This window comes from Astatotilapia calliptera, chromosome 11 (assembly GCF_900246225.1).
Source record: "Astatotilapia calliptera chromosome 11, fAstCal1.2, whole genome shotgun sequence".
NCBI lineage: Eukaryota > Metazoa > Chordata > Actinopteri > Cichliformes > Cichlidae > Astatotilapia > Astatotilapia calliptera.
In genome coordinates, this window is record NC_039312.1 from 31,156,365 (window position 1) to 31,674,767 (window position 518,403).

A 518,403-nucleotide genomic window follows, 5' to 3' on the forward strand; every position below is an offset into this window, starting at 1 on the left:
CAAGTTTATCCCCGTGTTAATAATAAGGCTTGTGAGAATCAATTTGCTGTCTCCGTGTCTGTTCTGCACTTGGGTCCACATCCAAGTACTGCCCTACAGGCCCCCTGGACAAACCCAAGAGAGCTGTTTAGGAAAATCAGTGGATCAGCAGTTTCCGAAACTCAGACCATCTGGCACCAACAACAACAATGCCCCAATCAAAGTCACTTATATCACCTGTGATTGTGATGTTCAGTTTGAATTTCAACAGGTCCTCTTGATTGTGTCTGTATGTGTTATGCATCAAGTGGCTAAGTGTTGCATCTCATTAGATACTTGCATTAACAAGCACTCGAACAGATGTGTTCTATTAATGAAGAATTCACTTCAACAAATAAATAGTCAAACATTTTCCAGCAAGATAAAAATGTTATTTTAAATAAATCAACACCCCTGAGTCATTCTTACTGCCAACCTTAAAGCACAGGGTGAGGAGGAGTGGTAGCAGTTTTTCACCAGCTTTTTTTTAAATTTATTTTTTTAAAGTAATAAACCAAGGATCTAGATAGTCATAGCCAAGCCTGCACACCCTAACTCTCTCTCAAAAAACAGTTGTTCAGTTTAATTCGGCACCAAATTAGCAATCACCTCAAGTCACTTTATATTATAAGGAAGAGATCCTACAAGAATACATGTTGTTTTTATCTGTCATCCTTACTCAGAGTTTGTCTTCTCTTTTTATCTGATTCATTACTCAGTTCCGATGAAATAATTACAGTGGGTGATTTTAACATTCACATAGATGTTGAAAATAACAGCCTTAACACTGTAATCAATTCATTATTAGATTCAATTGGCTTTTCTCAAGATGTAAATGAGCCCACCCACCACTTTTCCCCCAGAAAACCGTCTTTTGTCTGAACATTTCTTAATAACATTTAATTTTAAAATAATAGATTACATAGCAGTGGGGAAAAAGATGCTTTTCTGAATAGAAGAATAGAATAGAATCATCCTTTAATTGTCCCACAAGGGGAAATTTGGGTGTAACAGCAGCAAGAAAGACACATATACAAACAAACTACACAATTTTTACATATTTATTTTATTTATTTATTTATTTTTACATATGAAAGGGCTGTAACAAAATTTACAGAAGCGCTAACCACATAATATGAATACCTCTGTTAACACTGTTAGAAATCTTGAAGTCATTTTTGACCAGGATGTGTCCTTCAAAGTGCATATTAAACAAAAATGTCAGACTGCTTTCATCTGTTCAGTGGCTCTGAAATGATAAACATCCTGACTTAGAGTGATGCTGCTAGTTATAGGCTGGACTGTTGAAATTCAAACTACCAGTTGGTCAACCAGAGTACTAACAGGGATGATAAAGAGAGACCATATTTCTCCCATAATAGCTTCTCTTCATTGTCTCACTGAATTGAATTTCAAATCCTTCTCCTCACATGTCTTACACAATTAAGCCCATCAAATCTTTAAGACCTCATATTATCCCAACAGAGCACTTCATTCTCAGACTGTGGTAATCAGAGAGGCTGGGTTTTGTATAAACATTTATTATTGTGGATGTGCAAATGTTGAAATTGCATTTTATAGTATTAAGTGGCTGAAGTTAAGAGCATTTTACAAACTTATTATTTCAGTAGCGCCTCATTTGAAGTCTATTAAGGTAACAGTATTTGTTAGGCAGAATGACATCTTTCCCGTCCATCCTAAAGTAATAGTATCTATTACTAGAAATCTAAAATTTAAAAAATAAAACATCCACTGCATATAATGAACCAAAATGTCAGAAGAGTAAAACTAAGGCAGAAAAATTATGTTTTTATTTAATATAAAAACATAATTTTTTATATATATTTTTTATGATAATAATATTTTTATTTCAGATGTATTAAAGTTGATTAGGCAAACTTTAAAAGGGAAAACAAATTTCACAGTAATATTACTGCAACACAATCTATGCTCTCCATAGGAACAAGTAGTACTATTAGATACTTTAAGTTTAAGTATAAAAAAATAAGGGCATTTTTAAAAAATATAATGTAAAGAAAATTATGTTACGGAAGACACATCTGAATCCTTTCACTTATGCTACTGCCAAGCTGTAAATATAGTATGCTGCAAGTGAAAGTCCTGTTCCTGCAATATTACATAATTAAATGTATATGTATGAAATTGTTTGAATAGTATTCCATACAGAATAGTGAACTTTGAGTTTAAGTAACATTGTTGTCGGCTAGAGAAACTGTTGCTTCCCCCGTCACATTTTTGCACTCATGCAAGTGCATCACTGTGATCAAATGTCTGCTGTCGGCCACAGCTGATGTTTGATGTCTTTCATCTTAAGTGCAGATGTCACATTAATCACTGTTCCTATTGAAACAGTGGCACGCTGAGCAGTCTTTGTGACTGAAGCTTTTGTGATAAAACATTGAGCCCTCTTTCAAAGCTCTTTAGATCTTTTCCTCTTGCCATCTTGACTCAAAATCAGAATCAACTGGGTCTGTTCAGCATTTTTATAGATGCCATAGAGCATGATTGCAGAATTATAATGTAAGGCATCTCTGTGCCACTATTGATTGTGTTTCTAACCTTATTTAGTTTAGTATTTTTTTTCCTTTGATTGTTTTCATCTTTTTGAATGTTTTGTCTTACAGCATGAAAATGTTATGTATTGTTGACATAGAATGAAGAAAGTATGAATTTGAGATGCTTCTAAGTGCAGCACTACAGTAAATGTATTTAATCCCAGTAATCACTAATGTGTGTGTGTGTGTGTGTGTATATGTATATAAATAAATGTAAAAATCTATAATACGTAGACTTTGCTTTGAATAATTTTCATTTTACAAACCAGGCAGAATTATTTTTTACATTAATGCATAACCTGTTTAAACACTATGCAGTCCAAATTTAGCACAAGTGGTCTGAGGAAAAGCCATCCCAGAACCCTTTTTCCAAACACAGTGACTCAGATGATGTGGATCGAGTTCCTGGAAAATGTAAATGAGGTTCTGTGAGAAATTTTTCCCTCAAGAGTCAAGACTGTCACTCTTAATGAGCAAGAACTGACCTCAGTGGTTCATCTGAAAATGGTCATATAGAAGAACTGGAATGAAAATGAGTGAAAAAGCAGCCAACATCTACAGATAAACTGAAATGGTTTTGTACTCTGCTGTAGGTGAAAAGATTGTTTTTAACCATCAGCCACTAAAGGCTAAAGGGGTACTGTCGTCACCCTACTGGGCAGGCAGGCAGATGGCGTGCACACCTACGTTTGTGAATGCAGTAACTCGAGAACATGAAAAACATCTTCTTTTAACCATAAAGGTTTTGATTGTAAGTAGCGTGCAGTGCTGTTAACTACAGGAGAACATCTTTTGCTCCACCCGGGTTCACTGGTGTCTTTATCGTGGTGCCACCTCTTTGCTGGCTGCTGTGTACCAGAGAGGAGAGGCAGCAGCTCCACCATGAACAACACCCCTGATGACAGTGTCGTCTTCACTGCTGTGTTGTGAACATTTTTACTAAACAAAAATAGAAGTGTCTTGAGCTGATTGTTAGAACCCCGTGTTCCTAAATTTTACATTTTACAGTCTGCATGAAAAGTATTTTTTAGCTGAGCCCTCCACCCCCATGAACATCCTCCTCCAGTGTTAAATTCTTTATTCTAAAATTACTGACTGCAAGACAGAAAAAAATCCACTTGTTAGCCAAGGTGTTCTTCAATGGGGAGCTTGATTGATGGAGAAGGCTGTCAGTGGCCCAAATACTTAAAAAAAATCCCCTCTTGGTTATTCTGATCCCTGCAGCCTCATTCCAAATACATAAAAACCAATTACCTGAAATAATGGTCTCAGTGGAAACTTGAAATATAACTCTGCTGGACATCAAAGAACAAATGATGAAACGTCTCCTGTATCCAGACTCTAAACTCGCCTCGTGAACCACATTCAGTGATTTTACAGCACTTCTGTCAACCAGATGATGGCACTGTGCTGCCACGTGTGAATGTATGATTCAGCAATAGTGAGGCTGGTGAATCCTCTCGTCAACAACATGGTTATTAATGCCAGAGAGCAAACATCAAATTATAGTGATAACAGATTTTATTTCATCTGTTTAATCTCCATGAGTTCAGAGCATCCACTCTGAATAACACATAACCTGGTAAAGTGAGGGAGATTTCAGAAATGTGCAGTAAAAATGAATGCTTTTGCACCAGTTGTGCTGCAAACTGACTTGGGTCAAGGTTCCAAATGCCAGTCAGTCTTTGTTTTGAATACCAGCTGGATCTGGGTTACTGATTTTAGGACAATACAGATTTTCCACATATTGTTTCCGTGCTTGTACTGCACACTTTTCTCTGATTGTTTAACTGAGTGACACTTATGAGTCATTGTACAGTGCCGTGTGCTGCAACCATCTGCTAGTCACATTCAAAATGTGCTAAAAATAAGCAGCAAATACTGTTTGACACAGGTTGGCTTTAACAACGACCTACTTGGCATCATCAGCAAGTTTACCATAATGCCAGCGCTAAATGACAGAAATCAGCATCAACAGTGGCCCTGAATATCCGCCTAAATACGGATTTGCTGTTTTAGAGAAAATATGTTTTTAATGACATGCATTCATGTCTATTTTCTAAATGTTCTATGAGCCATCTAGGCTGTGAATCCCCCTGATTTCCACAATAATTATGCAGCCAATGTACAGCAAGAGACAACGTTAACTTAATGCTGAGGACTGGAATAAATGTCCTCAAGAAATTGGAGTGCAGATCTCCTGCTGTTGCTGATACAAGAGTTTGGAATCAGAATACTTCCTCTTCTATTATTAACTGGGTTAGAAATTACCACCAGCTACTCTCTGTGCCAGTAGATGGTGGTGGGTTTGTCAACTCACTCGGCACTTTGGCAGGAAATCAGCCATTGTTCCGAGCTCCAGTTGCATCGAAATGAGGCCATCACTGCATTTTTATTTTGTCTCTGATCCGATCCACTGCGGAATAGTTTTCTAGGTTTGTTAATCTTTCATCTCACCAGGTTAGACATGTTTAAATTTTGATTTTCACTAGCTCATGTTGAAGCTTGGCATAATGAAAAGCACTCCTATCTCCTCTGGTGTTCATTCCACTTACAAATGATAGTGGAACATGCCACAAATTGAGCATAACTGCACGCTGTGTTACTCTGTGGTTTAATTTTTATTGTACTCTGCGTTCCAAGCGTGGGTAACTCCTGGTTATTAGATGTCAGTCTTCCTCTGCTTGTGTGGCATGATTGTTTCTTGCAGATAGCTTGCGTCACTTTCTGATTAACAAACCAAACCAGGCATGATTGTAAAAAAATGTGATACCATCACATACCCAACAATCTAAGCTAATAAGAAGATGTGCTGTCAACATTCTTATTATCAGTTTGATGCCTGCTAATGGGCAAACAGGTCAACATCCTGCCCTGTCTATTGATGCAGAAGTCTGTCTACCCTAATCTTAGAGTCCTCTCCTGTAGCTGCAACTCACAGTACCAATACAGTCGTGTAGTACACAGAGAGGACTAATTCATTCAGAATCACCGTGAGGAATATGAAAACACCGCTGTGCTAGTCTGAGGAAGCAGGTTAAAAGTGGCAGTGCTGGTCCAGGCTGCTGTGTGAGGAAGCTGCCTGTGTGTCCCCGATAAGGGGGAGCGAGTGGTGAGGACACGTCAGCCTACTTCAGGTGTCAGCACTTCAAACTAGAAGCATGGCTTCACAGGGAATGTGTAAAACTCCATCTTGCAGAGGTGAAGTAGAGGATATTCTGAGTTTGTAGTATTTGATGTCCAGTGTCAACTTGTTCTTAACCTAAAAAAGGAAAAAGAAAAATGAATCCTTGAGTTACTCTTTGGATTTCTGCTCTTGAAAGCTTCCTGTGTCTTTTCATCCAGCATGTCAAAACATACACTCTGTTGGCTGACAGCACCCTACAACAATAGGCCACTTTAGTTATTTGACATGATTGAACATATGATGCCAGTCTGTTCTACAGATAATGGGATAAATTCCTGAAATCTTACAGCTTACACGATTACAGTTATGAGCTGCTGTAAGGGTGAAACACTGAACAGTGACAGCAGAAATAAACAACAAACACTGAAATGTTAAATCTCATTTAATTTCTGAGGAACACCAAGTGGCATCCCAGAGGACTCCAAGAATAAACTACTGGGAGAAACAACTATCACAATAAAATCTTATTTCCTAAAACATAAAACATTATCCATTATTAGTTATGCATTTAATATAATCTGACAAAAACAACAGAATTGTTCATTGTTATTTTAGGAAACTTGCTAGTAATTCAAATGGTGTAAAACAGGAAAATATGTATATACTTTTCTTGCATACAAACTGAAATGCCCAGAGCAATTCACATTTGCATTCATGTAGCATCCTTTGATTCTAGGATCATTTAACTTTCAATCATTTAAAATGTTATCTGTCGTATGTTTAAATGCTGATATCAACTGGGGGTTTATCGTAAGGAGAAAGACAAACTGAAAGTGACTATAATTTTTACATTTTATTTATCTTTCACTTCAAAAGTAAATAGTTTGGTCTCAGTATGACCCCCTCCCCAAATAAAGCCTACATGAATACAGTAAATGCCACTTTTTGATAAGGTTATATAGACTGTCATGACAAAAATACATGAATTAAGAGTATAACATGCATCGATATATCATGCCTGAATGCATGAACGTCCTTCTAAATGTCTGAGACACCCCTCCTGAAAGTGTGTAATGCTAACCTTCTAGGACCTGGCGTCCACATACACTCAACAAAAATATAAACGCAACACCTTTGTTACTGCTCCCATTCCCCATGGGATGGACGTAGAGACCTAAAATTCATTCCAGATACACAATATAACCATCCCTCCCAAACAGTGGTCACAAATCAGTCCAAATGTGTGGTAGTGGGCACATCTGCTATATTGAGATAATCCATCCCACCTCACAGGTGTGCCACATCAAGATGCTGATCTGACATCATGAGTAGTGCACAGGTGTACCTCAGACTGCCCACAACAAAAGGCCACCCTGGAATGTGCAGTTTTGTCTCACAGCAAAATGCCACAGATGCCACAAGCAATGAGGGAGCGTGCAACTGGCATGCTGACAGCAGGAATGTCAACCAGATCTGTCGCCCGTGCATTGAATGTTCATTTCTCAACCATAAGCCGTCTCCACAGGCGTTTCAGAGAATATGGCAGCACATCCAACCGGCCTCACAACCGCAGACCTCGTGTAACCACACCAGCCCAGGACCTCCACATCCAGCAGGTTCACCTCCAAGATCATCTGAGACCAGCCACCCAGACAGCTGCTGGAACAATTGGTTTGCACAACCAAACAATTTCTGCACAAACTGTCAGAAACCGTCTCAGGGACGCTCAACTGCATGCCCGTCGTCCTCATCGGGGTCTTGACCTGACTCCAGCTCGTCGCCGTAACAGACTTGTGTGGGCAAATGCTCACATTCGATGGCGTCTGGCACGTTGGAGAGGTGTGCGCTTCACGGATGAATCGTGGTTCACATTGTTCAGGGCAGATGGCAGCTGAGAATGTCCCAGTTCTTGCATGGCCATCATACTCACCGGACATGTCACCCATTGAGCATGTTCGGGATGTGCTTGACCGGCGTATACGACAGCGTGTACCAGTTCCCACGAATATCCAACAACCTCGCACAGCCATTGAAGTGGAGTGGACCAACATTCCACAGGCCACAATTGACAATCTGATAGACTCCATGCGACGATGTGTTGCACTGCATGAGGCAAATGGTGGTCACACCAGATACTGACCGGTTCTGGGTCCCCAGACCCCCAATAGCGCAAAAAACTGCACATTCCAGGGTGGCCTTTTGTTGTGGGCAGTCTGAGGTACACCTGTGCACTACTCATGATGTCAGATCAGCATCCTGATGTGGCACACCTGTGAGGTGGGATGGATTATCTCAATATAGCAGATGTGCCCACTACCACACATTTGGACTGATTTGTGACCACTGTTTGGGAGGGATGGTTATATTGTGTATCTGGAATGAATTTTAGGTCTCTACGTCCATCCCATGGGGAATGGGAGCAGTAACAAAGGTGTTGCGTTTATATTTTTGTTGAGTGTATGTGGACATCACATTTTTGGTTGTCTAGACAAAATAGTACATTTTTCTCTACAAGGGCCTGATATCCACTTACGAGGACATTATGCTGCCACTGTTCTATTGAAATTTAAAACAAATGTCCTCTTATGTGGATCTCATTTTTCTCAGAAACAAAAATAAGGTAATTCTTTCTTTTTACATTCATCAGGTCCCAATCAGCCCAAATAGCAAAGAGAAATTAAAAATGCATGCCATGAAAGAGTTCGGGTCTTAGGAGGCTAAATTAGTTCCACTGTGACCTCAGTAAATAGTTCAATCCATTAAAAACTGGATAAATAACATCTGCCCCTGAAAGTTTCTGTTCCCTCGGACTCCAATATATGTGTACCTTTAAAAAGTATCGATTTTGTTTTAAAGCAGATTCAATAATAATAAAAATTGTTTAGGGACAAACTTCAGAAGTCAGCAACATTGTAATGATGTGATGAAACATCTGTGGACAATAACAAAACAGATGCAAAGAAAATAAATGCCTCCAAACAGCTTCGAAATAAAATTAGCAAGTTTTCCCACTTTACTTAAATTGTTACTTAACCATTTATATAGTTTTACTGTGAGTTGACAAGTTTTGGAGATCAGCTATACAGATGTCTAACATCTCTAGAATATGATGGAACAACACTTTTATTGCAATGCTTGAAGCATCAAAAAGTAGCTTTTAAAAAATCAGCAGCAATGTATCTGTCCATAAAACATAACCTGCTTACTCAACAAAATCCAAAAACATTGTTATGAAAGGTTCGCGCATTGAGTACTTTCTTTCTGCTGTCTGCATTCACCACCCGAAGGCAGCATGCAGCTAGCTAACATTACAGCTGAGCTGCAGGGGGTACCATTAATGTCTACATCCTGTCACACTGTCACAAGCATGAACCTCTTGTCATGGGTAAATGGAGGTTTTTTCCACATATACAGTTCCTGCATGAAACTACTCAAAACAAGGCTATGGGGGATTTTTATTTATTTATTTATTTATTCGAATAACCATGTCTTGATTGCTGAGTTAAAAAAAACACTTCCTGGCTCAGAATGGGTATTTGTATTTAAGTACACACATACAGTAGTTAAGACAAGGAGTTGTGGTACCTTATTCAAAAGGATTCTGTGCATTACCATTGTTGCTGTCATTTTGTTAGCTATATCTGTTCAGCTGCTGGTTAACAGCCAATCAGCCAATCACATAGCAGCATCTCAATTCCTTTAGGCATGCGGACATTGTCAAAGTAACCCATTGACGTTGAAAAAGTGATTTAAATTATTTTTAACATGGCTTGGTTGTTGGTGCCAGATAGGCTGATCTGAGTATTTAACAAACTGCTGATCTACTGGGGATCTCCCTGAACAAGAATCTCTGGGGTTTAAAAAGAACCGTCTAAAAAAGAAAAACTGTCCAGTGAGCAGATGTTCTCTGGATGAAAATGCTTCGTTAATCTCAGAGATTAGAGGAGAATAGCCAGACTGCTTTGAGCTGATCGGAAGGCATCAGTTGGTATGCGGTTTCCAAAGTATGCTGAAGAGCATATCTGAATGCAAAACACATTGAACCTTCAAGCCAATGGGCCACAGCAGAAGACCACACTGGGTACCTCTCCTGTGAGCTAAGAGCAGGAAATTGAGGTTACAGTTGACTGTGGCTCGTGAAAGTTGAACAACACAAGGTTGGAAAAATATTGACTGGTCTCTTGACTCTGGATTTCAGATAAAGAAGGTAGGGTTAGAGTTTGGCTTAAACAACATAAAACATGGATTCATTTTGCCTTTTAACAGTTGAGGCTGCTGCATTATAAAGCTTGAATCATCTCAAACTGGTTTCTTTAACATGTCAGTGTGTTGATTGATTGATCATACTTTATTCATCCCGAGGGAAATTGGGTTAAGGCTGCCAGCTGTGCCAGCACCATCTTACCCTTCCGACCATACATACATTACACAAACATCACACGGGGAAGACAGGTCAGAGAGGTACAACAATGGAAAATACACAACATGAGGAAAGATGAGGAGAAAAAAAGAACTCCCCCCAGACTGAGTTCACTGTAATCAAATGCCTTTCACAGTCACCAGATCTGAGTCCAATAGAGCACCTTCAGGATGTGGTGGAGCAGGAGATTCCCATCATTGATTTGGAGTCAACAAATCTGCAGCAACTGTGTGATGCTATCATGTCAATATGGACCCAAATCTCTAAGGAATGTTCCCTGCACCATGTTGAATGAATGCCATGAAGAAATAAGGCAGTTCTTAAGGCAAAAGGGGGTCCAACCTGGTACTAGCAAGTTGTAACTAATGGAGTGACTGGTGTATACAGCCTGAGGTGACACATTTCAATAATTACCATAAAGTGGGATTACTCAACACAAAATCATGCTGTTTTGAAATGGATTCTTGGTAGGGATGCTAATTATGCAGTAACCACATAGAAATAAACTGAAGCATAGGCCCTGCATCTGTGCACAATGTTTGATTCAGCTACACACTGTGTGTGCAATTTCATTCACCATGAATGGAATTAGTAGGAATTTTGGAATAAAAATGGTTCCTGTTTTTTCTTCTGACATGGGATGTAATACAGATGCTGTCCATCAGGAAACAGATGCATCCTATTTCCAAACTCTCCACTCCCACCTAAGCACAGAAATACAAGAGGTCAGATAAAATAATAACGCAAAGAAGAATCAAAGAAAAAGGTTCACACAAGAAATCAATATCAGTGTAGTGTCAGGTTATTGTTTTGGGAAGGTTCTTGTTCTTGAGGACAATCTATTTCTTGCTACATTGTAAAATGGGAAATCTTTTACATGGCAAATTTGAAGCAAAATGTTTTTACGAGGCTACATTTAACAAACATTTGTTGCCTCTAGTTTCCAGCAGAGCTTTCTTGATATCTTTGCCATTGTTGTTTGAAAATTTAATAAGATGTAAAAACATCCGTTGTGCAAACAAACAAACACACACGTTCATAACAGTTCAGTTAACAAAAACTTGGATACTTTTTTATGCAATTTATATTTTTTTCATATCTGAGAACAAGGGACTCCTGCCTTCTTTATCAGAATAATTTCTTTATTATGAACCCAGGGGAAGATTGATTGAATAATAGGCTCCAACTGGGCTACTGCATGCTTCCAGGCGCTTAACCAACTCTCATCAGTGCCAGTGTTGTGACACCTCGGAGGCCAGCTACACCCCAGCAGGGAGTCTGTCAAATAATTCGAAGGCAATCTAGTCGGGCAATTTATACCATCATTTTGATGCTGTTGTCTTGCGCAGCTGACCTCTGATTCAACTCTGGCCAGCTCAGCCAGCAGTGGTCACATCTGTCCCACTCTGGCAAAAAAAACATCCTTCTTACACCCACTGAAGGGACCAGTCCTGCCGTGTTGCAGTTGGCACTAATATTTCATGAGCATGAAGTGCATAACTTCATCCTCCTACCACTAATGCATTATCAAGCTGACTGTCCTGATTTTTAGAATCAGGAATGGTATCATATAATGGTTGGGTGCCTGCCAAAGTGGCTGATTGATTTGTGTACCAGCTTCTGTCAGAATTTGCCGGAATTTCGTCTGGAGGCTGGAGACTGATGGTTATTTTCCATCTCACTTATAGAGCATGACATCTTTGAGCTGCATGCAGCATTTCTGATTAACTGGTGTTGGAGTCCAATCTGATGGTTTAGTTTATAAAACAGAAAACATCTTGGCAAGAATACAGCTAAAAATATTTCCATATCAGAAAGATATTTTTATGAGGGTTAGGTGATAGATGGGGGGGAAAGAAGAAATTTAGCACATACTCTCATCTCTGCTGGACAAGGCTTTAGTCAGAATGTAAATATGGGTCTAAATTGCAGTATGTTTGCAGGTTATTCTTGATCAGCCACAGAATTAACAACTGAAAGGTGTAGTCACTAACACTGATAATCATTTTCATGCAATACTGGGGAATCTTGATTACTGGTATTCATGTCTACATCTACCAAAAACCTTTTTGTAGAACATGCACACTTAACACATTTTTTTTCTCTTCAGACTTTACACAGGGTTTCTTTTGGGGAGAGAAGCAATGCTGGGCATTTAGAGATAAAATCTTTATTTGATAGACTTACAAAGTTGATGTAAGGAGGTTGGAAGAGTGGCAGACTACTGTTTGTGTCCTGTTCAGGTCACTTTTATCCACTGCACCACAAACTAAAAGCTACTTGGTTAGATTTAGCAAAAGACAGCTGTCTTGGGAGCTCTCACTCCCAATGGCGAGTTGGGAGTGCGAGCCATAACCGCATATGTCAAGCACCATGGTCAAAGGAAAGCTTCTGTGTCCTGATAATTTTTACAATGCAGCCTTTCTTCCACACCTGGAAAACAGCTCGCTTCCAAATCTTTAGTCTCTAAAAATCGCCACAACCCAATCCAGTGGTTCATATTCCATTAGGCCCTTTTTGTTGCACTTGCATCACTTCTTTCTCTTTTTTGCCTCGTTATTAGTTTAATTGTCATTTTCATTCAGGTTCATAGACTTAAAGCTGCTTAGTTAAATTTGGAGATAGATCATTTCCCCTTTCACACCAGTAGCCATTCTCATTTAAACCTGACAAACTTTAAGTACTGCCACCTTCGGCATCACAACCACTGTCAAATGATAATTGTTTGTTGGCCAGCTTCTAAACTTCCCAGAGCCCAGTCTGGTTCAACACATATTTGTGACACAGTGCAGTAAACCCTGTCTACTGTCTACTATGGCCATTACCTGACACCACCAGATACCTTATGTCCAAGACCCAGGGGGGTTAGAAGTGCCATTCTTTTGTTTGTTTTTGGTTTTTGGTGCCACGCTACAGACTTACCAACTCTAAACTGGGAGGTTTTGATGTTTGTCTGGATTGTGTGTACTGTATTAAGAACTAGAAATTACCTGATCAAAGGGGGAAATGGTCCAGTAATATCATTTCCTGTCTTAAGCTGTTTTTCAGTGCTCTAGGGAGCAATCACAAGTGCAGAGTAGTCTAATTAGGTTCCTACACAGGTTAAGGTCAATTACCCAGCCAATCATCCAGTCTGCACTGCATTACTCTTGCTGTGGAACATTGAAAGCTACACAACTGCTGCTAGAATAACACAGAGAAAGCTCCAGACTTTTGACTGCACTGCAAATTGTGGTCAAGGAGAAATTCATAATAAGCACACAAAGTTTGCACCAACTTACAAAACTCTGAGCTGACTATATTACTTAAAATAAATTTCATTTTCAGTTGCCTGAAAAAGTACCCAGAGTGGAGCTAGACACTGACTTCATCATCCACCGCTGGTGTCCCAATCAGGGGAGGGAAAAAGAAAGTTATTATAAAATTAAGTACAGGTAACACAAAAAGTATTTCATTGATAAAGTTTTCTTTGTATTTATATGTATTTTAAAAAAAAAATTGGGTACAAATTGAATCCTGTTGGTTTTGGTGGAGATCTGAAATCTTGAAGATTTCTGTATTAAGACTGTGGGGAAAAAATACTGCTTTCATTTTACAAGTGTGCTCCTGCATGTCACACTGTAATAATTAAGTGTGACATATTTTCTTTATAGTATAGATTTACTGTAAAACATAAGAGAGAAGATAGCTTAAAGATCAAGAAGTAGAATACTGTTTCTACATCAGCTGGTTTAGTAACATTCAATAAAAGGCTCTTTATTCTGTCTGTGGGGCTATTTTGGTGTTAGTTTTGCAAATGGGATGTGACAGTCTGTAGTTACTCTAATCCCCTTGATCACCTTTTAATTTACCAAATTGCAGCTCGATCTGGGAACAGGAGAGGGGGAGGCGAAACAGAACACAGCACTGCTGCAAAGCAGGTTGGGTAACTGTCGGTCATGTTTGGGTTTTTGTGCACAGAGTTGTCTTGTTCTGTAACCTACAGCCAATTCAAATGCATTTATGTAATCTTGTTATTGTCATGTCTCTCCTGTAACCACAATTTTTATTTTATTTTTTAAAAAATATCCTGTAAAGTAAAGATCCACCATCCTTAATAGGGATCAGGGATTACACAGGCACAGAGAATGAAGCGAGAATTTTGTCTTGATACCTGATTTCTTGGCAAATCTAAATGCTTAACAAGGTTTTCACAGCAGTTTTTAGAAGATCTCATGTAAAATTCAGATGGAAGAAGTATTGCTTTGGCAGCAGTTTGTTGGGAGAAAAAAAGAAAATAAGATCCCTATCTGTAGTAATGGGTAAAAAAAAGTCTAAAACCAAAAGTGAAATGCACTATGCGTCCACTCTGCTTCATCCACTGATTCACACTTATTCGTGGGAGTAATCTTTTATTTGTTTCACAGCATTTGCTCTGTTAATGTAGCATGCAGTTTTACAAGAACAAGTAATATTGGATATATTAGAAAATGGGGAATTTACAGAGGAGAAATTATGGCATTTCTTGTAATTGTGGACATTGTGAGTGTGTATCGCATCAACTTTAGATTTGCTCTATAAAGATTAGAGGAATGCAACTACAGGAAAACAGTGTTTACCCGGGTAAGCAGCCATGGCCTCTAAAATCTTTTTACTGAAATTATTTTGCTTGTCTCTCAGAAAGTAATTTAGTCCCCTGGATTAGCAAATGTATACTGCTGTAGCTGCATGGGGATCTATGTCTGGGGGAAGGGATTGCTTCATGAGGGTGGTTCAAAAGAGGTGCGAGTGCAGGCTTAGTGTCATGCACTGTCAAAAGGGTCACTTTCATGAAGCAAACGCCCTGCTTGAGAAATACAGGAGTCTCGCTTTTATTTGTTTGGCAGGCAGTAAATAAACTGGTTCTAAGTGGTTGTTTATGGCAACTAAAGTAACAAAATGTAGATAAATATAACACAGGACCAAAGTATATTGTAACACTGCCTATGGGCAATTGGTATGCTCTCCATTAATCAGAGCTTAAAAATAATAAGTCCACAGTTGGAGTGGGGGTAATTATTGATCAACAGCACTATCAGATCACTGGGGATACATTTGGGTCATTTTGTGCTGAAGCACTGGTTTCCATACTGTATAATTTTAAAACATGAACAAAAAAACTTCAGAAAATTGCAGCGATTGAGACTTAAGTGCAGCATATTCACAAACACTAACCTCGTGGGTGAGTGCTAGGACTAAGGGCTGTCTCCGCTCTCATTTTTGCTTAAGTCTCAGCTAAGAAGCATAGCAACGGCACATTGAGGAGTTAATGAGCTTTACATACAAACACAGGCATGCATGCACACTGAAACACACAGAGAACATGCACACACAGGAAAGTATGTACTCTCAATAATAAAAAAAAAAAGGCCTCCCACACACATGCACACACATGCACACACACACATTCTTGCCTGTCAAATCATATTAGCATCAGGTCAGGCTGCTTTTTTTTAGCTAGTTGCTATGGCAGCAGCGAGAGGGTCTCTGGGTCGCTCCTACAGGCGTTTCAAACAACAGGGCTGCAGCAGCAAGATTGGTGTAACTACCAGAGATTGCTCCCCGCTGCTGTAGTGTAGGAAATGTAAGAGTGTGACTCAAAACTACATGAATAACTGAAGTGCTGTTGGTATATGTGAAATTACTTCAATTTGGTATCATAAAAAGGGCTCAAAACCTTTTAGGCTTCCACATTTATGCAGTAAAAAGTTAAGTTCACTTTCTTAATATTTCTCACTGGGGTTACCAGGGTGAGCTCGTAAAGCAATTTGGAAAATTGAAGCCTAACATATTTGTCTCATTTCAGTTTTCTTTGTTAAAATATTACTGCTCGGAAGTTTTGGTCTCTTTGAGATGGGCTTGTTATTTGAAGAACATTGATTTTTGTTTCATCTGATATAACATGAAATTGGCCAAAATTCTCTAAATGCCAATAACAATGAAAAAATCATTCATAGTTTTTAATGGAATATCTAGCAGAGACATGGAGGTCAGCACTGTGTTCCAGCGGTCCACTGTACTACCCGATACCTTAGAAAACCCTTTTTCCAGTTATGCTATGAAACTGTTCAGACCACGGTTTTTTTCTGAACCTTGTTAGAGTAGTTGTGTTCTAAGAAATGTTTTTCCATGTGGGGGAATAAGAAATCTCACTTAAATCGCTGTCCTGTGCACACAGAGCAACACAAAGTGTCTAACAAGAACAGGAAGTCAATTTTAAAATTGAGCTTCATTAACGTGAGACTCATATCAGACAGATACAAGTGCAAGCTGATGAAAGGAGCAGTACTTTTGCTTGAAAACTTCAGTTTCTGTTGAAACTTTCTCAGAGAAAGTATACTAGTTTTTAAACTTCAAACCCTCAACTCCTTCAGAAACCAGACTAGCGAAATTTAATGATCCTTTTATTCAGCAGCTGTCAGCTTTTTAAAAAAAATCAGTTTGTTATTTAACATTATACATTTGCATTCAGTGAGTCCGTGAAACCCAGGAATGATGGTTGCTAATAACGAACCCATATAGATATTCAGTATATAAAAATCGCAATGTTTTTCAATTAATGGTCTAATTCAATATTAATTTTCATCTACTACTTGCATCATTTACTAGATGCATCTACTTTTCTGCTGAATTGAACATTTCCTGCAATGGCATGTACTGCTCCCTTCACAGAACAGCCCAAACTTTTACATGATACATGATTTCAAAGTGATTTAATGTAAAATCCAATATATCAGCTGATATTTAGTTTTTTGTTTCAGATACACAAAACATAAACAGATTCTTTTTTTATATGTATATTTAATCATTTATTTACTAGTTTATGCTTTTCAAGCCTCTGCTCATCATCGTGTTTGGGGAGTTTGACCGTTCCCAACATCATCAGGTGCGTTGCAGAGTTCCCGGTGGTGGTAAAAAATATTGAGCATTAACATTCATAATGTGATTGAAGAGTGTTTCTCATGTCTCTTCTTTACTTTTTAAATTTTTCATTAAATTAGCAAATAGTTAACAACATCAGACCCCAAGAACTGGGCTTTAATAGAGACAAGGAGAGAGCTTTGAGAAGAATGGGCTAATTTGCAGGACTTTAAATTCTGAAAATACCTTCCTGTGAGTTATTGGTTGGACTTTGGCACTGTGTAAAAGGCTTTGGCTTTTTGGTTTGTGTGACTGTACCGCAAGTCTTTTTTGTTTAAATTTATCTGTGTAGATAGCTTTAAAAATTAGTAATTATTTAGTTATTTATTTAAGATAAAACGTGATCTTTTTTCAAAACAGGGATATTTTGAAGAGACCCCATGCCAGTTGTCTTGAATGATAAGCTATTAAGAAATTTACAGCAAATTTCTTGTTTGCTCCAGTTAATTATGAATTGAGTGTTAGCTTTCTAAAGTCACACATATGGTCCTCTTAATACATTATACCCTCTGGATTCCTCCAGTCTAATTACATTAGTATCATCAGTATCTGTCTAGGTCAAATTTTTCCAATAATGTTATAGACAACGTGCGGTTGCCAAGTTTTTCTCTCTGCTCTGATGTCAACTGCAATGTGCCAAGTCTTTCTGCCACACCCCGAAAGCAAGAGTTGTTTACCACAAAGTGAGTGTGAGTGGAGTTGAAAATTATAAAACCCTCAGTCTGGTGTAGCTCATAAGAGGAATTGTATTTCACCCTGCACTGCCTGTTAACATAAAACGTCATAAATTCCAGGCAGCTGTAAAGCCCTAGTCCTACATTTTTAGTATATAATTGATAATAGGTGCAGTTTTGCTGTGTTGTAGAAGCTCTTCTATCAGCAGCCAGGAACCTATGTTGGTTTGACGCAGAGGCAGAGATTGGGCATGTGGGTCGATTTTTAGTTATTTATTTACTCTTTCCTCTATTTTGAGTAGCTTGACAGAGTGGCCACCAAAAAAGCAGTCCTATCTGACCCCGTTCTGCTTCAGCCCCCTTTTTTTGGTTGCTTCTGATAACGACACTGACCCATATTTGCTGTGACTCCTCATATAGGAGTTTGTTTGGAGTGCTAATAGAAAGGTTGCCACTGGAAATCAAATACAGTAAGACTTCCAGTGCATACCTCAAAGAAGTACCTACATTTCAAGCTTGATAAAAATTAATGAAACACTGATGAACTTTTTTTTTTAGTAATTATAAATCAGCATTTGAACTGGCAGAATTAATGATTGATGATTGATGTTTCCCCCATTTTTGTACACACTTTGATTCACTATAGCATGTTCTTTTAAATAGCTTATTTGGCTAAAAAATCTGAAAAGTGAGATATTAAAAATTTTAAAAATCTTACAGCCTGTACCAGAAAGTTCATCTGGATGTAGTGTTTTCAAAAAGTTGATTCTCCAGATGAACAGAATCAGCTTGCTGGGATTTTCTTACTTGGATGATTATGCTTGTATGAAGAGGAAGAGGCTGTAGCTTCACAGGGTAGGCAGCTGTTAGATTAGACAATTAGATGTGCTTCGTGAATGTGAGACAGTCGTGTTTAGGGTTGCTGTTTGAACTGGCTTATTTTACACCCACATGAATGAATTAAGTTTTGGAAAATCTTGTTTGTAAATCAGACCCACTTTATTGACACACCAGAATGAGATATCTTTAATTCTAATCAAATTAATTACAGAAAAATTCTGCTCGTGCTCAATATTTAATTCATATGCCCTTTTCAGAGAAGCTTGAACTGTGTCTCCAGCTGCACATGCTGGTTTTGCCAAATCATTTACTGCAGAAAAAGTTCTCTAAAAGAGCAGGGTACATTCAACAGAGAACTTTTTCATGCACACAGACACTAACTAATGCAGTGGTGTCAAACTTGCTTTAGTTAATGGGCAATATATAATGCAATCTGATTTCAAGTAGGCATGATTGCATGTGTTCTTTTTTTCTTTTAAATGGTAAAAAGTACATGTAAAAGTAAATGTTTACATTTAATGAACAATCTATTTATAAAAGATGATAAACAACCCAGGATAGCTTAAAAAAGAAGTGCTATTTCAACATATGTCTCGTTAGACATGTCTTACAGATCACAGTGGATCTACAAAAGCAGGAAACTTTCACAAATACATGATTTTAATCTTTATCATTTTTATAATTTGTCTGGATCTGGAAATAATTAAAATTTTCTCTACGCATTTTTATGCCTGTGCAATAATGCTGATACCTCACAAGAAAAGCAAATGCACTTTTCTGAAAAACATGGACTTCTTCACACGTTTGATAGACCTGAGTGTATTCAGCACATCATAGCGATTGTGTTCTTTAAATTTTTCCTTTTCATTTCGTTGCTTTTATCATGTTGTCTTAATGTTACATTTTTGTTCAACTGACATAGAATGAAAAAAAAAAAGGATTTGTTTGTAGCAAACCTCAAACTAAAATAGTATGCAAGTGTTTTGAGTGTGTCCAAAACCTCAATAAGTATTCTATCATATGGCTTCTACATACTATAAGCCTGTGCAACCATTTTACACTGCACAAGCAGAAATATCCCACTGTGCAAATCTCTTTGTTTTAAGTGATTCTGATGTAAGTAGTGCAAGTGAAAAAATACATATTACTGAGAAATGTGTTTCTAGATAGTATACACGTTGAGTCCAGAGAATGCGGTTTCAGGCGTGTTTCAGACACCGCTTTTGGCGTCTGGTTTGCATGTCTTTTTTGTGAACTATTTACTTTATTAGAGATACTTTATGTCATATTTGGAGAGTCTAAGTTTGCTAGAATTGTTAGCGCAGATAAACATCTTATGTATGAATGTATGAATGCATGGCTTGTATGCTAAAGTGCTCCTAGGGGGAGTAAGCTTAGGGGAACGCTATATAAATGCTAGTTCATTCTCTGTCTCAAATGTTAAATATGCTTTAACACCCACTTTTAGTTGAGTTTAACTTAACTGTAATGACCTTGGTCTAGAAAGTAAGCAGATTATTAAATGTCCCGGACAACCCAGAAGACAAGAAGACGGATGATTACAATAAAATTATAGAACAAGAGCTGTGAGGCTGATTGGCAGGAAGAGAGTAGTGATGTTTAATTTTCAGATGAGGTGATTTTGACAGTGAGGGAAAATGGAAATTGATTAAAAGAGACCAGCGAGCAAAGCCTATATCACCAGGAGACCACAGAGACTGAAAACAAGGGACAGGTCTTCCTTACTGATCTTAAACACGAGCATCATGTTTTTAATTTAGAAGCTTAGATGTATTTTTACTTTCAGCTTACAAAAAAGCTGCTTCCTTTGAACTTCACTCACAGTTACATGGACTCTGATTTGAGTAATTCATATTGTAATGTTTCACAGATTATACATATACAGGGTTTCTACTAGTGTTGTCTTGCCCGTGTTTTTGTTTTAGTAACTTCTAACAAATTAACAGCCCTTATTTATAAAGAAGAGTCTTAAATAAATGTCTCTAAATGAGTGATTGCATTAATATGCCGGCTTTTCTGCTGAGGCTTTATTGCGCATCAGGGAGTTCATCAATTGATTAAATTGTTGTGTCTCGTATAGGAAGGTGAAAGTCAAGTCTGAGTGGAACACTGCACCTAATCAATGGCAAGCTAAATAAAGTATCAGCCTTTTACACAGTGACAACCCTGTGATGGAAATTCTTCGTCTTCCTGTGTGTCATCAGACTAATTGGCTTTGACCGGTAACCGCTTGATGAGGTCAACAGCAACTGATCGCCTGGAATGAGTAAAACCTTCATCTTAAAGATTTCTTGCTTCTACATATCTTGTCCCATGTCCCGGTTTTAGACCAGCCAGGACTATTACACATGTGTAGACAGATGAATCCTCATCCACTGCTACTGTATAAGGAATTTGTTTACTTTAAAAATGTCAGCCTACTTTGAATTCTTTATTTCCTCAGTTGTTTTAAGATTTTTTTTCCTAACCATAACTATCTACTTCATTCCTGTTTAGGTTGTATTCTGGGTCCAAAGAGTCTATCAACATTTCACACAAAAGTCTTGAGGTTTTAATGCACTCATATAGAAATATACTCTCTGGTGTGTATTTGGAGCTTCAGATGGTTGTAACACATGCTGACATTTCCTGATTGCTGAAGAAAGGGGGGCTGGGAATGAAACCCCTCACCTTTTCAAGAAACCAAAGGGGGGGGAAAATGAATTTATTTACCTAATTTATGCACATTTTCATTTTAGCACAGTGTACGAGTCTCTACTGCAGTTTGCGCTCATTTGTGGTCATATTAGTTTTCTCTTCTTTGCCTACACTGCAGTGAGCTCAGAGAGAGAGTTCATTCTGAAGAGGAAGCTTTCAATTTGCCTCACCTGTGGTCACAAGGTCTGGGTAGAGGCTGAAAAAATGGGGTTTGGGGTAATAGGGGTCAAAGTTGGTTTCCTCCATAGGATATCTGGGCTCAGCTTTAGGTTAGGGTGAGGACTTTAGAGTCAAACCTCTGTTGCTTCATCTGATCAGGATGCCTCCTGGATGCCTTACTTTAAGGGTTCATATGACCAACTGGGAGGTGACCCTGGAGTGGATGCAGCACTCACTGGAGAGATTATATATCTGGATATATATATATCTATATATCTGCTTGGGAAATGGACCTCGGGCATATTCTCCTTAGGATACTGTCAATTCAACTGGAGATAGATGGATGTGTTTGAGTGGGAAGAGATGGAGTGGTGCATGTAACACAGTAGCAGAGTATAGATGGGCAGAAGAACATGTTAGCTTACTGTAAGTGAAACAAGAGCTTCCTGGCAGCAAATGTTAATTTGTCTAAAACCAGAGATGGAACGATATTGACCAAACCTAAATGTCTTTAAGTCTGAGGGCAGGGAAGCCCTTACTGGCTGTCTGGAACATAAACAGCTAGCTGCTAACATTGTAGCACAAACAAACACCGGGTTTAACTCTCACTTTCAAAACTTGGGAAGGAGATGCAATTATTAATTGCCCTATCATCTATCCAGGTTCAAAGCAGTTAACCAAACTAAACAGTAACATGTTACCTGTTCCTGCCACCTACACATTTAAGTTTAAAAGGACGCTTCCATTATTAAAATGGAAATTAATGCATTTGAAGGTCTGGTCTGTGTCGTATTATTATTATACAGCATTATGAGAAATGTGGAAACTGGTTTCAGTATATACAGAGTTAGTATCCTAGTAATGTATTGAAGTCAGCTTCTCAGTTGGCTGGTCCGTCAGCCATCCAGTAACTGAGTTTACTGACATTAATGGACATTATTTGTCCCTAAAGGTTGGAGCAATGAGTTTTTAGTGACCTTAAATTTGCTCAAAGAGTAACAATTACGCTGATTCAAACTCATCTGTAGTAATTTGGATCCTGTGTCAGTCTGTTGTGGTTAAAAGAGAGAGCTGAGAGTGAAAACGAAGCTGTTGAATACTCTTTCACATCGAAAGTGGATGGATTATGTAATTAAAATAGAAAATGAAAGCTAAAGCAGTGTATGCTAGAGCAGTTTCTTGATCCATACGTCATTCATCAAATCCAGTTCCACAATACCAAGATGGCCTTCACCAATAATGGCTATCATTATACCCTTAAACCAGGTAGCAAGACAATTAGTTAAATCTCTAAACAACAGTTGGATGGAGTATACTTAAATGTAAGATATGCTTTCAGATTTTTCAGTATTTTTTTTTGTTTATTTGATTTTTGTTCAACATCATAGACTGTTTCTTTACTTTGGAGCTATCTGTTGACTTAGTTATGTTGTGCTTGCATCTTTCTGAGTCTCTTGACTCTTTGGAAGTAGTACTTTGTAATACTGCTCCCTTTTAATCAAAACAATTTCAAATAGGTAAACGTTCACATAGCAAAGATTCACCCTTTCTCCTCTCACACTATGACATTACTGTTGTCTGTTATGTTGCTGCACTGAGCAACAATGTGTGTGTGGGCACACTCCCTGCTCCTCTTAGATGTCTTAAACTTAATTTTTTTTTAATTTGACCACATAACTAACATGTGAGCCATGGATATGGTGGAACTTCCTTTCTGTAAATGTCACATTAGCTTAAACAAAGTAACTTTTTGGTATCACTTTAAATATAGAATAAGTCTGAAGCAAATGGAAATAGATTATTGTGAACGCTGCAGGTGAAAACCTACAGTCTGTAGGTAAAAACCCCAGAAAGAGTCTACGTCTAGCAACACCCTCAGACATTCATACAATGAATTTCTATCTCAATCTTCAGCTCTTGTGCATAAACTCACTTTTCAACAAAATAAAAATTATGGAAATAATTTTGGAAAATAAGTGGGAAGATGTGCATGCTGTGATGTGGGGTGGCGGGGCCGGGGGGTGGGGAGCAGATTTTGCTGTCAAAAACAACAAATGATAACATGTGTACCAATCTCACTGATAGAAGTAGCAAACAGCTTCCTTTATTGTCATGATGATCACTTGTAACATTGTAAAGGCAGTGCTAAAATCATCAGTGAAACTGCCTGAGGGAGGATGTGAACTTGGAGTTAGGGGACTCTGCCATTTTAAAGAAATCATAACCACATTACCTGATTTCAATTTAACCAATCTAACCTTCAGGGTGGTGCTGCTGCTGTTTCAAGAGACTACCAGTTGCAACAGCTGTTTGGCTACTGGAGCATGCTTATTCTATTAACGAAATTTCTATTCTCTGTATGTCCTGTACATGTGGCAGAATTGACAAATAAAGTTGACTTTGACTTTGACTTTGATTCTATTATCTAACATTTATTTGGTGGCACACCTCGAGTCTTAACATAGGATTCTACTGTAACATCCTGAAAAACATGCAATAGAAACTAGATGAACTGCACTTCATGCCAGCTTTCCATCATGCTGTGCATGAAATTGAAAGTTCTCTCGCCAAACATATAAAATGTTCCATTACCATCCACCCTTCTCACCAGATTTGTCATCCTGTTCCTTTCCTGAAATTATTAAAAATAATAATGATAATAAATAATTAAGAGCTGTTTAACATATCAGAGGAAATCCAGCACTTATTACAGACTCAAAAGTGCATGGTGATAGAACAGGACTTGAACAGGACTAAAATTAGCCCAGATGTGATGACCTTAAAGAAACGATCAAATTCAAATCAGTTAAGGTTTCTGATTGTTATAGTTGGAGTCCTGGTACTTCATGACATCACCTCATACAAGCAGGGTTTTTACTGCATAGAAAAATTGGTTTGCATAGTATGGTTTGAGCCAGGAAAACCAGTCTAAGTCACTGTGACAGTGAGGTGTGGTTTCCTGGCTTTGCTGTAGATGTGGAGGTGTGTGGTTTGGGAGCAGTGCCAGCTGAGAAGGGTGTCTTTTCAGCTAATATTGCTCTCTTCTTATATAGTAGGTACAGAGATGGAGGCAGAGACACAACTGAGGGCTGCGTGCATTCACGAACAGTCAATGCTCCATGGCCGGGCATATTAAGTGGAGTAAGGATAAACTGTGTATAGAAAATTTTGATAATAAAGAATTAAGTGTGCAAATAACAAACTCACGCTCATCCTTACTGAGGTGAACCCATAATGGAGGGAGCCACTACGACAGCCACCATCATCTTATAACATTTCCCTCTATGCCTAAGAGCTGCTGGTGCTAAATATCACGCTAGCATAGCTTTCTGTAAACGTGCTGTCATGTCTTACTGTAGCTCTAAAAAGGCACATCTGTGAATGACACAAAAGTAATTGCTTGACCATTTTGGCACTGTTACATAATCAATATCTGCAAAGGTTTGGGGTGTATATGAGGAAAGAAAAGTATGTGTAAGAGATGCCAAAGCATGCACACAATTTGTAGCCAGAGAGGAAGAAAAATTAGTGTCGATATCATCTAGCTTGCTGTGCATGTTTATCACAACAGATGCTCTTTTTTTTTATTTTTATGAAATTGAACCCAAAGATTTATCTTGCCATATGGCTGTTAGTCAAATGTTTAGACATATCTGCTGCTCTTTTCCCTGCTGGCATGTCCCCCTCTGTGATCCACCTAGGAAAAAAAAAACCTTTAAAATCCTAGGAAGTGCTCTGACCTCAGGATTCATCTTATTAAGCCATTAACTAAGACATTCTTTAGGATGGATTACAGGTCAACTAATCAGAGACCGATTTATTTTGATGAGACTTATAGAGATAGTTTGTCTAAATATCTCAGATGTCAGCTTAAGAAATATGGATGAACCTGCTAAATTGAGATATAGTACATTCATCCATTCTTTCTTAGCTGTTTGAAATAAATACCATGCAGTGGTCAGGTAGAAACAGTAAGCATGTGCAAAGAAGGCCAAATCGTGGGGCTTAACTACATTAAATACAATTCACTAGCAGGGACTACATCGTTGATTAGATTGAAAGAGAAAGACGGAATAAAAACAGATCTGGGACTGAGACGGCAAAAATGACAACAACCAGTCTGCACTGCAGGAAGGCATATGTAGGCATAAAACCAGAAGGAAAATGTATGAGGTGTGGTCCCGCTTCTGAAATTCAGATAAATTACCTCCAATTCTATAAAAGCGCTTTGCAGATCTGCACATTTTAACTACACCTTAACTTTTTGGGCATTTAAAGAACAACTTTATACTATGAAAATCAGGGAACTGTTATTATCATAATGTTAGATTTTCCCTTTCTGGCATTTCTGCCCTTCAATTTCCTGAGTAGCAAATTCTTCTTTGGTCTTATCATTAGCTGAGCTCTGCTGCTTAAAGTCACTGATAGAAAAAAAAAAAACTTCACTGTGTCAATGTTAATGTTGGATACCTCAGTGTGACACTCTCCTTGGTGATTCTGGTGCTTCCTTCTGCCCCAGGCAATGAGTACAGGAGCTTTGTCTGAGGGGCAAAAATGCACAGGCATCATTTCACAGAATGCATTTAATCAATTTCATAAAGTTGAGATCATTAAATCAAACACAGCCCCCCCCCCCCCAGCTGCAGAGGATTGCAGTATTACATCCATTTGGTAGGTCACTGGTGTGTATAACTTAAATCTGTCTGGCTCAGTTTAATCTTTTGTTACTCAAGGGCTCGTTGTATCTCTGTATACTGTAACTGTAAACGAGCCATTTAGTCTTTGTGTTTAATGTAGGATGTGGGTATTTGTGCGTTATGACAGATGCTGAGCTGAAATTTTAAGTACAATTTAATTTTATGCTTTGTGGGCTCAAGTAAATTCAGAAGAGAAGTTTGAATGAGATCTGTTTCTCTGCAACCACCTGTCCATGTGCATGCTGCTCATTGGGGTCAGCATCATGTTAACAACACAACTATTGCTACTCCTACTAACCATGACTGGGTCACTTCCAACAAACCTGAAATCAAGTCATGACAGGACTAATCTACTGAGCTAAGATAGGTTTTTGTTTTTCAAGCTGCATGTTTTCATTTTTAATTTTTAATACTTTTTTTGGACAAGAACAGAACAGAATTTCAATTGTAAAAACATCTTTTCGAATCCTTGGGAACGACCTTGATTTCTCCATTGATAGATAGAAATTGTGTTCTAGTCTTTGCCTAAACCACAATTAAAACAACAGATTCTGATTAAAGTGAGAACCCAAACAGTTGTACTTTTGATTTCTTTATTACCGGTAATCTTATTTCTTTTAATGCTTTTCATCACTGTGACGGCTTCTCTCACTGTGCTTGTTCCTTCCCAGTGGTGATGTAGGATCTGATGGGTCTAAACAAGGCACCCATTCAACTAGCATTCATCACCATTATGTTAAAAATATTCTGACACCCCAAGAACAAAAGTCCTATAAAATGAGAAGTAAAACATTTTTGTGACCACACCAGAGACGACTATGGTTATTTTAACAATCCCCAAGAAAAAGTATTGTGAAGTGTTAATGCTAATAAAACTAATGTCTACATTGTTTCAACCTGGCAATTATACTGCAGAGATGACTGCTTATGTCCCAACTCTGAGTCTTGACCACTTGCATTTAACTGGGTCTTGTGACGGGTCATGTGACAGCCATGTAACTTAACTAATTTAGGCTGCTCTGCAGGCTAAATTAACTAATGTTTAATGTTAGAGGAAAGCAAAAGAATGATGCGATGCTTTTTGAAATATCCTTGAAATATTTCTCCCCCACATTTTAAGCTAAATTAGATGCATTTAGTTATTTAGCAATATATTTATTTGCTATTATTTGCTTCCTTCATATCTAGGGATGGGTACCGGTATCCGGTGCCATTATGGCACCGGTTCTGACATAAACAGTAGTAACTAGACCGAAAAGCAGCGCACATTTCGGTGCTTTTTTTTCCTGAGCTGTGATACACTTTAGATTCTAGCCAATCATTTTACGTTTCCGAGGATAGTAGGCGGGGCCAGGTACGTACGTTCTTTTAGAGCAGAGCTACAGATTAAAAATGCCCAAGGCAAAGCGGTCAAAATTCTGGCTGTACTTCACAGCAAAATATGCAAACTCAGCAGCCTGCAACAAGTGCTTTAAGCTGATACTGTGATACTGTCAAAGGAGGTAACACCTCAAATTCGATGAAACACCTGGCGACGCATAGCGTTTTTTTTTAAAGCCGAGAAATGCGCCGTATTTGATAGCTTGCTGCGAGACCTCACACCGTGCACATCTACTCCGGGTGGGTTGCCTGTTATCGGACCCGGAGTTAGCAACATCCCCCAAAAACACGAAGAGGAGAGTCCTGGCCCCTAGCCCTGCCAGTGTAGCAGAAATGATGACGGATGATGATGGCAGCAGCAGCCGTTCATCTCTGCGTGAGTAGCTTAATGTAGGGCTGCTCAATTAATCGAATTTTAATCACGATTACGATCTGGGCTTTCAACGATCATTAAAAATGACTGAGCCGATTATTAGCCCCTCCCTCATTTATCCGCGACACCTTAAAGGCCGTCTGTGAAAATATTGTCGGGCATAAACCAGTCCGTGGCGCAAAAAAGGGTGGAGACCGCTGATTAAGAGGACCCGAGGGAAGCTCGGAAAGCTAAGCAGAAGTTATTTGGAGAGTGACTGGTTGAAAAGAAAGTTTAAAAAAAAAAAAAACTTCAGTGGTGTTGCACACCATTTTATATTATTTTTTTAAAGTTATTGTTAACCCTTTAAAGCCGGTCAGAGCAGCACGCTCCGTTTTGCGTAACTATTTTTAAATCCCTGTAGAATCTGAACCGTGTAAGCTAGCGCAATAATTTGTTTTGCATATGAAACCGGAGGAGTTGTACTTACATCTGATGCCATCAGCTTGTCCTAGGTCACGGTTTCGTTCCACATATAGCTTTGCAAAAATTGCATAAAAAGCGCTTGCAGGAACAAAAACATAATATTCCAGAAACACGCTTTGCTGTTCCTATCAGCTGTTCGTAACACTTCCCACAGTGAAATGATGCACCTGCTGTTTTCTTTGCAAATTTGCATCATAGGATTGTTTTTTGTTTTTCCTGCAGTATATAAAAATTGCTGTATCTCCAAAATAAAACTATGAAGACACTCAAAATAAATTTCCTGTGGTGGGAAACTATTTTTTTGCAACTTTATTGTATTTAACTACAATTTTTTTTGTAGTTTATTGCACTTTTTTGCAATTTATGTAATTACTATGGACTTAATGCATACATATTATTAAAATATGGGCTATAACAGTTGTATTGATGTATAGCAACTTGAAATGCTCCCACAACTGGCACTACAACATGTAAAAAAAAAAATATATAAGCTCTGGTGGACTTGGTTCTATGGTAGGTCTTAAAGGGTTAAATAAATATCGTCAAATAATCGTGATCTTAATTTCAGTGAAAATAATCGTGATTATCATTTTTGCCATAATCGAGCAGCCCTAGCTTAATGTTGTTCGTGTGTAATTTACGTTGAGTAGGCTAACCACGTTATTAAATTAATGCATGCAAGGTTGTTACGAACTTGTATGTCCGTGTGTTTGTTTGTGCAAGTGCTGTGTTTTTGTCTATGTTAATTTAGCTGTGCCAGGTCCCTGTTCCGATTGGTGCGTGGACTTACTGCCCCGGTGTGATTGGATCCAGCTGGAGGACCCGCCCATTAAAAGGAGGCTGGAGTGCTACAGCGGGAGAGGCCCTCGCGTTTCTCCTCATCACCCAGCAGTAGTCCTGTGGTACCCGCTGGCTGCAGTATACGCTTGAAAGTTGTGGAAGTGGAGTGGGTAGGGGTGAGCTGCCATTTCTTTTGATCACCCGTTTTCTCCTGTTTTGAGTTAGTTAAGGAGGTCAGACTCTGTCTTTATTTTGACTTTATTTCGGCGAGGTCAGGGGTGCGGGATTTGTGTAGGTTTGTTTTGTTTATTGTTTTGGCCTTGGCTCACCCTGAAGTGTTGACACTCCCGTTTTGGTTCTCTTTATTCACCTTGTAAATAAATCACTTCACATCTAACGGATTTGTTGCGTGTGACTGCTTGGGTCTTGGGGAGGGAAGCGAGTGCCTCATTCATGTTATGGCCTGGCCCTAGACGGGTCGTAACATGAATTGGGGGCTCGTCCTCTGCCTTTTTCTGTGGGTTTTTGCGTGTGTTTGGTCTGTCGGCGGTTTTCTTGGGTGTGGGGGTGGTAGGTGTGTGGAATTATGGTGTTTTCTTTGGATGATTTTGTTACTTCGCCTTCGTGGGATAGAATTGTGAAGTGCAGGAAAGCGGATTTGCTTATCATTGCTAGTTGTTATGATATTCAAGTGTCCTATGGTGCCCGCAGAGCGGAGGTTAGGGACGCTTTGTGTGCAGAGCTGGTGGAGCGAGGCGTTCTTCCTGCCCCGCAGGCAGCTGTAGAGCAGCCTGATGGCGGGGGTGTGAAGGTGGCTCCGGAGGCTGAGCCTGGGTCGGATCCCAAAGGGCCTGTTAACGTGCTACCAGCCGAGGCGGACTCTGATGCGGCTGAGGCGGGCTCTGACACAGCCGAGGCGGACTCTGATGCTGCTGGGGCGAAGCCTGAAGCAGCTGAGTCTGGTACGGCCGGGGAACCCCTGGCGGGGCGGTCTACGGAAGATCTCCGTTTGACCCTCCGTATTAGGGAGGTGGAAGCCCGTGCTAAAGAGCTTGAGGTACAAGCAATGCACCTCCGTGTCAGAGCTTTGGAGCTGGAGCGAAAGCCCTCCACATCTGCCTCTAGTCATCCTAGTACGTCCACCGCGGTCCCGACAGGTTTTGACATCACCAAACACGTTAAACTGGTTCCCCCGTTTCGTGAGGCCGAAGTGGATTCCTATTTTAACGCTTTTGAGCGTATAGCGGCCGCGTTAAGTTGGCCGAAGGAATTTTGGCCGCTGCTGTTACAATGCAAATTGGTTGGCAAAGCCCAGGAGGTGTGTACCAGTTTATCGATTGAAGATAGCCTGGATTATGACGTCATGAAGAAGACTGTGTTGCAGGCATATGAGCTCGTCCCAGAAGCCTACCGTCAAAAATTTAGGAAGTGTGAAAAAACCGCCAATCAGACATTTGTGGAGTTTGCCCGTGAGAAAAGTCGCTTGTTTGAACGATGGTTGCAGGCCAGTAAAGCACAGGATTTCGAGGGGCTGAAAGAGCTTCTTTTGTTAGAGGAATTCAAAAAATGTTTGCCGGACCAAGCAGTTATTTATCTGAATGAGCAAAAGGTGCCCTCACTTGCTAAAGCGGCAGTGATGGCTGATGAGTTTACTCTCACCCACAAAACTATATTTTCAGCCGCTGTCTCACAGAATATCAGGGTGGGACAGGAAAGGAAGATAAAGTCACCAAAGATAGGACTGAAAGATAGACAGGAGGATGGTGTTAATCGCGACTGTTTTTATTGTCGCGAACCCGGACATCTAATCGCTGTCTGTCCTGCGCTCCGGAGGAAAGAGCAGCGCAAAGGCTCTAAAAATCCAGCGGGCGTAGGTCTCATCAAAGTTGTCCCTTTGCCTAAATCGCATTCCACTCTCACCCGTGATTTGCACCATGTGGATGCAGAAATAGAGCCACGTTTTAAACCGTTCATCACGAAAGGCTTTGTTTCTGTGACGGGAGAAGAGAGGGACAAAGTGCCTGTTACTATTCTTCGGGACACAGGTGCGCATCAGTCGTTTATGTTGGATAGTGTACTACCATTGTCAGATAAAACTGCTTGTGATTCGGATGTGTTGGTTTGGGGAATTAAGATGAGCGTTCTTCGGGCGCCGTTACACAAAGTCCATTTACATTCGCCCGTGAAAACGGGGCATGTCAAAGTTGCGGTGAGTTCCCAGTTGCCGATTAAAGGGGTTTCGTTTATTTTAGGAAATGACTTGGCTGGGGGAACAGTTTTCCCACCGCCTGAAGTGGTGGAAACGCCTATTTCTTCTGTCACCGAGGTTGCCGCCCCTTTGTTAAATGTGTTTCCTGTGTGTGCAATCACTCGTGCGCAGTCACGCAAATTTGATGACGTTATGGATGTTGCTGACACGTTTATGGCGACGCTAGACGAAAGAATATCTCCCAGCCGTGAGAGTGACAGAACAAAAAGCGATGTGATGAAACTGATGCCAGAGCTGGATGAGAAATTGAATAGGGATGCATTGATAACCGCTCAGCAGAATGACTCATCACTGGCTCCCTGTTTTCTATCTGCAGCTAAGAATGCAGGAAGTGAATCACCCACTTCTTATTTTTTGCAAGATGGAGTTCTTATGAGGAGGTGGTCCTCTGACCGGTGTGGTTTGCCTGGTGCTACGCAGGTGGTGGTGCCGAAGCCACATCGAGGGCAGGTGCTTAGCTTAGCGCATGATGCCAGCATGGCTGGACATCTTGGGGTGAACAAAACTTATCATCGGGTGTTGCGCAACTTCTTTTGGCCAGGGTTGAAAGCTGATGTGATGGCATATTGCCGTACCTGTACCACATGTCAGATGGCGGGGAAACCTAACAGACCCATTCCACCTGCTCCGTTACATCCTATTCCAGTAATAGGTGAGCCGTTTGAAAAAGTAATATTGGATTGTGTGGGTCCCCTGCCAAAAACCAAATCCGGACACCAATACATACTTACAATAATGTGTTCAGCAACAAGGTACCCAGAGGCAATTCCACTACGCACGCTGAAAGCAAAACCGGTGATAAAGGCACTACTTAAGTTTTTCTCTACTTTCGGGCTTCCAAAGGTTGTTCAAACAGACCAAGGAACGAATTTCACCTCAAAAATGTTTGCACAGGTCGTGGAGGAGTTGCACATAAAACATGTAAAATCCAGTCCATACCACCCGGAAAGTCAAGGTGCTCTGGAAAGATTCCATCAAACCCTCAAAGCTATGCTGCGCAAGTTCTGCGCAGAGTCGGATAGAGAATGGGATGAGGGTCTGCCGTTATTGTTGTTTGCAGTCAGAGAAGTCACTCAGGAATCCTTGGGATTCAGTCCGATGGATCTGGTGTTTGGACACGTGGTCCGCGGTCCCCTCCGCCTTCTGAAGGAGAAGTGGTTGTCAGAAACTTCTGAAACTCAGCATAATGTTCTGGATTATGTTAGCGGACTTCGGGAAAAGCTTCACCTTGCATGTCAGTTAGCTCGAGAGAATCTGTCACATACGCAAGCTAAAATGAAAACTCGCTATGATAAAAAAGCTGTTTGCAGAAGTTTTCAGCCGGGAGAGAAAGTGTTGGTGTTGTTGCCTGTGGTAGGGTCCAGCTTATCAGCTCAGTTCGCTGGCCCATATGTGGTGGAACAAAAACTCAGTGACAACAACTATGTGATCCAGACCCCAGACCGCCGGAGAAAGTCTAGGGTTTGTCATATTAATCTGTTAAAATCGTTTCACTCGAGGAGTCCTTCGGGTGCGCCGTCTCCAGTGTGCGCCGCTAGTACTGTTTCTCCCTATGAACCCTCTGACGACGGGCTACTCCAGAAAAGTGAAGCGCTGGGTAGCGGCCGGTTGAAAAATTCGGAGATCTTAAATGATTTAGACACATATTTAGTCCACCTGTCTGAACCCGCTCGAGCTGACATCACTGATCTGATAGAAAACAACTTATCACTTTTTCTGATCACCCTCGTCAAACTGCGGTCCTGTGCCACGATATTGATGTGGAAGGACATAAACCGATTAAGCAACATGCTTACCGAGTGAACCCAGTGAAAAGGGCGATAATGCAGAAGGAAGTTGACTATCTCTTAGAACACGGTTTAGCCTTTCCGAGCGCCAGCGCATGGAGTTCGCCGTGTGTGCTAGTACCAAAATCCGACAACACTCCTCGGTTTTGTAATGATTACAGGAAAGTTAACGCTGTTACCAAACCTGATTCATTTCCTCTTCCTAGAATGGAGGATTGTATTGATAGAGTGGGATCGGCATCGTTTGTAACCAAACTTGATTTGTTAAAAGGTTACTGGCAAGTACCTTTAACTCCCCGAGCCTCTGAAATATCTGCTTTTGTTACACCGGACCATTTTCTCCAGTATACGGTTATGCCGTTTGGGTTGCGTAATGCACCCGCTACTTTCCAGCGCCTTATGGCCAAAGTACTGGCGGGCGTGAATAACTGCGATGCCTACCTGGACGATGTTGTCATTTATTCATCCACCTGGTCTGACCACTTACAAACACTCTCTCTTGTTTTCAGCCGTTTTCAGGAGGCCTCGCTTACGTTGAACCTAGCCAAATGTGAATTTGGCAGAGCCACCATCACATATCTGGGAAAACAGGTGGGTCAGGGACAGATACTGCCTGTGACCGCGAAAATACAGGCGATCGTTGAGTTTCCAGTCCCACAAACGAGAAGGGCGCTGCGCCGATTTCTAGGAATGTGTGGTTATTATAGAGGGTTTTGTAAGAACTTTGCCACTGTCGTCGTTCCTCTCACCGATTTGATCAGTCCGATGAAGCCTTTTGTGTGGACGCCTGTTTGTCAGACTGCTTTCGAGTCTGCGAAAGCATTACTGTGCAGTTCCCCTGTTCTTACGGCCCCGAATTTCATGTCCCCTTTCAAGCTCGAGGTTGACGCTGGTGCGGTTGGTGCAGGAGCTGTCCTTGTGCAGGAAGACCATTGCGGCGTGGATCGCCCAATTTGTTACTTTTCAAAAAAATTCAACAAACATCAGATGAACTACAGTACCATTGAAAAGGAAGCCCTTGCCTTGTTGTTAGCCCTACAGCATTTCGAGGTGTATATCGGATCCAGCTCTATCCCTGTTCAAGTGTTCACTGACCATAACCCATTGGTTTTTCTCTCCCAGATGCAAAACTCAAATCAGAGACTTATGCGTTGGTCCCTTCTTTTGCAAGACTTCAACCTGCAGATCAAGCATAAGAAAGGGACGGAAAATGTCATCGCGGACGCCCTGTCGAGAGCAATTTTGTAGTTTAGGAATTAAACAATAGGAGGATTGTTTAAATCTTATGGAAGGGGGTGTTACGAACTTGTATGTCCGTGTGTTTGTTTGTGCAAGTGCTGTGTTTTTGTCTATGTTAATTTAGCTGTGCCAGGTCCCTGTTCCGATTGGTGCGTGGACTTACTGCCCCGGTGTGATTGGATCCAGCTGGAGGACCCGCCCATTAAAAGGAGGCTGGAGTGCTACAGCGGGAGAGGCCCTCGCGTTTCTCCTCATCACCCAGCAGTAGTCCTGTGGTACCCGCTGGCTGCAGTATACGCTTGAAAGTTGTGGAAGTGGAGTGGGTAGGGGTGAGCTGCCATTTCTTTTGATCACCCGTTTTCTCCTGTTTTGAGTTAGTTAAGGAGGTCAGACTCTGTCTTTATTTTGACTTTATTTCGGCGAGGTCAGGGGTGCGGGATTTGTGTAGGTTTGTTTTGTTTATTGTTTTGGCCTTGGCTCACCCTGAAGTGTTGACACTCCCGTTTTGGTTCTCTTTATTCACCTTGTAAATAAATCACTTCACATCTAACGGATTTGTTGCGTGTGACTGCTTGGGTCTTGGGGAGGGAAGCGAGTGCCTCATTCATGTTATGGCCTGGCCCTAGACGGGTCGTAAGCTAGCGCAATAATTTGTTTTGCATATGAAACCGGAGGAGTTGTACTTACATCTGATGCCATCAGCTTGTCCTAGGTCACGGTTTCGTTCCACATATAGCTTTGCAAAAATTGCATAAAAAGCGCTTGCAGGAACAAAAACATAATATTCCAGAAACACGCTTTGCTGTTCCTATCAGCTGTTCGTAACACTTCCCACAGTGAAATGATGCACCTGCTGTTTTCTTTGCAAATTTGCATCATAGGATTGTTTTTTGTTTTTCCTGCAGTATATAAAAATTGCTGTATCTCCAAAATAAAACTATGAAGACACTCAAAATAAATTTCCTGTGGTGGGAAACTATTTTTTTGCAACTTTATTGTATTTAACTACAATTTTTTTTGTAGTTTATTGCACTTTTTTGCAATTTATGTAATTACTATGGACTTAATGCATACATATTATTAAAATATGGGCTATAACAGTTGTATTGATGTATAGCAACTTGAAATGCTCCCACAACTGGCACTACAACATGTAAAAAAAAAAATATATAAGCTCTGGTGGACTTGGTTCTATGGTAGGTCTTAAAGGGTTAAATAAATATCGTCAAATAATCGTGATCTTAATTTCAGTGAAAATAATCGTGATTATCATTTTTGCCATAATCGAGCAGCCCTAGCTTAATGTTGTTCGTGTGTAATTTACGTTGAGTAGGCTAACCACGTTATTAAATTAATGCATGCAAGGTGAACTAGCAAACACCGTAGTAGTTACATGCGGCTGTCTTCTTGTTTGATGGCAGATACTCCCTTCACCCTGGCCAAAAAGGTTAAAATGACCAAAGAAAAAGTGGAAAACAGCTAAACATGAGAGGTTTTTGGACAAAGTTTGTGTTTTTCCATTGTTTAAGCACTGCTTCCAGCCAAGAGTGATACCATATATGCCCCATAGCTGCAGAAAAGGCTAACATTGTTATCATTTTACAAAAAAACAGCTGAACATGAGAGGTTTTTGGACCAATTTTGTGTTCTCCATTCTTTAAGCACCGGTTTGAGCACCGTTTATGCACCGGCACCGTTTCAAAAGTACCGGTTTGGCACCGGTATCGGATAAAACTTAAACGATACCCATCCCTACTCATATCTGTATTCCTTTTCTTTTATCCTCTCTCTCATTTTTTTCTCACGTTTTTTCCTCCCAGAAGAATAACTCCACGTCATTTCCATTGTGTGGCTTTCTTTGTTGCCGTTATGTTTGTTTTTAACTAAATCATCCTTGTCACTTGCAACAGAAGAGCATAGAGTCAAGTTGGGCCCCCTTAGGGCGGTCAGCTCTCTCCTCCTGTTATTTCAGCCCTCCGGGCCCCCTTGCTGGCCTGGTTCCCTAAGCAGATGGCTGGCCAGCAAGTGGTACCTCTGCCGAAGCCTCACCAGAAATCTCAGTGGAAGGTTGACTGTCAAGAAGCCATTCTTAAGGAAAAGAAACATGAAGTATGCCAATTTGAACAGGCCCTGGACTGAAAATCAGTGGCAGCAGCTCTTATTGAGAATACAAATTTGAAATGTATGTTTCAAATCCTCATCATTTAAATACAAAGGAGGTCAGTAGAGAGTGACATCACTGAGTGTCTATAGCCATCTGTAAAACATGGTGGAGGCTATGCCATGATTTGATGCTGCCTTTCAGCGAGTGGTCACGGGGATCTGGAATTTTGATCCACCTTGCAATACTATTTGGAAAACATCTGATTGTCAGCCACTTATCTCTTAAACATGACGATGATCCCAAACACACTGCCAACGCAGCAAAAGCATCCCTGGATAGAAAAAACACACAGTGGAACACTGTCAGTCATGGACTGACCTCCTCAGAGCACAGACCTCAGCTTTTTTGAAGTACTGTGTGATCATCTTGAGAGAGATTAGAACAAAGACCAGCCAAAATCCAAAGAAAAGCTTGAATGTCCTTCAGGAAGCCCAAAGAACAATTCCTGGAGTCTGCTTAAAGGCTTAATCACATCAGAGTCCAGGCCTAAAAGAGTTCCGGTTGTGTTAGAGAAGGTCGTCATATCAAATATTTCAAGCTTGTTACAATTGTACCAAGTCTGTTTTTGCCTTTATATAGTGTATATCTGTGTATGTTTGCATATGTTTCAATAAATTGCTTCACTTAGTTCCTATTTTCATAGCTCTTTCTCAAAGAACTGAGGGGTCTCTCAAGACTTCTGCAGTGGCGCTTGTATTGTATACCTTAGCAGCATATATATATATATATATATATATATATATATATATATATATATATATATATATATATATATATATATATATATATATATATATGTGTGTGTGTGTATATGTGTGTATATGTGTGTATATGTATGTGTAGATAGAGATATTTTGTTTGTTTTCTTTTTTTTTCTCACAGTAGTCACATAAACATTGATTTTAGCAAGTTGTTGCTTTGACCCTTTGCTCTTATTCAGGACTGCGTGATCTGTACATGAGTAGGAGGAGGCCTGAATTTCTTCCTGCAGACAGTTTGTCTTATTCTAGATCATTGACCACTGAGGTCTTTGGAGGAAAGTTGTCATGACCCAGGCATGGTTAACTAAAGAAGAGAAGGCTTTGCCACTGGAAAGGACACCTCTTCAAGCCGGTTAGGTCTCCTTAATTAGAACACATGATCTAGCTTTTGGAGAAGCACAAATGTAATTCTGGTCACAATCAATGAAGTTTCATATCTTATCTTCACAACAATGACATGGCTTTAAGTAGTGTCAGCTCTAGCTGATTTGCTGAACAGATGTCTTACTGAGCATATTGTATTGGAAAGTTTGCTTAAAAGGTCACACAGATGGGTGAATATCTACCGAAGGAAGCAAAGGCCAGGAAACCAACAAAGGAAATACAATAAACCAACTGAAACTCTGAATCTAACTTTACGTAGAACGATGTCTTTATCTACAGTGCTGAACGTGTCCTTTTGTGGTGCTGAAGCAAAAATTAGATGTAATATTAGCAGTCACTTGCTGCTACTTATTGTTATTGTGGCTGCTGCTTATATAGGATTGCAGCTGACGGGTAGGAGTCTCAGCTCACCCACAGGGAATTATTATTCTCCCAGTCTGTTTTTATCCCTGGTGGGAGTGACAATATCAAAACACAAGTGCCAAAGCAGCTATGTAGACATTACTCATTAACATAAACCATTCAAAATGTTCATAATATCAGGCACAAAGACATAAATGGAGCTTAGTGTTTGTTCAGGCAGTCAACAAATCCCAGCAGATCAGGCGATCACAATGCCAGCCTCATCAGCTGATGGCTCAGCTGTCTATACATCCAATTGATTAATCTCATCTAAGGTGCTCTTTTTAAGCTTCTTTGGCCTGTCCACATCAGCTGCACATTTTCTTTGCGTCCCGCCTCACCTCAACTAAATTAAGAGGAGTCCCAGGCTTCTACCTTTCTACCTTTAAAACCCACCACCAGCCAAATGGCTGGTAGGCTTTTAGCTAGGCTTTAGCTTCAGCCAAGTGGAAGCTAAATTGGCCAGTCATTCATATGTAAATTAGGTTGTTAGCTGGGAATTCTGGAGGGAGGGGAGTGGGGGTGTGTGGATGAGGGGGTGGGGGAGCTGCTAAAAGCTGTGCACTTCCTTTTGTGTTTCATCTTGATGCATTCTCAATCATCCAGGGAAATAAATCTCCAAAAGTCACCAACTTGGAGTGTTTCAGTTTGCCATCTTAGGGAGAAATCAACACACATGGGTGTAGGTCCTTTGTTGCTGAGATTTATTGATAAAAACAGTACAAAAAAACCAACCATTTGTACACATATTTACAAATAATAATAAAAAGTGAGTGAGTACATTTCAACATTTTCAGCAATCACTCACAATCCTGGCACTGCCATGGTATCTGTAGTCTGCATTTACCACATGTGTATCTGTAGCAGTGAACACATCGCACAGTGGCATGATTGTTCTTGCATTTGTGTTTGACCTGACACATGGCTCTTTTTCCAGGACTAGGTGTGGAGGGTTGTGTCCGAAGCAACTGTTCTTTTCTTGCCTTCTTCTCAGCTACATGAGAGTGAGCCAACTCTCTTGCAAGCTCCACCACATTTACATATGAATGACTAGCCAATCCACTAGTGGATTGAGGAATTTCCCTGCGAAACTTGTTGACTGTGCCGAGGATGGTGGTTTTCAGTCTAAGAAGTTTTTGCGCAAGTGAAAGCGATGTGAAAAAATTGTCCGTGGTAACATTTCTGCCCTTGTCTAGGAATGGTTCCATCAGCCTCATTACTACATTTTCAGAAAGTCTCTCCCCAGTGGGACGATTGGGGTCCTTGCCAAGATATGGGAAGACATTGCAAATGTACTTGGATTTTAGGTCGCAAGCCACCCAAAACTTGATCCCAAACTTGTCAGGTTTACTTGCAATATACTGCAGGAAACAGCACCGAGTCTTTGATGGGAAAAGCTGTTCATCAACGGTGATATGTAGACCAGGGTTGTAGCACGTGATGCAGTTGGTGACCAATGATCCCCACACACTGGAAATTGCAGCGAACTTATCAGTCTTTGCTCGATTTGCTCCATTGTGGTATCAATCAGACCACTGGTATAATGTTGAAATGTACTCACTCACTTTTTATTATTATTTGTAAATATGTGTACAAATGGTTGGTTTTTTTGTACTGTTTTTATCAATAAATCTCAGCAACAAAGGACCTACACCCATGTGTGTTGATTTCTCCCTAAGATGGCAAACTGAAACACTCCAAGTTGGTGACTTTTGGAGATTTATTTCCCTGGATGATTGAGAATGCATCAAGATGAAACACAAAAGGAAGTTCACAGCTTTTAGCAGCTCCCCCACCCCCTCATCCACACACCCCCACTCCCCTCCCTCCAGAATTCCCAGCTAACAACCTAATATACATATGAATGACTAGCCAATTTAGCTTCCACTTGGCTGAAGCTAAAGCTTAGCTAAAAGCCATTTGGCTGCTCTCCGGGTTTTAAAGGTAGAAAAAGCCAAATGGCAGTCCGTGGTGATGTAAGTGTTAAAAGGTCTGTTGCCACTGATGCCTGTTGCTGCCAAATATAAACTTTTATAAAAATGAATACCAGATTTGACTGAATTAATTTTCTACCAAACAAAACAGAAACAAAAATTCTTGCTTTTCCAATAAAATAATCAGCACAATTAGTTAGTTTCAATTACTTTAAATTTGAAAAGAGATATAAGTGTATTCAGCTTCTAATGCTGGCAATAGACTGTGGTGCAGCTTACTGAGCTGGTTTGCAATAATAACTTCACTGAAAGACTTTTTGTTATTGTGTTTCATTATTGCGTTTCCACTCAGAGCTGCTAAAACAAAGCTGAGAGTATTCAAGTTCACATCCCAGAGCTCGTTTCTGTCTTTCAGTCGGTGATGTAAACTGATCTCATTGTGTCACAAGTGGTGCACTCATGCCTTGTGCCACATACTGCATCATGGTTATGAATTTCAGAGTTAACCGTATTCTGACAATTCAAAGTGTTCTTACATTGTGTCCCGTCTCCGCTTCCTGAGTCATCCTCTCCAGGCCCAGCTTTAAGGGAGCCCTAGCCTTGCTGCAGCGTTTGACATAAGCCTTGATGTCACTGTCACTGTCCTCTGCTTTGTGAGTCATGCTATCACCCACACAAAATCTACCCTGGACTGGAGTAGATAATAATAAAAATAATGAGATGAATCTTTGTGTAGTTTCTTAAATCGGTATACGTGATTGTCAGTTGTTCTTGTGAGATGAACTTTGGTGTAACAAACCACAGAGTTTGTGTCTTTGTCTGACATCAGTTGCTATTTTGGGCATTGCTGTCTTTTTTTCTTTTTTCTATACTTGACGTAATCATGTTTGGACAAGAGGGTGAAATTGGGAAGTTATCAGCTAACGCTAGCTCGATAAGCCAGGTGAATTGGTAATTTGCAGTGGTAATTCAATGGTAATACAAAATTTAATTTGAATTAACACCAATAATTAAAACAAAATGTAAATATCCAGTTCTTATAAACCACAGTGAGTACTTGAGCAACATTAGGTGAAAGGCACAAAATGATAAAATTGAGTTCATATTAACATATTGCGGTGTAGAGATCCCGCGGGCACGTCACTGCAACCCGCTCTGGCTCCGTGGCTGCTGGATGACCTCTCGTTTGGGGCTCTCCTTCAGCTCTTCCCAGTAGGGTGGCACGGTTGCCCCCCTGGTGGTCCTCCTTGGGTCCTTGTATTCTGGGGCCTCTGGATGTCTGGGGCCTGGATCTCCTCCATACCTGCTTCATTCCCTGGGGAATGGGGCTATGGCTCCCCACACTCCCTAGCTGATCGTTACATGGAGAAACCTTTTGAATACAAGCATGCTGATGCACAACTGTGTGCACACAGGTGTACACACGGGTGTTCACAGACACAAACTTCACCTTTCTTGGCTGCTACCTCAAAGCACATTGTGCGCTGTCGATCTTGCATACTGCACAATAACATGTAATACTTAGTATCTACTGTTATCTACTGTTAGCTAGTTTATTGTGATTGTGTTGTATTTATTTGTTGCTCTTTTTTATTTGTTTTCTGTTCTGTTTTTTCTTATCCCCATACAGGTGATCCAGGTTTTTTTTTTCTTTTTTTGGGGGGGGGGGGGTTGGGGGGGGGGGGGGGTTGCTTTATTTTTTCCCCCTTTCTCACCATCTCTTCTCCCCTCTTTTTCTTTCTTTTCCTCTCTTTCTTTAATTCTTTCTCACTGTCCGATCCCCCAGTCCTGTCTGTCCCGAAAATAAAATAAAATAAATACATAATTATAATGAAGGTCAATCAAATGGACCAATATGGCAAGGCCATGATGATCCAATTGGTAAAGTAAATCCGCTTGGCACCTTTCTTGGCCTTCAGACAACAATTCTGATGGCTATAGATCCAAACGGGACAAAAAAAACGAAACGAAACAAAAAAAACAACAAAAAAAACATATAGCAGTGCAGTATTTTTGGCAAGAGCTCATATGTTTTAAAAAAACCAAACAAAATACCATACCTAAATATATATATATATATATATATATATATATATAAATAAATCACAGGCATCTATAGCCCACATTTATTACACTAATAGTCCGTCATACTTGAGCCTCTTGTTATTTATTTATATTTTGCTAGGAAAATCTAGTAAAATTAAAAAAAATGTGCAAAAAAACATGACAACATACTATATAAGACAAAAACAGAGTTTGTTCATTTTGAAAAAGTTTGAAAAACAATATTTGGTATGGCCACCTTTATTCTCTAACACAGCGTGAACTTGGACTTTCAGGCTGTGTAGGAGGCACACTTTCTTGTAATTTTTAAGCAGGCTTCAGGAATAGCTCCCCAGACTTCTTGAAGGACATTCAAAGCTCTTCTTCTTAAGAATTTGGCTGCTTTTTATTCCGTTCTCTGTCAAGATGATTCCACACTCATTCAATAATGTTGAGACTTGTGTTTTGGGGAGGTAAATCCATGGTAGGTATGTGCAGATATGCAATGAACTTTGATGTATGCCAAAGTGTTTGGGTAATGGCTCTTTGGGAATCATCTTGTTGATCAAACTGTGTTGTCTGTGCAAATAACAAATTGCATGCTTTGCGTCAGGCTGTAATAAAGTGTCTAAAGATACAAATACGTTCATACCCTGGTTCATCCAGTGTGCATCCAGTCATAGGTCTGTGTTAAGTGATTTTAAAAAAATACTGGAAAGACTGGGCTGAAAATGAATGAAAAAGCAGCCAATGTTCAAAAAAAAAACAAAGACAAAGCCTGGAAAACTATTGCTCTACACCATTTTAAAACATTACAAAAGTGTCTGGCTCCTTGGAAGCAAAACATGCTGGGTGGATCTTTTTTTTGGTGGTAGTTTTTTTTTTTTTTTTTATGTTTCTTTGTGTGGGCTTTAACGTTATGCACTTCCCTTAACTTTGAAATCCCTGCCTGGTAGTGTTTTTTAGTTCAACTAAATGCTTAATAATGCATTGAGTAGCCTTAAGTAAATTTAAATGGGTGAGTTACATAAAAATTAACTGTTCTGACTCAAATACAACTCAGATAAGAAGATTAAATGGCTGACCAGCTCTGAATACTTGCTTAGCACAGCATTATAGGCATGTTTCAGTGTCAGCGAAAACACAGAGATTAGCACTAATAACTATACTTATAGAAAGTCCATTTTCTCTGCCCTTCGGTTTGTACTCAGTTGGAGGCTGTTTTCCCAACTCTGCAAGATGTTGACTGAGAGGATGAAACCCCATTGATAGACAGGACAATTCTGTAATGCAGGAATACTTATTTGCATAACCTAGATAATTTTTTGTTGGCATATAAATGTATTCTGTTTGTGGATGTAAACAAACCCAAATTCACCATAATAATGCTCTAATTTCACGCTACACAGCTGAGGTGTATTAAAACCAGTAACCTTTAAGCACTAAAACGCTTACTTATTTTAGAAAAATGTCACTAGGTGATATTAATATCTTTAATATTACCTCATGGCATTTTGGATATTAAATATCTCCAAGACAACGAAGACTCAGATGTATTACCTTTTATCTTCTGAGAAGTGGGCGGAGGGGGGGGGCTTTTTTTTGTAATTTATAAAAATAGTTATAAAATAGTTATAAAATAGTGTTTTTTGAAATTTACAAATGAAGTAATCAACCTATTTTAAAACAAACACATATTCAAGCTTCAGCTTTTAAATCTATTGCCTTTGTTTTTCATTTTTATCATTCATTAAAATGTTAACAGTTAGAACTGATGGTCTGATCAAAGCCACCTTTGTACTGTTAGATTTTTCCAAATATTGGATTGTAGCACCCAGTAATGTTATTATTTCTTGAAAAATGTAATTAAATCTGTGCATAATTTGATTAAAATCTATGCACAGCTAAAATTTAATATCTTGATCAATAATTAAATGAAACTATGTTGATTGATATCCTAATAAGATTTTCTGGTATTAAAATTTTGCACCAGCTCATGGCAACAGCTGAATTCAGTCTATTCCTCCGTTACTGTGTTTTTTAAAATCTGCGTTATTGCCTCAGTAAGTGCTTAGTGGCTACCAGTTACACTCAGCGCCCTCTCTATTTGGTTACCTGTTTAACTCCTCGTTAATGCAACCATCTAATCAGCCAGTCAAATCAACGCATTAAGGTATTTAAACATTGTATCAATGACCTGCTGAAGTTAATATCAGAATGATAAGTGACTCTGAATTGGACATGGTTGGAACCAGAATGGATGATCTGAGTATTAGAGAAACCTCTGATCTACTGGTTTCCACACAAAGATCTTTATTTTATATAGAGAAAGATCAGAAAAAAATATCCAGAGGGAAGCGAATCTCTGGGTGAAAAATCGCTTTGTTCATGCCAAAGGAGAATGGGCCGATTGCTTTGCGGTGATAGGAAGGCAGCAGTAACTCAAATAACCCCTTGTTACCACCAAGGTATCTGGAAGAGCATCTCTGAGCACACAACCAGTTGAACACCACACCAGGTGCCACTCTCATCATCTAAGAACTGGAAACTGACAGTACAGAGGCTTCATACAGAATCACCTAAACTGAATAAGAGAAAACTGAAAAACTTTTGCCTGATCTACTGAGTCTAGATTTTTTCAGATGGTAGGGTCCAAATTTGGAGTAAACAAGGTGAAAGCATGGATCCTTTCTGCCTGTTATGGCCTCTATTTGTATAACGCTTTGTCTTATGAACACAACATCAGGCTGCTGGTCGTGTAATGGTCTAGAGTAGCGGTCCCCAACCTTTTTTGCGCCACCGACAGCTTTAATGTCAGACAATATTTTCACGGACCAGCCTTTAAGGTGTCGCAGATAAATACAACAAAATAAAATGATACGACCAAGACAAAAACTGTGGTATTTTGTAAATGCAAATTCACTGTGTAATTGTGTAACTTTATTAGCAGCGTCCTCCTAAAATACGGCAACAACATTGAGAGTAACATCATGCTCTCTGGTCGCTATGGTAGCGTGAAAATATTTCTTTCAAAATAAGACACACAACTACAACACGGGAAAAGACCCAGGGAAACAGAGTTAACGATAAAAACCCTGAAAACCATACATTTCACACCCGAGCCTCAACTCTCGTGGCCCGGTACCAAACGACTCACGGACTGGTACCGGTCGGTTGGGGACCTAACAAAAAAGTTTAAAAAGTACTGCTTTAATTTATAATCCCAAATAGTAATTGATTTTCATTTCTAAATCAGTTATTTTCCAGTTAATTTTCACTTTTATTTTGTTTATAATTGACTTTAATGTCAGCTTGTGATCTGAGTTTAATCTTTACTTTTGGAAAGTTTCACTTTAGTTTCAGCATCATTTTTAGTCTGTTTGATTGAAGCTATTTTAATGAAGCTCTGACAGCTTAATTTTCCATTTAATATAAGGTACTTTAAAGGTTTTAGTGAAATTGGACTGTAGTGTCTCACAATTTTGAACTACTCTGTAGACATGTATGCACACATTCCTGTATGATATATCTGATTACTGAAGAAAGGAAAAAAAAAGTCTGATCCTCAAAACAAGCTGGCGAGGGTCCATCAAGCATTTGTACTGACGGGGGTCTGTAACCTGATGATGTCATACTGTTATGAAAATCCTCATCTTGTACTTCACCCTGATTCCCAAATAACCTGCTGCATGGACTCCTCGAGTAATGATTTTTCACTACCAGAAGTGCAACAATATTTTTTTGGTGCATTGTTTTTGATAAATCAATTTTAATAGTTGTAATCTCTTGCTGAGAGATTTTATTTTCTCTGCCATTATCTCAATCATCTCCTCTCTTCTCCACGTATACCTGCTGCTTGTCAAATTGCAGCAAGGGGCAGGCTGAGTTTCCACAATTAAAAAACATATTTATCTCCTCACAGAATAAATTATACCTGCAATTAAATCATAAAAGAAAACACCTATAAAGAAATGTGTTACACGTGTTTTTTTTTTCCAAATTTATATCGCATGCAGTAAGCCTTATATTGCAAATAAATATAATCACCCACCCGCACACGTGGCCTCAGTACTGATGCTTTCTTTTCAGTGCTTTCTCTTGAGGAAAACCCCAAATCCTGATAAGGAAACGGTGTTGAGACAAATACTGTAGGAATAATTAAACATAACTTTAAGAAACACTGAGTTAATGGTGAATTAACAGCAGATTGAACAATACAGCTTGAATAAGGTAGTCTGTTGTAGAAAAGTATTGTGTGATCTGAGAGTAATGCACATTTTGCCAAATTATTTCCATATGTGGATTAGAAGTAATTATTTTATGGATTTATATCAATTATTATAATTATAATTTATATACATTGATATAAATAAATGTTAACTTATAAATACATTTAATATTGAGTTTAAGATAAAAGAACCACTATATAAAAAAAAAATGGAGTGTGCACCTGTCACGTCAGGAGCACCTCATGCAAAAATCTGCCACATTAAGCCTACGGATGGCCATAAACATGCACACAAGTGATTTTTGTATGTGGGTGTACATTATATAAATATACCGTGTCAATATATTTAATTTCAGATGCAGGCACAGTAACATGTGTACAGAATAAGCTGCTTTATATGGGAACCAAATATGCTCATTTCTAATTCCATATATTTATTTTTGGACTCTTCAAGATTAGATTATATGGTTCCCCTTTTTTGAAAAATCTTTATTTATCTCACACTGGACCCTCAGCACCTCAGTTCATCTTCTGACTAAAACAAGCATGTTTAGTGCCTCTCTCTTTAAACCAACATTATCCTGATTGGCTCATGGTGATTACTTACATTTTAAGCTTTGGTTTAATGTGAATGTCCACCATATATTATTATACATATGTCAGAAAATAAGGAAAATTATTATAGGTCTCCTTTGATTCCATGTGCCCTTCTTATCTAGAAAAACAGGTTTATGCAGAACAAATTGTCTATTATTATTTTGATTATCTAAGTTATTTCAATTATTTTACAGTTATAAGAACCGGATGGTGCAATTTGTCCATAATACCTGACAAGATGATAGGAATAAAAAAGGCTTCATCAAAAAATTACTCAAACAGTGGTTAGTTCTTTAGATGACACTAGAACATATGATAACAGCCTTGAGTGAAGAAATTATGACAAAAATACCTCATCTAACTGAAAGGTGAATTATTGTGAATGCTGGATTTATTCATAATGGCTTCAGTCTCTTACTCATGCAGTTCTGTTATTGCTTCTCATTTTGCCTTCTCATTTTGCTTTGGAAGAACATTAAAGTACACCATGTGCGCTCTGTTTTTGTTTTAAAGGGACATTCTGTCAAAAATGTATCTTTTTGGTATTGAAAACTCAGTATGTTTAGAAAAAAGCAACGTTTTATGCTCTTTGTTTTTTTTTTTTTTTTTAAAAGATATATTTTGGGTCAGTTTCAAAATTTATATGTCAAAACAAATAATTACAAATGTCTCATAATAAACGTGCCTCAAACAGCATAATTCCCCCAGGGATCAATAAAGTATTCTGATTCTGATTCTGATTCCTCACTGTTCATCTGTCTTTTCATTATTTCCAAAAACTAATTGTTCAGTCAGATCTGCCCATTCCCATTCCTGGGGTGTCCAATGCTGTTTTATCAAAGCAGGTGGTGTGTCTCAGTTACATGAAAGGGTACTGCCATCAAAGGTACATGATGCACCACATTAATAGCATCTGTGAGACAGCGCTGTCACTGCCAACATTTTCAGTACAGGGTTACTGATGTAAATGAGGCATGCTTTAACCTAAACCACCTTCTTTCCATTAATCTAACAAGGTAGTTTTTAGAAAACAAACCTAATCAGGTGGTCTTCAGTGTCTAGTCTAACAAAGAACCTCTTAGTTTCAGAACCTAATCAGTTAAGGTCCAGTGCTAAAGAGGAAGCAAACGAAGTGAAAATCAAATTAATCCGTGACTGCTTAAAAAACAAACAAAAAGCTTAAATAATTCTATATTTATAAATGTATAATGTAAGTCAGGGGTGGGCAATTCCAGGCCCCGAGGGCCAGTGTTCTGCAGGTTTTAGATCTCACCTTGGGTCAACACACCTGAATCACATGATTAGTTCATTACCAGGCCTCTGGAGAACTTCAGGACATGTTGAGGAGCTAATTTAGCCATTTAAATCAGATGTGTTGGTTCAAGGACACATCTAAAACCTGCAGGGACACCGGCCCTTAGGGCCTGGAATTGCCCACCCCTGATGTAAGTCAATGTGAGATTGTTTTTTACCTATATTATCATTTGTAATGGATAATATATATATAAAACATCATGTCTTGATGCAAGATAGATCATCCAGGAAGGTTGAGTTCCAGATTTGGTGAGTATTGTATTTGCTAACCAAGCTAACTAGCATTAGCTGATAAATCCACTCTCGTATTGAAACTTTGGCCCAAAAAACTACTATGGCAGCTGTCAAAACATTCCAACATGTTACCTACATGTTGGAATGTTTTGGCAGCTGCCATATTGCTGAATAATTACTACTGTGTACTTGCACATTACTACTTTTGACCCCAATACTGATCACAACAAAGAGGGGAAATACCTCCATGCACAAACATTTGACCACACAGCATGCAATTAATTTGCAGAAATGTAATGTCTTTGATATGCTGCAAAGTCTTTGTGATGACTCGTAAAGGGGAGCCAATGAGAATTGATAAAAGAATCGAATTCTCATGCCTACCCACATCTGACCAAGAGCTCTGAACGAACTTAACCCCAAACCCACCAGCATCATAAAGAATCATTTGTATTCAGAGAGAACTACATAGATGCCTGCTATTGTTTTCTCATGACAGCAGAGCCTTGACCAAATAGACCTATAGAAAAATGAAGTAAGGACACACCGTGCATTATTTTAATGTCAGTCATTGAAAAGAAGTCTCAAATAAGGACAGCCATTATTGATGAATGGAGGGGGGAATCCAGCGTCTTTTAAAGGCACGCCTCGATTGAAGTTGGCAGCTAGATAATGGTCTGACAAGCCATTCAAATTTCAGTCAGCGTCTGTCCTTGGCAAGTTACTGAAGCTAAGTGTTGATTGTGTTGTGATACGATGTGTTGAGCCATGTGTTGTCAGACTGCTGGGCTGCTGTTTTCCTGTGATTACTTTCTGCAGGCTGTTTTTTTTTTTTTTGTGAGGGTGGATTGGAGATAAAGGTTGCTACTTTCACTACTCTGTCTACTTTACAAATGAGATTTTTTGATGGAAGGATGGCCCGTCAGTAATTAGATAAATGACAGATCTGATTTGTAGAGTAGATGCATTTGTCATTTACTGATGAAGATTAGTCTGGCAGCCTTTAGGTGGTGGCTGGTGGTGAATTTTCAGCCTGCCAGTTTCACACACATCTGCCCCATCTTATCTGTTTTTCTCCATCTGGCTGACTGATTCCACTGCGCAGCTCACAGCTGACATTTAATGGCAATAGCAGTGACAGGGGCTACGTCATAGCTGACACTTTGAACGCTACTGTTATGCTGTCAACTTATTTTAAACACCTAAAAGTCTACTCTATGTAACTTGAGTACAATAAAAGTCATTGCACTGTCCCCTAAAGTTCCCTGTCATGTGTCCCACTATCTGCTAAGATTTGACATTTATCATGCACTGAAAAAAATGTCTTTAACTCAAGCAGACGGAGAAAAAGAAACATACTGTAGACCATAATGTGGAAAATCATTGTATTTAGTTAATTCCTGGTTGAAATGTTGCATTTTTGTGGCTCTTATCTGGCAAACAGGAGCAGACAGCTCAAGTGTCATTATTCCTTGTGGTAAATAGACTAGACTAGGTTTTACTTCTTCTTCTTAAACCAGGTAACAATTGTTGTGCTATATATGTTTACATGCATCCTATACTCAAATAAGTGATATGATAGTGTTGGGCAACAACTAGTTCTATTTATATACTAGTCTCAAGTATAAACTCAATTTAATTGTAATTAGTTGGAATAACTGTGAAATGTATTTAATAAATTTCAGTTGCTAATTTAAATGCTGATTACAGTGTTGTTACATCCAGATATTATTTGTGAGAAAAACCTATACATAGGATGCAACATTTAGTCTGTGACTATGCAGAAAGGTTTTCTTTTGACATGTTTCAAGATAACACAGGGCTTACGGGGCAGGATGCCTTACAAAGACCTGTCTGTGCATCTATACAAGCTCTATTTATTGATTTTCTCACCACCTCTTGGTTGTCAGTCAGACTGATGTGCATTCCTCTAAGGCCTGCTACCAGCTGACCATAGACTGTATATAAAAGATGGACATAACCATGAACTTATACATCAGCCACGGGTTTCTGGACTTTTTGGAACACCATGTTACCATATTTGAGTGAGAGGGTGGAGTGCTGAGTTGTTGGCTGATCGGAGCAGGCCTGGTTTGCAGACTCCAATTGCTGAATTACTCCAAAATGACAGATTGCTAAAATGGACTCTCTCTACCTTATAGCTTGTTATGTTATTGCTCAGATAATATAGATAAAAAATATTCAAAGCAAAGCAAAGACCTCGAGTAGCCATGGTGGAACTACAGTGTATGCCATGGCTTCATTTTTAGCCACAGTTTGCCACTTTGAGCTGACAATACCATGGTGGCAAGCCATATCCATCAGTTACACCTGCGTATTTAATCACATTTTAAACTTGATCACGATTTTAGCCTACCAAGATTTTAAAATTGCATGCTATGCTAATAGACATTTTTTTAACCTTTATTTAACAAGGAAAAATAAAAATCTCTTTTCACAAGAGTGTCCTGGCAAAGAAGGACAGAAGTACATAAGTTCATCATAAGTTGCATAAATTAATAGCACATACACATACAAATCCATACGCTCGTTAACTACAGTCAAAGAGCAAAAACACAAAGCACAGAAACAACCAAGAAGTATGACCTTCAGTGTCAATAAAGAATGAAAACCTTTGTAGAAGCAATTGTCTAATGCCAGAAACAAAGGCAAAATATTTGCAGCTTAAAATAACTGCATTCAAGTAATTTAAAATTGTGAAACAAAAGAAAAATCGAGTGCCCCCTAAACCACTGACCACAGGTCTAAAAACACATTGTGTGTGTGTGTGTGTGTGTGTGTGTGCGTGCGCATAAATGGCACCACCTATGCTGTATGTAAAACGTTGCAGGCGAAAAAAATCAGTGAATAATGGATGAGAATAACTGTGATAATTATTTTGGCCATAATCGTGTATCCCTCTTGTCTGATATCGGAAAGAGGTTTTAACACAGATTTTGATCGTTTTATTAGTTATTTACTGTATTAGTCAGTATCATCAGTTATGGTATCTTCTAATATATTTTCCCATTCAAACATTGTCACAAAGAATAGATAATTTTGATTGCTTTGCATCATTTTCACATAACTGTACTACACGTTGAAATCTCATTACTGTTCTGTGCAACTTCAGCAAAGAGAGTTGGCACACAAGTGTTATGTCCTCAGGATAAGCAGGTTAGCCTAAATATCCTTCTGCTTCATGCTTTAGATCTTCCTTGGTAATTTCAATAAGTGCCTGCTAAGTGAGGTTAGATATTTTTTCCCTCCAGCATGTTCTGGGTCCCTAAACCAGGTGGATGTGCCCCAGATGACCGTACAGAGAGATATCAGTCTAGATTGGACATCCCTCCAAATCACTGAACCATCTCAGCGTGGTTCCTGGGACCTGATAGACCAATCTTTGTATTCTGACCTCCTTTGGATATCTGGGGACTTAACCTTACCTACCCTTAAAAGCAGAGTGGGACATCAATTCGCAAAATGCCACTCAAGTGGTTCTTTACCATGATACTGACGTACATAGTCATAGTCTTGGATTTTGCTGAATTTGTTTTTGCTTCTTTTTTAATGTGTTTAATGACTTTTCTAGTGCTTGAAGTTGTTAATTTTTGTCTTCGTCTTGATGCATGCTCAATCATCCAGGTAAATAAATCTCCAAAAGTTGATTCTGTTCATCTGGACGTAGCGTTTTGTGGGAGAAACGTTTCGTCACTCATCCAAGTGACTTCTTCAGTCTCAGCTGACTGTAGGTTTCCCCAATCTTATAAACAGTACATTGGCATAATGACTGAAACCAGCCCACTGAAGGAACAATGGGCTGGGAGGTCAGTTCCTTAATCATAATTATGCAAATTCTCATGACCATTGATCAACAACCACTGACCAAAACCCACTGATCAAAGCCCACTGATCAATGGCCATGAGTACCATTCACAGAGAGTTGGGGAATGGCTGCAATCACAGCATTGTAAGATGGCGAAAGATGTACCAGGGAGGATATGAAAAGTAGCAGGTTCTTAGACTGTGAGATTTCCATCAGTAATGGGGGACATCTAAAAGCTGACGTGTACTGTAAACCTACGCATACGAATCAGTATTTAAGGTTTGACTCTCATCATCCACTGGAGCACAAACTGGGTCTCATTAGGACGCTACAACACAGAGCGAACACCATCCCCACGCCATCTCTTGGTTCTGCAATGTTTATGTTTTATGTTCTATGTGAGGTGGAGCAAATATGAACAACCTACAAATACTGCCTGCTACCACGGATGGACAGAGAGTTAAATTAGCTCTCTTAAACGCAAGATCTGTATCAAATAAAACTCACGTTCTTCGGAACTTTTTTGGTACTCATAAGCTGGATGTCATGCTCCTAACTGAGACATGGCTACGCGCTGGTGAAGTGGCACCCTTGCTGGAACTTTGCCCCTCCGATGCCAGCTTCTTCAGCTCCCCCAGGTTGTCTGGGAGGGGAGGCAGGGTAGCCTCTATCATCAAAGACTGCTTTAAATGCAAACTAATACAAAGTCCTGGTGTTTTTACCTCATTTGAGCCCCAACTCCTGACTTTAGGCTGTCCCGTGGTTCTAATTATAGTCATCTATTGTCCACCTAAATATAATGACTTGTTTATTTCCGACTTCTTGACATGTTTTATCACTCACTATGAAAGGATTCTTATAGTGGGGGACTTTAATATTCATCTGTGTTGTGAGGATAAAGCCCTGGTCAAAGATTTCTTAAATGTAATTGATTCCTTAAACTTCACACAATTTGTGTCTAGGCAAACACGTAAGGGCCACACCCTAGACCTTGTCTTGGGCTACGGGCTGAATGTATCAATGACTGAAAATTGTGTTTTACCTATTCTAGACCACTCAGCAATTTTATTTGATATTTTAATCCCTAAATCTCCAGCTTCTGAGAGGGGTTATATTAGCCCTGAAGCATTGCTTGGAGTTAAATTACATCTACCTGATGTGTTGAACCCTATTTTTACCCAGGAGTTACGTGTGGACACCTTGACTGCGAATCTTAATAATACACTTCTTGAACTACTGGACCCTGTTGCTCCCGTAAGGAAGTTGAAATGTCAAAAAAAAAACAAAAAACGAACCCTATGCCTTGGTTAAATGAGGAGCTCTTGAACCTGAGAAGAAATTGTAGAAAAGCAGAGCGTCACTGGAGATCTTCCAGACTAGAAATATTTCTCCAGGCTTGGAAACCGAATCACTCCACAGAAACAACTTTAGTCAAAGTGGTAAATGATCTGCTGGTAAATGCAGACAATGATCGCACTTCAGTTTTATTACTGCTGGATCTAAGTGCTGCGTTTGACACTGTGGATCACTGCATTTTACTGGATAGGCTTGAACATTTTATTGGAATTACAGGAAATGTTTTATCATGGCTGAGATCTTACCTGTTTGGGAGGTCTCAGACTGTTAGTTTTAAAAATGATTTTTCCGAGACTTGTGCAGTGAGGCATGGGGTCCCTCAGGGCTCCGTACTTGGACCATTGCTGTTTTCTATGTACCTGCTGCCTCTTGGTGTTCCTTTACGTTCTTTTAATGTAACCTTTCATTGTTACGCTGATGACCTGCAGCTTTATGTTGCTTTAACCATTGGAAATTGTGTTGAAGTCTCTAAACTAGAATGTTGTTTATCTGCAATTAAGGGCTGGTTATCGGATAATTTCTTGGTCATTGGGCCACACAAATTTCAGCACTTGTCCCAAAATTTCATCTTGAAAATTGATGACAGTGTCATAAATTGCAGGAACAAGGTAAAAAACTTGGGTGTGTGGTTCAACATGGTGCTCTCCTTTGAATCTCATGTAAAAGAGATAACAAAGACCGCCTTTCATCATTTGAGGAACATAGCCAGAATCAGACAAGTTTTGTCAAGCGACACTGCAGAGGTTCTTGTCCATGCATTTGTGTCTTCCCGTATTGAATATTGCAATGCTCTTTTTTCTGGCCTACCAAAGAAAAGTTTTAGAGGTCTACAGATGGTGCAAGATGCAGCTGCTCGCATTTTAACAAAAACTGGGAAATTTGAGCATAGGCTACCTTGTCAGGTTCGAGCAGATTTTAAGGTCCTGCTGCTCACCTACAAGGCTTTAAACGGATTGGCACCTACATACCTCTCCGACCTTTTACACCTTTATGTTTCATCTCGTGCTCTACGATCTTAGGACTCCGGCCTTCTAAAAGTTCCTAGAGCCAGAAAAAAGACAATTGGAGAGCGTGCTTTTTCTTTCGTGCCCCATTTCTGTGGAACAACCTCCCTCAAGATATTCGGCAGGCAAAAAGAAAATCTGGTAATTCTTTGTTTTTACATTCATCAGGTCCCATTCAGCCCAAATATCAAAGAGAGATTAAAAATGCATGCCGTGGAAGAGTTCGGGTCTTAGGAGGTTTATGATCATTCTACTAATGTTTAGCTTCAGTTATTATGGACTTATTTGGCTTGTAGTTTATATTAATTTGTTGTTGTTGTTTTTTTAGCTCCCTACTTCAATTGATTTGCTGTTTTGGTGTTTTAAGTTTCTGATTCCTGGTTTCATTGAGTTTCAATTAAGATTTTGTTTTGCTGCATAATCACAGCTGTGAGGTTTTTGGACTGATTTTCTGTTTTTAGTTTTCTCCAAATGTGGAGCTGTGTATTATAGTCAAACCTCTCTACTTTGGTATTGTCTGTTCAAAGAACATTGTTCCAAATGTCTTGTGGTTTATTCAGATGCAACTCTCTAAACCTAAGTAGTGCTACCATGTTCTTTTTATAGAGAAGAGGCTTTCTCCTGGCTTATTCTTATTGTACTGTTATGAACCTTAATACTTAACATGCTGAGTCCTGCAGCATCTGGGGTATAGCTGAGGTGATGACATGAGCTGGGTTTTAAAAAATCTTTTTATTTTTATTATTATTATTATTTGTTCCCGTCTCTCTGGGCATTGCACAGTCTGACCACAGGGCGAATTTCCTGGGACAGCCATTCCTAGGAAGACTGTGGGATTGGGTTAACACTCACCTGAAAGCTCAAGACCACCTGCCAAAACCTCTGCTTTTATAGAGGTGCTTATGCTTGCAGATGATTAATTTATCAAGTGCATTTGATTAGGAGCACTTGGCTGTTACATACCTTCTTAATTCACGTGGACGCCATTAGGTTGTACATAGTTTTAAGATGCAGTCTTGTGAAAGTTTTCTTTTTCCCATATGTGTCACTCTTGTCATTAGCACAAAGCTCTTTGTCTCACATGACCATAAAACGTTTCTCCTGACAGTATTTGGCTTGTCCATGTGGGCAGCTGTGTATTTCAGTCAAACACGCTCTTAGAAACTACCAGTTGTTGTCGAGCATGACAATTAATGAGAAGTTAAAAGGCTTTTGCCTTATCAAGTAAAACGACATAGCAGAACCTTCAAAATCACTTGGTAAAATATTTAAGTGTGTATGCATATATTTGAACCTGTATGTATACTTGACCCTGTGTGGAAAAATAAATAATTAAATAACAAAATAATGAAATAAATGAAACCCTTGTTTGTTAAAGTCATTAAAGATGTATGCTACAACCATTCAAGCCCCCTTCAAAAAAAAACCAAGTCTTTAAAAGCCCAAAATTACCATGAAATTCATGGTCACGATGAGTGGTTATGAACTTCTCACCACAGTCTGTTTATGTTCCACTGTGTGCTGCCCTGTTAAATCGCTCAATAGTTTCGTATTTGGGCATCGTCAGAAATGAAAGCTTGCTTTTTATTGAATTAATATGCGTTTGGTTTATCTAGTAAATAAAACAAAACCATCATGTTAGTTTGTCCTGTTCCATACTTTATATCTTTTATCTATACTTTAATGGAGAGAACAGAATTGTCCAATCAGCCTTCATTAGCTGTGTCCCATAGATTACAACTGGTGACATCCTTGACAATACATAGGTTTCAGAATACCTAGAAACTCTCCATGAAATGTCTGTGTGAGAGGTGGATCGCTGTTCCATAACCAGAAAAATCTGCAGTACTCCTCCCTCAAAAGTTACTTGTTTGGTGCCTCCTTACATGGTCTAGTAAAGACGAGCTAAAACTAGGATGACAGGTTGGCCGTCCTCAGGTCAAAGCCTGTCAGTCAGGTGTCCTGACACAGTCTCAGCCAGGTCAGACTGTCAGAGGTTGAGACAGTAGATGACGGATGAATTCTGCCTCTTCATTTTTGCCACTAGACTTCCTCTTCCTCCACTGTAATCCCTGTTCTTGTTTAATGCATTAGACAGAAAGGTACACAGATATTTACTTTTCTACTTTGACAGCATGTAAAGAGAAAATGAGTTATGAATAATTATCTGTGTAAACTGAGATGGAGCAGCTTACTCTTCTTGACTTAGATGATCTTTTTGTTTGAAGACAAAATTAAAAACACAAATTTGGTACATTAATGTAATGTTTGGTTTGTACATGCAGGCTGCTGTTGTTTTTTGTCTTGTTCTTTCTGGCTCAAATTTTTAGAGCTCAGTTGTGCTCAAGGTGTGTGTTATGCTGATATATACAATGATACAACCAGTGTTGGGGTCATTGCTTTTCTTACAAGTAATGCGGTGAAAGTAATTTGTTACATCGCTTCCTCGTTACTGCATAAAATGACCTGAAATGCAATGTCTTATAATCACCAGATAACATTATAAACCTTAAGCTACAGTGTCACACAGCAACACCAACACCAACGCAAAGCACAAAGACTTCAAAGCAATCGCTGCAGTGATTCTACTGTAGAAACATGAACAGGTAGAAATGGAGGCTGCAGCCTGACTGCTCATTGGGGCCTTTGTTACCTGATAAAGATCCAGCTCTGGCTGCTGGGCTGGGGTCTGCATGTGCTCAGCTTTAACATCACTCTGGGTTCTTGGTTAGCTTCAGCTTGGACTTTACTATTGTGCTCTTATGCAATAAAAATACAAGTAATGTCCGCTCCTCAAAAGCTGCTTCACCGCTTTCCTTCTGCCACAGTTATTTCTGTATAACGGAAGAACCTTTGTAATGTGACAAATGGCATAATTGTAACTGTAATAAGTATTGAATTCATGGCAGTACAGTAATGTACTAAAAAAATTACAACCAACTCTGGGTACAGTGGGTACTGGGTACTCGTATTAAACAGGGCCAAAGTTCACAGTAATGAGGTCAGTGTTATGTAAATGTAGTCTCTGTAAGTCAAACGCTCAGGTTTCAGACTGCTCTACATGCTCGATTAAAGACAGCTTTTTTTTAGTCTTGGCTCTGTTTGATCTTGGGCAGAGAGGATATCTTTAATACAGCTCTGGCTTTGGGCACAGAGGCCCCACCAACCTGCTGTTGAAACCTGATTTTTGTCAGTGACAGCCAATCAGATGAGATTTGGATTAAAACAGAGGGTGGCCCTAAAGATACGTTAAAACAGCTTATTCTGTAGAGAGGACAAAGTAAGAGGTTGCACCAAGATACTGTACGATAAACGGATTATTTTGAACAGTGAAAAAAGTGAATGGATCTGGAAATGAACACTACCGCCTCTCTGTAAAGGTAAAACCTCACCACATTGTATGTGAGACTTGTCTTTATGAACCAGGAGGTTAGCGACTTATAATTGCAGCCTTAACTTCCACTGACATAGCAGAGGATGGTGCCTTTAAAATGAATCAAACAGTATCTTCAGGTGATGTTTCCTGGATTTTTTTTTTGCTGATGAAATTCCTCATGGTGGTGCTCTTTTCTTTGTCTATTCAGCCATGGCTGATAAAACTGCTCATTGTAAATACCCACTTACATGTCCCATCTTCAGAAAACAAATAAATAAAACTTCATATCCTGGCCGCTACATGAATTTGAAAAAGGAAATAATAATTGCTCCTCTTGCTCGAAACATTTTTAACATTGAGTATATTTAAAAAAGCCAATATGTTTATATATCCAGTAATTTCCATTAATTTTTGTTGACAAAATGGGTAATAAAAGTCTGTAATTCCACTTATCTGTTCTATAATTTCACTTTCACAGCCCTTTCACACGGCCACAGTTATCACCTCGCCCTCATCTTTCACGCGCTCGCTTCCACTCTCCTTTAGTGTTTTGCTCCTCCTTGCTCCCCCCCCCCCCCCTTCCACTTACTCTTGCTCTGCATTAAACCCAGCTTGTCTCTCTGATCCCGGGAGGACTGCTTATGGGAGCTCCTCGGACCAGTGTGAGCCCTGCTGGTTTCCAGTCGCCTCGCAGCACTGCACGTGGAAGAGGAGGTGGAGGAGGGAGTATTTGTCCTTGTGCCCTAGGCAGGAGAAAGAAAATAAGGGGAGAAAAAGGAGAAACTGAGGCAGAGAAAACAAGGAATGAGCTTGTTAGAGATGCAGAATGTAAAAATAAAGGGAAAGTAATGCAGCGAGATGAGAAAAGATGAGGGCAGGGGAGAAAAATAGGAAAAAGCCAGAAGTAGAAAAGGAGAGAGCGAGCGCAGGGTGGCGGAGGGAGAAGAGCAAATGAGTGAGCGAATAGGAGTGGAAGAGAGAGAGTGAGCGAGAGCAAGTGAGAGGGAGGGAGGCGTACAACACTGCAGACACTCGCCCACTGTCACTGCTCCACAGCCAGAGGACAGAGGCAGCAGCGGCAGCAGAGGAAGCGGATACGATGGAGGAGGACGACTGTACCATCCATCTGCAGCTCAGTCCCCGTCACTGACAGCCTCCCTCTGGGACCATCCTGCCAAGTTGGGAACAAAACTACACTCCTGTCCTTCACAACACCAAGTACTGGACCCTCAACTCCTGCAGGAACACTGTGCACAAGATCATCATTATTTTTCCCGCTCTTGCACTCCCGCACACTTACTCACACACCTTCTCTCAAACTGAAGCACACTTCACTCTGCCTATTGGACTAGCGAGTTTTTTGTTGTTTTCCATCATCGCTGCCTTCCGAGCTGAGTGGATTTACTTTTATCCTGTGGAGGACCATGGGGCTGGGGTGGAGGGGTACAGGAGGGGCCATCCAAAAAAGGACAGAGGAGAGCTGGTACCATTTGGTGGCATTGCTGCTGTTGTGTGGTTTCTGGGAGGCTCACACACAGACAGATGATGGGAAGTCTGTCTACTTCTGGGAAACAGGTACTGCTAAACCACTAATTAGAGATTAAATGTGATCCTTTGCTTTACATATGGAGTGTTTATGATAGCTGCTGATGTATTAGTGTGTTGCTTCTGAGTGTGGGAGGTCACATACCGTAGCTGCGCCAACAGCACAATCAGTCAGATCTTATCGTAAATGTTTTCTAACTCATTATATGTGGATAATGTGGCATGAACAGGGTGATAACCGTTTTATGGCACGTTTTAAATCTATGCATGCATCGGTGGAAATAAAAGCTTCTTAGATCTAGTGCAGAAATGTTCTCATGACTTATTGGGTTTCAGAGATCTAAAAGGCTTCCAGATGACACACTTTGGCTGTCTCAATTTTTTTTTTTCGTTGAGGTTTACGCGCTGAACTTCAAAGATGCATACACTTGAAAAATGACCCAGAAATCTACAGTAGAATCTCGCTTCTGCGTACTGAATCGCATGTGGCACGCAGGACAACTATGATCCATTTTTCAATAGATTAGTTTCATCTCCCTGAGTCTCAGGTGATGCACTGTTATTGAAATGTTGCTGTTGTGTTTTACAGCATGCAGGTGATTGATAGGCACTGCATCACTATTGCGGTTGGCAACGGGTTTGATGCTGCTGATACAAAATCAGCTCTGAATATGAGGGTGTTGTGTGTTTTTGAGGCTCACGCGTGTAGAAGATTGTAGATTGAGTGGGTACAGTAGTTCTTATCTTTACACGTGCTTGTTCTCTACACTGAATCTAGCTGCACTGAAATGTCTATCAGAGACACATCTAAATATTGAGTGCTGTGGTGAATTAGATCCCCATACTTGATGCTGAGCACTACTCTAAGGTTTTAGAGTACATATCGTGCACTAGGTTCAGATTAACACCGATAACTACTAACAGATGCAAAAATTAACCTTTGCAGTCATTTTTAAAAACATCTAGGACGTCCTTTAAGGCACAAATTAAATAACGATCGCTTCATTTCCCAGTTTGATGCTCAGGAGATTTAAGGTGTGCTCTTCTCATTCAACGTTTGGAAAAGTTTTTATTTTCTCAATGCCGGTACAACTTTGTCATCTCTCTCAAACTCAAACGGCGCCACTCTGCATGTCCTGCCCCGCCTTGCTCAGCACCAGTCCCCAGTTGACGTATCCCACGTCTCTCCCGTGGTTCTGCATCTTTAAAGAGGATGTAGCTGAGTAAGGAGATTAAAGGAGCAGGGATTTAACAACCCAGGAAAGACAGCCCAGGGAAGAGACTTGAGAAAGAGAAAGGCAGAGTGAGCACTGCAGGCAGAGAGAGGGACTAACTTAACCTACATCTACCCTACTGTAGGTCATAATGATTATGCCTCTCTCCCACGCTACAGCACCTTTCTCCCACACTATACAAGCTCCTCAACTGGAAAGCTCTAGGCTCTGCGCTTTGAAATGTAATCCAGTGTTGGGAGTTTGTTCACTTCTTCCCAAATAAAAGGTAGTGCATTGATTTCAGCCCTGGAGTGTTCTTTCTTCTGAGTCTCTTTGGTTTGACAATTGCCTGCAGAGTATTAAAATCACATAGGGCAATTTACCGCTTTGGATCCTGGTGCTTTTCATCAAAATGTGATTATGTTTGTGCAAGATTTGCATACTTTTTCTTTCCAATGGAAGTTGTTTTTCCCGTTATTTATTTATTTTTTTTAAGAAAAGAAACGCAAAATACGATGATGTTTGTGCACACTTGCAGAGTGTGCAGTGGAGGGAATATTCTTGTGGCAAGCAATGCTCTGATGTTTTGCATATTGATGAGTCTAGCTGAAATACAGCCCCTGTCTTCAAAACTGTGGGGAATTGGGCCTGCATTGCTTTTATTGCCTTCTGTGGAAATATGATGTATCTCTTTTGGAAGGTGAGACAGTTCATTGGTGATTTTTTTTTTCTTTTTTCATGGAGAATACTATTCAAATGAAGCAGATGGAGACAACAGGATCCTCCAGCAATTGAAAGTGATATTTCTGCAGGTGGCGTTAGGATAGCTGAAGGAAAAAAGAAAATGATTATAGCCACCATGAGGATGATGGTAGTGATGATGGTGATGGTGATAATGGCATACCACAGATTTTCTGGGGCCTCTGAGTGTTTGCTGGGAGTTTGCCTTCGTCTCAGATCCTGTTTTCACGCCATTTTCTCCCTGTCACTTTCTCACAACTGTGCACTCCTTCTACACTTCTTCCTCTGCATCTTTATCACTTTGTTTCCCTGTCTAGCACTCAGACCATATTTTGCATTGCTTTTTTAAGAGCCACAGCCCAAACAATAAAACAATGAAATATGATGAAATCTCAGAGAAACTTATTGTCACGAGGCAACACCAGGATGTCAATCTATCTATTATAAACCCCCCCCAACCCATCCTTGCCTCCACAAACACGCACCGCAGCAGGTGCATCTTCCCGATTCAGTTACAGTGTGTGTCCTTCATTATACTCAGTTGTTGAAGCAACAAGGTTGCCAGGTTTGTACTGTCAAGACCTCCCATGTTTGCCTGAGGACAAGGCAATTACAGGTGGTGGAGTATTATGTACTGTAGTATTTCGATATCTTGAGCATCTGCCTCACTGTAAGTGCTCCTTAAACAGGGCTTTGAGGTTTGATACTGATGCATGTTAATGTTCCAGTGGATCCTTAAATGCATCAATTATCCACAACATTAAAACCACCTGCCTAATATTGTGTGATCTGTCTCAACCCGGCAAACAGCTCTGATGCATCAGTGTATGGATATGGGACATCTGGGGTGTCCTGTGGTGCTTGGCATGGTGAATTTTTGGATCTTGTAGGTTTTGATGTGGGGCCCCCAGGGATTGGGATTATTCTGGCGTATCCCACAGATGCTCAATTGAATTGAGCTGTTTGAAAGATGGGATAATGCTTTTGTGGCTCATTGTCATGTTTCTTGAGCTGTTCCTGAGCAGTTTTGTGGCATGGCTGGATGCCGCCATCAGAGAAGCAGTTGGTCGACAAAAGTGTTTGCAAAAGCGGTCGCAAAAGAAATCCACTTGTATGGACGTCAACAGGAAAATAAACCTCAGTACAACATGATCCCCATTTTGTAAATTATGGCAAAAAAGATGATAAAGCAAAGTGTAAGATGAGGAAAGGTGGGAATTCACACACCAATGGGTGCTGACCAGTTACAAGTAACGTGCTACTGTAATCCAATTACTTTTTTCAAGTAACGAGTAAAGTAAGGTATTACTATTGCAGAAAAGGTAATTAGATGACTGTTACTCTCCCGTAAGCACGCCGCTTTACTGCGTTACTAAAACCGTGATTTTTTTTCTTTTTGCGAGAGTCTCTCATGACAATGACGTAAGCGAGTGTGATGTTCGTGGCAACAGCTGTGTGCAGATCAACAATGGATAATATAACAAGTGCGGCAGAGAGTATGACCGTGCAGCGTTTAAAGCGTGGAAGTACTGACCTTACTTTGAGTTTGAATCTGTAAAAAGTGACAAAAACATTAGTGTCCGCTGTTCACTGCGTGGGAAGAAAACTTCTTTTTACAACGAAAAAAACCCCTAAACTTCTGAGCAAGCACCGACAGTACGCTGCCACGGGAATGTGAAACTCCCAGATCCTTCCACTGACCACTACGACACATGTGCACCAGGGCAAACCTCCGCCTGCCCCACTCCTGCTATACAGGTGAAAATAGAGCAACAGGACCGCTGAGTCTTTGATTTTATTTATTTTCTGCTGTGATTTACATGCATTTATTTGAAAGAGTGACTGTAAACACAAAAAACTATTTCATTTTCTGTGCTGGAATGTGCAGAAAATAGGTTTAATCAAATTTCTTCCAGTCAGAGAATGTTGCATATAATTTAATGTTTGCTTCATGCGTAAAGTTAAAAGATTAAAACTAATAAAACTAGTTTCAAAAAGAGACTTTTTCATTTGATTACGCAGAAAAAAATAGAATTGGGCTGAAAGATCTATTGCTTTATTACCTATTCAGGTTGTAAATCATTTTTTAAAAAGTAACTAAGTAACTAAGTAACTAATTACTTTTGAAGAAAAGTAATCAGTAAAGTAACGGGATTACTTTTGGGGGGAAGTAATCAGTAATTAGTTACTGATTACTTTTTTCAAGTAACTTGACCAACACTGGTGCTGACACTGTAGCTACAGCAGTCGTTTATATAGAGGTCTATGAGTCCCATGGATGCTCAGTTTGATTAGGATCTGGAATGTTTGGAGTCAATGCTTTTGGGATCTTTATGTATTCCTAAGTGGTGTTAGCTGTAGCAGGGTGCATTGTCCTGTTTGGAGAGGTAGCCATGGTCAGAGTATCTTTGCCCTTAGTGGTTTGGTGTGGTACATCTCATAATGTAATGTCCATACGAATGCTACAGTAGGACCCAAAGTTTAGCAGAAGGACATCACATTGTAACAAGATAATCATGACTTGTTAGTGCTTTTAATGCTTCGGTTTCATAAAAAGCACAAAAAAAGAAGTGAAGCTTACCTTTAAAATGTACACCAGCAGGTGTTAATTCATTTATCAGTCTGATCTGACAGCCTGATCTTATCACTCTTGATCAACCTTCTACCTTTCCTGATTGGCCGCTCGTAATCTTTCCCGGAATCCAGATTACGTCACCTCTGGATCCTGATCAAGCCAATCCGCAATTACCTGCCGTCTTACCTCATCAAGTTAAGTCACACTTCACAGCATGTGCCTCTCAGTCACAGGCCTGTTAACTCAACTGAGACATGCACAAGCTCTCAACTAGCTGCTCTTATATGTTGTTTGCCATTTGTGTTTGTGAATACAGTCAATCAGAAAATGAAAAATCTTGTTCAAATTTGCATTTTAAGCAACAGATCGCTTCTTTTGAGACCTTATACCTGGACAAAGTTTATACACATAAAAGCGCAGCAGTAGGTCTTCTTCAGGATACTGATTTGGCACCTGTTACTCTACATGCTCCTCAAAGAGCATCAACAGTTAAAAAGTTTCCTGAGCTGTTAACTAACCACCCTCATAAAACAGATGCTTGAAAGACAAGGATTTTGATAGTGATACCATAGGGGTGTCTACTTGGAGGCTGGGTGGACACCACTGGCCAGATCCAGTATTTTTATATCAACCACGCCAGTTAACACAACTGTCATCTCTTTGCTTTCCCCTTCACTCATTTACAATTTCCCTTCAAAGTGGGGGGGGGGGGGGGGGGGGGGGGATAGGTCTGCATCCCCATCTATTGACCATTGACCTGGTAACACCTTTGAACTCTTCGTACATAATAAAACAACTACATGTCCATCTTGATGCATTGTTTGTGCAGGGGGGGGAACTAGTAGATTTAATGACATTTAACAAAGTTAAAAACAAAGTGGGTGTTGTAAATGTTCATTACTAAAAACTGATAATATAGCACATTTCTAAGTGGTTGCTAGACATGTATAATTCAGCTTTTGCAAATATAAATAAGATGTTATTGTGGAATTAAAATGACACAGTACTTTTATGAGGTATTGTGGGTGCTACAAATTGCTAACACTAGGCCGTTTTAGCCCATTGTTAGGTGTGATTGCATCATATACAATTCAGTATTTTGTGGATCTAAAGTAAATGTTAAATGTGGTTAAAAAGAAATGCTATGATGCCTTTTATAAGGTGTTATACATATAAAATATGCATAAATCTCTTGGGCACTAGCTACTTGCGAGCTGTTTGCTAGGCAACATGATGTTGTAATGTCAGGTAAGAACCTTCAGGGGCCTAAGATGTACCTGTGTGCCAAGTTTGGATGCTCATTCCCTGATGGTCTAGGAGGAATTTGTAGAAAGAAACACAGACAGATTATCGATTATCTTTTCTAAAGTCAAGTTGTTCTTTTTTATTTCTCTTACACAAAGTGCCTTTTAATACATGGATATTAATTTCGCTTTTTACTTTAGTTACTTGATACAAGGTACCTTTCTTGAGAATGCTAGCATCTATCGGCCTGTACATTTGTTGGACCTGCTTCTCTAATGACCTGTCAGTTTCCAGAACCAATGCAGGTTTAGTCCTACAAGGTATCATCCAATAGGGATTATTCTGGTTTTCTGCTCTGTGACGTGCTGCAGTGTGTCAACACATCTCGCCCATGTCACTGTTCAGGACACAGGTGCAGGGCAACTATTGCTGACAGGCCATTGTTAGCTGAATACATTCCTCCTTTTACAGAGCCGCCAGCAGTGAAGGATGTCATCCTCGCTCAGGGTTGTTACTGGCTCTCCCACAATCACCTGCTATTATGGTGGACCCACTGAAGAGGCCATCCAGGAAATTGAGGGAGAGCGGGTGTGACAGGTTCTCAAGTTCACTACAGCATGTCAAGGGCGTTACATGGAGAACAAAAAAAAATCCTTTAGCCAAACTGATAGTGGTAACCAAAGACAAGAGAAGATTAGTTTAAGGGGAACCCCTTGAGATAAATGGAAACAAAAGAACAGTGATCTTTTTCAGGCTGTTTGCACTAAAAAAGCAGACAGTTCCCCTCTAGCCTTATCGTCTGTTAAAGCAACACATCTGACATCTTAGGAAGGTTATATTTATATTCATGTGCAATGGATTTGGCTACATTTTCCCATTTTAAACTTCTTATTCTGTTTTACTGGCATACTTGATTGATTCATGTCCTCAAATCACCTCAGCATCAACCCCACAACCTTTCCAACATCTAAATTAGAGCCTGTTGTGTCTGTACTGCCATGGAAATCCTTTGCCTCAAATAGCTATGTGCTAATACCTGTGTACCTGTATGATATCTACCAGTTTTCTTTTCATTAAGCCGGAAACAAACAAATGTCTGAGTAAATAGCTGTAGCTGTGATAGCAGCAGGAAAGTGACTGGCATCATCCCAAATGAGAATATCCCTTGGAGACTCCCACCTCATTTTAGCGAGTGCATTACAACGTGACCCTCAATGACCCTAATTAGCATAGCACCTGACGGCAGACAAGGATCTGGTCCATAATTGGCCAGCCAGTGTTAAAATTCCTTAGCAACAGGCAACAAATTTAGGCCACGCATATAAATTAAGATAATTTCCTTGGGAATTTCATTTTTCATTACAGAATGTGCCAGTGGGGTTTATTTTAATTCAGTATGCCCCTGTTTTTGTTTTCCTTTTCAGTTGGGTGAGAGTGAAAATGGAGGGTAATTGTGTCTGTTGTGCATCTCGCCCTGCAACCATCAGAAAATGAGCACTCAGCAGCTTGTGGAAACAACAACAGCCATGTGGCCTCAGCATCTTTATGCCTGAAAGAGGATGGAAGCTATTTTTCAAAGTTACGTTTAGTCTCAGTGGAAAAAGACTGAACACAGCTCGGGCTCAAATGATCGGCACTTTACTGTCATTGAAATGACACAGAGCTCAGCAACAGCACTCCATGACATTGTACCTGATTTTTTTTTTTTCAAAGCATTTGCAGCAAAATGTGTCACGTTTGACCCACATTGATCTGTTTTGTGGCTTTAGAGATATTACCCTACTACTCTCCGCTCCAGACTGCTGTGCTTTTAGAAATTGCCAATCCATCCAGTGGAGAAAGATGCCAAAGAGATGCCAGAGTTTGTTTAATCTAAATGGCAGAGCTTATACTAAGAACTGGCTTGGCTATTACTGATATAGGAGGCACGGCAGGATTAGAGATTACACTTCATCCAAAAAACTTTATTTAGAGTAAGATAAGAGGATTCCCACTGCTTTATTCCACCCTATTGAAATGGCTCGCAGCATATTTTAGATGCAGTGCTTTGTCATTCAACCACCAGAGTACTTTTTGCATGGTCCTGAGTAAGCAGATCAGTGATAGATTTATGTTGCGTAGGACTGTTATCTTTCTGATTATCTGCCTTGACCTGGTATATCAAAGTGGTACGTGCTGCTATGAAAAGATTAGAAAGTGAGATAAAAAAATGAAGACCTTTTTTAAAAAATTGGTACATTTTCTTGTGTGCATTCTCAGTTTTTGCAGTGAAATTATTAACTATTATGTCCTCACTGTTGCAAAGTAAATATAACATATTACAGTATCCATCAATAAACACTCATTCTAGTCCCAGTTCATATGCAGGAACAACCAGTGATGTACTGACTTTTGGAAGGAATGTGATGGGGAGCGACAGGATCAAAGGCTAGAGGTCGAAGGCGTTTGGATATTAGTTCAGTCTCTGAAAAAATGTGGTTTCCCTGTATACTCATGTGAGGCGCTAATAGCTCAGTCACACTAGAGTTTGAGTATGCAACGCCCTCAACCTGTGGATACATGGTGGGATTGACAAATGTTTGCAAATAGTTACCGACTAATTTATTCATGCAGACAGATTTAACACGCTGCACTCAATCAGAGTCAGTCTGCAGTGATCAGTGCAGTGCATCTCATTGCAGTTGAGAATGCAACCAACTCAAGTTGCTGCATTCTAGTTATATTTCGATATAAAAGCAAGATTGCCAAACAGTTTGTGGTAAAACTGCAGAGACAACATCACTGTTTACAGAGCCTGGACTTCGTATGATTCAGTTAATGTGAATTTCTGTGTATTTTACAGCAACAGATTTGAAACAGATGGCAATTACAATTTTCTTTATCACTATTAATTGCTGTATTGTCACAAAATATTGCATGTAATTGTCAAGTTGACCCCCTTCAATCACAAACAGACTAATAGAAGACTGACTCCATCCTATCTTGCAATCAGTTGCTGTCTTCAAAGCTGGTGCCTGACAGCAGCCACCAATTGCAAATGGTGGCAGAAAATTGGTCTCCGTCTTCAAGGCATCCATTTGAAAAACAAGAATATTACAAGTTCCTTGCAAAAAGTTGTAATAATTTTGGTTGTACCATGGTAGTATCATAACCAGAAATCATAGAAAACCAAAATCATAGTTCCAGTTTTGTAATATCCTCAGATAAACCACTTGATCCAAACGTCAGGAAAAAGGTGACAATGTCACATTTTATTCTGAGCATGTCAACAAACATGCTAACATCCTGGCTCTGTGGTCTCTGATTGTTTGCACATCTTTTTGGCAGGTGATTCACTCAAAGTCCCATGTCAGACTGCTCAGAGGAAATATTTTAAGCTAAAATCATGTTGGCAATTTCATTCGTTCACATAATCCAATCAAACCCCCCCATATTATAAAGAAGTAACAAAATGTTCTCTATAAATTGAACATAGTCTTGGCAGATGAGCTGACCCCAGAACAGGCTGACAGTGCAGGCTTAGCTGATGCACTTGCACGCATCCTACTGGCAAATCTCACTCAGGGCATTTAAGCTGCACACTGATTCACAACCCATCTCCACCCCTGCTCCTCCCTCTCATGCTGTGTCGGACTTAATCACTGTTAATGTCTGATCTTGCTGATGCTTGCTCCGGTCAGTACAGGGGTCGTTCTGCTCTTGTCCCCACCCAATCATATACCCAGCACGTTTTTTTTTTTTTTTTTTTTGCTTGACATTCTTCTCTCGATTGGAAATGATTTGCTTGTAATCAATCGTCAACACAAACCTTTTCTATCTCAAAAGTCTAATAAGAGTGTGCAGCCCAGATGAGTTAAGAAGTATGCCGAGCCAACATCGAAATCATATCTATAATTCAACCATAACTAGTTTGTTTCTTTGATTATAATGATTCTGAGTGAAATACAGGTAAACTTAAACAGAGCAGCAAAGCAGAAACATATTCCCTTCTTTTTCCGTCCCACTTGTTTTTCTCCTGAGTTTGTGGGTTTGTGTTTTTCTCGTACAATGGGGTCGTGTCCCTTTGGTGTCTCTTCCCAAACAAGGACTTAAATCTCCACTCAGCCACAAGTTGAAACACAAACAAATAACCGGACCCATATTGAGGAAACCAAGCACTCTCGTGGTCAGAGAGTGGCATTCAAAACAGGCCCTTGACTTCCCAAGAGGCAACGAGGCAGCTTCAGTGGGCTGAGAGGAATTGCGGTATCATCGAAGAAAGCAGTGACATTTACCTGAAAGGAGCCTGTGCTGCCTCCCCCGATGCTATTCTAATAAAGCTGAAGATATGTAGGTGGCTTGGAAGTAAATATCCTCCTGTCTATCCAGCAGCTCTGTCATTAATCCTTCATCTCCCCCACTGGCCATCCATTTTTATTGTTTTTTATTTATTTATTTTTTGCTCAGCCATGAGGTAGTCATGTCCCCATATTTTTTTGAAGATAAAAGCTTTCTTTTCCATGGCGGTTTGGGTGTTTTGCTCCCCAGTGGAAAAAGCTGATATCTAACTGTCATAGATGGTCTGAGAAGCACTCACTGTTGCACCGCAGAAAGATTATAATTCATCTGTAGATCACGTAATGAACTGTACACAGACTGCTTTAATATGCAGTGCAGTTTAGAGTCATATATCAAAGCTACTAAATCGGAATATAATGAGAACATTACATTAGTGTATTGAGCTTCTGTTGTTGGTTTGAAAACCATACTGCATTTGAACGCCATGCTGTACTTGTGCAGTTTTGACCACATTTATGAATGCTTTGCCATTTGTTTCTGGACCATGTGTTCTTGGTTTATCGAGTAAAAATGGTGCAGTAATTCCTCAGAGTGCATTAAGCAACAGCGACAGAAAAATGGCTTCAGGTAATTGTTTGTGAGGGTGTTCTTCAGTCCCGCTTTTGATGTTGTTTGTCTGTTGAAATCTGGAAATCCTGCGTTCTCGTCTGTTTTAGTTTGTTTTCATTTAGTGTGATAAGCTGAAGGAGTAATCAGTCAGCCACAACATTAAAACTGCCTCCCAAATATTGTGTAAAGTTCGTCGTGCTGCTGAAACAGCTCTTAGTCATGTACAGTACATATATTGGACATGTAGAAATATTCTGTGGTCGCCAGCACAGGGCAGATGTTTGAATTTGGAGTTGTTTTTTTTTTAGGTTTTTAGTTTGGGGAAAGAGTTTTCCCATGTTGTTGCTTAAAGTATTACAAAATTTGAAGTTTACTTTGTAAATCCTGGTCCAAAACAGCAATAAAGCAGGCCTGTCATATGACTGACAGGTTGCTGCCATATGCATGTGCAGTCCCTCAATTGGATTTGCCACTTGCTCATCAGATCTGGACTTACTACACTGACATAGAAGCAAAAATTCTCAGCTCGTGAAATTAAGACAGATTCACCAACCAACATGCAACATACTGAAGACATAGGAGCCCATGGATGCTTAACTGAATTAGGGTCAGGGCTATTTGATGGCTTGTTCAAAACCTTTGGGCTCTTTGTCATGTTTCTTGAGCCATTCTTCTTTAGTTGGAGGCTTCTGTTGGGGTTTTGTTTGGTCTTTGTGTTTAGGTGGATCTCAAGTAAGATCCGCGTGACTATCAGGACAAGGGGTCTTGGCAGAACGTTCTATTGTAATGAGATGATCAGCGCTGTTCACTACACCTTCCAGCTGGTTTAATGTTGTGGCTGAGGGGTGATTAAACCATGATTAAACCATATTAATTAACGCAAGAGCAGTCCATGTTAGCAGCTCTGTGAGGATGTAATTAGGCACAGCAGTGCTTGGATATAAAATGCGTTCACAGTAACAAAACTAGTGCAGATGATGAGCAGGTATAATGTACCATAGCTTTTCAATAGCATGCTCACATTAAAGCACTAACTGTGTTCACAGCAGAGGGAGATGATGGTTTTTTTTTAGATGTTTGTAGATAAATGAGACTCTCCAGCCTGCAAATAACCAGAGTAACTTTAATTAACTGAAAGGGTGTTAAAGAAAAAGAATTGCACAATACTGATGGGATAAAAAAAAAATCTAACAAAATCCTAAAAGAAAAGCACAAGAAATTCTAGTAAGGAGTGCAAGGGACAAACAAAAGAGCGCAAAAATGTGATAAAGAGAGAGACAAGATTATATTTAGACTCTGTGCTGATAAATAAGAGAAACTAGTGGAAGCAATTAAGAAATTATGGAGAACCAGACAAAGACGGTAAGTAAAACAACACAACACGAGCAATTACTGGAAAAAAGAGAATTTACAAGCAATGGGAGAAACAGCAGAAGTAGAGAAACACTTATGTGCCATGAAATAAATAGAAACCAAAACCTCCAAAAAATAACTCTTCTGGATTTTTTTCTCCAGAAATTTACAACACATATTCACCAGAAGGCTGTATTTCATAATAAGGTACTAAAAGTTTTTAAAATTGAGACACAAATTTTGTCACCAGCTTATTAGAAACATTTCAGTGTTTCCAACATTTCAACTGAAAGAAAAAGCATGTTTGCGTTCAGTAAATAAAAATGACTGAATCACATCTATTAAGATAACGTAAGATAATTCTTTGTTGTTATTGCACAGTCATACATAGTGCAATAGTACAATGACACTACGTATTGAGTAGATGATGATATATTTCATTAAATTTGTTAAAATTAATTTCATTATGAATGTCTTTTTGAAAGTTTAAAAAGGACCCTGCTGCATCTCTCACTGATGCTCATCAGGAAAAGCCAATGTTGCTTAGAAAACACCTAAGGAGACCCTTCACCATCTGAGCACAGAGATCTGATCTGGTATTGGTGTATTTTAGAAAAAATTGATCAAATGTATTAATGGTGGCGTAATTATAAATATTGGTGTCTTAATTTATCACCTATCATTTTTTTTGTAGTACAGGCTGTCTAGGAACTATTATAGATAGGAAATTCCCATATTTGGCTGGCTCTCTTGCTTCATGGTACAGCCTGAGGAGTTGTGAAAGTCATGTTGAATGCGTGTACAAAATATTATTGCTACAAAATCCAACTTTACACCAGTGGTAGATAAAAAGTTTACCAAAGTTATTACAAATTATCTTGAGGGGGATATCACTTTTTATTCCACTCAATCAAACAGTTAATTTTTTTCCCAGCAGAGAGCCCTGGTTGACCGGCTGACATTACCACCCATGGAGACGTGTTACAAGCTTGGCTTTAAAGCATCGGAATGAAATAAAATACTAATTTGACAATGTAAACTCAAGGGGACAATGATAGTGAAGGTTTACTTTAAACTGCATCATGTTTAATAAACCTGTCCTTTTCACTTTGCATTCCTATTGATTACTGCTCTTTACACCTTCAGTAGGCAGGTCTCATTAGTCTCACATGCACAGTTCAAGAACAAATTCAGCTAGATATTAAAAGTCAAGATGGAAGTAAACCTGTCAATACATTTGATTGATTGTATTGATCTCGTTTGCCTTTTTCTCTCTTGAAACTGCTCCTAATTGATCTCCATTTACAGCCCTTTAATGCCAGGGAATACGTAGTGCTGACAAAAGTGTACATGTAGAGAGAAATTGGAAAAGGTGGTTAAAATGCATAAGGAGAAAATAGAGTAAGAGATCACTTAAGCACATTTAAACCCTAACATCAGCATTATAGGCCTGGCATTTGTAATGAAGGAGCAAGAGGGAGAGGCTGACAGGAAGTGTAGAGGATTTGTAGGCATCAAATATCCATAGAAAGGAATTTAGCTGGAGAGAGCACACCTAACCGTGCTTTAACATTAGTATCAACACAATAAGCCAGAAATGTATAATGGTAAAGGGGCAGAGAGAGTGATAGAGTGGCCGGCTAATCACCAGTGACAAGCCCCTGGATTAGAGGGAGGGGAGCAGATGGCCTGAGGCAGGGCAAGGCCGAGCACATATGAATATCCCAGGAGGCTGAACGGGCTCTCTACCTCCTCGTGCCTTGAGCAGACATACATTGTGTACACAGAATATTTGTCACTGTGTTGGTGGTGGTGGTCACTACCAACCCCCCCACCCACTTAGACATGTACAGTGTGTACAGAGAAGATCTGCCGCATAGCAAATCTGAGAAAAGCAACATCTTTCTATATTAGGTAGCCTTAATGTATGGTGACATAGATGTCACATGTTTTACCATTCAGGGCACCAAAGGATAATTATTTATGTTTTGCAATTAAACTAGCTAAATTAAAAGAGATAAACTAAGTCTAAAGTACAGAATTAAATAGCACCACCTTTTGGGTTTAAAAAGTAAATGCCATAAAACGACATGCTTACAGCCTGATGCACTAAATAGTTTTGCTCTCCATAGCCAATTATTAGCCTATTAAAATTAATAAGGTTTTTAAATATACTATGAACCAAAAAAATTGTTTGATTTTCAGTTGGATAAGTGGAAGAGAATGGATCGATGTTTGATCCTTAAAAAGAGACTTTCACACATCAAAGTTGACAGTTTTTGGAAGCATTACTGCACTGTAAAAAAAAAAAAATGTTGTGAAGGAATTGTGTGATAAATCGCCTCAAGTGACGTCACTCCAGCTGTCAACAAATAATGCTGATGCCTGCAAATGTAAAAATTGGGAAAAAGGGACTTCACTGGACCTCTGTGGCTTATTTCTTATTTGTGCTCGAGGCTACCTGCTGCTACCCGCATAATACACCCAAATCACCATCCCAGGTGTCAGCTATGTTGCATTGTGGCCAATAAAACCACACGTGTAGCAACCACAAAGGGCAGCACAACATCTCATCTGCTACTTTCCCCAAAGTGCACCAGAAGCGTTACTGGTCGTTCGGACGAGTTGAGGAGATACTGTATATTCAGCAAACATCATTAAGCACCAGTGGATTTATTCAGCAGCTGTATAGCCACTTTAAATAAGAACTTTTATTTATTTTGTGTTTTTTTTTTTTGTGTTGTTATTTAAATGGAACCAATTATGCTGCTGTCGCACTAGAGTTTAAAAATTCATATTGAACAGAAATTCTCATTAACTACTTGCATTCGGAGTCAAGACTGAACCTCATAAATCTGAAACTGATACAATTGCTGCTAGATGACGATATAACTGCAAAATGACATAGCTGCTTGGCAGCCTTGCTTTTATATGGGAAATAACTAGAATACAACCAGTTAGCAACCAGCTGAGTCCCCATTATAACTAGGTGCTGATCAGAGCAGGCTGATTCTGTTTGATTGCACAGCCATCATGGCAATATGTCTGCATTTTAAATTAGATGGCAATCAGACTGTGATTATTTGGAGAAAGGTTTCCCATCACCAGGCAACCTGTGCATTTGCCTTGTGATCAAATGTGATTGCTCAGAGGTTGGGAGAGTTGCACACTCAAACCAATAGATCGCCAAATGGGAAAAATTTCAGTGCAGTCACATCTTACAAGTAGGTTACAGTCCTACAGTCCTACTTTAACTCTAGAGTGACCTTGGTGCCCTGCTAAGTTTGATAAGGCAAATGTTTATCTTAAAGTTTATCTCGCATGTGTCTTCTAAAACTTCTTTAATATCATTATTTTCTCAAAGTTAGCTTATGCCTGTATGTACAGATACACTAAAAAACTCAATGAACTAGGTTATCTGCTTTTAAAGGGTTGCATAACTAAAACTACACCCTTGAACATCACCCAGCTCTTCATCCGTGTATTGATTTAAATCTCTAGTCATCTGTTTGTCCATTAGCTTTTTCCTCTCATTGTGTGGTGGGTGTATAGCGTGGGCCTGCACTCATGGGTGTCACTTCAAGCACTAGATCTCTGGCAGACACTTAAAGCATTACACACACATGCACAGTAATGCCACACTTGTAATCCACAGAGACAAAGTTGGCATTTCTCTTTAGCACAATGCGGAACGAGGCAGCTTTTTACGAGTTTTAGCAGTTGCACTTGGGAACAGAATTCTTTAGTGGTCACACCTCCAGTTATATGTAGCTCGGAGCGAACATATGACAGATTGTGAGAGAGGCTGTCTCCCTTCAGTTTTTATCCCGTGTCCTACGTGTGTGGAAGTTAGTCAAGTTAGTCACTTGGTGAATAATTGAGAGTACGTTTAGAGAAACTTTCCCTGCATCAACTCAAACTAAAAGCTGCACTGGGCAATATTTTATCTGCAGACAGTGACCACCTGTCTTAAAAGGCTAGAGCAATGAATAACATCTGGAGTCTTAGAGTCTAAATGTTGTCAATGGGGATTGGTTATTTTTCTGTTTAATTTACATTGTTGTTTTTTTTTTTAACTGATTAGCAATAAAACACAATTTCCGTCATCAATAACTGCTTATGGACATTGACACTACCAGTAATCAAAGATTGTTTCTTTGTGTGAGCAGATATTGCCAGGTTCAGTTGCACTTCTTGCATTGCTAATTCCCACATGCTACACAGACATCAGTTTACATCAATTCACATAAACAGTCTTTGCTACATGAAGGTGCTTTACATTGGTTAGCTTTCCTTAAATAAATAGAGGGTCATAATTATGAAAACTCAAAAGATATGTGCTGTATATTAAAGAATTTTCTATGGATAAAACCCAAAATGTAAAGTGTCGTATTGCTAAAACAATCATGTCCATAATGAGCGGTGTTTGGTGTAACGTGTTCCAAATTAACACATTACTGCAATCAAATTCACTAGTGACATTATAGTTACTAATGTTGCTGCTTGCACTGTGTAAGTTTCTCAGTTATTTGCACTCATGTGATATCTATTATATGCATACTTGACAACAATCCTTTAATATGAGTTCCTGCAGGAGCTTGAATAAAAATGTCACAATGACTTTTGAGAAGTGGGGATAAGAATGTGATGATGGTAAAGAAAAAAACTGTAGAAACAACAAACCACCTCTTCTAACATGACATCAGTGACACATCACCTCCAAACCAAAAAGCCTGACACTACAAAAAGTAGCCATGAGAATGATATTGTTGCAGATTGTATGTTGGGCATCAATCAAAAAAACAGGAAACATTTCTGCCCATGCTTAGTTGTTATTTTCTGTGAATGGGCTGTTTTTCACAGCCTTTGCTGTCAGCTTTGTGATAATACTTATAATCTAATAGGGATAATTTCAAGACGATATTTCTTTTAGTAGTCTTTATAAGGATCTGAGCAAATACGTTGGTGTGTGAAATGTTTGCTAACTGATTATTGCAATGGTGACATTTTAGATGAATGCAATCACCGATGTAATGTAATGTGGTGTAATGTGTTTCTTTCAAATAAAAAAAAGTAAAGAGCGATGTGCAGTGCGTTACTCTTTTTGAGCAACAGAGACTACAAGTGTAGGTAAACTGTCAACTAGAACTGGTGCACATAAATCACACAGTATTTATTTGCAACAATGTGCATTAAATGGACCCCAAACTGACCTTTAATTTGAAATATAGACAACAGATAGTGTGCAGCGAGGTGTCCGTTTTTGTTACCATGAGCCAACCTGCAGTTTCTGTAGTATTTATCATGGTCAGGTTGGTGGGTAGTGGGTGGATGATGTGCACGCTATTCTGAATTATTTTGCATGAATTCCTTAAATATTTATGAAAGTTAATGCAACTTGGACAGGTATATTCTGCAACTATATCTAACTGTTGTGAATCCAATCGGATATTTGCAGAGACACTTGCAGTCCAATATTGCATTGGTGGGGAGTCTCTGTTTGGGCTGCGCATTATAAGCCATCAGTATGCTACAAATATGGCCCAGAAACGGATAAAGAGGAGTGAAGTATTCACATGCTGTTTGTAGAGTACTTGAGTGTGAATTTTAATAGTCAAGTCTCATTTTCATACTAAAGTAATGCAGTCTTTGATAATGCTTGTAATCCGTATCTGTCATTCTCCACTCTTAAGTGCTCTGATCAAATTAGAGTGCAACCATAAAATATGCAAATTAGCATTTGTCATTTTAAGATTAGGCGAGCTGTACTCGATTATGGGAGCGCACAATTAGATCCGAAACCCGCAGCAGGCTACAGAGGCACTGCAAAGAGCAGATGAGAATTGATGTAGCGTTGATGTGTCCTTTTGTGCTGTACTCCCCGAAGAGGAGTCATTAATGAACAAGCAGCCAAGACAACCTCGGTTGCTGTAATTCATCATGGCACGTGTGACCTCTCTCCTCAGTGCCACTGGCTGTTCTTCACGGTGCCCTTCATCATCCTCCGTAGATACACAAAATGCTCCTGATTGCTTAAATGTTGACCATGTTTTTAATGTGTAAACTGGTTATTTCCCCACCTTCTTCATTTTGGTTTTTCCAGCAATACAAATAAAAATATTAAATAAATAATACAAACATTTTGCTCCTTGAATGCATCATATATGACTCATGGCTTGCAGCCAAACAGCTATTGCAATAACGACACAGTTGTAAGACTTTAGAGACTCCTGTGATCCGACAAGGCACATGTTCACTTCGACCTCTGACTTTACTGCAGGCTTATACGTCTCTTAGGAGCATCCCGCAGTGTTTGCATGTCACAGCTTTTTATGTGCTCTCTGACATTTTCTAAGCAGAAGTATTTCATCCCTAATCCGCTTGCTTACATCTCATAAGTAAAGCTTATTTTGCAAATTACAACTTGAAAGATTCCATGTTGGCTTTAAGCTGAATCATTACCAGTAACTTACTATGCTAATTTCCAACTGCACATTTTTACTTTTGGTCTCCACTAGAGTAGCTTTGTATGAGTACCCTTTTAAACTAATCCTTATTTATTTTACATTAAGCCTCGGTGTAGCTCCTCAGTTGTTTTAGCTTCCATTCTGCTGTCTTTTAGCCAGCTTTACTCCTTATTGGCTACTCCTTATAAACAGAGCCCTGATCCTGTTAGGGCTAACTGCTCTCAGTGACATCATGAAGGGCAAAGAGTGGAAAAAAACAAAAATCTTATAATTGTCTTGGCCACTAGCAGATTTCTGTGGTTGCTAGTGGGTTACATGGAAGACACCAAATTATCTGTTAACACTCGCCAGATGATCAGCGAGTGGAGTGAATCAGTAAAAGCAAAAACTTCAAAGTAACAGCTGTGCTTTGCTGCATGAAGGCAAACATTCACTTTTTACAGTTTTACTACCGCTTGGCGAGCAGTTGGCAGGTTCCTGCAGACAATTAGGCATCTGCTATGCAAACTACAGGGCAACCAACTCAATCACAAAGAGGACCGTTATTCTCCTCCTTGTATTTCCTCTCTTGTATTCCAGATACCACTCACCAACCAATACAACCAAAATCCAAAATATGGTTGATAGTTGCAGCAATTGCAAGCATCTCCGGTCACTGGTGACACATCTGTGCTTAGGCTTGGGTAGTATTCACTGCTTTGTATGGCTTTTTCACTTAACTAAAACTATTAACAGAAAAATGTAATATTTAAAATCAGTGTATTGGACTTCTTTTGAAGGGCAACATTCTTTAGTTTCTGAAAATTAGACTTTTTTAGTTAGCCTGTGTGGCTAAATCAAAGATGACCCTATGACTAGACAGGTTGATGGTAACCTGGTAGAAGTTAAGAAGTTAATTAAACCTTTTCTTTGTTTGTTTTTGGCACTCAAAGGGAAGAATGGAAGTTACACAAATCATTTTTGAAAAATCTTTTCTTACCTGTGTATTGCTGAACAAAAACCAATCCCAAAAGTCCACAGATGGCAATCTTTGTGATGTCATCAAAGGAAAAAATGTGCCTGGAAGTAGTTCAAGGGCCTTGGAGCACTTGAACCTCAACTAATTGCAAGACAAATCTACAGAAAATGTCATCCATCACCTTTGTGTTTACATTCTCCCACTTCATTTTTCCGAACAGGCTCTTATTGAAAACCCAGACTAAGGGGAAGAATAGGGTCGCTTCCTCCTGGAAGTAGTGAAAAATTGCCAGTTTGCTACAGGCGTTCACTCACTTTTAGGTATGCTCTCTGGGTGAGAGCTAAAAAATGTCAAAATTACAGCCACGCCAGAAGGTTTTGTAGGGCACACAGGCTACCTTACTGTTAAATGAAAAAACCAACCTTTGATGATCTCACTCTTAGGTATCATCAATCAGTGGAGTTTTTATTTTTTCAGTTTTGTGAGTGAGCATTGTAATATATTTTTTCTGGGTTACCTGCTTTCCTTCTGCTTAACTTGAATGACTTTCAGCAAGCCCAGGAGAACGAGGATCTTTGTGCTGCAAATGAGCTGGTGGTGAAAGAGAGAAAAACACAACATTAAGTTTTATAGTTGACAAAAGCCAAGCTGTCACACAGCTGAATTTTTTTAGTGATTTTACTCAGTTGATAAATTGGTGTCATTGCCTCTTTGATGTTTTTCTCCCTGTATAACTGCTGCACATGAGTAGCAGCTGTGGAAGTACAACTTCTGTTTGAATGACATTGCTAATTCATTAGCAGCCCTGTCAGTATGCATTTCATTTGAGTCTCCAGGAGTTCTTTATTCTTGCAGTTTGGAGCTGTTATTGAAAGTTATGAGATAAACACGTTGCTATCACTTTACCAGATGGATTTCTTTTCCCATTAACCTGCAGAAAAGAGAAAGATGAAGCTAGCAGTGATGGAGCAATAAAGAGTAGTGTGGCTAAACATTCCCTCTGGGACTGTTAGAGCATATATCTTATCTCCCCGGTGTATTAAGCACAGTCTCCGTCTCTTCGTTAGCCAGTTAGAATTTAGTGGCTCCCATGCAGTTTAGTGGACCATACATCAAGCAGTTATCAGGCTTCTGTCTTATGCTTGGGCAGCAAGAGAAATATGAATAAAGAAATAACACAGTCCGTATGCACAAGGACCTTCAGCTCTCTGGCACAGTGTGTCATTAGAAGTTCTCGTCAGCTGTCAGCGACCGCCGAGCAAACACAGCAACCCAGCCCTCCTTCACCTGCCTCACTGAATATTGTGTGTGTGTGTGGTTCTCGCTCTGAAAGCACGACCTAGAGGATTATTTAGCTGTCACAGCTGTCAGTCAGGTCTTGAGCTGCCCCCTCCAACACTACACACACACACACACACTCACACACATGCACAAATACAGACCTCCCCTACCCCCAATTCTGAGCTGCTGACAGTTGTAGTCATAGCAACAGAGATAATATGATGAGTATGTGTATATGTCAAAGCCTCTGCCCTGCTACCTGTGACCATACCTGTCTTGACATCTCTTTATTGGGAAAATGTTAAACTGTCACACAGTTAATTATGTGGTTATTTTGCAGTTATTTGATGTGGGAGAGATTTTTAGAATGTGTGTGTATGGGAATAACAACATTTTCATTCAAATCTAAATTGTTTTATATGGCAGATAGAAAAACAGAGTTTTCGGCATTGATGGCAGACTAAATTATATTTTTGGTTTACGTGAAAGCGGCTATACCGAATAAAAACAAAGAAATAAAAAGCCCCAAAAAACAAAGGAATCTCTTAGGAGCATCCTGCAGCGTTTACGTGTCACTGTCTTTTATGTGCACTGACATTTTCTAAGAAGAAGTAACAGTATTTCATCCTTCATGTGCTTTCTGACGTCTCATAAGCAAAGCTTATTTCAGAAATTTAGAACTTGAAAGACTCCATTTTGGCTTTTAGCTGACTCTTTAAAGGAACCTTTATGCTCTATTATAACTCCAGATTTATTGAACTCTGCTAAAGTACCTTTGCTTGATTAAAAGTTGAAAAATAATCGTCTTCTTAGTATATACTGGCCCTCAGTGTAGTCAAAGATATTCATCTCGCCTTTCATGTCCCTGTAAGCTATCTTCCTTCTGATTGGCTGCCCTTCGTACATAGGAGGTTGGTGAGGTGTGATCCTGAGATGACCATATTAGGAAAACTCCTCTTGTTGACATCATCCAAAACCACGGGTGAAAAAAAAAGGTCTCAAAAAGAGTGTAACCAAGAGCAAACAAAAAAAGCACAAAGTCGCATTTAAAACAAATGTTTTTATGATTTAAATCATTCTATTTTTTAAGTTCCTGTAATAACTTATCAAAATCAGTGGTTAAACCATATTGGCTGTAGTTTGGGTAGACATAACATTTAAAATTATTTTTAAAACAAAAGAATATTTAAAACGTTGTGATGACTGTGATCTCCATCATTAATGTCAGTTTGGTACAGCCTTCCATGACCTTCTAGAAAGAAGAATCTTTTTTACCCTTGCCATTGTTTAGTATCCTTTTATCCTTCTTTGTTGTCACTTGCAAATTTTCAAAAATGAAAAAAAAATGCACAGATAGTTTGTAACACTTTATGCATATATTTTAGCATATTTTGAGTCAGCACTGCTGCTGTAAATGCTTCTGGTAAAATCCTGTAAAGCTTGTTCATCCCTGACTTGGAATGCTCTCAAAAACTGCAGAAACTCCAGTGTTGGTTATGTCTGTTAAAGCTACAGTGACTTGTTGTTTGTGCAAAATATCCAATCTTGTTTTAAAAATGAAATTATATTGTACAGTTTTAACATGGGAAACATTTTGGATATATACAGTTTACTGTGAAAAAACAATGCCTTTATCTCATATTGAACCCATAGAGTAAATAATTGCAGCTACCAAATCAGATAAAAGGGTGAAATGTTTACCATAAAATATAGACAAATTCAAGGAAAAACCATACCTCACGATGGCCTTTATCATAGTATCTCACTAAGCCTGCCATCGCTGTTACAATATACACAGCAGTGTCCTGGTTTTGGTTTAAATTGTGTGTCTGAACCTGTCTTCACTTTGCTGTTAAGTGTGTGGAAGTGGGTATCCCAGAGTTTCCCATTAAATTGGTGAAATTGCTCTCTCTGCCCTGAAGAGTTGACACACCTGAACAAATTTCTGGGTTTCACTTGGAATTTTTAGTGTCCTCTGTTGATCCAGATGTTGTTTCAGAGCCTTTTCCACTCCACACAAAAATGTAGCAGAAACACTGGCAATTGTGTGTGTGTGTGTGTGTGTGTGTGTGTGTGTGTGTGTGTTTCTCTGTGCCTCCCAGTGTGTCTGTGTGTGAGTGAAATGTAGGTCAGTCCTGCTGTTGTAGCCCGCTGGTGAACCCTCCAGTCAGACTGTGGACAATCTAAACTGGCATGCGTGCTCTCGTAAATGGGCACGCGGTTTTCCGGTGGAACCGCCCCTCCATTGATCCTCCACATCTGCTTCTTTTATTTTTCACAAAACCTTCTGTCACAAAAAAAACAACAACACTGTAGCCCACCAGTGAGACATCTAAATCACAGTAGGAAGTGCCAGCGTGGGAGCGGTGTAAGTATCACTGGCAGCAATGGGTCTTCACGCTTCATGAGCACCATTTAAAAGAGGCTCATTTCTGATGAAATCTTCCCTCAGTCCACTGTTAATTTACGGAGGATTAATATCTTTAAAGCCTGCCCGTCCATGCTGCACGGCCTTTCTCATTGACTGCCTGGTCCCCAGTGAGTAAAACTGTAGCCGGAAGACCCTGCAGCACTTTGCTGTTTACACGATTTGAGACTGCAGATGAGGAGCAAACGAAGGAGGAGAGAGACGGTGAGGGAGGAGAGGTAGTGTTGGTTTGATTCACGGATGAATTAAATTGAGCGAAGCAGTGGGAGAGAAGGAAGATTACTTTTTCTCCTCAGTTTTTCACAGATTGTCTGCAGTTATCAAATATGTACCATTATAGACGTCCAGCTCGCTAAACGGCTGCTGCTGCACTTTGACTCTCAGAAAAATTCTTCAGCTTCTCTTTTTCTGTGATACCGGCTGCTGGCAAGAGCAGCCTTATTGTCTGCAATTCTCATCCTATCCTGCACAATGTAAATTTGCTGCAGTGGAAATTCAAGAAATGCATAATGTCACCAGTGGTAATTTTTTCCCATCTTGAAGGGACAGGTCACCCCAAAATCAAACTTGAGAATTGTCCTGTGATTTATCAGGAAAAATTCTTCTTGTTGGCGTTTACAGAACTCAAAAAAGGGTTAAGATTGATCAACTTAAAAGTGTGACATTTGGAGGGCTTGGGTACATCACAGGGAGACAGACATCACTCAAATACACGCCTATGGCGAATTTAGAATCACCAGTTATTCAAAGACATGCATGCTTGCATCAAGGTTAATGGGTTATTTTTGAGGAATGGTTTTTGGACAGTTATTGCTGCTGTGGTTTTCTTTTGTCTTGCTTTGTTTTTATTTATTTGTTTGTTTACTTGCTTCTGGCTTTCAGTACCACGAGGCAAGTGCAGTCTACTACCATTATATTTAATTGACTCTACAACAAGAAACTCACTTCAAAACAATTTAGATGGAGAAATGGCACCAATGAAATTTTGGGGTAAACTGTCCCTTTATAGGTTAAACCTCCTTGGTTTTTGTTAGCGGGATTTCAGTCTTTGAGGAGTTTTGTGGACGTTTCCTGGCACTTAGCATTTTTACGCATATAACACTATGTGTTTTAAAAAAAGCTAAATAATTTCCTGGCCATGGTAGGTTTTGGCAAATGCTCAAACAATAGTAAAGAGAGTATTTGTTAGTTATGTCTGTGAAGGTTCTCAGTCATCCAGGTCATCGTAGTCAAAGGAGCTTGCAAAGAAAAGCGTCTGGACTTCTTTAAGTTGCTTGAAGACATTTCACCTCTCATCCAAGAAGCTTCTTCAGTTCTAAGGTCAAATGGTGGGGAGTCCCAGATATAAACCTAGTGGGAGTATCCCCCCAAAGAGGGACAAAAGGACCCCCTGATGAAACTGGTTCACCCGAAAGACAAAACTCCTAAACACAAACTTAACAATGTGGTGTATGCTGTACAGTGTAGCGAGGAATGCCCAGACCTCTACATTGGAGAGACCAAACAGCCACTTCACAAGTGCATGGCACAACTTAGAAGAGCCACCTCCACAGGACAAGACTCAGCAGTCCATCTGCATCTTAAGGATAAAGGACACTCTTTCGAGGATGGCAATGTTCACATTTTGGACAGAGAGGACAGATGGTTTGAAAGAGGAGTGAAAGAAGCCATCTATGTGCACTGTGAACGCCTTAACGCCCACTCACATCCTGGGCCATCTGACCTCAGGAATTCGCATGATAAGGTGGGGCCAGGTTTCACAATGAACTCACCCGAAACCCTGGCTGATTGGGACCCACACCCAGTTTCACACCTTGGCTCAGGCAATTAGAGGATCATCAGGGGGTCCTTTTGTCCCTCTTTGGGGGGAAACTCCCACTAGGTTTAAATCTGGGACTCTCCACCATTTGACCTTAGAACTGAAGAAGCTTCTCGGATGAGAGGTGAAACGTCTTCAAGCAACTTAAAGAAGTCCAGACGCTTTTCTTTGCAAGCTCCTTTGACTATTTGTTAGTTACTATTTTTTGCTCTAGTTTTGACAGCAGGACTGCAATGTAAAAGATGCAGGGCCATATTTCATCATAATGGAGAAATCTGTCATCCAGTGCAACAGTGTGGCTCATAGATACGTTTTTATTAGTGGTTAGAAAACAACTGAGCAATATGACACAGACAGAAGATATTACCAGAGTTTGGATTGGCACAAAATGTGTTCTTGTGGTGTTGCTATTTTGTATGCATTACAAGCGTTGGTCACTTTAATTCCACCGATCCATATTGAGCATAAAGTCATCACAAGAGCAACTATAAAAGATGGGCTACACACTCAAAGCTTTTATGGGGATTTGGGGGTCTGAATTAGCTAAATGAAGTGAGCGTTTTCCACACTTTCAATAATTTATCACAAATTAGGAATACAAGCTATTGTGTTGCTCCTCACAATTGAAGAAGGAAGCAGTCTGAGAGACAGTGCTCATACTGGCTTTTATATTTACAGATAAAAGAAGACTGAATTTTTTGGACTGGTTTGTTGAAATTAGGAGAAGCTGATGATGATGCTAATTTATAATCATCTAAGGTTTGTGCTACCAGTGACAGGACACAAACCAGGCCTGCCAGACTCAAAGACAAAATCACCATCTCCAGTCCATCACCACGCCTCCACTCTTTATGTTTCACGGAGCTCCATGAATATGTCACACTTTTTCTTGCATTGACAGTGAAGGTTGTGTGAGGTTTCTAGGCTGTCTTCTCCTGATGAAAGAGAGTTTAATGTTGAAAGAATTTTACAGCTCAGAATAATGTTGGAGAGAAAGCTGTCAGCAGCACTAACTCAGGCAAGATATGAGCAGATGTGTTCCGTTATGACTGTAGAATATGCTGTAGCAGAGGGCGATGAAGATGCCAACACTCATGTAAACATGTTTGTTTGTTAAAACGAGCATATTTATGCATGAGTAATTGGAGTTTCAGTTCATAATATAATTTATGTACTTAAATGTATGTTCTACAACTCTTTTATGGTTACTGTATATGTTCAGTTGAATCACATCGTTATCTTGTTTTCAAACTGGTTTACTTAGATTAGGTAAATTTACTATTAATGTGACAGTTTGTTACTTTTGATAATACTACATCTAAGTCTTATATTCAGCTTTAAAACACAGTGTATTTTTAAGCCTCTACAGTCTTTTATTAGGAGTATTAATTTACAGCACGCCGTTACTGAGGCTGAAAGCTCATCATATCCTCGACACCAATATTCAAGTGCTTTAGAAAAGTTGAATCAGAGCCAAAGCCAATTAACATTTCACGACCTGATGGCACCTTTTTCAAACCCTGCATGCAGCATATTCATTTGTAAGGCACTGGTCACACAGGCCTAGAGACTAGTCATTGACCTTGTGGCAGTCATACGTTGCTAGGGGAAACTGTGTATTCACCATATTGTTGGCGAGTGGTTGGTGGCAGTTGCTAGTTGAAATTAGTCACTGCAATTGTGATTGCTGCCATGGTCACCAAGGTCCTGCAAACTTGTCTGCAAACACTCGCCAACTATTTAGAGAGTGGTAGTTAAACTACGGTGACACGAACAAGAAACAGAGACCACTGGCCTTCGAAGTAAAAGTTTAGACTTTTGAAATGTGCTGATTGTAATAAATGTTCTCTGGTTTCTGGTTTGTGTTGCACTTTTTCACGTTTCAGTACAAAGTCATGCAAACTAACAAAAATTGCAGCAACCTGCTAACAACCAAAGCAATTACACGGATATTTTTGGTTCAGCGCCTTCTTTGCGAATGTTTTTACCAAGTACCCAGCAGCCTTCAGCAATCACTCAGCAGTTGGTTGGGAAATACACATTTTTCCAAGTCACTAGAGGTTGCCAAGGGATTGCTGACTGGTCTCTCGCATGCATCCTTGTAGCCTATCTTGTGTTGTAGATGCTGTCCCTTCAGTCATCGAGAGCAGTTTGGTTATTTATTTTTGCTACTATTATATTTTTTCCCACATAGTGACACCTATCTCTGCTGATCAGACGGTGGAGGTGATGTACGTTAGGGATGCTCAGGACTTTTCTGAATACAGTTTTACCTTTGGGCTAAGATACCACAAGGGTACCTGGCAACAGGGTGGCATATTAAAGTCAACTAGTTCAACTTCACTAACCCACCAACCCTCCTCATGCATGGTTAGCATCTCATTTTTTTAAGCCCAAAGTTATGGCATTGCTCTATAACTTTTGTTTGTGCAAAAGTATCTCAGCCAGAAAGTGGGATGTTCTCTTAAGATGTCAGCTAGTTAGTTTACTGCTGATGTCTAACTCATAAACATCTTTTCACTGATGTCTGAATGTGTGATTTAAGCACTTGGAGAACAGTCATTCTCATCAGCTTCTTTGTAAAAGGTTTTGGACTGTTTTAGCTATTAGTGGTATCTCAATGTATTTCCTCTTTGGAGAAGAAAGATTATGTGGACCTGGAAATCATGTCAAACGGGACATTCTGACTGCAGCTCTTTAACTTTGCCCTTTACACTTCTGTTGTAGAGATTCATAGAAACAGGTGCAGTCTCTTTTCAAAAAGACATGCTTTTTACATGACTCATTTTAAACATTTCTTTTCAACTCTGACTGAGAGTAAACACACAAATTAGCCGAGTGGAAAAGCCATTTCGCTAAAAGCATTACAGATCTCCATCCTTTCTTCGACTGTCTAACCTAATTACTCCTCAAATTTATCTGCTCATGCCAGTTTGTTTACATGCATGAAACTGATTTTCTGCAAACTCTACAACTTAATGTTTTGGTGGATTACGGTGTGGACAGCCATGAAGACAATCGCTAACCTTCCTGTGCTCAGCAAGTGCACCCTGACCTTAATATTTTATATTGTTTCCAACAAAATCCAGAGAAAATGGTTTTATTAGTTTGTGTGTATTTTCATTATCCAAAAAGTATAGAATAGCATGCTTCTGTCTCTGCTGGTACAGGACTGACTCTGGGTGACTTGAATTAATAATGATAAGATCAAATTATAAATACTATGGAAGTCCAGTTGTTAGGGAAAGAAAAGAGAAAATAACAAAAGGACAGCCTTGTCATCTCTGACAACTCAATTTACACTTTAAAAAAAAAATCTGAACATGCTAATTTGTGCTCTCTGTATTCCAGCTTGTACCTCATACCTCAAAAGAACCCACAGATGTTCAGTTTGGCTGATGTGGTGGTTATACTCCTGTTAGTATTGCAACACAGGGGCATTTCTTGATTTTCTGATATATTCATATATTTATAGTCTTTAATTAGGTGTTCTTGATGTCCTGTGCCATAACGCTATAGCTTTAGTCTTCTGTACATGTGGCAATTGTGTCTGTCAGACCCTGATGAAGATTAAGTTGATTTGTGGTGTGTTGTTTTTTAAAAAAATAATAAACTTAAAAGACACTATATGGAACGATCAGGAGTTTTAGACCAAACTTCTAAATCTTTGAATACAAGCGTTTTCAATCCCATTTCTACAGGTGTATGAAATCATCCATCTAGCCACACAGTCTGCCTTTACAAACATTTCTGGAAGAATGGGTTTCTAAGGAGCTTACTTAATTGGAGTGTGGCGCTGTAATGGGATGTCACAACTGAAACAAGATGGTTTGTGAAATTTTTTCACTTCTATATTTTCCACAATAAACTGTTAGTGTGTTTAGGAGCCACAGCATTGTCAGACCACATAAAGTTACAGAGCAGGGTGCCGTTGCCAACACCCTGATGACCTTGAAACTGCAAAGTTCCAATCCTCCTTTGACATTAACATCAGCACAAAAACTGTGCACCAGGGACTTCGTTGCACAGGTTTCCATGGCTGAACAGCTCCTGTAGGTGTAATGTGTAGGTGGTCAGTCCTTTTGACCATGTGGTGTATGCCTTCAGAGCCATGCAGCTCTTCCAACCTCCTCTGTCTACTTCTCCTTCATTTTAATTCTGAACTAAAGAAGAAACCATGATAGGTTAAGACTTGGTTGGCTAGTGGTATGTTGATTGGCTGGTACTTGAATCTGACTGATAGGTGAGCTTGTTGAAGCCTGAAACGTGTCCATGTGACTCCTGCAGTAATCTTCAGTGGCCATGGCCACGCCTTGGCTCTCCCTCAGCATTAAAGAAGCATCTATCATCGGTTGCTATCCCTGAAATTTCTTCAGGGATAGCAACATTAGCATTTCTTCTTCTCCCACCTGTTAAAGGATTTTTTTTTCCCATTTGGATATAGGGTCTATGGAAGGAAGGTGTTAAGAACCAAGGAGCTGACAATGTGTGAGGATGGGAAGGACAAAGATTCAGACTAGCCATGCCTCTCCTGCTGCCATCTCCTTCTCTAAACTGCATGATCATCCCTCTAAAATTAAACAGGTTTTAGTCTACAGCAAGGAAATTTACAGTATTAACCTTTAGTGGTGCTTGACACTATAATGCTCACTTGACAGAATGGATCCCTAAGGCCTCTCACATATGAGCTGACCTCTTCTGGGATGCTGTTGTTTATGAAGGGGAAGGAGGGAAATATGATAGGGCAAGAGTGAGAAAAAATGCCTGAGAGAATAGCAATGATGGAATGGGTGTGAAAGAGGAAGAGAGCAGCACAGACTAAAGAGACCCACTGCGAAAATGAATGCAGCCTCTCAGGATGGAGCAGCAAGGGAGAAAAGTAATAAGCCCTCCCTTGGTGTGCCGTGCTGCCAAATGCTATGATTGATCAAGTCAGAGCGCCGCTCTTTATTAACACTGATCATATATTGCCACGAGCAGCATTTTCCTACCCGGCTTTAGGGATAAGAGGGAAGAGCACTTTTCAATTTCATCTGAAATGTATTTCCATCTGTCGGGTTCGATTTAGCCCCGATATTGCCCGATATGTCTGTCAAAGTCTGTTCGTCAAAAGGACGGGCTGACTTTTAAGCTGCCACCATCAAACATCTTTAAAAAGACGCCATGTTGCCCTTTGAGGCAAAACAGTTTCATGCAAGTTTGATCGTTTCACTGTCACTTCAGTTTAGATTGTCTAGGATTTTATTTCCACTGTAGATATCAAGAAAAGTAAATACAGCAACATCAACCAAAGAGTACAAGCAACGGCAGTTCAAAGGGTTATTTCCCTCTCATCTTGACAAAAAAATAGTTTCACTTTATGTTTTCTCCAAATCCTATATCAAAGCGGACCCTCACATTCCCCAGTCATTCCTTCAAATTTCTCTTCTCGGTCTTGTTGCTGAGTATGGAGAAAGTATTGCAGAGCAGTTTTTGATTCTCCAAAAAAAACCAAAAAAACATGTTGTTTAAGATGGTGGTCCAGGGCAGCTATTGAGCTGCTTTGATCCTCCACCTACTGGGGTGTCTTTGAAAGTGACTCTTTGGAGTGAAGAACATTCTGTCAAGGGTCTCATCTACAAAACACAACTCTGCCGAGCACACTGCTTGAAGCATAACACACTGGTGGCCAAACGAGGATAGTCTACGCCAAAGCCAACAGAAACCAATATGGAAACCTCTCAGATATGGAAAATTTCATACGAGTTGGCTTCTATACCCGAAGACACATTTCAAATGAAGTAGGTTTCTTGACAGTTAAACTTGCCAACTGAAAAACAGGTCAGCTATAGATTTAAAGTTACGGATGAAGTATGAGTGTTAAAGGCGACTTGTGCTGCTCATTTCCAACTCGATATTATTCTTTTAGAGTGGCTTTGGATTATTTACTGTTCAAAATACTCCAGATTTATCTTGCAGTGTGCTATGGTGCCGCATTTTTGCTCATCCACTGACTGAAACAAGCCATTTTAGCACGCTTTCTCTTTAAGCCAGCTTTCATCAGAGCCACAGCTTTATGTCTGAGACGGCCATATTAAGGATATCTTTGACAACCTACTGAGCCAAGAGTAGGAAAAAAACTTAATTTAAAAGAGAACATTTAGAGCAGTTTGAAGCCTGAGTTTCTGGACTGCAGTAATCCCCTGTAAATAAGCCAAGTGCATTAATAATACATATATAGGAAACTTCAAATTAAAAAAGCATAATAGGTTCTCTTTACTATAATTCCACTTTTTCATTATGCTGTTGATTTTTGGCATTTGTATACTTGTAGGATTCGTTCTGGCAAGACTTTGGTCATCCACCCGTGTGTTCACAATCCTCATAAATAGCTCCTCATTCTAGAATCAGATTGTAGTGAAAAGTACACACAGTGGTCTCCTTCATTCAAGCTGTCTATTTTCACATGACTCACTACTCCTCTGGTCAGATTCTAGAGAAACAAAAAAAAAAATTGCCTTGCATTGTTTGCGAGCCTTTTTGACTTCTCATTTCTTTTTTCAAATCGACCATGTAATGACAGCAAAACCTAATTTTCTTCTTTCTGTGCTTCACGCGTTAGAGTAACCTGTGGATCGTGATGGATCATGAGCCGTAACAGCTCCTGCCTCACTGACACTCTGCTTTTCATGATGTCACACTAAAAATGCATTGGTTGAAAATCATATTTTTATTGATGAAAAACAGGCCCTGCTGTAAAGGCTAAAACATGTATAAAGAGTGGTGGGAACCGGTGAAACTATTTGAACATGTAAATATGACGACAGTTACAGTAAACCCCCTGACATACAACAATATGGTTTGACTAGTGATACAGCACATGCAGTTTCATGCCCCATTAACCACTGGAACTGTGTTTATCCATGTTCCCATTTATTTAAATGGGAGCTTCAAAATAACTACCTAGAGGTGTTGCCAGTATGACTATAGAGCAGCAAAGCTTACATGTGGACCAGTGTTCATTTTTTGAAAGAAAACTATGACGATAAATATTTATAGATAACCTATTTGTCACGTAGAATTAAATGTAACATTTGAAAAGGGGTTAATATGACAAAGTGTTGCTACGTATTTTGTCAGTAGATCTGGATCTGTCTGCTTTGGCGTGCTGCTCTACGTGGATGTGCAGTTAATTATTATCAATCTGAGACTTAGTATCTGAAATAAATGATTAATTGAAGTGTCAATAATTTGTCTGATTTGTTTTCAAGCTAAACATTCTGCATCAGAGAAAAGAACCAAAGCCTCATAATAAAAAAGCCACAAGTTCTACTGAACTAATGATTTATTATCAAAACGCATTCCTATTAATTTTCGGTCAATTTGGTAATTGTTTCAGCTGTAATTAAAACAATTTTTCATTTTCTTAACACACACCAAAGCAGCTTCTTTGTTTGTTTTCACCACAGACTTATTTATATCCTGGATGGATTTCATTGGGAAAAGTCCTGTAGTATTTCCATCCATTACTATCCTGAAGCATCCCGAAATCCAAATCAATTTCTTGGTAACTTCATGTAAATCTATTCATAGATTTTCACATCTTCTGCAAACTATGAATGTGATGTAATTCAGTCTTAAAAGTCAGCCAACTGACCCCCAATTTCAGACTCATCTGAACACTCAGTAGTCCTGTGTTATCACTCGTAGGCATTACACAATGAGCTCCTTGTGTAAAAACACGCAGCCATTCGCTTTCCAGCAGCATCTGCACAGTGTCCAACATGTGAGTGAGACACATCTGGTCTGCAGCATCATTAACCTACATTTATTCACAGATTGCAAAGTGTCGTCGCAGTGGATGCCCTCCGTGGGCTACATGTACAGGCAGACACAAACAAACAAATCCCAGACACCCACTCTTTCCTGGTGCTGTGGGCGCTCAGATGCTGCATTCATTCGCATGTGCCTATGTGCCTGCTCCTTTGCTCTCTTGTTTGCTGTCGAACAGATGGAGCAATAAGTTAGCATATAGCTAGCTCACTGCTAATACTGAGCCTGCATGATGAGGCACTGCTGCCACACCCATGTTCTCTCTCTCTGTTTCCCCTCTTGTGTTTCATGTCACACCGGTTCACCCACCTGGCAGTACTCCCATGCCCTTCTGCCCTCCTGTCCCACTCTCCTGCGATTACCACTCTAATCCATATTTAATGGATTCAGCGCACTCTCTCCTCCTGTCCCGATGCTTGGCCCCTGATTAAACCTCCACTGTGTTATGATCCAGATGTTACAACTGGGTTGCAGTAGAGCAAAAGGTGTGTACACTAGATGAGTCGAAGCGCAGACTTTTCCGGTTCGAGTTGAGAAAATCGATTGGCTCCCCAGGCAGCTTGTTCGCTCACAGTTACAGAGAAGCTATTATCTGTGTATGTGTTTAATACGATTGTGTTGTCTTCGCTTACACAGAAAACTGTTTGATCGCTCCTCCAAGGACAAACAGGGACCAGGAAAAAACATTTTTTTGTGTTTATTAATGATGATTATATGTCAAGCTGCAAATAGAAGAGAAGTTCAAGTGTTCTTCCTTGATTGTTTTCTCTGGATTTTGATCCATGTTAGGAAAAGAAATATCAGAGGCTCACACAAAACAATTCATCTTCAGATGGATGTTGGAGGTGTGCGTACATTTGTGTGTGAAACAAAGTATGTGCACGCATGTGGAAATTATGCAAGCGAAAGCTCTCTCTCTCTCTCTCCCTTCTGTTCTTGTTTTGCGAGTGTGTATGGGCACAATTTATTGTGTGTTTGTGTGCAATCACATGCTCAGTGGCCCCATCTCCTCTCACTCTCCTCTGATGTTTACCTGGAGCAGTGCAGCAGTGAAATCAAAGGGCAGAAACGGAGAGTTGTGTGCTCATTTATCTCAGCGCCTTCAGATGGAGGGTGGCAGTTTTTACAGCTCACACCCCCTGATGCGTTCACAGCAGTCGGCGTGTGTGCAGTGTATGTGTACGTCTGTGTGTGTGTGTTCTCCCTCACCTTGGACCTCCTGCTCTACCTGATCTTTCCGACAGTGATATTCTTTTCGCAGCTTACTGTGAGCCATCCATTAGCTCCTCTCGCACTGCAGTAAAAAGGAAGGATTTTAATATCTTCTTGCTGTTCTTTGAAAGCTTTGTTCTCTTTTCTCTGCTAATTTATGGAGGAAACTGAGGCCGTGGGTGGCTCATTTATACATAATGATATTCCTTGTGATGTCACTTCTTGTTATTTCACAGACTGAGCAGACAGGGTATTAGCAAGAAAAATCAAATGAGCTACATGATGAATGCATGCACTGTACAGGTAGCTTTTCCCAGAGAAAATCTGCTTCTCAAGAGTGACCTTGTTGGACCAAAACATACCAAACAGTTAAGCTTCATATATTTTTCTGTAGACATGCTACTCAAAACACTGTTGGGTATTTGCAACATAAAGTGCCTTTAAACAGCTGTACATGTAAACTGGTGCTATATAATTAAAACTAAATTAATTAGCACCTTACTGTTTCATTTTTATCTTTCCTAATTTGTTCCCAAACCCTCTGTTCATGTTGTGGTCCTGAATAATGAATGATGAAGCCAACAGGGAAGTGCCATAAAGTTCCAGTTTCTCCTGACCAGCTAAGGATGGTTCAAAAAGCGAGTCAAGTGCCATGAAATGGATGGATACAAAGTAGCTTTAGTCCCTCTAGCTAATTTCAAATTTTGGAGGGCATATTTCTTTTTATTATTTCACCTATTTAGATAATTTTGAGGCCTAGAGTTAGGGGTGTTAACTGCCTTGATTGGTGTGCACATGTAGGTTATTATAGCCAATAGCATAATTTTTTGCCTAATCTTTGTAAATTTACATCACTGAACTGCACTTCTCAGCCATTTATTGGGGGATTTTTAAACCAGACAGTGCAGATGTAACAATCAATATGCCGTGCTAAGTTCTAGTTACTTTCTAATTGACTGGTACTGAAATGCACTCTGAATTTGTCGATCACATTTGAAAAGAGCACCAAAAACTGTGCCTGTGGCCTTGTTATTATATGTTGTTCCCGTTTAGTTGTTAGCTGCAGTGGATTACTAATATTTGTGGTTTTGGAGCATTATGGTTGGTTACTTCCTGTTTTATTTACAGTGATGCTTTTCAGTTGCTGTTAGCTTTACTGCCTTTGCTAATTTTTCTGTGCTTGCTAATTCATTCTGATTAATTTCACCTGTGTTGTCTTTCACACCTGTTCTCTATCCCAAACTACAATCAGTTAGTCATTTGATAAGTCATTCCCCCATTATTTAGTATGTAATCTTCCCTTTATAGTTTGTAGATTGCCTTGTTTATGTAGTTCATTTGTTTTACCAGTGGTTTTCTAGCATTTCCTGTATGTCTTGTGTATCCTGTTCTTTTGATCATTTGTATATGATTGTTTTGTATTGTTTTATGGACCTTACCTATTTCGTGGTCCTTGTCGGCATAGTTTTCCTTACTGCTTCCCTTTTCATGAATGACTGCTGCCAGATGGGCTTTGAGTTGACCTGCAGTTTTTTTTCTAGTTTAAAAGCAGAATTATTCCAAGTAGAGTCCTTTTTCCTCAGTGAGCTCTTTTATTGATCGCATAGGCTGATGGCAATGCCTTTGCTCCCCCCCCCCACTGTGAATACAGGGAGTGCAGAATTATTAGGCAAGTTGTATTTTTGAGGAATAATTTTATTATTGAACAACAACCATGTTCTCAATGAACCCAAAAAACCCATTAACATCAAAGCTGAATGTTTTTGGAAGTAGTTTTTAAGTTTGTTTTTAGTTTTAGCTATTTTAGGGGGATATCTGTGTGTGCAGGTGACTATTACTGTGCATAATTATTAGGCAACTTAACAAAAAACAAATATATACCCATTTCAGTTATTTATTTTTACCAGTGAAACCAATATAACATCTCCACATTCACAAATATACATTTCTGACATTCAAAAACAAAACAAAAACAAATCAGCGACCAATATAGCCACCTTTCTTTGCAAGGACACTCAAAAGCCTGCCATCCATGGATTCTGTCAGTCTTTTGATCTGTTCACCATCAACATTGCGTGCAGCAGCAACCACAGCCTCCCAGACACTGTTCAGAGAGGTGTACTGTTTTCCCTCCTTGTAAATCTCACATTTGATGATGGACCACAGGTTCTCAATGGGGTTCAGATCAGGTGAACAAGGTGGCCATGTCATTAGTTTTTCTTCTTTTATACCCTTTCTTGCCAGCCACGCTGTGGAGTACTTGGACGCGTGTGATGGAGCATTGTCCTGCATGGAAATCATGTTTTCTTGAAGGATGCAGACTTCTTCCTGTGCCACTGCTTGAAGAAGGTGTCTTCCAGAAACTGGCAGTAGGACTGGGAGTTGAGCTTGACTCCATCCTCAACCCGAAAAGGCCCCATAAGCTCATCTTTGATGATACCAGCCCAAACCAATACTCCACCTCCACCTTGCTGGCGTCTGAGTCGGACTGGAGCTCTCTGCCCTTTACCAATCCAGCCATGGGCCCATCCATCTGGCCCATCAAGACTCACTCTCATTTCATCAGTCCATAAAAACTTAGAAAAATCAGTCTTGAGATATTTCTTGGCCCAGTCTTGACGTTTCAGCTTGTGTGTCTTGTTCAGTGGTGGTCGTCTTTCAGCCTTTCTTACCTTGGCCATGTCTCTGAGTATTGCACACCTTGTGCTTTTGGGCACTCCAGTGATGGTGCAGCTCTGAAATATGGCAAACTGGTGGCAAGTGGCATCTTGGCGGCTGCACGCTTGACTTTTCTCAGTTCATGGGCAGTTATTTTGCGCCTTGGTTTTTCCACACGCTTCTTGCGACCCTGTTGACTATTTTGAATGAAACGCTTGATTGTTCGATGATCACGCTTCAGAAGCTTTGCAATTTTGAGACTGCTGCATCCCTCTGCAAGATATCTCACTATTTTTGACTTTCCTGAGCCTGTCAAGTCCTTCTTTTGACCCATTTTGCCAAAGGAAAGGACGTTGCCTAATAATTGTGCACACCTGATATATGGTGTTGATGTCATTAGACCACACCCCTTCTCATTACAGAGATGCACATCACCTAATATGCTTAATTGGTAGTAGGCTTTTGAGCCTATACAGCTTGGAGTAAGACAACATGCATGAAGAGGATGATGTGGACAAAATACTCATTTGCCTAATAATTCTGCACTCCCTGTATGTCTGTAATGAATCACTGATTGTTGGACTAATGGTGATGGGTCAGATTTTGCTCATCCCTAGCATCAGCTTATGTTTAAGATACACTTGTTGAATTTTTGCATGAGGTTTGTTTTTCAGAACAGACCTTCCTCTCGTAGAATTTCTGTACAGTGTGTATCTTATCTTTTTTTGCTCAGTATCCTGAGGGGTTACATCCGTTTTCAACTATTCTACGCCAATGTTCAGTGCCAATACAGGAAGCAATGTCCCCTTTGTGCAGTGATACAGAAAATTAAGATTTGGAGGTCACTTCCGTTGATGGGGGTTGATGGGCATGTAAATCAGACAGAGGCTGTTGCCTTTGACTTTTCATTAACCTGCAACTTCAACCTTTTTTAATTAGTTGCTTAACCATCTATGCAGCTGAACTAGTTTAAGCTGTTTTAGTTAGTTTTGTTTTGTTTTTCAGTTATTTACCATAACTTCTATGCCCGCCATGCTTCTATAAACCATACTTTCAGGCATTTGTTAAATATGGAAATAAACCATGCATTTGCTTTTTTTTTAATGCTTCGTGGCATTAATTTAACATGTACTATTTTTAATAAAACAGCTAACTCACTCTCAACAAAAAGCACATTGTCCTTTTCTATTGCGTTCTAATGGATTCTAAGACACTTCAAAGGGAGCAGATGACGGTGTGACAAGTCCTCAGAGATTAAAAAAAACACGTTCTCATCTGCATGACCTGTTTTTCAGTATTAACACTGGTAAAATGTAAAGCTCTTCTGACCTTATTAATAGCATGCAATTTAAAGAAACAGTATATATAAATGGGTCATCATAGCGCAGAGAAACAGAATATGTCAAAATATTATCATTGAAAGGCTAAAATACATATTTCTCTGTTGATGTGCGTGTTTGAGAATGAAACGTCTCTCAGTGCTGGAAGCGCGTTCATGGCGCCGTCCTCCAGCACGGAATTGTTGACAGTTTGAGCAGGAAAAATGTTTAAAAGTGACTCAAAAGTCCCAATATTTCATGAAAAGTTCTTGCTGGAAAGTGAGTTTTGAAAGGCAGAAATCTCAGTACTTGCCACAGTACATGTCACGCTGCAACCTGAGTATATACAGTACAGTAGAGTATATTACAGTTTGTCAGCTTAGGCGACAGCAAAATCATAAATATTGCACCATTTATCCACAGTGGGGATGTGTCTCTCAGTATCAACAGATTTAAAGTTGCGTAAATGGAAAACTTAAAGGTTCATAACTGCAGAAATTAAACACACAGATTCATGATGCAACAACATAATACTCGAGGATGGGTTTTAGTCTTAAATTACGTTGCCTTTTTTTGCAAAGTGTCTACTCATTTCCTGAGCTCCCCTTTATTGCTGCATTGACCTTTTTTACATTGGCAGTGTTTGTTATTTTCTTTCACACTGACAGTAAACATTAATGATTAGAGCATGTTTGCAGCCAATCCATTTCACCATGGCTTACAGTAAGCATATGTGTCCAAGCACATGGCTGGAGCTGCCATATGGAAGTGATGGCAGCTTCCCCATTATTCATGCAGCTGAGTAACTCTGAAAGCACACTAAATCCCGCTACTGAGTAACACCGCATTGGCACCTTATGTTGTTGGACAGAAATTTATGCTTCTGCTCAAGTGTACAAACAGTCTCTTGCTGTTATTGATTTGCCCCCTGGTCAATCCGTTACCTCCAGTAAATTATGTCTTCGGGGAGCTTTTTAGAAGATCTGCTCTTTAAAGTAATATGATAATTCCCAGTTTTCCACAAGCCACAGCCTGATGTTTTTAAAAGGTTAATTATGGCCATCGATTTTTTTAAAACATTAAAAAACAATGTTGAGTTAATTATGGTTTTAAATGCTCATGCATCTCTTCTTATATTTAACTTTTCTGTGAACACAATGTGAAAAATGTGACTTTTGTGGAATCTCTAAGTTGTCTGAAAGCCTGTTTACTGATTTTTATGTGATCTTCTGTGAAAATCCAAAGGATGTGATGGTTACGCTGGAGTGTTGTGTCCCATTGCCTGTTTGTGTTGCTAGAATAAAAGTTGAGCCCACTCTTCACTAATATCAACAAAAGACATCGATTTCAACACAGGATAGCAAAACCAAGCTGGAGCAAGATGACATTAGGTATCTGGCAGCTACAATAGATTTCATGTCATTTTTGTGTGGTAGCAGGAAAGCTGATGTCAGTGAATGTTTAAAAAAGACAGTTTCTTTAGACCAAACAAAAATGTGACCATCAGGAGAAAACTGCAAATGAACACCAGAGGATTTGAGTCATGTAGACTCAAAGCTTCTTCAGTTCTTCTTCAGTTCTAAGGTCAAATGGTGGAGAGTCCCAGATATAACCTAGTGGGAGTAACCCCCCACCATTTGACCTTAGAACTGAAGAAGCTTCTTGGATGAGAGGTGAAACGTCTTCAAGCAACTTAAAGAAGTCCAGACGCTTTTCTTTGCAAGCTCCTTTGACTACGATGACCTGGATGACTGAGAACCTTCACAGACTCATGTAGAGATCTTTATTTGGCTTTAGAGATGAAATCCAATTCAAAACTGTCATAAGTGTTAGAAATTTATACCAATAAAATCACCAACCAATTTATTAAGTACACCTTAATTTTTTTTGTTGGTTAGATTTAACAAGATGCTGGAAACATTCCTCAGAGATTTTGTTCCACATTGAAAAAATAGCATCACACAGTTAATACACATCTATGATGTTACTCTCCACATCCACAAAGGTGTTTTGAATTCAGATCTGGAGAACTTTGAGTACAGAGATGTCACTGTAATGTTTAAGAAAATGGTTTGTGACCAGCTTTGTGACATGCTGTATTGTCCTGCTGGCATAAAGTATGAACATGGTCACTAACAATACTCAGTCGGGCTGTGGGGGTTTAAGAAGCCAAAAGTAGTTAACAACAAATACTGACATGCAGTTATTTATGCAGTTACTCAGCTGCATGAATAATGATGCATTAGACCAGATAACTTTCAAACCTTCTAATCTCCAATTTTGGTGAATTGTAGCTTTGCTTTCCTGTGCTTAGCTGACAGGAGCAGCACCCGATAGTGTCTTCTACTGCTGTAGCCTATCTGCTTCAGAGTTTGATGTGTTGTGTGTCTTTCTTACACCTTACTTGTAAAAAGTGGCCGTTTGTGTTACTATGGAATCTTGTCATTCTTCTTTGACCTCTAATGTCAATGCTCACTGGATATTCTCTCTTTGTTGGACCATTTTCTGTTAACCCTATCAATAACTGCAGTTTGCCTACTGGTGGTGGTCAGAGGGCCTGGTGGCACCAGTGTCCGGCAGCCTCGCCTCTGTCAGTACGCCCCAGGGCAGCTGTGGCTACAATGTAGCTTGCCATCACCAGTGTGTGTGTGAATGGGTGAATGACTGAATGTAGTGTTAAGCGCTATACAAATACAGGTCATTTACCATTTAACTGTGTGAAAACATTTCAGTAGATCGTCAGTTGCTTAAATACACCAACAGCGATGACACATTCAAAGTCACCTAAATCACTTTCTTACTCATTTTGAGTGCACAGTTTAAACTGTGTCTACATGCCTAAATGCAGTGGGTTTCTGCCATGTGATTGGCTAATGAGGTATTTCGTAAGGCAACAATAAATAAGATGATGGTACTTTCTACAATAATAGCCAACAAAAGACAGTTCATAGCCAGCTACCCAACTGGCATGGCATTATACTTTCAAAGATAACTTTCTTGGCTATTTGCTGAGGTGTGCTCAGGTGTGCAGTATATTTGCAAACTCATTGTGACTTATAAACACACATTTTATAATGCATCACAACATGGTGAGCGTCAGTTTAACAATTTTAAGCTGCTGGCAGGAAAATAAGAGAAATCATTAATGTTTTCCAGAAAATTGAATGTGGAGACCTTTATACAAAGAGGTGAGAAATAACCAGAACCATGACTATCCTGTGGCTGCCATCAATATCCTAGCAACCGCCTCTCAGAGGCTCTATAATCTCCCCCATCTAGCCTCTACAAGTGGGAAGGATGTGAGGGAGGGGGGTCAGAGGAGCGGATAGTTGGTATCCAGGCGCTGTTCTCCGGATGGAAAAGCTTGTGATCACAGCTTCATCACTTCCAGTCATCACTCTGGATATTTCAGCAGAGCCCAGGTGGCATCTTCCTGTTCATTTCTGCCTCTTGATTTGATTAGGTATAATGCCACTTGTCATGCTGGTGTCATGTGAAATGGAGCTCTGGCCTGCTGCCTGCTGTTAAGCTGTTTCAGTCTTAGATTCAAAAACAGAAATAGCCTCTCTGGAAAGGTTAACCACTACATCCACTTGTGATGTAGTGAGCAAGGGCACAGCTTGATTTTCTTTAAATGAGGTAAATCGAGTTGACTGAGAGAGGGCTTCCTGCTGATCACTAATGCTCCCAGTAGGATTGCTGGATCCACCTTCATCTGGCAAAATTGTTCAGGTGCTGCTGCATCAAATTCATCCCATCTTTGAGAAGGCCTTCATGTGCATCCACAGTTTGACAGTTATTCACCTCTTCTGTGAAAGGCAGACAATACCGTCTATACGCTATACTCTGTGCTCCTTTTATCTTGCAGAGATGCCATGATGTGGGTATCACTCCGGTTCCTTGGCACACTAAATGCATGCAGCAGTTCTTATGAATTATTCAAAGGTTTTGTTCTTATAGTTGCATACTTGACATTGAGCTGTTTGTGTGCCATTTCTTTATCTACGGGATCCCACACAGAAAATCCATTCCGTAAGATAGCGGGACCACATCTCATACTGATTTCCTATAGGTAAAAATGAGTATCAGAACAAGGACATCTATACCGTTAGCGTTCTCAAACACATGCTGCATAGTAAACATAACACTGAATAGGTATACCAGAAACCTATTCTTTTCACTCAATCAGGACAGACTGATTCTGACAAGTGTGCCCAAACCTCTCTGGTATTATATGCTCACACCTCCACATGCGTAGGCATGGGCACAAATTAGCACAAGCAAGAGGCTGGTGTCCTATGGGAAAGGCAGCTGTCAGTCTTTAGATCTATTCTTGGCTCTGGGAGTCTTCACTCAGCTGGGGGAGTGAAGGAGCCTTGACAGGTTTTATAGTAATCAATCATTTGTCCCATGGCTGTTCCACAATTTAATATCAGCATCAACAAAGAGAGATAAAGGGAACATGTTATTCACTGGTATCAAGGGCAAGCTGTGTTGTCTTTTCCAAATGAGTAAAAGAAATAAATGCACATGACATGGCAACATATGAATAGTCAAATGGTCAGCCATTCACAGGAGATACTACAGGTATTGGCAATTGAGCCTCATGATGCTAATATGTATGCCTTCTGCCCTTGCTCTTTATGTGCCCCCTCCCCCGGCCAACATATCTTGCAATTATAGCTCAACATCCTAACAAGAACTCCCAGTGGACCACCAGTCAGTGATGCTGTCAATTTGGTAGCTGAGATGGCTGGAAATGTCTCATTACTTTGCTGAGCAGAAGCACCAGCTTTAACTCTTTGTGAACTTCCCCCAGAAAGTCATTATAAAAGAATAACCCCAGAAATCAGCAGCTACCTGCGCCTAACGGTAGGCCACACAATGAATAAATCATACTGTGTTTTAGAAGGAAGAAAAAGGTGATGAGAGTCAGCGAAGGTCAAGTCCTCTCCAGAAGTAGCCAAGTACTTTGTTACTGTACTTAGCTAGATTTTTTTTTCTTCGGATGTTTTACTTTTACTGCCTACATTTGAGAAACATTTTTTGTACTTTCTACTCGAGCTCATTACTTTAGCTTCAATGGTATCATTTTTAAATTCATGAAATGGTAACAGACAGTATATTGCATATTGCTGAGATGCTCTTGTGTAGCTAGTGTTACGTAATCAGTTTTAGCCCGGTTCTTTTTATTCCTCGAGCATCCAGAGATGACACCGGACTCAGTAGTCATTTTCACAAAACTTTATTCATCTTTACTCATCTTCACTCATCTTCATTTATCTTTACTCTTCTTCATTTATCCTCATGCGTCTTCTAGAAGGGAAGACTTGCCAGGCCGGTGCCCCTCTGCAAAATCTACACTCCTTTGTCCATGAAACACAGTTTTGTAGGGGCGACCCTATCATAAAACCCCCCACGGTGTGCTGCAAACTCTGTCTGTGTCTATGTGCACGAGCACATGAATGCCTACATGTGCGCATTCCCGCGTGTCTATGTGAGTGCTTGTGAGTGACTGTGTATGCATACCTGTGTGTATGTGTGTGCACATGAGTGTGTGTGCACATGAGTGAGTATGCGTGTGGATGTGTGTGCGTGACAGTTAAAACACTGTGGGTGTAGGTGACTCCCTAGAGGTCATAAAACCCATCTCCCTTCCAGACCACAGTTCTCCAGTTACAAATGTTTTTAAAAAACAAAACAAAAACAAATGTTGAGACCCCCACCTAGGTATCCTCTGGGGAATTTCCATTCAACATTAACTCCTCTTTGTCTTACTTTCATAGTTCAAGTGGGGGAGGGTCTCCTACAATCTACTCCTAAGTTCACGACACAGTCAGGCCTTTATTACATTAAGGGCAGTGTCAGTGTCTCTACAATAATTCTACATTCTATGTTAACACATTTCTAAACTCTAAAATAAGCTAAACATTCCTACACTAGCTAGATTCTCAACAAACACCAAACTGTTTGCATGTGCATTTTGTGGCACAAGGGTTTGCTAGCCAAAGGTTCAGCTACTAAGAATGACGTTAGCTTCAGTCAGAGGTGGAGAGAGATGTAAGAAAGACAGGACAGGTTATATTTAAAGGTAAGGACTGCTCAGTGACACTTTCCATTATAGGACGTGTTCAAGATAATGCATTTTCATATTGTTGAACATTCTACAAAACACAATAAGTATACAAACTTCAACATTTAAAAAAAAATGTTGCATCAAAATAGATTTTTGACAGGAAAAAACAGGTTAGCTTGCAGTCCTGTGGTAAAGCACTCTGCTGGACTGTTGAACAGTGGTTGTGGTGCTTGTGGTCAGTGTTAGGGTACATAAAGTACAGTAGATTCATTTGCATTTAAGATAATGATGCTTAGATTAAGTTGCTGAATTTAAATCTCATTTGTATTCTTATATACTAATATTATTTTATTATCATATCAATATAGCACAAGGTGCAGTTACCTTTGCATAAAAATAGATGTTTGAATCGTCTTTCAAGGAGCTTCTTTTTTACTTTCTTACATTAAGTACATTTAAGAACCTGTGAAGTTCAGTGTTTAGTGATTCAGCTTTTATTGGAGTATGTTTTAACACAAGTATCTATACTCTTACTTAACTAAAGAAATTCTGTACTTTTGCCACCTCCGGTCCAGTCATTGCACTTCCTTTCTGCAGACAGAAGACATCTGTCCACTGGCTTGATTTAATAAAAAATCTAGAGGTATGCATGGTGTGTAAGATTACAGAGCTGTCTTTTAATATCTAAAGCAGCTGTCAGCTACATGTGACCTATTTTACCCATGTGAGGGATTCAAGCCATTGCATTCGGAGTTAGTTGGGCTGGAAGGTTTTTGCAAAGTAAATGAAAAATAAAGATAATCAAAAGCAACCGAGATGAAACAAAGTGAAATGTTTCTGATTGCAAATTGGAGGCATGATTAAGAAATTCAAAGGTTTCAGCCTGATTTCACCTTCTTATTCTGTATTTTCATCATACACTCCAGTGTGACATGAAATAAAGGCAAGCATGAAAAGAGCTAACAGAAGGCGGTGGGTCGATGTGGTGGTACAATCACAGCCTGTCTGCTTTGGCCTGCTGTGTGCTTGTGTTTGTGCATGCATGCGTGTGTTTGTTTGAATGTCAGAGTGTGCGCATGTGTGCATATGTGTGCATGTCTTGAACGGAGCTTGGCTTCAATATCTACGTTCTCCGTCCAACACCTCCCACCTCCCCACTGCTGCTCAATCCGAGTCCAAGAAGGATCTCCCGTAGGCCCCAGAAAGTGGGCCTGCACCTCAATAAGTTTTTCAGCAACTGGGCTAGAAGTGTTACTTTCTTAAATCGAGTATGTTTAGGTGATTCGTAAAACACGAAGCCCCACTGTTCACTTGAATTAGCAAACTGACAAGCGGTAATTTTCCATCTATGTTGCATCACCAGGGCTTTGATTAGCAGAAACAAAAGCATGTAGCTGAGTTCATTTTCTGAATTTTAATAAATTACAAAATTTCAAAGCCTTTCTCTCACTGACAGCGCTGCATTTTTTCTTAATTCTGTCTAAATTCAGCCTCAAACATGTTTTTGTCGCCTTCCCACTCCTAAGCCCACACAATTTTGAAAAAAACAATAGACTACAAATAAGTCTTGTGTAGAATATTCACATAATAGCATGAACATTTTCTAAGCCCTAATATCCCCTTTAGTACGTTAAATATGGACATTTTCTCTCTTTAGTATCTTTAATGAATAAACACATCGTCAGATTCCTTGACTGGCTAAAAGAAAGCTCAGTATTCTGCGTTGAACCAACTCTAAAATTCACTGGATGCATATTCTGCAACAATGAACTGTTTTTCAAAACTCAACAGTTTGTTTATGCTCATGCAAGTATGTGCTGTGCAAGTAAAACACTGTCTGCTTGAATCACAACATCACTCATGCACAGAAATAAACCAATGTGTTACTGCTGTGAGGAACATCTGGACTGGTGTTTCACAGGCTGGAGGATGATCTACTTTTAACTGGCTTTGAAAACTGGCTCTGTAGATGATTTCAAATGTGGCTGAGAGCTGATTGTGCTGCCATTGTGTTGTTGGTCAAAATGCATACAGGTTCACAGATGGAGCACCTTGTTTTTTCCCGTATAGTTCCAGTGGCCTAGTTCTAGTTCTTTGTTCTGAACTTCTAAAATGTATCTGATGACTCCTGTGATAGATAGTGTTTCTTCATTTTTTTTTAAAATAAGCTCTTTTTTGGACTTTTTGAAAAGGGTGTGCATTTGGATAGAAATGGCAAGACAACCGAAAGTCAGTTTGGAAGGTGAGAGTTTTTAGAGGCGGTAGAGCCACTTCAGGTGGAAGATGTGAGGGAAAATATGGAGGAAAACTCGCTTCACTGAATGTGATTCATGTTGGTAACAAGCTGGCTGATGCTATTATGCTTAACTTCACTAAAATTCAACATACAGTTACTTATCTGATCGATGTTTTTTGTTTTTTCCAGTTTAGCTTTCCATTTTTAACTGAAGCGTCGGCATTGTTTTAAACAGGTTTTGTATAATGAAATCCTCATTTTTCTTTATAGTTTTTTAATTTTCCCCCGCCAGTACAATGCAGGTGTTCGTGCATAATATAGAGCCAGGCCAGACAGTTCCACTATAAAAATATTGGTCTCAAAATGGCAATCACAGCCCCATATAAGTTGAACCACCAAATAATTCAACAATTTTTTTTAGATGCAGCCCACTGATTCAGTTTGCTATTTTCCTTCTGCTGAAATTACCCTTACTTCCACTACATAATAATGCAAAATGTTTGCTACTCTGTATTGCCTAAATGTGAGCTGGTTCTCAAAAGCCACCAAATCCAAACTGGCTCTGCACCAGTACTGACGCTGCCTCAGTGGAATATTGGTTACCTGCAGATTTTCTCCTTATGTAAGGAGTCGAGCTGAACCGCTGACACTGAAACAATGAAACAGGTGCAGCTTCTCTCAGATCACTAGCACAGACATCTAGCACATTTGATTTTAAGCATGATAGATGTTTAGATTCTTTTCCATAACACAGTACCATCGGAGAAGCATCTGATAGGTCCCAGATTGATTTTGCAATATGACAGTAACCCCAATCATGCAGCCAGAAACATAAAGTACTATCATCAGAGGCAAGACGATCAAGGAGCCCTGCAAAGATAGTGTGGCCCCTAGAGAGTTTTGATCTCCACATGGAGTCAGTCTGGGATTACATGAAGAGAAAGAAGGCATTGAGACAGCATAAATCCACAGTAGAACTATGGCAAACTCTCCAAGGTGCTCAGAGCAACGTTCCTGCCAAGTACCTCAAAAAAAAAAAAAATGTGCAAGTGAAAGAACTGGTGCCATTTTAAAAGCAAAGTAGATGGATCTTTATGACTATACTGCACAGGAAAATCGAGACACCTTAGCTCATGGCTTTACTTGAGCAATAAGAAATAAAATATCTATATTACCAATAGATATTTTACCTTTATTATTGATAAACCACAGTAAGTTTCTATTCTCTTATTCTGGGTTATGTTATTTATACGGAGCTCTCTGCTTTGGACTCTAACAGTCTTTCATAGTACTATAGGTGGTTGAAATGGGATTATGGGATGACTGTAATTGTATTGTTCAGTAATTCCAAGCTTTGTTGAAGCAGAAAAATGAAAATGTTCCAGTCCCAACACATGGCTTGATATGAACTGCTTGTCTGGGAATACTTGAATCGCATTGTAGTTTAGCATAGCACTGAAATAATGGAATTGCCGGTATACTTAAAGCAGCTTGTGTTAGCTTTTCATTCATAATATCAGTCTTGAGTGAACAGTAATAATTACCACTGGTGTCATGTTCCACCGCATATCCCATGTGAGCTTATTCTTATTGTCATGATTCATTATTTTCTCATCATGTGCTTTACACGCTACCTTACCCGTCTGACAGAACAGTTTTTCTCTGTTATTAGCAGGGATGCGATGAAATCTAAATCAAAGCATAAAGCATAGAACAACTGTCTGTAACGCCTTTATTTGCCTTGCTGTTTACTAGCATTTAAGTTCACAAATGCCACTAATTTCACAGTGATGTATCGTTGAAGAGCACACTACATGCAGTGTTTTTAAATTAGGTGATACCTAACAGTGTTATCTCAAAGATTCTCATTGTTGTGATTCAGTGCACATCCCTCTAGCTAATTTTAATCCCCTTGTTTAAAGAGGCAGGGCTACAGAGTAGCCCCCCTCTAGCATCACTCTTCTATTGGATTGTGATGTAAAGTGTGATGCATTGTGGGAGGTGGTAATCTAATCCCCAATGCTGGCACTCCTGAGGGCGAGAGATCTCGCCATGTGATTGAACAATTTGTCTTAATAAAGTGACAGCAACGTCACAAAGCCACCACTCCTCTGAGCACCTGCTCAGAACAAACGCATGCACAGAGCCAGTGCAGTGCACAGATACACTGAAAGACACACCTCTGACCTCCTAACAGGTGCACTGCACGCTCTTAATACCCAACCACAAAGCCTCGTTCCACGTTGCTTGCACTTTACCCTCGAGTAAATTCATTCACAGATTCATTCTCTTCTTTTGCATCACCATCAAGAAAATCCACACAGCACGAGCTTAATCCACAAAAATACAAAAGATTATTCAACTACTACAAGCTCAGGGCTGGATATTTTTGTCAAAAGCGGATTTGGGCTACCAGATGAAAAAATGTAGATACATGTTCCGGGGAGTCTTAAATACTGCAGATTGACACACTAAGATCAACACCTGCATGAGTATAATTCAGTAATCCTGCAGCTTTCTGTGGTACCTCTGTTATTTAAATTAATGTTATTGTTGAAAGGTCAGTTTACCTTACACATAGAATTTCTTGCTTGTCTCGAATGGGCTTTGCATAACCTTACCTTCTGTATAAAAGATTTGATTTCCCCTTTCCAGTAGTGAAGAATTATAAATTAAACTCCCAACAGCATCACTTTGCAATAACAGTGCCACAGTTTCTCCGTCAGCAGTTTTTCCACTAAGAATCTGTTGGGAGTGAGGTCTGTGGATAATCCAGAGAAACAGGAACATTGTGCCTGGAAAGACAGATTTCTGTTGAATTTTTTAAATGTAATATTTCAGAGCTTGAGATGAAAGCAAACCTCTCATATTCCAATGTACCAAAAATATTATATATATTTTATTATAGGATACATACCACTAGTTGTTAATGCATACATGCCTGAGGATTCTGGCACAAAAAAGAGATTCTTGACGACTATCTAGATTATTTCTTCACCCATAGCCAAAACGTGTGCAAAGGAGGTGCATAGGCCATTGTAAATTAGTTTATAAGTAATACTGATTATGCGTTTATGCTCTGCAAATAACAAATAGCAATTTTACAAATGTATTACTGAGCAATATAATCAACTACTTCTATAATTAATCTCTTGTTCAGGAGATACAAAACAACTCCACCACTGTGGACTGCAGCTGCTAGTCCTTGTTCTGCTCTGCATCATCAGTGAGCTTGGTGCCAGCAAAATGTTCCTAGCTTAGTGGGTTGGTTTGCAGGATAGTTTGTTAACTCTAAAACACTAGAAGGGAAATTTTCCATGCTTGTATTTTGTGTTATTGTTAAAGATATGTTATATCTTAATCTTTCTCAATGCTTGACTTTATACCAATGTTGGGCCCAGCACTGATGCTACTCTGCTACATGTGCTGCAGACGGTGCTACAGCTGTCAAAAACACTGAGGCCACGGTGGAAATAGTTTGGGTCACTCTTCTGGACAAAAGGTGCAAAAGTACTCCACGCATCTTTTCTATTATTAAAAAAAAAAAAATCAAAATTTATTTATATTCAGTCATATGGGACAAAGTATACATCAATACCAATTTCTCCATGATAGGCCATTCAGTTAAAGCTCTATTCCTTATAGATGACAGGTGTTGGAACCAACTCCATACACTGTAATCCAATCTTGACTCACTCCATGAATTATGGATGCACCTGCTTCTCCTTCTCCACCTCGACAAAAATCGAACATTACAAGATTTGCACAGAGGTTTTTTCCAGGGTTTTTGTTTTTGATCCCATTAAAGGGTTCAGGTGTTTATGATGCTGTGTCCACTCCCTGCACACCAGGGTTGGGCAAACTACAGTAAAATGGTCATCGGATTGGGAGCGAGCTTGGTTTAGGGAGGGTGTCTGGCTGACAGCTAGTTTGGGCTCAGTGGTACAAACTTGTCATCATGCTTTTGTTGTTGTGGGTGTCCTTGAATAGCTGCAAACAGTCACATACATATTGCATGTTTGTGGGGTTGAGAAGGGGATGAAATACCACACCCTGGCAAGAAGAATACCATGCACTGGGAAAACAAGCACCCCTGCTGTGTGTACTCATCGTTCTTTCTCTGGCTTTCTTGCTCTTAGTTAAATGCCTTGAACAGTGTGTGTCACTGCTGCTCTTGTAAAACCCGCCAGTGTAGCATCTCACACACCAGAGGCTTAAATCCATGGGCCACATTCGCTGAGCCTCTGACACTCCTGGTGCAGCACTGAAACTTCCTTCACCCCCCCTAACCTGTACCCTTTGCCAAACCATCACACCCCTTTAGGGGAGACATTCGTGGGCCTGTCAGCTCATATTTGAGTCAACGAGTAAACAAGAGCAGACCTGGGATGCTGCTCAGTGCCAGTGGTAGGGACTAAAGTTGTAGTCGACGTCTGTTTGTTGTAAAAGTATTTGTAAAATTTGTATCACCTCAGTACAGACCAAGAGGATTCATTTGGTAAGTAAAGATAAAACACTGCGCCGCAGTGAACGCCTTATTTACTGTTACCACTGCTAGTGACAGTACTATGACCATTGTTGTTTATTTTTGTTTTCCCTTCAGTGTGTCTGCTTAAAATGCAGGGTGTGTTCTTTCACCTGCCACAACCTTTAAGAATATTCTGGGGACTTTATTGTTACTGCTTGTGTGTCTCTATTTTCCTTTTTTGGCATTCAGCTGCTGCTTATAAAAAGATGTACGCAAGGAAGATCAGCTCAGAGCTCTATGGATATCTAAGTATCTGAAGTATTAATAGCGATACAAATATACACAATAAAAGGAACAGGAAGACACATGCCAGTGAGGCTGCTGTCATAATAGCATCAGTAATCTCCTGTATAGTAAAAGACTTTTTAAAAAGAAAAACTACTCCCTCATTAGTGAGACTCATTACTGTACACTGTGACAGACCTCAGCTCTGTTGAGGTTGAGGTTGGTTTGACATCATTTTCTTTAAACAAAGTTTGCATACTTACAACAGACGCACAGCATGAGATGCTACCCATGTCTGAATATTTACTAAAGACCACTGCGTTATTTCCATCCACCATTAGATTCAGCATTAGCAGTGACTAATTTTGCTCCCATACACACAGTACACAGTTTTGTCCATTGATATCTTACAAAGCAACAGTAAAATGTGAATTAAAAAAAGAAACAAAATGATCAAATTAAAAATGAAATGGCCGAGTCAACACAAAGGAAGAAGCAGCAGCTTCAAAACATGCCAAATAAATGGAAACAAACTGAAAACTATTTTTTAAAGCTAAATCATGACACACCCCTGCTGTCATCATCCAGTCTATTTTTCTACATTTATGCTCATATTGAGTGGTTCCTCGCCTCATCATTCACAGTCATTGTTCAGTGCTGAGTCGATCCTTTAGCAGGTGGGAAATAACTATGTCTGTGTGTGAAGGTTAAGTTGGTGGGGTTTTTTTTAATTTGTGAGGCATTTCTGAAAATAGGCAATCAAAATACTCCTGAAAAGACAGGGAAAGTGGCAAGATTCAATGAAAGAAAAAGGAGCATGGATAAAAACTACTGCTGTAACTAATGCTGTATGAGAATTTCCAGATGAAAATGATATAAGGTTGTATATAAAAGCCCTGCAATACAAATGTTGCAAAGAGCAGCTTAACCCTCTGGGGTCTCGGTCAGTTTTCTTTTGACTGTATAAAAATCTGATTTAGACACTGCTACAAAACACAACCAAGTACAGAATTTTTAAAACAACCTGAGCTATTTGAATATCCGTGATGTTGTAGTGCTAAGGACTTCAGACTATGTTTGATAAGTAATCTGGGTCCAAGCCATGAAGTGCTTTAAATGTGATGAGTAGGCTCTTAAAATCAATTCTAAACCAATTTGCAGCCAGTAGAAGGACTTTAAAAGTGATCTCTTTTCTTGGCCGGTGTTAAATATCTTACAATGTGAAGTTTAGGTAATGATTTCTGATTAACCCTCTCAAGGCAACAGTTAAAAACGAACAACCTGATTACCCCACATACATATTTTATGAGTTTTTTTCACTCAGAAGTACCACTGCAGGACTTGGTTGTGCATTAGCAACAAAAAGTTTAATTTGAGCCTGAGAGCGTTAAGATGGTCAAGAGGCTATTGCAGTAAATCGAGTTGAGTGGAAGCAAAAGCATGTGTGATGGAGTCTGTATAAGTGAACATGAACATTTAACAAAGTTTCTCAGATGGAAGATGGATGACTTTGCATGTATGGATTTAAAAATAGTTGATCATTACACGAGAGGCTTTTACAGAGACGTCTAACAGAGACATTTAAAAATACACTTATACACTTAGTATGAGTAGTTATTAAATTTGATTACCTTTGTCTTTTCCGAGAACCTTCCCAGTTCAAACCCTTTATCTGTGAACTCCCTCTGTCTATGTGTGGGTTTCCTCCAGGTGTCCGTCTTGCTCCCACACTTATGGCCTGTCTAGGGGTGGCCAGACCATGACCATGACCCCAAGCAGCACATCACACAATTAACACTGTTTGACGGTGATTTATTTACAATGAGTGGATTTAAAACAAAGGAAAGGAGCGGACTATAAGTTCGGGGTGGACCTAATGCCAAAATAACAAACAAAAGGAGCCTATCTCAAGCATAAATAAGCATACCTACTCAAAAGACTTCAACCAAACGACAGCAACTTAACTCCCTAACTAACAAAAACATGAGAAAACTGTAATCAAACAAAAAGGCAGTCCACCCCGACATGCTCCTGTATCACACAAATATGGCTAGAGAGGGATTGCAAAGTCTGCCGGTTGGGATGGGCCGAGGATGAATGACTGGCCGTCCATGGTGGTGTCATCTTATACGTTGCCTCCAGGTCATTAGCCAATCCGTAAGGTCCGTCCCCTGGATCCACCAATCACGGAGAGGTACCTGCACACTCGACAATAGTCATAACAGCAGAAATGTTAGGTTTATTGGTTATTCTAAATTGGACATGGATGTGAGGTAGGCAAGGTGCTTAAACTTTTAAATGTGACTTGTTTTTTAAAATCCCTTCGAGTGATGAGTGAGACTAGGAAAGTCTTGATGCATGCTCAGTCATCCAGGTAAGTAAATCTCCAAAAGTTGATTCTGTTCATTCGGACGTAACGTTTTCAGTGGGAGAAACGTTTCGTCACTCATCCAAGTGACTTCTTCAGTCTCAGCTGACTGCAGGTTTCCCCAACCTTATAAACAGTACATTTGCATAATGACTGAAACTAACACCACTGAAGGACCAATGGTAATTAGATTTTCAGTCTGTAGAATATCAGCAAACCATCTACAAAAAAAGAATTGTAAAAGGGAATGCCGAATTTTAATAACACTGTGGAGAAACATTTGTGTGGTATCCTCCAAAAGGCCAGCATCATGTTGCTGGATGCTGTTTAGTGATCAAATTTTAAAAATGAAAAAAAAAAAAAAAGAGTAAAGAAAAATAATAAAAACCAAAACTCTCCAGTGCAGCCATTGTGCTGCACTGGAGAGTTTTGGTTTTTATTGACACTCCGCTTCACTTAACTTAAAATAATTTCTTTATATGTTACGACTAAGCTTATTGAACAATAAGTGTCACAGTGATCCACGACCCATGGCCAGTGGGTAAGATCATAATATTGTGCCACAACATTAAAATGTGCTTCACCAGACACTGAGTGAGTCTAAAAGTGCCTCAGTATTGAAAAGATGCAGAGATAAATAGGGAAGTGAGGAAAATAGAAATCTCAAAAATAAACTCCATGAAATCTTGATAAAGGCATTACATGGAGAAAAAGAAAACAGTCAAGGCACCTAGTCTTCATGCAATGATTTATTCTTTTTAGCATCTTCGAGTGAGGCATTTGTGTCACAAAACAAGCACACATGTGTCTTTTGCTCCAACGGACTTTATCTCTAGTATGATTGTGAAACACTAAAACTGATCTGTCTGAAGTATTCATTCATTTTCTTGACCATTTATTTAATTCAGGTGTAACTAAACCTAATACAAAGGGACATATAACCACTCGAGCCCACATTCACACTTACAGCAAATTAAAGAATCACCAATTAATCTAACAAACATGTCTTTTGAACTGTGGGAGTAAACCAGAGTACCTGGAGGAACACCAGGAAGAAGCCAGCAGGAGCGAATCCAGGGCCATCTCTGAGGGACAGCAGTGCTAGCCACTGTACCTCAGCTGAAAATTTTCAAAATTACAATTAACAATTAACTCCAGTGTCATACAAGGAACAAATGGTGGAAAGCATGTGATTATTCAGTACTGAGAAAATTAGGTGTATGAGGGTCTCTCATTTTCTCCTGGTAAGTGGTGCCTAGTCGCAGAAAGTCAGAGAACCCTGCGAAATGGTTCAAAACCCCCAAACAGTACACATTACTTTAATATAACCCAGGAAAAAGCAAGTTTGAAAAGCTAGCGCCAGTTTGTTTTTGGTATTTTTGCTTTGGAAATGATTAATCAACTCATAAAAGCAAATTAAATTTAAAAAGCTTAGTCAGTCATTGCATTTTTTTCAATCAGTTTTTAATTAGCATGCTTTTAATGTTTTGAGATTGCCTTGTGTAAAGATTTAATTAGAACAAAATTATGTTGCGCATGCTTTTTTTTTTTCACTTGATTTTCCTTACATCGGCCGTATTGCCATCAAAGCAAAAGTAATTCTTTTTATCTCACCCTACTTGTCTTGAAAATGCAAGTATTTTGTTGATGTTGGTTCCTGAATAAGAAAGTGTGTAATAATGGCAAGTCATGGAGTTAATTTTAGTTTGGCTTCTGACAGTGTTGACATTTTCTCTGACAGATTCATACACAGACCATTGCCTTAGAGCTGTGGGAAACTGTTTGTGTAACACACTGACAGTCTAAATCATGAAGCAAGAAAGGCTCATTTGAAGTCAGACACTTTCTTGTCGCTGTTGTTGTGGTGACAAACGGTGGTACAGTGTTACAAGCTGCAGGTGTTTCACTCTGGCTCTGTGCCCGGCCCTGACCCTTTGACTCAAAGAATTCGGAGAATTTCTTTGTTGTTGCCAGTAGCGTTATCGTCACCACCAAGCATGTGGGTGTTTTTAGGATTGGAGCGTGTTCTCTCTAATTTATCTTGTCACTCTTCCATCCTCTGAGGGTGTTTATGAGCTAACAGGAAAACACAAACTCTCTGTAAACAACAGAACATAGTCATCCAGTTCTCAGTTTTGGCTGCTTATGCTGTTTGTCATGTCTTTTTTTTTTTTGCTGCGGCTAAACTCCAGATGTTTAGAAACATGATTATGCTCTTTGCTGGCATGAATGTAAATGTTGCAATTAAAAAGATACTTGATTTGCCTGCTGAAACTTGTATTTGAGTGAATCTGGAAATTATTTGGCTGTTGTTCTCGTCCTACATATTTTACTATAAATTAAAAACAACATAAAGATCATTAATTTTTTTTTAATGAAAAAATATTGAGAACCAGGCTACATTTACATTGCTGTCATGTAAAGGCACAACAACAAAGATGTGTGTTAAGCAAAGAACTCAGTAAAAGAAAAGAATATATAGGATGTGGGATTTAGAGGTAAATCGCTTAAAAAGAAGTGCAGACAAAAGCTAAATGGCTTGTGATCATAAATTTAAACTGATCAAACATTGCCAGAGAGTTTATTTTTAATGTGCATTGTGGGGTGCAACAATTCCAGGTGGTTGGAGCATAAAAACTCAAAGCAGTTCTTCTAAACCTGCAAGACGTGCAGGCAGCCAGGAGTTAGTTATGGCCCCGAGCGCCACTCCAGGTAGCAGTGATGTAAAATGGCAGCCTGGCAATGAGAGACTTATAGATAAACAGTAACTTATGCTTACCACATCTTTGAGTGAACAAAAGCCCTTTTCACCTATAAGATGCAGTGATAATAAGAACTAAACAACTGATAATTAACGATTGTTATCATGAAGCATTTAACTGGACCGAGTAAAAACCATGAATTATTACTGAATTACACAAAAGGCTGTAAATGTTATATAAGATGGCGCCGGTGAGGTCGGCTGCCGTCACGACTGCTCCGACCACTTTTTCTTTGTCTTTGCTTTTTAAGTTAGTTTTCAGCGTTTCTAAATCGGCAAAATCATCACCATTGGGTACATTAGGTATGACAGTGACACTCTTGTTTCTATTGGTATACAATGTACTCACAATTCGAAGTTTTTAACTCCGGATCCGAGCTGGCCGAGTGAGATCTCGAGGGAGAACAAAGGGAAGCGGCGGCGGCCTAGAGGGAAGCGAGCCGGCGTCAGGAACAGGCTGAGAGCTCGTGCACACCGCACACCTCTGCCTAGCATCCTGCTCGCCAACGTCCAGTCACTGGAGAACAAGCTTGACGACCTCAGGGCCAGGATAAAGTTCCAGAGAGACATTCGGGACTGCAATCTCCTCTGCTTCACTGAGACATGGCTGAACCCAGCGGTGCCGGACCACGCCATCCAGCCGGCCGAGTTCTTCTCGGTTCACCGCATGGACAGGACACGGGACTCGGGGAAGTCAAGGGGAGGCGGCGTGTGTTTAATGGTGAACAACAACTGGTGCAACAGTGCGAACGTTGTTCCTCTCACACGCTCCTGCACACCAAATCTGGAACTACTGTCCATCATGTGTCATCCTTTTTATCTACCTCGGGAATTTACATCGGTCATTGTAAGTGCCGTTTATATTCCACCACAAGCGGACACGGTCACCGCCTTATGCGAGCTGCATGAGGCACTCACACAGCACCAGACACAACACCGGGACGCTGCGCTTATTGTGACGGGGGACTTTAATAGCGCCAACCTCAAACGCGCAGCGCCGAACTTTTATCAACACATCACCTGCCCCACCAGGGGTGAAAGGACACTGGACCACTGCTACACTACGGTCAAGGACGGCTACAAGGCACAATCCCGCCCCCCGTTTGGCAAATCTGATCACGCCGCCATCTTCCTCATGCCAAAATACAAACAAAGGCTGAAACAGGAAGTTCCGGTTCAGAGGAAGGTCGCGCGCTGGACGGATCAATCGGTGGCCGCGTTACAGGACGCACTCGATGACGCAGACTGGGGCATGTTCAGAAACAGCTCCGACGATGACGTCAACGTGTTTACGGAAGCGGTTGTGGGATTCATCGGGAAACTAGCGGATGATACCGTGGAGACAAAGACTATCACAACGTTTCCCAACCAGAAGCCGTGGGTGGATAAAACCATCCGCGACGCTCTGAGATCCCGCACCGCTGCCTACAACACGGGACTCATGACGGGGGACATGGACCCGTACAAAGCCGCGTCATATAACGTGCGGAGGGCGGTGAAAGAGGCGAAGCAGCGCTACGGGAGGAAACTAGAGTCACAACTCCAACAGAGTGACTCTAGGAGCCTGTGGCGGGGACTAAGGACAATAACGGACTATAAAGCACCAACAACCGGTATGACGAACGCGGCCGTGACTCTGGCAGACGAGCTGAACACTTTCTATGCTCGCTTCGAGGCTGCAGCTAAGGTCTCCAACAATGCTAGTGTTAGCGGCGCTAACGGCTGCAGACAGGAAGATACTACCAGCACCGGAAACGTGCTCGTCATCTCCGAGCATGAAGTAAGGAGAGCCTTCAAGAGAGTGAACACCAGGAAAGCAGTAGGACCAGACGGCATCCCAGGTCGTATCCTCAGAGACTGCGCATACCAGCTAGCTCCTGTGTTCACTGAGATATTCAACATCTCTTTATCTCAGTCGGTGATCCCCACATGCTTCAAAGAGTCCATCATTGTTCCTGTCCCGAAGAAACCCCACCCTGCTTCTCTCAATGACTATCGCCCTGTAGCCCTCACCTCAGTAGTGATGAAGTGCTTTGAACGCCTGGTCAGAGACTTCATCATTTCTTCACTACCAGACACACTGGACCCACTACAGTTCGCTTACCGTCCAAATCGTTCCACAGACGATGCCATCTCTCATCTCCTCCACACATCACTCACTCACTTGGACACTAGAAGGGGGAATTATGTTAAAATGCTCTTCATAGACTACAGCTCTGCATTTAACACCATAATTCCCTCCACACTCACCACCAAGCTGGAGCATCTGGGACTCAGCTCATCTATGTGTCAGTGGATCTCCAACTTCCTAACTGGCAGACCACAGGCAGTAAGGATGGGCGGACATGTCTCAGCCTCCACCACTCTCAGCACTGGAGCCCCCCAGGGGTGTGTTCTGAGCCCCCTGCTGTACTCTTTGTACACATATGACTGTGTGGCCACTACCAGCTCCACCACCATCATCAAGTTTGCTGACGACACCGTCGTGGTGGGCCTGATCTCTGATAACAACGAGACGGCCTACCTGAAGGAGATTAGGAATCTGGAGAACTGGTGCCAGAGGAACAACCTCCTTCTAAACGTCAGTAAGACAAAGGAGCTGATAGTGGACTTCAGCACTAAGCAGGAGAGGAACTACCAGACCCCCGTCATCAACGAGTGCCCAGTGGAGAGAGTGGACAGCTTCAAATACCTCGGAGTTCACATCACGCAGGACCTGTCATGGTCCTGTCACATCAACACTGTGGTGAAAAAGGCCCGACAGCGTCTCTACCACCTCAGACGCTTGAGAGACTTCCAACTGCCCTCCAAGGTGCTCAGGAACTTTTACTCGTGCACCATAGAGAGCATCCTGGCGGGAAACATCTTAACCTGGTTCGGGAACAGCACCATGCAGGACAGACGAGCTCTAGAGAGGGTTGTGCGGTCAGCTGAGCGCACCATCCGCTCCGAGCTCCCTGACCTGCACTCAATCTACAGCAGGCGGTGCTGGACCAAGGCCAGGAAGATCGTGAAGGACCTCAGCCATCCCAACAACAGACTGTTCTCTCTGCTGAGGTCAGGAAAGCGCTCCCTGAAGACCAACACAGAGAGACTGAGGAGGAGCTTCTTCCCGCAGGCGATACGGTCTCTCAATCACACCACCACACAGTACTGACCCACACATATGGTTCTTACACACACACTGGACTTTCTGGACTTTGGTTTTGCACAACACTGGTCACTATATTCTTCATTTCCGGTTAATACTTGTACAGCTGCTGTTATTGTGTATATATTTATTTATATTTAGATTTCTTCATACATTCTTATATAGTTCTATATTGTGTATTTTGTTGTACAGTTATTTTATTTTCAACTTTAATTTATATATTTTATCTTATTCTTCCCAGTTAAATTTACCCTTCATTCTAATTTGTGTTGTACAGTTATTTCATTTTTAACCTTAATTTATATTTTATTCCTTCCTAGTTAAATTTACCCTTTTTAATTTTTCATATTTATTTCCTATCTTATTCATAGCCTTTTCCTTTTTTGTTTTCTTTAGGTCACGAGCAGTTGTCCAAGCATTTCACTACATATCGTACTGTGTATGACTGTGTACGTGACAAATAAAAATTTGAATTTGAATTTGAAAATTTGTTTATTTATTGAGCCCTAGCTTTGTACTCACTCATATATGGACACATCCTGTGCCCTAAAAAACAAATTGCATTCATCTGTGCAATATCCAGATGATAGAATTTACAGCATAAACAATTATTAAAGTGAACTGCCTGAAATCAGGGGCGTCTCCAGAAGTTTTTAATATGGGTGGCAATCCGGGGGCCACTAAAAAATATCAGGGTGGCACACCAAAAACAGAATTTCTAGTTTTATTATTCTGTTTTTAAATATAGGTTACTTAAAAAAAAAATATGGAAAAAAAGAGAAAGAAAATAATTATATGCCTCGTTATTTTTCTGCTGATGCAATTGATACTTAAAGGAGATGCATATAAAGATCAAATAAGTTTTTAAAATCAATAATAATCTGTCTTAAATAACAAGTTAATGTTTCAACTGAAGGGTGTCTTCCTCCCTCTTGCTGAAATTATTACCAACATGAGAAAGTCTTGCCGAGGGGGGTCAGCAATTTTTTTTAAATTTATTTTGTTATTTTTACTTTCTTTGGGGGGGGGTTGGTTGGTTGGTTGGTTGGTTGGTTGGTCAGTGCCTCCCAGGCACAAAGCCTTCCCATCTACAGTATTTCCGAACTAAGCAACAAAATCATTTTGCTTTTGTTGAGATAAAGAAGTTCTTTCCTATACTGTCCATTTTCTATGTAGGTACTGCTCGCGATAAACAGACGGGTGGATAATCTCCTCTTGTGTGGCGCACACCACAACTAACTGCTGTAGTGGGTGGCTGTTGCTCAGGAGATAGAGCAAGTCATCTATTAACTGGAACGTTGTTGGTTTCATCCATTGCTCCTTCAGTCTGAATGCCAAATTATTACTGGGCAAGATACCGAACCCCAAGTTGCTCTCCAAGGTGTGAATGTGTGTGAACGTTAGACAGAAAGCACCTAGGTGTGGAAAATGTGCTTGTATGAATGAGTATGATTTGGTGAATGAGGCATGTTCTATAAAGGGCTTTGAGTGCTCAGGTAGAAAAGAAGAAGAATAAAAGTGTGACATAAGACCATATATCATTTAATGAAAAGGGCTCACCACCTAAAGAAGAGCAGCAATACACAGTACACAGTTTCTGCAGCACTATATACATGTGGACATTATTTAAAACGTTGGAATCAAGTTAAATGCTAGTGGAGTGGTGACACTTTTGCACAAGTAATAAAGTAATAAAAAAGGAGGAGTCATTGTAGGTCCAGATTCCACACATTGGCTGTCAAAAGTGCCTCAGTCTGACTATGCAGTCCTAAAGAAACTGCCGACATATCATAGTAGCATGACATAATAGCTGTTCTACACAAATGCAGTAATGCACTGAAGTTTTTGCCATTTGACAGAAAATGTTGGAATATCAGTACCTTGGATGTCCATCAAGCCATTTATCTAATTTATCTATGTCTGTTTGGCAGAACTGATGATGGTGAATATGAAGTAAAATTAAGATAAATATAATGGCTGAGTGTTAGGATAAAAATAAATTAGCATGATTCTTAAGCTTCAATTCAAAACACCAATGAAAATGAATATACACATTAAATGACTGTAGCACCCTGTTGCTCTTATTAAGCTGTAATATGGAGTATGCAGATACTGCATGCAGAAAGGAGCCCAGATAAAAATTGAGAGGACTTATTTCATATTGTGTGACTTGTTGAAACGTCTGCGTCTGTTGGACGCAATGAATAAAAGAGTCAGAGGAGCTCCTTCAAGCCGTGCAAGCACAATCATGGTATTACAGTTAATGAAATTTAGATCAAGTGTGAGCAGAGAGCTTTAGTCAATGTGGCTTAACGCTGCACAGCCCTGGGCACCAATCACACTGAAGGCAGGCTACGGTTAACAATCATCCATGAATGCTAAGCTGCTCAAAGTATTCCTTCAGATGTTGAGGGCTAGCCTTTGGTTCTCTTCTTTTCTCCTTTAACTTTTGCTCTTTTCCACAATAACCTTTCAGGCACATTGTTGCCCATTTGGACCTAAAGGGCTGGTATCCATCTGGTGCTAAATAATGACTTTGTGACCATGCCCAACAAGAAATGGCAGTATTTATAGCTGGCTGTGCTCTTTAAACACAATAACAATGCACAGTTGGCCTTTGCCTTGTGCAGATTTGTTCTGTAGCTCTCGGCAAACAAATGCAGTGCAGAGCCTAATGTGACTCAACATGGCAAGTCCAATGTGGTAATGCTTAGTTCTTCCAAAGGCTATGCAAACATGCAATTATCCCATTGTAGTTCATACGGTTAATTCTGTCTAAACTGTGATGCTACATGGAGAGCTGAACTCTTAGAAAGGAGCTTTTCAGCTACTCAAACAACAGTAGTTTCATGTACAGCGTTGGAGCTTTGAATAAAAAATTGAGCTTACATAATCAAACTGACATCTCGCAGTACTGCTGTGGAACTGATGAATCAATTTCCGAGGATGAAACTTAAAACACCATCTCTTCATCGTGAAAAAAGCACTTTGCTTCCACGCTTTAACAAACCTTAGAATATTATGAAAATGCTAAAAGAAGGGTTATTTATGACCTGCCATATAATAAATATAGTCATCCATAAAATCAGACCTGTGTGAAATCATATTTCTGAGATTTGATTTAATCTGACAATTTGACTGAATTCATTCTCTTTCACTGAAATTGTGTGGGAGAGCCAGCCCTTAGATACATAACCTCACTTTTACTCTTCAGACTGTTGTTTCTTATTACTCTACAACATACTGACACTTTCCTGCTGCTGTAGGAGTCTGACATTGTTCAGCTGTGGCTAAATTTCCACATATATAACACTGCACTGACCCTGAATGTCTCAAGAACACCAAATTTTTGCTGATTGTGGCAAAGCAACTCGTATTTTATTTGACCTTTTTTATATAGTTGGACATGACAGCAGAACTGACAGCTCTGAAGTCAAGACACATCCACTGGCTGTAACATCGCAGTGAAGCGGCAGCCAGTCAGCGGCGATGATCCTGAGATGAACCTCGACCCTGGCCGAGAGAAAGGTCCTGTCTTTGAGTGCTGGACCCAGTTGTGGATTTGAGAAATAACAAACAAACACAAGCAGCGAGAAAGAGAGCGAGTGTTACAGTGACCCATTCATTAGTGAAGCTAACCCTGCAGGGACAAAGAAGCTGTTCATTAAATAGACACTCGAGGCCCAGTCAGAGATCAGACTCTCACCCCAACAGTGAGGATATTACACTTCACATATAGTGCTCGGAGGAGAGATCCCATTATGAGGCCCGAGGACTCCCGGGGGACCTGCTGGGGCCCTGAGTATTACAGGAAATAGATAATTTCATTATGATTGAAGCTAGGTAAAAGTGCCTTTAGATCATTTCCCTTCTTTTTGGTGACTTTCAGATTTTTTTTTTTCATCTTCAAAGTACCTGATTTCTCTGCATATTAATGTGCTCTTGGCTTCTGCGTTGCTCTGAAAAGAAGTAATTTAATTTCTATGGTCAATTCAGTCATGAATTATGAAAAAAGAAGCAGAAGCGGAAACGAGAGTAATTCAACCTATGACGTGCTATAATGCAGTCAGTTAGATAACACCTGTGTCGTCTTATTACTTACCAGGTGTAGCTTTACACACCAGCTGTTACAATATTAATTGTCACTGTTTAGAGTCCTACAGTGCCTGTAATAAATGGTTATAGCAGGGTTGCAGTGGATTAAATCACAGGTGTGTTAAACTCTGGTTTGCATTTTGTGTTTTGTATGTTTCTTTTTGTTTTTTGTTCTTCTGCTCAGTCTTAAAAAATAAAAACTTCTTGGTTAGGCTTATGGAACGATTTTGGTTTGAGGTAAAATACCCCCTTCACAACAGTAACTGCACACTGAAAAATGATGAGTAGCATGTGACAATGCAATAACCATAGGCATCAAAATCTGCTTACAAAGGACACCTTTTCCATAAAAGATCCATTCCAGCAGCTCTGATAAAACAACATTAAGTGATGTCCCAGGAATGAGAATGGGCTTAAATGTAATAACACATAAACAGGCATACCATAAAGACAATACCACAATAGAGCAGACTCTGATTTGCCTTCCCACGCATTGAATCATCAGTATTGGTTCGTTTTGGAAGGTGATTCGGTTGGTGGCCTCCAGCTTGCACTAAAATGTTCACAGCCGAGTGTGAAGTGGTGGGAATGAGAATCAGCGCCTCCAAATCTGAGGCCATGGTTCACAACTAGAAAACTATCTCAGCATCCTGTTTATCAGTATAGAAAAAGTGAAGTGGGAGATTGACAGATGTGCTACCACTATTGGTTGTTTTACTTCCCATCTTTGTCTTTTTGCGTACCCTGTGTCCATTTGTTCCCTTCCAATATTTGTAAGTCTGTCTTTCCTGGCTGTGTCCACCTCAAGTTCATCTTCAGATTTATTAAAGGTATTCACACCCCTACTGTGTGTTTGTTTTGGACTTTTTAACCTCAGTGCAAAAATTCGTGTTTCTGGGATTCCTGTAAGTATTTATTAGCTTAAACTCGTCCTTTATTTTTGTTAGCTTCCACTTTTCCTGTTTAGTCTGCCTTTGGGTCCTTTTTTAATGGGCTCGCAGCATCAGCACATTTACCTCATAGAGCATTCCTATGATGCTTAAATTAATTTTCCTGTGTTATACTGTATTATGCTCTTACCGCACTTCCCCTCATACATTAATCTTGCAGGTCATCTGAAAAACCCTTCTGTCAACATTCATACCTTCTCAAAGTGTTGGTCATGTCTTACTATGGAGTGGTGACAGCCAATGTAGTTCAAACACTAGTGCTCTGACAGAGGTCACTACCCCAAACATGCATTCATTTTTAATTTGCTTTCTGAAGCAAATATTATAAATGAGGGATGGGTGGTTAAGCCTATATAAATATCCAACAACTACCAACAAGTGTCAAAATTATGCATTAGTAGCTGTTCCAGTAGTTTATTGCATGTGGCAAATGTATCTCACAATTTTCAGTGGTAAAATTGTTTGATGTATCACAAGTCAAAATATCACATTAATGACATGAGCACTTAAAGTTGAATAATTTTACATGATGAGGTTATCAATAACATTACTATTATCTACAATAATGTGCAGCCAAAAGAATATTTGGCTAAAACTGGGACTTCTGTACATGCACTTTTATAACATAGTCGTCTGTTAAGTTTCATCAATATGTGGGCTTGTGTTTGTGTATTTGTCTTCTGATATCAAGTAAAATCCAGAAGAAAATTAATATAAATGTAACACAATTGAATGACTTGCCCAAATGTGGGTTGTATTTTTCTGTATGACACCTGTTTTTTTGTGTCAAAAGATTACTAATCAGACATGTGTCAAATGTGTGATGTGCAGCCGAGTGACAGTAATGGATAATTCTTTGAATACTTTGTGATAAATGGAGGCGAGACACACTTTGTTTTCAGAATGTTAAATGAACCTGTCAGACTGCAGCAATATTGAAAGGTTAGCTGTAAGCTACACGACTTTCACATTGATTTACATTTGGAGAAAAGGCCTTGCTCCAGCTTTGTGTCTGAACAGAGCGACATAACATGGAAGCAACTGTAAAGATCAGACATAGCAAACTTTCTCTTCTGAGAAGATACATAAGACTACAGGCTGCCACTGTTCTACTTAGATCATGTTGAATAGGGCCAAGCATTTTGACCTTTAACCACTCTTTAACTCCACATTACTAAGCCCGAGGAGTGCTGAAGGGCAGTGCCAGAGAGCAGTCTTAGAGGAGATAACTTCTGTCTGGGATAGATTAGATATGAGTGGGATGTGTCTGATTCTGCTGCATTTTTGGTTTTGGATACATTTTATTTCTTCTGCTTGGAACTGAATATCAGCTCTCAAGATAATATTCTCTGTCTTTGTCAGTTTGTATTGTGAAGACAAAAACCTCTAGTACACATTTTTCAATTATTGGATTCGATTAAAAATGTACATCACGTCAAAATTCAACCACTCAAATAGGCCTGGGGTGCTGGGGGATTCCCATAATGCACTGCTTCTTTTGTGTTTATGCACCACTCTGCATTTCATCATTAGTTATTATTGTTTTCTCGCTCTCCTCCCATCAACCCCAACCAGTCACACCAGTTGGCTGCTGCTCCCTGGGCCTGATTCTGCCGAAGCTTTCTTCCTGTTAAAGGGGAGTTTTTCCTTCCCACTGTCACCAAATGCTTGTCCATTTTTTTTTCCTGTATATTGTATGGTCTTTATCATGTATTACCGTGTAAAGCACCTTGATGCAACAGTTGTAATTTGGTGCTATATAAATTGAATTAAATTGAACTGAGAATTCATCACTGGGCATCCTAAATATATTTCACTTCTTCTTCTCAAATCCACAAGTTCTACAAATGAGTTGTGAGCTGAGTCTGTAGATTCCCAGTAGGCAGAGATCACTTGATCAAATGGCGTGTTGATACAATGTGAGGTAAACCAGCCATTTCAAATATGCTTAGAGGCTCCTGTGTATGCTTCATCACGATGACTCCTGTCTGGCACATTGGCTGCTGACACTGAAGACCAGACTACAAGGCAGCTTCATGATAGGCTTCCATTTTTGGAACTGTGCTCCTGATTGCTTGCCAGGATTTTTATCTGGATCTGGGTCAGCAAGAGGTGCCCTTACCTTTACCGCCCGTCTCCTGCAAAGAGTCCAGCTCCGGGCTCAGCTCCGGATAGTAATCAATTAGCTGAGAGGTTAATGTGGGATTGAACTGAAGTTTCCCAATTAGTGTGATTTCTTTTCCTTTGTAGTATCAATAGCCTTTGGATAACACAGTCAGAGTGCAGCCACCCTGTGTTGATGAGTGTTCTGCAGCCTCCTTGGTGTGCCGGCTGAGTTGGGCTGACAGGGTTAAGACGGTTTTAGTAATGTCAGCTTTTTTTGTGGTGAAACATAAATTAGACCCTGTGTTCTTTATTCAGTTTTTTTTCAAGTTGTAGTTAAATGTATACTTTCCCTTATTTTCTGTCATATTTATACTACAGGGTGGGCCATTTATATGGATACACCGTAATAAAATGGGAGTGGTTGGTGATATTAAAGTCCTGTTTGTGGCACATTAGTATATGTGAGGGGGCAAACTCCTCAAGATGGGTGGTGACCATGGTGGCCATTTAGAAGTCGGCCATCTTGGATAGAACTTTTATTTTTTCAATAGGAAGAGGGCCATGTGACACATCAAACTTATTGGTATTGTCACAAGAAAAACAATGGTGTGCTTGGTTTCAACGTAACTTTATTCTTTTATGAGTTATTTACAAGTTTCTGACCACTTATAAAATGTGTTCAATGTGCTACCCATTGTGTTGGATTGTCAATGCAACCCTCTCCTCCCACTCTTCACACACTGATAGCAACACTGCAGAGAAATGCCAGCACAGGCATCCAGTATCCGTAGTTTCAGGTGCTGCACATCTCGTATCTTCACACCATAGATAATTGCCTTCATATGACCCTAAAGATAAAAGTCTAAGGGGGTCAGATCGGGAGACCTTGGGGGCCATTCAACTGGCCAACGATGACCAATCCACTTTCCAGGAAACTGTTCATCTAGGAAGGCTCGGACCTGGCACCCATAATGTGGTGGTGCACCATCTTGCTGGAAAAACTCAGGGAACATGCCAGCTTCAGTGCATAAAGAGGGAAACACATCATCATGTAGCAATTTCAAATATCCAGTGGCCTTGAGGTTTCCATTGATGAAGAATGGACCCACTATCGTTGTACCCCATATACCACACCAAACCATCACTTTTGATGTTCCAACAGTCTTGGAGGGATCCATCCAATGTGGGTTAGTGTCAGACCAATAGCGGTGGTTTTCTTTGTTAACTTCACCATTCACATAAAAGTTTGCCTCATCACTGAACAAATAATAATGGATTGGATTTATATAGCACTTTTCAAGGCACCCAAAGCGCTTTACAATTCCACTATTCATTCACTCTCACATTCACACACTGGTGGAGGCAAGCTACAGTTGTAGCCACAGCTGCCCTGGGGCAGACTGACAGAGGCGAGGCTGCCATGTCGCGCCATCGGCCCCTCTGGCTAACACCAGTAGGCGGTAGGGTAAAGTGTCTTGCCCAAGGACACAACGACCAGGACAGAGAGCCCAGGGATCGAAGCGGCGACCTTCCGGTTACAGATGCGATTCCCAACCCCCTGAGCCACAGTTGCCCCAAAATCTTCTGCGTGAACTGAGGGTCCTGTTCCAATTTTTGTTTTGCTCATTCTGCAAATTCTGTGCGCCGATCTGGGTCATCCTTGTTGAGATGCTGCAGTAGCTGGAGTTTGTAAGGGTGCCATTTAGCTAATATCTGCCGAAGGGATGTTCGACTAATGCCACTCTCCAGTGACATGCGGCGAGTGCTATGCTGTGGGCTCTTGCTGAGTGAAGCTAGGACAGCCACTGATGTTTCTTCATTAGTGACAGTTTTCTTGCGTCCACATTTTGGCAAATCGACACTGAACCAGTTTCACGAAACTTAGCAAGCAGTTTGCTAACTGTAGCATGGGAGATGGGTGGTCTCGTAGGGTGTCTTGCATTGAAATCTGCTGCAATGACCCGGTTACTGCGTTCACCAGACATCAACACAATTTCGATCCACTCCTCTCATGTTAATCTCTTTGACATGTCAATCAATGGCTGTGAACTAACTCATGAAAAAATAAAGTTACGTTGAAACCAAGCACACCATTGTTTTTCTTGTGACATTACCAATAAGTTTGATGTGTCACATGGCCCTCTTCCTATTGAAAAAACAAAAGTTGTATCCAAGATGGCCGACTTCTAAATGGCCACCATGGTCACCACCCATCTTGAGGAGTTTGCCCCCTCACATATACTAATGTGCCACAAACAGGACTTTAATATCACCAACCATTCCCATGTTATTACGGTGTATCCATATAAATGGCCCACCCTGTATTACAATAGTGCATGCTTGTATTTAATTTAAACATGGCAAAGGTTGAAATAATGAGTTTAGGCCATGAGACAAAAGCTCAGCCTTCAAACTGCTTTAAATACTCCGTTTCAGGCATATTCAGAGGGCATATTCCTAATATGATCATCTCAGACAGAGATACCCACCCGCACATGCTGTTCCTAAACAGTTTAATTTAGTAGAGTCCAGGAAATCCATTTTATGAAGCCCCTTTAAGGTCTCTATTGTTATACAAGACAAACAAAGATCTTAGGTAAAGTCTTACTACAATAAAATGGTGTGTCATCAACCATATCATTAATCCACTTACTATAAGTGCAGCCGGATTCTCTGAGCACGTCATTTCACTACTTTACCTAAGTCCCTATAAATTGTCCTTCAGTTGTCCTTTACCTTTCCATCTCATCACGATGTTTTCCATTAAGGTCAAAAGTACTTAGGATCAGACAAAGGATGCGATTAAACTATCCATAAGTAGAAAGGGGCTGATTGCTAAAACTTAAAATGCTCAAAGGTTTTAGCAACACCTTTGAAACAGAAATAAATAGTGCTTTTGTTGGAGACTGTTTTAAGCAGCACATTACTAGACCTTCGGTATGCTGACGGATACTTCTGCTCCTTGTGGATTTGAAGCATTACACTAACAGATGCTCTGCAAAGGAATCAGCAGTATCAATTTAACCTCTAAGCATGCAGATTAAAATGTGCTGAATCCAGATATGACAATTAAAATACCAAGGTGTTTCAATTTCAATTTGACTAAATTGTCAAACTTGTGTCTATTTATGGTTACCAACAAGTTTTTTAAATCGCAACATCTTAAAAATTGGGAAACAGTCGGTATAGAACAGACTTAATATGAAACATCACATTAGAAAATAAAGCATTATTTTATATCAGTTAAAATAAATAACAGCTGCTCCGAATTTAATTAGAGCTGTCCAAGCCAGGTCAGGGTGTTGAGCCTAGGTGGGATGTTGTGGCATTGCAAAATGTCAGTTTCATCAATTATCTATTCAATTCAATTCAATTCAATTTTATTTATATAGCGCCAAATCACAACATAAGTCGCCTCAAGGCGCTTCATAGATACAGAGAAAAACCCAACAATCATATGACCCCCTATGAGCAAGCACTTTGGCAACAGTGGGAAGGAAAAACTCCCTTTTAACAGGAAGAAACCTCCGGCAGAACCAGGCTCAGGGAGGGGCGGCCATCTGCTGCGACCGGTTGGGGTGAAAGAAGGAAGACAGGATAAAAGACATTCTGTAGAAGAGAGACAGAGATTAATAACAGATATGATTCAATGCAGAGAGGTCTATTAATACATAGTGAGTGAGAAAGGTGACTGGAAAGGAAAAACTCAATGCATCATGGGAATCCTCCGGCAGCCTATGTCTATTGCAGCATAACTAAGGGAGGATTCAGGGTCACCTGGTCCAGCCCTAGCTTTAGCAAAAAGGAAAGCTTTAAGCCTAATCTTGAAAGTAGAGATAGTGTCTGTCTCCTGAATCCAAACTGGAAGCTGGTTCCACAGAAGAGGGGCCTGAAAACTGAAGGCTCTCCCTCCCATTCTACTTTTAAATACTCTAGAAACAACAAGTAGGCCTGCAGAGCGAGAGCGAAGTGCTCTAATAGGGTGATATGGTACTACAAGGTCATTAAGATAAGATGGGGCCTGATTATTTAAGACCTTGTATGTGAGGAGCAGGATTTTGAATTCAATTCTGGATTTAACAGGAAGCCAATGAAGGGAAGCCAAAACAGGAGATATCTGCTCTCTCTTTCTAGTCCCTGTCAGTATTCTTGCTGCAGCATTTTGGATTAGATTGGATCTAGAATCCAAAAAATGTTGGTTTCATCACTAACAATCACAAGAGAACAGTACATTGCGATATAAAATGGAAAATTGAATGCATATTATAGGACGAATGGTCACCTGAAAATCAACACATATCCCCATTTGGGCCTTTTTTTCTCCAACATTCAACAGTCAAAATGTATTTAAGTCATTTTTTGGTTTTGATTGATAACTTTTGATCTTTAAACTAAGAGAATAGCATATAATGACTGAAAATTTTAAGCATCATTTTCAGTTGCTGTAACACTAAATTAGTAATGTCTGACTACATTTATATCAAAAGCAGTTTGACTGTAGGCCAGTGTTATTCACCACATGCCAGCAAACCACTTAGCGATAAGGTCCGGTTGTATTGTAGCCACATGCTTAAGAAAAAATGCTTATTTTCAGAAAACTAGAAGTAACTGTAGCTGCCAAATAAAGACTTTTACATATTTTGTCATAATGGCTTTTCTTTGTAAAAGATACCTTTGAGCAGCCAAGCGTGTTATGTTAACTTTAAAGAGGGGTCTGATGAATGGTAGGAGGCTAATCTAAACAGGCTGCAACAAATCATTTAACAAGATCATGTCATGATTTTGACATTGTAATTGAACTTTCAGACAATAAGAAAAATATAGAACATCTTTTTATTTGAGGTTACATGTCGGTATTCCTGAGTCAGTACCAGCAGTATATTTAATTATTAAACCACATATACAGCAACCTCTCCCCTCCTCTAGTCCTGTTATGTACTGTCTGTTCAGTCTGTGCTGTCATTAACGCTCTCAGGCTCAAATTAAACTTTTTGTTGCTAATGCACAACCAAGTCCTGCAGTGGTACTTCTGAGTAAAAAGAACCTCATAAAGGTTGTTAGTTTTTAACTGTTGCAAATCGGCAACGCTTGCCTTGAGAGGGTTAAGTAAATGGGGACAAGGGAAGACTTTGCCAAACTCTTGTGTACCAAGAAATATACGTTTATTGATGTTTGTGGCAATTTCTGCTGGTTGCCAATAGACTTTGATAAACGCCACAGATAACTCATTGCCCCTGTAAATTAACTTTCAGACACTTGCATTTGATCACCTATAATCTCTACTGTTGCACATTGTGTTTGCATTGCCTAATCATCCCTCCCCGCCTCAATGGCAGCCACCCAGTTTTTACCATGCAGAAAGAATCACTGTGTCTGACCGAAGTGTCGTGCAAAAACAAGGCGGCGGATTATTTTTATTTAATATGACACATTTTTGCACTCACTTCAGCTGCTGACAGCTTTTCAGCACATTTACATCAAGGGCCATATTAAAGGAGTCTGTGAATTTACTGTGTCATCCTTGAAGATGTATTATGTGCCTTTTTCTTAGCTGAGAAAAAGAAAATGAAATAGTCTTGGTTTAGAATTAGGTTTCAAGCATTTGATTAACTGATGCTTCCATATGGATTTCTGTTTTAAAGGTACACATGAAGTGGCATTAGTGCCTTCCATTCATCATTATTAGGATAAATATGGCTTATTTGTTTATTCTACACTTTCAATCGAGTCCAGCCTGTGGCATTATGCTGTTTTGTTTCACTTCCTCCAATCTGACTAGCATCTTTTATTCCTGCTAATATAATTTCCTGCTTCTTCAAAGCCGTATTGTGATGTGTTGTGTTTAGAATTTCCTTACAAGTTTTCTTACAATGCTCCTGAGTGCTTTTCTTGTCATTTAAAGCTGAAAGGATTATTGTTTTATGTTTCTTCATTGTGATTTGAGGTTGTTCATTTGTTTCCCAGGTCCATGGGGAAGATGTATGGGCAGCGACTGCGGCCTGGGTGGCAGCCAAAGCCGGGCAGTCTGGTGTGCCCATGTGGATGGCTGGACAACACTTCACACCAACTGTGACCAGGCACAGCGTCCCTCAAACCAGAGAAACTGTTTCCGTGTGTGCGACTGGCACAAGGACCTTTATGACTGGAAACTGGGTGCCTGGAATGAGTGCGTGCCAGTATCAGCAAGGACCTTTGGGGCCCCACGGCAGTTCACGTGCAGTGGAGGCGAAGAGGGCATTCAGGTCCGGGAGGTGGGCTGCATACTCAAGTCAGACGAATCTCCAGCAGAGGATGCCATCTGTGAGTACTTTGAACCCAAGCCTCGTCTAGAGCAGGCATGTTTGATCCCTTGCCCTCAGGATTGTGTGGTTTCTGAGTACTCGCCATGGACATCCTGCTCCAAAACGTGTGGAACAGGCCTCAGGAACAGAGTGCGCAGTGTCCTAGTCCCTCCGCTTTTTGGAGGCGCTGCCTGTCCCAACCTGACTGAGTTCCAGTCTTGCAAACCAGGGCCTTGCACAGGTCCAGAGGGCATGTACAGTCTCAGGGTTGGACCGTGGAACTCTTGTGCCCTCCCGCAGACTCGGACAGCTCGCCAAGTTAAACGCAGGAAAGGCAAAGGGCAAGGGCTCCGGGAGAGGGCAGGAGTAAAAGATCCCGAGACTAGGGAGCTTATCCAGAAGAAGCGTACCAGGAACCGCCTCAACCGGCAAGAGAGTCCCTTCTGGGACATTCAGGTGGGCTACCAGAATCGGGAGGTGACTTGCATCCATAGGAATGGGAGCACTGTGGGACGCAAGTGAGTGGCAATATTTTTGTAGTAATGTGCATGTTGTTGGTTTTTTGTTTGTATGTGTGCTTTTATTCCCCCTCAGCATAAATTTAAGCTTCCTTTCATAGGTATTACTGCAAATGCTTTTGCTGAATTTTTAAACTAAAGCATGTTTCCCCTGCCTTTCAGGCTTTTTGCCTAATGTAATCAATATCTCTGTTTTCATATTTTCTTTGTGTTGCTGACTATTGATTACTCTAGGTATTTGTATGTTTGTCCATTTATTGTTGTCAGAAGGTTCATCTGGTGAATTTCTGAACATGAAGCCAAATTTGTCCTCCTGAAAGTTTTTCTTCACCCTGTCATGAAGTGACATGCAGGGGAGGATGTTTATCCGCTGTGTCTTTGTCACTGCTGTGCTGTCAGAGCAATGAGGCACAACTCCCCGTACATTGTATTTCATGTCAACTTCTGAGGATGGAAGTGGAAAAGAAAAACTCCTTTTGTGACATGAGATCAATCTGAACTATGAATCTGTGTGGTACTTCGAAATATGGCAATTTTCAGTGTTTTGCCCTGTGGTTTCGAATCAGATGTTTTAAGAAAAATTGAACAAATCAAGCGTTGCTCAAAATGCCACCAAAAGGATGTTTTTCTTGCAAAAAAAAAACGAAGGAACAAGGTTATGGTAACCAAGGATATAGGTTAAAGGCACAGTTTACACAAACAATTCATTAATTGCAGTGCAGCCTCAGTCATCTATATCCTTACAGGCCCCTATGGGTGTGGATGAGCCTATACTGGACAAACAAAGAGAGCTCTCTGACAGTGCCTTTCAGAGCATAAAGCAGGGAATGCAGTGTATATCATAGCCAAACACTATCATGAGGCCAAACATGGCTCCCCTGCCACTCTGCATTTCATTGGACTTTAATGTGTAGCTCTTCCTGCCAGAGGGTGCAATCTATCAAAGATGCCTTCTCAGAGAGAGATGTATTGGATCCCTATATTCAATATATGACACATGGTGAACTGAAAGATGATTTTTAGTTTAAAATCTTCAATCTAAACAAGTTTATATGCAATACAAAAAAACAGAATACTCAGTACAGAACTTGTTACCTCCGTACATTTTACTTTCCAGCTCAGGACTGTGCAGGGGCTAGAGTCTATTCCATAGTTACTGGGTGATGAGTGGGGTACACAGAGAGAGCCCACGCAGACGCAAGGAGAACAAGCAAACTCCACACAGTAAGGCCCGGTCAGGCTGGTGGAGCACCTTCTTGCTGTGAGACGACGATGCTAACTACTACTACTTTGTTTTAAATTCATGTCATACTATCCAAAAATGTACATAGGATATAGGATCAGGAATATAAATGACAGGACCTCCATTTTCTCCCACATTCTGATGAATGCTACAGATCCAAAGTGTTAGCAGGTCTGTTGACATGGCCAAAATAAATCAGGAAAATATAGATTTCTCAGCTTCTTCCTGATGTGTTGTGTTGCTTGTTTTCCACTCAGCTCGGCCTCATTAGAAAACATGAAATAGTCACAAAAAAGTAATCTAATTCATGTGTGTGTGTGTGTTCATGGATACAAATCATCAGTATGGATATATAGTTAAAGTATTTCAATAGGAAGTATATTTTGTGTATGAAACACATATTTTGCCCAGAGATAGATGGGAGGCATAACCACGCCAATGAAGAAAACAAAGCTTTAAAAGAGGTGAAAAATATTGCATTATAACCGAAAACATAATTTTCTGGAAATAAAAACCGAATTGTTTTTAATTCCATTTTAATATATTTTAGTTCAGACAATCCAGGCTCAGGTACGGTTATTATAAAGACACTCTATTTAAGCTGCTTTAGCCTGCTGCATGCTCCAAGCTGCTTTGCAACCCACCTTCATTCCAGGTCCTCCTTTTTGTGCTGTTTCATAACGTTCCATCATCAGTGTCAAATCTGCTGTCATGCATGCTCCTGCTCTGTTCTGTTCTTGTCTCTTGTTGCTGCTCCTCTCCCCATGTCCAGGTTTCCAATTATGCACATAGTAGGGGTCGGGGCAATTACTGCAAATGGAAATCTTTTTATGCTTAAGAGTGAACTGCAGAACAACACGGCATGTTCACATAACAGACAAGTGGATAATCTAGTGTCATTATGTGTGATTTAACCCTCTCAGGCTCAAATTAAACTTTTTGTTGCTAATGCACAACCAAGTCCTGCAGTGGTACTTCTGAGTAAAAAAAACTCATAAAATATGTATGTGGGGTAATCAGGTTGTTAGTTTTTAACTGTTGCAAATCTGCAACGCCTGCCTTGAGAGGGTTAAGAGTGAAGTTACTAAAAGAAACCTCTAAAGACATAGATAAAGAAATTGGTTTGAGAGACATCAATTGTGAGTGGGAGATAAAATAAGTCAGTAATTGTAAAGCAATATCATAAAGTGAAAAATGGAACCACATCAAACAAATCACTATTCAAATAGGTCACTAAATTACACCTTCAGTGGGTACTTTTACCCAAAATACACGGTTTAACTGTACGAGTGCTTATACTGCTAAGCCGATGGGGAATCTAATCTTTTGCCCTGACATTATAGCTGTGAGCTACACTGTCTGACTCAAAATAAGATAGATCAAATAGCTCTCAGCTCCATCTCACTCACTCTAGTTCCTGCCTGAAATGCCCATCAAACATTTACTCTCCTCTCTGCTAGAGATCACCGTATTTGATAGAAGGGCATTGCTAACAGAAACCTTTCACTGTATCTTTTTTATTAACATGATTAATTACAACAGAGATACTCTAGCAGTATACTGTTCTCAAAACTTATATTCATTAAGTAAACATCAGACTTATTGTTCCCTAGTAAATTTTAGTCGGTGCTAAAGTCTAATGTCCCTCCCACAGACTCTGTTGTGGAGAAACTATTTTTTCTGACTGGCTAATTGATATTATGAATCATTATCTCTAATGAGCTCATATACAGTTGCATTGCTGTACCAAAATGAAAAAGCCAAGCTGGGCGACTGTGGCTAGTCACTGCAAGGTGTCTGGCTGATCTGCTTCACAAGTGTCCTTGGGCAAAATACTGAACCCCAAAATTAGTCCGATGCCTCCATCAGTCTAGTTTTGTGTCCTGGATAAGACAAGAGTTGTATGCTAGGTGTGGTTTGCTGGTTTTTCCCATCTGGTCTACGCATCTTTTCCAATGCTTACTTATTTTTATCCTGAGTGGGGACATACTTTACCTATACTTCAAAGTGCTTAACACTACTTTGACAGCTATATGATATAGTTGGTTTTCCACTGCAAGTTGAAACAGTTTATACTGCAAGCCAAGATTACAATAATGGTATGAAAGAAAGTAAAAAAACTAAAAAGAGAAGGTACATTTTCTGTCTGTTCTATACGGAAGAGGATTAGGGCCACTGGAAAAAAAAGTGGGCACGTCTTTTTTTTCTCTTCTTTTCCTGAATTCTGAGAAAAAAGTCAGAATTCTGACTTTTTTCTCAGAATTCTGAAAAAAAAATAATTTTGATGAAAAGTCAGAATTCTGACTTTTTTCTCAGATTTTTTTTCCAGTCAGGACATGAATAAAAAATATTTAGTCTTTACCGGGATGTAAAATTAGGTAAATACAACCACAGATAAATAACATCACATGACATATTACATTGTTTCAAAATGTATTTAACTATTAAACCGAAATACAGAAGCAGTGTCTGAATCTAAGTGCACCTAATGACTCACTTTTAGCTGCTATAACTTAAAGTACATAGCGTTGCTGCAGTTCATTGAGGATTGCAGGCATTTATTTATGTACAATGCTATTATGGTTTATCCAAATCATTTCAATCAGGTTGCAGTCTGAACTTTGATTGGGCCATTGCAACACCTTGATTCTATTCTTTTTTGTGATTTTGCTTGTGTGCTTGAGATCATTTTCCTGTTTCTGCCACACTTTAGCTGTGAGAGACAGTTTACATAGAGGTATTCATAGTAAACATAAGAGTATAAAGAGTATGCAGTTGACTCAATGACTGCAAAGTAATTGAAGTCATTGAGTTGGTGTGGGCTTCTTTTATAGCCTAAATCAGCGGTCCCCAACCTCCGGGCCTCGGACCAGTACTGGTCCGTGAGTCGTTTGGTACCGGGCCGCGAGAGTTGAGGCTCAGGTGTGAAATGTATGGTTTTCAGGGTTTTTATCGGTTTTCAGCGTTATTTTGTTATCGTTTTTATCATTAACTCGGTTTTCCTGGGTATTTTCACGTGTTTTATGAATAAATAAAAACCGGTACTAGTTTTATTTTGTTGTATTTATCCACGACACCTTAAAGGCCGGTCCGTGAAAATATTGTCGGGCATAAACCGGTCCGTGGCGTAAAAAAGGTTGGAGACCGCTGGCCTAAATCATTACCCGTCCACCACAGTGTTTGACAGTTGGTGTGAGGTGGTTGCGCTAATATGCAGTGTTTAGTTTTCAAGGTTCAAGGTTCTTTATTTGTCACAAGCATAGTTATACAAGTATAACACACAGTGAAATGTAAAAAAAAAAAGGTAAATGGCCTGTATTTATATAGCTCTTTACACTACATTCAGTCATCCACCCATTCACACACTGGTGATGACAAGCTACATTGTAGCCACAGCTGCCCTGGGGCGCACTGACAGAGGCGAGGCTGTCGGACACTGGCGCCACCGGGCCCTCTGACCACCACCAGTAGGCAATGGGTGAAGTGTCTTGTGTCGTGTCTTGCCCAAGGACACAACGACCAAGACTGTCCAAGCCGGGGCTCGAACCGGCAACCTTCCGATTACAAGGCAAACTCCCAACTCTTGAGCCACGATGTAACCTGAAATGCTCCTCGACATGTGCAAAAATGGGGGGGGGGGTAGAAGAAGAACATTATATAAATAGTATATACATTAGGTGAATGTGCAGTAGTAGCAGCAAGCAGGTGAATTCTGTGAATTTTCTTCACACATGGTACTCTGCATTATGGCCAAACATGTCCACATTGGTCTGATCAGTCCAAAGACATTGTTGGCAAAGTCTTGTGGTTGGTTCAGATGCAATTTTACAAATCTAAGCCAGGCTGCCATGTTATTTTTAGAGAGATGAGGTTTTCTCCTGGCAACTCTTCCAAATAAGACACACACCTTTCTCGAGATAGTTGCACTATCATGAATAACATGCTATGTGAGGTCTGAGATGTGGCTCTTGGGTTTTCCGCTATTTCTCTTAGCATTGCTACTCCGACCTTGGGTTAAATTTTCCTAGGTCATCCAATCCAGCCAAAATTGGAAACAGCCTTTAATTTTTTGAATTTATGAATAATCTTTCTCATTGAAGACTGAGAAATGGTTTTATAATCCTTGCCAGATGGATGGGCAGCAACAAAATCATTGCTGAAGATCATTCACAATCATTGGCGATGTCTTTCCTTCGTGGCATGGTGTTATGATTCAGACTGCCAAAACTTATATTGTTATTATATTTCAATACTTTCAATATACTTTTACACTGCTTCTGCCTGTTGGCTCGATTTTTGGTGAATAAATAATGACATGGAGTAATATGTTGTTATCTGTGGTTGAATTTGTTAAGGCCCGTTAAGAATCTGATTATTTCTATTATGTTCTGATATCTAAAACCTTACTGCTTTCTTTTTACCATGGCTATAGATCTACAATCATCCATGGATAGCTTTCAATATGCTACCAAGCACAATGGGCTATTTTAGTGAGAACTGCAGCTAGCTAAGTAAGAGAAAAAGGAAATGGATTCAGCAGATTATCATATTATGAAGCACCCTCACAAAAGAAAAAAAATCCTGGAAATAGTGGTAAAAAGAAGACTATCATCAAAGCAGACTGGAATATACTATATTATGTTTTTCAGTTAATTTAGTTGCATTTGGAGGTTATTTTATATTAGATATTGAAGGACTAAATGTTGCTAGAGTATGTGGGGCGATCGTGGCTCAAGAGTTGGGAGTTCGCCTTGTAATCGGAAGGTTGCCGGTTCGAGCCCCGGCTTGGACAGTCTCGGTCGTTGTGTCCTTGGGCAAGACACTTCACCCGTTGCCTACTGGTGGTGGTCAGAGGGCCCGGTGGCGCCAGTGTCATGGCAGCCTCGCCTCTGTCAGTGCGCCCCAGGGCAGCTGTGGCTACAACGTAGCTTGCCATCACCAGTGTGTGAATGGGTGGATGACTGGATATGTAAAGCGCTTTGGGGTCCTTAGGGACTAGTAAAGCGCTATATAAATACAGGCCATTTTACCATTTATGTGAAAGGGTAAGTTATTTCTGGCATGTTATAATAGCATTATTGTCATTTTCTTGCATCCCATGTGGGATAGAATAATAGGAAATTATTATTAAAAAGGTAAATTACTTAGATTGTTACACAATTTTGTTTTATGATTTTTCCAATCTAACAGTTAAGTTCAAGTTCCAAACTTTAACTTCTAGTTAAAAAAATGTAATTACTCTGGAAACTTTAGATTGACAGCAGCAATGACTAACAACACACTAGTAGCCTTCATAGTCTACATGTTCTACTGAGGCTCCTGATCTTTTTCACAAATTGCAGACTGGTTGTTTGTATAGTATGAAAAGTGCTGCATAAATGTATGTGTGAATGGATGCAAAGTAAAGTACAGCCCATAACCACAGCCCATTCACCGAATGTAAATACCACAAAGAGGCTATTGAAAGCCTGCTGTCTGACTGTGGTCGTAATGCCTTCCTACCTTTGAATACTTTTCATCTTTCCACGACATTTTTTAAACGTATAAGAACGCGTGGAAATAGTAACACACAGTTTTACTTTTCTCTTATGAAATAACATTTTTTCTCTATGCCTAAGCACTTTGAACCTAACATTTGCCGCTCACACTCCAATGGGGGCAGCTGTGGATTTAGTATCTTGCCCAAGGATAATTTGACATGAAGAGTAGAGGATCGAACCACCTTCAAATTGGTACTCAACCAACCTCTACCTTCTTCCTAGCCGCCCATGGTGAAAACATACAAAAAAAAACAGAGTGTAAAAGGAACAACCCTTTCACCACAGCTGCCATTATTTGCCCGAATGTTTCTTGCTGAAATAGCTGCTGACAATATTCAAGTGCTTGACCATCACTATTTGCATAGCCAAGACGAAAATATACAGACTAACTTAATACAGATGACAAAAAACAACTTTACTGTCATTATCAGCCACACAAAAATTACATATAGAAGTTGTTCAGCGTAAGGTCAGCATGAAAGCAAAAACCAAAGTTTCATTGCTCGTGTACTAACTTTGGTATTTTATAAACAGGGTATATTTTATTGACTCTTCAAAGGTTATGCTCACTAAGATCTTACAGATCCGAGGATGTGGTGCATGCAGTCTGGACAGTTTAGTTTAAATTGCAAATTACACCTGTGAGACTTGTAAAACGCCAAACAGGTGTCAATAAGTCTCTGTAACATGTATTGGTGTAAACCTTTGATGTCTTTACTAAGTGAATGTAAAGTAATCAACTATTCTTTTAAAGAGCTGCTTCTTTGGATCCATCCTCTCACTTTCTGTTCCTTGACTGACATTAAGTTAAAATGTCGTCTCTGCTCCCTTCAAACTTGTGCTTTTGCGACGGCTCTGATCTCTTAGAAGGATTTGGTGACAGTGCCAATAGAGCACGCCTCTATTCATATCACATTTCAGTCACACACCACTTGTACTCTAAGATTTAATCAATTATGTACTAAATCTATTCATTAATGCTTTGTTTGCGCCAAGCTCTCAGCACTAACTGGGATCAAATATTTCAAAGGAGCCGTGAAAACAACTCACATGCCCTTAGGAACATAAATATTAATCCTTGACTTGTTTATTTCTTGTTCTAAAATATTCATAGTTGTTTTTGCCACTTGCGGAAAAAAAAGGAAAAAAAAAGTGGAACAAACTTCCCAGTGCAGCAAAAAAAGAAAAAACAGTCATCTGCGGACCGGGTGCTCTCCAAACATCTTGCTCACTTCATTTCCAATTTCGTTTGATGAACATCTGTCAGTGAGTCGCTTCTTACTCTGTTGCCGACAACTCATCCTAAACAGGCCAGTTTCCTTATAACTTGAGCTGCTGTCCTGTTGATTGGGCTTGTTTCTTACTTAATTTGATGCAGACCCATATGGAAAAGATATATATAAATCTTATAAAGTTTCTATCTGTCTTGTGTGAAACTTGTATGAAAAGCATACAAGAGTGAAAAAAGATATAAGATCCCTTGAAAAATTATATAAATTAAACTTGTATGTTTTGGATACTTACTAAAACAATATATGAGAGTAACGAGGAAGTGGCCACTTTCATGAGTAAATCATATAAGTCTTATATGATTCACTATGTGAAGTAGGCCACATCTTATGCAAGTCTTTAATAAGTTTTTTCTATTTCTTTTCCATATGGGGAAGGTCGTACAGGGATCGACTAATTTTATTTTTTGAGACCACATCTATCCCTCAGATATTTTTCTTTTATTAAAAAAAGGCTGCTTTAATCATTTTGACCCACATCAATTTCGTTTTTTGGTCATTTGACATTCAAGTAACAAGTGTGTACAGGTGTTGAATTACAGTATGCAGACTTTCTGGCTGTCTGCATCTTGTCTGTTGGAGTCCATTGCTGAAAGTATATGTATTAAACCTACATGCTTAAGAATGAGCACTTTTCAGATGTCATCTACTTATTTAAATAGAATCTGATTGTGTCCTCATTCTGTCTGAATGACTGAGATGAAGAAATAATGACTTCTTTTCGCAACTTTGAAATCTCCACAAAAATGCTTGGGCATGCACACAACAAACGGCAACGACTCAAAGGATCCAGCTGCTGAGAAAATGGGTCACTGGCTGCATTAGGGGGCTTTTTAAAAACACAAGAAGTTCCATCTGAGACAGGAAATCGAGCCATCACCCTCTGTGCGCCACATTCACTGTTTAAATTCCTCATTGTTTTCCTCCCAAGCAAGATGAGCCGGCACACCAAGCATGTTTGGCAGAAAAACAGAACTAAGATTTTTCACAGTGTCGCTCCAGTAGCACTTCAAAGACTGCAGAGGTGTTTTAATCTGTGAAGACACAGGAGTTAAAAGAAAAAAAGACAGCACAACTGAGCTCATACATTTCCTGATTTATACCAAAAGTCTGAGTTGCTGGAGGTGAAGTGTGGTGGCAACGTCTAAATGAGAGGTTTCTAAATGAAGCAGAGCTGTAATTAGCACTAATAGCTCGTCAGCTGCTTTGCCTCAAGGGGAGAGACATCGAGAACGAGTACCAGAAAGCAGTCGGCTTTAGTTAGAGCAAATTTCTAATGATTCGGAAGGGACCCATAGAGGACGGGTTATTCATTACGTCTAAATACTGTTTAGATGATCAAAAGATGTTTGTGAGCGATTGATCATAAGTTGTTTTGGCTGTCTTAACACATGACACACACCGTGCCATACCATTCCTTTTTTACTCTTAATGTGAAACTGATTATGCAGTGTGTATGCTAATGAGAAGCTAACGACAGTTAAGGGCGAAGGGTTCAAAGCTTCATGTGTGGTATCACACATGTTGATGCAAAGTCTTACGCCAATAGGCAACTTAGCACATTGACATTAAAATAGAATTGAGAGCTTGCTGAAAACTTCAGTGCCATTGTAATGAGGCATCAGCAAGCTGTACACCGCATGACTTGGATGAAGAAGTAGAATAGTGAAAGGTTAAGTGGATTCATTAAGTCAATGAATCTACAGGCAGTTTTCAACAATGCTGATATCTGGTATTTTTTATTAAGAAAAACATTTTAACACATTATATTCTGACTAATATATGTAACTGCAGAGCTCCTTCAGTGACAGACTGCTGCATCCTCGATGCATGAAGGAGCGTTTCCGCAGGTCCTCCTCCCTGCAGCTGTCAGACTGTACAATCAAAACTGCTCCCAACAAACATAGATGTTTACATCAGCGCTGTAATTTGCACTATTTTATCAACCGATTCACACTATAACCAGGGTTTGCCTCTTAACTTCATTTAATTTTATTTAATCTAGTAACGGTACAGTAGTCTGTTTTTGGTAACCATTGTCCTTGATGTAAATATGTAAAAATTGTGTATGTTTCTGTTCTGTCTCTTGTGTACTGTTTGTTTGTATATGTGTCTTTCTTGCTGGTGTTACACCCAGATTTCCCCTTGTGGGTTAAGGGATTATTTTATTCTATTCTAGCGGCTTTCTTACCACGAATGCTGTATCTGTATGCTAAATGTCGGCCTATATCCAAAAACTGATTACCCTGCTCTTGACTTATAATATCCATTCATAATTCTTATAATTTTCCTTTTTCTTTCTTTTTCTGAAAAAAAAAACAACTTAAGTTGGATCTTCCATACTCATTTTCAGTTCCGTCTATTTTCCTTTGACTCTTCTAGCGTAGCTTTGCACAATTCAAAGTAATCATTCTCGATCTTATACTTCCTACATCCTCTCAGTTCAACCTCTCTCTGAAACAAGCTGTTGCCCCTTGCAAAAAAAAGGCTTGAATAGCAGGTGGGTGGGCTTCTTCACGCACAGTCAGAGATTAAGGTTATCGTCTCTCATTAGCATCACACAGAGCCAAAAGTAGGGGAAAAAAACTGTCTCAAACTGAGCATTTAGAGCAGTCAGTGGCCTGAGCATTTGGTTGCATGTGCTCACGTGTTCATGGCCATTTGACCAGCAACCACATTTATATGCAGAGGTTCCAAATGTTTTCAGATTTAAACATTTGGATCACATGCTATTTTACTTAAAGTATTACATGAATTTAACTATTTTTTCTTTTAAGTGATAAAAAGAAAAATATCTGGAAGTCTTTGTTCTGAAAATTCAGTTATTATTTAATTTAACGTCATTTTTTTGTAATGCTATCACTTTAGACAGTTACAATTTTATAACCTCTGTCTGTGGTAATCACTGACAGTTATGGACACAGTAACCCTCTGCACTCATGGTGTCACAGCATCAGCAAACTAACAAAAAGATAAACAAAACACAACCTGAGCAACTGATCTAAACTGAACAACCCTGTAGGCCAGAACACATTTGAGATGAGTTTATTTGCTATTTCAGTTCCATGATTTTCATGTCGTGAAAGAAATAATGGGAATAATAGTGTAAACTATAGATAGACATTGTATACTTTTGGACCTTTGACTAGTTCAGGTTATTAAAACTATTGAGTTACAATTCTGAAATAAAAACATGAATTTATGTTACTTAGATTACTAATTTTTGTAGTTATTTTGAACATTTGGATTAAGAGTCTGGGTGATAGCTTACCCTGTCATTCATCCTATGAAAGCATAATTGGATCAGGGGTCGGTTGGTTGGCTGGTTGACTGGGGCTCAAGGGCTCAATTACAAGTGTAGCATATTCTCTATTTTATTTGTAGTTTTGTTAGAGCTATAAATATTTTCTTTTCTTTTCAACCAACAGTCCAAATTTATATTGCATTAATGTTCTTATGATATCACTAAGATTTCATGTCATTCCTTTTTATCTTTTCCCAGCATGTGCTTAACAAGGGACCTTCCACTGACCATCCAGTCATGCGTTCTCCCCACGGACTGCAAGCTTACCGACTGGACCATTTGGAGCCCCTGCACCAAAACCTGCATGAACCCTGAATCTCCCAGAGGCAATCGGACTCGGACCAGACAGGTGCTCCAGTTCCCCGTGGGCGAGGGGGCGGAGTGCCCACTCCTGGAGGAGTTTGAATCTTGTGAACCTCAGGGTGAATCCATACCACCCTGTGCCACGTGAGTCACTCCTGATGATAGGGAAGAGATGCAGGGAGCACAGGTGGGAGTGAGCAGGGACTTAAAAAAACATTGAGTAAAGTGTAGATGTGGAATTCATAGCATGGTACACAACAGGAGCTCATGTTTCACAGGGATAGAACTGCATGTGATGTTGTGATGATACCCACCTCTTATTTCATGGTTAAGAAAGATTGCAGGGATTCATATAAGGCTCAGGCACAAATACAGCGAACCCAAAGTGTTTGGTATTCAACCTGACTGAGACAACACACGCTTCCTGCTGAGTTCCCTTTACACACACCACCCAGCTAATTTGCTCTTCTGGGTGGCCTGTGTGTTTATTTGCGTATATGTGTGTAAGTGAGACAGCATATTGAGATAGATTAGTTTAAGTGCTTGGGCTGGTGCCAGACACAAAGTAAAGACAAATGGATGGAGACTGTAAGGATATTATAATTCCAGAAAATTACACACACCCATACATTAAAACATTAAAAGCATTCTCACAGATGGTTCAGCATATATCAACTTATAATTGTGTGTGATCCTAATCCCATCCTGAATGTTTCTGTTGGGGATATGTACAACTAGCGGACTAGACAATTAAATGGTGGCTTCATCTGCGAGTTGACCCCAGATACAGTGGTCAGCTAGACAAACTTTTTATTCCTTATTAATTTACAAATATACATGCCTGTTAACTCTTGTTTTAAAGAGGACTGCAGAGGACAACACTCTTTTCTTTCTCTGACAAGTTGTAAACAAGCAGGCTTTATCAAACAGGCTGTATCAAAGTTTAATCTCTTGACTTGATCAATACAGGACCACAAGAAAGAAAGCTGCTAGTGCAAGCAATGTTTGTGTTAGCCACATTCAAAAAATGTATTTACATTATTTCAACAGTTTATTAAGCAACTTATCGTTGTCCAACACTGATGTGTCTGAAAATCTAGTAGGTTTTCAGAGACACAGCTATAAAATGATGCTTCACATCCTTGTAAAGGCTGCATAGTAAACTGAGGAGTGTAGACAACATTGGTTATAAACATCAAGTGCATATTTATGTTGTAAAGTGATGTCTGCAAGATTGTAAATATGCTTATCTTGCATTACATTACATGCATTACTCGCATGGTTGGTTCTCTCACTGTTGCCCATCGTTCCATGTTCTATGTTCACGTTGTAGTTACACCTGGAGAACCACAGAGTGGAGCGACTGTCGGGTTGACACATTGCTGAGCCAACAAGACCGTCGACGTAGCAACCTGACAGGGCTTTGTGGAGGAGGCTTACAGACGAGAGAAGTGTACTGTGTTCAAGCCAACGCTGAGCTTCTAAAATACCTCAACGACCTTCGAGAAAAGGACAAAGGTAAAGTTAAGAGTGTTCCTAAAGACCCTGTTGTGTATGTATATTAACTTTTGAGTTAGTACCTGATATCAAGATGTCATATACTGTATGATTTAGAAATTTTAAAATGTGTAATCTAATTTGATGGCTGATGGTTGCATCCTTCAGTACCTGATTCCGGGCCCGATTTGTATCATTGCTAGCCTAGAGTTAATTGTAATTGATCAGGTACTGGCCATTTAGAAAATGATTGCTGGAAGTGAAATTAGTCATAATTTCACCCAGTTACTTGCCATAGTTGCTAGCAGATTACTGTGCTTGCCCATAGTTTGCGTGAAAGATCCCAATTTTCAGTAAAATTATGAAGAATTTCTGTTCTTTGTTATGTTCATTCAGTCACAGTGGGCTACTGACAGTTTTTTGAGATGTTAATGTTCCCTTACCTCAGTGGCTCTCGAAATGTGGGGTATAAGAGATGGGCTTGGTCACTGTGACCTCACACACTGATTACTGAAGTCCCAGCGTGAAGCCTTGAGCTGAGCCTTACCGTCCTTTGGGACCACGTCTTACGAAATTGTCCTCATAGTGCATTCAAAAAGACTCATCCTAGTGACGGAGACCATGATTGTTGCCATTAAAAGTTACAGTTACAGTTAAAGTTAAAGTGTTACCACTTGTGCTTGTTGGTTATATTTTATAGTTTGTGTAGTCTGCTTCATCCACTTCAGAATGTGTTATGTTCTCTTATAACTTAACTGGTAAGTAACAACGCCTTCTTTAGTCGTAGGAATTTACTTTAATAACCAGTCTAAGGAAAACAAGGCGCAGGCATATCAATGCGCGCATACACCACACTAGGGCTGGGCGATATATCGAGTTTTTTTTAAAATATCGATATATTTTCATACGAGATATAAGATGTGACAATATCGTTTATATCGATATAGCCTATGTTATGTTATAATTATACTTGTGGGGCCGCAGGTTTGCCTCTCTTTCGTCCACTTTTGTCTCTACGCAACATTACTCGGCCTCGCCTCTCCTTCACTGAACACAACTCCCCCTCCCCCATAGCTTCACCTGCAGGCAATGACAAGATGAAAGCGGAAAATCTCCGTTAGCGAGTTACCGCGGATCGTCCCGTGCGTGGGGCTGGACGGCGTCAACGTGTTAGCGAGCTAACCACGCTAACGAGCTAACCGCGCTAACGACATGCAGCCCGGAGGAGCTGCACGGCCTAAAATCCTTTCATTTTCTCAAAACTCGACAGTGCGCCTTATGTATGAATTCTGGTTGTGCTTACTGACCGCGAACCGATTTTATGTGGTACACAGCGCTCAGCAATCTGTCAAAAAATGTTTTAATATGACTTTGCTACGGAGCTGCACTGCTTGATGGGTTGTCGGAGGATTACGGCTACCGGGGAGGAGCCTCGCGGAGTGATACGTACTGTGCTTCAACGTAATATTACCGTACTGTGTGTGTATAAGGACCACAAATGGCACCTGTTCAGAGACGTGGTGCAGCTGTGAAATCTGTCTCTTTGTTATTATGCTCAGCGTCTATTAGTTTACATTTTGACTGCACAATTGTGAGCTTTTTGTTATGCACAAAAACAACATTGTTTTCTTTTATTTATGGACCATGATTATTTAATAAATGCTGATAATTTATTTTTAAGTAATTTCTTCATGTACATCTACGCTGTATGTAAATAAAAGTGCCCGTGTGACATCTGGGACACAGTGTGACTAAGAACTCTCTTTTTGTTCTTAACTTATGGCTTTTTAAAAAAAAAATCGAGATATATATCTTATATCGCCATCCAGCTAAAAAATATCGAGATATGAATTTTGGGTCATATCGCCCAGCCCTACACCACACTTTGTGTTCTACACTCAATAACAGAAAGTAGTGCCACAAACTATAAACTGATTTTACTAAATACATAACAGTTCCTCCCATCCAACCTTGATGAACACAATAGGTACCAAACAATCAAAATATTTCAGATAATGTTGTAAACCAATAATTTAACTTGAACTGAAATATGACACCTACTCAGTAATTTACAACATGTAGGTAGGTTGTTTCCTCTTAAACATTTGAACTGCTTTCTTACAGAATTAACGTGAAACCTATAAGTTCAGTCTCTGAGGTGCTCTGCGATTTCTCTCAGGGTACCGTCTGCCTATTTGGTCAGACTCCATAGTGCTCTGTGTGGTAAGTTCAGGTGTGTGAGCATCGGTAGCTTCACGTAAATCCTGAACCTCAGGTGGTGGAGCGAGGGCAAACTCTTCTGAATCTTGGTGTGTAGATGTGCTCTCAGGTGGCTGTGGAACCATGTGGCTTTCCGCATCTACAATCTGATCAACATGTCTACGCCAGACTAAGTTGGCTCCAACATCTACAGTATATGTCAGTGGTCCGGTCCGTGACAGGATCGTGCCAGGCTGCCATTTCTGACTTGGGTCTCTGTAGTCCCTGGCGAGAACTTTTTGTCCGGCATTGAAGAATCTAGTTTTGTTTCTTGTTGCGTCCACCATGGAAGACTGTTTGTCTTGGACATTCTTGCGAATGTCTGGTTTCAGCAAATCTAGACGTGATCTCAGATTTCGTCCCATGAAGAGCATTGCAGGTGTGTGTCCAGTTGTTGCATGGGTGGCGTTCCTGTAAGCCAGTAAGAAATTGTCTATTTTCTGTTGTAGCGGCTTCCCCTCTGTGCGACTGGCTTTCATTGACCGCTTGAAGGACTGAATGAACCGTTCGGCTTGTCCATTTGTTGCAGGATGATGGGGAGCTGAAGTGATATGTCGTATGCCGTTACTCCGAAGGAAACACTGGAACTCCTCTCCAGTAAACTGACGACCATTGTCACTTACGAGCTGTTGTGGCAGACCTGTGCGTGCAAACAGTGACCGAAGGCTATTGATCGTGCTGGCAGCTGTTGCTTGCTTTACGGGGAAGATTTCTGGCCATTTTGAGTGAGCATCAACCACAACTAGGAACATTTGGTCCATAAATGGGCCAGCATAGTCTATATGGATGCGTTGCCATGGAGCGGATGGCCACTCCCACGCGTGTACAGGTGCTGTTTGAGGTTGACGCAGCGTCTGCTGACAACCAGTGCAGGATTTTGCCATGTTCTCTATTTCACAGTCAAGGCCTGGCCACCAAACATAGCTTCTAGCAAGAGATTTCATCTTAACCACACCTAAATGTCCAATGTGCAGTGAGTCCAGTACCGTTGTACGTAGTTTGGGTGGCAGGATGACACGAGTTCCCCACATAACACATCCTTGGCAAACGGATAGTTGGTCTTTGCGGGTGGAGTACGCAGAGAACTGAGTGTCAGTGCAGGACGGCCAACCATTCACAGTAAAATCGTATACTTTGGACAAGATTGTGTCTCGGCTCGTTTCCCTTTTCACCTGAGCACTTGTGACAGGTAGGGGTTCCATTTGTGTAACGTGAAACACAGTAGCTGGATCAGTCAGTTCTTCAGTGGGTTGCATGTGTGGAAGACGTGAAAGTCCATCTGCATTTCCATGTAACTTTGTCCCTTTGAACTCAATGGTGTAGGTGTGTGCACCTAGGAACAAGGCCCATCGCTGCAAGCGTGCCGCAGCCATGGTTGGAATACCTTTCTGAGGGTTAAAGATGGACACCAGCGGTCGGTGGTCTGTGATCAGGGTGAAGTGTCGCCCATATAAATACTGATTAAACTTCTTCACGCCCCACACTAGACTGAGTGCTTCTCTGTCTATCTGCGCATAGTTGCGTTCGGCTGCATTTAGGGACCTTGAAGCAAAGGCAACTGGGCGTTCCGATCCATCAGGCATTTTGTGAGATAGCACAGCACCAATGCCATATGGTGAGGCATCACAGGCGAGGCGAAGTGGTAGATTGGAGTCAAAGTGTGTCAGAACCTCCTCTGATGTAATGAGCTGCTTAGCGCCATTAAATGCCTCTTCACAGTTTTTTGTCCATTTCCATTTGACATTTTGTTGCAGCAGAGAGTTCAGCGGGTGCAGAACTGTTGAAAGGTTTGGTAGAAACTTGTGGTAATAATTAATTAAGCCCAAGAAAGAGCGCAGCTGACTCACATTTTTAGGTTCTGGTGCCTTCAGGACTGCTTCAACTTTGTCCTTGGTTTTGTGGAGCCCATGTCTGTCGATCTTGTGTCCACAATACTCAATGGCATCCTTAAAGAACTCACATTTGTTTTTGTTTGCCCTCAGTCCATATTTTTCTAGCCTGGCCAGGACTGCTGTTAGGTTAGCCAGATGAGTCTCCTCATCAACACCAGTGACGATTATGTCATCCAGAAAACACTGTGTTCCTGGAATGTCTTGTAGGACCTGATCCATGGCACGTTGCCATACTGCTGGGGCACTGGCAATACCAAATACCAGTCTGTTGTACTGATATAGGCCTTTGTGAGTGTTTATTACCAGATATTTTCTGGATGTCTCTTCTACTTCCATCTGGAGATAAGCCTGGGCAAGGTCAATTTTTGAAAAGTGTTTGCCACCTGCTACTGCTGTGAATATGTCTTCTATCCGTGGAAGTGGGTATTGATCTATGCGGAGAACTGGGTTCACTGAAACCTTAAAATCACCACAGATCCTCACACTGTCACTTGCTTTCTTGCTTACTGATACTATTGGTGTAGCCCAATCTGACCATTCCACCTTGGTGAGTATTCCTTGCTCTTCCAAGCGTTGAAGCTCTGCTTCAACTTTAGGGCGTAGAGCATAAGGTACAGGGCGTGCCTTGTGGAATCTTGGTTTTGCATTGTCCTCTAGTATGATCTGTGCTTTAATATTTTTCAGGGTGCCGATTCCATCTTTGAACACCTGGGCATGGTTATTAAGGATCTGTTTCAGTCTTTCATCTACAGAATTTGCACTCCGGCCTCGTTCCAGTCTCATTGACTTTATTTCTTTCCAGTTGAGGCGGATGTGTTTCAACCAGTCACGCCCAAATAATGGCACACCTCCATTTTTCAGAACATAAAGTTCCAGGTTGCATTTCTTTTTCTCATATTCCACTTTCACTTTTAGTTTTCCCAGAGGAGTTATTCTTTCACCTGTGTACGTTTTCAGTTTCACCGAGGTGTGCTTCAGTTTCAGATTGGGGAATTTGCTTCTATAATCTTCATATGAAATCAGTGAGAGAGCAGACCCGGTGTCCAGTTCCATCTGTAACTCAATCCCTTGTATTTTAGGTGTGAGCCATATTGCATCGTTATCTTTCTCTTGCATTGTGTACAGTTCCAGGCATGCCAAATCCTCCTCAGAATCAGTTGGCTCTGACTCGTTTACTTCATGCAGCTTTCTGTCTCTTTTCCACATTTTGTTTTTCTTTTTATCATACTGCTTTGATTTACACATTTTCTGTATATGCCCCTTTTTGTTACATTGCAGGCATTCTTTCTCTTTAAACCAGCAATTAGCAGCGTCATGTGACTTCTTGCCGCATCTGAAGCACATCGGTAATTTGTTATTGCGCTGCGGATATATTTTGTTTACAGAACACGGCTCCGTGCCTTTTCCCTGAAGCTCTCCGGCATCTTTTGCTGCTGTCTCCATCGATATCGCTATCTCTAATGCACGGTGCAAAGTGAGGTTATCCTCTGTGAGAAGTCGTTTCTGTGTGCCTTCATTGTTCATGCCGCAGACGAAACGGTCTCTCAGCGCATCTGACAGCCCCTCCCCGAACTGACAGTGTTCCGACAGCCGCCGGAGTTCCGCGATGTACTCCGATGTGGACTCATTCTTTAGTTGATTTCGTTTATGAAATCGGAAACGTTCGGCTATAACCAGTGGCTTCGGTTGGAAATGTTTTTGGAGCACTTCTGTGATCTCCTTGAAACTTTTGTCAGCTGGTTTGATCGGTGTGATGAGGCTGCGCAACAAGTTGTATGTTTTCGCTCCCATCACACTCAGTAACACAGCAACTTTCCTCTCGTCCTCTACTTTATTAGCTCGACAATACTGTTCAACTCTCTCTACGTATGTTGTCCAATCCTCTGTGCCATTATCGAAAACGTCCATTTGTCCAACGCCTCCTGACATTTTTCGGTATTTTTATAAGCGTCCTTCACTTAAAATAATTGATGTTACTCACGTCCTCTCTTTAGCCAGGCAGGTGAGCTAGCATCCACACGGAGGGTTAGTTGTTTTGGCCCTAACCGTTTTTCGTGTCTTTTTGGCCACTTTCACAAGGATTTCCCCCTCTCTGTCGTCCAATGCACATCGGGGATCCGTTTTAATCCTCGTCGCCAGTCTGTTATGTTCTCTTATAACTTAACTGGTAAGTAACAACGCCTTCTTTAGTCGTAGGAATTTACTTTAATAACCAGTCTAAGGAAAACAAGGCGCAGGCATATCAATGCGCGCATACACCACACTTTGTGTTCTACACTCAATAACAGAAAGTAGTGCCACAAACTATAAACTGATTTTACTAAATACATAACAGAATGTAACAGGGAAAGGGGGGCACAAAGAAATACTTTCTTATTTTCATTTAAAATGTCTGGCTGTTATTAAATAATTATCTGAATCTTACAACCAAAGCTGTCATCTAAACGTATAGAAATCATACATTTACCAACAAGACTGTACATCACTGTCACAACAGCGTTTGTTTTCATTCAAAGGCTTTATGGCTTTAATACCTGGGGGGCCGGTCTTTAGTCAAAATGCCCGGGCTGTTTTCTTTTGTCCCAGTCCAGCCCTGGGCACGACACGCGGTGAATTAATTTGAGAAGGTGCATCAAAAAATAAATGGCCGCGCCAGCGGTGCACATCGCAAATCAGCTCACATAGACACATTAGTTGTGCCTCTTCTTAATGACAGTATCTTAGCTAACAACCCCAACTACCAGATTCAACTTGTAATTGGCTAAAAATAACTTAGCCTACTGGTGAGAGGGACGTTGTTAGCTTTCCACATTCCGACACTTCAAAAGCTTCAGGAGCTGTCCGCTCAGCACAGCATCAGCACCACGGAAATACACGGATACATCCGTAGACTTGAGACACAATGCGTTTTCGGGACTTTCAGGTGTGTGGAACAATGTTTTATTTTCTGATCAAACCAGAAATCTTTAATGAGCAGCTAGATTTGTCTTAATTCCAGTTAATGCGACATCAAAGCAGCTGGAATCCACAGCTGTGCGTGTTCACGGAGCTGCATGTTCACCTGCTGGACATCACTACCTGACAAGTTTAACTGTCTTCAGAACATTGCAGAGGCCTTATTGACAGTATTTGGCTCTACATGTCTGCGTGAGCAGATTTTCTCTCACATGAGTGTCCTCGGGTAGCCGTCTGAATGTTGGACGCTCGGAGACCTGTGTCTCTGAGTGGGAGACTAGAGATCACATTAACATGTGTATCTCTGTATTAACAAACATGCCATATTGGCTTAGTTTATTTTTCTTATCATTGTTGTGAGGAGACCATAAATAGCATTTGTATTTTCTGTTGTACAGCTCATTTGCTGTTATGGATAAAAAGTGTCTTTTTTTGTTTCAAAATAGCTGATAACTATTCGCTGATAGCTGCCAACATCTGCAAACAAATATAATTCTATAAAGTGGTTCTATATAGTGTGTAACTGTTCATATAGAGTGTTATTAAATTTATTGCTAATACAATCATATGGCACACTGACTTTGAGGAAATTTTAAATGGCACTCGCCATCAGAAAGGTTGCCTACCCCTGATGTAGTGACTTTACCTCATTTCACAGCTTGTTAATACTGGTAACCTTTTCTTCACATACAACCAGCAACAAGCATTTTAGCATGTCTCTCAGCACAGCTTTTTTTTAAGCTGAAATAAAAGTTGGAGCTGTAGCACTTCTATGATTCTCCACCTTAATGGGCCACCAGTGTTGCAGACCTTCTCACCTAACAAGTGCTTCTTAAAATATGAAGTAGATCTCTTTACAAGTGTCAGATACTTACTATCATCCAGCTACAACATGATTTGACTGTGATGTTGTTCATGTCCTCTTCACCCACAAATTCAAAATTGTGCACACCTCCACAGACTAAAAGCTTTCTTCTCTGCAATCCTGCCAGCTGAGCTGCACTTGATGCTAGTATGTAGCGACTCATAAACGACAGAATGCAAAACAAATATGGAGGAGATTTTTTTCACAACAAATACAGTAAAATGTAACAGTAACTGAAAAGGGGTAAATAACGCAAATCTAAGTATACGAACCTGAATGCACTAAGGAGTTACTCTGGAATGTGTTAACCTCAAGACTCTTACTGATTTACTGAATAATGTGGGATGTGATGGATTGACTGTTTTGGGCTCTGAAGGGGGACGTGCCCCTATATTACTTAAAGACAGTCCCAGTGACTTTCAAAGAGTGAGCTTTTGGATTTAGAAAAAGAAGACATCACTAACATTGGATTAGGACTCTCGGAACTGCAGAGAAAAAGTCAAATTGTTAATAAAATATGCTCTTTATCATATTTTATGTTCTTGTCAAAGTCCAGTTTTTGTATTAATGTGTAAGGTTTCCTCTTTGAGGCCAGTGAGTCATTCAGTTTTCAACCTTTTTTTTGTCTGTTGTCTGAATCAACCGAACGGACATATACTGGAATCAGCAACCCATGACGGTGCACAGAGTTTGTCTGTGTCACGGCTCAGCCTCTGACTCATCTGACAGAGCAGCAACTCAATTTTTCTCCATTTTTCTCTGTCACTTTCACACAGAATGGGAGGTAAAAAATATATATCTTTCTTGCTGCATCTCTGTATGTTTATTAATAGAATCAGGTCCTCTTTTCTTCAAGATTCTGTAGGTTTTATCTTGTGAATTTGGACCTTCACTTCATTTTCATGCTCTTAAAAGCATTTTTTAAAAATCTACATTGACGTGATGTGTAGTCATAGCAAGTAACATAGCTTTTCTCTGCATACTGTTAAAATGTTGCAAACATGACTTCAGAACTTGTTATTCTACATTAATTATGGGAATACAAAATATACAACATCTTAAACAGTACTGTAATTTATTGTTATTTGTGAATACAGCAGAATGCTAAAAATGCTGTATTTTTGTGTAGTGTTACGAGCTTATGCAAAGGTGTGATGTCCATCATCCTTCATTCCCTCAAAAAATCCAAAGAATTGCGATTACTCAAACACAGCACTCTAGCACTGGTCAAATGTTAGTGAAATATGCATACAACATTAACCTCATGGGTCTTCACCAAACTGTCCTCAGGGTCAAGGTCATATTTGTCATTTTAATAGGGACTTTTCCTTCTAGAAGACCGGCCAGATTTGAATGAAACAGCATTAATTCCCCTGGATAAAACGGAGCCTTCTCAGTGGATTTTAATTCTCATTAGTTTAACAAATGACAGCAAAGCATAACTTACTTTCTGTGCTTCAAACATTACAAGAATCTGTGAATTGTGATGGACCATGAGGTGGGTGAGTTATTACATCACTGATGTTCTAATTTTCTTTTTCATTTCAGTTAAAGCTCCGTTTCATTTTGTAGCTTGAGTCCTTCCATAACTCATCTCAGCAAAATCATGTTGCTTGAAGTCCTAACATTTCATTGAAGCTTGAAGAGGTTGTTTTTATAGATAAAGTCTACAGTACTTTAGTGTAATATGAGTATAGTTCATAGTACAATTTAAGTCTAAGGATACTACAAGAGGAATACTGAAACAGCAGCGTAATGCCTTGCACCACCACACAGTGGTTGGCACTGTAAGCAAGAAGGTTCAGGCTGGAATTTACATGTTTTCCGTGTGCCTGGTGAGATTTCATCCCACAGTTCAAGAACATCCTTTTTAATTAATGGCTGTTTTCAAATTGGCTGTAGTTGTGGGTGTTGGATCAATAAAGTGCTTAGAGTGTATAGCATAAAGCACTATGTGAAGGTAAATGTGTCCTGTTGTGTAAAGCACTTTGAGTGATAAGTGGGATGAGAGAAGTGCTACTGTATGTAAATTACTCTCAATTTCCATGAAAAGTATGATGTTGTAAAGCTTGTACTCTATGCCACACAGTATCATGACAGTTCTGTTGTGGTATCTGATCACTGGATGAGAACATAAGTACACTCTGCATATACTGTGGCTGTCATGCAGAAACTTCCAACTTGTTGCTCAGTTTCAAAATCCAGATTTTCTGCAGGTTTTTGAATGATTTGTAAAGGCTGCCAGGCTTTTAAGTTTATCTACTTGAAACCAGTTAGAAAAATTGATCATTAGAAACATGCTCACTCTTTTATGCACCAAGCTGAGGTGTAGACTTGGTGTACATTTGCAAGTTTTATTACACTGCATGTTTAATCTGTGTGCATTAAAGTTAAATTAACTCTTTAGCAATAACCCACTACTCTGTCTCTCGCTACCTTTTTCAAGTGTTTTTATTTTGTTGTGTTGTTTTTGTGGCCTGCTCTTCAATTATACAAACCTTATATAGTTAATTTGTCAAAGAAATCTAATTTTGTCAAGAGCGCATATTGATCTCGGGAGGCTGTCGACCATCTTTCCTCTATAGCGTAGCCACAGCTGCATACATCAGATACTACACCATCACACAGCCTGAAACAAATCAGTCTCAAGGGTAACTCAAATAGATTTGATCAAGCACTGTTACGTGACACTCTTGCATCCTCCAATCCCCACACACAGTGTATAAGAGCTGCAGGCCCTTGGTGGGTTGGTAGCAGATAATTGCATATCATGTGCTTGCAGCAGCCAACATGTTGATTCGGTTCACGTCCAATATTATGCCACAATGTTTTATTTTTATTAATACCTGTTGTAGTATTTTCTTTTCATCAGCTCGTCACGTAAACATTTTATACAGCCTTTTACTGGCTGCCTCTCCCTTTATATCAGGGATTTGTCTGGTCCTGTGACCTGCTTTGACTTGTCAGTGGACACAAGTGTAAAGGCCTCGATTTCTGACACTCGTCAAGCCAGCTTAGAGTCAAAGCTGCCCTCTTAAGGAAGGTGTTAAAGACATTAGTTGAAACTAAGCTTATGGAGCTCAACCATACTGATCACATGAGAGCAAGTGACAAAGTTTAGGAGGAAGTGAGGTGCTCAATTGCAACTGGTGTCAAAAAGGGAGAGATGATCTTCTCTTGCAACCAGCTGGAGGAAGTTAAGAGGAAATAATATGAGCATTACTCGTATCTCTCAAACTACTGGCTCACATGGAAGAGAAGCAGTGATGAAAAGAAAAATGGAAAGATTATGATTTAAAAAATGGGATGAAACAACCAAGTCTAGGCACTGTTTTTCAGGTGCTAGTACTGACCGCTTTTAATTGTGGTAGTATTTTGGTAGTATCACAGGACTGCATAGCCCTGTGAAACAGCTGAGTATACCCCAGATGCTAGCCTAAAACACTTGATTCACTAAGTTCCTGAGGAAGTGAGTAGGAGTGATTTATACATTTTCTATTAGATTTATACCCCAATAAACTAAAAGAGGTCGTACCACAAATACTATTTTTAAATAGACCTAGTTTGTTATTGGAGAACTGTATCATTAGCATGTTGTTACTAGCCCAATAGCAAGCCAACTAAAGTTAGATATATATAGTCAGTCCATTTTTATCAATTTGATTGGAATATATAATAATAAATGAAATAAGCTGTATTAAAAACTCAAAGAAAAACTGTTATGTTGAAATTTCAGAATAATTTATGAGCCCATTCCTGTTTTCAGACCTGCAGCTGGAAAGCTTTAAAAAACTATTCTGAACCAAATCATTGTTCTGTTTCATTTGTCAGTGATAGATTGTGCTAACACTGATGTATGCTTTGCAATATTTCATTATGGTTCCAATATTAGTCAAATTTATTTTAGGTAATGCTAAATTAAGTAAAGGGAAATTACTTGTAAAGGAAGCGATAGCAGCACAGATGCTTTAGCACTTTTTATTTTTCAGTGGTCGAATTGATCGGTGGTCCTTTGGCTCTCTGTGTGTCAGCTGTAATTAAAGAATAATGAGTCAGGTAGCCAAGATTAAATCCATCGACAGAAACTGTTCAAAATATAACCTGTGATGACAGAAATAATGTATAACCTTCCAGATGAAGTTCTGTTAGGTCTATTGAGAGGCTGTGAGGTACACGATGATACATCTGAGGTGTTCATAAACTCTGTTAAAGATTACGCTGCACAAGCATGTTGAGAGTGCTGCGAGAGAGACGTGCGTGACTTGTATGTGAGAAAGTGTGAACACAGACAAACATGTACAAAGTTCTTATCTTCTTGGTGCAGGATTTCTTCTCCCTCTTTTGGGGGGTAACCTCACAGCACACCACTGAGACAGAGAGGCAGACAGCAGCTCAGCGATGTTTGCTACAACCAGAGCTTGTCACGGGGCCGAGTGGCCTGTACTGAACAGGACTCAGGTGCAGAAACCCATAGCAGAGACAGCAGATGATGTAACAATTTATTAGGTTTAAGTGCAAAAAAGAAAACGTAGCAAAGACAAAAAAACCAATAAGACGTGGAGTTTGACGAGGCCTGGCCTGGGGAACGTGGCTAGGGCGAGGGAATGAGGCCTGAGATGCGGAGTGGAGCTGAGCAGGGAACAGTCACACTGAAGAGAGAAGATAGAGGAGTTAGGGAGGTAGTGGAGGCAGCTCTGAAGTGGCCAGTTGTAAGAGTAGCAATTCTTACTTGCAGTAGGGGACATGGAGTGTTGAGAGGGGGGTGATGAGAATCCAGGGGAGGCTGAGTGGCGTGGAAAGGCTGGCCTGAGATCTGGGGCTTCAGATGGAGTGTGATGGCAGGAGGGCAGGCAGGTGAGGCACAGAGAGATTTTCAGAATGATTGCTTGGTATCCTGAGTCCGGAGATGGAGCGTGAGCCAAGGTGAATACAGCAAATGTGTTGATGACAAACTGGCAGTGAATGAACATCAACGTGTGGTTTAAATCCCTCTGGCTTGATTGCCTGCAATAGGCTCCAGGTGTGCAGGAGCTGGAGTTGGCCCTGCCCAGGGGCGGATCCCAGGTCAGTTCAGGAGCCTTATGGAAATTCCAGCCACCCACCGCAGACCATGACAGAGCTCTCTTTCTCTACCGTCTCATGCATAAATATCACTGTGCTAAAGGGCTGAAGATGCCCTCAAGCCCTGATCTGAAATGAGCTTACTACCTCCTAAATCTTAACAGTAATCTTTATGGGGGAGAAGCATCGATCTGACCCCAGATCAGTATCTGGGGTCAGAAGTAAGTAATATCAGCTGAGCATGAGTAACTCTGGGTGTTGGTATGCTGAAGCATATACAAGGGTATGATGAAAAGACAGTTATTTTACAGTGTGCCTACAGTAATCTACAGTAGAAGTTTTTTACATTGAGAATACAATTATAATTCTAAGGGCTATAAATCATAAACATTACAGTGTTTCTACTATATGCTGTTTAAATCATTTACAACTGTATATATAAATACATTATATACATGTACTTGCACTTAATCACTCTAATCAGCCACTCAAATGGACAGTAAAGCAAATGCAATAATTAAGTGACTCTGAATATGGCATGGTTGTTGGCGCCAGATGGCCTGGTCCGAGTATTTCAGACACTGCTGATCTACTGGGATTTCCCACTATAGCCATCTTTAGAGTTTAAAGACAATGGTGACAATGGTCTGAAAAAGAGAAAATATCCAGGGAGCCACAGCTGTGTGGAAGAAAATGCCTTGTTGATGTCAGAGGCCAGGGTAGTCATTACAGACGAGGTCTTCCAAAGCAACATAAACATCTCTAAATGCACAACACATTGAACCTTGAAGCAGCAGAAGACCACACTGGATGCCACACCTGTCAACGAAGAACAAGAAAGGTCAGAACCTGGCACACTTTGGGCCCCTTAGTATCAACTGAGCATCTTTTAAACAGTCAAGATTACCTGGGTATTGTTGCTGACCTTAATCATCCTTTTATGACCACAGTGTATCCATTTTGTGATGGCTGCTTCCACCAGGATAACACATCATGTCACAAAACTCAAGTCATCTCAAACTGGTTTCTTTAATGTAAAGGCTAATTGTACTCAAGAATGTGCTTTACAGGAACCTGATCTCAGTCTAATAGAGCACCTTTGGGATGTTGTGAATGGAAGTTTGATTGTAGATTTGTTGGCTGCATAACAAATCTATAGCAACTGCACAATGCCATCATGTCAGAATGGATTAAAATCTCTGAGAATGTTTCCAGCACCTCGTTGAATCTGTGCCAAAAAGACATTTTTCCAGAATCGTGTTGCAGTACACAAATGTCTTTTTTTATTCACAATATAAGAATGTAAAAACAGAATTTTGTAAATTTATAGAGACTTGCATGTTAAATTGATTTGTTCTTCTTTTTACTGAACAAGTATTTAGGCCAAAATAAGTGACAGAAATGATCAATCTGAATCCCAAGAAAGTGATGAATATACACGACTTCTGCCACGCAATTTCTCATAAAAAGTGCAGAGAGGAGAAAAGGAAAGCTGCTGAAAATATTTCTAGACAAACACCATTTTATGCATTCACAGAGCAATTCTGTGCAGCATTTTCAGTTATAGCGTGGGCTGGCAGATGCAGTCAGCAACCTGCGGTGATCGTATCAAACGACAGGTTTTGGGTTTGGTCTGTATACAGACAGTGTAGCGTCAGAAACTGGCAACCCTGCTGTGACGACAAGACTCTCGGAAGCTGGGCAGAGTCACTGCATCTGGCTGAGTTTCTCAAACGCATAACTGCTGTTCAGTTTGTGCTAAAGGGACTAATTTCTGTTTTGTACACAATAAACAATGTGTTGTTTATATTTATGTGTCAGGTTGAAATACCTTAGCATGCATGTATATAAGATCATTAAGTGCCTGCTTATAGGGGATTTGATCACTAAGCTCTTTCTAGAATGTTGTTCTTTACCTTTCAATATAAAGTGCCTTGAAAGAACTATTGTTGTGATCTTTTGCTCATAAATTAAGCTTAAATGAACTTTTTTCCTGTCTGCAGTGAGCAAACAGGCATCAATTAGCTCTGTAGCTCGTGAAATCGATCTGCTGCTGTTTTCAAATACAGCCAAGAGCATTTCAGCAATTGCTTAACCGCTCCTTTAAATACACAGACAGGCTAAAAAGTCGCAGTGCATAATCACAGCTAATGTTTATTTTCACTTTCATTACCTAGTCTGCTGCCGTTAAGTTTGAAAAAAAGAAAAGTGTTTAAAAAAGTAATTTCTTTTCATGTGTCAACTTTCTTATCTAAGCTGATAAAATGGCATGCTCCTAGGGTCCACGTGGCTTTCCCTCTGATTTGGCCTTGTCGGAAGAAATGAACCATGCACAGCAATTATTTTATGCTTTCCACTCAAACCAAAGATTTGATCTGCATTTAATTGAACATGTTTGGGTTATGAGGCTCAGGTCTGCTGTTGTTGTTGCATTAGTTTCTGCCTGTCTCTGTTGTGCCGTTTCCCTCCCTCTGTTTCTTTGATAGTGCCTCTGTCTCCCCTGTGTGTGCGTAGCTAATAGCGCTATCTCCCTTGTAATTGCAGCGGGTCAGACCCAAAAACAGCAGAAGCCTAGTGTCCCCCCTCTTCTCTCCATCACCTTCCAGATTACAGGTAGGTGTTTTTAGTCATGCTGTCACAAAGCCCGTCTCCCCGATTTATGCGTCCCCCGCCTGCCTCACCCCTCCCTCCCTTCTGTCTTCTCCCCTCCTCCAATTGCTTTCATCCTTTTCATCTTTCCTTTTGGTTGTTTTTTCCATTTCCATTTCCTTTTGCCATGTTTCCTTTGCTTTTCCTCATGCATTTCCTGTCCTAACCTCTTGGTTAGTTTGTAACTTCTCCTCCATTCCTCTCCCTTCTCATTGCACCAACTCTTCTTGTCTTCTTTCTTGTCAATCTTTTGTTTCTTCTCTTTTTGCACTTGTTTCCTTTCCCATCATCCTACCCTCATCTACCTTCACTCCTCACCTCCTTTATTTGCCTTTTTTTGTTGTTTCATTTGGTTTTTATTCTTTCTCTGGCTCTTCTTTTTTCTGTTTCCTTTTCCGCTTTTCTTCTTCCTTGTTCTTTTTACAGTAGACTTTGCCCCAGCTGCTGTAATGCTTTAGATAATTTAGATAATCATAATCACGTTCAGTATACACGAGCCAGTTGTGCAGTTACAATCCCAAACTTTTGCTCTCTTGCCAGTTCTTAGTGTTGTTTTCAAGTAAAACAAAGGATGACTAGTTTTACACCAAAGTTCTGTTTTCTATTGGATAGAAGAATTAAAGCTTTGAAGGAACTGTAAGACAAACTTTGTTCCACTACAAACGGAATACGGATAGCAAGACGTTTTCCACCGCTGCAGACAGTAAGCCGCACTTGCAAGAGGGATTTTTTTTCTACCGTTGTCATTTTTGCACAATAGAGAAATGAACTCATTGGAGAGTACACCACAAAATGGACTAACAGAGAGTCAGGATATTCTCCAGGATATTTTCTCCCTTTTATAGAGAGGCTGATACACTGTCAGCCCCCAATTTAGTATTCACAAATGGACTGATGTTAAAAGATTGAAGAGAGTGTAGTTCTCCAATAAGATGTGGATTAACAGTGGCTCAGCAAACTCAGTATTTGACTTTCAGTGTATTTGTAAAAGGAATTAGACATTTTGCATTTCAAAAGGCCCTTCTGCCTTTCCCTGTACAGTTCTGAGGGATTTATGATTTGGCTGTCCTGCCTATGAGAGACTTTAAGCTTTAGATGTCTTGTAGGAACAGTTGGGATACAGGAAATAAAGTGCTTCAGGTTGAACATGAAGAAGAGGGTTTTTTTTGTTGTATGAATCGTTAAATATCTTCTTTTAAAAAACACACTCCAGTATTAATTACAATATTTCAAAAGTAGAGATCAATCCATACTCAGACTTTGTAGAGAAAAAGCTTCTGATATGTATTTTTCATCATCTTGTTTTCAACCAAGAATCAGTTTTCACAGAGAGCGGATTTTCTTATAGGGGCAAAATCTACTATAGCTGTACTTCCTATTACGACAGATGGTGCCAATTTATTCTCCTACAGCTTCACATTAAAACCAGACAAAGTCCGCCCACATTGTTACAGTTAATTTAAGTTCATGTATAATCATTTATATTTATGATATTGTATTGTGTATAACAACATGTAGTTAAACAGGGTTTTTATAGTTTCGTCTGTTGTATCCCCACAGTTCACCTCAAAACATTTAATTGCAATAAGTAGGAAATCTTAAATCAGACCCGGTCAACTTTTAGCTCATATTTTCATATTTATGTTTTAACCATTCATAATGGTCGCCTCACTATTTTAAACATTCATTCAGTACCTTTAGCTACTATTCAAATATCTCCCCCTGTATAGGCCACGTTTCAATTATTAAATTAAACAAAAATAACTGTAATAGTTAATCTTTCCAAGTAGTGAAGAAGTACCTTCTACAGTACTTGTCATTATTCCTGGGAATCAGTGTTTTATAGTTATCTTTATTAAAGCTATATAGCTCAAAAAATGGTGAAGTCAGAATTTTGCGCAGAATGAAATCTGATTTACAGGCTCAGCTTTGCAGGTTTTCTGAGTGTAGCTGCAGGAAGAGAGGTTCAGAAGTGTCCGTCAATGTGGGGAGCTTCAGGCAGAGGGTTGGACTCGTCTGCTCAGTGAGCCAGACTTCTTCTAATCAGGAAAACCTGGAAGCATGAAGCTGGTGTGCTGCTGGCTTCATGCTTTAAAGGGATGATTTAAAATTGTAGGCAACACACTTATTTTCTTTCTTTAAAAGTTACATGAAAAGATGAAGGCCAATCTCATATCTGTCTGGTAAATATGAAACTACAGGCAGCAGCTGGTTGGAGACGGGGAAAAACAGCTAGCCTGCTTCTCTCCATTACCTCCAAAGCTTATGTCTCATGTCATCAAGACAAATTGCCATTTTAACACTTGATTGGTTCAGCAAACCAACAATCAATCAGTCAACAAGGTGTAACGGGTTAATTAGCAAACTTAAAATGTTCTGTTACGGAGCCAAGCAGTTTGTTTACCTCTGGTTTCAGGCTTCATGCTAAGATAAGTTAACTGCAACATGAGTCAGGGCTTTAGTAGGATCACCTTTGATCTCTATTTTCTGTTTTGATTACATAGTTGTTCCATAAACAAAGTAGATATCAGTGTAGTGACTATCTGTCTTTCAAACATACAACACCTGTATGCTTTGCCATTTGACATGTCAGGAATGAACTATTGTTTTGGTTGTGCAGTCAACTGAAGGCTCTGTTGACAGCACATTTGCAGCTGGCATGCCACCTGCAAGCATCTTTTTTTATTTTCCACAGTCCAGTGAATGGTGTCTCAACTTACATGCAACATTCTTTTAAATTTTCTCTCAGAGAAGGGACTTTGGGTTCCCAAGTGCCTCTTCAGCTTGTTTGGCACCACGTAAGCATCAGTCAATTCTCCCAACACAGTGTGAGGGCTGTTGACACCCCTGTTCCGACTGAGGTCATTTGCAATAGTTTCTATGGACACAGAAAAAAAAGGGATCCATTTTTCGCACCATCTTCTCTGTTCTTCTTCACGTAATGTAGTTACTCCGGTTTGTCCACAGGCAAAAAAAGTGATTTTTTTTTCTCCCAGTTTTGCCAGTTTGCTTTTATTTTCTGAGGGAGCGGGAGTTGTAAAGATAAAAGCAGACCTTAAAGGCAACCAATCTAAATGCTGATGGTGTCATTGTTTGGAAAATACAGTCAGCAGTTGGTTTCACTTTCCTGGAAAAAAAACCTCTCCATTCCCTTTTTGCATCAGATTAAATGTATTACTTTCTGCTAAAACTGTGTAAACAATACAAATAGAAAATATGCAATTAAGCTGAAAAACCTTAAATTCTGCGTGTGGTCAGGCTTGTATCAAAAGTCCCCTTTCTCCTAGTCTCTTTGTTCATTTCCTGTCAGCCTCTAGTCTCACGAGGCTCAAAAGGGTGAAGGGAAAAAAAGAAAAATGTCTCTGAAAGCAGAAACATCCACTTTGAAATGACACTTGCACGATTTTGTGCATGAATAAATGCATTAACTTTGTATCTTCAGGAACTCCACACATCAGATTTATTTATCATGATGCAGATGTGTAGAAATGTATTCTGCACAGTTGTCACAGAGCTGTTTCTTGCACGGTGATAGCATCTCCTCTTTTCTTCCCCCCAGAGTTCAGACTGGCATGCATTTACCAGTGGTTTCGTGGAAAGAGCTTTTTTAGAATCCAGCATGGCATGACTAGGAGAAGTAGATGCCAAATTACACCTCATGGAATAAACATGAGCCAAGATATTGTCCGTGTTCTCTTACACCTTTAGTGTTGTATTGTTGCCTCCTCTTCCTATGTCTCCGTTGAGAGTCCGTGGGCAGGGCTCCATAATGTTTTATGCTGCTAGCAAGGCGTTGTACGAGATAATCATTGCTAATTTATCATTCTGACATGCTAACAGGGAGACGATAAACAAAACAAAGGGATAATAGTGTCTACTTCACAGGCATGTTTTGTTTTTTCACTGTGGCTCTCATCTACCCTCTGCAGGGATTTTATGCCAGGAATAAAAGCAAATAAGCATTTTTGCGTCCCTTGTTCCTGCTCCTTTCAATGCTGCTAAAGAAGAAAAATTCCTCAGAATTAGGCTCATTTTATCTGCTGCTTATTGTGTGTTTCCCTTTTGTTTATCTGCACAGCCTCCCGCCCAGTGGAAAACAAGCTGTGCGAAGGTCCAATCCCCAACAGATCCCAGCTGTGCCAAATCCCCTGTCCCATCGACTGTGAGGTATCACCATGGGGTGCCTGGGGGCCCTGCACCTTTGAAAACTGTGATGATCAGGCTGGAAAGAAAGGTACCTGAATGGTTGAAATATGTAATTCAGTCCAAACTATTATAGTCAAAAGGTGATTGCTATTTCTAACTGCACTCTATTACGTTTGGCACTGTGGCTCTGTTTTGCACCTCTCAATTGCTCTACGTTTGTGGATCTGCATACATGTAATGCATAAGCTGGGGGAGTAGCAGCAAGACTCCATGGCGTGCACAGAACAGATCGGCACTATGACATTCAATTCAGTTCCATTTATAGAGTGCCAAATCAAAACAACAGTTGCCTCAATGCCTTATATTGTAAGGTAAAGACCCAACATTAATACAAGTAAAACAGAGGAAAAACCCCAACAATTATATGAGCATCTATGAGCAAGCGCTTTGATAGTGGGATTTCAATCACCCTGCAGCCTAGACCCATTTCAGAGTAACTGAGTGAGGACTTAGGATCACCCGATCCAACCTTAACTATGTGCTTTATCAAAAAGGACAGTTTTAAGCCTAATCTTAAAAATAGAGATAGTCGCTGTCTCTCGATTCCATACTGCAAATGGAAGAAAGCAGTCCTACATATTTGTTTAATATGTGCATTGAAGGACATGTCCTGGTCAAAAATGACTCCTCACAGTGTTATTGGAGGGCAAGATAATGACTCCAGTCAGTTAATTTAGTCAGGAGTTGGGATGGAGGTGGGTTTCAAAGCAGGTTGCAGATTCGCCAGTCACATTTTTCCCTGGTGACCAACAGTTGCCAGGGAGTCTCCGAGCGGTCTCTAAGCCTGCGTGACTGAGGCCTCAAATAGGGTATCAGCTGAGCCTTCAGCTAATATGAGCTGCCATTATCAACTAAACTGTCTCTGTCTGCTCTAAGTACTATACTCAGTGTGTCACGTTTTAAGCATTATTATGCTTTATCGAAGCTGTTGTATTACACTGGTTTAAAATAATTACAGACACTATCTAAGACCGGCTGTTCAGTGTTTTTTCCTAAATACTCCCCCTTCTCGCCTCCATGTAGTCTTCATTATAGGAGATAAACAAGCCGAAAATAATTTGTCAGTCATCTGTCACCCTCTTGTGCTCCTGGCACCGAGATAAATTCTCACCCGATTCAATATTTTGTGCTGAAAATACAAGAACCTCTTAAATTATTCCTTGTTATTGTTTCTAATAATTATTGCTCAAAAACAATGAAAAAAGTGGCTGCTGTGTATTAAATGCTGCTTGTACACCATCCATCACGTTTGTTATCTTTTTGTACGAGGCCGTTATAATTAGAATGCTGTAGAATAATATGATTGAGCCTGAATGTGCTTAATGAATATGCAGTCTTTATATCGTTTTACATTAAAAAATATTCTTATATTGGTTTTCACCTTACCACATAGCTTCAGAGAATATTGCTGAATTTTTAATGACTGATTGTCTCCAGTAGTAGCAGGTCATCTTGTTACAGAATAGGTAAAAAGCATACAATTTCTAAGGAAACTACAGCAGCCTAATTACATTTTCAGTCTAAAATGTCCCTTTGTTGCATCAGAATATGGCAGTCTTTGTTCATAGTGTGAGTGAATAACAATGTTTATGCAAATATTGCACATAAGTATAAACTTAAGCAATGAAGTGAAATCATAAAGGTTTCTTATTGATGAGCCATATCAAGAAACGAACCATCAAACAAACATTTAAGTGCTCAGACTTTAGTAAAGTAAAATGTAATGTAAGATCTCACTATTTGTAAAATCCTACATTAATAATATTAAATTAATTAATAGCATAAATCATTTTATTTTTGCACTATTTTCAAGTGGCTTTATTTATTTTTAAGTGGATTAATGGTTCAAAAAGATGCTTACTTATGTTATACTGGAACTTGGTGCACACTCTCAGACTCCAGTGAACAGAAGGTTTTAACAGTATTTGGTTGGGAGTCAGAGATGACCATATAAGTAATATCTTGTCTCACTGATGTAGGAAGAAGACTGAGTGCTCAAAGAACTCTGAAACCTGACCTTTTGGCTTACAGGGATTACTTGCATATGCACAAATGTAATTTATTCAACTGTTCACCATGTTTTGTTAGAATATCCATCACTGTAACAGTTTTTATGAGACAGAAAGTAAGGAAAAACATGAAAGGCCCAGTTTAAACAGAGAAGTAGTTGGTCTACAGAGAAATACTTGCTGTATATATGATTGTTTTAGGGGTGTAGCTGGTCAGCGTGGAGCCTATTTAATTCATTTGTCTCCAACCTAAAAGGAGGCTTATTTATGCAAGGATTTAAAGATAAATCTGAGCGGTTGTGATATTATTTATAGTGTAGTTTAAAAAAGATAGAGAAAACCTCTAGAGGGGAAATTACATACATGTATTGCATGTGCTAACCAACTGCTATCAAACCCACCTGTGACAGATGAAACTAGACAATTTTTTAAAAAATATACAATGTGTATGATTAGAAAAAATTATCACATGATATAAATAAATACAATGCAATAAAATATAACTTTTAACATGTAGTGGAGTAAGATGAGGACTATTTTCCCCTTATGTATGTGGTTGTGTGAAAAAACTAAAGCCTGCTACACACACAAAAGTTTGTCAGTTGTGATAACTGTCTTTGCACTGCAGGTTTCAAACTGAGGAAACGACAGATTACAAACGAGCCAACGGGAGGTCCTGGAAACTGTCCACACCTTGTGGAGGCGGTGCCATGTGACGAGCCCACTTGTTACGACTGGCAGCTGATCAGTCTGAGTCCGTGCATTCCTGATGATGGGAAGCAGTGTGGCTCCGGCACCCAGATTGTGCAGGTCCAATGTGTCAACAGCAACGGTGAGCGAGGAATGTTTAATCCTAATGTGCCCCACATTTTCAAAATGAGCTGAGTCATTTGTTAAAAACTAACCATACTCTTGCTTACAGACAGTGTTTGTTGGCTGACATTGATGCTTGCTCCCTGCGCATCCTTGCATTTTGCTGCGTTTTCGACCCACCTTGATTTGCAATAAAAAGAAATTGCTGGTCTGACCTTGCATGAAAAATCCTATATTTTCAAGGTCACCTGTCCACCGACCCTGCAACTCTTGCAGCACAGCGCTGTACGTGAGGAGATTTCCACAACATGACTCCCAGTTGCCATTCGTCTTTGTGAGGAATGCTCTCCCTTGGCTCCCCTTCCCCCCTCTCCCTGTTAAAGCTCCTCTACTTCTCTACTTTAACGCTTCCTCGGTTCAGCGTTGCTACCTCTCTCCTGCCGTCTATCTCATTACAGTTTCCTCTCTGCACGCACAATTAAACCTTACTCGCTTTAAATCAAATCAATCCTCGAGCCCCAAGTCTTAGAGTATCTCGTGCCCTTTGCTACTCCCTGATTTTTACTGCTTCTCTTTATTACTGTAAATCTTTAATATTAAGGGTGACCGAGCAGAGATACTTTGTTGAGTTCCTCTTGCCTTCAGTATGACAAAATAAGTCACAACACACTATTGAGTTGGGGGGGTTGAGCTGCTGTGAGCTGTGCATCAAATGACATGGCATGTTTATTTAATCAGCACGTAAAGTTATACTGTGATGTTGTTCTGGGAATCTCATTCAGTTGCAAATCTACTCAGTAAATCTTGAATTTATGATGCAGTGCAGTGACTTTGTTCATGTTTTCCACACTAGAGAAGTTGATTTGTCCTTCTAACGTCTCCCACAAATCTCACTTCATGCATCAGCTGCAGGTGCTCAGTGAAGCTGGGCTGCTGGAAACTCTCCCCTGTACGGCCGGAGTACAGCAGAAACTCTGCACTGTTCTTTCACACCATGACTTTGGTTGATTGATCCCCGCTCACATTCACTCCCTCATCTGATGAAAATTGATTTGTTCTGTTTGGATTTTTTGCTCTGCTTTTCGCCTCAGAGATTTTTCACTGCAATGCTGGCTGTATTTTTTCTCGGAGTGTGTCCCAGCCATAAAAGAAAAGGCCACACAGCCAGGCCCCAGACAACAGACGAAGGTCGATACAAATGTTATTGAAACTGGCTATTGATATTCCCCATGCTGACTGCCTGCCCACTTAGACAGGGAGCTGTTTCTTCTCTGCATACTGAGCATGGAGGTGTTCCTCTCATAGTGGGTGTTCTGTTCATTCATGTTTCCTCTGTGCGAGTCTGAAAACTGCTGGGGTCCCTTGTCACTTCTTATTTTCATGCCTTCTTAGTTCAGTCATGATTGGTTCACTGCGTATCTGTCAAAGTGACATCTTAATGCAGAGTCAGGCCCAGTCTGACTTGTGAAGCCTCTCTTTTGCTTGAATTTTCAATTCACTCATTGAAAGGTTTACATTTGCTTGTGTGTGTGTGCTGCCGAAAGAGGAAAATATTCTCCGCCTGGTTCATGGCAACACATGAAGCGAACCAGACAAATGTGTGGGTTATTTTAATCCACTTAAGCGTGATACCAGCAGCTCATCAATAAACCATGAATAGTTGTGTAAAAATGTGGGAATTCCATGTGAATTTGCAGTTTCCATGTTCAGTGCCACTTTGTTTGGAGACGAGCCACAGTCAAGAGTGCATCAGTATGAATATTTTACAGCTAATCAATTTAAAAGAGTCATAATCATCTGTCATGTCAGTATAAGGAACATTAGTTTAGTTATAATCCACTGCCACATTAGGGAAATTCTCTGCAGAAAGAAGATATGCTGATGTGACACATCTGCATTTAAAATGTTGTTGTTACTATTAGTGTCATTATTATAAGAATTGCTATAACAACCATTTTAGCACATTTCCCCCTCCCTCTCTTTGGGTCATCTGTCTTCTAATAAGCAGCCCCTCGTTAATAGAAGGTTTGAACAGCATACACCCCGATGACTCTCATGTTACACAGCATTTAAATTAGTTTGCCATTGTTTTAAAATGTTTTTAATTTTTGGTGAGGGAAATTTTTGGACTTATGGATTGCACCCGTACACTACAGATTCAAGCTTACTAGAATTTGCTTCTAACTTCACCCTCTTGTACGAACATGATTACTTCTGGCTCCATTTATACCGGTTACCAAAGTGATAACATTGTAGCTTCAAGCTTAGTCCATCTGTTATATGCAGTCTGTTTGGTGGTTTAGACTTCTGCAGTGTAACTTTATGCAACTATATTTATTGCTCAACTTTTTTGAGGTCTTTATACATTTTCCATCATTCATGTTGATAGCTTCAACAATCTCCCTACAGGAATTTGTTGGCATTTGTGAGTTTTTATATTGATATTGTGACTATTATTCCCGATAATGAGTCGATGAGATGATGTGATGCTTCTCTCACTGATAAATTCAAAAACTGAGTATAAACATTGGCCTTGAACAAGTCGATCACAGTAGTTGCAGATGCGTCCATTTATTATTTGACCTTTGGCTAAGTTTAATTTAAGAATCCACATTAGTAATATTTTATCCATTAGATGAAACAGTGAAAAGAATAATAGTCCCTCTTTAACTGTTGCAACCTGTGTGCTTTTTATCAGATATGACAGATTTATTGCCATTAGTTCACAGGACTTTAGAAAAAAAAAGTTTAATTTCAGTTCTCAAGCAGCACAGTCATATTAATAATTTGTGCACGCCCAACCATTATAAACTAATGTTTCATAACCATAATCATAACACCCAAAGCAAAGCTGTGGCTGCAGCCACAGTGATCGCTATGTCACCGCATGGCTGCAATCATAATCTCAGCTACTGCCTGTCTCAATCAGCCTCAGCAGCATTCAGTGAGAGAGCTGGGAGAGCTCCTCTATTTATCTTTCTAACTGCAGTAGTACAGAGTGTGTCCACAACCAGCGCAGTCTAATACTTAACATAGTTTTACAATACAAAGTTGTCTTTTTGCATAGGTTAGATTGCAAGATTAGATTATTATGAGGTAAAACAAAAGTAAAATTTTACACAGTTATCCCTCTGAAGGCTGACATTGGGCCCCAAAAACGACAGACCTTATATGTGGGACAAGCCACAAATTTTTGAAACCAAAAATGTGATTGTTAATAATACATTGTGTTTAATAAGCATATCTTATTTGGGGCTCAGTAGAATTTACTGTATGTATGAATAGACATACAGCAAAATAGATCATGCATAAGACTTGAATGTATGAGTAAAGTACAGTAACTGTGACATTTTAAGCTACTTATGTACAGTATTTGATTCAATCTGCTCTCCGGGCTTTTCCTGTTTAAAATCTTTTGTCTTTTCTTGTCTTCGCATTACACAAAAACAATTAAACAAAACCAAGTTTATGCTGCCACTTGAGAGAACAAGCGTGACTCAAAAATCTAAAGTGGGCCGTGTGCTTGACATTGTGCCATCAATTAAGACACATCTGTTCACTTTCTCAGCACTTCCCTCCGCCTCTGTGCTGAAATGTGACGGGTAACAATGAAATTCTTGCAATGAATGTTTTCTGATTTTTTTCAACAATGATAATCAGACTTTTAGAGCAAAATCAGAAAATTACTTGTGTTTGTGTTTCAGGTCTTTATCTGGTTTATATTTCTCTATTTAAACTTTAATCAGTTTTTAATGTTCTTGTTTTGAGTCACTTTATATATTCACTTTTAGACATTTTCTTTGATAAAATGGCCAACACAAGTGTTTAATTACTGCATATACTGCAAAGCAACAGGATTTAATTGGGATGTTGATGGTAAGATAAACTGGGAATGCTTGCCCTTTATTACCTCAAGCAGGACGGTCATATGTGCTGCTTGAGAACTGAAATTAAACATAGGTAATACTAATGGGGCTATAGCTGTAATGTTATAGTTTCATGTGTAATATGGAGGTGAAATAATGAGTGAACAACTGTTTGCACGCAGAACCTGTTGAAATTTTCAGATGGTAGATTCTGAGTATTCCACTATACTGAGAAAGACATATCGAATAAACTGAACCACCTGTTGCACCTTTCAGCAGACAACTTTTGTTGAAATGAATACTGTTACGGCCCTAGCAGGGCCTCCTCCTGAAGTTGCCTGTGTGGGCATGTCCTACCAGCTGTCCTGCCTTAGGTAACCACCTTTTTCTTTTGTACAGCTGACTCACATCAGCAATTAAAGGTATTTAAGGGCAGAGAAAGGTGAGCTCTGGGCCAGTGCCATGTGAATGGTTGCAGCTACTGAGCTGTGTGTGTTCGGCTCCTACTTGGTGGAGAGGAGTGTGTTTGGCAATTTATCCTTCTCTGGCTTACTTCTCAGTTTAATTGACCAACGTTTGAGTTTTGTTTCTTTAAATGGTGATAGCGGCTTGTCCGTCTCTTTTAGTTAGTACTAATAGAAACTTTAATAAAACTCTTTAATTTAACCATCTTGCCTCTGTCTCCTTTTTCTGACCCGGACACATTTTGTTACTTCCCCCTCATCGCCTAGACCCCTTTTAGGGGAACGTTACAAGTGGGGGCTCGTCCGGGATTTGAACCCGGGACCTCTCGCAATACAAAATGACCATTGGGACTTAGAAACACACAAATGGGAGTTTTGAATGTATTGTAATTGCCAATAACATCTGGAATTTATTTAAAGCACTTGTTCAGCTGGTTTCTGTATGATCAAATAGATCAAATCATAGATCAGATCTGGCAAATAGAAATGTCTTGTGATTCTTATTACAGAATACCCCTACTAGGTGCAATCAAGGTGACTCAGCCTGTGTGTATAGTTAGATAGATACCCACTGCAGAAGTGCATATACTCTGAATTGACCTGTAACGCTGAAAGTGGTCCAGATGTGCACAAGCAAAAAGCCTTGAAGGAAAGATCAGCCAAGTATAACTCTGTAACTTTATAAGAAGAGTTGCGTAATTTTATGATCAGTGATTATCATAAGCAGATTAAAACACTATTATCCTATTTTTTGGGATTACCAAGTGATCACCCCAGCCTCTCGACAAGCGGCCATTTATGGGCTTTTGACCATGTTGTATGTTCTCTTTTGCTTCAGGAGAGAAGGTGGAAAGAAATCTCTGCACGTCTAACCCAACTCCAGAACCTGTGCCCTGTGAGGTGCCTTGCTCAAGAGACTGTGTGCTCAGTGACTGGACGTCCTGGTCCACTTGCTCTCAGACATGCTCAAGCAAGACCATTGAGGGCAAGCAAATGAGGACCCGCTCTATTCTGGCCTACAATGCTGGGGAAGGTGAGTCTGGACCCGCCAACAATCGACTGTTCATGGTATATGGAAATATATGGAGATGAGGCCTGAATATTGGCTTAGTCACAGCCTTTCAAGTCGTCCTTTGCTGTCACTCTTCGAATGTCTGGATTTCACAGTTCTTTGCATGTGCATTTGTCCTTATCTCAAACAGTCTGCTTATCTGTCCTGGTGATTATTTCTGTTGGTCTGTCTCCTCGCCTGACACTCACTTTTTTATCTCGCTCTAAGATCATTTCTCTGCATATGCTTATTCTCTCTCTGGTTTTAAATTTCTAAGAGCGTCCTCCGTGTTTGTTTGTCGTCCTTTTTGTCACGTCTCTGAATGTTTTATCTGGGTGTGTGTTTTCCTCACAGTCACTGCAATGGTTGTGGCGTGGATCACTGTGATGGAGGGTAACATTTGAAAACACATTTTGATGGTAGCTCTTGTATCCCTCTAGCTATGTGTCTACATGCAGAAAAATTAAAATTGTTAGTTTGTTTTGAGCTTTAAAAAATGTGTACATTACCATAACAGCTTTAGGGTAGCTTATAATTGATTTTGAATTTATTCAGCCAGTTGTAATTCAGTCAAGCCTTGTTAGTGTTAGCCATGTGTGAAATGGGTGAACTCTGTTAGCAGTTTTCAGTTGTTCTGCTGTAGTATTAGCTCATCTAGTGCAGACCTCACCTGCCACATTAACATTTCTGACGTCTGTATTTATCAAAGGTCTTTCACAGGTGCCGAAGTTTCCAGAACTTTATGGTAAATATTTGACTCTAGGCAGACTGGATAAACTGTAGTTGTAGAGTTGTAGTTTAGATTAGCTTTAAACCCCTACTGTACTGTGACACAGTTTTATGAACACACAACAATACCAGAAATCTGGACGCTTTCTCTCCATCACAAGTTTCCCCCCCGGAGCAGATTATCTGATTAGAATTTGCTCCTTGGCAGATTTTTTTTCTTAACCCATGTGTTACATATTAATGAAATATTGAGGGAAAAAATGGTTGGAACTAAAGAACTGCTCAAACCTTAGGACACAGGGCTCTAATAATATGCATCCACCAATGTTTGCATAGAATTCTGTGCTAATTTTAATAAGCTTAATTAATGACCTATTTAGCATAACTGCTTACATTTAATTCTGTGGTGATTATGGTGGGACTGTGGAAAGCCCAAGTGGCTCTTACTGTTTTATAGTCATCAGTTGAATCACATTCAAGGTGCATGCTAAGTGGCAGTTTCTCCAGCAAATTATAGTTTGTCTTGCAAACATGAGTGCATTTAAATAACTGATGGAAAGGTGTCAGAAAATACGCAAAAAATGATGAAAAAACAACATTTGACTCTACCTGTCTAATAAATACCCAGTAACGACATGTCCCACATTCAGTTAGGTTCATAAATCTTTGGGAAAAGACATGATTTTGCCTCTCTACACCACAATACTGGATTTTAAATTAATCAATATGTGATTAAATCACAAGTATTACATGGATTACAGACATTGTTCTACATAGTCTGATTGTACATATGTGGTGATTCTGTAAACAATTAACAGCAATGTTTTTGCTAAATCCCTTGAATTAAAGCTAAAAGACTGCACTTAAATCACATATTACTTGAATTATAAACCGCTGTGTTGGTGTGCAGAGCCAAAACTTTGTCTTTGTCTAGCAATTTATGGACCAAACTGTATATGCACCATTATTTGTCACTGCATCATGTGAGATGTGTTTCCTTTAAACTGCCTCACATTTCCCCCGTTGTCCAGCAAAACAACATTTTCTAGGTCACTGTTCAGCCACAGCTGAGGCTCATTTGCAATACCATGTCAGGCCAGTGTCGAGTTTAGCATTGCCCCATTGTTAGTCAGCTAAGGTGGCATGGCGCAGTCAGCAGAAAGGAAGTCATGCTCAGGGGCTATTAGGCTGGGATTTGTCAGAGTTGGCAGTCTGTGATTCAGACCCGACTGTGTGTACACCGCTACTCATTTAGGAGCTGGCTTTCTTTCAACTCCGGCAGAGAAATACAGGTGTGAAGAATTCGCAGTGCTGCAATGCCCCTCAATCTTTCCTGAAAGCCCTAAGTGTCTGCAATTACTCTGAAACAGAGATGGCTCTCTCAGCCCATCGATCCAACAACTGACTGACTGCTGCCTTACAAGAGAAAGGAAAGGGACATGGGCAAAGAGGGGGCATAGCGATGGCAATAGTTAAAGGTATTAAACACTAAAGTAGTGGACTAAGGAGCTTGGAAAGAAAAGCATCTGGACTTTGAGTTGCTTGAAGACGTTTCACCTCTCATCCAAGAAGCTTCTTCAGTTCTAAGGTCAATTGGTAGGGAGTCCCAGATTTAAGCCTAGTGGGAGTTTCACCCCAAAGGGGGACAAAGGACCCCCTGATGATCATCTACCTAATCACATGAGCCAAGGTGTGAAAGTGGGTGTGGGTCCCAATCAGCCAGGGTTTCGGGTGAGTTCATTGTGAAACCTGGCCCCACCTTATCATGCAAATTCCTGAGGTCAGATGACCCAGAATGTGAGTGGGCGTTAAGACGTCTGGGAAGGGATCTCAGAACTGGATTATAGATGGCAGACAGTTGGTGTCGTAAACCACCGCTTCTGTTTAAAGATGGTCGCTCACAGTGGCTTCTTTCACTCCTTTTTCAAACCATCTGTCATCTCTGTCCAAAATGTGAACGTTGGCATCCTCGAAAGAGTGACCTTTGTCCTTTAGATACAGATGAACTGCTGAGTCTTGTCCCGTGGAGGTGGCTCTTAAGTAGTGCATTAAAGCTGGACTTATGTCTTGCAGTAGTATACACAAACATCTAAACTCCTCTTGTAGACATAATAAATTGCCAAAGGTTAAAACCTAAATCCTGAATAAGCCCTGATAAAGCCAGACCAAAACAGCATTTGTAACATTAACATTCAACAGGGTAGGACCTGCAAGTATTTTTTTTGGTAAATAATGGTTGTTTTTAACATTGGCAACCCAAGATATGTAGTAGTAATTTAAAGACTCTCCACCATTTGACCTTAGAACTGAAGAAGCTTCTCGGATGAGAGGTGAAACGTCTTCAAGCAACTTAAAGAAGTCCAGACGTTTTTCTTTGCAAGCTCCTTTGACTACGATGACCTGGATGACTGAGAACCTTCACAGACATAATTTAAAGACATGTTTTTTTTTAAAAATCACTATTTTTCCACGACATGCCAGCAAACATGGTAACTTTTCAGCCTTGTAGCTTTCACCAAAGCACGTTTTGTAAGATGTTGCTCATAACTAAACAGATGTTTTTAAGGACTATTATTCATTTCTGGTCAGCTACATAAAAATCACACACGTCTCATTCAAACATTAGAGATTTTCCAGGGCTATCTTTGGAGGCTTTTTGGAAAAAGTAAAATCAAAATAAAAAGTTTAGGCTCCCTCTTTAAAGGAAACCCCTGATACCCAAAGGCAGCAAGAGAAGAGAACTGATCATGCTGTCAGTAAAAACAAAATGCCAGATACATCTATATTATGCATTATTCTGTTTTAATGAAAATTGGGTGGAAAAGCAAGCAAAAAAAAAGATGCAGTGATATTTTGAGCCATAAGTGCAGTGCCTGAAATAAGACAGATGCATATAAATCAACCAACATAAGCCTCAGCGTTTAGCCTCGGGGGAAACAAATTCTTGCACCTTTCTTGAGACTTGAAACTGGCTCATTTACAGTTTCTCTTCTAGCTTTTTATTCAGCAATTCTCACCTCCGAGGTGCAAGAAAAAGATTTTTGATTATTAGGTTGTCACAAGGTATTAGAGGCTGTTTAGATATCTAGATATCTAAATATTAAACTGACATTGAATGAGAGACTGGGTTAGAAGTTTTATATTGTTTGGTCCCACAAGAATAAAACTTTCCTTCACTAACAAAACCTTTTTTTTTTTTACTGTCAGCGGTTACATGTGAGGTGTAAAGTGTTTTGTAACAGGCTTAAAAAAGAACTTTTCACCTTTCATTTTTTAACCAAACTGATCCTTTTTTTTTTTTTTACTCCATCATCACCCGACCAGATTTATCCTAGAAAATACCTACAGAGAGGAAACAGCTCCATGACTGTCTCATGCTTGAGAGTGTATGCAAATAACGATCTGAGGCTGGTAATTCTAATTTTAAACATTGTCAGTCTGCTATTTGGTGCTTTGCAGCCTAATCCGTGTAAAGTAGTTTTACCTGAACTTTTACACTGAAAACAGTGACTATAGTAGTGCTGGGTGATTCTCTTAATTAGCATTACATGATGTGTTTTAATCAGCTGTGAAAACAGAGTACAGGAATGACTACTCCTGTTTTACCTCCTCACATGAGAACACTTTTAGAATTGCTGTCCTCACTGTGTTTTGGTATTCTCAGGTGGCGCCCTCTGCCCGAACAGCAGCGCCCTTCAGGAGGTTCGGAACTGTAACGAACACCCCTGCACAGTTTATCACTGGCAGACGGGGCCCTGGGGCCCTTGCACTGAAGACCCCTCCACCTCCTCCTTCAACACTTCTGTGGGGGTCCCGCCCAACAGTGACGGCGAGGTTCCCTGCTCCATGGGAATGCAGACTCGCAAGGTCATCTGTGTCCGAGTGAATGTGGGCCAGGTGCCACCCAAGAAGTAAGCTATGTTTCTGCTTTCTTTGAACACTTGTTTATGTTGGCTTTTAACCAGCGTATAGCCATTTAAATCCTGCTACAGAACACTGATTGCTTATTTCCTGCCTCTCTGATTTGTAGCTGTATATAACTGTGAAATCAACTCCTGGAGTGCTGTGTTGTGATGAAAATTGCTAAGTTCTCAGACCTAAAATCCACTTGCTTTGAACAGTATTTCACAATCATGTGCTATCGAAGATAGAAGAGGAGGTGTGTGTTTCCATTTCAAACGGATCTGTATGGCAGCTGATTTGACTGATTTGGACACTTTTCACATTCAAAAGGAAGAAACTAATCAGTGAAATCTGTAGCAGCTTTGAGGAAAAGACGACAGCGAGAGCTCTGCTTGTCTTTTGATGAGTGAAATGATGTGTTAAAGAACCCCTTGTGTTTTGGGTTGTTGCTTAATGAACACAGAAATACAGTGAAAATGAAATTTTAAAAAGCCCATCTTACATGCTCGGTCAAACAGTGATGTACGAGCATTTGTTTTGGTGTGTAATGGAGTATCCAGGACATTGAGTAAATTATTTGTATCTGTTTATTTTAAAGGACGTCAACGGTTAACTGTACATTTCAAAACAGAGACTGAAAGTCGATGACATTAAAAACACAAAGGAGAAGTCAGAAAGCAAGAGATGAACGAGAGAGACAGCAGTGGGTGGGGAGCAAAGTGAAATAACGAGACGCTGAGCAGACTCTACGTGAAGTTAACTCCCAATTCCTATCTCCCCTTTGCAGGCATCCACAGATAAATAAATAATCTCTGTCCCTGAAAGTCTAATTAACCCTGCCGTTTTGGGCGCTGGTAATTTCTCATTGATGATAATGACAGTAATTAAATGGGATTGATACTTTAAGGCAATTTAATCATGGGGGAGATGAGAGACAAGATGTTTGTGGTTAGCTCTGAAGACCACACCACATGAGGCGAATTCAAAACACAGAAGCGTTTACTTTAACATCCGCCAAAAAGTTCATCTCTAGTCTGGTGTCAGTTGTGCTTGGCTGATTCACATGACAACAAAAGATAAAGGAGTTGATCTGCGTTTGTTGCGTTTTGCAGAAAATAAATCCAAGGCAAATTGATTTCGGCCCTGCAAAAATAAAAACAAAAGGTCTCCTAATGTGTGTTCTCTTATGTTAAATTAGTTCCTTTTGTTTCTCGCTATAATTCAGGACCAGAAAATCCCCAAGCGTAGTTATCACTGAGGAGAGGATGGCAACATCAATTATTTAAAGGGTCGGCGCGTGTTGAGCATGTTACAAGGGAAATGTGATTCATGGAGAACAACACAGGATGAAATGAAGATTAATGTCCAGTTCAGCGGTGGCTGCTGGAGCAGCTGACCCAGTCAGTGAAGCTGCAGAACAGGGGTCAAGATCCTGGAAGTCTTTTATCGTGTGTAGTTTAAATCTACACTCCTGGCAAAGCTGGAGCAACAGATAAACACAGGCTCAGTGGCTTGGAGAGTGGGAGGTGCAAATGTGTCAAGGGTAATGGCTCTGAGTCTCTGACAGAAAGAGGTTTCAGTCAATTTGTTTCCATTATCTTTGTTTTTACTGCTCAATAACTTTGTATAATCAACTGTAATTTGCAACAAGGGCAAAAGAGCAGCATGTAATAGTGTCACTAGCAGAAACTGAAAAGAAGATATTGAAAGGGGACTCCTACTGTCCCTCTTAGAAGGAGGTTATTGCTGCTAACCTCAGCTGAGCCTGTTTGAGGTTTTGAATAATGAAAGTCACACAGGCACCTTAAATAGGTCCAAAGAGTTGTTTGACATTTTCAACCTTCAATGGAGATTGGTTTTTCTGTGACTTAGTAATTGAATTATTTTGGTGATGCTGAGTTCTGTGTGGTAACAAGCTTTAAAACAAGAGTCGCCCTTCAGGTAGTAAAGCACATCCACACCCATGTAACAGGAGGTCTGTCATGCTCATAGTCTTTATATACTCAAAGGATTATTGTTGCTGTAATTCCTTTTTTATTTCATTTTATTTTATTATGGAGAACAATGACAAGACATTTCAACTGTTTATAAAGCAGCTGGGATGAAAATGAGTACTCATCAAGTTTGAGGCCATGATTCTCAGTTGGATCAGGGGTGGAGTGCCTAATCTCAGCTGGAGAGGAGTTGCTACATCAAGTGGTGGAACTCAAGTAGCCTATATCGGGGTCTTTTCTATTTTTGAGTGGGAGATTGAGAGACCGATTCAGGTAGCACCTGTCGAGAGGTGGAAGCTGTACCATCTGTTGTGGTGAGAACAGGTCTATAAAAATCAGAAATCTTTACTTGATTCAACCTGATCTCAAGTTCAGTGTCGTCTCACAGGGCTTCCAGAATACTTGTTTTACTTGTTTTTGACTTCCTGGAAGTCCACGTCAGACCATTTGAACTTGACAGTGAGCAAAAATGAAAGTTTCTTTCAAACTGTTCTGAATTTTATGTGGAGGATCATCACTGGTAATGAATTGGAACTCCAGCTACAGCAGCATGCTTCTTTTCAACAGTTTCAAGTTGAAGAGTACATGTTTTTCAAGCCGTACAGCAGCATGGCAGGTGAGGAGCGAGGCTGGGAGAATTCTCACTGTTTCTTTGTTTTGCTTTGGGGTTTTTTTGGCTGTACAAACCTGAGGTTTCTGGAAATGCAGGAAGATCTTTTTGGGTACTAAAGAACAGCCTTTGATACACTGGCGTTGTTCCAGTAACTATTTCAGAGGCCAAAGTAAAAAGGAATACTGTAATGGGACCAGACTGAGAAATCTGAAAATATCAGCTGTGCCAAAAACAATGCAGGAGAAAAATACGTTGAATGTTAAATCAAGTAAGCAGCGACCTGATTGACAGGCGTCTCTTACAGAATGAGGGTGGTTAATGTTTGTCAGACATAAACCATTTATGTAAAAAGAAATTACAAAACCAGAATAAGAGTGTGGACAAAACAGAAATATTGTATTTTCCAAGGGTTTTTTTCATTTTTGTTTGTCTTTTCTTGAAGAGCATTTTTATGATTAATTTGATGAAATACATTCAAACTGAAAAGGAAAGGCGGGAACTGGAATATGTATAGCAGCCAGCTGTCCCTATTCTTCTCAGACCAGCCAGTTAGGGAAAGAGAAAATATGGTGGGTATAAAAATTTTTTACTTCTGTACCCGACCTACTTCAGGCTAATGTCTGGTTGCAAGAAAATCAGATGGATGAAATGAGTGTCAGGATTACTCAGCAGTGAGAAATCTCAGACTGTGCAGAACTTTTTGTAAATGACTGAAGATGAAAATAATCATATTTTGACCATAGTGGATCTGATCGAAATGTATTCGCAGCTGACAAAACACAGCCCCTGCTGCAGAACAGAGGCTGTGTTTTGTCAACATAACAAACAACACTAAAAAGGAGACCTGAAATCTAGAGCCAGAATAAACATTTGTAAATGGCCTGTACTGTGTGGACTTAAAAGTGCATACAAACACAATTGTTGTTGTCTTTGTTGTTGTTGTTTTTAATTTATCAGAAAGACCAGATTTTCCATTAGATAATGGGATTATTGGATGAAACTTTTCTGGCATCCATCTCCAACTCACAGCCTCTTAAAAGGGATGTGACTTGCAGTTGTGTTTAATGGGTTGTACCTCGGAAAAAGTGTGTGCATCATCACTGCTTGAGTTTCTGTCTGCCTGGGGGCAAAAACAGAGTGACAGATACTGAGAGTGCTGTCAAACAGAAGTCTCTCCACAGATTGTGAGACGGCTTTTCACGGTTATGGAAGAAGTTAGCCTTCAGGGCTGGCAGAAACCTTTCCTGCTAGAAAGCATTCTTGGAAAACGTCTTCTTGGTTCGTACTAGAAACACAGGAAACGCACATGCGTAAGCCTTGGTGACTTTTGTTAACCTTACAAATGTGTGGCAGGATATTTGGTGGAAAATAAGTGAAAATAATTCAATTAATAATACACATAACATGAACCCCAGTCCCGTGTATAAATCTTTCCACATACTAGCTCTGAAAAGTCGTTGTGCCTTTCCCATTTTCCCCGCTAGCTGTTTCCACCTCTCATCATTGAAGTGTCATGCTGTCCATGGTGCTGAAGACATTTTCTGATCTCCTGTATATATGTGTGATGCAAAGTAGCTCCCCTGAATTTGACCACATTTTTGTTTTATTCTCTCTCGTTTTTGGTGCATTGGTGCAGTTTTAATACTGAAAAAATAATATTAAGTATATCAAATGTTATTGATCCTCAAAGTTAGGTATAGAAAAATGGTTCTGAGCCAAAATGCTTATTTGATTTGAGCTTTTAAGAGTCTGTATATATGTTTTTCTATTTCTCTGTGCCAAATTTAGACCCACTCCTATGTATGTCAAGGACTTGCAACTCAGAGAGTTTTCATAGTGAAGATAGAATTTTACATGAGGTAAATAAATACACTCAAGTTATTGCACAAAAAAATCAACAAATTCTAAAAGACGCTCATCGAAAAACGTTCATGATTAGTTTTGACAGAAATACACTGATGGCAGAGTAAATGCATGGATTGGATTAAGTTTAGCAGACCTTAAGATGATCTCTGCCCTTGGTATTCTCAGGGCAGCCAGTCAGATCAGCCAAAGCAAAGATTACGTCAAGCAGTGCAATAAAAAGAGAAAAGCTTGACCTAAGGCTATTCCTCTACCCAACTTCCTGCCAGCTCACGTCTAGGAAAATAAAATGAAATAAGTCTCAGGTGTGCTTAGCAATAGGATACAAGAGATTTTTGCGCCCACATCTTCACAGAGACTGAGCTTCATCACAACAGCCTGGATCAAGCTTTTGTACTCGATGGGCGAGGAGGCAAAGCAGACACTGGAGAGAGATCTCAACACCAGCAACACCGAGGATACGTGGCAGGCGATTCAGAGCATCACAGGCTACAAAAGCAGGAGCGCCCCCACCATATGTGAGCCCACGTTGCCAGATGGGCTGCATATTACCCTCGCTTTGATCTCCTCAACAAAGAGTCAGCTGTAAAGTCGACTCTACCTCCAGAGGACCTGCCACTATCAGTATCCACAGAGGCTGTGAGAAGAATCCTCCTGTGGATGAATATGAGTAAAGCTGTTTGGCCTGATAACCTGGCCATACACTAAAACACGCTATTACTAACATTTTTAGCATATCATTTTGTCACTGTTTCAAGACAGGCACAATTATCCAAAGGTGCGTAGTGTGTAGTCTGAATGCCCTCCAGCACTGATCCCCATTCTGAAGTAGTGCTTTGAGAGGGTAGTTCTTCTGTGCCAGCCTCGCCCCTCACTAGATTACATTCAGAACCAACAGAACCACAGAAGGTGCTGTGTCCACTTGTCTTCAAAAACCTTGAAAATGAAAACACCTACATAACAATTCTGTTTGTCAATTTCAGCTCAGTATTCAATACTCCCCCATGAAGCTGACTGGCAAACTCTGCACTCCAGGATTCGACACCGTGCTTTGCAACTGGATATTGAACTTCCTCCCAAACAGAATCCAGACAGTTTGAATTGGCAGTCACACCTCCTCCACTCTATTCCTTAACAGTGTGCTCAGTTCCTTCCAGTTCATGCTGTACAGTCATGACTGCACTTGCAGGCATGAAGAGAACTTTAAGGTGAAATAACACCAGCATCGTCCACCATATTACAAACAATAATGTGAGTTAAAATCAGGAAGTTGAATCAAAACTAGTGCACAGTCATGAACTACGGAGCACCGCAGGGGACATGGGAGAAAAAAAAAATTAAGACGGACTTTTGCGAGATCTCGCAAAAGTTGAATTCCAACAATGGCGGCAGCTACTTAGTTGTAATATTACTCTTTCTGGGTCACTTACAAATACACTTTTAAGATATTTTGAGGTGTGAATGTAGTTGTGTAAACGTCAGATACCTGCTCGGTTTACAAGACATCACATATTTGCAAAAGTGCTCCGACGTTTTTGGAGATCTGACACCCACTAGCTCGAAGCTAACGGGAGGTCGAGACCTACTACAGCCGGGAGGAACACCGCTTTCCCGGCACATCGTGCCTCGACCTCCCGGTCGGCTTCGAGCTGCGAAGAATGCAGCTAAAACTTTTGCGAGATCCTGAGTTTGTTTTGCGAGATCTCGCAAAAGTCCGTCTTAATTTTTTTTTTCTCCCATGTCCCCTGCGGGGCTCCGTAATGAACAGAGCAGAGTCATGTTAAAAAAAACAAAACAGTTGTTTCGTTTAGTAAAGAGGATGCAAAGACAACTAAAAAGCCATACTCCTCACAGATTTCCACTCTGGTGAAGAAAGCTTCAATGGAAGAGAACTACTCCAGGAAATTTAGGAAGTAGTTTTTGTCAACTTTTACAGAGGAACAGTAGAACGCATCCTAACTGGAACCATCACAGACACAAAGAATGGGATACGGATGGCCCAGTATATGAAGGATTTGCAACGGGTGATTAAAATCATTCAGCCACATCAGTGATATCTGCGAGGTGCGGTTTCTCTGCAGAGCCCAAAGGATACAAGAAGACAATACCCACCACAGCCACGCAGTCTGTTCACTCAGCTGCCATCTGGCAAGCAATGCAGATGTGTTCAGTGCTCTAGCACCAGACTTCAGAGCAGTTTCTTTTATTGGGCTATGAAATTATTAAATTCATCCTCCACACTCCCCCACAAAAATAGTTTTACGACTTGGTTATTTATTCATTCAATTATAATTTTTTTGTGAGTAACATAATGAGATTTCATCTGTAATTTCATTGTACATTTTTTGTTACATTATAATAATTAAACCGGTATCTTGTTCAAAGTCTTGAGTTTGATTTATCTCATGCCACAGTCACTGGAAGGGGTCCAAGCTTTATTGCACTGCAGAAAAAGGCTCTCTGACTGCACAACTTTGCCCTTTTTCTTAGCCTTGAACACTTAAAAGTTTTGGATGCTGCCCTCAACTTTCACTCTTCACTCGGAAATTACTTTGACTTTGCACTTTACTGCGGCAAACACTGCCACCGAGATGGCTTCTTCTAATGCAATTGCCAATTAACATATACCAACCAGCACATTCTCTGCCATAAAGACTGGCAATCAACACTTTAACTGAAGCAAGTTTCTAAAGAAGCACAAGAAAATTAACAGGGTGGAAAGGCATCAGGAGTTTTTGGTCAAAACAGAAAGAAGAGGCAAAGCATATGAAACTTTTTCAATATTTCAGGAAGAGCACAGATATAATAGGAACTTCCACTGATCACATATCACAGTTACAATCACAAAGGTGATCAGTAGCACAAATAAGGAAGTTAAGAAATTTGGTGACATTAGTGCCTGAATCCAGGTTAAACCAGGTTGAGCAGCAGCTTAATGCTAACGTAATGCATTAGACTTTCTTTCTTCCAACCCCATACATGTGATATACAGTAATGGATTGTCTTATTCTCTGGGTCATCACTAATTAGCTTTGCTAAGGACAGATTTAGGCAGGAGACGTTCGTTAAGATCTTATCAGAAATCATGTGTTTAGTAATCAGCTTCCGTGCCTTTCATGGTTCCTTGTTGTATTGTTTTTCAGAGACTATCTCTTTATGTGGGGTGTTGTTATCATCCAGTATGAACTTAGAAACAATCAAATGCTTCTCCAAAAGTGTTACACTCAGACTTGTACACTGCAGATTTGAAGAGAAACTGTATGAAGAGTGACAAGTACCTAACAAAGACAATCAGAGTCAGCTGGAACGAGCACTAGTCAGACGTCAGCAGTAATCAAAAAGGATATGACACATACAGCATAGAGAGATGATGAGAGATGAAGTTTCACTGGTTTTCATTTATTTATTTGCAATGTATTTTACTGAAAACGACTTACAGTACACACAGAGAAATGCCCCCACCCTCCACCACCATCACCACCACCTTTTTTTCTGTTAATGTTCTGGAGACTGTTTTTTCTCAGTCAAACCTTATAGGACCCTGCTCCTAATCCAAACATCAAATGTGCTCCGACAAACATGAAAAATGAAACAAAGATAAAATAACTTAATTGATCTTTTATAATGGTTCCACACTTTATGTAATATTTACCACCCTGAGATAACAACAGGAAAAGACTAAAGTGAGACAGCTTGTTACTAGAGTTGAGAAAGTTAGATTCATTCATTAGTGTGTGGACTGAAAATCGAGCAGTTGCTGTTCTGTTAGTTGGACAATCCTTTAATCCATTACTGTGGGGGGGGGGTGCAGAAAATAAGCCTAGTGTCAGTTCAGACAGGCCAAAAAGTCAAGCGCAGCTACAATCCTGGCTAAAGTACTTTAGTGCATCCGAATATCAAATGCTGATATACTGCTGGATGCATTATTTAAGCTGCTTTAGCCTGCTCGCAGCTACTTTGCTTCTGCCACTTGGCAACCCGCAACCCACCTCAGTTCTTTATTCTATCAGTATAGTATCTATTGTCACGAGTTCCTTCTTTCTTGTTCCCAGTTGTTTCAAATTATGGTTTTCTAATATGCTGATTCTTTCTTGGACTTGTACAAGCACCTTACAGCCTCCCATTCACTGCTTAAAGAATTCTGACCTTTTTGTTCTATAAATCAAGCGATTAGTTCAGCGAGAGAAGATTCATCAGGTCTACTTTTAGTAAAACACATATTAGTAGCAGTGTGTGATTTACCCACCACATGGACTGAGAAAAAGCTTCAGTGACGCTTGTTATAGATTCTACAACTCAAAATAACGGCAATACCAGAGCCGTACTTACAAATTTAAGTAACTGCAGGTGGAAATAACAATCTTCTTTTGACTTTGAAAATAATTAATTTATCTGATTTAATCCCCTCTGATAGGGAGGTGACACCATTTTCTCTCCCATATAATCATAGATACAAACCAAGCCACAACTCTATTTCCCTTCACATATAAGTGATAGTGTGTCCTGCAATAACTGATGAATCATGAGACGCGCAATAGCAGTGTGTACAGTGGGAATTTACTCACTACAAGGCCTACAAGGTGACCCTTTATAGAGCCTACACGCCAGTCAAACAGTTGGAGAGAATGCCTGATTTACAATGGTGGAAATTCTGTTTAATAATTAAAAATATTTGCTCCATCATTTTCCCTTATATGTTCATTTATGTTGTGATTAGGGATGGGTATCGTTTAGGTTTTATCCAATGCCAGTACCAAACCGGTACTTTTGAAACGGTGCCGGTGCATAAACGGTGCTCGAACCGGTGCTTAAAGAATGGAGAACACAAAATTGGTCCAAAAACCTCTCATGTTCAGCTGTTTTTTTGTGAAAAGATAACAATGTTAGCCTTTTCTGCAGCTATAGGGGATTTATGGTATCACTCTTGGCTGGAAGCAGTGCTTAATCAATGGAAAAAACACAAACTTTATCCAAAAACCTCTCATGTTTAACTGTTTTCCACTTTTTCTTTGGTCATTTTAACCTTTTTGGCCAGGGTGAAGGGAGTATCTGCCATTAAACAAGAAGACAGCTGCATGTAACTACGACGGTGTTTGCTAGTTCACCTTACATGCATTAATGTAATAACGTGGTTAGCCTACTCAACGTAAATTACACACGAACAACATTAAGCTACTCACGCAGAGAAGAACGGCTGCTGCTGCTGCCATCATCATCCGTCATCATTTCTGCTACACTGGCAGGGCTAGGGGCCAGGACTCTACTCTTCGGGTTTTTGGGGGGATGTTGCTAACTCCGGGTCCGATAACAGGCACCACACCCACAGTAGATGTGCTCGGTGTGAAGTCTCGCAGCAAGCTATCAAATACGGCGCATTTCTCGGCTTTTAACAAAATGCTATATGTCGCCAGGTGTTTCATCAGATTCGAGGTGTTACCTCCTTTGCACAGTATCACAGTATCACCTTAAAGCACTTGTTGCAGGCTGCTGAGTTTGCATCTTTTGCTGTGAAGTACAGCCAGAATTTGACCGCTTCACCTTGGGCATTTTTAATCAGTAGCTCTGCTCTAAAGGAACGTACGTACCTGGGCCCGCCTACTATCCTCGGAAAGGTAAAATGATTGGCTAGAATCCAAAGTGTATGACATCTCAGGAAAAAAACGCACCGAAATAAAGCACCGAAAGGTGCGCTGCTTTTCGGTCTGGTTACTACAGTTTATGTCAGAACGATACCGGTACCCATCCCTAGTTGTGATGTGATGAAATTTCAAAGATCATAAGATTTTTTTTATCCCTCATGCCTTTAGCCATTTGCATTCCTTTTTTTTCCAATTATTTATCCAATTTTTCCCTTAACTTGTCACGTGGTTGTAGTCTGCCCTTGTTATTGTATAATAACCCCTCGAGATTAAATTTTCTGTTTTATAAAAGCACGTTATTTTACACCACTTTTTCCTTGTCCAGAATGTTGTGACGGCTCTGGTTTCCAGGCCTTGTTTTCATCACTGGCATTTTTTCCTAGGAGTGAGTAGACACAGATGTTTGTTTGTTTTTTTTGTTGTTGTTTGTGTTTTTTCCTGCTCTACATGTCTTCATCTGGCACAATCTAACTGGCAGGTACTCTTGATCAGTGCACCCGTGGGATCCCAGCAAAACAAACAAACATGGCCGCCCGAACCCTCCATATGCAGATGTGCCCCGTCTCATTCACAGATAGATCTGTGCTGTCTTCCTCCCACAGTCTCAGGCAGTGAACCTCACAGAGTGCATGTCACCCTCGTACACACAGTCGCACATGCGCAAGCAACCCATACACAAACACTGACTGTCAAAGCCCAAAGACACAACAGAGACAAATATGTCAGTGCCTCGGGCTTGGGCTGCGATCATCCCTATTGAGAAAGCTGTTGTGGTGTGAGGGGGAAAAAAACAATAACATCTGCTTATTGATTCTGACAGTGTGTGCTGACACACACCGACTGTGCGTTTGTATAATCACATTGATGCTGTGGAATTTGTGAAAATGAATGATTCATGATTATGATGTTGGACAGTAGCTGTATTAAGCCCAGTCAATCATCTTCCTGCCATGTTTTCTAACGGAGGTTGTGTTTACTCTGGTTTTGACTATGATAGATAGCTAAAAGCCCTTGAGATGGAGGGCCATAAGATGCTAGTGAAAGGGTCCTTGAAGAACTGCAATACTTTTATGCTAAATTAAACTAATGATGTTCTTGTTTTGTTGTCCATCGTTTTGATAATGAAATTAATTAGGCCTTATCTTTTCCCACCAGACCATGTTTTTGTGTGCGTACACTTAAAACTACTGACATTTCTTTGCTTCGAATCTTCATCCTGTTCAACCATCTGCTCGTTTTTCGAAAACAGCCTCTCGCTGAACAGATTACTCATCGCGTTAATAGCAGCAAGCAAAACATGAGCATTAGCCTGGCTGCTCATCTTGATGTCGTGCTTTGGGACAAGCTCCCAGTGCCATGTCTTCGGCTCACTACAAATCATTACGTTTAAACATCATAATGAGTTTGTGACACTGACTGGAACCAGCAAGTCAGTTTAAACCAGATGCTATTATTGGATTCATTTCAGTGAAGAGCATTTCCCCAGTGATATACGCAAGTGAAGACACAGAAAAAGGAAAGACTTGAATAGGAAATTGTGCGGCTGGGATATTATACCCCAAGCACCTAGTAAATAAGAATTTTATTCCTCGAACAAACAATAAAATCAACGTGACAAGCAAGGATAAATAAATTGAATATTAAAGACAACAATGACACCAGGAGAAAAAAGAAAGAAAACACACTGGAATGATAAAATGTATACATGATAGAAAAATGCATAAATAACAATATTATAGCTTGATTTCACACCCACACAGAGTGAATCTCCCAGACAGGCATAGTGCTGTAAGTATTCTGGCTGGTGTTGCGCTTTGCCAACAAACATTGCCCGTTCTTTCTTTCTGGAAACTGGATTTTAATTGAATTTTAATTGTCTAAATTTGGATAATATCCGCCATTAGCGAGGCTACAATATAATTAGACATAAGTGAGGGGATTGGGAGTGGGTGGCACACAGGTTTGTTTTCTCTGCAGACAGAGACATGCTATGAGTCCACTCATTGCCCTATATGTAGAGCAAATGTTACTGTGTTCTCCCAGTCATTCTAAATTCACAAATTGAAATCTCAAACATGGAGGCTATCAGAAGTGACCTTTCACTGACATTTGTTTCCACCTATTCTTATTAAGATTCTCCAAACACCTAAACACAGTCCCACTTTTATACCAGTCTAGGAGTTCACCTTGCATCACAGTGAGGCCACTTGTGATTACTACATTGATAAACTGAATTGAAAAATAATAGAGCTCAACATTTTATTCACAGATGGAAAGCAAACCAGTTCTGTTTGCTGACAAGAGCTCACAAAAATGCATGTAATGTAAACTAGAGAGTCAAGGAATCTACAATATTAGAGAGAAAACCACAACAATCACACAGTCCACTAGGAGCAAGCGTTAGGTGAAAAAACTTGCTTTCAATAGAAGGAAACATCTGGCAGAACCAGATGAACTAAATTCAAACTTAAATCCCATTCCCTGAATTCATTTATATACACATCCTCTCTCTATCTTAAGGATGAATCCTTATTTATGCAAATGCAATGCCGAGTGGACCTACCTTACCTTAAGATTAAGACTTAAGAAGACAAGATTGTGTAATACCTTGTAAGTAACTACAGTTAGAGCCTAAATCTCCTGAACTAACTTCAACCTGGAGTTGGGTACTATTGTAAAGGTTAAGTGTAACTGCAGGATAAAAGTCCGTCCTATATGTTCCAATGTGCCTTTTGTAGCCACCTAATGGTCTAAAAATGTGTCCCACAATATTCATATATACGCCTTTACACGATTAAAGTAACATTTACTGATTTGTCCTATAAATTGAGCTGGTACTCTATGCGAGTGTTGTATTTGCAGTGCTGTCCAAGTTTTGACAAGAAGCAGTGATTGCTTGTTTAGGTTTTGTTTGCTGGGGGAAGCAGAGCATCTTTGTTATAGTTTAGAAAAGATCATAGTTTTGGTTGGAAAAAGCCTTCAGTGTTGACTCAAAATGTGATGTGAACGCACGTTTTTTTAATCACAGACTCCACCTGCTTCTGAGAAACAACAGCCATAGTTCATTCTTACAGGAAAATGTAAACACGAGTTGTTTGAGGCATTTGAAACACCAATCAAGATTGTTGTTCCGGTAAAGACCGCCTTCACCAGAACATACGCTCGCTTGTTTGTGTGTTCAGACCCAAAGGGAACACTGAAAAGGTGAAATCGAAAAGGCAAGCAGTCTGCAATTCAGAAAGGAGTTGTTTCGTCCTCTAAGGTCTCTCTTAGTATTCACAGTGTGTTTCTCCTCGATCGAAGGCAAAACTGAAGTTGTATTTAAGTTGTAGTATTTAACCTAAACAGAACTATCATGGCTTTTTCAGATTTCACAATCCCAAAAGGGTTAAACTATAATTCATGCTCTGACTTTTACCATTTTTGAGTATGAGAAGAATTTAACAAGGTCAGAGGTTTAATCTCGTCTGTTTAAGACTCGTTTGTGTCACAGTATTAAAGAAATCCCAAATGAGAAAGAGAAAGGGTTGTCTTTGACACATATTCAAGGAATCAATAAGTAAACAGAAGAAGTCCAATGATTCATGCATACTGTTGAGCTGCATACACACTGGAAGTGGTACACTCATCATCCATTGCTTAGAAAAAGACGGGTGGTTGCTTGCAAACATCCCTGGCCCCAGTTGCCTAGGTGACCCTGTAATGTAGTTACTCCCAGGTCACATATCAATCAACAGTATTCTTCTCTCTAATTGGTAATCACTTTAGCCACTCGCCTGGAAATTGAGAAAAATATTTTCTTGCTCCCCCCCCCCCCCCCCCCCCCCCCTTCCCATTGCCAGTGGTTATTTTTCCCATAGTCGCTTGAACTCATAAAATATCATTGCTGTTCTATGGTCTCTGGTCACTATGTTTCTGCAAATTGCGTCTAGTTTGAACATAGCTTGAATTCAGGAAGGCCACAAAAGTCAAGCTAACCAATAGCTGATCAACTGATCAGTTCCATAACCTTTCTATTGGCAAATTTCATAATGAGGATTGCTACTTAAGACTGCAGTCACACAAGCCCAAATAACGACCCTCTACCTCTGGTAAGGAATAATGTTTCCCTAGCAGTTAGTTGGGAAATGGTTGCAGGAAGTTTTTGGGCTACCTCCTTGAAATTGCTTTGGTAATTAGCAAAAACTTGCCACAGCTTCTCACACTTTGAATGGAAGACATCCACTTATCTGTCTGTACTCACCATGCAGTACAGAAACTGTAAAAAGTACAACACAAACCAGAAATGGGGACTGTTTCTAGAGTAATTCTAGAGTAAAAGTTGCACCTTTTGAACAGTGTTTGCAGACAAGTCAGCATCTTTCATGCAAACTATGACCATCCACAACAAAGTGCTAGCTGCCAAATCAACTGCAAGGAGGATGTTGGTGCAACTTCCATAGCACCTCTTTGCAGCCCTCTTCCTTCCCAGCTCCTCATCCTGTTTCTTTTTGAGAAATGTTTCCACACCTTCACATTAAGTACTTGTTTAATGGTGTCATAATCAGCACTTTATTTTGGTGAGTTCCTCCTAACCAAATAAGAAGTACTTATTTTATTGATTAATTTGGGTTGGTACATGTTTGAGATCTAGTACTTGGTTATTAAGCTGGTGTTGGTTTCTATATACACTTTGCATTTTATTTAGATCTTGAAGATATCTTTATGCTGTCTGTCTTCTCTGTGCCAGGTCTCCCTTGATGGAGAACGTGTTGATCCCTACAGGCTCTTGAGAAAATGATAAAAACCCTTTTTCATGCTGGGGTCGAGTGTGGAGATTGTTTTGCGGTAGCAGGTTCACTAGTTCTTAACAGCTTCCCATCGTGTTGAAGTGTTCTCAAGAGAGACACCTGTTTATTCCCTTCTTTATGGACCCAGCCATCAGTTAAAAGCAGAAGACATAAATGTATCCTCCCCACAGCTGTTTTTTTCCTGGGGACCATTCACTTTTATGAAGACAACCGAGGATTTGTTCCGCTCAAGAGGGATTTAGCTCTGTCTATTGGTATTAAAAATAAATCTCTCCTTGTGTTGCTGTTGCAATATTACATTTTGCCAGGGAGGCTCCCTATCATTTCTCTGATAACACCATGCTAACGAGTATGAAACACCCAGTGGAGAACACTAATTCAAAAGAGCGTTAAACCTGACCCAGATGATCAGAAGTCAGCAGTGGGATGAGGAAACATAGTCGTAACGTCCAACTGCAAGAGCAGCGAGGGATCAGATAAGATGTCTTCCAGCAGGTTTGTCGTGACCTATTTATCTTTGTCTCGTTTATGCACAGGGGACCTGAAGATTAAACATAACCTCTGTTTTGAAAAACCTCGGCTTGACCACGAGGATTATTACTCACTGATAGCTGAATCCATTTAAACTGGAAATTTTATCCTCAGGCCTGTTGGCTGACTTTAGCTCAGTGAGTTAAAGTTTCCTCACAGAGATATATTACTGTAAAACAAACACAGTGCTTTTAGACATTTCCTGTGATGCTAACAATGCTCTGGTGGGTTACACAACCATCCCTTTCCTATGTGTCATCCAGATGGCATACATCAGTCATAAAGTGAAAGTAATTACAGAGGTTTTTATTGCCCTAGATTGAGGCGAGAATAATTACATTGTGTATTCAAGCACTACCCAGATGGTTGCTGCATCAAGCCTCTCAGTTGATATTTATTAAAGCGTGAGTGCATGGTTTATATTTTTAACTGTCATGGTTAAGTGTCAGCTTGGTCTTTTTAGGTACAAATGCCAAAATCTATAGGGGGTGGGTTTAAGTTGGGGGGAAAAATACAGCTAAATCTACACACTATATTTTTTTGGTTATAGGGCTGCAAATATGTTAAATTCAATTCCAGAAATTACAAAAACACATGTTTGGCAACTCCTTTGATATCTGTAAAATGCTTCGCCAAAAGATTAAAAGAGCCATGAAGATCTAAATGTTACTCAGTTCAATTTTTCCCTCATTACAAGTTCTGATATCTTAAATAAACCATCATGTTTTGCAGCAGTGATCACGCACGCAGTCAATAAAAATATATTTTAAAGATCTTTTATTTTGAAAAGAAACCTTATTAGAAAGCGAAATGAAACACTGGACAAAAGTATGATGTTTATATCAGTGCTAATGAAATATTCTTTTTTTTATTTTTATGGGACCATCGTGTGATGACTTCATCAACATTCGTATATTGTTTTATCTTCATCCTGCGGTTCTCTTTATGTCTACAGTAGGCATACTCAATTATCTGTAGCCAATGACTTTTTGCAGGGGATCCAATTTTCCAGAGATCTCTCAAAATTATAAATATTATTTCTGATACAATTTTTAATGCAAGATACCACAGAAACTATTGATATTCTGAAGTTTTTCATTCTAAATACAATGAGACACATTAATGTGATTTGTGTAAGCAGAGTTTCTGTTGGCTCAAAGATAACGTGGGTGGGAGTAAAGGACACAGTATGCTTGTTTTGGTATAAATTGCTCCCATCTGTAGATTTGCACCTGTCATCTGTCTTGTGTTTTTTCTCTACTATGATCAAAGAGCAAACTAAAAATACAATTCCACTTGAAGACAGAGTGCCTTAGTTGTTTGTCTTGGGTTATGCTGACACTTGAGACATTTAGCAATATTTCCTGGATTTAGCTTTTTGAACACTAAAATTTGCCTCACTGAAGAGTGCTTCCTTTATTCTTTGTGACCCTTTTTAAATAATAGAGTACAATTTTATAATTTATAGCTAAATGATTTTTATGGACCTTGTGGCTGTTGTCTCCCAGAAGCTTCCAGACCCTTCTTTGAGAACCACTGCTCTGCTATGCTTACTGCAAATGAATTCTTTTCTTTTATTCACAGGGATTCACATTAAGTGAATTTAAAGGATTCCTCTGCTATAAAATGTTGTGATTTTTGATAATAATGAAAAACAATGGTTTAAAATGATAAAAAAAATTCTGCCCTTGATTATACTCTTTGTGTCTGTGAGTGTGCTTAGGTTTGAGTGATATAAATTTCATTGAATGGTGAGCATGAGGGTCCACATGGACATCTGCTTCTCTGCCCGTTTGGTACAGAGCTGTGGCAACGTAGCACAACCAGTGCAGAGAAAGAGCCCATAAGAAGTGTTCTTGCTCAGCACCCACAGATTAAAGATTTAGTCAGATACATTGGCTTTATCAAAATTACTATTTTCTTAGGAGTAAATCTTTTTAGGTTTAGACTTCATGCTCTTGTGTTTTGATGAATGTATAAAGAGATTTTGTTTTTGCTTAGGTGTCCAGACGGTCCTCGCCCAAGCACAATGAGACCATGCCAGCTGCCCTGCAAGAAGGACTGTATCATGACCCCATTCAGTGACTGGGCAACGTGTCCAATTACATGTGATGCAGGTATGAAGGAAAAAACAACGATTCATGCTCATAGATAACTGTTGTTGCTGCTGTTAAAAAATTCAAGAGTATTGAAGAAACAAAGTTTCCAGCACAACTTCCCCTGCTTCTTTGCACACACAGAAGAACATAAAGTCTAAATAAGTAAAGTCCTCTCCGACAACTTTCCCATTAAACCAGCTTATTTATGGTATTGTATTTTCATCATGCATCTTTAATTTCATTCTCATGTTTTTATCTCTTATTTTTTATTTTCTTAGCTTGTACTTTTAAATAATAAGCATCTACATACATGTTACTTTTCTTCATTCTATTTTTTGTTTTTGTGTCACTTGTACTGGTTGTATATGACATTGATGGGGAAAACTTAAAACACTGCCCTTCATTTAGATTTGTCCTGTTTAAATGCTAAACAGGGTGTGTACCAGGTTTTATTTTTTATAGTGGACACTCTCCAAGACTGGCTTTATACCACATGACCACATGGCCTAGCCTCCTTGCTGGTGTCTGGTTGGTGGATGAGCACATTGAACATATGTGATTGGTTGTTTAATTTTTTTGCTTTTTAAAATGTGGCCTGTAACATGTTTTGCCCTGATAAAGGCTGCAAGCCGAAATAAACTGGTCAAATCATTAAATTGTTCTTTATACTGAAAATGTTGCTGGGCCTCTTTAGACTTTCTTGGAATTGGGTGAAGTTGTGCCAAACTCCTCTATGTTGTAAAAAGTACTTTATTCAGTCAGTCAGGCCTTGGTGGTTTCAGGATAGTCACAATATTTCCAATCATAGTTGACAGAGGTGACAATAATATGCTGGTAATAACATAATAATAAAAGATAACAAAATGGAAAACACAGAAGCTAATTTTAATTGACTAAGTGCAACAACTCTAGAGTTGGGTTGGCCTACACCAGTGGTTCTTAACCTTGTTGGAGGTACCGAACCCCACCAGCTTCATATGCGCATTCACTGAACCCCTCTTTAGTGAAAAATAAAATGTGATTTTTTTACTGGTGCACAAAATGAGCCATGCATGTCATGGCGAAGGCTCTGCCGAACCCCTGAGACCGACTCACCGAACCCCTAGGGTTCGATCGAACCCAGGTTAAGAACCACTGGCCTACACTGAGCTGAAGACAATGACTGTCACATAAACACATGCTCTCATGCCTCGTTACAGATCATTAATTTGATAGACTGGCATGTAGGACAACATTTGGGCTGACCTCCGTTAGTGGGCCTGGCAAGTCTGCTTGCTCCGGCCAGCAAGTGGTCGGTGTTGTTGTTTTCAAGCGGTGAAAGGAAGACGTTTTCAGATGAGGTCACCTTCGTCAGGCGGCCATTGCCCAAGCTGTTGAGTGGTGGCAAAAACATTAAGTTGATTTACGAGTGAAAATCATTATCATCCGTATTTTGATGACCTCCTCCTGTGACACGGTGGCATAAATCTCTTCGGTCTAAGCATGCTTTACTGGTGGTAGTGCATTTTAATTTGATGCTGTTGATATCTTAACCTTGTGCAGAGAATTACACACCACCCACGTAGAAAGGTTTGAAGCAGAGTATAGGGCTATCCAGAGGCTTGTTTCAACTTAATGAACTACTCGAGGGCATCGCCACACATGTAAATACCATAAATTTAATCTGAGTCAGTTCCAAGGTCTAATGGGATTTTTCCGCATCATCGTTGTTGGCTTGATATCCCCAGTAATCACAAGTGTGCGCTTTTGACGCTGGCTGTCCAATTAGAATTGGCAGTTGCAGTCTCCAAGTCCATTCTTCAAGGATTATTAACAGAGTAGTCAGCTTATCATTTTGACATTTTTCTCATCACTTTTCCATCATATTTCTTAATTTAATTCATTAATTGTCTGCGTCCCTTCAGCTGGTATTGCTGTGAAGAAAAAGCAATCAAGGAAACGTCTTATCATCCAGATGCCATCCAACGGAGGGCAGGAATGTCCAGAGGTGCTCGAAGAAGAGAGGGACTGTGAGGTCCCCAAAATCTGTCCCGGTTTCAGGTAAGCGCACGACAGCCGCCTTCAGGTGTCGACAAACACTGTTGTTGCTGTTTGAATGTTTTGTCACATGGACAATGTACCCGTGGGTTTTAAAATGTTTAAACCTTGAGGCTCATTGCACAGATTTTTGTTGTTGTTGTTTTTTGTTCTATGCTCTACTTTTGTGTTTAAATGGTTTTCACTTGCAGCCCTAAAAAGCCAAAATACAAACCAACAGCATATCCCAAACAGCCAAGTTTTAATTTAATAATTTATTAGAATATTTAACAAACATCAAAAGATTCAACTATGATATAAAGATACAGATTTTCTCTACACCTGCAAACTCTGTCAGTCTGACCTTCTGTTCCCACCTCTCAAAATACCAGCTGCATGTGTTTATTTATAGGTGCACACTTTCTTGTTAACTCCTTGTTTGCCACCATGAGAGACAAAATAGATGTAAGTTATGGACTAACTAATGAGATAAAGTAAAAATAATGTCAGCGTTTTGTCTTATTGGATATCTATGCCAGTCTCATCAGTCTCTTTGGCTTTAATTTGTGTTCAAATCAAAGCCTTTGGTCAGAAATGAATAGTTTAGTGATGAAAACTGGAAACGAGGTTGTTTTATCAGGAAAAATTACGGGGGGAAATCCAATAATCCAGTTTATTAATTTCAGACTGTGACATTTCCGTGGTGTCGAGAGTTTATCTTAGAATATAAATTGAAATCTTTTTTCCACCGCAATTTAACTTTTTTCCTTTACTTTTTTCTAATAAATGTTATTCAAAAAAGTGTGAAAATAAAGGTGAAAGTCTACACAGTTTGATTAAATATGACAAAAAAGCAATAAGTGGTAGCGGGGTTTTACTCTGTGATAAAGAAACCTGGATATTCTGGTTATATAAACCAAGCTGTGCCATGTAGCTGTGCTATCCTTTCTTATGGTGACAAGGTGCTGCAACCAACTTGATTCTATCTTTGTGGTGAGCAGGTATCTTCCTGGTGACTCGTTGATTAAACCACAGAAAAAAACGTTTCTAAACTGAGCACACTGTAATGGATGACTGTAAATACTGGCCAAACAAATAGTGTGTAGTTTAAGAGCTTTTAAAAAGCTAAAAAAAACCAAAAAAAACCAAACTATAACACATGTTCTGTGTTTAATAAGTCATCAGTCAAATCATGTTTAAAATGCCATTGAAATATGTAGCACTTTGCATCATGTATAACATAAATGTTAAAATGAGAATAATTCATTTAACTGAAGAGGGACTATGATGCTTGACTAGACATGTAACTGCTCTAGCTATGACAACCTGATGTTTTATTTCACGATGATGTAACTTTTATATGATTTAATATGCAGCTCTTGAAAACTCCCAAGTGTTAGTTTGCTTACAGGTCCAACCTGAACTTCACCTGTTTAGAGACTTAGAGAGCTTTTTATTGTCATTGTGCAGTTTCTTGCACAGCGAAATTGGGTAGCTGAACCACAAAGGTGCTAAAGTAAGAAGAAGAGAAACCAATATACAACGAAGGCGAAAAATAAATAAATAATTAAATAAAGAGAATAAAATAAAAAACAGTGTATATGTATACATATGTGAGTGGAACTATATACGTGGTGTATGTGTAGGAAACATTGAAACAGACTGGGACCAAAATAATTGCACATGAGCCAAAAATATTGCCCAGAACATGGAAAGACTGAGATATTGCACATAGATGATCAACAGCAGTGTCAGGGTGGATGTGTTGGGGAAGTCTTTACACACTCTTAGTTTGCATTAAGAGTTCTGACAGCCCACGGGAAGAAGCTGTTCTTTAGTCTGTTGGTTTTGCACCTGATGGATCTGAGCCTTTTTCCAGAGGGCAGGATGTTGAAGAGGTGGTGGTTAGGATGGAGGTGGTCCTTTATAATTGCCCTGGCTCTGGAGAGACATCTTGAGCTGGCAATTAAGTCCAGGTAGGGGAGTGGACAGCCGATCACCTTCTCTGCAGTTCTGATGACCCTCTGTAGTCTCTTCTTGTCAGCTGTTGTGCAACCACAAATGTTTGTTTATCCACAAATGTTAGTTTTTCATGTTTTTACTGTAATCAAAGGACAGTTTGTGAACTTTCTTTTTTTTTTTTTTTACTTGATTTTTGCATTTTTATTTTTTTTGTTTGTTTCTCATTATACCCCCATATCTGGAACATAAATTATTTTATTTACTTTTTTTTTTATCATTTATTGATTTATTTAACCCATAATTGATTTTTACTGGCTTGAGTACAGTCAATGAATATACATCGACTGTATCAAGGTGTTTGGATCAGATGGTAAAGTCGTTGATTAGACTTCATTCCCACTTCATTTTAATGTTTTAAGCCCTAAAAACAAACAAACCTTCAGATTTTTATGGCTTTTAAGTTGTTCATCTTTTTAGCTTGTAAAGCTAATGTTAGCACTATTAGCCAACATCATTAACATTATAATAATATATTATTATAAAGACTTTTATGGGCATATCTATAAAAAACATGGGCTGACATGAGCAACATTGTGCTTACTCAGGATGTGAGTGTGACATAACAAATGGCTTAGATGCACCTGACAGCTCATGCTGAACATTTTTGTGGAATGTGCTGGAAATAGAAGTTAAAAAAACAAATTGTATGTTTTAGATTCTAAAAAATAAATAGTTGGAGAGAAGCGAGTACATTGTAATCTTGGATCAATGGAGCTGTCATATACTGATTAGAAGTAAAAATATGTTGTCTTAAGGCTGGATGAGCACATGACATTTAAAGAAAGTGTCAGTTTTCTAGTCCAATCACTGGTTAGAGCATTGGGCTCTGCAGTGAATAAAGGCAAGTGTGTGCAAAGGGAAGCGTAGAATGCTTCAGAGCAGAATTAGCCAGATCAGAGACTTACTTAGAAGATAACGGGACATTGCACATTGACATCTCTGGGGTCATGAGTTAAAATTGTTATTTTATTCAAGCAGCTTGTCATTCATTCTCCAGAACAGATTACTTTGTGATACTGAGGAGATTAGAAGCAATTTATCACCTGCATATAGATATAAAGAAAAATTGTGAAGCAAAAAGAAGACTTTCATTATAGAACCTCATCCATTTGAATTCTTCTGGTTATCCACATCAAGGTCACGGGGGGGAGCCTATCTCAGCTGTCACAGATTGAAAATGTCATGTCAAGTGCAATTTTAACAAAACACAAAGATCCCTGTGTGCAAACGTATGTTCAGGAACCATTAGCCCAAAAGACACACAATATCAGAGGAGGAGAGGCATTTTTTATTTGTTGCGTGTACTAAGTAAAATTGAAACGGACAGTAATTTTTGGATTGCTGTGTCTGAGGACAAAAGGGGTGCACTTTTTAGAAAAATGTCCTCCATCTGTGCTGCCCAAAAATTTCTAATTTTGCAAAATAAATGTTTGATCACTACCAAACTTTTAAAGTCTTACAAAGAAAGTAGGTTTGGGCACTCCTGTGTATTGGCCTGCACAATATGCGGAAAAGCTGACACTTGTGATAACATAGTCGAGTATAACAGGACCTATACAGAGCCCAAACACTGAAAAATGCAAAATACAATAACATATTTTAAGCTTGTTCATATTTAATAGCAATGTGCTTTTTTGTTTTGCATGTTCATATTACAGTGATGATGAAGCATTATTTCATGGTCAATACAAGAATGTATTACACAAAAAAGACAAAAAACAAAGGCAGGATTAAAAGTAGTTCAAAAGTGCTGCTGCAAGTAGCTGTTATTGATGAATAAACATCATATAAAGACAAAAAAGACCCCAAAAGATCAGCATCTATCCTTTTTCCTTTGAAGCAGCACCACAGGTCTTCTGTGGGTTTAGACTGTCTTTGTCTTCTTTCTAATTCCAGATTAACTCTCTGATGGTGACATCATGGTTAGGTGGTGGCAGCAGACATACCTGTTGCAAGACTCTGGATGTATGTGCATGGTTGTTTAATGAGACCCTTCCCTGATACTGTGTGAAGAATACAAATTCAAACAACAGCACAGACCCCTTTATACTTTACTCTTTATTTAGACTTTCTCTTTTCATACGGCACAGTCAGCAACACCAGTGTTTATTTTACTGCCAATTGCTATCCAGCAATCCTATGTTATTCTAAGTTGGTTATTCTGCAGCCACTCTGCATCCGTCTATGAATTTCACTTTTATTTGTGCAGGCACACTGTGTGTAAGGCTTTCAGTTCAGATTCATTTATATGGTGCCAATATAAGTGCCAAAATGTTGCCTCAAGGCCCACATTCGGATGTAATGGTTATTTTCGACCAAAACGGATTATTTTCAATACATTTAAATGTTCAGATTTAAAAAGTAAATAAATAAAAATCGGTTATGTACATTTTCCTTGTTTGAAATAGTGACCAGATAACATTTAATGATGTGTGCACTATATCTGAAAAGTTGGAAATGGCATATTTTTCTAAAATCACTCAGCCTCATTGTGCTCAGACTTGATTAGATTTGTACCTGTAAAACAGCTGCTGTGGCTGTGTGAGTCATAATCGTGCCTTTTCATTACTGTAATTGTTTTTTCAGCACAAATCACTGTTACCTGTCTGGTCATGCAGACCTTTTCTCTTATTTTCACAACACAGTGCATTTTTCCTAAATTTCCTAGATGTGCAAATTTTTCTTTTCAGTGCTGAGAGACACGACAAGTGATGTTTCCAGATCAGTCCTGTGTGCTTTCACAGTGTGCTAATCATTAAGAAGTAGGTTTTAATCCAGGAAAATTATGTAAACCAACCAAAGCAGTGCGTATCATAAAGGCTGTTTTGCTTTTCACAGTTCTGCCTAGCTACACTGCATCGCTTCAGTTGTATTTTATCATGTTTACGCCTGTACAACGAGACAGCTGGTGCAGCACTTATTGCTCCTTTTGGTCAACCTCAGAGAAACGATAGAACATCCGTGGAAGACTTAAAAATCATCTAGCATGCTTGTCTTTCTGTTGGAAAGTCATGAGGTTTTCCAGATGCAGAGTTGGTTTTCATTCATGGTGACATGTCATGCAGGACAAAACCGTTAGCTGTCAAGTGGGACATGCTTTCTATTTCCAATGTAATACCTCATCCAGATGTGGCCTTAACTGGGCTGATACTGTGTGGGCAGAACACAGCATTACTGTGCTGTAAATGAGTTTATTCTATTCAGACTCTGACCTGGTGCTTTGCAAGATGTTGCTGTGTTAATGAATATTATTGTAGCAATTATATGTATGTACTTATTTTATTTATTCTAGGTGGAAAACCCACAAATGGAGGAAGTGCCAGCTGGTCACCTGGTTTCTCAGACAGGACACTCCGGGTGCACAAGAGACCTGTGGACCAGGGATTCAAACACGAGGTATAGAAACAAATCTCTCCGTCCCCTGTTTCCCCCTGCACCGTCCCTGAGCCATTCCTAATCACCCTAAATTTAATTTTTGCTCATTGCGGAGCATCTGGAGCCCAGCCATGAAGCAGCAGATGGATGTGCCAAGGTTTGGAGAATAGGCCAATTTAGTTAGAGTACGCATCAAATCCTCCCACTCACACAACGTGGCCCAAACTGAAGATGACACTCCTATAAACATCAGCAGTAAAAGATATTTTTCTTCCTTTTACTTTTTTCCTCCAGTTGTTTTTATTTTATTTTTTTATTTATTTGTAATCCTCTAGAGTTTGGGAAGGAAATGTGCTCACACCTTATCATCCTCCTCTTGAGACTTGTTTGACAGCTTGGCTTGTTTCACTGCTGGCTTTTTTTTTCCACCTCGGGCTCTTGTCATGCAATTTTAATCGAATATCTCTTGCTCAAATTTAGAAGAAGATGCTTCACCGTGCCTATAGCACACAACAGCCCAGACCCCTGTTCATATCGACTTCACGCACAAGTGACAAGTACTTTAAGAGTTGTGGCTCTCTCTCTTTAAAAGCATATTTCCTCTCGCCATTTTATAGAGAATGGGTACACTATAGAGTCCTAGGAGGCTTTCATAAAAATCCAATTTCAGGGGGGTCACGCAGAATGATCAATTTCATTTCCAGCTCCTATGGAAAGCCATTATTAGTGCTTATTTTTCTGTCTCGCCTTTGCTAGCTTGCATTAATGGACAGAAGAATCGGTTTATGAAAATGCTTTAAGGTCCATTATAGACCTTATTTTTCCAGATTCTGTGCAGCTTCTCTGTGACTTGATGCCATGTGACACTTGAAGTTCAGACTCTCCTGCACTGGTTTTCACACTTCTGTCACTTCCAAATGGCAGAAATCATTTTGTCATCGACTCAGACCAAATGAGACACGCTGTCCTTTCTGGTCCGTGTTTCCTGACAGCGTATTGTGTTGTTTACCTGGAAAGAGGCTTTCCTTAGAGGGTGGAAAAACCCTATAGTGGCATTATTAAACACACAGAACAGAGGGCTTGTGCTGTTCTCTTTCTCTTTCTTGAACACAGCCACTCTGTCACACACATACACACACACAACAATATAAGACCTGACCTAACACACCAGCCGACGGAGGCTTTCCAAACCAATAGCGGTGCCCACGGGGGTTCAGCAAAATGTGCTTAGAGATTGATTTCTCTATGAAGGTACAGCCCTGCAGAATGTCTGCATCACAAGAAAATGAAATATTGCAGCAACACAAGTACTACCCTTTATTGAAAGAACAAAGGAAAGGATGATGCAGTCAAAGACAAATTGACTTCTGGGCTTTAAACCAATTGAGGGAGAGATGCTTTTGTGTCTGCTCTTTTCTTAATTGTTATTAAACCCCCCTGAGAGCTAATCTGAATCGTAAAGTTCTGATCTATTTTTCATCCGCTCCCTTTAAATCTATATTTCAAGTCATCGTGCTCACGAGTGGGTTAAGAACTCCTAATTAAAGGGGCACTTCAGTGATTTCACATATCAAAGTCATTTCACTTGTCACAAGAACTACTTGGCCTGTCAGAGGTTGTAGGATGTGTTGTGTAGTTCTGAAAGAGCTTTATCTATAGCAATAGACATTTTGGCTTCTATATGTTATTTTTATACTTGTATTCATATTCTTTTTTTCCCCTTTATTTTTTCTTACTAAGAAAAATTTTGTCTGTGTTCTGCTGCTGGACACTAAATTTTCCGGAGGAACCTACCCGTGGGATTAATAAAGATCTATCAATCGATCGATCTATCTATCTAGCCAATTGACAATGTTAGTGCACTAGCAATAATATCTGATTTAATTAGGTGATCATTTTTACAGATTTTATATTGACATGATGAAAAAAAATTTATAATGCAGAAAAAATAAATTGGGTATAGCTCTATAGTAGCTCTGACTCTGACAGCACATGTAGCAGAGTAGCATCATAGCTGAACAGAAGTTAATTATTGGTCTTCCTGGCCCTTATTGAGCAAAGGATTGGGACTGAGGAGTGAACAGCTCTCCAGTCCCCTCAGTTCCTTTCTTCTTTGTGTGTTTGTGTGTGTGTGGGGGGGGGTTATTTAGCTTATTTCATTTACTATTAAATTAGTTTAGAGGGGAAAGTCCTGGCTCCTATAGTATATTGTGTACCGGGCCAAGACCCAAATGGTTTATTTATCTTTGTTTATAAGTAACATCATTTGTTGGTTAAGCGAATCTTCAATGTGGCATCTTCTTTATGAATTGTAACCTTAGAGTAATGTTAAGTTTCATTTTGTTTTCTGGTTGTGGCCATAAATAGAAACCAAGCAGTGCCCGTGTTACTAGCATGCTCTTGTGACTTACATAACTGAAAGGTTATTCAGGTGATTTAATGAACCCAATAGTGTTTACATATATAGAGAGAGTTTATAAATACATATAAAGATATGTATTTATAAATCTATATAAATCCTATTAGCATAGTTAGTGTTATCTGAAGTTTTCACTCCCTTAAATTTTTCTTGGCTGACAAAAATCTTTTATTAGTCAAGCTTTACCTCTATTAAATGACTTCTGCAAGTGCTAAATGTATAATATACTATATTGCTTTTTTAAAACACAGCAATATCATGAGGCAAAAATATCACTTTTGCTGTCTAGTTTTTATCTGTGCAGTAAAAATATAACATCAAACTACAGACAGCAGATATTTCTTTCCATAGGAAACCAAATGTGCCTATAAGCCCGTCTGCAACTCAACTCACCTTAACTTTATATATTGTGTGCATAATGCACAAATAACTGGAACACTGGTTGTTAAATTATTGAACTATTAGAGTCAAGCTTTCTGACCTAAATACTGAGCAGGTCTGAGACTGGGAGGAGATACAAACCCAGCCTCAGGAAGTCACAAGCTAGTGTACTCCGAGTGTTGGTCCCAAGCCTCAATAAATGGGAGGAATGTGTCAGGAAAGGCGTAAAATCTGTACCAAATCAAAGATGCAGATCCGTGTGCCGTGGTAGGCTCTTGGGAAATAAGGGATTAGCTGAGAGTACCTTGCTGAACTTTTCCTTCCTGTAAAATTTAGACATTTAACGTAAGTGAGATTTCCATGCTTCATTGCAGGGAAATCTACTGTGGTTGAACTGGAAGCAACCACCCTATATGAAATATGAATGACCCTTGCGTTTATATTTTTATTGTGCACAAATACAACATATAAGTTTGTTTCTCATTTTGGAATTGCTGAATGTAGAGCTAAATACTTTATATTTTACTACTTTTTAGGACATTTTGTTTTGTCTACAAAATCAAAATATGCTGTGATGAAGTAAGATTCAGAGGAAGTCCTGCAAATGGAAAATGCATCAAAAAAGTAAAGTAAACTGTAACAGTAACAGTCGTGAAAAATGGTATTTAGTCATCTCAACTTGAATGTTGTTTTTTTACACTAGTGTTCCTATAAACATTCAACTTTTGATTACCTTTCAACAATGTCTTTAACTTTCCATTCATGTTACGACTTCCAATCAATCTGTTGAAACAATCAGTCATTAAATCACAATGTTTAATGGGGTCTTCTGACCCGACTTCCTCTCATTCTTCCAGCCGTGTCCTGCCGCCAGCTGGACGGGACGCAGGCCGATATCAGTGAGTGTCTGAAATTTGCCAAGGCCATGCCTGCCATCACTCAGCGCTGTCAGCTCCCCTGCCAGGATGACTGCCAGCTGACCAACTGGTCCAAGTTCTCGTCTTGCACAGCTGACTGTGTGGGGGTCCGCACCAGAAAGAGGTCATTGATAGGTGAGGACAGAGCGGCATAGCACAAACAATGCACTGCTGTGAACCGTTTTCAGGCAGACTTATTTGCATTGGAGTTTAACATTTGAGGAGTGCAAGAAGATTTGAGCAGCGCTCCAACAGAGGAGTTTTAAAATGAAACACAAGGTAAAAAATCTCTGCGTTTAGTTTTTGACAGCTAAATGTTCTGGTGGAATTAAAGCAACAAGTCTAGGAGAAGACGTCTGCCTTTGTGATCAGTGTCAGTGTCACCAGGGGGTACGTCGTGCATTGCAGTCATGTGTAATAGTGTAAAGAATTAAGGTACCTCCACAACTGTGCACAGAGGTTACAAAGTCAACCCGAAACTGTGAGAAAGTGGATTTGAAAAGCTTTTGTTATCCAGTGATGTGAATTTTAAGTACCTTTTGACCCAACCACCTATGTGTAAGAGAGCAGACGGATCATTAGTAAGTCATAAGTCAGGTAATTACTCTTTTAGAGACATGCTTTCATTGTTTTTAGTTTTTTAGGAAGGGGAAAGTGTGGATTTTGTGGTTTAGCCACTATCCTGTGGTTCAAAAGCATTTTTATTAATACCATGACTGCCCACTACCTCCTAGTTCATTTCTTTTTAGCCTTAGTAAGTTTTTCTTTTTACCAAATCTAAAATAATTGTGGTTGGTGTAACATTTGGATCCCAGGGTGGAAGAAGCATTCATTTCTTCTGCCTGTTGGTCACTGTGATGTTTGTGGACAGTATCAACAACACAAAGCTGTGCGCCTGTCACAAGACAAATTTGAGAATCCACAGTTCAAAAATTTGATGGCAAAAAACTGCAGGTAAAGCCTCGGATCATCAGAGGGACAGTCATCCACACATCATCTCCTTATTTACATTGGAAACAGCTACTAATGAGAGCTGCTGTAAGGAAAAGAGTATTTCTTTGCACAGTGATCTGTGATTAACGATGCTTGGCATGTGTGAGGATAAAAAATATCAAGCTGTTTCAGTAAGAGCCCACTCTGCTGGAAACTATTTGGCAAGCCTAATCTATCATCATGTATCCCACATGCATAGGGGCACAGCAGCTCCTGTGTTGTCTAGTCTTTTTTTTTAGCGGGTAAACAAGACCTTGAAAGCAGCCTCAGTATCATGCTGAAATCCGTCAATGCCAGCAGACACATAGGTCTCTGGATTCTCTTAATCTATATCCTGCTCCACTCCGCAGGGAGAAGCAAGAAGAAAGACAAGTGCAAGAACACACAAATGTACCCTCTGAGTGAGACGCAGTACTGCCCCTGTGATAAGTACAACGCACAGCCAGTGGGGAACTGGTCAGACTGCATCCTGCCTGAGGGAGGCAGAGTGGAGAGCATCCTAGGAATGAAGGTGCAAGGAGACATCAAGGAATGTGGACAGGGCTACCGCTACCAGGCCATGGTGTGCTACGATCAGGACAACAGGCTGGTGGAGACGTCACGCTGCAACAGTCATGGTGGGTATGCTTGCATGTGCGTTTGTCAGGAGTGTAGTCCCAGAGCTTGTTCCTTTTGTAAAGGAAAACCTCGAAAAATGTGCGGTACAGATTACATAAATAATAGTTTGTTGGCACATATCCTCATTAGCTGCTGGACAGTGTGTTACACACTCACCAGGCAGACCTAAGAATTGGAGGATGTTAATTTTACATGTATCTCAGTATGTTTTTAGACATAAGCTACAACCCTTTCAAAATATTTGGATGAGTCCCAAATTTCACTTGGATCACATATCATATATGAGTATATGAATATCAGCTGAACTACCGAGGGTAAAACTGGCTCTGTAGTTGAACTGACAATTTTTAGGATGTCTTTATATATTTAAAAGTAGTTAGCAGTAGCACTAGGCTGATAAACTGCTTTTTTATGGTTGTAGCACCTTTGGGCAATGTTCATAAACTCAACCATATACTTTCATTTTACCACGTTGTTCATTTTCAGGTGTTTATTTTGTGAGTTTTGTCCTAAATCTCCTTTAAATAGGTATTTTTTTAAAAGTCTGAACATTTGTATACTGTACCTGTAGCAGCGATGTGTGGCTGCACTGAAGACCTTTCTGTTTATTCCACAGAGTGTGCATTATAGTGGGTGGAAGTGCAGCATTAAATGGTTGTGTTCTACATGGCTTTAGTTATCTAATTTGCTTTAAAACCAGGGTAGAACTCATAAATTGGGGGTTTTGGCTCAATGTATCTCTAACAGTAATGGTGACAAGCTGTGGGTGATGCTATGCCAGACGGAGCCACGGCATCTACTCCCTCAACTGTGGTTAATTTCAGATGTGTGCACACAGGCCATGTCTCATAATTCCTGAAGATTTCCTCTGGCTAGTTTTATTGAAACTAATTTATAACGAAGACACTGTTTTCTGTGGGTTATCCAGCCATGCAGAGATGCTGTTTGCCAAAAGTGGTGCTGCTGTAGAATTAGACAAGTTGACCACAACTACCATTTATGTCTACACAATGCAACAGAAACCTTTCTGGGATATTTTGTAGTTTTTTTTTAGGAGTTAAGTTCAGTTTACTACCATTTAAAATTTGGTGGCAGCTCTCAGAAATCTGGATTTCAGTCTTGAGTTGGAGCACAATGTGTAGAAAATCAGACTTTTCTCCCCTTTCTTGTACTTTACTTCTTGGTTTCAGGTGAGAAGTTTACTGTAGTGCACTGGAATGTAGCAGATGCAGGAATAACTTTGTTCTGTTAAATATTCATCTGAAGCAAAAGATTTTGTTTGTGCACATATGAAAACCCCTCCCATGGCTGCTAAAGACTCATTCTGAATACTGAATTTCACATAAGGAGGCCTTTTTCTGGCACACTCCTGTCAGAATCAGTTGTCCCCTCATTGTAAGGTCTTATCTTAGATCCAAAATACTTCAAGCAAAGAATCCCAGCTCAGAAACTCGTTGTGAAATTGCTGTGGAATCGAATGCAGGAGATGTTCAAATGAATACATCAGTGTTGTGCATATATAAACATGGTTTTATTCTCCTTGTGTGAGTCACAGATTCAGATATGCGTCGGTTAATCTGAGTGTGGGTGTGACGAGCGCATCGTAAGGCTGGGGCTCTGTGTGTTTGTGTGCTTTTGTCAGATTCTGTGTATTTTTACACCTATGTGAATGTTTGTGAGTGCATACGTGTGCACCCATGCATTCATCTTTAAGCGTTGTTGAGCTAAGAAAAAAGGAATATTCCTTGAGGTGCACAGAAAAACAACAACACATTCATGAAGCTTGGCATTAGTGCATGTGAAGCTCAAAGAGATCATTAAATCTCTTTTATTCCCCTCATTCAGCCGTCTTCCTCTGTTCTCCTTGCAACTCCCTCTCCCAATTTCTCAGCCATTCTCTCCATCTTTACCATCATCACTTTTAATCTTGATGGAGGAGGAGACATGGTCCTTCCACGACTCCGCAGCTGACACAATGCCCCTGGCTATGATGTCGATCAGGCAAACTGTGCTCCCTTTATCTTTTTATTACACAGACATCACCAGAAAAAAGGGGGTTATCATTAAATGTGGACGTTATTTCAAGCTTTGTGGTTCTGCACACTTTTCAGATTGTCTTATTCCTCTGTGAAAATAATTTTGCATAAGAGAAGATAACACTCACTCTGCTTTAGCACCACTTGTTTTCAATAAGCTGTTATTCTGAGGTTTTGACACAGGCACAGCAAGCAACCCTATAAGGATTATATATATATTATATCTTATTATATAGGCTTATTTTTTTAGCCAATTAAAAAGTCAACCTTGACAGCAGGGATGGAGCAATCAGCAGCAAAAGAAACATCCAAATGAAAGATTCATGATTCTCGTAGTGTTCAGCAATAATCCAGTCAACCACAAAAGGAGTTCTCTAATAAAAAGAGGACACAATTGGCAAGTGAATTGTTGGGAATCTCGGAAATACAGTATTCATCCTTTGGCTTGTTTCATTGCATCGGTGTTTCCCGTCGACTGACTGCTTTGATCCTCTCTTTGGAGGTCGGAGATTCATCTTTTATCTGAGGGGGTCAAAAGTTAAACCACTCACTCTGCTTATTTGTTCTGTTGGAAACTTTTCATCTTTTCAAATGCTGTAGGCATTTGTGTTTTCTTGCATTCTTTTCAACAACCGTTCATCTGATCTTCGCCATACCTGGCAGGTATATTGTTGATGACCTGAATAAATGAAGCTTCAAGTCGTTTAAATGACCAATTCTCACACCTGAAGCACACATGTGATGAAAGAGGGAAAAATGAATAACACAGCCATAAATAACAGCAAAAGTCAGTGAGAGTGAACACTATATTAAGGCCTCAGTCACGCAGACTTAGCGACCAGTTGGCACCACCTGGAAACAACAGGTTGTTAGGGTAAAATGTTGGCGAGTGTTTGCTTAATGTTTCTAGGTGAAATATATCACAAAGGGGATGCTGCACCGAAATCCTGACCGCTTTGGTTGCTATGAGATTTTGATATTTCAGGTGGCACTTGTGCCTTACCACCACAACCAACACAGAAAAGACACACTTTTCACTGCAGCTCACCAAGCAGTTGATGAATATTGGCAGACAAGTTGACATCTTCCAGGCAAACTACACACGACCACAGCAATCTGCTAGGAAAGAGTAATTGCATGGAGCATTCTGGTGCAGCTCCATACGCTTCTTTGCAAGCAACTGCCAGCAACCTCTAGCAGCCACTCACCAACCAGTTGGGGAATGCAGACCTGTGATTTTTAAGGGGCTCGCTGACTGAACTTTAGGCCTAGATCTTTAGGCCTGGCTTTTCTCATGCACCAACATAACTTACTGGTTTTGGCGAGTCTACCCCAGGCCATTTCCTGCACGTCCTTTCAAATTCAAATTCAAATTCAAATTCAAATTTTATTTGTCACGTACACAGTCATACACAGTACGATATGTAGTGAAATGCTTGGACAACTGCTCGTGACCTAAAGAAAACAAAAAAAGGAAAGGCTATGAATAAGATAGGAAATAAATATGAAAAATTAAAAAGGGTAAATTTAACTAGGAAGGAATAAAATATAAATTAAGGTTAAAAATGAAATAACTGTACAACACAAATTAGAATGAAGGGTACATTTAACTGGGAAGAATAAGATAAAATATATAAATTAAAGTTGAAAATAAAATAACTGTACAACAAAATACACAATACACAATATTGTGTATTGTGTATTTTCCTCATCTCTCCTGTCCACTCTTATGTCCTGTCAAGAAATCGACCATTCCTGTTTTAGAATTTCAGCCACCACTCATGTTTTTAAACTCTTCACTTTGATGGAAAATTATTGCAAACTGTGTTTGTGTGTATGAATTTCTCATTTTCTCAACAGCAGATCATCTGTTTGGTGTAACTTAAACAAAACAAAACAAAAAAGCAACAGCCTTCTCAAACCATACACACAAAGCTGTGTAGGTAAGTAACATTAAACTATGCCAAAGATGATGATACAGAAGGGGAAAATCTCTCATCTCTGATGTGCTCGGCGTTAGTCTTATTTCTTATCTCTGCTGCTATCAACAACCCATGATGCTTTGACCTTCACTGTGACTTAATATTACAGGGTGGCTCAGGGAGCCTTAACCTCATAATATTACGGGATGGCTCATGGGGCCTTGGCCTCATCATATTACAGGATGGCTCAGCACTGTAGCACTGTGGTAAAGGGGGAGGGGATGCAATCATTGGGGGAAGTCATAAAGGCAAAACCTTCTCCTGAAGGTTTGAGGACAAAGGTCAATGTTTAATCATTTTAGTTAAAAACATCAGCGAGTCCTTCTGGCCTAATGGCCACTGCTGTTGTTCCCCTCTGAGCCCCAACCTGAGCCTAAAGGGTATACAGTTGTTTTTCAGAGCATCTAGGGATTAGGCTGTCTCTATTACCTTGAGGAGGATTGTGGAGCAGAGGGGCATAACAGGCAGTAATGTTGGGTGGTCCCTAGAGCCAAAACGGGCATCTAAAGTCTCGCAGGACAGCCATCAGGGAGATGAAATTTGCTTTCAAATGCCTAGCTGATGAATAACCTGGACTTTATTCCCGACCAGATGGACAAAATAAGTGTTGCAAACAGAAAATCATCTTATGATAAAGTCTCGTTATTATCCGTTGTGTTCACTTTAGCCCAGCAGTATTTAACTTAATGTATCTTTCTATCTGTGCTATATTTACAATAGAACAGTTTCCTCTTTTTGTTGTTTTCATTGCAATTGATTATTATAATATTTGTCAAAACAACCAAAAAAATTGTTAAATTTACAAAAAAGTTTCATTAACTTTGCAGTTGTTAGCACACCCTGGGAGGGTGTGCACTGGTGCAAAGGCTACTGCTGTGACTCATTAAAAAGGCACAGTAAAAATTTAGCAAAGGAAACATGTGGACTCTGTTACTCTTGTGGCTGTCCTCATTGCATATGTATGTGCCGCAGTTTTCCTTTCACACTGCAGAATTTGGAGAGGAGAATGTTGTAAATGTTTTAATGAATCTTTTACTTACACAATGAGAAGAAAACCAATATCCTACCTCGTCCACACTTACAACGAATGTGATAGCTGTTATTAGAATAAGCTTGGGGGACAGTTCACAGCCGTGAGCTGGGTGCTAAAGCATTCCCGTCCAAAATCATAACACAACAGGGTGGAGTTTAACCTAGAGCAATGCAGGTGGGGTTTATAAAATGCATGACAACTATGGATGTATGTGTCACCTGTCACTTATTCAGGATTTTGCAGAAGCTTTAAATTTATCGACTGTCCTTCTTGTTGTCACAGCTGGCTGTTTGTCAGATTCTTCCCTTTGACTGTAGTAAATGCTTTCAGCATCACACTACATGCTGGAAAAGTAAGATCAATGTGCATATTTGCCCACATGGCACAGCTGCGTTAACTTTATTAACATATAAAAGCTATGCTTATACTATATTATCTTTTTTAGGTTAAATATAACACACTATGCACGTGTGAAGTATTCCCACCCACGTCACTTCTGCTCATTTGTGCTGTTCTTGGTTGATTGTGTTGGCAATTATCGAAACAAAGACTGCATCTGTTTAAAAGAACAAGTGTGTTGCTGTTAAACCACTTTCCACTCACATCTGCACCTTTTTATAATTGTGTCAACACTCTAATTGGCCCTTTCAGTAAATCTAGACATATATGGTTGTCTTCTAATTGAGCCGCTACATATACTTTTTAATTTAGCATTTGTCATTTGTCACAGACCAATGTGAAAACAACTTTAGTGGGATTCTGAAGCTTTAAGAATAGAATAGAATAGAATGCCTTTATTGTCACTATATACATGTACAATGGGATACAGAGCATCGCTATATACACTATATACATATGAACAGTATTCAAAAATATAAAATGTACAAAAAGACAAATCAGAAAAATAAATAAATAGTGTTATATATTTACAGTGTGGGTTATTGCATGTAAATTAAGTATTGCACAGTGATGATAGTAGTTGTGCATAGAGGGAAGTCATTGGATTGGGGGGGTGGAGCTGTGTTGTCAGTTCCATTCTGCGCATCAGTAATTTGCAAACATCCACCTACCTATCCAGATAAGTTAAAAAAAAAAAACAGTCAGGTGGTTATATATGCAAAATGCCACTAGACTCAGGACCAGATGAAGACACTAATCTCAGAAGGCATTGTGAAATTTGAGACCTTACAAAATAACGAGACATGCTCTCAGCAAAATAATCTCTTGAACTGGCAAAGTACAGTTTAATGTCATTTTAATTTAATTGCTACATTCTTGCAGGCTACAAAATATTTTTTTATCTTTCTACAAAGCTTGACTAATCTTTTAGATAGTTTGGTGCATATACAAATTATTATAAGGAGATTTAAGCATATGATTAGTAAGACCGTATCATTTGGTTTTTACCAGCTAAGGAAGCTTTCTACAGCTCCGGCTGCTTTGGAGACTGCAGTGAGAGCATGTGTCTGGCTGTACCTAAGTTGACTTGCAAAGGCAGCAGGAGTGATCTCCTTCCTGGCCTCAGCCCAAAGGCTTCACAGAGGAGACGAGACACCTAACAAGTTTATATCAGTTGAATTACAAGTGAACTGCAGGCACAGGTGCTGTGGCTTTTATACAGGGTGAACCTCCAAGTGATAGTGTGAGTGATTTTCGAATGACCTGACTAGACTGAAGTGGAGGTCGAAGGTAATGGAGCTGTTTTAGAGGCCAGGCTTTACTCAGCAAGGTGTGGATGTAGAGATGCTGATCTGGGCTCAGAGACACCAAAGGGAAAGGAGGCCTGTGTCTGTGTGCGTGCGTGCGTGCGTGTGTGTGTGTGTGTGTGTGTGTGTGTGTGTGTGCGTGCGTGCGTGCGTGCGTGCGTGCGTGCGTGCGTGCGTGTGTGTGTGTGCAGGTATTACTCATGTTGTGGGGACCTAAATCTGTTTGCACAGTCGCATATGGAGACTAAAAGCAGGTTCCTGTTACATAAATCATTTAATTTTTAGGAAAGATTGGCGTTAGTGTTTGGGTAAGGCTAAGTGCAGATTATGCAAGTAATAGTTATGGTTACGTTTAGAAATGAATGAGCTTTATTAAACGAATGCAGCTCCATGGAGACACGACTGTGTGTATGTGTATGGACGAGATCACTGTGTATTTACCGTAGTTGTTGCCAGAGTGCTGCCAGAACTCTAGCTCTGACTGGATTAAAAAGACTTTTATTTTCTAATCTTATTAGCTTTAAGAAAACGTACTGCTCTGTTCTGGTCCAGCAGACTGGGTGGCACGATCACCCTTCAACTGTCCTCTCCAGTTGAGCCAAGTTTAAAACCCCATGATTAAAGTCTAACAATCCATTTGGCTACTGGTCTGGATGTTCCTTAGCTGTTTTAAGCAATACTAAGTCTGTATTTATGCCAGCATTTGCATCGCATCAAAAACCAAATAATGCCATACCCAGATTTCTCCCGTCCACACAAGCTTTGTTTCAGGTCCATTTTTAGCACTTGCAGCTAATTATTTAATAACATTTTTCTAGCATGCACCACTGGAAATATAACCTCATAAATCCTACAATATTTATCAATCAACAAAAATCATATTAATTCAACTTTTATTCCAGATTGTTCTCCTGGTGCTACTAGTGAGACCCACCCAACCATTCAAGAGCTTTCAATACATATTATTATACTATAATCAATATCATATATTTATAACGATGCATTTAAGAGGACAAAACTGTTTTCCCTGAAAAAAGGGCATCTGTTCCCTTTTGTTCCCTCTGTAATTTCTGCCCATGGTTTCACTGATATCACAGCAGTCTTTGAGGGTGTAGGCCAGTCAAATTTCAGAGGTGATGGTTGTGATTGTCCTTTTAACTATGGCTCTGCCCATCAGAGATAAACTTAAATATAAACCTCTGCAGTGTTTTGGTGCCCTAAACATATAAATGTATTACTCAGACTAGGCTCAGTCTTCTTACCAGCACATGGTCACACCACCAGACCGCTCTGCCTGAGCTGAGCTGTGTTAGCCTAAACTTTAGCTTGAGCTTTGAGACTGAGACATTGTTTGCTCAGTTGTTGGACCAATACAGAAAATCTGACAGAATGGAGAATTACTAACAGCACAGAGATCCCACAGAGCTCAGTGGTCAGGTGTTGTTGTACCCGGCAGCTCAGTATGTCAGTGTGAAGCGCGAAGGGAACAGCAAGACTTTTCCCAGGTTAGAAAAAGTGAGAAAACGACTCCACTTGACAACATTGATTTGTGAGGAGTGACTGGCCTGTGTGGGATTCCTCTTGAATCGTGGGAAGTGTGTTCTCAGCAAGCCCATCATCAGCGTAGCACCACATGTCTCACTGAAAATAAAAGCAGCCTGGAGAAGCTCACATTAGAAACAGGAAGGGCTTAAGCAGCTGGTGAGACAGTCCACTTTACCAGCTCATTCACCTCATTGATTTTCTTAATCAAAGGGTAAACTGATTTGCAGACCAGTGCTGTTGCATAAGCCTACAAAATGTACTTGATGCACTAAACAGACTGTTTCTGATCAAGGAAAAGAAATCTGTAGAGAAAGTTTCAATACACAAAGCCAGGAGTGTGGAAATATTTCATCATATTTGACTGAAACTTGACCTCTGTGTAGAGGTCAAGACAGAGGAGATCACAACTGAGATGTAGAAAAATCCAAAAAAGCACCACCCTGCTGATGGTGTCAAGACTCTGTGAGCTGTGGGAAGATGGACTGAAATAACGAAGCGTCCCGCCAGGCCCTACTGTACCTCTGCTTTGGGAGATATTTTTTCCACTTGTCAGTAATAGAGCAAAAAATGAGGCCTTTGAATATGGACCCTGTTTTTATTCCACTTGGCTGAAAATCAATAAATGCATTTAGATTAGTTTGTAAAGTATTGGTTAATAGTTTACAGGGCTTTTACACCTTTTAAATAAAATTGAAATGTTAGACAGAAAAAAAATGGAACTGCACTAGATGAAGAAAACAACGGGTTCAACAACCAGGACGCTGGGTATTTTTCTCTAAAGCAGTCATTTCCAACCTGTGAGGCTTAGATCCTGCTGGTGGGAGGCAGAAAGAACAAAGGTTTTTATTTCAAAGCAAATTTCTTGTGAATCAATTTTCTGGTGAATGCTTTTTCCTCATGAAATAATTAGTAAGAGATGATACTGTGCGCTCCAATAATTTATTGAAAATGCATGAAAAAGCAGCACAGCAGTGTTTTGGATTTTCTTCTGATGTCTGTAGCTAACTCTTAGGTCACAGTGTTCATCCATTTAAGTTTACAGGTCACAAACCTTAGAGTAGAATCTGCGCTATAAAAAATACAACAAAAACGCCTGTTTTTCACCACCTTTCAGGTTATATTGAAGAGGCGTGCATCATCCCCTGCCCTTCAGACTGTAAACTCAGTGAATGGTCCAACTGGTCACGCTGCAGCAAGTCCTGTGGGAGCGGAGTCAAAGTTCGCTCCAAATGGCTTCGGGAGAAGCCTTACAACGGAGGTCGGCCGTGTCCTAAACTGGACCACATCAACCAGGTACTGACAGCCAAACTAATCTACGTGCTAAGACATGCGAGCTGGTGGCTGAGCAGGAGATTAAAGTCAAAACTGAAGCTCTTTTCAGCTCACCATTGTTTAATATTTATGAGCTGAGCTACAATATGTCTGTAGTTATTACAAGTATGCTGCACATTATACATATCCAGCACTAGAGAGAAAGAAATAAATTAATTATTTATGACAATAAACTTGAGTCTGCAGAGCTTTCTCTTACCTTCCACTCATTATTGCTGCAGTCATTTTTTTCTGAGCAGCGACACTGCAAAAAGCAACGGGTGCTATAAATGGATCCCATCCACTGAATTAATGCCCCCAAATGTGCCAGTTGATTCCTTAAGGTTCTCTGATTTGCTCAAATGAAATGCTTTCCAGGCCTTAGAGTATCAGCAAGTACGCCTGGCAGTGTGTGTGAATCTGCTAAGTTCACACAGGTGTTTATGCCACAGGCTTTTCTGATTATGAACTCTTGAATGTTGCATTAATCATAGGTTTTGCACTGTATGAACAGTTGGCATCTGCTCATTAATCCATCTGTCTCCTTTTAATCCAACCCGATGCTCGCTGGATGTGACTCATTGCTACAGGCCCAGGTAAGAGTTGCTCTCCTCAGATAATTGCAATGTACTCACAGTGTCACCAGTGTCAGTAGGTCACTGACAGATAAATGTACACACTCACAATGTCATGAATGTAGCTAAACAAGGTCCTATAGGAGACTTGAGTTTTATTTATGCAGACATTTCTCAGTGGCAAAGCTTCTCTGGGGGCAGAAATAATCTCGTTGGCTGAGTTAAACCTCAGAGAGCTGAGCTAAAGAATCACAGTGTATTAGGCAAACCTTAACTGACAAACTTGCATGGCTAAGATGAAATATTAAAAAATAAATATATTTGTAGAGGCGACTTTTTTCATTTTGACCACGAGGATCATATTTGTTAGCTAAGCAAGCCTCTGAGACTTTGCCTGCAGCAAAAAAGTTTAGAAAAGAAACTGCAATCTGCTACATTTGATTTGCTGCTCTATCAACTTCAGAGTGTTTGTTATTTTTCTCAGGTGTATGAGGTGGTGCCGTGTCAAAGTGACTGCAAACAGTACGTGTGGGTGGCCGAGCCGTGGAGTGTGTGGAAAGTCAGCAACGTGGATTTGAAAGAAAACTGTGGAGAAGGTGTCCAGACCAGAAGAGTCAGGTATTTGTCAGATTGCCTGCCATTGTGGCTTTGCTTATTTGTTTTCAGTGTTTACCAAAAAATTTTTATTGTAATTGAGCATGGCATTTATTCAGGCAGGCCACAAAGTTAAGCTCAGCCTCAATCCTGGCAGATCAGCAGATATCAGCTGCAGCCAGCATTAACTGATGACTCAGCTGTTTGTGCTTCACAGTAAATCTCATACAGGGTTTTTTATTTAAGCCACACTTGGGTGGCTACAGTTGCTATGCAAGCCACTTTGCAGCCCACAAACTTTCCAGCTCCTCCTTTCATTCTATGCCTGACTTATTCAGTGTGTTATATGTTGTCACTGATGCTCTGTTCCATATGAGGCTCTCATTACTTATGCAAAGCTTAATGCAGGGGTGTCCAACTCCAGTCCTCGAGAGCTACTGTCCTGCAGCTTTTAGATGCATCCTTACTCCAATATAGCTGAATCAAATGGTTGGATTACCTCTTCAGCATGCCATCAAGTTTGACAAAGGCCTGATAATAAGCCATTCATTTGATTCAAGTGTGTCGGAACAAAGATGCATCCAAAAGCTGCAGGACGGTAGCTCTCGAGGACTGGAGTTGGACATAATGATAGCATAGAGGCCCCACACAACCATAACACCTGTTAAAATCATTGCAGATTTAAATAATCTTATTTTTACTGACTGAATTTTATTTGGTGTCTTTTAGAGTTGAAATAATTACAACCCCACTACAGTTTTAAAATGTGACAAATTGATTCTGCTCTTCTTAATTCAGTTATTCAATAATTGGTGTTCCTATGGCACATCATTAAAGTACACAAACATATGCACATTTTCTGTTTTTGGAAAATCATTATCTGGTACTGATCAGCTGATGAAGTAGATTGAATTACTCAAAACAAAAACATCTTAAAAACAGTGGATTGAAACACACATACATGGGAGCAACTCTGCTTGAAAAGATATCAACATATACAGTCCTGATAATAACCAACCTGGCATCTTAGCATGATTGTTGGTGGTCCATTAAGCTGCTAGAGCGGCTAATGTACAGTCAGAGTGAGTAAAAATGCTAATGACCTCAGCTGAGTTGTCCCTCCTTAGAGCAGGGGAAATTAATACTGTAAATGGCCGACTGGGGTGTAACGAGCTGCAATTTAAATAAAATATTCTGACTGAGGTCGTTGAGGAAATCCAGGTTCTGGTTTAATTGAAAAAAACAATTTACTTTTTACTTATTGTAAAAAATGTTTTTGTTAAAACTTACAATAAAAGTTAAAATAAAGGTGAAACTAGACTTTTTTTATAGACCTGACCTCACCTACTCTGGGGGATCCACCCTGCCGTGTGAGAAGCACATAGGTTGTCAGGTACTTCATGTACCTGTCAGCTCCCTGTCCAGTTAAAACACACTGTCTGACTATTTCTTTCTTTGCACCACAACAGCAGAATTGCTAAAACAAGGTCAAACTCTGGGTGTTTCTTGCCCGATCCCACAGGTGCATGCTCAACACAATTGACGGCCCATCTGAGCCCGTCGAGGACTACCTGTGCGACCCGGAGGAGATGCCCTTGGGGGCCAGGGAAAGCCGGCTGCCCTGCCCTGAGGACTGTGTCCTCAGCGACTGGGGACCCTGGAGTCGCTGCACCCTGGTGAGAGCTGAACCCACATCAGAAAGCAGCAGCTCAGCTGTCTGGCACAGAGCAGATATGGCAGGGTCAGATTTCTGTAAAAGTCCACTGATATGATTTTCTTGTTGGAAAAAATTTTCTGAGGTTCAGGAATTCAAAGCGTGGCTGTACTGTATCATTGTGAGCAGTGTGTGAATCTTTGTCAACAGGTTATTTCTCATCCACCAAGGAGGAATAAAAGAGATATATGAACTGGGAAGAAGGAGAAAAATGGCTTATATATCACCTATATTACACTGTACTCACTGTGCATTCAGCAGGGAGGGAACATGATTTATGATAAAGATTCAGGAGCATGTAGAGCCACACACACACACACACACACCTGGATATATTTCAGCAGTAATGTAGCAGCAAACATAAAAGCTGAGGCTAAAAATATTGCAGCTAATTTGTGAACATGATTTGGCAGACAACCAAAAATAGTCTTACACAAGACCACAAATTCAGTTTGTAAAAAATTACTTCACTGTAAAAAAGTTATGGTAAATTAAATATAACTGATATTGGTCTACAGCTGAGACAGTTTCCTATTCCATGGTGACTTCATATTTGTAAAAAGACAGCAGCCCCTGCAATCAGCACACACCTACAGGCTGCAGCACACACGCAATGTTCATTCTTTTTGCAAAAACTTCCAAAGGTGTCAGAACATCCTGTTCAACTCCTCCGCCCGACACCTCCGTTTGATGGTAAAAAGCCGCTTTAACTGCTCTGGTTTCACCCGCTGTTCTCACAGCAGCACCCTGGCCATTGTTAATCACACCCCATTCTCTCCCAAAGTGCTTGACGCACCATCTTCCCACAATTCCAGTCTCGACGTGGAGTCTGCAGTGGCACCAGCAGGGCCTCTCACATGTTTTATTCATCATGCCAGCAATGGAGTTATTCAAAAGGCTGTCATTTTCTCCCCCAACTCTCTTCTCTGCGAGCAATGACCGTGTAGAGTCTGGTGATTTACCATTCCAGTAGAATATCTGTTTCAGCCCTCCTGTCAACTCCTGCTGGAACAAAAACATCGAATTCCACATTTTGGGAAAGAAAGAGTCTTATTTAAAGGCATTCCTCCAGGCGTAGGAAAGCCATCGGAGAACATCTTGACATTAACATTTTAAATGAATCGCGGCCCAATAACTTCATAAATAATTCTAACACATTTAGTGCCTTCAATCATCAAAACACATGGACACCATGGCTGCAGGAACGCTATGACTTTGTTCCGGGTCAAGGATATGCCTCCATTCACTTCTTATCACTCACTACAATATGGCCTGTTTAATCATTTATGCATTCTAATGGCTCAGGTTTTTAATGGGAAGTCTCTGTTTCAGCCCTGTACCAGAAGTAACTATCGAGTGCGGACAGCATACACCATTCGACCCCCCAGCGTAGGAAGAGAGTGTCCAGACACGACCGAAAAGGAGCCCTGCAGCCTTAACCTCAACTGTTTCAACTACTTCTACAACATCACAGGTAAAAGGAAATGTTGAAGAAGCCCAGGTTTATAGCCTAACCCACACTCATTGGTTGGTTTAAAATGGCACACTGAATCTCCCCAAAAAGGATGTACTGATATAAAAGTCAAAGGGCTTTTTTGCTGGTTATTAATAGAGAAACAATCATCAGCTAATAGCAGCTGTTTTTTTTAACAATAATCAGGTGGAGAAAGAAAAGAGTCTTACAGACAGTTCATGGCAGGAAAGGCACAGACTCTTGGGACTATTAATGGTCTGTTGTAGTTACTGCAGTCATGTTGTGTTTGCTCCTTGAGTATTGTGATTGTACAATATGTTTTTATGGCTCAGAACAGCAGGACGCTCCACACATTGTCTTGGAGAAGGTCCTGGCTCACTTGAGCCTTCCAGACTATAAAAGCTAGCCCAGACAAACTGCTAATAGCTGTTTTTTTTTCGTATCTTTTATTTAGACTCCTTCCAAGCCACATACAAAGAGCAGGTTTGTGAATTCCTGTGTCTTCCTCCCCTCACGCAGATGGCTGCCCCTCCCTGAGCCTGATGTTCTTTTTTCCCACTGTTGCCAAAACATTTGCTCATAGGGGATCATCTGATTGTTGGGGTTTACCCTGTTTTCTTAGTATTATTTTAGCGCCTTTACCTTAGAATATAAAGCGCTGAGAGGCAACTGTTGTTGTCATTTGGCGCTGTATAAATAAAATTCATGTTCATGCATGTTCAGGATTTTGGCCTGGGTGTCTCACACCAGAAGTTGCTGTGGCGATGATACATCTAACCAGTGTTAATGTTCAGTTAATATGTGAATGTTTAACAACGCCATGGTGATGTAACTGCGTGGTGGCATGGTGACGCAGGAGTTCCTTAAAATAGTAGAGATGTGCTATTAATCATCAAGTCCTTACTGTGAGAAGTAAAAAGAAGTATTCTGGACTTTTTAGGTTTGTCTGTGTTATTTCACTACATTTCCGAGTGGATGAGGATGATTAACACGGGGATTGTGGCCCCCTGGCAGTCTGCATCATCACGTATTTCCTGAAAATGGCAGCATTGCTGCTGCTTGTGTGATTTCTGGGCTGCTGTCAGTGATGTGAACCAAATTTGAACCAAATCAGTGACATGAAAATCAGCCCCTTAAATGTAAGCCTTAAAATGCAGCATCCATTTCAGATTGAGCCCCTCACGGGATGAGCGATCAATAAACAGCTCATCTATTTTCTTTTTTTCATTATCCTTATCGCTTTTGTTTCATTCTAGTAGGATAATTGCAGACCATGCGGGGTGTTATCAAAACCTTGTATAATGGCAATGTAACGTTAATAGGACTGTTTTGAGTCCAGCTCACAGCTGGTCTTCACAATGCTCGTCTCTAAAAGCCGGCTATTTATTGGTTGGTTGTTTATCTCTTTAGCGCCGGTTTGCACAGGGAGGTTGAATAGGCACACATTAAGTTTGATTTCTCTGCAGCTACAACCATTAAAGCCTGGAAGAGTACAAGTAAACCAGTTGGCTGCAGGCCACTGTGGTTAAATGCCTTGCTCAGTGGCACCTCTGTGTGTGACTGCTTAGAACAGAAAACATTTCTGATTAACTGTAAACAGAAAGATTTCCAAAATAGATTTGAGCTGGCAGCCTACCCGAGCCTCCCCCTCGAATCCTCGGGACATCACAGCTCCACCTCACATGTCACTGAGGTTATGCATTAATGTTTCATTTTGGAAACTGTAAGAAACAATTTCAATAGAAGCGAATAAAAGCAGAGTTTGGCACTCACTTAGTTTGGAAGCCCACCCTCCTGCTCCCTCTGCTCTTTGGAAGAGGTGACACATTATCCCAACTGCTGAGTTCACAGTGGCATGCAGGTATCCTGGGGTATATGTACTTAATATATGAGCAGAAATTATTATTGGGTATTCTTTTTCCATTGTTGATGCAGAGATCATCCAAGCTGCTCCTTCCTGCAACGTTTCTCTCCTTTCCTTGCTGCCTTTCTCTCTGTCTCTTACTGTCAGTCTTTCTTGTTGCGATCTCCCTATTTCCAGTCCCCAGAGTGCCACAAAGCTCCTCAGCAGAAGGAGACACAATTTCCCGAGTTGAGCTTGCAAACGAGCTCACTGCAGCTAAAAACAGCCGCTCATCGCACGGCGCTCTTCGTGAGTGATACCTCAGCCTCCCCGTTGTTGCAAGTTTTTTTCTTTTACTTCTTCTTTTTTTTAAGCAGCACTGTGGTTGTTTAAAGGCAGTGAAACCCCAAGTCTGGAATAAAATGCTGCTTTTTCCCTTCACAGAAATAATTTTCTCAGGGTGCCAAGTTCTGCTTCCTAAATCTTTGGATTTTTCTGTTCATATTCAGCTTTTAAATTCTGCTTATTTTTCAAAGGAGGCGACTCAAATCAGACCAAATGGCCACACAACGCAATTCCGCCATAAAAAGACACTAATGGCAGCCAGATTTAATAATAATGGATTGGATTTATACAGCGCTTTTCAAGGCACCCAAAGCGCTTTACAATGCCACTATTCAGTCACTCTCACATTCACACACTGGTGGAGGCAGCTACAGTTGTAGCCACAGCTGCCCTGGGGCAGACTGACAGAAGCGAGGCTGCCATATCGCGCCATCGGCCCCTCTGGCCAACACCAGTAGGCAAGTAGGGTAAAGTGTCTTGCCCAAGGACAGAACGACCAGGACAGAGAGCCCAGGGATCGAACCGGCGACCTTCTGGTTACAGATGCGATTCCCAACCCCCTGAGCCACGGTTGCCCAGGGGGTCCATATTTATTGGATATAAGTGAGATGTTAGAAATCTTAAATGACCTCTTTGCAGGCATCTGTTTTTAAAAGTCATCTTCAACAGCCAGAAGCTATAAAGACTCCAGAAATACAACAAAGCCACACTGATTATTTTTAAAGAGGTGGCAGAAGGAGACGAAGAATGTAATGCCACAAAGGTAATGAGCTGAAGTCAAAGTTACAGTGTGGCAAGTACAAGGCATGCGCACTGCTCTGCTGAGTCATCTGGCAGCTTAAAATGGTTCATTTATATGCTTGGCATGTGTATCCTAAAAGGTCTATGTAGTTTCTGCTCTCTGATGGCTGGGAAATTTTAGTGTGTCAGCAGTGGAGTTAGTAATTAACTTGATCGTGTCGCATTGTGTCAATACGTCATATCAAAAACTCTACCAATTAATTGATGTTTTATATAAAAATCATTGTTCTTGTCCTTGCTGGGAGACTCTGTGTATGAGCGTACTGTATAAAAGCTTAAGGTAAGCAACTTTCAGAGAGGAATGAGACAACATAAAGCGACAATGCATTTTTGTGTGCTCCCCCATAAAAAGCCGAAGACAGACTACGGTTGTTTCTCACTGTTTGGGATTTATTCTCTCTGAAGTGTAAAGACTTTGTGACAGCTGAGGCATTCGAACACTTCTAAACAGCGTCTCCTTATGTTTTGTCCCCTCCACATCATCCCGCTTGAACTGAAAATACATCCAAGTACAGAGGCAGAACACTTGTGAAAGGCTGGTTTCTTGTGACTTCAATGCTTCCTCCTCTTCTTTTCGCTTCTTGCTCTCATCTAAATCATGACACCCTCTCACCTGCCTTCCAGCTCTGCTCGCACTCAGGGTGGTAAAATCAACAGCTGCAACCTGCTGAACGCTGGCAAATATTTGATATGTGGTAAAGTTATGTGCTCTCAAAGCAGGCAGATAACAGTTGTATTGTAAGGGTCATTTAATGCTGTAAAACACAGTGCACTTGATGCCAGGATTACCTTTTACGTGATAGCTTATTAGTGAACGCTGCTATTTAATAACTATATTAATTAAGTAAGTAAAGTAAGTAAAATTTTATTTGTATAGCACCTTTCAAGACAGAAATCACAAAGTGCTTCACAGAAAAGGTAAAACATAAAAACAGAAATCAACCAAAAGCAAGTTTAAAAAGATAGTGGTTTCATTTAAAAAACAGCTAAAAACCTGAGTCCACAGATCTCAGGCTTAAAGGAAGGGAGTTCCAGAGTCTGGGGGCCACAGTTACAAACGCCCTATCACCTTTCGTTTTCAGCCCGTATGCTAGACGACCAGCAAGCCCTGATCACATGACCTCAGGGACCTGCTGGGGATGTAATGATGTAAAAGATCTCTGATATAGGTTGGTGCTTGTCCATGCAGAGCCCTGAATGTCAAAGTCAAAATCTTGAAGTTGGTTCTGAATTTTATGGGGAGCCAGTGCAACTGGATCAGCAGGGGTGTAACGTGGGAGTATTTAGAAGATTTGGTCAGAAGCTTTGCGGCAGCGTTCTAAACAACTTGCAAATGATCTACAGAGGCTTTACTTAAACAAGTGAACAAAGAATTGCAATAATCCAAATGAGATGAGACAAATGCATGGATGACCATTTCTAGTTCTGAGTGTGAAACAATGGGACTCAGCTTAGCAATATTTTTTAAAGGATAAAAACAGGAGCGAACCAATAAATTAGCATGAGTGTCCAAAGTCAGAGCTGAGTCAAAAGTTACACCAAGGTTCCTGATAGAAGGTTTGGCAAATGTCAACCAGTCCAAAGCAGACCCTGACATACCCAATCAATGTCTCAGCCTATCTAGCAAAATGTGATGGTCAACAGTATCAAAGGCAGGCGTCAAGTCCAACATCAGCAAGGCAGAGCATTCTCCTGCATAATTCATCAGGATGTCACTGGAGAGACTCTAATAAGTGCCGTTTCAGTAGAGTGTGCTCTACGAAAACCAGACTGGAATTTATCCAGAATGCTGTGTTCATCTAGAACAGATAGAATTAACTATATTAAATAATCATTAATCAAGTAAGCGCTGTGTTCTGTCACAAACCCGCAGATCCTTATCACCCAGCTTAGCAGTTCCTCTCAGTTATTCGGAGCATTTAGCATCTTTCAGCTCATTATTTTGGTATCCAGCATCCAACTGTGTTTGTGCACTCAGAGAACTCACATCAAGGTTTTGTTTGCAGACTGAGCAGCTGTTTTTGGTGCCAAAAAAGCCTTTGAAAAGCTGCAGAACCACAGAGCTAGCACCTAGCAGGCAAATGTACCAAAGCTGTATAGTAACTAAACAGCCAGAATTTTCTTTAAGTCATTTGTAAAATGAAACTGTGCTGAAATGATTTGTAGAAATTGTGGTTTTGTCAACAAATATAACTCCAAATAAATGCTACTGTTGATTCGCAGCATCTGTGATCGTTTCTGCCTCCAAGTTGCGAAAATTACAAATTGAGGACTTGTCTTAAATGAAGACTTTCTCAAGAATTCATTTGAGAATCAAAGAAGAACTATTCAAGTTGATGTGGTACGCTATAATAAAAGTAATCAACTTTAGAAAGAATTTGCATAATGGAATAATCCAACTTTGACACATTTGGGAGAACACAGTCTCAGTTCAATTAAATAGCACATTTAATGCTTTCAGTGCAAATCATATCTATTCAGATCATATTTCAGAACTTATTTACAGTTTCCTTAAAGATCTGGATGCCATGCTTGATTTGTTTGTTGAAGCTTTAGAACAGCTCTTTGTTTTACTGCCAGTGCTGTTGGTAAGCCTTTTGTAGAGTTGCACTCATAAAGTTCAGGGCAACGTTGCAGTGCTGTCTTTGTGCTGGATTATTCAACAGTGTTTATTTTCAGTTATTTGCAGAAAACAAACTGAAATTAGTTATTTAAACCACAGCAGATGCCAAGTCTTTGCATATTTATTCAACTTATTATCTGGTGTTATTTATATTTTCTGTGAGAGAGCCATTGTTGCTCCGAAAGCTTGACATTTTCCATTTTGTGAGTGTGATAAAGAAAAAGGAACAAAGCGAGATTGTTTCTCTATACGACCTTTCCGATTATGTTTCAGGCTACATGTACTGTGTAAAAATAAATCCTCGTAGTATTAAAAAAAACATCGTGCTGGGCATCACTACAAAGTACAAGAAGTTCCCAGGCTGTTGCTGCAGCACAGAAAAAAATGTGCCTGGAGTCAGCATTGAAAATGAAGTTGTACAAACAAACATCAGGACCTGTGTTAGAATCACTACCATCCTTAGAATCTGCATTGTGTCGAATACTCCAAGCATGCTATTCAGCTGGCCCAAATGTAACCGTTCACCATGAACAAACCATCAACAGCCATCAGATCAGGAGTATCCTGTAGCACTTCTGCATTCTCACTGTTGCACATACAAATTTCTCTTCCAGGACTAGACTGTCATTTTCGAGCTTCACTCCTAACACCCTGAACTGTCTAAAGAGGACCCTTTGGAGCCAACTTCTTGACATGAACCAACATGGCAGCTCACAGCTTGTCTTTACAAGAAAGTTTTTTGGCTTTTGGCTTCTTCTCGCCTGCCTTTCTTGGCAGATTTAACTTCTGAATTTCAAGTTGAAGATCCTCCTTTTGACAATGCAAAAAAATCCAGCTTACGTTGCAGGTGGTATTTATATAACAGGACTGCCACTGGGCATTCCAAACACTAGGAAGAGGTATGCCACTGGGTATAAGGTGACTTCTTCAAAGGGGGTCATGGCAAATTGCTGTTCGTAGGCACAAACAGCAGTGCCGTCTTTAGCGGTGATTCTCAATATTTGTGTTAATAATTTTAATGTTAAAACTAGTAAAATTGTGAATATGTTTTGTTTCTCTTCAGACTGGAGTACGTGTCAGCTGAGTCCAAACGCTGTCTGTGGCGGCGGCATCAAAACCCGGATGCTTGACTGCGTTCGCAGCGATGGCAAATCGGTGGATATAAAATTCTGTGAAGAGGTGAGACTGGAAAATCCTTCAGGTGTTTACTTTTGGACCTTCCCTTTTTGTTTCTTGGAAGAATCCAATTTTACTTTCTTTGTTTGACACTCTAATTTCTTTTCTTAATGACGTGATCACATAACTCATTAAAATATATTATCGCACCGTTCCAGTACTATTCAGCCCGAAGCAACATGAAATATTTAAGAATATTCCCATGCAGAGATTGTTGTCGTTGCTTCTGGCTGGGCGTTTTATTCATTCATAATGTGTCAACTCCATGTAATTGTTGCCGGCGGGCTGTGGCAGAGCCTTCCCCACAGCTATTTAACCCTTGGCCCACTTCATCATCTGGCTCATTCACAAAAACACACTGTGTCGGGATGGTTTTCACAGCAGCCTTTATAATCCAATTCAGCTGGCCGGAAACCTGCCCTTTGCCAGAACAGAGACTTCTGGGAGTTGCAGTACTGAGAGGTCAAGTCAGTGTCTGACCATAACAGATTGAGTTTGCAACGTAATGATTGGTTGTCTGTTATGTGAATGATTTGATGATGTGCTGTTTGAAACATGTGCTGCAGATGAATTTGGAGAAGAAGTGGCAGATGAACATCTCCTGTGTGGTCGAGTGTCCTGTCAACTGTCAGCTGTTGGAGTGGTCGGCCTGGTCAGAGTGTTCACAGACCTGCGGTCTAGAAGGTGAGAATTTCACACACACGTTTTTGTCCCGAGCAGCTTCCAGTGCCATCAAAATCCAGGAGTATGAAATCGGTAACCTTTCACGAACAAGACAACTTTTCTAAACACTGCGCCTCCTTTTCATCATTAATTGCACATTAATCTTACTGATTTACTTCCATTGCTCTTTTCAAGTGCAATAATGAGATTACACTGGAGTAAAGGCAAATGCCAACATAAACAAGTAAACGAGATAAATAAGTTCAGGCAAAATAATGAAGCACATATACGTTTAAGATGGTCTATAAATGTTTTAAGACGTGTTATAAAAGAGGATGCCAGATTGTAAAGTTGCACTTCAGTCTTAATGGCAAATGGCCAAACATAGATTCTTGAATTTGCAGCAGACGACTAAAGCTAAAACAGGTGAAACACAGGCTCCTGACGCACACTTGTAATTCACCTGGTAGAGCAGGTGGCCCAGGTACCATGTATCCCATTTGCTGTCTGTCACTCATGCTCTCTCCCCTCACTTTTCTGTCTGTGCTACACTGTCCTATCAAATAAAAAATAATGACCATTTCCAACCACCTTACATTCCTGTTGCTTTATCTATATTTACCATTTATCTGTTGAAAAAACAAGATCCAACTGTGATAACAGAGCTATTATTGTTTTTACCTCCTTAGTCCGTCTTTACTGTAGCAAGAACTGCCAAACAAGCAGTTTTTAGTACTTAGTACTATGTCTACCCATCCATCTGTGTGTCTGTCTGTGCAGGATGCAGTTTTATGTAAACTCTTGGCAGCTTTACCAAACTTTACAGGTGTGCATTTGAAATCAAAACGTGGGCCAAGTTTATTGATAGGTGTAGTCTAAAAACTCATTGTTCCCACAGCTGGTGTGACCACATATTGGAGTGTGGTCAATTGTGTACATGTGTGTGGTGCATTTAAAAAAATGTAACTGTAGGAGAGGATTTTTTTTTCTTGCAGAGTTTGAGATATTCCTTATTTATCTGATACTAGGCCCTCACACGTCATCTGAAACAAGCCATTTAAGCTTCTCCTCCTCCCTTTCTTATGATTTACTGGCTCCCACAAACAGAAGAGAAGAAGTGTTTATGAGATGACCATGTGAAGGAAATGTATGCTCACTGATGTACAGAGTCAGGAGGAATAAACTGTCTGAAACAGGGAATTACTTGTAGAAACACTGACCTTTGAAACTGGCCATGTTTAATGTCCCCAAGTGTAACTATATGTAACCAGTGTGTAACAAAAATACTAGAGGATGCCAAACTGCAAAAGGAGGATGGGTAACCACAATGAAGACACATCTGCAGAAATGATGGAACAATGTTCTGGTTGTATTAAAATGTTGTGCTTTGTATCACAACCAACAACAATAATCAAAATGATGTGCATGCACAGAGACCAAGAAAGTAAAATAAAGTCAGACCAGGGTCTTTTAAATGTCAGTGCTATCCAGTTCACGCCTGCTGGCTTATCTGGGCAGTTTATTAGTGTGAAATTAGCCAAACAAAGGATGGATGTTTTGCACAGTCTGTCCTACCACAATTTAGGGAATTAGATTGAGTTCCATATGAGCTGTGGCTCGACACCCATTGTAATAAAAGATCAGCGTACTTCTATGGATTTCCAGAAGGTCTGTGGACTCTCAGTTTGTTTAATTTGGGGTTTTTTTTTTAATCTCCAACTACAAAAGAAACCTGACCTAGGAGCAAGGTCAGAGTTATTTCACATGCATGCTGATGTGGGACTAAGCAGCCTTACCAGTGTAACCAAAATGGGAACAGTTAAAGGCGGGACAAAAAATTCTATTGATTAAAAATTAAATTATCCATCCAGGTCAGAAACTAACGATAAATAAATAACAAAAACCAAATTACTAATTCCTACAAAAAGTTTCTACTTCTGTTTCTTACTGTGGGCTACATACATGTTATGTACACATGGTACCAAAGCGTGTATTTGGGAGACACGCATCTCAGACATTTCCAAATGTAGCTAGCTAGAAAAACTCCCACAAACAAAGCAGAGGGAGTCTTTATTTAAGTCAAAGTTACTGTGTTATAGTCTTTCCAAATGACCATAGAAAATTTGTCGTCCTGTTGCCTAGTTGTTGTTCCAGGAGTTCACACAATTGATTCTGTCCCATTAAATGTTCCTGCTCCTCAGGGCCGAGGGAGCCCTTTGAAGAAAGGGCGCTACAGCAATAGTTGGTAAATCAAAAGGAATAAGATAAAAAAAGTTTTTTTTTTACAAAAAATAAAAAAGGGCAAAGGCGGGGACCTTATTTGATGTGCGTTTTTTCTGTGTATGTGTGGGGGAAGTTTTTTTTTTTTATTGGAGTGGGATATGAAATTGTACAGTTTGCGTGTCAATGTGTGGGAACGCTGGTTGTTTTATGTGTTGAAAGCCAATGTAGGTTGGTAAAGGTGGATTTTGAGGTGAGCACTTTGCTGGATTGTCAGTGTGAAAATGTAAGTAGAATATGCAACAAATGGAGGGCTGTGAGAGTTGAGAGTGGGCAGTTTAAAGCAGGTAGACAGGAAGGTTGCTTTTAGAAACGTGTGTGAAGGGCTTCTATGTCGAGTCTTTCAGTTAATTCATAGCATCAATTCTGCACTTAAATCAAATGGTCTCCGGGGTTCTGCGATGAATTGGATTTATTTAAAGAGGTTTTTCTGATTGATGTGGAATAAAAGCCTTTTTACTCAAGTTGACCAAGAACCAATCAAGATGGTAAAGGGAAAAAAGGTGCAGTATTTCATGCCATTTAGAAACTCCTGCTCTGTTAAGTGAAGTGCTATTGTGCGCCGTAGGATTAATTTAATACATTCAAAACAAACGCATACACATGAATTTAAATGAGCTGTTTATAGAAGGAATGGATGACTGCTGTGTGGCACACCACAATGGTCACTGCATGTGTTTCTGTGTTTAGCTTATTGTTCAGGGGGGAAAAAGTCTCTTTGAACTTTGCATTAATTGTATTATTTTATCAAGAAACCAAGAGCTCCAGAGGCTTTGAAGAAAAAAAAAAAACCCTCCTGATATTAATTTTCTCTCATGCTGGTAAAACAAAATGCTCAGATTTCAGTGCTGGGGTGGAGAGTTTTCAACACAGGAACCTGTTGTTCTACTTCAGTTCTACTTAAACAAGTAAAAGTGACTTTCTTTGCTTCAACTTCTCATATGAAGTAAATCTTTACTTCACAATGTAGCGTCTTTATACTATTGACATTGTTAAACTTTGGATTGGTTCCCTATAAGCCTCACTTTCCCTATACTGTCTGCTGCTGAAAACATTTCAAGGGGGAAACAATGTCAAGCAAAACAGTAAAGGGACAGGAACTTTGTTTTTCCCAGAAGGAAAGGGTCCAGTGGATGTCCTGCCCCAATCAGGCTGACTGCCACCCCAACCCCAGTTAGCCCACCACTGCAGCATGTGTAGTAGGCCCTGGGCTGCTTAGAGAAATAGGAGAATGTGACAGCAGTGTTTGCAATGTGCACCATTAGTGGACGCACGGTCAAACATACCTGCCTTCAGTGATGCAAACCAGAACACAAACATTGGTTCATGACAGTTGTAAAACTGAGAAGATTATGCTACTGCACTGACTTTGTCAAGTCTTCCAAAAATCAAGAGTGAATAGTTTTCTGCGCTAAAGGAACGACAACAGCACAAACACAAGCAAGAGTAACCCACATGAAAGGTGGTTCCATATAATTTTGGGACTGCCCCCTGGTGACAGTACACAGCAGCAACATTTAGACAATGGTCTGCAAAACTCTGCATAACGTCAGCGCACAACATTAACACCAAATGGCTGGAACAATATCGTTACTCCTGGTGATTTAAGCTCATTACTTGGACATCTTTAGAAGGAAAAACTGCACTGTATGCCGTAGGGGTTTCATTTTCCATTCAGGATAACAATGATAATCTCGGCTGTGAAGGTTCTCAGTCATCCAGGTCATCGTAGTCAAAGGAGCTTGCAAAGAAAAGCGTCTGGACTTCTTTAAGTTGCTAATGATAATCTTGTTTCCTTTCACAGTAGGGAACACATTTTGAAGTGGAGAAAGTCTTAAAAAAATCATGAATTGAACGTGCTTATGGGTGTGGAGATGCTCTAGGAAAAAATGACGGAACAAAAAGACAGACATTCACTCAATAAAGACAGTTCTGCGACACTAACCTATTTCCACTAGATCAACAAGTAACAAAATCCTGCTTATATAAAAGTCTAATGAGAGATCCACAGAAAACCAAAAAATTTTTTTCTTTTTTACTCTCCAGGTAAGATGTGGCGACAGCGGTCGGTGGTTCAGGCTTCTCAGGGCGATGGCCGACCGTGCCCTTCTCAGATGGAGCAGTGGAAACCCTGTCCTGTCCGACCCTGCTACCGTTGGCAGTACAGCCCCTGGTCTGAGTGTCGGGTAGAGGTATGTCAATACATATAAAAGTTATACCATAATCCAGGTACATTAAACATTAATAATTGTATCGACCTCTGTCAGCTACAAGAAATGGAGCTCAGGCACAGCTGAGATCAATACTCTAAAACAGTTTGAGCCAGAAGGTGGATTTCAGGAGGGTGAAGTCTAAGAACCTGATAAAAAATAATGGAGTCTTTAGTATTGATGAACAAGCTCATCATTTCCCCACTCATACGGTTATTTTGAGAGATGGACAGTAAAAAAAAAATCAATCTAATGCATCTTTAATGCTGATGCATTACTGTAAACCAATACCTTTGCCAAGAAATTTGGCAGCCTGTACACTCAATTTTGCATCGTGTGGCACCGGGTCAGATTATTAAAAGCATCCAGTGCAATACTTTATGACATAAAGCAAAACTTTTCAAGAGTAAATGTGGTTTTATGGGGACACACAGAGACAGGTAATGTCATCTGTTGCTAACATCCTTTGCTGCCCCTCACTTAAGTTGATCAAAAAGGAAGTGCTTATAACCTCTGCCTTCCTCGGCTGTGTGAGAGTGAGAGGCAGAGACAGTCGACATTTTATTAAATGCACTCTGCATTCACTTCAGAAAAAGGCAAACCATCCTGTGGGTGGTAACCTCTTATCAAACTCCAATCAGGACCCAGCCTGGAGGACTCCCAAATGATATTACCTAACTAAGCAAATGCAAATATTAGCAGAAAATGTATCAGATAGAATGATCCTGTGAGATATTTTGTTCTTTCATGAACAAATATAAAGGACAATTTAACTCCCACACGGGAAAGAGACTGAAAATATATGGGGAAGCTTATCTTCCTTATACTTTTATCTATTAAAATACATTTTAATAGATCTCTACTCATAAAACAAAACAGGACAATAACAATTCTTCATTTAATCCACCAGGATTTTTTCTCCATCCCTTCCACTCTTTAGTGTCCCAATAACGTCAAAACAAGAACAGCAGACACTCTGTACTGCCCGCCTGCCAATAGAAGGTTATTTCCAATACTGCTTTTGTGTTTTCAACGCCCTACCAGTCTTACCCACATAATAAAATCCACAAGGGCACTTTAACAAGTGGTCTACATGTGCAGTCCTGCATGAGATGCTATCCCTGACCTTAATTTTCTGCCTTTATCCGAGTGTGGAAAATGGTCCCCTTTAATCATTTGTTACAGTTCACACAATTTCCAGACGAATGACAGCTTAAAAAGTAGAGGTTTAACTCATCCATGTTTGTATTTGTGCTCTTTTGTTTCTGTAAAAATACAAACCGCTGTACATATTGCAAATATATAGAACATATTCTGTTCTAAGCAACAATACATTTCCAGGTCAGGTATGCTGCCTTGCTGAGAAGCTGGAGGTGTGCAGCTTAATGCCTGCAGCTTTTCATCCTACAGCTCAGCTCAGCGATGCTTTTTACTCTTCTCTTAAAATGTTTGAGACGCATAAACACTTTTTGTATTTGTTTGACTTTAGTTGATCTTTCCATCAATTCAAATGGCAGAAGTTGAATTTACTAGGATTATTAAACTGCCATCAGATTGCTGCAGGTTTGTGTGACACCCCCTTCCCTCACTGTGTTAACTCATCACCTTCTGTCTTCTTCTGTGGTGTTTATGTCCTGTCAGAATGTGGTTTGTGGACACGGCATGCGCTTCAGGAACCTGTCCTGCTTCGTGTCGGACGGCTCCAGCGATGGCGAGGGCAGCCTGGTGGACGAGGAGCTGTGCAGCAGCCTGGAGGTGGCTGTCGATGGAGACAAGCAGATCAGACTGAAAGAGAGCTGTGTCCTCCCATGTCCAGGTAATAATGCTGACTTCAAGGTTTCAGTGGTAATTATTTGTTGTTTGGGCTGCATGAGCAACCTTGGAAAGTCCAAACACTGAATAGAAGCAATTAGAAGCACAGTCCACTGTTATTAAAAAAAAGTTCTCTAATGAAAAAAATTTAATCAATTATGACTTTACTCTTACTTTACTTTACTTTAATTTTCTTTAATATTCTGTGACTGAAATAGCTCCTCCAAATCAGCTTTTTGCCACACAAAGTAATAGTAAGCTATGGCAGCAATATGCTGGATACTATTAACCTCAGTCTCTGTCAGTAAAACTGATCAGGCATGAAGTACCCACAAGGAGTCTATAGACTTTATGTAAAAGAGCCCCTTGATTTTTGGGTTTATTTTTTATTAGCATTTAGATTGTTGCTAGGTTGTTCTTTTGGATCCAGGAGTAATCAACTTTAAACCAGACGGTTATCAGTGCTAATTAGTGCTGGAAGGGCTATAACGCACAGCAATCTGCAATATTTTTCAGATAGTTTCATTAAAATAACTCCCAAAAGCACTAACACTGCAAACAGGAGGTCCAGTTCAATGACTGGAATTAGTCTAGCTGTGAGACCGAGCAGACAGCAATAACACATCTGTCAGTTAGAGGCCAAACTTTACCTGGACAGTTGATATGAAGGGGTGTGCTGTGCTGTGAACATGTTAATTTCATATCTGTGAAATTGGGCATTTTGACATAGGAGCCTACGGGGACTCTACACTTTTGGCGTCAGCCTCAAGTGGCCACCAGAGGAGCTGCAGTTTTCAGCACTTCAACCCCAGATGCTGCTAGCAGGAGACAAAGTTAGAAATAGCAATAGTTGCTAACATCAACATCACTTGAGTACTTGGATCGGTTGTCATGCGCTGAAGATGCTGATACAGATGTGTCAGTTAATCTAGCGTTCAGGTAAATACATGCTCATACATCATCATATCTGTAGAAGGTGTTTGAGACTAGTGTTTACTAATTATCTGTCTTCATTACCTGTCTATTAAAGCAGTGATTTAAGGCTTTAATCCACAGAGCAGTTTTCTATGCAAATCCTATGAAGCTCAATGTGATCAATGCTTATTGCTCCGAGTGTAAAAACACCCTCATCGTTCAGCTTTTACAATTTATGTAACGTCACTTCTTCCTCACAAACCAATCAGAGTCAAGAAGGGGTGGGAATTATGACATCAGCATTTTAAAATGGCAGAGGAGCTGTGCTTGTAAGACGGTGCACAGAGTGTTTAAAAGTGGCGCATGTGGACACTGAAACTGTTTTGTGTCGCTGCTCTCAGCTTCAACAAGTCACTCTCCATACACAGCACAGTCGACACTTCTCAGCAGTCTGATGTATACTACAGGGAAGCCATTATGAGCATTTAAATACACATTAAAACAAGCATTGTTGTAACATTTAAAAGCCAAGTGAATTGAAATGCCTAAATGTGTTTGGCAGTTGTTATTTGAGGTGCTGAAAGTTGGTCTTTTGCGTGTGGGTTTGGTCTCAGCATTACCTCGAAACTCTAACAGAGCTCACTATCTATCATGACCTCTAAAATGAGAAGCAGCAGCATAGCTCAAGTCAGAATAAATGGACTACATTATGACCAAAGCTTTGTCTAACTGTGTTTTTTTATGGGAGTTTCATTTACTTTTGGGTTCTCTACTTCATCGCCTGCATCAGCTTAGAGAGCACTCTTGTCTTCTCTGCTTTTTCAAATCATGACAGCTGTACTCTGCATATGTGTGGGTTTTCGATTCACTTCATAGTTTCTATCATTTTCTCCAATTTCACAAGGTATCTATCTCCAGCTGTAAGTCACAGCTGCTTCTTTTCACCTCTCGCAGCACACGAGAAGAGTAAAACACGCTGAGGTTATCGTTAGAACAACAGTCAAAGGGCGATCGCTCACAGTCCTCCCCAGAGCAAAGCCCTGCTAGTATGTTGAAGTGTCCGGCCAAGCCAGAGGCACAGCCGTCAGGAACTGGTTCATGTGGAACGCACAAAATATTTGGACCACCTGCTCTTCCAGTGAAATAGACAGAGAGGAGAATCTAAATGAAAGCTGTGACCCCTACAATTCAATTGATTCCATTTGTACAGCAAAGAAACCTAGAAGTAAAAATTATTTGAACACACTCACACATACAGTGAGAGAGATAAAATAATAGTAAAAAAAAAAAAAAAAAAAGGTGCAATCAATAATCTGTGTGGGCGAGATAACAAAAGATCCTCAGGGCTTGAAATAAAAAGACAAAATGGCAAGCCAAGATACGACTGCACAATCTGCTGTACGGAGACGTGTAGATTTTATTCATTTATTCACCTCACGTATGAATGGAGATGCTGATTAAGAGGAGAATAGATTGAAGATGTATTTGTGTTTTGATTGTAAGAAAGGCTTGGGTGAAACGTGGCGCAGCAGCAGAGGCATGAGCCAGCTAAAATGGTGCATCTCATACACAAAGGCTGCTCGAATTGATTTATGTACGCCGTTTAAAATTGTTAAATAAGTCCAGACAATAAAAGGTCAGGAAAATTCAACCCATGAGTAAAAAGAGAGAAACAAATAAGGCCTTTATTGAGGCATTAAGGGCAACACGAGCTTCACTAGTGGGCTCAAATCTCCTCCTCCAACTGACAAAAGTGGCTTTGTACACACTTAAATACACACTAGATACAGGGTGGGGCATTGTGAGAGAACAGATCTGAGGCAAAAAGCATCCTCTTGATAAAGACGAATGCTTTCTTAGGCAGCCTGTTCATTAGCCTACAAAAATGGAAAGATCAAGTTTAACGGGAAATAGCTGGAAATCCGCAATTACTCTTGGTGGTTAAAGCGGGTGCCTGGAAACGCTTAACGATCGAACTGCCCTTTTGGTCTTAAATTTCATTTAAAGTGGCATTAAAAAGTCTTACATTGCTTGCTTATACCTGTAGACACCCTGATTACTTGAAGGCAGCACTCTGGGATGATAAATAAATGAGTTTGCCAAGTGTATTGTTATCCCTGATTATGTTGGTTGGAGCTGTAAACTTAGCCAAATCCAATAAAGAGCAGGAGAGAGGAACTAATCATACCATGACCTCGATTGCATCCAGGACCAACAGGCCTTTTTTTAATATAACCTCTGATCTCACAATGGACTTAGCTGAATAATGATTTGGAAGTGACAAGTGGCTCCTATTTAAGGCTGTAAGCTAATTAGATGTACACGGCAAAGAGTTCGAAGTGCAGTACTGTTTATTCTTACTCCTTATTCTGTTAAGGTTTTAGTTCAGGAAAGAATTCAAAATGGCAAACCCCACTAAATCCTTCCAATGTAACTCGAGCATGTGAAAGAGTCCAAAGCTTTGCTGGTCACAGCTGTTTTCAAAGATGGCTTACAGTTTAGCTTATAAACATTAGACCAAACTGACATTACCTGCTGATCTGTCCGCCACTGACTGATGTCCCTCTGGTCCCAGCATCTATATTTGTTCCACTTTTAACAGTAATACACAAAACTCTGTTTAGTCTGGTCTTTACCCCTGATGTGAACTCGGATCCAGTAACTCCAAAAACATTAATAACCTCCGACCCCTTCAAAAATGTCAACATCCATTGAACTCTACTGTCAAAAATCCACCAGTCTCAATCAGTATGGCACTTTTAAATATCCGCTCTCTGTTGAACAAGTCTTTTATTATTAATGATTTAATTTTAGATAATAAACTTGATTGTTTATTTTTAACTGAAACATGGCTGGGTTCAGATGCACAAGTTGTTCTCACTAAGGCCTCCCACCAAATTTTAATTTCTCTTTTTCTATTAGAAGTGGTAAGAGAGGTGGTGGGACTGCATCTTTAACCAACAACACACTCACCACCAAACAAATTTTATTTGACCATTTTACCACTTTCGCTATCTAACCTCTGAAGTGGCTGCAAATTTTACCAAGGTTTTAGACGAATGCCCCCCTGTGATTTTACCTGCACCCTATGATTTAATTTTTAATCATTTTAACAGCCAACTGAAGAAAAGCCTTGACTCTGTTGCTCAATTCACCACTAAAAAGATTAACGTAAAACATGCATCACCCTGGAGAAACAAAGGAGTCAAAAAACTCAAAAGAAATTGCAGGGCCGCAGAAAGGAGATTGAGGAAAAATAAAAATGCAATCAACCATGAAATACTTTGCGAGCAACAATGTACAATAATACATTAAGGAATTCAAGAAATTCATACTTCGCCAAAATAATCAGTAATAACAAAAATAATCCCAAGGTCCTCTTTTCCACCATATATCGTTTATTTAACCCTGATTTTAACAGCTCCCAAAGAACCCCCACAGACTCGCTCTGTGAGCAGTTTGCAGACCACTTCAGGGGAAAGATCAGCGCCATCAGATCTGATATTTTATCTTCTCGCGATATGATTTTAAACACATCTGAGGGCTCAATTGTACCTGAGGAGACACTGGACAGCTTTGTCCTGGTTAATGCTGAGAACCTTAACCCTTGTATGGTGTTCGGGTCTGTGAGACCCGTGTTCAGTTTTTTTCAAAAGAAAAATTAAACAATTAATTATTTTTTCACGTGTAAATGTGTTGTGTCTTTCCACTCACTCCACTTGATTATAACTGATTTATTTATAACATTTTATATAAAAGAAAAACAAGAAGCACATTAATTCATAAATGTGATCTAACAAAGGTAAAGGGAAAAAATTAACCATGTTTGCTGTTCATATGTCTTGTAATTGGGATGAAGTAAACATCTGTTGAGTAATTTAACATAAAATTGTTTGATAGTGTTAATTTGGAAAGCCAAAACTCTAGCGGGTCCACCAGACCCATGAACACTGGCTGAGTAACAAAAATACGAACACCACACAAGGGTTAAGAAAGTTTTCTCCACAGTGAGACCCACCACATGTCTTTTAGATCCAATCCCCTCTTCACTTTTTAAAACACTTTATGGATATGATACATGATGAATTGCTCTCTTCGTTGGGTGTCTTCCCTGCTGCCTTTAAAACGGCGGTGGTGAGGCCCCTTCTGAAGAAGAGCAATTTGGATTGTAATGATTTTAATAACTACAGACCTGTATCCAACTTACCATTTTTAAGTAAAATTTTAGAAAAACTTTTTTTTTTTTTTTACTCAGATTAATGTTTTTTTTTAAATGATAGACAGATCCTGGAGATATTTCAGTCTGGATTTAGGGTGAACCACAGCACAGAGACTGCTCTCCTAAAGGTTCTAAATGATCTTAGATGTAACTGGGACTCCCAAAAGCTCTCAGTCCTGGTGCTACTGGATCTAAGCGCAGTCTTTGATACAGTAGACCACGCTATTCTTTTAAACAGACTGAAACACATGGTAGGCCTCTCTGGTGCTGTACATAACTGGTTCACTTCCTATCTCTCAGACAGAACTTTTATGGTGAGTATGGATACATGCTCCTCTAAGATCCATAAAATGACATGTGGTGTGCCCCAAGGGTCAGTTTTAGGCCCTGTACTTTTTAATTTGTATATGCTCCCTCTCGGCAGTGTCATCAGGAGGCATGGAGTGAACTTCCACAGTTACGCTGATGACACGCAGCTGTACATCTCCGTGTCTCCTGATGACACCAGACCAATGGATGTCCTTTTTAACTGTATTTTAGATATAAGATCTTGGATACCATACATACCACCTTTATTTATAAAGCACTTTAACATAAAACCAGAGTTCACAAAGTGCTGTACATGCTAATAGCATAAGTAAAGAAAATTAAAATGAGGATAAGATAAGATAAAATAAATAACTAAAAAACTAAAATAAATTGAAACATGTTAAAACAAATTGAGTCAACCCCTCTAATCAATGCCAAAGGCTTCAGCGAATAAATATGTTTTAAGAAGACTTTTAAATTCAGAAAGAGAAGAGGCCTGCCTAACATGCAAGGGTAGATCATTCCACAACCTATAAGATCTTGGATGGCAGAAAACTTTTTACAGCTTAACCAGGACAAGACTGAAGTTTTAATCATCGGTCCTGAGGCTCAGAGAGAGAAACTCTTGTCTAAATTAGAGGCATTTTCACTATGTCCTTTGCTACAAGTGAAAAACCTGGGTGTTATTTTTGACTCTGAGCTTGGTTTTATCCCACATGTTAAACATGTAACCAAAATTGGATTTTATGTTTTTGGCCATGATAATTATGTAATGAAAATGTGATATTGCGACAGCCATACCTAACATAATAGTTATCAAGCAGAGCGAGACCAAGTGTACCAAAAATAAGACCGAGGCTCTGAAGCTTTGGAGGATGCTTACACACTACGCTCGTTAGTGTGCCATGTGCACATGCATTTTCAGCATGGGTAGCCTCAGCGAGTAACAACCCCACAAATCTGGCAGTGTCAGCCCACAGTCGACCCGCACAGGATGACTTGTTTAATTTCGGTGACTGATTAGGTCTCTGCACAGTCTTTATGCTGTGCTGGACATCTGTTGTGATTTATGTGATATATGACCAAACAAAGCAAAACCTGTGAAATGTTAAACTATACACAGATGCAAGGTTTTGTATAATTACTATAGGACCTTGAATGTTTTATTCCTGTCTGGTTAGTGCACAGAGTCCAGCAGTCAGGGTGTGATTTAGCCACCTTTAAAAAAAAAAAAAAAAGACTCAGCCCAACCAGCTTTAAAGTCACAATCCATAGCATAGTCATTAAAATTGATTTTTCTGCGGTGTTTGCCTAATTAAAGTGACAAAACAATGGTTTTTCATAGTTATAATGCTTTATTTCCTTTAGCTGAAGAAGGAACTGGGAATATACACTTACCGGCCACTTCATTGGGTACACGTTCTGCTCCTTTTTGCCTTTAGAGCTGCCTTAATTCTTTATGACATATATTCAGCAAGCATCACACAGTTGCTGCAGAGTACAGTGCCCTTTGTAACACTGGACATAATCCTTCATAAAGGGTTGGACATGGTTAACAACAACTCTCTGCTGCTGTAGCTGACCTGCTTCAAGCTTCGGCGTGTTGTTTGTTCAGAGATGTTCTTCTTCATACCTTGGTTTTGACAAGTGTTTGAGTTACTGTTGCCCTTCTGTGTGTTTAGTCTGGTCTTTACCCCTGATGTGAACAAGCCATTCACACCCAGAGAACTGAAGCTCGCTAGTTAATTTCTTTTTTTTTTATTGAGTCTGTTTTATCCTGTTGTTTGGTGGCATGGTTTGGTCAGACCTCTGTCACAGAGAAAAACTCTCTAAATCAGATAGTGAGATGGTCCAGCCGTCTGATAGGTGAGCCACAGTCTTGTTTAGCGTCCCTGTACTCTAAGCTGGTACAGAGGATGGCTTTATCAATCCTTAAAAATGGTTCCCATCCTCTAAAGGGTGAATTTCAGCTTCTTCCCTCACGACGGAGGTTTCTATTTCCGAGATGCAGGACAAAGCGTTATAAAAATAGATTTGTCCCCGTTGCTGTCACTGAATTAAATAAGAACTGTTTTTGATTCGAAATATTAAAATTACTATATATGTGCCACAGTGAGGTTTATATCTTTACTAGGTATGTGTGTTTTTAAAGGGATGCCAAATGCTGTCATTTTTTCTGTAAAGCAAATTTACCTTGCCTATGGGTATAAATAAAGTTACCTTGACCTACCTTGACCTTTTCAGACCATTTTCCAGTGGTTGTGCAGCAATACCCCAGCAGATCAACAGTTTCTCAGATACACCATACCACATTCAAAGTCACTTCAAATTGATGTTCAGTTTTAACTTCAGCAAGTCGTCTTAGCCACATCTACAAGCCCAAATGCACTGAGCTTCTGCCATGTGACTAGTAGATTAAACATTTGTGTTAATGAGCAGCTGAACACGTGTACCTAACAAAGTGGCCAGTGAATGTATATTTAGTATATTTTCCTGTTGATTTGATCATTTTAATAAATAGTTGATGATTGTTGCTGCTAATGTAGAGCTCAGCTTTTAAAGGTTTCCTTGTAACAATAGAGCCATGCCCTATCACGCTGACACTTTTATTTATATCATAAAACACTGATTAAGTATTTATAGCCTGATGCATTTTGCCCTTTTTTGTTCACTGTGACTGTCAATGAACTTTAGTACTTTTTGGACAGATGTTCTCATAAATGTTTCCCAGCTGTTGAAAGGGCACGGTCTGCCATTTCCTCTCTTGGATGGCTTTTAAAATGAAATATCTGCAGAAGTCGTAGAGCTTAGCAGCAATCAAAAACTGGGGGAGAATTTTGTTTATTCTTACTGTATGTGTACAGTACCGGTTAATTTAAAATCCCTTTGTTTACATTTGATTTAAATTAGGTCCAGTGCCAAAGTTGTTCTTATAGAGCACAGAAAAGACACACTGGGTATTTTGAAGTTGAGTAGCTTGCTTTCCCTTCCCTCTCCTTTATAACTTATACACCACTCTGCATGTTTAAAGTATTTTATCATTGGGCTTAAATACCCATAAACTAGGAGCTTTGCTGTTGTGACACACTTGTCACAATAAACTATCCATAAAAGGGAAAAGTTGCCCATGTCTCTTAATAGAGGTCAACCTTTATTAACATTTAGGTGTGTTGGTGTTAATGGTTACATTATTAATCAGCAATAAATCCAGTCTCGTACACATTTTGCTATGTTAGGAAACAAAACTTTGTCCCAAATATGTGATCTAATTTTTGCAGTATGGAAATAAACTGATAAATTCTAAACACGTGGGCCGCCTAATAGCCTTGCGAGCAGTCTGAGAACACAGCTGTAGGATGTATACAGCTCATAAACACTTCTGCAGAGTGTTGTTTTAAAAGCCAAGATTGGGTATCCCAGGCCTCACCAGTGGTGGGTCCTTTCCTGCTGCACTAGAAGCACTTTTCCTGGAAGTAAATAGAAGTGGGTATTTAACATAAGCAGCAGTAACCATTTGTCTACAAAAGGAGTCATCAAAACAAAGTATAAGACAACAGACAAATAGTTTCTGGCAAAACTTCACTTACTTCCAAGGTGCAGGAACTAAATAAAAGTCTGAAGAGGTATTTTTTTCTACTACAGAAACTAGAAAAATGCAGACAAAACCACAACAACAAAGCGAAGGTGCTGGGTTGAAAACAATAGGGGGGGAAATCAACAGCTCACACACTGCAGGGCACAAGCTTATTTATTGCACCATAAATAAAAGTGTAATATTTCGAGTATACCTATCGGTATGTCCTCCATTTCTCGCTTTGCATTTTAAAGCAACGGCAAGTAAATGTAATGTGTGAGCCGGCTGCTTCGGCTGCCTTTTGTGCTTCTGCTGTAATTTACAATGTCAGCAGCCACACCATAGCAATGTCACGAAAACTTAAATTTAGTGCTACTATTTATTACATTTACACAAAGAACTGAATGTTAGAAAGTTTGATCACATCGCTCAACATCTTAAATAAACGAGGAACTCCCCCCCCTTTGACGTGATTTGCACATTTCAGTTTTGTGGCACTTCTGTTTCATGCGTCACAGGTGAAAGCACAGCAACAAAAGAAAAAAAACACCTGGTTATAGCTCCTCCGGCAAGCCCCCCTGTCTCCTCAGTCTTCTCACTGAGACTGAGATAGATTTCCAGGTCAGGGCAGAAGGACGGAGGAGATGAGGAGGCACAAAAGGAAAAAAAACACCAACTCAGATGAAATGCTAATCCTTTCTAGTCACATGGTTATTGTTTCTAATTTGAGCACGAGGATTGAGATGTAACCCAATCTGTCTCTACATCTTCAAACAGTTATGTCTGTCATTACAGTTAAAAAAAAAATTCTGTATACCAATAAAATTTTAAAAAGGGGGCGGGTTTCTTATAGTTTTTCTACCTTTTAAATAGTCTTCTGTAATATTTTTGTGAAGGTTACGAGCTGAAACTTATTTTTTGATCAATAAAACCGTTCTATATAAAGCGCGTGTTGCTGGATATTTTGACCTCTGAGGAGAAAAGCCTTCACAGGAGCCTGTTGACCACTCTTTGACTGACAGCTGATGTCTCGGCACCGCAGCGCAAAAACAGCAGAATGTCAGCTTAGGGCCAAAGATGTCACCCCTCACTGTAGCAAAAAAAATCTCACAGATGGGATTATCACTTCAAAAGCTTGCGTCTGATGAGTTGTTTTCAGGTTTGGTGATGGAGGCTTGTCAGATGCTGGGTTTGATGTAGCTTTGCAACGTGGAGCATAGCAGACAGGTGTGCTCTGCCCAGCAGCTGCTGGACTCCATCTGTCCATCAGGTCTGCAGGTTCAACAGTTTACTGTCCCTCCCACGTCCACAGCAGTGCTCTTCATTTTGTGAAGCGGAAGTCTTCATATTGTGCTGCACACAGAAGTGAACAGGAGCATTTCTTTTGGTTAAATAGGGCAAATCTACAACATTTCAATAAGAAGAGATGAGAAACCGAAGCCCCAATTTACGATTGAGCCAGATAACAGGAGTGTATTCTCACATGGTGCAGCTTAAACATAAATCTGTTATTTTCAGTGTCAGCAGTCCCTGAAGGGGGGATTATTGTTCCTCATGTCTGCCAAGAGACAAAATACAAATGTGGAGTTCATTTCCAAAGTGCTGTGTGTCTATTTTGGCTCGTCGTTGATCATTCATCATTCAATATCTCTACAATACAGTGGAAGAAACATGCAGCCCTTGTTTCAACCCACGACTAATTTTAAAGTATCTCAGTTTGAATTAATTTTATACTCTAAGTGTGGTGTGTGTTTCTCGCTAGTGGGATTTTTTTTCCGTTTGGGAAGGGAAAAAAAGCGCTCATCAGATGGCTGCTGGTCCCTGAGATGGAAAACACTGAGAAACGGTGCCCTAGATAAAAAGTCAGTCCAGCCTCTTTTGCCAAACTGCAGGAGCACTGAAGTATCAAACAGCAATCAAAAGCACAGCCTGTTTTCTGTTCAGGGAGGTACTGTAGTGTGATTTGGGAGGAAATTCAAGGAGTTGCTTGTGCAAGACCCAGACTGGCATGGGAATCTAAGCAGGTTGCATCTCCACAGTCACAAATACACACACTTTCATGCACTGCAACCTTTGACCCACGTTCTGTTTCCCCCCACTGTTTGATAAGCTGCAGTTGTCAACTATGATCAAAACCAAGCCACCCTGCATCTCAAACTCGCGCCTTCCTTCTCACTAAACTCTTCAAAGCATCTTGACTATGATATATTTAAATATACATACATATTCTATATGCATCTCTGCAGCACACATCTCACCCAGATCATCCAGAGATAAACAGGTAAAGCGTCACTTCTGTGCTGCCAAAGAGAAAGATCAGATTTCTGCTGCAGACACCCACACTTAAGCTGCAATGCAGATATTTTTCTATAGCTTTTACAGTCAAAATGAGTCGAGGTTCAATAAGAGAGTGAAAATAAAACTAAAGTAATAGTAAACATTTAATGAAAGACAAAACACTGGAGTGAGGAGTGAAGTCTGGAGCTGAAGTTTGAGATATTACTGATCCTGTCCGCCTCAGCCTGAGGCAGGTCGAGGGCCCAGATAGCAAAAACATAGTAACCTTTTAGTCTCTTCACTCAAAATATACCAAAAGGGCCATCTGCCTGAGGATGTGATCCTGCACGTGGCCTTACAGGAAAAAAAAACAATTCGAGATTTGGCTCAAGGTCATAACTTGCAATACTGCACAGGTCATTTGGCAGTTACTTTAAAAAAATCCACATAACAGAGATGAGCTGCCAGATGGAAGTAGTTTCTCTGCACTGGTTTAATTTTTTGGACTGTGCATAAAGGATGGGGATGGTTTCCAGATCAAAGAAGTGCATCCAGCATTAAACCAGCATTACCTTTAATGGCCAGCAGGGGGCGCCTCTTGTGGTCGCGAAAAGTTCAATTTATCATAAAAGCACAAAAAAAATCTACTTTCTTGCCAAAAACGAATGATGTCATAGACTGTGACATCATTTACATTTGGTTAGACACTGAGATGGTAAAGGTAGCCCCAGGTCGTTCTCCAGAGTCATAAAATGCCATGGATGCAAATTACCACTTGACTGGTCAGCAGTAAATAAATGTAACCGTGTAATTCAGATTTTTATCTGTTAATCTGAATTTATTTTCACAGATGAAGAATGATGTAATGATGATATTACTCTGTGTGTTTAGGTAGTTTTCTAACTCTAAAATGTGCCAGAAATGTACATCAGAGAATAAAAACATAAGCAGTACAAGTTCATTGTTTTTTAAGGGAAGTGGGAATTATTTTTATTTTTGATGAATCATTGCTTGTTTTAATAATCTGTTAATTAAATGGAGTCTAAGGTGAATTCCTTTTAAAGTGAAGCAGTCACAGGAAAGCGACACGTGTTGTCTGTTCTTTGCTGCAGGTGAATGCTACCTGATGGAGTGGTCAGACTGGAGCTCGTGCGTCAACATCTGCGCCAAAGAGGCCGGCGTCGACTTTGCCTCGGTTCAGGTCCGCTCACGAGCCGTGCTCGCCCAGGAGCCTGAAAACCTGCTGCTCTGTCCTGACCAGGAGTGGGAGTCTCAGCCCTGCACAGGTGGAGAACACTTTGAAAAACATGACGGCTTCAACCTCTCCTGGCCAGAAAGTTTGACAAATTAACAGAAGCAAAGTCTATTTGAACAGTGAACTTTCTATGAATACAAATTAGCTTGCTGCAGCCCAGCAGCTCCAAACTTTGATGCATTTATTCCTTCTATTTATCCGCATATTCGTAATATTTACGGCGAGGGTAAACTGAAGTCAGTCTCGGGGTGTGAAAGGTTGAAGGCAGTGGAGAGCACGTCAGTGCATCAGAGGGTTAACGCAAAAAGACACTTACTTTCAGAGTCATACCCGCAGGCTGTTTAGGCCTCTATCTCTCTGCATTTGGACTGTCAGAGGAAAGAAACCTACTGAACAACAACATGCTGACATTGTGGGAAAGACAGATCTGACACAGGAGTCGCATAGATTTTCCTCCCTGGGAGGCATCAGTGCTAACCAGTGGGCTGCTTCCCTATCATGCCCGATACACAATCGAGAAGAAAAAGATACTAACTGCTACTGTTGGTCTTTCCCGTTATGCCGGGTCAATTGGTGCTCTCCCAGATGGGATTTCTCGAGTCAGATTTTCAAACGTTTGAAACCCAGATGCTCGTTTACAGTAGTGATCTCTGCGATTCCCTCTGCTGCATTAATCACCCATTAGATGCAGCATTGTGAATCACTACGACAAAACTCAACACACAGTGTACTGTAATTCCCCCTTACCTCCCTTGTTACTGTACACAGCCCACAGCAGTCTTCGCTAGCATGACCTGGTTTCACAGCTTCACTCAAGGCATGGGGGGAGGAGTGGCCCAGCCAAGACTAGTGGAGGCGGAGGAGGATGAGAGAGTGGAGGCAGGGAAGGAGAAGGCGGTGATGGAGAAAGAGAGGCTGGGGATGGAGGGACGGGAAGGTTTGATGTGAGGCTCCAGGCTTGAGAAAAACAAAAACAACACTGTTGTTCTGCTGTTAAAGTCGTTCTGTTTTACAGTATAGTGATTCTTACTGTGCTTTGTGTCTCCAGTATACGCAGATTGACAGAATGGCCAGCACTTTTACTTCAATGCAATAATCACAATAATTTGAAGAACAAAAACAACAAAGCTGCTCACTGCTTTTCAGCAGCTCCAGAGACGTAAAAGCAAAACCTTAATGAAACACTAGTCCCTCCATTTGTAGGCATTTAAATTTGAAATTTGCAACTTGAATCTGAATTTATAACAAGGTAAAAATCAGAGTTGGAGTTACATTTATTCTCCAGGAAACCAGAAACATGTGAGACTCATCGACACGTTCATTATGTTCAAAACTATTAGAAGGATTTTCTTCAGAAGATTTATTGATCACTCATCAAAGGTCATTCTCATCTCGCAAAATTCACTTTTGGCTGTAGCTCAAGAATTCATCATCTCATTAAGCTGGTAAAATTTTGCAATAAAGAGATCGTTTGTTCATTTTGGGCATGTTAGTTTAATAGGTGATTCTAAATTGGCTGCAATGCCAATGCCTGGCTTTATATCTCTGGTATTCTTAGTGTACCAGAGATAGAAAGTATCCGTATCCACGCTGGACCAGCGACCTGTCCAGAGTGCAACCTTCTTCCAAAGTCGCAGGGATGGACTCAGGCTCACTGTGATCCTAGCTGGATAAGTGGTTATGGATGGATAAATAGGCAACAATAATGTTGGGTGCTCACTGTGCACACTGTGGTGATATAGATTTGTTTTGTGCTGCCTGATTGAACACATATATAAGGGATTTTGTGGCCATTGCAGCTTATTTACAGAAACATCCATATTTGCAACATTTTTCTGCTTAAGCATTCAAACATAAACATTTTTTATGTTTGTTAAATCCCACAAAGTCCTCATTACAAATTTAACTTTGGACAAGTTTAAAATCTCAGTAAGTAACTAGAGTACATAATGGGTTTAAGACACGTTAGACTTTATTTCAGTGCTATAGTGCTCTATCACCACCAGCTGATTGGTTCAGTTTGTACATCAAAAACTGCTCAGGTCCATTAAGGGAACATTTGGGTTCAAATATCCTCACATGTGCCAAAGTTAATCCTGCACACCTAAATGTTATCTCATTATAAAATGTGTTATTTGCAAAGCTATAATTATATCACTAAAGATAAAAAAAAGTAACAAATTCTACCATTAGCAATAATTAGTGTAAAATATTCATCCATTTTTTTTTGTTCTGCTTGTCCAATTCAGGGTAGCAGAGGTGTGCAGGAGCCTATCATTTCATTATTAGAAGTAAAAAAAAAAAAAAAAGGTTTTATGAACACGAAAATCCATTTATTAAAAATGAATGGTGGTTTAAAAGTGTTACTAGATTTTATACGGCCCACAACCAGCAAGCTTGAAAGATGGTTTTGTGGTTAAGACATTTGCACTGCACACCAAAGAGCCTGATTCAAGAGTGGGAGGAGACTACAAACCCAGTTTCAGGATGTCACAAGAAGGTACTCCAAGTGATGTCCCCAACCCTGAATAAGTGGGAGGGTGTAAATCTGTGCCAAATCAAATATGCGGATCTATCTGCTTTAGTGACCTGCTGGGAATTAAGGGAGCAGCCGAAAGCACGCCCCAGCAAACCTGAATGACATTAACTTCCCCTCTTATTAGTGACCATGGTGCCGTGATTTTGCCAGGTACAGACAGCACCTCGCTTAGCGGCTTAGCAGCCACTGTAGAGTGAATGTGTGCAATTGGCACAGTTTGATATGAAAGTGATTGAAAATGCAGTCAGTTTAAAAAGCTTGAATATAATTACTCTTCTTTTCAGTTAATATGGCTGAAAATCATCCATCGCCTTTCTCAGTTCTTACAGATATTCTCATATCTGGGACTACTACTGACATTATTTCTGCCTCCAGAAAAAAAGGAGAAAAAAAAAACTTCTGCACTTCTCCTGAGAAATGTTTCTGTGGTAGTACAACTCCAGTCTGCTCATAAAAGATGGTGGGAAGTGCCAGCCGAAGTGAGTGATTCAATGATAACTTAACACGTTTGAAAAATGACTTCAGCTCTAGCGGAGCAAGGAAGAAAGAGAGAAATGAGAAGAGTAAAGTACATAAAAGGTGAAGTCCTCTCAGCCGCAGAGGATTCATCCCGTACGGCGGCAGATAGAGGCGTACCACTGACGGGAGCAGCGATACTGTACCCACGTCTGTGGAGAATAGCTCTGTCTTTTGTTCAAGGTTAAATTGTTCATTTACTCTGGCTGAATTGACTGGACTGATGATTGGTTACACAGGACTCCGCAGGGAAATACAGTCATTTACTGCACTGATGGAGATATTGATAAAGTCATAATAGCACTGATAAAAAGTCATTAAGCAAAAGCTCTTACTGAAGATTAAAACATTGAACTGGACCCTTTTGAGACGACACGGTCATATTATGTGTCAGCAGCCTATTATACAACCACAACTTAGCAGCTGCTTTATTAATCTGGTGTCTCTCATATGATTAATGGTCACCACTGCCTGACTCAGTACAGCCTTCACAGTTGTTGACTGTTTTTGTGTTTTGCTTTCAGGAGGTGAATGTTTCGAGTACAAATGGTTCAGCAGCATTGGCCCAAATTCCACTCGGCCTTTGATCTGGTGTCAGCGCTCAGATGGACTCAATGTCACTGGTAAGGAACTCCAAAAAAGCTGCTCCAAACATTTGTTTCACACAGTTGCTTCTGCTGTCTGTGAGCACAGCAGCAATGACCCCCACCCGCTGTTTGAACCCCATTTTTTAAAGAGGGCAGACAATCAGAAGAAAGCTGACTGAGGGAGAGGAGCGAAAACAGCTTGTTTTAGAAATAACTTAAAAAGTAAAAAGAAAATAACAAACCGCACAGATTAGCTGAGCTGGTGGGCTTTGGAGGACTGTTTAGGAGTTGCAACCTCAAAAGTGTGCTCACCTTTGGATTAAATGAGAACATTAAAGGTTTGATTTTTGCTTAAGATCAAAGAAAAAAAAAAGAGCGAATGCAAAATTCAAATGGCCAAAATAATACAAAGGTTTGTTTTGTTTTAGCAGAAGATTTGACATTTCTGATGAGCAGACCGATCACATGATTGACCTCATTCAACAAGCTCAGTTATGCTAGGACTGAGGTGGAGGAATTTTGAAACATTAGTAAATATTAGTATTTTTTTATTAAGTACGAGCATCAAATCGTTCACTGAGGTAGACGAGGCTGCTGAGGTTGTTAGTCTCAACAGAGAAGCACATCTGTGTATCATCAGCGTAGCAGTGACAAGTAGATGGCTTTGAAGCTCTTTGAAGCAGTATGGGAGAAATAAGCATTATTATGACCATTATACAGACAGTCTTGTAAAAAAAAAATGTTCTAGTATAAAATAAAAATATGGATGGATGGGGGGGGGAAAGCATAATTGCTCTACTTTGAGTCTGGAGGTCTGCAGCAGAGTTGCTGAAGGTTCAATTGCTTCTTTTTTTTTTTGTCAATTTTTTTAACCATTTGACTTTAGTTTTTGGAGTCTCTGCAACTAATGATCACATTTATAATTATTTGTTCTGATGATTTTATTATCAAGTGTTTTTTTTATCCCAAAAAACCTAAAAAATAAAATAAAATAAAAAAAACTAACTGCAACTTCTCAATGCCCATGTTGTTATATTTACATTTTTTGATTATAACTTCCTGGATGTGTTCTTATTAAATGACACAACTGATTAGAATTGTTTCAACTTCACATCTATAAATAAAATGAAAAAAAACAAAAAAAACATTAAAATTACATTATGTTTGAGCTTAAGAAATCAAACTGTTGTCAAGGACTTGCAAGTACGCTTTAGTCGTCTTTAAAGGGGTCTCGAGCTAGAAGAGATCAGAAAACACTGTCCTACAGTAGTGTGCATAATAAATAGAGCAGCTGAATTTTTCTTTAAAGTGAGAAACTGGAGGTTGCAGCCGCTCTTAAGCTCAACTGTAAGCCTAAACCATTGGTGGCAATTTTATGTAGGAGGTAAAATTTACACAAAATGTCAGAAATATAACTGAAGAAAAAAAAAAAACTAGGCGCTTATTTCTATATTGATCTAAGGTGGTGGGCGATGGCAAGCCGGTACAGCTTTTCATCTCCGTTTAACACATCAACACATAAAATTGTTTTTAAAATAAACCTGGAAACATTGGATTTACTGAGTTATTATTGCAGATGAAAGTACATGCTGTGAAATAACCCCAAGTGTTACGTTTTAAACGTGGAGACGAACCGATTGTGCTCGTGTGATCGTATTAAAATGTACTCAATCTGATGCTGTTGTCTCTTTCACAGGAGGTTGTCCTCCAATGAACCCTCCAGAGGACAACAGCTCCTGTGACCCGCCCTGCCTCATGCCAAAGTCTTTCTGCAGCGAGGTGAGTGGATTTTGTCCTCATATCACAATAAACTCAAAAATAAAAGAGCAATTTTCCTAAACCCTAAAGCACAGCTTTCCTGGATGAATGTCTGTGCAAACACTGACACACTGAATTGAATTTGAATGCAGCAGGGAATAAAATGATAGCAGCAGGAAGATGTAAAACCCATTGCTCCACAGTGTCATTCAACTGCACTTCATCAAAATCATGTAAATAAGTTTTTGTCTCACAGACACGGCAGCTGGCAAACCACAGAGTGATCTATTTTCCAGGCTTGAATAGCTTTTAGAAACAACTCTTGACCTAGCAATGAAGGCAGGTTACCAGCTGTAGTAGCTCGTACAGCCAGCCGCCTTACGTAACCGCTGAATAATCGGGTCAAAACGATCGGATGAGAAGCAGGGTCAGGACTTCTGAGGTCACCCATTCAATCCCCAGACGAGGATGAAAAAACTGCACTCACACAGTTTATTAGGTACACTCAGCTAAAACCTAATGCAGTGTAAGACAACAGTCGTACAGTAAATCCTCTCTTCATCGTGGTAGTAATGTTCAGTTTTGCAGACAGGTGTTTATGGTCACTCTGAAGGTTTGTTGTGCTGTGGGATTGGATTACATAACACTGATGGGTGTTTCATATATTTTTGTAACCCTGTTAATATGAGTGAGGGCATACTAAATACCAAAAACACCTCTGTGTGTGGAGAAGGCAGTTCAGTGGTGTCACAAACTGCAGCGTCCAAGACGACGATGAAATTACACCTCGACAAAATATCTGACTAGCCAAGTGAAAGACTGTGTTCACACTAGGCTTGGTTGCATTGCACCCCGTCCCCACTTTCCTGCTGGCCTGCGCTCACACTGTGCTTAACGATCCGAGTCCTGAGTACACTTCAGTCTGTCTAAGCATCTCAAACTTTGATTTTTATGTGGCCACACTGGAGCTGCTCTGGAATTGGTGAGAAACTGTCCTCTCACATACATTATTACTTAAGGCGAATTTCACAGAGCCAGCAGTTGTTGAGAAATCATCGGACTTCCACACTTGGCTGACCGCACTAGGTGTGCAAGTGTCTGACCTCACTGTGACCTGGCCCACCTCTTCAAATCGGCTAGGCTAAAGTACCGTACGCACCAGTTACGGGGGCGACCGTGGTCCAGGGGGTTGAAGCTCGGTTACAGGTTGCCGGTTCGATCCCCAGCTCTCTCTGTCCTGGTCGTTGTGTCCTTGGGCAAGACACTTTACCCTACCGCCTGTTGGCCAGAGGGGCCGATGGCACGACATGGCAGCCTCGCTTCTATCAGTCTGCACCAGGGCAGCTGTGGCTACAACTGTAGCTTCCCTCCACCAGTGTGTGAATGCGAGAGTGAATGAATAACGGAATTGTAAAGTGCTTTGGGTGCCTAGAAAAGCGCTATATAAATGCAATCCATTATTAGTTACACCAGTCAAATAAACTGGACTTTGAGGGTCAAACATAGTCAAGCGTTACCCAGTTTGGCACCATAAATATCAGAAAACAGTCCAGTTTAAGCAAAATCTAATGGCAGTTAAACTTTGTCTGTACACAAATCACATGTATATTTAAGAAGAATTAATCACAGCTTATTTCAAATGCCACTGTGCATAACACTGCACATGCATGACGTTAGCTACTCCTGGCAACGTAACCTAACATTAGCAGTGACGACAGCAGCCTTCTTTCCTTCCGCACATCTATGCACAATGCATCTATGCATTGCCAGTTTAGTCAGCACAGCTCATATACAAATGCTCATTTTTGACATTATAATACCATAAAGCTCTGCAGGTATTCTCTTTCTCTACTTTGTGTGCATTAATAAAAAACACGAATAATTACAGTAGATTAACAGAGTAGTATTTCTGTTGCTGACAAGTGAGGGCAGCAACATTTAATTGTCTAGTTGGCGAATCATCCACATCCACAGTACAAGTTTAAATCTTGTTAATAAGTTGGTGACAGCTGGAGAAATCAGTTAGGAGCCCTCGCTATTTACCACATTTAAAATACCTTTGAGCAAGGCATTAAAATAGGTTTTATTGAACCTTCTGACATTTTGAATTAAATATTAATTTGCATATGAGATTCTTAATTGTTGTCATATTTGCTACATCTGGCTTTTTATAAATTATTGCTTAAAAATGAATTGTGCAATTTATTGAGGTTTTTCAGGGGAGGGGGATTAGCACTGATGATGTAGAAGTTCTCAAAAAGTAATGCATCAAATATGACACACTTTGATTTAAGGGGTTAATGCCCAACCTGGGGTCATACTTGTGACTGTAACTGTTTCGGTGAACATACAGCAGGTGACTCTGGGTGCAAAGCAATGCTTAAATGGCCCTCCATCTGCAGCACAGACTATTATTGTTCCTGCTGAACTGGAAACAGGCATTAGCAGAAAATACGGTATATGGGAATGAGGCTACAGCAGGTCACAAACAGCTCTGAAATGGTTCGATTTGTCTGGAAGCTTGTGCTTTTATCTTGATTGACTGTAAATGAATGAGAAATGTCAACACGTGGTGGCCTCAGTGCAGCAGTTAAACCTGTCTTCGAACAGTAACAGGTCGGCCATGCTGCCATACCAGCCAGGACTCTTCTGAACACTCCTCATGAATTAATTCACTTTGAGATTAGCTTGTTTAACATCCCTCCAAGCACTGTACTGTCGCTCCAGCTTAAATCATATATGAATCTGCGCTGCCCCCTGCAGGCTGGTATTTGCATGTGCGAGGAAGGCTTCACAGAAGTGCTGTCATCCACTGGGCAGCTGGACCAGTGTGCCCCCATCCCCATCCTGGAGATCCCCACAGCAGGGGACAAGAAAGGGGATGTGAAGACCAGTCGTGCCATTAACCCCACACTGCCCACCACCATCCAGCCCGGACGCAACGGGCGAACTTGGTACCTGCAGCCCTATGGACCAGGTCAGACCATCACACACTCATCACACCTTATGCAGATTCATAGCACTGTTTACCAAACTACAGGTTATCGTCAGTGTTAACAAACATCACAAATGCAAGGAGAATACAATTGTTTTGCTGCTGTCAAGTGAAAACCTTTAAAAGACCTCTCCAATGCTCATTTGCACCTCTATACTGTATTTCTTGGACTCTACTAGAGTAATTTTGTATGTTTCACAGGTCAAAATGATCCGTATTTATCTTATACATGGCCTCTGTCTAGCCCCTCAGTTCATCCGCCATCTTAAAACAACCTTTTTGGTTCCTGTTTTTAGGCCACCTGCACTTTCAGCCAGTTTTCCTCTGATTTGACGGCTTCTCACAAACAGCAGATGTATGAGGCTGCTGTGCTAACAGCCAGAGCTGGTTTTAAAAATAAAAACTCCCCCCATCTTTGACATGCAGTGATATGACAGAAAATAAGAAAAACCATAACAGCACCCCCATTTAATCTTTAAAATGCCATGCGTTGGGGAACTACTTAAAGTGCTGCTTTACAAGCTTTTCTTTCTATAGAAAAATGAATGTAGGCACAACTATTGCATCCTTTCCAAAGCAAGCCTTTGCTTACAGTGATGGTAAACATGTATCTGTAAAGTAAAGAATGTGCAGAGAATAATAAAAACTCCTCCATTTCAAGTTTCTGTTAGTGTGGCTGAAGGGAAAAGATTTCCGAGTCCAGCGTCTGACTTTTTCCAACCTACAGAGCTCCACATAATCCTTGAAGTGAAGTTAAGACATAAAGCTGAGAGGTTTTCACATGACAACAGCAGGACGTGCTTTACTTTCAGTGTGTTTGGGCGGATTTAGTGTTGACAGTGCTGAATTAATGTTAGCTTGTACTTGCAGCTCTGTATGAAATAAAACCAACATGTAATATCACACGAGTCCTTTTGGATGCACTGATGAAGCTTTCCTACCTGCTCTTGACTTCCGCTACATTAACGTTTGAGAGCGGCGTCTGCACGGAGCGTTGTGACTGATGATGCATGCGAGAACCATTTAGAATGCGAGAGCACAGAACAGATTGAGTTAAAGTGTCTCAGGAGCAAACACTTCCACATCCACAAACCATCACTTACAGTAACCTTTGCATTGTTTATCTTCCATATGCTTGCTTGTTTTGCAATACAATGCTTGCTGTTATACTTCACTACAGTAAGATATAAATAAAGATGCAACTAGATTATATAGCTTGTGATTTGCACTGTGATCAGGTCAACTTTGGGAACAAGAGAAAAGCAATTGGGCATGTTTAAGAAATCGACACTTCAATATTTTTTTGCAAGTGCCGCATACTTACTGAGTACACACAGAGTACTTACAGGGTACTAATTGCATAAACATTGCATAAACACGACTGTAAGCTGGAAAAAGAAAAAAAGATGATGGGTGCGTGTTTGACAGTTATAATGCCCCACTGCGTCACTGATTTGTCCTGTATGTGCCAGCTTCGGTTTTCTGGTCTGACGTCAGAGTTGTGCTCGTCTAAGGAGCTTGGAAAGAAAACGACTGGGGTTCTTTAAGTTTTAACAAAACGTAATCTGACAAAATATCTATTATTCTAAATTAAATGACTAAATTGGCTAAAAATATTTTCTTACAGTGCTGAGATTTATTTTGGCTCCAGCTCTGTTTGAGACATGGTCTCTATAAAGGAAAAATTCAGATTTCATTTAATATTTCAGTCTATTTGAGTCTATTTCTACCCCCTGCAGAGTTAATAAATTATCACTCCATTATTTCTGACACATTCTACTAATTATAAAAAAAATAAGAGACAACATGTTTACATGACTGCGAGTGACAGTAGTTTGGGAAATGGACACTAGTACACTTTGCAGTCTGTAAGCAATGATCACAGATCACTTGTGTGAAGTCAGCCCCTGGCCCATTTAACCGTCAGGCTCTGGCTCCTCGCTGCCCATCTGACAAAAGCTGCTGCACCCTGAGAAAATACACAGAGCACCATTTATGGATAACAACATGCTCCGCTGGTTTCTCATTCCCGGTATTTTTTGCCTTGTTTTCTTCCACTATGCCCCCAGATAAGTACCTGACTCTCAGGATATTACACTGTAAACCACAAGCTATGTGATTTATTTATTTATTGATATTAGAGGGATGCACTGATCCAATACTTGAATCGGATGTTATATCAGTCCAATCCTAATTCACAAAGCAGGATCAGGTATTGTTGACAGTGGGTCAGTCTGTTCAATAATTCTATGTTTGTCTGCGATTACTACACCACACATCAGCAGCTGTTAACAGGAGAGCTACAACAGTAACAGCAAAGCATCACCAGTTTAGACATATTTCACCTCAAACTGTGGTTGAGTGATTTGACACGACTGAAAAGCTCCAACATCGACAGTGCTTTCTGTATTACCTTCTCATTGGCAGCCTTTTATTATTAATAAAATAATCTAACACAGTGTGGTAAAGCAGATTATTATTATTTCACTTGTTAAGGAGGAAAGGCTGAGAAGGTTTGGACATGTGCAGAGGAGGGATAGTTGATATACTGGACAAAAGATTTTGAAGATAGAGCTGCCAGGCAGGAGGAGAAAAGGAAGAACATAGAGAAGATTCATGGATGTAGTGTGAGAGGAGACGCAGGGCTGCTGTGACAGAAAAGGATGCGAAGGAGAGGGTGAGATGGAGACAGATGATCCGCTGTGGAGACCTCTAAAGGAAACAGCAAAAAGAAGTAGTAGTTGTCAGCTTTACTCCACTCAGGATGCTCATGTTTGTATGAGAGGTGATGCACTCACATCAGAGCTGGAAAGCAGAAGCTGGTGCAGCTGTAAATCACAGCAATATACAGTAATGACTCTCACAGTGAGCTGAAGGGAGACTAGTGCATGATGAATAAAAATATATTATTATTTTATTTAGGCTATTAAATGTAATTAAATTTCCTTACGCATAAAAGAATGAGTCCAAGTCTCTTCCTTAGAGTGAGGAATATAGCTTATTAATTTGTCACAGGATCAATACAGTTTTGGCAGATACTCTGAGCCAGTGTCTCTCTATCATATTGGAACTGGAAAAAGTTGGATCAGTGTGTCCCTAACTGTTATAAAGTACTGCAGAAATCTTCACAGAGTCCTTTTAATGGCTTCTGGTTCCATGTCAAAGTGTAAACAGACAAACTGACGAGCTTCCTCCTCCACAGATGGGAAGCTGAAGATGTGGGTGTATGGTGTAGCAGCTGGAGCCTTTGTGCTCCTCATATTCATAGTGTCTATGATATACCTAGCTTGGTGAGTTGATGAGTTTAATCTCCCCTATAATCATCCTCCTCATCCTCATTCATGAAACTATTAACATTTTTTACCCCCCACCCACTCTGAGTTCAAGCGTCCCCTCCCTCACATCATTCCTGTTTTTGGTTTTGGATTTTTTTTTGTCTTTACTTATTTTGCTTGCTTCATGCCCTTCCCATGTGAGAGCAGCAGCTACTGTGCTAAGGTGCATCGCTCACTTAAGGCCCAAGAGTCTGATGCCAATGGGACGGCAGTGTGGATGGGCCAAAATGCACACGAGATGACTTACACCTGCCCTGATTGCCAAGACCTAGCTCAAAGCAGCAGCAGCTAAAGAGGATGTGGAGGGTTCACCCCCACCCCGACACACCCTTCAGTATAAGTACCTGCAAGTCCCTGAGCTTTCCCTGTGACCTTTGTCAAGTTGTCACATGTCCTGCCTGACTGGCTCAGTGAAGGTGCTGGTCCAGGTGAGGGCAAACCACCCAGAATATGTTTCTCTCAGTTCTCGTAGAGATCTTTTAGCGCTCTTAGACACACTGATGTTAAGTCACCCTGACCTTTTCTCTACCCACTGCCTTATTTTAATTATAATCACGCACTCCAAGTAAATCTACACACATCACAAAGCCAATTTATAATTACAGCTGATTGCAAACCATAGTGTTTCTCTAAAAGATATATGACAGAGCCCCCGTGATGTCAACCATTTGTTTAGGACAAGAAAGAGTCCACGAAACATTGGTGTTTAAAGACAGGTTACCCTGTTGTATGCTGTAAAGTAAGCTTACTATCGCTATATGACATCACTTTTTTAGTAAGAAAGAATGTAACATCTGTAACAACATGATGACTTCCTGTTAAATGATGACGTTTATACTTATCAGGTCCAGCTAATCACAAATAGCGAGGAGATATTAAACATGAATCCCAGAAGACAGCTCGAGAGTAAAGAGGTTGAATAAGAACTTGAAACCACTTCTGTGTCTGTACACTCAACAAAAAGTAAGAGCCAGGAGGCGGTCAGCTTACACTGAAAAACTGCAGAGAAAAGGTCAGCTCTGGCCAAAGTTCAAAAGTACAGCTACCACCCACAGACTTGGTGTAGACGGACGTAGCTTGTAGGTCAAAAGAGTGAAGTGATGGTGTAAGTGCCTTAAGCCTGCGTTCTTTTTTAACAGCTAGCAGGAGGCGACTCCTCTGATTGTACAAAGAGACAAACTGAAACTTTCTGGGAGAAAAACCTTTCGCTCTGTTCTTATATGACCTTGGAAAACACTCGTTTTTTGTTCTAAGGCTCCAGATTCAAGTCTTAGTGAATACAATACGATGCTTATTTTGGAAAGTCAAAAATAAAGTTTTAAAACATTAAAAACACTCAGCTCAACTGTTCCCATCAGGATTTCAATAAAGAAGAAAGGTACAGCGGCTACATTCACACAACGTAAGCCACGATTGTTACAATCACCATTGTTACAAAACTAAACTGAAAGTAGTCATGAAAAACATTTTACTCAGCTTAAATAAATAATAACATCTGCATTAATGCTATTTTTATGAGACTGGGATGTCCATATGGCTGTATTGTGCTTTTCTGAACTCCTTTTAAATCTGACCCAGACAATAAAGTTACATTATATACCCATGCATTATAGCTCATATTTTAAAAAACCAAAATAAGGGCTCAAAAAGTAAAAAAAAAAACAAAACCCAACTTCAAATAAAGACATGGACAAAAATAATGATAATTTTCTTAATACACAGTTAGGTTTAAATCAATAACTGTTTCATAAGCTTGTTACATGTTTGTATGAAAAACTGAACAGTTCAACTAGTAAAAATATTTGATTCCTCACAGAAATACAGGAAATTAGAAATGCTAGAGTCTCTGCACTGCTGAATAAATGCAGTTATTTTACAGCTTATTTGTTTTAGGTTATCAAACAAAGTTATCCATGAATATCATAAACTCAACTTAGAGAGATTGTGTTAATCACAAAACTGTGATGTATTAAAAAAAAAAAACCTTTTTATGTGTGAATACTTGTTAGCAGAGCGGAAAAAAGGTAAAAAGAAAAAAGTTACACTTCAAATGTTTAAAAAATGACATTAAAAATAACATTGCTACAGTGGACATGTTCTTCACCATCATATACTTTCATCATACTTCTCAGAGCTCGTGTAAAATTATTTTTCTCTCATTTAATTTTTTTTAAACGAGGGTTAATACTAATGTGTGGGAATAATCGTCTTGTTTAAACTCCAAGCAGAATATGAGCAGACTGAGATGACATTAAAGAGACATTTAAGTATTAACTCCAGGCAAGGTTTAAATCAGGTTTAGATCTCCACGAGGATGAAGTGCTTTAATAAAACGATGTCACGCTGCCCTCTTGTGGACAAAGATGGAACCATAGCAACACATGCCCTTTATTTCCTTCCCAATCAATATTGTTACAAGATAAACACTCTTTGTTCCTCTGTGTTCCTTTACTTTAAAAGACCATAATCTATAAAGTAGGATAAGAAGATAAGAAGTTCAAATAGCAATCAGTATTTTGTTAAATAAATTTAATATCAACCTTTGGTGCTTTTCTTTGGCTTATATACTCTGCTTCGATTTGGCCTAAAACACGCTCTGTGTCACTTTTAACATCAGGAAATTTTAATGACCATTTTTTTAACCTTATTTAATTTCTTCTTTTATTTTAAATAATCGTTTAACTGAAAAAGATTCTTTGTTATTAAGAACAAACACAGCTACAGCTGTAGTGTGATCACGCATCACTACAGATGAGGTGTTTGATGAACACGTTTTTGCTGCTTGCTTGAACGTTTGCTGTCGTTTACTCTGCAGCGATTTTATCAGCTCTTCATCAGAAAAACTATTCACAGGAAATTCCCTAGAGTGTTCCTCTGATTGTGCTCACCAAATCCAGTGCTTCAAAAAGCATTTCGGTACATTTCTCGTACTCTGGCTGTGGGAGGAAATATTAATTAGACTTTTTTTTTCTAGTTAAAACTAGATAAAAAAAAAAAATCTTAACAATAGAAGTTAAATGATAGAATACACAGCAGAACTAAATATTGGCTTTAATGATTTCAAAAGCCGTTCTCTATGGGATATCAGATGCTTCTGAAAATGTCTAATATTACACACCTCATTACTTTGACACACCCTGATGTTTAAGCAGCACTGAGAGCTCAGAGAAAAGCTTTGTGTCTTTGCTTCATCTAGAAGATTTTTTCCTCTCTGGTAGAAGAGGTCGGGCATGTGATCGTCTCTCTGCATATTAACTCACTAATAGCTCTTCATCCTTTTAAACTGAGATGTATGAGTCTCATTTCTCACAAAAACAAACAAACAAAAAAAAAACTGTTTGTTTAAAACCTGTTAACCAGTACAGTGACTGTAGTCTGGGCTCTACAGCTTTTTAGTTTTTAAGGTAACCTGATTTGTAGTTTTTTTATTTTGTTAGGAGGTTTTTTGTAGCTGTCAGATTTTGAATCCCATGAAATTTCAGAACCAATGATGACATGGTTGAAATACAGAAGCCTAAAATAAGGTGCAATCAAATACTGAGTGAGTAGAACCATATTATATAAATAAAACCATACCTGATTTAAACTCTGGACCATTTTTAAATCATCATCGGCCAGTCCTGTTTTGACAACTTAAATTGCTCTTCTGCGATTTCTCACTAGCTTTTTTCAAACTGACCTAAATTTCATTTCAAGGATCATCAGTAGTAATCTGATCCTGGTATCCAGACATGACCCAGAGTGTCACATTATTACCCCCCCCCAAAAAAAAAGCATGAAAGCATTCAAGCAAACCACCTGAGCCGTGATACATGCTATCCTGGGCCAGCATACTGAGTATTTTAGCCACAAACATTCACCAACTGCTTTAATCTTATGATTTGGCTCCCGGCCACTCAGTGCTCTTTCTCCAAAAATTAAGGAAATCACAACACTAGCAGAGGTAGCTCAGCAGGTTGAACGGCTCATCTGCCAGATGAGCTGTTCTACCAAAAAGATCAGGCTACTCCATTGGGTGAATGAGGCTTGTAGTAAAATGTGATTTGAGTGCCCAGTTTAATGGTCAGAGTGGGACATCCAGGGAGTCATCAAAACAAGGCATGGCCGTTCCCAAGGAAATTGTCTATATGGGTAAATTAGCCACATTTAATCAGGTATGGGTCTTTTTTTCTTTATTGATTGTGTTGCAGAACTTTTGTCATTACTTATGCCAGATGTCACCATGATTGTCTAAAAAAAAAAAAAAAAAAAAAAAAGCACACACACAGTTTATGATGTGATGTAATATCTGCATCCTTTTTTAAGGTCAAAAACAGAAGTGAAGAACTACTTTTGAACAATTGCTAATGTTTTTATTAAGACTTAAATAATAATTTAATGGTTTTTAGGAAGTCTCGTTGGTTTTGTCATTTTCATGGGATTCAGAACAAAAGAGATCAAGGCTATCGTTACATTAAGTATTGATAATTTATTTGTGGACTAGAGATACTTGAGAAGGTTCACTATCAGCTTAAAACTGGGAACAGGTATTTTTTAGATTATCAAAAAAAACCCTGAAACTACAAATCAAAATTAGGAAGCAAAACACAATTCATATGGACATCTTTGCATTTTTCAAAACACTTTCCCTCCCCTGTTTGTGACATCGCCTCACCTGCATTGTGTGTCTCATAACTGCCATCGCATTTACCCAAACACTTCATGATTAGAGTGAAAGCAGAGTTGTGTTTGGAGAATCTTTCAAGTGCCACTCTGACCCCGTTTTCATCTTTCCATACAGCAAAAAGCCAAAGAGACCTCAGAGACAGAGACAGCAGAATAACCGACTAAAACCTCTGACTCTCGCCTACGACGGGGACACGGACATGTAGTCCTCCACGAGCTGCTTCACCCAGCACTTCACCTGTCACAGAGACCCACTTCATCACGCCATTACAGTGAGCGACATGGATGTTTGCAGCGTGAATGGACACGTCACGGAGCGCAGAAATGACGGGAAATCCTCTTAGCAGAGACACTGGTGGGGTTTAACCATTTCAAGTAGAGCTTCATTCACTCCTCTTTTGTTTTCTCGACTATTTTCTTTTTGCAGAGCTTTTATGACCTCCAGCGTGTTCAAGGAAATGCCTTTTTTTTTTGCCCCCTACACACCAGTATTTCTATATTGAAAGACTTGTTTGAGACACTGGAAATGCTGGGCGCAGAAGACAGAACCAGCCCTCCTGCTGTCTTTGAACATGGTAGCGCAGGCTCCAGCTCTTCCCCCGCGCTTTTTCTGCTTGTCCCTAAAAATGCTGAGTAGCTGGGGGCTTAGGATGCTCTGACGCTTCGCACGTTGCCAAAAGTCACCGCAGGGAAGAGGAGGAGGGAGAGGAAAATCTCCATAAAAAGGTTTGGATTCCTTTTTCTCAATCCTCAACTGGGTTTTGACTCAAATCTCTTTTACGGTCTTGAACAAAAGGGAGGCATTACTTCTCCCTCTCTTTTTTTTTCGGCTTGATTCAGAGGCACACAGGCCTGTGTTTGTGGGATAAACCGATCTGTATGATGCTGATGGAGGAGTAGCCTGCAATCAGTTGTTCATGGAAACTACTGCCTGCCTGCCTGCTTGCCTCCACCCTTGCTTTGTTTCAGGCACTACATTGCACTATATTAGTGCAGCATGATATGCACATGTGACTTCTACTTTCTATTGCCATAAAACACTGCCTCTTCCACAGACAAAAAAACAAAAACATAAAGCAGAGGAACAGCTTCAGTCAACACGAGAACATTACAAGGGAAGCAACAGCGACAGGAAGGGACGTTTAGACGTGTCACGTTCGATAAAACAGGTGTGAATCTCAAGTAAATATATGTATAGATTTTATTTCTCACAAACATCGGACTTTTTGGTTGTAGTAAAGTCGCTTTTGTGGTTTGTAGATTTCGTCTGGTGTCATCACTTTATTTCTGCCCAGATGCAACTACGATATCAGCAGGTATTAACTGATCGCCTGCTTTACAAGTTCTTTTTTAAATACTTTTTTTTAACTCTTTACATACAACAGATCATGTGCAAACACTCAAATTTTGCAGTAAGTAATAAAAAAATGGACACTGCAAAATTTTAATCATTCATGTCATGCAAATGTCGTTTCTGCCTTACTGACGATAACTGAATACTAACAGTCCTCTAATACAGTTTAATACTTGAATGGGGCAAACGTCGACACTACAGTATGTTTAGACAAGACAAAAAAAAAACAACGAAATTTTCTTTCGAGGTTAGGTAGATGGATCGAACCAGTTTTTAAACTTTTTCATGTAGTAAGTATTTTAGGTGCTCTATTGTTTTCAGTCACACGAAACGAAGATGAAATATTAAAAAGAAAACAATCTGTACAAACAAGTATACAATATGTTAATAATAAGAGAACACGCTTCTGAGTTCAACGTAAAAGCAAAACTGGTGTGGAGAATGTTTACTTCTTTTTGTTGGATTTGTAAATAACAGCAATTTTTTTATTTTTTGGAGAAAAAAACATCAAAGTATGTGTACATTTATTTTGTATTGCACAGAAAACGTTTAGTTTGAATATTACAAAGTGGGTGTATGATATTGCTGATTGTTGTTACCATGATGCAAGTTGTATGTTGTGACAAACAAAAAAGGAAAGCAAAAAGAAGCGGAAAAAGATGAAGAGTCGGCCATTTTGTACAGGTTGTTTATATGTATGGGAAGAAATACTAAAAATAAATGCGGACACGGTTGTAAACACACAAAGAGAAAAGTTATGGAGTCTTTTTTTTATTACTTTCTTTATATGTTCATTAAGGAAGAAAACCTTCAAATAAAAATACTTAAAACTGGCGTTAAAGGAGTTGGAGGCTGGATTTTGTATTAGAGAGCCATCATCATAGCCATCCCCTGTTTGCTAGCACTCTAATGGCAATAACACACTTCAGTGCATAAACTGTACAAAAGAGATGGATGTAGCCACCTTAAACTTACTCACTGGTTTCAACAGCTGTTATAGACTCTAGTTTCAGTCGGGCATAGCTTCTAGATCTGAAAACTCCACAAGTACCTCAAACCAGCATTCTTTTTAATGGCCACTGGGGGGCAATACCCGTTTTGCAAAATGCCTTCAGGTCCAATAGAAATCTATAGGAAAACACTCAGATTTGATCTCTGTCGCTGTGTTAGGGCTCACCACAGTGGGTCATCTCACCCTATCCCCTTTCCTCTGCTCCTCTTTGTGTGCGTAAAAGATGAATGTATGTTTATGTTTATACTTATTTAAGAGGGATAATGCATATTAATTAACAAAACTTCTTAAATTCATGTGTCAGATTTAGCCATACAGGCTAATTTCCCTACAGTCCCTGGATGTTTCAGAGTCTGGAAGGTGAAGCCTACGCATTAGGGCCTTAAACACAGATATCTGTAGTCATACTGACCAAAACATGACGCCCGTATAAATCTTATCCAGGGACTTCACAAACCTTCATGGCAGAGACTTCATGGCAACTACATTGACCTTTTAGATTACCTGTGGTTTTATTGAACATGACCTCAAATGAGTGACTGAGACAATAAACCCATCAGGGAATTGTTAACTGGGGTCTGAGCCATTTTCCTATAGGACCAATGTCTTTATTCCGCCCCCTGGTGGCTAGAATGTAGGTTGCAGGAACATAAATGTAACAAAACAGAGAACAGAGGAGAGCAGAGAGACCACAACAGACCTTTACACTGAGCTGAAAGGAAACGGGGGCACATAAAGTAGGTAAATATTTTACCCTCTCAAGACATTAAAACACTCAGTAATCTGTTTTTGACAGTCGGATTACAATACACTTAGAGGAGGTATGACTCTCTGTACTCCATCAGATCTTATATAACAAATAGTTGTGTATATGCAGAGCGGCCGAACTACACATAACTAGCTCACTGGGATTGTGTCCATTAAAAGCAATAAGTATTTTGTATTATTTGACAAATAGCTACATTTTACTGTTTTTCTTGACAATTTCATGATCAAAAGTGATGCTTGAGTAAACCAAGATAATAGATAGATAATAACAATGGTATATAGTGCATTGTGTTCAGACTGTAAAAACTGTAGAAAAAAAGGACGAAACTGAGGCTTGAACAAGAAACAAAATATGTTTGTGCGTTTTAGTTAAATTCTTAGCAGTCAGTCTAATTAGTTTGTAATTTTTGGATTCTGACAAGATTAATATTAAACTGAGCATTTTTTTTGATAGAAGTGCACACTTTCTAAATTACAGTGTTTTTCTGCAGCATGAACACTTACAGAAATTTCTCAAACACAAGCTTAGGTCTGTCAGAACCCAGAAATAAAAAAAGTAAATAAAGAGTTTTACAATTTCAAATCTATTACTTTGTTCCTAAGACTTTTATTTAAATTAAAATGTGCATTCAGTGTGTTATGTTTTCATGGAGATAAGTAATTATGGAAATTACGCTTGTAAATTTAATAGCCGTCCTCTTTCATTTCCCATGGTTCTCTGAGAAACTACATTATATTAGTTACGAAGCATTAAATGGAGAAAATGTGCAATCAGGCAGAAAACTGGTCCAAATCAACAACTGCAGAGACGGGTTAAATCAAGTTTCCTGTTTCTCCGCTGCAGTCAGATGAGACTGAGCCCTGTTCATACTCAGTGACGACATAAATCTGAAATAACAGGTGACACATAAATGATTTGTTAGTGTAAAACTCTCAGTAACTCTCTTTAACAGCTGGATGTTAAGCTAATTGCAAACATTAATCAAGTGGGAGTAAATTGGGCTTTTCTTTGCGTATTAATACATTTTTGGTGCAATACAGAGTGTCCTGCATTTGCTCAAAATATTAAAGGAAAACGTTACCCATCATTTTAACAGTTTTGAATAACAACAGTGCTGTATTTGCTGTTTTCTTTACACGTATTAATTCCAACAAATGACACCATCACAAGCCACAAGTGCAGTCTTTATAAAAGTAGCTTAAATTATTGAAACAGCTGTTTTTTTATTTTGTTTTTTTATAATTGCTAAATTAACTGAAAGATTTTGACCACGAGATGGCAGATTTTTCCTCCTATTTACATCTGAATTATTTCTTTATTTAACTTAGTTACGAATTACTTCCAACTATTCTAGTATTTCGATGTGTATTTGCTCATTTTATTTTTAACTTACCAGTTTCTGATCATCTTCTAGGTATAATAGTGACGGGAATTCTGTACAAATGTTGAGCTAATGCAGTGTATGTCTCAGACTGGGAGCTACCCTGACTAGTTATGCTTTAGTCTCTGACTCACTGCACCATCTTGAGGTCAAACGTGGTATTACTCAAAAGTACAGCCAAGCCTCAAACTTCAGCTGATACCTCTTTGACACAATACAGACAGCTTGGCCATCATGTAAATTCAAATATAGCTCTGTGTGCTCTTACAGTAAGTTTTCAGGTGCCCATGTGAACAGAGGGAAAGGTTTCACTTCATCTTAATGTAAGTAACAGGGGACAGAATTTGGTTAGGTTTAACAAGAAGCTTTTAATTAAATAAAGTTTTAGCATTATTGTATGAAATTCCCTTTGTATTCCTATCTGCCCTCTGCAGCACTCTGTAAATATCTGCATGACTTTGGTTTAAGTCTGCCGACTGAAGCCTCTTGCCGACTTCAGAATGAGCACTGTGGGTTTGTTTCACTCCACTTCCAGTGGAAACATTTCCAATCCAAGCATGTTAATGTTTAAATGTAACTTGTGTAGTAGGAATAACTATAAGGTTTCAGTGTGGGTCCAAACAGATGTCATCTGTGGCTGCAAGAAAGACTTTTTGACCGATAGCCTGTCCTACAAACTGGGGGGGTGGAGTTTAAAAGATATTGGCATTTCCCGGACAGAGAGCGTCTGCTGTAGATTGTATCAAGCTGCTTTACTGGATCTAATTATTTTAGAGTCTGACCCATCCTGCTGATTAAAACTTAGGATATCTCAGCCTCTCCAGCTTCAATCTCAACTGCTTTTGTCTTTTTTTTTTAATCTGAAGTCCAAAACTTTCTCCAAGTTCAGACTAAATGATTAATATTATTAGTTTTATTCTCAGCACATTTACAATGACTGTGTGTGGAAACCATTATTTAGTACCTAGGCGTAATTTAACAAAACAATTTCTTCATGATCATAGGGATGCCTGGTTCATAAAGGTGGCTGGTATTTTGACCATTATGGAGCGCCAACAATGTTAACCCTTTAAAACCCGAATCATGAAATAACTGCCAGAAATCTTTAATTTTTTGATAATGGAGTATTTGTTGAACCTTAAGAGAAAATATATAAAAATATATCAAATTTTAATCTGCAGTTTAGTCATTAAAAATGTGTCATGATTTTACGAGGGTAAAAAAAATAATGTCACACTGATGATGTAGAAGTCTCAAAAACTCACAAAAACACTTGTATCAAATACAATACGCTGGGCGTCAAAGGGTTAAAATGCAGTTTTTCATGCTTGATTCCAGGTCAGAGTAGAGGATGCACAACATTAACACATCAAGAGGAGGGATTATGTTCTTGAATCTCACTGGGCTTGCTGCTCACAGTGAAAGGAAGAAAAATCCAGTGCAGCTGACTGCCACTAGATGTCAGCCCTTGATGATGTTAAAAGTTGTTTCTCAGAAGTGTGAACCTCCTTCTCTTCTCCCCCAGTCTCCTCTCTCCCTCCCCCTTCTTCATTCCATCTTTTTTCTCTCTGTCCCTTCCCATCCACTCCCCCCACTCTCTCTCTCTCTCTGAACCTCAGAGCGCGCTATATAAAACATTCCTCCACACTCAGATATACAAACACCTCCGTTCCCACCACAGCGCCTCCGAACCCTGCGTCAGAAAAAACCCCAGTACTCACTTGAAGCGTTTGAACAGCAGACACCTGACCCTTCCTGAATGAGCTGGAGAAGACTCCTTTCTTCTCCCGCATCTCTGGACCGTCTTCTTCGCTCTTTATTTCTCCTCAAGTTTGGCAGCTGATAACGGCTCAATCAGAAGGAGATTTGTTTGTTTGTTTGCAGCAGCTGAGAAAATCAAGGACTGTTTGACATGAGGAGAGACGTTCCACAAAGAGTCATGAAGACCACATGTCTGTGGACTGCCACCGTGCTGCTGTCAGTCATCTCTCTGGTGAGTTAAATATTATTTTGATTTGACCTTTTTTAAAATTCTCACATTGTGTAATATCTCTGTGATTAATGTTTGCAGTTTTCATAAAAAGACAGTTCTACAAGTGAGTTTCAATTAAATCATCAAACAAGCTGGAATTGATCATTTTGAGGTCACGTTGCTGTCTCATAGTGTGGCCAATCTAATAATATAGTCATTTCAGACACATGTGATCTGCCTTATAGTACAGTTTTTAAGTCCCAGGATGATCAGTTTTCTAACATATCTATGCATTAACTCATTAACATCAAGATGAATTAACCAATCTCAGCATAAACACAAACTATGCAAATCCAAATCTGCATCTTGACAAATCCACCCGCACACAGTCCCGCTGGATATTTCTCCCTCAGCACTATTCATTCAATCCTTGCTTTGCATTTCCCCCCCTTTTTTTTTCCTCCCATTTACAGATGTGGTCCAATAAGAATATATTTGGCAGTACGGCGGGGAACAGCCTGAGCCCATTATGGCAAACATACCAGAATGCTCCCAACTCAATGCCTTGACAGTTTGTGACAACCCAATTCCTTTAATCCTTGAAGAGACAGTAACCCCTCACCCGCTGATAAATCTGTCAACAAAGCAATCAAAGCAGAACAGGAGCCACTCCTCTCTCTAACAAAAATTCCATAAACTTAATCCCCACAAACTTGACTGGCCTTAAAAAGCTCCCGTGGTGTTATCTGTGTTTAATTTGCATAGTGATGGAAAGAAGTCAATTACTATTAATTATTCTCTACAACTTAATACCCATTATCGAATTGAATTCACCGTCTTGAAAACCATAAACTCAATTTCACAGCTGACTAAGCGCACTAATCATTTCACCCCTCCCACTTTTTTTGGCTTTATGGAGCCCTTCCTGCTTTAAAGGAAAACAATTCATCGATTTCAGAAGCAACAACATTAACAAACACGGATTCCCACCACCCTGTCATGATGTAAAGACAAACAATCATTAACTAAGCGAGATATATGTACAACAGCATCATGGTAGTGCGAGTTGATCTCATAGCATCACTTGACAGGAGTGTGTTTTTTTCCAGACTGAGCTGCCAAATTGCTTCGCTATGCTTTAATGGGATGATCATAATTGTTTCGTACTTGGTGCATCCTAAGCTTTTGCCTGCAGCTCCTTCAACAGATTGACAGACCCATGGGAACCTCACAAACTTATTTTGGCCGCCTTTGAACCAAGTCGTGTGTGAAATAATATGATTATGCATTTTTCCTCTGGGTAAGTTGGAAAACTGGTGGCTAGATCCCCCCCTCCTTCTTCTTCAAACTGCCCCCCACCCCACCCCATCCCCCCCTTCCCACAAAATCCCGCAGTCTGTCCGCGTACAGTATTTATCCTCCTCAGAAGTCATGGTAATAATTGTGCCCTGGCCTCTCAAAGCGGTGCTGCAGTGATAGGACTCAGCTCCATCCACAGCTGCCTGTGATGTCTTGACACACTTTGTGATTTGTCATCATCTCTGACCCCCCTCAGGTAACACTTTGATATCACTGAGAGAAAACAGATCTAAACTCTTAGTGGGCGTCAAATGCCCTCAGCTGGTCCATCAGCTCAACTGCGCGGGGACCTCACAAGACGAGACAAGTTAAATTCACTGTAAATGACTATGACGACAAGCGCCCAGTTGGAAAATAATCCAAAGACAGCATCAGCACTCTAAGGACTCTTAAAGTACTCTCCCGTCTACTGTCAAACACAGAGAAGTGGTTCTAAATGGAAGATGATATTTCATAAACCAACTGGTGGGAGTCTTATGTTAGAATTGTCTGTGATTCATGGCGTCTAAAAGTTGTAAATTAGATTAAAAATAAGCTTTTATAGAGACTAGTCTCACACCTGAAAAGTCACAGGTCTGATCCTACAACATCCACATGTCCTTCAGCCAAACCCTAACCCTTTAATAGCTGCTCATATTTTAAGCTTCTCTCCATAAGAGCATCACTTTAATACCTTAAATTTAAAAAAAATAAAAATAAAGCTGCAGGGCTCCCTTTTCCAAACTTTTTTAAAAAGGACGTTCTCTAATACAACTTTATATAAAACACTCATGATCATCTTGTAATTTTCTGCTGGACTTTAACATTATTACATCACAGTCCTGATCTTCTTTTCCCCCCCCCCAATCTTGGGTTGGTGACCCAGCCAACAGGTCTTTGCTTTTCTTTTCTCTGATGCTCAATACTTTTACCTTTTATCACAGAAAATATTTAAATCTGAGATGACTTGAACTGCTCACAATTCAAATATGCATCACAAGTAGGGACCGGTTTGTTTTAAGGTTAGGAACTAGTCTTTTAAGGCAGGGTGAACCACAACAACCACACCTTTGATAAAAAAGGCAAATGAGTGCAAAATAAATTCCATCTTTTTGTTGTTTATTAAAATAGAATAATGATAAATCGCTATCTGTTAAGCAGCAGCTCTAATGTTGCGGCTGAACTCACAGCACCTAAGCAAGATTTAAAAGTGGAAACCCACATCTGCCATCAGGCCGGCCGCTCTCCATTCTCCCTCTGTTAAACCAGAACTGTCGTACCCACAAATCCTCCCCGCACAGCAGTCGCAGCAGCAGCCGCAGCATTCAGGTAAATGAAAACTGACACACACTTTCATTCTTCCTCACAAGGTTTTGTGTACAGCCCACCGCAGAGTCATCTGGCTCCTCCGGTAGTTCTATTAAAGGTGGAATTTGTTGGCTGTTCGGCGGTCCAGTCCCATAGAATATCCTCCGAGCTCCCGAGGGAACGGGGGGGTTGTTTATCTTCCTGTTTCAAAGAGCGGACGCCTGCGCCTTATCACAGCCTCGCCAAGAGTAGATAGCATTTAAGTTGTCCAACAGCCTGCCTATATGCTGCATCTGGCAATCAGAGTCGTTTCCTAAAGGACTTGTGCATAGCGATGCTGTTAGCGTTATCTTGTTGAGGGATTCTGCCTCATATGCCGAATCTGGGAATTATATTAACAGACAGTTAAATGGGGTTTGGGGGGGGGGGGGGGGGGGGGGGGGGGAGGCTCCTGCATGACAAACTGTAAAACGAAAAGTTGGGCTATGAAATAAAAGCATCTGAACGTGACTGAAAGATACAGTATCTCTGAATGGAAACACTGCATTTAATATATATTTCACAAAGAATTTTTTTTTTACTGCAGATTTTCCTCAAGGCTTTGACTGACTTCCCTTTATATATTTAAAATATTTTTTTAGCCTCCATCAAGGGGGTTTGGAAGAAAAGCAAGGAGGGTTTAACTGGTTTAAATTATGGGAAACACAGACGCTACACAGATATTGCAGACAAAGCTTCACTCTCCTGAGTCCTCAGACTTTATGAAATTGTAGTACACAGTTAAATCTGCTGATAGGCAATATCTCTTATTTTTAGTTTTAGCTATTTTTAGATTTGACTATAATATTTTAATAACTTTTTCAAAATTATCAACATCTTTTCCAACCATTTTCAGCTACAGTTTTAGATTTTTAGCCATCGACTTCCCTTATTTGTGTGCTGCTGGAAAATGTATCAGCAAAACCTTAAAACCTAATTTATTCAATTGTTCATCATAGTCCATTACTAATTATTATTATATAACTAACTAACTAACTAACACTGAGCTTTAAACGATTACGTCTGATATCCTGAATTATTTTTATCATTAAGAAATCCCACGCAAAGAATCACTCAAAAAACTGAAAGTTGACACATTTGGTGATGTAGTGTTTGTTTCCAGCAGCGGGATGGTGTATGTGGGGTTTGCCCAAAATAAACCTGTAGTAAGGAAGAGAGAAATGAGCCAGTGAGGCAGGATGGATTTTAATAGTTTGTGGACAGAGGACTTGTCAGTGGGATCGGTTCATTGTTGGCTTTGGTGTTTTTGCAGGATGTTGACGAGGAGGACAATGTAAAATATGGGACCCACTCTATACAAGTGTTTGCTAACAGATAGTATTATAATATATGTCATATAACAGACAGTCAATAGTCACATATTAAAATATCTAAAATAAATAAATGCTAAATTATGTGAACATATATTTTTTTTACATACTTTACAGTTATGTAATATTTCTGTCTCAGTTGTTTTTATTTTTCATTATGAAAACTTGTTTTTAAAGGCAGAATAATTTATTGTATATATTCTGGTGATATTTGTAAATTATAGATTGTCTAAGATTTGTTTTTAGTAAATTTAACATACTTTTATCCAAAATGTTCCAATATTATTATTATTTAATTTGAAATAATACTGCTCTTTGTCTTCTTGAGGAGTAGTAGATGGTGTTACTCAGCACTACTGGGAGCAATGGTCTCATAGATTGTAAACATTAGTTATGGGTATCTTTATGATAACTACCCAGTATTGTCATTCACATATATTTTCTTGGTTTTTTGGCATTTTAAAAAGGCATTTCACAAAATTGATGTGAGATTTTCAAATTACTTTTCTTAAAAATGTTGTATTTACAAATTGATTTTAAATAGCTGAACTAATTTTATGTTCAACTATTTTATTATTCAACTAATCTTTAATATAATTTCTCTATAAAAGCTTATTTTGGTTGCAAGTCAGTCTAATGAACGTCTTTAACTTTATGTCAGACTTTAAGATTTGCAAAACCTTTGGCACAGTCCTTTGCAGCAGTCGTTTCCACATTGGGGGTGATGACCTTCTAAATGGGTGACAGCATACATCTGAAATTAAACAAAGGAAGACAAATGTGTTGATTTTTTTCAGATTTGGATTTAATTTTGTTTTTCATTCACGTAATATCTGATAGTCCTGCATTTAAATGATGATCAGTTCCTTCTGTTGATTGAAGCCACACTTGGAAACAAGCGTCTCAAGTGGCTGCCTCTTCGTTTTAGGGTTGTGAGCCACTGCTTTGCTAATAATAAACACAAGTTAAGTGCAAAATAAACTCCATCTTTAGTCATGAGCAATGTTATTTGTCATTTTGATATTTCACAGTACACAGTAGTGACAAACCAATATCTGGTAAAGCCAAAGCCATCAAAGTGTGACTGTTGACCTTTACGCTGCCATGTTTGTTTGTCTCTTTCTTCTAGTTTCGCGCTTTATTCTCTGTACTATCTCTTTCAGGCACATTCATGCATCTAGCACACACTCCCTTTGTGCCTCACTTGCATGTTTTTAAAGCCAAGTAGAGGTAAATCTTGGCCCTCCGAGTGTTGGTGCAGTCAGTCGGGGGGTTCTGGATATAAACGTTGCTTTAGTCAGGACTGCCTCTGATCTGCCTAATCTCCCCAGGCTGGATTACAGGTTGGGTTCTAATCCGTGAAGTGGGGTCTCTGTGAATGTGCCTCCGAGTGCTCTAATCCAGAGACTGTCAGGTGCTTTAGATGAAAGCTAATTGCATGTCACAGTATGGGGACCAGACATAACGCTGGTGACAACAGAGCAGAGTTTCCACAACAAGGAATTAGGTCTGACGATGACTGGGCACGCACTTCAGATGCGCTGTGTAATTTTGATAATCTTGGAAGAAAATAGTAAAGAAATCCCTCAAAAAAAAAATCTGATTCCAGTGACACATCCTCTTAGAAAATTATTCATAACACGAAGTTGCAGGAAATCATGAAGCTTTTCAAAACTCACTGAGTGCAATTTAATTTCCTGGTTGAAGAAACGATAAAGATCCTAAACCCGCTTGGATTTTCATTGTTTGGAAAATATTCTTTACATTTACTCCTCAAAATTCTGCAGCAGCAGCTGCACAAGCGCACGCACACACACACGCGCGCACACACACGCGCGCGCACACACGCGCGCGCACACACACACACGCGCACACACACACACGCGCGCACACACACACACACACTTTGAGTTATTAGCTAGACAGGCATTTAACCAAGCAGTTTGCTAATATCCCTTGATCTGGTTTTGGGATTCCACTGAGACTGAAACTGAGTAACTGAGAAGCACCAGTAATTACTGCACTCTGAAAATGATATTTCATTTGATCATTAGAGACTACAGTCTTTTAACAACTCAGAATAGAAAAATTAATGGGCTTTACAGTTTGGATTACTGGCCAAAGGTCATTTAGACTCAATTAATTCTTTTTCTTTACTACTGGAAGCATCTTCAAATAAATGTATGTTTAAACTGGCCTTGGTTCAAGTCTAACCAAGTCACTGGTTTTCCTTAGAGGGGAAAGCTCCAATGATTTTAGTCTTGCACTAACGTAATCCTTATTTACTTCCTGTTTATTTTTGCTCATTTATGGAGCAGCCCCTCATTTAATTCACTGTCTGAAACAAGCTACTGGCTAAATAAGGGGAACAAAACATGTGATGACAATCATACACGACTCTCTAAACATCTCAGCCTTGATATCAGAGTATCTGCAAATAAGGTGTTGATTTCTCATGTAGCTCAGTGGTGTTTTTCCACAGTTGGACCAGCTAAAAGACTTTGAAATGGTTTAAAATTGTATATACAGTATATATTTTATGTTTCTAAAGGGAGATAAATATAACATCAAAACATACTGAGCCAATCGGCCAATGATTACTGGCCACTTAACAATCAGTGTTCCCCTAATTGTTATGGCTGAGGCTGCATATCCACATAGAACTGGTAAAAATTTACACACTGCTTGCATAGCTTGAAGCAGACCTACTATGCTCATTTCTGATACACGCTACTATTCTTGGACTCTGCTAAAGTATCTTTGCGTGCTTCTCAGCTGAAAATAATAATTTACTCCCAGTTCATTCATAGTCGAAAACAAGCTGATTTAGCACCTTTCCCTTACAGGCAGTTTTATTTTGATTGGTTTTCTCTGCTGAACATTAGATGTGAACGGCAGCACCTCTGTGCACATAGAATGACCAAATAGAGCTCAACACTGAGGTTCCAGGGAAAAAAACAAAAGACATTCTCCATAGGGAGTTTGATTATGAGCCATAAGGTTATAACCATCCAAAGCAGACCTGTTACGAGGTGCAACATTGTGAAATAATAATATGTGCTTCTGTAGAAATCACAAGTCTATATGATAAGAACCTTGTTTTAATAAAAATGTATTTTATTATTTTATGGAAAAAGAACTACCCTACCTGCAATCTTAAATTCAGACAGTGATGTCTCAGATTGGTGGAGGTCACTGTTACCATGGAAATGTTCAACCCATGAAAGTCGGGTTGCTAAGTGAGCGCAAAACTTCTGAAACTGCAAGAGCAGTGGTTGCAGTGAGGAACAAAGCACTGTAACCCCCCACACATGCACCGCAAACTGTAGATATATATTCAAACTTACACTGTTATTAACCATACCGACGCTATAGTAAAGGATTAAACTTAAAAAGGCTGACAGTCATTCACTGTGGAATCTGGGATTTGCAGTGGGCATTGGGATGAGTAGTTCCTAAATCGTTAGAAGTAATCATGTATCTTTGTAATTATGTAATTATATCGTGCACTTTTGACTTTTGCTAAAATCAGAATTATGTTTTTATGGTCATGATTTACCTCATAACATAAAAGTCTCCTGACAGTGGAGAAAAAGTGGACAGTCACTGTTGCGCTGTATAAGAAATCCGCTCTCAATGACATTAATTTTAGTTCAGATTGGATCCCGTCTCTCCAGAATATTTTCATCTTATTTGCATTTGTCGGCAAAAGTGCCAATATAGTTTTTGTCCTCATGCATCAGTTTTTATTTAATTTATGTTTTTGTCAGAAAAAAAAAACAACAACTTGTTGCTGAAAACTATGATGACAAGTTTTTGGTTAACAAATGTAACACTGGTGTTCAGAGCAGTGTGAAGACTGAGGTTTTGGCTCACTAGGGTTAGCTGGACATATTCTGACCTCATCAACTGAAACTTTGGTCATGCTTAATATGAAAACCCACCTTTGTAACAATAAGTATGAAAGTCTTGAATAAAAAACATTAGTGCTTTTAAACTTAACAACTGAAACAAGAGCAAACCTAGAATATTCTTAAACCAAAGAAAAAGGACTGAACTATAATGGCATAATAGACTTTACAGCTCCCTGGCTGACAGTCTGTAAGATACTATTTCACTGAACTTTTACATCCTAAGGAGCTTTATGTTTGACTATAATGGTGCCAATAAATCCTGGAAAGGAAGTCTCCCTCATCCTCACACTCACTTTATCTTTTTACAATGCATCACCACTGACAGACTTTTGTTTCCAGCAATGAAAGACAAAAAGGGCTGTTCATTAATGTGGTTTAACTGCCCCACTGCGCAGGGAAACTGCTGAAATTCAAATTTTTCTCTTCACCTTGTCACGCTAAACATCTTGCTGCGAGGTTCTTGCATTTTTCCCTTTATACTTATTAAAACTAACTAGAAGCAAAGGTCTAGCTACCTTTGAACCTCTGCTCAATATAAAGGTATTGATTTGACTCTGGAGTATCATGTTGCTTTTAAAAATTTCTCTGGCTACATTCCTTTATTCAGAGAGGCAGAAAGATCACAATGCCAGTAACGCTTCGTTCACATCAGGTCATTCATCAACAAGGCCTCTTCAAAACAACTGGAGGCCATCCTTCCAAACTCCTCCATTCTCAATCCAAGTGCATAAAATGAGCAGGAGCTTCAGAGAAAGATCTCAGCACTTGCAGTTTACTCAGAGAGTGCCGTACAAACTCCAGCTTACACTACAACAATGTCATTCAGTGAACTTTCTGAATGAGAGAAGACCTTATTTTCAGCATATTGATCGTGGGTGAAGGTACAAAATGTAAACGCTTCGACCAGATAGATCTGCTGTCACGTTCCTCGGACGGGGCTTGGACATCACTGTCACAAGCCTCTGTGGGGTGCGCGGGAAATCTTTGCTCTCTCATCTGTGTGATTGTTAGAGGAGAGAGACAGAATGAATCATCAATCATCCATTCAGGGTACATTCAGCAGGTAATAGTCTGCTGTTGCATCACGTCTGCTCCTGAGAAGCGCTTCATTCGTCTCGATGTATGACAGGAATAGCCTTAATCTTGATAAGGACATTTCACACACTGTAAGACTTTCTCACAGCGTTAAAACCGTTTTTGACAGACGTATTTGTACATGGATAATGTGCATAGATTTGTTGATGTTTTCCTGCATTTGCAAAGGATATTCATTTTGATCTTGTTAGCAAGCACTCAGCACGAACACGTCTACTCGAAGCTGTTGCTAGGCAGACTGCTGATATTGGACGACTCTACGAGAACCTGGATTATACTTAATAAAAACATTTTAATATATTCCTTTAATAAAATATTTTCATAATAGCTACAGTAAGGATACTTGATTAAGGATGAAATCATAATTGTTCATTTTTCATGAACCTACCATTTATCAGACTTTTTTTTAAAGCATATTTTTAAAGCTAAATATGGGCCAACTAACACAGAACATAAGTCACATGAACTAAGTGGATAAAGAGCTCAAAAATTACGAGTTAGAGAAAGTTTATGCAGTATTGGTTTTGCAAATATTATAGAAAAGAAACTAATCAAAACAAATGGCCTAAATGTGGCCATTTGTCTTTTATTTAGGAATAATTGTACATAATATTTGCAGTTTATACGCTAAAAGATAGATACGTCAGCTGTTTATTTGTTTTTTACAATACTGTGGCCCGTACACTGCACAGTTACAGGAGCACATTTGAATAACTGCTCTGAATGTGAACACTGAATGGGATTCATTAATCACTGCAGAAGTTTTAGCCATGGTGGCCTTTTGCCAGTTACACCTCAACACTTCTCTATGCCGCACTTAGGCTACGTTCACACTGCAGGTCTTAAAGCTCAATTCCGATTTTTTGATCAAATCCGATTTTTTTGACTGCTTGTTCACACTACAAATAAAATGCGACAGCAAACGTGATCTAGTGTGAACCCTCAAAGCGGCCCGCATGCGCAAAAGAAGACGTCACACACAACGCGCTCTGTTTAGACCCAGACCAAACAATATTGTTTGACTGATGGCCCTTTATATAAAGACTTCGGACTTTACGTTTCCTAATTTTTGCTTTAAGTTATTTTGTTATTTACATAATAATGTAGATAACCTAATAATTATCCTTATTGCTGTTTTAGAGGAGCGGTGCTTCAAAGGATAGTTACAGATTTCTGTCAGAATCTGCAGATTATACAGTACAAATAAAATGTTCACGTTTCTCCAACGTTGTCTTCCCAACAGTTTCACTAACATCTACACTGGATGGCCAGGAAGCGTTCGCGATTCTTTCTCCGGCGCTGATAATTGGCGTCTGTCTTGTGTCAGTGATGTAAAAGACTGATTTAATGCGACATGACCATTCAAACAGCAGCAGTCGCTTTCTAAAACATTGGATATGTATCGGATTCAGTACCACATACGAAAGTGACCCAGATCAGATTTGAAAATATCGGATTTGTGCCGTTCACACTGTCATAGCATGATCGGATATGGGACGCATAGGGTCAAAAAAACAAACAAAAAAAAAAAAAAAAAACTGATTTGATGCGCTTTTGCCTACAGTCTGAACGCAGCCTTAGACACTGTGTACATCACACATCCACGACGAACAAAGTCTAAACACCACATAAACAAAATAATCGCAGCCGTATTGAAGTAATGAGCTGAAGTTAAACGTTAACAGTCAGTAATCAGTGGTGAGTCCAGACTAGCAGGTGTTTTTGGCAGAGGTGTACAAGCCCAACAAAGGCAGCTGGAGGAAACCATTAATGATCCTTCCACAGGTTCATCTACAGAAACCTGGATATGGTGCGATCATCTGAACCAAAGACTCTTTTTGCCATCTTGGCTGAGGTTGAAGTTAACTAAGAGCGAGTTTTGGCTTTTAGAGAGAGGTGAAAGCATTGTGCTTGATTTATAACACAAGACAAAACAAAGACTCGAAAACAAGTGAAAAAAAAAGAAGTAGTAATCACTGTGTTGTGATTATCTCCAGAAGTGTTGAAAGACAAGTTAGGGACTGAAATTAAAATCCAATTAATCCCAGCATCTGTGATTTCTACCATAAAAATCTAACTCCACCACCACCGAATGTCCACTTACTTCATATAATAGAAGCACAGAGGCTATTCTCTAATATTCAAATAATAAATTAGAAACAGTCAAAGCAGAATAAAAACTCTCCAAATAAACATCTCAAAGTGAAGAAGCACAAAGTGATCAGAAGACTCTGCTTCCAGGCTGATTCGGAGCGTTTGTTTTCAATACAAACTGTTAAAGAATTTAGAGCAACACAATAACAACTGCTGTGCTGAACAAACAGTAGATATCAATCTTCCAGGAGCTGATCAAACATGAGCCCAAAGCAGGTGAAAGCAGGATATATTTAACGCTGTACAATGCAACACAAGCGTACTGCTTCATTTTCTTTTCTTTTAGTGAGATATTTTATTTGATAGAGCCAATTTCTTATATTATAGTTAGCTTTTTATTTCATATGTTTTTTAAGTGCATTTTATTTCATTTTAGAGGTTTATTTTATCTCGTTAAATTAATTTCTTTGCTACTACACAGTTTTCTGTTTATATTATTTTTTTCCTACTCTACCTTTATTATTTTTATTTTCTTAGTAATTGTGTTTGTCCTTTTGGCTGCAGTAACATAGAAATGCAGTCAATTCAGTGATAAATAATTACAATAATCAATTCCACACCACTGCAATTAACTGCATCACTGCTTGTGCAAATACCAGACCATATTAAATAGCAGCCTATATAAACAGCTGACCACAAATCTTCAATCATAATTAAAAGAAATGTGCATATGCAGCAGCGACTGATTGCTGTATTCCAACTGAACACTGGCAATGAATGTAATATGTAGAGGGATGTTGGTCTGGTCCACCATAACTGCAGATGTCTCCCTCAGAGTATCAATTCAGGTTATAGAGAGACATAATTACAAAAAAAATCTTTTTATCTACATCCTGACCAAGTTTTTTCATCATTTCTCCACCGGTTTCTCCAACTTCTGAATATAAAAATGTCAGATAACCTCCCCCAAAATATCCCACCTATTAACAAATTCCATTCCTGATATTTACACGATTTACTAACACATGCACATTTCAACAGCAGTTCTGTAAAATTAGATGGCATTTTACCTTCAGCTGGTGCTATACCTACATGACAGTTGTAATTAAACAAGCCCTCGAACCTGACATTTGTTCATGCCCTCCAACAAGATGCATAAATGCTTTTTGTGGTGCCTTTCAAAACTCTTTGACAAGTCACTGCAGAAAATAAATCTTTCAAGGTTTAGGGACAGAGTCAGCTTTGGAAAGATTAGGAAAACATTCTAATTTGTATTAAAATTGCAATTTCGATTGGGTTTGTTTAAAGTGGGGACTGTCTCAGACTTTTGCCGTCATGGTTAAAATAGCAACAAACTATTTTCCCTCTTGCTCCTCACAGACGAAATTCATAACTCCAACCACCACTGGAGGGATTTGTCTCTAGAATGTAAAATATGTTGTTTTGGGGGATTTGCAGAAAATGACTGGTGCCTTTTTGGGAGGAAAGTCTAATTTAAATGGACATATCTCTATGGGCTGAGTCTGACTCGCTTGAAATTTTGCACATTTCCTTTCATTCACAGGAAAATGCATGCTCAGAAAAATTAAGATGGGCCAGTCTCCACTCATCACATTCCCACTGATATATAGATTCAGATGTTTTCTGTCATTTTCTGTTGTTTAAAAGACAAACACATGTAGAGAACTGTGCAGTTTCAGAGCATGTATACACAATCATACAAATACAAGTTTATCAGACCACCATCCAGTGTAAGGTTTATGCCACATCTGCCTTAAATTACCAGTTTTGGTAATTATCAAGATCATTTTTTGGTTAATCCACCTGCATGTGCAATATTGAGAGGGATACAAACTGGTGTATTCCTAGAGCAGAATTCCAGTCCCGAATAAATGGGAGGGGTGGTCAGGAAGAGCTAAAATCTGTGTCAAATCAAATATGCAGATCCATCCACTGAAGCAACCCCTTGGGAAATAAGAGCAGCCGAAAGTACCTTTTATTATATTATCCATACAAAGGGGGAAACTATCCATAGAAAACAACTTTCTTTTAGACCAGACTGTAAACCTGCTTTAAATTTTTTAATGTTGGGTTTACAGTCTATGGCAAATAAGTTGCTTTTGGAGCCAGCCTCAAGGGCCCATTACAAGAACTTAATATGCATCCATGCAAGTTATACATACTTTAACTTCAGCAAAAAAAATTGCTTAATGCTGTGTCGCAAAAGCCTATCAGGTGGGAGTTTTCTCAGGCTGTAGATTCACCTGATGCCACTGAAAATCTGATATGGAGAACAAATCTATTGTTGGCATTTGCAGGCAGAGCTACATGATTCATCAAAAGTCATTCATCAAAAAGCGATGAATGACATCCATCCATCCAACTTCTTTTGCTTATCCAACACTTTGTGTTAAATCCCAACTGATTATAGGTATGGAATGTGCTTTGGAAGGAAATAATTGTCCAATTGACGATGTCGATTTAATACGTGTGACCCCAAAACACATCAACTGCTGTATTCATATAAGTATTATGAGGCAAAACTTCACATACTTTAGAGTATGTTTGTAACATTGAGTAAAATTTTAACTAATACTCATTTTATTTAATCTTCCAGGTTGCGAGTGCTGACTCTCCAAGTTCCGACTTGAGATATAACTCAAAATCCAAAGTGAAGACCTACTGGGATGAAAGCAGCAAGGACGTGTCCATTAGCCGTCTGCTGTCTCAAAGCCTCTACGGCAAAGAGAACTTCACCTCTATGGATCTGAACTACGACGAAGGAGAGTCTTACTCTAAGCAAGAGCATTGGAAATGGCTTTACAACACCTCAGCCTCCCGTGACCCTCGATCAAGGACGAAAAGACGCCCCATCGTCAAGACTGGAAAGTTTAAGAAGATGTTCGGCTGGGGTGATTTCCATTCTAACATCAAGACAGTGAAGCTGAACCTCCTCATCACCGGCAAAATTGTGGATCACGGTAACGGCACCTTCAGCGTCTACTTTCGACACAATTCAACCGGTCAGGGCAACGTTTCCGTGGGACTTGTTCCTCCCACCAAGGCTGTGGAGTTCCAGGTCCACCAGCCGCACCAGCAGTACCACCACCATCACCAGCAGCAGCAGCAGCAGACGGCCCTGGAGACCAAAGAAACCAAGCTGTTCAACTGTAGGGTGGAGTACGAAAAGGTGGAGAAAGGCACCAGGAACTCACTGTGTGCCCACGACCCCTCGCAGAGCTGCCCTCAGGAGCAGACCCAGAGCCACGTGTCCTGGCTGTGCTCCAAACCCTTCAAAGTGATCTGCATCTTCATCACCTTCTACAGCACTGACTACAAGCTGGTGCAGAAGGTGTGCCCAGACTACAACTACCACAGTGACACCCCCTACCTCCCTACGGGTTGATCACAAGACCAGACGAAGGGGGGGAAAGAAAAAAAAAAGACAGATAGGCTACAGGGTCCTGAGCAATTTCAGATTATATGAAAGAAAATGGAGTCAAGACATTTCCAACTTGAGATGTTGACAGGCATTATTACAAATAACCTATCCTTGTCACAAGACTGATCTTGCTCCAATGAACAAGCCTAGCCTGAGGTCATTAAGAGAGCATTTAGGGAAGCATTTATAGGCTTGCAATACTCATCTTATATGCATAGCTGCTTACATCGAAAGGAAATTCTCAAGCCAACCATAAAAATATGCTGATTGTATTTATGTAAATATCGTGGATTCCACACAAAGACCAGAGAACAATTTTATCAGTGTTTTCTCCTGCTAATTTAGTTGTTTATGTTGATGGTGTATTTCCGTCTCAATCATGCTTTCTGTCTCCTCCAATCAGTCTCTGGTAATCACTGCGAACACGTAAATGTCAATGCAAATAAGAAGAATCTGTCAGTATGCATTAGAGGGCATAATGGAAAAATCAAACATATTTTGAGTGGTGTTGTTTTCTGCAGTGTGATTGTTAGAGTGAATGTACCTCTCTGATATTGTTGTTGGAATCTCGTCCATGTCCCATGCATGAACCCGAATGTGGTAAACAACTTAATAACGTCCATCTATATTTTCCTGTTATTGCAGCTGTCAAAAATAATCTTCACCAAGTCACGACACAAAGAGGGAAAAAAAAAGTATGTTCTATTTTAATTCTGTGTTGTGTGTTTAGCAGTTTTAAGGCCATGGACGGCGCTCGGCAAATGACACCAAATTGAGGGCTCTCATCAGATCAAACATAAGCAAGTAAATGTCACAATGAATAAATAAAAGTTGCACAAGATGACAGAGAAACAGAAGATCATTTTTTGTGCTTTTCTTTAAAAATAATCAAACATTACTCTGCTCTTTTTTCTCAGAACTGCATATCCATTTTAGACATTTAAGCATTGCTTTTATTTCTGGTGACTCTTTGCATCACTGACATGACAAGCAGCCAGTAGTGAGCCACAGAATTAGAGCCATAGTGCCCCTGCAGAAACCAAAAATAACCATTTGTAAACACTGGAATAATCATTTGTATCGAAAAGTGATTGATAATCGGAAAAAAGGTAGGTCAAAAGTTTGTTTAAAAATAGATCATAGAACAAGAATGCAAGAGAACATGGAAATTGTTGAGAGGAAGATTTCCTGAAGTGCATTTGAGGCTTAAGCAGAACAAAAACGCTATTAAAATGCGAGAACTGGTAAAAAGAGCTTTCCAGCTCCAGAAGAGGCAGGACATACATTAAACAGCAGGTGCTAATCACACATCCTGCATGTCAAACGCTCGCACTTCTGGTTATCAAAAAAAAAAAAAAAGAAAAAAATTTCAGATGAGCCTAACGCTGGCTGCTAATGATATTGGATGTTCCAATTGGCTATTAAACCTTCATTACATAGATTGGAAGCCAGTGGCTTCACGTGAAGCATTTAGAGAAAATGAACACAGTATAAGTGGGAGCTCTGCAGAGTCAACACCACAGAAAGAATGAATTAAAGAGCCGATAGAAAACCTGTAAAAAAGTATGAATGTGCACCTAGGGGCACAATCACTGCTGTCTATTTAAATTCAGTGCTCTTTCACAGTGTATGCCATGGTATACGCAACGCAGTAACTGCTAATGGCAGCCTGGATGACATCCAATATGCCAACATGGGGCGAATTTTCTGACAAGGCAGGTCGAAGAATAGGGGTCTGCCTGTGGGATGAGTGAGCATAAAGAGGAATTTATGATGCGGAGGAACAAGGCTGGCAGAAATCACTGGAAGCACCTGACTCGTAAATTGAGAGCATGTTTCTGTCACTAAGAAGAAGGAATGACTAATGTGTCAGATTGCTGTTTGGGCCAGTTCTTTCATCTCAATAAAGTGACTTTGATATCTCTCCACCCCTACCCAAATGTGCCAGGGACAGTTTGTTCAGCTTCAGAGAATTAAAGCAGCACTTTCCCGAGACAATGCAGCCTCATTATGCATATAATCTTACAAGTGTAAACAGTCTGGCACAAAAGTGTTCGGTGTGAGAGCTGCTGAGAGATGGATCTGTTCCCTGACTAATGTCATCTGAGGCTAAATGCAACGTATTGTGATGCTGACTGTTTTGAAGAAATTACCGTTTCAGCCTCAATTACACGTGTATTATAATTTATCCTCCGTTTAGTATTTATCAGTAACTAAACTTGACATCGGTCAAGTGCCCGATGTGAAAGGGGTCAAACACTACTGGAGACATACTGGGTAGGTACTTGGTTTTTTGGGTTTAGGATTCAGCTGCTTTGGAAGTGTTGGGCTGTTTTTTTCCCCCTTCTCACATTATCCGCCTAACTTCCTTCCCAAACTCCTTTCAGTGATCATTTGCCGTTGATTACTCCCAAAGCTCATGGCCCATAAAATGGTGTTTGAGACAGCTCTTCTCTACAGTTTCCGTTCAGCTCCGTGGAGCATTCTAGCTTTTTCATCGTATTGTTCTTAATTTACTGCCCCCATCTTTACAGTCACAGCTCGCTCAAGTATTTTTTAAAGCAGGTTCGAGCATCAACATACAGGTGAAATATTTATTAGTGATGACACTCTATACTACACTATACTACAAGTGCCAACAACATTAGAAGGAGAACCTCAACAGGGAGAAGAACACAGGCGTTACAGGGTGAGCAGGAAAGATGAAAGGAAGGCAAAACTAACCTAGTTGGTTAAAATTATGATTTATGGGCAATGTGCATATGCTACATGCCACTGGATAGGGCTACAGACAGACAACACATGCTGAGAAGAAGACTTCAGTGACTCCTGTGCTATTCATAAACCGCTATAAATGATCAATGGTTTTAACCAGTATTAATAGACTGTGATGACTTCTCAGCTGGCGAGCGCAACAAGCACCAGAGTGACCATACACAACGTAGGTGATTGGCCAGGTTGCACACAATCACCTGTAGCTTTCCATCCTACAGTGGGCTTCCGTCTGAAAGAATTATGCTTTGATAGAGCACAGATTACAAATTTAATTTGGTTTCTCCAAACCAGGGGAGCATGGTGAAGCAGTGGTTAGCGCTGCTGCGTCACAGAATGAAGGTCCCAAAGAAAGAAGGCAAAAAAAAAGTCAGTCATGGTACAAGTTCCACAAAAATCAGAATCGAAACAGTGTTTAAATGGTTCTTAACCTCCAGAGACCCTAAATCTTCATAAGCAGACATCACAACCTTACATTTCATTCTGCTCAACACAGACGTGATGAATTCCTAACAAGAGTTCAGGTCTCAGGAGCTATTTGTATAGACAATGTTGCAGTCCCTAGTTTTAACTGGTAGTTACCTAGCCTGTTTTTTAGTAAATAACCAAGCCTCTCACCATTTGAATAAAGAGATTCACAGGAAGGTTTTATTGACTAGACCTAGAGTAAGGAACAAGACGACACATGGCTGTTGCAGCACACAGATTTGTGTTTGAATGCATACCAATAAAGCAAAAGTAGCACACACTAGAACAAAGCAGGTGTAGAACCTTTAACAACGGGTTATTTTGGAATTTCGTTGTTATAACCAATCCAAACAGACTTTCCATTTTCTGCTATTTCCTCCAAAAGACGTTTTCACCACTGATATGTGCAAAAACATCTACAAATTTCCTTTCGGGCAAACTAGATGCCGTATTGACTCAGTGATCATGACATGATGGGATGTGCCAGCAATAGCTCATAACATCTGCTGATATCTTTGCAATAGGTGTGGGACATAACATCATCGCTTATGACTATTTTAAACTTATTTCATTTAAAGAAGCTCATGTGTTATACCTTTAAACATTGCAGCTTTAACCAGCGATCCTTAAATTTCTCTGACAACTTTCACATAATCATCCTGGTTTGTTTGAGATTACATTCAAGCACTGAGTTGCTGCACTTAACTTTTATAGGAACTTTATGTTCTATTAACTCCTCTATTAGTAAGTTAATGAGCAGTGGGTCGGATGGAGGAGCTGGGGGGACAGGAAGACAAATTCCGTCTCTGTTTTGGAACCATTAAACCCCTAATGGATTCAAATGAAAACTAATTTTCTTCTATTTAGAAATTAGTCCAGATCAACACAACGAGATGATTTTTTTTCAGTCTTCTGCCTACAAATTATTTTGTTGCCCCAAAATTACCAAAACAAATTCATTATTGCAAGTTTAAGTATTTGATGAAAAATTTCCATTTTGTATTTTTCTTACCGAACAAACCCTGCAATGCAAAGTGCATAAACCTGCATTTTTTCTCATGGCCAGCAGGGGGCAAATCCTCTGGTTTCACATCTAATTACCTTACTGCTCACTCAGTTTATAAACTCAGTAAACACATTCCTGGTCTCAGTTTGTAGTTCCTCCTACTAGGTTCCTATTGGAGTCAAAGGAGGAGTATCTCAGTGTCCCATTTCTTGAGTGAGGGGAGAGTGGACCAGGAGATTCACAGACCAACTGGGGGAGGCATTCTCAGGGCTTTGGATGCTTCACAAATCTGTTGTGGTGAAGAAAGAATTAAGTATGAGCGCAAATTTGTCAATCATCTATGGCCACAAGCTGGGGGTAGTGACAGAAAGCTGAGCAAATGAGCAGAAATGAGTTTCCTCCAAAAGGTCATCACCCTAGCAGTAAGGTGAGGAGTTCAATCATTCAGGTGGAGTTTAGAGTACAGCTCCTGGGTAAGGCATTTGAGACATGTACTACCTGAAGGAGGGCCCAGAGCAGACCCAGGACACATTGGAGAGATTGCAGGCGATGGATGGATGGATGAATGGAGAGCTATATAAATGCAAGTACATAATTACCAGACTACAATCCTGCACACCGACACAGATCCCCTCCTCTGAAGAGGACACATGCGAGATCTTCCTTTTAGTGTTCAAGTATGAACAACACAACAGCAAAGAATGTTTGAACTAAAAACTAGCTCAAAAGGCATTTCACAGTAATTCTACTAACAGGTGCAGGCTGGAGAAATGGAGGCTGAAATGCTACGAGCCTGACTGCTCATCACTGCTTCAGCAGAAGATCAGGCTGTCTGCTTAGCTGGGTTTGGCATATACTCGGCTTTAACATCACTCTGGGTTCTTCCACACTACCTTTGTGCCACTATGCTGTCTGTGCAGATTTTATAGCTTCAGTTTTCTGTCCTGGATGCAGTTTGCACTGTACCTTCACGTTACTGTCCATGGATGTAGTAAAAGCAAAAGTAATGTCCACGTATCCACTTTTTAGCTGTAGACCATTCCACTGTTTTCCCTGCATACTAACTGAAATCAGCTGATTGTGGTATAATTGTTCAGGACTGAAAGAGGGCATGTTTGAGTTTTTTCCTTTCTGTGCCCATCGTGCAGGTAAATGAAGAACCTTTGTAATGTAAGTAATGGTATAGTTTTAAATGTAATTTGATTACTGAATTCCATCCAGCAGTGTGTTGCATTACAGAAAAAACAGTGTTAGTACAGTACTGGTGACTACATTCTTCTTTTATATACCAGTCGATGATTTCTTATCTGTAATTGCAAATAGGGAGTTGTGTTACTCATTTATATAAGAACATTAATGATTTAAAACGGTCCTTAGATTTAAATAAATATATATTTGTAACAAATGTTCCTCATTTTGGAAATGAAAGCCGTTTCCTGCTTTGTATTTCAGCTTTAAAAAAAAAAAACATTTTCAGATCACAGATTACACCTTCATTACAGCTTAGTGAAAAAATAATTTAACAGAGAAGATGGAGAAAGCGGAGTTAAATAATTAAAATGTAAGGAACGCAGCTTTTCAGGAATTAATCTCTTGTAGACACCAATATGCACAACTAGGAGATGTTTGAGTCCTTTTCCAAGCTCTGTTTTATAAGAAATGCAAATCTGGCCATTTCTTTTGTCCATTTAACGAATTCCATGCGTATGAATGAAACCGACAGCGTTGCAGAGCGGCAGTGTTTGGACGTCTAAGTTATCTTTGGGCCCAGATCTTCTCCCTCGGTTCAGCTATGCTGGGCCGGAGCCATCCATGCCTGCCTTCTATCCCCTAGCTCGCCCACAATCCCTGATTAATGTGGTCTGGGCGGGAGCTGTCAGAAATGGCAGAGAGAATCATGGGATTTCTCCTTCAGAGTCCCAATGACACCCAGCAGCTGCAGGAGTAAACAGATGACTAACCACTGGCCTTTTGGCAGCCTGTGGAGATTCACATGGAGGGAGGGCTGTGAACGTTGCTTTGACATTTAGGTGGATTAGAAAGTTCTTGGGTTCTGCTCTCGTGGTGTCAGAGGTGGTTGGCATAGTAATTATTTGCGTCTCGGTTTTTCTTCCGCTTGACCCCCAACCGCAGCGAAAATGTAGAGCTTCCACTTACTTACAGACGTTTGCTCAAATTAAAGCGTAAAACATCCTCATGCGCCTCATTTAAAAACAAATCACATTCTGTTTGCATTGCTACAGGACAAAGAATAAGGAGCTTGCTTTGAAAAAAAAAAGAGGCAAAAACAAGCAATTGTCATTTCAGATCATGTCCTTCTGCAGAATGCATTTCAAATCTGGGGCTGAAGCTGTCCTGGGGGCACAGTTTTGTGTGAGGTATTGACATATTAAAGGCTCCATCAGACAATGACTGGTGTTTTTCTTTTTTAAACCACAAATAAATTACCCTCCTCAAAACACTATTACTCCTCTGAAAATGAAAACTCACTCATTGTGAATGTCTCATATCAGGTAAAAAACTGCAGAGAATTAATTAACCTTTGTCATTTTAATTGCTTTAGTGACAGCTGTCCTTTGGTGCCGGAGCTATCCTAATGCACATACTGTGGGCTTGTCAATTACTTTCACAGTGAATAGATTAAAACGCCACAGAGGATAGAGTCATTTCATTAGTCAGAATTAATGCCCCCCAGACATAACCAGGTACGAACACTTCACCCCTAAATATGCAGGAAAATGAACAATACTATTAAGCCCATATGAATCGAATGAATTGTGGCAACATGAAATTAAGTTTACGCTCTATTTAATTCTGTCCCACTGCTTATAATACATTTGCTGTATTGTTTCTTTTTTTTTCCTTTGAAAAGGAATAAAAATTTAGAATACTTTTAATAGACCACCTCACACACCTAAAATGTAGGACACCTATGTGCCGCAGTTAATTGCTCTAATGGATGTTAGCATCATAGCCCTGTCAGTTCTTACCTCAGTGGATAATGGCTGACAGCAGCAGCAGCAGCCGCGACTGTCTAATTCTCCCATTTTGCTCTTTGCGCATCTATGATCTAATGCCGCTGAGCTCATCATGAATCTGAAAGAAATTAGGCTGCTTTCAAATGTCTGTCTGCTGGGTGTCTGCTTTCAACACCAAATGTCTCCCAAGTCTCCAACCTTTTATCCCATTAGATAAGACAAGAGTCATTTTCACACTTAACCAGAACGCTAAGCCCTCCTTTCATGTATTGTCATGATTTTCACACTCGCATGCACAAAGAGTGATGGGAAAGTTCTCATTATGTTACAGTGGATGCAAAAAGATACATAAAATCAGTTACAGAATTACAACACCTGATGAATCTTTATATTGGATTCAGTCACTGTGGGGTTTAGTTTACCTGTGTTTGAAAATCAACTAGCATCAAAGACAACTAGCTGTTTTGCCCAGTATTAGGGTTTTTTTTTTTTATTATTAATATTAAAATTATAGGACGGTGAATGCCAGTATGAGTTTAATGCATATGAAATATATTGAAAATAACCAGCTTGAATGGTAACATTAAAAAGCTGGATCAAAACACTCCACTGGGGTCCCAAAGATTTCTATACGTGTGCCAGAAACCATATATAACATTTCTTCTGTTAGTAATTTTTTCCCTTTTAAAGTGAAAATCACAGAGAGGGGATGGATTAGACTGAGAAGCGCGCTGCATACTCATATGAAAGTGACTCAAGCACGAGCTTGTCACAAAGAATATCGTTTTATTGTCTGTTTGAGTCTAAACGAGGCCATAATTTACAAAATGAACATCATACTGCACTAAAAAGACTTCAAAATAGCTTTCGAGTAAGTTGACTCATTAAGAAAGTGTTTATTGAGATCAGCTGAGCAGCAGTTTTCCTTTAGTGCTTATTGACTTCAACACCAAGTCAAGCGACCCTCTGAACTGAGAGAGCAGGAATCGGATCAATTAATCATTTCATCTGCGTGCAGGACAGAAAGTAGCAATTATTTTGGGGGGTTACATTTAATTAACCAAATATTCATTTAGTTTCAGCTGAAAAATCAGGGCATAAAATACCATGTTGTAGCTGATAACAGCGTCTACAAGGTGCTCGTTTTGACACATTTATAACACTGAAGACAAGATTTGGTAATCAGAAATCTTGATTCTCTTTCTGTAAGTGTTCAGATGCGACTAAAATCAAGATTTTATTTATTTAAATATGTGCAATCAAATATGCAGAAAAGGGCTTCGTGCTTTATAAACAGATCCACAATTCATAAAATAATTATTTAAACGTAGATTAATTAAACAAAAACAAAAAAACTAAAAAAAAAAAAGACTTATTCTCCCCATTTAACCTTTAAAGGTGACTGAAATTTGATTAGCTGGTTTTACTTAAAATGTCTAATTAAGAGTGACAAGTTGGACTTTTTTATCTTAAGCATGCTGTAAGGAGAATAAGTTACATGAACTCAGTATTGTATAACAACGCAAAGGATAAAATGTAATTAACACAACCGAAGGCATGCACTTTATGCCCATATATTTCATGCAATTTTATGATCTGTGTACTTTAGAAACAGAGCTCTCAGTTCGAGTCTCCTTCCTGTTACTTGTGCACCTTCCAATAACAGAAACGCTGATTTTATTAATATGTTAACATTAACACAAACCCGGTGATTGTTCATTTTTTGACCTAGCTAAACCTTTACATTACAAACTACAGACACGATAATCAAAGTCTAATCCAAGTCTAAGCACAAAATAAGTGAAATAATTATCACAACACTGTCTGAAGGCTCTGAGGTTAAATATTAAAAGTCCCATGAATATTTACACTTCCCATTTCAGCTTGTCAACAATAGCTTATTAAATGAAACAAGTGCACACCACTATACTTCTCAGATTACCAACAAAGGCAACAGTGTTGGTTTTGCCATTTCATTATTTTACTGTCGGGTCATTTTAAAAAAAAAACAAACAAACAAACAAAAAAAAAAAAACATACAGTAGGTTAGTAGGATTTGATCTGTCAGACTCTAAACACTTCTCAAATTACAATAATTTTGTGACACTTTCAAGGTAAAATTGAGCTTTGTGTCCAAAATTAATAATTTAATTAGCATTATTTTTTAAAACTTGTAACTTGTCAATCCTATCACCAATCCTAAATCTTGCCCTCTTCTCTCGTCTGTCTGTCAATTAGGCCTCACAAAGTGAGTTTCATTTTGTGTTCAAATAAGACTCCCAAGTTATTTTAACTCACCAGATGTCATTTTTCTAATGACCTCTGCAAAATCTAACTTCTTTTTGCAACCAGAGAAGATGCCCTCTGCTGGCCATTAGAAAAAAGAAATGCAGGTTCAAAGCTTTTCTGTGTTGGCTTCAATTTTCAGAGCCAAAAGCTAAGTCTATCTTTTATATACAGTCTATGGCTAACACCCAAATTTAGATTTAACTCAGTATAAATAGGTAAAACTAGCATGAATTAATACGTTTACCTAAATTTTACGCGTTTCATTTTTTTCCCCTTTCTCCATTTATTTTATTAGGGCCCAGTCACACAGGTCTGGAGACCAGCTGGCACCTCCTGGTAACACATAGACCACTAAGGAAAAATGTGTATGCAAAAACTGTTTGGCGAGTAAATGCTGAATATTGCTGACAGCTGAAAAAGGTCACAAAGGTATATACAGAACTGAAAACCAATTACTTTGTTCACCAGCAGATCGGGATGGTTACTCGTATTTTTTATGAAAGACTGACTTGTCTGCAGACATTCGCCAGCTTCTCGAGCAGTAGTGATTATGTGCAAGCGTGACGCAAACTGGGAATGGAAAAACCATCACCTTAATAATAAAAGTTGCTTCTTTTGAAATGTTCTGGTTGCAGTGTTAAGAGTTATCAACCAACCACTGTTAAGTCTTCCTGAAGGGAATGGTCTCCTCTTTCTGATTTCGCTCGCATTTTTCACAGTTTTACTGCTGCTCAAGTTGGCAGGCAACTTCACATCTTTTGTGCAAGCTACAGGGAACGAGCCAGTAGCAGATTACCTCCGCAAGGATGGTGCAGTAGCCATCTTTGGCAGCAACCACTCAGGGAAAAAATATTTTCTCCAGTGGTTGACAGGGGGTCACCAACTAGTCTGTAGGCAAGTGTGACTGATGGGGCAAAACTTTGTAGGAATACATCAAAAACTGATTTACAAAATTTTTAAAAAGCATTGCATTAGTGCTCCTCTGACTACAGAGTCTTATAGTGAAGTTATTAGAGCTCCAGACATTACTGCTCATCAGGTTTCTTATCATGTTAACATTTTTCAGATGGTGGAGGTGAGGTTTATCGAACCTGACACAGTCAAGTACCGATCTCAAAGATGTGTTTGCTTTTCAAAATGACACAAGATATAAGAGGATTACAGAGCTCATGAATATGCCCCGTTTCTATCCTCTGATTTATCACTTTTTTCTCTTTATCAGAAATGCTCATCTCCATCCATAACAGCCTGCCACACCACACAAAGGCCGATGCTCTCGTGCCTGAATAGTTTAGATTCAATTTCAGTTAAGAAGAGAAGAAAAGTTAAAAGTGTATTTGATCTTGTCAACGTTTTCGCGTGTGTCTGTGTGACGACTGTGCCCCCAACAATTCACAAACAGCTACCCCTCAGAGGAAACGAGCAACTGGTTGAAAATCTATTTTTATGATACACAACGTTTACTGAAACAACAGCAAGAAGGCGTGATGATTGGTGAATATCACCCTGTCAAAAACATCACTGAAGAACAGAGATAGGTAACGCTATTTATAATAGGCAAGACACAATGAAAAGAACAAACCGATCATTTTCTCCATCATTTACATCTCCAGAAGGGAAGAGAAAACCATAAAGGTATTACACAGCATCTGGTTATGTATCAAACCGTCAAGGCTTTGCAGACAGCATTAATTTTAAGTTCTCATACAGAAAGCTGTCTGCATGATGAGTGACCATTTTCCCATGTCATAGACTAAATATATAGAAGAATTTTCCTTCACCGTCCTGCCTTTAAAACAGGCTGGCAGGTACAACAACCGGGGCCAGCTTGCTCTGGAGCTCGGGCTTCGTTTGCCATTGATTTATATCTTAAACAACCTCTCCCGGTGCTTCCACTGCTAAAGGTGAGATGCACAGCCAGTGTTTGTGACAGAGATGGACTAGGAGCTGTGGCAAGAGAGAGAGGGATGATGCTGTTTTAAAAAATGCATCACCATTAAATCAAAGAGTAACCTTGAACGAGTTCAGGCCGGTGCCAGCTCGGTGACACGATCTGCCCTCAGCACGCCGTGCCACGGAGCATGCCAAACAGCGGGGAGAGGAGAGAGAGAGAGAGAGAGAGGGCTGCAGCGCTCTGATACAGGTTAGGCCTGTAGTGCTGGGTAGCAGTCCGGCTGGTTGCTGACCAAGGGCATTTACACAGGCATTTTGTCCAAGTTGGAGCAACCTGTTATGGGAAAACGAATGAGTCTGAAGCATGTCCTTGCAAACTGCCTTCAAAAGGTTGACTGAAAATAAATAACATCAATTAATCGATTAAACGCCCACCCCGCTATATGAAGTAAGAACGCCCACATTCCTCAGCAGCCGATGTCCAAAAATTGACCTTTTCACTCTTGAAATATGAATTATTCCTTAGGCTTCTTACAGCCACTGAATCTTTTCTGCTAAATTTAATAATCCCCAACACAGTCAAACACACACGCATCTCACTCAGCAGCTGCACAGCATCTCCTCCTCTCCTCTAGCACACAGGCAGGTTATGATGCATGGAGGAGCCGGAAGGAAGAAAGAAGATGAGGTCCAAAATTGCTTCGCTGTCTTATGCCACTTCATGAAACACTTGCACCTTTTAATCCATCAATTTGTGTTCCCGGACACAAATTTTCATCTAACTGGTTTCACGTGCTGATTTGTGTCCACGAACAGAAACCGAATATTTTTTAAAAGCAAGAAAAAAAGTCCTGGGTGGGTTAGCAATGGAAGAACATATTTAGCATGGTTTGAATCCAACAAATGGAAGGTTTTTACACTTCAACTGTGTTTTATTAGAAACTACTCAATGTGGTTTAAGCATTTAAAAACACTTTTTTTTAAAAAGGTTTAGGGACTAAAACCAACTTAGTTAGGTTTAGATAATGATCTTAGTTAGGGTTAAAATCATAGCCTGTATAAGACTGATGAAGTATCTCATCTTTAAAAGTAAAGCCAACACTATAGTACCATAAATATACATTCTGTGTAATGGCCAGCAGAGGGCCATTACACAGACCCTTGTGATTTTGATTATCTAGATATTTGTGAGAAAGCAGCCCCTCATTCCCCTGATCTTGAACCTCACTAAACACTTTTCTGATAAGTTTCTGAACTCAGTCGCTAATTTCGAATCACACTGAATAAAATATGAAGTTCATTCTGTAAATTATGGTCATTCTAAGCATCAAAAAGGAGGATTATCTGGAATTTTCCAGTACTTGAAATTGACAAGCTTTTAGCCAATGAGCGTTCACAGTCAGTGGCTTGTGGTAACACCACTTAACTGTACTTCACAAACCAGTCACCGCTGTCTCAGTGACTCTGTCCATATTTTCAATTGTCTATGGTTAAAATAAAACAGTGGCCACTTTTTTCAAGGCTTGTTTTCTCGGTTGCCAGGGTGGCAAGTCTCTGCTGAAGACTGTTGATAACATACAGCTGACTGACACGAAACAACAAGACAATTCCTGTCCATGAATGTAAACAGAGATTTCTTTCCATTATTTCAAGTTGTGATGTGAGATTACACTAGATATTAATTATTATGTTGCCTTTGGTTTTCTAAAAATATCAAAAACACAGTAAAGATGGGCGAGACTTTTAAAATCCTTCCCCAAAAAAAGGACGTGTGATAGATTTTATATTCGTACATAGACTGAAATCTTGCTGAAACACGCCTGAGCTAATAAAGTGCAGGAGCTGATAAATTAAAGCATATCAGTGTCATTTTCAGCGAGATGAAAAGATGTTTCATGCACATTTGTGCAGGTTACTTCTCAAAAGAAAACCCACAAAAGCAGGATGATATCAGACAAACCTGTCAGCTTGTTATAGTCTGATTCTCACCTCTGAAACCAGGCAAACACAGGAGAGAACAGAACAGTAAACTATGTCTATATGTGTGTTGACTTAGCAGTGATAATGCTAATGAGAAAAGCTGAGATTAATTATTTGAAAGTGGCACAGAATGTTCGAGAGCCTCGCTGCATTGTACTCCAGCATGCTTTGAACTGTTATGTGATGCATTTTCTTCTACATAAATAATAAAACTGGTGCAGAAAGATTTAACAGATTCCAGTAATGAAATAAATGATGCTCAAAGTTTCCTGGGTGAGGATTTGTCTTTTCGGTTTTTTTGCTTTCCTCTAATCCTTAAACAAAAACTACACCTGCAGTGCAGACTTAGAAACCAGCTTGCTACATGATGTTCAACTAACTATCATCACCACGTGCTGTGGGCTGGATCAGTGAAGCCCAGGCTAAAGACGTTTGCACCTTTAATCGAAGAGATATCTTAATATAAGAAGTTCAACTTCAACAGGACATCTATACATGATAAAGAAATGCTGCTGTAATAAATGAAAGAAAGATCTGTTAGCTGCAGCTTATTGACTGTCCTGTAATTATAAAACACAAAGTTAATTCACAGAATTTTCTATAGCAGAACCAAAAGAGAAAAACCTCAAAACAAAACAGGAACTTTCCTGTCATTTCACTTCTTTTTTTTTTATCTATTACCTAATTACTGTAGTGTTGCATGAATGGCCACATGGGAGATATTTATCATTAAAGATAAAGCGGTAAAACTTATGAAAATACAGAAAAAGGTCCAAAATTACGCCTTCCTTCACATCTGTTGGGGACAAATTGGCTTCTTTGCCAGCCGATTGTGGCCCCCGGGCATTGTTTCACACGCCTGCTGTTGACAAAAGACTGCACGGGCACACTGACGTCACACCCTGGTTTTGGATTCTGAATTTGGAAGCCTCTGTGTTAGCATTTCATCTAACATTGGTTTTCCGGAGCCAGACTTAAGACTACCATGTGTAAATGGGTTTAGTGCCGAGTTATCAGGTGATTAACAGCTCCATCCATAGACTGTATAGGGGCAAAGCACACATATTAGCTAATTAAAGCTAACACACTAAAAAACAGTAACGTTTTACTCACCAAAACTAAAGCAAAGACCTCTTGAACCATGAGTGCTGCAGGCCGTATTATTTGTCAGGTAATTCAACGAAGAATGCTCCAAAGGCAGCGCACAGGTTTAATTCCACAAGTGTAATTAATGGAGGTAAGACCTAACAGACACCTATGGGGTTTGCTCTTGGCGCACCTGTCACTCAACACAGCCACGCCTCTAACTTTAAACCTTAACAAAATGAAGGGTATAGAAGGTGGTGTTCAGATCCCTGTTGTCTGGGAAAACAGTGTTGTCCACCTCAGTGTATCAAGTAATATGCACTAAAAGCTCATTTAAAAGCACAAAACAATATATATATATATATATATATATATATATATGATGTTACAGCAGAAAGCACTAGCTTGCACTTACATGCGTCCCTCGTGCAGTTAAAATAATCCACAAGAGACCACTTTGCAGGTCACAGGTTTAACTCACAGGACTCTCTGGCTCGTTGCCACCGTACACAGTACGACTCCACAGCTAGTTAGAGCTGTGGAGCCTGTATTAAAGTAAGGGTACAAAGAAACAAATAGAAAAATACTAATTTAACCATAAAATATTAAACTAAAATTAAACATCTCATTATGCTTAGTTTATCCATTAGGATTCAAAACCAAAAGATATTACCAACAATAATAATTTCAGTAGAATATGAAAACATATCAAAAACGTATTTACAGATATAATCAGACTGCATTTTGTTAACTTCTTGACCTCGTAGTTGAATCGTGTCCTCCAACGCAGCCACCATTATGTTGGTCATTGATTTTCATGGAAGCACAAGCTCTGTCCGCAATTAAACTCATTAAACTGAGTTCAACCAATTTTCTGGTGGTTTGGTCCTGCCTTGTTAAATAAAAATTTTTTAAAAACGCTGGAACAGCTCTGTTTGTCTCCCTCATATTTTTACCTATGTGGTGAGAAAAGAAAATGGAAAAAGGTTCAGAGCAAAGAAACACTTTCATAAAGAGAAAATACCAAATGTGAATGTGAGATTACTTTTATTGTTCTCGTTTGCTGCAAGACAAAGTCCCCAAGCTAATAAACAGGTTTAAGCACAGCAGACTAACAAAGCATTAGAGTGTAGCCTAGAGGAGGAAAACCCCACTGGTCCTTCAGCTACAACAGCTGAACTTTACATATTACTCGCTCATGCAGATTACCGAATCAAGGAACTACACTTATTTACGCTTTTTAATAAGGCACCAAAGCCTCAGAGGAAATTCTTTATTGAGACGACTGCTAGAAAAGCCGTGGAACTGCTGAGTCCCAGAACGGCACCTATATTTTCAGTAAATAATGTCTTCTGGGCTGGTATGGTATGCATAAAACAGTTAGCGGCGCATGTGGACCAACTTAAGTTGTGTGCAAGCATATCTTGGAAATAAAACACCTTGCAAAAAAGATCCCTTTACTCGGCGTGTTTCAGAGAAGGAACTATCTGTGGTATATAACTTATTTTTAAATCTAACTTCCTCCACTTCTCCCACATTCATTGAGACATGTCATCCATCTATCTGGGCCTCCGGCTGCAGTAGTTCCTCGGCCATGAGTGGCTGCTGCAGCGGGGCTGTATTTCAGCATGTTGAAGTGCATGGAGAATTCCCATGAAGGGTAAGGGATTATGGATTTTGGCCTCTAAGCTGCCTGGATGCCCAGTGAGGATGTCTCTGAGCGTAGTAATCTTCAAACACCACGCAGAGTGATGAGTGGGCACTGAGGAGTTCTACTCAGGATCTAAATGTGTTCCAGCAAGTTACTGGTGAGAGAGAGAGAGAGATAGAAGAAGAGAGAGAGAGAGAGAGAGAGAGGAGGAGGAGAGAGAAAACACCATTTGGTGCAGAAATGGAAAGGATCGACTCAGTGGCTCCTTCAGGCAAGAGACACTTTTGATCCTGTGACCGGTTTTGAGCTATAGTCTGTGTCGAAAACTCGTGCAGAGCAAGGGATCATATTGGAGTGGTGCAAATGTAAATGTCATGGTTCCCCATCACCACACATAAGCGCAGATGGAAAAAGCCAATTGGGCAATTTTTGGGGTCAGGTCGGGCACTCTCAGGGGGTGGCAAACCTTCATAATGAGGCCAGTCACAAGTCTGGTTTAGTCTGTGTCCCAGAAAAAAATAAGGGGATCAGTATGTTGGCTATTCTGGCGTTAGTTGATGCAGAGCTGATGATAGCGGAGTATGAAAGACACTGCTTGTTAATACAAAGGAAAATCTCTCAAATGAAGCACAGTGCAGAGTTAAGAGTAAGGAAATGTCAGAGAAAATCAATAGTCTCTGATCAATATCGGAGAGGAATTCCTCTGATTGAATTAGACCCCCAACAGCATCACTTAATTGTTTTCCTGTCTTATTTAAGTGAAGTCAAATTGCTTTAAAACCATCTTGGACCTGAAGATAAGATTGTGAGCGCAGAAAGACAATCAGATGGGTTGAAGGACATGGGGCTTTATGGAGATTACATCCTCCCCTTAAGAGACCCCCTATCCATCTGCTCATATCAAAAGACTTTGGGATGATGTCTCAGGTATGGCTTGGGAAGGATGCCAAGGCACAGTAATGAAATTCCTTTACAAAATCAGATGGTATTCTAACATTAACGAAAGGCGCTGAATAGCCCAACAAACACAACATGGATGTATCCAGGATGAAATCAGGCTCCATTGTGCACAAAGTGACCTCGGGGCGTCGAAGGATCAAAGGGCTCAATATTCCCTGGGTGATAATCAAATTAAGCTGTACATAAAGCACACCTTCCAAATATAGATCCATAACGTACTGTTTAAATGTACCTCACGGTGCCTGATCGGTGAAATCGACTGAGCCGTATGCTGCTCACACACTGCTTGTGACTGTGCAGCACAAATACTGTCCAAGGCGACAAACAGGTACATCAATTTGGAGCATGACAAGAAATTCCCTTTAGGTGACAACAAAACGTACATGCTATTAGATCAGCTGCAGTATACTGTGATGAAATAAATTGAAGCCAACAGATGAAAGCTTGGGGCCCCAAAACAGGAGAGAGAAGACTATTAAAGGTGCAGCTCCACTGCTTTGTGTTGCACTGCCATCCTTTGGGCACACAGAGAACTAAACATCAGCAGTTATTTTGAGAGCAGACTGGTGGAGGTCTGCACAAGACTGTAGACAGAAGAAAAGAGGACACGTGTGCATGTAAAGCAAATAAAGATAACGCATATTAAACACATTAGTTTATATGCAGGTAAGGCTGATCGATTCCCATTTGTTCCTTTTTTAAATCCTCCTTGCATTCAGCAGGTCATAAGGTTTAGCGTTTAGGTTATAGGGATAAGGTTTTAGGCTTTAGGTTAGGTTCATGTCTGTTCAGGTTTTAAATGATTTTCACCTGTCCGCGTGGCCCAAATGAGGAAAAACTGCAAGGTCAAATGAATAAGACTTCACTTGAAATGTAATATCCTCTAACCTCTATTTGCCTGTTTAGTATGTGGCTAAGAAAGTGCTGAAAGTGCTCTCTGTGTAGAAGTATTTACTTGCATAAGCTTTTCAAGTGAAGTATTGATGTGTTTGCGTTTTACTTAAAGGCAAAGTTTGCCAAATTTACATATTTCCCCCCTGTCCCCTAGTGCTTTTTATTCATCTAAATTGTTTTGGTATAAGTGGTGCTCCATTTTTACAGATATCAGCTCCAGAGATGCCTGCCTTTGCTTCAATATTATGGAACCAGATGGTGCTCGCCTTCTGATGTTCAAACCACCAAAATAAATAAATAAAAAGTTACAAATTAAAAACTCAGCCGCAATAAGTTTACATCCTTTTAAAACCTTGCTCTCTGTTTAATACTTACTGATAGTACAGCGCAGAGGACAGGGAAGCAAGGAAATGACATGCAGGAGATGGTCTGAGGCAGACTCAGGGCACTGCAATAGCTTTCAGGATATGGGATACCAACTCATCCTGGTGAGCTATAGAGCAATGGTGGCTTTGACTTCACCCACCTGCTAATCAAAGTGCAACCAATCATGAAGAAAGATGGTTTACCTGACCACAATCTGGAGCCACAGAAAATGTTCTGATTGGTGTAGGAAGATGTCATTGTTATTGTGTGTTTGAGTGTCAGATTTAGCTTTTTCCATTTAATTCATGCACACAATAAAGTGTGCATGAATTAGTCAGAATACATCACTACCATATGTCTGAACAGCTCTAAGATCAGGATTTGATATAGCTGTCTGGGTGCTTTGGGTGTAGGTAGCCAATATCTTCACTGTTAGGAAGACAGTGGGTGACCACCATTGACCCTGTTCATTACCCTCACCAGAGGTGTCATAGAGCACTCCTGTAATATCTCTGTTTATTTTCCAGTTTTGCTCTGTTCATTATTTGCACATCTTAATCTGTTTGGTTTTTTTAGTCCTGCGTTATGGGGTGAGGTGTTTGAGTGCAAAAGTGTCCGAGTACTAAGTGAATCCACCAGAACTCTATGCAAGCATATGGAGAAACATGCAAACCCCACCTGCCTTTGAACTGTCCTGCTGTGAGGCAGCAGATCTAACCACAATTTCTATGTAGATATTTGTGGGATTTGTAAACTAGGAAGAATTTTATTCATGTGAAGTAATAATAATGGGCTGGATTTATACAGCGCTTTTCAAGGCACCCAAAGCGCTTTACAATACCACTATTCATTCACACACTGGTGGAGGCAAACTACGGTTGTAGCCACAGCTGCCCTGGGGCAGACTGACAGAAGCGAGGCTGCCATATCGCACCAGAATCAGAATCAGAATCAGAATGGGGTTTATTGCCAAATGTTGAGCAGGTTTACAACATTAGGAAATTGCTGCGGTGCTTCAGTGCAAACATGGTGTCATAAATAACACTTAAATAGACATGGAAAAAATAAAAGTAGGGATAAGAATTAAAAGTGCTACGTGGAAAGATATGTGCATGAGATATACATGAGATATATACATGAGAGTAAGAATTAAGAGTGCTACGTTGAAAGATATATACATGAGTGCAGGTGGTGATCAGTGCCAAACATGGAATGATACAGTGAACACAGCGTAGGGTCATGTGTTAGTGGCGGGGACAGTCATATGGTTATTGTTCATGTGTCCAACAGCAGAGGGGAAGAAACTGTTCTTATGGCGAGAGGTTCTGGTGCGAATGGACCGGAGCCTCCTGCCTGAGGGGAGCAGGTCAAACAGACCATCGGCCCCTCTGGCCAACACCAGTAGGCGGTAGGGTAAAGTGTCTTGCCCAAGGACACAACGACCAGGACAGAGAGCCTAGGGATCAAACCGGCGACCTTCCGGTTACAGATGCACTTCCCAACCCCCTGATCCACAGTCGCCCCATATTGTGTAGTACAACCTGACTACACAATAAAATGTGCAACAGTGTGTTCCCATATGTTCAAATACAGTGTTTCCAGTCTTCCTGTGTCCAGATTGTTATTTGCCCTTATTTTTGCAACATTTAAGTAATTTTCTACTTTAATTTTTCTAAGAATAGAGTTATTCCTTTGTGCTAATAATTACTAAGCCTGCAAAAATTTGCCATTTTGTCCACTGCTCTAAATGTAGAACACATTAGAGGGGGTAATATGAAACGTCCACTGTGTGTGTGTGTGTGTCCTCCGTTAGCTGCTCTCCGTCATTATTTTCTAGTCAACAGACATCTGCCCACTTTGCACACTAACGTGGGGCAGTGGCTGAATGCAGCGCGGGAGAGGGGAGGAGGAGGAGGAGGGGGCGAAGTCTGGATGACGTCAGCGGTGTTTCGTGCACGCGGACAATGAGCTGTGGCGAAGAAGCAGCTGTGTGTACATACAGTAGCTGTATACAGTACATCAGGGCCTGTCAGCCAGGCAGAGCTGCTGTGTGTGTGGCGATGGGGAGGAAATAAAGCGGCTCTTCTACATGTCACCGACGCGGAAAGGTATGTGTGGAACAAACTGTTTCATGTTGCTATGCTCTCGGTTTTATTGTGATATGTATCGGTTATATTTAAAGGATAAGGCAGGGGGGGAGCTGCTGGGTTTCCGCACAGTGCGCTTTCTTTCTGCCAGTGCGGATTTGCTGAATAAACCGCTCAGTTTACATCAGGACGTAAATGAGCATACGTTTACCTGTTTAGAGGTATAGATTATTTGCAGGGTCTTTCTATAAACACCGTTACTACCGGGGAAGGCAAACGACAGCAACGTATCATCCGTTTGTTTTAAACGAGTCGTGACGCGCGCGCGCTCTTTGCAGGATATGGTGATTATTTATTAATTTCTTCACGGTGATGATGCACAGCAGGCGAGGCGCTCACTGGAAACAGGTGGTGCTCCTCTGCCATGTTTAGAACGGGCACAGATACCTAAATCCCACTCCCGGCGATGATTAAACAAAGCTGGTAGAAATATAAATAAGCCAAGTCCTCGGGCACGTCTTATTATCCAGCATAGAAGTCATGATGATCCACCAACAAGGTCGAGTCTCTCCAGGGTCCAGGGTCTGAATCCATTTGTTATGATTCCGTCAACTTTTACTGAAGCTTCAGAGAAATGCAGTTTATAATTGTATCTTTCATATGTCATTTGTACAACGTCGGTTAATTTCAAAATAAATAACTTCAGTATAACAACTTCATCTATCCCCCCTTTTTTCCCCCAAGTTAGGGTGTAGGGTTGCTGGTTGGAGCCTTTCACAGCAGATGTAAAGTGTAAATGTGGTGTGCACTCTGAACAGAGCACAGGTCTATGATAAATATTGTTTATTAAGTAGTCAACGACCTGCAGTCATTTTCCAAAGAAGCTGAAAATAAGAGTTAGGACTGGGGAAATTATCAGAGGTAAAACCTTAATAGCTGAATATGAGCTAAATTAATTAATTTTTGAAACACTGTATAAAAGTGAAAAAGAACTTACTGCATGTAAAAGTTAAAGATTATGCTTTAAGGTGAAAAGAGGTAGTTTTTGGAGGGTTTTCTTTTTTGGCTGTCATTTTGTACAAATTCAGAGGTTCTCTCACACTATTTTAAAAAAAATAGCCAAGTTAAATTTCGGTGAAATAAATGTCAGCACAGAACTGGCATGTTGTTTGGTTGGTTGTCTTTCAATGATAGATTTTTATTGTCACTTTGCATTCTTGTACAACAAACGTTAAAGAATAAAAAGAATAAAGAGGACATATGAGCTACTAAATTCCCTTCTGCTAAGTTGTTTGAGATGGATAATGCAATTATGAATAAATAAATAATAAGTGAATAAATTATAAATTCAGAATTCCACTGTATTTTCTTTTATTGCCCACCTCACTGGCTCTACGCTCCAGTATCTGAAAAACCCTGAAGTGATCCACGGTCACTTTCTCATAATAGTTTGGTACATTTTTGTAAATGTCAGGTCCTCCTAAAAAAAGTGCCCAACAATAACATTTAACAACCTTCCTAGGACAAAATAACATTTTCACTCCACAGTCATCATGGTAACAAATGAAAAAAAAATAGTGTTATCACTCATATTAACCATCAACTTTTTATTACACTCACTCAGAATAGGATTGAAAGGCGATGGAGAAAGTCTATTCCTCACTCTAACACCAATGCATTATTTCGAATATGATTTTATTTTTTAATCAAACTGTATTTATATATATATCTTTCAAAATATTAGTTATTGTCAATACTGGTATAAGGCAACACCCTTACCTTATACTATCATTGCAGACATGTAAAAGTTTGGCTTTATCATCAAAGCTGTGAAGAAAATGCTGATTTTGTTAAGCGCAGATGTATTCTCTAATGCATTAGAAATACAAGGTGTTATCATATAAGACAGAATATAAGGTGACTAAGGCATTATATGGAGTCAATGGTAAAAAAAAAAAAAAAAAAAAAAAAAGTTCGAACCAACGGCCACATCAATACTGATTCAAGTACTTTATTTACCCCTCAGGTAATCTAAGAAAATGGAGGGAGGAAACTTGTAAGTATATCTTTGTGGACATAATTTCACATAAATCAATAAGTTCTCCAAAGATTTTATAAAGTTCTTTCCAAGAGAGGGAGCAGTCACAGCACTGCGCCATTCTTTGTGTCATTGCAGTGGTTACTCCCGAGACTATCTTGATCGCTTCATCCAAAGCCAAGACTCATCTGTGGTAAACAAGTTCCAGCAGAAATACTGGAAAACCAAGCAGACTCTCATCAAGGTCACCGGGAAGAAGGAGGACGAGCATGTGGTCGCCTCAGACGCAGATCTGGATGCCAAGCTGGAGGTGAGCAGGAGTATTAAACGGTTTGGCCTTATAGTTTAAGAGCATGCTCAGTGACAGCCATGTTTGGCTCCTGTACTCCTCTGTCACACCACAGAAACATCAAGAAAGCTGAAGGTACCCTCCCTCAGGCAGGCTGCACAGACTAAAATGGCTTTTTGATTTACACTATGCCAGAAATTGCTCGAGGCTTAAAAGTTTTATTAGGTTGCTCGACCCCCCTCCCCCTCGTCTGGCATCCATTACTGGAGCGAGGAGAACTTAATTCATGAAATCAATACTTGATAAACATCCAGCATTAATCTAGGCCATGCCCCTGATAAACATCTCAATTTTAGACTGTATATAAAAGATGGGCGGAGCTTCCAGGTCTATAAAGTGAAGTCAGTGGAGAAGCGCATTAAACTTGCAGATTTTTTTTTCTAATGGTCAGGTGACTCCTGTGGGTGCAAACAGACTAATGACCCTAAAAAAAACCACGTATTTAATCATTTAGTTAGATTAGTTTATGTTCCGATTTTATATTACCATGCCTAACTAAACATCAGCTGTTCTTTGGGTAAATTTATTTTTATAACCTATTCATTTGGATACCAGTAACAGTTAAAGTTAGGAGGACTGACAGATGTACGGACACAGGCAGCTGTAGCCAACAGCTGTCTGCTACACCTCCACTAATGCAACTCACTGAACCTCTTTTTTTGTCTTTTGAATTATTTTTATTACAAATATGTAAGAAATAATGTGCCGGGTTGTGAGGTGCAGAATGTCCATAACAAATTCTAGTTTCAGTTTTTGAATAGTTTATTTACACCACTGCTGAAAGGCTTGAGGTCAGAATTTCTTGTTTTTTTTTCATTTTGTTTTGTTTTGTTTTAAATGCAAACCTATCAAACACATGAATTGGAAAAAATGAATATTTAGGGCAGTAAGGGTTTGAAATAAGATTTCTAATCTGAAAAAACAATTTTGTATTTTAAATTCTGTTTTCAGGTAATTTTAAGAAATTTCACTCTATGCTTCCTCCAACTAGTTTGGTTTGATGGTACAATGGCCATCAATGCTTGGCCACTTGATTATTGACAGGTTACTAGCCGACTGCTTCTTCTCCAGTTTTGCTTGGTATGGAGTCACGATTATTGGCCTGTTGGAAGAAACTGGGGAAAATGGTGCTGCAAAATTAAGTAGTCTTTTTTGTTCAAGGTTCTTTTTATTTTGTAGAACTCTCAGAGTTTCCCACCACAAAGTGTCTCCATAAGAGTTTTCCACCATGCTTGGCATCAAGCACTCCGCCAGCTCATTTTCTCCACATCTCAAAGATGTTTTTGTCTTTTTAATCTGTCTGCTCCTTTCAACTTGCTACAGTTCAACGCCAAATAAAGATCTAAACATCTCAAATATCATGAAAGCAAACGGGATCACAATCCAGTTCCACAGTAAAGACTTAAAATACAAAAAAAACAAAAACTGCTTCTAATTTCTGCAGGATTTTTTGTGAAAAAAGTAAAGAGTACCAGAGATTTTGATTTGATGGGCATTTGCATACAATACAGTCAAGCTGTAACACCAATGAGTCTAGTATTGAGACTGGGGAGTGCTGGCCACTCCATTATAGTCAGAACGTAGCTGTCTGAGTGCTCTCTCTAAATAGTTCTTGCACAGTTTGAATTTGTGGTTTAGGTCTCCTGATGTAAAAAGAAATTGCCTCCAATTGAACAATATCCACAGGCCACAGCACTGACTTTTCTTATTCCAGGGTCCTTTCACCCAGACCTCCAAGATTACCACCACCAGAAGGTGTCATAAAGCTCCAGTATCTTTCCATTTGTCCCACACCTCACAAATACTCTTTGTGGCCCAAATACCTCCAATCTTCTTCCATCCACGATCTATGTTGTCCATGTATGTTTCATCTCAGCGTTTTCCTTTTCTCAGCCAGACTTGGATATGACTTTCTCCTATGCAACTATGCCACTATGGAGTAATTTTGTGCTGTTCTATGAAGGGAAAAGTATGTACTGTTGTAAGAGAAAAAGTTATTTGGCAATTTCATTAATAGAATAATATTAATTTCTGAGAAGAATAAAGAGTTTGAAAAGACACTTTTCCCTTTTCTATTATTATTTTCCTTGTTTTGACACAATAAATGAACTCAGAAAAGCTGACGCTTTGGAAACTCAACTAGCTAAATTAATTGCATCTTTAATCATCGGAACAGCTTTCAGCTGTGCTAACATAATTGGAAAAGAGATTTTTAAATGATCAATTAGCCTTTTAACATGATAAACTTGCATTAGGTAACACAATGAAACAGAAGTGTTGTCTGCTGAAAACAGACTTCGGCCTGTGTAGATGGTTCATTTAAAATCATTAGGGATTTATCATCGGCAATTCCATTAATCATTAATCATCAATTACAACGTTTCATTTGACTAGGTGTTTATGCTGATATTGTTTTGTTATGCAGGTCTTCCACTCGATTCAGAGAACATGCATGGAGCTTTTGAAGGTCATTGAGCAGTATCAGAGGAGGATCTGCAGTAAGTTCAAATATAATTGTTAAATCATTTTGAGTACAACGAATCTACTGATTGAGTTTAAGACTTCTAGAATGTCAACCAAAACAAACACATTCTTAAGATATTAATATCCATCCAGAGTGATTTCTCTCTCTTACTGTTCAGTCCTTTCCCAAGAAGAGAATGAGCTGGGTCGTTTCCTGCGCTCCCAGGGCTCTCAGGATAAAACCAGAGCTGGAAAGATCATGCAAGCCACAGGAAAAGCTCTCTGCTTCTCATCACAGCAGAGGTAGGGGACACGGATCAATGTACAATCTGCCACATCCTTAAAATAAATCACATGCTGGACTAGAAAATAGCTTCAAGTAAAGGTCAGCCAACTGTATCACCCCAAATCCACAAAAAGGATGGAGAGTCATATCAGGAATGTTCATCAGGAGCAATAAAATAGCTGCCCTAACAGAGCAGATAACAGGGTTACTACACAGCATAGGTACTCTCACTCTACTGAAAACAGGGATTTCATTTACGTGTCCGAATCTGTGTGTCAGTCTGACAGTAGTGGTGATAATTATTATTAATATAACTTAGTAAATTATATTGTTTAGATTTTTTAAGATCAGCGGCAGCATGAAAGTCATGTTGACGATTTTGGTTTTGCCAGTATTTCTATTTTTTTTTTTTCCCATTGCTCATCTTTTGATTCTTGAGTTCACCATTTGCATTTCCAAGATCATTTAAAGCTTTTCGTCCTGGAGCTGAGATACTTTTCAGTGCAGCTGAATAAATCAGCAGACTAATCTGCAGCGTAGACAAGACATGACAAATTTTCCACATGATGATCCAAGCCACATGCAGCACCTTAATACGGAGTTTAATACGACACCCTGCAGATTGGCTCTGAGGAACCCGCTGTGCCGTTTGTACCAGGAGGTGGAAACGTTCCGTTATCGTGCCATCTCAGACACGTGGCTGACAGTGAATCGAATGGAGCAGTCAAGGACTGAGTACCGTGGAGCGCTGCTTTGGATGAAGGACGTATCTCAGGAGCTCGACCCAGATACACATAAACAGATGGAGAAATTCAGAAAGGTTTGTTTTGTTCTTTTCAGAGCGCAGCAATGAAGAGATTAACAATCATTTTCATAGCAGAAAGAAAAGCTTACATACTAGCACAAATAATGCCTGCATTCTCTTTAGTTTTGCCCATCTCAGGGCTCAGGCATACGTGATAGTTCAAAGTGACACTTCAGGGTTTAAGCTGCACCTCCTGTGACAATTCATAATGTCTATATACCAGTAAGTCACAACTGCATATAATCCAATTAATTGTTCTTTTGTTAATTTAATGGGTACTTCTCAGACTGCAACCCCACTGTTGATATGATGAAGTGCTGCTCCCGCCTAGAGCAACATAAAAACAGTAATATCAGAGCCCTGCCAACGCAGTCTGTGGGAAATTGGCAAAAATATTATGACTTCCACAAATTCAATTTCTTCCTTCGCCGCAGGGCCTGCAGCAATCATTAATTAATCTGTCAATTTTTTTTGATTAAATGTTTAGTCTTAAAAATAAATGTCAGAAACACTGGAAAATGTCCATCATCAGCTTACAGTGCTTCGTCTGGTTCATATTTATATTCTGTTTTAGTGGGACAACAGTTTAAAACCCTAAAACATGTAGACCATGTTGAAATAACTACAAATGCCATTTTACTAATCAATTCAGCATTAACAACACAACAGACCAAAAAGCAAGAAAACATGTTATAAAACCTGACACCAGAGGGCAGAACATACCCATAGATGGTGGTCCGCCTGCAAGAACCCAGCACTTTTTACAGTTATGTGAACAAGAACTCGACTGTTTGCATTTTCCTTGTGTGTCATATAATACTAGGTGGGGAGCATTTCACATATATTCTCTCTCAGGTTCAGGCTCAGGTGCGCACAACCAAAACGAGCTTTGACAAACTGAAGAATGACGTCTGCCAGAAAGTGGACCTGCTGGGAGCGAGCCGCTGCAACCTCCTCTCTCACGTCTTAACCACATATCAGGTTCGCCTCACAAGTCCCAGCTGTCTGCGTACACTCCACCGAGCTTAAATATGGTGTTTTCAATGGCTCTGCCACATGTGGCTTAGTCAGCAGGTCTAAACTATCACCCGCTGGGGTGAATTACTACTTTTACCTTGAGCAGCTGAGCGTGTAACTTGTTTCTTGTGTGCGTGTCTTAGACAACACTTTTGCACTTCTGGGAGAAAACATCCCACACCATGGCAGCCATCCATGAGAGCTTCAAGGGCTGTCAGCATTATGAGTTCTCTACAATTAAGGTCTGAGAGAGTCTCAGTAATAACAGTACTAAATGCTGACACTGGAGACATGTAATGACAATAAGCGATGATTTTGTTCCAATTATTGTTCCAGACTTTACAAGACCCTGTGGACAAACTGGCTAAAAAGAAGGGGAAAAATAAAGTCAAGGCAGAAACAGAAGAAGCAAAGAAAGAAGAAACCACAGACGACCAGTGAGCTTCAAGAAATATCTATTGTTATGCAAGAAAACCAAACGCGTACGAAAAACAGTGAAAATGTCGAGTACATGTATGGGCAATGTTCAGTCTGAACAGAGACAAAGAATTTCTGCAAGCCAGCTGTAGGTCAGCCTGACTCATCCCCGAGGCATCAACTAAGGCTGTTTTCTTAAAGCCACTGGTATGTCTCGTTTACGCAGACTGTTTCCTTAGGCGGCGGTGTGTGATGCAACAGGTTATGGCATTAGTGTGAAATGGGTGTAACTCCAAGCCCATCAGGATTATGGTTGTGAATGGGTGTACTTTAACCTAAACCACAATTATTCCCTAACCTAACCAAGCAGTTTTTAGGTCCTACACCCAACCAGCAAAAAACAAAACAAACTACCACACCATGACTTCCTAGCTGACAGCGCCATGGATTCAACATCCTAACACATACTTTTAGGTCTCTAAAAACAGAGTCAATGTCTCCTGATTGGTGCCAATGACAAAAGGACAGGTAGCACCTGAGAAAAACTGATCTATTGAAGGCCCACTGGGATGAGGACACACTGTGTATGTCACCTATGAACAAAATGCTATAAGCTTAATTTCTGTTTCTTTACAGACTCATCTCTCTTGTAAATGAAAACACCAGTGACAAGGCGAGAGAAGGTAAAAGATGTAAAACTTGAAGATTTAATTGTGTTTTTAAATTGCATTTTAGGTTGAAAATAATAACTGACTTCATTGTTAAATAATCTGATTATATGGAAAATAACAAAACTAAGAACAAATGGGACCCATTATCAATCCTGGCACCAATTTTTCTACAGTTCAGGGTTACAGCAAGGATGGAGCACTTGTTAGAAGCAGAGGGTGACCTGAAGGCCCAGCATAAAGATGTAGTGCAAGATGAGCAAGGATTATTTTGAACTGTGAATCATGCAAAGCCACATCAGTAGAGTCAGTGAATTCAAATGTGGAGGTGGAAATAAGTGTAAATGGTCCCCTCAGTGATTTGAGTCCATAGTGAATGGCAAAGCAAACTAAGGAAAGGAAAGCTGTCTTGAATCTAGATAATTATAATTAAAATTAATGTGAAAATTTAAACACTGTGTGGGGGGGAAAAAAAAAAAAAAAGATAAAATCATCCAAACATTTTTAAATTAACACTTTTTGTTGCTTCCCAGAGTCGGAGGGAGAGGAGACAGACAGCATGGCCTTACTGAATGAGATCCTGGGAGGTTTGTCTGTGGATGAGGGAGATTTTTCTCAGGAGTGGACAGAAGTGTTTGGAGAGACTGAGGAAGGAACAAGTGCTGCATCCACCAGACCAACAGAGGCCCAGGACAAGGAAAACTTCTTTCTACCATCACAGCTTTTGGACCAGAGTTTGAATAATCTGCAGTCTTCCATCTCAGGTCAGCCTGTGTGTGTGTGTGTGTGTGTGTGTGTGTGTGTGTGTGTGTGTGTGTGTGTGTGTGTGTGTGTGTGTGTGTTGCAACTGTGCTACTATACAAGAGTGAACCAGAAAATTGGCAAGTTGGTCCAAGGAAGCTCTTTAGTAATCAAAAGAATAGACCATTTGGATTTTGCTCCATTAGACCGATTCTCTCACCATGACCACCATGCAGAACCTGGAAAAATTAGCCACCATTAACCACCAATTAGCCATAATTTATTTTAATTACACATTAAGGAGAGATACATATTCCTAAAAACTAATAAACACAGTTTTTCTTTGAATCAGTGGATTAGCAAAATCACCAAAAGGCAGAGTTAAAATGAGCTGCTTTTTCCTCCCCAATGGTTTCCACACAGGCAAAAGAGTGGCTTTAAAAGGATTTATCAAATCCACATCTGTCAAAGTAATAGCAGGAGGCTGTTAAAATACAGCAATTAGATTTCCTTACCCGTAGGTAATTGCCAACTACTTTCCATCTCCTCTTGGCTTGGATTCTCATCTGGTATTGTTAACTTGGTTTTGTGAATTTCCAGCTTTAAAGGTTGCAAGCTGCACACTTCTATAAAACTGCTTATAGTTTGACTGCATTTCCGAGGCACATATAAGAATCCGGCAATTCAGTGTTAATCATTAAAGTGCAATAGGTCAGACAAAATGAGTGAGTGATTTACTGTAGCATGACTGAGATTTAACTCATGAGTCACAGCACATTACTGTGGGAATATTCCCACAATCCCAAAACAATCATTGAGAAAGAAAAGTCCTGTAAATATATGCAAGATGGGCGAGGTCAAGGAGAAACAAATGATATCAGGAGAGACTAACTTGTGAGTGACTTTTGGAAATATACTGAGGCCTCAGTCTCTTCCTATGAAAAGCCGTTAAACATGCATTTTCTACTTTTAACTGGTACGACAGATTGAACCCCAAATTAAGGGAACACGAAACTGTAAACACCAACAATAATTAGACCCAGCGTTGGTAGAAATATAAAATCGTTATAAAGCAAATGAGCGGTAGTCAATCTGTGCAAACAGAAGTGCTGCAGGGGCTGACTTGAAATGCAAAACTGCTTCTTACAGTTTACAGGGAAACAGAGCGTGCCTCTTCTCTTTTTCTCCTCTCAAATGTTGGCATGAGGCTTATCTCACACACACTTAATATGGCATACATATCAAATTAGACCTTCAGTAAATTTTGTGCATCTGCAGAGTGACTTCCAAAGCACAAGCCCATTGAAAGCTGTCTGTCTCCACTGCAAAACTAAATTTACATCAGAGCTCTTTTGCAGTCATATTCAGAGTGCATGATCAGGCTGTGAAACTGGTAGAAATGTGGAAAAAAATCCTTTATTTTGCTTCTAAACATGGTTACTTGTTCTTATTATTAAATACTGCATGCTGTAACTAGCACTCATTCTCAGGCTTGTAAAACAAGTTGCTGTAAAGATGCAACTGCTGTGCAGTAAAGATTATGGCATGACCTTGACAACCTTGTACTAAACAGAAAGCATTTTGAGGGGATTTTGGTTAAAGGTCACTGTTTAAATTAAAAATTGCACAGGATCAGCAGCCAAACTGTATTTAAAGAAAACACAAAGTTTGATGAATTTTGCCTATAATAAAGGTTTTAAGTTGTACTTTTACCAACATCCTTGTTATTGCTGGACTCTGCCATAGGATAATATTCAGTACGTCTCTCGTCTTCTAGAATAGAATAGCCCTTTATTGTCATTGTATACAATGACAATAAAGGGCTATTATATTCTAGAGCATGTTGGATTGAAGCAATAGTGGTGAAAGAGGTCAGCCCTTCAAGAGGCAGACAAGCCAACAGAAAGCAGAGCAGACTGATCCAAAAGAAGTCACAGAACTCCGGATGGAGTCCAAACTGGCAAATCAAAACTAAAACGGCTCATCTTCAAAGGAAGGAGGAAAAAAATCCACATATTCCCAAGAGCCAAGCAATTTCAGATCCAGGCAGTAGGACTTAAAAGGCAAGGTCAGGGTGCAACTGTAAAATCTACGAAGTACTTCAGCTTATTCAAAAGTTCTGCTGAAGGTGAAACAACAATACACAATTAAAAACAAATTCTCCATTTGGTTAAGTAAGAAATGTACAGCACACTTCACTGTTCTCTCCAGAGCCATGAAGTGCTGCTACATGTTGCATTTTCAAGACACGGAAAAGAATGGAAACCAAATAAATATGTCTGAAACAAGACAATTTCTGTTTTGTATTCACAAAATGTTTGCAATGCAGTAAATGTTTTGATTTTCTGTGGGACGAGTCATCAGCTGTGTGCGATGGAGTGTAATGACTCGTGTTGGATCGTGCTTTTGCACAGTAACAGTTTCCTAGTGAGTAACCCGAATCTATGCTTCCTCTTCAGATTGGGCCCCACATTCTGCCACTCAAGCAACTGAGCACTCATCTGAAGTCAATCAGAGCACTCCAAAGCCAGCAGAGAGAGGTAGGCCTGGGCGATATAAGTCAAGACATTAGAAAGACATTAGAAAATAAGAATGAAATGGATAAACTAGAAAGCCAACGCCAAACCGTCACGCTGACTTTTCTTAGTGATATTTACCTCGTCAAATCTTTTTACAGAGGCAGAAGGGACATCCAAAGATCTCTCAGCGTGGTTCAACCTGTTTGCCGACTTGGACCCCCTCTCCAATCCCGACGCGATCGGCAAAACCAACACAGAGCACGAACTTCACAATGCATAGTTGTTCTTCTGCATCACATTTTACCCTTGTAAGGGGTACAATAAAATAAGTTTAAAAACAGAAAACACAAAAAAAAAAAAAAAAAAAAAAAGCAGCCTGATCTGACTTGCAGAGGCCTCATGCAAGAATAATTCATATTTTCTTTCTAAAGTGGAACATGACAGGGTGTCTCAGGTAGACAGGCAGATTGTCTAGTTTCCTTAACCTCCTAGGACCTGGCGTCCACATATGTGGACATCACATTTTGGGTTATTTAGACCTAAATACTCAATTTTGCTCTACAAGCGCCTGATACCCACTTATGAGGACATTATACTGCTACTGTTTTATCAAAGTTTTAAACAAATATCCTCATATGCGGCTCTTATTTTTTCTTAAAAACAAAAATAATCTGGTAATTCTTTGTTTTTACATTCATTGGGCCCCAATACGCCCAAATATCAAAGAAAAATTAAAAATGCATGTCGTGGAAGAGCTCGGGTCTTAGGAGGTTAATATGAATTAGTAACCATTTAAAAAAAATATTTAACAAAAATTAACTTCACTAATTCACTGTGGCATCACTTGCAAATTTACCATGTTTCCTGGTTGCATGTATCGGCATATTATGACTACGTAGTTCTTAAATTCAGTTTACTGAGAAAGCTCACTCCAAAAGCTGACTCAAGGCGTCCACGGTCACTTACTGTTGAATAGCCTGTGATGACAGGCCGCTGACAAATATAGTAGTAATATTTTGCCTAACAACCTTTTGGGGTTTTTCCATGGAAAATAAAAGGCATCCGCACAATGAGCATGACAGACAGCCCATTTTGGAGCCACGCAAGAGGTGTTTTCAACTTAATCTTAGAAGGAAATACGACTAGAGACTGATTTAGAAGAACACCACAAATGTTCTTGCATAATGCCCAGTGTCATAACTGAACAACTAAAATAGGATATGTATGATTATAACTTCAGGAAGATGAGGTTTCTTTTAAAATTGAAAATCTAAAATATTTTTAGAGAAAAAGTTGATACGAGGCCAAACTACAAGGCCATAACATAAAAATGTTTTTAATAACTACAACAATATTGTGGTTTTATTTTGTTAAATAATTGCCAGTTAAAATAATGAGCTCAGAATGTGTGTAGATCTATGTTATCCCTGCAAAAAGCCTACATAAGTGTATAGAAAGGTTGAGATATCCCTAATATGGCTCTCAGGCACACAGCACTGGCTGTGAGCGCTGAATCACCAACTGTTAAACCCTTCTCTTTGCAAATGGCCACCAATCAGGAAAAATCTGGCTTAAAGCTAGAGTTGAATGGCTTGTGTCCAGACAGTAGCTGACCTGAAGGACTGCACCAAGGACCATTATACATAAGTAATACTCTGAGTGCTAAGCTAGTCCAAAGTTAAAAATATGGAGGTGGCGATGAGCACAAGTCCCTTTAAATCAGGCTGTAACCACAAATGAGCAGATTTATTTCATGTTGGCAGTATTATGCTTCTGTCAGAGCCCCATGAACTATTACCAGCTTTGTCATGAAAGAAAAATGTAAACATTAAATTATTTTAGCAGGGATACCTCAGTAAGAGTTTGGAACAAAACGCCTTTAACAGTAGCTGCCTTGGAAATCTCTCTCATAGCATTCATGCTTCATTTCCAGTTCTCATTACTGAAGATGTCAAACTACTGCGTGAGATGCACAAGAGGAAAGAAGGCAAATATGACAAAGATAACAGTTTGTTTACAGAGCAGTGAAACATGTTGACTGGAGGAATTTTAATGCAGTTAAACAGAATTATTTAAACAAACTGAAGCATAATTGCCTGGCATTGATCTATTCAGCAGTGCAAGAATTTAAACTAAACTCCTTTCTCACCACATCTGAAGGTGGAATTTCATCCATGTAATCCAAGTCGTTTCTTTGATCAGACACAAGCTTGACTTTTTTTGTAAGGACTGATGATGTGTTTGCAAAATACAGTATATGTGATCTCCTTTTAAGTATAATCCAGAAGTGTGTTGATTTAAAACACATCAGTCATTTATTACTGCATGTTGCATGCCTTCTTTTATGTTAAGCAGTAAACGTGATTCAGTGAACTACATGTTTATAGTGATGTGACATTTTTCCACGTTCCTGTATTTACTTAGTGGTTACTGGTTTTTACGGGCATTATACGCTGCGTGAGTGCATTATTCTAGAGCCAAAAAAGAGGAAACTTTAAGAATCGTGTAAATACAGTCTTATTCTGACTTTAGTGACAATGCTGCATAAACTGACTACATATCTGAGTAAATGCCTTAATCAAATCACACGTTAACACAGAGTTATAACCCAGTGACATTTTTTTGTTGCTTTGTTTCATATTCATGCCATATTTATTATTCACTCATAACCAAATACAGCAATTGCCTTACCTTAACTCCTATTTGCATATAAAATCATGCTTATGAATACTAATTATAAGGTTTTTTCCCCCAGGTCATAGATAAACATAATGTATATCAATCCAAAGAGACTTTTTGGGGCTTTCTTTTTTCCTTTATTGAAAAACACACAAGATCTACATAAAAACGTGTAATACACGGGAGAACTGAATCATCGTTGCCTAACACGGCAATCATTTCTGAACGGCACAGTGTGCTTGTGAATATAATCAGAATTAGTATGATTAAAAGTCTTGGAGCTGCAAGCAGAGCAAAGCACTTCAACTGCATTTGTTGCTGAATGTGCTGCACATGTTCTTATTTGTGTTTCTGTGCGTGAGTGGCAAAACAGACCAAAGCCAAAGTCATGTTTTTTTTTGTTTTTTAGAATTATGTTATGATAATACAAACTTTGCAAAGTAACATCAGGCCACATCTGGCTGCATCTGTATATTGAGATAAACTGTGTTACACTTTTTTTTTTTTTTTCGTCCTTAGTGTAGCTTTACTTCAAGCAAAAATCGAAATTGCACTCTTTTCTGATTGCTTTAACTTTACAAATTGGTCTAAAATAAAAACAGTGATTATCATTTTGTTTCCATTTTAATGATTAGCACTTACGTTTATGTAGTTGCTGAGCTCTTTATTAACACAAATGAAATGCAAATAAACATCCTGCTTCTTTGTGCTCCAGTAACACTGTATGATAGCAATTGTTAAGAACGGGTAAACTAACAGTTAACCTTCAGGCAACAGATATTTACTGTTAGCAAACAATGAAATGAGACTTGATTTTGAAAGCCAGGTACAACTTTAGAGTACAGGTAATGTTCATAAATATAAATTGTGCTTTACTTTAAAGCATGTATGGAGAGGTAGTGGACCTTGGTGCTTCTTTTCTCACAACTTCTTTTCTTCTTTAATTTTTGGGGGCAGCTTTAAGCACCAAAAAACTACTTGTTTAGGTCCAAGAAAGAAAAAAATAAAATAAAATTGTGGCTTAGATGGAGCTCTATCTCACCATCTTTGTCACAAATGTGGCCAAACTAATGACAAACTACTTTATTACTAATGACTACAAACATTTGTTATCATGTCCTTGTTTGTTAACAGTAAACTACTTACTAAAGCTTAGTTAACCATCAGTTTACCATTTATCCCAGTTTGTTAAGTTATTACTTTGTGTCCCAAAACACATGAAAGGCCTCTCATCGTAATATCCTTTGGTACATATTTATCAAAAGGGCTGAAACAAATGCCATAATTGTCAGCATCTTACTTCCGCAGGGTCTAGCTTATGTCACTCGTTCCTTTTGCATGAGTTCTCACAGTTGATCAATTCAACAGCGGTCTCTGGAATGTGTCATAGCACCTGAAATTCTAACCTGAACAGGTTAACGCGCAAAGCATCAGTCACAAGGTGTGACATCAATCAGTTGATTCAGTCTGTATTAGCCTCCCTCTCTCCAGAAACTAAAAAAAATAATAATGAAACATTTCTGCAAAAGACTGGAATGTCTTTCTGAAGAACAAAGTCAAACACTGGGCAAAGGCAACATAATCCGAGAGAGTACATTCCACATGACCTGAGTTATTGTTCTTGGTAGTGTGGGGCAATAAAACGAGGAAACAGAGGAGCCGTGTGCTTTTTGATTGGTCAGTTAATTGCTGATTAAACAGCTGATGTTTGCATTTTAGCTTACCAAGTTTATTAGTGATCAAACTAGGAATGCAGGTTTCAGTCTCGTCTGGTGAGCCTCTCAGGTGAAGCCTGCACTTAAGTGACTGCTGGTTTCATTTAAGACTGTGTGCTACGAATACATTCAAATAAGTAACAGGAGGGAAAAGGGGAAAGTATTCTGACACCCGGGTATCTTAAAAATATGAAACATAAATGCACTTTGAAATGTTAGCTTGCTGAACACTGAACAGCTAATAAGCTTGTTAGATAATGTTAATACAATATGTTTTTCTTGACATCGCTGTGTTTTGTGAGACTTTTGGATTTTTTTTTTCCTTTTTTAAATTTTAAACTGCTGACACTAAGTAACACAGTCATTCCAGCAGTCGTTTCTACTATTGTAGAAAATAAAAAGCAACGCTATTTCTGTTACGGGAAGTGTTATAGTACAGAGGAGGCTAGGCTACGTTAGTGATGGGTGAAGAGAGAGGCTCTGCCCAAGGTCAGCAATAATGCCCGAACCATCAGACTTAACTGACAGTGGGACTAACACTAGAATCAAGTAGAGATTCTTGTGCAGCAGGACGCTGGTACCATTATCCTCCTAAGTATTTCTAGACCTTGAGCACTCCCTGCTGGCTAACATTAGGATTATCAGAGTGCATTTTTTTTTCCTTTTCTTCTGTTAGACCATACCTGACTAGTTGCAATATTTTAGCTGTAGTTGGTTTGGTCGAGGATACCTGAGGACTAGCTGGTAAGGAGTACTTGTGCTGAGCTGTCTTTCCCCACATCTGCGTCGGGGCTCTGACTGACTGTGCAGTTGTCTGAGTTTACACCACCACTCGAGTCAGTGCTTCTGTCTGTGGAGGACGAAAAGGTAGCTAGTGGTACCGTGGGCATACTCGGGGTGACCTGTGATCCAGAGCTGCTGTTGCCATGGAAACCAGGGTTGATGGACGTGCAAGAAGGAGAGACCGGGGAGAAAAGGGAGGAGCAGAAAAGTTTAACTGGGCAGAAGGCCGAGCCCCTGGGAATGAAGTTCACCTTGTTTTTGTCAGGGCACGAGAACAGAGGGAAGCCCTTTGACTTGCCAGACCTGAAGAGAACAGAAGTGGTACTCAGTTACTTGGCTTGATATCTTTTTATAAAACTGTATCTGATTAACTGCTAGTTACTGATCCTAGACAGCCATGTTGCTCTCATCCCTACCACCCACAATGCAGATAGGCTTGTCTTTCTTGTTTTAATTCAAGAAAGCATAAAAATAATGTAACTGAATTTCAAACAAGTACAGTTTAATTGTGTAGCAGTAACTGCCAGATATAAGGCTATGAGGGTATGTCTAAAAACAAACCCAAGAGGAAGACCAATAAATACTCACACCAGCTCATCAAAGACTTTGACCTTCTCGCAGCCTTCTGGAGGTTCCCGTTTGAACATGTAGCTGTTGTTAGGTTTGGGCGACGTGGCAAACTTGGGGAGAGGAGAACTGCACAAATTGTCTGAAAATACAATAATAAAAAAATGAAACCAGTTTTGTGCTTTTTCTTTTTGGAAAATGATAATGAGACAAATGCATGAAATGTACATTATACATGTTGGCTGCAGATTTTGAGGAGCTGCCGGAAAAAGCGCAGTAGTGCGTCCTCAGCACAAAGCGTTTGTGGAATCATAGTTTCTTTATTTGTTATTTTTGTGGACACCAAAAGAGGATAAACTTAGTAAGCTTATCATGGAATTCTTTGGAAACAGACTCAGATTAGAAAACAAACAAGACTGATAAAGCACATCTTTCTTTTTCCAATGTTGTTTTCCTGCCTATCAAAAACAAAAAACAAACAACACAAAACATACAACAAAACTCTGATTTTTAAATTTTGTTGCCGTCATTAAGAACTCATTTTAGAGGTGTGTAAATGTTTAGTAAGGGCTCCTCCTTAGCAGTATCAAGAAACTTGAACCAGACTTCAGACCTGGTTAAGTGAACTGCGCCTGTTTCCCATCTCTGATTTAAAAAAGAAAAGAAAAACACTTCGCATCACATGCATGAAAGTGACATCACTGGAGGCTTGTTTTGCTGACAGGCTGGTTCACCCACAGTCTCTAAAGGTGAGATACTGCAGGTCCTTCCTGCTGCAGGCAGACTAAGCAATTAACTCTCTGCTCTCAGTACAGTCTCTCAGCAGATTAAACACCAACATTGGTATCGTCACTCTTGTGCAATATTATGTACAAGACACACACACACACACACACACACACACACACACACACACGCGCGCGCACACACCTTCTTCGGCTTATCAAATTTAGGCCTGCCGAGCGCTGGAGCCTATCCCAGCAGTCTAGGCAAAAGGTGCCATAACATGGCCTTCAACCCAGCCCTGCTCCTTTGTATAAGCCCAGCAAAATGACCTGGATCAGGCTAGTCATGTGCATAACGTTGACCGAACTATCAGAAACAGACTCCATGAGGGTGGCATAGAGTCTAGATATCCTTTACTCAGCATATTCATCAGATTTCACACATTTGCCTCAAACCACAAAAGGTTTATATAAGCTTTGAATATTGCAAACATGCTACACCTGTTCACTAGTGAAGACACACCTTTGTCAATTTCCTCTGCATAACAGGGGCTCCCATCAGGTGAGTGCAGGTGATCAGAGCTGCAGGGACGGGGCGATGGGCTGGATTCACCACTCGAAGGAGCCTGTGTGTCTGTGTCACGTGTGTCCCCGCTGCTGCTGTAACGATGTGGAGGGAAGGGGGCACGGCGGCCATCTACCACATCCATTGTCTGCGAGGTCAGAATGCATAAGAGGTGGTGAGAAGCCAAGCGGTTACACACATGAATCCTAATATGAAGACAAACTCATAACCTCAATCTTTTCCCCAACACCCTCAAAACCATATGGAAACTGCTGAAGCCACCCAATGCACCCACCTGCTAACTCCCCGAATGAAATAATTCTAGGTGAAAAGTACCAGCTAAAATGCCCTGAATCTAAAACTTAAAAAGGCCTCTGGTGTATTTGTCTGGGTGTTTAAAGGGCAATTGGAGAAGCAAACACCACAGCAGATGGTAGTACTTGACAGCAGATGAACAGTGTGATGTGCAGAGCGTTCTGCTTTGGCACAGCTGATTCAAAAGGGAGACCAGGAAAAAAAAAAAAAAAGCTCTGTGCTCAGCAGGCTGTAAATCTGTGGTGTGTGTGTGAGACCTTCTAAGAGTAGAGCTTTACAGACCTGCCAAAGTTTACTAGCCTGCACCAGACGAGATTTAAGGCCTCCTTTCCTATGAGCGATTTATTTCAGAGTGAGTGAGAATGTGTGTGTCTGGCTGCATGGTGCTGAAGTGACTTTACAAGCCTGTGCACGTGTAATGAATTTTAAGCATAGCCTAAAAGTTGTTTAAATCACAGGTATACAATAGTTGTGCATACATGAAGTCTGCCTTTGCATTTGGTGCATTCCTTACATGGTCAACGTTTATTTATCTGGTTTAAGATTAAATTCTAGAGCTCATCTTTGCAATTATGACTTTTAAAACATGTTAAAATCGTATCTAAATATTGCGTTTACACAGTGACTGCTTGTTATATGTAATCGAGCAGGGTTTGCATGATGCATAAAAAAATGTACTCTATGCAAATTAATTCATTATAATGTAAACACAAAGGTTATTTTATGTTAAACAGTAACACTGAATATAAACTACATGAACAACACTGACTCACAATGACCCTTGTAAAAGTGTGATGCAAGTGTGTAGGAGTTGCAGTTGACAGGGTTGGTGTGACGTAGAGTCTCAGCACAGCTTATGTTTGATCATGAGCTGTTAAAACATCTCATGATCAACATCTCACAATTACTGTACATGCTGGTAAAGTCACCTGCACTCACTGATTAAAAGACATCTTCATTACTGTAGGACAAACAAACAGGTTTCAGTTGTAAGCCGTTTCTGTGATGATAAAGATAAGTTCTTCATACCACAACAGTATTTACTTGGCATGTTCATGGTGATTAATTTACTTGAGTCTTAAACTGGAGACAGAGAGACAACCCCCAAACAATCTGAGAACTCTCTAAAACAGATAAAAATGAGCTCAATTAAATGCTGTACATAAAAATATTGCATGTGTATTAAGAGTCATGTGAATCTGTTAATCACTTTTGTATCCTTAATGTCTCTGAAATATAGGGCACTAGACAACATACACACCTGCTGTCAGATTGAGTTATGGAATCTGAATTTAATTTTTTAATAATTGAGCTGTTTTAATAAAAACTATGCTGTGCTTTTTATTATTTTCATGTAAAATGACGCCACAGAAGTAAACTTCGAGGTGACGGCTGATGTCAAATCTCTAATACAGTTTAGCTGACTTCTTTACACAACTACAAATCTCACCGAATGTGTATCAGAAGCAGAGCGAGTAGTTGGCATGGGGCCTTTTATTGTGAAAATTAACTAGATTCCTGTCCCCTCAAAATCGTCTGTGTGTAGCTTGATGCAGCTTCCATAAAAACGAAATCTAGCGCTATATTATCTCTGTGGAGCAAAGGAACACTTCTGGGACATTTCTAAAATACTATGGTGCGTCTGATGAAACTGCAAGCATTGTCCTGTGAGGGTGCAATAAGTGCCAGCACCCACATCAGAGCTGGAACCCAAAGCAGCCACACCAAGTGTATTTCCAGGGTTACCCACATAAACTTCGCTTTAGATATAATAAAGGCCACCGCAGTACACGAGTGCAATCGTCTCACTGGTAAACAATGCCATCATTTTGAAAGTTCATTTGCAATTGAACCACTAGACCCAACCCTTCCTGTCTTGTGTCTCCCCATCGGCAGGTAGACCAGGCTGCTGTGATATGATGACTATCAATATCAATAAACTGACTTTCTAGAAAGGTTGGATGGACTCCTTCCTGTTCTGCAGCTGTAAGCAGTACTCCTTGTTCTGCTCTTTGGCTAATTCATGTGCCACTACTTGGAGGCTGTAGAGCAGCAGTCCCCAACCTTTTTTGCGCCACGGACCAGTTTAATGTCTGACAATATTTTCACGGACCAGCTGTGTCGCAGATAAATACAACAAAATAAAACTGTGGTATTTTGTAAAAAAAAAAAAAAAAAAAAAAAAAAAAAAAAAAAAAAAATATAATAATAATAATAATAATAATAATAATAATAATATTATTATTATTATTACAACAATAATAATAATAATAAACACAAATTCACAGTGTAATTGTGTAACTTTATTAGCAGCGTCCTCCTGAAATGCACCAACAACATCGAGAGTAACATCCTCCTCTCTGCCCCTTATTGCTCTCTGGGCGCTATGGTAACGCGTAAATATTTCTTTCAAAATAAGACACAAATACAACACAGGAAAAGACCCAGGGAAACCAAGTTAACGATAAAAACCCTGAAAACCATAAATTTCACACCCGAGCCTCAACTCTTGCAGCCCGGTACTGGTCCGTGGCCCGGGGGTTGGGGACCACTGCTGTAGAGCAAAACAAGGACTACAGTCAGCAGCTGCGTTCCAGTATGGTTAGGTTAGAGCCTATGCGTGGGATGATGGAAAGGCAGGAGATTAGACTTTGTAAGTCACAAAGTTTACAATTTAAATATGTGCAAAGAAGCACCTTATAAACAGCCCAGCCCACTTTTTAGCCCACTGGAATGCTTCATTTTAAAGTCTGTATGGCATTAATCTGACATTTTATCCAGCTGGTGAATGATAAGATTTCACAGCATCTGCAGGTATGCAGTTCAACAAGCGCTCCAAATCATGTTGAAACATAGCTTGACCCATCACAGGTATGGGCACACACCCTACCTGTATCCCCTGCTCCAAGTCCTCTCTGATAAACACATTTTCTAGCTCATGGCTGATGCCCTCCACACTGCTCGGCACTCTGCATATGAGGGATTTTATCACAGGCATCGTGGTCGAAGTTGAAGTTGCCTTATACTGAAATGAGAAAAAAAAAAAGACAAAAAAGGAGAAAAAATGAACATTATGTACATGTCAAAAAAAAGAAGAAGAAGAAGAAGAAGAAAAAAAAAAGCTTTGTATACTAAAACACTTCACTTGTCACATATCAAACTGAATTTGTCTTGGAATTGTGGGTGTAGACATTCAGTTTGTAGTTTACATTTAAGCATATCATGGTTTATGGAAATGTTCCTACAGCAGTTGCAGTGCTGAGCATCTGTTAATGAATGAACTGCAGCCAGTGGAGAAAGGGACATGCCCAGACACAGTTCTCCTCTGCTGTCTCCCTTTTACTTTTGATACAACTGGTCACAGAGGAGATTCATTAACTAGTAGTGATGGGATTTCCGGCTCTTTTTAGAGAACCGGCTCTTTCGGCTCGGCCCACTAAAAAGAGCTGGCTCTTTCGGCTCTTCAGGTTGTTTTGTTGCTTTAATTAATTTATTATTAACAACAATATAAAATTATGCACAAAAGGAATTACTAATGTAAAAAGAAAAAAAAAAAGAAAAAAAAAAGTGGTTTTATTTATAAATGTTTATATATAAATATATACGGTGGCTCCTAGAGACAAAGCACGTACAAACTCCAAAACACGTTTCTAGCATTAACTGAACTTCCAAAACAGAGCTATCTAGATCACTTAAATTACACAATTGAAAGCATATGCGTATTGTTTGTGTATTTATACACAAGTACCCATATATATTCAAATAATTTAAAAAAAAGTTAATTTTTTTATGTTAATTTGGTGTGTGTTATTACCACACCAAATCCAGTCGTTGGTACTTGCTGGCTTGTGTACCGACTAGGTAACAAAAACTCAACACTGCGTCTAGCATCCTGGAGCACTTCTGTTGTCTTTTGTATGTGCTTTGGAGTTTGTACGTGCTTTGTCTCTTGGGGCCACCGTAAATATACTTTTATTTATTCACTCAACATAAAATGTAATAAATAAATCATAATACAAAAACAAACTAGTCACAGTTCAACTTTTAACTATTTAAATTTTCAGCTTTTTCCTTTTACAAATTTAAAATGAAACAACACAAAACGCTGCAAACCACAACACAATTAAATATAAATTAAAATATGAAAACAAACAGAACATGCACATTCTCTGTCATATGGGCCTGCATGAATAAACTTTCTGAATACTTTATCATCTGCAACTGAAAATAGTTGTGGATGATTACGATACCTTTCTAATGTGATGTTGTTGTCCCTGGCTCTCTTTCTCTCCCTCCTGCTCTGTTCCTGTGCTACTGCGGGTGCAACTACCGCCCCTCCCCCCTCTTCCCAGCACAAAGCACAAGGCTCGCGTGCGAGTCAAGTGGAAAAAAAGTGCGAGAGAGAGGGTGAGAAAGAAAGAAAAAAAAATAAAAAATCCACAGCTCGCGATAAGGAGCCGGCTCGCATCGTTCACGTAAAAGATCTGGCTCTAAGAGCCATTTCGTTCACGACCAACACATCACTAATAACTAGGCCTCCTCAGTAAGAGTCAGAGCAACATTGATCATAAAGGTATCATTAAGATGAAACATTGCCTTCACAAAGTCTAAATCTTTCTCAAATCATTTTAATCAATACCTACTCCCTAAAACAGCTCGCCTGGACCCAAAATTGTAACTTCATAATGGTCATTTTATACATTACTTTAAGTTGACATACAACCAAGTTAATCATTTAATCCTGTTAACCGACTAATGTAGAAAACAACCTTGCTCTTTTTCCTATCTTTGACAGTTGAAATTCAGGTTGGTCTGCCTTATTTGTGTTTTTTTTCCCCTCAGCTGCTAAGCTGCCTTATCATATTGCTGCTGTCAGCCTAAAACCCTGCATCACATGTGTGGGGTTAGTTAATGTTTTCACCTGAAAACAACAACCCACATAGTCAAAGCACGAGTACTGACAAGCGTAGCTCACCTGTGGCTGGCATGCAGTGCCATGCTGCGCCTGCTGTGGGAGCTGCAGCGAGCTCTGCTCCCTGTCTTTGCTCTGCCGGTTGACCTGTTTGCCACGCTGCAGCTGTAGCCTCAGTTTAGCAATCTGCTGGAAAAAAAAGAAAAAAAAAAGAAGCACAAGCACTTCAGTGAACGACGGCTCACAATGGGAGCCGTGAAGGCATGCGAACATATGAGTTAACCATTCCCATGAGTGAACTGAATGAGGTCAGGAGGTGAAAAGCACATTTCCTCTGATGTACTTCACTGTCAGCAGAGAGATAATACTGTGATTAATTTAAGTTATTCCGCAACTGTGAGAACACAATCTTTGCCAAAATACAGGAAAACCATCTTTGACTCCAACTGATTTCAAGATGTTTGGGAGGAGTTATATTCACTGAAATATGTGCAGTGTACGGCCATAACAAGTAGAGATATCAGTGATTAGGTGACTACTCAAAGGTTTCTTCTAACACAGGCTTTATACATTTCTCAGTAAGACGAATTCAAAACAAAGGGTGTAGACACTAAAGTCACGGGACTGTGGTATAGTTCTTTTTTTGCTAATATTAGAGTTTTAATTTTGGTGTTTACACTTACATGATTGTGTTTACACTTCAAGATCATAAAAGTGGTACAGTTTGTGAAGATTACCTTGCTTACTTTTGATTTGTCTGTGACAATCTCAAAAACTATTTAAAAAACAAACAAAAAAAAACAAAAAACAAAAAACAAAAAACACCTTGATCTTCAATCCCAAAGGGAACCATTCATGGTCCTAACTTTTGGGCTGGGCTCCAAAAAACTCAGATGCTATACAGCCTGAACTGCTGATACTACCACTGCTAACATTAGCCACACTCAGCAAACTGATCTGGCATTGTGTGTGCGCAACGTTACACCACAACACTTTAACAATACCATTTAGTTGTCAAAGAATGTGATTAACAGTTTAAATGTCTCTTCAATATACAGAAAATATTTGAACGGTGGTTTTAAAACTGCTCTTTAACAGACAGACAATATCTGCACAGACATTGTTTACTCTTGTCTATTAAAGCGTGCTTAATTTTACTATTTTCTAACTTCAGTGGATTTAGTCTGACGTTATTCCTGCCAGCCAAGTCAGTCTTCATGAGTTGTACGGTTGCAGATCAGTATACTGCATAACACCAGGCTTGCAAGTCTGATAATGAGACAAATTTAGTCAATGGGTGTTTCTACATCTGGTCCAGCATCAGCCTAAAAACAGGATACCCATTGTGAGATGCAGTTGCGCTATGCAGACAAAGGTGTGGTCTTCAGTGCTGATCTTGTCATCCTGGCAACACAGTCAACAAAGAAACTTGCTCTTCTCATAGATGTCCTCCCACATATGTAATCGCAGAGGGTAGAGCACTGGAAAGCAGTTCACTACATTCACTTAGTGACTGTAGCACATGATAATGACAAGTCCAGACGATCCTGATGTAATCTCAGTGGATGTGAAAGAGGGTTTTCCTGGCTGTGCTATCCCATTGACTGTACAGGCCAAGGCAAAGGGATTGTTTGCAAAAAGACAAGCACTAAACTTATCTTGTGGCTCTGGCTTCACTCTGAAGAAACAACAAAATCTGCAAAGATGGATCAGATTACAGAATTTGCCATCAGATAGAAATGCTGTAAGCTCATAGCAGAGAAAAGATTTTTTATCAAACTCTTGTGGCACTTATGAAAGTTTCTTTATCCCTTTTCTTTTATACCTGTTAACAGTGCAACACGAATACCAGTTGTTGACAGTAAATAACTGTCAAATTAGAAGTGTGAACATTCAGACTTCTGAAATAAACCACAGTCTTGTTCTTGTTAGATCACATGCTATGAAGAAAAAAGTAAAGCCTGTTATTTAATAGGACATCTCAGTACTGACCAATGAAGCACAGTAGTAGTGTGGTGTGGAATTACAAAACACATGTCTGAGCTTTATGAAAGTTGGAATGACACCAACCTCATCCTTTCAAACTGTGGACAACTTCTTCGGTCAACACATCTGTGTGCCATTAATATTTTGGAACTACTTTTGGACTGGAAACAGAAACTATGAGTGTCCATTATGCTCATATTTTCTGTTATGCTCAACAGAAAATATGTTCTGCTCAATATAACATCTTCAGTGCCTCAGTTACCCCGACTTAAGTTGTACATACCCAAAATGAAACTATATGGGTGTTTCACCCTTGAGAGGAGCTCCTGCACCATCTCTCAAAAACAAGAGGCCATAATGAGATGCAAAGGACACAGCTGAGTGAGGAACAGGGGGAGAAAGAGGATAAATTTAGACTGTGGTCTGAAGAGCTGGAGACCTTATAATGCCGTGTGGTCGCTTGGTTGGCCACCATGCCTGGCAGACAGAAAGGAGTGGAAACCAACCTTAAGGAGGATAATATTTAGTCTGACCACAGACCCTGACAAATAAAACACTTGAAAATGATATGAGCCTCAAAAACGACAAAAACATTCTTTCCTCTTGCTGAGTTAATGTATTCAGCTAGCCTGGGTGGATAGGACATTTTCTGTGGTATGAATTAAGGTTAAAATGGACCCATTACGCTCATTTCCAGCTTTATATTCTTATTTTTGGACTCTAGTGTAGCTTTGCGTGACTCACATTTTAAGCTAGTGGTCATTTATCTTATACTAGGTCTTGGTGCAGCCCCTGGGATGATCCACTATCCGAAACAAACAATTTAAAGTTTCCTACACCCTCCTTTTAAGAAAACTCTTCTGATTGGTTGTCCCTTGCAAACACAATCTGAACGATCTGAACAGATAAAATAGTGGATGCTCATAACAAACACTTGAGAACCTGACAGTAAGAAAGAAAAACACGACAGGCAAAACTACCTCTTTGAGATGGTCTGCGCTACCCCAGGAGGCTGACCGCTGGTGAGGACTTCCCTGATCTGCTCCATCATCGATCCAGAGACCCGGAGTCTGAAACACAGATATATACATGCTGACACAAACTCAAACGTTACATAACTCATCATTTCCCCAAAACATAAATACATTTGCTAGTGATATGCATTTCAAATGTACCGTGACCTCCTGATAGCATGTCTTATATTACACAGGCACGGAAAGTCCAATGTTGTGTGCAGCTGTACTGCAAAAGAGCATGGGTATGTGCAGAGGGTATCCATCCATACGAGAAAGTTTTATTTAAGACAAAAATGTGCTTCTTCTCAATAATCTCAATTATCTAATTTGAAACACCTTCGACACAGGTTTGATGTGTAAGCATTTCCAGGCACCGGCTTTAACTACAAGATTGTTGACCTTAACATATATAAAAAGATTCTTCTTTTTTTTTCCATTTATCCAATTCCAGGTCATGGAACATCTGGCATAGGCTCCAGACCTCGCAAGACCCTGAATAGGAGAATAGGAAGATGCAGGTTTAAAGCCAAATGGATTGAGCAGAGGCTAAAGAGTGGGCTGGCTAGCAAGGCAAGGCCTTGATCTTAAATTAACATCTTCAGGGTTTCAAACAATGTACTATAACTGTTTAAGTACTGAATATTGTTGTATTTGTATGCATCAAATAAATTCTTGATATAACGACCTGCAGACCATCTGATTATGTGTCAGTGAGCGAAATATGCAGCTGAATGGTGAGATTAACCAAACAATAGATTGTTATTTATATTACTTAAATGTACATTAAACTGCTACAAATGATATATGTGCACAAAGACATCCACATATACAGAATAAATACTTTCACCAAACTGTACTTATATACACACACACACACACACACACACACACACACACACACACACACACACACACGAGAGGTAAGGAAATACAAGCTCACACGAAGAGCTCTCTTAAAACCTCACCAAACACAATGATTAGGTAATAAATCCCCTCATTGTGAAGTCAGTCAGGATATTCGCAACAACAAAATAAATAAAAAACTTTTAAAAAGTCAAATGTTTAGATAAGCAGTTGAGAAAGATGCTTGCTAAAAGCAGTAATGATTGCCGTGTGTTTAAAATTAAAGTTGAAAATCTGGAATCAATGAAAGTCAGCAAAACAGTCATGAGATATCATCCCTGAGGAAACTGTTACATTCAAAAGGCAAAACTAAAGCCATTGCATGTTTGACTGCTTCCATTACTACGCCGACTTAAGGTAAATACTCTAAACCAGTGGCAGGGGACAAAATTCACTTTATTACTTGCAGACTACAGGAACACAGAATACAAGATGCTTAATTCTAGTCCAAAAACCAGAAACCTACCAAAGAAAACGTTGTCAGCAACAAAAGCATTTTCACGGTTTCCACGTCCGCACATTTAGTCGTGAAAAAGTTTCTTGGCTCATGTAAAATACAGATTTGCTACAGCTGTGCTCTACAATGCCCAGCCTATACCAGATCAATGAGTCTACAGAGAAATTTTGTATCATCAGTAAACTTTTTTTTTTTTCGTAAACGTATACAAAACATTCCCTACAGGAGAGCACACAAGCATTTCTGTGTCACTGCACAAGTCTTTCAGATATGTTTAGCGGAAACAAGAAAACAGTTAAGTTATGCAAATTAATGCAAAAACAGAAACAGACTGAGGATGTTTTATATGGCTGTTTGAAACCACATACTTCCCCCTGATTATGCATATCAACACAGCCTCTGGTTCTCAAACAGCTGATGTTTTATCGACAGCACAGTAGTATGAAGCAACTTAAATGCCAGTGTCTTCACACTGCCTTATGTCTGACCCCACATAAACAGAAAACCCTCTATGGCTTTTCCAACTAACGCACAAGCCTTGCCCTATGATATGGAATATCACACTGTGAATAATGAGGAACACCCGTGAAGTCGTTTGCGCTGGCTCGCTGGTGCCGATTGCCTGAGAAAAGGACAGCGGATTAAATGAGCACTTGTGCTCTCATAAAAGGGACCACTGTGCTTGGCAGATGTGTAGCTAGCCTTTAGCATTAACATTTTGTGCATGGGCTATGGAATCGCTTGTGCCGTTTGATGCCTCTGCCAAATACTGAGGGACTTGATGCTGCAGCGTAATCTGTTCATGCAAAATGCAGATTGGTTAGAAAGGGCACAGAGACTGTGTGGAGCTTTGGACTCGAGGAAAAACTAAGTTCTCACAGATGTTATGTGACGTCAAGGAGGACCTGTAGCTTATGAAATCTGCAATGCTTTTATTGGCACTTCAAGGTATAGTCTCATGGGAATGATAATTAGTTTGCATTTTTCATTAGTTATACTTATTCATTAGTTATAATGCACAGTTTGGTGTTAATTTGTATTACTTCAGTTATGGTCATTTAAACAGTATCAAAGGGAAACGTGGTGGCAGGCTGAAAAACTGAATGCCCTTGTCAGGACAGGAAGATATTTCATGTTCCTTAATCTTCTTGAGGCTTAAATCACCTTCATTCTGATTTGTGTTGTTCAGGGGTGGCAACAAAGTGCTGCGACCACAGCAACCTTCAGTACAGGAAAAACAGCTTGCAGTAAAAATGATGACACTGAGGTGCGAAGTTGGCCTGAAGCTAGAGCCCTCACTGTTGAGCAAATGTTTAAATGTTGGCTAACAAACAAATGTAAGCGAGTTCACAGGTTCAACACTGTTTTCAACATAAGAGGTCTTCCAAGTGATTATGATTATTATTTTTTTGTTAATGATAAAGAAAGCTTATTACCAGTCAGTGGGCTAAAAGATGACACAGTGAGGTCACAATATCATCATTGTTTGATATCTTAATTTGCAATTTAACTTCCCCAGGGAAATCATAAGATATGGCAGTTACAAAAACCACAGGCTGCCTCTCTTTATTGACTCTGTTCCTCTCAAACAATGTGTTAACAAGAATACCCACCTTTATTTACCTCAGAGGGCCTTTTATCGTTTCAGCTCCGACTTCCAAGCCTGAGCAGTGTGCCAGGTGTGGTGCCTGATAATGTAATGCTCTACAGATAAAACCCAACTGTTACTGCAGCCTGTAGCTCGCTTCCTATTGTGAATCACACCCAAAGGGTTACATGCAGGCAACATCCTCAAGAATCCAGCTCTGTTCCAAAGCAGGAAATAATGACTGGGCTTCAATAGAATCACAGTGGAATTTGTGCCGTTTTGTTTAGATTACATGCCGAGACATGCGAGCAAAGTGCCGCTGCTATAATTTGGTGCATTTTAGAGATGCAGAGACCATGTTCTCTGACTGGGCGAGTTGACTTTATGAGTCAGTAAATCAAAATCACTACAAGAGACATCAGTTTACATTAAGCGTCTAGGAGGCAAACATGGAAAAAAGTTACTGATTAAAACGTGGCATGAGATAACATCCAATAAAGCACTCTAACACATGTTTCTGTCGAAAAGCCTTTGTACACCAAGGCAGAAGTTGGATGCATGTTAACATTAAGCCACCTCAAAGCACGAGAAACAGCATTTCTTTTAACGGCCCTTTGAGGCTTGCTCCCAAAGTGAGCCAATCCCATTAGGGAGTGAGATTTCAAGCAAAAATACCATTTAATTTTCACCAGTTTCTACAGAACTGTAATTCAATGCTAGCTTTAACTGGTGGAGTCTGTGGTAGAACTTGTTTTCTTCTACAGAGAGCTTCAACAGCTTTTGTATTTGGCTTTGGTCATTTTCTAATTACAGAGTAGAAACTGTGCGACTAAGGTTTAACAAAACGACAACCAGTCACAAAAAGTAAATTCATCGACACTCGCTCTGGCAGAGAGCGCATCGGGTGGTAGCAGCGTATTATAGCCTGGATAGTTTTGTCTTTCATAACTTCAGGATGCTTCCTCCCGTATTTATTGTGTTGGTATGTTTTTCAGTTTTGATTAATTAAATTGTAGTTTTATTAGTCTGTTACTTATCACTAATTAGAAGATGTATGTGTGTGTTGCACCTTCACACTTTATGGATGCTGATTGCTAACAAAGTTTGTTAGCCTTAGTTTATAACTTAGCATCTACACTCCACCCAAATATGGTTACATCAAAAAACAAAAAGGCAGCTGCAAAACGCCAGCGGGTGATATCACAATGGCTACGTCCATGTCTACCATGTACATGTGAAGTCTCAGTCAAAGAAAGAAGCTAAAATTCATATGAAGCTGTTCAAGATATGAAAATAACACAACAGCTTGTGTTGTACATTTTCAATTACACATAATGCTAATGAGTCTTTTCCTGTCACGTAGGCCCAGAATGTGCACACATATCAGCGGTCAGCTGGTCATCAGCTCCTGCACTGTGTGCAAAGTGCAACTTTTAATAGAAGACATGAGGCAACACAAACTGATCAGTTTTGTCTTTATGCTAGTTCATTGAGGTTGCCTTGGTGTGTCAGGATCCTAATCTTCATACAGACATTCTCTGTGTTCTGTAACCACAGGGCCTAGAGCACGCAGCCCTGTCCCGGAACAGTGATTAGCATATGTATGGGCCCTCTGCTCCTAAACTCCCACACAAAAGGCAGGCGGGCCGTGTAGCCACGAGGGCCAGGTGGTAAGCAGTGGGATTTCTCCTCGCTTCAGTCATAGCCTGGGGGACAGGTGCAAACAACTTCACCTCCATGCAGGGCTGAATTACAGCTCAAAGGAGAGGCTGACTTGAACTTGTGCAATGCACAACAAAAGAGTCTGTGGATCCTTTGTGTGCTGCTTGCTTCTGTTGTTGTCTCATAAAAAGAGCTGGGGCCAGGCACAACTTGTTAACAGGAAGTGGTCTATGACTATCCTTCAGGGATGGTTGTGCATTTAAGAATTTGAAAACATCCAAAATGTTTTTCATTTTTTCCACAGCTTCTAAAGACATAAATCCTAAATTGGATTTTTATTTTAGCCTGCTTCAATCAGATTTTTACAGGTAAATATGGTTAAGACCAAGGCAAACATCACAGAGTGCTTAAAACCCCCCACTAAGTCTAAAAGATGGGTCCATTTATTAACATTAGTCAAGATCCAATCACTATCAAATCAACTTTCCATTCTTGCCCAGTCTGTCCAGAATGCACAGGAACCCTGTAATTAGAGATGTTTACTTTGCACATAGCCAGCTCAAGAAACTTCGTAGGACCCACTCACCACTTCCTCAGCCTACACACAAAGAAATGCAAGGAGAATGAGGGGTTAAAGGGATGAAGCCCATGTAAATGAGCCTCGGCGGTCTTCATTCAGACACATGAAAGGCTTCTGTTAGCACAGAGGAGAGCAGCCCTTGTCATGATCATACATATTCAATATTCTTTCATAACAGAAACCCTCCCCCTACAAAAAAAGGCTCTTTTAGTGAAACTACATTTAACACTGAGTCACATGGCAAGATTAGTAGCTGATTATGTGTGGGCAGTTATCCAGGAATACTGTGGTCAGATTCAATGTGGAATCCATGCATATGCCTTATGAAGTGTTATAATGCATTAAAATGTTGTGCTTTCTGGGAATTTCAGACTATTCAGACAACTCTGTTAGGCCTACACTGGCAGCCGACTCCAGACTTCAACTACCAGATTAATATAACAAAAGTCTTTCGCCAGCACCAAGCACTATGACAGAAACTATGAAAGAAACCAAAAAAATAGTTTTGGTACTCATGCCTGCAATTATTTGCTGGGAAAAATCATTAATTTGAAAAGTCTTCCTGGCCTCATGGTTGACAAAGTGGCCTTAAAATAAGATTATAATATTTTATGTCTTTATTTTCCAGTCAACTGTAAAAATAACTTTAAAAGGGCCATAAACCACACTCATTTAGACAGATATTATTGGGGCAAGTAATTGTGCATCTCCACTTAAATGCAGTATTTTGACTCAACTTTTCCAAACATTAAAGACTCTTTCACCACCTAATATTGCACATGCACGCAAAATGTAACACTGCAGAGGCTTAATACTGAGTTATGATGCATCAGTTAAAAAACGTCAGCTACTAATTTCCTTCTTATGCTGACTTCTCTGCCTGTAGTGATTTTTTTCCTCCATTGTATCCCCTATGGCTTAGAAGATGACTACAAAGAGTCCAAAATTCCAGTGTAAATGGGATTGTGACGTAATCACAGTTGTTACAACAAATGCAGTGACCACATACAAAGCTGTCTTTGACATCCAACAACAGAAAAAGAGCTAAAGCCTGAGCTTCAAACTCACAAGAGTAACTTGTACATATGTCAAAATCTTTTGAAAAGTTGCCCATGTTTCATTTGAATAGTTAACTGTAACAGCATATACAACAGAACATTAGAAAATGATGCAAATATTTCCTAAATCAAATAATGATTTATTGCAGAATTGATTTCTAAAGTTCAGGGAGTTACTTTGGGCACCTCCTTGTTTCCAGAGAAAACCGTGTAATACATTTTTAAAAGAAAAATGTCCAGAGAGACATCAATTACAACACCCAGAGTTAATTTTGGCAGAAAATCTCCAATCACTAGGCTTAAAGGTTGATTAAATGCACGCCAGCATTGCGTAAAGGTTAAAGATTACTGTTGAAAAGAGTTAGGTTGAGTCAACCCCCGCAGGCCTACAGCCAAGGTAGGATTTTCTGAACACCGTGTACCTGTGTGGCTTTGTCTTTCATACAAGAAGGGTAGGGTCCATGGGAGTCCCGAGGCCACTGGCCAGTGAGGTATGGCCCTGTGATGGCGTCCAAGGAAGAAGCCCGTCGAATGGCACTTGAATTCCTCACCTGTAATTTGGATCTTTCTGCTGTAAAGTTAGAAAGAACAAAGAAACAGAATTAGACACACACGCATGCACGCTGGCATCAGTGCATGTCATGATGTGCAATACTGCCAGACACCCTGAGGTATCTTTTGACTCTTCCTTGCTGAGTGTGTTAATAAGTTTCAACTGAAATGCTAACATTTTAGTGTAACAAATCACTTACTGCACAAATGCAACCAGGAACATGAAGCCATATTTTGAATGACAAACCAAACCCAGTAGTTACATTTTTATCTAGAAATAAAGGAGCATGTAAATCGACGTCAGTTATAATCAAAACATACTGCTTTGATTATAAAAAAAGCAAAAACAACAACAACAAGAAATGTAATAAAACATGGCTTCAACTAACCAAATGAGTTTGTGTACCAATATCTTCTAGTTTTGAAAGTATGGACAGTATGATGTGTTACAGCAGAGCAAAGAGAAGGCTTGCGACCTGAGGCAAATGTAAATGGCTGAGCAGCAGTATCTGATATTATGAGAATAACCTGCTATGAGCTGGAGCAGTTAAGCACACGCCACCCACATAAGAACTCATAAACAACCACAATGCACATCAATACTGCCTGCATTCACTCTGCATTCCTGCAGTGCCACGCAGTTAAAAACAAAAAAAAATCATGTAAAGGTATAAGCTCGAATGTGCTTAGAGACTGCATTACATTTATTAGCCTCAATTATACTTGTAGTAATTTCTAAAAAAAGCAAGTGTACATTCTTTCTTTCATTCCCATATCAAAGGCAGGGTAAAGTAACAGAACGATGAGCAGGAAATATGCTTGTTTACTTTATTCCTTGCCTGAGCAGGCTAGGGCAAGGGCCTTTCCAACAGACACACAGACTAAACTATCTCCATGAGGCACCTCTCTCCTACTAGAACTACACAGCCATTCATTGTTGCTCTTTGTTCGCAGAATACACAGGCCTACACACCCAAAGGTATTGCCTAAGTAAGCTTACTGGGCTACAGTAAAAATTCCCTGAAGCATTCTAGACAAAGGAAGCAGGCTAAATTTCTATCAATATTTATATAGTCCAAGCCAGTGCTCTCAAAACTGGGATTGTAGTTATTTTCCATCATTTCCCCACTTGCCAGACTAGAATAATCTCCCGATGAGAAAAAAGAAACAGTATGAAAGAAGCCAAGACATCAAAGAAGTCTATCTGCTGATTTTTTCATGGGTAAAGTAAGTGTATGTCAAATTAAAGAATTATTTTCAGGTTGAACTTCCCTTCGCAGTTCAGACAGCAAGCTGTGATGAAGTCTTTGCATTTCCAGGATGGTGAATTATTAGCTGTAAGGCAAATGTGATAACAAACATGTAGTTCTCTTTTGCAAAGTATAGGAGAACTGTTCGCCCCAGGTTTGCACAGGGATGCGCGAGACTGGTTGAAGAGAAACTTTGGTTAATTTAGCGTGATCTACAATTCTACTCCTTTTGCGTGACAATTGGCAGGTTTTCTAGGTCATATGATAGCAAATTGAATGCGTTTGGGTTTTAGACAAAACAAAAGACAACTCAAGACCTTCTCAGGCAAGTGCATTTTAAGAATAAATCACTAAGTTTTCCTATTGGTACCAGGCTTAAAAAGAGAGACTGTTTCTTAGACATGGTTTAAGCCTAATCCTAGTTTAGAAACCCTTGTAATTGGACACTTAGGCTTAATCCAAGTTAATATGGCAAATCTACTGAAAGTGCCAACATGTATCAAAAGTGAAAATGCACTGACTTTACCATAATTTTTAAACTGACATCAATTAATTCAAAGTATTTAGTTGAGTTTGAAAAGCAAAATGCGCTCCGATTTTTCCTTTTTCCCTTTTTTAAATCACGTTGAGGCACCAGCTAAAATCTTATTCTCAACTTGCACGTTGATAACAAGGATAATGGATAACCTTGTACTGGACATAAGGACATAAGCATAGGGGGATTTTTATTTTGTTTGTTTTTAAGACATAAGATACAACCAGTTAATTAGTTAATGCAGTGTTGCTCAATTATGGCAAAAATAATCCCAAATACTTGGCAAATATAAAGTATCTATATGCTGCAATAGCAGCACCTTTATGTAAAAATACACATTTAGCTAACAAATGTCTTTCAGACAGAAGATTTATTTTAAATGCACAGTAGAATTGATTTACCTGCCTGATTAAAGCAAACTGCTTTATGTTAAAAATAAACAAAAAAATAAATATAAAGCACCCTGGTGGAGAGTAAATCTGAGATTTCAGGGCGCAACAAAAAGTAAAGCGTAGGGTGCTGGAAGGCAAGACGACATCGTCAATATTCACAAGATACCAGAGATTTAGTTTCAACCATAATGAGAGGGGAAAAAAGCAAATAAAAATAATCACTTAACTGCACAGCCCTAAGCTAATATATATCTCCAACAACCCTACATGTGTAGAAACAGTTATAAAAGGATAAATGGAATTAAAGAAGTCTTTAAAACACTAAAAATGAGAACTAAGCTAATGGTGGGCTAATGTATTCATTGCTGTGTGTAAACAAAGTAATGCTCTTCTGTATGTACAGTTCAGCATGGGGGTGGGCAATAAAACGAAAAGATAATTATGACAAAAAACTTTTCTTCAGTGAAAATTTGAGATACAGTAAATATCATTTGTTTGTATTCTTTAACACTTGAAGGTTTTGAATGGTCAGAGTTAAGGTTTTAGTTTATTATATACACTGTATTTAAAATGCAGCAGCATGGAGATCTACAGTACATTTATCATGTTCAGCTTCACACATTTTCCCTTAGGAGTAAAAAATGTATTATTTATTTATTTATTTTTTTAAAGTGATTTGATTTTATATCTTTATATATCCACTGACGGGGAAAAAAAATTTGCGATAAAATTTTTTCCCCCCATATCACCCAGTCCTAATTCAACGTCCTGTTCCAAAAACATCACGGCTGTGATGATTTCATGTTCTGATTGTACTGTGGAAGCAAAAATTGTATAATTGTGTGCTAGAAATTCTCAAAGTGACGTGACATTTAAGACATTGATCGGATGGCGGTGCAATCCTGAATAATAAAAACAAAAAAAAAAACAAACAAAAAAAAAACAACCCGCTGGATCAGGTGACAACGTTTCAGTCCAGCTAGCAGGGAAACTAATATATAATGGAGGACATTAAAAGCAAAGTGGCAGCAGTTTGGCTAAAAGGGCATTGGCCCAGTGTATTATTTTTGGAGAAGCCTAGTTACATTTATGATAACAGAACGTGTTGCTGTCTGGTCCATATCTGGTACTTATGTGTGAAGTTATGCACAAAAAGAAGAAATTAGCATGACTATATATGACCGCAGTATGCAGTAGATGCTTATTTAAATGAAACTTCTGCAAATACAGATTTTTTCAGTTTTACTAAATAACGTAAATTTATATTGTTAAATATATGCATCACATTGTACTTTACAAAGCTAGAAAATATTTAACACAATATTTTAGATGAACCTTATGTTATCCTACATAAAAGAATGTTTCTCACTGTGAGGAAGAGAGGGGAACCAGAGGTTATTAATTTAACACCAGTATCTGATCATTACAAAAGCCAAGGTATCGATATCTATATCTTACCTTAAAAAGGGGGCGGGTCTGACAATTTTGAAATTTAGCATTTGAGCATGCACTGCCATTTCACACAATGTAAATGAATAGATGATAAAATTAAGTGTGATTGACATCAGAGTTTGTAACTGTGTGTGTCTTTGCAGGCTGAGAAATTGCTTGTTAGCACAAAAAACAGTAAAATAAATTCAGATACATTAATATAATATAAACATTATTCACATCTGAGTCCAGTGGGTATATTTCACAACAAGCTAGTATGAACAGGTTTGAATGCATCTCAGTGAATGAGGAACATATGTGCTAACAAATCCCCCATTTATGTGTGTGGACTTAAGAATGAGCAACCTTTAGATCAAAGTTGAGGGTAAACTTCCAGGTGCTTCAAAATGTCACATGCATAGAGATGAAAGTACAGGAAACAGTGCAGTTGTGCTACAGTCCACCGATTCAGACCACATTCATTTTCACATTTGGTCCTACTCTGCAGTTTGAATAGCTGACAATGAAGCAGGGCCATTTCAGCACAGCTGGCACTTTGACTTTCATTGTGGGGACAGTGTGGTAAAAGATGATGTCATGTTGGTGAACCTAAAAGGTCATAAGGTGAAATATAATACTCTTAACTCTGTCCACCATCATCAGGCTAAGATCTAAAAATCATGTGAACCAAAGTCCATCACCACACCCGTGGCACTGTAAGCCACTTTGGACGGAGTTTTCCACCAAATGGCAAGCATTATGTATATGAGTGGGTTCAAAGTACTACAGTGTATGAGAAATTATACACTGCACAGACTATTGCTGTAGTCAAATCACACTGAGCTGCAGCAACGAAAGATAAAGTGAACAATTTTTGCTCATATTGAGGGCTTTTCCTGGCTTAAAAGGGGCCTTTGCATGGGGATGACTGTACGTGAACGCCTGACTGGTCTGCAAAGCAAAAAGTCTGTTACTTAACGTAGCAGAAGTCTATGCATTTTGCACTTGGACATTGGATAAACAAAAAACGTATTTTAGGTTTGAGTAAACTACCAAAAAGCATGTTAAGATTTTGTATACATGCAAAAATTTTGATATATTAACAAAACAACAACAACAACAACAACAACAACAACAACAACAAAATAACAGCACAGTAGATCTTGTGTTTGTAAATCGAGTTTTGCAGTCAGAGGTAAGCTTGTGTCAGAACGTGACAGTTCTGCAGTAGCATCTCTTTATTAACCACGTAGAAAACTCAATTTAGTGCCACATGGCATCCACATTTACCCCAAGTATTCCTGACCAATAAATGCACTGTACTGGAAAATACCTGCAAACATGTTTTCAGGTGTCTTTAAAGAATTACTTTCTGAAATGTGAAACTATAAGCAAAAGTGAAAGACAAACTTAACCCAATCTCTTAAAATATTTCTTTTTTAATTAAAGTTCCATTTTCAAAAACAGATGACTGGGCTGTCTTATTGAGTTTACTGTGATTAGAATTTGCTGATCAGTGGAAATAAATATCACCTTCACATGGACACTATTTTACACTTTTTTTTTTTTCAAGAAAAAAAAATCATCTCTAGGAAACACTTTCTATACATTTTATATAGTAAGGCTGGCATTACCACAAAAATAATAATGATGCACTTTATTTCATAAAAACAAACAAAAACAAAAAACTGGAGTTCAAACCCATTCAGAGGGCAAACTGGACTCACTGGTGGACAGGGTCTGGCCTAGGCTGCATGCCCGACACCATGTTTTTACACTGTAGATCAATTTCTATTGATATTTTATGTAACAGGGCTAAGAACTGGCTTAAGGTCAAGGACATAAAGTGCAGCTCTAGAAGACATGAGCTGTGAAAAAGAAATCCGACTATAAACTGCCAAAGCTTCAACACACCGACCCTGCCTTGTATAAGCGAGCAGTCAGGGAACAAAATCTAGACTTTCGGGATCACTCCAGACTACATGTAAATATTGTATACAATCTTGCTGTTTTAAATGGGGGGGGGGGGATCTCAATAATGCGAACAACAATTATTAACCCTTGGCCCATACTTTTCATGGACAACACTAATAACTGTATTTTTCAAATTAAATTACACCACTGACCAGGATGCCGGGTAATGCTAGCTAACAATCTGCTGGGAGGGAGTCTGTTGTTGCTTTGGGGATCCGTGAACACGGATGGACGCTGAAGAAACAACAGCAACAAGACTAATTTTGCATCATTTCTGGTCATGCTGCCTCTGTGCCAGACTTGCCCTGGAGGTGAGGTTTAGGTTGCCCCACCCACCCACAATTACAGTGAACCAGGTAGGACAAAGACAAGAGTACTCAAGACTGACAGTTGTTTTGCATGACGTCCATACAATTTGTGTCACCAAAAATTGTAATTTGTCCAAATGGATTTTATCATGAAGCTGAACTTCTTAGTGCTTATGTGGGAAAGTTCAGCTAGATGTTAACTGTGACATGACCCATTAATCCGTGAATTTCTCTAGTTCTCTAGTGTTGAGTGTTTTCACCTTCGTTATCCTGGTGAAAATAGTCAGGGGGTGCATATGACTGTGACACTACTCGCACAAAGCCTCGTCAACACAAGTTACTATCCAGTGAGGACATCCTGGATAATCCTCTGACACTTAAACAAAATTTGCTTAAAAAAAACAAAAAAAACAAAAAACAACTTAATGCTTGATTCATTGTGATCTGAAACAGGTGGCTGAGCCCATAAACTCATCAGGAAAGTATTTACTGGGGTCAGGAAGGAGAGAGGTTTTTCCATAGACATTTATAGAAGCGCAAGTCTATTTGGAACCACAGTTATTGCCCCCTGGAGGTCGTTAAAAGAATGCAGATATATCTATGGTCAGTGTAAAATACTGCATTGGTGAAGCATTTCTAACGTAACAGGGAAATTCTGCATACTTGTCACTAATGAGGTAGGTCACACAACTTCAACATTAATGCACAACTCTGCTAGCTCACCAGAGCTACTTCACAAGGAATGTGCTACTGTGCTCAGAGCTCATAGCCCTTTTTACTCTTCAAGTGTAACTCATCAAATCATTCTCTAGGCAGAACATTAGACTACAGAGAGGCGGCTATATCAGAGCCAAAATTTGTTTTACACATTTAAAAAAAAAATAAGTACACCAGTAATTGGGGTAAAAAGAAAAAAAGCTGCATATGGTACCTGACAATCAGCCAATGCCCGGAAGAAACTTTGCCTGACACAAAAAATGATTTGACTTATGAATAATGCGCTGATTAACTTCATTCATTTCAATCTGTCTGCTTGACAGTTTACAATCATAAATGTCTGTGTTTTACTTACTTTTGTAAGTGAGATAAAAGTGACAGGCATCTTTGTGTCATATCTTTATTTTAATGATCAATAACTTATTCTGGCAATCTTATCGGTTATTTGTTTCAGTTGTTTTTCCACCTTTAAATTGATCTATATGCCACATTTTTCACTTCCGGGAACCATGAGACCACTTGCTGATGTGGCCCATAGTACTTGTCATCTGACGCCTCACAGGCGTGTTTGTACTGTGGGGTCACATCCGTGAACGAGGGTCAAGCCTCTATCATCATCACCACTGACATGGGACACTAGTCTAGGTTAGAGGTTGACTCTCTCAGAGGACCGAGGTATGCATGGCATGCCAACAGAGCAGGGGATCAACACCAGCTCAGGTGAAATTCACCATGCTTGGTAAAGCTGCCCACTCAGTTGTTATTGAAGAGACTTAGTTTCCTGCCTTGCATGCTACACTAGTCAAGGCTGGAGGTCATCTCATTCAAAGAACTGAGGAATGTGAAACACGTCACAAACATTAAATTCCACACACTACTCCATAATAACTATCGTGCTGCATTGAGAAAAGAGGGCACCCATTTAGTTAAAGGTAAGAGGGAAAATCTATTAGAATTTGACAAATGGAAGGAACACTGCCCCAGCTGCTGAGGCAGGAGTAGTCACTTAGGTTAACCAAAGCAGAATGAGCCTGTTTTGCCTCAATATACAGGAAAAGCAGGCCTTTCTTATCACAGAGTGTTTCAAACACTAGCTTGACAGAGCGTGGTTAGGAGTGTTTTTTCTACAAAAACACGGGGGGCTACAGAAAAAGTAGTATTCTTTCAGCAAAAAAGAAAAAGTACACTGCTGGCCTGTGAAAGCATACTGCTACAGAAAACCGGCCACAGGGTCAATATTTGGCAGGAGAAGCAGCCAGTTAAATAAGGTTTAGTCAGTGAAGCACTGGGTGCTGCCTAAACTCTCATATGCTCCTTCACTGCATCTCCATATCTCTTCCAAAGATCAACTGGGCATGACATGAAACAACATAAGGCCAGGCTCTGCTATCCATGTGCAAGGCAGCATGGTGAGGTTTAGCATATGTTCAGTGTACATGCATCTATGTATGGAGTGAGAGTCAGTCTAAGCAACACCTGACCATTTCTCTCGCGTGGCTTCTCCTGGGAGTGACGTGGCCGCTGTTATAACTAAAATCAGGTCTTTCTGCCAATTCTCTCCTTTCAAAAGAGCAAATAAAGTAAAGGAGCCAGTATTTCACTCGACCCTCTTTATGACTGCATAACTGCACTTAAAGATAGGCTTAATGCATAAAACCTCCTTCAAAGCAAGTGCCAGCCTGACTCCAGACTTACTTGTTACCCACCCCAAAAAAATAATATGCGATCACATTTTAGCACATTTAATGGCATGACTATACACCACACAGTGACAACATAAGTTAGGCTATCAAGACAAGTCATCCTGAATCAAACGCACGTGGTGAGCATTTGTTGACCCAGCACAGACAAAGTTGCTGAAAATCTTGTTTTTACCTCTGGAAACTGGAGAGTCTGGGGGGCAAGACGACTCCTTATTTTCGGGGGACAGTCTTTGCTTAGCATTTGCACTTCCTGAACTGAGTGTCGGACTGGAGGGGGGGCTGGAGCCCCGGCTGTGGCTCGTGGCTCCTCCGCACAGGGTCTGTGGCCGCGTGGGACTGCTCTGACCCGCACGAAGGAGCTGGTAGGGCACAGTGGCACGGATGGGGTGCAAACGGCAGCTGTTGTTGTTGAAGGAGCCGGGGGAGCCCGCATTGCTGCGTCTGACCCTCGGCTGCTGAAGCGAGTTGCTGGGGGCTGACATCCTCAAAGTGACTGTAATTCTTATCGCAGTGGGAAAAAAAAACACGTACTGCCAAAGTTGCTGTTTTTCTGCAGAAGGAGATGGTGGTGGGGAGAATGGGATGGGGTGGGGGCGGTAAGAGAAACATTAGCTTGTTAGCAAAAAACAAAACAAAAAAACAAAAACGTTAGCTTCCTTTAAAAAAAATCAGCTCATTCGTTCGAAGAAAAAAGTAGGTCAAAGACGTATTATTACGGGATAAACTTACCTGTTAGATACTAACAAATGCCGTCGTAAGCTGCAAACACAACATGGGCAACTTTAAAAGTTGTTTTGTAATACTTCTCATTACGTTTAATTCGTGTTTTCCAGCTCTCTCTGCGTCTTCCCCATCCTGTCCACTCACTCTAAATGACAGTTCTTTCTACCAGACTACTGGCTGCTGCCTGTGGGCGGAACACAACGCTCAATTCCGAGCGTATGATTGGACACTGGGGGTGTACAGTAACGACGCTGATTGGTCCAAATTTATGTATTGACTATATTCTCAGCCAATTATATCTGTAAATATTTTATCGGTACATTATTATTATTATTATTTTAATTACATAAAGAGCATATAGCTCCAAAATAAATATTAAAACTTTGAACTAATAAAAACTTGTAAAATGACTTCATGACATTATTCATTATTTTGTCAGCTTCAGATGTAATTTCACACTGAGGTGAATGGCTTTTCCTGCAGGCACCCTCTGCACCTCTTTACAGGCAGTGTAAACTTAGTCATCAATTTCAGCTCCACAGGAAATTTGGACCACCTCAAAGTCTATATTTATTAGCTGTTGTCCCTATATGACTCACTTAGCTCCTTATTTTATTGTATTTAGATTGTTTTGCAATCTAGATTTTTTTTTTGTTCTACTTTCTATTTAACTGGCAATATGAGAAGATATTTCGATACATTTTGTCACATTGTATTGCTTTATTGAGCTACTTCACATCATTTAGTTTGTCACACCCAACCAGTTTATCTTAGCCTCATTTAGTGCACCGCCCACTAATCCAGAACCACCTTGCTTTGAGGAAACAGTGCTAAACACTGCAGCACCATAACTGTTAATCTCATTTATCAAGCGGTTTCCCTTTTGCAGAGGACTGGAAAGTTTATATCTATATTTGATTTTAAAAAACATATATATTTATACGAATCAACTCTGAGCGGCCTTGACCTTGTTTCACCTACTTTCCTTGTCTCTGTTAATGATACTGTGCATAAGTGACTTGAGAGCTTGCTTATGTGACTTGACTCAGGTCAAATTCCTTTTATGCTTAAAGATATTTGGCAAATGAATGTGTGTGGTGAGACGGTTGGTCATCTGTTCCTTTTCCAATGGCAGAATCTCACTCTCAAACTTCAGGCCAGCTCCAGATGACAAAACATCTTTATTCCACGACAACTGGCCAAACTACATTTGTTATGTTTAGAAACATAAAAGTGAAAGTTCCAGAAAAGCAGCCAACTTGGAGTGGAATTATTTGTGTGCAAGCTCTTGTTTAGAAAATCGGGATGCTCAAAATCTATTGTTTTTTTTCTTTCTCACCATCTTCCTGAATGCACAGATTCTGTGGGAGTTCCCATGGGAGAATAATGAGTGACTCAATGAACAGAAAGAGTGAGCATGTGACAGAAAACCCACGCTAACTGCGTCTATGAAACATAATAATGTAAAAATAAGCCTTATAAGGTTATGGAAAAACACCCCCATTCAGCAGTGCTCTAATTTGTCAGTCAGAATTTATTTCAAAGGGAAAACACAAGAAACAGTGAAAGGATGAAATTCCAGCCAATCTGTTTTCGGGATGCTACACGACTTGCCAATTTGTCAGCTCCACTCCAAAACAGTTCACAAAAGGGCACGCAGACTTATAAACCTCCCACACTGAGAAAAAGATTCTGGTGAAAGCAGCATACAGTAGTTCCTGTGCCCCCCTCCCATCACCATCACCATCACCACCTCCTCCTCCTCACTCCATGACTAAGTGATTTAGCCAGCTCTAGTGCAGACCGCCTCTCACTTACAATGCCTCCTTGGGTTAGTGACTGTGCGGGGAGGGTGGCAGAGAAAGAGAGAAAGCCCATTTACAATGTGGTTTACACACAGCCGCTCCCCCCACCACAGACAGCGCCCATCCTTGGATTGATGTGTGGTATGCATAGTTTTTGGGTGCAATTTGGACACCAGAGGGAGAGAGAAAGAAAGAGAGGGCAAGTGTGTGTGCACAGGGTGCAGGAGGGGGTGTGCAAGGCTCGGGCTCTGTTCGCTCGCCCTCTCTTTGAGTCAATAGTGTTCCGGCAGCTGAGGTTCTTTATGAGGGGAACAATCTGGAGGGTCTTGTCAGAGTGCCGAGCAGCTGCTGTTTTCTGGGGCGCTTCTTTCATAGACCACAGGCCTGGAGTGGGCTGGTGAATAAAGACGCACCCTCCCCACACTCTCCGCCTCACCCATCACCACTCCTACTTTCTCCAATTCCTCATCCTCCCCTAGCCACCCCACCCGCACTGCCCCTGCCCTCCACAATGCCAGATGCAGAGTGGCAAAGAGGAACATGAAGAGAGCAAGAAGACTGTTATTGTGTGCTAAACTCCCCACCGTCACCCGGGGTACCGTCCTTTACCCCGAACAATGCTTTGATGAGGTATGTGAATATCCTTTGTAACACAGACGTTATACAGTACAGCGTATTAAAACAAGAGCCAACAAATGTAGCTCAGACATATTGGCACCTGTGATTACATCTTTACATTCTGATGTGTGAGTGGAAAACTTTTTTTTTTTGTAAGAGATCACTATAAATCACAAGATTCCTGATTCAGGCTAAACTGGAAGAGGCTGAATGCAACAGAGCCTCTTGTGTTTGATTTTCATTAGCAGAACATCGAGTGTGCATTCGCTCCCTTTCGGTCATTGATTCAATTAGTCAGATCAGTCACACACACTGCCTCCCTTCTTAATACAGGGCTCAGTTACAATGTTACATTCACTAGACTATATAACTTAACATCATTTCATTCTATTCAATTCAAGCAGCCCGTTTAGAAAAGGACATCGCTGCCACCGTCGCCCCATTGTTGGCTGCCGATTGCAGAGGTGAACCTGCTGGTGTTTGGCCTCAGTTCCTGACAGGCGTCTCCTGTTTAGCTGCTGTCTGAAGGCACAAGATTCCCTGTAGTGTCCAGCTGCATGCATTTACACGTACACGCTGACACTGGGCACTCTGTGTGGTCTCTGTAACACACATATGAAGGTCGGTTAAAACAAAACATGCAGGTAAGTGTACAAAAGCTAGTGTAGAGTTTGCACAGCTCTCTCAGCTCAGAGAAAACAAAAGAGCACAGCATGTCTGTCTCTCTGGATTTTTGATAATGAAACTGTGGTTTGGAGTATGTGGAACAAATTCCTGTAATTTTACTTTTAAATGTAATTTTAAATAAAGCAGTGAAAACACTGAAACTGGTATTACATTTGTAGTAGGAGATAACAGCAGGCAACTTTTTGAGGAAAACTAGAAAAAGCTGTGAAACATGCATTAGGCACGAAAATGAGAACAGGTTGTGGTGCAGGAGGCATAAATACACAAAGGACCAGAAGAAGAACATATTAGGTGTATGAGGTACACATTTACCCTTACAGTTAAGTAACAGTTAAAAAAAATTAAGTTCAGAACAAAAACTTTGCTTTCCATAATAATCACTGCACTGCAGACACTCAGCCTACAGGTTCCAACATGGTAGTGCAACAATGCTACGCCAGAGCTAATTTCAGTGACCAGTAACTTCTGTCCTAGTCTTCGTCAATGACCATTTTCTTCTGACAAAAAAAAAAAAACAACTAAAAAAAACAAAAAAAACAAGGCGACAACTAAATAATAATTTTTAAAAAACTAATGCACGAGGGAGCAGGCTCAAAAAATTGTGGTAATGTAAGCTGCTCTTGTTCGTATTTGCGCTGTTGTTCGTCCTCCAGGTTAGCTCCCCTGGCAGAGAAGACAGAAATCACAATATGCACAGACTTGGCTTCACTCAAATACAAAAACACAGTTAAAAACAATGAAAAACTAACAGAACTGTTGTTTGTGCTTCTGTATGTTAGCCTTGTTTTCGTTGCTTCGTTTGGGGTTTTTTTTGCTTCTTCCTCTTCATGGTGAAATCTGCCATTGTTCCCTTTCTTGTTAAAGCCAAATTTTAACCACACAGCATTCTACCTATTCATAGTGTCTGAGCAACTTCTGCCTTCAGTAAATTCCAGCAATCTTTTACACCACACAGCCGAAGAGCTATACAAAGGGAACAAAGACTAAAATAAAATTTGGTTTCCAGTGTAATGCGAGATTTATTTTTAAATTATTTTGCTCACACCGAGTATCTATTAGAGCTGTTAAAAAGTGAACTGATTAGCTCAGAAGTTAGTAGGTTCAGGCATCAGACTGACTTTCTGGAACAGCCATCCCCTTCAGATCATCTGCCTCAATAACTGCATTTAAATCTTGACTGAAGCCAAATTTATTCTAATGTCGGTCTACGTCTAAGTTATTAACTGTGTCTTTTGTTGATTCTTTGTCTGCCCCCTTGTAATCTGTAATACCATTTTCTAAGTTGTTTCTAGGATGACTTCCTTTTTTTTTTTTTTAAATCACATGCTGTGCACCACTTTGGTCAATGCCTGTTTTGTAAATCTGTTACATAAATAAATTGACCCGACTTGCTTAAGTGCTGCATATCTTTCAGCATTCATTTAATTTTTCTACCTCTTTTTTTGGCTATGATTGATTTTGTAAAAGTACTTCATATGACACAATGCAAAACTTCTTAGCAAACTTTAAGAGAGACTGTTCAGAGGTTATTTATTGTTTATGTTAAAGAAATAAAAACATGAACTTCAGCAGCAGATGCGTCTGAAGAGTTTCTGAGCACATGCATCCCTCCTACCTGAACCAGCTGAGCATGTGGCCAGCATGGCCACCATGTCGACAGTTGTGACACCAGGTAAACCAGTTATTAAACTGAGCCAGTTTGTTCTCCCTTGTCAGGTCCACTTTTTCATCTGATTTACCAGTTCCTGCAAAAAAACAAAAAAGAAATAAAATATCAGTAAAGTTATAATGTTATCCTATTATGAGCAATAAGGAGAAAAGGCTTGACACTAAATGTCCAGGTGCTACCTGTGCTTAAATGCAGATCAAAGTCCACACATTAACTCAGGTAAATGCTCAGTTAAGTGTTACAGCCACTTAAGCTGCTCCAAGATGTGTGCCTGTTACTGGAAATATCAGCTGAGCATCTGTCCACATAGTCCAGTTTACCTTGGCAATTGGAAACAGGTGTGCCCATGTTCATGAGGCAGAGGGCACAGCGTGGCAGCGGTTTCCTGCAGCCAGGGCAACTTGTGACTTTTGACTTGGTGGGTGAGCCGCTGACACCATATTGGCTGAAGCCGCGGCCTTGGTGAGGTATTGTGGAGCAGCTGTAGGAGATGGACTTCCCACAGAAGTTGCAGCTCACAAACACCTGCCAAAGAACAAACACAAAGGTCGGCTGATAAGACCCGGTGAACATGAAGGTAAAACCAACAGCCGCATGCAGACCAGCTGTCTGGATTTTATTTTTAAGGAAGAGTGAGATAAGTACTTGATAATACAGCAATAATTCCAACAGGCGTAAGAGTGATTATTGGAATTTCAGCAATGCAATGAAGCACTGCCAAGATTTAGCTTAGATGTAATCACATGTTAAAAAACCCTTTAATACCAGAATCTATTGAAAAAAACATTAATTACTTAAAAAAAATATCAACCAATGTGGAGTATGCATAGTATCAGGAACAGATTTCTCCAATACAAAAGGAGAAACAGCACAGACTATACTGACTATACCACCAGGTTTTATGACAAGAAACAGAGGAGAGCTGTGGGTGTTATGAGCTTGGTACAAACTCTACTTGTAGTGTAATAAACAGCACAACCGTCCTACTTTCATATAAGGGTAGTTGTACGTAATACAGTAAGAAACAAGAACAAACACAGAAACAAGACAGACTGCTTTGAGCGTGCAGGTGCTGGATCACGTCATGTGATTTTATGACAGGACACTTTAACACTGTTTTACTGAGAGAATAAAAACGTATCAAATTTCACCTCTAACATTTTTTTAACTAAACAACAACAACAACAACTGTACGGTGATGAAATATGTCAATGCTGGTACTAATATCAAATTTATAAAAACTGGCATTTCATGGGTTGACAATAGCTTTAACCCACTTCATCTTTCAAATCTTCCTGAAACAAAGCAAAGCGACTGAGTCGATTCTTTGGGATGACACTATAGTGCCAAAAAAAGACTGTAACCATCCTCCAATCGGGGGATGTACAACTTGTCCTGTCCCTCCATGGTTGAAGTCTGTAAAGTCCAAACAGCAAAATGCAGAAGTGACAGAATCGACTGTTCCTGTAATGGCTGTGGTTGCTCTAAAATCAAGTACTAGTTCTATCTTAAAATGTACAAAAAAGCCAGGAAAGCCTGGTTTTTACAGATAGTTTTACCTTAACAACAACTGTAAAGTGGGTGTTTTACTAGTCTGTTAGCACGAATTTCAAGACATCAAAATACACAAGTCCAAAACCACGAATCAGGTCAATGTGGCTACTTCCATCATTCATATACAGTCTATGTTAAACTGTTATCATTTTCAGATAATATAATGTCACCACGGAATCAGTCAATAACTTGATTTTGTGATGAACCACTATACCACATTCTTTCCCTTCACATTTCAATGCACAGTTGGAGATGGCACTCCCTCTCTGGTTCTTGCCGTTTTTAGCATATTTCAAACCTATGCATTGAGCGGTTGGAATCTGAGATGTGGGTGAAGTTACACTATATCGATTTCAGCATTAAATCACCTGGGCTAGTGGTTTGGAGCTGGGGTCCAGCTTGCCTCTGTGGATATCAAACTCAGCTCGTTTGTGCCAGAATCTCCAAGCGTCCAGCAGGTTGCGGTAGTTTTCAATCCAACACTGGACTCGAGGGTCTTTCAGCACTTCGCCCGGAGAACCCTGTAGAGAGAGATTATTTAGGCTTGTAAGACATTTCAACTTCAGCGGGGGTTCTGCTTGGGAAGGCAGCCATGCCCTTTCTTCTCATCTCTACTAGTTAAATATGTATGTGAGGTACGACATTTCTGTAGCTGTAGGCAGCTTTTGTCTTTTCACAAGCAGGTTAGAACAAGAAAATAAAATGAAGAAAACCCAGAGAGCTGTTTTACAGCATGAAAGGTTACAGACCTGGTCAGCCACTTTGATGTCTCTAGTGTTACTGTACCAGAAACAAGTGCACAGCAGCAAGCAGCTCCACCGAGGCTGTTACTTGTATTGTTACAGTAGGTGTTAGCTGTGAACTTTCACAAACAAAGAGGCAAGTTTTAGCATGTGCACTGATCTTTCAAAGTGTATGGTCAGACAGACAGCTCCTTTCTCTTTATTTGATGCACTCTAGTGTTTGTTTAATTATGAGAGTAGTTCACAACAGCCAGAATGAGAAAATTAGAATGAGGGCAGCATAGTTTTTAGACACAGTGGCAGCTTTCACATATGCACTGCAGGGACAGGGTTGCACTCGAGAATGCAAAAGTCCGATCATATCAGACTATCTGATGTGTGGTTATATTTCAGGGCATTCACCACTGCCTCCTTTGTGCTACTCAGCTTCCATAACTAAACCACATGTAGTACTTATGACACATGTAGTACTTATGCAAAAAACATCCAATTCTGGATGTTTTTGCATTCATATTAGTGTTTCTCAAACAAACTCTGTGAGAGCAAACCATCCAAGTATGATGCAAGAAATTAACACCATCTATCATTAATTTACTAAACATGCTCGTATTTTGAAAGTTCAGTCACTGCCAACCATCTTGCTCTGAAATATCCTCCTTCCAGCTGGTGGGCCACTCTGACCAGGCCAGCAGGTGGAGAGCTGGTTGACATACACCGACATAAAGCTAACTTGACAGCAGAACAGAATAAGAACTAACATCGCCAACTGCAGTCCAAAAAGGTGGAACTGAATTTTTTGACACAAAATAGTTAAAAATTAAAATATGCAAAATGCAAAAGAAAGAGAATAAATTGTGAGAATAAATTTCCGTACAACAATCAGAGCGCAAATCTGTGCCAAAAGCTATTTGCTCAGTCTGACGTACTTATTTTGCTTTGTGTATCTGTGTGTGTGTATTATTTGTCTGGCTGACAGAGCTACTGTTCATCTTGACAAAGAAACTTATACAATAGAGGCTCATTCTCAAATCTCATGTGCCCTCTCCATTCTAAGCAGGTTTGTGTGAATGAGTGTAAAAATAAGCAGTTCTGTGTAATTTGTCTCTGTACCTTCAGCATGCAGAAGCTGGCAGTCTGGACATCACCAGTTCGGTCCACATAGCTCTCCATAAGATCCACGCCATCTTTAGTTAGTCCGGTGAGCAAAATGCCCTCCAGGTTGCCCGCCTCCTTCATCTCAAGGGTTAGTCTGTCTATGTATCGTGGCAGCTGCAGCAGAGATCCAAAGTTAGCAAACAGCGATATATTCAGACTATATCTGCTGCTGAAAGCTTCACTCTGCAGTTACCTGTGCATCATTGAGAAACATACAGGCAAAGGCCACTCGGTCTCTCACAGCCACGCTGCTCTCATACTGAAACACAAACAAAGAATCATATCTTCCCTTTTAATATCTGTCTCTCTGTCACTATTTGGAGGGGGTGAAGCTTCAGTATAGTGGATACTTTTTACATTAAAGAGTCAAAGTCTTCCTACTGAAACTGGCACAGAAAACTGTGTTTGTGACCCTGTTCTGACCCACAGTGCTGCGAGAAACAAATCATCTGTGACAAATAATCAATTCTCAAAGCAAAGATGGCAAGAAACAAAGTCAAAGTGACTGCATAAATCCTCTTATCACTTTCTGCCAGGAAAAGGTCTACAGACATAAATAACAGTGAGAGGAGCCAGAGGCCAGAATCTGAGCAGCTGCAGGAGGAAAAAAGCAGAAACCAACACTGTGTTCTGGGCACAGACTCCTTTTTCATAGAGGTGTTTTATGACGGAAACGTAAAACATATCTTTTCCTGTGCACCTGAGGATTTTCCCACTAAACGCCACTGGAGTATTACCCGAGTATTCATCACTGCATTAAGAATGCCTGACTGCTTTTATGAAGTGGGAACAAAAGGGCCACTGTTGAGAAAAGTGTGCTTAGAAAAAAAAAGTTTTTTTTTCTAGCGTTCAAATGTTCGTGATATTAAAGAGATCCAATACCAGCACGCCATCGTAGGCTCCAGGCTCACTGGTGAGAAAGGCAAACATGATGCAGAGGTAGGGGTTCTTCAGCTGCAGCCTCAGAGAGCTGCACATCTCTCTCCACAGGGACGACTTTTCGTCAGTGTAGCCTGACAGAGCCATGGCAACCACATTCAGGTTCAGGTCACCTGTGAGTAATATGAAGTGAAAGAAGCAGATTTATTTACAGTCTGTAGTCTTCACTGTAAGAGCAGCACATCTGAAAAAGAGGATGAAGCTATTTTCACAAATGAAGCCAGATTAATGTTGGAAAAAACATGTCAGAATATTTTCCACAGTTGTCCTTTCGCACATGTAGCACCCAGCAGGAAGTAATCTGCTTCGGACACATCCTCACTACTGGAAATGTTCGGCTCAGTTTAGGGGTAGAGCTTGCAGAAAGCAGAACACTTGACACCCACTCATTGGACACAAATGGACAAAACATTGGGAAGCTGGCAGGTTAGGTCCATTTAAACTCTGCTCTTACTGCAGTGGGCATTTTAGTTGTCATACATGAGGTAATATGTAAAAGTGCTCACGGCTGCAGTGCATGTGTGAAAAAGGTTATGGCAGCTGTTCAAGGTGATGTTTTATTGCTTGGAGGGGGGAAAAAAGTGTCCTACTTTTCTTTTTTTTAAGGTTAACCTATCCAAAACCAGCTCCATATCCCTTTTGTTATACCGTGGGCTTTAGTTCAAATTTAAACTGCAATTTCTTGCTAAAGAAAAGAACTTTTAATGACTTTGCCTCCCAACGTAAGACCTATCATAAACCCTAACAGAAGTCTCTATACAACACAGTTTTTATTACATATTATTACCTCTAGATATATGACCGGGTGAGGCTCGGAAAATACCTAACTGAACTACTCTGGTATAACAAAATGTTGGTTTAAGGTTGTACATTGGAATCAATACATTGTAAGTTAGAGCTGCAACGTTGAAAGTCCTGAGATGGCTCTGTTGACACATCTTATCTAATGAATCACCCTGTCAGTCTTACTCAGGAAGCACTCATTAGTGCACACAACAGAAAAGCGTTTGACCTACATTGGTGTAATTTTTTTCCTCAGTTAAGGCGTGTGTAAACAGCAGCCTTCTCTCTCCATTTTCATTAAACTTGTGTAAAAAAACGTGTTTCCTGCTGTTACATTAATGAAATTCCCCTTTTTTCAAAGACTTCATTTCATTTTTCAAGAGTTTGCTTGATGTCGAACACAATTTTCATCAATAACTGCTTGTTCAAATTAAACAAGCCAACATGGAAGTAATAGAAAAGCTGTGATTAGGATTTTATCATTGTTTTCTTACATTTTAAAGGCCAAACAATTACAATTACATATACTTGATACATGTACAGTTATGTAGTCTGTCTAAAGTATCTCCCCTTATTAAATTACTTTCTCTCGCCTTCCTCTCATCCCTAAAAGCTCACCTTTCTCTGCCATGGCTCCCTTGTTGAGGATCTGGATTGCCCGCCGGATGTCCAGGTTGAACAGAGCGACAGCAGCCGCCCGCTCCCACTCGTGTTCCTGTTCCAGTGATCGCAGGAAGTTCTCCACATCTGTGTCAGTCCCCCTGCTGATCCAGCCACAGAGCCGCAAGGCAAGGCAGCGCTCCTCGCTGTGGTACCGCGGCACATCTGTCTGCCGGTCCGAGCCACTCCAACACCTGCGGCTTTCGGTTGTCCCTTTGGGACCACAAACACAGGAAGTCAGTTTTTCAGTGTATGAAATTTCAAATAAACACAGTTACTGTGAAGTGTCCTGTGGCACAGACAATCAGTTGGTTATTTGTTTTACCTGAGGTTGTCTTGACAATGTTCTTAATCCCAGAATAAACCACAGACTGTACGTTCCCCTGAAGTTTTAGCTCCATATCCTCCGCACACTGTTTCATATGTGATACTTGCATAGGAAACAGTAACAGTGTGCAGTCCATGCAACATAATACAGGCACATAACAAGGCATCTACAACATTAATCATTAATTATTTTTGTCCTTTGAACAAGGACAAAAATAAATAATGTGTTAATATTTTTACTATGGTTATAAATCGTTTTCATTCATTCATTTTTTTCCTAGTTATTCAAGCCTTGCCTAGAGTGACATTATGTCCCACCAGGGGGCGCTGCCCCACATTTTAATCTATCACCATCTGAGGATGTTCAGAAGCATTCAATGTATTTATTTAACCTCCTAGGACCTGGCGTCCACATATGTGGACATCACATTTTGGGTTATTTAGACCAAAATGCTCAATTTTGCTCTACAAGGGCCCGATATCCACTTACGAGGACATTATACTGCTACTGTTCTATCAAAACTTTAAAGGAATATCCTCATATGTGGAACTCATTTTTCTTAGAAACAAAAATTAGGTTAAAAAAAAAAAAAAAGAAAATCTGGTAATTCTTTGTTTTTACATTCATCAGGTCCCAATCAGCCCAAATATCAAAGAGAAATTAAAAATGCATGCCGTGGCAGAGTTCGGGTCTTAAGAGGTTAAATGCAACCAAAAATGATTCAAAACCTAATTAATCAGTGAATCAACATTAATAACTCAATTTGGAAGTAATTTTACAATCCTTTTTGACTTTACTTGCCAAATGTTCGATAAGAAGATTGAAAGCTCTCGAAAGGTGTTATTATGCCCATTATAGGCTTTATATGATAACCTTTTTAAACATTGAATTCTTTACTCAACTAAATTAAAAGGTTACATTTTGATGTAATAATAATAATAATAATACAAATCTCTACTCCATATAGTCTTTAGAGGAGAAACCTTCAGATGAGGAGAACCATCATCAGAGCAATGAAGCACTTCACTGCTGCTTTGTAAAGTAATAAAAATAACCTGCCCTGCATACAGTTTCAACAGGTGGCTGACTGTTTATCTCTGCCATTAAACAGATTATCAATAAGCCATCATGCAGCTATTTCCATCATTTTATCACCTGAAAGGATATAGAACAGATCATGCCATAAAGACTTAAGTTGGGGATCCTTCCCACCCGCCAGCAAATGGTTCCTCCACACCTGGACGGTATCATGTCCGTACCTGGACTGAGCCCTTTCCCTCATTTTAGTAGCAATGTCTTTCTCGATCAAACTCTCCACTCCCTCAGCTGAATCCTCAACACACTCGTACAAGTGTCTGCCACACGCCCACATGAGAGAAGTTGTGGAGCTCCATGCCAGTGAGATACGTTCAAACACCGTGAAGTCAGTCATGACACGGTTGGTTGCTGACACCACCACCATGCGGTTCTGGGAGGACTGGTGCCAAGCAAAGCTGCCAATCTGACTTTCACAGGGCTGCACACTGCGCTCAATGATGGTGGGCTCCGTCTCATCACCTATGGGCGTGGGAGTGTGCTGCATGTCGTACAGGCGGATAATGTTGCTGTCACGTGTCAGCGTGGCCAGTAGGCCAGTACGGGTTGGACACCATGCCACCTGAGAACAAAATGCAGAATTTTATCAGCTATAATAAGAAGACTTCTACTGAATAAGCATGCCCTGACTGAGCTTATATAAACCTTTTTAATGCATCTTAATCTTGTTTTTGATATCATTTATTCCCTCTTTTTTCATTTAAATGAAACAGGACTTGGTGATAAAAAAAAAGTAAAGAGTTTAAAATTATGTGAGCATTTCATCACTCTGTCTTTGAACATTTAGGCCAGGGGTGTCCAATCCAAGCCTCGATGGCCAGTGTCCTGTAGGTTTTAGATGTGTCCTTGATCCAACACAGCTGATTCAAATGGCTAAATTACCACCTCAACATGTCTTGAAGCTCTCCAGAGGCCTGGTTATGAACTAATCATTTGATTCAGGTGTCTTGACCCAGGGTGATATCTAAAACCTGAAGGACACTGGGGCTTGAGGCCTGGAGTTAGACACGCCTGATTGAGGCAATCTAAAATTGACAGGTTACAAACAAGCTGACATCTTATTTTCTCATAGAACCAGTGGTTCTCAGAATGTGGGGCATTGAGCAACTGCAGGAGAGGCATGGAATGACCAGAGGTTATTCCCTGAAAAATCAATCTGTGCCTCCCACTTGACCCTGCCAGAATCAGCTAACTGGTACAACAATTTTAGTATATGTAATGCAGCCACACAGAATAGTACCTTAATAGTAAGAAAATATTTTGCCAAGTTACAAACAAAAAAATTTCCAGCATCTTTGACCCTCATAACTTCATGAGAAAATGAGATAACCACATGAAAATTTCAGAGATAAAAATAAACAAACTGTGTGTTTTTTTTAACTGCAATTGAATCAACTTTAAACCCACTCATTGTCATGATTTTAGTTCCTTAAGTATTTTCAAATTCCGGGTTGTAAAATATGATCATGTCACATCATTTTTGACACAGGAGTCACAGCCAGATAAGAAGCCATATGTCATATGCTATCACTTGTTTTTAAACCAGCCACTTGTCATGCTGACCTTTATTTCACTGAAACTGAACTTGCAAACTTTGCGATGTTAATAAATGCAGAAGGCTGAACATTTACATGGCCAATACACAAAGCTAGTATATTAGTGCATCCTTATTACTGTGGCCTTTAGTTCGTTTTCTAACAAACACCATCCTACCTTTGTGAGTGGCTTGGGCTGCTCCGTCAGTGTGAGCACAGGCTTTTCAAATTTCCTCAGATCCCAAATGGCCACCTGCCCCTCAAAGAAAGAGGCCACGCGGTCATGGAAGTGCGGGTCAACTGTCACACCTTGGATGGCTTTTGTGTTTACAAACGTTTTCTGACTTGTGTTTCTCAGGTCAAATATTGCCAGGTTCCTGTGCATGCCTGCCAGCAATAGCTTTGGGTCACGGAGCAGCCAGCAAAGTGAGAGGCAAGCATCATTCTGGCCTAACTCATACAATGGCTTGGTCACCACTGTGCTAGAGTCCAAATCGACAGATGAAAGGCGAATCTTCTCAGCTGCTACACTGGTCTCTGGGGACAACTTACTGCTGATGTCCCATATGAGGACAGAGAAATCTGCTCTGTGCTTGTCTAACCCAGCAGCCAACAAGTTGCTGTCCACGGGATTCCAAGCTAAAGTGTTGCACTGGCGGGCGTGTTTGGGCACAAACTCTTTCCCCACCAGCTCTTTGCATGCAGAGTTGTGGCTCTGGCCCAAGCTGGTAAGCACAACTCTGCCGTTGGCTTGGCCAACGGCAAGTAAACACTCCGGCTCGTGCTTGGGGTACCAGGCCACACATTTCATATAAGGGGTGTCCGAGTTGATGGCCAGTAATGTAGCAGCAGTTTCCTCGGAGAGTGGTAGGGTGCCAGCCTTGGCTTCTGTGCTGCCCACAGGTCCGATCCGGTACAGTCCCAGTTCGGAGTCGCAGATGACGTAGCGGTCCGGGTGGTGGGGGGACCACAGGATGTCGGGTTTGGAACCGCTCATGATTCAGACGCTAGTAGATTTTCAGGGAAGTTTAACCTCTCCAGCCTGAAAATACGGCAGATTATCACACAAATGAGCAAATGAACAAAGGTCAGAGACTGCGCAGAAATATTAGGCAACCCCCGAGTGCAGTGGTCGCAAGGTGGACAACAGACAGCTCTGAGAAATCTTTTTAACATGTTAAAGTAATGATACACTGAACCAAACCGTCAACATAACCTGAGCTCTGTGTGGAAGTGTAGCACAGTTGGTTTGAATTTAACGCCCAGCATGTTAAAAAGTTGCCGTGGGCAGTTATAGTACTACTTTTAAGTTTGTTGACATGCTAGCTAAACTAAGCTAATGCTAACAGGTAAAGGGAGAGCAAGCGCGTGACCGTTTCGCTCGCGCCAGTTTAACCAGCACTCGAAAACATCTGTTTGAGCACTTCGAGAAGAGGTTTTACTTACATAAACACAACAAAGACGATTTATAGGAATGCACGAGATACAGCTTGAAATACACATGGCAACCTGGAGCCAAAGCGGATGTTGTGTGTTACACCAAAACACGTCCGTGTTATTAGCAACGTCAGCTACTTCATGTTCCGCTAAAGATGTGGTTTACCAGCAGAGGGTGCTAAGTGAATAAAAAAGAAAGAGAAAAGACGTCAACGAAATCAGACAGTTTTATATAAGGAATTAGGCTATTTCAGATAATCACTATTTAAGTTAATTAATTTATTAAATATATTTAAACAATACGAGTTGAGTTGTCGGACTGACAATGTTATTGAAATGAGGTCGATTTCTGCGCTGTACAAGAGTATCATACGACCACAATTCATCTGCTTTTCACATTAGTGGGGGAGAGTGGAAAAGGCAAGAGAACGAAATTCATTTGGGATTTTTTTTGCACAACAAGCTATTTTCCTTAGTAACCAACCCATGATAGCCAGAAAACTGACAAGTTTGTTAAGAAAAAAAAGATGCCGAGAAAAAAATACTTTAAGATTATTTTATCTCTGCAAACTAATGTAGTTTGCTTTATTTTATGTTGGCAGTGGTTTTTAGATGCATTATTTATGGGTTGGAGTGATGACTATTGCAAATGCTATTTATCTCTAAAATCTAAATGATTTTAGTGCACGGACTCAATGCGCACAAGACTTTCATGGGATCCCTTCTGTCAGGCATGAAGCGCTGCACTGGACTAAAATGTTGGAGCTGCACCAGGGAGGGCCCCCGGCTACAAACACTCTCACACACACAGCACATCAGCTCATGCGATGGTCCTCAGTTTATCTCAGTCTGGTTTATAGGGACCCCGGGTTCTGCGGAGAAATGCCTCTCAAAGAGCTGACTGGACTACAAACACTGGCTGCAGCTAAATGAGATTCGAGGTAATAATATATATATATATATATATTTGCTTTGTTTGTAAAACTTTTTTGCAAAGTAGTGAACCTCGTGGTGTCACAGTTTGAATGGCAACTTCAGGTTTTTTTGCACTCCAGTCTAGGTATGTTGCTGTGTCCTTTTCTCAATCACCTGGCAGAGGTTTAACTTTATATGAAGATATTGTTTAGATTCTGCAGCATTTGTAACTTATTAACAGAAAAATATTTGCACAGATTATTCTGGTTTTACACACATTTACATATTGTTGGCACTGTAATATAGTAAGTATTTGAGAAAGCGCATTATCAGTAGGAGGAACGGTGTCATCTAAGCAAATTAATACCATTAGAATTGCTGCCATTTCTGTGAAATGCAGAACACAGCTCCCTTTTTTGGGATCTGCAACTGGGTGTGGTTAGCAGTGTCCATGATAGTAAAAGGAATCCTATTAAAAATGAAATAACCCATTGTGCTTTCATACACTGCTTTCCCCCCTAACATTCTCCTCTTTTCTCTGTTAGGATGTTGCTGAAGGGAAACCTGAGCAGAGGAGTCGGGGTCTGCCTTCTGCTGCTGGCTCTCCTACACAAGGCCACAGGCCAGAGGAGAAAGACAGGGCGCAGGAACAACTACAGGCTGCAAGATGAGGGAAGAAATGGTAATTTTTAGATGAGGTCTCCACATGCTGGTGGTGAAAGTCACTATGTTGCACTGAGGGAACAAATTGTTGAGTGAGGGATGGTGAAATCAGGCCAGTGAAATGGTTGAGTCATCAAATTTTAAGTAAAAAAAAAAACTACACGAGAATTTCTTAAGTCATCCACCCACAATGCCTTCCTTTAAGTGTCTTTTTTTAAATGTAAAAAAAATGGATGGATTATGGATGGATACATGTGGCAATTTGATTTCATTTAGTACAAAAACAAACACCACTAACTCTGATCCCATTGCAGTTGAAGTGAGGAACTGCAACTAAAGTAACTGTAAGTTCTAAGGTTGGAAGTTGACAATCTGGGGTCTTTCACTTGGTCCTTGAGCCTTTACTGGACAGTTTTAGTAATGTAGAACTACTCAAAACTGTTGCTTTAATTTTCCACAAGATGCACTTACACTGACTTGCCACAACATTAAGTCTCTGTATTTATTATTTATTGTGTAGCTTCCCTTCATGCTGCCAAAACAGCTCAGGACACAAGACCTTTATAGGTCTCCTGTGGCATCTGGTATTAGGAATTTGGGAGTGGGTATTTCCCCCGAATCAGGTTTATTCCAGAATATTTCATGAATTCATGATTACACGTGAATCCACAGCTGTTTGAAGTGTTGCTTGAGACATTAGAGCACTTTTGATAGTGTAATGGATACATACCGACTGCTGGCAGAAGGGACTGAATTTGTGGACAGAAGTTAGAAAGGTGTCAGAGTGCCAATCCTGAAATGAGTCCTGTTTCTAATACTTCTAGCTTGATGTCAGTTTTTGTGATCTCCCTCTCAAGTAGGTCTGACATGTTCACTGGAAGTGGCATTCATCCTGGACAGCTCTGAGAGCGCAACCATATCACTGTTCGAGAAACAGAAGACCTTCGTGTTGAGCTTCAGCACCCGGCTCGCCATGCTGCAGGTGCCCAGCTGGACGATGAAGGTGCGGATGGCTGCGCTGCAGTACAGCAGCACTGTATCCATAGAGCACAGATTCTCAGCCTGGAAAGACCTGGACTATTTTCACGGTCAAGTCAGCACCATGAACTACATCGGTCACGGCACCTATACCACCTACGCCATCACCAATGCCTCACAGCTGCTGGTGCATGAGACCTCAAAGGACAGCGTGAGGGTGGCGGTGCTAATGACAGAAGGAGTCGATCATCCCCGTAACCCTGATGTGATTGCAGCTGCTGTGGAGGCCAAAGGTCATGGCATAAAGTTCTTTGCTGTTGGGCTATCAGATATTGCCCAGCAGAATAATGCCAAGCTCCGGGCCATCGCCAGCACACCTGCTCAGCAGTTTGTCCAAAGTATGCTCGACTCTCAGCTAGAAGAGAAGCTGCTCAAAGAGATGGTGAGTGTTGGCTTCAAGTAAAATGAGCTCAGGCACAGAGGTGCCAGTACAGAGTCGAGACACATCAGAGTGGTGAAATGCTTTTTTGGAAAACGTTGTGCTTGGAAATAAACTTCAGTTATTGAAGGACCTGACAAAGCTTACTGAATGACAAAAAAAAGCTTATTATAAAGACGCTGACTATAGATTCAGTCCAGGGAAACACAAAATATACTATATGAGTGCTACCACAGCTACTTGGTTACTTCTTGTTTTACTTTGAAAGTTTTGGAAAAGGGCTGGAACTGTGTACTACCTATCGAGTTCTACCGACTATTCAAAGCTTTATCTATGCCACATCTTCATACAGTTAACTTAAATGTCTCTGGAAAGTTTGAATCCAGAACAGACTTGAGATAAGGTGACAGCACTGAAAATGCCACGTCCAGACGAAGAGAATCAACCTTTCGGGATTTCCTGTCTGGGTGGTTGAGCATGCATCAAGACGATACAGGAGAAAGTTTTCATAATATTGTTATGTAATAAATAAATTTATATTAAAATATCAATTGTCCACATTAAACTTTATAGTAAAACCTCAAAGTCCAAGACTAAACCAATCATTTCACCTAATTTACCTCAATTCTTTTACCACTCATAGAAAAAGTTTATGAATTTCCATTAAGGGCTATCTTTGTTCTTGGCTGTGCCATTGGCCTCAGCAAAGTAGAGTGGTGACAAGCGCTACAGTGTAGCTAACAATCTATTTTAATTGACTGGGTGGTTAAATTGCTTAGTAAATAGAGCAGAGGATGCACTAAACACAAGCTCAGCATTTCTACCCTAAAAGGTCATAAGTGAAAGTATCTTAGAACTATCAGGCAAACTGCTTGCATGCTAACTTTATGGCATTGGGTGGATGACAGGCAAATATTATAAAAGTATAACAAATAAAAATTTATAACCTCTTATCAGAGAGTCGCCCAGGTATAGGGTATTTCTAAATACCCCTGTGGTGACCCCTAAAGAAGTAGTTTAAACACAACAAGCCCTAAACGAGTCACTTCTTCTCTGGTTGGTGTTAAAAGAGGTAAAAGTTTAGCTTTTGACAGATTAAAGGTTTATGTACAAACAGAAGAAATTAACCTGTGCTTTGATGTATGTTTTAATGCTACATTACTCAATTTCTCTTTTTTGAAAGAGTTTAACAATCTTGAAAATCAGAGTTTGTCTTAAAAACCTTAACTGTAATTAAAAAAATAAAAGAAACCAGAATGTGACTGCTGTCACTGTAACACAAAGGTGTACTACTGATACCTATAATTCAGCAGCTCCTTCTAATAGAATAGGACATAGGTATCTGACATCCTGCATACTCTCCTAAAATTACTGACATCAGATGCCGTGTCTGGAACTGGGCTACAGAGATCATCTTCTGTTTAGTCTTGTTCATGCTCATGCTGTCCTTACAGCGGGTTCACATCTTAAGTAAGAGTTGTGTCTGCATGAGGGTGTTTTCCTGGCTGCTTTGCATTTTCCACAGCACCCAGAAATGTCAAATATCTGCAGGAGGTCACGGCTAGTCTGAGAGACTGGCATGGCTTGTTCTGCTTTTCATTAATGTGCCATTTTATTCAATCACATTTAGCACTTCCAAAACAGAGACAGCTACATGACAGAGGACAGTACCCAGTTTTACCAAATGTAGAACTTATAGAGCTTATAGAGGTTACTTACCTGCTATGCTGAGTTGGCACCCAGGCACCCAAGTGCCCCAAAAGCTTAGGTTGAGTTCACATAATTAGATTAATTATTATTTAAAAATTGTACCATGAAATGTTAACATTAACAATGACAGATTTTCAGTTTTCATCTTGTGCTCAAAGCCCAAAGTTGTTTGTTCTCATTGTTTGCTGTAGAGGTTTCTTTTAGCATATTGCATTTTTATATCTTTCTGTATGTGTTGTCACAGGGTAACCAAAAACCAGTTGGGGTTAGTTCACTGGAAATAATGATGTGAACACAGCTGTAGAGATGATTTTCAGGTTCTGTGCAGTACCAAGTGTCCTGCAGATAGTATTTCATGAAGAGTAAAACTACACACAAGTCTGAAAATCACTACTAAATTATTTGCATAGTTCATGGCAAACAGAAATATTTAGATCCTTTATCTAGATATGATGAAAGTATCCTGTTACAAGTTACAGACATGGGCAGCTGCTGACAACACAAACAAGCAATGTCGTTACATTTCTTCCAAGTACACTTGCAGAAATGGAAAAAGAAAAGACATAGTTGGTGTGTAGTGTTGCTTCAGATAAGTCTGTGTGGTCACACAAAAAAGAAAGAAACAGCCATGAAAGCATTCGCCAGAAGGCTTGGATTCACCTGTGATGTCACTTGGACCCAGTCAGATCATAGTGGAAACTTTAACAGGTCTTAAGGTAAAGGGGAAAAGTACTGACTTTAAAATACTTTAAAGTGGTGGACACATCTGCTGCCAAGCAACTAGCACCATTCCCCAGTGGGACTCAGACTGTAGATAAAAGATGGACGTAACTGACACATTTTTTTTATCTTCTGTTTTTTTCCACAGGGTGCAGTTGCATATGAAGGGGTAAGACTTAAATGGAAGTCAACATCTATTTAGTATGGCTAATGGTTGCACTGACTTTATAATATTTTTCTCGCTCTGATAGTGTCCACAGGCCCAAGTATGTCTGTGTGAAAGAGGAGAGAGAGGTCCTCCAGGAAGTCCTGTGAGTTTTCAGCAACTAAACACTGAGGAGTTTCATAAGTGGAAAACACTATTAGCTTTACAGCTTAATCATTGCTTCATCTTAAAACTGGTAATATTTCCAGGGTAGAAAAGGAGACCCAGGCTTCAGAGGGCCAGCTGGTCAAAAAGGAGCGAGGGTGAGTCGTGACACAAAGAAAGTCTTTCTAAAATATTTCAGTGTTTAATTAGTGGGCTTCTGTTTAAAGGGGGAGTCTGGGCTGAATGGCACACCTGGAAGTGATGGTCCACCGGTAAGAAAGCAGATTTGTCCCTTGTTTTTGCACAACTGCCAAACAGCAAGCATGTTAAGAGATGAAACATCGGTTTTTAACCTGTTTGAATTGTTTGCAGGGCCGCACAGGTTACAAAGGCAACAAGGTGAGTGACTGTGACCTTTCAGCTGCTCTGTTCTCACTATTGAAACATGTCCTCAGAAAATATCTGCAGGGTCTAACGTTGTGTCGTGTGGTCTTGTAGGGGGACAGAGGAGACTGTGGCACTCCTGGGGAAAAGGGTGACACTGTATGGTCATTTTTTTCTGAGATGTTTCAGTAAACACCCCAGACTTTATCCATGTAGTGACATAGGTTTTATGTTGCAGGGCCCAGAGGGTCCTCCGGGCCCACAAGGACCAAAAGGAGCACAGGTAGGAGTGGCCACAAGTCTCAGTTCTGGTTTTGTTTTATACTGAATTGTGACAATTATGGGCCCTGGTTTAAATCCCACATTTTTGTGAGGCTTTCCTGACTTTTTGTCTACATTATTCACACACTTGTGAATCCATGAAAAGAGAGGATAAAAAGATGTCCATGTAATTCATGGAAGGCAACCAAACCAACTGTTTATACAAGATGGAGTCACTGAGTTGTCATCCACTGTTTTGCGAATGGTATAATTCATCTTTAAAGACAACAGATTTTTAATGAATTTGGACTTTTTTCAATCACAAGCAATTTTCTATTTTTCAGTGTCAAAATTTAAGTTCCATTACTTTCAAAACTCATCGCTCAGGCTCCTGAAAAGTCGACATCCGACAGTTGGTATTCTCTTCAATATGAAAAATGGAAGTGGAATTTGTCTTTTATTCGTCTTTGCACTAATGGAATGTGAATATTGGATTATGGGTAATCCTGATACCATTGGGGCTATCTAAAGCTGTGAATCCAGGCTTGCAGGATATTATTCTTTTGCAGGAACAGACTTTGTGTGATGGGATTAGTGCAGCGACCTGGCCGCACAGCAGCACTCTTCCTCCTCTGTGCTACTGGCACAGTGTCAGTATAACCTTGTTGTTTCATGAGCTAGGCATGAGAATCGAATGGCATGAAAGACATGAATGTCGATCTTAATCCTGTTGTATTTTTTATTCAGCGGCAGTGGGTTGGTCTTGACCTGCAGATCAGTAACACAGTGTGGGGGCTTCCTTTTTGATTCATACATGACTGCTTTTTGTTTGATTCATTTGAGAAGTGAAATATAAGGTTATAGATTATGTAGGTTATAAATGAGTAAATGTGTATTTCTTTTGCAGGGAGCGCCAGGACCACCAGGGGAGGTGGGTCCTGAAGGCCCATCGGGTTCTAAAGTAAGTTTCTCAAGATGCAATGGATTCTCTGTCATTCCTGCTTGGTTGGACTAGCCTTTAAAACTGCAACAAAATCTCTTCACAGAGTTGATGTGCCACCCAAATGCAAATTGCAGGAACAAAAATATCTGAGCAATAGAGGAAATTTAATAGTTGATTTAAAGAGTCACAAAGAAAACGAGGCACCAGGGAGAAAAAACAAGAACCTGAGCACAAGAAACACTAACAGACATTTCAATAAAGATCTACATTGAACTACATATACACAGAGGGCAGATTTATTTGTGGTATGTTTTTAGTGCGATACAGCTGCTGAAGCAATACAACCAAAGCACAAACTGCATTGCATCCTCGCTGAAATTTACATGTTTTCAGCTGGCGACTGAGAAAATTACTGAATGTTTTTATACTTGGTCCTAATGCTGCTAAGTGTCTTTTACACTGCTGGAACTGCACCTCCTAAAACACAGATTAGAACACTGATCGCCTACAGGTGTAGACTATTTGTTCCCCAATCAATAGAATAAATTTCTCTTTGTTCTGGCAACAGCCCTCATTAGGCTACATAACTGTCAGCACCGAGCTCACTGAATAACCTTTAGTGTTTAAATGCATCAAGTTTAAAGTTTCAGAGCTCTAATGTGCACCCAGCTGTAAAATAAATGTATTAATTTGAGGTAATATGTAATGTATTTGATTGCTCTGTGTGCTGGTGATGATCACGAATTCATAAGATTCATGATTTTCTGCAGCATTACCCTTGTGTCTTTGCAGCACCAGTGATGGCTTTCGCTGTTATATGTTTAATATTTTTAATAGACTGTTTCACCCTTCCTTGGATAATGTGTCTGTTTGCAGCAGCTGGTTCTCAGTTGATCCATTTTACACCACAAATAAAATTAAATGACATGTGAAACAACCCACTTATGTGAGCATGCTCAGTGCTTAAAGCAGAAAGCCTGGGTGAACAAAGAAAACTGATAACCACTGTTGTGATGTTTCTGAGGTTTTAGGTTTTGTCAAGCCAGCTAACTTCAAGAAACTCTGGCTACAGTGAACTTGCTTCATAGCGTGACCCTCAGGCTTTAGACAATTTAGGGAAATAAGAGGTTCCAGGGGAGAACCAACAAAATAATAAGCCTAGGCTTCAAAGTATCCCAAAGGCCCAACATCTCCACTTTGGTCTCATCAGTCCAAAGAATATTGTTCCAGAAATTGTTTTTTAGATGCAGTTTTGCAAACCTAAACTCTGCTCCCATCTTTTTTTTTAGAGAATCTTCTTGTCAAGCCTTGTTTGACTTTTCCAAATTATATGGAGTGCATATAGTCCTGTGAAAACCTATATTACACAACTATGTAGTAAAGTTTTGGATATTTCCACAAAAGTTTCTAGAATTTTGTGAATTTATCCTTAAAATATAAAAACCCTGTTTTTGAGATACTGTGACATTAATCTCTAAATAAAATAGTGCCTTATCAACTTAAATATATATTTTTATTCTAAAATAATGCTCGTAATGCTGCTTTGTATTGAGCAAAAGCAGTCTACAAGGTCCCCCAAAGCTCAAGAACTCACTTGTTGCTCATTCTCATTCTTTTTCCATACAAACTCTTAATGATGTCCATATTCAGGTTTTACTGACAGGCATACGAGTCTTCTTCAGTTTAGGGAACTAAAAGTTATGTATCCCAAACATTTAGATTATCATGTCAATAAAATCATGACTATTTGGTCAGACAAAAAAGAAAATGTTGCAATCTCTGACACACCATCATTCATATGCAGGACTGTGCGGACACTTTCCCTGACAACATCTGCACGGTCACATATCAGCTTTGGCTCAAGAAAGCGAGGGACATAATACTGACCTTTACAGTGTGTGCCAAAGCCTAATAAGATGGTGTTGCTTCCATCGCCACAGAGCTTCCCCATTTCTTTTTAACAAAAATGTCTTTATGCCGATAAAATCACATGTGATTTATCGCATTTTTTTTAATAGCCGACACTCTGAATGTCTGACTACAGTTTTTTAGTAAGCTATGTGATTGGATAAGTTTATCTGGTCATTTTTTGCAAAAAGGTTTTGAATAGATTTGCATAAAGATGAATATTCTACCTTCACAAATACACACTATGAAACTGAAATAAGAAATATTGGGAGACATCATCTTGATGTTCTCAAGAAAATATCCCAGATGTCTTTCTGGATCCAGAGACTGAGTTCATGCTCTGCTGTTATTTATTTTTTTTGGCTGTGCTGTTTGAAGAGTATTCCTAAGTGGTGTATTTTTTCAACAGTGAGGTTGATTTACTGAGTCAGTGTCAGGGTGACAAGAGAACTTTCATGTATGTTCTCACATTCAGGGCCTTCAGCACTTATGTCAAGCACTTTGAATTTACGTGTAATAAAAACAATAAACATTTCCATAAGCATTATATACAGCATTTGTTGCTTGGACTAAAGTTGCCCAGTTAGACTGCTTTGTCAGTATCCTGGATTGGATGGTTCTCTCATATACATTTCTTCATCTTAATTTAATTTTGAATTCTACCACAGCAGGACTTTAGTTGTTCATGAATAAACTGTTTGTACTGTACAGCTGTGTATACAGCAAAGTTTCCCTGAAAGAATCCCTGAGATTGTTCTTTTATTGCCTTTTCCCTCTCTAATGCATGATGATGGATTCTCATACTGAACATAGCCAAAGTGCAGTGAATGTAAATTCTCAGTTTCCAATTTTTTTTTCTACTCTTGGCTTCGTGTGATGTTAGAGGGGGTCCAGTAGTAAAAATATGGAGCATAACAGGTCCCCATAAAGAATAAAACAATAGATTAGAATGATTTTATTGGATTAGAAGGACTACATGCATCCTGGCACCATCTGTCATCTCGTCATTTTACATTCTGTTAACCTGTTTTCTGTGTTGTTTGCTGTATCATCACATAACATACAAACCTTTGAACTTGATTACTCTCAGGGAGAAAGAGGACCCAGCGGTGAACCTGGACAACCAGGAGACATTGGTATTGGATTCCCAGGAGCCAAGGTGACACATTTATATTACAATTACTATAAAAATCATAATTCAAAGTGAAAATGTCAGTGAGGATGGAGAGAGATATTTCATTGCTGGAAGTCAAACAGCGGTGAGGTTTTGTTTCTGTGAGAAAGGAATTCAAATACCTATTAAATCATCTCAGTTGAACTGCTACAACTGCAAGACACTGAATAAAAAAAGATATTTTATTACTGAGTTATGGGAAATTTTGTTTTTACTTTTTACTAATTACAGGGTGACAAGGGTAATCAGGGAAGACCAGGTCCAGCAGGTCCTCCGGGCATAGGTGAACCAGGACTCCCGGTAAGTATGAAGATTAGGATCTTTGGCATAAAGAGCTCATATCTTATGAGTAACAGTGTCGTAGTGAGCTTTTATATATAAACATACAGACAAGTGAGATAAAAGTTAGACAAAACTGACATAACTTCGTAAGCTGCTGAGCCGCTTTGTGCCACCAAAACAGCTTCAATGTACCATTTATTCTACAAATGTCTAGAACTCTACTCTCTAGAACTCTCTAGTATTTTTTTCCATATGATTTTTGATGTTATTGTGGGTTATTTTACTGTGATGCGTAATCATTTAGGCATTTTTTTAATTTGTTACCCTGTTAGCTAACTTAGACCACAATAATTACAAGAAAAAGGTATTTTTATCCACAATAAGTGACATCGCAGCTCTGTTCTGGGACTTACCTAACCTTACATTTATGCACATGGAAGAGGTTAATGAATGCTTTATTAGCCTAGAGGGCAGCAGGAAGACTTACACAGCATGAATAGAGGAGCCAAAGTGAGATGGGTTGCAAAGCAGTTTGCATTTGGGAGGCTGAAGCAAATACAGTAAATACCCTGTCCCATATGGGATCTGACTGTTTGTTACATCGGGGTTGTCAGCCAAACCTTCAGCTAAGCCTGATAGCTCAAATAAATCTTGTGTAAGTCCTAGGCTTTTCCTTTTCTTTTTAAAATCACCCTTTTCTGTTTTAGATCTGCAGCTACTAAAACCTTCACAAGTACAGACTTTTATTTAAAGTTCTGTTTGTTCCAGGGACCTCAAGGATCACCTGGAACACAAGGAAATCCTGGACCTCCTGGAGAGGGGTTTCCAGGACCAAAGGTGGGAAAAGTCTTTGATTACATACAGTACTGCATAAAAGTCTGGAACATGTCTGGAGCATGGAACAAAATGCAGCCAGCATCCAAAGAAGAGTTTAGGAAAAGAAACAGACTAATTTGTATTTTAAAAAAATATACAGATCAGTGTAAGTGGTAGGATTGAAAGATTGCTGTTCTTAATTGTATAATTTACATACAGCTATGTATAAATCAGATTTCTCATATTTTCTTTAGGGTGATCGAGGATATGAAGGTCCAAAGGGAAGTCGTGGGCCTCCTGGTATTGGGATCAAAGGTGACAAGGTGATTTAACTAAAATTTACTGCTGAATTCCTCATCAATGTCTCCATGTACAGATCTGAATCTTTAATCATTGCATTTCTTCTATTCCTTTTTCTCAGGGCAATTTTGGTCCACCAGGAAATCAAGGTCCAGTTGGTGCTCCTGGTCCAGGACTTCAAGGAGAAAAGGTAAACATGTCAAACATGTGGCCCAGGGGCCAGAATGAGTCCATCAAAGGGTCTCATTTTGTCAGCTTGATGGCTTTGTTAAGTAAAAAATTTAAAAGTCATTAATTATTCCTATTTTTCAGCAAACTGCTCGGCTAATCCTTTTGTGATGATTTCCAGTAGTGGAAATGTTTACAAGTATTTAAAGATTTACAAGTTTTTTGAATCGTAAAAAGGAAAAAAGAAATTCTCTTGATGTGAAGGGCTTTCCACTGTAAGCAGTAAACTATGATGTACATGCAATAACAGACTCAATGAATGTGATATAAACTGAAATAATCGTAAGCACCTGGTGAACTGTAACATCATTTCATAGAAAAATTATCAGTAATTGGTTTTGAGGAGTTTTTCTCTCCAACATCAGTCGGTCAGGTAAGCAGAGAGTTTGAAATAGACACTGAGACATGAAATCACACATATTTATGTCAAAACGTCTCATCTGTTTTATTCGTCTCATCTTTCAGCTTTAGTCGTGCTCTGACTCGGATGAACATTTTCACCCTCTTTCACGTCGTAACCTTTAAAGAGACTTTTTGTTTAAGCATATTTTATTACACAATGATTTTACTCGTCTGACCTTGTTAATACACAGTAAATACACATACACAGTGAAATTTAAGCCTGGGAAATCCAAAAAACATTAGATTAACAATAACAAAGAATTCATGTCCTTCAACACAGTCCTGACTAATGTTTCATTTAGAAATAAAAACTGAAACTGAAGGCAGACATGTTATACTGTCACTTTGACTTTTCTCATCAAAAATAGATTTAGAAACATCCAGCTTCTTCCACTGATCCACTTCAGTGTTGCACGGGGACTACAGCATATCCCAGCTGGCATAGGGGCCACTAAACAGACAACCATTCACATTCAAGTCACACCTACGTATAATTTTACCGTCTCCAATTGACGTAACCCCATCCATGTGTTTTGGGTCAACTCCACATAGAAAGGCCCTGCCTGGATGGTGGATTCAAACTGAGGACCATCTTGCTGGCAAGAAGGCGCTAACCACCATGCTAAAAAATCAAACAACCCGCCCCCCCCCCTCTTCAACTTAACTCTCTTTTTTTCCTTCAGGGAGATCAGGGTCCAGCTGGGCCTCCAGGACCCAAAGGAGCTCCAGGTGTTGGAATAGCAGGACCAAAGGTAAGACACACAATAACAGACAAGATGATGATTGTGAATCGGTCTTCCTCTGAATCAGAGGGTTTACTGGCTGCTGGAGGTTAAGACATAATTCAGTCAATTCAGTTTAAAATAGTAACAGGGAAAAATCGGACTCTAAAGCAGCAATTGAGTCTGTAGTATGCTATGCTATATACTATTATAATAAGGTCCATATTTTACATATAGTCTATCATTTGTTGTGCCACGTACCATTAACACTCACTGGCAAACCCAAGGTATATATGACAGAAAATAATGAGAAACAAATATCCTTTACGTTTCTGAGTAATGTTTTCTAAAGATGCAGTGCTCTGGTGTTTCAAGAAATTCATACGAAAGAAACTCTTATAGATGATACTAAATATTTACATCTTTTTTTGAATACCCAAATGACTATGTGACTATTACCTTCAGGGGGATCAGGGCCTCTCAGGTGAGCCAGGACTACCAGGTGAGCGAGGTGTTGGAGAACCAGGGCCCAAAGTAAGTCCTCTTTGCACTGCTGCACTACTCCTGCTGTTACTTCCTGTAGTCAGAGTAATATTAAGAAAAACTGACCACAAATCCACATATAATACTTAATATGAATCTTTGGCCACACCTTTTGTGTTTTCAGTCCCCTTGACACAAGTGTACAAGCACTTAGATATGCAGCCTGTTTTTACAAACATCTGAAAGAATGGGGTCTTTCTAAAGAGCTCAACGAAAATTTGAGTGTGGTGATGTAACAGGGTGCCACCATAGCAGCAATTTCTTCTAGATATTCCTCAATTAACTTTAAGTGGTATTACTGCAAAGTTAGAGCAATATTTTATGAACTGGAAGATGCATTTTATTTCATTTGGACAACTGTAGGTTAGCCACCAATCCTGCTTCCAGCCTTCATGCTAACCCAAGCTAACTGCCTCCTAGCCATAGCTTCTTAATTAAAGACAACATAACGCAGATATTCATCTTCTTAATGTAGCTGATTGTATTTGCATAGTTTCAACCCCTCTGGGACTCTTTTGTGTCATTTTGCTGTTTCAGGGTGACCCTGGAGCTGAGGGGTTATCAGGTATACCTGGTCAGCCAGGAGAAGATGGAATCCCAGGACCAAAGGTAATGAAGCCTGATGTCAGTCAGTTTTCTGCTTGTTAAATGTACTTTAAATACATTTTACCAGTCTGTCTGTCCACTGTGTCATTTACTGATCAGGGGGACCTTGGGTTACCGGGGCCCCGGGGAGCTGATGGGGCTCCTGGCAAAGGTGTCCCAGGAGAGAAGGTAACAGTGTGTCTGTGTTTCAGATCAGATCTCCATATTTTGTTCTAGAGGTTATAAGCACTTAGCCACAATCCAGAAGATTGTTTACAGGTTGTTTTGTGTTATTCTGACAGGGAGACAAAGGGGACCGGGGGTCCAGAGGCCAGCAAGGTGCAGTCGGTCCTGTGGGGCCAATGGGCCCAAAGGTATGTGTGTGTTTACCAGAAGCATTTTAGAAAAAAATGTCATAATAATTTTACACAGCAGTCAAAGTGATATCTGGAGACTGAGAGAAGCATTTCACTCACATTGATGATGTTATTTGGAGTTGTTTTTGGATTACTGAGTGTACATCAAGTCAAAGTAATATTGTTGCTACATAAAATGTACATGCTTTAAATGTTGGTCCAAACTCAGAAAAAACAAAAACAGGCTTTAAGAAGCACCTTATTTCCAACATGGACCTACCTGCAAACCAGAAGGTTAATTAGTGAACTAGTAAATTCTTAAATGGAACCCCCCCCCCCCCCCAAAAAAAAACCCAGAAATCTGCTGCTACAGTTACACAAACAGCACATCCGTCCCTCCTTCCAGCCATCTATTTTGTACAACTTCAGAGTGGTAGGGGTGCCTGGAACATGTACGAGGTATAGGTTGCATCTGGACGTGTTACCGGCCCATCCAGGGTGCAAGCAGTGAGGAAAGAGAGAAAATATAAAAATGTATTAAAAAATTTACAAAATTTGAAATTGTTCTGTTAAAGTGTATGACTGATACCATGGTATCCGTCAGGTTCTAAAAAAAGGCCATGATTAGATATTATCATGCATTCAGGGAATTATTTTTAAATGGCTTTGTGTACCGTTATCTTTCTAATAAGTGCTTTCTCCTCCAGGGGCAACCAGGAATTATGGGGCTACCAGGTCCAGCTGGACTTACTGGCAGGGGTATAGCGGGGGCCAAGGTAAATCAAGGCTGCATAACTAAAGTTGGTGTGACTTTCAGTAATAGTATCAAATCAAATCACTTTTATTGTCACATCACATGTGCAGGCACACTGGCACAGCACATGCGAGTGAAATTCTTGTGTGCGAGCCCCACAAGCAACAGAGATGTGCAAACACAACAACACAAACGAGCAAAATACAAGAATGGCCAACCTGAAACTAATAAATATATGTACAATATATAATAGTGTATGCATTTCTGGATGTGTATACTAAATATTTTCCTACGCGCGTGTGTGTGTGTGTATACACATTTTTACAAATTAAATAGTAAAAATAAATAAATAAATAAATAATAATAATAATAAAATATATAAAATATACAGAGTTGAATATGTGCAAAACAAGTGGCATTTATATACAGTGTGGAGTGCATAATGTTGAAAGTAACAGCTTTACTTCTGGGTTTTGTCAGGGAGAACCAGGTCCACAAGGTCCACCCGGAGCTGTGGGAGACCCAGGAATTGGTTCACCTGGATCCAAGGTCAGTTCACTTCCGGTTTACTCTTCAGTTATCCTCCCCAGTAAAGTATGTGAGTACAATTAAGTTTTGGTTTGTAGGGTGACAGAGGGCCACAGGGCCCCCTTGGGCCACCTGGACTAAAAGGAGAAGGTTTCACTGGCCCCCCAGTGAGTATCAAACCAGATTACAGCCTCTTTTATCAGCACAAGACTCCAAGTAATCACACTCAGGTTTCAATGTCAATTGAAAAAAATATTCTTAGGGACTTCCCGGGCCTCCTGGCCTGATGGGAGAGACTGGACCAGATGGGATTGGTTTACCTGGAACAAAGGTAAGTAAAAATACTGGCTTTTTTAAAAATTATTATTATGGAGTAGTTCTCTTCACCTCTTAGGAACATTTAAATAGATAATTTAGATAGTCAGATTTTGAAAAGGAATAAACAGTTCCCCTGTTTACTCTTCAAAGCACCTTGAGGCAACTGCTGTTGTGATTTGGTGCTATATAAATAAAGTTGAATTGAAGTCTTACCTTTTATCTGACCTATTATCCAAAAGCTTCTGCTTTCTTGTTTGATAAAAAATACAAATAACGACTTTTTCTGACTTTCCTTTTGTTGCTGTGATGATTTTGGTTTTAAACAGTTTTATTTGTGCAATTAATAATAGTTTTAATTATTGCATTTTTCCTTTTATTTTTGAAAATCTGTATGTTGTTTGCAAGAATGCAAGACTGCATGTCTGTCTGTAGGCATGTACACTTAAATGAAGCATTTTGTAACTGTGCGTTCTAAAAACTGATGCACAAATAAAGCTATTATCATTATTGCAAGTATCAATAAATATTTAATAACTTACGTTCAGGGAGAAAGAGGCTTGCCTGGGCCTCCTGGACCTGCTGGGCCACCAGGAATCGGGTTACCTGGTCCAAAGGTAATCAGAAATGTAGAAAACAATGGATTTTGTTGTATTTTTGTTGTCTTAAGTAGATATAAAGTTTTCTTTTCCTGCAGGGTTCAGCTGGCCAAATTGGACCACCTGGTCCACAGGGGTTACCTGGAGAAGGGTTACAAGGACAAAAGGTACCATTGTCACCTGTCACTCACATTTATTCACTTGCAGCTGAATTATTGAATGTTTCTATAAGTACATTTTAAGTAATAATGAAGATAATAAAGATTCTGATTTAGGGAATTCATGTTTGCTACACTCTGGTAACACAGTGATAAAAGAATTGCTGTGTTTCCATTGAGTCTCGCAAACTAAATAATGAGTTTTCTAACAGGTTTGGTTGGATTTTAGCTAAGACATATGAACCTACATTCCCTCCTTTTATGCTGTGGTCATTAGCAGCAAGAGAAGCACACTGGAGTTGTTTTGAATGAAGATCTGATAGGGTCAGTAAGTTTTTCAGTGGATCTATGCAGTTTTTTAGAGACAGGTATGGAAACAATTGTTGCCATAAATTTAGATATCATTATCTCACTAACATTAACCATAAAGGTCTGAAAGGTCACACAGGGATGAGTGACAACATGAACTCTGCTGAATGTTTACAGGGCGAGTCTGGATTTCAGGGGCTGCCCGGCCCCAGAGGTCCTCCAGGACAAGGTCTGCAGGGTGATAAGGTACCTTGATGTTCGCAATGTGGGAAGTGAGGAATTATTATGTAAACTAAAGTCAGCACTCAAATAAAGGTGAAAGATAATCTATGCAGTGTCATCACCTCAAACATACAGAAGCAACAATGAATGCAAAAGATCATGTTGGGCAGAAAAATGCGATTCTGGCCGATATATGAATGATGGGACATCGTTTGCTATAACGGCTTTACTTTGTCATTTATACACTGAAAAAATTAGTGTTCTTTTCCTCCTGCAGGGGGACCGAGGGTTCAGAGGTGAGAAAGGCAATAAGGGAGACAGAGGGGAACCTGGAGAGCCGGGCATCATCGGACCTCTGGTACTGATATATTTTTGCCAGACATAATACTAACTTTTATTTCCTTCTCTGAAGAAAGTCTTGATGAATTAAGAAGTCATTCTGTAACTGTAGGTTAACAGAACAATTTAAGTCAGAAAATGCTATAGTGTTTTCCTAAATAATGACTTGTTTTAAATGACAGGGCAAAACAGGACAGAAGGGGGAACCTGGACTTACAGTAAGTATGAGTACACTTAAAATAGCTCTAAACCAATTAAATCTCAGATTATTTTTTCATTAGACGCTGGTACTACCCACATGAGCTAATGGTTTGCTGATAATCGTCTAGACAGCCAACTGTATAATCTTATATAGGGACACTATTTAAGGTTTTTTAGCCTGCGTGCTGTTTAGGGATGGGTATTGATAAGATTTTAACGATTCCGATTCCATTTTCGATTCTGTTTAACGATTCGATTCTTTATCGATTCTCTTATCGATTCTTTTTTTTTTTAAAAAAAAGGAGAACACTAAGGTCAATTAGCTCAGAGCTTTGTTTTATATCTTCTCTTTGAACAAGATAGAAATTTAGGAGTAACATGGCCTTACAAACCCAACAGTGAGATCTTGAGAGATCCAGCCTACGGCTCTTCAATAGGGTGTCACAGGGTCCCCAGGAAAAAAAAATTGTAAATGTAAAATAATAAAATAAATATTCTTGTGAGACATATCACATATTGACGGGGTCGGGTTATGTTAAAAAGTATAAATTGTTATACTTTGTTCATTGGTTCAAAGGTACCCCACACTTCTTTTTTTGTTTGCTTGTTTGTTCTGGTGTATTTTTCATTTGAACTGTTACTCTGCCAGAGTACTCATATTTACAAGATGGCATTGAACGCCCCATTGGTGTATCAGGAAAACTATTTTGTACGTATGTTCCTTGAAGGGGATTGAAGTCGTTCTTTTTTCCACCGCAGCGAAGGGCTAGGAGTAGGAGAGGAGCTGCTGTATGTTTTTGTTATCAAATCGATCTGATTGTGAAATAAAGCATATGCAGTGAGAAAGCAACTCCAGGAGTCATCCCTGCCTTAAAGCTGCAACATTCTTCTGTAGCAATAACAAAGTATAACATAAATTGTTCTGTGGCAATTACACAAGAATATCCAGTAATGTCCCTGCCTACAATTAAACACATTCACTTACCAAAAATCGGGGGCATCTGCTGTGGCAAATGGGTGCAAGCCTTTGACCACAAACTTAGACACTGCTCGGTGACATTAGTCTATCCTGGCCTGAAAGGAGACGCTACCGGTAGACTGCAGCGAGAACTGCCAGCGAGCGCCAGCCAGACTCTGTCTCTCTCATCATGGTCACCTACATGTACAGTAATGGCAGGTCTTGTAATAAGGCAGATTGCGCTAACATAATATGCACTGTTAGTTGATTATTTACCTGCCGCATTAACGGGAGAGGACGTGCAAACGTTAGCGCTGCTGCTGGGTTGAGAGTCACGAGTCCGGAGCGGAATTAAAAACGCGTGTCATCGCGTGTTTTGTGAGCAAATGCTTTTGCATATTCGTAGTGTTTCCTCCCTTAAATGAAATATCTACTTTGCAAGTTGCCCTGTTGTCATCGGTTCTCATAAAGTATAATCAAACTTTTGAGCGTTTGAGCCGCTTAGGCGCCATGTTTCCTGCCAGGTAAATGACGCTCCGCAACGTGGTGACGTCATTCGGGGCGACTGGAATCGATAAGGGAATCGTTTGCAAAAATGGCAAACGATTCCAAGGAATTGAAACAGTGGGAACCGGTTCTCAACAAGAACCGGTTTTCGATACCCATCCCTAGTGCTGTTGCTGCAGATCTGCAAACCACTTTGTAACCCACCTCCTGCCAGCTCATTTTATGCTGTATTTAACATAATGTCATGTCTGTTGTCATTGATGCATCGACTGTGTCTTCAGAAATTATTGAGTTTTTCTCCGCATGCGGAGATTTAAGTAACAGGTGGGTGTGGCTTCTGTGACTGAGTTGACACTTAAGGACATCTGCTCTTTCTCACATCATACATATTCAGGGTTTAGAAAAAAAGGCATGAAACTCAGAGTTAAAAACCTGAGCTTGACACTCACAGATATTATTTGTTTGTGTTGCCATATTTAACATCAGCATCCACAACAGTAACAGTGCATGTTAGATGTTATGGAAATGTATAATAGGGTCCCTAACTTAACCAATAACATATGTTAAAAAGACAAATAAAAAAATGTGTTGAACCACCTCTAAAATATTGTACTCTCTTTCACAGAGGGATGAAATCATCAAAATAGTAAAATCCATCTGCAGTAAGTCACAAAATTAAGTTTGTGAATCTTAGTTTTCCTTAAATCAGTCACCAAGGATTAGTTTCCTCTTTAGTCATTAACCTTTATTTGCTCCTCTGGTCGTGTTTTTGCTCCATGTCATCAGGTTGTGCACTGACGTGCCGCCAGACACCCTTGGAGCTCGTCTTTGTGATCGACAGCTCAGAGAGCGTCGGCCCGGAAAACTTCAACGTGATCAAAGACTTTGTGAACGCCCTGATCGACCACACCTCGGTCAGCCGGGACATCACTCGTGTTGGCGTGGTCCTCTACAGCCACATAAACATGGTGGTGGTCAGCCTCAGACAGGAAGCCAGCCTCGATGAGATCAAGTCTGCTGTGCATTCCATGACCTACCTGGGCGAGGGCACATTCACAGGCAGTGCCATCCAACAGGCCAACCAGGTGTTCAAGGCAGCCCGGCCAGGTGTGAGGAAGGTGTCGATCATCATCACCGACGGACAGGCCGATAAGAGGGACTCGGTCAGTCTGGAGAGCGCCGTGACAGAAGCCCAGAGAAGCAACATTGAGATGTTCGTGATCGGAGTGGTGAACAAAAGCGATCCACTGTACAAAGAGTTCAAGAAGGAGCTCAACTTCATGGCCACTGACCCCGACAGTGATCACTTGTACCTGATCGATGAATTCACAACACTTGCAGGTGACTGGCCTTGACACAGGCTTTATGATCTGATAGTTTTGTCTGACTGAAATGCAGCAAAAAATGCTAAGTAAAAAGCCTAGTATAATACAATAAAGTGGATTTAGAAAGAACCATTTTACTTTAACCAACTGAAAACCTGCAGCTGTGATCCTACTTGATTCTAACACAAGGAGAGCACAACCAACGCAGCAAACCAATAAACAAGGCAAACCAATTCCCGTAAGAAAAACTGCAATCAATTCAAAACCAAGCAAACTTAAAAAATATAAATAGTTTTCTTTCGTATTGGAGTTTGGATAAGTCATGCGTCTTATCCAGAGATTCATGAGTTTAATTTTCCACACAATACTAACATGTTTTTGGCATCTGAAACGCTGCTTGTTAAGCGAGACTGAACATTTATCATTATAAAGAAGTGAAGCGGGCACAGATGTCTCATTTTCCTGTTTTCTAGCATATCCTCAATCTGCACCTGAACATGAAAGTAAATATGATGAACCTGAAACTGGGGAACGTCTTGTATTTGTGTGCTTTGGTTCAGAAATACTCCCTCAGAAAAACTGCTGTGTTGTTAAATGCAGAGTAGAACTGTCCATTTGTCTTCTGGTGTTTGCAGCTCTGGAGAAAAAACTTTTGAGTCATATCTGTGAAAACGGAGAGAGACACTTGTTCAGCTCCATCCCGAGCTCGGGGCTTCCTCCAGGAATCCCAGAAGTCTCCAGCAACGCTCGAGAACCGCCATACAGGACAGACACGGACACTCCCACTTTCACAGGAGACTTCAGGAGAGTCCAGAAAATGGTGAAAACGTGCTGGTTTTTTTAAACTTTGTTCTGTGCGCTCAGACTCTGTTGCAATATCGAAAGGACACTAAAATCATCTTCACAGTTTGGTGACTTTTTCTCTAGCGCCAACAGCAGGTCAGATTTTTCTTTATTCAGGTGAAATATCAAAACATTTTCCAATTCAAAAACTCAGCAAATGTTGCCATTTGTCTAAATATGCCAACATGCTCAAGCTGAAAGCACCACAGTGCTTAAAACATTCCTCTTGGGGTCATCAATGAGTTACGAATAACTGCCTAAAGACCCTAAAATATTTTCTTCTGTTAATATTTATATCAAAATTAAAAAAGCAAAACAAAATGTGGACCACATTCTTAAATAACTCAAATGGCTGGTGATTGTTTCCCTCAAAGTTAAAGACTCTTAGTAAAATGTATGTAAATCTCTGAGCTCTTGTGTAAATCTGTTGTCTTCAGCTGCTCTGAAGCTCTGCACCACTTCCCACAGATTTCACTCAGTGACTATGACTAGCTCAGGTGTCGCCTGGTGACCTCTGTACCTCTCTACAGTAAGATAAACTAAACATTAAAATATTTTTCTGTGCCTGTTTCAGCCCGGCCCTCCTGGTTCACACCCTGACGGTGAGTCCACCTCTAGAAAGAGGCCGACGATGAACAGTAGGACCACCTTAGAAACTCAGAGGCTTCCGTTCTTCGACAGGGAGCCCTTCAGGCCGGTAACAGAGTTCCTCCCACAGTTTGATGTGAACAACCCCACACACGATGTGGTGATGACCGGAGCCATCGGGCCAGCTGGTCCTACTCTGAAGACTCCGCCTGAGGAGAAGATACCACCGGTACCAACTCCGCCCCTGCTGTCCTCTGACAACTTCCTATCAGGTAACTGCTGACAGTCTGCAGCAGAGACTGTAAGATGGAGAAATAAAGGTGTCCCCTAAAATGATAGATAAAGCCTCTTCTGTGCATCTAAGTAGTAGCTAATGTATTTTTACAAATTCTAATCATTTTTATCCTAAAGTCAGCCTACATGTAAGGTTTGTTCCTGTTTTGATGAGAAGACAGATGTCTTTTGAGTTCAGTCTATGACTTTATCTGATGCACTATTTCTGAGTTGGGAGATCTGACTTCCTGGAATCTCATCATCACTTCAAGGTTTCCTGGAACCAGTAAATCTCCTGGATCTGTTGGCAAGAAATCAAATAAGCGTTACTCATGTTAATCCAACAAACAAGCTTTCAGACATACAGTGAATATACAGTGGCTTGCAAAAGTATTCGGCCCCCTTGAACTTTTCCACATTTTGTCACATTACAGCCACAAACATGAATCAATTTTATTGGAATTCCACGTGAAAGACCAACACAAAGTGGTGTACACGTGAGAAGTGGAACGAAAATCATACATGATTCCAAACATTTTTAACAAATAAATAACTGAAAAGTGGGGTGTGTGTAATTATTCAGCCCCCTTTGGTCTGAGTGCAGTCAGCTGCTCATAGACATTGCCTGATGAGTGCTAATGACTAAATAGAGTGCACCTGTGTGTAATCTAATGTCAGTACAAATACAGCTGCTCTGTGATGCCTCAGAGGTTGTCTAAGAGAATATTGGGAGCAACAACACCATGAAGTCCAAAGAACACACCAGACAGGTCAGGGATAAAGTTATTGAGAAATTTAAAGCAGGCTTAGGCTACAAAAAGATTTCCCAAGCCTTGAACATCCCACGGAGCACTGTTCAAGCGATCATTCAGAAATGGAAGGAGTATGGAACTGGACGAGCTGCAGAGATCTACAGCTCAGGTGGGGGAATCTGTCCATAGGACAACTATTAGTCGTGCACTGCACAAAGTTGGCCTTTATGGAAGAGTGGCAAGAAGAAAGCCATTGTTAACAGAAAACCATAAGAAGTCCCGTTTGCAGTTTGCCACAAGCCATGTGGGGACACAGCAAACATGTGGAAGAAGGTGCTCTGGTCAGATGAGACCAAAATGGAACTTTTTGGCCAAAATGCAAAACGCTATGTGTGGAGGAAAACTAACAATGCACATCACTCTGAACACACCATCCCCACTGTCAAATATGGTGGAGGTAGCATCATGCTCTGGGGGTGCTTCTCTTCAGCAGGGACAGGGAAGCTGGTCAGAGTTGATGGGAAGATGGATGGAGCCAAATACAGGGCAACCTTGGAAGAAAACCTCTTGCAGTCTGCAAAAGACTTGAGACTGGGGCGGAGGTTCACCTTCCAGCAGGACAATGACCCTAAACATAAAGCCAGGGCAACAATGGAATGGCTTAAAACAAAACATATCCATGTGTTAGAATGGCCCAGCCAAAGTCCAGATCGAAATCCAATCGAGAATCTGTGGCAAGATCTGAAAACTGCTGTTCACAAACGCTGTCCATCTAATCTGACTGAGCTGGAGCTGTTTTGCAAAGAAGAATGGGCAAGAATTTCAGTCTGTAGGTGTGCAAAGCTGGTAGAGACAGACCCTAAAAGATTGGCAGCAAAAGGTGGTTCTACAAGGTATCGACTCAGGGGGCTGAATAATTACGCACGCCCCACTTTTCAGTTATTTATTTGTAAAAAATGTTTGGAATCATGTATTATTTTCGTTCCACTTCTCACGTGTACACCACTTTGTTTTGGTCCTTCACGTGGAATTCCAATAACATTGATTCATGTTTGTGGCTGTAATGTGACAAAATGTGGAAACGTTCAAGGGGGCCGAATACTTTTGCAAGCCACTGTAAAGGCTGGACATGGCCACAGTGACTTCACCCATTGGTTAATGAGATTGTAAATCTTTGAGCCGAGTATTTTTGCTCTTGACCTCTTGGTAATCGTTATCAGAGATCAAAAGCAAATGCTTACTGGAACTGAAGAACTGGTTAATTACAAGTACGGCCCACGCTAAAGCATGCCCCGCTTTGTCATCATTTCTAACTATTACAGGGATTTAATTTAAAATACTAATTATTTACAAAAATTAGCATTTTAATCCAATTGGAATTTACTGGGTAAACAATTAGAGTGAGGCCTTAAGTCATCAGGAACTTGCAGATCAAGGGAAGCAAAAATGTTTTTTGTTTTTTTTTCTCTATCTAAAAGAGCCGCCCCCTGCTGGAGAATATCCATCAGTGGCTCTGAGCAAGAACTGTCACACAATTTAAACATGCATTTGAAACTATAGGATTCATATCTTATTTTTCAAAGACATTTCTGTACAAACGCTGTAAACACCTGCATTCTTCTTACTGCTCTGATGCTTCAGAGCAGTAAAATTAAGCTTTTAAATTGCTTTAAAAAGGTTGCTGTTTCAAACAGCTGTCACAAAATGTGATAATATAGGGATAGGTATCACTCAGTCAACTGGATGATTTAGGCAGCAAAACTTGACTGGAATCAACCCTAAATACCACTTTCAAACAGAACACTGAAGGATTCTCTCATAATCATGATCTCATGAATCTTGTAAGAATTGAACTGCCTTGTAGGGCCAGAAATATTGGTCAGTGTTGTCCAGCAGCTTTTATTTGGATTGGTGTAAACCTTGCTACAAACATTGATGGTCATCAGAGGATCAAAGCAATCCTCTAATGTAATTCCTCTGTCTACACCATGAAAGTCACATTGTTGATCTATTAGAAACTGTTAGGTCCCACATTTTGATTCTAGTGCCATTTTCAGTTTCTCTCCCAGATGTCCTTAGTTCTGCAGAGTGCTTAATATATTACAATACAGGAAACTTTAAACCATGTTTCAATGCTTTATTTTGCCCCTCTGTCCTTGTCCCATTAAACAAAAAAAGAAAACATATTTACCAGTAACTGAACACAGCAAAAGAATAAGAGTCCCCACAGGGCTACTAGCACAGGTGTCGTCTCTGATAACACTATTTTTTGTGGTCTCTAGCCGAGCGCTGCACCCAGACCCTGGATCCAGGGCCGTGTCGGGAATATGTGGTGAAGTGGTACTACGATCCCACGGCGAATTCCTGTGCTCAGTTCTGGTTTGGAGGCTGCTTAGGGAATGACAACAAGTTTGATACTGAGAAGAGCTGCAAAGAAGCCTGTGTCAAGGCCTGACACGCACATGCCTGCAGTCACACACACACATATGAAATGCTTAGAAAAGATTTTGATTCAAATTGATGTGAGATTTACCAGAAAGTTCACTTCAGTAAGTGAGTACTCTTGTAGTTACTTTGACACGGATAGATAAGCAGCTAATGTTAGAAAGCATCATTAAATCAAACTGAGTTTTAGGTTTTAAATGTAGTGGACTACTTATTTGTGGTATTTGTCTTAAAACAAAGAAAAAGAGGAAACAATTTTTATGTCACTTCAGAGCTCCTCTGTTAAAATACCACTAACTTCTTTAAGAACAAGAAAATGTAACTTTTTTATAATGCAATGTTTTTTAATGATACTTTTTATGTGTATGTTTATTTTTAATACTTATGTCATTAAAAGATCAAATAAAAGTGTACCTTTTAATCATGAGCATCCAAGTTTCATCCAAGGCTCTTAGTTTAAGGTTTGTGCTGAATAGACATGATTTTTCCCCCCCCTCTCCAAATACAAACAAAAACAAACAAATAATGCTTCTAAAAAATGCTTGGTGTATTTTTAGATTATTTAGCTTTAGATGTTAAACAAAGAGACTTAAGTGCTGGGGAACTGGAACCTTTCTTAAAATCAGCCCATTTTCATTGGGATCAAAGATAACTGACGACACAGGTGTGGGTATACCTCATAAATTAAACTCATCTCTGGGCGATTCTTTGTTTGAAATTTCCACTTGTAAGCTGAAGCCATGAATGCACAAGTAGTAAAGTAATCATAATGAAATAATGCAAGTGATAAATTAAAAAAAGCGAGGAGTGGCCAAAGCAGCATGTGTGTCAGACTTCCTTCATGAAGTTTTAAAAATAATAAATTTTAATAAAATCTAATTACACTTGAGTCTTTTGTGACATTTGTTTAATTTTAAATCTATTGTGTGTAACATAGAGAACCAAGTATATTAAAACCGTTTTACCTTCCAAACATTTGACCGTACCCACCCGTTAAAGAGGGACTCATTAAGCTCTGAGCTGCAGCAGCTAATTACTCTGCCAACAATTTCCCCAGATCTTGCTAAACAAGATCCAAAACGAAAATAACAAAAACACCGACAAGAAGCAGATGTTCTGTTGCTGAAGTTGAGAGGATTCACCTCCCATAAGAAGCACAATTGGAAGATGACTCAGCGCGAGACACTTGCTTCAAGCCAAAGTTTCAAATTGGACATGATTACATGTAATTACGGAGGAGAGGCTGCTCTCAGAACAATGCATCTTCAGCTTGAGACAAAAAAAAAAAAAAAATCATATGGAGTGCCCATTTAGCTGTAAGGCGTCTTCTTGTTGACTTTCTCCAGAGAAATGTAAATGGCTGGTTTTGCTGGGCGAGGGTGGCAGGTATTATTTTGCATCACTGCTGCCGTCAGAACCGTATTGTGCTAAAGTTAATTAAATGGGAGAAAAAGCAAAGGAATCAGTGAACAAAAGCGGTGGAAAAAATTTTTAAAAAACATTTTAATCGTTAAACTGACTGTACATTCATTCAGATCGAAATTCACAGGAGAGTTTTTAAAAAGAGCGGGATCACTTGTAGAAGACGAGGGAAGAGGTCATGATGATGTATCCTGGCTGCTGCGCTGGGTTTGGATCCCGTCCGTTGAACAAGCCAAAGTAGACGACAGTGTTGGATTCAGACCTGCTCATGTTGAGCTGTCGGGACAGGAAGAGAGCCGCACAGTGTTAATAAAACCAGTCTAATGAAATGACGTGAGGTTCAGTCTCAGAGACTAGTCAAGATTTACTCGATTAGATCAGGAGTCTTTGGGGTCAATAACTCACTCGAGAATAATAAAGTGCTCCTTTATTCTAATGGGTACAACTTCAAATCAAGTGCTTCTCCTCAGCATGACTTCAATTTGAGGTTCTTATAAAACTACTGAAGAAGAGAAGCCCTTAGAGAAAGCACTGTGTAAGTGTGTAAGCGACGCAGTGATGAATTCCCACTGGCAGATTTCACATTGTGTCCTTCTTACAGCAAACTGATTGTACTTTTACTTTTTTCCTACTCTTGAGTCTGTTTGATGTCCCTTATATGTTCATGGGCCCCACCCATCTGGATTCAATTCTTCTGTCAACACGTGGAAGCCAATCAGAAGACAGTCAGCTAAAAGGAATGGAGACGAGAGCTAGAACGATTTCAGACAGAGGGACTGCATCAAGGCCAAGAATAAGACTAGGATTATTTTGAACTGTCAGTCATGCAAAGCTTCTCTATCAGAGGCCAGTAATGTCAACATTGAGCTGGAAATGAGCATAACAGAATATTCAGCCTAGTGCAGCTGTGCATCCGTTTTGAAGACTCTCCAGCTTTTAGACAGTTTTGATTTCTCTTTGTTATTGTGGACACCACTAGAAAGCTCACGCAAAAGCGTATAAGATCTATTATTGCCACATCTGTCCTTAAGAAACATGAAATTCTCAAACTTTTTTAAAGCAACAGTTCTGTTGTGTTAAAAAGCTATAAAGCATGGCTCGATTGCCAGTAGTCTGCTTACTGTGGCTGAATAACATTTTAGGACGGTTTTATTGTGGGTTTCATATTAAGAGGAGCTTTAAGTCTGGCATTTCATAAATATTTAAGGGATGAAATGAGAAACTTGGTGGAGAAGAACCAACCTGTTTGGTGACGTCAACCCTCCACGGATTCACCTGTAGTCCATCACACCAGCCTCCACGGCCGTACAGCCATGTGCCGTGTTCGTTCGGTACAGCGCCCTCTTTGACGCGCATTGCACAGCCCAGAGCCGTTCCTAATGGTCCCAACATGACATTAAAAGCATTTGATTTCCAATTTGCACCGACCAGTTTATTTTTAAGGCTTTAACAAGCACCTTGATAAACAATCCTCAGGTACATTTGTAGGTTAGTTCATCAGCAGAATATTTTTTAAAATTAAAAAGAAATGTAAAGTTTGAGGATTTCAAATTCATTTTTGTGGATAGAGTATCGATCTAGTATTTTTAAATTTGGATGGCAGGACAAAATTAAACTTGTCCTGAGGACTCAGACCACTAATAACTATAACATCTAAAATCTTTAGCAGTCATGCAGAAAGCATCTTTTCCTCACCTGCAGAATCAAATACGTGGGTGTTGTTATAAGCAGCGTTGATCACGAAATGGTGGGAGGTGACACAAAATTCTCCGCAGCCGTTCTCGTCGCTGCCGTGTCCTGTGATGACAGCGTACAGCTCCACCTGAAAACAGACATGCAGCCAATGTGATCCTCCACAGACCGCTGTAAACAACTAGCAAAGACTGTATGTAAAAGATGGACGTAGCCATCGTGACTTCAACCTTAAGGACTCTGAAGATATATTACATTGAAGCCTTGAGCTGCGTTTTCACCATCGACTTCATGGCGTTTTTCTTGAATAACTGTTTAGCTCATAAATTAAGTTAGCAATAGGGTTATTTTCTCCATAAACTTCTATCCAGCCTGACCCCTGGTGGCCATTGCAAAGAATGCAGCTGGAAGTTACGTCCATCTTTTAGAAACAGGCTTTGACATTTTGTGGTTAACATCATATCCGATACCTTTTTGGTGGACGCTGGGACAGTGAATTTGATTGGCTGGTACCTCTTGTTGTAATTTTTGTCAAAGGTTCCTCCATCGTACAGTGACATCACTTTAAAGGGATGAAAGCTCTCCACAAAGTTTCCTGTGACAGAGAAAAAAACCAAACAAAAAAAAAAAAATCTGACGCAACATCTTCCTCTAGATTTACAAATTATGGAGCTTTAATAATCCTGATTTTTTATGCGTTTAATTGATTATTAATGATATATTTTGAATATGCTTTAGCATCAAAGTGGTTTAAACATACATTTTAAGATCATATCCTGGTTTGTTTGCATGAGAAAGATTTCCTCAGTAGTGCCAATTTGTGCTCAGCGCACACACTCATGACCTGGTTGTAAAATGTAACAAGCTTCCTGCTGCAGTTTGATTGCATCATCTGTGTTATTCACCTGTCTGATTGGTGCCACTGAACCTCAGATTGAGGGAAACAATCCAAGGCATCGCCCAAGGCACGGTCTTCATAGTGAAGGTGCATTTATTGCTGTCCAGCAGGGGGATCAGAGGGGACACATCCGTCAGCCAGCGCCCGATACCTCTGGTAAAATAAGACAAAAATCATATTGCACAAACTAATAATAATGATAATAATAATGACAATAATAATAATAATAGGTTGCATTTATATAGCGCTTTTCGGGGCCCTCAAAGCGCTTTACAATTCCACTATTCATTCACTCTCACATTCACACACTGGTGGAGGCAAACTACAGCTGTAGCCACAGCTGCCCTGGGGCAGACTGACGGTCATAGCTGTGCTATCAGTGCTTCCCACGAGCTTTGTACCTGCGGAAGGCAGTGATCCATCGACCCAGCTCCATGTTGCAGTACGTACTCGTGCGGTCGCAGCAGACAAAAAGCTGCACAGTGTGATCCCACTGAGCGCATGACGAGTCTCTCTTGCCCGGACATGACAGCGATGCATCAAGCTCCAACATGTCAAAGTCCAACAAGTCTGTGGACAAAGTACTTTTTAAAAAAAATTAAAATTAAAAAAAAAAAAAAAAAGAAAAATCATACATTTTCCATCTTTCTTATATGTCAATGTTCCTGCTGCCGAGAGTCGACCATTCACCTATTCCAGTAGGATGTTAAGTCACTCTGTGTATATAATTTTTGCAGTCAAGATGCCAAAAACTGCTCTTTAAAAAGAAAAAATTAAAATAAATAAAATTTAAAAAAAAAAAAATCATTTGAAACTCCAGAGTTGAGAAGCCCACAGAGGGGCTGCTCCCAGTCCCTGCCACCAGGACAATGAAAAATGTTCATATTTGAAGTTAAGATGAATATCCAACATTGGTTTGGGGTGTAAAGAGTCATGATAGGCAAGGCAAGGCAAGGCAAGTTTATTTGTATAGCACAATTCAACAACAAGGTGATTCAAAGTGCTTTACAGAGACAAGAACAAATAAAAAGCATGATTTAAAATTGATTAAAACAAGCAAATAAACTAACTAACTAATTAACAAACAAACAAACAAACAAACAAAACAGTATATAAAATCAAAACAGATAAAATCAGAACAGTAGATAAAATCAGTAGTTAAATGTAAGTTTTGAAATTTAAGCTTAAAGTGTGGATTTGGTGCTTTATTCAAATGCAGCTGAGAACAGGGGCCCGTTCTTCGTACCTCGCTAAGTAGGTTAGCCGGATTAGATTGTTGACGATTTCGCGTGATCCTGGATCGTTCGGTTCCCCGAAGCTCATCCGGGACTTGCTGTCATAGCAACAGAGCCGTAAGCGTAAACCTGCTCGGGAGCAGGTTTACTTTATGTAAACAGGATTAGATCGCGGCCACGCAGGTATGTCCGCTTCATTTATACGAAAGCAACAGCGATATTTTTCCACTGTTTCACCATAAATAAATATTATCAATGTAACTAAAGATAATGCAGCACCTGATCCTTTTATTGATGTCACACAGATACATACAGGTCATTTCCTAAAAAAGGGAAATGTACTATTAACATTCTATTACATGTATGTGATTATTACAGATGTAATTCATATTTCAGAGTAGTAATTGTAAATTACTTCGTGTAATCAAGATGAGAGACCACGGCTATAAAAGCGAAGGTGGATTTGGGAAGCCTGTCGCAGCCATGTCCTGTCCGTATACGCGACCAACCCATTGCGGAAGGTGCAAGATTGATAAGGAGAGTCCTCAGAATTCAGCGTATATTGCGGGATAGACAGGATCCTTTAGCTCAGCGCGACAGTGTGCTCATTGAGAGATATCGATTTCCCCGTGAGGGTATTATTTACTTAACCAACTTGTTGACGAGGGGGTGCAGGACCACCACCTGTCTTTTTTTCCTCTGCCCTTTTCTTGGTTGCTGTTATGAACAAACTAACAGAGTATTACAGGCCAGTATTACCTTGCCAAGAGACGCAAAGCAATCTAAGAGATAAATATTACCATTCTGTAGAATACTCCTGTATTCCACTTTTACTTGTTCCCATGTTCTTGTGGGTCCTGTTGTGGCTCTAATGTGAAAGGGGATATAATATAACATATTATAATATAATATAATGCCATATGATATTGGACAATATAGTGTCATATGATAGATCTACCCTACCGCCTACTGGTGTTGGCCAGAGGGGCCGATGGCGCGATATGGCAGCCTGGCTACAACCGTAGCTGCCTCCACCAGTGTGTGAATGTGGGAGTGAATGAATAGTGGTATCGTAAAGCGCTTTGGGTGCCTTGGAAAGCTCTATATAAACCCAATCCATTATTATTATTATTATTAAATTACCTACGAGTTTGATTTGTCAACAACTTTCTGCCAGCCCTCTCTCCTTGCTTTTGCAGCCTTTGCAGTGTTCTCTTGCGTTTTAATTAAACTCTGAAACTCCTGAAATCCCTCACTCATGAGTTCTTGCTCTGCTGCCGGAAAATACCGAGCACGCCCCTTGGACATTTTCGCCGACCAATCAGCGGGTTGCCGATCAATGTTTCTACTATCGATGCGTAGCCCCTTTTACGACACCCAGTGATGTCACATTCCTGCGTCCAGCTGTAGTAATCGTCAACAGCAGGTGTGTTCGGGGAACCGGATTAGCGAGCTCACGGTTAGCGCGATGATTTGATCTTGGATGTGTCATTTGATCTTGGATGTAGTAAGCGACGTACGAAGAACGGGCCCCTGGTGAGTCTTCAACCTGGATTTAAATAAACTGAGTGTTTCAGCTGATCTGAGGCTTTCTGGGAGTTTGTTCCAGATATAAGGAGCATAAAAGCTGAATGCAGCTTCTCCGTGTCTGGTTCTGACTCTGGGAACTGATAAAAGACCGGATCCAGATGGTCTTTTAGCCGCAAAATGATCAGTTTTATTTTAACAATATCTGATATTTCTTTTCTGTCACATGAATCTGATTAAAGCGTAATGCTTTCACAGATAAAAATCAGTCTATTACAGCAGCATTATATGAACAACTTTTCTATCACAATTAACCTGATTATGTAATTAACAGTTGTTTTGATAAACTTACCTATAGACAGGTCGACTGTGGCCACGGCTCCTTTGTCCCCTTGCATTTGGACTTTATCAAAGACAGAAACAACTTTTGCAGGATTCTGGAGTTTAGTCTGCAGATCAGCAAAGAAATCAAACCTGGAGACGAAGCAAAAGTAACTGATTAATGACAAAAAACCAAAACAAAACAGTGCATCCATGGAGAGCTTGTACTGGTGACTACAAACTACATCAAATGCCATAACCAAAATATCTATTTTGAGGTTCATTATGCATAAGATACAGCAGTTTAAAAAAAAAAAAAAAAAAAAAACAAATACAAAACAACATAAAAATTTACTGCATATAAGTTTCATCCTTTAGAGGTGTCACATGTCCTGTCTTTTGTGGGGGGTGAGAAAGGCCATGGGCATTGATTTTAGGAAGTCTTCTTATAGCTCATCACCTACCATCATTACAGCTGCTGATATTGAGATTGTGGAGAGTTACAAGTATTTAGGGGTTGTTCTTGACCTCAAACTGTGTTTTGAGCCTCATGCTGATGCCACTACCAAAAAAGTTCAGCAAAGACTGCTCTTCTTAAAGATGATTAGATCTTTTAATGTCTCATCTGAAATGTTCTCCTTGATTTACAGAAGTTTTATTGAATCTGTTATTTCTCTCTGTATTGCTGCTTGTTTTGGTAACATGACTCTGAAGAACAAGAATAGTTTTGGGACTTTTGGTAAAAACTGCCAGCAAAATCTCAGAGCGTTGGCAAGACAGGCTTTTGGCCATGTATAACGAGCATGTGCTGAGGAAGGCTCGCTTTATGGTTGTAACAATTGACTTGTTGCCCTCTGGCCATCGTTTTGGAGTACCTGCAAGGAAGTCCAAAACAATCCAGGTTGCTTTTATCCCTACTGCAACCCGTTTACTTAATGGCATGTCTTGTGGCTTTTTATCATTGTTTTGTTTATTCTTATTGCTGCTAAACTGATTTCCCCCTGTGGGACAATATAACCAATGTAACCAAAGCAGCCGACGTAAAGTGGCTGCATTCAACACAAGGAAGAAGAAAGCTACAAGACCAAATGTTCCATCTTGCAGTTCTAAAGAAATTGATCAAAACTTCAATTAGCATGTAGGTTTTTCATTCTACATAACTAACCTCTTATTGTTATTAGAACTAAAGACTAGAAACTTGAGACAGAAAAAAGGCATAAAATAAATTACTCAGTGGAACTTCTATTATAACCGTCTCTGAAGAAGGCCTGGTATTGATCATATGTATATTAATCCTAAAATCAAAGTGCTACTCAATTAAAACAAAAAAAGTTGGATTCAGATTCCATCTGTGAAATCTAATAATCAGTTAAATTCCAGTTAAAACACTGGAATAAAGCTTCTAGTGTCCTCTTGTTACATTATAAACCGTAATCTTCCAGTAACCTTCATGTACTTACCACTGGGCCTGCCAGTTAACAAAGCTGAACGTGGGGTAGAGGAACCAGCCCATCTCAGCCAGCAACCCCTGTTTGTCAATGCTGATGAAGAAATTTGGGGACGGGGTGTTCTGGAACGACACATTGACCAGCTTTCCAAACCTGAACAACAAATCGGAACATCAAAACAAAAACCATTACTGTGACCTTTTAGAAGAACAGTTAGTCCTTGTACGTGAATGTGAAGCATCAACATCAGGAGGCTTTTAATCCTGCAGGTGAGCCGATCTTACCGGAGCGTCTGAGCGACCGCAGGGTCCTGATGCACCATGGCAGCTGGGATGCTGAGCAGCGAGAAACACTCATCCCCAACACAGTTCATATCCTGGAGTGGATTTCCAGGGAGGGTATAGACGAGGACACCGGAGGCATTGGACTTGGCCATGCTCTGAACCTGAAGGAAAACAAATCAGAGAGGATGAAACTGTTACAGACCTCAATATTAATAATTAATGTCTATGCTTATGTAATTAATGCATTCATGGTTTGGTCTATAAAAGAAAGGAAACAGGGAAGAATTTGAGGCTACAATGCTGAAAACTGCTGAACTTGACATTTATGGTAAAGGTTTGTGTCACATAGATTTGAAGAAGAGAAAAAAAAAAACAAACAAAAAAAAAAAAAACACAACATTAAACAAATGGAACATTTTTATTTTTCACCAGAAATGTCTGTGGTCTTAGCTTCCTGATTTCTCTGTGCCTAACTCCTTAGAGTCATATAACAAGGGGAAGAGTGATTTGACTGAGAACCATCAGCAGACTTCATAAAACCAACTATCCACAGTGTCCATCCCACACTTTGATATATGCTGTGAAAAACAAATCCCCATTGATAAGTTGAGCAATCTGCAGCACAGTGGCTCACGGGTGCATGTCTTTTGGGGGAAAAGTCTCCAATAAAGGTTTTAAAAAATATATCTAAATTTAAAACTTTAATAATCTCAATAAAGACATATCTGCCTATGAATCTGTCAGCAAGGGGCAAAACTTTTGATACTGGAAGCTTTCTGGTTCCACTAGTGGTCCGAGTGCTATTGGCCAATCATGTTTGAGCAGGCTTTGACTACATGTGGGTAAACAGTCTGTGTAGAGAGCAAATGAGGGATTGGATTTGCTGAAATGCAAACCCAAAACTATCAGTACAGTCTGCCAATGATTTAGTTTTTGTTTTTTTAAATCATGACGTTTATATATTTTTCTCCTCATTCAAACAGATGATAATGATAATAATGATAATAATAATAATAATAATAATAATGGATTGGATTTATATAGCGCTTTTCAAGGCACCCAAAGCGCTTTACAATGCCACTATTCATTCACTCTCGCATTCACACACTGGTGGAGGCAGCTACAGTTGTAGCCACAGCTGCCCTGGGGCAGGCTGACAGAAGCAAGGCTGCCATATCGCGCCATCGGCCCCTCTGGCCAACACCAGTAGGCGGTAGGGTAAAGTGTCTTGCCCAAGGACACAACGACCAGGACAGAGAGCCCGGGGATCGAATTGGCGACCTTCCAGTTACAGATATGCTTCCCAACCCCCTGAGCCACGGTCGCCCACGTGGGGGGGTCAGTGTACAGCTTTGATGTCCATCAGCTACACCGGAGACCAGGAAGTGTTGGCCTCACCAGCCAAAAGTTCCCAAATTATTAAGAAATAAAAGTCAAATAAAAACCAAGAATTATTGTTTTCAGCCTCTCAGCATGTAGACTTGTGGTTTCTCCTCCATCGTTTCATTATTTTTGTCATTGATTTTTGAGTTGCCTTTCAATTCTGTCCTTTGTAGGTTGATCATTTTTACTTCCATCAAATGATATAGCATACCTTCATCCCTAACACATTACCCAGCCCACATCTGTATAGATATCCAGCCTGTTTGTTTTTTCCATTGAGATCTGATGTGTTTATGTAGTCAAGCTTTAAATGTCAAGAAAAAAAAAAAAAAAAAAGCCTTTAAGTCTCCGGATCCTCCCAGTTCGATTTAATTTCACTGAACTTCAAGCACGTCACCACCGAAGTCAACAAACTGGAAGCAAAAACATTCATTCAATTTGACACTAACAGACCTTAGTGAAGAAAGAACAGTTGCCTTCAGACACCCAGGCCACAGCACCTGCCACCGAGGGGAAGGTTTCACACCCATCTCCAGCATCAATCACTGTATAGGACTTTGAGCCCCAGCGTGCCATGAGCCAGTCATATCTGGCATCTAGTCTTTTAATGATCACAGGCATCTTCCACTCTGCAGGGGGGAGCCAAGAATTACAAATAAATGATTCCTCTCAACATTCCTCTGCATTCTAAATATTAATATCTATTAATAAACAGACCTGAAATTAACCTTCTGACTTCACTCCTCTAAAAATCAGGCAGGTCAAGAGAAAAATCAGTTGCAGAGTCTGATTCCATGCACTGTCTTACCCTCTGAGATGAAAGCAGCCTGGGAAAGACCACAGCCATGTCCCATGCAGCTCCAGTAGTAAAGCACTCTGGGGATCCAGTTACCCAGAGCAAAGACGGGCACCGGAGAGAAGTGCAGCCTGGACAGAACCTCCTTTTTACTGCAGAAACGTAAAAGAGGCAAGCGCACGGATGGTTATATTAACTCAGGAAGAACCATAAAACCTTATTTTCAGCTCCAAGTTTAAACTCTTGGACTTCAAAATAATCAATTTATTTCATACAGTTCATCTGCTAACTTAGGGGGGGAAAAAAAAAAAAAAAAAAAAAAAGCCATTTTAGTCACATGCCTTCTGATTGGCTGCACTTCAAAAGCAGAAGATCGGAGCATCAGGTGGTTGTGGTTTCTGTGTCTTAGATCAGCGGTCCCCAAACTTTTTTGCACCACGGACCGGTTTATCACCAGTGTGTGAATGTGTGTGTGACTGAATGTGTAAAGCACTTTGGGGTCTTTAGGGACTAGTAAAGCGCTAAACAAATACAGGCCATTTACCATTTATGTCAGACAATATTTTCACAGACCAGCCTTTAAGGTGTGGCGGATAAATACAACAAAATAACACCAGTACTGGTAGCAAAAAAAAAAGAAAAAAGAAGATTTATTCATAACACACAGGAAAAGACCCAGGGAAACTGAGTTAACGATAAAAAAGATAAACAAAATAATGATAAAAACCTTGAAAACCATAAATTTCACACTCGAGCCTCAACTCTTGCAGCACGGTACCAAACAACTCACAGACAGGGATATCCCCTGTGACATCATACAGAACCAAGAAAAACTGTCCAACACAAAGCACTTAGATGTGTCTGAAGCTTTTGATGGCCATATTTAATGCAAGCATCCACCATTTTAAGTGCGCATATTTGAAAGTAAGAAAAATCCTTCATAGGTTAACTCTAAACAACCCAAGAAAATGGTTAATACAATAAATGTCACTCTGGCAGTGACATTTGGGATCTTGCTCATGTTAATAAAACATTGAGATTTAAATAAAAACATCATGTTTTCCAATAGACTAAGGAGTTCTAGGTACTTTTTACTTCTGCTGCGCTTCCCTTTTTTCCCAGTGCAGTTTCCTGTGTTTGGTACAGTATGTTGTCACTATTATTAAGATGGTTCCTGTTTCACATAACCGATTATTTTACAGCTTTGAGGATTAATGTTCCTGAAAACTGTAAAATAAAATATCAGCCTCCTGTGCAAGTTTAAAAAAAAAAAAAAAAAAAAGGAAGTATACTCTGCTCATTTAATCTTCCAAGAAACTTTTTAATGTCAAAACTGTTTCACAGCACAGAGTTGAAATAAATGATGAAAGTGCTAAAATTATCCATCGTATGAAATCTATATTTTATGATCTTTTGGAAGGCCCTGTGTGTTTCACGTTCAAATAGAAAAAGGTAAATTTCCAGTTATATAAACTGAAATTTTATAGTTTACAGACAAAATTAACTTATGGATGGGAATGCATTAGAGAGGAAACAAGTGGGTCTCAAAGCTTTATGGAATTTGAACCAGAGCAGAAAAGAAGTCACATTTCACAAGTCTGCAGGTTTTTTGTTGTTAAAACTGTTTAATTTTTAACGGGCGACCGTGGCTCAGGGGGTTGGGAATCGCATCTGTAACCAGAAGGTCGCTGGTTCGATCCCTGGGCGCTCTGTCCTGGTCGTTGTGTCCTTGGGCAAGACACTTTACCCTACTTGCCTACTGGTATTGGCCAGAGGGGCCGATGGCACGATATGGCAGCCTCACTTCTGTCAGTCTGCCCCAGGGCAGCTGTGGCTACAACTGTAGCTGCCTCCACCAGTGTATGAATGTGAGAGTGAATGAATAGTGGTATTGTAAAGCACTTTGGGTGCCTTGAAAAGCGCTATATAAATCCAATCCATTATTATTATTAATTTTGCATCTGAAGCTCTCAAACTGTCTTTAAATAAAACCAGCAACTCCAACTCTATGCAGTCACGTGAAAATACTAAGTACAGGTTCTACTATTCAAATGAACATGATCATCAGCAGGTATTAGCGCCCACTCAAAGTACAGACCTCAATCTGACTGAAATGCTGTGGAGGGACCTTAAGAGAGCTGTGCATAATTTAATGCTCACAGGCCTCAGTGAACTGAAGACGAGTGGGCCAACATTTACCCCCCAACAGGGACAGAGGCTGAAAGTCACACACAGAACCATTACTTCAAAGTTCCTACTGCTAAAGGTCGTTCTACAACTTATTCAATCATTGGATGGACTTAGTGTTTCACAGTAGGTCTTTTGCCACTTCAAGTTGCTGAAGCCAAAGATTTAACCAACCTGCAAAAATATTAAAATTGACAGAAATTTATCCCCAAGTGAACTTTCAAGCACTTTAAATGATTTATATTTGTCAGTCATAATATGCACCACATTTGCTTTGTTGCTCCTGCTGATATTTGTGTTCTGTTGTGTTGTTTTATTACCCAATCCATCATCCTCTTCACTATCTGTGCAGTGCTTTGCATGTCATTTCTGTAGTGATGTTGTGATTCCATTTAAAAGTGGGTGTGCTGAAATATTTCCAGATGTGTACAGCTGTTCTTTTAAGCCTTTTTTCTGTTCCATTTTCACGTTTAGCTTTTAGCCTCTAGTGGAGGTTGCATGTTCTGAATCCCTGTCCATATCTAACATTTGACAGAAAATCGAAGTTTAGCCTTGTGCTTCAAAACTAGACTGTGCGTATGTAAAGTGAGCATAGGTAACTCCACCACCCACAACAGAAAAATTTTGCATAAACAGCTTCAGAATATTAATTAATTTAATATAATTGTATTGACACTGAGTATGTTTTACTCAGTGCAGGTATGCATTGCCAAGTGCTATTAAACATCTGTTTTCTATCACCACTGGAACCCAATTCGTCTGCCTTACAGCGAGGATGAGTCCTTCACGCTCACCTGTGGGCGGCGGCCCGCAGCACCTGCTCCCGCATCCAGAGAACATCATTGACCACAGAGTCGTCCAGGGATAGGAAGAGCACTTGTGTGCTATTCGGAAGTTCCTCCACGAGACTTTTTAGCGAAGACTCTGAGCTCCAAAGGCACTCCAGAAACCCTGAGTTGTTGGTGAAGGCGTGGATCACCAGAGGTCCCCTCAAAGCGTCGGGCTGGAAGGAAAACTCCCCATCCAGAGTTGGTACTTTGAACGCGTCCGCCGGGTCACCGGGCTCCGGCCCTGCGGGAGGTTGCCGAGATCTCAAACTCACCGTGCTGTCACCTTCGGTCAGCAACACCTGGCGCCTCGGTCTCCCTCCTGTTTCAGCGATATGAGCTGCCACAACAATCAGGAACCACAACAGCGCAGACTTTGAACGCAACAAAGCCATGTTCCCGGTGTAAGCTAGTGCCCGTGAACTCACCACGAACAACCGAGGTCGGACATCACTTCGCCAAAAGTTAACTTAAACTTAAAGGGTCAGAGTCTTTTTTAGCTGTCCCCAGACGACCTGTGATTTCCTCCTTCCACCTAATCATGACATCCAAACATTTGAGCTGGAGGCGGGCCGAGCCGCTGTCTACGGCAGCCCTGCAGGGACACAGGTCTGGGAAAGCGCAAACGGTACTTTTAACGGAAAATGATCTGAAACAGAGAATTTGATTGGTCGTCAAAATAATTAAATCTGTCGTGATAAAACGCTTAGTTGAGGCGGAAAACAATAGCAAAACAATAGGAGACAATAGCTGCAAAACGACTAGCAGAAATAAATTTTCAACATCTCGCGAGATTTGATGATGACCTGACCTATTTCAGAGAAATGTTTTAAGACCCCTGATTTACCCCCCCCAGTTGTGGTAGATAGCTGTTGCTCCTTGTGCCTGGTTCTGCCGAAGGGTTCATCCTGTTAAAAGGGACATTTTTTTTTCTTCCTACTGTTGCCAAGTGCTTGCTTATCGGGGGAATTTCCTTGTATTATTGTAGGGTCTTTACCTAATAATATAAAGCACCGTGCAGGTGACTGTTGTTATGAATGGGTGCTGTATAAATAAAACGTAATTAAACTGAATCGTATTCTTTTATCTCAATAAAAATATTTAAAAGGTTATCCGACACAAGAGCCAATTCGAGAACTAGAGTATGCCATTACAACATATATTGGTTGCTATTATTAAGAAAACTATTCAGTTTTATCGATATAAAGTAAACAATGTAAAGTACAAGTATAATGTAGCTCTTTATATAACCGTATCTCATTCATCAGGACATTTTCTTGCACATCTGCTAATACAAAAACTAAGGCATGTCTCAGAGAGCTTCACCATATCACAATCATGTCAAATTTGAGGTTACATATTGAGAAATTAAGATGTAAAAGGAAGTACAAAACCAAATAAAAATAGATTATAAAAAAGTGGTGGTTACATACAGCAACAATAAGCTGCTAAATGCACAAATCAGAGTCCTTTAATCTTTATTTATTTATTTTATTTAGGACAGTGCATGTTAATGAACATAAATGTAAAACTAAAAATTACATGAATGTAAACATACCAGATTATAGCCAAGGGCTAATTTCCATCTGTTGTCCTTAAGCATAAAAAATAGACATAATAATTCATAAAAATTCATCATTCATTCATAATAAAAACTCCATCACCAAACTTACACATTCACACCATTCTGTTCCCAAATAAAACATTAAAACTATACAACTCATACATGATCACACACTTTTTGTCCGTAACCAGTTTTTGACTCTTTTACTGTTAATTTAACGATTTTCCATGTGCTGTGAAGATGTTCCAATTATATCATATAGCGTAGTCTGATAAGCATTTTAGCCAGTGTTAAAGTAGTCCAGTTCAAAACATTTCTCTGAACAAGTCACACAAGACCATTTAGAAGACGTACGTGCAACAAGTGACTCAGAATAATTGCCGGAGATGAGCATCAGCCCTCATCTTTCACTCACACAGCTGTGCGTAAAAGCGCGCAAACGTTGCGTAAAGGGACCTCGGCAAAAGAACCGTGGATGTTGCTCTCTTCATCTGAAACTCAGCAGTGAGGTGTGATCCACTTGCACACAGATATTTATTATCTGTGTTCCTGGCTAAGTACACACAGTCTGCAGTGATGGAAACGCTTAAACTTGTTTTCATTTCTGTGCTGCTTCTGTCAAACGTTTTCTGTCAAGATATGGATGCTGACATCTGGAGAGAAGACATCGAGGAGGTAAAATTTTATAAACCTGCTGGCACTTTCTTTGCTGCCAGCGTCCTTTCAGAGTACGTATAAAGAAAGTTAAAACAAAGTATGTGATTATGATTAATGCTTACGCTCAAAACCTTTTAATGAAATAATTTCTTGGATTCGGTTTCAGGCTTCTATTGTATTTTTTCTCATATGGAAAAAAGAGAATGTTTAATATTAAACGTCTTTATTTGCTTGTGTTTGTCTCATATAAGGAAAAATGGCCAAACTCTAAAGAAATTCAAGACATTTTAGTTAGAATGATCAGAAAACCAGGATCTCGCCAACATCTTGGATTTATGGGGAGAAAGGAGTCTGGTAAGACGATATGACGGCATTTTGAACAAATTTATGCAGATTTATGTTTTAAACTGCTCATCTACCCAGAGAGAGTTCACTCATCCATTTAATTCTTCACAAACAGGAAAAACACGGACGGCACGTAAACGTAAGTTTTATAACTTTCTATTTTTTGCATTTCAGTTCAGCATTATTTCAGAGGTAAAAATTTTTATATATATATATATATATATATATATATATATATATATATATATATATATATATATATATATATGGCGAAATGCTGTTTTTCTTTCTAGGGCACAAATTTCAAACCTTTGTGGGTCTGATGGGGAAGAGAAGCTCTTGGGATTAAGGTATATTTCCCGCAACACTCTCATAAATCTAGTCTCACATCAGCTTATATTTGCCTGGTCAACTGTTGGTTTCATCCCCGCAGGAGCTCTGTGACCCGGCGTCGATTCAAGGCTGAAGATCGGAGAGAAAAACTAAATTTCCATCCGTGTGATTTGTCTCCATTCAACTTTTATAGTCTGTACATATTATTTAATGTATAAAATATAACATTTAGTGCCATTGAAAATCGCCCTAACACTTAAAGTGCACAGAGCGACACCTAGTGGTAAAACAGTGTCCTATATTGCCACCATAGAAATCATTTAATAATTCAAAATTACCAGAGCACGTGTTTAAATTGAGGGGCTTTATAAAAAAAATTAAATAAAAAGCATTATTTTATGTTTATGTTTCAGTCACAAAACTGGTGTTCTCCCCACTTCATAATGAGCACGTTTTCTCATAATAAATCCATCTTACTCTTCAATATCACAGGTTTATTAAGTGACTTTGTACATTACAAATGAAAAATAAAATTAAAAATACAGAGATGGAGTACATAGCCAAAGCAAAATGTGATGTTGACTCTTCATTTCCCACTGATGGTTTCCGCAGAGTAACTGAAATAACATGTGGGCTGTTTTTATTTTATTTTTTTCTATGTGTCCAGAATCACTGTTAATATTTGGAAGTGTTTTTCTTTAACAGTGGACACGCAGCTGTCAAGTCTCTGAGGATTTTTCTAAACATACAAAAGAAGTTATTACTTCAGCTGGCTCGGTATATATAAAAATAAACTAAAGTGAAATGTAACACTTATGACAATATAAATGGTGGTCCGAGACTAGTGAACATAGCTAAACACACAAGAAAAAGAAAGCGTTATATTTCAGGAAAAAAAAAAGAAGCTTTAGCCATTTTTTGTTATCTATAAAAAGGCCCAAGGTGCATTTTCTCGTGTTTTCTACCGACAGTGTTTCGTTCTAGCCTGCTGCGCTGATGGGACGAGGGTTACAGGTTTAACAGGTACACTCAAAACCAAAACAAAACAAAGGATTCGTTAATGCCTTGTCCTTTTCTTACTTTGATACACATTTGAAGGTCAGGTTAAATGTTCATATACGTTAACTTTTCCTGTAAACAAGCATTTCAACAGAAACTGATTGTACTTGTGGGTATTTGTAGGGATGAACCGATTGTGAAACTGCGGGCCAACACAGATGTTTAAAGGTTGGGGAAATTTGGCCGCCATTTATAAAGATTATTGGTATATATTCCATATTCAGCATTTCATTATCATTCTCTAACGATTTATTCAGCACAAAATTAAAGCAAAAGATAAACATTGGCGCGGCCCCCGGTAAATGATAAATCTACACACACCAGTCATTTAAAAGCAACCTTGGGAAGAAAGAAAGCAGCCGATTTGGGGGTGGAGAACAGTATTTAGTATAACAATAATAACATCAACAATAATAATAATAATAATTAAAATAATATGGAAAGTAAACATTCCTTGAGGATGATGAAGAAGATAATGGCTGTTCTTAGGCAGCCAGGGGGCTCTGCAGAGGCTGTTCTGGCCTTACATGCAGACCCCCCCCAGGCCCCCTCACACACCCACAAATGCCCCCAGTGCGCCCTCTAGCAGCTGGGAGCAGGAGCACAGCTGTGCTGGCAGACAGAGCAGGGACAGAAGAAGAGGGGGAGGAGAGCGGGGAGAAGAGGGGAGGATAGAGGAAGATTGGGAGGAGGTGGGGTAACATCAGAGCCACACACTGGTGTCCTGACTGGCAACATTGGCAAACATAAATTTCTCGAGTGGCGGTGGTCCTGCCGACTGTCCTTAAAAGATCTTGCCTTTCTTTTTGTTTTTCTCCAGGGTCCTGAAGAAGAAGAGGGGAAAAGTCAGTGACACTTGTTCTACAAACACTTCATGTTTATTTATATATGTAGGTTATAACTGTGTAAAACAACAAACACCACTTCATTTGATGATTGCTGAATCTTTAACAACACTGTTCAAAGTTCTTGACGCTCTGACGGAGGCTCTGTCTGCTGTGATGTGAGCCGATAAAGAAGAAACAATAAACCCATTCATATCACAACTGAGTGACCTCCCTTGCCCAATTTATCCAAATCACATTTCAAGTAAAATTATCAAATAATATACAAGCTCGAAGCTCAAAGCCTGGTTTAGAGCAGGAGTGGGCAGTTAATTTTCCCAAAGAGCTACATGAGAAACTGGGAATGTTGAGCGCCTGAACTCCGTTCTACTCAATATTAATTTTATCCCTTTATAAACTTGCACTGGTGGCCCCTTGGGAAAATTAACCCCTGGTTTAGAAGAATGAGAACCTTTGGCTGGTTCAGCTGGCTAAAGTCCATTTTCATTTTTGGCAGAATAAACAGTCTTTAGTGGGGGTGGGCGATATAAACAATATAAATTTGGCCAACGATAGAGATTTTGACTATATCGCTCTATCGCATGTTGATGACGTCATCAAGCTGCGCCTGTTTTGGTCGAAAGCATGGCAGCGGCTAAAACCATTATCATCTGCAAATTATGCCGGGCGACAGTCATAGCAAAGAGATGAAGCACTTTTGAAATATGGGGAAGGCCAAAAACTGCGCTTCCTCCACTTCCGTAACATTGATTCATTAATGTTGAATTCTCTCGCGGCTGCTCTATTCCCATGTTGTTGCAGTATATTAATAACTAACCTCGTATTGTGGATGAATAATCTCAGTTGTTCTCCTGACTGAAGTTTGGCCCGTGTATAGCACCCTGCTATGCGATTGCATTTGTCCCTGACCACCAGAATCCCTCACGTTAAATTTTATCGAGTGGAAAAAAAAACTTGGCGTTCATCCTCCAGCTTCACTGTGCTAATGTTATGCTAACATAGCTGTGTCGCTAGCAATCACGTAGCACATCATTATATACCAGGTAGTCCAACTTCAGTAACCCTGCAAATGCCACTGCTGTTTAGTTTTCTGTCTTCATTTATGTTGGAAGTGGTAGCAGAGCTAAAACTCAATTGTTACACCCGTTAAAGCAGCAACGCTGATGATTTAATTAAAGATGAAAGAATTTAGACCGTTTTTAACTCTTAGTGTTCGTTTGACTTTGGGATCTGAAGTAAACGGAGTAATGGACCCAGTGTTGCCAACTCCTCAGTAAGGAAAATCGCTATCCAGTTGTTCAGTCTGACGTCACTAGCCGTGTCTGGGTCTAAACTCCGCTGCAGCTCCATATATCAAACGATCACTATGGCATTACTGAGAGTTGAAAAACTGTCTAAAGTCTTTCATCTTTAATAAAATGATCAGCGTTCTGCTCTACCAGGTGTAACAATTGAGTTTAACATCCAGGCATCCATGAAAACGGAATTTATGACATTTAACGGAGTTAGAAGTTAGCAGGAAGTTAGCTCGCTAGCTTCTATCTAAATACAATATAGCGTGTCCTGACTGCGGGGTTTTGGAAACAAATTAAAACGTACAGCTCTGTTATCACTTCCAGCATAAATGAAGACAGAAAACTAAACAGCAGTGACGTTTGTAGGGTTACTGAAGTTGGGCTAGCTGGTATATAATGATGTGCTACGTGACCGCTAGCGACACAGCTATGTTAGCATAATATAAACAAGCTAACTTTTTTTCCACTCGATAAAAGTTATCGTGAGTGTTCTCGGTGGTCAGGAACAAATGTAATCGCATGGCAGGATGCTGTAAAAGGACCAAACTTCAGCCAGGAGAACAACTGAGATAATCCATCCACAATACGAGGTTAGTCATTCATATACTGCTGCATGGGCTGTGCTGTAGTTACATCCTAAGGTTTTAAAAACTGAGCTTCAATAAATGATTAGCGGTAATAAAAGCCGAGGGAGGTCAACAGTGATCACTGACTGTTTTAGGAGCTTTTTGAGATCAAATAGAAGAAAATACATGACATTAAACATGTTAACAACACAAAAGCCATATTAAACGCAGACTACTTTAGACCCGGAAGTAGGATTCGTCGCGTCATCACTGAACAACCGGATTGGTTGTCCTAAAAGTCGCAAGAAGTCGCTAAATGACGTCATCGCCTAATTTGCTTAATTGTAACCTATGTTGTTGAGAGAGAAATAACATCGTGGAAGAGACATCGAGTAAAAAAAACATCCTAAATGCATTTAGAGTTTATTTAGAACTACAAATTAAATTTCTTTTAGCAATTATTGTTTTTTTTAATGTCACAATTCCAACCCTGCTCCTTTACCTGGGCTTGGACCGGCAAAAGTGACCCAAAATAGGCACTCTGGTGGAGTTACTTTGTGTGTGTGTGTTTATAAGTAGTTTTAAACCTTGTGATCCACAAAACAGCATAAGAGTAAAAGAGTAAAAGAAGAACTGACTGCGTTACAGCACCCGCTGCTTGTTGAGAGTAAAAGCGATACGCTTGTCTTTTTTTTTAGCGACTTTGTTTTTTTTTTTTTTAGAAAAAAAGTCGCTAAGGTGTCTGAAAACTCGCTAAATATAGCGACAAAGTCGCTAAGGTGGCAACACTGAATGGACCCAGATTACTCCACGAAGCTCCTCACTACGGCAGCCGTAATGCTCTGACAATCCATCAAGCAGTGCAGCTTACCAAAGTTGTACTAAAAAAAATTTATACAGATTTTTGCACGCCAAAATTGATTCGAGGTCAGTAGGCACAACCAGAATTCATACATAAGGCACACTCTCGATTTTTGAGAAAATTAAAGGATTTTAAGTGTGCCTTATAGTGTGGAAAATACGTTATACAGAAGAAAAGAATATATCGTGATATATATCGTTACTGCACATGCTTCAAATTATATTGCGATATGAATTTTAGGCCATATCGCCCAGCCCTAGTCTTAGGCTGCTTTTTTTTTTTTAAGCTACCACTTACCAAAATTATTGACCATACATGATACTGTTGGTACCTTCTCAAAAATCCTAAGTGTTATGCTATTTTTTTCAATGTTGTGAAACATTGTCAACAATCGTTTTTGTACTTATTGCCTTTTTACTGATGTGTCATTTTAAGGGTGTGGTCCTGCATGGGTCCATAGTCTTCTGTTTAGAGGATTATAATGGAAATTTGGCCACTGTGGAGACTACAGTGATCCATTCACATGCAGTCCATGTCCAGGGACTGAAACAACCACAGTCGAGCTCACCGTGAAGAGGAAGAAGAACGAAAACAACTAGGATCAAATAAACATTGACGAGTTTCATTCATCTACACAGAAGTTCTTTCAACATTATATCTTCTGTTTTTTTCTTTTTTGCTGTTGCAAAGTAAAAGGACTAACAGCACAAACACAGCAGCAGACAGCCACATGTGCACATGAATTTATTACAGAGCGAGAAAACCTTTATACTGTGCACATTAGGTAAAGTAGTTAAACTTCATTAGAAAGGAAGTTAAGACATAGGAAGCTGCCTCCAAGTCCACTGTGTTTACAACACAGTGAACTGCATCTACCCTCAGCCAAAAATACCATAGAGTGCAACCCTGCTAAATACCCTAAATGGCACAAAAAAAAAATTTACATTCATACAACAATCTCACTCACTACACCACATTTCACTGAAGCAAAAAAACACTGCTGCAGCTTTTTTATGCTCCTGTTAGATGGTTTGCTTCCGTTTTGTTGTTTGGCCCTGAAGCTGACACACTTCATGATAAACACACACAGCATAAAGGCTGAATCCAATCAAGTATTTAGAGGGCTGGTAGTCTGAAAAATAAACAGCATGCAGTGTAATGCAGAATCTAAGAAAATGAAAAGACATAACCCACTAATCTATTTATTCCCCAACCCTGCAATGTGTGATGCATGCACAAACTTTGCATAAAGCTGAACCACAGGGTGTGACTATGATGATGCATATATACACGATCTGAGCCCCGGTGTGTGTGCTGTACCTGGTGGCCTCCATCTGCTGCTGTTGCAGGCGCTGGTGGGTCTCCCAGTTTGCCCTTTCTTCCTCGAACACGCGTCTCTTGTCTTCCAACTCCTTGTGCTGAGCATCCAGGTTTTTTTTCATTTGTTCATGACGCCGTTGAAGCTAATAACAGAACAGAGGACGCTGTAAGCACTTTGGACTGAAGGCAGTGGCACACATGCAGGAAATAAGCCGAGTGCTGCACACACAGAAATGTGAACTGCCACTTTATCTGTGTTCCTGATACAGGCTCAGTTACACAGAAGGAGAATGAATAATCCTATAAAGAGACAATCATAGTGTCAAAGTGAGACCACGTTTTTATATTTTAATTCTTAATGTTTTCGAGCTTATGGCTAAATTTCAGTTTAGTGGCAGCTTAACACTCACAGGAGAGAAAAACACAGCTGATTAAAGAGAGAAAGAAATGAGCTGAAACTTTAACCTCGAGGGAAATTGGACAGCGAATGATCCTGAAAATCATCAGAAGCTCAATTAAAATTTTATTAGTCTGAAGGTTTATTTATAACTTTGACTCCAACTTCTATTTAAATTACAGTGACAGATTAATTATGTAGAATATTTAATCTAACACAAAAAAGTGATGTAATTTAAATACTTTTAAGATATCAACTAGGGATGTAGCCTCAGACTACACTCTGCTATTTAATTAAAGTTTTTATATTTATATATTTATAAAGCACCAATTCCCAACACCAATCACCACATGGTGATTTAAATTTTAAAGGTAAAGAGCAGCACTTAACAACAGCGGTGGAAGATCTCCCAAAGCTATTTGGGGTGGAAGGGTGAAAGAGAAGAGTAAAAAGGACGAGACACAAAGCCACAGTAGTAAAGAGAAGGAAGAGGAGGTTCTCAGTGTATCACAGGAAGTTCCAAACTAGGAGCTGGTTCCACCTGATACCTGAAGGTGCTGGCTTTTAGTAAACCTTTTAGAAACTTTAGGAACCACAAGTAAGTCTGCATTTTAAGAGCGAAGTGCTCTGATGGGACAAATGTTGAGGTCTGTAAGGTATCACAGGAACTGATCACTGAGGACTTCAGTGAGACAGAGGCTGGATGAAGGATTGACTGACATCCTCTCAACTGAGCAAATTCTCAAATAACCACTGGTGTTGTATTAATGAGACAACAAGTGCTACATCAACACCAGTCGGTGTTTGCATTTCACATATAAACCGCAAACGGGACACATCTTTTAAAACATGACTTATAGCCCGTGCTATAGAGGGCGTTGCATTTACATTTTGGTGCTGGTGAAACTGAGCTGTTCATGGAGGACTTTGAGCTAATAAAGACTTTAGAGAAATGCAGAAGAGAGAGGAGACTTAAGAACTGAATCCAAGTCTCAATACGTACTGTCAGAGATATGAAATGAAGGAAAATAAACATTTGTCTACACTGGTAGAATATTATCTACTTTATTAACATTATGAGCTCACTAAGTTTTGAGGATGACTCAAAGACAGAATTGGTATATTTTAATAACATTTGGTCTAATAACAGTTTTATAACTATCTGGAGCCAGTCTCCTGTCAGTAGCAGTTTGTATTAAACTGGATGTGAAGGCTATTATCTCTTCAAACATTCAAACATCTGCTTTCTAAACATTGTTTTGGGAGACGTAGGAATAAAACCTGCGTGCAAAAGAGCAACGTTCATGTGCACATGAGTTCCCCTCACACGTCTAACCGCTGAAACACGTCAGCATAAGAGGAAGGAAGGAGCCCAGACAGGCAACTTCACTGCTGCATGAATTGCAGAATTCATTAGCCTGTGTGTTTTACCTCTGCTTCAGAGTCTTTGAGCTTCTGCACTTTTTCCTTGACTTTCATCTCGAAAACCTGCTCCATCTCCATCTCCATCTTCTTCATCTTAGCCACATGCTCTCGTCTCTCTTCCTCCATCTGGGCCAGAGGACTCCTGTACAGGAAGCACGCGAAAACATGCACAAACAGAAATTTAGACGTGAACTACAGAATGTGACTAGCATCATCCTACTTATCAGTATATTCAGTATTACTAATGTTTCTAATCAGTAGAATGACTTAATTATGTGAGCTTTTTTAGTCAGTTTTGTCTGCAAATTAAAGTCTCATTTCAGCATTTCCTTTCCTCCAGATACTACTGCATGCAGGCTGGAACATCACAGAGAGAGAAGCAGGACAATGCTTGAAATGTAACCATGAGATGCATCAGTTTGGATCAAACCTTAAAAGTAATTTTATTAGAACTAAATTTGTCGTCTGCTGAGCTCACAGAAACAATAAATCTATACAGCACATTTTCATAACTACAAGGAAATCTCGTTACAGTATTATTCCCTTTTTTCCAAACAAAAACAACAGGAGGGAGAAAAATAGAGGCACAGGTGAAGATTTAGGAATGGAGGATCCCAGGCTGCGACAAGAACATGAAAGCAACCACAAACCAATTTTGGGAACCAGAGGAGGGATCCAAAAGTTAATGCAAGGAACCTGTGACCACTGACAGCGAGTGGAGGTGGATTAACATTAGTAAAGCTCACCAGGCTGGTTTGTTGCAGTGTAAGTGAACAGAGACCTGTCATGAAGAATGTGGAGCGGTTACCTGAGCTTACGAGGAATGTAGCTTGTGGGAATGACCACTGGAGAGACGCCCGATTTTTTTTTTTTTGTCATTTTTGTAAACATTTTCTATGTTTAAGTGTTGTTTTTCCCAGGGAGGCTAAACAAATCTGAAGGGGGAAAACAAACAACACCCCCCCCCCACACACACACAAAACGTGTGCTAGTGGATGCTAGGTTCTTGCTTCTTCACGTTTTTAATATTCTTCATTTAAAAAGTAGTTTCACACGGCAGCAGGAGAAGCTTTGGTGTTTGATTTGAAATCATCAGCTCTCAGCTGGCACAAGTTATTTTCACATTTTTCTTAATTTGAATTTACTTATTTAAAAAAGGGGCAGCAGGTATATTGTTGCATCAACGTCCACCTTCGTTGTAGCATTTGTGTCACATACCGGTACTAATTATGTAACAGGATGCAGGGCCTTGTTTCTATGATGACAACCACACACATTAGGTGCTACTCAAGAAAACCAGTCGATCAGAGCCGAGCCGAGCCGATCAGAGTAGGTACTAATGGAAAAGGGGCTTTAATGAACATATTCATGTAAATATGTTTTTTTTTCCCCAGTCCTGCTGAAGCAGATTAGCAGATTAGTTTGGAGAGTTAAAAGTCTTTAAAACTTTAAATCTTAATAGAAATGGTTTTCTCAACTCTTTAAGCCTGATACTTTCTATATTTAGTCATCATGCATGCCGCCTAACACAAATCAACATAACTTAGACATAAGTCTGGTTTTGACAAACTTTAAAATGCTAGGCTGATTGAGTGAGTCAGGTTTTATAATTCTGGTCAGGTGATAGATTGATTTTCAAAGTATCTCCAAAAAGTTGATTCTGTTCATCTGGACGTAGCGTTTTGTGGGAGAAACGTTTCGTCACTCATCCAAGTGACTTCTTCAGTCTCAGATTTTCAAAGTAGACTACTCGTAAAGAAAGGCAACAGGCTGCCAGAGATATTTTTGTTTCGCATACCTGTCTGCCTCATTTCAAGAGCACGCTATAATTAGAACATTTTCAAAGCTTCACCTGCTGTCAGACTGTCCTTTCCGACAAGGAAGTGAAACTGTTACACTCCACCAGCTTATGTGGACTAAAAGCTAAACACCCAACACGAACATCTGTGGGCTGAGGTAGACTGTCTACAGTTACAAAGCATCTGCCGGCTGGTACTGTGAGAATAAATGCAGATGTCTGTTACTGTCTGCATACTATTCTGCTAATATATTTAAATAAATAGGCACACAATAAAACATTTCTGCGACAGAACAAGAAGTGTTCCAGATTTATGTTTGCAGAGTGGCACACATGCACCAGTCAGACTACTTTCATATCTGGTGTAGCCAGTTTTATGTGTTACAGAGGAAGTGTAATGCCCGTTTATCTAGTACACCAGATGTTTTCAAACTGTAGGGTCACTTAAGGTGGAGTACGGATGATAAAACTAAGGTGAATATGTGCAATTTTTATCGGGAGAATAAACAACAGTTTGCTGGTGTTATCGTACTAACCTTCATTTTTTTACTAAAATTAAAATTTGTAGTTAAATTGCTAATATTTACAACAATTGTGCAGTGTAAACCTTTATTTCTGTCTTCTAAAAGTATTAAATAAGTGAAAATAATTGCTTAAGTTGCTAATGTCAGCTAAAGTGATATATTGCCCAGTACTGGTAACCGCTTAAAACATCTCATGCGCAGGTCTCTGCTGCTAATCCAAGCAGCAGCAGCAGGTGGAGGCAGCAGTGACTATATAGAAGTGGAAAAATTGTCGATTGGAAAAATTGAAAGCATCACAGCCCTGGCTGGTAAACTATGTTGACCAGGAGGTGAGACCGTTCACAGTTTTCCTCCTCAAAACCTTTACTGAGGAAAAAGTAGGCGGGGGCAGACCAAAGTCAACAAGGGGGATAGAAACCACCCAAATACAGCCAAAGAGGAGAGGAGAGGAGAGGAAGGATGTGAAGATGAAGATGTTATAGGTCTCAAAAATACTGAAAAAAAAAATTGACTTACATTCCATCAACTGTGTCAAGTCTAAAAAACAAAAAACAAAACAAAAACACAACCAAACACACAGACACACACACACACACACACAAAGCATGCAATGATGAGATCATGCACTAAAATAAAACAACACTTATTAGTTTGTGACTGAAGCTATTTTTCACTGCAAAATGGAAAAAAAAGTGTGGAAAAAATAAGTGTCAGCTTTGTGAGCTGCGTGTCAGACACACTCAGCCGTCGGTCAAATGTTTAGCTGTGTGTTAGCATCAGCAACATGGAGCTAGAGTTTTAGCAGTGTGTGTTAGCCATTTGCTTATGAATGTATTAATGACAATTAATCATTGTGTTTTGAATCCAAGCTTGAAATCAGTGGAAAATTAGTAGAGTGATAAACTACAATTAAAAAAAACAACAACACATCAGTATTTTTCACAAATCGCAATCACAAGGTTCAGTGAAAGAAGTCATCCTCCAGCTTTGTCTTTCCCTGTTGCCTGGAACCAATATACTTAAATAAAATAAGGATATGATTACATAATGTGATAACACAGCCATCTGCAGTCTCCTATGTGGCAAATGTTCATCCCACTGCTTTCAGAAATCTATTCCACTTAAGTTAACACATGCAAATTTGAAAAATTAAGCTTATGTAAAGTCCAAAACACATGAAATATCAAAAAGTATGCATGAAATGGGTTCAACACAAAACTGCAACACATTCTGCAACATCAGAATCAGCAGAAATCAACTTGATTCTATTAACTTAATTAAAATACACTATCTACACTGTGTGTGCTCTAAACATACAATGCTTTCTGGTATACCCTTCCTTCAGTGCTACGCATTAGCTTCATTATATGTGATACTAAATCCAGAAGGCTTTAAAATTTAGGTTGAAAAACGCAGCTGTTACTCAGGCAGTTAAACAGCAGAGGTAACCTCAACCCCTTTAGCTACAATTGATGTGTCTAGTGCCTTTTGTCTAGGACTTACTTGGTGGACAGCTGTCCTTTAGCCTTGTTGTTGTCCACTCCATTGTAGGTGACAGCGGCCAGCTTCCTGCTGCGATAGTTTTCATAATGGACATTGTTTGTCACGTCTTTCAGGTCCTGCATGTGAGTTCTGGGGTGGAAAAAGAAGAATATATATACTTTAACTGCGCTTCGAGTTATACTATTTTTTTTAAATGTTCTTAATGATAATCGTAGTTACTTTGAAAAACGTGCAACATTATCAGTTGAGGATGAACTGGCTTAAACTGCAGCTGGTGATGCAGAAGATCACCAGAGCAGAAAGGGGACATACATTGTATGTACATACATTAGCTGCAGTCTAAACTGGTAGGCTGGACCCAATTTTTTTTATATCCAACTAAACCTTAAATGTTAAATGGAAAAAAGGGTTTTTGAGGAACACAAAAACCAACTTAAATGATATAGGGCCTCAGGAAATGTCTTTAGTTACAGTCTTAGTCACTGTGGTGAAATACCCTGGAGAGACTTTTGTGCAGGTGTTTAACGAGACTGGGAACTTTTAACATTTTAAACCACTACTTAAAAAAAACAACAACAAAAAAACCCCACTACAAACAATTAAAAATAGATCTTTAAAAACTGAGGTAAACACGAAAACCATCTAGTCAATCAAAAATTCAAAACAAAATTACAAAAACAGGTAATGGTGGAAAAATGATACATTAACTATCTGAACCCCGGGTTAACCCCATACCCGTGTGAGACAAGATTCTCTCTGCGAAAGCAACTAAGTGAAACTGATATTACACCAGTGTGCCTGGCAAGGGAAACATGAGATGGGACAGGCCAGAACGGAACTTTCAAAATAAGACCGGGCTGGTTGTCCAGTCACTGATTGTGTTCTTTGAAAAAGAATATTTGTTTTTTTTTTTAGATTATGAAAATTTAAAAACACCAAAGCAATGCACTAATGAGTGATGTAATAAGGTCTATGGGTAGGAAACAAGGGTTATATCATGAGGTCTTTTTTATTCAGTACCTGATGAGCATATCCCTGAGGATGGTGAAGTCGCAGTGGTCACTGTTTTCAACTGTAATGAAAAGTAAGACATCAGTCAGTTATCAGGATAAATTTTTTTTACATAATCTTGTTTGTAGCTTAGACTCAAGTAACAGTTGCAGTCTAATCCAATAAACCATGCAGAGAAACATGCATGCACATGTTTCTAGGAACTCTGTCCCATCATAAGACTCTTTTCATTTGCTTAGATGCATTTATTACACATTCTGTCTCTTACCTTCTGCAACCCCCCAGGGGTACTGTCTCCCTCTAACTCTCTTGCTGTTCACTTCGATGATGGTGTTGCTGCCTACCACAGCTAGTGGCAACTTGTCCTAGCAAAAAACAAAGCATTTACCCTCAATGATTTTTTTTTTGTTTAAGTATTTCAAGTATATGAACCTGTGGTTACAACACACTAGAAGACACTTACTTTTATTTTTTTGACCAATCTGTTCTCCTCCTCGTCATCCGTCTCAGGAAACTCATAAATCTTTATTTTATGTTCCTGGATTTCCCTCATGATCTATCAGGAGGAAAGAAGGCCGTTAAGTCATTCTGACAGACAAGAAAATGGTTAAACAAGAGGTCAGGGTGTCATTTGTAATGTGTCTGTTCAGAGGACGGTTTATATTGGTAACTGTAACATTTTGTGGGGGGGGGAGGGATTCCAAGCAAGTGAGTGTTACGGTAAGTTGTCTTTGACACCAGCTACATTTGTAACACAAAGTTAAGTTTACAATGTTGGCCAAAACAGAAGACTGATCTTACGGTGGATTGATGACATTTTTTTTTAACAAAAAGGATAAAGAACCTTACACACAAAGGTTGTGTAGACCTACTACCACCATGCTCAGGACACTACATAGAAACGCAGTGCTAAATTTAGCTCTCTGCAATACCACCTTGTTTTTGTATTCACTGACAAATGCAACACCAAACATGGTGTTTTCTACTCTATTATCATTCGGCATCAGTCATGCCAATGACCACAAGGGAATTTAAAATAAATAAATAAAGGAGCCTCTGACATAGTTGTTCTGCAGGACTTTGCAGCTGTGGAAACCACTGACCTGCTTCTTAAACTGCTGGCATTCCTCAGGGGTGAGAGTGTCTGCTTTAGCGATGAGGGGGATCACATTCACTTTCTCATGCAACCGTTTCATAAACTCGATGTCGAGGGGCTTCAGTCTGCAGAGATCAAAATACAGCTTTACATTTCATTGAAATAATGCCAGACGTTTACAGACACATTGACTCAGTGCAGCACATTAAAGCATAAAATAAACTGCCAAACTACTGTTGTGTGTACTCCTCGCTATATATAGAAGCTACTAGGATAGTTGAGGGCAGACTGGTTTTTGACTACGGCTTCTTGATCGGCTCTTTTGTAGACTAGATAAGTTGAGCTAAACTAAATATAGAACTCCTTTACACCTTATGTTTGTAATATCTGGGAATATGACCTCTCAGTCATGGGGAGGCATTGCTATTTTTGGTTGTTTATGAGCTGGAGAAATACCACAGTACCTTTGGATTTCACTTTGTATTTTATTATCAAACACAATCATGTCTTCTATTGATTCTTTGAGGTTAAAGTCTAAATGTGCCTTGAAATAGAATATGATGCTTTAAGATAAGACTGATATCATGTGGTTATGCAGGCTTGTATACAACACAGTGCTGCTCTTAAACTCTTTGAGACAATCTGCAATGATGCAATGCAGCAATGAAAAGCTACCTAATTGAGTCCATTTCATAAAGGAAGTTCGTATGGGTGAAAACACACAGGTAATCTCTGACTTTGATAATACATTAAACAATGCAGACAGTTTATTGGCACATGCTGAGTGATAATTTAGCGACTTCACACACACACAAAGATCACAGAAATCACGCATTAAATTCCTGAAAACAGGGTCCGAAGGTGTGGAGTTTTCCCAACTTTGACTCCACACAAAATAACCACAGGAATTTCAGTCCATCAACGCCCTCTGTGATTTAACACCAGTCTGGCTAAGCCAAACGTGTCCCAGATTTATCTCTTTACTGAGAAGAAAATAATGTGGAACCCAGACAGACATATTTCCCACACTGTCTTGTACAAATATTGTTACATATTTTATCAAAGAAAGGGAGGGAGAAAGGAAATCATAAGTGGTACAGCATTAGCAAAACTGGTATTGAAATAAGTTCATTTTAATGAATACATTTCAAAAGCTAAATAATTCTTCTAAACATCAGGGTTAAATCGTGTTAAATAATCAAGAGCTCAAAGAAGACCAGAATAACTGATCTTGTGCTGTGCTGATAAAAGTATTTTTTAACCCAATATTTGTCATTCATGTCTCTGAAGAAAAATTAAGGCATGACTATAATTCAGGATGCGTTCTTTGTGCGATTCTGGGACTTTACAGATGTATAAATCCTAATGCTAATATCCTTTTAAGTTTTTGCAATTTTTTGGGTAATTTATTCTGAATCATTTCCAGGGAGACCTTATCTTAAAAAAAATAAGCATTTAGCTTGCACAAAATCAGTCTGACAAAACAAACAGCCAATCAGATAAAAGAAAACATGTCAACTTATGCAAATGTCAGCCAATACAAATATGTAGCCAGTCAGCGTTTCCCTAAAACTAACCAACAGAAAAATAGATGGATGGAAAAAAAAATTCAGTTTTATGTTAATAATGTAATGTACTCGCATTTATAAAGTGCTTTTCTAGTCTTACTGACCACTCAAGGTTCTTCAGACTACAAGACACATTTTTAACTACATATTGAAAAGCACATTATTCTGTCACTCTATCCAGCTCACATCCAGGGACAATTTAGAATCGCCAGTTAACCTAAAATGTATGTCTTTGGATTTATGGAGGAAACCACTCTGCCCGCACACGCGCCACAGGGAAAAAACAGGCAAGCTCCACACAGAAAGGCCCCAGCACTAACTGCTACGCCACACACGTCACCAATGATGCAGGAAAGGATTTAAATATACTGACACAATTATGTAAAGGTATCATGTAAATTAATATTGATAATATGACCTAGATTTAATATTATACATAATTCATGCATTAGTGCAATTTGGATCCAAAAAAAATTGTGGTAAAAATTGAAGGATGGAAATGTTACCATTATATTAACTGCTATTCATCATTGACCGACCACCCTTGGTACAAATTACACTTTGCACTTTGTTAAAGAGAGCGATTCTGCTTTACTACCACAATGGCAGGAAACTGTTCGCACCTACAGTACACACCACAGAAGAGACTCTGCTGTTAACTTAAACCCTGCACTGTCCACATCACTTTATACACTATTACAGTGAGTCACTTTTATGTCATCTGACATCTGCTGTGCTTGTTTTCTTCCTATATTTAGTTACTTTGTACCCACTCTGTAACACTGCTTGCTAAAAATCTAATAGCTGCAAAAAAAAAAAAAAAAAAAAAAATCAATAGCATCCTACAGCAAAATCCACAACCACTCAAGTTTCCCTTGTATTTTAAATAAAGTCTTCCTGGATGCTAATCTTGCAATACTTTGAAGTCTTGAACTGAATTCAGTGATTTATGAGACTTTTCTAGACCTGCAGATAACCTTGACGTCACATCAGCCAGGGTTTAGCTGCGGGGGTTGTGAATGCCAGAGCATATCACAATGTTGGAGGTCATTGTGCGGCTGTGTGAGAGCAGTCAGCTCTGTTATGAAGGGGTGCTCTGTGAGTGTGCAGTTGTGTTTATGCCAGAGCATACGCTGCCCATCCTCAAGGATAAAAGTAAAGCTTGTGTGAGTACAGATCGCGGGCTTGTACAAACACAATGTCTCACAGAAAGCAGATGAGGACACAAAGGAGGACAGAGCCTGGTTCACGGCTTACAGTAGGTCATGATCAGCAGATTGAAAGGCATGTGAGTAAGCAGCGATATTTGCATATTAATGAAATCTGCAAAGCCACACAGCAGACACAATAAGGTCAACAGATGTGACAGAGAGCAACCATTCACTTTAAAAGGAATAAAACCAACTCGTGCATTTAAATACATTTTTAAGAGGTTTTTATCTTGTTCCCCCCCCCGAGGGCAGGAAATAACCACTAGAGTTTCTCACGTTCACTACTCTCACACTTTCTCATCTTTAACCAACATGCATCATCCATGACACGTAGACACACATAGAAAAAAGGCCATATGAGCACACCAGCCTGTTATAGAAGACATGGTAGCTTATGAATGATAAACATTATAATTAAAATTCCACAGTCATCTTTTTGTCATCAGTATCATCTGCCGGGCATTGAGCCAGCGTCTCAGTATTGCTTAGAACCCCCACACACTTATTTCTCCTTTTAACAGGCCCACTTTTAACCCTTATTTTGCAAGTCAGGCTGACTCAGTCTCACATTATCACTCACAACAACAGCTGGGGGGGGGGGTGGGGGAGTCTAGTTGTAGGAGAAAAATAATGTCAAGATATGAATTTACTGCAGAAATTTAAGCAGTCCAACATGACTACCGCTCAATGCTGTTAGTTTCAGAAGCAGTACGCACATCTAGCACCTCCGTGAAAGCCATATTAAGTGAAAATGCTCAGGGAGGAAATGCTACACTACCGACCGTTCTCTGAATTTTCCAGGCTGCACAATGATCTCAACCAGCAACCTTTTCTTCCACTCACAACCCTGCTTCACTGACCTTTGAGGCACTACTGACCCTTCATTTCCCTCCTTACACTATTTCCTCTCACTGTTCACCCTTCCCCTTACTACCTTTTCCCTTTTCCAGTCCAATGCTTTTCATCCGCTAACTTCAAACCCAACAATCATGTGGCAGTTTAAGAGGTTAATTCTCTCTGGATATGCTTGTAGTAGCATTGTATAGTGTTAAAAGAGGTTCTTGATAACAGTTGTCTTTAACGGAATCTGTGTCCTAGACTCACCCATGTCCTGAAGGGGCAATGAAGTAAAGGCAGCAGTGGATTCGGCTGTCGGGCATCTGCCTTCTATTCACTCGAGATTCTGAGTTGAGGTAATCCTCGAATTTGCTGTCAATGTGGTCGATGACTGGCTGCCAGCTGTGTAATACAAATTACAGCTTCAGTTAAGTTATTGCTGGGTCTTTGTTTCTTAACAGGGAAACATTTCACTAGTGGACTCGAGTGACAAAGGTGCACATAAACCATTTTATGATTATTCCTTGGATAAAAGCTGTTTCAGCAGGAATGTATCACTTTTTAAGATAGGTCAATTAGATTGCTCTTTATAAATAATCACACAGGTATAATCAGGTATAAGTGGACTTTAGGAGTCTGAAATTGCCAAGAACTGTTTTCTTTCCCCCTTCTATCTCATTTGTTATTTTCAAAATGACAGGGTCATCAGACCAGCTTTTATCATGTCCTGTCCAAGTTGTATGTGGCAAAATGTAATGAAGTTAAAGGATCATATTTAACAAGTGTGTCTATAAAACAACTCTGGAGTCTTTGGTCTGTCATGATAAATGTGTCACTACAATTATCTGATGTTCTACATTATATATAAGTCAAAGAAGTGTGAAGAAGTTTTTGAGGTGTATATTTCACCTCCCCATAGTGAGAAATAGATATTAAGAATAAAAAGTTGATCAAGTGGTTTAAATAGGTGACATTTATTAATGTGATTCTGGCAGATAATGGGATTTTTCACAATAATGAGCCAAAAAGACAAACATACAAAGCACTTGAATCCACTTTTGAAATCTGCGGAACTGCTGCACCCTTCTTCTGAATCAGGAATGTCAGAGAGTAGCTTTGATATTTTAAGGATTACAAATGAAGGTGGTGGTGACCCTTACCAATTACTATTATCGACAGCATCTCCAAACCCTGGGGTGTCAACTATTGTAAGCAGCAGCTGGACACCGCCTTCCTTTATTAAAACTTTCGACTGCTCCACCTGTCAACGAAGAAAGAATGACAGGAATGCTAAGTTTTACTTCTCCCATAAACTGCGCCTTTGAAACCAAACCTGTTTAGTAGGTAATGAAAACACAGTATGGAAGGAGTGGTGTAAAATGATCGTCACGTTAAGGTAAGTGTATCTAAGATTTCAAAACTCATACAGAAAATATTTGGCAATGGGCAGCATGTAGCAACATGCCTTCACATATTGTGCTATTGATAACTATTCTGAAAAACCAGAAAGGCTTTGAAGCAAGAGTCACACAGCACTTTAGGCTTTTAGGATCTAGGACGGTGTTTTGTAATCAAGGAAGATTAACATGAAGTCATGTGGTCAGCTGACGGAAAGTCTGACTTGTTCAAACAATTGTGAGAATAATTTCACAAACTGGGAGAAAAATTTAAAAATAACAAAACCTTTTCAACACCCCATGACTCTCCCCAGCTTCCAATATTCAGATACATTTCATGATGACAAACACCATAGTAAAAATCTTTTTTTTTCTTTTCTTAATTGCTCAATCTGCATGGCATACATTCAGGCTTTTAAGACTTTTTAGTGTAGTATTTTAATATCCCATTTTGTTTAGAAAAAAAACGTTACATGCATCACCCCCAAAAAGCTGCCTGGTACTAAATAATAGCAGAGTCTGACAGTGATCCTTCAGCTTTACCACGTCTATCACATATAGGACAATGAATGAAAATATCTAATTTTAATCTCGTGTTTATTATCAGTACCTCTCTGGATAAAGCGGTCCCAATGATAACTGCAATATTTAAACAATAAAAACTCAAATTATCTGGAGTGGAACATTTTCTTTAACATCTGATTCAGGTCTGCTGCCACAAGGACAGATAAAGAAAAACTTTTATACCACAACACCTGTACTGCTTAAAGATAAAGTGATATTATTTCAGCCCAGCACATGCTGTTGCAGGTTTAACTGATTTTAAAAGAGATTTTTGTCAGTGTGTACCTGCACAGTCTTTTTGATTCTGTGTGATGGTCCAGGATACTCTGCTGAATACAGGTCTGTTAGGAACAGAGAGTTGATCAATGTGGACTTGCCCAGTCCAGACTCACCTGTAAAAAACAAAAACAAAAAAAAACCCCAAAACAAAACACAGTGAGATTGTGAGACACAGTATCACTCAGAATAAGAGCTTTAAAATCACTTGTAACACAGCTATACAAAGTCTACTGCTGGCATCTTCCACACAAGAAAAGACCATGTGTCTAACTGGGGATGCAAGTAACATTTGCCCAAGACATTGATCCATTTGGGTTACCAGTTAAAAGGCTAAGAAAACAACATGAACAATGGCTCTTGTTATGTGCAGCTGGCTGGCTGTGGAGTCCGGGAGACTTCTCATGCTTGGTTTTCCATTGTGCATCCAGTGTCCAAGCTCCCAGAGAAAAGGATCATTAGTGGAAACGACCACTGGCACTGCCCGACTTTGCTGATGGCCATAAGTCAATATTTAACGAGCCACCATTTATGCCAGAGCTACAAGCAAAGGGTAATGTGTGGAGCTTGTACTGTGTCATCGGTTTGTTGTACATTTTATCACCGTACGCAACAATGAGCGAGAAACTGCGATCTGAATGCCTGACAAGCCTGTGAAATGAGCTGCTGAACAGGTTGTTGGGTCATGTGATTTTATGAGGCATGCAGAGATCTGCCAGCCAGCCAGCCACCGGTGGTGATGCCATCTCAATTTCTCCTTGTGCTTCCCTTTATCTTTTATCCTTGACTCCTATCACACCGCGCTGGTGACGCATTGCGTTGTATGTGAACAGCACTGCAGGGACATGTGGGCTCGCAGCTAGTTGGAGCCAAGAAAAGCTGAGTGTGAGTGTGTCCGTGAAAGCGGGTGATACCATAAAAACAATAGCCACCATTTAAGCAACAGAAAGCCCAGAGGACCTCCTCTTCTTTCCTTGTTGCAAAGCCATTTGTTTAATCTTTTCAGCAATTATCCCCAAAATGAAGATATTTGTTACAAACAGAGCGAAGCATTCACAGCCCCCAGAGGCCCACTTGGTCACTATCCAACAGCAATAGAAGTGATGGGGGAGCAAAAGTGATCTTCTACTTCAACTATCTAATAACAACATTTAAGAGACAGCTCACTAACAGGTTTGAACATTTATTAGCAGCAATAATTAAAGAAAACTGTGCATTGTTAATGCAACGAGAGACGTCACTCTCGTAGCATTAACAACGCAGAGTTTTCTTTACTGGCTTTACTTAGATGCATGCTGGGTATGAATTCTCTTGGTCCCACCACAGGAAATGGCTTTGACCCTAGGATACACTGTCCCTCCAAATACGGCCTCATCAGCCAAGGAGGATCTTGGCACAGCGTCAACCACCACATCCGAGCGCTGTAAAAGAATGTCTGCATTTCTGATTCGCTGAGTGCACTTTTAGATAACTCCAACCCAAATGCTTCTTTGCTGAGAGACAGTGTCAAAGATCTGACATCGAGATGAATTCGAACAGGAATGCAATCTGCGCCCCTCCTCTTTGACTCAGCAATTAACACTACAAAGCTGGGGGTCTGTCCCTTGTGTATAAATATGGCTGTGTATACACACACAAACCCGTCTCTCTCTCTAAAATAAACCACACAGTGAAGGATGTTAAAATGCCAACCGCAAAGAATACAATGAAATGATTCAAACAAAACAAGGGAAAACTTGAGTGGCGAGCAGCGTGTGTTCTTACCCACGACCATCAGGGTGAACTCAAAGCCCCTCTTCACCGACTTCCTATAGACTTGATTCGGGAGGCTTGCAAAGCCAACATATCCTTCTAGGTTCTTCTGTTGCTGTAAGAAAGTTAAAAAAAATTAAACCACAAAGAAATCTAATTTTCTAAAGTGTAAAACAAAAAGTCATGAACAAACTATGTTGCCTGAATTGAAACGGACTCTCCACTGTGTTGGATTAAGAAGAAAAAGTATATTCTCACATCTTTATTATGCAACTGATTAAGTTTACACTGAAAGTATTCAGAAGCCACAATATTCAAGATGTGTTATAAATTTAAACCATAAAGCCCAGAATGGAGCTGTACACATACACATCACCCTTATCGCTCATGGCTTGAACCATACTCATATACCTTAATACAAAACAACAATACATACTCTAAAATTAACTCTAGTCAACAGGGCATGACACAGACTCTAAAACAAAAAACTCTCTCTAAAGCTATAAAAATTGTCATGAATGGCATGCTGGGTAATGTTAGCAAGCCAGGTAGCATTTGGGAGGGGCTCCATTGCTGAGTTTAAGAACAATACAGACAGATGGAGGATAAAGAAAGGGGAGCAGAGCTGCCCGGAGACAGGGGCCGTGTCAGCTGTTGGGAAGGTTTAAAGTTTTAAACGAAAGAAGGAGAACTGTTTTGCTTCCTTTCTGGTCATGCTGATTCTGTGCTGAAATTTCACACAGTGACAGAAGACCAGGCAACGCAAAGACAATGTGCTATTCAAGGCTAACTGGTGTTTCTACCTGGAGGCAAAATCATTTGGGCAACAAAGTTTGGAAGACTATGTTCAAAAAAGAGTTTAATTCAAAGTAGCTTTTGAGGCAGAATTTGTTTAACGGCAACAAAAAGGTGCCATTACATACATGTTAAAGGTATAACAGGCAGAATGACTCTAGAGCCTTGTGCGAAATATTTCCTTTAAAATCAAAACTTAAGAGTAGGCTTTTTAAAATGTTTTTAATTGGATCTACGTCTGACAAAAAATGTCATTTTAAATCTATATAAAGATCCAGTTACACTAAAATATTTAAAATAATACCACGACACACCCTGAAAAATACCACAAAAATTTTCTTTATAATGTCCAGCGTAAGTTAATACCACCATAGTTTATTTTTTGTCAATGTTCTGTCTTGTTCAGTCACTTGTCTTTGGTTTTCCACAGTAAAAAGGAAAAACAATATCAAGCATCACACATTCTGGTTTGTATTCTGAGAAGCTTATCGACAAAAGACTGCTGAAAAAAATACTGCAGTCCAGTTACATTTCAGGCATGAAACATATTTTTTATACTTACAGCTGTTTGGCATTGATGGATGTAATGAAATCCCAGCATGTGCAGGAAGAGCCAACATTTCCAGGGACAAAGAATCACAGGGGAGTGCACAGGAAGACAAACAAAAAAATAATTTAGAAATCTCAGACAACCTGACAAACCAACTATCCTGTCTCCAGAATCAGCTTCTTTAGTTGTGAGGCCTGCAGGCAAAATAATTCACGATCTAAGCAATACAAGTCCGTTTTTGCTCCTGTAATGTCAGTAGCACCATAAAGCAAGCTTCACCAACTGCTGCAGATTTTTCTTTTTGCCTGTGGCTATAAGAGTATTTCTGCTTCTTACACCAAAGCATCTCCTGCCCACCAACAGCAGCCCACGTGTCTTTTGTGTGATACCAAGACATAATGTGCTGATTTGCCTACCAGAAATGCAATTTAATTTCAGCCGTATCATACTGCCTTAGTTTTGGAAATACTGTAAATTAGGTTTTGCAGACAGGCATTACCAAACAGGTAATTTTTTTAAGTATGAAAATATGAGAACCGACATTTTAAAACTACAACCGTGTGTTTCCTTTCCGGTATTTCGTGATAGGGCTGCTAAAGGAAGTGGTGGCAGGTGAAAGCTAAAGTTTGCTTGTGCAGATTTTAGAAAGCTCTGCTCCGTAGAACACCAAATCTGGTGTTTCAGTTTGACACAGCGACACGGGGGTGGGGGAGCAGGTACAGCATTCTGACTTAGAGGCCACGGTCTGAAGCTAATGAACTTAAAAGTCAAAACATGAACTCTGAGGTACTAGATCCACTTTAATCCAGATTAGATGGCAGCATTGCCTTCCTCCCCCTCCTAACTTGCCACATCCCCCAGAGTTGGCTTTGACTGCCTAACCCAGATACTCCAATCATGGGAGTTTGATCAAATTATTGATCACGCACTAATGCAGCACCCATTCCTGGCTAAAAAAAGAGCTTTAAAAATTATGGCTTTGCGACTGCGACACACACTCTTTTCTACATAGTGCTACTTAATTCTTTCACACGTTTAGAAAAAATGCTAAACCGAAAACCACAACAGCTCAACGCTTCTTGAGGTTGAAAGCATGCAACTTAGCATTAACGTGAGCTGTTTAAATCCGAAATACGACACCAACTTAGCTCATTAGACAAAGTACTAACATTTGTAGACAGGCTTTGTAAAAACAGTGACCGGTGGTTAAGGTGTTAGCACATAAAACACATAGAAACGTTTAATGGGAGACTTTGTCGAAGAGCTTAAGACAGGAAATGACACTCCCGTTAGGTTATGCAGCCTGCTCGCGAACCGAGGCTAACAACTAGCTAGCTACAATCCTACTGGAGGCGGGCGACTGGGCGTTGGTTGCTCAGACAACTACACAAGCTAAACCAAGCGAAAGCCAAAATGTTAAATAGTGAATTCCGTTAACTGAAATCATCACGGTTACAGTTTAAAACAATGTTTTCTGAAAAATTTGTGACATTAGCTGCCTGTAGCGTTCTCACCCATAACGTTGACGCTCCCTGCCGTCTCAAACACCGATCATTCACAAGCCGACATTCCCCTCACTGCTTTTGCTTGAGTTACGCACAAAGAGGCACGCAGCGCCTCCCACACTCCACGAAACTATGCCAAAAATGAGACGTAAACGTGTACGTGAATCACAAAGGGGAGGACCACTGCAGTCTCGCGATGACAATTCGTTTTCTTTGAGTGCTGGTGTGATCTCGCGAGAATAAACCACAGCCGAAACAAAACTAATTCTTTCTTTGTTTCTTTAGTCACAATCTTCTTTTCGAGCACGTAAAATCAGTTTCCCATCCTTCTCAGTTTAGTTACACGTGGTCATAGGTTTTACTCGAGAAATGGAAAAGATACATTGCAATTAGTGGCTATGGAGATCCTCCCCCATGAATTTTTTGCGCACTTCATTTCCTGCATTTTCGTGTGTTTTTTATGCGGCAGTTAAATATTTTCTGCCCCGTTTTATGGCAGAAAGGTTCTTGATTCTGTCAAGGAAACATATACTGGGGAAACTCATTTTGTGTTGGTCTCCATATATTATTCTCACCTTTAAAAAACTAGCATCACTGCTAGACATATAAAAAAATACTTTTACTTTTTTGTCTTTCTGAGATCAGCAGTAACTTGCTGTGCTTAACTGTGCATGTGTTGATATTTCTAGCCTATTTTAATTTATCAACCACTCAATTTTTTTTTTAATTTGATAGGGACACAGTAGCCTATAGTCACAATACAAAGTATGGGGCTGATGTGCTGCACAGAGAGTTAACAGGATGATTGAAAACAAGGATAAACAAACATCTTTAGATTACCTTGCAAACTTTGCAACAACACATCTAAAATCAAAAGGCAGTGGTTCAGCTTAATTTGTTTATACTACTGGCATCTTCCACCATCCCCCCTTTTGCAGCCAGAGGCTAGACTGTGCATCTGCTGAGTAAGATCACAATGAACAACGTTTACCACAAAAATATTCAGCAACTGTATTTACTCATAATTCCTATTTGTTGAGTGAACTAGTGAGTGAAGGAGGACTTGCCACTGTCACAGACATAATACACCAATATGGTGCAAATGCATTTGAATGCTGGTCTTTGGGGCTTGTGGAAATTATAAGAGAAACACAGCACTGAAAGAATCTTGAACTGGAATGTATTCTCTCTTCTGCAGCAGCAAAGATGGTGATATAAGTACAAATTTTACGTTTTTTAAGGCCTTATTTAGTTCAAAGTCTGCAAACTTTTCAAGAGCTCTTTATCAGATTTAACTGGTGATTCTATTTAAGTAATTAGCATGTACCAGTGAACACTGAAATTATAGTTCATTTAGATAATGCTTCACAACTGCCCAAATAAGTCATTTGAGGCATTCAAAGTGACTCCAGAGTTACTAGACTTGCTGTAGACAGACTTAGGTGTCCTCACTCCAGTGTTGAGATGTGTTGTTCGACGGAGTTTTACTGAAGCTCAAAGATGACTTTCAGACAGAACCACAGCCTAAATAACAGCTAACAGTTTTATCATGTATTGAAATAATGGAGGAACACAAAAAGTCCATAAAAAGCTCCCATTTATACTTACAGAAGTGGGGAAAACCACATTCAAATAAAATTGCATATTTGATTTTTATACCACAGTAATGACAGTGTCTCACAATGTCACCCTTGTAAATTGTGAAATCTTAAAAGGTCTTAGCAGTGCAACAATTAAGTCAGTATGGTTTTACTGTGTGGAATTGTAGGACCAGCAATGAAAAATTCCCAGATTTGTGTCTCCACAAGAGGAGCCTGGTGGGTAAAAGCTCTACCTCCATTTGTACTTCTGGAAACTAGAGGAACCATAAATAGGCCTGCAATCTGAGAACGTTGCCACAAGGACAAATACAGGAAATCATTCATACCTTATGCAATAACTCTTAGCAATGCAACACATCTGTCTAGCAGTTAATCATCTCTTCTCTCATGTTAATATTTTACTTCAAACCTGTACTGTCACAACTTTGACCACTGTGTGTGTCGAGGTTTGCTGTTGAGTTTGAGATATTTCATTTTGTTATGGCTGTCACAGGGTACACTCTGGACAGGTTTCCAGGGTGTCACAGGGTTTACACAGAAAAACAGAGAACCATTCATGCTTACATTCACGCCTAAGACCAGTTTAGAGTCACCAGTATTTTAAACTGCATGTTTTTATATTATTGGAGGAGTACCTGGAGAGAAACATGCAAAGTCCACTTTTTATTTAAAAGTAACTCTTTCAAACAGATTTACATTAAATTTTTGTCATACTGCATTTTTATATTGACCTGTATAATTATTACCATTATTCGTTTTTTTAATTATAGGCTGTTTAACTTAATGTTTAGCTTATATGACAGAATTCCTATTGCTAGGAAACATAAGGAAATTCTGGGTCTTATAATATGTATTAATTTATTCGTTTGTTCTGGACTGTGTTGAGAAGTAATGAGAAATATTTTAAGTTATTTAAATTTCCTTTAAAATATAAATTATTTATATATATATATATACGCGTGCCAAGTATTCCGACAGCGTAGCACAAAATACGGCGAGTGAACTGGATGCGCGTCGGTTGTAACCATAGCAACATAGACTAATACTATTTGCTCGTATAGTTGCTGTTGCTCGAATAAAACTAACTCAGGATATTTAATGAGGCCAAATTTCTATAGGCCAAATCAGCTTTCTGCTGCTGGGGGAAAGGTAAGCGACTATAAACGCGACTTTTTTTGTTAGCCTTCTATCAGCGGACCTGTCGTTTTTGGCCAGTGTGAGGTAGCACTGTCGCCACTGAGTTTCTTATGTCTGACTAAATGTGAATATGTGCCAAAATGCTTCGCAGGTTCCTAATGAAAGCAGCGGGGAACGCTGAAAATGTCTGTTAAAAAATTGAAACAAGAAGAAAAACTGACCCCGAAATCCATAGGAACACACAGCAAGTATGCTTGGTTATCTTCTCCTTACAGTTATTTAATTGTTCTTGACCCAGTTCAGAATTCATCTCCGTGATATGAAAACCACAAATCACCTGATAAGCATGTTTTATAGGGCATTTCGTGATCTAAGGAGGCTCCAGTCCCTGCTTGCCAAAAACAGTCCCAGACAAGAGGTGGACAGCAACAACAACAAATGACACCACACCAAGGCTGAATGTCTAGACATTTTAATAACAGACCCCAAAAACCAGCTCACATTGCTACCTATCTGTGTGTATTATTGTGGTGTGAGACTCCTTGTGTTTGCAGGTGGCAGTGTTGAGTCACAGTAAAGGATGCAGCAGTGGAACCAGCAGATCCATCCCTCCTCAAAAAAACACAAGTAGACACAGGCTTGAGAGTGACATCAGCAATGAGGCCTCAGAACTGGACAAATTCAGGTTACATTTCCTAAGGACCGCATAATCTCTGAAATAATATTAACTAAAATCTCAAAGCACACAGTTATGAGTCCAAGTCTTTTCGAATACTAATACAAGTAAGATGCATAAAATTAATACATTAGAGGCCCAGTTGACCTTTATTATGTTGACTCTGAAAATGAAAGAATCGTAGGTTGACTTTGTCTAAGATTCAGTAACATGTGCTACTAATCTCAGCTGTGGATATACTGGTAGAGCTGTTTTTCTGTAAGACAGTGATCTGCACTGCTCAAAAAATGATCAAAGTATAGCATTTAGTCAGATAAACTTCTGGGATATTGATCTGATCTGATCTGGTCAATTAAAATGGCAGAGGGAGTCGTTAATCAGTTTCAGCTGCTTTGGTACTGCTTTGTTGATGAAATTAACAACCGGTGTCCTGGAGGAGTAACAATGAGACAATCCCAAAATAGGAATGGTTTCACAGGTGGATCCCGCTGACATTTTTTCCCTCCTCATCTTTTCTTGCTGTTTTTTTCACTCGTTTGCATTTGGCTAGTGTCACTACTGGTAGCATAAGGTGATACCTGGACCCTACAGAGGCTGCACAGGTGTTCCAACTCCTTCAGGATTATTGATCAGAGATCCCCGCTACATGCCATTGCCAGAAGGTGTGCTTTGTCCACCAGTACAATCTCATGTGCATGGAGATTCCAGGGAGACAGGCAGTTACTTTCGAAGAGCTGGACAGGGCCAGAGAAGGTCACTTATCCTTAGCCCATCAGCAGGACTGCTGTCTGCTCATTTGTGCAAGGAGAAACAAGATGAACACTGCCAGAGCTACAAAATGACTTTCAGCATGCAACTGATGTGAAAGTCTCTGACCAAAGAATCAGAAACAGATTTAATGTGGGTGGCCTGACGGCCCAATGTCCTTTAGTGGACCCTGTGTTCACTCCAAGCACTGTGGAGCCCAACTAGTATTTGCCATAGAATACCAGAATTGGCAGGTGCATGACTGGTGTACTACAGATCACAGCAGGTTCACCCTGAGCACATTTAACAAACAGGAAAAGGTTGTGGAGCAAATTATGTTGCCTGTAACATCATTCAGCATGACCTGTTTGGTGGTGGGTCAGTGATCGTCCAGGGAGGCATATCTATGTAATATTAATGGGTTGCATTTATATAGCGCTTTTCGAGACCCTCAACGCGTTTTACAATTCCACTATTCATTCACATACTGGTGGAGGCAAGCTACAGTTGTAGCCACAGCTGCCCTGGGGCAGACTGACAGAAGCGAGGCTGTCATATCACGCCATCAGCCCCTCTGGCCATCACCAGTAGGCGGTACGTGAAGTGTCTTGCCTAATGACACAACGACAGAGACTGTCCAAGCTGGGGCTCGAACTGGCAACCTTCTGACTACAAGACAAACTGCCAATTTTTGACACGGGACACACAGACCTCTACAAGCTAGGCAACATCACTCTGACTACCATTAGGTATTAGGATGAAACCCTTGGACTCATTTTCAGACCCTTCACTGGTGCAGTGGGTAATGGCAGATAAAGGAATTGATACCATTGACACTTGGCTGATCTAAATCCAAAGGAACATCTTTGGGATATTATGTTCATCCAACACCACCAGGTTGTTCCTCAGACTGTCCAAGAGCTCGGTGACAGCCTGGTATAGATGTAGGAGGAGATCCTCAAGGACACAATTCATCATCTCATTAGAAGCATGCTCCAATGTACTTGTTCATGCATACAGACATGTGGGTGCTACTAAGCACCATTTTAAGTCCTACAATGAAATTTTGTCAAAATAGACTAATTGGCCCTATTATTTTTTTCCACTTTAATTTTCAGAGTATCTTTGAATTCAGCCCTCTGGAGGTTAATAATTTTAATTCCCATTAAAAACGATTGCATCCTTTCATTCCAAACACAGGACCCAGTCCCTACCTGTATAGATATCCAGCATAATATGTTTTCCATTGATATCTGGTATGTTTTCAAATGTTGAGCAGTGTATATTGTCTCTTTCTGCTTTTTCTACGTGATTTCTTGTTTATGTTAAGTCTGGTTCATTGGGTAATAAACCTGACTTGGAACTTGACTGGATATTGGTTTCTCCAGGCAAGTTCCAGCTAAATAATTGCACTAACCTTCCTGTAGCATTGCATTCAGTTTAAATAGTGTTGCTATCGAACTATGTAATAACCTTTCCTTTTTGAAGCACCACACCACACAATATAAATTAAGTACCTTCAAATTTGTTTTTAGATTCAACAACCTAAAGCCAAAGGTCTTCAGTTAGCTTAAGTTTACATATTAAATGAGCAAGGAAATGTAAGGGTGGCTTGCTAAATTAAGAAAAGTAATATCCACATTCAGATCTTTTCAAAGAGGAAATGTTTCTGGACAGCTTTAAGTCCTCTCTATACTTCAGGGAAAACAATAACTGTATTGAGGTTAAATTCTAATCCTAAATGTGACTAAAATGCTTTCAAACTTTTCTGATGTTGGCGTTTGTACATTAATTATACAGTGAAATATTTCTTTAAGGGATTAAATGCAATATGTAGTTCTTTAAAGTTAATTGTACATAATTTTCCTGTCATTTACCAGCATAACATACAGAGACCAAAGATGCTTCAGCAGCCACCCGTTGCATGAACTGTTCTCTGACATCCTTGTGTCTTTGATCAAGAACCGACTGTGCAGGTGAAATATGTTTGAAGTACTTAAACATTTCTTCTGCTGTAATAGATACGGATAACTTCTGTGATAATATTTACTCTTTCAACAGTGAATGGATTGAGCATGCACCTCCTGAGTCAGTCCTTAGAGTTCTCATCTGCCTGCGATTATTGATCAGAGATCCCCACTATCAGGTCCAAGTTTAAAAAACAAAACAACAAACTTTAATTTTTTATGCTTTTAATTTAATGAAAAAACATTTCTGCAAAATAAAAACAACAAATGCTGATTTTATTTTATTTGATTTAGAAAATCGTCCATGAGCTTCAAGGCATCAGTTTACTTGCCAGGGTAAATGCCTAATGTAAAAAAAGAAGAAAAAAAAACAATGCTTCTTTTGCCCACAGTGATATGATGCCACCCTGAACCCTTCTCTCCTTTGTCTCTCAGTATATGGAGTCTGTCACTGCTCTGTATATGTCGTGTGGGGAGCAGACGTTTGCCACGCAGAAGCTGGTCACAATGACCTGTGAGTAATGTGAAGGCAGACTCACAGAGAAACACCGATAATATAAGTTGTATTGTCCTTATCAATGGCGGATTAACTGACTGTATTCCAGACATCTTTCAGAAATTATCTGCCACTCAGGATCAAAGAGTCTGGGTCATTGAGAGTGGCGCTCACAGGGTAAGTGATAAGTTGTGACGAGGTTATCTGTGACTGTGTGCTGTTTGTTGTCACTGTTTTGGCATGTCTGGGTTAAACCAGAGAGAGTCCGCATAAGACATTCAAAGAATTCTGGATGGAAATCTGCAGGCAGTGGTGACAAAAGTATAAAATCTTTTTAAAATGTTATTTAGAGGGAAATCAATTCATTTTTTACGCATTTAAAAAAAATAGACTAGCATTTTTTATGAACAGTCTTTATACCCCAGAGATCATTGTAATTACAGTTAATTTGGATAATGGTTTGAAAGTGATGTTAAAGTGAGTGCCTTGAGGCATTTCAAGCTAATAGGTGCTTCTAGATGAGTTTAACTCTGTAACATAACAGGAAATGATTTGTGTTTAAACCATGGAAAAATACGCTAACAGTGGCAATAATGAGTTCAGTTTTTTCCTGCTGACAATAATTTTACAATTATTATTATATATAGTTTAATTAATATATATATATATATATATATATATATATATATATATATAGCAGCTGGATAGCGTAGTGGTTAGACTACATGCCTTTGGAACAGAGGATCGCAAGTTCGATTCCTGCCTGGGGCGTCTGTATCCAGTAAGGGTCCTAAGGCTAGACCCCCTATGCTAAGCAAGCCTACCGCACCAGTACACCAGAGAGATAGAAGGCAGGAGAATAAACCAGCTGTTCTCCACAGAACCAGCAAAGGTGTGTCCAGGTGCAAGGGAACAATAAGAGAACAGCACCACCAAGGCTGAAGACGGAGCAATACTGGCAGAGCATATGGGAGAAGGACGCAACCCATAACGGCAATGCTCAGTGGCTAGTGGATCTGAGGGCAGACCACAGCGACCTCCCTGAACAGGGAGGTCACAGTGGCAGATATCCAAGAAAGGGTCTCCAGTATGAAGAGTTGGACAGCACCAGGGCCCGACATGGTTCAGGCCTACTGGCTAAAGAAGCTGACTGCACTCCACGAGCGTCTGGCAGCACAAATGAACCAGCTGCTAGTTAACGAGAGCCACCCGGAATGGCTAACCGAAGGTCGGACGGTCCTGATCCCCAAGGACCCCAAGAAGGGACCGGTCCCCTCCAACTACCGACCAATAACCTGCCTCAGTACTACATGGAAGCTCCTGTCAGGCATCATATCGGCTAAGATGAACAGGCACATGGGTCAATACATGAGCGGGACACAGAAAGGGATTGGCAAGAATACCAGAGGCGCAAAACACCAGACAGAACAGTCAGCCGAGACTGCAAGACCAGACTGACCAACCTGTGCACTGCCTGGATTGATTACAAGAAGGCCTATGACTCAATGCCCCACAGCTGGATACTGGAATGCCTAGAATTGTACAAGATCAATGGGACCCTAAGAGCCTTCATCAGGAACTCAATGGGGATGTGGCGTACAACACTAGAGTCCAAGCCCATAGCACAAGTCACCATCAAGTGCAGGATCTACCAAGGAGATGCTCTGTCCCCACTGCTGTTCTGCATAGGCCTGAACCCCCTCAGTGAGATCATTAACAAGACTGGCCACGGATATCGACTACAGAACGGAGCAGTTGTCAGCCACCTCCTGTACATGGATGACATCAAGCTGTATGCCAAGAGTGAACGAGACATCGATTCACTGATCCACACTACCAGGCTATACAGCAATGACATTGGAATGTCATTCGGACTGGAGAAGTGTAGTCGGATGGTAACAAAGAGAGGGAAGGTAGTCAGAACTGAGGGGATTGAATTACCAGAAGGCAACATTGCAGACATAGAGGACAGTTACAAGTACCTGGGGATCCCGCAGGCGAATGGGAACCATGAAGAGGCCGCTAGAAAAGCTGCAACCACCAAGTACCTGCAGAGGGTCAGGCAAGTCCTGAGGAGTCAGCTGAATGGTAAGAACAAGATCCGGGCCATCAACACGTACGCCCTGCCCGTGATCAGGTACCCTGCTGGGATAATAGGCTGGCCAAAGGAGGAGATAGAAGCCACTGACATAAAGACAAGAAAGCTCCTTACCATGCATGGAGGGTTTCACCCCAAGTCCAGCACCCTGAGGCTGTACGCTAAGCGGAAGGAAGGGGACCGGGGACTGGTGAGTGTCAGCACCACAGTCCAGGATGAGACAAGGAACATCCAAGAATACATTGGGAAGATGGCCCCAACTGACCGAGTGCTCAGTGAATACCTCAGGCAGCAGAAACCCAAGAAAGAGGAGGGAAACGAGGAACCATCATGGAAGGACAGGCCCCTGCACGGTATGTACCACCGGCAGATAGAGGAGGTGGCTGATATCCAGAAATCCTACCAGTGGCTGGACAAAGCTGGACTGAAAGACAGCACAGAGGCACTAATCATGGCAGCACAAGAACAAGCTCTGAGCACAAGATCCATAGAGGCTGGGGTCTATCACACCAGGCAAGACCCCAGGTGCAGGCTGTGTAAAGATGCCCCAGAGACAATCCAGCACATAACAGCAGGGTGCAAGATGCTAGCAGGCAAGGCATACATGGAACGCCATAACCAAGTGGCCGGCATAGTGTACAGGAACATCTGTGCCGAGTATAATCTGGAAGTCCCGAGGTCAAAATGGGAGATGCCCCCAAGGGTGGTGGAGAATGACCGAGCTAAGATCCTGTGGGACTTCCAGATACAGACGGACAAAATGGTGGTGGCTAACCAACCGGACATAGTGGTGGTAGACAAACAGAAGAAGACGGCCGTAGTGATCGATGTAGCGGTTCCGAATGACAGCAATATCAGGAAGAAGGAACACGAGAAGCTGGAGAAATACCAAGGGCTCAGAGAAGAGCTCGAGAGGATGTGGAGGGTGAAGGTAACGGTGGTCCCCGTGGTAATCGGAGCACTAGGTGCGGTGACTCCCAAGCTAGGCGAGTGGCTCCAGCAGATCCTGGGAATAACATCGGAGATCTCTGTCCAGAAGAGCGCAGTCCTGGGAACAGCTAAGATACTGCGCAGGACCCTCAAGCTCCCAGGCCTCTGGTAGAGGACCCGAGCTTGAAGGATAAACCGCCCGCAGGGGCGTGCTGGGTGTTTTAAAAAAAAAAAAAAAAAAAAATATATATATATATATATATATCTATATATATATATATATAGTTATTTTACTATTAATTTTACTGTTACTACTTTTTTTTTTTTGCTTTACATCTGATAACATTATTTAAAAAGTTTCCTCCCAGTTAGACATGCAGAAAAGACCTGACCTAAGAGGTATCCAGTAGGCAACCTGGTCAGATACATGAACCACCTCAACTGGTTCTTTTCAATGTGGAGGAGTAGAGGCTGCATTCTGAGTCCCCCCTGAATGGCTGAGCTCTTAAATATATCTCTTGAGTCCAGACATCCTTCACCGGAAGCTAATTCCTATTGCTTGTATCTGCGATCCGATATTTTTTTTAGTCACTACCCACAGATCAAGGCTGTAGGTGAGGGAAGAAGCATAGATTTACCAGTGTGGTTTTTCTTAATTTTTTTGCCCAATGCTTTGTCATTTGGGAAAGTACTAATGAGGATTGATGACACTTTGCCATCTCTTTATTTCTATTTCCTTTTGTAAATGAATACCAACTCTGACTGTGGTAGACTATGGCAAAACTCCTCTCGACAACTGATAGCAGTGTGCTACTGGGAGCCCTGCTAGCACTCACCACTTTGGCTGAGAGGTAAGTAAATGTTGCACCGAAGACTATACATACAAGGACGATTTCATCTGTTACAAGATTTTCTTCTCTGTAGCATAGAATTTAAAGAGGAGATTGGGAAGCTACTGATAGTGGAGAGCCTCCTTGTAATACTTCAGGAATACGACCTCCTGTCAAAGAGGTAAGAAAGCACTACTAAGTTGTTATTCTAATTTATGGAAAAGGTTTTTTCACCCATTAGTGCTGATATACAGTCATAAAATCTGGACAGAAACATAGACAGACAAATAAAATAGAGCTGTAAAGAATAATAGTGTATATTATCTCTGCAAGTATCAAGTTATATTCACTTAACATAAATAATATTGGGGTTAAACTTCGTCCAGAATGAGTGCGGAGCTGTTGAGGCTGCTCTGCCCGGTTCAGCTCGTGAGGGCTCAGGTGAGGGAGCTGGACGGTCTGCCAGTACTGCTGAGTCTGTTGCATGGCAAGCACCTGAAACTGCTATGGAGTGTCACCTGGGTGCTGGTCCAGCTCTGCGAGGACCCCGACATCAGGGTGGAGATCAGAAGCTGGGGTGGCGTGCAGCAGCTCCTCCGGCTGCTCCACAGGTTCGTGAAAATGAGCGAGTACAATGTATTTAAAGTTTAGATTACAACAGTTAGCTCTCAGTTTGAACATTTATAGTCTGTAAGTTGTTTTCACTAGTTTTCAGTGTGATCCTTGTCTTTGAAGGGACAGATCAGCAAATATTGCTGATGAATCTGTCTGGAGTTTATTACCTCATATATTTTTCTATCCTTTTTTTATCCTTTCACATCTTTGCTGGTTAGAAAAAAAATGCTTTCCGTTTGTCTGCAACATAATCTCATCCAATATTTCATAGCTAATGATGGAGGTTGTAACTTTAGCTGACTGAACAGCATTAAACAGCTTTGTTCTCAGGCTTAAAACAGTCACAGTGCCAAAAAATAAGGCACAAAATCATTCACACAGTGACAGGCGGTACATCACCGACCGCTCGTCCATTGAGGCGCTCTCCAGTGCCAACGCAGCCGGTCGCATCCAGAGAGAGCACATGAGGGAGGAGCTCAGCCCTCAGGAGGTGGTGGACAACACGATCGCGCTCCAGTCAGGTCAGGGTATACGCTGCATATCACACAATTTATTTCTGGGTACTGTGTTGCTCAGTGGCATGGTGGAGCAGTGGTTAGTACCACAGTAAGAAAGTCCTGGGTTTGAATCCACCAAAGTACCCACCAGCTTTTCTGTGTGAGAATATTATATATTTATTTATTTTTAATGATATTAATTTATAAACTTATAAAGTACTCATTAGTGGAAATTGGAGAAAAACAGGTTTTATAAGTGAAAGACTTCTATTATAAAATCAGTCACATGGAGAACAAAGCCTGTGGGAAAGTTCAACCCAAGAACACGCTTGGGGTAAAAACACAGGTCATCTACTAATAATACATCTTAAAATCTGGAAGAAACGGTGGAAATATGAAACTTTTACTGCTTGGGAACATATTTGTACCTTTGTGATGGTTAGGAATTTACATATAGTTACGATACGTTCCAATGATCCCTGTCCCTAGGTCTGCGTAGGGACAGAAGCGGACATTTATTCCACCTCTGTCTCAGAGAGTTTATGATAAAGCATTTTTTTGTCCCTACTGCACAAAAAGAAAATGCTACCCCAGTCTTATCAGTTACTGAGGATGTAAACAGTTTTTTCCTGACATGAGACAATGACGACTGCAGAGAGTTGACTAACCCTGTCTGTAATTGCACAGGAAGTGGTTGTAAATTTCCTGTTTTCAAACGTCTGATGACTCTAACATAAAGCAGAACTCGTTCTTGCTCACTCCAAACATGCATGCCCCGAGAAGTATCAATAGGGAAAGCTTAAGATTTACATTTCAAACACAGTGTTTCCTTCTGGCCTTTTGGTTTTTTAGAGAGTCATATAAATATTTACATCTGTAATCCAGACTATTTAGGACTCTGTGATTGTGTATATGAGTTCTTAAATTAAATTCTATCCCTTTAATCCCCCTTTCAGCCTGCTGTACAGCTCTGACTGAGATGAGTCTAGATGACACATCTGCTCACCACATTGTTCAGGTAAAGAAGGGTTCTTAGTGGAAGAGCACGTATTAATCAAATGAGAGTGCTTTTACTCTTGATCCTATTACCAGAGAGAAATATGTAAAAGCATGAGCTATAATAAATAAAAATAAAAACACATGTATATGTTTTTGCGTTAGTTACATTTGACCTTCTTTTCTTAGGAAAATGGCATCTATATAATTGCAAAGTTGATTATACCATGTGACTCTGGACAAACAATCACTTCTTTACAGGTATATGCTATTATATGTAACAAATTGCATAATAATCTAAATGTTATAATTATAGGAAATAACATATCTGTTTGTGTACTGGCAGTGCTATGCATTCCGGGCGCTCCGATTTCTCTTTAGTGTGGAAAGAAATAGACATCTGTTTAAGAGGTGATGAAATGGCATTAAAAAGTTTTAAAATATAACAGAAACTGTCTAACATTAAGTTCATGAAGTGGATGAATTGTTTTAAAATGAGCTACTGTTGGAACACTGCCAGGGAAAGAAGTCTCATTATTGCTTTCCACTGCCGTTTTGTGATCTTTTATCCATTACAGACTCTTTCCCACAGACCTCTTTGAGCTGTTTATTGATGTTGGACATTATGTGCGGGACCTCGCTGCCTATGAGGGCCTGCAAACCAAAGTTTCACTCTACACTGTAAGAAATAGCTTCTAAATGAGTTTATTTGTTTATTCAGCTGTTTTGGAGTTGGGGAAAAAAGGAAAAACATTGACTGCCGTGGGGTAAAATAAATGAGGTAAACTGACAAACAAACAAAGTTTTTGTGTTTTCAATGCAGAAAGAGGAACTGGACAATCTGAGAGAAGGCATTGAGACAGTGGACCAGAACCGACCTCCTCTCAGAGTGATCAGTGGCTACTCTGTGTTGGACCATCTGGGCACCGGGGCCTTTGGAAGTGTCTTTAAGGTAAACATCAGTAACAGGAAACATAATCAAGAGTGACCAAATTTGGAGTTGGTTGTGATGTTTTGCATCTTTTCTTTTTAAATTTACTTCAAATTTATTGGTTTGATGACAGGTCCAAAAACAGAGCGGCCAGAACATCCTAGCGTTGAAGGAGGTGAATCTACACAACCCTGCATTTGGCAAAGACAAGAAGTCCAGAGACAGTAATGTGGAGAAAATCATCTCAGAGCTCACAATCATCAAAGAACAGGCACTTGGCTCAATACAAATCACAAGTGAACTGTATTTGGACAGTATGATTACATGTTGGAAGTTAATGTGTTGCTTATTTATCTCTAGATGACACACCCGAACATTGTTAAATATTACAGGACTTTTCTGGAAGGTGAGCATAATGAACTCTGAAACTGAAAATTCATAATCCCTGTAATCCCTGTGAGCCAAAAACTCACAGGGATTACTTACTTACTGGGTTCATTATCTGTAACTGTAGTCATGTTTAACATGAACATCCACAGGTATAATGGCAAGAATCTGAAGGAAATTAAGGAAGAGCATATAATAAGTCCCCTTTAAAGAAGAAAAAAACAGCAAAAGGCCAAACACACTTCTCATAATGTCCATTTTAGGTGACAAGCTGTACATTGTGATGGAACTGATTGAGGGAGTACCACTGGCTGAACATTTTAACTCTCTGAAGGAAAAACAGCAGCAGTTCACCGAAGACAGACTTTGGAATATATTCATACAGGTAACAAATGCTAGTAAGTGCTTTGTAAACTGCTTGTACTGCATGAAGTCTGATTGTCTACCGCCTGACTAATTTGACACTTCCCACAGGGTCCACAGAGTAAAGCGCTATACACAGGCCATTTGCCATTTACCATTACCTTTTTGTGGTTAAGAACAAACTTAATAGAAAACACAATTAAACTGAAACCTAGAAATTGAGAGCTAATGAAAATTAGACTCAGCCATACACAATCAACACAGTCACAAGGGATGAAGTAAAACTCCAGTGAAGACAGAAGAGGACATGGGATTAAACAGGAAGTGAATAATGGACCATTACTGAAAGGGGAAAACATGAATAAAGAAAAAAAAATCTCAACATAGATGAACTAACTCCTAGGGAACACAGAAGGATGAAAAGAAACACCCAAGGGGACTAAAATGCAAGAAACAGCAACTAGAGCCTAGGTACAACAAAATATTAGAGTGTAAAATAAAAATAACCCCGCAAAACATAAAAATCATAACTTTAAACACCAAAGCAAAAACCCAAACTCACATATTCGTTCAAAACTCAAAGGAACAGAAACCCTGGCTGCCAAACTGGTTTTTGATTGTTTTTGATAATAGCCAAAATGAATGGCAATAATTTTCACTCAGCAAATGAGACACACATGGATGAGCCACAACTCCCAAAGCACTTCTAGCATTGAAATGAACATAATTTCTCCATGTTCCTTCAGATGTCTCTGGCATTGAGGTACCTGCATAAGGAGAAGAGGATAGTCCATCGTGACCTGACGCCAAACAACATCATGCTAGGGGAGAAAGATAAAGTCACCATCAGTGAGTGTGCAGTTAGGTTTCCCCACAGAACATCTCGTCATATGAAAAGTTTAACTCTTGTCTTTCCTCTACCTGAAGCTGACTTTGGCCTAGCTAAGCAGAAGGAGGAGAACAGCAAGCTCACATCAGTGGTTGGCACCATCCTTTACTCCTGGTGAGGAAGTTAAGTCCAAACGTTCAGCTGTTTTTGTCTTTTATTACAGCCTATTAAAGAAACAGCTGGAAAGTTATTATGTTATTCCTGGCTGTGTACACTTGTTTTGTGTTAATCGAGCTGAGGGAACAGAAATCTGCTCACATAAACAACTGTGGGAACTCTCCTCCAATTAGAGGTTTTAAATACGATGGTTGTCATTAGAATTAAGCCTCAATTTGGCTTCAGGTAAAAAGTCGAGGCCTAAACTTGAGTTTTAGAGTTTAGAATCCATTGCTGTGTGATTATATTCCTATAATGCTGTCCGATTCACATACACTTTCTTTTTCCTTGTCAAATTGTGGGGTCCTTCTAATCTTCTGTGATCATCGTCAGATTTTGTGGCTTCATTCAGAGATTTATTGCATGAATGGTCCTCATGACTCAAGATTTTCAGTGTGGTGATGTGTTTTTAGCCCAGAGATAGTGAAAAACGAGCCGTATGGAGAGAAAGCTGACATCTGGGCTTTAGGTTGCATCCTCTACCAGATGGCCACTTTACAGCCTCCATTCTACAGCAGTAATATGCTGTCACTGGCCAGCAAGGTAGCATGGAGACACACAAGACTCACATTTTATGCCTAACTTCATATATTTACTTTCTACTGTCAGTCACTGATCACTCTAATTCTCTGCTGGCAGATTGTGGAGGCCGATTATGAGCCAATTGAAGAAGGTACTTTTTCAGAGAGAGTCATCGACATGATCAAATGGTGAGCATAGACTGTATACAGAAGATCAATCAATCAATCTGGCTTCATTGATTCAGTCATTGGCTTCTGGAATCTGTGTTTGAGGATTTTTATTTAGATTTTACACAGCATCTCAATTTTTGGCTTTCTGGTTCCTCTATTGTTTCTACTAGATTTTCTTAACTGATGCATGTTTAACTTAAAAGCATTCACTAAGGACGAGGTCTCAGGATTAGCCCTGGTAGGAAGTCCAGCACCACAACAGTTGCAATTTATTTAAATGTATTAGTGTTTACATGTATTATCCATGTGGAAAAATAAGAAATAAAATAAGAAATAACAGAACAATCAATTATTTAATAAATTTATTCAGCACTTTACTTTGTGATGTGATGTCCTGTCAGGTGTTTAAATCCAGATCCAGATCTGAGACCGGACATTATAGCTGTGAGTTCCAGGATCTCTGACCTCATGATGAAGCTGATGGATGGACTCTACACTTCCCAGAATTCACTGGAAAGAAAAGCAGAGCGAGACAGGAAACGAGCACAGAGGTTTTTCCTAGAAAGAGATAAAATTAGGGTGACCTGCTCTTACTCAAACATGTCACAGGTGAATTCAGTTCTTTGAAATCAGAAAAAGACTCTTCACTTTATAAATGTTAAATACAGACTCATGAACGTTTGTACTGTGCTGTAGTGCTTATAAATAAATATATTATTAGCCTGCAGAGATTTAAAATGGTGCTTCATATTTTACAGGAAACACCCATGATGAAGACTGAATATGCACCTTCATGCTCCTCTACAGCCTGCAGCTCAAACCACAGCAGAGAGCAGAGACTCGCTCAGGGTATCTGGGTATCTTTATACTGCTCAGACTGTGAAAGGTGTGAAGACACAATGCTAACATGTTGTGCGTGTGTGCTTAGATGACGGCCCTGATGAAGATATTGAAACAGGCACAGACACTAAAACCAACTCTACAGGGAAACACTACGGTTAGTGGTGTCAAAGCTGTGATAATGCACATGATCACATTTTTATTACTTACTTCAAAGATACTTTTTTTATGTTTTTCATACATCCAAATATTCACAGGCATGTTTACTTTACCTGATGATGCCTCACTACTGTTAGTTGTTGTGGTGCCATTTAGGGATTCAAAGCCTTTTTTCATTTATAAACATTTATTTTCTCATTTCTTTTGATTGATTGATTGATTGAATCTTTATTTTGAACATGTTGAAAAAGTATAAAAAAAATAGAATTAAAAGAGACAAATGAACAAAGCAAACAAAAGGAAAACGAGCAACCACAACTCCAAATAACGTCCATGTTCAAAAAGGAGCAGGAAGAAGCATAAGCTTATTTAATCCCACCCCTTTTCCACTATCTAGTATCAATAGACTACAGAAATACCTCCTTTTCTTCTCACTGCTTTAGATTTTTCTGTTGGTTGTTGTGGATTTTGCTCACTAATTATACCCCAAACCCCATTTGTTTTACTATTTATCTTTAATCAAAGGCTCAAAGTCAGCTGCCTGTGCTACCCCTGATCATATTTTAGTCAGGTAAGTTTAACACATTGAACACATTTCCAGCTGTATGATTTATGTAAGCTCTGGGCTTAATGTATGTGGTAGCAGTCTTGAGCTCATCCTTTGAACTTGAAGAACGTGTAAATGTTTGTTGGTAAACACAAGCAAACTGAATCACGTTTGTGATTTGCTGTTTTTCCCAGTGGGGATTTTGCAGCTGCAAAGGTGAAACCAAGACCGGGTAATTTTTTGACTTTATGGCACTGTTTGACCTCTCAGACTACAGAAACCCTTTCAAATGAGCCTACATGGCTTTCTTTAGCACTCATCAGTCAGTTTGTTGGTTTTGCTCTAACCTCAGTGTCAGCAGGAATCTGCGTCTCCCAGAAGAAGCTTCGCCAGATTGATGATCCAATTCAGAGGCTTCTGGTGCAGCTGCACAAAATCATCTTCATCACTCAAGTAAAGGCATAAAGAAATGTTTGCTGAATCTCTTGATTCAAAAATTATAAATGCAGTCACAGAAACACTCTATCAGTTGGACTATTTGGTCCAGCTGAGATCAACCCATGAGGAATATTTTGTCAGCAGTGGTTAGATTTGTATTTGTTGGTAATAACCTGCATTTATTTAATTTCCAGCTTCCACCAGCTCCACACCACCACATTAAACGGCGCCTTGTTGAAAGATTTAAAAAGTCTCTCTTCCAATTTGGCAGCGATCCGTACAACCTGAAAGTGGAGCTCAGCAAGGTTTGAACTGTCAACTCATAATTCAGAACTGCACTTGAAGTTAAAATGCAGGGAACTTGGAAAATATGGTCAGACAGAATTTGTATTCAGTGATTGTACTTTATAATTTTCCTTCATAATGTAGGACTGCTCAGCAATCATAATCATGATCATTTTGACATTTCTGTGATCAGAATGTGAATAAGCACAATTCACTAACTTTGGAAACATCAGATATTTATTGGACTAAAGAAAAACTGCAGGCTTCAGATTGAAAGCTAGTTCAAAATAAAGCGAAGCATCGTAAGCAGACTACAGCCTGATGCACAGCCTGAGTTTTTAGGGAAAAGGCAAAACGCAGCCCTATGAGGGAGAGGGGCATGCTGCATTAATAACAAATAGCAAAACAATGAGTCATTGTGAAACATAATGTGGCACAATAATGGCTTTGTAACAGATATCTTGTTTTCATAACTGTGAAACTGTTTTCCAGACATGTGACCACAAAACATGTGATGCTAACTTTGCTGTCATTTTGAACATGTGGTGTGATCTTGGTGACAATGTTAGATCAAATGAATAAGGCCCTAGTTTTGCAGGCCTAGAGACCAGTCAATAACCCTCTGGCAACCACATGTCGCTAGGGAAAAATCTGTATTCCCCAACTGGTTGGCAAAAACCTATGTGATTGCTTTGGTCAGTCGCCTATTGCTAATAGTTTGAATGGAAGTGAGAGAGTTGTCTGTATGATGCAAAACAGAAGTTGAGAACATTCACCTTTAAAGGAAATGTTTCACCTTTTGAAACATGTAGGTTGAGGTTCCAAGGCAATCCCTTCCCCAGTTCCAATTTGCCATACGCTTAATCCAGTGGTACTGCTACTCGGGTAGTCGTTAGTGAGTATGAAAAACTACAGGCAAATGTGACAAACATGAAAATCTACAGGTAAATGTAGAAATCTGCAAGCAACTCCAGGAATCACTAGGAGGTTTTTGGTGCATCACCTTCCTGAAGGTCATCTTCCAGGAGCTGAGCCTGGACACAAACCAGGGAGAGGGATAATAAGCTTGATTTGAACTCAGTAGAGAGAAAAAAAAAAGAAATTATTTTTGCTCCCTTCCTGGTTTCTTTGATTGTGTGTCTGTATTTGTCACACTTGTGTGACACATATTACATGATTTAACTCCATCCATCCACTCATCCTTTTCAGGGTTGATGGAGCCTATCCCAGCTGTCATAGGGCAAGAGGCAGGGTACACCCTGGACAGGTCACCAGTCTGTCGCAGGGCTAACACACAGAGACAACCACTCACACGCACTGAGGGACATTGAACTCATTACCTTCTTGCTGTGCGGCAACAATGCTAACCACCATGCTGCCTGCTTTAACTCATAAAACAAATTTTAATAGTAGACAAAGACAGCCTGAGTAAATATAACATTTTGTTTTTAAATGATGATTCCATTTATTAAGGGAACAAAAGTTATCCAAACCCACCTGGCCCTGTGTGAAAGTGAAATGGCCCCTACGCCTAATAACTGCTTGTGCCACTATTGGCAACAAAAACTGCAGTCAAGAGTTTGGTATAACTGACTGTGAGTCTTTCACATCACCGTGAAGGAATCTTCTTGGTAGAATTGTTTTAATTAAAACGCGTTGGAGAGCATTTAAGCATCATAATTCTGATGCTGGTATATTGGTCTTTAAATGAAATGCTGTTCGTTTTACACCAGATTTAACGGCAATCAAACCTTCCAAGAAGTTAGACTTCTTGGTTAAACAAAAATTAGATTAATAAATGTATATAACTGTGTTTCTCATCTGTTCTTAAGTTTATTTAGATTGTGTATTTTTTGAGATTGTTGTCAGGTTCTATTTAAATAATTCTTGATTCATTTCTTGATTTTATGAATTCATGAATTCAGAGAGGAGGGAAATACTTCTCCAAAGCACTGTAAAAAAAAAATAAAACCGGAAGGATGTAGAAACATGAAGGCAACTCACACAGAACAGGCGAAAGATGTGAGAAAGGAAAATACTCAGAAGCATAAGACAAATATCAAACAAGAAGATTACAACAGATACAACAGAACATGTCTGGGCTACATTTACTGTAACTACTGCAGTAAAAGCTTCTTAAACACAGCTCTGTGAAGGAATGCTTTCATTTTGCAGTTTCACCATCTTGATGTAAAAAAAAAAAAAAAATCAAAATCACAACATCACACAAAGCCAGCATTGTTTCACTCTGCAGTGCACCCCGTGCTCCTCGATGGATGCAGTTTATGACTTCATTCCATGTGTGCTAGGCCGCCAGAACACATTTAATATACCCACCATAGAAGCTGCTGTCAGCTATTTTAAAGCCACACCTGAGGTCCTGTAGCTCTGAACTTTCACTTTCATGATATGATAAACCACAGGGAAGGAGTTTGATAACAGAGTGATGTTTAAGTCTACCATCAAAAACATGTTCCTGCATGAATTTTAATTCAGCTCCTGAACCAATGGCAAAATATTTTCATTATGAGATCAGAGCTCACCTGTCTGTGTCTCTTCTGCTGCCATGATTAATGAAAAATAAAAACATGAGACCAGCAATGGCTAGGTTACCTGATAAACAATGTCTCGTGATAAATCTGCTCTCAGTTCATTCATAGATGATATTAAATAGTAAGCATCTCTCCCTGTAATTACAAGGAAGATTAAAGCATAGCCTGAGTACAGAACATTTTTATTAGCTTGGCACAACTTCTACTGTAAAGCTTCTTTCTTTAATGATCTGATAATGTGAGACATTTTTGGACTGGACATTTTTTAAACTAATTTCAGAGACGTTTAAACATATCTCATAAAAGAGGGCATTAACACCAACCTTAAAAGCTTTGTGAAATCACTGAAATCACCGTGCAAAATAACTCAAGAGTCAGAAACTGAGGAGCTCTCTGCACAATCAAAATGAAATATTTCTTAAAAATCTTTTTTTATTGCATACAGTTGAGTCTACTTTGTTCCAGTACTCAGTTTACAGGAAGTCTTGCTCTGTGCTGGTGTACCTTACAAATGTCTTGTAAGAATCACTTCATAAAATCAGGCAGAACTTAACGGTGTTTGTCTCTCCTCTTCTTGGCTCTCAGTTCGTCCAGGCGTCTCCAGAGCTGATGGCATTTGGTTCAATCAGTTCAGATTGGTGGCCTTGGATCCACCACTTCACGGGAGACATCCATACCGCTGACAGCACAGGTAGTGCCATCAATGCCCAACTTCACCATAAATTTCCAGTAAAAGACAAGCAGAGCATCTTATGCAGAAGTAGAATTGCAAGTTAATTCTGATGTAAAAATAAATAAATAAATACTTTGTCTCTTCTTTGTGTTGACAGTTGATGTGAATCTCAGAGATGGAGTTACATATCACCAGATGCAGGTTGGTGGTGAGAAACTCAGGAATCTTTCTAATAGGAACAATTTTTGCTAGCTAAAAATAAAAGTCATATTTGGCATATAAGTCTATGTAAAACTGCATTGAAAAACAATTAAACTATTGTTTGTATAAATGTCGTGTAGGTCCTCCTGCAGAGGCATAGTGCCAATGTAGGCTGGTTGGTGAACAACAAATTTATTCAGAGAATAAATAGTTTGCTGATGGCATAGTGCCAACTATTATTTCATTAAAATTCAATTTTATGGATCTGTATTACTTTACAACTGCAGGTGTTGACTCTCCCACAGATGGGTCTCATTTTGGAACAGTGTTTTAATTTCAACTTCATCATGATACTGAACTTCTGTCTGCGGCCTCTGACATGGTGTTTTGTTCGAATGTTTTCAGGCGATCATTGAGGAACTGCTGAATGAGAACAGCTACTATGAACCAACAAACAGCAGGTAAACTGGAAATGATGTATTTAACTGAATCATTAGACTCACAAAATCTAGCGCTTGAGCTTTTCTAAAAACTAGTTCAAGACAATTCATTATTATCATCACTTGTCTTGTTCAGCGCACACAAACCTTTAATGAATTTCATTTCAATAGCAGTAATTGAATAGAATAGAATAGAATTAGAATAGAATTCAACTTTATTGTCATTGCACATGCACAGGTACAGGGCAACGAAATGCAGTTTGCATCCATCCAGAAGTGCTTTAGTGATATAGATATATTACAATATATATTAGCAATAATATAGATATGTGAGTATATTACAGAAATGGGTCTATTATGGTATGTTATAATGTACACGGTATGAAGTATGTTGTGAATATTCTATAACTATAAGTATGTACAGGCTGTAGTGAGTACAAGCTATGTACAGGCTATGAACAGGATATAAATATGAAAAACTATACAGAATATGAAATAAATAACTTTACAGAATCTGAAATATACAGCTATACAGAAATGGGAACTATGCAAGTTGTAAACAGTTGTAGGATTAAAGATTATCGAATGTACAGAATGATTATTTACACAGAGCTATACAGTAGTGCAGTTAAGATAAGTGAGGGTGAGGATAGTTTCTACAGAGGCTATTGCTTTGTTTCTGTGGCTACAAAATGTAAATGAACTATTATGCTGATTTTCAACTCTTTATTTTTGCATGATTTACAGTTAAAAAAAAAACAACTCTTTGTTTGTCTTATGTTGGGCCTTGTTGCAGTCCCTCAGTTTATCCATTGTCTGAAACTAGCTATTTTAACATTGACTCCTTTGAACAAGTTTTCTTTTGATTGGTTGCCCCTCTCAAGCAAAAATTTGGAACCGTAGGCGGGTGGGGCTTCTGTATTTATAACTGCAGCTGAATGACTGAGAAGACCATATTAAGATAATACCTCAGCTCAGGTACAAATATCAGTAGGAAAATACAAAAAATACAAATAAATTACAAACAAATATAAAAGAAGTAAGATATTACACTCTATACAACGGTAGCATACACAGTATGTGATTATGGATACTGTGTATGGATATTAGGGATATCCAGTCTATTTTACATCAGAAGTAGAAACATAGAAAGGAGTAGAAAAAAACTGTTTCAAACTGAGTGTTTAAGGCAGTCTGAAGCCTGAGCATTTGGTTCAGAGATTACTTATATATATAATGGGGCCATTATCTGAAACTTTTACCGTATGTTAGTCTCTTTTCCTTTTGTTATTCCAAACTAAGTTTAGTGGGACAGTTGTTTGAAATGAAATAAAGATTTCTCTCATTTTTCTTTTTTTCTTTTAGGCTCAGAAAGAAAAGAAATGACCAAGAAAAAAAGTAACAGTTATCTTCACTCATCCCTAAAAACTCAAACTTTAAATTTATTTGGAGAAGAATGAGTTCACAATGATACTTCAACACTGCTTGAAATCTAATGAACATTTATCCCAACCTTCATTACAAAACATATTCTCATTGAACATAAAAAGAATATAAAAGTAGTAAATGCATACATTAATTTGTTTGCACATAAACATGATTACGGTGATATTTTACCACAGTGCTCATAGTCATGTTGTCACCTACTCTTTTGATCTCAGGCATTATTGTTGTCTCTTTTTCCCATAAATGTGAAGTGACTGTATGAATTTCCAAAGATATATTATATATGAATATATATACATATCTACAGATAGATACGGATGTAATTAAGTTTGAGACTGACAGTTATTCTATTCTCAGTTCAAAATCAAAATTTAAAACTTGTTTAAAATGCTTTTTTTGAAGCACTTTATACTCTCAGGCCCAGACACTGCATGTCACAGCATGTGTTTTTCTAGTGGCTGCAAGCCACAGTGACCTTGTTTGCTTTCTAAGAACTGATAAGATGCAGCACATTGACCTTAATTCTACATATCACAATTTTTGACTGGATTTGAAAGAAAAAAAAAAAACAGGTCAAATGTTTTGCACTGTAATAAAATGCACTCAATCAGCATTTTTACTATAAAGAAGATCTAAAATATGACTGACAGCTGAAGAAAAGCTTTCTTTTGCACTTTGACTCACTGTTATCTGTATAAAACTATTTAAATGTTTGTATTAATAAACATTATTTAATTCAGCAAATGTCTGCCTGTAATGTTTTAATATTACTATAAATATTGTGTATTCTTTTGATGTGCTGTGAGGGCTATTCATGTTGAAGGTGAATTTAGTGCATAAAATGTGCAGGTTTGATCTCCAAAAGTTGATTCTGTTCATCTGGATGTTTTCAGTGGGAGAAACGTTTCGTCACTCATCCAAGTGACTTCTTCAGTCTCAGCTGACTGCAGGTTTCCCCAATCTTATAAACAATAAATTGCATATTGACTGAAACCAGCACAGTGAAGGGCTGGGAGGTCAGTTCCTTAATCTTAATTATGCAAACTCTCATGACCATTGATCAACAACCACTGACCAAAACCCACTGATCAATGGCCATGAGTACCATTCACAGAGAGTTGCGGAATGGCTGCAATCACAGCATTGTAAGATGGCGAAAGATGTACCCTTTGGCCCCCTCCTCGATTCAGAGATGGTCTTTCCCTTTTCACATAAACGGCCTCCTTGACTCCAAGCTCAAACCAGCGTTCCTCCCTGTCCAGGATGTGTACATCCTCATCATTGAAAGAGTGTCCACTGGCCTGTGTAAATAGACTGCAGAGTCCTGCCCTGACGAGGTAGCTCTTCTGTGTTGTGCCATCCGCTTCGCCAGAGGTTGTTTGGTTTCCCCGATGTATAAATCCTTAACTGGGCTGGTTTCAGTCATTATGCAATGTACTGTTTATAAGATTGAGGAAACCTGCAGTCAGCTGAGACTGAAGAAGTCACTTGGATGAGTGACGAAACATTTCTCCCACTGAAAATGCTATGTTCAGATGAACAGAATCAACTTTTGGAGATTTACTTGTCTGGATGATTGAACATGCATCAAGACGTGCAGGTTTGATATTGATTGACTCAAATTAACAGTGATGGCAGAAGCAGTCAGATGAAGTAAAAGTACAAAAATTCAGAGCTAAATAAAGATCTGCATTGCAAATAAGTAGTTATTGTCAGCAATATATATTTGAACAAAAATAAAAGTATGAAAGAAAACTAGCTAGTATACTAGTATATATTTTTAACTGGTGTGTGTGTGTGTTATCTAAGCTAATCTATTATCATAAAGTAATATAGAGAGTAAAAAATCACAATATATCTCCTTTATGTTTAGTTGACAATTGTAAGTACACAATAGGATTAAATGGGAAATATTAAGAGCTTTCCATCATTGATATTGATGGAGGTTCATTTGGAAAGAATCCATTCTTCAGTAACATAAAGGAATCACTGTCATGCACATTAGGTTTGCTTGCAGCTTAGTCAGGGTTTAACTGTTAATTACACAATTTCAGTTTCATTTAATTTTCCCATACACGTAAATCAGATTTGCTGAAACTTCAGACTAATTAAAATTTATTCATTACTATAACAACCCACTGAGATGATGATGGACTTGTTTTTGAGGGGTCAAAAATGCAACAGAAATGAAAAACACAGACCAGTAATGGGAAAGACAAACACAAACAAGAAACATTAAAGAAATTTAAAGGACACACAACTATCAAAACACAAAGAAAGGGAAATAAGTACAGTGGTGATTTTATTCTTATTTGGTCTGTAATTATTTGCTTTTTCCATTTTATCAAAGTGATAAAATATGTTAGACAGCAGTCTCTAACGTAGACTTACTCTAAATTTTGCACCCACTTAGGACACGTCATCAGATAAAATTATTTACTGCTGTATGCAGTTCATCAATTGATCAACAGGGGGCAGTATGAGCCTTTAGTAAATATGGTCTGACCTCAAACAACCTCACAGCCCCATGAAATTAAACTTGAACCAGAAAAAGAAATACTTAAATTCTCAGTGGAAACATGACAGAGCAGCATAAAATTTAATTCACAAGACTTTAATAGAACAAAGAAAAGCATATGAAATGTGATCTGTTTAGTGATATAACAAATTAATGCAACATGTAAAATGACACAATGCATACAGTCTTACTGCAACGTTTGGGATGTGGACATCAAAATAAGTAAAATCACTTTTAGAAATGTCAAGACATAGAAAAGTTTGGGCACAATTAAAATAGGCACATTTGAGTTCTTACAGTACACGGGATGCTTGCTCAGATGCTTACACAAAGCAGGTTAAGGTCCGTGTATCTTTAATGTAAAATCATCACATTAGTTTCTAATTTGTTACAGTCTCATCATTTGTTGCATTTTGTTAGCATTTGTGTGGATTTATGATCACTCAGATTTCAGATGCTGTGATACTGTCACTGTAATGCCCACGGTCCACTCTGTGTGCAAAGCAAGTTCGTTACTACTTACAGAAACTGGCATTTAGCCATGCTAGCAGCTAAGCGCCTTAAGATAAATGTGAACATCTGAATGCTAACACACTCACAGAAGGCTATCATTATTCACATGCTGATGGAAATGTCAGCTTTGCAGGTATTTTATCATTAAGTGATTATGCTCATTTCCAGTTAAATACTTTTATTATTGGACTCCATTAGAGTATGATTCACACATTTATCTTATACTGGCCCCTCAGTTCACTGACCACCTTAAACAGGACATTTTAGCTCCCTTCCCTCTTTCTTCGGATTGGCTGCCCCTCTCAAGACAAAGTTTCTGTGCTCATGGCTGAAGCTGTGCCAAAAGTATAAAAAACCATAACCAAAAACCAAACAAAAAAACAGTTGTTTGTAGGAAGCCTGAACTTTTGGCTCAGACCTCAATATTTAAAATTTTTAGCCATCTTTAATATAAGCATCTATCACTGTAAGAGTACAGATATGACAAGAAATAAGGACGAGCACAATAGGTCCTCCTTAAATAGCGGTCAAAAATATTTTTTCACCTGATATTGGCACTACAGAGAAAGTTAAGAAGAGTGGTGCCACAGCACAATCATGGCTGAAAATCTAGGAAATGTTTTTGTACAATCTTCATACAGCAACCAACATGTTTTCTCAGTATCAAAATAATAATAACAATAATAATATGCTTTATGATAATAGTGGGAAAACCTTTTTCCATTTAGAAAGTAAAAAAGAGAATAAAGTTGTATATTATCATTAGCTTACTCTTGTAATAAATCTGTCAAGCTGTAAACGAGTCCAGCAGATTTCCAACAAATTTTACCAGAGCAGCTTTACAAAGAGATTCTAACATTGACAAGCTCATACAAACACTGCTATGTTTATTGTCCTTATGCATTACCTCTAATCCCTCATTTCCTACACCGTGTCAGTTCAGACACATTAGTTTGTTAACTCCGATTATGAACACTTACCCTTATGGAGGAAAAAACATTGCATTTCCCTTTAATTTTGTACAAACAGAGTTTGAGAAATTTGTATATAAAACCTAAAGATTGATTCCTTATATTTGCTATCTTGCTATAACTAATGCTAAATGAGGTAAAATTAATCCATGTGATATTTCATGCAAATATAAATACAGTAAAAACCAGAAACAGTAAAGAAAAGACTGAGAGTGATTCTCAGAGGTTATAAAAATGGAGATTAAAGCATTACTGCATCTTCCTTTGAAGTAGGATTTTTGTTTACAGAAATACTTGTTAATGTGTGATTTAAATCTCTTCTTTAAACATGGAGTCATATCTGCAGATCGAGCTCAGACCTCTGGACAATAACTGAGGTAAGTCACTCTCTGATCTGCAGCTGCACCTTTGAGCGATTTCCCTCGGAGGAAAGAAAAGTTCTTTGAGCAGCTTCAGAGTGGAAAATCAGCAGAGTTCATGTGCTGTGAGGAGACGGGGTGAGTGTGCTGAGTGGTGCCCGACTTCTGGTGTTTCTCCAGGTTCTGCAGATCCTCCAGCATCTCCTCGATCAGTGGAGGCATGGAGCCCGGGATCTCCATCTTCAGTGTCACCACTCGCTCAGCTCCTGTAGACATGGTTTAACAATGCACGTGTAAAGCTTTATTGGCAGGGAGACTTAATGTGATATAGATAAACAAAGTCTGCGTATTTACTGACACCAGCTTTCACCTTTGATTGTCAGGCATGTCAAATGTTGTGTTGGTTTTTATCTTGTGTCAAATATGCTGCACATAAGTTTGTACTTTATGTTTAATGTGAAAATAAATGCACAGCTACAATTCCCCTGTGGGAGAGGAACTGGAGTGTGTCAGATACACAATGTAGGAACCCACCAGTTACACTAAGAGGAGGATGAAATGCATAACATGCCTTGCAGCATGAGGCAAAGAACACTTTGCTCAACTATTATGTGGTAGCCTATTAATAGTAACACTAGTTCTGTAGCAGGCAGCCACTGATGACAGCAAATTCACTGCGAGACACTCAACAAACACTGTGTAGATGAAAGCACTTTGAGAAAAGGAAGATTTGAAAACAGTCAAAGAAAATTCCACTAAACCCAAAGTTATTTCCACCCGGTTTTTATCCAGAGGAATTCAACAATAAATAAATAAATAAATGAAAAATTTCAAAAGACAAAAAGATGAAAGCAGGGGTAAATTGTTTTCTTTTCGTTTGTATTACAAAAACTTTTAAATATTAAAGAAGTATAGTCATTAAAAATGCAGGTAATACTTTATAAAAATAGTACAGTATTAGTAAGGCATTAGCAAGTGCTTAATTCATGATTTATAACGCAATACTCCTCCTTAGTATGTCATTTATAAATACAGATATGTTTATTCATCTGTTTCTGTTACACCATGCACAGCTACAGGGGCCTTCCAATGCATAATCATTTCTAGTAATAAACATTTTCATAATAATATATTTATAAATTACATACTAAGGAGGAGTGATGCTATATAGATGATAAATTAAACGCTTGCTAATACTTAGTATACTAATACGAATGCTTAATCATGTGACATTCATCTAATACATAATACTTTTTACTAATCCTGGGTAAACATGACTTCAGACTTAATAGTGCAAAGAAACCAAAAAATAGCAACGTTCTGATCAGAAAGGTTTTACATTTCGGACAAAAGTAATGCAGTAACATTGGCAGTCATTCAAAATAGAATAGCAGGATTGTACAAACTGTAACAAACTGTAATCTATGAATTGAAATACTTTGCGACAAGGTGGGGTTCCCCTGACCTTTAGCGCTGATGCTACGTAGGTCGGTAATCTTCATGAGGGCCTTGGGGAACATCAGGGGCATGCTGGGTCGCCGCTTACGGGAGTAGATCTTCAGCGCCTCCAACAGAGGCTCCTGCAGGACTTCTACCTTGGACGGCTCCTCCAGGTCCTCCCGGTCTGTCCAAGACAGATATCGAACATTTCAACTATTTCAAATTTGGAGTTGTTAATTGTTGATTGTTGTTGTCATATTACTACAGTAATTGGGATTGTGAAGACTTAGTACCTCCAGAAACAAGACAGATGGCACTGAGGAGCCCACTTTCCGTGTCATCCATCTCTAGCGGCAGCAGCTGCCCGGCAAAAGTGAAAACCTGATCCGTCAGCGGCCCAAATCCTGCATTGTGGATCTGAGTACGAGTCAGTGTCAAGCCATCGGAGAAGGTCATGGTGTCCTGGTCAGGAGTGTAGCGAGTGCAAATCCTCAAGATCTAAAAGTAGGAAACATGTATGTGTACCAAGTCATTTTTTTCAATAATATTGTATTTGTCTTTAAAAAATGTTAAATAAAAAGACTCAAAAGCAAACAAACAACAATCTGTTTATATTCATTAAAATGTGTCAATCCTTATCATTCAAAATTTGTCTGTATTGCAGGCAGAAGGCCTTTATCATATGGTTCAATACTTATATTGCATAATAGTTTAGAAAGAAACCTTCCTGCTTTTAATACTCAGGCTTTTCCAGTTGTTTTTTTTATCATTTCTTTGTAATGATATCTCATCTGTATGAGTAACAGCAGACCACTCTAGACATCTCTCCAACTCCTTGTCATCTAAACTTTAAATGATATTACATGCTGTGCCCTGTTTCTGGAGAATTGCTTGAATACAAATATTAAATAACATATAATTGGCGTTCAATATGGTGCATCACACTTCTATCAAAAAACATGAAAACCAAATCAGGAAAACAAAATTCCCAGAGTGATTAATCAGGGAAATTTTGTCACAGAGCTTTTGATGGACTTCCTGCAGAGATTGTGAGAGTGCAGCTAAATTATCAGACTGAGAAAGCAGTTATGACAGACTTGGCAGCGAATGATAGAGGATAAATTAGATGAACACACGCAACACTCTGCCTGAGGACCACTGTCTGTCTGCCTGTCAGTTTGTCTTTGGCATGAATGTCGACAGGCAACGTGAGTCAAGATCTACCAAAGGTGTGAAATGCAGGAAGAGCTGCAACTTTACATAACTTGTTCAGGTCATTTACCTGAAATAAAATACAAAACGGTAGGTGTTTAATGAAAACTATAGTATATGTCAGGCTTTTTGAGGGCTTAAACCACAAATCTAAAGGTAAAAAAAAAAAAACAAAAAACATCTTTTGAAATAGACCTACCAAGATGTCAAGGCAGGCAGCTTTGAGCAGAGTGATCTGGTCCGCAATGGTCAGGCCAGTGAAACCCGGCACTTGCTTGGCAAACTCGACCACCTTGATGATGCACTTGGTGGCCAGCTCGCTGAACTTGTCCCACAGGCCAAGATCCAACTGGATCCGGTGGTCTGAACTGGAGTTCTAGAAAGTGGATCGAAGATCAGGTGTTTGGCTCAAACGAAACATGTTGTTTCAGCGTTGTGATAACGGCTTATTAAAATCTGTGCACATAGCTAAATTATTTAAATTTGAAATATTTTGAAAACTTGAGATCAGCAAAGAGCAGTAAATACAATACTGACATACTTTTACAAACCTATTTACACAATCAGAATCAATAAAAAAACCTTTACGGTGACCTCAAATAGTTCCGCGTTCAGCTGTTTTTTAAAAAATATTTCTGTTTATTTGATGAGTCTGCTAATTGCTTCACTGTGTATACACGGTTTATTTGCTAACCTTATCTGTTTGTTGCTAGGCTGGAAGGAGAGTGTTTCAGACACAAGGACAAAAATACCGAGATGAGAATACTATGACAGGGCACTTCAAAAAGAAATAATGATGAAAATTATGTAACAGTTATGCTAATGCTAATTATATGAGATATGATGAGCTATTTTAATATAACAGATGACTGAACATTACAAGATAATCATTCACAAGTATAAACATTTACTAACATTTGTTTATGTACTTTTTAGCTTTTATCGATTAAGCTCAATAAATTCAACATGTTGGCCATTTCCACAATGGCTGAAAATGTGTATTTTTTTCAGATAAAGTAAACTGGTTCCGCCTTTTTTGGATGTTTTAAATGATGAACGCTAGACGTCAGCATTAAAAATCTGAAATTACACAGAGGTTTAAAAAAACTGCAGCATGTGGTGTACAAGTAATATTTTTCTTTGTTTCAGGCACATCTCTTGGCTAGAAACCCTTACACTCCTTAACCATTTAGAAGGTCTGTGGTTCAATACCCAGCTCCTTCAGTCTGAACAAACTGAGGAGTAGCACACAACAGTAGTGCATCAGTCACTTTGCAGCACGAAGGTTATAGGGTTGAAGCTATCCAAAGACATGCTTGTACCCTCACACCTAATGTTTGGGATTTCTTCACTGGATAAGTGGTTAAAAGAAGATGTCTGAACCCGTTTGTATTCATCACAAGAGTTATCAAAAGGGCAAAAGGATCATCCCTCAATCTGCACAGTACTGTGGAGCTACAGCTGTCATTGGACCATTGGAAAAACATGTGACATATATGTTGTCTCAGTTCTTTTATTTGGCCTAAAAAAAGAGGCCCTAAATAAATTCACTATTAAAAGCGACTAATTTATATTCAAAAGTAGAGTAAAACCTCTAAATCCCACAGTAAAAATTTTGATAAAGAGTCATTTTCTAAGATGGAAATGAAATTTAAAAAATGCCCAGATTCAAGAGGCTAATTGATTTTTAAGTCAATGGCTCCAGAGGGACAAACGTCCATATTTAGTATCCACTTTTTCTATTATCTGCTGCACTGTTAGGATGTAGGTCGTACATCTTAGCCCTAGTGTACTATTTCAATCAATACAATCTTGTGTTATAGTCTTTAAAGAGCAGAACAACACGTGTCACTCATGTTCGTATGTTTCCTGTTTTGACTCATACTTCCAGGCATCGCTCACTTACATTGCCAAACCATATTTATTTAATGTCACTTTTGTAAAACGGCAACAGTGCTGATTACATAAGCTCAGTTCTTGCAATGTCATGTATTTTTACTGGAAAGTGTCATAATGATATGTACAGTTTTTTCAGTTTCTAAGGACATGTTTACATAAAACAACACACTCCTTTATTTTCTCCTCCTCTTTTACTTTACCTTTTAACAAAGAATAAACCAGTTAAATCTGTGCAAATCAACATCTTCACCAGCATATCTTTAAAAAGAGTTTTGTTTTTTTTCAGTGTGGACCTATATTCAGTTTTCCTTTGCTCTAAAGAAAAATGCTCACATGACATACTGTACATACTGTTGGAAGACATAGAAAATTGTGTGTACTGTATGTATTGGCAGTGGCTATATGTTAGAATAGAATAGAGTGGGTGCTCCGCCCAGATTGGTGGGTGGGTGTTAGGGGTGGGGTTTGTGTGAACGGAGTAATAGTGTTTGTTTACAGTTCAAATGGCCCAGTGGTAGAAGCTGTTTGTGAGGCTGAAGGTGTGGGACCTGACTGTCTTGAGGTGCCGTCCGGAGGGCAGTGGGTCAAACAGGTGGTGGGCGCAATGCAAGGGTCACCTGTGATGGCCCTAGTTTTTCTGAGACAGGAGGAGCTGGCAGCTCCAGAGGCAACAGAGGGCAGCTAACGATTTTTACGTTACAGGTAGTTACATATATATATATATATATATATATATATATATATATATATATATATATATATGTATATATATATATATATATATATATATATATATATATATATATGTATATATATATATATATATATATATATATATATATATATATATATATATATATATATATATGCATGTATGTGTATACATGTGTTTGCACCCCTTCCCTCATGTTGGCATTGAATGTGATCAGGAGTCTGTTTGGTTTTGTTAACAATCAGACTCTCAAATGTTACCAAACAATCTAACAAATTTTATTCTGCATAAGCAAAGAGGAACAGAGGTTAGCTTGTTGCCTCACAGCAAGAAGGTTCTGGATGTGCAGTCTGTTGGCATGGTGGCTTTTCCCTGAGCGCTCCTCTTAACCCACAGCGTTAAAATAGGCATGTTTGGTGAAACTGTGATTCTAAATGGGCTTAATGCGCTTAAGATAATGAAAGAGATGAAAGCTTGAGTTGCCAACAAGACTGTTATCATTTAGTCATCATAAAGTTTGTGCATATCAATAATAAAAAGGTATAGAAATGTAACAAGTAAAGGTATAGAAAAGTATCAGTTTATAAGTTTCAGACACAAATATAAGTGTCTGTCATCTCAGCTCTGCTGATCTCTCCTTGGTGAATGTGTTTTTACAGACAGTGTTAACAATATCCAACAGTGACCAACCATGAGCCAGGCATGCAGCAGTGAGTATTCAATGCGGTCCGTTTTTGTCTGGTAATATTAATCATATATCAAGTATTTAAATGTCACTGCCCTGACAGTCAACATCTTTCTTCTTTCGGCCACAGACTATAAAACGATGACATAACAACCATGGAGCCACCATTTGGTTTCAAGTCTTTTCCATGTAATACAACCAGATGAAGGAAGATGCACAAACATACCGTCATTTTCATCAGTCACAAGGCAGCTTTGCCATCGAATATGCCCTACTTTATCATAATTACGAGCAGCATAATTTAAAGAAAAAATATTGTTTTTGCTTTAAAACTTGAAAATAGTGATTAAAAGCCCAAAATCATCAGGAAAGGGTTTAGCGAGGTCATCAATCACATTCGAAAAATAGACATTTTTTCATATTTCGTTTAAAATAAGTAAAATGTATCAACATTTTGGGATATATAATCTTATTTTTCAGTTTCTGCCATATAAGTTCAAATTCTCCTTCATCTACACATCCATACAATGTTTACCCAAGTCAATTAAAATCATAATAAAGTGCTGGACAGACCTCACAGCTTTGATCTTTTCCTCTTTGCAGGTTGTCTTCCTTCTGTAAAGATTATTGTTTTGAAACGTTAGCTTCATGTCCGGACTTACTGTGGTGTATTTTCCCAGCTGGCAAAGGGAGGGGAAGGTCTCTCTATGAGCTCTGCATATTTTCTCCACGATCAGGCCGAGCTCTGCTGTCAGCTCGTACGTCTCCATGATGGTCATCTTCACTGCTTCCTTCTTCCCCTTCCTCTTGTTTCTGTCGTTTCTCACCGCTGGAGAAAACGGATGACGCAGACCATAAGATGATTAGGAAATAAGGTATTCGAGCAGTTCCACAGGTGGTTTAAAATTGGTTAAACTGGTATCATTCTCTGTTTAAATAAATGTTAATGTTACAAAACACCTTCTTTAATTTTGAGTATTTATATTAAAAATGCTCAAGTTAATAAACTAACCTTTTAAAAGAACAAAAAAGTGTTTAATATGAAAAAAAGTTGTTTTTTTTGTTTTCTGTCTGAGGCCAAATACACAGGGAAAATCGTACAACGATACAAATGAAGAAACAACCTGAAAAATGGTCCCTACAGTGAGGAGATCTAGTGGCTCTGATATGTTACGGGAGGCATTTTGGTAGCATGGTTTAGGTTCATTAGGTTCATTAGTGCCCCTAGAGCAATGAATCACTGAAAATGAAAACAGCTGTTCTTAGTGATTAAATTTATCCTTTAATTAAAGATTTATATCACAATTGGAGCACGCTCTACCAGGATGACAACCTTCCTCATTTAAAGGTTTCAACTTTAGGATGAACATAACTCAACCCACTTAAACTCCTACGGAAGTTTAAAATTAATGTGCTATACAATGTTCATCTTTAAACTAAACTGACCAAAAACACAAGTGTAGGCAATTGTCTGTCTGTATATCCTGATCACTTAAAATCATGTCAGACTCCTTTTTTGAGACCAGATCCTAAAGATTAGCTGATTTTGCAGTTGACTCCAGAAGCAGGAGCCGTACTATTTTTTTCAAATTCAGTGTTGACTTTCTGCACAGACAGAAGTTAGGAGACTCGGGACAAAAGTCAATAACGTCCCACACTTGACTTTGATTAATGTAAGTCAGTAAGCAAGCTGGAGGCAAAGCAAGAATCACCTGACAAATAAGGCTGCATCAGTGTTTTAGTCAAGGAAACGACAAAAGCACACAATGTGATCCAAGGATGTAAAGTACACTGGTGGATAAGAGCTGAGAGCAAAAACTCTCAGTGCTCCAAGATAGACAATAAACAACCCATGTAAGTACTGTGAAGACACATGTGTATCAATAAGTTGTATGAAACGGGGATGTCTTATGAAAAATTGTCTTCATCCTTTAAGCAGAGTTTCAGCGAAGAAACATTGACCTCTATGTTAGTTTTTCTTGTAATCTGACATAGCTCTGTATAAAACAACAACAAAAAACAGGAAGTCCTGCAACAGATAGTGTTCCCTGGCAGATCCCTGATCTTACCATCAGCCAAACACAACTGTTCCTTTAATCAGGACCCAGGAGACTGCATTCACCAGTATATGAATGGCGGTTTTAACCCATTTTACCTTAACGATGTTTAGACATCAGGTGTGATTTAAATAGAGCTCACTGGAATTTCAGTTTTGGTTCTTAATAATTTAAACCACTTCCTGGTATAAATCACTCTGGAATGAAAGCATGTGTCACTGAGCTTATGTGTTATTCCAGGCTGCACGTGAAAGCAGCGTAACCAGGTTAGCTTTTCATAATCACTTCGGGAACAGTGTCAACACGTTTCTCTGTGTCCCACTGCCTCAGACGGCTACACACATGTCAGGAAAGCTCAGGATTACGCAACACTTAACTCCAACCACTCCTCCTCCTCTTCCTCCTCCCTGTGTATGCCCTACATCCAGCCGTCATTGTGTAAACACTCCAATAGAGATCATGTTACACGCTGCCTGAGAGCAGTTACATAGCATCCATCTGTCCACTACATGTGATATGTTTATGTAACTTGTTTGAGCATAGAAAAACTATAATGAAAACATGTGGATGGGTGGATCCTTCAGTGTCGGCCTGTCGCCGCCCTTTGCTCATTCCACATAACACATTCTCAGTTATTTAGGTCACTGCACTGCTGGGTATTAGAGCCTTTGTTTCTATTGTACAGTCCCTGTGCCCGAGAGCTGCTGTACTTCACAGAGAACTTATAAAAAAAGAGAAAATCATATGTTAAAGTGTTATTTGCACATTTTTCTCACAACTAATTATATATTCTAAAATAAAGACGTTTGTAGTTACCACACAAAAAAAAAATTTCCTAACCCACTAACAAAATGAAAATCTTGGGTTGTTAAGATGACAAAGCATTAAAACTCCCTTTGAGAGCTCAAGAGTGTATCAGCAGTTCTTAAGCTACACCTTTATTATGTAGCTTTAATTTAGTTTGCTTTAATATGCATTACCTTGGTCGTATATATGCGTTTGTTATTCTAGATTTTATATATTTTCTCTCTGACAAACAAAACTATGAATTTTCAGTCTTAAAGTGCTATCTAGTTACAATTAAACAATAAAGACTCTAAATATACTGACAGACAATATATTACAACATTATGCATTTTGAATTGACAAAAGAAGTTTAATTTCTTTTTCTTCCACTTTAGCTTAAACTTTTTCTGAAAAAAGACTTTCTTGAATATAGATTACCACAGATCAATAAGAGGAGCATTTTCCTGCTCATTTTGTTTTGTTATATTGTTATTTCTTTAATATCGACAGAAATAAGACACTTTTAACATACATGTAGTTTTAATGGCAGGCACCTTTTATGGGAAACAATCTGTCCCTTCTTTGTGGATGTTTACCACCATATAGGTAACAACAAATTGCATTAAAACTTCAATACATAGCTCGTTGCTCTGATTGCAGTAATAAATAGGCCGCTTATGTGGCAGTTTTTATCAGAGTATCTCAGTAAGATGAAACCATTTAAACTTGAGAGGGAGGATTTCTCGTTTAAAGTCAGCTGTGATAGGCTAAAGCCTCCCCCTCCATGACCCAGAGTAAGATAAGCTGGTGAGAAAATAGGTTGTTGGATGGAGAGAGTTTCTTTTGTACTGCACTATTTGTCTAAGGTTACACAGTTATATCCTACGGAGCCCCTCTGATGACATGGTCCAAAAAACAAATAAATTGTGGCCACAAAATACTACTTCGTGGGCACGAAATGGTATAACGTGCCCATGAAATACTTATTTGTGGCCACGAAATACTATTTCGAGGGCACAAAATAGGTATAACGTGCTAATTTGTGGGCACGAAACACTTGACCTTGACATAACCGTGATCCTTCCCTTGCAGATCCTTCCCGTGAGGCCCTTGCAGTTGGTTGACAATAAAATCTATCCCAGCATCCAGGTCGTACTTACGTCTGTAAAGCAACTGGGCTCTCAATATCCTGTTTAAATGTCTCTCCGTAATAATGGTTCCTTGCATTGCCAGGCTTCAAAATGCATTTGTAGCTCATTCCCAGCCTAAAATAAAAGTCAATCATACTTTCTCTGTCCATGATGTATAGGTTTAGCCTACTCTTATGCTTATGTCTCTACGCAGCTGTCCAGGAATTGTATCAATATGATGTGCGCACGTTATCTATTTCATTGCCACAAATGCGTAATTCGTTGCCACGTTATACCCAATTCGTGCCCACAAATTAGCATTTTGTGCGCACGTTATACCTATTTCGTGCCCTCGAAATAATATTTCGTAGCAACAAATAAGTATTTTGTGGGCATGTTACACTATTTTGTGCCCACGAAGTAGTATTTTGTGGCCACAGTTTATTTATTGTTTGGACCATGTCATCAGAGGGGCTCCGTAATATCCAATTCTCAAATACGCAGTTTCCTTATATCAAATTTCTGAACACTCGGTCATCCCAACAAAACCACAAACCCAGTATTATATAAAACTTGACACAAATAACTTTGAGTAAACCACACTCACGAACTGACCAGCTCTTTACATGCTGATAAACTTGAGTTGGTCATTCAAATTGAGAACATGACTGCACTGACCTTTTAGTCGTGTTTGTAATAGCAGATGAATCATTTTAAAAGAAAGGTTTAATTTTGACTCTAAATCCCACGAGGCCTGCTGTGAATCAGAGAGGATGTGACACTTACACTCCTTAGACATTCCTACAGCAAAACACCTCTGCAGCCGACAGTACTGACAGCGATTCCTGGTGATCTTGTTAATGATACAGTTCCTGTCGCGGTGACAGGTATACACCATGTTTTTCTGCACGCTGCGGCGGAAGAAGCCCTGCAGAGACACCAGCACAATGAATGAATGATAAGATATTAATTAATTAAGCTATTAAGTTGCTACAATGTGAATAAAGGCCTGTGTGGACTTTAAAGCTAGACAAAAAAGATTAATTTATTCCTAAATTTACTCCTTTACACCTAAAGAGTAAATATTTAGCCTGTTTAAATGTATTTCAGATGTTTAACTCAAACAAGGAGTAAAATTGATTTGTTTGGTCTTCAAAAAAAAAGAAAGAAAAGGAAAATGGATTAAGAAAAAACAAAAACAAATACCGTGTCTGTCTATCCAGTGGTTCATTTAATTTGAACCGATTTAGGTAAAAAAAAAATTGTGAATTTATACAGGAAAAAAATAAAACATATGATATTGTCACATTTTGCATATTAAGAAGGTATTTGTTCATTTATCTGTTTAGGAGATTAGTAAGAAAAACTAAGACAATCTTGTAAATACAAGCATGACACAGGGACTTACTTTTAAAAGACAAAGTCTGGGATTTTATCTAAGCTTAACAGAGGGGGCATTGTAAAGCAGACCACCGGCCTGACGTGTTACCTTGCAGCCCTCGCAGGCGCTGACTCCATAGTGGTAGCCCGAGGACTTGTCCTGACACACAAAGCAGGGTTTGTAAGTGCGTGGAGGTGGAGGTGGTGAGGCAGGACGGGTAAACAGGTCGTCCGAGCTGAAGCTGGAGCTGGAACTCTGACTTTCCACCGCTGAAAAACACACAAAATCATATAAAATCAAACGAGCATCTCAGGGAGAATAAAACTGCGACAGTTAAATTTATTCAAATGGATATCAAACTCAGCGCATCCTTTAAATACTGAAACTGAAATATTGCTGGGAAATAACAGCTGCAACAAGAAGTCAGAACATGAAAAATTACTCATTACAGATGAAGCTTTTATTCATTTTGTAACATAAGTTGTTGCCTTGCACAGTTTTTAAAATGAAATTATTTACTTGTTAAGCTTTATATTTGTCTAAAATATACAGCGAGAAACCTGTCAACAAAATAAGCAGTAACAAAAATAATTATCACCATACATGAAATGTACTTTAGACCTTTTATCTGCAAAGCATTCTAAAGTTTTCCTCAAAGCAGACCTAACAAGTAGAAATACCAACATTTAGTGATGAGTTGAAAATTACTGATGAACCATTTCTGACATGATGAAGCAAACAGAGCTCAGAAATGCAAAAGGCAGATTGTATTAAAATGTAGAGGTTATTTAGTGGACTGCTTGATGAAACCTTGTGATTCCTTCACTGAGCCAAGCGCAGACTAATCTTGCTTTTTTTCTGTGGCAGATTATAGCATGATCTGTACAGCCCCACTACTTCAAACACAACGCTCAGTTTACACAAATAAAATTAAACAGGCATGTATCACATCTCTGCTTCATAAATTTGAAAATGAGTCACAAACAGACGCAGTAATATATCTACAGCTTTGCACATGTGGTGACCTACTGTAGCACAGCATTTTTTCCACTGAATGTTTCACTTCACATCCACCACAGCACTCAACACTCCCACTTTAAAGCCATTTCCAAGAAGATACTTTGTCTGGCCTAGGGGGCTCGTTCGGCCTCCCTGCTGGCTCTCTGATCACCTCTGCTGCTCCAGCCCTGACACAAAACCAAGAAAGCTGTTTTGAAAAGGGGACAAAACGAGAAAAATTGTTCATATCCATCCCCTTGAATCCGTGGCCTCTGGTTGAACCTGGAATCGGCGGGTCAAACTAGGACACCCCCATCAGGCCGATTGCTCCCCAGATCCAAAACAATGCAGGAGCATGCCACAAGCCCAACTGACTGATGAGAGGGAGGACGGAGAAACAGAAAGTGTGTGTGGCAGGGCGGTGTAAGTGATTTGGTAGGGGAAAGAGGGTTGCCCCATCCCAATTTAGATGGTGCTGTTTGATGTATACTACAATGCACTGTTTGAGTCAAACAATAAATCTAGAAAAACATTAAAAGATTTTGGAGACAGAGATAAGTTTAAAAGCCTTTGATTGTGGTTTACAGTAAGACAGGAGCTGCAACATGTAGCTGGATAAAATAACAAATGCTTGACTTGGTATTAAAGACTAGTAAAGCTTAATTATTACGGCCGCATGCTGCTTGAGGCCTGCTGGGTTATTTATTAGTGATACTGAAAGCAGGGATTCACCCTTTATTTTTGTGAATAACCTCAGTTGCCTGTTATGCAACCTGCAACCTTCGGTAAAGGAACTTTTTATTTTTCTAATGTTTTTTAGCTTGCTACAATCAGCTAAACTGTTTAAATCATGACAAACAAAAACTACATTTACAGATTATCAACTGTAATATAGTTACTGATTTTTTTCTTTTCTTATTGTGAAATTCTTGTCAGTTAAATTCACATTTGAATATTTTTTTCAAGGGAAAACGGTATGCAGATTTATCAGTAATGATAATAATTATCAGGTTAATTCAAAGTTATTTCTGACCTACAATAATCCTTTTCTTGATTATCCAATGAAATGTCAGAAACAGATGAAATGTGGTCATCATAACTTGTCAGAGTTCAGTTTATTACACAACAATATTTTATTTTCTGTCATAAAAATTTTATTATTATTATTATTTGTGGGAGGGAGAATAAAAACCCAAACCTGATCAGAAGGACCAAAAGATCTAAAGTCTAATAGTTTTTCTTGCCTAGTTTCCAGGTTTTCCCAAATTCCAGGTTGTACTACAGGATGAGTACTTTAACTATTGACATTTTATTTTTTTAAATTGCTGTACTGATGCTTTATTCCACTAAAAATGCTACTTCCACTTTTGGCAACAGTCTGACTCTCCTCTGACCTCTTGAGCCGGTGACCGTCCGGTGAACCCAGGGTGACACCAAAGTGACCGTCCCTGGACAGACCCAAACACAGACTAAGACGACCACACAGACATTAGCTGCCATGTGCTCAGTAGTCTGTTTTCACTTTCTTCTCACATCCTTTATCTATTAAGAGAAAAGAGGCTCCCAGAAAGCATCAAAGCATTTAGATACAGAGCACAAGAATGTAGAATAGATAACGCTTCATTTTATCTCAGCCTTTAAATATTAAAAGGCAGCTTGTGACCATTTAATAGCAGTTGATACACAATATGATGAAGTCCAGTTTCATCATGGTCAGTGCAGTGGTTAATACCAGCAAGAAGGTTCTGGGTTCAAATCGTCCTTGGGCTTTACTTTGAAGGTGTGTGTGTTGATCCTAGAGGGATAAGAGGCTTAAAGTCCATTATGTTTGTACAGGTATGTTAATGTGGATGTTAGTTTAAAGTACGAATTTAGTAAAGTGTTATATAAATGCATCCCTTTGCAAACACAATCAAATCACAATTTCATGATTCGAAAGTATAATAATCTAAATAAAAAGCTAAATGCACATTTGATTAAATACAATACTGAAGTCATAAACTAAGAGAAAACTACCCTTGCACTGGTTTGCTTCCAGTGTCTGCTCTGAATTTAAACTTGCATGTATTCACAGTCTTGCACCAGTTTGTTAAGGTATTAAAGTATATTATAACAGGCTTTTTAAACAATTACACACCATGTCAATGTAATAAGAAACACTCTTTTATCATGTAATACATCTTTGTTTTTTTTAAACTCTACCTTTATTTCCCCCCAGTTTGTTTAAATATTTAATGCAATCTTTTACAGTTTACAGATTTGATGCTTTATAAATTCTGGTTAAACTGGTAAGAAATTCACTTAATATAAATTCGTTTTGAGAACCTTTTGAGGTTTCAGGTTGGAGGATATCCTGCACAGATGGAGGCAAACGTGGGTGTTTCTCATTCTGGGTGAAATAATGTCAGTAAAATCACATGGCCTTACTCTGGTTTCTCTTCAGAGGATTAAGCCCCTCGAGGCATTTGGCGCTATACAAATAAAAGTGAATTGATCTGAAATGAATTTATATATTTTTTCCACTGGACACCAAAACAAATTAGAATCTTTCTGCGCACCACAACATCACTGATCCTCAGTTTCACCTACATTGCGAGTACCGGTGCTCCTGCCAGTCGGACTCGATCAGCTCGGGGAAGAACGCTGCCAAATCCTGGTCTTGCTCCTGCAACATGCAAGAAGGACTGGAAGTGCTGTAGAAGTCCACGATTTCCCCGGGTCCGAAAACTTGAAACTCCATATAGTCGAACATGATCTGTCGTGAGTCTCCGTGAAGTCCGTATGGGAATGTCGTCGGCATAGGAAAATCCTTCAGAGAGGGTGATTTCTCTCTGCACCGAAGTAGTTTAAAATCCACTTGATGCAAACTGTGTTAACACTGAAGCATGTCTGCGTTATGTTCAGAGGGGAGCAGGAACAAACCTATATTTCCCACAGATGGTCACAAACTGCATGTTGATGCGCAGCCAGCGGGCTGTAGTCCTCCATCAGAGAGCATCGGTAAAGCGCATTCAGGCTGCTTTGCATAACAAAGTTTGTTGCAGAACTTCTTCCACTTATCTCTTCTTTATTGACAAATGTCTCAATTCAACCTGCTTCATACTAGTTATGTCACAGCGACCGATGGTGTTACCTAATGTATGCGAGTGAACTCTCCGTGAACCTCCTCCTCCGTTGCTGCCCTTCACATGACCCAGCCGCTGTCTGACATCACCAGCAGAGGTGGAAACGAGCACTGAGGTCCTTTACTCGAGTAAAAGTATCCGTACAGGGTGGAAAAGATAAAAGCAGTCGGCCTCAGTCGAGATACCTTTCAGGAGCTAACTTCAGAGAGTTAAAATTAAAAGTTTGCCACTATTGATAAAGGACTTCACCTCTTATAACCGACTCAGAATGGACAGTAAAAGTATCAACAATGATCCATCACAGAGAAGAGCCATGAAACATTTACCTACATTACTAACGGTGCAATACGAGGACCCACCTCACATCAGAGTTTCTGTCTTTAAAATTTAATTAGAATCAGCTGAGTGGCAACACGAGGCACAGATGTATGAAATATTTACTATTATATATTCTGAAGTGGATTTTTTTTTACATATACTCATCTGTAATAGAATAGAATAGAATAGAATAGAATAGAATACTCCTTTAATTGTCCCACAAGGGGAAATTTGGTTGTATCAGCAGCAAAACAAACAAACAAACAAACAAACAAACAAACAAACAAACAAACAAACAAACAAACAAACAAACAAACAAACAAACAAACAAACAAACAAACAAACAAACAAACAAACAAACAAACAAACAAACAAACCCCTTACAAAGAATTCATATGATGCAGCACCACATAAAAGAAGCTGTGATAAATCCTGTGGTGACTCTAAGCCTGTGATGCATGTGCTATTTTAACATCTTAACAGCCTTTTTAGGATAATTTACTACAGAAATTTGTTGAGTCACACATTGTAATTTCTTACTGTGAAATAGGCAGCAGAAAAAAGGGAAAAAAGACTCACGTTTACTACACGTTTTTTTTAATCATTAAATACAAAAAAGAATCCCTTGATTATTGTGGGGAAAGTTGGAAATTCATCATAAGTCTGAATATTTTGGAGACCTGTAAAAATTAAGGTTTGCCTTGATAGTGCTTGAGTAGCTGACAATATGTACTCATGTCCCTGCTATATGGAGCTGAAATTAAGTTCATTTACCATAGTTAGGTTATAGCTTATCATAGAGACTGGATTCAGAGGGAGACAGCAAGTCAGAAAGTTACAAAAAATCAACCAACCAGCACCCTTAATGATGACAACTACACATAGTATATAATTAATTTACTGAGAGAATTTCACATAAAACACAATAAATTCAACAGCATCAGTAGGAACGAACCTGTTGAAGTTGGCTGAAGTATTGAAGTATTCTGTGTTAAATCACACATACATTTTTTAAATTCTTATATCCTCATTTATTTTTGGTGCTAATATCTTACCTAGCAAGTGGCTTTTATAGAATGTTGAAAAGTTCATTATTATAATAGTAACAAAAATAATAAGAATAATTATTATTATTAAGCTTCACCTTTTACCTGTTTTTGAGCAGATGTACAGTAATTAAGTCATTACATTTCATCCCTTGTTCCATATTAATTACATATCTTTCTTTCTCATCAAAAACAACTGCATTACTTCACTTAATTTCTTGTACGCTTCTTTCACAGGTATTGTTCACTCTTACATTAAACCTGCATTTTTCCAATTGCCAGCAGGGGAATGACTTCTTTTGGTCTGATTGAAGTCTGATTGAACTTTACTGAGAAGTAGCCCCTTGAGTTTATGGTTTCCTCTCTTAGTTTCAATAAATTCATACAACATAAATCTCATTTTGCAAATATGGTCACTATTAGAGCTAAAGAAGAGGTTAAAGCAGAGTTTGCTTTACCATGTGATTGACAAATCAATAACCAACAAGTGTGCAGTGTTACTTGGTTATATCCAACTTGTGCTTGTGATGTGTGGTTTAAAAACGCAATGATGGAGGAACTTGTGGGTAGCTGACTAGTCCAAAGCCCAATATTGGGTAGCAGATATAGTAGTAAGTTGGACTACTAATTCATAATTTGAATCTACAAAACCAGTTATTTGCTTTTTTCCCCCCAAGATGTTGCGACACCACCTGCAACTAGCCACAGACAACAGCATTTTTTAATATCTATGTGATATTGCATGAAGGCTGTGTCAGAGTAACCTGTAACCACTCAATAAAAGCAATATGACCATGTTTTCTACATGTGCATTGACATTAGCCTGCAGTGAAACAAGACTGCTGGCCCCAGCCAACTGGAAACTAGTAACTGAGCCCACAGAGTTCACCCGAAAGTGTTCACTGAGCTCAAAAAGAAATGGAGTCAAGGACCATTTTTCCACACAACAGGAAGTCAATTTGGAGCCAAAGGAGTTACTCAACTCCTGCTCATTAAAAAGAATAGAAGTTTAAGGCAGTGTTGGCTTTGCTTTTTAACCCTAGAAATTTTGTCAACCTTATAAATTAGACCGTTCCTGTTTTTGAAAAATCTTTTTCATCCCCAGTTCTTGAAGAGTTGGGTATTGTGTAAAATGTAAATAAAAACAGAATGCAGTACTTTACAAACCCCTCAAAGCAATATAAAACATGAGAACACTGAGAGATGTTACTATTTTATAAAAAATAATATCTATTTCTGAAAAAGATGGTAAAATGTGTAAAATTGTCCTGTCCCAACACATGTCGATGCCAAGTTTGATTTACCCCATAAGTCTAGACTTCAATGGCAAAAGTAGCTCTTTGTAATGTTCGCGCAGAAGATTTGACTTTAAGTTTTTTGCTTGAAAAATAAGAATAAGAAAATAAGAAAGGAAGAGCTGATGAAGAATAAATGGACTAACTGAGAAATCTTGTCGAGGAAAATTCATGGTAAGTTCTTACTACAGTTAAAATAGGTTTTATTATGTTAAGATGGTTTTGCAACCTGGATTTGATGTTTATGATGGCTTGTTGATGTAAAATAATAGTTTTTTATATACTGTAAGAGTATTTAATACAATAAGAGCTGGATGCCAGCTGTAGCCAACTTTTGGAGGAATAATACCTGTGGTTTTGCAACTTTTTCTTCTTTCTACTCATGAAAAACTGTATCAGCTTTTCTCCTGTTAAAAATCCAGTGCACATTTGCTTGAAGGGAGAACTTATTCCTTCATCTTCATTTCAGGTCAGAATAAACTTAGCAGTTACTTTTTCTAACAGACTCCTCTAGTAACCCGAACTTAGCTGTTACTGCATTTAATTTCTTTTTATTACAAAGAATTATTAGTTTGCAAATATGTTTCATAGGACCACATAGGGAAAAATTTGAATCCGATAACAAGAACTTGAGCCTAAATCCTCATGTTTTTATTGATAATCGAAATAATGCAATGGTAGTTATTTTTATACAACGAGCAAAAAGAAAGTGCTGATGAAATATTTGGTACACAGAGTTTTCAAAAAAATGCAAACCAACAGAGTCTAAAAATGTTATTAAAATTTGCTCACAGAATACAGTGATAAACTCTGATACTTTTGGCTGCGTAGATTTTGTCACAGATTTACATCGGATTCCCTTTCTGATGCAACCCTCCCATTTTTCCAGCTTGGGACCTCGTGAAACTAGATTTCACATCCATCCATCGCTTATCTGGATTGTGAGGGTAACAGCCAAAGCAGAGATGCCTAGAGAGAACTCCCTCTGGCCAGCCACCGCTCCAGGGTGTCCTGAGTTTGCACAGGCCTCCTGCTTGTAGAATAGGCTTAAAACACCTGACCTGGGAGGTATACTAATTAATCCGGTAAATAGTTCCTTTTGTCTAGACTGTGCTTGGAGTCCCACCCAAATGACTGAACTCTTCCCCTTAAGGGAGCCCAGCCACTCTTCAGAGAAAGTTAATTTCCAGGAGCTCATTCTTTAAGTTACTTTCCAAGATGCTCATGAGCATCAGTGAGGATAGGATGTCAGAACTATAAGTATTACTGAAATTATGAGTAGTGTTATTTAAACGTAAACGTTTAGAGCCAGAAGACATCACCACTACACTGTACCAACCAACTAGCAATTCCAGGCATCCATCCATTCTTCTTCTGCTTATCCTTATCAGGGTCATGGGGTGATGGAACCCATCTCAGCTAGAGTGAGAGGGGGGTGGACAAGATGTCAATCTGACCCAGGCCTAACACACAGAGACAGACAACTATTCACACTCACATTTACACCTATAGGAAATTTCACCAATTAACCTAACCCCACTAACTGCATGTCTTTGGACTCTGGGAGGAAGCCAGAGCATCTGGAAAGAACCCAAGCAAACATGGGGAGAACATGCAGGGTACAGAGGACAGGTAGGCAAATGTGTTTTCAAACCAACAATGTAGCTGATTTGCCTTGAATACATCAGATTTTGTTCCAGAGTCAACACAGCAGCTCACTTGGTTTGGAGGTTAAACTTCAGACTGCCGACTCACCTGTATGGAGACAATAAATAGCTGATTGTTATTTAAATGGCAGTGGCCTTCTACTTGTTTTTTCAGAATTGTGCACACTCTTTTCAGCTTTATGCTTTTAACTCTTTCCTGAATAAAGATGACATTTGACAACCTCCTTGTACCCTTAGTTACAAGTTTTGACCCCTCAATAAAGACATGGTTTGACAACCATTAGAATAGGCAGAGACCACGCTCACTAAAGTCTGATGCACAGCCAGTCATTTTGTTCTATAAGCAGGCCTGAAATATGACAGGAAGTGCTCTGTTGAGAAAAGCGCTTTAGCAGTTACTCCTCGTAGTTTTTCAAGGGGTAAAGAGTTAAAAAGAGAGACCCATCTGTTTTAAATAAAGGGCATCAAAGTAAATGTGATAACACTGGTATTGGCATTCCATGATTAAAACCATGTGGCCTTTTACAAAATCAATACTTCCCAGGCTCCGTTTCTCTTAATTCATGTCCGGTTTAATTCTTGATCCTTGACTCTAAGTGAGAAGTATTTCCAGTTAGAAGAATTCATAATTAAATCTACCAGAAGATAAAGTAGGTCAGCTGTAAGATGGGTTAGTGGGTGGGGGAAGGAAATCTGTTCCACTTCACGATAATGGAAGTAATTTACAGCATTTTCTAACTGGAAATGACTGGAATAACCTAAAAAAAAAGACACAAAAGAATCTGCACATGTAGTTGTCTGTGTCTATCCACTGGAAAGGCACAGAGTGCTACAGCGTGTGGTGCCAAAGCAGGAAGCCAAAGCTATTTTTTAAAATATAAATACACTTGATCTCCTTCAATGCCACTGCTAACCCCATTGAGGCAGAGAGGCAGCACAGCTCCAATGTTAAAAGAGGCTAATTACTCCCAGTATCTCCCACACTCCAGGGAGGCGAGGTCATGCAGAGGACAGGCATGTGAAACATTCCTACAGCCTGCTGCTGCTAGACCTCCCTCCCACCTCAGTCTTCCCCTGTCCTCCTTTCTTTATCCATCCTCCCCCGCGCCGCTTCTTCTCTCTTTCCTATGTCCCACTTAGCATCACTTACATTTTTTCTTACTGTCCATCTTCGCAATATTCATTTGTTTTCATTTGCATGTATTAAGCCATCCATCACTGATTATTGTGGCATAGGGCCAAGATACAATGATCTATTCACATTAAGTTAGCAGGCTATGACTCTATAGGCATTTATAATTATGCCATGTAACAACTGTGTTGAGAATATTAGCATCTGATGTAAAGCAAGTTTAATGTTAACCATTTTAGTTTAACATGTAAGCATGGTAAGATTTGCTACACATCAATAAACACACAGTAGAGCTGAATCTGACAGCAATACAGATATTTAGCCATAAATCAGGGCACTTGATACATTTTTGCCAGATGATGGTGCTCTAAGACAAGCTGGGTATTGACCACATATATCTTAATATCTTAATACTACACACTGTATCTTAATGTGTGGATAGCACTACTCATAGAATACTGTCTGCTCCAAATGTGCCAAATACCTAAACCAGTGGTGCCAAACTCATTTTAGCTCACAGTGAAACTATAAATACTGCCCTGCTAAAAAGTCACCATCAGGGTTTTAACGAGGCAAACAGTAAAGAGCTCTAGATTGGATAATTACTGTAGTGGCTGGCAACAGGTTATTTAACCAACTTCTCTTAAACAACCACACCTGAAGACAGATCCTGTAGTCATGGATATGATATCATTCTGTTTCAAAAGGGACAAATTATTGACTTGCATCAAGGAAGGAGGACAACTAAGGAAATTCTATCCAGTGCATTATTAAAGCATTTAAGGATAGTATAGTGAATCCATCTTTTTAAATTGTTTTTTTGTTTTTTTTAATGATTGTGAATAGAGCTCACTTTAAGGTCTGGTGAAATGAAATTTTGTGCAAAATGAGAAGTGCAACTCATGCATATGTTAAATAGAAAAGACAAAAGAGCCTTTCCATATGGACAATATGAAGGGATCTGAAGTAATTTGGATTTAATAGCTATATAGTCCGAAGATAACAGTAGCAGTGAGGCTAATCTGGGGGAAAAAGGCTTTGGTTTACTAGTAAGCATACATGTTAGACTCATGAGGAATAGAAAATGTTAATGTGTTCTAATGAGTCCAGATTTACCCCGTTCCAGACTGATGGGTAAAATGTTCAAAACAGAATGGTGAGATTTCCAGATTGAGTGAACAGAATTAATTTACATTATAATTTACACATAGAAATGCACAAAACTTCAACACATTTTTTTTTTTTTACCACTAAACAACAGTTTTGTTTTACCTCTGCAAGAATTAACAACTTTTATACCTTTAAAACGTATTTTTCCTTTACTGTCGTTTTGCGAAATATATTGCTCCACCAGCGCCCAGGCCGTTATATTTCTTTCCAAAGAACATTGTCACAACAGTCATGAAAGTTTTTATATTTTATATCCCCATAAATGGGCAGGTCTTTTTATTTGAATCTTATCCATGAATGACAATTGCAGTCAGCATACTGGATCGGTAGGAGTGGTACATAAATGTATCTCCAAGTTATTGTACAGTACACCACTTGAGTGAATGTACTCAAAAATTCTGACAGCACATGTAGCCGTTCAAGGAGGTGTTGTATTCAGTATTGTGCCTTTTTGCAGCTTGGAATGCTTTCCCACAAAGTTAATAAAACCCATTTTGTGCGTTTATGAGTCTCCAGCATTTAGTTCAGGATATTGCACCAAATGGCAAGTGGGCCCTAAATGACCAACAGTCAAACAGATCCTCAGCATTCCTTTTTGCATCTTTACAACCAGTTGTAAACCCTCACTAAAAACTTAACACCACGGAGGGGTAATTTATTAGTGCAATATATATCTTTTTACTGTCGCACTAGATGACAGAGGCAAAGTCCTCTTTGAAGTTATATTTGACTTTCTACAAGGTTTTACTTGGTAAATACAAAACTATTCTCACTGCTTGATCTGTGATTTCTATGATTTTTATAATATGAAACATCTGTGCAATGTCTCTTCTTGTATATGGAGTATTTTTCACCTTCACTGGACAGTGCAGTATACAAGAAGGAGGAGGAAATAGAAGAAAAAGAGAGAACAGGAGAGACACACAGACTTGAAGGCAGCCATGTGGCATAAGGTCACCTGCTCAAAAAAAAAAAAGGTCACCTGCTCAGCCAGTGAGCTAAACTGACTCAACATGAAGGAGCATGCTTTAACCCAAACTGCAAACCTTTCTCAGCCATAACCAAGTTGTGTTTATTGACTAAACCTAACCAACGAGTGCAAGTAAAAAGGAAGAGGAGGAAATGTCACATTGGGCACCCATAATTCAATTACATTTTTCAGTTCCAATCACAACCACAGTTGCCTCAAGGAACTTTGTATTGTAAGGTAAAGACAATATTGAAGAGAAAACCACAACAATCACATGACCTCCTAATAGCAACCACTTCCAGTGGGAATGAAAAACTCACTTTTAAAAGGAAGAAATCTCCAGCAGTTAAGTTATGTAATAGAAGGAAGACTGCTGTACTCATAAATATACATAGACTGCTGTATAGTTATGTATTCCAATGACTTGACAAATAGATGGATAGATAAAACGTCATTAATCCCTCAGTTTGGTTCTTCCGGCAAATTCAGTAAATTTTCAGAAGCTTAGCATTAATCCATTACAGTTTTTTCTGAATGCTTCGACCCTAACTGTGATTCCTGTAGCACAATTCCTAAAACTATTCAGACATATAGCAAAACCACTCACTGAGTTTGCAAAACTAAAAGCACAAAAACTGCTTTGCACTCAGTTTGCAATTTTGTAACACACACTTTGCAAAACTGTAGGCACAATTCACTGCACAACACTCAATTACCAAATTTCCAACACACTCCTAGCAAAAGTATACACATGTATGGCTATCATTAACACTAATTTGCCAACTGTCTGGCACACTTTCACATGTCAAAACTTTCTTAGATAATTAGTTCACTTTGCAATCAGCCTAAGCACTATAATACAGGTAAGCTGTGTGTGCAGAGTACAATGGAGGGAGCAGAAAGAGTGAGAAGTAGAGGAGGCCGAGGAAGAGGACATGGAGGTGAAGAAGTAGGATGAAGAGGACGACAAGGACAAGGAGGAGCAAGAGGAAGACGAGGAGGGGGGAGAGGAAGATGAGGAGGGGGAGAGGAAGGGTAGGAAGAGTAAGAAATAGAATTGCTGATGACATCAGAGCTACAATAGTGGACCATGTAATCAACCGTGGAATGACCCTGAGGGTAGCTGGCCAACGGGTCCAGCCTAACTCGAGCCGCTACACTGTAGCAAGCACCATAAGGACATCTTGAAATGAGAATCGGTTAGCACAGTCACTTTGCACAAAGAGTTGTAGCACTGCCATATGCCAATGAGAAACACACCAATACCATTGATGTAAAAATACTGAAATTGTTACTTTACAGAATTGCTAGATGACCAGATGCTGGGGGCAGAGGAAGCATGTTCACTGCAGACCAAGTAACCCATATAGTCATTATGGCGATTGCAAATAATCCTATACTTGGTAATACACACTTGTGTTTGTTTTGATGTGTTTGAATAAACACCAGTACTTGAAGTTTGGATCCCTCTATGCTTATGGATCTATGACAGAAGTATGAGCTCAAACTGACATAGCCTACCTTGTGCGCAGAGAAAGCAAAAGCCAGATGTGTTTTGTATTCATACCATCAGTGTGCAGTTGGCGCATTGTGTGCTTAGTAGATGATGGCTTGTGTGTACTGTTTGATACGGAAACACCATTTTTACGAAGGTGTGAAGAGTTACAGTTTTTTCTGAATGCTTAAACCTTAACTGTGATTCCTGTAGCACAATCTCTAAAACTATTCAGACTTATAGCAAAACCACTCACTGAGTTTGCAAAACTAAAAGCACAAAAACTGCTTTGCACTCAGTTTGCAATTTTGTAACACACACTTTGCAAAACTGTAGGCACAATTCACTGCACAACACTCAATTACCAAATTTCCAACACACTCCTAGCAAAAGTATACACATGTATGGCTATCATTAACACTAATTTGCCAACTGTCTGGCACACTTTCACATGTCAAAACTTTTTTAGATAATTAGTTCACTTTGCAATCAGCCTAAGCACTATAATACAGGTAAGCTGTGTGTGCGGAGTACAATGGAGGGAGCAGAAAGAGTGAGAAGTAGAGGAGGCCGAGGAAGAGGACGTGGAGGTGAAGAAGTAGGATGAAGAGGACGACAAGGACAAGGAGGAGCAAGAGGAAGACGAGGAGGAGGGAGGAGAGGAAGATGAGGAGGGGTGAGAGGAAGGGTAGGAAGAGTAAGAAATAGAATCGCTGATGACATCAGAGCTACAATAGTGGACCATGTAATCAACCGTGGAATGACCCTGAGGGTAGCTGGCCAACGGGTCCAGCCTAACTCGAGCCGCTACACTGTAGCAAGTACCATAAGGACATCTTGAAATGAGAATCGGTGAGTATAGTCACTTCGCACAAAGATTTGTAGCACTGCCATATGCCAATGAGAAACACACCAATACCATTGATGTAAAAATACTGAAATTGTTACTTTACAGAATTGCTAGATGACCAGATGCTGGGGCAGAGGAAGCATGTTCACTGCAGACCAAGTAACCCATATAGTCATTATGGCGGTTGCAAATAATCCTATACTTGGAAATAAACACTTGTGTTTGTTTTGATGTGTTTGAATAAACACCAGTACTTGAAGTTTGGATCCCTCTATGCTTATGGATCTATGACAGCAGTATGAGCTCAAACTGACATGGCCTACCTTGTGCACAGAGAAAGCAAAAGCCAGATGTGTTTTGTATTCATACCATCAGTGTGCAGTTGGCGCATTGTGTGCTTAGTAGATGATGGCTTGTGTGTACTGTTTGATACGGAAACACCATTTTTACGAAGGTGTGAAGAGTTAATCTAGTTGTGTTTGCTTTTGCAAGAGAACTACAATGTTTTGATGATTGGGTGACAGGTTTTCTTATTTGTGTGAGGAGTTTTGCAAAATTAGCCAATAGTTACAAAAAAAGGGCTTAAGCAATCAGAAAAAACTGTAAATACGATGCTGTTGTTGGGCATCTCTGTTCTGCCTAATCGCATTTTATGTATGCTGCTGGAGAGCGGCTAAAAACATTACACCTTATAATTTACTATTACAGTTTTTGCCCGTTGCTTGAACACTATAAACCCATGCTCAGACTAAAGTAACACAACGTGAAGCTTTTGTTACCATACCTCAAACACATGTACCCATACCTTAAACAAAAGCGCTGCTTTGCACCCCAGTACCAATTATGCAACACTCCTACTCCTTTATGCAACACACCTACCCCTTTATGCAACACACATGGTCCTGCATGCTACACTCTATTTCATACATAAGACACTTCGCTCACAAAATGAAATCTCAGGGTGCCATTCGGAAAACACATGTATCCAAAATACAAAACACATCGGATAATTGCAACCACTCAAATACACACCTGAAGGCACGTACTTGCAAAACCGAACACCAATTAGCCAACTACAAAAAGCCCTCAGCGTAGCCATTTCAAGAACTTTGCAAGCATGGATGGAGGGAGAGCAAGAGGAAGAGGAAGAGGTAGAGGAGGAGGAGGAAGAGGAGGAGAAGGCCGAAGAGGCCATGAACGGACCCATATTTCTGATGAAATAAGAGCAACTTTGGTGGACCATGTCATCAACCATGGCCTGACTATGAGGGAAGCTGGGCAGAGAGTCCACCCACATCTAAGCCGCTTCACAGTGGCATCTGTAATACGAACATTCCGACTAGAAAACAGGTCTGTCTTCACCTCCATACCTTCTGCTCTACTCAGATGGTTTCATAGCACTGTTCTACAGTATATCACATTACCATATCAAGTGTACGGGGTGCTAATGCTCCTTTTGCAGCCAAAGTGGCTGATTCCTTATATTGAAGTACAGTGTTGTACAGTGGATGACACAGTACATACAGTAAAGTACTGTAAGAAAAATAAGCAAACCGATGACAATATGTGGTTGTATTTCTCCAGAATGACCCGAAGACCTTCTGGGGGAGGACGGCAACGCCTGTTCACACAACAGCAGGAACTTGCCGTTGTGGACCTAGTGAGGGCAGACAATGCCATCCGTCTCCACCAGCTACGACGGAAAATACTTGCAGACAGGCGAGTGTTCAGCAACATAAACCATGTGAGCATCACCACCATCAGACGCATCTTGGGTAAACACAGCATCACCATGAAGCAGCTCTACAGAGTCCCATTCGAGAGGAACAGTGACAGGGTCAAAGGACTTCGAGCTGAATATGTACGGGTACGTGTAACTGTCCCTTACATTTACAATAGAGTATTGGTGAAGTCCAGTAGCAGCTGAATATGTACCATATCAGTACCACATGGATCTATTCTGAGAGCTACACAGGTACCTGTGTGATGGGGTGAGGGTGCCGTATGTGTAGCACTGTAGTACAGTGACATGTTCCCCTTTTTTTCAGAGAATCTCGGCCATGGATGGAGCTGCACAGCCTCATGAATACATTTTCATTGATGAAGCTGGATTCGACCTGAGCAAAACAAGACGACGGGGTCGTAATGTAATTGGCCAAAGGGCAATTGTGCACGTCCCAGGGCAGCGCGGGGGAAACATCACATTATGTGCCGCCATATGCCTTCGAGGGCTTCTGCACCATCATGCAATACTAGGTCCATACAATAGCCAACACATACTCACATTTCTAGATGCTCTCCATGATATAGTTGTACAGAACAGACCAGATCAGCCCAGGTTTGTGGTGATATGGGATCATGTCAGTTTCCATCGGGCTGCTCTGGTCCAGGCCTGGTTCTCCAACCACAATCAATTTGAAGTGGTATACTTGCCCCCTTACTCACCATTTTTAAACCCTATTGAGGATTTTTTTAGGCTTGGAGATGACGTGTATATGACCGCCAACCACATGCCCGCATGCCTCTTCTGCAGGCAATGGAACAGGCCTGCGGCGACATTCAGGTGACAGCAATCCATGGATGGTTTCGACATGCAAGAGGATATTTTCCCCGGTGCCCAGCGGGAGAGGACACTGCTTGCGATGTTGATGAGGTCCTGTGGCCAGACCCCAACAGACGGCGGGATCCATGAGCCCACTTATGCACAATTGTCATGGTTTTGTGTTTACAGTATAGTGTTTTTTCTATTGCAGTATTATTGTGTTGTGTTTTTTTTTTTTTTTTTGCTTTATCTGAATTCATGGTACTGCGATGTACACTATTGAGTAGGTCTATTTGCGTTTTTGGTTGTTTGGAAATGTGTCTCCTGTAAATGTGCCTTCTGAATAAACAATGGAAATCAAGGACTGCAGTGTTTTATGTAAAGAAGACTAGTGTGTTCCCCCTGATCTGTAAGTGTTTGCATATGATGCAAGTATGTGTCATTTTGTCAACAGAGTTACATTTTGACAGAGGAATGTTAGGTTTTGACAGCAGAGTTTAGGTTTTGGGAGTGGAGTTTCATTTTGGCACAGATGTGTATGGTATATTTCCCAGTGTTGTGTCGTGTTTACTTGTGTTTAGAGTTTTGGCACAATGAGCGACGTTTTGCCAAATGTGTTCAAGCAACGGGCAAAAACTGTAATTTAAAGATTACAAATAGATCTTTAAAACTACATATAACCATTTAGCATTTGTACATGTATATTATCATCATCTTAATATGTCTTTCTTCTCCTCCACCATTTCTCTTTTGCTTCCCTTATTTCCAATATTGTGGCAAATGCTTCACGTTAGCAGATTAGATATGAGACTCTCCCATCTATGGATAGCTGACAACGAGCCAGCTAACAAACAACAGCTGCTTAAGTTGCCACATCAAAGAGGGCACAGCAAATTCTGTCATGGTCCGCAGGTGCCATTTAGGATGTGATGCTGAACAAGCTTACAAGCTTATAACTGAACAGTAGCAAGTAGTGGCAGCTGATTAGGCAGTAAAACCTTTAAAATATTTAATGCCACACAACACATTTTACTGATAATAATGGATTGGATTTATATAGCGCTTTTCAAGGTACCCAAAGCGCTTTACAATGCCACTATTCATTCACTCTCACATTCACACACTGGTGGAGGCAAACTACAGTTGTAGCCACAGCTGCCCTGGGGTAGACTGACAGAAGCGAGGCTGCCATATCGCGCCATCGGCCCCTCTGGCCATCACCAGTAGGCAAGTAGGGTAAAGTGTCTTGCCCAGGGACACAACGACCAGGACAGAGAGCCCAGGGATCAAACCGGCGACCTTCCGGTTACAGATGCGATTCCCAATCCCCTGAGCCACGGTCGCCCCTGATGACATTTGTTGGTGGTTTGGCGGGGTGTGGTTTATAGCTCAGCTGTAGGGGAGAACTGGAGCAGCAGGTTGTGGTGGTGTCAGAAGAGGCTGACTCACACACCTGACCTCCATCCTTGAATCATGTCTTCCCTTTAAAGGATGTTGCTGGAACTGGAGGGGACAATGGTGTGGCAGCTGGAAAGTTGCTCAGACAGAGAGTGTAAAAATCTATAAACAATAGAACGCAAAGCAATTTGCAACGCCGTGTGTGTGGGTACTCATTCATGTCACAGTCGTATTGAGTGTTGCTAAATTGAAAATAGCTGATCACTGGACTTTAGCTCTAAATAGATGATCAAATTAGACATTAGGGAGATGTTTAGGGACGTTTAAAAGATTAACACACTTTTCTCTGATTTGACGGTGGCCAACCATGTTTGATTTATTTATTCTTCAATGCTGGAAACAAACACACTAAATCCCATAAAAGCAACCTGACAATGTGATTACATCATGATTAGGAAAGTTAAGTTTAATAGATACATCAAACATTTCTAGTAATAAAACCAGCCAATGCATTGTGTAGCATATTTGTAGAGCAGTTTTCAAAAATAAGATTATACAAAGTGACTTATAAAACCTAAATGATTTCTTCTATAAAATATAAGGTAGATAAAGACAAAAGAGACATTTTACTACAATTATTAAAATCAAATGGGTGTTGTCTGTGCAGTGTATTGTTGTTACGGCCCTAGCAGGGCCTCTCTCTCTCCTGAGGGTGCCTGTGTGGGCGTGTCCCACTACCTCCTACCTGAGATGCCACCTTTCCCTCCGGCGCAGCTGACTACCATCAGCAATTAAGGGTATTTAAGCCCAGAGCAGGGTGAGCTCTGGGCCAGAGTGCCATTTGTGTGAGTACAGCTAGTGAGCTGAGTGTATTGTGGTTTTCAGCTAGTGAGCTGTGTTTTCCTTTTGACATTTTGCATTACTGACCAACGCCTGAGTTTTGTTTGTGTTACCTTTATGGTGATAGCGGCTTGTCAGTCTCTTTTAGTTGAATTACTTCAATAAAACTGTTTTATTTAATTGCTTCGCCTCCCTGACTCCTTTTTCTGACCTGGTCACTTTTGTTACTTCCCCCTCCCTGCCTAGACCCCCCCAGGGGAACGTAACAAGTGGGGGCTCGTCCGGGATCTTTGAAAAGGGAGTTCTGTGTTGGATTTGGTTTTTTGATTATCTCGCTTTGTCACCTTTTAAAGATCCATAACTTCCCAGTTAATGTAGGTGAGTGTCCAGCTGAGCTTCTTAAGTTCCTCCTTCGGGCACGCTTTTGTTATTTTTGGAGTAATCCTGGGTGGGGATTAATTCTCTGTCGGGGGTAGGCAATTCAGGGCTCCGGTCGCTGAACTTCTGCCTTTAAAGTTGCCTCGAGCCCAGCACGCTCCGGAAGATAGACAGGGCAATGCTTTGGAACTGGGTAAGTTGTTTTGTTAACGTGTGTGTGTGTGGCGGGAGGTACGTTGGTAAGCTAAAGTAAGTTGTGTAGTGGTCTGTTAACTGTCTTAATTAGGTTGTGTTTTGCTAACTCTTCACCATCCCCAGAATGGTTGACACAGCTGCTAGTGTACAGGTGTCTAGAGGCTCGTTTGTGAGCAATAACATTCACCTGGTTCCAGACTTCTGTGAATCTAGTGTTCACAGCTTTTTCAGTGTGTTCGAACGCCTGGCAACTGCACTGCAGTGGCCTCAAGATGTGTGGGGGGATGATGTTGCTGTGTCGGTTGACAGGTAAGGCTCAAGAAGCGTGTTCTGGTCTGTCTGGGCAGGACGGCCTAGTTTATGAAAAGATCAAAAGGGCCGTCCTCAAAGCCTATGAACTGGTACCTGAGGCCTACAGGCAGCATTTTCGACGGTTGGAGTTGGCGCAGGGACAGTCCTATCTTGACTTCGCCAGGGAGAAGGCAAGGCTCTTTGATAGGTGGTGTGCGGCAAGCCAGGTTAATGATGTGGGGTCCATACGTGAGCTTATGCTGGTGGAGGATTTTAAAAACTCTGTTCACTTAAATAAAGGGCCACAGATTTAGGAACAGAGGGTTACAACTTTACAGCAAGCTGCCACCCTGGCAGATGAGTTTAGGCTGACTCACAAAGCAAGTGCTGTAGGACAGGATATCCCTCTGGACTATAGCGCATCCTGGACAGGTGAGAGTGGGCCAGCTAAGAAGGAAAACGCAGTTATGGTGTTAAGACCTAGGCCCAAACTGTGTTTTTTTTCTGTCACAAGCCTGGCCATGTGGTTGCCAATTGTGTCGAACTGGCACTCAAACAGAAAGCCCACTCAACACAAAAGGGGCCTGCTTTGAGAACAGTCAGTTGTGGCTCTCAAACTGACAAGCCTGCCAGGCCTACTAAAAGGCTAAACATGGAGCACAATTGCTCGGTAGCACCCCGTAATCAGTGTACGAGGCCAACTAACCCTGAGCTGCCGCTGGTTGACCCTTTCTCCGGTTCATGTTTAAAACCACCATTCAGACCTGCACCCTTTGCTAAATATCATGTCTGTGTTTCAGTGAAGCCTGCTAGCTGCCTGCTGGGTTCTCCACACGTGATGGTTCGAAGCCCTGGTTATCCCATGGGACACTGTTTCGAGGGTCTGGGGCCACCCTCTGGCAATGTTGTGAACCCACTGAGATGGGATTGGCAGCTTCCGCAGGCAATGCCTACCCGTTGCTATGGGGTTTGGTAGGTGGAAAGCCTGCAATTTCTCCATGGAACGGCTATGGACTCACTTTGGCTACGTTCACACTGCAGGTGTTAATGCTCAATTCCGATTTTTTGATCGAGTCCGATTTTTTTTGTCTGCTTGTTCACACTACAAATAAAATGCGCCAGCAAACGCTCTCTAGTGTGAACGCTCAAAGTGGCCTGCATGCGCAAAAGAAGACGTCACACACAACGCACTAGACCCAGAGCAAACAGTATTGTTTGACTGATGGCCCTTAATATAAAGACTTCGGACTTTACGTTTCCCAATTTTTGCTTTAAGTTATTTTGTTATTTACATAATAATGTAAATAACCTAATAATTATCCTCATTGCTGTTTTAGAGGAGAGGTGCTTCAAAGGAAAGTTGCAGATTTCTGTCAGAATCTGCAGATTATACAGTACAAATAACATGCTCACGTTTCTCCAACGTTGTCTTCCCAACAGTGTCACTGACATCTACGCTGGATGGCCAGGAAGCCTTCGCGATGTCTTCTCGGGCGCTTCTCCTGAGTTGATAATTGGCGTCTGTCTTGTGTCAGTGACGTAAAAGACGGATTTAATGCGACATTACCATCAAACAGCAGTCGCTTTCTAAAACATCGGATGTGTATCAGATTCAGTACCACATACGAAAGTGACCCAGATCGGATTTGAAAATATCGGATTTGTGCCGTTCACACTGTCACACCATGATCGGATATGGGTCGCATAGGGTCATAAAAATCGGATTTGATGCGCTTTCGCCTGCAGTGTGAACGTAGCCTTTGTGTTATCGTAAATTTGACAAACCATGGGTTTGCATTTATGGGAGGGGGTGTTACGGCCCTAGCAGGGCCTCTCTCTCTCCTGAGGGTGCCTGTGTGGGCGTGTCCCACTACCTCCTACCTGAGATGCCACCTTTCCCTCCGGCGCAGCTGACTACCCTCAGCAATTAAGGGTATTTAAGCCCAGAGCAGGGTGAGCTCTGGGCCAGAGTGCCATTTGTGTGAGTACAGCTAGTGAGCTGAGTGTCTTGTGGTGTTTCCAGCTAGTGAGCTGTGTATTGTGGTTTTCAGCTAGTGAGCTGCGTTTTCCTTTTGACATTTTGCATTACTGACCAACGCCTGAGTTTTGTTTGTGTTACCTTTATGGTGATAGCGGCTTGTCAGTCTCTTTTAGTTGAATTACTTCAATAAAACTGTTTTATTTAACTGCTTCGCCTCCCTGACTCCTTTTTCTGACCCGGTCACTTTTGTTACTTCCCCCTCCCTGCCTAGACCCCCCCCCCCAGGGGAACGTAACAATTGTAAATGTATGAATAATGAAGGAAAATATGATAAAATGTTACGTCAAAATGTTATTATTATTTTTGTTTTGTTTTCAGATTTAAATTCCAAGTTCATTCAACTATTAAACTGCAACAGTGGCACTCCAGGTTAAATCTAGGAACAGACTACTTTTAAAAATGATATCATATATTTAAAAAGATTTAAATCCAACTCAAACAAACTCAAACTAATGGCTATTAATAGGTATATGACTAATCTAAGTTATTTAACTTTCCAATCATTTAGCCATAAAGAGTCAAAAGAAGAAAAAAAAATTCCACATGGCTTGTTGCTGTTTATTGATAAACCAAGAGATGTCACGTGGTTTTATTTATAAACAAATAAAACCTTTGAAAACAAAATTTAGGAGAATTTGTTTATCAGTCACAAGGCACACAGTTTTAAAGACAGGCTAAAAACATATGCAGGTACTACCATCAAGTTTTTTACTTAGTAAATCACTGTATTAATAAAGTATCCATGTGTCATTTACATGACCTTTATCTACTAAATATATATTACAACAGAATTTCTTAACACAAACCATGTGTAAAATTTTGTCAAACATAATTATTCTTACCAAACTAGGGTGACCAGATTTGTTTGGCTCTGGTCACCTTAGAGATAATGTGACAGGTTCCTCATTTGAAAAATAAGTTATATTGATTAACTCATTTAGTCATAGTTGTCTTTGTCAAGGGAATGTTGTACAAGTCGTTTGTGTCATGTTGACTGTCTCCTGTTTTCTGGGCTGAATCTTCTATTGCAGCTTGATGTCAGCTGGTTCCTCACTTGCTAGTTTTGCACTTAGCTAAGAAGGAATAAAATAATTGGCATTTTCTGGCAACATTTTCTTCTGTGTTAAATTCAATATAACCTCAAATCAGAGTTTTCTTCTATTGTTCCTACTTCTAAAAAACAATGGAGAAGAGAAAACAATTACCTGTTGGAGGACCTGGGTGTTCATAGTGTGATCTGTCAAGTTAGTGTCAGTTTGAATCCTTATTTTAACCAGTTGTATGCACCACTGTATCTGAAGAATATAAAATATAAAATCACAAACAAGTCAGATGCACAGTAATTGAAACAAAAACAGAAGAAAAGCTTCTTTGGAGAAGGGAACAGTCACCTTCCTCGCAGATGAAAGCTTTCTTAAGAGCACAATCATCATCGGTCCATTGATGTTGAGAATATTCACACACACAAAAGTCGTTAAAGTCAGCATTATTTGGTTTTCTAGAACGCCAGTTTCTAAATAAGCATTTGCTGTTATCAGACCAAGTCCACGGTTCTCTATAAAGACCAATCCACACTCCACTCGACGGTGATTTTTTTTTTGAAAGACCTTTGTATTTTTTTTTCTTTTTTCTTTTTTTTTTGCCTGTCCCATTTGGTTCTTTAGCCATCAGAATTGTTGTCCGAAGACCAACAAGGATACTCAATGGATTTATTTTGCCAAATGGATCATCGTGGCATTGCCGTATTGGTCCATTTGATCGACCTTTGTTTTTATTATTTATTTTATTTTATTTTCAGTTGTTACAGACGGGACAGACATGAGTGAGGGATGGGAAAGGGAGAAAGAAAGAGGAAGGAAAAGAAAAACAGAAGGGGAGAGGGACAGTGAGAAAGGGGAAAATAAATGAATAAATAAAATAAAATAAGACCTTTGTATTTTCAACAGAGCTCTCAATTGTAACCAAGTCAGTGTAGTATGCTCTGAAGTGAGCTTGTGGATCCAACCATATGCGCGCAATTGTGACATACACATAGGAGTTTGTTGTCTCTGCAAAGGACAAAAGTAAAACCAGTGCCAAATTAGTGAAGAAACTGAGTCAAATGCTGATCAATTAAAAGATGGGCTTTTCAATTACACAAATACAAACATAATAACTGCACAGAAGAGGAGAGATACATGTGCGCTTGTATGTTGCGATTGACAAAGTGTTGGATATGGATTAATAGGTAAGCCAGTAGGTATAATCAATACAAATAGTTCCTTATCTGTGTAACAAACAAAAGGGCTAAGAAGAAAACAGTTTTTATCAGACCATGTTCCATCAGAGTTCATAAACCCACAGTATTCAGAACTGAAAGAATTATCTGGCTCACGCCAAACTTCATAAACAGTTTTACTTGTTTGACCAGTTGCTGACCATCTCCAGGAGTTGCTATAATTTTTCAGTGTTCCCTTCCAGGCTTCGGGGCCATTTCTTAATCCGATCCATGCTGTAGTGGTTGATAAAGGAGGTCTGTTCAGTCTGTCGATGGTGGCCAGGTCTGTGTATTTCTCTCTGCAGTAATTTTGAGCATCAGTCCAATTCATTGTCAAATTGACATAGTGGAAGTACCTTATGTGGTAAGAGGCAAGGCAAGTTTATTTGTATAGCACAATTCAACAACAAGGTGATTCAAAGTGCTTTACAGAGACATTAGAAACAAAAACAAATAAAAAGCATGATTTAAAATTGATTACAGTTTTTTCTGATTGCTTAAGCACATTTTTTGTAACTATTGGCTAATTTTGCAAAACTCTTCACACAAATAAGAAAACCTGTCACCCAATCATCAAAACATTGTAGTTCTCTTGCAAAAGCAAACACAGCTAGATTAACTCTTCACACCTTCATAAAAATGGTGTTTCCGTATCAAACAGTACACACAAGCCATCATCTACTAAGCACACAATGCGCCAACTGCACACTGATGGTATGAATACAAAACACATCTGGCTTTTGCTTTCTCTGTGCACAAGGTAGGCTATGTCAGTTTGAGCTCATACTTCTGTCATAGATCCATAAGCATAGAGGGATCCAAACTTCAAGTACTGGTGTTTATTCAAACACATCAAAACAAACACAAGTGTGTATTACCAAGTATAGGATTATTTGCAATCGCCATAATGACTATATGGGTTACTTGGTCTGCAGTGAACATGCTTCCTCTGCCCCCAGCATCTGGTCATCTAGCAATTCTGTAAAGTAACAATTTCAGTATTTTTACATCAATGGTATTGGTGTGTTTCTCATTGGCATATGGCAGTGCTACAAATCTTTGTGCGAAGTGACTGTGCTAACCGATTCTCATTTCAAGATGTCCTTATGGTACTTGCTACAGTGTAGCGGCTCGTGTTAGGCTGGACCCGTTGGCCAGCTACCCTCAGGGTCATTCCACGGTTGATTACATGGTCCACTATTGTAGCTCTGATGTCATCAGCAATTCTATTTCTTACTCTTCCTACCCTTCCTCTCCCCCCTCCTCATCTTCCTCTCCCTCCTCCTCGTCTTCCTCTTGCTCCTCCTTGTCCTTGTCGTCCTCTTCATCCTACTTCTTCACCTCCACGTCCTCTTCCTCGGCCTCCTCTACTTCTCACTCTTTCTGCTCCCTCCATTGTACTCCGCACACACAGCTTACCTGTATTATAGTTCTTAGGCTGATTGCAAAGTGAACTAATTATCTAAAAAAGTTTTCACATGTGAAAGTGTGCCAGACAGTTGGCAAGTTAGTGTTAATGATAGCCATACATGTGTATACTTTTGCTAGGAGTGTGTTGGAAATTTGGTAATTGAGTGTTGTGCAGTGAATTGTGCCTACAGTTTTGCAAAGTGTGTGTTACAAAATTGCAAACTGAGTGCAAAGCAGTTTTTGTGCTTTTAGTTTTGCAAACTCAGTGAGTGGTTTTGCTATAAGTCTGAATAGTTTTAGAGATTGTGCTACAGGAATCACAGTTAGGGTTTAAGCATTCAGAAAAAACTGTAAAACAAGCAAACAAACAAACAAACAAACTAATTAACAAACAAACAAACAAACAAAACAGTATATAAAATCAAAACAGATAAAATCAGATAAAATCAGTAGTTAAAATGTAAGTTTTGAAATTTAAGCTTAAGTGCGGATTTGGTGCTTTATTATATATGCAGCTGAGAATAAGTGAGTCTTCAACCTGGATTTAAATAAACTGAGTGTTTCAGCTGATCTGAGGCTTTCTGGGAGTTTGTTCCAGATATAAGCAGAGATGGGCAGTAACGCGTTACTGTAATCTGATTACTTTTTTCAAGTAACGAGTAAAGTAAGGGATTACTATTGCAAAATCGGTAATTAGATTACCGTTACTTTCCCGTAGGAACGCTGCGTTACTGCGTTACTAAAACCGTGATTTTTTTGCGAGAATGTCTCATGACAGTGACGTAAGCAAGTGCGCCGTTGGTGACAACAGCTGTGTGCAGATCGACAATGGATAATATATCGATTGTGGGAGAGAGTATGAGCGTGCAGCGTTTAAAGTGTGGAAGTACTGACCTTACTTTGAGTTTGATTCCATAAAAAGTGACAAAAACATTAGTGTCCGTTGGGCGTGGGAAGAAAACTTTTTACAGCGAAAAAAAACCCTAAACTTCCAAGAAAACACCGAGTGCGCAACGACGTAATGGGAAATTAACAGAGAAACTCGCGGATTCTTCAACTGACCGCAGCACACCTGCACCAGGGTAAACCTCCGCCTACCCCCCAGTCCTGCTTTACAGGTGAAAATAGAGCAAAAGGGCCGCTGAGTCTTTGACTTTATTTATTTTCTGCTGTGTTTTACTTGCATCTATTTGAAAGAGTGAGTGTAAACACAAAAAATATATGTGCTGGAATGTGCAGAAAATAGGTTTAAATGTTAAACTAATTTATTCAAGTCAGAGAATGTTGCATAAATTATATTTTTGCTTGATGCATAAAGTTAAAAGATTACATTTGATTACATTTTGTATGATGGATTATGTAGAAAAAGTAGAATTGGGCTGAAAGATCTATCGCTTTATCACCTCTTCAGGTTGTAAATCGTGTTTTTAAAAAGTAACTAAGTAACTAAGTAATTAATTACTTTTGAAAATAAGTAATCAGTAAAGTAACGGGATTACTTTTTTGGGGGAGTAATCAGTAATTAGTTACTGATTACCTTTTTCAAGTAACTTGACCAACACTGGATATAAGGAGCATAAAAGCTGAATGCAGCTTCTCCGTGTCTGGTTCTGACTCTGGGAACTGATAAAAGACCGGATCCAGATGACCTGAGGGATCTGGAAGGTTCATACTGGGTCAGGAGGTCACTGATGTATTTTGGTCCTAAACCATTCAGAGCTTTATAGACCAGCATCAGAACTTTAAAGTCTATCCTCTGACGGACAGGCAGCCAGTGTAAAGACCTCAGAGCTGGACTGATGTGATCCACTTTTTTGGTCTTAGTGAGGACTCGAGCTGCAGAGCTCTGAATGAGCTGTAGTTGTCTGACTGATTTTTTTTAGGTAGACCTGTAAAGATGCTGTTACAGTAATCAAGTCTACTAAAGATGAATGCATGGACTAGTTTTTCCAGGTCCTGTTGAGACATCAGATCTTTTATCCTTGAAATATTCTTGAGGTGATAGTAAGCTGATTTTGTTGTCTTAATAAGAGGAAGGTATGCAAAGTCCTGGGAGTGATGACACAGTAACATAATTAGATTAAACATGTTCTGACAGAAATACAAGACACTCATCCTGAGAGACATGAATATCACATCATACTGAATAATATTAACATTTGGAAAAGCGGCAGCTAGTGGGGGTGCAGTAACAGGCCTCCAATATGCAGAGGAAAAATAATTTGCATTGAGATATTTTTCGTTTGAGTCAATATCAGGGATCAGGTGTAAACAATCAAAACCCATTGTGCACCATGAAGGGAGTCAGTTTTTTCATCTTGTTTGTTTTTTTCTTGCATATCAAAATGCTTTAGACAGGTCATTTAGATATGTACATGAAATCAAACATGACAGTTTCAGTAAATGAAAGACAAAAAAATTAAAATGTCTTGTATTGTAAACTGTGATTTGGGTGCATCTGTTGTTGCATCATTTGATAGTAGCAGACAGCTATCCGTGCTATTTAATCTGCTAAAATAATGTTTTTTTTGTCTCAGTATTTTATGCATTCAACAACACATAAATCAAAAATTAACAGAATTCATAGTTTATCTGTTAAACTGGTGTAAATAAAAGTTTTGGTTCTTACCAAAGAAGAGGAGAATGTGAGTTAGTTTTTGATCCATTTAGGGGAATTTCCTGGAAACCATAAGAAAAATTGACATAATAATAAAAATCTTGTGCCATATATTCAGTTTTATGTACCACTTGGTACACTTTACAAGAAAAGCCATATTTATCTATTCAGCACTTCATCCATCACATACTGACTTACCAAGTCAGTGATAATTTATGATTTAGTAGTTTACCCAGTGAACCCAAGCCTCTGAATGTCCTCCTTCTTCATTAATATCTTCTGTGATCTTCCTCTTTTCCTCCTCCTAGGTCCATGTTCAACATCCTTTTTCTAGTATATGCACTATCACTACACACTTCCAAATGTAGCCATGCCACTCAAATGACATCTCGAAAAATATGAAAAATATATGTGGATTGCACAACCCTGGACATTATATTTCTTCATTGCCATTTAGTACTTGTACAGCTGCTGTTATTGTTCTATATTTCTTCATATATTCTGATATATTTTCTATGTTGTGTATTTGTGTATTGTGTATTTTGTTGCACAGTTATTTTATTTTTAACTTTAATTTTTATATTTTATTTTATTCCTTCCTAGTTAAATTTACCCTTCATTTTAATTTTCATATTTATTTCCTATCCTATTCATAGTCTTTTTTTCTTTTAGGTCATGAGCAGTTGTCTAAGCATTTCACTGCATATCATATCGTGTATTACTGTGTATGTGACAAATAAAATTTAAATTTGAATTTGAAAACACTCAACCTGAGCTGTGCCTCTGTTCCTCTACACTCAGTTCTAATGATCTAAATCTTAACATCTTCAGTTCTTAAAACTTAAAAATACAGAAAATATTTTTTTACTTCAATTGGCTTTTAATGTATCATTTAAAAAGATAAAAATAAACAATACATCTCTAGCGTCTATCACCGCCTTGTGAAAATGGCACAGGGTATTTTAACATCTCATTAATTCCCTTGAAATATTCACGCATATTAACTCACAACTTTAAAATCTACTAAACTCTTTGAAGTAAATACTGACGTCTGCCAACTTTCACTCACTTTGGCTGCAGGGTCAAACTACAGGGAGTGCAGAATTATTAGGAAAATGTGTATTTTGTCCACATCATCCTCTTCATGCATGTTGTCTTACTCCAAGCTGTATAGGCTCGAAAGCCTACTACCAATTAAGCATATTAGGTGATGTGCATCTCTGTAATGAGAAGGGGTGTGGTCTAATGACATCAACACCCTATATCAGGTGTGCATAATTATTAGGCAACGTCCTTTCCTTTGGCAAAATGGGTCAAAAGAAGGACTTGACAGGCTCAGAAAAGTCAAAAATAGTGAGATATCTTGCAGAGGGATGCAGCAGTCTCAAAATTGCAAAGCTTCTGAAGCGTAATCATCGAACAATCAAGCGTTTCATTCAAAATAGTCAACAGGGTCGCAAGAAGCGTGTGGAAAAACCAAGGCGCAAAATAACTGCCCATGAACTGAGAAAAGTCAAGCGTGCAGCTGCCAAGATGTCACTTGCCACCAGTTTGGCCATATTTCAGAGCTGCACCATCACTGGAGTGTACAAAAGCACAAGGTGTGCAATACTCAGAGACATGGCCAAGGTAAGAAAGGCTGAAAGACGACCACCACTGAACAAGACACACAAGCTGAAACGTCAAGACTGGGCCAAGAAATATCTCAAGACTGATTTTTCTAAGGTTTTATGGACTGATGAAATGAGAGTGAGTCTTGATGGGCCAGATGGATGGGCCCGTGGCTGGATTGGTAAAGGGCAGAGAGCTCCAGTCCCACTCAGACGCCAGCAAGGTGGAGGTGGAGTACTGGTTTGGGCTGGTATCATCAAAGATGAGCTTGTGGGGCCTTTTCAGGTTGAGGATGGAGTCAAGCTCAACTCCCAGTCCTACTGCCAGTTTCTGGAAGACACCTTCTTCAAGCAGTGGTACAGGAAGAAGTCTGCATCCTTCAAGAAAAACATGATTTTCATGCAGGACAATGCTCCATCACACACGTCCAAGTACTCCACAGCGTGGCTGGCAAGAAAGGGTATAAAAGAAGAAAAACTAATGACATGGCCACCTTGTTCACCTGATCTGAACCCCATTGAGAACCTGTGGTCCATCATCAAATGTGAGATTTACAAGGAGGGAAAACAGTACACCTCTCTGAACAGTGTCTGGGAGGCTGTGGTTGCTGCTGCACGCAATGTTGATGGTGAACAGATCAAAAGACTGACAGAATCCATGGATGGCAGGCTTTTGAGTGTCCTTGCAAAGAAAGGTGGCTATATTGGTCGCTGATTTGTTTTTGTTTTGTTTTTGAATGTCAGAAATGTATATTTGTGAATGTGAAGATGTTATATTGGTTTCACTGGTAAAAATAAATAATTGAAATGGGTATATATTTGTTTTTTGTTAAGTTGCCTAATAATTATGCACAGTAATAGTCACCTGCACACACAGATATCCCCCTAAAATAGCTAAAACTAAAAACTACTTCCAAAAACATTCAGCTTTGATATTAATGAGTTTTTTGGGTTCATTGAGAACATGGTTGTTGTTCAATAATAAAATTATTCCTCAAAAATACAACTTGCCTAATAATTCTGCACTCCCTGTATTTTTACATGCTGTGAAGCCATTTTTTGGAGCATTTCAAGTTGCTATACATCAATACAACCATTATAGCCCAAATTTTAATAATATGTATGCATTAAGTGCATAGTAATTACATAAATTGCAAAAAAGTGCAATAAACTACAAAAAAATTGAAAATCGTTTTTGATTTTTAACATATATTTAGAGAAATTTAAGAGGCTTATCCCTCAAAACTGTAAATACAAAAAAGTTGCACAAACTAGTTTCCCACCAAAAGGAAATTTATTTTAAGTGTCTTCATAGTTTTATTTTTGAGATACACCAATTTTCATATACTACAGGAAAAACGAAAAAATATATTATAGTGCAAATTTGCAAAATAACAGCATATGCATCAAAATAAACTATTTCCAGCATTGCAATATGAGTCCTCAGCATCCGAGAAACGACACAGAAAGTCATAAAGTCAAACATAACTTTTAAAAACACAAAAATAGGCTCATAAGGCCACGATGGTTAAAAACTACATTTCCGCAAAATGACGTCACTTCCGGTTTCGGGCAGGTCATGCGGTCATGTGATAGTTCACGCTGATGGAGTAGGAAGTGTTACGAACAGCTGATCGGATCGGCAAAGCGTGTTTCTGGAATATTATATTTTTGCTGCTGCAAGTGCTTTTTAATGCAGTTTTTGCAAAGCTATATATGGAAGACCTTTTCCATCTGCTGCCCTCAGGGAGAAGGTACAGGTCTATACAGGCCAGAACATCCAGACTGGCCAACAGCCTGTATCCACAGGCTGTGAGGCTCCTGAACTCTCTGCCCCCCTCTCACGGACAATAACCATATCCAACTTCTTAATAGCAATGAACTGGTCTGCATTGGTGCATCATATCTTTATTCTCTTCCCCCTCCTGCCCCCCCCCCTAGATAACTATCATATCTGATATCATATCTCACAGTACAATAATATTGAATGGGTTGCATTGTTGTATTTTGTCATGTTTCTCAGGTCTTTGTCTGAATTTCTACGAACATTATTGCTAAGGATTGTCTTATTGCATTGGAGTCACACTGGGTTAAATATGTACACTTGGGTTTTAAGGGGTATTTATTATTTTCTTCTTTTTTTTGGGTTGTATGGAAGCCCCAAACGCAATTTCATTGTTCTTGACAATGACAATAAATAAATAAATACTAAATACTAAATACTAAGAAAACTGTGACCTAGGACAAGCTGATGGCATAAGATGTAAGTACAACTCCTCTGGTTTCATATGCAAAAAAAATTATTGCGCTAGCTTACGTGGTTGCAGTGCTACCGGGATTTAAAAATAGTTACGCAAAATGGAGCGTGTCCACTCTGACCGGTTTTAAAGGGTTAATTGGCCCACAAGTAATTTTATAAATAGAATAGAATATGGCCCGCACTTCAACTTTTGCTTGAGTGTATTGCACTTCTTAGTTTTAACACCAGGGGGAGCTGCTGTTGATCAAGGCAGTTGCTCCACCAAAAAGGACAATCACAGAAGAAATTTACCCCAAGTTACTAAAGATGGCAGAACCAAAGAAGCGAAAGGTAGAAAGTGAATGCAGAAAATTTCAGACACTGTGGGAGAGTGAATATTTTTTCAAAGAATTCAAGGGGAAGTGTGTCTGTTTGATCTGCACTGAAACTATAGCAGTTATGAAAGAGTATAATGTACGACGTCATTATGAAACCAAACATCAGGCCTATGCATCCTACACTGGTGCTGAGCGAGAGCAGAAATTAAAGCAAAGTGTAGCTCTCCTGCGGGGTCAGCAACAGTATTTTTTTCGTGCTCAAAAGGTCCAGGAAAAGACTACAATAGCCAGATATGAGGTCGCCCAACTCATCATTTATTGCGGGGAGTGGACGACAGCACGAGCGCTTTAGGTCAGTAAAAAATATATTCCACAGTACCCGTGTGTTAATCTGCAGGTACACATGCTTCAAATATCAATAATGCGCATCAATTCTGTCACTACCCTGCTTTTGCACACCACTTTCTTAAATGCGTTTTTCTCGTTAACACACAGAGTACACACCGCTGTGCACAGTGCACGCACACGCGAAGTCAGCTGATCTCATCCTTGATCAAGTGACATTTGTCTGTATTTTTGCCACGAGTGGCAATCAGCACCGCAGCTGGATGGCCAGATTTACATACCCAGCACAGCTGATACTCACAGAATAATTTACTAAAATTATATGGACTCCTGTTATTAAGTCCAGTTCAGTCTGTTAATGTTGATAACGGTTTCAAACGAACGTTAATAGGTGTGTTGCTAAGACTAATAACTTAAATAACAAACTTGAAATGTACCCGTCCCATTTTCCCCTTTATTGTTTTTTCTCTGTGCTGTAAATCTTCTGTCTAAGAAGAAATCTGAGGCTGCTGTTATGAGAATGAGCTACCAAAGCTTTTTCTGAATAAATCAATAAAGATCCATTTATGGAAAGCTGTGATGAAGGCAGTTTTGTCTTTAATTATATTCAACAATATAACATATTTGACCACTTTTAAGTGATTTTTCTAACTTTAATACACTAAAGTTAAGGTTATATTTCTAGTAAGTGGCCCAGCCCCTCCTATATTTTTATGTTTGTGGCCCTCAGTGAAAAAGTTTGGACACTCCTGCATTACATTGTCCACACCATACCAAGATGGCGCCGCGTATGGATGCCCTGGTACTTCAGTGCGTTACTTCTGTTTTGTTTTTGTGCATAACTTGTGTGTCTGGGCACTCCTCTGGATATTCTTACACCAGGGAAGAGCTTCTTAACTACAGGACTACAACACCTGTGGATTTAATTCCAATTTTTGTCGCATCTGCGGCAAATTTACTACAGACCTTGATCAGGAAAGTGAGACGCCGAAGGAAAGCGAGCTGGCAAACTCGTGCGTCTGAGGAGACGCGGACTGCGAACTGCTCTTCCTGGGATCTTTATATGGGGCGACCGTGGCTCAGGGGGTTGGGAATCGCATCTGTAACCGGAAGGTCGCCGGTTCGATCCCTGGGCTCTTTGTCCTGGTCGTTGTGTCCTTGGGCAAGACACTTTACCCTACTTGCCCACTGGTGTTGGCCAGAGGGGCCAATGGCGCGATATGGCAGCCTCGCTTCTGTCAGTCTGCCCCAGGGCAGCTGTGGCTACAACCGTAGCTTGCCTCCACCAGTGTATGAATGTGAGAGTGAATGAATAGTGGTATTGTAAAGCGCTTTGGGTGCCTTGAAAAGCGCTATATAAATCCAATCCATTATTATTATTAAAAAAGCCAATCTGAGCCAAGAGCTTCCCAAATACAAGCAGTATATTAAATGCCCGACCAGAGAGGAGAGGACATTGGACCACTGTTACAGCACGATCAGCAGGGCCTATTGCGCGGTGCCCCGCGCTTCACTCGGACTTTCTGACCATGTCATGATCCACCTGATCCCCGCATACAGACAGAGGCTGAAGCTCTCCAAACCTGTCGTGAGGACTAAAAAACTGTGGAGCAACGAGGCTGTGGAGGAGCTTCGCACGTGTTTGGAGTCTATAGACTGGGACACAATGAATAATAATGGATTGGATTTATATAGCGCTTTTCAAGGCACCCAAAGCGCTTTACAATGCCACTATTCATTCACTCTCACATTCACACACTGGTGGAGGCAAGCTACAGTTGTAGCCACAGCTGCCCTGGGGCAGACTGACAGAAGCGAGGCTGCCATGGACCTACTGGCCAGCACCAGTAGGCGGTAGGGTAAAGTGTCTTGCCCAAGGACACAACGACCAGGACAGAGAGCCCGGGGATCAAACCAGCGACCTTCCAGTTCCCAACCCCCTAAGCCACGGTCGACCCCTGAAGGTTGCTTCTAACAGCTTGGATGAGTTTATGGACACTGTCACTATATCCACTTCTGTGAGGACAGCATTGTGCCATCATGCACCAGGGTGAGTTATAACAATGACAAACCCTGGTTTACTCCTAAGCTCAAAAAGCTGTGGCTGGAAAAGACAAAAGAGTTCAGAAGTGGAGACAGGGACTGCTACAGAGAGGCCAAGTACAGGTTCACTAAAGAAGTGGACATTGCTAAACATCAGCACTCTGAGAAGATGCAGCAGCAGATCTCAGAGAATGACTCGGCCTCTGTGTGGAAAAGTTTTAGGAATATCACCAACTACAATCCTAAAACCCCCCACTGACTTGCTCTTAGCCAACACCCTTAACGACTTTTACTGCCGTTTTGATGAGCCATCAAGCAGCCTTCACACCTCCAACGGCCCCAACAATAGAGACACTTTGGACACTCATTCCTCCACCTCTCCCCCCTCCATAGAGCCATCACCACCATCAAACACTTCACCTACAACACCCCCCTCCACACCCCACACCAAGGAGGATTTCACACCACCTCCTCCCACCACAACTCTTCATATTCATGAAGCAGATGTGAGGAAGCAGTTTAAGAGTCTGAATGCTCGAAAAGCTCCTGGACCAGATGGTGTGTCTCCTGCCACCCTCAGACACTGTGCAAATGAGCTGGCCCCAGTGTTTTCTGGCATTTTCAACTCCTCACTGCAGGCATGTCATGTGCCTGCTTGCTTGAAGTCCTCTATCATAATCCCTGTCCCCAAGAAACCAAGGATCACTGGACTAAATGACTACAGACCTGTGGCTCTGACATCTGTGGTCATGAAGTCATTTGAGCGCCTGGTTCTCTCCTACCTGAAGACCCTCACGGCCCCCCTCCTGGACCCCCTGCAGTTTGCATACAGAGCCAACAGGTCTGTAGACGATGCTATCAACATGGCTCTACACTTCATCCTGCAGCATCTGGACTCCCCAGGAACCTACGCCAGGATCCTGTTTGTGGACTTCAGCTCTGCCTTCAACACCATCCTTCCAGACCATCTCCAAGGCAAGCTTTCCCAGATGAATGTGCCTGATCCCATCTGCTGGTGGATCACTGACTTCCTGACGGACAGGAAGCAGCATGTGAGGCTGGGAAAGAATGGACCATCAGGACCGGCTCCCCTCAGGGCTGTGTTCTTTCTCCTCTGCTCTTCTCCCTGTACACTAACTGCTGCACCTCCACCCACCAGTCTGTCAAGCTAATCAAGTTTGCAGATGACACCACTGTTATTGGACTCATCTCGGACAGGGATGAGTCTGCCTACAGGAAGGAGGTTGAACGTCTGGTGTCCTGGTGCAGCCACAACAACCTGGTGCTGAATGCCCAGAAGACAGTGGAGATTATTGTGGACTTCAGGAAGCACACAGCCCCACTCCCCCCCCATCATCCCGACTGACACCCTCATCACCTCTGTGGACTCATTCCGCTTCCTGGGTACCACCATCACCCAGGACCTGAAGTGGGAGCCCACCATCACCTCCGTCATAAAGAAAGCCCAGCAGAGGATGTACTTCCTGAGGCAGCTGAAGAAATTCAACCTGCCAACACGGACGATGATGCAATTCTACACTGCAATCATCGAGTCCATCCTCACCTCCTCCATCACCATGTGGTACGCTGGAGCCTCTATCAGGGACAAACAGAGACTGCAGCGTGTTGTGCGCTCTGCTGAGAAGGTGATTGGCTGCAGACTCCCATCTCTGCAGGACCTGTACACCTCCAGGACACTGGGGCGTGCAGCTCGGATCACAGCTGACCCTTCTCACCCCGGACACAGTCTGTTTGACCTGCTCCCCTCAGGCAGGAGGCTCCGGTCCATTCGCACCAGAACCTCTCGCCATAAGAACAGTTTCTTCCCCTCTGCTGTCGGACACATGAACAATAACCGTATGACTGTTCCCACCACTAACACATGACCCTACACTGTGTTCAAAGCATCATTCCATGTTTGGCACTGATCACCACCTGCACTCATGTATAAATCTATCTACTTAGCACTTTTAATTTTAATTTTTATGTTTATTTAAGCGTCATCTGACAGTATATTTTGCACTAAGTACCACAGCAATTTCCTAATGTTGTAAACCTGTTCAACATTTGGCAATAAACCCATTCTGAGTCTGACCTCTCTTATGTCTGATGTCTGGATTGTATTCTTGAACAAGCAAAGCCCATCTTATCAATCTCTGGTTGTGGTTGTATATGCACTCCAGAAATACCAAAGGGTTATGGTCGGTATACACCATAACAGGAGTTGCAGTGGATCTTACGTAAACATCAAAATGGTTAACGTTTCTTTCTCAATGGTGGAGTAGTTAAGTTGGTGAGGCTTGAACTTAGCTGAGAAGTAGGCAACTTGGTGACTGATGCCATCTGCTCCATCGTGTAGCAGTACTGCTACACGTTGAAGGCCTTGCTGAAACCTGGAGCCAGTATAGGGGCACTGCAAAGGAGAGACTTGGCACAGTTAAATACATGTTGACACTGCATTTGTACTGCACAAATGACTTATAGGAGCCACTACTGTCGACAAATTCTGGCAGAAACTGCTATAGTAGCCCACTAGACCCAAGAATCACCCGAGCTCTCGTATTGTGGTGGGCATTTAATTTATTTTGCCTGAAATGCCAGAATCTCAGGTTAAACCTCACAAAATTTCAGCAACCACCAAACAGCTATATGTCGTCTTTCTCACCCGACGGCACAGACAGCTCACTGATTCTGATGTTTCGGTGGGTCTGTGCTTTGTGTTTAGCGCTAGAGAGTGAGCTTTATTTTTTGAGGTGAACAGGCTAAAGAGAAACCTAAACTGAGAAAACTAACCTGAAACCTACATGCAGTGGAAACACAGGGCGATAACACAGACCAGTAACAGGCAGGAGAAAACACAGGGCTTATATACTCACAGGAGCAATCAGGGAATGGGATACAGGAGAGCAACACAGCTGGGAGAAATCAGAGCTGATGAGACAGGGGAAACGTAAACTGAACACACTGACATTTGACAAGGTAGCTTCAAAGTAAAATAGGAAAACAACAGGTATGCACAGACACAAACTTAACACAAGATATGTCAACAGGGAGGGAACACAAAGATGTGGGACCAGGGCAGGCACAGAGACACAGAACAAAAGGAGCTCGAAATACAAAACAGAAACAAAACCTGAGAGCAAGAAATTCCCAACAAGAATGAATCTAAAACACAAGATAATAATCAAAACCAAAACCAATGAGTCCACAGACTCAGGACCATGACAAAAGCAATAATAAGAATTAACTTTGACTCGGCTGTTGCTGAGAACTTTTGTAAGTTAAAACATCAAAGAACAGTCAATTAAAATATTTACACTTAAAGTTAACATCTGAAAACTGGAGAAGTGGAGAACAAAAGAACGGCAGGACTTGATACTGTCAATGAGAGATGAACAGTACCTGAAATATATGTTCTTAAGAAGTGGGGGAAAATGCAGTTAAGACCTGAAATAGGACCTGAGAGATGCATCTGGCCCTTCAGTTGATCCGCTGACCATTCACTGAAATCTCATAAAAATGGTTTTCAGGGAAGTGTGGTTGTCAGTATCAAGAAGCCATTCTTAAGGAATGGAAGTATACGGAGGAGGTGAGTATAGAAGTAGATCAGTGAGTTTCTACAGCCATGATGGAAGGTTGGGTTGTTTTGTTTTTTTGTTGTTGTTGTTTTGTGGTGTTGGTAATAATACTTTTTTTTCTTTTACTGTTTCACAAAGGGCTAAAAAGTCATTGAAAATTTTTGAAAAATGTATTCAAGCAATTTGGCAGGACAAAGCAAAAGCAGAATTAAAAACAAGAATAATCACAAAATAATAATGAAATCACATCAGTTATACTATGTAATTAACCTACTCTGATTTTGTTCTTATCTTTGGTAAGAGTATGAGTACACTTTGGCCACAGATGTCCTTATCTCTGTGTCTGTGCTAATGGAAAGGATCTAACAGGGAAGCAGGGTGCATTGAATATTCAATCCTTCAGGAGTACAGAGAGACCCCAAACCTTCTTAATATTGGGAGAAGCAGCAAGAAGCTTGGAAAGCTGCAATTCAGCCAGGGGTCTCTTTACCCCAAGTTACTCGACAAGCATTACTTCATGTTATAGTGTTATTTGTCATCATAGTGATTAGTTTACCAGACCGATTACCTACAGACTATTTACTGGCATTCAAATAGTAAATTCAGCCCCACAATTTTAAAACAATTTTATTGCAACGATACAAATTCCTCAAACATCAACAATGAACATGGCTCCCCTCCCTCCTTTTCCTCCCCATCCCCGGCTACCTCCCTCTTCCCGCTCCACCACACTCACCCACACAGGTAGGGCCTTGGGCTGCGGGTGTGTCACCAGGGTGCAGGGGAGACATCCCCCCCCCCCCCCCCCCCTGTCCCCTTCTGGCCACCTGTGCCTCAATTTTATCTCACAACTTAGACATCCACATTACTTACACTCTCATAACACACACATATATATATAGGGCCTTGAGGGTGGGCACGTTAACGGCGTCCAGTGGACGGTCTGTGTACTCAAACCTACCTCTGGCGCTGGTGCCCACCTCTCAATTTTAAATCCATGTAGACATTGAGGGTTCTCGGGAGGGGCCGTGCTAACACCTGCTGCTCTCTGGCAGCAGCACCATGCTCTCCCTTGTTTTAAATGCACTTTAGAACAACACGCAGCAACACTACACATGAGCGGGAGGAGGGAGGTATGGGGTCTTCACACACCCCCGTTCTCTGCTAGCCATCGGGATCCGGGCTGGGAGGAGATGTTGGCTGTCCGATTGGCCTCCCTGCTGCTGCGGAGCCTGGGACGGTCTGCTTGCCTCCACCCCGAGGGGAAGGGTAACATCTCTTGGGTCTGGGTTCTGTTTCCCCCTCTGGGGGCGAGGGTACCTGGACCCGGGGTATAGAGTATGTTTGGGGAGTGTGATTGTGTGTACATGTCCATTTATGTCAATCCTTACGTTGGGTGAGTGCTGAGTGTTTGTATATGTGTGCATGAGGGTGGGAATGCATGTTTGTGTCTGTGTGTGCCTGTTTGTCTGTGTCTATATGTCAGGTCAGGTCTTAGACTCCACCTCTCTGGGAACTCCCAGGCCCTCCAAGGCCTATCTCCCCTCACCACACTCCCTGCCGGTGACTGATGCCCTCAGGGGTCGGTGCATTGGTGGTTCTTGGTGTCCGGGGCTGGGCGCTCAGGTATGTACCAGCTCACTCCCGGTGGCTACCTGGCGGGGCCTGGCGCCTGTTGCTCAGTCAGGCCTCCTCCGGGGTGCGGGGGCTCTCGGGCCTCCGGCCCGGTTCACTCTGGCACAGCTGGCTGCCAGCAGAGCCGGCGGGCACGCCGGTGCAGCCCCCTCTAGCTTCTGCTCGGTGGCTACTGGGTGACACCTTGTCTGGGGATCCTCAGCCCTTCCCATGAGGGTGGCACGGATGCCCCTCCGGTGGTCCTCCTTGGGCTCTCGCACTCTGGGGCCTCTGGATGTCTGGGGCCTGGATCTCCTCCATGCCTGCTTCATGCCCTGGGGGACGGGGCTATGGCTCTCTACATCCTCTTGCAGACCATTACATGTGGAAACCATTTGAATACAAGCGTGTTGATCCACATAGGTGTGCACACGGGTGTTCACTGTTCATAGACCTAAATTACACCTTTCTTGGCTGCTACTTCAAAGCACATTGTGCGCTGTCTGTCCTGCGTGCTGCACAACAACATTGAATATTTAGTATTTACTGCTGTTTACACTTAGCTAGATTAATGCGATGGTGTTGTGTTTAGCATGTTGCTTTGGGGTTTTTTGCTTGTTTTCTATTCTTTTTCTCTCAACAGGTGATCCAGGAGATTTTTTTTTCTCCCCCCCCTTTCTCGCTGTCCCTCTCCCCTTTTGTTTTTCTTTTCCTTCCTCTTTCTTTCTCCCTTTCCTATCCCTCACTCATGTCTGTCCCGTCTGTAACAACTGAAAATAAAATAAAATAAATAATAAAAACAAAGGTCGATCAAATGGACCAATACGGCAATGCCACGATGATCCATTTGGCAAAATAAGTCTTTGTTGGTCTTCAGACAACAATTCTGATGGCTAAAGAACCAAATGGGACAGGCAAAACAAAACAAAAAAACAAAAAACAATGAACATGGCTGAATATAATAACCTTTTTGTGTTTACTGTCAACTATTTCTTTTAATTTATATAATACATTAATAAAGGGGACAATATTAAATAACAGCAACATATCATCATCTCTTTGATAATATGGCAAAGTCTAAGGCATATGTTTCATATACAGTGCCATGAAAAACTAATTTTCCCCTTTTGGCATTCCTTAGTTTTTTGCATATTTCCCACACTTAAATATTTTACACAATTAATTTTTAATTTTAGACAATGTACATCCCGCTATCAAGGTTCAAAGGACTGTTTTTAAATGAACTTGATTATCCACAAATGGAGAAAACTGAACAGTGGTGAAACTTCCCAGGCATGGCTGGCCTACCGAAATTACTCCAAAAGTGCATTGTCCCAATATGTCCCAAGGAGAGAACCACTACTCACTACTCACAATACACCACATTTGCTACAAAAAATGTTAATCCCCAAAACCTTAAATATCATTTGGACTAATGAGTTAAAAGTTTCTCCTTTGGTATCTGAATGACTTTTTGTATTTTAAAATTGGAAAAAAAAAATTTGTCTAAAAATTTCAAAATTCCTGAAGGAGAATATCTGGCCATCAATTTCTGTCCTGAATCTTAAGCACACTTGGGTTACAAAGCTGAGCAGTGATCCAAAACACACCTAGTTCCTCTAAGTTTCTCTGTTTTCCTCATTCTCTTGTTTCTTGGGTTGAATCTTCCACTGCAGTTTGAAATCAGTCAATCCTTGACTTGTTAGCTTGGCTCCTAGCTGTGACAGAATAGAAAGATAAGTAGGTGGTTTCATCATTTTATTGAAGCTGTCTGTCAGTATATTTATCCATTGCTTTTTCTTTGTAGTTTGTTTGCTTTACTTTAAAATTTTCCAGAAGCAAAAACAAAACTTTTACCTGTTGGAGTATCTGGACATTAATTGCAGAGTCAGTTAAGTCAACATCAGTCAAAAACTTAGTCTTCACTGTCGTCCTCAACTTTGCCACTTAGCAGGAAACATGTAACCAAAAAATAAAAGTAAGTTTTGACAAACTGAGAAACAGGAGTTGTTGTTAGTCAGGGTATGTTTTTTTGTTTGTTTGTTTATTTGTTTTGTGTGTGTTATTGAACATTTACCTTGATGGCAAATGAAAACATATTTTATTGTACATATGTCGTCATCCCACTTGTGGAGGTTATTCTCCACCACACAATGCTGGTTACCTAGATAATTCTCTGGTTTGGAACTTCGCCAGTTTTCCAAGGAGCTCTGACTCTTGTCAGACCAGGTCCATGGCACTCTGTACAGACCGATCCAAATGGCATCATTGTTTGGTTTTAATGAACTGACCTCAGCGTTCTCTTCACTGTTTTCGATCACTGCCAAGTCCATGCTTAGTTTTATGCAGTATTCTCGAGCAGAGGGCCATGTTTTTGTAATAGAGATGTACATGTAATTTTTCTTGTTTTGCTGTGTAACTGCAGCAGATAGAAAATAAGCCAGTAAGCGGGAAAGAAAGTGTTTAAGCATTCAAGTAATCACGGCAGATGACAGATGATTCTGAATTTATTATGGATATCAAATAGTTAACATTGTAAATGAAAGAGTAAAAAATTTGGATAATCAATTTAATGTTTTCAAATCACTACTCAAACTTTTTGAGTTAGGGGTTTTCTTATATTTTATACAACAAATCTTCAGTGATGTTTTCTGTGAAATCTACTAGTAAAAAATGCAGGTTAAGTCATTAGTGAGGTCAGAAACCCATGAATGAAAATATTTTCTTACCATTGTAGCAAACGAAACTTGTGCTTGCGCCACAGTTTTTATCGTACCACTTTCCTTCAAGACCCATTATTACACAAGTTTCATTTCCAGCATAATTATCTGGATTGGTATAGTACCAGTTGTTGTAAACAGTTTTGCTCGTTTCACCAGTTACTGCCCATCTCCAGGAGTTGGTGTCATTGCCTAGCGTATTCTTCCAGGACTTGGGATCATCCTGCAGTCCAATCCATGCCCAGTCGTAGGAAAAAGTTGAATTTAGCCTGCTTATATCATCCATGTTTTCGAAGGTGGCCAGGTCTGTGTACTTCTCTCTGCAGTATTGTTGAGCGTCGTTCCAGCTCATTTTTTTGTCAACGTAGTAGTACTTACGAGGAGGGAACTTTGAGCAAGAGCAGAGACTAAACCCTAACATTGGTAATAGATAGTATAAGTAGTATTAAGTTAATTATTTGTATAATACACACAAGAAAAGGATAAACAAACATTAAAGAGCCCTTAGTGCGATCTTTGTAACTACATTTACAGGCTACACAGGGGTACCAGTCTACCAGGGGTAATATAAAAGCAAGGAGGCCAGTAATGTTGCAGTAATGCCCAAATATTATAAGATCAATATTGAATTCAATATTTGCCATTGAATTGCCATATCCTAGCATATTTTACTTTGTTGCTGGGGTCATAACTGCTGGATTTCTTGAAGATGAAACAATAATTCAGGTTTATTTCAACCATGGCATATTTTCCTATTTAGTCAGAAAGCTAACATTCAGTTTTAGAATTTAGCAACTCAGCGCTGAGTTGCTCCTGCAGACTTGATTTTGGTCTCTTTTATGGATTCCAGTTCAAATAACAATGGCCAACACTGTAACACTGTGAGGAATCATGAAATCGTTTTTCACCAGTATATGTCCTTCTGTGTATATAAGCATATATTGGAATGCTTTCTTGCATTTACACAATATCTCTTCATAACCTTCAGCTGATCCAAAATGCTGAAGCAAGGGTAGTGACAAGGACTATAAAAAGAGACAATGTTTCCCCCATATGGGCTTAATTGACGTGCAAGCTAAATTGAAAATAGTTTTTATTTTTAGTTGCATGAAAGCACTTCAACAAGCCACTTTTCTCTGTTGGTAGCTGAATAACTTAAGTCACATTTTAAATTTAATGTAAGTTCCCCATAAAAGTAATGTTACTCAACTCGTGGTTATGTGTGCTCTGCTGGTCTCCATTGAAACAGACACATGGAGGAGAGCAGATGCTCATAAAATACTAGAAGAGAGACGTAAAGTTCTTGTTCATGAAAACTTATGAGTGAAAGTTGAGGCAGTGTCTGCATGGGAGTAGCTTATGTTATGCACAGAGTCAAAATTATAGCTTTAGATTTGTATATTAAATTTTGAGGAATAGAGATCATTTGTAGGGGTTCATTCAATGCCTCTTTGCACCTCCTCAAAGTTTTAATAAAATGAAACATAAGATTTTTTTGACACACTGTTTTTGAGGTAATGGAAAATGTCCTGCTAAGGCTTCTTTTTCAACTTTACAATTCAAATCACACATTTCCATTATGCAAATATGGGGATCTTACCAAAGAGAAGGAGAGTCAGTTTTGGGAAACAACCCATTTCTGATTTCACTGGAGAGAGGAGGAATATAGGTCAACACAAATAAAAACAAAAAACAAACAAAAAAACCCAACAACTTTAAAGCCACTTTTCATTATATCTGTTCCCGGTTTTCTCTGATGTGTTAATCCACAAAAGAATGACATAGCATGCTTTTGAGAATGAGAATAAAGTCAGAAAATAATGACTTTAAAAGTTTTCTTCGGGAATATATAAAAAAGAACATAATATGAGAACACACTACATTACTTACTTAAATAGTAAGAAATAAATGTTTAAAAATTACAGTAAAAGTTGTTCTAACAGTCTTATTGCCCAGACAAATAATTTATTTACTTATTTTACTCTAGACAAAAGAAAAAGAACAGAATTTCTATAGTAGCTTGTGGAAAAAAATAGAAACTTTCCTGTCATTTAATTGTTTATCTATTACTTCATTATGTCGATTACGTTAAAAAGTCCAAAATTTAAACCTTCTGTCACATTTTTGAAAGATGTCAGTTAGGCTGGATTGGAGCTTCTGGCCCCCACGCCTTACACGTCTTACACGTCTGCCTTAGCCTCACAGACAGGTTTTTGGGGTGTTTTTTTTTTTTCAAAAAAAACCCTCATCAATACAATACAAACTTACACTGATCAGTCACAACATTAAAACTAATGAAAGGTTGCATGATTAAGACTGATCTTGCTCTCTGTGTAGAAAATTGGTGTGGCAGGGATAATGGTTGAAGTAGCTGCCACACCAATTTTCTACACAGAGAGCAAGATCAGTCTTAATCATGCAACCTTTCATTAGTTTTAATGTTGTGACTGATCAGTGTAAGTTTGTATTGTATGGATGAGTTTTTTTTTTCAATAGAAATAACAGAAAATAGTGAAAATTTGGAAATTAGAATTCCCAAATCATGTCTTCAAGTCAGTCCAGACCCCAGATTTATTCACCCTAACAGCCGTTATTTTTGTATTTTCGGGAGTTTGACGAAATGATCTTTCTTTTTTATCTGTTTATTATTAGTCAATATATAACTAAAAAGAGACAACCACTGTTCATTTATTAACATATAATATATGCAATAGAATAAGTGCATATTGTTCTATCTATAATTTAGGCAACAAAAAAAAAAAAGGCACAATAACAAAATCTAAATGTTTTGAAACACTCAAATTCTGGAAATATAAAGATATACTTACAAGTTTGGTCAAAACTGTTTTAAGGTTGAGTTCTGAATGCTCCACATATGAATACAGGCAATGAATTTACCACCCTTTAAATGGTTAGTCTTGGACCTTATTTTCATATGTAAATAATAAGACAAGTCCTCTAGGGGTGGTAACACACATCCAATAAGTCACTGTGACATACTTGACTGGAAGACCAAAAGTGATACTGTGTATAAGAAGTAGATGCGCAGACTCTACTTTCTGACAAAGCTTGGATCATTTACCAAGTGCAGCAAGATGTTGGAGAGCTTCAATCACTGCGTGGTAGGAAATAGGATTGTCACAATACTAGAATTTCAAACCCCATGGTGGGAAAATATTCAATACCATTTTGAATACCATGGGGAAAATTTTGAGCCCATCCTGTAACAACAGAAGCAATGACAATGAAGTTACATGTAGATCACCAAAAAGTTAACTAAATAATTATTTAAGTTTTGAGGTTTCATTTTACATAATTGTATTAGAGATAGTGAAGCTGAAAAATATTTTAAAACCTGCTAATAAACAAATGGTATAACAACTTAAACAGTCTAAGGAGCTTGGAAAGAAAAGCGTCTGAGTTCTTTAAGTTGCTTGAAGACGTTTCACCTCTCATCTGAGAAACTTCTTCAGTTCTAAGGTCAAATGGTGGGGAGTCCCAGATTTAAGCCCTATGGGAGAGTCCCCCCAAGAGGGCCAATGGATCCCCTAATGGTCCTCTTTCTAATCACACAGGATGATTAGATTAATCTAATATGATTCCAGTAAGTTGTCATAATAAAAAAAGAATTAATTTATTAAGCAATACATAAAACCTGTTTCTCATTTGTATTCATTGTTAAATTTGAAGAAAAGGCTGTTGTGAACTAAAGCATCATCTGTTTGTTTGTTTTTTTCCCCCCTAAACGATCCAGTGTTTCTGCTGCCGCTGTATTTGACTGTTTCACAAGAAGAGTGCCATGACAAACTGTAAATGTAAATGATGTGTAGTTGTGCCAGGAAAGTGTCCTTGATTTGCGATTTTTTTTTTTATGTCCTCTTTATTTACATCTTATTTACAGGGTCTATTACAGTAGTTCCCTCACATGTTTTACACGGGATTTATCAGCACATATTATCTATAATAAAGAACCGATCAAATTTAATAACTGATATAGCTCATTAGACTTTACATTCACTTTCATGCTCAACACAGTTTTCTTTTATTTGTAAACTACACAAAAACAAAACATTTCAGAATAAATCGAAATCTGAAAAATATTTTGTTTCATGTAAATTTGTAAATTTTTTTGTAAAAATGATTTTGCAAATTCTGCAATTCTGCAAGTATTAAATGTGTAATATGAATAAAATAAGTCCAAATACAGTGGAACCCCGACTTAGAAATACCCAATTTAATGAAAAATTCAAGTTACAAAGGCACTGAACTGCAATATTTCTGCCCGCGTTACGGCAAAATGCCCGTGTAATCAAATCCGCTGGCTCTGATTGGCTGAGCCTACAATGCCCACAATGCCTTCCGAATTATGTGACAACTCCTTGGCCTTCGTGATTGCGCTTCGCTGTTCCACTTGAACAAATATTGTTGTTCTAGTTAGCATTTAGCCTATAGCCTATCATTCAGCATCGCCTCACTCAAAACGCGCGATGGGTGCTTCGACTTACGAAAATTTTCGACTTACAAAAGACCCTCAGCAACAAATTAATTTCATAAGTCGGGGTTCCACTGTATAATATTTATCAAGGTGATGTTTAAATATGCATTTGGTGAGGTTGTAGTTTAGTTGGGAATGGTCAAAAGACTCCTATGAGTAGAAGATCAAGGGAACATTTAACCTTGCCTGAGATAATGTTATTCGGGCCCCACTCTGGAGCCAGGCCTGGGAAAGGTCAACTGATCACCACCTGGTGGTGATTTGGATCAGGTGGCTGGGGAGCATGTTGGACAAACCTGGCATACCTAAATGTATAGTGAGGGTGTGCTAGGAACACCTAGCAGAGACCCTGATCAGCGAGATCTTCAACTCACAGAGCTTCAGCAGCATTCCGAGGGAGACTGGAGACATTGAGTCCAAATGAACCCCCAAACCAAATGGTGGACAGCAAAGGTGAATGGAGCCACCAGGCTGAAGAAGTGCTATCAGGCTTGGTTTTCCTGTGGGACTTCAGAGGCAGCTAGTACGTACTGACATGCCAAGCGGAATGCAGCTCAGGTAGTGGCTGAAGAAACAACTTGGTAGTTGGAGGAGTTCAGAAACGCCATGTCTAGCTCTGGGGGTGAGTTTCTCTGAGATATGGCCCCTGGGGTGGATGAGGTTAACCCTGAGTTCCTGAAGGGTCTGGA

The 518,403-nt window shown here is 39.7% G+C and overlaps 13 protein-coding genes and 2 long non-coding RNA genes across 35 annotated transcripts; 7 read left to right on the top strand and 8 right to left on the bottom strand.

Annotated features, from left to right (window-relative positions):
• The first annotated feature begins 58,708 nt into the window (after positions 1–58,708).
• Positions 58,709–268,372, top strand: thsd7ab (thrombospondin, type I, domain containing 7Ab). Of its 8 annotated transcripts, none has more exons than XM_026184247.1 (31): positions 58,709–59,659; positions 132,059–132,893; positions 144,468–144,716; positions 145,906–146,090; positions 161,646–161,714; positions 165,829–165,984; positions 168,594–168,797; positions 173,947–174,141; positions 174,514–174,552; positions 174,869–174,904; positions 178,553–178,799; positions 196,223–196,338; positions 198,225–198,360; positions 203,651–203,754; positions 207,391–207,585; positions 208,794–209,060; positions 218,478–218,656; positions 219,265–219,270; positions 219,734–219,867; positions 221,366–221,519; positions 222,890–223,031; positions 229,707–229,822; positions 230,386–230,503; positions 234,809–234,954; positions 236,614–236,788; positions 249,191–249,364; positions 252,913–253,011; positions 254,672–254,754; positions 257,497–257,710; positions 260,931–261,018; positions 265,844–268,372. In XM_026184247.1, exons 1-31 carry the CDS (start codon positions 59,509–59,511, stop codon positions 265,932–265,934), a joined length of 5,103 nt encoding a protein of 1,700 aa, XP_026040032.1. In that variant the 5' UTR covers positions 58,709–59,508; the 3' UTR covers positions 265,935–268,372. The 8 variants fall into 8 exon arrangements, with proteins under 8 accessions (XP_026040032.1, XP_026040031.1, XP_026040038.1 ...); XM_026184246.1 differs by lacking the exon at positions 265,844–268,372 and adding an exon at positions 261,211–261,491; XM_026184253.1 differs by lacking the exon at positions 161,646–161,714.
• On the bottom strand, positions 147,909–152,609 carry LOC113031813 (uncharacterized protein K02A2.6-like). The gene has a single exon (XM_026184254.1). It carries the CDS (start codon positions 152,147–152,149, stop codon positions 148,208–148,210), a length of 3,942 nt encoding a protein of 1,313 aa, XP_026040039.1. The 5' UTR covers positions 152,150–152,609; the 3' UTR covers positions 147,909–148,207.
• On the bottom strand, positions 246,167–249,265 carry LOC113031817 (uncharacterized). Its single transcript, XR_003273800.1, has 2 exons — positions 249,202–249,265; positions 246,167–247,154 (listed from the first exon to the last, which is right to left on the bottom strand). It is a non-coding gene; the product is annotated as an uncharacterized LOC113031817 (long non-coding RNA).
• Positions 249,296–305,220, bottom strand: LOC113031815 (uncharacterized). Of its 6 annotated transcripts, XR_003273795.1 has the most exons (5): positions 301,974–302,023; positions 301,665–301,794; positions 276,913–276,986; positions 250,081–250,290; positions 249,296–249,356 (listed from the first exon to the last, which is right to left on the bottom strand). It is a non-coding gene; the product is annotated as an uncharacterized LOC113031815 (long non-coding RNA). The 6 variants fall into 6 exon arrangements; XR_003273798.1 differs by lacking the exons at positions 301,665–301,794; positions 301,974–302,023 and adding an exon at positions 305,130–305,220; XR_003273797.1 differs by lacking the exon at positions 301,665–301,794 and having other exon boundaries at positions 302,010–302,067.
• Positions 271,822–287,634, top strand: LOC113031814 (neurexophilin-1). Its single transcript, XM_026184255.1, has 2 exons — positions 271,822–272,237; positions 285,953–287,634. The coding sequence occupies exons 1-2, from the start codon at positions 272,157–272,159 to the stop codon at positions 286,739–286,741; spliced, it is 870 nt and encodes a 289-aa protein (XP_026040040.1). The 5' UTR covers positions 271,822–272,156; the 3' UTR covers positions 286,742–287,634.
• A 1,805-nt stretch (positions 305,221–307,025) lies between the features above and the next one.
• Positions 307,026–319,033, top strand: ica1 (islet cell autoantigen 1). 3 transcript variants are annotated; one of them, XM_026185583.1, is made up of 13 exons: positions 307,027–307,228; positions 309,234–309,263; positions 309,384–309,555; positions 312,020–312,092; positions 312,237–312,360; positions 312,965–313,163; positions 314,004–314,129; positions 314,309–314,407; positions 314,502–314,602; positions 315,219–315,265; positions 315,784–316,014; positions 318,451–318,531; positions 318,669–319,033. In XM_026185583.1, exons 2-13 carry the CDS (start codon positions 309,247–309,249, stop codon positions 318,788–318,790), a joined length of 1,392 nt encoding a protein of 463 aa, XP_026041368.1. In that variant the 5' UTR covers positions 307,027–307,228; positions 309,234–309,246; the 3' UTR covers positions 318,791–319,033. The 3 variants fall into 3 exon arrangements, 2 of the variants coding, with proteins under 2 accessions (XP_026041369.1, XP_026041368.1); XR_003273905.1 differs by lacking the exons at positions 315,784–316,014; positions 318,451–318,531; positions 318,669–319,033 and having other exon boundaries at positions 314,502–314,789; XM_026185584.1 differs by lacking the exons at positions 314,004–314,129; positions 314,309–314,407; positions 314,502–314,602; positions 318,451–318,531; positions 318,669–319,033 and having other exon boundaries at positions 307,026–307,228; positions 315,784–315,845.
• Positions 319,034–321,303: 2,270 nt separating this feature from the next.
• glcci1b (glucocorticoid induced 1b) lies at positions 321,304–349,780 on the bottom strand. 2 transcript variants are annotated; one of them, XM_026184415.1, is made up of 9 exons: positions 349,613–349,780; positions 349,056–349,433; positions 340,444–340,592; positions 333,738–333,827; positions 330,835–330,957; positions 328,750–328,884; positions 325,503–325,692; positions 324,276–324,396; positions 321,304–323,990 (listed from the first exon to the last, which is right to left on the bottom strand). In XM_026184415.1, the coding sequence occupies exons 2-9, from the start codon at positions 349,363–349,365 to the stop codon at positions 323,642–323,644; spliced, it is 1,467 nt and encodes a 488-aa protein (XP_026040200.1). In that variant the 5' UTR covers positions 349,366–349,433; positions 349,613–349,780; the 3' UTR covers positions 321,304–323,641. The 2 variants fall into 2 exon arrangements, with proteins under 2 accessions (XP_026040200.1, XP_026040199.1); XM_026184414.1 differs by having other exon boundaries at positions 330,835–330,960.
• Positions 349,781–351,120: 1,340 nt separating this feature from the next.
• Positions 351,121–364,753, bottom strand: mios (missing oocyte, meiosis regulator, homolog (Drosophila)). Its single transcript, XM_026185091.1, has 12 exons — positions 364,624–364,753; positions 363,356–364,219; positions 361,715–362,204; positions 360,545–360,643; positions 360,178–360,432; positions 358,720–358,889; positions 358,031–358,096; positions 357,793–357,951; positions 356,308–356,460; positions 354,706–354,910; positions 354,332–354,461; positions 351,121–352,631 (listed from the first exon to the last, which is right to left on the bottom strand). Exons 2-12 carry the CDS (start codon positions 364,172–364,174, stop codon positions 352,541–352,543), a joined length of 2,637 nt encoding a protein of 878 aa, XP_026040876.1. The 5' UTR covers positions 364,175–364,219; positions 364,624–364,753; the 3' UTR covers positions 351,121–352,540.
• Positions 364,208–391,265, top strand: col28a1b (collagen, type XXVIII, alpha 1b). 3 transcript variants are annotated; one of them, XM_026185088.1, is made up of 36 exons: positions 364,208–364,264; positions 365,475–365,555; positions 366,075–366,211; positions 367,050–367,612; positions 370,188–370,208; positions 370,291–370,350; positions 370,454–370,507; positions 370,577–370,621; positions 370,722–370,748; positions 370,848–370,892; positions 370,972–371,016; positions 371,902–371,955; positions 374,936–375,004; positions 375,251–375,319; positions 376,070–376,138; positions 376,372–376,440; positions 376,539–376,607; positions 377,731–377,799; positions 378,235–378,303; positions 378,850–378,921; positions 379,018–379,086; positions 379,200–379,271; positions 379,961–380,029; positions 380,488–380,556; positions 380,634–380,702; positions 380,798–380,866; positions 381,399–381,467; positions 381,548–381,616; positions 382,094–382,162; positions 382,416–382,496; positions 382,660–382,695; positions 384,769–384,805; positions 384,930–385,484; positions 386,104–386,288; positions 386,886–387,171; positions 390,207–391,265. In XM_026185088.1, exons 3-36 carry the CDS (start codon positions 366,076–366,078, stop codon positions 390,377–390,379), a joined length of 3,582 nt encoding a protein of 1,193 aa, XP_026040873.1. In that variant the 5' UTR covers positions 364,208–364,264; positions 365,475–365,555; position 366,075; the 3' UTR covers positions 390,380–391,265. The 3 variants fall into 3 exon arrangements, with proteins under 3 accessions (XP_026040873.1, XP_026040872.1, XP_026040874.1); XM_026185087.1 differs by lacking the exon at positions 364,208–364,264 and having other exon boundaries at positions 365,230–365,555; XM_026185089.1 differs by lacking the exon at positions 364,208–364,264 and having other exon boundaries at positions 365,230–365,555; positions 367,053–367,612.
• Positions 391,260–405,009, bottom strand: LOC113032274 (uncharacterized). 2 transcript variants are annotated; one of them, XM_026185092.1, is made up of 13 exons: positions 404,357–405,009; positions 401,388–401,527; positions 401,033–401,208; positions 399,197–399,357; positions 398,925–399,065; positions 397,496–397,617; positions 394,783–394,951; positions 394,389–394,534; positions 393,954–394,078; positions 393,487–393,613; positions 393,034–393,167; positions 391,946–392,067; positions 391,260–391,796 (listed from the first exon to the last, which is right to left on the bottom strand). In XM_026185092.1, the coding sequence occupies exons 1-13, from the start codon at positions 404,782–404,784 to the stop codon at positions 391,781–391,783; spliced, it is 2,007 nt and encodes a 668-aa protein (XP_026040877.1). In that variant the 5' UTR covers positions 404,785–405,009; the 3' UTR covers positions 391,260–391,780. The 2 variants fall into 2 exon arrangements, with proteins under 2 accessions (XP_026040877.1, XP_026040878.1); XM_026185093.1 differs by having other exon boundaries at positions 391,895–392,067.
• A 1,157-nt stretch (positions 405,010–406,166) lies between these two features.
• On the top strand, positions 406,167–407,700 carry LOC113032276 (protachykinin). Of its 2 annotated transcripts, XR_003273852.1 has the most exons (5): positions 406,169–406,628; positions 406,862–406,964; positions 407,071–407,094; positions 407,249–407,305; positions 407,389–407,700. XR_003273852.1 is itself a non-coding variant. In XM_026185096.1 (4 exons), the coding sequence occupies exons 1-4, from the start codon at positions 406,530–406,532 to the stop codon at positions 407,302–407,304; spliced, it is 282 nt and encodes a 93-aa protein (XP_026040881.1). In that variant the 5' UTR covers positions 406,167–406,529; the 3' UTR covers positions 407,305–407,378. The 2 variants fall into 2 exon arrangements, 1 of the variants encoding a protein (XP_026040881.1); XM_026185096.1 differs by lacking the exon at positions 407,389–407,700 and having other exon boundaries at positions 406,167–406,628; positions 407,249–407,378.
• Positions 407,701–407,767: 67 nt separating this feature from the next.
• Positions 407,768–431,633, bottom strand: septin7b (septin 7b). 2 transcript variants are annotated; one of them, XM_026185094.1, is made up of 15 exons: positions 431,454–431,632; positions 431,006–431,007; positions 428,607–428,709; positions 426,852–426,958; positions 425,766–425,866; positions 424,873–425,007; positions 420,997–421,114; positions 420,357–420,449; positions 420,162–420,258; positions 419,903–419,954; positions 418,883–419,011; positions 417,896–417,916; positions 415,064–415,199; positions 413,236–413,378; positions 407,768–409,171 (listed from the first exon to the last, which is right to left on the bottom strand). In XM_026185094.1, exons 1-15 carry the CDS (start codon positions 431,455–431,457, stop codon positions 409,132–409,134), a joined length of 1,281 nt encoding a protein of 426 aa, XP_026040879.1. In that variant the 5' UTR covers positions 431,458–431,632; the 3' UTR covers positions 407,768–409,131. The 2 variants fall into 2 exon arrangements, with proteins under 2 accessions (XP_026040879.1, XP_026040880.1); XM_026185095.1 differs by lacking the exon at positions 417,896–417,916 and having other exon boundaries at positions 431,454–431,633.
• A 2,416-nt stretch (positions 431,634–434,049) lies between these two features.
• nek10 (NIMA-related kinase 10) lies at positions 434,050–455,673 on the top strand. Its single transcript, XM_026185702.1, has 36 exons — positions 434,050–434,194; positions 434,334–434,430; positions 434,540–434,600; positions 434,737–434,867; positions 437,486–437,581; positions 437,667–437,751; positions 437,867–437,908; positions 438,008–438,086; positions 438,178–438,245; positions 441,868–441,947; positions 442,021–442,107; positions 442,313–442,537; positions 442,923–443,062; positions 443,995–444,056; positions 444,224–444,295; positions 444,381–444,445; positions 444,613–444,715; positions 444,858–444,986; positions 445,099–445,236; positions 445,326–445,371; positions 445,616–445,737; positions 446,462–446,564; positions 446,643–446,718; positions 447,174–447,303; positions 447,400–447,470; positions 447,854–448,061; positions 448,211–448,301; positions 448,381–448,449; positions 448,977–449,022; positions 449,193–449,230; positions 449,351–449,451; positions 449,631–449,741; positions 452,859–452,964; positions 453,104–453,147; positions 453,553–453,608; positions 454,953–455,673. The coding sequence occupies exons 2-36, from the start codon at positions 434,366–434,368 to the stop codon at positions 454,987–454,989; spliced, it is 3,183 nt and encodes a 1,060-aa protein (XP_026041487.1). The 5' UTR covers positions 434,050–434,194; positions 434,334–434,365; the 3' UTR covers positions 454,990–455,673.
• Positions 455,674–457,631: 1,958 nt separating this feature from the next.
• Positions 457,632–474,857, bottom strand: LOC113032484 (retinoic acid receptor beta-like). The gene is made up of 8 exons (XM_026185424.1): positions 474,285–474,857; positions 470,805–470,965; positions 470,102–470,243; positions 466,005–466,171; positions 462,246–462,422; positions 461,128–461,332; positions 460,860–461,018; positions 457,632–459,660 (listed from the first exon to the last, which is right to left on the bottom strand). The coding sequence occupies exons 1-8, from the start codon at positions 474,493–474,495 to the stop codon at positions 459,488–459,490; spliced, it is 1,395 nt and encodes a 464-aa protein (XP_026041209.1). The 5' UTR covers positions 474,496–474,857; the 3' UTR covers positions 457,632–459,487.
• Positions 474,858–486,550: 11,693 nt separating this feature from the next.
• Positions 486,551–487,455, top strand: LOC113032386 (insertion element IS630 uncharacterized 39 kDa protein-like). Its single transcript, XM_026185292.1, has 2 exons — positions 486,551–486,630; positions 486,812–487,455. The coding sequence occupies exons 1-2, from the start codon at positions 486,556–486,558 to the stop codon at positions 487,328–487,330; spliced, it is 594 nt and encodes a 197-aa protein (XP_026041077.1). The 5' UTR covers positions 486,551–486,555; the 3' UTR covers positions 487,331–487,455.
• Positions 487,456–518,403: the final 30,948 nt, after the last annotated feature.

Coding starts and splice junctions, on each gene's coding strand:
- LOC113032276 (XM_026185096.1), top strand. CDS start 406,530: ATGGAAACGCTTAAACTTGTTTTCATTTCTGTGCTGCTTCTGTCAAAC. Junction 406,629..406,861: donor GGAGAGAAGACATCGAGGAG/GTAAAATTTTAT, acceptor GTCTCATATAAG/GAAAAATGGCCAAACTCTAA. Junction 407,095..407,248: donor AACACGGACGGCACGTAAAC/GTAAGTTTTATA, acceptor TTTTCTTTCTAG/GGCACAAATTTCAAACCTTT.
- nek10 (XM_026185702.1), top strand. CDS start 434,366: ATGTCTGTTAAAAAATTGAAACAAGAAGAAAAACTGACCCCGAAATCC. Junction 443,063..443,994: donor CACGATCGCGCTCCAGTCAG/GTCAGGGTATAC, acceptor TCCCCCTTTCAG/CCTGCTGTACAGCTCTGACT. Junction 447,471..447,853: donor GTCATCGACATGATCAAATG/GTGAGCATAGAC, acceptor ATGTCCTGTCAG/GTGTTTAAATCCAGATCCAG.
- LOC113031814 (XM_026184255.1), top strand. CDS start 272,157: ATGAGGAGAGACGTTCCACAAAGAGTCATGAAGACCACATGTCTGTGG. Junction 272,238..285,952: donor TGCTGTCAGTCATCTCTCTG/GTGAGTTAAATA, acceptor TTAATCTTCCAG/GTTGCGAGTGCTGACTCTCC.
- glcci1b (XM_026184414.1), bottom strand. CDS start 349,365: ATGTCAGCCCCCAGCAACTCGCTTCAGCAGCCGAGGGTCAGACGCAGC. Junction 340,593..349,055: donor AGACTCTCCAGTTTCCAGAG/GTAAAAACAAGA, acceptor CTAACTTTACAG/CAGAAAGATCCAAATTACAG. Junction 333,828..340,443: donor TGAAAGACAAAGCCACACAG/GTACACGGTGTT, acceptor TCTGTGTTTCAG/ACTCCGGGTCTCTGGATCGA.
- col28a1b (XM_026185088.1), top strand. CDS start 366,076: ATGTTGCTGAAGGGAAACCTGAGCAGAGGAGTCGGGGTCTGCCTTCTG. Junction 367,613..370,187: donor AGAAGCTGCTCAAAGAGATG/GTGAGTGTTGGC, acceptor TTTTTTCCACAG/GGTGCAGTTGCATATGAAGG. Junction 371,017..371,901: donor AAGGACCAAAAGGAGCACAG/GTAGGAGTGGCC, acceptor TTTCTTTTGCAG/GGAGCGCCAGGACCACCAGG.
- LOC113032484 (XM_026185424.1), bottom strand. CDS start 474,495: ATGCCGACGACATTCCCATACGGACTTCACGGAGACTCACGACAGATC. Junction 461,019..461,127: donor CATCTGTCTTGTTTCTGGAG/GTACTAAGTCTT, acceptor TGTCTTGGACAG/ACCGGGAGGACCTGGAGGAG. Junction 459,661..460,859: donor ACGTAGCATCAGCGCTAAAG/GTCAGGGGAACC, acceptor CCATGTCTACAG/GAGCTGAGCGAGTGGTGACA.
- LOC113032274 (XM_026185092.1), bottom strand. CDS start 404,784: ATGGCTTTGTTGCGTTCAAAGTCTGCGCTGTTGTGGTTCCTGATTGTT. Junction 397,618..398,924: donor GTTAACTGGCAGGCCCAGTG/GTAAGTACATGA, acceptor CTTCGTCTCCAG/GTTTGATTTCTTTGCTGATC. Junction 394,952..397,495: donor CACAGTCGACCTGTCTATAG/GTAAGTTTATCA, acceptor CTTTGTCCACAG/ACTTGTTGGACTTTGACATG.
- mios (XM_026185091.1), bottom strand. CDS start 364,174: ATGAGCGGTTCCAAACCCGACATCCTGTGGTCCCCCCACCACCCGGAC. Junction 358,097..358,719: donor GAGCCTACGATGGCGTGCTG/GTATTGGATCTC, acceptor TTTGTGTTTCAG/TATGAGAGCAGCGTGGCTGT. Junction 356,461..357,792: donor CCAGCTTCTGCATGCTGAAG/GTACAGAGACAA, acceptor CTCTCTCTACAG/GGTTCTCCGGGCGAAGTGCT.
- septin7b (XM_026185094.1), bottom strand. Junction 425,867..426,851: donor GAATCAAAAAGACTGTGCAG/GTACACACTGAC, acceptor CTTCGTTGACAG/GTGGAGCAGTCGAAAGTTTT. Junction 417,917..418,882: donor AAAGGACAGCTGTCCACCAA/GTAAGTCCTAGA, acceptor TTTGTTTTTTAG/ACTTGACACAGTTGATGGAA.
- ica1 (XM_026185583.1), top strand. Junction 312,361..312,964: donor TGCTTCTCATCACAGCAGAG/GTAGGGGACACG, acceptor GACACCCTGCAG/ATTGGCTCTGAGGAACCCGC. Junction 314,408..314,501: donor ATGAGTTCTCTACAATTAAG/GTCTGAGAGAGT, acceptor TTATTGTTCCAG/ACTTTACAAGACCCTGTGGA.
- LOC113032386 (XM_026185292.1), top strand. CDS start 486,556: ATGAAGCAGCTCTACAGAGTCCCATTCGAGAGGAACAGTGACAGGGTC. Junction 486,631..486,811: donor TTCGAGCTGAATATGTACGG/GTACGTGTAACT, acceptor CCTTTTTTTCAG/AGAATCTCGGCCATGGATGG.
- LOC113031813 (XM_026184254.1), bottom strand. CDS start 152,149: ATGTCAGGAGGCGTTGGACAAATGGACGTTTTCGATAATGGCACAGAG.
- thsd7ab (XM_026184246.1), top strand. CDS start 59,509: ATGGGGCTGGGGTGGAGGGGTACAGGAGGGGCCATCCAAAAAAGGACA. Junction 174,905..178,552: donor GAAGTTTCCAGAACTTTATG/GTAAATATTTGA, acceptor TGGTATTCTCAG/GTGGCGCCCTCTGCCCGAAC. Junction 196,339..198,224: donor TCCAATTACATGTGATGCAG/GTATGAAGGAAA, acceptor GCGTCCCTTCAG/CTGGTATTGCTGTGAAGAAA.